General features: G+C 49.5%; 16 protein-coding genes and 1 long non-coding RNA gene across 42 annotated transcripts; 8 read left to right on the forward strand and 9 right to left on the reverse strand.

The window, feature by feature from the left end:
• The first annotated feature begins 1,695 nt into the window (after nucleotides 1-1,695).
• Nucleotides 1,696-24,496, forward strand: CUL9 (cullin 9). 6 transcript variants are annotated; one of them, XM_066177634.1, is made up of 43 exons: nucleotides 1,723-1,764; nucleotides 1,872-1,956; nucleotides 2,069-2,131; nucleotides 3,197-3,796; nucleotides 5,555-5,709; nucleotides 6,723-7,256; nucleotides 7,694-7,832; nucleotides 8,822-9,012; nucleotides 9,499-9,862; nucleotides 10,033-10,243; nucleotides 10,468-10,675; nucleotides 10,785-10,978; nucleotides 11,091-11,308; nucleotides 11,448-11,673; nucleotides 12,060-12,165; nucleotides 12,413-12,640; nucleotides 12,774-12,864; nucleotides 12,932-13,103; nucleotides 13,261-13,366; nucleotides 13,520-13,615; nucleotides 13,691-13,866; nucleotides 14,096-14,229; nucleotides 14,315-14,491; nucleotides 14,717-14,826; nucleotides 15,014-15,196; nucleotides 15,335-15,492; nucleotides 16,584-16,794; nucleotides 16,881-17,040; nucleotides 17,151-17,314; nucleotides 17,463-17,580; nucleotides 18,205-18,401; nucleotides 18,482-18,741; nucleotides 18,819-19,182; nucleotides 19,460-19,600; nucleotides 20,798-20,962; nucleotides 21,051-21,214; nucleotides 21,339-21,432; nucleotides 21,613-21,687; nucleotides 22,182-22,292; nucleotides 22,967-23,084; nucleotides 23,375-23,508; nucleotides 23,692-23,783; nucleotides 24,135-24,496. In XM_066177634.1, exons 4-43 carry the CDS (start codon nucleotides 3,211-3,213, stop codon nucleotides 24,325-24,327), a joined length of 7,524 nt encoding a protein of 2,507 aa, XP_066033731.1. In that variant the 5' UTR covers nucleotides 1,723-1,764; nucleotides 1,872-1,956; nucleotides 2,069-2,131; nucleotides 3,197-3,210; the 3' UTR covers nucleotides 24,328-24,496. The 6 variants fall into 6 exon arrangements, with proteins under 6 accessions (XP_066033737.1, XP_066033734.1, XP_066033732.1 ...); XM_066177640.1 differs by lacking the exon at nucleotides 1,872-1,956 and having other exon boundaries at nucleotides 1,696-1,764; XM_066177637.1 differs by having other exon boundaries at nucleotides 1,711-1,956; nucleotides 13,000-13,103; nucleotides 13,520-13,611.
• Nucleotides 24,497-27,464: 2,968 nt separating this feature from the next.
• LOC136287921 (serine/threonine-protein kinase pim-1-like) lies at nucleotides 27,465-29,115 on the reverse strand (the record flags this gene model as incomplete). The annotated part of the gene is made up of 5 exons (XM_066180607.1): nucleotides 27,465-27,607; nucleotides 27,868-28,044; nucleotides 28,248-28,617; nucleotides 28,705-28,755; nucleotides 28,840-29,115. Coding segments are annotated over 5 exons (1,017 nt in total), but the record flags the coding sequence as incomplete, so codon positions are not given.
• A 6,951-nt stretch (nucleotides 29,116-36,066) lies between these two features.
• On the forward strand, nucleotides 36,067-93,031 carry MAP4K3 (mitogen-activated protein kinase kinase kinase kinase 3). Of its 5 annotated transcripts, none has more exons than XM_066177641.1 (34): nucleotides 36,067-36,275; nucleotides 42,819-42,876; nucleotides 44,936-45,026; nucleotides 47,860-47,924; nucleotides 50,110-50,165; nucleotides 51,973-52,020; nucleotides 54,056-54,098; nucleotides 54,745-54,817; nucleotides 57,130-57,261; nucleotides 57,546-57,608; nucleotides 57,691-57,772; nucleotides 57,872-57,982; nucleotides 61,530-61,605; nucleotides 62,578-62,636; nucleotides 65,137-65,199; nucleotides 69,526-69,584; nucleotides 70,737-70,775; nucleotides 71,052-71,105; nucleotides 74,021-74,063; nucleotides 74,272-74,434; nucleotides 75,389-75,498; nucleotides 76,354-76,395; nucleotides 76,628-76,712; nucleotides 77,575-77,654; nucleotides 79,449-79,509; nucleotides 79,595-79,712; nucleotides 81,504-81,562; nucleotides 82,314-82,417; nucleotides 83,174-83,345; nucleotides 85,401-85,469; nucleotides 85,578-85,670; nucleotides 87,110-87,180; nucleotides 89,422-89,477; nucleotides 91,542-93,031. In XM_066177641.1, the coding sequence occupies exons 1-34, from the start codon at nucleotides 36,165-36,167 to the stop codon at nucleotides 91,627-91,629; spliced, it is 2,697 nt and encodes an 898-aa protein (XP_066033738.1). In that variant the 5' UTR covers nucleotides 36,067-36,164; the 3' UTR covers nucleotides 91,630-93,031. The 5 variants fall into 5 exon arrangements, with proteins under 5 accessions (XP_066033738.1, XP_066033739.1, XP_066033740.1 ...); XM_066177642.1 differs by having other exon boundaries at nucleotides 79,601-79,712; XM_066177643.1 differs by lacking the exon at nucleotides 70,737-70,775.
• Nucleotides 93,032-111,201: 18,170 nt separating this feature from the next.
• Nucleotides 111,202-152,404, forward strand: SOS1 (SOS Ras/Rac guanine nucleotide exchange factor 1). Its single transcript, XM_066177647.1, has 22 exons — nucleotides 111,202-111,313; nucleotides 119,182-119,307; nucleotides 121,335-121,466; nucleotides 122,033-122,197; nucleotides 123,572-123,781; nucleotides 124,241-124,384; nucleotides 125,212-125,322; nucleotides 125,432-125,530; nucleotides 136,338-136,465; nucleotides 137,247-137,902; nucleotides 142,130-142,211; nucleotides 142,421-142,543; nucleotides 142,678-142,781; nucleotides 143,950-144,172; nucleotides 144,531-144,650; nucleotides 145,009-145,171; nucleotides 145,510-145,627; nucleotides 146,867-147,039; nucleotides 147,896-148,012; nucleotides 148,685-148,949; nucleotides 149,151-149,269; nucleotides 150,803-152,404. The coding sequence occupies exons 1-22, from the start codon at nucleotides 111,227-111,229 to the stop codon at nucleotides 151,304-151,306; spliced, it is 3,969 nt and encodes a 1,322-aa protein (XP_066033744.1). The 5' UTR covers nucleotides 111,202-111,226; the 3' UTR covers nucleotides 151,307-152,404.
• Nucleotides 152,405-157,346: 4,942 nt separating this feature from the next.
• On the reverse strand, nucleotides 157,347-178,869 carry ARHGEF33 (Rho guanine nucleotide exchange factor 33). Its single transcript, XM_066180344.1, has 15 exons — nucleotides 178,848-178,869; nucleotides 175,520-175,569; nucleotides 170,186-170,350; nucleotides 168,636-168,757; nucleotides 167,633-167,775; nucleotides 166,579-166,638; nucleotides 165,762-165,977; nucleotides 165,020-165,149; nucleotides 164,169-164,301; nucleotides 163,367-163,450; nucleotides 162,550-162,633; nucleotides 161,696-161,844; nucleotides 160,656-160,841; nucleotides 159,089-159,842; nucleotides 157,347-157,484 (listed from the first exon to the last, which is right to left on the reverse strand). The coding sequence occupies exons 1-15, from the start codon at nucleotides 178,867-178,869 to the stop codon at nucleotides 157,347-157,349; spliced, it is 2,436 nt and encodes an 811-aa protein (XP_066036441.1).
• Nucleotides 178,870-186,529: 7,660 nt separating this feature from the next.
• On the forward strand, nucleotides 186,530-203,952 carry DHX57 (DExH-box helicase 57). 4 transcript variants are annotated; one of them, XR_010719823.1, is made up of 26 exons: nucleotides 186,530-186,587; nucleotides 187,632-187,679; nucleotides 187,806-188,008; nucleotides 188,729-188,881; nucleotides 189,161-189,325; nucleotides 189,563-190,365; nucleotides 191,736-191,935; nucleotides 192,064-192,185; nucleotides 192,445-192,640; nucleotides 193,370-193,494; nucleotides 193,992-194,125; nucleotides 194,871-194,925; nucleotides 195,289-195,485; nucleotides 195,927-196,043; nucleotides 196,354-196,450; nucleotides 196,901-197,074; nucleotides 197,479-197,679; nucleotides 198,137-198,413; nucleotides 198,963-199,058; nucleotides 199,158-199,241; nucleotides 199,348-199,485; nucleotides 199,916-199,990; nucleotides 200,413-200,547; nucleotides 200,909-201,109; nucleotides 201,193-202,888; nucleotides 203,896-203,952. XR_010719823.1 is itself a non-coding variant. In XM_066177648.1 (25 exons), exons 3-25 carry the CDS (start codon nucleotides 187,815-187,817, stop codon nucleotides 201,334-201,336), a joined length of 4,083 nt encoding a protein of 1,360 aa, XP_066033745.1. In that variant the 5' UTR covers nucleotides 186,530-186,587; nucleotides 187,632-187,679; nucleotides 187,806-187,814; the 3' UTR covers nucleotides 201,337-202,998. The 4 variants fall into 4 exon arrangements, 2 of the variants coding, with proteins under 2 accessions (XP_066033745.1, XP_066033746.1); XR_010719824.1 differs by lacking the exon at nucleotides 203,896-203,952 and having other exon boundaries at nucleotides 201,193-201,423; nucleotides 201,743-202,998; XM_066177648.1 differs by lacking the exon at nucleotides 203,896-203,952 and having other exon boundaries at nucleotides 201,193-202,998.
• Nucleotides 203,953-204,539: 587 nt separating this feature from the next.
• Nucleotides 204,540-210,743, reverse strand: LOC136286268 (serine/arginine-rich splicing factor 7-like). Of its 2 annotated transcripts, XM_066177655.1 has the most exons (9): nucleotides 210,670-210,743; nucleotides 210,171-210,351; nucleotides 209,857-210,033; nucleotides 208,784-208,858; nucleotides 208,601-208,702; nucleotides 207,966-208,019; nucleotides 206,686-206,730; nucleotides 206,094-206,129; nucleotides 204,540-205,466 (listed from the first exon to the last, which is right to left on the reverse strand). In XM_066177655.1, exons 1-9 carry the CDS (start codon nucleotides 210,689-210,691, stop codon nucleotides 205,442-205,444), a joined length of 717 nt encoding a protein of 238 aa, XP_066033752.1. In that variant the 5' UTR covers nucleotides 210,692-210,743; the 3' UTR covers nucleotides 204,540-205,441. The 2 variants fall into 2 exon arrangements, with proteins under 2 accessions (XP_066033752.1, XP_066033753.1); XM_066177656.1 differs by lacking the exon at nucleotides 206,686-206,730.
• A 1,073-nt stretch (nucleotides 210,744-211,816) lies between these two features.
• On the reverse strand, nucleotides 211,817-216,677 carry GEMIN6 (gem nuclear organelle associated protein 6). 2 transcript variants are annotated; one of them, XM_066177658.1, is made up of 3 exons: nucleotides 216,604-216,677; nucleotides 214,657-214,802; nucleotides 211,817-212,858 (listed from the first exon to the last, which is right to left on the reverse strand). In XM_066177658.1, the coding sequence occupies exons 2-3, from the start codon at nucleotides 214,782-214,784 to the stop codon at nucleotides 212,480-212,482; spliced, it is 507 nt and encodes a 168-aa protein (XP_066033755.1). In that variant the 5' UTR covers nucleotides 214,785-214,802; nucleotides 216,604-216,677; the 3' UTR covers nucleotides 211,817-212,479. The 2 variants fall into 2 exon arrangements, with proteins under 2 accessions (XP_066033755.1, XP_066033754.1); XM_066177657.1 differs by lacking the exon at nucleotides 216,604-216,677 and adding an exon at nucleotides 215,712-215,894.
• On the forward strand, nucleotides 215,953-223,630 carry SRSF7 (serine and arginine rich splicing factor 7). Its single transcript, XM_066177653.1, has 9 exons — nucleotides 215,953-216,030; nucleotides 216,368-216,548; nucleotides 216,681-216,857; nucleotides 217,750-217,824; nucleotides 217,914-218,015; nucleotides 218,365-218,418; nucleotides 220,364-220,408; nucleotides 220,971-221,006; nucleotides 221,939-223,630. The coding sequence occupies exons 1-9, from the start codon at nucleotides 216,003-216,005 to the stop codon at nucleotides 221,991-221,993; spliced, it is 753 nt and encodes a 250-aa protein (XP_066033750.1). The 5' UTR covers nucleotides 215,953-216,002; the 3' UTR covers nucleotides 221,994-223,630.
• On the reverse strand, nucleotides 217,826-233,237 carry GALM (galactose mutarotase). 3 transcript variants are annotated; one of them, XM_066177651.1, is made up of 8 exons: nucleotides 231,848-232,968; nucleotides 231,219-231,373; nucleotides 227,854-228,060; nucleotides 226,451-226,532; nucleotides 225,378-225,519; nucleotides 225,111-225,285; nucleotides 224,574-224,685; nucleotides 217,826-218,000 (listed from the first exon to the last, which is right to left on the reverse strand). In XM_066177651.1, exons 1-7 carry the CDS (start codon nucleotides 232,041-232,043, stop codon nucleotides 224,608-224,610), a joined length of 1,035 nt encoding a protein of 344 aa, XP_066033748.1. In that variant the 5' UTR covers nucleotides 232,044-232,968; the 3' UTR covers nucleotides 217,826-218,000; nucleotides 224,574-224,607. The 3 variants fall into 3 exon arrangements, with proteins under 3 accessions (XP_066033748.1, XP_066033749.1, XP_066033747.1); XM_066177652.1 differs by lacking the exons at nucleotides 217,826-218,000; nucleotides 231,848-232,968 and adding exons at nucleotides 221,547-221,976; nucleotides 233,037-233,237; XM_066177650.1 differs by lacking the exon at nucleotides 217,826-218,000 and adding an exon at nucleotides 221,547-221,976 and having other exon boundaries at nucleotides 231,848-232,967.
• Nucleotides 233,238-243,017: 9,780 nt separating this feature from the next.
• On the forward strand, nucleotides 243,018-264,209 carry HNRNPLL (heterogeneous nuclear ribonucleoprotein L like). Its single transcript, XM_066177663.1, has 13 exons — nucleotides 243,018-243,307; nucleotides 250,379-250,497; nucleotides 250,606-250,843; nucleotides 252,626-252,711; nucleotides 254,336-254,432; nucleotides 254,530-254,602; nucleotides 258,443-258,514; nucleotides 259,963-260,180; nucleotides 260,344-260,465; nucleotides 261,107-261,308; nucleotides 262,181-262,238; nucleotides 262,354-262,452; nucleotides 263,423-264,209. Exons 1-13 carry the CDS (start codon nucleotides 243,101-243,103, stop codon nucleotides 263,476-263,478), a joined length of 1,647 nt encoding a protein of 548 aa, XP_066033760.1. The 5' UTR covers nucleotides 243,018-243,100; the 3' UTR covers nucleotides 263,479-264,209.
• A 1,092-nt stretch (nucleotides 264,210-265,301) lies between these two features.
• On the reverse strand, nucleotides 265,302-283,857 carry LOC136286273 (uncharacterized). Its single transcript, XR_010719826.1, has 4 exons — nucleotides 283,334-283,857; nucleotides 281,977-282,094; nucleotides 268,815-269,003; nucleotides 265,302-265,588 (listed from the first exon to the last, which is right to left on the reverse strand). It is a non-coding gene; the product is annotated as an uncharacterized lncRNA (long non-coding RNA).
• On the forward strand, nucleotides 281,242-317,518 carry ATL2 (atlastin GTPase 2). Of its 5 annotated transcripts, none has more exons than XR_010719825.1 (15): nucleotides 281,242-281,422; nucleotides 299,382-299,659; nucleotides 303,591-303,725; nucleotides 305,322-305,426; nucleotides 306,151-306,201; nucleotides 307,724-307,780; nucleotides 308,362-308,454; nucleotides 308,736-308,874; nucleotides 309,676-309,803; nucleotides 311,877-311,933; nucleotides 312,701-312,772; nucleotides 314,937-315,368; nucleotides 316,615-316,629; nucleotides 316,754-316,987; nucleotides 317,277-317,361. XR_010719825.1 is itself a non-coding variant. In XM_066177660.1 (15 exons), the coding sequence occupies exons 1-14, from the start codon at nucleotides 281,299-281,301 to the stop codon at nucleotides 316,859-316,861; spliced, it is 1,794 nt and encodes a 597-aa protein (XP_066033757.1). In that variant the 5' UTR covers nucleotides 281,242-281,298; the 3' UTR covers nucleotides 316,862-316,864; nucleotides 317,277-317,367. The 5 variants fall into 5 exon arrangements, 4 of the variants coding, with proteins under 4 accessions (XP_066033757.1, XP_066033756.1, XP_066033759.1 ...); XM_066177660.1 differs by having other exon boundaries at nucleotides 316,754-316,864; nucleotides 317,277-317,367; XM_066177659.1 differs by having other exon boundaries at nucleotides 316,754-317,369.
• Nucleotides 317,519-320,311: 2,793 nt separating this feature from the next.
• Nucleotides 320,312-326,255, reverse strand: EIF4A3 (eukaryotic translation initiation factor 4A3). The gene is made up of 12 exons (XM_066177664.1): nucleotides 326,043-326,255; nucleotides 325,803-325,875; nucleotides 325,002-325,068; nucleotides 324,130-324,192; nucleotides 323,798-323,930; nucleotides 323,072-323,152; nucleotides 322,652-322,793; nucleotides 321,870-322,008; nucleotides 321,313-321,428; nucleotides 320,772-320,879; nucleotides 320,562-320,689; nucleotides 320,312-320,486 (listed from the first exon to the last, which is right to left on the reverse strand). The coding sequence occupies exons 1-12, from the start codon at nucleotides 326,206-326,208 to the stop codon at nucleotides 320,470-320,472; spliced, it is 1,233 nt and encodes a 410-aa protein (XP_066033761.1). The 5' UTR covers nucleotides 326,209-326,255; the 3' UTR covers nucleotides 320,312-320,469.
• A 205-nt stretch (nucleotides 326,256-326,460) lies between these two features.
• Nucleotides 326,461-338,164, forward strand: LOC136286275 (ninein-like protein). 3 transcript variants are annotated; one of them, XM_066177665.1, is made up of 13 exons: nucleotides 326,461-327,046; nucleotides 328,137-328,319; nucleotides 328,553-328,681; nucleotides 329,332-329,469; nucleotides 329,624-329,762; nucleotides 330,849-330,959; nucleotides 331,545-331,634; nucleotides 333,535-333,631; nucleotides 334,137-334,204; nucleotides 335,967-336,209; nucleotides 336,460-336,672; nucleotides 337,293-337,409; nucleotides 337,489-338,164. In XM_066177665.1, exons 3-13 carry the CDS (start codon nucleotides 328,614-328,616, stop codon nucleotides 337,675-337,677), a joined length of 1,473 nt encoding a protein of 490 aa, XP_066033762.1. In that variant the 5' UTR covers nucleotides 326,461-327,046; nucleotides 328,137-328,319; nucleotides 328,553-328,613; the 3' UTR covers nucleotides 337,678-338,164. The 3 variants fall into 3 exon arrangements, with proteins under 3 accessions (XP_066033762.1, XP_066033764.1, XP_066033765.1); XM_066177667.1 differs by having other exon boundaries at nucleotides 326,461-326,995; XM_066177668.1 differs by lacking the exon at nucleotides 329,332-329,469.
• A 671-nt stretch (nucleotides 338,165-338,835) lies between these two features.
• Nucleotides 338,836-340,984, reverse strand: GINS1 (GINS complex subunit 1). The gene is made up of 7 exons (XM_066177669.1): nucleotides 340,875-340,984; nucleotides 340,674-340,738; nucleotides 340,474-340,569; nucleotides 340,132-340,222; nucleotides 339,836-339,952; nucleotides 339,413-339,487; nucleotides 338,836-339,248 (listed from the first exon to the last, which is right to left on the reverse strand). Exons 1-7 carry the CDS (start codon nucleotides 340,947-340,949, stop codon nucleotides 339,180-339,182), a joined length of 588 nt encoding a protein of 195 aa, XP_066033766.1. The 5' UTR covers nucleotides 340,950-340,984; the 3' UTR covers nucleotides 338,836-339,179.
• A 9,181-nt stretch (nucleotides 340,985-350,165) lies between these two features.
• SLC8A1 (solute carrier family 8 member A1) lies at nucleotides 350,166-450,593 on the reverse strand. Of its 4 annotated transcripts, XM_066177673.1 has the most exons (11): nucleotides 448,226-448,243; nucleotides 437,002-438,837; nucleotides 363,654-363,760; nucleotides 361,412-361,432; nucleotides 360,641-360,658; nucleotides 360,515-360,529; nucleotides 359,827-359,895; nucleotides 358,940-359,070; nucleotides 358,228-358,327; nucleotides 354,526-354,801; nucleotides 350,166-352,778 (listed from the first exon to the last, which is right to left on the reverse strand). In XM_066177673.1, the coding sequence occupies exons 2-11, from the start codon at nucleotides 438,798-438,800 to the stop codon at nucleotides 352,402-352,404; spliced, it is 2,913 nt and encodes a 970-aa protein (XP_066033770.1). In that variant the 5' UTR covers nucleotides 438,801-438,837; nucleotides 448,226-448,243; the 3' UTR covers nucleotides 350,166-352,401. The 4 variants fall into 4 exon arrangements, with proteins under 4 accessions (XP_066033770.1, XP_066033767.1, XP_066033768.1 ...); XM_066177670.1 differs by lacking the exons at nucleotides 359,827-359,895; nucleotides 360,515-360,529; nucleotides 361,412-361,432; nucleotides 363,654-363,760; nucleotides 448,226-448,243 and adding exons at nucleotides 363,204-363,307; nucleotides 449,503-449,571; nucleotides 450,565-450,586; XM_066177671.1 differs by lacking the exons at nucleotides 359,827-359,895; nucleotides 360,515-360,529; nucleotides 360,641-360,658; ... (1 more) ...; nucleotides 363,654-363,760; nucleotides 448,226-448,243 and adding exons at nucleotides 363,204-363,307; nucleotides 449,503-449,571; nucleotides 450,565-450,593.
• Nucleotides 450,594-557,150: the final 106,557 nt, after the last annotated feature.

Below are 557,150 nucleotides of genomic sequence, written 5' to 3' on the forward strand. Positions count from 1 at the left end.
GTGTCACTCACGGAGCAAGGTATCACAGGTAAAATCTTTATTTTTAGGATAAATTACCTACTAAGTGAGGCGTGGAGACCATCAGAGCAAAGACATAAGCAGGCCGTGTGAATAGCACAGAAAACCTCTCCTTGTCACAAACAAAATGTCTTGGCAGTGAGTGGGGAAGGAAAATGACATATTAATTTTTAATTAATTAAGAACGGAGATTTCAAGAGCATCCACAGGACTCTGGAAAGAGAGAATCAATAGCCTCAACAGAGATCACGTGTACTAATGGAGAAGACAAGAGCGTGGTTTAGAAACGCAAACATTTACAAACCACCATCGGTGCCACGGCTTTAGGGGATGGTCCCCTCCAACTGATGCAGCACAGCAGAGTTTTATCCAGCCTATAATTAATTGCAATTATATTGTTTGGATTAATTGCTGATTGCTATTGTAAAACATGGGAATTGTCTAATCCACTGAATTAGTACTGAGGGTAGGAATTAGGTTTGATGCACACAAATTGCTCCAGGATCAAATAAGAAAGCAAAGTCTCATCCAGTTAGCTGGTGATTTCAATGTTCATCTATAATTTAAAACAAATCTTATCAGACTGACAGAAACCTGCACCCCAAGGAAGGGAAGTGTGGGCCGAGGATAAGACTTTAGATTTTATGGTGCGGGCAGTTCAGATCAGTGTGACCGCAAAGCTGGAAAGGAGCTGGAAGCAGGCCAGGCTGTGTGCAGCTGGCTTCAGTGTCCCTCCAGCAGCACTGAGAGCAGGGCAGTGCCAGAGCCCCAAACCTGCCGGGAGCAGCCAGCTGTCACTGAGGCCAGCACGGCGGGTGGAGGGCGGCTGCAGGGCTGGAACCACCCCAGCCTGACACTGCTGCACTGTAATTCTTGATTTACGGTGCATTTGCAGTAGTAATATTAGTGCTGACATGACAAGCTTTTAACCTTCCTGCCACCCATCCTGCTACAGCCCTTGACGAAGACAATTAATCACCAGAGAAATGGTACCAACCCACAGCACAGCTCATCACCTCGCTACCAGAGCAGCTCGCTCTAGCAGATGCCTCCTTCAGCCTGCAGCTTCTGTTCTTCCGGGGTGCTGTGTCCAGCCCTGGATCCTCAGGACGGGAGGGACAGGGAGCTCCTGGAGCGGGCCCAGCAGAGGGCACAGATGATGATGGAGGGACCGGAGCGGCTCAGTTCTGGGGAAAGGCTGAGGGAGCTGGGGCTGTCCATCCCGGAGGAGAGCCCCTGAGAGGGAACCTGCTCCGTGTCTGTCAGTGCCTGCAGGGAGGGCGCAGCAGGGGCCAGGCTGGGCCCGGGCAGTGGCACCAGAGGCAACCAGCTCGGGAAATTCCACAGGAACGTGAGGAAGAGGTTCCTCACTGTGCAGTGCCCCAGCACTGGGACTGACTGCCCAGAGCGGGTGTGGAGCCTCCCTCGCTGGGGATAGTCAAGAACCATCTGGACACCATCCTGTGCCCCGAGCTCTGCCATGACCCTGCCTGAGCAGGGAAGTTTGGCCAAGTGACCCCACTGTGATGCCATCCAGCCCGGCCCATCCCGGGATTCCGAGGGACGGCGGGGACACGGCGGGGACAGCGCAGCGCGCAGCTCCCGCCGCTCCCCTGTCCCTCGCCGCCTGCCGTAGCGGGCCCGGAAGCGGCGCGCTGCTTCCGGCGCTCCCGGTGGCACCGGAGCCGCTCTGGAGCGGCGGGCAGGACCGGACCGGCGGCGCCGCTTCCCTCCTCCTCCCTCGGGGTGAGTCGGCTCCCCGTGTGCCGTGCCGTGCCCGGCTCACCGTGCCTCCGGGGGCAGCGGGACAGCGGTGAGCGGAGGGCCCGGCTCAGCGGCGGGACGGCCCGCAGGAAGGCCGGTGTGTGCCGCGGCGCCGGGACCGAGGCACGTCGGTGCGAGCTGTCCTCTGCGTGCGTGTGCCCTGTACGAGCTCATGTAAGGGAGACGATTCTTTGGCTTGCGGTGTGGCATCTGAACAGTACAGGAGAATGCAAAAGATTACTGCTGGTACAAAGCTCGGCAGAATAGCGTGGTCTTTTAATTGCAGAGATTGCGAGAAGATTCCCGTCTGGCATTGCTGCGGTTTCCAAGGAAGGCAGCGCGATTGAAGGTGTGTGTGAATGTCCTGGGAGCTCAGGCTGCTTCTCTCTGCCCCATCTCGAAAATGCTTCTAATGTGCCATTAAAACTCGTAGTCTTGGATGTTAGCGTCTCCTGTGGTTAAACATGGGGTGATGAGTGTTCCTCTGGTGTCTTTGGGACAAAACAAACCGTCTTCGGGAGCTCAGCCCCTGGCTTTGCCCGCAGCTGCCTTTGCAGATTGCTGGCCCTCAGTCTTGGTCAGCGAATTCCCAGGCGTTTCCAGGCTGCTCTTAGCTGGATGGGAGCAGGGCAGCGCTGTGTCTTCCTTGCAGTGCGGGTCATGCTGTGGGCAGTGGCGGGGATGCAAACGGGACTAAAACCTCCCTTCATTATTTGCTGTCTCATTAAAGGGCCCGGTTTGCCTCCATGCTTTGGGTTAATTTCTTTTTTGAGGAGAACCTCACTGGGTGTGTGCCAGCAATGCTCAGAGCCGGTTTTGTTTATGAAAAACTGCCTTCATTTCTTGGAAGGGGAGCGTGAGCCTCTGCAAAGTGGGTTTTCCTTCAAAGCTTTCAGGATCCTGGGTGTAGGATCTCGGGATCAAAAGCTGTGCCTCGACCACTCCTCCTGTCAGTGCTGGCTGCTTGCTGTTGAGGGATGCAGTAAAAGTTCAGAAGGCTCAGAAAGCTCTTTATTATGGCCCCATGCTGTCTGCTATTCAGTTTTTACAAACCTCGAGGGCAACTTCCAGCTGGTTAATAATTTTCTTGTTAATTATTCTATTAGTTAGTAAAAGACCTTTTACTTGCCTGTTAAATCTATGCACTCTTGGGTTGTTTGCATGTTTTCTTTCCTGATTCTAGTGGGAGAAATTTTTTTGTTGTTACAGGCGCACTTATTTTTCACCCTCAGGGTAGATTGTTGTGCTGGAGGAACTTCTCGTTTTTAGGATAGTTTGGGATGGGAACTTACAGATTACTCGTTAGAAGAAATGCCAGGATGGCTTTTTAGTGTGTTCTTGCACTGACTCGTGCTTTGCTGAGCCCGTAGCTGAGAGACGAAAGCTTGACCCTGCCTCCCCCGTGTCCCCGCAGGCCGGCGCGGTGCCATGGTGAACGAGCAGCCCGCCGGCAGCCTGCTGGTGCAGCTGGGGCCCGGGCTGCAGGCCGGCCCCGAGGAGCTGCTGCGGCAGCGGCCGGGCCCCGACGGCCGCCCGGAGTACCTGGTGCGCTGGAGCGTGCTCGGCTCGGAGGGGAGAGCGGCGGGAGGCGGCGGGGCCGGCCCCGCGGAGCCCCGGGCGGAGCGCGTCTCCCTGTGGATGTCCGCGGAAGAGGTCCGCGCCGGCTGCCCGGCGCTGCTGGCCCGGAGGAGGCCGCCGGGGCCCGGGCGGGAGGAGAAGGCGCCCGGCCCGTCGGGCGTCCCGCTGGACGAGGCGTCGCTGCGGGAGATGGAGGCCGACGTCGGGAGCCTGGTGCGCCGGGCCCGGCGCCAGGTGGCCGAGGGCGGCGCGGCCGGGGGCTCCGTGCTGAGCACGCTGCAGGTGCTGGGCGCCTACGCCGCCATCGGCTCCCTGGCGGGCGCCTTCAGGGACACGGGAGCCCTGGAGCTGCTGCTGGCGCTGCTGGGCCACCGGGACACGCGGATCCGCCGCGGCGCCGGGCAGATGCTGCGCGCTCTGGGCACGCACGATGCAGGTGGGGGCTGCTCCTGCTGGGCACGGAGGGTCCTGCTGGGCACGGAGGGTTCTGCTGGGCACGGAGGGTCCTGCTGGGCACGGAGGGTCCTGCTGGGCACTGAGGGTCCTGCTGGGCACGGAGGGTTCTGCTGGGCACGGAGGGTTCTGCTGGGCACTGAGGGTTCTGTTCTGCTGGGCACGGAGGGTCCTGCTGGGCACGGAGGGTTCTGCTGGGCACGGAGGGTCCTGCTGGGCACTGAGGGTCCTGCTGGGCACGGAGGGTCCTGCTGGGCACGGAGGGTTCTGCTGGGCACAGAGGGTCCTGCTGGGCACTGAGGGTCCTGCTGGGCACGGAGGGTTCTGCTGGGCACTGAGGGTTCTGTTCTGCTGGGCACGGAGGGTTCTGCTGGGCACGGAGGGTCCTGCTGGGCACTGAGGGTCCTGCTGGGCACGGAGGGTTCTGCTGGGCACTGAGGGTTCTGCTGGGCACGGAGGGTCCTGCTGGGCACTGAGGGTTCTGTTCTGCTGGGCACTGAGGGTCCTGCTGGGCACGGAGGGTTCTGCTGGGCACGGAGGGTCCTGCTGGGCACTGAGGGTCCTGCTGGGCACGGAGGGTCCTGCTGGGCACGGAGGGTTCTGCTGGGCACAGAGGGTCCTGCTGGGCACTGAGGGTCCTGCTGGGCACGGAGGGTTCTGCTGGGCACTGAGGGTTCTGTTCTGCTGGGCACGGAGGGTTCTGCTGGGCACGGAGGGTCCTGCTGGGCACTGAGGGTCCTGCTGGGCACGGAGGGTTCTGCTGGGCACTGAGGGTTCTGCTGGGCACTGAGGGTTCTGCTGGGCACTGAGGGTTCTGTTCTGCTGGGCACGGAGGGTCCTGCTGGGCACGGAGGGTCCTGCTGGGCACTGAGGGTTCTGCTGGGCACTGAGGGTTCTGCTGGGCACTGAGGGTTCTGCTGGGCACTGAGGGTTCTGTTCTGCTGGGCACTGAGGGTGCTCCTGGGCACTGAGGGTCCTGCTGGGGCAGCTGAGGGTCCTGCTGGGCACTGAGGGGTGCCGGGCCTTGGGGAGCGGGGTGAGCCCGGGGAGCAGCGTGTCTCTTGGCAAAAGGGGAGGAATCAGTCCGGGCCTTCCAGACTCCCTTGGCTGCAGTTGTCTGGACTGCTCTTGGGAGTCAGAAACTCTTTCCCCTGCCAGGTTTCTGAGCTGGGATGCTGGTTAACTGTTAGGAGGACATAGGCCAAGGAGATTGGGAGAGTGTGGGGTGTCTCTGCTCCAAGCTGTCATTGGAAAGTCTCTGGCCTGTTCTTGGCAGGGAGCCTTTCCTCAGGCCCTGGATAGGGGCTAGTCCTCATTTAAGAGGTGCTGCCATGGCTTGGAAGTGCCCAGTGAGGCTTGGGTGCCGCTGGAAGGTTGCTGGTTGTGTACCCCACAGGAGATCTGGCTTTCCCTGTCCTGTCCCTGAGTTCATGCAGCTCTGAAGTGGGGCAGAGGCGGGCTGATTCAGGTTAAAACTTGACTTCTTTTCTTCCCTGGGACCCTGTTCTGGGGTCAGTTATTTGGGGCTGCTGCTTTGTGAGAGTCTCGCAGCTTTAGGTAGGGGTAGAAAAAGCACACCACGGAGCAGAATGTTGCCGCTCCAGGGGAAGGGACAGCACGTGGACCAGGTGACACTGAGCAGCAAAGTGTTCCTTCCCTGCAGCTCTGTGTCTGGCAGGGAGCGTGGGGTGAGGGTTTTCTTCCCGGGGCCTGAAGAGTTTTTGTGCTGCTGTTGCTGCAGGGAGCCGGGCCTATGTCCTGCTGTCCCTGAGCCAGCAGGATGGCATTGAGCAGCACATGGACTTTGACAGCCGCTGCACCTTGCTGGAGCTGTTTGCTGAGATCACATCCCCTGCAGAGCCCTGCATGTCCTTCGAGGGGATTCACCTCCCACAGGTGGGGACAGACCTGCCACAGGAGCCCTGTGGGCCAGCAGGGGCCAGGAGGGATGGCAGTGGGGGCCAGGAGGGATGGCAGTGGGGCCAGGAGGGATGGCAGTGGGGCCAGGAGGGATGGCAGTGGGGCCAGGAGGGATGGCAGTGGGGCCAGGAGGGATGGCAGTGGGGGCCAGGAGGGATGGCAGTGGGGCCAGGAGGGATGGCAGTGGGGCCAGGAGGGATGGCAGTGGGGCCAGGAGGGATGGCAGTGGGGCCAGGAGGGATGGCAGTGGGGCCAGGAGGGATGGCAGTGGGGGCCAGGGATGGCAGTGGGGCCAGGAGGGATGGCAGTGGGGGCCAGGAGGGATGGCAATGGGGCCAGGAGGGATGGCAATGGGGCCAGGAGGGATGGCAGTGGGGCCAGGAGGGATGGCAGTGGGGGCCAGGAGGGATGGCAGTGGGGGCCAGGGCTGGCAGTGGGACCAGGAGGGATGGCAGTGGGGCCAGGAGGGATGGCAGTGGGGGCCAGGAGGGATGGCAGTGGGGCCAGGAGGGATGGCAGTGGGGGCCAGGGCTGGCAGTGGGGCCAGGAGGGATGGCAGTGGGGCCAGGAGGGATGGCCGTGGGACCAGGAGGGATGGCAGTGGGGGCCAGGAGGGATGGCAGTGGGACCAGGGCTGGCAGTGGGACCAGGAGGGATGGCAGTGGGGCCAGGAGGGATGGCAATGGGGCCAGGAGGGATGGCAATGGGGCCAGGAGGGATGGCAGTGGGGCCAGGAGGGATGGCAGTGGGGCCAGGAGGGATGGCCGTGGGGCCAGGAGGGATGGCAGTGGGGCCAGGGCTGGCAGTGGGGCCAGGAGGGTTGGCAGTGGGGCCAGGGATGGCAGTGGGGCCAGGGCTGGCAGCCCTGTCTGGCACAGGAGGGGAGCTGAGGGTGGGCAGGTGAGCAGGGCTGGCTCTTGGCAGAGCCGGCTCAGGAGCTGGGGCTGCAGGTGCTGTGCAGGCTGAGTGTGAGGCTGCGCTTGCTGCAGATCCCTGGGAAGCAGCTGCTGGTCCTGGTGAAGCGCTACCTGTGCGTGACTTCTCTCCTGGAGCAGCTGAGCAGCGACGTGGAGCAGGGAGAGGAGCAGCAGGGCTGTGCCGTGGCCAGCCCTGTCCCTGAGGAGAGCAGCCGTGTGAAGCAGCAGTTTGAGCTCAGCATGGCCATGGCAAAGCTCCTCTCGGAGCTGGTGCACGTGATGGGCTGGAGCCAGCGGCACGGGGCAGAGGCGCTGCCCCAGCGGGAGCCGCGGCCTCGCCCCGCGCGCTCCATCTTCCAGCACAGGGCCCCGGCCGGCGCCGCTGCCCAAAAGCCCGTGCTGCCTTCAAACGCTGCTCCTCACAAAAAGCAGGGCTGTGCCTTCCTGACTGCGTCCGACTTTGCAGACAGCAGTGACTACGTGGAGTACTTGCAGGCAAACCTGGTGCGCGGCATGCGGGTGCGCCTGCTGGAGGACTGCGGTGACGTTAGAGCTGGGGAGGAGGGAGAGTTTCTCCAGAGCACAAACGGCATGCACACAGTCCAGGTAGGTCATGGGGAGACTGTTCTGGCTGCAGTGGCAGAGGGGAGTGACCAGGGTGACTGATGAGTTCCTAATGATGCCTTTATGTGCAGGAAGTTGGACAATAGGCGTGGCATAATGTGTATCACTGTCTGCATCTGTCCTGGCTAAATATTCCCCTTCCAGAGCTGGAGGGTGGGTTGCATGGAAGGCTACTCTGGTTTTGTATGCGTTGTGCTGCTAAGGTTTCTTAGCCTCTAAAACAGGCCTTGACAAAACGCCTGTCCCCATCTTTCTTACAAAAACCAGACAGTGTGCGCTGAAATCTGTACATAAATTGTGTGGTGTTCTACTTGAGCACTGCTTCCTGTCCCCAGGCATTTGGGAAATGGGAGGACAAGTGTAGCAGGAGGATTGAACAAGTGAGCAGATCTGATGATCTGGATTTGTTTGACCCACAGGTCTTATGGCAGTCAACGGGTCGGACCTGCTGGATGCGTTGGGACATCCTGGAGATTATTGGCTTTGGGGAGCAGAGGGAAGACCCTGCTGCTCAGGAAAAGGAATACAGTGTGAGAAAGAGCTTTACTCTAGACACAGGTGAGATTGTGATGCGTGTGTATAGCATCTCTTTCTTTCTGATTACCCTGTGGGAGAGGAGTGGTGAGCTTTATATGGCCAAACACACGGCAAGCAGCAGGCTGGGTTTAGAAAGCACTGTTAGTTTGTGTGACCATGGAAAGCTAGTTAAGGATCTGCGTGGCTTGGGAGTGAACGGAGTATTTTTGAACCCTAGATTTCTCTCAAGATGTATAATGAAAATAATGATATAAAAAGCATAGATTTGATTTAAACTGCAGCTGTCAAAACTTTACATTTGAACTAACTGACCAAACTGCCAAAACATGAAGGTAGAATTTCTCTGAGATGAAGCTGTTTAGGGACACTCAAGTCCCCTTAAGTAAGTGATAAGAGTTTTTAAAAGTATTAACATAGCAACAGCTCGTTTAACTTCATACTGTTAGGCTTTTAACAAGGTGTTAAAGCATTAAAGAACTGTTTTCATAAGACATCTGCAGCATTTCCTAGAATCATTTAACGTCGCCCGCGTACTGGAAGAAAATAAAAGGCAGAATCCAGTCTTCAGATACCCCTTTCTTGTTCAGCAGCTGACATGATTCTAACCAGGGAAACCTATTAAAGTAACTCTTTTATCACAGCTGTGATCTTCTGGGATACAATTTGTGTAGTGGTTTGGATTTACTGGCTGCAGGAGAGAATGTTGATGAGATCAGCAGCTAATTGCACACTTTGAAAATATTGCCAGTGTAAAAGATGGTTTCTTAAATGGCTTTTATCTCTTGTAGTTAAAGGTTTAACTTCATGTCAGTGTGCAGCGTCAAACTTAGCTAGATTTCTCCTTTTCATACTCTTTCTGATTGTGGGAGAAGCGGGAGCTCTGTTTCACTTTTGTGTAGAACTCTTTCCAGGCATCATACCCCACACAGAATATGAACTGAAACGTGGGGTGCGCAGCAGCGGCTGGGGGATTCGGCAGGGCTGACAGTGCCTTGCTCCGCTCCCTGCAGCTCCGCAGCCGTTCCTGTGCAGGCCCCCGGGGGGGCTGTACTCCCTGCCTTACCTGGGGCAGCGCCTGCCCGAGGCTGCCGAGGCGCTGAGCCGCGCCGAGTGGTGGGAGCTGCTCTTCTTCGTGAGGAAGCTGCAAGCGCAGGAGCAGGAAGAGATCACCTGTCTCATCCAGCAGCACCTGGGAGAGCAGGTAGGGGCCGGTGCCTGCAGCAGGGAGATGGGAGGGAGGAGCAGAGGGGACACCGGGGAAGGGACCAGAGCCAGAGGAGATGGGCAGCGCGAGCTGTGCAGGGACAGCCCGAGTGCGGCGGCAGCAGTGGGAGGAGGGTGGGTGGGGACGATGGAAGCGCGGGGAGCTTGGCCCAGCAGAGCAGGGAGGGCAGATGAGAGCAAAGGCAGCGTCCCCTGGCTGGCAGTGAGTGTGCAGCCAGGTTTGGGCAGGCGAGGCACGGCCCTGGGGTCGTGGTGCCAGCTGCGCTCGGGTGGTGAGCACGGCTGGGAGGTGTGGGAGGTGGGAGCCGGGCTGGGCGCAGCCAGGGGAGGCTGGCGGCGGGGAGTGGCCCCGGGCACCTCTGGCGGGGCGGCCTTTGTGTCCCGTGGGCCGGTGGCCGCCACCGGGGCCGCGGGGCGCGCGGCGAGCCCGCGCTAACCGGGCCCCGTCGCGGCGGTGTCGCAGGTGGACGAAGAGGCGCTGGTGCAGCTGTCGGTACCTGCGGAGCTGGCCCAGGAGGTGCTGCAGGTGCTGGAGAAGCGGTGCCAGGGCAGGGACCTGCGGGACCTGCGCGGCTCCCGTGTCTACGGCCGACACTTCCCCGGCCGGGCGCCGCGGCGGGACGGTGGAGGGGGCGCGGCGGTGTCCCCAGAGGGTGACAGCGGCCCCGAGGGCGCGATGGCCGGGGCGGCGGAGGGAGAGCTCGGTGCAGCCCCCGGGCCGCCGCGAGGCCGCAGGGTGGAAGCGGAGGCGGATTCGCAGCTGTTCAGCGAGCTCTTGGAGAGGGAAGGGCTGTTCCTGCCAGAGGCGTCGGAGGAGCAGAGCCAGGGTAATGCCGCGGCCCAGGCCGGGGCCCGGGGGAGGGCTCCGGGCAGGGCTGGGGCCGCGCAGCCGGGGCTGGCCGCGGTGGGATGCCTGTGGCCGCAGCTCCGTGCCCTGTGGCCCCGGGCGGTGCCGCAGGTGCCGGCGCCGCCCTGACGCCTCCGCCCCTCCGGCCAGCGCTGGGCGGCTCCGAGGGCCCGAGCGAGGGCGGCTCGCCGGCCGGGGCTGCGGCCGCGCTGGACGTGATCCAGAGCAGCAGCTCGGCGCTGGGGCCGCGCTTGGCGGGGCTCCGGCACATCCTGAAGATCCTGGAGGAGGAGGAGGACGAGCCCAAGTGGGAGCAGCGAGTGGGCGCAGCCCAGGGCGGGCTGGGCGCCGGCAGCGCCGGGTGAGTCGCGGGTGCCGCTCACCCCTCGGGCGGCCTGGGGAGGGCCCGGTGGGCAGCGTGGGGACGGCGCCGGGCTGGAGGGGCGGGAGGTGCCGGAGGAGAGGCGGGTTTGTGTCCCTTTGTCCCCGTTGGCGGGGAGGGCGGGGGGGAGGCGGCCGGCGGGGCCCGGGGCGCCGGGTGGCCGCGGCGGCGGAGGCTCCGGCGGAGGTGTCCGGTCCCCGCAGGGAGAGGCTGGCGCGGGTGGCCGTGGAGCTGCTGAGCGCGGAGGCGGCGGAGAAGGCGCTGGCGGCGGTGACGCTGCGGCTGGCGGCCGCGCTGCTGTCCCGCGGCCGGTGCCGCCTGCCCTTCGCCACGGAGGGCGGCGTGCGGGCCGTGCTGGGCTGCATGCGGCTGCACGGCCGCTCCGCGCTGGTGCAGCACGCCGGGCTGGCGGTGAGTGCCGGGGCTGCCGGGCCGGGCCGGGCCGGGCCGGGCCGGGCGGGGGCCGCGGGCTGCCCGGCCGTGCTGAGGGGCCGCTGGCCCGGCTGCTCTCGGCCCGCAGGCGCTGAAGGTGCTGGTGGGAGCTGCGGACGGAGAGGCGGGAGGAGCCGCGGGGAAGGGCTCGCCCTGGACCCACGGCGACGCGCAGATGATGCGGGAGATCTTTGCCAGCATCGGCTCAGCCTCCGGCGATGGCTCTGCCGGCCTGCTGGGCTGCATCCCCGCTGCCCTGAGCACCATGCAGAGGGTCCCGGGGTAGGGCAGAGCGTGGCGGGCGGCCGGGCCCGGGGGGAATCTGCAGGGGAAGGGCGGGCGGGCGGCCCGTGTGTGCCCGGGGCAGGAGAGTGGCACGGCCGCGTCCCTGCAGGGGCTCCGCGGGGGTGCGGAACGGGCTGCTGGTGGTGAACGTGCTGCTGGACGGGCACCGGGGCCTGGCGGAGCAGCTGGCGAGCTGCGGTCTCCCGGCGGTGCTGCAGAGCTGCTGGACGGAGCGGCAGAGCGGCGGGCGGCCGCGGGCGGCGCTGGCCCTCGGCGCCATCAATCGCCTGGCGGAGCAGCGGCTGCCCCCGGGCCCGGAGGCCGCAGGTACCGGCCGTGCCGCCCCCCTGGCCCGGGGGCGCCGCGGGAGCCTCGGGCAGGGCTGGCAGGGCCGAGCCCCGAGGGGCTGCAGCAGCTCCTGCGGCTGCCGGGCTGCGCTCACGTGTCCCTGTCCCGGCGGGCGCAGAGGTCCCGTTGGACCCGCAGGGCGTGCGGATGCTGCTGGGTGTCCTGGACGACGGTGCCTTGTCCAAGGAGGTGGTGGTGGCCCTGGAGAGGCAGCTCTGCGGCCGAGGCCCTGTTCCCTCTGGCCAGGTGGCCCAGCTGCTGCAGGACCACGGCTGCTTCCAGCTGTTGCTGCGCAGCTTGGAGCTGCTGGGGACGGAGAAGGCCGTGAGCCTGAGCGTCCTCAGGTGGGTGCGGGGGCCTGGGGGGTCTGGGCGCCCCTCAGCAGGTGTGGGAGAGCTGCTGGTCACGTCGGGGACGCCCAGTGCCTGTCTGCGGGCCCTGGTGGGGTGCTCTTCACTGGGGGCAGGCTCACCCCGGCACGCGGGCAGGTGCTGGTTGGAGCGTGCTGGGGCGCAGGGCCGAGTGGGGACACGGCAGCTGTGCCTGGCCGCTGTGGGGACGTGCGGGGGCAGCAGAGGACGTGCCTGGGTCTGGTGGGGCGTGCAAGGTGCCAGGGGAGCCTTGGCTGGCAGTCCCTGGCAGGTGCCTTCCAGGTGGGGCAGGGAAGCGGGGCCGCCTGTAGCGCTGCTGTCCCCGTGCCCCGGCCTGAGCGGGCCCCTCGGTCACCCAGGATCCTGAACAAGTTCCTGGACCGTTATCAGGAGGATGTGCTGCCCTGGCACGAGTGTGTGGAGCCCTGCGTGTCCTTGCTGAGCAGCCACAGCAGCAGCTGGGAGGTGAGGGGCGCAGGAGCGCAGCCGGCTGTGCCGGCTGTGCCGGCTGTGCCTCGGCCAGGCCTGGTCCGGGCAAGCGGGGCTGCGCTGGTGGCAGCCCGGCCTCGCGTGCTGGTGTGCCGGGCTGCCTGTGCCTGGCCGGGCTCCGGTGGTGCCGCTGGGGTTGGCATGAGGGCGGCGGAGCCCGGGGCTGCTGGGGCCCGCGGAGCCGGCGGCGGTGCCCCGCGTGCCCAGGGCCGCGTCCCGGCAGGTGCTGCAGGAGGTCGTCGGCTTCCTGCACCGCCTGGGCAGCGCCAGCAAGGACTGCGTGGTGGTGATGTGCCGCGTGGGCGCCCGGGAGGCCGTGTCCAAAGCCCTGGAGAGGCACAGCTCGGTGCCGCCGCTGGCGCCGGCCCTGCTCGACCTGGTGGCCGAGTGTGACAAGTACGCCCGGCTGTACAAGGAGCTGGCCGGCGGCATCTTGGCTGGCTGCATGCAGGTGGGCCGGGGCTTTGGGGCTGGGGCCTCGGGCTGTCCTGGCCCCGAGGGACGGCCCTGTGCTCTCCGCCGGGCACGGCCCTGCGGGGTGAGGGTTGGAGCCCTCGAGGTGAGAGCCTTGCCCCGTCCCGCAGCTGGTGCTGGGGCAGATTGAGGAGCACCGCCGGAGCCAGCAGCCCATCGGCATCCCCTTCTTTGATGTCTTCCTGCACAACCTGTGCCGAGGTGGGTGCAGGCAGGGGGAGCTGGCCCCGGGCTGGGCGGCTGGAAGCTGCACGTGCTCTGCTCGCAGGCTCCGGCATGGAGGTGAAGGAGGACAAGTGCTGGGAGAAGGTGCAGGTCTCTTCCAACTCCCACCAGGCCGGCAGGCTGACGGACAGGAACCCCAAGACCTACTGGGAGTCCAACGGCAGCACGGGCTCCCACTTCATCACCGTGCACATGCAGTGCGGGGTGGTGATCAGGTGGGGCTGGGCCCGCGGGGGGAGAGGCCGGGGGGTCAGCGCCGGCCCCGCCACGGTGGCCCCGTCCCGGGGACGGGGGGACACGGGCGGCAGGGCCCGCGGGGGCTCTGGGGGCGGCCGGGCAGCCGCCCGTGTGCTGTGCTGTGCTGCGCCGCAGGGAGCTGAGCATGCTGGTGGCCGGCGAGGACTCCAGCTACATGCCGTCGCGGGTGGTGGTGCTGGGCGGGGACAGCGCCGCCGCCATCAGGACGGAGCTGAACGCGGTGAGTCCCGCGGGGAGCGGCGGCGCCGCTGCTCGCCGTGCCCGCGGAGGGGCGGCCCCGGTGGGAGCCCCGGGAGGTGCCCGGGGGAGGTGGGAAGGGCGGGAGCCTTTTGCAGGCTGCCCGCGATGCCGAGGGCTCGGCGCCTCCCTGCAGGTGACCGTCCTGCCCTCGGACAGCCGAGTGATCCTGCTGGAGAACATGAGCCGCTTCTGGCCCGTCGTCCAGATCCGGGTGAAGCGGTGCCAGCAGGTGGGAGGGGAGCAGGGCCGGGGCGGGCGGGGGCGGCCGCGGCCCGGGAGCTGAGGGTGCTGCTGCTCTCCGCAGGGTGGCATTGACACTCGTGTGCGTGGCATCGAGGTGCTGGGTCCCAAGCCCACTCTGTGGCCCGTCTTCAAGGAGCAGCTGTGCCGGCGGACGTTCCTGTCCTGCAGCGCCCGGGCGCACGCCTGGAGCCAGGAGATCCGCCGGGACCGGGGGCAGCTGCTGCAGCTCTTTGGCAGGTGGGTCGTGGCCGCAGGCCCTGCGCGGCCCCCGCCTGGCAGGGGCAGGTCCCAGGGACGGCGAGGGGCCCTCCCTGGCCGCCGGGGGCCGCCGGGGGCCGCCGGGGGCCGCCGGGGCCAGCGAGCCCCGGTGCCTCGGCCGGGGGCAGAGCGGGGAGCCGGCCCCGCCGTGCTTTCCCCTGGGGCCGGGCAGCCCCTGGCACGGCGTGCTGCCCCGTGGCCGTTGCAGACTGAACCGGGCGCTGCGGCACGAGCAGGGCTTTGCCGACCGCTTCCTTCCCGACGACGAGGCGGCCCGGGCCCTGGGCAGGACGTTCTGGGAGGCCCTGGTGACCCCCCTGGTGCGGAGCATCACCAGCCCAGGTACCCCGCGCCCTCGGGGAGCCTCCCGCGCCGCGCCCCAGGCAGAGGCAGAGGCGCCCGGCTCTGAGCGTGGTTGGCCCCGCAGACGCCGCTGGAGTCAGCGCCCTGGGCTGGCTGCTGGGCGAGTACCTGGAGAGCGCGGAGCTGCCCCGCCGCGCCGGGGCCCGCGGGGCCGCCTTCGGCTCCTGCGTGCGGCGCCTGACGCGGCTCCTGGTGCACGTGGAGCCCGGCGGCGCCGAGCCCGAGCGGCCGCGGGCAGCTGGTGAGCCTGGGCCGTGCCCTGCGCGGGGCCGGGTGGGCGCTGCTGCGGGGCCGGGCGGGGGCCCCGGGGCTCCTCCGGGGAGCGTCCGGGCACGGAGGCGCCCGAGCGGGGAAGGCTCGTGTGCCCCAGCGTGGCCGCGCCTCCCCGGCGTGCCCTCAGCCCTGCTGCGGCGGGGGGGCGTGTGGGGCCCGCCCGTGGAGCCCCGCTGAGGCCGACCCTCGGCAGGTGGGAAGGAGGGCGAGAGCCAGGAGGCGCTGGCCAGGCCTGCAACGGGGGAGAAGTCGAGAGGCCTGTGGGGAATGTCGCGGTGCTGGCGTGGCGTGGTGCAGCAGCAGGTAGAGCTTGGAGGGCCAGCGGGGAGGGCTGTGGGACCTGCCCTGGGTGGTTGGAGCAGGGAGTGGGGTCTGGCAGTGCCCTGGGAGCCTGGGCAGGGCTGGGCAGTCCGGGCAGTCTGTGCAGTCTGGGCAGCGCTGCTCCCGGGGCACACCCCGCTCCCGCTCAGCCCCGGCGCTGCCCCCGCAGGTGCAGCGGTTCCTGCAGGCGGCGGGGCAGGCCCCGGACCTCGCTCAGCGCTACTGCCGGCTGTACCAGCGCCTGCGCGGGGCCACGGAGGAGCTCTTTGGGCAGCAGGCCGCCTTTGTGCTGGCCCTGGGCCAGGGCTTTGCGGGGGCTCTGCTGCGGCTCCCCTTCCTCACCGCCCTGCACGTGAGTCGGGGAGCGGCCCACGGCCCCGGGGCGGGCTCGGGGTGGGCTGCCCGTTCCCCCTGAGCCACAGGTGGCGGCCAGCTCAGGTGTGTGGGGCTCGTGCCGGCGTCCTGTGGTCAGCCAGCCCCGTCCCTGCAGGTGAGTGAGCAGTTTGCCCGCTACCTGGACGTGCAGATCCAGGAGCTCCGCAGGGCTGCGGGCAGCACGGAGCCTCTGGAGCGGCTGCAGCAGTTCCTGGAGCCCTTTGTCGTCTTCAGTGGCCTGGAGCTTGCCCACACCTTTGAACACTTCTACAGGTGAGGCTGCCGTGTCTCCCCAGGTGCAGGGCCGCGGTGCAGCCCGGCCCGGTGTGGCAGTGCTGCTCCTGCTTTGCTTTTCCTGGGCTGTGGGGGGCCCGTGGGTGCTGCCAGTGTGTGCAGTGCCATTCCCTGCTGGGGACACGGGACACACGTGTGTGCTGTCAGTGTGTGCAGCGCCATTCCCTGCTGGGGACACGGGACACACGTGTGTGCTGTCAGTGTGTGCAGTGGCATTCCCTGCTGGGGACACGGGACACACGTGTGTGCTGTCAGTGTGTGCAGCGCCATTCCCTGCTGGGGACACGGGACACACGTGTGTGCTGCCAGTGTGTGCAGCGCCATTCCCTGCTGGGGACACGGGACACACGTGTGTGCTGTCAGTGTGTGCAGCGCCATTCCCTGCTGGGGACACGGGACACACGTGTGTGCTGTCAGTGTGTGCAGGGCCATTCCCTGCTGGGGACACGGGACACACGTGTGTGCTGTCAGTGTGTGCAGCGCCATTCCCTGCTGGGGACACGGGACACACGTGTGTGCTGTCAGTGTGTGCAGGGCCATTCCCTGCTGGGGACACGGGACACACGTGTGTGCTGTCAGTGTGTGCAGCGCCATTCCCTGCTGGGGACACGGGACACACGTGTGTGCTGTCAGTGTGTGCAGTGCCATTCCCCGCTGGGGACACGGGACACACGTGTGTGCTGTCAGTGTGTGCAGGGCCATTCCCTGCTGGGGACACGGGACACACGTGTGTGCTGTCAGTGTGTGCAGCGCCATTCCCTGCTGGGGACACGGGACACACGTGTGTGCTGTCAGTGTGTGCAGCGCCATTCCCGGCTGGGGACACGGGACACACGTGTGTGCTGTCAGTGTGTGCAGGGCCATTCCCGGCTGGGGACACGGGACACACGTGTGTGCTGTCACTGTGTGCAGCCCCATTCCCCGCTGGCACAGAAGGACACACGTGTGTCCTGTGTCCTGCCAGGCCCGGGGGCCGTGGGGCGCGGCCGGGCGCGGGGCTGTGGCTCTCCTGGCCGTGGCTGGTGGCCACGGGGCCGGCCCAGCCCTGGCTGAAGCTGGTGGCTGCGCAGGCTCTACCTGGGGGACCGGCTGCTGACACAAGGGCCATCGTGGCTGGAAGGAGGCATCGTGGAGCAGATGGGGCTGTGCTTCCCCAGCCGCTTTCCCCAGGAGATGCTGAGCAACCTGGCCGAGTCGGAGGAGCTGCAGCGGCAGTTCCGCCTCTTCCAGCTGCAGGAGCAGGACAGGCGGCTGCTGGAGCCGGGCACGGGCCCGGCCCAGGTGAGAGGGATGGGGGCGCGGGGAGGGCAGAGCCGCGGCTTTCCCCGCGGGGATCCCGGGCCTGACTCGGGCTGCCCCGTGCCCAGGAGCTGGGAGCGGCCCCAGACACGGCAGAGGTGAAGGTGCTGGCCCTGTCCCCGCGCTGCTGGCCCGTGTCCCCGCTCTGTCACATGGACAACCCCGCCAGGTTTTTCCCGGCCGTGCTGAGCTCCACCCTGGAGGAGTTTGCCGACTTCTGCCGGCAGAGTGAGTGCTGGGGCTGAGCCCAGGCCCTTCGGGGCAGCTCGGCCCCCGGTGCCGGTGGGCTGGGAGCGCCTGGCGGGGCTGGTCCCCGTCCCTGCCGCTGTCCCTGGCAGCGCCGCTGTCCCTGGCAGGCCAGAGCCAGCTGGGCTGGGAGTGCACCAAGCCCCGGCGGCTGCAGTGGACGTGGCTGGGCCACGCTGAGCTGCAGTTTGGAGACTGCATCCTGCACGTGTCCACGCTGCAGATGTACATCCTGCTGCGCTTCAACAGCGCCCAGGTAGGGCCGGGGCCACGCTGGGGCCGGGGGGCGCTGGGGGCTGGGGCGGGGCTGCGTCCCCCCTGCCCTGCCGGCGGGGTCCCCGGCGGAGTTTGGGGCACGGAGCCCACTGCGAGCCTTGGCCGTGCCCTCCCGCCCCGTGCTGCAGGAGGTGGCTGTGGAGGCCCTGCTGCAGGCCACGGGGCTGCCTGCTGACCTGGTGCACCACGCCCTGAGCCCGCTGACCCACGGCCGGGGCGTCCTGCTGGGGAGCTGCGCTGCTGGGGGTGAGTGTGGGGCTGGGGTGATGTGTGGGCTGGGGAGGGGCCATGCAGGGGGAGCAGGTCAGTGTGGGTGGCTGGCCCTGGGGTCTGTCTCTGTGGCCCTGGGGTCTGTCTCTGTGGCCCTGGGGTCTGTCTGTGTCCCTGAGGTCTGTCTCTGTGTCCCTGGAGTCTGTGTCTCTGTCCCTGCGGTCTGTCTCTGTGTCCCTGGAGTCTGTGTCTCTGTCCCTGCGGTCTGTCTCTGTGTCCCTGGGGTCTGTCTGTGTCCCTGCGGTCTGTCTCTGTGTCCCTGGGGTCTGTCTGTGTCCCTGGGGTCTGTCTCTGTGTCCCTGGGGTCTGTCTCTGTGGCCCTGGGGTCTGTCTCTGTGGCCCTGGGGTCTGTCTCTGTGGCCCTGGGGTCTGTCTCTGTGGCCCTGGGGTCTGTCAGTGTCCCTGGGGTCTGTCTATGTCCCTGGGGCCCAGGGCCCATGCGTGGCCGGGCCTTGGGGCCACGCGTGGGGCCAGGCTGCGGTGGGCAGCCGCCCGCAGCCGCAGGAGGCCCAGCTGGGCTCCCCCGGCCCCACGTGTGTCCTGGGGCTCCTGCAGGCCCAGCTCCAGGCCTGGCTGAGCCCGGGGTGCCGCTGGCTCCAGGTGCACTGCGGCTGAACCAGGCGGGGCTGGCCCAGGGCTCGGGGCGCCGGCTGAGGCTGCTGCCCCAGCAGAGGTACCTGCGCACGGAGAGGGCCGAGGTGAGCGCCCTGGAGAGGAAGAGGAACGTGCTGTGCTGCCTCATCACGCGCATCCTCAAGGCGGAGAAGCAGCTGCACGTGGACAGCCTGGTGTTCAGGGTAGGGGCTGCTGCTGCAGGGGGGCTCGGGGGCCGCCCGGGGGCTGCAGCGGCTGCAGCGGGGCTCCCTTGCTGCCGCAGGTGATCGATGCCTGTCAGAAGGGCCAGCTGGGGCCAGGGGTGCAGTTCCTGAGCTTCTGCTGCCACAGCGTGGACGTGCTGTCCTGCGTCCTGCACCTGCTGAACCAGGGCTACCTCCGGCGCCAGGAGGGGAGGCCTCATGTCCTGGAGTACATCTCTGCCGAGTCCACAACCCCTCCCGGTGGCCAGGCACAGATGACTTTCCAGTGCAGGCCAGCCCAGGCATCTCTGGAGGAGGACGGCAGGAACAGCCTGCACTGGTAGGGGTGCACGTCACCAGGTGTGGAGGGGTGTGCCTCTCGACTCTGTGTGAACGTGACCCGTTTCTCCGTGTCAGGGGGAGTCCTGGCGCAGACAGGGCAGAAGAATATCTCATGGCAATGCTGCAGGTGCCCATGGGGCACACGCTCAGCCCGGAGGAGGCAAAGCTGCTCATGAACCAGACAGTTCAGCAGGTCCAGGATACTCTCAGCATTCCGGATGACGTTGCTCAGCACCTCCTCATGCACTGTAGGTGGAATGTGGATTTCCTGATCCAGTGCTACATGGAGAACCGTGAGGCCCTGCTCATCTCCTCAGGGCTGCAAGTGCAGGACGTCCAGCCTCCCCCAAGCCCTGGAGCCCACTGCCCAGTCTGTGTGAACCAGCTGTGTCCCACTGAGAAGCCACCAACCCTTTGCTGCATGCACTACTGTTGCAAGGTGAAGGTTCTGGGGCTTTTGGTTCCTGGTGCTTGACAGGGAATTGCTGCTGTCTACCTGGAGCAGCTGTTCTTTGTCTGAAGGCGTTATCAGGGCATTTTTTCGGAGCTTATGCATTCTCTTTTCTCAGCTCGCTTTTTTGTTGTGATCCTTCACTCCCTGGTTTATCTATTCCCGCTTTTGTGCTTTGGGGTGATCTGTGGGGCTTTGTGCACCCTCTGCTGGGTGGGGAGGGCTCCCAGCGTCAGGTCTGATGTCTCCTCTTGTGCCCTGGCAGCCCTGCTGGAGGGAATACCTGACAACTCGCATTGAGCAGAACATGATTGTCAACTGCACCTGTCCCATATCCGAGTGCCGTGCTCAGCCCACCACAGCCTTCATCTGCTCCATCCTGTCCTCCCAGGAGATCATAGCCAAGGTGAGGCGCCGGGGTGGCTGCTGGGTGTCCAAGGGTCAGCACTATCAGATGATTTTGTTGCTGCTTCTCCCCTTCCCGTTACCAAGACTGGCAGCGTGGTAATGGTGGGCAGATTTTGTCTGTTGTCTCTGGTTATGGTCACTCCCAGCTGTTCAGGAAAGCATAGCATCAACAGAAGAGCACAGTGGTATTTCCTCTAAATAGATCTCTGGCAAGCAACATTTCAGTGGTTGCTTGTTCTAAAGCAGACTTTTTCTTTCAGTTTTTAGGGCTGAATGCCCTCCCCACCTCATGGCAGAGCTGTAGCTGTCACATGACAGACTCTGTTAATTGCTGGGCAGAACAGTCTCTTTTACACTGCTCTGTTGTTTGACAGGTGTATCTTTTGTCTTGTGTTTTTTAGGATGTGTTTGGAGAGTCAGTGCATATATCTGGATAATTAGTCCTTAGTGCCTTTGCAAATCCCCCAGTCACACGTCTGAGAGCAGGATTTAGGAGCTTGTTGCTGTGACTGCTTTATAAAAAGAAATTATTATTGCAGGTGGACATAAACAGCAGCTAAATTTAACAACTTGCTCTGATGCTCTCACTGAAATGTTATGTTTTCCTTTTGATCAGTGAGTGGTGTGGCTGGACTGTTAATGTCTGGTGCAGAGTCACACAAACAGTCATAGAATATTTTGGGTTGCAATATTCTGTGGAAGTCTCTGGTCCAATCCTGAGCTCAAAATAACTAGATTATTCTTTGAAGATTTAATGCTGGAATAATATTTAAACATAAGAAAAGTGGTTGTTGGGGTTGGTTTGTTGTTGGGGTTTTTTTTTTTCAGTAGTAAGGGTAGTGAGGCATGGGAGCAGTTTGGGCAGAGAGGTTTGTAATCTCTGTGCTTGGGTATATTTGAAATCCAACTGGACACAGTCCTCAGCAATCCTGCTTTAAGCTGGAGAGGTTGGACCAGGTTTTATTTCCAGAAATGCCTTCCAACCTCAGCAATTCTGTGAGATGAAACAGCTTCCGGATATGACACGGGGGATAGAGAAATGAACACAAAGGGAGTGAGAGGGTAAACTGACTGAGTGCTGTTCTCTTGTGAGCAGTTTTGGTGAGATGCATAGCCCAGGGCACCAGATCCTGCTTTTAAGGCTCAACCATGCAGCTTCTCAGGCTTAAATCTCCTTCCTGGCTTCCCATTACAGTATGAAAAAGCCCTCCTCAGGCGCTATGTGGAGTGTTGCTCCAACCTGACATGGTGCACCAACCCTCAGGGCTGTGATCAGATCCTGCTTAAGGATGGACTTGGTTATGGAGCAGCCTGTTCCAAGTGCTCCTGGATATCCTGCTTTAACTGCAACTTCCCAGAGGTGAGGAGCAGACTGTGCTGTCCTAGGTTGGGCACACACCCTTCTGCTGTTGTGTGATTGTCCTTTTCTCTCTCTCTCTCTCTCTCAGGCCCATTACCCTGCCAGCTGTAGCCACATGTCTCGGTGGGTGGATGATGATGGGTACTATGAGGGAATGACAAGTGAAGCCCAAAGCAAACATCTGGCTAAGCTCATTTCAAAGCACTGCCCGAACTGCCAGGCTCAGATAGAGAAGAATGAGGGGTGCCTGCAGTGAGTAGCCAGTTTTGTTTGCTGCCGTGTCTGTGGCTGGGGGGCACAGCCCCTGGCTGTGCTGCTGCAGGGGAGCACTGGCAGGAGCTGTCAGCACTGAGTGCTTCCCACTGTCCTTGTGCAGTATGACCTGTGCCAAGTGTAACCACGGCTTCTGCTGGCGCTGCCTCAAGCCCTGGAGGCCCAATCACAAGGATTATTACAACTGCTCTGCTATGGTGAGTGCTTTGCTGTGTCTGCTTGGGTCAGCCTTGTGTTCAGAGGCCCCCGTCCCCTCTCAGAGATGGTAAGGATCTCCACTTGGGCCCTTTACCCTGCACTTTGTGAATTTGGCAGTAATACTGGCATTTCCTGGTATTGTAGGAAATTGCTGCAATTTCCTGCCCCTTTTCTTACAGGTGAGTAAAGCAGCTTGGCAGGAGAAGCGTTTCCAGGACTACAATGAGAGATGCACCTTTCATCACCAGGCCAGGGTAGGGCCTCCTCTTTCCCTTGCAGGTGCTGGCTGCTGCTCAGCCCTGGGGAGCAGGGCACCTGCTCTTGGGTCAGTGTCTTCTCTGCTTAGCAGCAGGCCTCACATCCAGCTGGGGATCACTGGATGGTCATTTTGCCCTGGCTCTGGCATTGAGGAGTGGTCCTTGGCTGCTTTCTCCTGTCCAGTCTGTTGTGGAAACTGAGCACCTGACCTGTGGTGTTCAGGGGCTTAGAGAGGGGCAGGAGTTGGAAGCAGTGGTGACTGAAGGCTGAGCTCTGCCCAGAGCTGAGGTGCTGTAAAAGGTTGAAGTGATGGCACAGTAGAAATGTCATAGTTGGATGCATTAAGTGCTCTGCTGCTGCCTGCATCTTCTGGGATGGCAATTCAGAATGCTAAGCAATTATTTGTGTGGAAGGTGCTGTTTTTACAGCAATCTTGTGGAGCTTGACAGTGACATTGACTTCTTTTCCCCCCCTCCTTTGGTTATTGCAGGAATTTGCCATAAGTCTAAGGAACAGCATTTCTTCCATCAGAGAGATGCCAAAAATTAGGAACCTGACCTTTGTTCTTGATGCCTGCAAAGTGCTGGAACAGGCACGGAAGGTAAGGCTGGATAATAAAGTCTTGCTGGGATTTAGACTTAATCCTGTTGGTGTGTTTCATGCCTTTCCTAAAGTGAGGAGACGCCAACCTTGTTCTTCTCCAAACAAGAGGAGACAGAGAAAGCTTGAAGGGAGGAGTAGCATCAGGACAGGGGAAGAGTTCATGTCTGCCCTTCCCTGCTTTGAGTCCGAGCTGAGCTCTGTTTGCAGTGTTCCCTACAGTCGGGTCATTCATTCATAACCGGAGTTCGCCGCTTGTTGAAATGCCTTTGCTGTGGGCTCTGGGTGCTGTACAGCACCCTGCCTGCTTCCCTTTGGCCTCCATTCTCTTAGTTCACTGCCACTTTCATTCAGCCTGGGCTGCCCAGCACGGCCTAGTCCTGTGTGCTGAGGGGTCTGACTCTTTGCCCACTGCTCAGACACACTTGTTATGCATTTACAGTCTGTGTTCTTGTGATGGTTTGCAGGTGGGAACAGTCAGCTATTTTAGACTTCAATATAAAATAATTGCACATTCGTTTCCAATTCTGCCAGTAGCTCTAGTTAGCCTGGACCATGGGCACAAGCCAGAGGCCACTGGTAATACTGAGGTCTGGAAGAGTTTGGTGCTGCTCCCTTCTTGCCCACTCTGAAGCTGAAGGAGGGTGCTTAACAACATGATCTGTACTTTTCCAGGTGCTGGCCTACTCCTGTGTGTACAGCTACTATAACCAGGACACCGAGAGCATGGATATTGTGGAACAGCAGACTGAGAGCCTGGAGCTGCTCACTAATGCTCTGCAGATCCTTCTGGGTAAGTCCTGCAGCCTCTTGGAAGTTGTGACTAGTATTTCCAGCTGTAGTCAAAGAGCAGCAGCTCTGCAGCGGGGCAATAGCATGTATACCAACACCCAGCTGGCCTCACTTCTCCCAGTCCATGTCTGCCTAGCTGATGTCATTTCTGAGGGAGCCCACTGGAGCAGTTTGGCTGCTAGTGAAGATGGATGCAGTGTTCTGCTCTGAAAGAACAAGTCAGAGCCAAGGACTTGGTCTCTGCTCAGGAGTGTGGGGGGCAGCATTGACTCTGTTGGCCTTGAATTGCAGAGGAAATGCTGCTGCAGTACCAGGACTTGGCCACTTCTCTCCGGCTCCTCAAGGCAGAGCACTTCCGAGCGGGTCTGGAGCTGCTGCGGCAGATCCGGGAGCGCCTCTTTGCCATCCTCTGGCACTCCACACAGGTGAGGGCTGTTCCTGGCTTGTCTGCCTCTGCTCTGGTTTGATTGTGGGCAAACTGAAGGGCTTGATCAGCTGAGGGGCTAGACTGGGGATTGTGTGTGTGCAGGGTAGGGGTTTGCAGCACAGAATACATCCCAACTTACATACTGCTTCTGTCTCTTTTGGCTGTTCTTTCCTGCTAACAGGATTTCCATGTTGGGCTCCAGACCTCAGGAGATGCTGTTCAGAGAAAGCTGAAACTTGCAAATGTGCCTGCTTCAGCCCTTGCATGTACAGGGTGAGTTCTCTTAGTGGGGTGACAGGGGAAGGTGAGTCAGTGCAGACAGAAAGGAGGTGAGCAGAGTTTTCTCCTGTGTTCACTGACACTGATTGCTTGCATCCTGTTTTGTGGCTGGAGGTAGCAGTTGAAGTGACATAGTGGTGTAGGGAAAGCAGCAAAACCTCTGTTTGTAGGCAGCTGTGATCAGGACAGCTCCATCCCCGGCAGACTCAGTGATGGAAGCTGCTCTCCCTGGACTCTGGAACTCCTTTGGATGGGGATGCTGAGGCAGTGGCAGGAGGGTGTTGTGGGGCTGGGTGGCAGCTGATGCTCACAGCACAGGCTCTGCTCTTCGGCTCTCCTCAACAGGCAGAAACGCATCATCCTCTGTGACTCCCCCAACACAGACGAAGGAGGCAAGGAGGCTGAAGATGAGGAATATGATCCACAGTGGCAGGAGGACTATGATGACGATGATGACCTCGATGAAGACAACTTTATGATTGATAACGAGTCAGATTGTGATTCTTACTTTGATGATGATGACAGCTATCATAGCTAACACCAGAAGTGTTCTGTCAGCCAGCCTGCCACTTTGGACCTCTGCCTCTACTTTGTCTCACCCAGGTTGTATTAATGTTTTTTCCTCAAAGGCAGGGAGGAGCTCTCAGATGGAACAAAACATTTCCTCTGGGAGGTCTCTTGCTCAGTGGCTCTTGAATATGCAGGAACATGCTCTGGGCAGCTGGTCTGTGTTACTGCGGCCACCTCTCTCAGACAGACATCTCCTTGCCTTTTCCCCTTCTCTCCAGTTCTGCCTGTAGGTATTGAATTGAGCTAGGAAGTCACAGCCCATCTGCAGAGTGAGCACCACCTGTGACAGGGCTGCTCCTTGTCCTTGGTGTGCTCTCCCAAGGGCTGGGCACGTGTCCCAGAATGGCACTGTCCAGCACTGGCCGGTGTCTGGAACTGCTGTAAAAAGATGCTTTTACACTCAAGTTAAAGCCTCCCAGCTGGAGGTGGTGGGATTCTCTCCACCCACAGGTGGATGTGGCTTGGTTCCTCTGATTGAGAGGGGCATTTTTGCCCTCTGTTGGAGTTTTCTTCTCTGTTACAAAGGAGGAAGGGCTACTGTGAGTGACACAAGTTTGCAGGATTGTTTAAGTTTATAAGTATATGCACACACATATATTTTATATATATATATATATGCAAAGGTTGTTCAGATAGTACTGTATCTTTGGGGGAAAAAAAAAGAAAACCCTTAGGAACAAGGGTTGAAAAAAGTTCTGTTTAAAAAAAATAAACAGTTTTTTAAAGCCTTCTGATGTTTTACTGAAGCACTCTGAGTGTAGTGGCCAACTCTGGGCCCACCCTCCTTGAGCAGGGAGGCTGGAGCAGGAGACCCACTGTGGTCCCTTCCAGCAACACCCATTCTGTGAGTCTCTACCATGTGGGGTGTGTGTAAAAAATTGTAATGATGGCTCCTAAAAGTGAGGTTGAGGACGAGATTGATTTTGCACGTTATGTGTTTTGCATGTTCACCTCACCACAGTGATTCTTTATGTTCAGGCACATATCCTGAAGGAATGAGACAGGTCTGAGATTGATATGCTGCTGCCTGCTCTGTTCTAGCTTGGATTCACCTTCCAGAGAGGCCCAGAACTGAACAGAGATTCCATTTGCTGCTGCCTGGAGTAATCCAAAGGGGTGTACAATGGTTGGGTGTTATTTGGCTTGGATGTAGGATTTTTCATTCTTCTAATATTAAGAAGGCTAAAACAATTAGAACTGGGATACCATGGGAATAGGGACACGGTAAGATGAAGATATTTAAAAGCAGAAGGTCAGGTCAAGAGTAGTTATGGCAGGAAAAGAGAGGAAGTAGGGAGATGATTTGGACCTCTGTATAATGGGATTGAACCTTCTGCATTTGCTGAGCTCTGCTATGGGAGCAGTCCTTTTCCAGGGCAGGGGATAGTACTCACTTGGTAGTTTGAGTTTATTACTCAGAGGCCTGCTTGTACTCACTTCTTTCATTCTTTTGTAAATGGAAAAATTCATTGTAGAGAGAAAATGACCTGGATTGCTCTGGTCTGAACTCAGCTCATTATAGGACTGTTAATCCTTGAATATGAAAATCCCTATGAGCAGCTGCCTCTTTAGGATGTTCTGATCCAACATCAAAGTTGTAAACTTCCATGTCAAAATGGGCTCTTAGAGGACATGGAGCTGTTTTCCCTGGGTGGTTTGGTCAGTTGCTGGGAAGGGGGAAGGATGAAGAATTTGGGCTGGGGTCGAGCCAAAATGGCAAATTGCTGCTTCTGATTTTCTCCCAGCTTTTGCAGCAGGGCCACAACTCCATCCCTGCAAACCACTCCCCTTCCCAAGTCACACGTGAGCCTGGCTGCAGGGGCTGCTGCAGCTGGCATCAGGAGCTGCTGTTGCATTTTTCACATTACTCAACCCACCCTGCCAAATGCCATCAAGTGGCTGAGGAAGGACACAAAAGGATTACCCTGGAGGAAGGGGACCAAAGCTTGGAAAAGGATGAAAGGAACGCCATAGTGATGATGATGACAACAGAGAGGAGAGCAGCATGGCAGGCCACGACCAACCTCTGCTCAAGCACGGCACAGAAACCTCCTCAGCAGCTGCAGGAGCTGGAAGCTCCTTGTGTGGTGCTGCTGCTGCCACCCGTGCTGGGGAGTCAGGTACCTACCTCTGGAGCCCGGCTGCCAGGAGAGGAGCTGATCTCACACGGGGTCCTCGTCCTCCTGGAAGGGGATGTCCCTGCAGACTGTGGCCTCCCAGGGTAGCACTGGCACTGGATGCACTCCACAGACGGTGCCGGCGCTTCCCCATCCAGTCTGCGCATCAGGAGCAATCTTTCTGGAAAAAAACAAAGAACAACTGCATGAAAGTAAGTTGAAAACAAGACCTGGAAACAAGAAAAAGCCTCAAAGGTTACAATCATTTCACGGGCCTGGGGAGGGTGTGACCACTCCATGGGGGAAAATCCCATCTTTCCCACCCATAAACCCACCCCTTCCTCACGGGCCTGCAGAGCAGCCCAGGGGGCATGGCTTCCGAACGTCCCCCTCTGCTGCTCCCAACCACATGGATGGATGCTTCTGTCAGGCTGCCTGGGAGAAGCTGTCGGCAAGGCCAGGAGCCGGCTCCCCTTCTACAACATCTGGCCCCCCAGAAAGCAGCTCGGCGGCCAGTGGAAAAACCGCTATTCCCCACGGCCGGGAACCTCTGTGGCGTGGCCAGGCCGTGCCGTGCCTGGCAGCAGGAGCATCCCCCGCCCGGCCCTCCGCCTGCTGGGGACTCATCTTGGTTTCACCGGGGCGCAGAGCGAGCCCTGCAGGACGGGGCTGTGACCAAAGCCAATCCAGCCGCAGGCCGGTGTTCTCTGTGCTCCAGAAGAACGCCCCAGCTGTGCCTCGGCTTGCGGGGACATCATGATGCCACTGAGCTGCAGGGAGATGTTTCCCCTTTTCCGGTCTGTGGCACCTTCACTGCAATGCCAAAACTTCTCCAAAGGGACAGGGAGCACTGAGCCCCCCTCTCCACAATGTGCCGGGGACCAGTGGAAGGATCTCCTCGGCTTTGATCTCTCCTCCGTGCTGCAGGGAAACGCTCTGGGTTTTTTTCTGAGCACCATGAAACTGGTCCTTGCTGGGCTTCTACATCCTACTGTGCAGAGGGATGGATCTCTGCTGCAGTCTCCTGGGCCAGGTGGGGGTCCTGTAGCCAAGCATGCTCAAGAAGGTCTTCCAAGGATGGCCTGTCTGCGGGGTCCATGGATAAACACCACCTGATGAGGTGCTGGCACTCTGCAGAGAGAAACCAGGAACCACTGGTCAGCTCCTGTCCGTGCTCTCCCAGATCCCACGGCGCCCAGGCCACACTAGGAGTGCTTGGAGCTGCACCCAGAGCTTCCCATCAATCCTCCCTTCTGGAGGAGAGACACGTGTGCCACCTCCTCCAGCTAAGCCCAGGAGATGGACCTCCTCCCTAGCTGCAAGAGCAGGACCCTGATGTGCCAGCTGCCCTCTCCCGTTCTTCCTCCCGTGCCCTGAAGGTGCATCCCAACCTTGAGACACGCGGGGTGGGAAGAAGAGCTGGCCCTGGACGATGTCCCCAGCGGAGTGGAAAGGAAGGTCCCCGCAGACCAGGTCATAGAGCAGGATGCCCAGGGACCAGATAGTGGCTGCCTGGCCATGGTAGCAGCCGAAGAGGATCCACTCTGGTGGGCAGTACTCTGGCGTTCCTACGGACACGGGCACAGCCCATCAGGCCGATGCTGCTCCCTCCCTCCCAGCCAGCGCCACAACAGCCAACCCCTGCCCCAGCGGAAAGCAACTCGGCTGCAGCCGGCTGAAGAAGGATTCCCACTTTCTCCCTCCCTCTTCCCCCTCTGCCGGCAGAGGGGAGAGACTCCGCTGCCCGCCTGGGCCCCGGCTTTAGGCTTACCTGACATTCGTGTGTAGAACGTGTCCTGGAGGATCGTGCCGCACCCGAAGTCGATGAGCTTCGCCTCGCCGGTGGCCAGGTCAACGAGGACGTTCTCGGTCTTGATGTCGCGGTGCAGGACACCGCGGCTGGTGCAGTGCCGCACGGCCTGCAGCACCTGGAGGAACACCCCCCGCGCCACGGGCTCCGGCAGGAACCCCCGCTCGTCCAGGACGTACCAGAGGTCCTGACAGCGCTCCGGGCGCTCCATGACCAGCGCGAAGCCGTCGGGCAGCTCGAACCAGTCCAGGAGCCGCACGACGCCGCGGAAGCCAGGGCACGACACCATGCAGAGCAGCGCCAGCTCCAGGGGCACAAGGGCGCCGTTGTGCTGCGGGGGGACGGCGATGCCCTCAGCGGGGCCTTCGGCACCCCCTGCCCGGCACCCACGGGCTGCTCCCGCTGCCCCGTCACTCACCAGCCGCGCCCACTCCGAGACGCGATCCCGGGACACTAGCTTGATGGCCACCTGCAAGCCAAGGTCAGCGGCGGGCTGAGCTCGCCGCTCGCCGCCGCTCGCCGCCGCCCCCTCCGACCCGGCGCCGCGTCTTACCGGGGCGCCGTCGGCGAGGCGGGTCCCGGAGAAAACGCTGCCGCAGCCGCCGCTCCCCAGCAGCGGGCCCGCCCGGTAGAGCTGCTCCAGGGGCGGCCTCTCCGCCCGTGCGGCCGGCACCGCTCTCTCGCCATTCTGCCCGGGGCACCCGGGCGCTGCTGCTTCCCGAGCCGCCCCGGGCTCCGGCGGCTCGGGACCGGCGCCCCAGCTGACGACCGGCGGAGCTCGGGCCGGGGAAACCGGCGGCGATGCTGCCCGGGACGGGGCGGGGGCCGGGCGGAACCGCGGGAGGGGCCTCGCTCGGGGCCGGGCCAGGGCCCCCGCCAGGCGGAGCCAAAGGCCGGCGCCGCTCCACCACCACCAGCGTGGGGAACTCTTCCAGAAACTCTTCCAGAGGCGCCACAGCCAGTGCGGAGAGTGCCCGGCGGGGGCGAGACCGCGGCGGGCCCGGCAGGGGCGGGCAGGGGCCCGAGTCGCCCACGGGCGCCTTGCGGGACGCGGCATGAGCCGGGCTGGGACAGGCGGAACACGGACGGGACCGGAGTAGAGTGAGTGTGAGAGGGAGAGGGGGACTAGGAAAACAGAAAACAGCGGAAAACAGATCGAGAGAGGCGCTGCTGCCGGTGCTGCCGGTGCTGCCGGTGCTGCCGGTGCTGAGCCGCCGGAGCGCGCGGCCGTCCGTCCGTCCGTCCGTCCGTTGCCACCGCGAGCCCAACGGAACGAAAGAAACAAAGAAAGAAAAAAACCCCCTGAAGCTGATTCCCATTAGAGAAGTAACCAGAGGTCCTGACAGCACTGTTCCAGCACCTCACCGCCCTCACGGTGAAGAGGTTTTTTGTGAATATCTGATTTAAACCTAATGTTTTGGTGCCATTTTAAAGGCAGCGCTGCTGCATGTGCAGGTTTCCTTTCTTCAGCTGAGGGCGAGAAAGGAACTGAAGGGTACATGAGCTCTCTGTACCACTGTCCTCTCATCATCCTTTGTGCAGAGAGCAGGCGGAGAAACGAGTGGTAGTAGTGAAAAAACAAACGTGCTCTTCCAACAGCAACTGTGAGCTGTTCCTTGTGCACACGCAGAACTAACAGCGTGCAGTGACAAGCCACTTGTAACCATCCTGCTCCACCAGGCGTCTGCAATCGGATCTGCAATACTGGGGAAGACACGAAGAGGTTCTGCTGTAATCCCTCTGCCTGTGGCTGCGAATGGGTCGTGTCTTTCCCCCTCCCCGTTCAGGTGCCAGGGGAACAAACTGCCTCAGGGTACCGAAGGAAAGTTACTTGAAACATTTGGCTACAGCGCTGGATGGTGTTTTGGGGAGAAAGATGGATTGCATATTGGCATAATGGGAATATGGTCCCTACACACACCTCTCAAAAAAACGCAACTGGAGCACCAATCCAGCTTCACCAAAAGGTTTATCAGGCATTGGAGCCGGCTGCTCAGGGAAGTGTTTGGGTCACCAACCCTGGGGTGTTTAAAAGATGTGTAGATGTGGCACTTAAGAACATGTTTTATTGGTGGACTTGGCAGTGTTAGGTTAACGTTGGGCTGGATGATCTTAATGTTTTTTTTTCCAACCTAAATGATTCTATGAAACTGCAAAACCAAATGTGGTAATATTAAATGTAAATGGATTTTCAACTTCAGGAATATTTTTAGAAGCACATCTTGCCTGAAGAAGTTTCCTGCTCTTTTTGAGAGCTGGATGTATGCTTTCCCGTGTGTTTTGCAGCATCACTTTAAAGCTTATTTCTGGTGAGTTTGAGATGTTGCTATTGAGAACTCCTGGAGTGGAAAATAAATTATTTTCTGTGTTATTTCTTTGCAGCACTTGCACATGTCTCCTGGGGATGCTTTAAGTTTTTCATGTGAAGAGACTTACTTCTAGCAAAAAAGAATGTTTTTCCTCACTTGGTAATGTTACTCGAAGGGCACAGTGTGGAAAATAGAAAAACTTGCCAAGTGGATTATCAACTAAGAATGATGACTACCTGCAAAGAAACACAGGGGAAAATTTTACCAAAAAGAGAGAGCTCTTAGCAGTTCTTTCAGTCTATACAAAAGGTATTTGTGGGGTAGGAGGGGGGTGGTCTAGTTCAAGGCTTTCCCATTGCTGTTGATCTGACAGTGAAGTATTTTTATAGAGAATCACTGCAAATTGCTTTCAGATGCCACATTGGACAAGCATTTGCAACTTGGCAAGCTGAGATGGACTCGTGCATTGTGTTCCTCTGCCCTGATTGGGATGGAGATACAATTAGAAGTGTGTCTGGGGTTTGGGCTGTTTGGGGTTTTTGTTCCTTTCTTTTGTTTGTTTTTTTCCCCTTGATTCTGGCAAGGTGCTTTGGGTGGGTAAGTGAAGAGACTTTAATCTGAAGGCTGATTGTATTTCAGGAGACTAAAGCTTCCTGTTGTTGAGAGCTACTTCTGGACCTCCCAAGCTGCATTTTACGGTTGTGATCCCTGCTGCACTGCCTGATGCTGCAGGAGTTCTGCTCTCGTGTCTGTCACTGCCTTTCCAGCAGTCACAGGCTCCTGGGGGATGTTCCCTCTGCTGCCTTCTCACCAGACCACCCAAGCCCAGCCCTCTCCCCTCAGAGGCACTGTGCTCCAGGTCCCTGACATTTTTGTAGTCTCAGCTGGCTCCTCTCCTGTTTTGCCACATCCCTCCTGAACTGGAGGATCTAATGCTGGAGATGAATCCTGGAGAGGCCTTGGCAGCTTTGGACAGAGTGGGTAGAAATCACTCTTCTGGCTGTGCTGGACATGTGTCTGTTTATCTTCTCTATGATGGGGACATACTTCTGGTTAATGGTCAGCCTGTTGTCTGCCGGAACCCCAAGTCCTTCTCGGAAGGGCTGTTGGGCAGATTGAATCTTCCAGCCTGGCTGAATGCACGGAGCTGTGTCACCCCTTGTGCAGAGCTCTGCTCCCCTCTGCCATGGACACCACAAGGTGCTTCTTCTCAGGTTGACTGAGGCCCCTGTGGGGTCCAGCAGACCTGCAGTAGCAGTGGTGCCAGACCCACTGAGTACCTGTAAGTAGAACCTGCTGCTGCAGCAATGCTCCTACAAACCAGCAGTTCTGTGGTTGTGCTGTAAACTTCCCACTATCATATGAACGCTATACTCATACAGCTTCAGCCATATCACCTTCAGGATGTGGGTGCAGCATGGTTTTATGCAGTGATACACTCCTTGTTCTCTATTTACTTCTAGAGTTCAAATTGAAAGTAGTTTGGATGGAAATAAATGCTCCAGTTTCTAAAATCTGTGGAGTTTCCACGCTGACAGGTCCTGCCATAATTATTGTTAGCATGTGGCTCCTGCTGTCAGTTTCTGACATGGCTCCTATTGGACCCTTCCCAGTGAAATCAGAATGTGGAGTTTCAGGCTGTTGTCCTGCCTCCACCAGCAGCAATGGCCAATGCACAGATGGCCAGCAGCACTCATAAAACATGATTCATTACATGGGACCCTGATTTCTTCCCTTGCCCCTTCCAAAAGGATACTGGTTCTCTCTGAAAGACACAAGTGAATATTTCCCAGAAATGTACAAACATGGGGAAATGCTTACTACTGGGCTTCTGGGCAGAAAGGATCAGTGTGTTTCCTCTCACACTATACTCGTGCCCCTCCTGGTAAAGGAGAACCTTCCCAGAAAGGGCTTGTGCTGCAGCAGGAGAAACAAGGCTCTGACTAATGCAAAATCTCGTGCAGGAACTCTGCCTGCTGGGAAGTGGCCATTGCTCACTTCCCTCCAGCAGCCCATGCTGGCCATTGCCCGTGCTGGCTGAAATATGGAACTTGCAGCAGCGAGAGAAGGAGGCAGGGATCAGGCTGGACCTCATGCAGGCTTTATTTTTGCAAGAGGGGAAGGCGGTGGGGATTCAAAAAAAAAAAGAAGGAAAAAGTGATGCAGGGGTGTGGCTGGATTCCAGCTGCCACACGCTGCACCACCAGCTGGTATCCTCGAAGGGCCACCATCTGGCAAATGCCACAGAGATATCAGCTACCTCTCCCCTGCAGCCATTGCTGCCCTGCAGCACCATTTACCTAAAAAAAAAGGCCTTTTTTGCCTTCCCTCTTCTTTGCAGAACAAATGCTACCACAGGCTGTCACTGTTGGCACCTTGCTCCTTAGTGTGACACCATAGAGGTGGCTTCTTTAAAAGGCTGTGCAGTCCTTCCTTCCTTCCTTCCTTCCTTCCTTCCTTCCTTCCTTCCTTCCTTCCTTCCTTCCTTCCTTCCTTCCTTCCTTCCTTCCTTCCTTCCTTCCTTCCTTCCTTCCTTCCTTCCTTCCTTCCTTCCTTCCTTCCTTCCTTCCTTCCTTCCTTCCTTCCTTCCTTCCTTCCTTCCTTCCTTCCTTCCTTCCTTCCTTCCTTCCTTCCTTCCTTCCTTCCTCTCTCTCTACATTAATACCTTCTTTCCTACACATCCTTTGGGGACACAACCAACGTGCCCTGGGACTGACAAAAACTCAGCTCTTCCCCTGACCAATTCAGCCTTCAGCATTCCAGAAATTAACTTTGCCAGCCTCCATGTCTGATCCCACCTGCCTCAAGCAGGACCCTCTAAGGACACCTTCCCTCTGACAGCAGCTCCAGTCCCATAAACAAAAGGGACAGGCAGGCCAGTGGCCACTTTCCCTCTGCAGCACCATCAGATGCAGGGCTGTGCCCTTTAGTCTGGCATGGAAAGATGCCAGAGACTTGGGAAGAGGTTTTCAACAGTGACAAATTGCATTGGTGTCACCTGGCTGGAGCCAGGTGGAGTCTGCCAGCGCAGGCTGGCCACAGAAGCAGAGCTCCCATTTGAAGTGGGGGCCAGGACCTGGGGCTGCAGAGCACGAGGCAGCATTTCAGATGAAAGAAGTGGCAGCAGGATGGATGGACTGTGAACACAGCTGGAAACAACAAGGCATCCAGTCTTGGCAGGGTATTTTCTCTGGCTGTGGGGTGCCACGCCACCGACTGCAGCTGAGGCTCGTGGTCCCTGCAGGCACCAAAACTCTCCAAGTCACTGGCATTCCCTGAATTCTCACGATAATGTCCAATAGCCAAATGCAGTTTAACTGAGTTCCTTTGACTTTCCTCCCTGGTGTTGAGGAGGACCCCAGCCGGCCCCTCTGCAGCGTATGGCCTGACTACCCTACCACAGCCACATCCAAGGAATAGGAGGAAAAAGAGAAAGGAGAGAAGTCTTCCCAAAGCATGGGAAAGCAAATGACGCCTGACACTAATTTGATCTGACCTGCTTCTGAAGGCAGTGGAGGACACACCTCTCAGCTCCATCTGTCTCTCTTGCTGAAGAGAAGGGACACAGACACTCCCAGAGAAACCTGTGGGTGTTTTTACAAGAGCAGAGGAAGAACAGAACATGGATAGAAAGCAGGATTTAAGAGGGAAAATAATCCTGCTTTCTTCATTCATTACCATTTCCAAGCAGAACTTGGCAAGAGAACCACAATTATAAGCCAGTTCCCCTCTAATGGGATGAAAATGAAGACTGAGAGGCAGGAGCAGAAGGGTGACAAGGTTATCGGCTTTCCCCAGCAGGAAGTCTGTCAGCCTTTCTGGATGGAGCTCAAATTCCCTGGCATTTCCTTCTGTAACTCGGTCAGAGCTGCTGCTTCTTCTGAACTTGTCACAGAGCCCAGTCCCCTTGGGCTGGCTCTCAGAGCATCTGTGGCAGCCCTGCGGAGCTAATCTGTGCCTGTCCCGGTGCTTCCGCTGCAGAGAGCAGCAAAGTGTGCCGCAAAAACCGCGGTCACGCGCCAGGAAAAATCACTGACACCCGAACGTGAATCTGGCAGCTTTGAGACCACTTTGCTTGTGAGAGCAAAGGTTATAAAGCAAAGCCAAGGACAGCAATGCTCGGCCCAGGGTGGTTGGAATGACAAACGCACAGACAATATGCAATTTCACAGGCATCACCTGCCAGAGCACAAGCTCCTCTCGAGCTCCACAGAGCTTCGTTTCTGCTCTGATAATCACACATGGAAACGAGGTCAATCCCAGCCCCGTGTCCCAATACACCTTTCTAGCAGAGAGGGAAGACCCCACACCAGTGTGTTTGGCAAGGCAGGCAGGGGCAGTGAGCAGGTGGCATATTCTGTTGTCGAGTGTTCCCCCTCATCCCGCTCTGTTTGTTTCACCCATCAGTCACTGGCGGCAGAAGCGCAGTGGGAAAAGCTGCGCCTGATTCCCCGGCACAGAGCCCAAGATGTGCCCTTGCACCCACTCCCCACACACCTTCAGGGGCTGCACATCCGGGGAGAAGGCTTCCCGCAGCTGGCTGGTGCTGGTTCCTCACACAGAGAGGCTCGGGAGCGCAGACAGGGATGGAGGCAAGCACCGCACATGCCTCCTCCGTGCTGGAAACCTGCGTGCAAGAGTGAAAACCTTACAGCAGCAGCACTAGTGTGAGAGAGGGGGCTTTATCCCATGGGGGCATGCACAATGCTCCAAAAAGTCACAAAATAAGGGGGAGCCGTCCCATGGTCGAGAGAAGATGTTGCCCAGACAGAGTGCACGGGCTGGACATGTAAGGAAACTGTGCCAGGGTGCAGGCATGAACACATGTGGGCATTCCCACACAGATGTGGGAATATCCGTAACGTGTGGCTCCCGTGTCCCGCTGGGAAAAGGCGGATACCTCCCAAAAGCCAGCAATGGCCTCAGGATCTCCCGCAGGATCCAGCCCTGGAGGATGTGGGACACTGGACAAGGCTGGGATTACAGTGGCTTCCCAGCTGTGTGCGCTAGGACAAGCAGGGCCGGGTTACCACATACCCCGCTGCGGGGAGATTCCCTGTGCCAAGCTGGAGACAGAGATGCACACCAGAGAACAGGGAAGTCGGTCCCTGGCGCACGGGGACGGCACCGCGGTGTCGCCAGGCTCCGCTGCTGCAGCGGCCCCGGCCGCGGGGCTTGGGGAACCTGCGAATCCTCAGCCGCCCCCGCGGCCTCCCCAGCCGTCAGCCCGGCTGCGGCGGGGACCAACCGCGCGCCCCGGTTCTCCCTCAGCGGGAGGGCACGCCGGGCTGGCGGGGCGGGGCGCGGGCCGTCCCCGGGCCCGCGGTGCCGCTCCCCGCGGCGGGCGGGGCCGTGAGGGGCCGTGAGGGGCCGGCCCCGCGCACGCGCAGCAGGCGCGGCCCCGGTGAGGGGGGCGGGCGCTGCCCCGCGGCTGCGCGGTGCGGCGGCGGGCGCCATGTTGGCGGGGCGGGCTGCGCGGCGGCGGTGAGCGCTCGGGGCCGCCGCGTTCGCTCCCCGTCTCCGCCCGGGGCCCGGGGGGTCGCGGCCGAGCGGGGCCTCCCGTGGCACCATGAGCGGCGGCGGAGGCGGGCGGGTGTGCGACCTGTCCCGGCGCAACCCCCAGGAGGACTTCGAGCTCATCCAGCGCATCGGTAGCGGCACCTACGGCGACGTTTACAAGGTGGGCGCTGCGCCGCGACCCGGCGGGAGTGTCGCCCGTGTCCCCCTGTCCGCTGCCGGGCACGCCGCTCCGCCAGACCCTGTGAGGGCTTCTGTCGCCCCTCGGCGTCCCCCGGCCCTCCTGAGGGCAGCGAGGCCGCCGCCCTCCGGCGGGGTCTGTGCCCGGCCCTGCCGCCGGCCCGGCCGCGTCCCCGGCGGGGCACAGCCGTGTGAGGGCCGCCCCCGGGGCCGGGGCGGTGCGGGGCCGGCCCCGTGCCGGCTTCCGGCGGCCGCGGAGCCGCCCCGGCCCTGGGCTCTGGCCGCTGCTGCCGGTGCCGGCTCGGGCGGCCGTGTCACGGGCCGAGCTCGGCGCTCGGGGCTCCGCCGGGGCGGGCCGGGGGCTGTGGGGAGATTACCCGCTCGGTTCCTGCCCCAGTGTCACCGTCTCAGCCCCGGTTCCTGCGCCCGTGGCCGTCCTGTGTGGGCACGCCGGGGTGCCGTGTTGGTGTCGGTGGGAGACGTGAGGCTGGCCGTGTGCAGGGCAGACTGGAGAGGCTTTCAGGATCCCCACCTAACTTCAGCAAACGTGGGAGAACCAAAACTAAAGCAAAAGCAGCTAAACGTAATTTGGGTTGGTTTTTCTTTGAGGGGCTTTGTAATGCACTCTGTCATTTTTCCCTGCTGTGCCGGTGTGTGTTGTTTGTGTATCCAGCTGCCCGTTGGGATGTGGCAGGCTCTCCCTGGGATGGGATGGCACCGGTGGTTACCTGCTCCTGTTTGGAGCACAGAGGAGAGCTGGAACTTGTCGTGTGCAGCCTGGTGGAGGCATTATTTGAACTGTGTGCTTTCCAAGCATCTTCTGGCCTGTTTTTGTCATCACAGGGTGTGTGTGTTTGAGGAAACTTGTATTGGTAGGCAGGGCTGTAGGGAAACGTGCAGAGCCATTCCTCTGTTTGAGGTGCACAGAACTGCTGCTAGTGCTGCCTTTCACTTCAGGTGAATATGCCCGGAATGAAGTCTGGGTTGGGCTGGGCTGATTTTGGTTTAATCTCGTCTCTCTTAAATGTCATGGAAGTTTCAGGACCTAAATCCCCTTGGTACTGCACTCTTGGTGTTCCAACTCCCTGCTTTATTAATTGTTTAATTGAAAGGGTGTTTTGTGTTGTTGCCCCACCTTGCTGGCTTTCTCTGAGTATTTGTGTGCTGTGCTTGGACGTTTTGCTTGCCCAAGTCTTGCTTGCCTTATGCTCTGGGTTTTTGTTTTTCTGCAAATTGTTTTGTGCTGTGTGTGTCTCTTTCTGCTGCAGTTTTTAACTGGCATGTTGACTCTGATACCTTATCAATCACTGACTTTCTGTCACTGTTCTGTATGTGACTTGATGGATGTGAATTAACCGAGTCACCTGTCTTGATGGTTGCCTTTTAAGGACGTTACCCTTCAAGCACAGAGTTTGGAATAATTATGTATGCAATACCACTGTTAAAGGTTTGTGGAGGTTTCCTTGATGTTTATCACCCTTAGATTGCAGCAGCCTTCAGTGTGGTGCTGTGCGAGTGGCCAGTGTTTGGCACTGTTTGTGGCTTTCTCTCGTGTGAGGCGCTGTTTGTGGGTTTGTTGGTGCTGACAGTGCACCTGTACCAGCTGAGATAGAGGTGATACAGCAGGGCCGGGATACACCAGGCTGGGGTTACAATGATTTCTTCTAGACGAGAGGTAAGTGTTTTCTCATCAGATTGTGGACCCTGTAGGGAGGATGAGAACTGCTTTTCTCTTGTGTGGGTTATTGCCTGTCTCATTCTGAGGCGAGGTCTTGCCCAAGGTGTCTTCACAGTGGAGCATAAAAGTAGCCCCAAAACAACAATGAAAGCCAGTTACTTTTAATGTGACAAAGAAATAGTAACATTGTCTGAAGTGTCATCCACGTGGGAGCTTACTAATGCCTTGTCTTGTGTTCATGGGTGGTTTCATAAAGCCCCTTTTGCCTTCACCTGTCGCCTGGAGGTGAATTTGGAGGTGGATGAAATAATTGTGTGGAGTTGAAATCAGCCGTGTGCTCATCACTGGTGGGATTTCAGCACTGCATGTACTTGGGCAGTTCCAAGCTGTAATTTGTGGTTCTGCCCCCTTAGCAGAGGGAGCCGGCTAGGAAAGTGTTTCTGCTGTTAGCAAGCAGGGATTATTGCCTTAATAAGCTGACAGTCTTGTTGTGTTGAGTCTTGCTAAATGCTGACTTTCTGCAACTGCTTTCCTGGCAGAGCATCGAGGAGCTGGATGCAGAGCAGAGTGACATCTACTTCTCTTCCTCTGTTCTAGTTGGACTGACCTAGAGCAGGGCATGGTTTAAAAAAATAAGTTATATACATTAAAGAAAAGAGAGGCAGGGTCGCTGCTCTGGAATTTATTGAATTTGAGTAAGAGCTGGTGGTGGGGACTGAAGTGCAGAGGTTGGAGGGGAGGGAGGATGTGCTCAGATGGATGCAGTCTGTGAGTCCTGCTCTCCAGGCTGGTATCTGGAAAGGGACATGTCAGTGCACTGCCAGCATGGATCTCTGCCTCAAGCCAATATTCTACAATTGTCTGCTTTCAAAATTCATCTTTCCCAAAGGCCTTGGAGCAAATCATAATGGATTCGTGGCAGGAAAGGTAATAGGTAACTCGTTCATGCCATTAGCTCTCTATCAAATATTCACAGTCAACTGTAGCGTGTGCATTCTAGCACCAGGGCAAACTTCTTGTAAGGGATGAAGTGTTACCTGAGTTGCTTAGTTCTTCATGTATTCCTTGTGTGGGTCATTTCTGGGTTTTGTGCTTCTGTATTTCACTGTTGCAAAGAATTTAATTGTATGAGGTGGTCAGCGAAGCGTAAGAGAAGAATTAGGGTTTATTGGTTGTGAAATAGAGATAATGTCCTGTCCTGCTCAGTTTCAGGAAATATTTCTAAAGTCAGATGAGGTAGTTGCTTCATTTTGTTTGCTGTGCATTTATCCTTCTCACATTTAGGAAGGCTTTTCTGTCTCCTGCTGTGGAATTGCCATTCTAACAATCCCTAGTCCCAGGTACTCTGTAAATTGTGCCGTTCTTTTAAGGGTCACAGATGCTTTCAGAGGGTTTTTTGACAGAAATTGTATTGTTAAGATTGCTGTTTGACCCCATTCCTGTGCCTTTGGTAGTAACTGCACAGTTTGGGAGTATTTTTGGAGGTAATTGTAGGTCCATTTTGTTCATGTGATTAATTTATATCACAGCGTATCTTTTATTAAAAGAACCGTTGCTTTGGTTTAATAAAGGTGGAACTTCATTTGTCATCTCCCAGGTCTAGTGCAGGTGGACCCTTCCAAAGATTTTCAGCCCCTTACTGAAAAGAAGGCCCTTATTTTGCTGAAATTCAAACAGTTGTGATAATTAGTGAGATCGCTGTTCCTGCAGAGGTTGTCTATTACACTGTGTTTGCCTTTTTTCAGTTCTTTTTGGCATTTATGGCTTCAGCCAGATAACAGATGAGGACAGCACAGCTCAGTGGGGTGCACTTTGTTTGAGGTCTCATTTTTCCAAAAGGAAAGCCTGGTTTTTGTTCACCCCTTTGGCAGAGAGGTTGGTTTTGGTGAGGGAAGTCGTGTATCCACCAGCTGAACTGCCTCACGCTGAAAACTTCGTGTTCTCTGGGTCTCTCTGGAGAACTCCTGGTGGCTGTTGCTGCCTTCTGCTGCCACCCATCTTTTGGGGTGTCTGGCTGCTGATTAGAGCTTCTGTGTTACTGAAAGAGAACGTGTCCAGGTCAGATGAACCTGAATTTTGGTGAACTTCCATTTTTTGGTGTCCTCTTCTTTACATGTGTGTGCCCTCTTTCCTGGGGTGATCCACTAGGGCATCAATTCTTCTTCAGTTTGCTGCTTCTGAAATGTTGAAACTCTGCTTTTTGACAGGCATTTTACTCTTCCCTTCTTCCCAATTGTCATTACAGCTTTTGAAGCTTCTTGACTTTGTTAGGAATAAATGTCTGTGTTTTGACATCTTTCTATTCAGCTTTAATTGGTTTTTGAAGCTTGTCAGGCAGGCAGAGAGGGGGCTGGATGTTTTGCCATCCTGTTTTAACTGCACTGAGTAAGTGCTGTAGGGTTTAGTTTCGGGGACTGTGGTTTCCTTAACCAGTAATCTGTGCCTTGCACAGAGGTTTTTGTGTAACTTCAGCTTTATCAAAGCATGGCTTTCTAAAATCGTCATTCTGATGGGTTGTGGTATTACACTTTCTACCAGAATGTGGGAGGTCATTATTTTTAGCTGGGGAGTGGTGAGGGTTTGAGAGAGGCTGCAGAGAAGGGCTCTGAGGGCTGGGGAGTCGCTGGGTGCGTTTTCCTGTGGAGCAGAGCTAATCAGGCTCAGGAAGCCTCTTTGTGCACTGGGACCAGTTTTCCCATGGAGCAGTAACCTGTTTAGAAATCATTTCGTTCAGTGGTTCACACAGGAAGTGCTCAGAACCAGAAGCCCATCTTAGACTTTTGCTTTTTGGCTTTGTTGCAGCATTGTACGCTTTATATTATCCGTTTCCATCCAAAGGATAAACAAAGCCTGACAGTTTTGAGCTTTCATTTCTAGTTGGTGACGGGTTTTTTATATAAAAATTTTTATCTGATATCCTGCTGTTGTTACAGAGTACACTAATAATTATTTCCTGTTTAATTAGGTAGTGCTCCTTCAGCTTGACTGAGCAGTTGGTGGAAGTTTTGAAACTCCTGCTCAGATGGCAATCTGGATCTCTGGAAGAGTGTCATTCTTTCAGCTGCTGATAGAATTAGCATCCTTCTATAGTTTTCAGGAGCAGACATTCTGTAAAAGCTGGATACATTTGGTAAAGTGTCTGCATTGTTGGTAACACCTTCAATGCTGATAACCCAGATGGAATGAGATGCAAAATTATAACTCATACAGATTCTCATCTTGGAGTCATGTTTTTTTAATCTATGCCCTTAAGCACAGGGTGGCCTGCTGTTGCTGAAGGTGTTGGTGGCCTGTATTAAATCAGATTTTCTTCTTCCTTTCTGGCTTTCATAAGCCCAGGAAAACCTTCTGTCTTTCTTTCCTTGCCTTGGCGCTCTGCTGAGCAGAGTGACCTGTGGAGCCAGTCAGTGACACAAACTCCTGACAGCTGAGCACAGTATTGTCAAAAATAAATAAACCAAAAACAAACAAAAAAATCACAAAACCCAAAAAAACCCAAAACAAACAAACAAACAAACCCAAAAAAATCATGAGCAGGGTTTCTGAGGCCTGTGAAATGTTTCCATCCTGGCTTGTGCAGGGTGTGCAATTTCAGGGTCTTCTGGCTTGTATCCACTACAAGTGTATCTCATTGATCATCTTACTCGTACAGGTTGCCCTAAAAGAAGTAAGTGTTAACAAAACTCCCTGATGGTCACAGGTCTTTGTTAAAGCTTCAGGAACTTTTCTTGTTTGTCTTGGAGTTTAAAAAATGCTGATGTTTGATTCGTGAACGTTTTGCTTCTGTTTGTTTCTTGCTCTGAAGAGAACATGTTGGGAAAAGAAATAAGGAGTAAAAATCCTGCAGGTCCTGAGCTTCCCCTGGGGAGAGGAGAGGCTGGAGCTGCAGCTCCTTGGGTGCTGGGAAGCAGCTCTGCTGCCTTCTCTCCTCCCTGGCTGGGTGCAGGGGCACAAAAATGCTCTGAAAGCCCTGGGCAAATGGCTCCTTGGCTTTTACTTGGAGGTCAGATGGTGCAGCTCTAGAAGAGAAATCATTTTTATAGTAATTTATGCTGCTTCTTAATGGCTTTTAAAAAATGTAGCTTCCTCAGTTGCTCAGTGGAACGGAGGCCTCAGCAGGACAGAGCTCTGCTGGTCAGAGCCTGGTGCTAATGGCATCAGGGGTGTGGGTTTGGTCCCTGTGTGGGCCATTCCCTTGGGAACTGCACTGATGATCCTTGTGGAACCCTTCCAGTTCAGAATATTCTGTGTGTGAAAGTGCAGTGAAGCTCCTGAGTCATTGCTGCTGCATTGGCTGCTGTGTGTCTGAGGGGAATGTTTCGAGGGGAGCGTTCCCTAACTCCTTTGTTGCTGCCTTGCTTTTTTGAACCCTTTGCAGCAAGGGAAGGCTGCGGTTGTTGGAGAATTAAGGTTCAAGGGGCCTTGCATGTAGTGAAATGGGGAAGAAGCCTTGCACTGCTCATCTGGGAGCCTTGCAAGTGGTCCCACACAGTGCAGAGCCTCTGTGGCCCCTGCATCCCATGTCTGCCAGGGCCCCACGTGTGGTACACCTGCTTTACAGCCTCTCAGAGCTTGGTTGGTTTATGGCCTTTAATATGGGAGCGCAGCCTGGTTCAGGACTTGCATAATTCAAGTGTTGTGTGCCATTGTAATTTCCTTAGCAGACTTAAAGCTTCAGCTCTCGCTACAAATCAGCTGTTCAGTGTTCCCCAACAAGTGGTTCCACTGTGTTAAACCCCTGTGTCCCTCAGCTGCTCTTTGGCTGCTGCTGTCAGAACATCAGGGCAGGAATGCAGAGGTGGCCGCTGCATTCTGCTCTCTAAATACTCCTTTTTTGTGTTTTTACAGGCTCGAAATGTCAACACTGGGGAGCTTGCAGCAATTAAAGTCATAAAATTAGAACCAGGTAAGTGGTTTCTTAAATGAAGTAGGCCACAGAAACAAAATATTTTTGTGCTTAAGATAACAATTGTACAAAATCAATCAAGTCGACTTATTGAAAGAAGGGATGGATAATTGTTGGCTTCTGGTATAGGAAAAAATACAATTTTCTAAAAAAAAAAATAATCAAGGCAAACAAGATGTAAGAGGAAAAAGGTAATTGTAGAACAGTTAAGGGAAAGCTGATTAAAATTTGACTGGGAATTGTGGAGTTTTTTGTCCTAAGTACTGTGTTCGACCCGTGTGTTATAAAAATTTCTAGAACAAAGGAAGACAGCAAGGCAGAAGGAACTGGCCTGGTAAAAGAGTAGAGAAAGAACTATAAAGAAAGGTGAAATAATAGCTGAATATTAGGAGTTGAGTACATTTTCTGAAAATCTTTTGGAGGCTCTGATTAGGAGTTCACTGTCTACTGGATTTATGCTTGCCCTGTGCTTCTGTGGTGATTTCAGAAAGCACACGTGCCCTAGAGATCAGTTCTCAGCCTGCAAAATCTCTTCTGTAAGAGTAGGCCTGTTGAATAGGACTGATCTGGGAAGTAAAACATCCAGACTTTTTGTTTAACTTCCAACTGTTGGCGTTCCATTTCCAGATTTAATTTTGGGGTGTGTGTAGTATTTGAACTACCTGGCTTGATCCTTAAGGTCTAAGGGAAAGAAGGTATTAGTTTTTTTCATTTTTCCCCCCTGCGATTGTGGAAGTGGTTAGAAATGTTGTGTTTTCACAGTGCATACACATTTAGAAGTTCAAGACAGGACAGTGTGTTACTGGGTAGTTCAAAAAGCGTATGTTAATCACACTTCCTCACACTGCAAGTGTGATCTCAGATGCTCCTGTCTGGTTCTGCTTCTTTGTTTTTGTGTCAGTTCCCGTTGCTGGAGCCCTCGTCTGTGGGTTATCGGTGTAGCTGAGCCCTGTGCTGGGGGATCCCCTGCAGCTGGTGCCGATGGGTCATTGCCACCTTGCCCTTCAGTAGTTTTTGGCAGCCTTTGGACACCTGAGTGGTGCCCACAGAATGGGCTTCACTGCCCTGCTTTGGGGGTTTTGCAGACTGCAGGGTTAACTGTGTTTAGGGACTTGCTTTAAGGCTTTACACTACTTTTATTTTGAATGCAGTGAAATTCATACTGGAGGAACTGTGTCCGTTCAGGGAGGTCCGTGTGTGAAAACAAATTCCTCTGTTCTTTAGTGTCTGTGTGTTTGCCAGTCTAGCCAGGAGACAGGAAGCCGTCAGCAACACACTACAGATCGATGTTAACTTGCAGCTTGTGATTTGAAGTTTGCTGCCAGTTAAATAAAACACGTGGGAAGATCATATTTCTGCTTGTAAATAACTCAATGGATAGGTCATCAGTGTGTTAATGTAGTGGGAAAAACTTAAAACATTCCTAATAGAAAAACCTCTCAGCTGTGTTTCCAGTTTCACACGGTTTTCTCGGTGTACACATCTGGTAAGAACATTTTATAAAAAAGCTGAGACAGCCATGGTACCAAATGGTGAGATTCAGGTAAATGCCACCCCTGTGTCAATGTTTTCTGCATGTGAGTTACCCACAGTCCATAAATTTACGTTTTTGTGGGGTCTGCTGAAGTGTTGCAGCAGCAGCCTACTGGTGACTGTTTTTTTTTTTTTTTGCCTAGGAAGATGAGCTAACAAGTGGGCATGTGGCCAAAAACAGCCAAGTTTTGTTGTGTTTTTAAGAACCCAGGCTATTGTCAGGGCTTATGCAGATGGACACAGTGGGGTCTCAGGGAAAATAAGGACTTGAGAAAAAGCTATGGCCAATAATGTAAGAGCTGTCAGCAGATGTGAGGTCCATCTGTCCCAGAATGAAACTTAAGAATATTGTTACTTATTGCTAAGCCCTTGCTAATAAATGCTGATTTACAGCTGATTTATGTCTGTGAAACTTGCAGATAATTAGTCTTAATTACCAGGAATGTTTATTTTATAAACATGTGCTGAAAGTTAAGATGTGACTGTAACCCAGGCCAAAGAAAATACTGGTTCTACTGCATTTCAGGAGAAGATTTTGCTGTTGTGCAGCAGGAAATCATTATGATGAAAGACTGTAAACATCCGAACATTGTTGCTTATTTTGGCAGCTATCTCAGGTACAGTTTGTTTCTTTTGTTCCCTTAAAAATGTGTCCCTATCCCCTGGTAAAGGACAAATCTATGAGGTGACATAGGCAAAATATAATTTACCAAGTATTATCCACTCGTGTATTGTTTTTATTCACCTTCAAATCTGTTCTATTTACTACAGTGTCTCTCTCTAAATAATCTTTCTTCCATCAGAATGGTTCAGTGTCCACCTAGTCATTTGCTTTCTTGCAAAGGAGTTGATGCTTAAAAGCTTTGAATTTAATATATAAATGGAAAATTAAGCAGAAGTATGACAAGTATGAAGGGTCTGTGTATACAGTATCTTTTAAATGTGTTCCAGTCGAATGTCTGTGTTTCCAAGGTGTGAGCTTCTGACCCGAATGTGAAGGTTTTGTGTTTGTTTCTGGAGGTGAGGTTATTTGCATTGTAGCAACATTGACAAATGTATTCAGTTGTCTTATACCAGCTGCTTCTTTTAACCAGTCATAGTGGGAACAAATTGCTTAGTAGAGCTAATAAAGAGCTGCTTCTGATGATTTTGTATTTTTTCGTGTGGAAACAGACTGTGCACAGCTGCTATTGCTGCACTCAAGCTTCTTTAGCATTTTTGTATTGAAACCCTGCCTCTTCTCCTGTATTCAGGCTGGAGGTGCTTTTTCTTTAAAAGAGGACTTTCCCTCTTGTCTCAGGCTATCAAAGTACACCTTTGGAGACCCAGAAATAAATTTTGGCAATTATGCTATATATTTTGTCAGTGTCTTACACTCCTCCTTGGTTTCCTCCTCTTTCTTTGGCTTCCTTTTTGTCTGGGCACTCAGGTCACTGTCTTTGAGACCTTTTGTTTTTTTTTTTCCCTTTTGCTTTCCAAGTATATTTCAATGCTAAGAAGAATAAGAAAAATACCATTGTCCTGTCCTTGCTAGTCACCAGCATGTTGTCTTCCAAGGATTTCTTGTGTTTGTGTATGGATTTTTCAGGCAGTGACATTTCCGCCTGGGTGTTAGGTTGCGGGCTCTCAGTGGTCCTGTTGATCCTGTCTCTGTTTTGTTTGCTGCTCAGGCCATATGCTCTGCAGAAACAGAGGCTCTGCTCTGTTGTTCTTGGGTGTGACAGGGATCTTCACCTGTCCCCGAGTGCTTAGGCACAGTGATAAAAGGCAAGATTGAAAGTAAGAAATGCAGTCACCTCTTCTGGTCCTCTTATGTTCTTTTATTTGTTTTCTGTAGGGCTTTTGCACACTGGGAAGTGACTGCCCAGTAAGCAAAAGTGAGAATTTACAGCACTTTTATGCTTCATGGCTCTTATTTGTGAGTGCTCTGCTGCTGTCCCCAGGCTTTTGGGAGGGGTCTGTCTTCTTCCCATTTCCACACTGCTGCTGCTTTTGGTGTCACACAGGATGCAGCCACGTGGGCACATGAGTCCAGCACCCCCAGAAGTGTCCCTGTGTGAGTCCTGCATCGTTGTGGGGAACAAAGAAAGGACTTGGAGATGTCTCTTCAGTGCCTCATTCTTTCTCAGTGTCCTTGCACAGGTTGTCACACTGCTGCTGTGTCTGCCTTTGGTCAGCTATTTCAGTGGAAAGCTTTAATATCATTTCAAGCAAGGCTTTAATTGGCCCCTTGAAATTTATGGAGGTAACAGTCAGAGAATTCTGCTCCTTAAAACTCCTGTAATGCTTGGACAATAGCTTTCCTACCCCTAGAGGAAGCAGCTGGGAATGTGGCTTTGAGGGCCACGTGCACTCTGGACATAAAAGGGGAGGACAGCCAAGAAAGACAGTTCTCCTTGGAGCAGCGGCTCTTCTCTGGTGCTGAGAACGCTTGCAGTTTGTAGCTCAGGAAATAAGTTCAGCACTTCACCATTGCCTTGCAAGAACACTGCCACAAACGTGTCTCAGCTGTTCTAAGAGAGCCTTGTGAGTTCAGGACACACAAAACCAGGTCATCAGGAAGCTGCAGAGCGACCATCAGTCTTTCCTTTGGTTCTCCTGTCTTACTCTCTGCTCTAAGGTGCTTGTATGGGTTTTTTTTTTTTTTGTCCACCTGAGTTTTTTGATGGCCAGGAATGACTCGGCAAGTCCCAGATCTTTCGCTCTGCACTGTGCCTTTTTGTGGCCACTTGTCTTACCAGTGGAAATCGCTGAGGGAAAATAGAGTTAATGGCCATAAAGGAAGATACCTTTGAATCCTTCAGCCCGTTGTCTATTCTTGGAAAGCGTCTTTTGTGGAGGTACAGTGAATCATACTGAATTGATTCCCTTAGTAAGGGAAGAAGAGCTGAATAACTCCCCTTCTGACCCTGCCACCAGAAATATCCAGACGTGTTTTTGAAAGAGAAGACTTAATCTGAGCAGGCACTTACCCACAGCGTGGGCTCTGCTCTGCTTAGCTTTGACTGAAGCACCAATTTCACTTAATTTGCTGTGAAAGAAATGTGGTTGAGAGATCCCTGGGGCTTTCTGTTTTGTGTTTGTTTCTTGTTTGTGTTAACTCCTATGCTCTGAAAAAAGTGGAGAAGTGAAAATGAGGAAGAAATAAGAACCCACATCTGTTTTGTCTCTACTCTCAGGAAAATGTATTGCAGCAAAAATCATTGTGAATGCTTCACTAATACTGTTTTTATTGCTTCATTAAAGAAGAATATTTTTGTCTGTTTCATTAGTTACTATTTAGACAGTGAAGTGTCACATAAAGGCTAAATTATACTCATTATTTGACTTATACTTTCCATAATACAGAACATGTTGTGTTGTGCTTTATAGTGTTTGAGTCCTCTGACTTCTCTTTTACAAGTCCTCTGCAAATCTGACAGCTAATGAATGGTTTTGTTCACTCTTTAGACGAGACAAGCTATGGATTTGCATGGAGTTCTGTGGAGGTGGCTCTCTACAGGATATTTATCATGGTACGTCAAGACTTTGTTCCTTAAACTCTAAGGACAGCTTATTTTCAAAAATTGAAATGATTGCAGTGTTTCGGAATTAGAGAGGAGGAATCCTAAATTTAGTAGCCATAATAATTCATTGAAGGTCAATTGTAGCTTATGTTTTTTACTTAATTGGTTTGGGTTTTGTAAACAAAGTTAGTGGGGGTTTTTTTTAGCAGCAGAAGTTACTTCCATCCTTCAGGGTCTCATTAAAAAAACCCATCACTGCTTTTCAAAGGCTGTAAAATTAGACAATGTTACACTGTAAAAAGAAAATTTGATGTCTTGATGTGCTGTCTTGCTTCATAGCCATTTTGTTCCTGAGCTTTTGAACTTTGTTTTAGTGTAATCTGTACCACTTCCTACAGAAACCTGGGCATGTGGATTGCTTAGCATGGATGCTCTTGTCCTTTGTAAACTGGTTTTTTTTTGGAATGTTTGTATACCAGTAGTTCCATGAGGGTCTTTTAAAATATTTTTGGTTTTTTTAGGCTGAATGTGTGACTTGTGAAAAGCAAAGGTGGTCTCTGTATTTGCTTTAGGCTTGGCCTCAGAGAGCAGTCAAAGAGAGAAGGGCTGTCTGTGAATCTGTTGGATAAAGACAGGATCAGTCAACTGCTTGCTGTTTTTCAAGAGACAAAATCAGTTCTGAAGGGCTTTATTGCCCTGGAATTAAGACCTTTTTAGGAAAGGAGTATGCTCTAAGTGAGTAATGGCTTTGGGGTTCTCAGGTGATGTTTTTTATGGAGGAAGTCCATCTATATTCTGAATTGTGCGTAAGCAGCTTGTTGCATTTACCTTGGGTGCAGTTAAAAGAAGCACCAATTCACGAGTTCGCACCATGTTCCTGTCACGGTCATTTGAGTGTGGCCTTGGTGATCCTTAAACTCTTTGCTAATTTTGAGAAAAGCACCGTGTTTAATAGGCTTTGTTTTGTGGAACACCTGTAGTGTAGGAAATGAGCTCATGCCACATAAATGCCTGAGCAGATGTCTACAGGAGTGGTTTCCCGTTGCAGCTGATTTTTGGCTTCTCTTATGGAAGGTTCTTTTCTGGTCTTTATTATGTTCTAAAGAGTCCTATTCTAATTTAACCGTAGGCCTCTGTAATCTCGAGTCATTTAAGTTAATCAGAATGAAATTTCTCCAAACAAAAATAGATTCCTAGCTACGCCTACTGTGGGTGCCAATATATATAGTTTTGTGTGGGTTTGGAGCTTTTCTTTCAGAAAAGAGAAGTTGGATGTAGGCTAACTTTGAAGATGTGTTGCATGATATTAATACTGTAGAAGATAAGCAGTTAGATTCTATAATCCAGATTCATTCTTAACTCTCCACTCCTTCAGTGTCCTTTGAGAAACTCCATCCAACTTGTCTTTGTTTTCTGTGCAAAACCTGGAAAGCTGACAGTCGGGACTGCATTTCCTGGTCTTAAACCCCTTTAATTTCAGGATCAAAGTCCAGTGGCTGGGACGAGTCACGGACCATTCCTTGCTTGCTGCTCACTGTTTGGTTTGTGTATTTGCTCAGAATTTAATTGTTTTCCTCTAAGAGACTCCAGTGAAGTCGGACCCTCGAGGGAGAGAAAGACTCCTCCTTCCCTTGGGAAATTGCTGAGCCTGATTCCAGGGGGATTTTGAGGAAGTGCTTGGTGTGGAGGCCCTGGAGCAGCAGTGCTGACTGCAGAGAAGGGCTGAGAAGCTGCATGGAACAGTTTCTCTGGCAGGGGGAAGGATGGAGGGAGACAGCAGGTCACAAATGGTACAAAGGACTGCCCAGGGCTCAGAGGGGACTGAACAGAGTTGGCTGCAGCTCTGAGTCACTGAGTTGAAAGTCCAGCCCTCTACAGAAGAACACAATGGGTTTGTTCAGGGGAAAGAGCTGAGCTTAAATCATTACTTGTGCTTCTTTTTCCTCTTAATTACTCTGAGATCTAAATACAGAAGGATTAGTAGTTTCCATTCCAACTGTACTGGGCATTTTTGACTTCAGAAAATGCTGTGGTCTTTGGGATGCTCAGTCTGGGGTAAAGACTAAGCACATTTACCTGGAGACTCGGAGTGCAAGGTCCTGTCAGTGTGAATGGAAATAATTGGTGTATGAGTTTGGAATGGGCAATATCTTACCTGATTTTGAGATTTGTTTTTTTCCTTTTTCCATTTCAGTGACTGGACCACTATCAGAGCAGCAGATTGCCTATGTTAGCAGAGAAACACTACAGGTAGTGTCTCCTCAGGTTCTTGTGGTTGTCTTCTATATTAGAAGTATAAAAAGCTAAGAATAAAAGCTACAAATAACATGTGATGCCATGGAAGTCTGGTAATTGGATGACACAGCATTTTTCTCAGTTTTTGAGGAGGTCCTGTATTACAGCCTAGAAGTTTGTATAATTGCATAACCTCAAATTACTCTGGATCATTTGAAGAAAGCTCTTGTCATCTTCGTGCTATTAATTTTGTACTTGTTTTTAAAAGGAGGGGGAAGCAGCATGCTTTCTTAATCCATATTTATGGTATAAATTAGTTACTGCACGTTTGAAGGAAAATTAAAACATTCAGTTTTGCATCTCTAATAACTGTTACGTACCAATAAAAAATTGCTCGTGTGCTTGAGATGTTGAAGGTAAGGTCATTAGCTTCTCCTTTTGGGTGTGCTAGATTTCATTCTTCTTGTCTAAATTCCAGGTTCGGTACAGCAGTAGAACTTAACCAGAGACTGCTTTTTTGGTGGTTGTCTTGCTTCTCTGTGAGAGAGCAGTTCTTGACTTTAGTGAAGGCAGACCTGTTGAGTGCCATCGGCTGAGACCTGCTGCCTCTCTCACTCTCTCAGGATAGCTCTGTTCATCTCCCTTGGTTGTCACCATCTCCCCCGGCCATGCCAGAGGCTCTGGCCTTCTGACTTACAGGATGGGGCTCTTTTTTACTTGCAGTTCAGCCTTATGTGACATCTGGGAGCGTTAAGGGTTTTGAGTCTTCAAACCCTTTTGTTCTTAGAGTTGTAGAATGGTTTGGGACTGTTCTTAGTCAGTTTAGAAGGGGCCTTTAAAGACCCCCCTGCAATGCGCAGGAGCATCATCAACTAGATGAGACTGCCCAGAGCCCTGTCCAACCTGACCTTAAGTGTCTCCAGAGATGGGTCATCCACCACCTCTCTCTGCAACCTCTTCCAGTAGTTCATCACCATCATTATAAAAGGATTCTTCCTTTGATCTGATCTGAATCTAATCCTCTGCTTGAAAACCATGACACCTTGCCCTGTCACAGTAGGCCCTGCTGAGATGTTTGTCCCCATCTTTCTCAGGAGACCTGTGCACATTTGCTGAGGATGCCCTTGATCCCACTGTCTGTATCAACAGTGGAGTTAATGAACAGTCCCATGTGGGACCCTGAGGGATGCCACTTGTCACTCTGGACACTGAGCCTGTTTTCCGCTGCTCTCTGGATACAATCATTTAGCAATTCCCTGCCCAGCAGATAGCCCATCAGTCAAATCCTTAATCTTCTTAGATATGGAGCAGTGAGTAGTCTAGAATGGAATTTATGAAGCCAGTTCCCATGAACGTGGAGCCTTGTGGAGGTGCATGGTCACAGAGCAAGGAAGATGTTTGTGTGTGATTTTACTCCTGGAAGAGAATTTGAGAGAGAAGCCTGGAGTGTCCACAGTGACGTGGTCTCTGATTTGTCATGCAGGGATCTGGTTCTGTAGAATTCTTCCAGAATTTAAACTTGCTTTCTAACTTCTGTTGAGTCTTAAAATGTTTTGGTACTGTCATCAAGAGCCAGATAAATGTCTAAATATCATTATATAAAGATATTTAGGTACGTTACTTTATATAGATATTAGATATGCTGCTACATCCATTGAATCTGAGCATTTACAGCAGATTACACTGGAATATAAAAATGTTCTTCAGTCGGTGAGTCATTTAGATGATTAAATTGGATCCTAAATATATGTGGTAATTAAATAAGAAATGTATGTCAAATGAGAAATGTTGGACTAAATTACTATTTAAATATTTTATGCAGGGACTATATTACCTTCACAGTAAAGGAAAAATGCACAGAGATATAAAGGTAAGTAAAAACTGAAGGGGTTTTGGGGGCTTTTAGAATAGGTTACATCACCTCCAGTGGTCTTTACTGTTACTTATCAATTTTCAGTACTTTTCTGAATATGTAGGGATTTTTAATCTATTAGAATGAAATAAAAGTTTCTGCCCAAGGGGGAAAAAAAAAAAAAGAATCTTTCTTTAAAACACATTGCAAGGAAATAGCTTGTTCTTTTCCTTGGAGCCACACATAGTGTTTGTGGCCCAGTGCTGTGGAATTTAGCCATCAGCTGGTATCCAGAGCAGTCTGTGTTCAGATGGCTGTCAGGCTGTGTGCTCTGTGCAGAAGAAAGGTTTGCTCTTCCCACGGCTTTTCCAGGGAGCTCCATGTACCCTTCTTTCTGAAGCAGGCAGTGAGCAGAGCTCCTGCTTTGGCTTCTAACATGGTGCTGAGCAGACTGCAGGGCAGAGGCTCTTGGAGACTGCTTCTGTCCCCTCCCTCGCAGGCTAAAAATAGAGAGGGTGCTGCAGATCAGGCTATTAGTGCTGCCTTGCCTAAATCTCCAGCTCAGCAAAGCTCTATCAAAAGTGGCTCCTCCAGACTCTTACACTCTGTTATAGTTTCCTCCTGGTGCTTCCTGTTGACTTTTTGTTCCTGGAGTTTTTACTAGCTAGTCTTTCCAAAGCCCTTCCAAACCTGGCAAGCTTCCTCCTGCAGATCTGACACTAAATCATCATATTCTTTGGTGTTTTTGCATGCTGTTGGTTTGGCTGGTTTTGGGTTCTTTTTTTTCCCCCAGCAGCCTCAGCCGTAGTTGCCTTCATGCAGCCTGATTCCAAGTTGTTCTCGGTGGCTTCAGAAGAATATTTGGGTTTTGAGCAGTCACAGAAGTAATTTCTGAACGAAAGATTACTTCAACCACCAAAATTAAATGTTCTCCACTGTACTTTATAGAATGCTTGTAAGGGTACAGTGCACAGATACTTTTCCAAAGCAGAGCTGTGCTAATAACAAGTGCTTACGGTGATTACATTGAGAGGATTTTTTGTTTTAAAATAAAACTGTTCTCGTGAGCGTGGAAAAGTACTGTCTTCATCTGCAGGCTGCCTGACTGCTGAATTGTGTTTGCTTCCCTCAGTAGCTGAGTTCCATGTTTAGAGTACCTGTCCTGTTAGCTGGGAAGGTGAACAAGGTCAAGAGCATGTATGCAGGGCTGTTACGGTGTTTGCCAAGCTCATTAACTCTGCTGTGCAGCGTGGGCCAGGTTAGCTGCCTTTCATTGCAGGCCTGACTTTTCCTGCCCCGGGAAAAGCCACAGTCTGTAAAAACACCCATATGGAGGCTCGTCTCTGCTGCCTTTCCATCTCCCTGGTGGGCAGTGCAGGGCTGGTGTTTGGAGCTGTGTTCTGCCAGCTCTCACCTTCACTCAGCTCAGCCTGGACCTGGTTTTGGGCTTCAAATCAGGTTTGTTCTCAGTCCTTTTATCTTGTGATTTTTGTAATGCAAACCTCTGCTTTGGGTTGATTTTGGTTGTTGAGCTGAAGTGAGTGGAGCACACAGCCACACAAAAATGAGCTCTCCAAATCCAGCATGAACAGAATCTCTGTTGCATAAGGACGGAAGTAGCTTTGCTAAATGCTTGATTATTGAGGCAGGTCCTTAAGGCTATAAAAGAAAATGAAATTGTTTCCACTTTGACCTTTTGAGTTCCTGTTTCCTTGGAGTCATTGTAAATAGAAAAAAAGGAAGAATTAATCAGCCCAGGCAAATGCTGTTTGCTGAGAGGTTTTGTGTGCAATGCAAACTCTGTAGTGCCATAGGCTAAACTAAAAATGAATGGAAAACACGGTCTATCCAAGGAGATTTTTTCATAACAGAGTGGCAGCTTGCTAATTTCACAGACATTTCCTTGATAAGGCTGCAGATTTATTGAACACAATCCTTCTTGCTTTGTGTTTGGCCCCTAATTTGCTGTAAGATCCCACATCTTTCTTTTTTTTAATGTGGTATTGGAGGAATCAGCATGTTTTAATTCAAGCAAATTTTTCTTTTTTTAAAGGGAGCAAATATTCTTTTAACGGATAATGGACATGTAAAATTAGGTGAGTTAATACTCCTTAGTGCTTAAAAATTAATATTTTTACGTGCTCTAAGAAGCAGCATGCTCTGTTTAATGAGGTGATGGTTCATGTAAGGAACTGGTGAATATAAAAATTCTTTTTATCTTGCTGGCAGTATCTAACTAAACCATCCAATTAGTATTTGAGGATTAGCTGGAGTAATTTTGGAACAGTGAGGTAAAAGACCTGATATTGTAAGGGAAAAGTAAAAGTCAAATCACAGGGTTTTGTAATTTTTTAATAAAATCTGCCACCCAGAGTCCTTAAACGTGAAATGTACCTTGAAAGCTTATCTGAAAGAATCTCTTTGGTGTCACAAAATGAGGTGTTCTGTCTTATTAAAACCCTTCATGTACCTGTTCGGTCTCCTGTGCCAGCCTCCCCTTCCCTGTGTGGATGAGGGACATTTGTGTGCATGTTTGGCAAGTGACTGAGGGGAGCTGACCGATGGTATCTGAGACAGACCAAGTTTCTATTATTTGCTTTTGATATTTATTTTTTGTTAAATATTTCCAGTCTATTTAAGAACCTCTTAACAGTGGGGAAACCAAACTTGTGTTCTTTAACAATTAATTACATCGAATCACTTGGTAACTGTCATTTTGTTTTTGCCTTTTTCTTTTCATAGCTGATTTTGGAGTATCTGCACAGATAACAGCTACAATTGCCAAAAGGAAATCATTCATTGGCACCCCATATTGGTAACTCTCTTTTACTTGACCATTAATATGATGGCAACACATATAAAACTGTTGAAAAATTGTGGTAAGGGCATGCTCTGTCACTTCCTGGGTAGCCTAACCACTAAAGCTGTGTCAGACTTTCTGGTGATCATGTCTGTTTTACTTGTTCCAAATCCTCAATGAGCTGAGTGTCAGAGAAAAGGCTTTAATGCTCTGGAAACTTGAAAGGCTGTGTAGTGGCATCACTGTTGACTAATTTGTCTTAATTTAGTCAAACCTAAAAACTAGCAGCAATTTTGCTCGTTTTAAACTTTGATGTGAAATATTTTTTTATTCCCTGATTTTCCATTTTGGTGTTTTATGAGGTTATTTCCCCTCCAGCCTAGATACAGCTTTTCTGCAACTTTTCAGTTGATGAGTTTCCTTTGTCTTCACAGAGCCACAGACTTTTGCCACTTGTGAACTGTTTCTCTAAGCCATTTCTTCCTTTATTTACCTAAACTGATGGAATCCTGTGATACAGTTCTATCTATACTGCATCTCCATTCTTCCCCATTTAACTAGTGTGTGTAATTTTTCTTACTTTCTGAAAGTTCTGCCTTTCATTTTATCCTTTTCCTACTGAAAGTGGCTGTCCCCTTTCACCCTGAAGTGAATGAGACCCACTCTCCACTGTAAAACAGCACTCATGTCATATGTTTCACAGACAGATTCTAAAATTCTGTAGTCTGACAGCATAGTAGGTGCAAGATAAAAATATACATATAATGGAGAAAATCCTACGCTCAAGTATTGGCTTGAAATAGCCAAGCACAGTATTCTTAGCATCCTGCTTCACACCAAGGCTTCACTTCCCTTTCAGAATGACACAGGCACCCATCAGTCATGGCTGTGTGATTGGTTTGTGTCTCTTTCCCAAGGTGTCTGTGTAACCTCAGTCCTTGCCTGTAACTTTCAAGTGGTGCCAGGCTTCCCAAATGACCTTAAATAAGAACTTTGAAAGTCTTACGTAGGTTAAATGCTGATGAAAAGCATCAGTTGTTTGCAAAGCTGCAGAGAGATTTGAGAGCAGAAGCAAGGAAGCAAAATGTTTGAGATTGCAGAGAAGAGAATGTAGTTGGAGCAGGCCATGTGAAGGTTTTAGTGGACATGAGATCTACCTGTGTCTCAGGGCAGGTGAGCTGCAGTGCTGGTAACCCTTCCATGGAAATGTTTAACCCTTATTCCCCCTCTCCTGTGGTAACTCCCTCGGTTTTGATTTAGGGTGATTGGGATTTTTAATGAACTCTGGAAGAAATATATCTAAATGTGGTTTAGTTATGGAAACGTGAAGTAAGTTCTGCCACCAAACCTGCTGATATTTTCAGACCTACAGATAAGGAGTGGAAGGGGCCCACAAGGGTCATTGAGTCCAGCTGTTGGCCCTGCACAGGACATCCCCAGCTGTCCCACCATGAGCCGGAGAGCATTGCCCAAACACTTCTTGAGCTCTGGCAGCCTTGGTGCTGTCACCACTGGATACCTGTATTTGAATAATGCATCTACTGGGATGCTGCTTGCTGCTCTGCTGCAGCACTCTGAGTGACTTCATCTGTGTTACATTATTGAGTTTTTAGTGCCACTTTTCAGGTGATCTGGACTGATAGAGCTCAAAGTTAAGAAGAAACAACACCACCTTGTAGGGCTACACAGGACAGTCAAATTCATAATTCACTTTGGCCATTCAAAACACGTGACAGTTCCAAGTGAATCATTTCCTTTAGGTATTCCTGTTTATGTGCCAGTTGTGTTTGTTCATTTTTGCCACCTGAGAACGTGAAACCACTTTGTTGACTTAAAGAGGTCACCTGCTGTGAGTGAGACAGGCTTTACAAACAAGGAGTGCTCTACACAGAGGTGACAATGACTCTCATGCTTTCAGGATACAAGAAAGCTGACGCATTTTACTGCTTTTTCTCTTGTAAGAATTCACTTCTTCAGAGTCAGTGGATCACTTTCTGGGCAACATGTAAATTTGGGTATTATTTTATTGTAGTTGAATAATTATACTTCAGGCGCTTTGGTTGTTGAGTAATTAGTCTGAGACAGATTGATTTCATGCACGTACTCCTAAATGACAATTTTAGGAACTGCCTGTTAGTTACTAGAAGATGACTGAGGGGAACTTCAGGTGTACATTGCATAATGTTTTACACACACACTTATGTGTGTGGATATCTGTATATACTGTGACCTTACAGATTGAGGGCTTTAAAGAAGAGGATACTGTGTGTTCAAAGAATGTTTGATTTGTGGTGAGAAGTTCACCAAATATGTCTTTTCCCGTTCAGGATGGCACCAGAAGTTGCTGCAGTAGAAAGGAAAGGTGGCTATAACCAGCTCTGTGACCTGTGGGCAGTTGGAATAACTGCAATAGAGCTTGCTGAACTGCAGCCTCCAATGTTTGACCTGCATCCAATGAGGTTAGTGAGGGGTTACAGCTTGCTGGGGAAATGCAGCTAATGAAATAATCCATTTGAGGAGATGCCTGTGGGGTTTGGGTGTACTGCATAGGCACTGGGCTGTGGGTGTCCTGAGTGAACAGGACAGAAATTGTAACAACTCCTTCTGGTGCATGAGTGTATAAAGTCCTGCTTGAGTCTCTTCAACTGACGGGGCTTCTTCCTGCCTATTAAATAAAGTGTTTAATAATTTACCTCAAGTGTATTGCAGCAGAACCACAGAAATGCGGTTGTTTTTTTTTCAGAGCACTTTTTCTAATGACAAAAAGCAACTTCCAGCCTCCTAAATTAAAGGACAAAATGAAATGGTAAGTACTTTTTTTGTTTCAGTAGATAATGAATGTGCCGTACTGGGAAATTGATTTTAAAGTTTAGCACTTGGTTTTACAGGTCCAATAGTTTCCATCATTTTGTGAAAATGGCACTTACGAAAAATCCTAAAAAAAGACCTACAGCTGAAAAGTTGCTTCAGGTATAAATTTATGTATGAGGGTTTTTATTAAAGTTACAAAATTAAAATATGCTTAATATGAGTGGCCAGAATTTTAATCTCTGTGTTTCCCTCTTTCAGCATCCCTTTGTTACCCAGCCATTAAATCGAAGTCTTGCCATTGAACTTTTGGATAAAATGAATAATCCTGATCATTCCACTTACCATGATTTTGATGATGATGATCCTGAGGTAGGAACATCTTTTAATCATAGAATCAGATGAAGTTTTTGTTTGCCGGTGAAACTAAATGATTGTGATTAATTGAGCCCCAGATTTTTTGTGATCTGGGAATAGTTTCAAGGGTTGCTTTTACTTTTACTTGTGCTGCTCTGTCACTCATACAGGCACTTGGCAAAACTCATTATATTTTTGGGAAGGGAAGCTTGAAGAGAAAGAGATTTAAATACTTCCAAAGTTTGTTTATTGCTGTTCTTCAACAATTTTGAAACAGTAACTGTGGTCTGCTTCTCCAGTCCTGAGTTGTGTCATGCATTCTGCTCTATGTTTCTTTGTGGAGTTATGGTTCCATCTGCAAAGAAAGCATTCATAAAAATGTTTGTATACCTGGGTAGGAGAGAATGATCCTGTAGTTGTTTTTGTTCAGTGGTTTGATGTGTGGTTTTTGCAGATTGTATTTTTCCATCTTAGAATACTCTGAAACTTGATTTCCCTTACAGTTCTGTCACAGAGTTTCTGATTTTCTGCTCAAACAGCTGGGGAAAAGTAGTGTGCTTATGTAAGATGATGAACAGCACAGGACTGAAGTGTTTAATAAATAAAGGAGATAGATACTCTGTTACTTCATCCTGTCTTCATACTTTCCTGCACATTAGGGAATACTTTTCAAATGTTTACAGTTCCCTTACTGACTGATGGCCTTCTTTTGAAGAAAAAAAAGTAATCATTTTACCACAAATACCATTGATTCTTTAATTACATATTTTACATTCTTTTTAATGGGTGAACTAGACTAAAAATGCCTTCAGAGGAAAAGAAGCTTAAAACAGGCAACTAGTTTTCAGATTTCACAAGTTAAATGAGCTTTTACCCCCTTGAACAGCGAAGTTGACTTGCACCAAGTCTTTCTTAAAGCTAAAATAAAAAGCATGGAAAGAAGCCAAAGTGAAGGAGATAATTTTTTGTGTTATGGAGTGCAATGCTTTCTAAATAAGGGGGAGAGAGATGAAGGCATAAGGATGGAATAATAGTCAATACTTTTCAAAGCAAATGTACACAGTGGGAGTGGGAGAAAAATTTAGTAGATTTTTCTGATAAAAAAATATCTAACAAGTCAAACACACAAAGAAATCCTAAATGTGGTTGGCCTTCAGGTCATTTAAGAGAAAGGTGTCTGACTGCACATGGAGTCAGCACTGAGTAACTTGGATCTTCTCACCAGAAGCTCTTCAGTGTCCTTTAGTTCTCTCTGTGCTCAGTGCTGGGTGAGAGCTCTGAGGCCCTTTAAGAGGTTTCTTAGCTCACAAAATAATGTTTGCTCTTATAAGTCCCTCGTGACTTGGCATTTAAGGCTCTTCTGTTGTCTGCTGTAGGACTTATCAATAATAATGAATAATGATCATAATGAAGTGTGGTATCAGGAGCGAAAACTGTGCCTTGTTTGTGGAGAAGCTTAGCAAGTTTTGTGTTTCAGATGGAGAATCTCACCACAGGCAGAGCAGTCGTTGGCATTGTGGTCTATCCCATAATAAAACGAGTGGGATAAGAAGTGGATGTGCTTCTTTAATGCACAATTTAACTTTCCTCAAAACTCACCTACTCACAGAGGCAGCTGGAGATGTTAATTTAGGGATTGGCCAGTCCTGTGCTTGTCACAATTGCCTATACTATGTCTTTAAATCATTCTAAACTGAAAGGTGAAGTGTTTCATGTGTGAAAACTAAAACCCATGCCGTTGTTTGGGTGAAATTTAAAAGGCTCTCCTGTTCATGCAGTTGTTCATTTGGCAGCTGTATCATTTCCAGTATTTTTCCCTACCCCAGCTCACTTAATTTCCCATTCAGTCGCTGGCAGGATCTCTGGTTGGGACTCTGGGCTTAGGAGATGTTGACAATTGCCTGTTCTCCCTATTTCTGGGATGGTGATTCTCAGGATAAACGTGATATTCGCTGAAAAGGTTGCAGAGAGGAAAGTGCTCACGTTTTCTGCCTAGCACACAGCAAGTTTTGGGGATAAGATTGCTTTTGAGACCTGTACCACGATGGAAATTGTGCCCAAATGGCAGTTGCCAGGAAGTCAAGCTCCATTCCTTTGTCCTCTTGCCCAGCTCAGATGTCAGGTGTTTGTATCAGCCTGGTGTCAGTGCAGGTATTTCAGGGTGACTCGAGGACTTTGTCCTCATGACTGAGAGATGAAGATTTGATCCTGAGTGTAATTCTGTGGCCATGGAGAAGGTGATAGGAGGACAGGCTCTGTCTGTAGTGCAACACAGGCACCTGTGTCAGGGTACAGGTGCTCCCAGGTGAAAAGACCTCCTGGCCCTGCAATTCCAGCTGCACACACAGCAGGCACAGCCAGGCTGGGCCTCTTCACGAAGGATTATAAATGAGCAACCTTGCAGCACATGGTATCAGATCAAACCTTGGCATGCTGTCACCAACCGTTTTCAAAGCCCAGAGAGTGCACAACAGACAGGATGGATCTGTGGAAGGGAAAGATGGACACAAGCTGTGAGAAACAACAAAACTGCTGCTGAGAGATGTGGGAGAAAATACACACCCAGGTCTGTAAGTCTCTCCAGTTTCAAGGAAGAGCAAAGTGAACAAAAACGGGAGGTGAATCACCATGCACAGGTGTTGGATCCTTACAGGAATCAAGGAAGTAGTGTGTGATGAGATGGGGAGAAGGGAAATGATGTTTGCACGTAGTATTTGAGGAGTAAACAGAGTTTCTGAGCTATTTCTGACTCTGTGAAAGTACGGCAACAGTAGTGTTAGTAACAAAAGGGTGATTCACATGCAGAGGTGCTCAGCATGGACCCTGAGGCAGTGAACGAGGGTGTAGAATGCCCCCACATTTCTAAGAGAACTTGCAGTGGTGAATGTGGAAAGAAGAGGGAAGATCCAACAGAGGCATAAAAAGAAAGCCAGGTCTTAAAGTGCAGAACACTTCATCTTGTAGAGAAGTAAATAGAAATTCAGGGAGTAAATAGAGGCAGAATATAAATGTGAAGGTGAATTTGTAGAAATTTTGCTATCTCTTGCCACACAGCACAGGAGTGCCAGGAATACTCCTTTCTGTTCAGCTTTGAAAACCTCAGGTAGATTTCTCATCTGCTTAAATAACGTAACTGCTGGCATTTTAGAGATCAGTTTAAGTTAAAAGCTGGGAAAATGATTTCGGTATCTGCTGGAGTGAAATCTGCCCGTAGGTCAGATTTAGCCTTGCTGCTCATTTTAAAAACTACCAAGACCCTTAAACTGAATGGTGAGAAAAGGAGATGCTCTGTGAGCAAAGACAAATGCTGGCCAGCATTAGCTTTATTTGCTCAAATGCAGTGTTCTGAAATCACTTGTACTGAAGGCACTCAACAGTTAAAATATCCCCAAATAATTCTAACTTTACTATTTTAAAAAATGCATGCAATCTTTACATTTAGCTTTCACCTGATTTCTTTTTTTTTAATATTATGCTAAAGAAGCCTGCTAAAAACTGTTACACAATACAGGGTTTCAAGCGAGTATATTTTGATATTAAATATTTCATTTTTCACTTCTAGCCTCTTCTTGTACCTCACAGAATTCATTCGACAAGTAGAAATGGGAGAGAAGAAAAGACACGCTCGGAGATCAACTGTAAGCACGTGTAATGTGACAATATTTAATCATTGATATGATTTCAGCTGGTATTTTGGTATCTGACATACATAGAAACGTTTTCAGTGACACATAGGAAAATAAAAGCTTAGGCTGTTTCAGTTCAAGATACAGGTTGTGTGAAATATTTGTATACACCCTTTGTCAGCACTTCAGCAGAGTTCATTATTGCTTCATCCTAATTGTACGAGAGCCAGCCTGAGCTCTTCTGAGAGCTGATTGACACAGCTTCATGTGTTACTCCAGCGAGGATATTCACACCAATGCCAGATTCAGCTGGGTAGCAAAACGGCAAAGGATTGTTTTTTCTTCCCTAATTTCGTATCTTGGATTTGCTTTTGAATTGAAACACTCATATAGAGGTCACGATGGGAGGAGGTTGATCACTGGCCATTAAAAGCAGACTCCACCCCCCAAGTTATAGTAATTATTTTGCTTGAGTTAAATCAGAGCAATACTTAGAGCTTTAGCTGTTTTTTCTTAAGGTAAAATCGAGAGTAGGACTGTTCAAGAACTCCTGCCAAAGAGTTGTCCTGGAAAATGCAGTTAATTCATGCCAAACTTCATTCAGCACTTTTTAGTGCTCGTGAGTCTTTCAGAAGAACAGATCCAGCAGTGAACTCATACCATGGATAGTTTTTTTCTCTAAAGTACACCTGTAGTGCACCTCTAAGGAGGACACTTCACTACCCTGTTTGCTCCGTGGTTTTCACGTTCCTTCTAATGAGAAGGTGAGGGGAATGGTGGCTGGGCTGCCTTTGGGATAAAAGAATACTTTCTGTGCCCATTAGCTTCTAGCAGGCGTGAGTTTGGTATGTCCGTGTGTCACAAGTGTCTGTCAGTGGGGACGTGATACACTCATTAAACTGATCTTTTTCTTTTTTTTAGCCTTTGGAGCTGAGTCTTGTCTAACTCCAGTCCAACTTCTTGTTTTCCTTTTCCCCTCTTTAGTTGGCCAAGTAAAGTTTGACCCACCCTTGAGAAAAGAGACAGAGCCACATCATGAATTTGTGAGTAACAGGCAGCATGGGCTATGCACTGCACATTAATCCCTGCAAATATCTGTGGGGGAGGAGAAATCCGAGATGTGTAGCCTGCTTCCTCGGTACTACTAACCTTGGTTGTGATTTTGCTGTCAAGTTGTATCATAGTGAGTTTTTTGTGCCACTACATTCACTCTATATGTAGCAAACCTCTTCATTTGTGCTTTCTGCCAGGTGTGCTGTCTGAGCTAAGCAAGAGCCCTTTGTGTTGCAGGTTTATCCCTCACTGCCCAGTATATCATTCTCTTTATTTACAGAGTTACTTTTTAAATTGTAAAATTCCTGTGTGTACTCAACTGTTTCTCCCTGTTGTTGTTGTATTGACAATGGAAATAATAAAACTGAGAGCTTGGGGGAGAGGTACAATGCATTTTAAAAGACTCTCCTCTGTGAATAATCCTTCTGTGGCCCTGCATCACGGCTGAGCCATGCTGAGTCTGGCAGCTATTTTCTGTCAAGGTGTATTGCCAGTGGTTTCTTCCTGTGGACCCACCAGTGCAAGGGCTGTGAGAACTGAAGCTGTGAGGGAAGAGGTGTCTGTGCTCTCTCACAATTGCAGAAGCTTCCTCTCTTCTCTGGAGACTGTTGCTTTCCACGTTTGTGCCCTTGGGCAGTTTCTTCACATTCCTGGATAAAAAGACACTCCTCGGCTTCCTCACTGCAGGCTTGTGTTCTCTCTGTTTTTCTAAGGCAGGTGTTAAGGAGAAAAAGTTGGCTTAGTAACTAGGAGGGAGGGACAGTGGCTGTGCTCTGAGTTGGTTTTTGGGAGGGTGTGTACTCAGGAATGTTCTGTAGTCTACAAACCACATGTGAGTCGGATTTCTCACACAGACTTCCTTGTGGTGCTCTGTAGCTGGACCGAAATAATCCTTCCAAGTGCTTTGCCCTTTGGTAGTGGGTCAGCAGACTCTGAGTGTGTGAGGCTGTATTTGGTCTTGTTCTCAGAACTGGCTGCACAGGGAGCCTCAGTTCGTGGTGCCTGTTTGAGATGGAGGGGAACAGCTTACCAAATCATATGTAGGATTTACACAAGTATTTCAGATGTGTTACTTACACCTTGACAGAACTGCATAACAGCATCATTTAGGAGCCCTGGTTGTGTAAGTTTTTATTAAATATGATAATGAAGGCAGTGCTTCCTCCACAAACCCATCATTTAACTCAAAATCAGCTTTGAACTGATTCCAAGTTATTTTGTCTTTGCTTTCCTGTTGCATGGTCTGGATTGTAAAGAAAATACAATTGTAAGCATTGTGTAGTTGAAATTATCGTGCTCTTGTTCATTAAGAGTTTTATTTATACACACACAGAATCTTAATTAAAAAAAGATGTTAGTGGAGAGGCTGAAGTTTTAAACATACTTTCCCCATTTCTTTCTTTTTATCGGTGTCTGACTGTACAAACCACAGTGGATAACTCCTTGGGGCAGTGGTGCTTTTATTGTACCACAGGAACTTGAGTTGCTAAGCTGGAGAGAGATTTTCTCAGGGGTGTAAAGCACAGGTTTTGAGAGCAGTGCTTTGACAGGTGCTGTTGGAAGGGAGGACTCGAGGTGTTTCCTACACTGTGTGTTAGCAGTCAGGACCTTTGCACTTTGGAATCTCCAAAGTTCTTGCTGCTTGACGAAGGGACTTGAATCATCCAGACTAATTCTGCTGATAAGAAAATATCTTAGTGTTGTCTGTTCTGGTCAGATGTTGCATATGTGGGACCTGTGTATGTGGAACACCTCTGCTTGTTTGGATCCTTCTGAAGAAGAAAATTAACTGCTTCCAGAAAGAAGCATGCAGACCTGATATGTTCTTCCCAGATAAACCAGATCTATGATTTCAGAACTAACGATGTTGGGTCCAGAGACCAAATTAAAAGCACACAGTTACAGATTAGCTGAAGAACCAATGGACAGTTTAAACACAAGTGACCTCCTCAAAGGATGGATGCTTTCACAAAGAGCCTCAGCACACACCAGTCTGTGGGAGAAGTTTGTGACAGCCTACCCACTCTGGCAGAGAAAGTCTTTGAAATGGAAGTGGGAGATGACTTTTCCTCCAGCAATAACAGTGTGCATCTGTTTTCATTGAAGCACTTCTGATGCTTTTGCCTCTGCCTCACCTCTGCCTAAACTTACACTCAGTTTAAGTGCGTGAGTGCACAAAGCCCTGGAGCCTGCAGCATGAGGAGTTGTCACTGCTGCACTGAGGTGTTGAGCTGGGCTCTTGCTGGGACAGTTTGTCACACATTGCCACAGCTCAGGTGATGAACAGTAAATAATTCATCATGTTGCTGTTTGGTGATGTGACTGTTCCCTAAGCTGTGTTTTACCCCCCTCCCCAGAACTGTCTTAACATGGTTTTGAGTTTCAACTAACAGGATTTTATTTTAAGCAGGAAAATTTACTGTTATGTGCACCTGGCTTTCAGTTACAATATAAATAATCTGCTTTTCTTGATCTCTATCTAATGAACAGCCTGACAGTAGCGATTTTTTGGACAATTCAGAAGACATATACTACACTGCAAGATCTAACCTGGTATTTTTTGTCTTATGCCTTTCTTTGTCAGTGTTAGTTTTGTCCTTGTTTTCCTTTTTCCCGTTTTGTCCTGTTGTTGTAGTAGTAGTGGTGTTTCCATCTGTGTAAAAACCATTCAGTGTAACTATTAGTCTGTGTGTTTCTGTAGTGTAGAAAGCAATTCTTGTGTGCAGCATTGACAGTATTTAACCTGTATTCATATTAACTTGAGTCACTCTTATAGAAGGAGCTTAGTGTTAAGCATTCATTCTCATTTCTTCACTGCCATATGGTGCATAATTAGTTAGTTTTTTGGAGGGTGATAGAAAATAGAAGAAACATTTTCTTTGTATTTCTGTCTGGTAGATTTTTTTTAAAATGATCCCATGCAAGACTATAAAATCATGTAAGTGTAAGTCTCTGAATTCTCCAGATGGTAATTATGTTACAGAATGAATATACACTTAATAGAAATAACAGAATGTGGGCTCGTAACTGTTTTCAATGGCATTTGGCATCATTTGAAGTCTGATACATTTTCCAAATTTTCTGTTGCTTCACTGCTAAAGAATTTGCTTTGTTAGCATTACAGTGTAGAAATTACTCTAGGAAGTGAGTTTTCTTATTTCTCTGCTCTTCGTGTAGTTAGATGAGTAATGCATTCAGGTCTTGGACAAACTGTTGAGAAGAAGGAAGACACATTGTGCACTAAATGAAGAGCATTAATTTACTGCCTTTTGTGGGTTTCTGAGATGTTTAATATAAGAGCACAAAGGGGAGGGTGGGAAACCGGGGTGTTTTAGAATGTCTTGGGTCTGGTGAGATGTTTTTTGTTCTTAGAGGTTTTTTGTTTGTTTGTTACATCATCTCTCCGCCTGGTGTGACTTGAATCTGCCAGAAACATAATTAGTGCAAGCTTAGACTGCCTTTGCCTTTCTTGGAAAGAAATTGCTGTATTGCTTCCTTATAAGAGTGTTCACGGATTGTTTTGAGATCAGCTTAGATTTCCCTACCTGGTGGCAACACTCCCGTCCTGTGCAGTTCCTCTGGTTTTGAGAGTGTGGTTTTGGCTTTTCAGTTTGCTTTGCTTTTGGTTTCCTCTTCGCAGTCTAACACTTTTGAGAATTTTCTTTTTTATTTTAATGCTACTTTCAGTGTTGTCACATGTGTTGCTAGCCTGGTATCTGTGGGTCTAAGAGCAGAATGAGAACATGTCTCATGACTGGACTGTCCTTTCCCATCCTCCTCCTACCCCCATCCTCCTCCTACCCCATGCTGTTCAATACACTCTTCAAAAATTGTGACTCTTATAAAACTTACCAAATGCTGTTGTCACAATCGTGAGATGTGCTTTTAAAGTCACTCAGCAGCCCTTTCTGTTTCACTGCTTTCCTCACATCCTCCTGTGCTCACTGTGAGCCAAAGTGGAGAATTCTGAGTTGGTGGTAATTATTTGTGAGATCCTTCAGTAGGATCTAACCCTCAGAGGAGATAATTACTGGTTGGCCCATTCTTCTGTAGGAGGTACTAATCAGAGATTCTCTCTCTCTGTGTCTCCTTCCCCCTCTCCTGCTCTGACATTATTGGTTTCAGATATGTTCTTTGAGAAGTGGTACATGAATTTTTCAAATGTTATCAAGAGGAAATGATTATACTTTCCCACAAGCATGATGTTATCACCTGCTACTGTTGGGCTCTTTCCCTGCTGTTGTACTGGTTTTATAAAATACCTCATAAGTAACAATTCCTTTGCAGACCTAAAATCATTTTTAAAAGTTTTCATAGATTGAGGCATATTTTGGGCCACATGCAGTAATTTAGTAATTAATGCTAATGTGTTCTTCCCAGTAGAAATCCATAAGTCATAAGATTTCATACCTTTATGTGTTGCTTTGAAAAGAATCTCTTTCTATTGGGTGTTCTGGTGCAGTGTAACAGCTGACTGAAGGCTTTGCTGGATACATGCAGTGTTTACCAATGTTTCTGTATCAAAGATGTAGCTAGAATAGGTTTAGTTAATACAAAATTATAAATTCTGTGTGTATTTGAAGTAAAAAGTAGAAGAAAAATGTATTTCGCTTTTAAAAACCCCTCTAGCTGTCAGTATTTTTCAGGAGGTCAAAAGGAGAAATTTCCCTGGTAATGGAGTACTTGACCCTACCTGTGGAGTGGGAACCAGCAATGTTTAAAGGGATTAGGAAGAGTATACATGTCCAATTTAAACCACAGTCAGATGGATGTTACACAACAGTAAACACAATCAAAACAAAGGTTTTGCCCTTTAAAACATTTAAACATAAGTAATTCTGGCAGCAGTCATCTTTGATAAGGAAAATTCCAGTAGCTCTTAAAAGGTCTGGTGGCAGAGGAGGGGGCTCCTTTTGTTTTAGGTGGGTTTATTTATTTTCTCTCAATAATTTCCTTGCCACTGCTGTACAGTGTATCTATAGCCATACCTTGCACAGTGGAAATTCAAATGGACAGACATTTTGGGTCTGCCCAGCATTTTGCAGCACTGAAGGCTTGTCTCTTCAAGGTGAAAATCTCAGATTTCAGTGCTCTGTTCTGGGGTTACTTTTCTCAACGGTTCCCCCCCAGTCTTTGTTCTGGCATCCTCTTACAGAGACTCACACAACCTGTTTCACCTACTTGCTTGTGAGTTTGGTGACATCTTATGTGTCCAGTCTTGTGATTTTTCTGCTCTGTGAACAGAGCCTGGATCCTCAAAATATCAGTGCTTGCAGGTGGAAGTTTTTGAGATTGCGCAGGAGTAATGGAAGTACGGGGAGCAAAGAAACTTGAATTTGTTTCTTGATTGTACAACATCCTGTGGTGGTGAGGAGTCAGATCCATAGAAGTGGATGGAGTTTGGTGCTTTGGGGAGATCATTTAATTCTAAAACAAAGATGTATAATGAAGGTGATGCAGAGATTGAAAAGTCAGTCTCTCCGTGGTTCAGGAAATGCAAGCACCAGGCTTGCATTTGCAGTTTTTATTCAGCCCTCTGACCTAGACATTCTTTTCTGTCAAGTAATTATCAGTTACATAGTGGTTTTTCCACAGTATTTCACTTGTTTTGGGAAAATATATAAAGTCACTGAAGCAACCAAATGCTACTGACAGCTGTGGTGGACACACCCATGTGCAAACTACTACTTAACTTTACAGGGCAGACTAAAGGGTGCGGGATACAACCTGAAACTCCTTGGCAAGCAAAAAACAACATTTACGGCTTTGTATTAACAGCTTTGTGATTGCCCTTCAGCCTGGAGCTGAGGGCTGCGGTGGTTTCTACTTCGTCAGCTTGGAACGCTGGCAGATCTGGTGTGAGACTTCCTCTGATGTTGAAAAATGCCCTTTTGAAAGATCAGCCCCATCTAATCCAGATTTATTCCTCTTAAAGCCTGGGTAGCTGGGCCTCATGCTGAAGGGTGACATGCTTTTTGATACGGTTCAACAGCAGATGTTGGGAGACCTTTAAAATGTTTCCTGAGAGGGAAGAGTGTAGCTCCATTTATCACTAATTTAGGAGATCAATAATTTCTTTCTCCTGGTGAATACACTCACTATTTTGGGAGCAAATTTCAGCTCAGATTTCTCCTGTTGTGATCCACCTGAAGAAAAAAAGGCTGTAATTATAGCAGTATTCTCCCAGCAGATGCAGATTTGATTGTGCTTCAGTGGGGTCCCTGTATTCCATTAATGCATTAAATATTTATACCATTATGCTGTTTATTTAAAAATAGTGTTGAAGGCCTATTGCCACATCTTCTGCATAGCCTGCACTCCGTGATTGCTGGAGTGTTTGGCTTTATTAATTCTGTTCTGAGGTTTTTTTTTTTTTTCAAAAGAAATTATCTTCCTAATGTATATTGGTATAACCAGAGTGATAAAAGCACTTACTGTCCTCTCTGCTTATTTTTGAATGTTTCCCTGTGCTAAAGGATTTCAGGCTCCCTGCCAGAACTACTCCCCTTCTGAAATGTCTGCTAAATGTGCCAGTCAGGGGTAGCTGGGTTCTCTGTGGAATCTGGTAGATTGCAAAGTCCTAAATTTAATTTTTTTTTCTCTTACTGTTGTATTATTTTTGTTGTTTTGTTTCCTGGCTTTATTTGAGCAAAGGCTCTCTTGTGTGCAGGGCAGGAGCTAAGGTCAGGGTTAAAAGGAGTTAGAGATGGAGCGGAGAGGAGATTTTTGGGTGCAGTGGGCCTGAGTGATGTTAGGAAGGGCAGAGGATTCAGCTGGTTTGGGGTCTCAGGTGTTGCAGAGGGGTCACAGCAGCGTGGCACAGGGTGTGTGTTGGTGCTCACCTGTTCATCCTAACAGATTCATTCTCTTATGTTTTAGGATCTACAGCTGGAATACGGTCATGGGCCTCAGTGTGGCTACTTCCTGGGTGGAAATAAGTGAGTAAGCAACTGCGTTTTCTGTCTTTAATTCATTAAACCTGTTTTAATAGAAGGACAGATTAGCTGAAACGCATGTGATGAAATAGGTCAAACGTGTTTCTATCAGTTAAAATTCCAAAACCACTTGTTAATTTCTAAGATAATAGTAACTCTAATGGTGTAGAATCGCAGCACTTGTCAGTATTTGAGGCTGTATTGACCACTTTGTGGTGATGCAAGCTTCCTTCTGAGAGCTGTTATCTTGGTCTACTTGTTTACAAAATATTTTGCATGATGGGTCCCAGAGAGCACAGTTTTACCCCACCTGGGGACTGCCAGTGCTGCTCTTTGCCATTAATTTGTGCCCTTCTTTATCTTGTAGTGCACAAGAAACATGCAGTTATAGATGCTTTAAAAAAAAATAAAACCTACCTTTCTTGGCAAGCCCTTTAACTTCATGCTCATACCTTTAATCATCTTGATACATTAATCTTACTAAATAATCTTCCATGTAATTTTCCCTTTACACACAATTGCTTGATTACATTTTTGCATGCCAGAATTAGGATGCCCGGCTTTGATTTGCTGAATTAAATCATACTAAAAATGCAGGAGACCTAAGCATAGAACATGATATTTTTGCACAGTCTTTAACTGGGGAAAAAAAAAATCAGTACTGATATCTTTTGAAAGCCTCTTGTTCCTTAGTCCTGTGGGTCTTCTCTGTGTTTTCAGACAAAAACATGAGTATGAAATTCAGAATGTTACAAAAACTAACCAGGGAAGAATTAATTTATCCCAACAGTAATTTCATACTTGTCAGTCTGTTTCTTTTGTTTAGTATTAAGATTTCCTTATGGATTTCTTTTAAATTGGATTGAAGTAACACAGTCTTCGTTTTACAGTAAGAGGAAAAAGAACCATTGCACTTAATTGCAATCCATTGATTAATAAACCCACATGAAAGGGTGTTGTGTGAACAATAAATTTAAGAGAATTGCAGCTATATTCATTTTTGTTGGATGCTGGATGAATGTTCTGAAAGCCAGCTGAAATAACATGCTTTGGATTATTTACTGATGGGATCATAGGTGCTTTTGTTCTGGCTTTGGGTGATTGTGCTTGTGTACCACAATTAAATTATGTTCTTCTTGTTCTTTAATGCTGAAGGAGTCTCTTAAAATCAGTTGAAGAAGAACTACATCAGCGGTAATTCGATTTCTTTTTTCCTCTTGTGTGTTTCAGAAGTGATTTGTGCATTGATTTTTTTTTTTGTCTGTCCCAACTGATTCTTGTTTGTCCTTGTGCTTGCTTAGAGAGGCTTAGTTGTCTAGATTGCAGCTGTACTTTAAACAGCAATAATGGTTTCAAAAAAGGCAGAAAAATCCTATAAAAGAGGTAGATGTTGAGCTCAGAATCTTTCACAGCAGTCGAGGGGTTTCTGATATAACTCACTCAACCACAGTACCCTGTTCATTTTCTTAGGGGACACGTGGCACATTTAGAAGATGATGATGATGCAGACGATGATTCTAAACAGTAAGTCCTTCTTGTAAAAATAAACAAAATCAGATTCTGGAATAGATGAGTATTTTTAAAAAAGGTTGAATCACATTCTATAGCAACTTGGTGTTCTTTTTGCTGTAGCTTTTTTAAAGATGGGTATTTTAATGTTGTTGCTGGATTACATCACCATAAATCTTATTCTGCTGATGGTTATAAACTGGGGGGAGGGGGAAATCTTGGTTGACAATTTTCATTTTCTATTATGGAACAAAATCTTGGCATCATTAGTTGTCTGACTACAGTCCAAGTGCCTTCTTTAGAACTGATAACTGTATATTAAAATAAAGCTCATGAAAAGTAGATAAAATGTATGCATTAGAGGCTTCTCTGGATGTTTGAGTTTGTTCTGTCTGTGTTCTCAACTAGGAGGATGCTTGTATGGGTGCTTGGTTTTTGGAATAGAGCTGACTTCCTTTACTCAGAGAGAGCAAGGTTTTGTGACTGCAAAGGCATGTGTCAAATTCATGATGTTCATGTTAAATCCCACTGGTATGAGTATTCTTGGGCTCTGTTTGATGAGAGCTGAAACAGTTGAGAAAGCAAAAGCAGTACGTGTAGACTTACATTCCTAAAGAAATCTGGTGTAAAGACCAAAAGGAACGATGCCTTTGAGATGTAATTTTTGTTTGCTTTCTGTTAATGGATAATTTGGAAAGCTGTTGCTTCATACAAAAAGCTTTTAAAGCATGTGTTATCTCTTGCTGGCATCTCTCTCTTGCAGAGAACCAAACTGTAACCTCTCTTTCTTTTCTTTTTTTGAGTAATTTTCCTGCTTTTGTGAGCCACCTCGGCTTGCTTCATCCATCCATACGAACCTGTGGATTTTTTTTGTGTACAGCTCTGTGTCTGTTCAAACCTTTTTGTTTAATGTTTCTTTTGCCTCCCACACTTCTTGCTGTTTGTTGCCCGTATCATCAGCTTCAGGAATGTTCCAGGGCTTGGAACCTCTTGATCCCTGCTGTCTTGGAGTGCTAGCACGGATTTCTTTGTCCAGTGCTGTGAGATCCTTGTTCCTTGTGCGAGCTCCATCAGAAATTTCAAACAGCATTGGCTTCAGCTGCTTATGTCACTGTTGTGTAGGTTTTGGTTTTTAGGTAGGCAAAAAAGAATCTTAAAACAGCTTCTGGAGAGGTTCTAATTCATCTCACCCTGGGACCAGTAGTCACTGATGGTCTTCCAGAATTGTCTTGGTATTTTTTGTTTCTTCCGGTGTTTCACCCTAAGTACTTCTGCCCTACAGAGAGGGCCTGATGTGTAAAAGCTTGAATCCCTCTGCCTTAGGTCAGACGGATTCTGCATCTGTGCCTTTCCCTTGGTATCTGCTGCAATTATTGCTTCATCTGCCTGGTCTGGAATATCTTTCTGTGGAGCCCACTGAAGATTGAAGGCTTTGGTTTGATTTCTGTTCTGTGAGGTGGAGCACACATGACCTCAGTCACTTCTCCCTTCAGATCCAGAACAGAACCAGTGAATCCAGTGTAGCCATTCCAGCCCAAGCTGCTCCCACTGCATGAAACCAGGTGATTGTAGCAGCCGAGAATCCATGTTTCAGAGAACAATATAAAGTTATCACTCTTCATTAATAATTTTGATTGTTGTGATGTTTCTTTTTCTCTCACGTGCAGCAAGGCTGCTGATGCTTGAATTGCCTGGTTATGGCAACTGGGAAAGCAGAAATGACTGGGGCACTGCCCTGCAGGAGTAGCAGTGACAAACTGCCCCCAAATCCTCTTGTTGAAATCAGGGCACACACTTTGTACACGCATCTGGCACATGCACGCCAGATCGTTGCCTTTTTGCTTTCTTTGGCTGCCCAGTCACATTGCTTGTCAGAAATGCAAGAAGAATACAAAAGAAAATGGAAATGGAGCTTGAACCCTCATGAGGGCTTCAGCTTGGCCCCATATTGCTAAGAGAAGATAATTTCTACCACCAAAGCAGCTGAAGTACATGACACAGGGGAACTTGTTCTCAGAATAACCTTCCAGCTTCTCTGAAATCCAAAAAACAGATAAGATGCCAGGACAGAAACTCCTGAAAAGAATGAAAAAAGTTGTTGGCCTGTAAACAAACAAGCAGATGTCTTACTACTTTGAACATAATTTAAAAATAAGGAAAATAACGTGGAAGGTTGTCAAGTTTTCACAGCTGTATTCCTAGTTTATTTAGTGAAAATAATTTTCTATTCCTAAAAGATTGGGAAACAGGACGGTGGAAGATGTTTTCAAAGCATGCAGAATTTCAGAGTTGAATGTTTTCTTTTTTAATGCACATGTTTTTCAAACCACAGAACCAGGAGAGGGAGAATGCTCCTGATGCTTCAGCTGTGTTGTTTTCTGGTAATATCTTGTGCTGTTGGACCAAGCTGTTCTAGCATGGAAAAAGTTGTCTTTCCCAAGACTTCTGTGGAAAGAAAACCTCATCAAGCAAAAATCCACCAACCAACCTAAACGTGAGGGTGGCTGTCCGTTGCAGATGGATTTTAGTTGTATGTGCGAGGTTGTTCTAAGCCATCAGCGTGAACTTTCCAAGGAATGGTCTTCATTAGTTCTCTTGTAGCTCACTGATACCCTGAAGTCTCTCCTCTCAACAGAGCAAATGTCAGGCCCCTTCTGTTTCTCCCTGCTTTGTTCTGCACAAGCTTGTGCATCTTCAGCAAACCAGTTCATGGCACTCTCTGCTCTCTGGGGGACCCTGTGATCCTTGTTTTCATACAGTATCTGAGGTATAACAGAAGGTTTGAAAGTATTTGTGATGCAGTGACTTGGATGTAATAGTGCTCTTGACAAGGTAATGGTATTTATTGGTATGGCTTTTACAAACCCTGTATCTTCTTGAAGACTGCAGTTTGAGTTTTCTCTCTCTGCTTTGTTTTCTTCTCTTTCTAGTGCTACTATGAAACCTAAAGTGCCACCTCCTTTACCACCAAAGGTAAGTGAGGGGGATTTGGTTGCTCAGGAGAAAAATGCACTTTAAATACACAAATAAATGGAGAGTATTTAAATTACTGTATTGGTGGCTCTTGTGAAAATTTGAGTATCTTAAATGGTGCATGTGAAGTTTTATCCTCATTGTTAAGTGGCATGGATGCTTTGGTTCTTTTTTCATTATGTTTTGATTATTACTGTGTCTCTTGCAGCCTAAATCCATATTTATCCCTCAAGAGAGCTACTCTTCTGAAAATGAAAATCAGGGGACAATCAAGAGGTGCCCAACATCAGAGAGTCCAGCAAAATCCACATCTCATGTTCCACCCAGGCCACCACCTCCTCGGTTACCTCCACAGAAATCTAATCCCTTAGGTAATAAAAGTGACCCCAAGGAGTGCACAAGTATTTCTTGACCAACCTAATGGGATTTGATTTCTGTATTCTTAGCTGTGCACACTTTGAAAGATACTGAGGTAATTTTTCTGTGGTGGACTAGTAAAAAGGTGCATGAAAGCCAAAGTTCATGAAGAAAGCATGCTTTAACTCTAAAGAGGGTGAATTGTACCTTCTGTCAAAGTCCCTGACACAATTCCTGCTGATCCATTGGTGACATAACTGCTTTCCTAAGCAACAGCCTTATGATGTAGAGCATCAGGACTGGTAAAGCGGTGTGTGTAGGTGTCAGGTTCAGTGTGTCAGCTGCTGTTGTCATTTGTCCTGTCAAGAACAGAGTTCAGCTTTCAGAGTTTGCTTTGGTAGGTAATGAGCTGGGGTGGGGAGGATAGGAGGTGATTGTGTTTGCTGTCTGCTCACTGTTCATTTTCTGCCTTTGTCAGGCTGATGCCTTCAGAGTTGTCTTGGGCTGGCTTCTCTTAAGCAAGCTCAGTCTCTGAACTGTTTCTCTGAGGCTTTTCCTTGCCTCATAGCTAGTACTGCAGTTGACTGGGTAAAGTTTTCACTCTAACAAGGCTGTGTTTCTGAGGAATCAGTAATTGAAGTCTTATTGGCAAGTATTTCTTTAGGTATGTCAGCTCATTTTCCCTCCTAACTGTGACTCCATCCCTTTCTGTGCTCCTGTTAGAGTTGTTAGAGTTATTATATTGGAGTTGTTACATTAATTACCAGAAGTCATGGACTGGGATTGGTTGTGTGCACACGTAGGAACATTCATGCTTCACAAATAAATTGGGGTATTTTAAACTATATTGTATATAGTGTATGTTCTGACTTAGTTGGAAATTCTGGCCCACCTGGAAGAGTTTTTAGACTGGATTACTCTTTGAGGTGAGGGTAAGGGAACACAGTTTTAAATATGAATCTTTCTAGGTAATGGAGTCACTTCTGTGCAATTAAATGGTGAAAGAGAGGAACTGCCATATCAACAGAGTGAAGCTAGAGACACCAGCTTTTCAATGAAAGAAAAGAAGGAAATGCTGGTAGGTATTTCAGCTTCTGGGTGTCCTTTTAGAGTTGCCTTGGCTGTCCTGCATGTGCAAGGAGCAGGCGTGCTCTTTAATATGGAAATGATGCTGGATGGCATCTTGTTTGCTTGGAATCAAAGCTCAACTTTCCTTGACTGTCTAGTTGTGATGCAGACTGAAGTTACTCAGTGTTTAATTTTCCTTTGAAACAAACATAATCACAAATATTACAATTTACTTGTTCTTTCCCACACCTAAGAGACTTCATGTCTTGTGTTGTTCTGAGCAATGGCTGTGGAAGCAAACTGGGAAATGAGGGAATGGAATGTGCTGTGGTCAGAATAGATGAAATGTAACATGGGGCTGCCCTTTTTGAGGGCTCCTTCCGAGTGTGAGGCTGGAAATGGATTTTTTTTGTGAGAGGTGAAGAGGAAATAGACTAGAAACGTGGTGATGAGTCTTTGTTTTATTTTAAGGAAGTAATTCTGGCAATACTTGGGGAAAGTAGGATTACCTGGACAGCTTTGAACTTGTTATTTGAAATCGTGTGTTCAGCTGTCAGATCTGTTCAGAAGCTCATTTGTGGTAGCACTGAGTGGTAACATTTAATGCTGGGGTGCTGCAGGGTTGAGCAATTGTTACAGTATTGCTTCAGCTCTCTAGTGCTGGAAATGACATTCTTACAGGCACCATTGTAGTGTGAAAATATTGCACAAGGCTCTGCAAACGTTCAGTGGGGAGCTATTAGGGCATCATATTTAATGAAAGAAAATCCTGCCAGGTGTTTGTGGTTCTGCTGTGTGTGGGGAGGGAGTGAATGTCTTCAAGTGTAGTGTGAGTGTAAACACACTTTTTAATTTTATTTTCTAGAAACCAATTAGCAATGGCCTTCCTCCCACCCCTAAAGTACATGTGAGTATTGCTGAGTCACACAAATGCATGGTGGGAGCAGGGTGAAAGAGCACGTTTTTGAAATGTTTGTAATATTTGTTTTTTTACTTAAAAAATCTAATGTGGCTTAGCAATGCTAAGCCAGTGGTAGGACTCTCAATCTTTTGTTACTACTTGAAGTAAAAATAATCCTTTCGGGAAGGTCACATTTTAATTTTTCAAATGAATATATTTAATGTTTTTACTCCTACAGATGGGTGCTTGCTTTTCAAAGGTTTTCAATGGCTGTCCATTAAAAATTCATTGTGCAACATCTTGGATAAATCCAGATACAAGAGGTACTATATGTTGAGTATTTTACCCATTTTGTCCTCTCCTTGAATTTCAAGAGTGCTTAGATGAGCAGGACTATTCCTTTTAAAACAGACGTATTCATATAAGCAGGAGTCACTCTTTAATTATGCCACTGCTGTCTAAAGTTGTGTTGTTTTTGAGATATACTGGATGAAGTTTTTTTGCTTTGATTAAAAGGAATAAATTACATATTGAAGTTAAAGACTCTTCCCAACATTTTAGTCCAAAAGAAGACAGTCCTAATTTTATTTGTAAAAAAAAATCTGACTTTTGGAGGTCTTAGGTGAGACTGATTTCTTTATCATTCACTTTATATCTTTTTTCCCTTGAGAATTAGGGAAGGGTAAATCCTTACCAGCTGACATCATGTCATAGGAGATGTCTGCCTTGTTTGCATGGCTGTGTACAAGCCAGAGATTTGATTATTTTTAAGAAGTGAGGCCCCCACAGGCTGCTGAGAAAATGTTCCAGTCAATGCTGCTGTGGAAGTACTCTCAGAGAAGGCAGTGGATACTTCCAGAATATATGGAAATGTCTAAGTAGGATATGCTGAAAGTATTCACGTGATTTCCTGCTTGTGCTTGAGTTGCTTTTATTTAAAATTTCAATTATTACTCAAAAAACCCCTTGAGCTTTCCTAATGACTTAAAACAGCCCCATTCATAAATTAAAACTTCCTTACCAGGATTAGTTTTCTGTACATTTAAACACTGTAACTGTTATGGTTTGGTTTGTTTCCATGTGTGTAAATGTTTGGGTTTTTGTTTTGTTTTGTTTTGTTTTTGTTAAGGTGTACATAGCCTTCCTAAAATCAGGATTTCTATCTCTTCTTGTTTGTGTTTGTAGATCAGTACTTGATATTTGGAGCAGAAGAAGGTATTTACACACTGAACCTCAATGAACTTCATGAAACATCAATGGAGCAGGTATTTTTGGTTTAAAAAGAACACATCACTTTTTTAACCACTCAGGCTAATGTTGTACAATCCTTGTAAAAATGGTTTTTGCTATATTTACATAGGCACTGGCTACACGGAGAATTACCTTAAATATTTGCTGTTGAGGATACATTTCAGTCATGTTTGTGTTTGTAGGCTGAACCATGTTTATATAGGAGATCTTCATCTCTCTCTTTTCAGCTTCATAGTGCATTGCTCTGCACTTTAATGATTGGGTAAATAGTGTGGAACTTCCCCAGTGCATTTTTGGATGAAAATTTCTGTTTTCCATAAAACTTCATTACAATACAGAATCTTTGCAACAAATGTGTTTCAGCTCCAGGGCTGCAAGGAACTCCTTTATTCACAGGAGTCTCTTCTTGTGGTCTTGAAAAGCAGATTGCTGATGAGACTCAGCTTCCTGAATTCCACCTAAAGTTCTGTCTTTGCAAAGTAACTTTTTAAAGGGTTTCTGGGGAGGGGGAAAGTGCCATTTGCTGGCCTTTGTGTTCTCCAGCTCTTTGGTTACTCTCCAAGAGACTCGTTTCCTTTCCTGCCTTCTCCCTGCCTTGGGGAGCTGTGCCTGCCGGCAGGATGGAGGCATTTGCGAGGCCAGCCTTCACACTGTGATCTGGAGGCACTGGTGGTTCTTCATCCTCCAGGGTCAGACACTGGAGAGGTGTCTGTTTTGTTGAGAGGGAGACCTAGCTGGCGTGAGCTGAGCTCAGTGTAACCCATAGTTCCTGTAGGCCAGGGAGACCAAGGAAAGGTTTGGGTTTTTTCTGTGCTCTTTGGGGTTTGGTTTTGGTTTGGTTTTGAACTGGCAAGGAAGGAGAAGAGCTGTAATGAAAATCCTGTAGCGTGTTGCCCGGTGAGCTTTAAGGAAAGGTTTTAATAAGCGCTTAGAGACCAGAAGAAATGCTGCCTAACACAGCCAGTCATGTGTGGAACAAGAGGAATGAGAGACAGGTCAGTTAACCTGCTGATTTGAAGAACTGCTGTGCTTTAATCCCCAGATCCAAACCTACTGAGTCACAGTATGCCCAGGTACCTACAGAAGGTCAATCAGCCTTGATGTTAAATTTTGATACAAGCAGTTTGGTAGATCATTACCAGAGGTGTTTCTTGGGCCAATAAATTCCAGAAGTTAGGTGAGAGGGGAAAAAAGTAGTTGCAGTTTGTTTTGGTTTTTTAAGGGATGTCTTGTTGCTTTCACCCCCATCTTTTTAGGACTTAGAGAATTTGACAAAAAACAGCTCTGCCTTGAACATTTGTTGTGCTTATTTATCACTTAAGTGAAATGTGTATTCATGCAGGTGAAGGTGAAGAATCCCTTCAAAGTGCCAGTTTTAATTGTTTCAAGAGATTTGGACTGTCACAGGCTTTAGAGTGCCTGTGGTTTGTTGACTGTGCTTGGTTTACTGAAAGTTTCTTTTCTTTGAAGGAGAAAATCTGAATATTTTTGAAAAGGGTTGATTGGTCTTTATAATGACATCCTGTGGAATATAATATACCTGAAGACATGAGTATAAAATGTGCTAATTATCTAAATGTTAATTCATATATTAAATACAATGTGTGTGCCTGAGATTTACTCTGAACTAACTCTGGCATCCAGGTAAATGTTACTTGGCTTACACTTACTTCTACTGCAATAAAGCAAGTCAATATTAGTTTTGTTCTGTCATCTAAGCAGATGGCAGAATATATAGATATAATTGATAATTGTCTTGCCTGTATCAAATTGAATGCCACTTGTTTGTTTTTCCTTCCATGTGCCAGCTATTTCCTCGAAGATGTACCTGGTTGTATGTCATGAACAATTGTTTGTTATCAATATCTGGTAAGTTACTGTGCCGTCTTTCAGTGGTAGTGCTGGTAAACACTTGGTTTCGTATTTGAAGTGTGGTTTGTTTTCTAATTGCCAGGTAAAGCTTCTCAGCTTTATTCCCATAACCTGCCAGGACTCTTTGATTATGCAAGGCAAATGCAAAAGTTACCTGTTGCTATTCCAGCACATAAACTCCCTGACCGAATACTTCCCAGGTAAATACTCATCGTTGGATGTATCAGCATCTGTTAACTCTGGGAGTTCGGAATATCTTAACTCTGGGAAGCTCTGGGAACACCAGGTGTGGGGGGCTCTGTTCACACATTGCAGTGAGTAACTCTGGGCATTCATCACAGGGCTGAGCCCTGCCTTTCCGTGGGCCAGGATGGGAATTTCTCTGCTTAGAGAAGTGGATTTTGGTGCACCTTATCTTCTGGTTATGAAACCTCTTGTTTCTGGGCATAACTCTTTTCAGGTATAGTCTGGTGTGGTAAATCCTGCTTGTTCTTGATGCCAAACAAAATCTATGGCTCTGCCCCTCCTGGCTGCAGCAAACATTAACCCAGCCCTGGCCAGAACCAGGGCACTGCCAAACAAACCTCAGCAGTAACTCATTCAAGTCCCAGCAGAAGAAGGGAGTAACACTCATCTAGTTTGCAGAAAAAAATCTTGAGGTGCATCGTGAGACACTGGTTCTTCTAATAGAATAGGATTTCTGGTAGGAAACTGTATGATAGAAAATTTAATTCTCTGCTGCCTTTGGTTCTATTAAAAGCTTATTAACATGTAATTCTTGGGTTCAGGAAAGGCTTCTTGTACAGTTACCTGCAAACAATGGTGCAGCACTTGTCTGAAAATTGTGTTCTTCCTAGAGGGTAAATTCTAAATAACTGGGAGATAATTTGTGCTTTGAATTGTTGTCTTCTGTGTACCTGCGCTATTGTTCTACTGCTCTCTTCCAAATTTGACTTTGGTGGGTGATTTTAGGGTGAGGACTGAATCAGCAGTGGACTAATAACCATAATTACCATCAGGATCATGCTAGGAAAACCCAGCTAGATTCTGCCTGGAATGGTACCTCACCTAAGTTGCAGAGGACTCAGAAAATTTCTTGTCCTGTCATGTCACTTCCCAAGAAAAATGCAGCACAACCTGAATGTGAGTGCCAAGCCAGTCATTCAAAGGCAGGAGAGATTAATTTAGATAATCTGTTTTCCTGCTTTACCTCTGGTTGTAGGGTGTCAGGGTAGTCACATTCAGCCAGGGAAAAGACAGACATTTGAAGTATGTAGGAGAATGTAATTTTTTTTCCCTACCAGACCATAAAGTGTATTCTTAAACAAATTCCTGGGTACTGTGATGATGAGTGCTACATGCAGAATGGTAAAAGCAGAGGTTTTGGTAGAGAGAAGGCAAAGCAAAACTGGATTTGAAGTCATTTGTGAGGTGTGTATATTCATTTGCAAAATGTTCTAACCTCAGTTTATGATACTTGGTAGGCAGACATTCAGTAGCAGAAAATGCCTGTGATAAGTCTCCTTTCCAGCTTCTTTCCCTGGGGTGTCCTTGAGCAGCTCCTTTCAAACCTTCCATGCCTTGTTCTGGTGAAAATTTGTGGCTAGTACTCAGTTTTCGTGCTCTCCAGTCACTTCTGGACAGTTCCATTTGAAATGTTACACAGCTGTTTTCCCAATTCATAGCTTTGAGTGCAGCATCTGTCTGTCAATTTATTTATTCCCATCTTTTCTTCAGCACCAAATGAGTTATTTTTATTAAGAGTACTGTGGCTAGTCTCAATAGTTCCTGTTGTCTTCTAATCCCTGTAGAAACTCCGAGTCCTGTTCCCAGCAAATAACATTTTGGCTTATCTGATAAATTCTCACATTATTGTTCCCATGATTTCACGAGAAATACATAAACTTGTACTTTCTATAAATGACTGTCTGAAAAGAGAATTCACTCCAGTTGTTTTCATGGATCAATAATTTTGTGTTTCTCTTTTGTAGGAAGTTTGCAGTATCCACGAAAATTCCTGACACTAAATGGTGTCAAAAGTGTTGTGTTGGTAAGTAAAGGTCTGGAGAATAAGTGTGAAGGGGCAGCACAAATGGTGGCAATATTAGGATTACTGAGTCAGGTTTAGGAGGTGAAGGGAGAGGAGACTCTTGTCATTATTATGAAGCTGTGCAGATGGTGAGCTCATCCAGGCAAGTCCTTGGGTTTACGCAGTGAAAACTTTCCTGTTTAGCTCTTTGTTTTTAAAGACAATTTACAAGAAATGCAGAGAAGCAGAATGATGTCAAACCTCAAAATTCAGTGCTTAAGGAGTGAAATTCTGTCAGTATTGTAGAATTGAAGTTGTGAAACTTCACAGGGCCTGATTTTGCAACTTGTTCTCTGCCAGTTTTTAATTGAGTTCTGACAATGGAAGAGCAGCACTTCCTGCTCTTCCATTGTTCTTCAGTTTCAACTGGATTTCCTGATGATCTGAAGTGTTCAGCAGAATTACAGAGCTCCTGGATTTCAGACTGTGGCAGTGCTGGAAGGGCAGCTGAGCTGGTTCATTGCCTGCTGGGTGACTGTGTTGTAGAAAAAGCCACTCTTTAACACCTTGCCTGTGGTGATTTTGAGACAGCTTAGGCAAACCAACACATTAGACCCAAGACACTCCAAATGTGTATGCAGTCAGCTGGTTTTTCAATATATAAAAGATTATAGTGGGGGTGGTGGGTGTTTTCCAGAAGTGAATGGACTCTTACGTTGTTTATAATTGGTGTGTGCTTAGTACACTGATATTCTCTACCCTTTCTTGGCAGTGAGAAATCCCTACACAGGCCACAAGTACCTTTGTGGAGCACTACAGTCTAGCATTGTTTTGTTAGAGTGGGTTGAACCAATGCAGAAGTTTATGTTAATCAAGGTAAAATCACAATTACTCTCATGTTGGCTTCTAGTTGTCTTGTGGTGGCTTGTTAGGAATAAGTATTAGCCATTTCCTGATTTATTAGACTTTTCTCTTGGTTTCTGTTACGTGATATTGAAAATGACTGTTTAAATGTATCGTGTATTAACTGATGCAAAATAAATGTTCGTGTTTTGGGGATGCACTTCAGTTAGAGAAGCAAGCCCTTTTCTCCCTCAACATTGCCCTTCAGTTGCACAAAGGAAAACTGAGGCTGGCAGGCTGAGACGTGGGTTAACAGCGCTCTTGCTCCCATAGAGAGAAGGTCACCATTTATTCCATGGTTTTTGACACTGAGGTGCCCAGAAATGCTGGTTATCTCCCCATCTGACATCACCTGAAGAGACAGAGCCAGGGTGGGCTCATGGTGATAAAAAGGCAGCTGCTCTAACTCCATCAGCCTGGAAGAGAAGGCTTAGAGGCTCAGGGAGAGCAGTGACGAGCACTCCTGTTGTCTGCGGGCAGCTGCAAAGAGCACACAGGATAAAACACATGCTGGTTTATTTTAACTGAACTGGCATGAGGTGCTCCAGGCTTCTTAACTCAGGCCTTTTGTATTTATCAATTCCTGTCATCTGGAGAAGTAAACCTGATGTTACAAAGTATGTCATAAAATTTACTGTGCACTTTGAATATCCAATAGATTGTAGATGTTCAGCTAACTCAGACTACATTTGTTTCCCTTCTAACGTCTATTTTTGCTTATTCATCCAGCACATAGATTTTCCTGTACCTTGTCCACTGAGATTGTTTGAAATGCTGGTAGTCCCCGAGCAGGAATTCCCTTTAGTTTGTGTTGGTGTCAGTAGAGGAAGAGACTTCAACCAGGTGGTGAAGTTTGAGACTGTCAACCCAAATTCTACCTCTTCGTGGTTTACAGAAACAGGTTTGTGTGCTGTTGTCATTGCATTCCAAACTGTTCTTTGCTCTTCTATTATCCTGAAAGGTAGGCTTCTCTGAGGAAGCAAAGGCTTGAACCATTAAGGCTAATTGTAAGTTCTCTGCTTGAAGGGGTGTCTGGTTGGACCTGCTTGCACGTGTCCTTTTTTTTTAATGCTTCTCCTTGTTGAACTGATTGGATTCCTTGAGACTTTTGGTATAGCAGAGGGTGCAGTTATGGTTTCTTGCATTTCCATAAATTAGGCAGCCCTTGATTACCCCCTGTCCTGTTTTGTGCTCTACCCTAGCACCATGACTTCTGTTTATTGAATAGGTTCTAGTAAAATTTCATTCTGAGCAATTCCTTTTGACATCTCTGGAAGATGTAGTTTGACTCTCCTGCAATGGTTAGAAATGGTGCTGTCAGCCTCCTGCTGAGACAGAGCATCCTTCTGGTGTTGAAGGAAAGCAGAGATTAGGACCACTGGGAGCAGGAAACCGGTGCCTGTCCATCCCCAGTGTGGGCAGCAGGAGTGAGGCAGCCACCACCTGAATTCTCTCAAGGAAGTGTGCTGGGAAGTACTCAGAGTTGGCAGTTTGCCCCCCGAACCTGGATGCAGTAGGGAACCATGTCCACTCGTAGCTTGCAGGTTGAGAAGCTGTAAATAGCTCTGGGTTTGCCTGTCACGGACCCCTTGTTGATTCATGATGAATTTATCCATATCTCTGTGCTGGCATACACCTGTGCACGAGTCCAGATGAGTGTGTACTGTGACTTCACTTAGAATAACAGTTTCCACCGGGAGGATGCCCACTGACCTTCCTGCTGCTGAAAAGTGCGTCAGGTTTTGGTACAGTTCGAAGCACAGTACCCAAAGTGGGCAGTGGATGGCCGATGATGAACACACTTTGGTACCTCAGACAGTGCATTTTATTTTCATTCCTTCCTGTAACTGTGTGACTTCACAGCACAGCCCATAAAAGCAGCACGCTGAAGAGAAATGTCCTGTTGTCATTTCTCTCAGTGTTGTCTGCTCTGGTGCATAAATATGAAAGTACTAATCCCTTCTCTGGGTTGGTTTTTTTTTTTCTTTTGCATTGTGCCTTCCACACTTTGTTAATTTCTTTGAATTGCTTCTGCGTTCTGGTGTTGTGTCTGTGTTGTTGTTTTCTCCTATTTGTGTAGCCCAAATTTAAGCCCTTTTGTTGTATCAGCTTATTCCTGTCCCCTGCTGGCAGGAGAGCAATGATGCAAACTGATTTTTATTTTTTATCATTTTAACCAGGAGGCTGCTTTTATGTTCTAAGTAATGTGCTCTAATTTCTCATGTCCAGTGGATTTACTGAGTTCCCTTTTGCTAAATGAAAAATGCCTATAGAACCTGGCAGTAATGTTGAATCAGTAAGAGCTGCTTTGTGTGTAACTTTATTGTTAACAAGCAAATGGACCACAACTACGCTTCTCTTTTGAACTGGCGTGTCCACTAATCCCTTGTGGGTCAAATTCCCATTTGCTGTGATGGAGACTGCTGCAGCTGTGGCTCAGAAGAGGAGAAAATAGCCCTCCTTTTGAGGGTTTGGAGAAGGAAATAAGCCCCTATTTTTGGAACATCTGGGGATGGGACGTCTGCAAATAGCAGCAAGAATTAAGTAATAGTATATAAGTCCCTGTCAGGATTTAGAAATAAAGACAGAAGAGAAGTGCAGTGGAACAGCACAGTGCGGACAGTCACATATATCTGCCTTTTTGCAGCAGTAAATTCAATTGCACCAACAGAGAATTAATGGAGAACAATGTACCTGTCGGTTTGCTTTTGTGACCCGGCTCAGAAAAGGCGGAGTTGAGTCCATACTTTAATATTATAGCTTCAGTTTTCCTGTCACAGCCAACATGCTGGATAAGTGGATGTGCCTCTCTAAGGGAAGAGTGATGGCACTGGTAAGATGATGATTTTAGGTAGATAAAACACACTAACCCATCAAAACGTCTCCATCTCTAGAAGCGCTATTTCAAATTTCCTGCTGATTTATGTTCTGAGCTAACACTGTCACTTTTTTATAGACACTACAGAGACGAGTGTTGTCCATGTGACGCAGCTGGAGAGAGACACCATCCTGGTGTGTCTGGATTGTAAGTTTAATATCAGCTCAATCTCTGTGTGTGCACGTACATGCATACTGTCTGGCTTCAGACTGGGGTCTATAATCCATGGTTAACATATCCTTATTGATTGTCTAGGCTGCATAAAAATAGTGAATCTGCAAGGCAGGTTAAAGTCCAGCCGCAAGCTGTCGTCGGAGCTCACCTTCGACTTCCAGATTGAATCCATAGGTAAGCTGGCCTTCTTCATTGCTCTGGAATGTCCCTGCAGGTCGCAGGGTTGGGCAGTCGCCATCTGGAGGGGATTGAACAGGAGCGGGTGGTGGATTCTGCAGCTGGGGTGAGGTAGTCCCAGCTCTGCAGAAAGAGAGCTGGGGTTGGGATTGATAGCAGGGCTGAGTCTGTGCTCTGGCAGCCAAACAGGAGGACCAGCGGTGATGGGAATTCTCTGAAGTTGCATGTGGAAAAATTCAGGTTGGGTGTTAGGAAAGTGCATTTCCCTCAGGGTGAGGGATCACTAGACTGAGCTCCCCGGAGAAGTGGTTGCAGGACCAAGCCTGGTAGAGCTCATGCAGCATCTGCACCATGCTCTGAGTGATCCTTATGGGTCCTTTCCAACTTGAGATCATCTGCGGTTGACTTGTGCAGTGTTCCAGTAGGGAATTAGGTATGCTGCCTGTCTAGTCTTACCTCACTCAGTTCCCTTTGTGTGAGAAGACTCAGTGAAAGGTTCAGTGGCTGGAATGGAGTAGTAATCCTGGAGTCTCCTTAGATAAAGCTAAATGTCTTGGGAGTGTGATGGAGACTTGTAGCCTCTGTGTTTGGCCAGTCCATTCTTACAAAGCAGCTCAAAGACTAAATTACGACATACGTCACAGGTTGCATACATTTTGTTTCCGTGTGTAGAATTTGAGTGAATTAGATTTGTGAAAGAATAGATTATTTTGGCAGTTCTCCAGTGGTTCCATACCTGGATTGCAGCACCTGCTATTGAAAGAGGGGTAAGGAGGCATGTGTGCACAGATGAAGGGTAGCACCAGAAGAGGAGGAACAGCGGCTTCTAAAATCCTCAGGAGTCGCAGGGAGTTTATTTCTGAGGAGAAGCTTTAAGGTTTCAGGTCCTCCAAAGATAACCTCCCACAGAGAAGAGGACAAGAAAACGTTGCCACTGAAAATATTGCATTTGTGGCTCTTGGTAGTTAGGAATGATTCAATGTACTTGAAGCTTCTCACTGTGGGACCTCTGCAGGTACTGTAGTCCTCACCCTGCTTGTCACAAACGAGCTCCCAGAGGCCTGTACTGTCCTGAGAGTGTCTCCAGAGACACTCCTGGAACTTTTCTGTTAAAATTCCATAGATAATGTCTGCGAGTATTAAAGGGGTTTCCTGTCCAAAGAAAATGACACATTTAGAACCAGACATTTCGAACCTGTTCTGGTTAGGTGGAAATGTTTCTAAACCCTGCTTGTGAAATAAATAAATGTATAAATGCAGCTACCTTTGGGGCGGGTTCAGTGAGTCCTGGGAGACATTCTGCACTCTGAGTGGGAGGATGGCATACAACGGAACGTACGGGGACAGATGTCAGAACCAGAGCCTTGTGCTTTTGGCCTTGAAAGCACGAGTTGGGTTTCTGCCCCAAAACTGATTGCGGTGTTCTTTCTTGGCAGTCTGTCTACAAGACAGTGTGTTAGCATTCTGGAAACACGGCATGCAAGGAAGGAGCTTCAGATCAAATGAGGTGAGTGCTGCCTTTTGCTTCAAACTCTGCCTTCTGATGTCAGCCACGGGGAGGAGAAACGCACAGTGCTGTTGTCTGGAAACGAGTGAAACGTTTCAGTGACTGCCTAGGTTAGACCCAGAGGCTGGAGTCTCGTTCTAAGCTTGATTCATGAGCTCTAAAGCACTGGTGGAGCTGTACAAGAATCCCTCACACCTAACAAGCCAAGCAGAAACAAGAGACCGGGCCAGGATGCCACAGAAAATACCCAAGCCTGATTCTTGGTGATATTAATCTTCACCTTAAACTCCTTTGAAGACCACTGTCAGTTCCTGAGCCTATCACATCTGGCTGTGAAAATTTGGGCTTTTCCAGTGGTTCCACTGCTGAACTTCAGCTTTTTGTCAGTGTCAGATGAGTGGCCTGATGTTTTTTAGTCTCTTCCATGTTCTCCTGGCTAACAAATACTTGGAGAATTGCCCACCTTTCACAAAAAATACTTTTTCATCTTCAGTAGGAAAATACCAGATTGACCTAAACATGGTTTGTTGGGGTTTTTTGCCTAAAATGTCCTTGTAGTCCCTTTTTCAGCGCATTTGATGCAATTTTTAGATGGAATTAAGCCATTATAACTACCTTCTCAAATAGGTTTATTTTCTCCCTCGCTGCAAACCTTGTGTACCTCTCAGTGGAAATGCTGAGCTCTGTAGGAATTCAATGGATCCTTTAATTTGGCTGGAGTCAGACTGCTGCCTATTTCCAAGGTGCGGACGTTCCTTGTGGCTTTTGTGCCTTGCCCTGCCCGTGGCTCCTCCGAGCCTCTGCTCAGCTGGGAGCACCACGGCAGCCAGGCAGTTTGTAGTTCATGACGCATCAGGAACTCTGGCTTGCTTGGTGGCTGCCAAGCCAAAGGCAGAACCTAAATGAAGAACTGAAAGCAGAACTGGGCTGTTGACAGAGAGCAAGCCACCTGAAACTTTTTCTCTGTGGAACACGTCTAGGGGAAGCTTTGGGGCCTTTTCAAATTCCTTCTCTCCCCTGGCTGCCCCACTAGCTGCAGCTGTTAAAAGAAAGAAACCAGTTTCCTGCTGTAATATGAAAAGCCTTCAGTGCCAGGCTCAGGACTTGACGGTGTTTGTTACTTTTGGGGAATTTTAGACTCTGTGGAAGTTCTTGCACGGGACAAAAAGCTGACTGACTTAACTTGCAGCGTTTTTTTCTTTGAAGACGTTATTAGTTCAGATTCCCTGTTCTAATACAGTTGGCCTAATTGAGGATGACTTGAGCTGCTTGCAGAGTTATTTCCTTGCACAACTGTGGCCTTCCACAGTGGTTTGATCGAGTGTGAAAAATGAAAGAGGGAACTGTGAATTCTGACACCAGAAGCTCAAAATTTGGGCAAAGATTGTACAGCCTTGGCCTCACAGAAAGCAGAAATTAATTTTCTTCTAACAGTGAAGTATTTCATTAGTGTGAATTAAAATTCTCTTGCAAGTTCTCTGCAGCAGAAGTGAGTTCACCAAGTCAGGCACCATTACTGGGATCTGGGAAGGAGGCGAGAACGTCTCCTTTGCCCGGGAGTGGGAAATTCAGCTGTGTAGAAGAGGAGCTGTGTGAACAGTGCTGCCTGTTCACAGAGTGGCTGTATGCCCTTTGGAGTGTGCACTGGGCTCTGGTTGACTTGGACATGGTGATTTTCTGGGTGCTTTGACACTCACATGATCATAGAGATGCATCGCACAGGTACAATCCACCAAACACGACACACAGATCTGAAATTCAAAGGGTGGCGTTTTCTTTTGGCAACGGACACAAGCACCACAGATTAGATCATGTTTCTCTGCCAAGGTTTTCAGAGTATGAATTTAGTGCACCCTTGCTATAATGCAGCATTTCAGCAAAATGTGTTTTATGTGTGATTTGCCTGAGCCGTTTTTGGATATCCGCCCTGGAGTTCCACTAATGGCGCCCTGTCCCTTTCAGGCAGGGCTGTAAAGAGAATTGCACTGCTCGCTCAAGTACCAAGCTGAGCCCTGCTGTTGTGGTGGCAGTTGCTCCCAGAGGAATTCCTGTGATGAGGGAGGAACTAGAGAAAACTTTAATATCTTAGTTAAAAGTGACTGTTGCGTTATAATCTCTGTTGGGTTTTAACTGGCAGTTGGTAACATCAGTCACAGTCAGTTCTTTTATCTTGACTGATGCTAAAAACAAAACGAAAACCCTTGTGCTCTTAACGTGTAAATATTTATTTTTATTATCTAGATCACGCAAGAAATTTCTGATAATACAAGGATATTCAGGCTTCTGGGATCTGACAGGTAAGGTGAGGAGTAAACAGGGCATACGGAAATAAAGGAATAATGTGTGTTCCTCTGCCTTGTAAAAGTTCTTTTTGCATGTCTCTTGAAAATTCCTTTTTAGGCATCTTAGACATTCCTTTGTGTTCATGTCTGTCTTCCCATCCTTCACTTTTACTTTTCACTTTCTTAAATTCAAAATAAAATAATCTTCTAAAAGTGTCTGTGGCCTTCCAGAAGTACTCAGCCACACAAGAAGCTCTTCCTTGGCTGCACTCACGGTCTCCAGGAGTGTTTCCCTTTTTGTATTGTAATTCTTTTGTTTAATTTGGTGAAATCTTTACTTTCAGCTGCTCTGCTGCAGTAGCCCATCAAGATCTGCTTCTGGAGATAGATGCAAAAAATACTTTAAAAATGTAAATATCTCACTTTCACCCCCAGAAAAGAAATCTGCCAGTTGTTCTCCCAGCATGATAGCTCAGGTCTTGTAGGAGCTCTGACAGCTGCCAGTGTAGCTGTTGTTTGGCATCTGCTTTTGGGACAGGAGCACGCTGTGTGTGAGCCAGCTGCCGTTTCAGGAGTGTCACCGACTTCCTCAACTCTCTCTGCCCTGGTCCTGAACTTTGTACTTCTGTAAGAGCCACAGGAGCAGCGGCTGTTCTGTCTTGAGGGGGGCGCGTGCTGATGTGACAGTTTCTCCAGTAAAGAGTTCACAAGAGCTGCAAAGACAGGCTTTAACTTTTCTTCTGAGAATTGCCTCTGTCTTCCGCTGCTGGCAGTAAACCCATGTGGCATCTTAGAATGACACTGCAAATAATTGCCTTGTAGGAGTGTCCTCTTCCCCAAACATGGCCCGTCTATTTCTGGCTTGCTTTGATAGGTTCTCAAGTCTAAGACAACGTTTAAAGAGTTTGCACGGCAATGAACATTCATTCCAATTTCTTTACATGCCCTTTTCCTTGCAGCTCTGTCCTGTTCTGTGCCTGAGCTGTGAAGCCTTTTCCCAGTACCAAGTCCTTTCGCAGGCAGTTCACAGGAGCTGCTGTTCTGGGAAGCAAAAAGCCCGGTGTCAGTCTAATGAGAGCTCGTGCTGCTTTCTCCTCCTGAGCAGGGAATTTCCTCATGGCACGAGCTGGCGTGGCTCCCTTTAGGGAGCACATTGAGTAGAGGTCAGGTCTTTCAAGCCATAACTTTCCTGTCTGAATGCACGAGAGATGGGTTTGAGTTTCCACCGTCTGCCTTCACTTCAGGATGCTTGTGGAGGAGAAGTCAAGCATGAGCAATCCTGGTCTGTTCAGCACTTTTAGCAGTTCTTGCCTGATGAAAAAAAATTAAATAGTTTGTGAAACAAAATTGTGATGGCTGATTTCTCTCCTTTGAAGAGAAAGGTCTGATCTAGGTCATCCCTTATGATCTTTGCAGTTGCAGGCCCGTGTCACCCAGTCTCTTGTGTCCAGTGCTGGCCAAAAGTGGCTGGCAGGAAAAAGGAAAAGACTCTTCACACAGCAGTCCTTTCCTTGAGGATTCTCTTGGCCTGCAGATTTTTGGCTGTGGGACTCTCAGAGCTGGAGGAAGTTTCCGTGGATTAAGTTCCATGGGCTCAGGGATTAAGTGGACGCGCTCCCAGAAGGATCAGCTTTGTTCACCTGTCATTCCTGTGGCAGGGGGCAGAGGAAGAGCTCTCGGAGCTGGAGCCTGATGAAGGGGTTTGCTTTGCAGAGCTCCAGGAAAGCTCAGGCCCAGTAGGGGAGCGATGGACACGTTTCAGAAGCCCTCACTGGAAGGATGAGAGGCAGCAGGGATACGTTGCAGCAAGGGAATTCCCAGTGGGATAAAGGCGTACACGTGATTGTGAGGATGGTTCAGCACTGTAGCAGGAGCCCAGGGAGGCTGGGGGAGAGTCTGGACAAGACTCTGAGCTTGCCCTGAGGTTGGCTTTGGTTTGAGGGGCTTCTGGACTAAAGGCAGCCAGGGCCAGAGACGTGACGAGTCAGACGGGTCCTAGAAAGGAATCTTTAACTGTCCCCAGGGCTGTTTTTAACGGAAGGATCCCTTGACAGTGTGGCTGTTTGATTTACCCTGCAGGGTGGTGGTGCTGGAGAGCAGGCCGACGGACAACCCGACAGCCAACAGCAACCTGTACATCCTGGCAGGGCACGAGAACAGCTACTGACAGCGGGGCAGCTCCCTGTGAGGACAACACTCCTGCTGCAATTGCACAAAAGCTGCAGTGACCCCACTCGAGTTACTTCATAATTTATTGTGGCGTGAGAGGAAGACGGGAGTTGTCTGTGGCATGGACGCAGAAGCATTGCAATACCACGGAAGTGCTTAAGTTACTGTTATGTAATCTTTGTACATACGCAGTGTTTTCTTCAGTGCAACTTGTTGCCGAAGCCCTACACTGACTTTCTGTAGATAGAGGTCCTCCTGTTGAGTACAAGTGTCTTACCTGTACAGATGTAAAAGTCACTGAGGATGCAAAAATTAAATCGGGGTACTATTATAAGGACGTCTCATGTGTTTATTATAAAGTGGGGTTCTAGCAACAAATACAGTACGTTTAGCAACACTATTGTATTTTATTATATGTAATTTACTAATACAAATAAATATTAACTTTTAGAAATTGTAACCAAGGCTGTAATCAGATTACAATCTTGTTTTAATTTCAACACAACACACTGGTGTTCATGTTTGCACAATGTATTGAGATGTGATGTATTTAGTCACACAGGTAAGCTGTGACTTTGTGGATATGACTTGGGCTTCAAAGTTCCTTTATTTCGTTTATTTGGGTAGATTCCTTTGTGAAACAAACCAGTTAAACACCTGTATTTTTATATTTAATTAAAACTTTCCTTACGATTACTTCTCTATGCTTGAAAACAATACCTTATGGATGGGTGTCAGTCCCAGACTAGTGGTACCTGGCTGTAATTCTGCAATAGGTGTTTGAACTATTAGTGTATGCAATGAGAAAAAAAGTAGTCAGTACTGTTTGTCTTACTCAATAGCTTCATATCACGATGAAAAGGAGCAACATTCCACACTGTGGAAATGGCTCAGAGATGTTGCCATTTTGACTTCTATTTTTTGGTTTTTTATTTTTGGCCTTATAACCATTTTCACACTTCTCTTGATTTTAGGATGTTAACACATGGCCAAAATTTAGTTACTACCTCATGGAAACAATACAGTGGTTACTACGCATCACGGGAACTTAGTTTGGATCAGAAGTGGTTTCGATTGCTACTTTCCAATGGAGTGTGTAAATGCCAAGTTTTAAGCAAAATGCACACATGTGACTCCTTTTTTTTTTTTTTTTGTATATGTTCTTTATATTTTATTGTGATACTGTACACTAAAACCAAACTAAATTAAAAGTGATTTATGGCCTGCGTTATTGTTGTGATGGGTAATGCTTTGAAACATGTTCCCTAATGTATATAATGTAAAATAAATTTTTTTAACATGTTGTTGTACAATTAGATTATCACCTGCACTGATTTTCCACATAAGATAAAATGGAACATACTGAGGTTTCGATTCTGCTATTAAATGGTTGTGCCAAACACGGAAGTCTCGGAGTGTGTGAACAGAGGTTGCTGGAGCTGCACTCAGTTTGGGTTGGCACCGAACCCCTCCTGGCCTTGGGGCACTGGATGCGGGGATTTGAGCTAAGTCTTGCCACGTTGCACCTGCCGGGCTTTCTCCCCTCCGTCTCCTGCTTCCCCACCTCTGCTGACGGAAAAAGGGTGGAAGGGCCAGAAATGAACATGAGAGGCGTGTGGAGAAGGGAGCCCTGTGCTAGGGCAGGCAAGGCTGCCGTCTGTGGTGGCAGCGGGACGGCTTTGCCTCTCCCTGCTGCCCCAGGTAACAAGGGAAGGGCTCCTGCTTTTCTCAGGGATTGTCCTGGGGCAGGAGTTGGGGTTTGTGCCACAAAACAACTTTTCCCTCCTCGCGACCTGCTTGCCTGCTCTGCTGACACCGCAGCCCGCGACACGGGGCGGGCGCCTGCTGAACCCAGAGGTCGCCTTGGGCCCACCCACGCCCTCGTGTCCCACACGGATCCGTCCCGGTGTGTCCCGCACGGATCCGTCCCTCGTGTCCCTCACGGATCCGTCCCTCGTGTCCCTCACGGATCCGTCCCTCGTGTCCCTCACGGATCCGTCCCTCGTGTCCCACACGGATCCGTCCCTCGTGTCCCTCACGGATCCGTCCCTCGTGCCCCACACGGATCCGTCCCTCGTGTCCCTCACGGATCCGTCCCTCGTGTCCCTCACGGATCCGTCCCTCGTGTCCCACACGGATCCGTCCCTCGTGTCCCACACGGATCCGTCCCGGTGTGTCCCACACGGATCCGTCCCTCGTGTCCCACACGGATCCGTCCCGGTGCGTCCCACACGGATCCGTCCCTCGTGTCCCACACGGATCCGTCCCTCGTGTCCCACACGGATCCGTCCCGGTGTGTCCCTCACGGATCCGTCCCTCGTGTCCCCCACGGATCCGTCCCGGTGTGTCCCTCACGGATCCGTCCCTCGTGTCCCTCACGGATCCGTCCCTCGTGTCCCTCACGGATCCGTCCCTCGTGTCCCACACGGATCCGTCCCTCGTGTCCCACACGGATCCGTCCCTCGTGCCCCACACGGATCCGTCTCTCGTGCCCCACACGGATCCGTCCCTCGCGTCCCTCACGGATCCGTCCCTCGTGTCCCACACGGATCCGTCCCTCGTGCCCCACACGGATCCGTCCCTCGTGCCCCACACGGATCCGTCCCTCGTGTCCCTCACGGATCCGTCCCGGTGTGTCCCACACGGATCCGTCCCTCGTGTCCCTCACGGATCCGTCCCTCGTGTCCCACACGGATCCGTCCCTCGTGTCCCTCACGGATCCGTCCCGGTGTGTCCCTCACGGGTCCGTCCCTCGTGTCCCACACGGATCCGTCCCGGTGCTTCCCTCACGGATCCGTCCCGGTGTGTCCCACACGGATCCGTCCCTCGTGTCCCTCACGGATCCGTCCCGGTGTGTCCCACACGGATCCGTCCCTCGTGTCCCACACGGATCCGTCCCTCGTGTCCCTCACGGATCCGTCCCTCGTGTCCCTCACGGATCCGTCCCGGTGTGTCCCACACGGATCCGTCCCGGTGTGTCCCACACGGATCCGTCCCTCGTGTCCCTCACGGATCCGTCCCTCGTGCCCCACACGGATCCGTCCCTCGTGTCCCTCACGGATCCGTCCCTCGTGTCCCTCACGGATCCGTCCCTCGTGTCCCACACGGATCCGTCCCGGTGTGTCCCACACGGATCCGTCCCTCGTGTCCCTCACGGATCCGTCCCGGTGTGTCCCTCACGGATCCGTCCCGGTGTGTCCCACACGGATCCGTCCCTCGTGTCCCACACGGATCCGTCCCTCGTGTCCCCCACGGATCCGTCCCTCGTGTCCCACACGGATCCGTCCCTCGTGTCCCTCACGGATCCGTCCCTCGTGTCCCACACGGATCCGTCCCGGTGTGTCCCACACGGATCCGTCCCTCGTGTCCCACACGGATCCGTCCCGGTGTGTCCCTCACGGATCCGTCCCGGTGTGTCCCTCACGGATCCGTCCCTCGTGTCCCTCACGGATCCGTCCCGGTGTGTCCCACACGGATCCGTCCCTCGTGTCCCTCACGGATCCGTCCCGGTGTGTCCCACACGGATCCGTCCCTCGTGTCCCTCACGGATCCGTCCCTCGTGTCCCTCACGGATCCGTCCCTCGTGTCCCACACGGATCCGTCCCTCGTGTCCCACACGGATCCGTCCCTCGTGTCCCACACGGATCCGTCCCGGTGTGTCCCACACGGATCCGTCCCGGTGTGTCCCTCACGGATCCGTCCCTCGTGTCCCACACGGATCCGTCCCTCGTGTCCCACACGGATCCGTCCCGGTGTGTCCCACACGGATCCGTCCCGGTGTGTCCCTCACGGATCCGTCCCTCGTGTCCCACACGGATCCGTCCCGGTGAGTCCCACACGGATCCGTCCCGGTGTGTCCCACACGGATCCGTCCCTCGTGCCCCACACGGATCCGTCCCTCGTGTCCCACACGGATCCGTCCCTCGTGTCCCTCACGGATCCGTCCCTCGTGTCCCACACGGATCCGTCCCTCGTGTCCCACACGGATCCGTCCCTCGTGTCCCTCACGGATCCGTCCCGGTGTGTCCCACACGGATCCGTCCCTCGTGCCCCACACGGATCCGTCCCTCGTGTCCCTCACGGATCCGTCCCTCGTGTCCCTCACGGATCCGTCCCGGTGTGTCCCTCACGGATCCGTCCCTCGTGTCCGTCACGGATCCGTCCCTCGTGTCCCTCACGGATCCGTCCCTCGTGTCCCTCACGGATCCGTCCCTCGTGTCCCTCACGGATCCGTCCCGGTGCGTCCCTCACGGATCCGTCCCGGTGCGTCCCACACGGATCCGTCCCTCGTGTCCCACACGGATCCGTCCCGGTGTGTCCCACACGGATCCGTCCCTCGTGTCCCACACGGATCCGTCCCGGTGTGTCCCTCACGGATCCGTCCCGGTGTGTCCCTCACGGATCCGTCCCGGTGTGTCCCTCACGGATCCGTCCCTCGTGTCCCTCACGGATCCGTCCCGGTGTGTCCCTCACGGATCCGTCCCGGTGTGTCCCACACGGATCCGTCCCTCGTGTCCCTCACGGATCCGTCCCTCGTGTCCCTCACGGATCCGTCCCTCGTGTCCCACACGGATCCGTCCCTCGTGTCCCACACGGATCCGTCCCGGTGTGTCCCACACGGATCCGTCCCTCGTGTCCCACACGGATCCGTCCCTCGTGTCCCACACGGATCCGTCCCTCGTGTCCCACACGGATCCGTCCCGGTGTGTCCCACACGGATCCGTCCCTCGTGTCCCACACGGATCCGTCCCTCGTGTCCCACACGGATCCGTCCCTCGTGTCCCACACGGATCCGTCCCGGTGTGTCCCACACGGATCCGTCCCTCGTGTCCCTCACGGATCCGTCCCTCGTGTCCCTCACGGATCCGTCCCTCGTGTCCCACACGGATCTGTCCCTCGTGTCCCTCACGGATCCGTCCCTCGCGTCCCACACGGGTCCGTCCCTCGTGTCCCTCACGGATCCGTCCCTCGTGTCCCACACGGATCCGTCCCTCGTGTCCCACACGGATCCGTCCCTCGTGCCCCACACGGATCCGTCTCTCGTGCCCCACACGGATCCGTCCCTCGTGTCCCTCACGGATCCGTCCCGGTGTGTCCCACACGGATCCGTCCCGGTGTGTCCCACACGGATCCGTCCCGGTGTGTCCCACACGGATCCGTCCCTCGTGCCCCACACGGATCCGTCCCTCGTGCCCCACACGGATCCGTCCCTCGTGCCCCACACGGATCCGTCCCGGTGCTTCCCGCACGGATCCGTCCCTCGTGTCCCACACGGATCCGTCCCTCGTGTCCCTCACGGATCCGTCCCTCGTGTCCCACACGGACCCGTCCCGGTGTGTCCCACACGGATCCGTCCCTCGTGTCCCTCACGGATCCGTCCCTCGTGTCCCTCACGGATCCGTCCCGGTGTGTCCCACACGGATCCGTCCCTCGTGTCCCACACGGATCCGTCCCTCGTGTCCCTCACGGATCCGTCCCTCGTGTCCCACACGGATCCGTCCCGGTGTGTCCCTCACGGATCCGTCCCTCGTGTCCCACACGGATCCGTCCCGGTGAGTCCCACACGGATCCGTTCCGGTGTGTCCCACACGGATCCGTCCCTCGTGTCCCACACGGATCCGTCCCTCGTGTCCCTCACGGATCCGTCCCTCGTGTCCCTCACGGATCCGTCCCTCGTGTCCCACACGGATCCGTCCCTCGTGTCCCTCACGGATCCGTCCCTCGTGTCCCTCACGGATCCGTCCCTCGTGTCCCTCACGGATCCGTCCCGGTGTGTCCCTCACGGATCCGTCCCTCGTGTCCCTCACGGGTCCGTCCCTCGTGTCCCTCACGGATCCGTCCCTCGTGTCCCACACGGATCCGTCCTTCGTGTCCCTCACGGATCCGTCCCTCGTGTCCCACACGGATCCGTCCCTCGTGTCCCTCACGGATCCGTCCCTCGTGTCCCTCACGGATCCGTCCCGGTGTGTCCCACACGGATCCGTCCCTCGTGTCCCACACGGATCCGTCCCGGTGTGTCCCTCACGGATCCGTCCCGGTGTGTCCCTCACGGATCCGTCCCTCGTGTCCCACACGGATCCGTCCCTCGTGTCCCACACGGATCCGTCCCTCGTGTCCCACACGGATCCGTCCCGGTGTGTCCCACACGGATCCGTCCCTCGTGTCCCTCACGGATCCGTCCCTCGTGTCCCTCACGGATCCGTCCCTCGTGTCCCACACGGATCCGTCCCGGTGTGTCCCTCACGGATCCGTCCCGGTGTGTCCCTCACGGGTCCGTCCCTCGTGTCCCACACGGATCCGTCCCGGTGTGTCCCTCACGGATCCGTCCCTCGTGTCCCTCACGGATCCGTCCCTCGTGTCCCACACGGATCCGTCCCTCGTGTCCCACACGGATCCGTCCCTCGTGCCCCACACGGATCCGTCTCTCGTGCCCCACACGGATCCGTCCCTCGTGTCCCTCACGGATCCGTCCCGGTGTGTCCCACACGGATCCGTCCCGGTGTGTCCCACACGGATCCGTCCCGGTGTGTCCCACACGGATCCGTCCCTCGTGTCCCACACGGATCCGTCCCGGTGTGTCCCACACGGATCCGTCCCTCGTGCCCCACACGGATCCGTCCCTCGTGCCCCACACGGATCCGTCCCGGTGCTTCCCTCACGGATCCGTCCCTCGTGTCCCACACGGATCCGTCCCTCGTGTCCCTCACGGATCCGTCCCTCGTGTCCCTCACGGATCCGTCCCGGTGTGTCCCTCACGGGTCCGTCCCTCGTGTCCCACACGGGTCCGTCCCTCGTGTCCCACACGGATCCGTCCCGGTGTGTCCCGCACGGATCCGTCCCTCGTGTCCCTCACGGATCCGTCCCTCGTGTCCCTCACGGATCCGTCCCTCGTGTCCCTCACGGATCCGTCCCTCGTGTCCCACACGGATCCGTCCCTCGTGTCCCTCACGGATCCGTCCCTCGTGCCCCACACGGATCCGTCCCTCGTGTCCCTCACGGATCCGTCCCTCGTGTCCCACACGGATCCGTCCCTCGTGTCCCTCACGGATCCGTCCCTCGTGTCCCTCACGGATCCGTCCCTCGTGCCCCACACGGATCCGTCCCTCGTGTCCCACACGGATCCGTCCCTCGTGTCCCTCACGGATCCGTCCCTCGTGTCCCTCACGGATCCGTCCCGGTGTGTCCCTCACGGGTCCGTCCCTCGTGTCCCACACGGGTCCGTCCCTCGTGTCCCTCACGGATCCGTCCCTCGTGTCCCACACGGATCCGTCCCGGTGTGTCCCTCACGGATCCGTCCCGGTGTGTCCCTCACGGGTCCGTCCCTCGTGTCCCACACGGATCCGTCCCGGTGTGTCCCTCACGGATCCGTCCCTCGTGTCCCTCACGGATCCGTCCCTCGTGTCCCACACGGATCCGTCCCTCGTGTCCCACACGGATCCGTCCCTCGTGCCCCACACGGATCCGTCTCTCGTGCCCCACACGGATCCGTCCCTCGTGTCCCTCACGGATCCGTCCCGGTGTGTCCCACACGGATCCGTCCCGGTGTGTCCCACACGGATCCGTCCCGGTGTGTCCCACACGGATCCGTCCCGGTGTGTCCCTCACGGATCCGTCCCTCGTGTCCCACACGGATCCGTCCCTCGTGTCCCACACGGATCCGTCCCTCGTGTCCCTCACGGATCCGTCCCGGTGTGTCCCTCACGGGTCCGTCCCTCGTGTCCCACACGGGTCCGTCCCTCGTGTCCCACACGGATCCGTCCCGGTGTGTCCCGCACGGATCCGTCCCTCGTGTCCCTCACGGATCCGTCCCTCGTGTCCCTCACGGATCCGTCCCTCGTGTCCCTCACGGATCCGTCCCTCGTGCCCCACACGGATCCGTCCCTCGTGTCCCTCACGGATCCGTCCCTCGTGTCCCTCACGGATCCGTCCCTCGTGCCCCACACGGATCCGTCCCTCGTGTCCCACACGGATCCGTCCCGGTGCGTCCCACACGGATCCGTCCCTCGTGTCCCACACGGATCCGTCCCTCGTGTCCCACACGGATCCGTCCCGGTGTGTCCCTCACGGATCCGTCCCTCGTGTCCCCCACGGATCCGTCCCGGTGTGTCCCTCACGGATCCGTCCCTCGTGTCCCTCACGGATCCGTCCCTCGTGTCCCTCACGGATCCGTCCCTCGTGTCCCACACGGATCCGTCCCTCGTGTCCCACACGGATCCGTCCCTCGTGCCCCACACGGATCCGTCTCTCGTGCCCCACACGGATCCGTCCCTCGCGTCCCTCACGGATCCGTCCCTCGTGTCCCACACGGATCCGTCCCTCGTGCCCCACACGGATCCGTCCCTCGTGCCCCACACGGATCCGTCCCTCGTGTCCCTCACGGATCCGTCCCGGTGTGTCCCACACGGATCCGTCCCTCGTGTCCCTCACGGATCCGTCCCTCGTGTCCCACACGGATCCGTCCCTCGTGTCCCTCACGGATCCGTCCCGGTGTGTCCCTCACGGGTCCGTCCCTCGTGTCCCACACGGATCCGTCCCGGTGCTTCCCTCACGGATCCGTCCCGGTGTGTCCCACACGGATCCGTCCCTCGTGTCCCTCACGGATCCGTCCCGGTGTGTCCCACACGGATCCGTCCCTCGTGTCCCACACGGATCCGTCCCTCGTGTCCCTCACGGATCCGTCCCTCGTGTCCCTCACGGATCCGTCCCGGTGTGTCCCACACGGATCCGTCCCGGTGTGTCCCACACGGATCCGTCCCTCGTGTCCCTCACGGATCCGTCCCTCGTGCCCCACACGGATCCGTCCCTCGTGTCCCTCACGGATCCGTCCCTCGTGCCCCACACGGATCCGTCCCTCGTGTCCCTCACGGATCCGTCCCGGTGTGTCCCTCACGGATCCGTCCCGGTGTGTCCCACACGGATCCGTCCCACGTGTCCCACACGGATCCGTCCCTCGTGTCCCCCACGGATCCGTCCCTCGTGTCCCACACGGATCCGTCCCTCGTGTCCCTCACGGATCCGTCCCTCGTGTCCCACACGGATCCGTCCCGGTGTGTCCCACACGGATCCGTCCCTCGTGTCCCACACGGATCCGTCCCGGTGTGTCCCTCACGGATCCGTCCCGGTGTGTCCCTCACGGATCCGTCCCTCGTGTCCCTCACGGATCCGTCCCGGTGTGTCCCACACGGATCCGTCCCTCGTGTCCCTCACGGATCCGTCCCGGTGTGTCCCACACGGATCCGTCCCTCGTGTCCCTCACGGATCCGTCCCTCGTGTCCCTCACGGATCCGTCCCTCGTGTCCCACACGGATCCGTCCCTCGTGTCCCACACGGATCCGTCCCTCGTGTCCCACACGGATCCGTCCCGGTGTGTCCCACACGGATCCGTCCCGGTGTGTCCCTCACGGATCCGTCCCTCGTGTCCCACACGGATCCGTCCCTCGTGTCCCACACGGATCCGTCCCGGTGTGTCCCACACGGATCCGTCCCGGTGTGTCCCTCACGGATCCGTCCCTCGTGTCCCACACGGATCCGTCCCGGTGAGTCCCACACGGATCCGTCCCGGTGTGTCCCACACGGATCCGTCCCTCGTGCCCCACACGGATCCGTCCCTCGTGTCCCACACGGATCCGTCCCTCGTGTCCCTCACGGATCCGTCCCTCGTGTCCCACACGGATCCGTCCCTCGTGTCCCACACGGATCCGTCCCTCGTGTCCCTCACGGATCCGTCCCGGTGTGTCCCACACGGATCCGTCCCTCGTGCCCCACACGGATCCGTCCCTCGTGTCCCTCACGGATCCGTCCCTCGTGTCCCTCACGGATCCGTCCCGGTGTGTCCCTCACGGATCCGTCCCTCGTGTCCGTCACGGATCCGTCCCTCGTGTCCCTCACGGATCCGTCCCTCGTGTCCCTCACGGATCCGTCCCTCGTGTCCCTCACGGATCCGTCCCGGTGCGTCCCTCACGGATCCGTCCCGGTGCGTCCCACACGGATCCGTCCCTCGTGTCCCACACGGATCCGTCCCGGTGTGTCCCACACGGATCCGTCCCTCGTGTCCCACACGGATCCGTCCCGGTGTGTCCCTCACGGATCCGTCCCGGTGTGTCCCTCACGGATCCGTCCCGGTGTGTCCCTCACGGATCCGTCCCTCGTGTCCCTCACGGATCCGTCCCGGTGTGTCCCTCACGGATCCGTCCCGGTGTGTCCCACACGGATCCGTCCCTCGTGTCCCACACGGATCCGTCCCTCGTGTCCCACACGGATCCGTCCCTCGTGTCCCACACGGATCCGTCCCGGTGTGTCCCACACGGATCCGTCCCTCGTGTCCCTCACGGATCCGTCCCTCGTGTCCCTCACGGATCCGTCCCTCGTGTCCCACACGGATCTGTCCCTCGTGTCCCTCACGGATCCGTCCCGGTGTGTCCCTCACGGGTCCGTCCCTCGTGTCCCACACGGGTCCGTCCCTCGTGTCCCTCACGGGTCCGTCCCTCGTGTCCCTCACGGATCCGTCCCTCGTGTCCCTCACGGATCCGTCCCTCGTGTCCCACACGGATCCGTCCCTCGTGTCCCACACGGATCCGTCCCTCGTGCCCCACACGGATCCGTCTCTCGTGCCCCACACGGATCCGTCCCTCGTGTCCCTCACGGATCCGTCCCGGTGTGTCCCACACGGATCCGTCCCGGTGTGTCCCACACGGATCCGTCCCGGTGTGTCCCACACGGATCCGTCCCTCGTGCCCCACACGGATCCGTCCCTCGTGCCCCACACGGATCCGTCCCTCGTGCCCCACACGGATCCGTCCCGGTGCTTCCCTCACGGATCCGTCCCTCGTGTCCCACACGGATCCGTCCCTCGTGTCCCTCACGGATCCGTCCCTCGTGTCCCACACGGACCCGTCCCGGTGTGTCCCACACGGATCCGTCCCTCGTGTCCCTCACGGATCCGTCCCTCGTGTCCCTCACGGATCCGTCCCGGTGTGTCCCACACGGATCCGTCCCTCGTGTCCCACACGGATCCGTCCCTCGTGTCCCTCACGGATCCGTCCCTCGTGTCCCTCACGGATCCGTCCCTCGTGTCCCTCACGGATCCGTCCCTCGTGTCCCTCACGGATCCGTCCCTCGTGTCCCTCACGGATCCGTCCCGGTGTGTCCCTCACGGATCCGTCCCTCGTGTCCCTCACGGGTCCGTCCCTCGTGTCCCTCACGGATCCGTCCCTCGTGTCCCACACGGATCCGTCCTTCGTGTCCCTCACGGATCCGTCCCTCGTGTCCCACACGGATCCGTCCCTCGTGTCCCTCACGGATCCGTCCCTCGTGTCCCTCACGGATCCGTCCCGGTGTGTCCCACACGGATCCGTCCCTCGTGTCCCACACGGATCCGTCCCGGTGTGTCCCTCACGGATCCGTCCCGGTGTGTCCCTCACGGATCCGTCCCTCGTGTCCCACACGGATCCGTCCCTCGTGTCCCACACGGATCCGTCCCTCGTGTCCCACACGGATCCGTCCCGGTGTGTCCCACACGGATCCGTCCCTCGTGTCCCTCACGGATCCGTCCCTCGTGTCCCTCACGGATCCGTCCCTCGTGTCCCACACGGATCCGTCCCTCGTGTCCCTCACGGATCCGTCCCGGTGTGTCCCTCACGGGTCCGTCCCTCGTGTCCCACACGGGTCCGTCCCTCGTGTCCCTCACGGATCCGTCCCTCGTGTCCCACACGGATCCGTCCCGGTGTGTCCCTCACGGATCCGTCCCGGTGTGTCCCTCACGGGTCCGTCCCTCGTGTCCCACACGGATCCGTCCCGGTGTGTCCCTCACGGATCCGTCCCTCGTGTCCCTCACGGATCCGTCCCTCGTGTCCCACACGGATCCGTCCCTCGTGTCCCACACGGATCCGTCCCTCGTGCCCCACACGGATCCGTCTCTCGTGCCCCACACGGATCCGTCCCTCGTGTCCCTCACGGATCCGTCCCGGTGTGTCCCACACGGATCCGTCCCGGTGTGTCCCACACGGATCCGTCCCTCGTGCCCCACACGGATCCGTCCCGGTGCTTCCCTCACGGATCCGTCCCTCGTGTCCCACACGGATCCGTCCCTCGTGTCCCTCACGGATCCGTCCCTCGTGTCCCTCACGGATCCGTCCCGGTGTGTCCCTCACGGGTCCGTCCCTCGTGTCCCACACGGGTCCGTCCCTCGTGTCCCTCACGGATCCGTCCCGGTGTGTCCCTCACGGATCCGTCCCTCGTGTCCCTCACGGATCCGTCCCTCGTGTCCCACACGGATCCGTCCCTCGTGCCCCACACGGATCCGTCCCTCGTGCCCCACACGGATCCGTCTCTCGTGCCCCACACGGATCCGTCCCTCGTGTCCCTCACGGATCCGTCCCGGTGTGTCCCACACGGATCCGTCCCGGTGTGTCCCACACGGATCCGTCCCGGTGTGTCCCACACGGATCCGTCCCGGTGTGTCCCACACGGATCCGTCCCTCGTGTCCCACACGGATCCGTCCCTCGTGTCCCTCACGGATCCGTCCCTCGTGCCCCACACGGATCCGTCCCGGTGCTTCCCTCACGGATCCGTCCCTCGTGTCCCACACGGATCCGTCCCTCGTGTCCCTCACGGATCCGTCCCTCGTGTCCCACACGGACCCGTCCCGGTGTGTCCCACACGGATCCGTCCCTCGTGTCCCTCACGGATCCGTCCCTCGTGTCCCTCACGGATCCGTCCCGGTGTGTCCCACACGGATCCGTCCCTCGTGTCCCACACGGATCCGTCCCTCGTGTCCCTCACGGATCCGTCCCTCGTGTCCCACACGGATCCGTCCCGGTGTGTCCCTCACGGATCCGTCCCTCGTGTCCCACACGGATCCGTCCCGGTGAGTCCCACACGGATCCGTTCCGGTGTGTCCCACACGGATCCGTCCCTCGTGTCCCACACGGATCCGTCCCTCGTGTCCCTCACGGATCCGTCCCTCGTGTCCCTCACGGATCCGTCCCTCGTGTCCCTCACGGATCCGTCCCGGTGTGTCCCTCACGGATCCGTCCCGGTGTGTCCCACACGGATCCGTCCCTCGTGTCCCTCACGGGTCCGTCCCTCGTGTCCCACACGGATCCGTCCCTCGTGTCCCTCACGGATCCGTCCCTCGTGTCCCACACGGATCCGTCCTTCGTGTCCCTCACGGATCCGTCCCTCGTGTCCCACACGGATCCGTCCCTCGTGTCCCTCACGGATCCGTCCCTCGTGTCCCTCACGGATCCGTCCCGGTGTGTCCCACACGGATCCGTCCCTCGTGTCCCACACGGATCCGTCCCTCGTGTCCCACACGGATCCGTCCCTCGTGTCCCTCACGGATCCGTCCCTCGTGTCCCACACGGATCCGTCCCTCGTGTCCCTCACGGATCCGTCCCTCGTGTCCCACACGGATCCGTCCCGGTGAGTCCCACACGGATCCGTCCCGGTGTGTCCCACACGGATCCGTCCCTCGTGTCCCACACGGATCCGTCCCTCGTGTCCCACACGGATCCGTCCCTCGTGTCCCACACGGATCCGTCCCTCGTGTCCCTCACGGATCCGTCCCTCGTGTCCCTCACGGATCCGTCCCTCGTGTCCCTCACGGATCCGTCCCTCGTGTCCCACACGGATCCGTCCCTCGTGTCCCACACGGATCCGTCCCTCGTGTCCCACACGGATCCGTCCCTCGTGTCCCTCACGGATCCGTCCCGGTGTGTCCCACACGGATCCGTCCCTCATGTCCCACACGGATCCGTCCCTCATGTCCCACACGGATCCGTCCCTCGTGTCCCTCACGGATCCGTCCCGGTGTGTCCCACACGGATCCGTCCCTCGTGTCCCACACGGATCCGTCCCTCGTGTCCCTCACAGATCCGTCCCTCGTGTCCCTCACGGATCCGTCCCGGTGTGTCCCTCACGGATCCGTCCCTCGTGTCCCTCACGGGTCCGTCCCTCGTGTCCCTCACGGATCCGTCCCTCGTGTCCCACACGGATCCGTCCTTCGTGTCCCTCACGGATCCGTCCCTCGTGTCCCACACGGATCCGTCCCTCGTGTCCCTCACGGATCCGTCCCTCGTGTCCCTCACGGATCCGTCCCGGTGTGTCCCACACGGATCCGTCCCTCGTGTCCCACACGGATCCGTCCCGGTGTGTCCCTCACGGATCCGTCCCGGTGTGTCCCTCACGGATCCGTCCCTCGTGTCCCACACGGATCCGTCCCTCGTGTCCCACACGGATCCGTCCCTCGTGTCCCACACGGATCCGTCCCGGTGTGTCCCACACGGATCCGTCCCTCGTGTCCCTCACGGATCCGTCCCTCGTGTCCCTCACGGATCCGTCCCTCGTGTCCCACACGGATCCGTCCCTCGTGTCCCTCACGGATCCGTCCCGGTGTGTCCCTCACGGGTCCGTCCCTCGTGTCCCACACGGGTCCGTCCCTCGTGTCCCTCACGGATCCGTCCCTCGTGTCCCACACGGATCCGTCCCGGTGTGTCCCTCACGGATCCGTCCCGGTGTGTCCCTCACGGGTCCGTCCCTCGTGTCCCACACGGATCCGTCCCGGTGTGTCCCTCACGGATCCGTCCCTCGTGTCCCTCACGGATCCGTCCCTCGTGTCCCACACGGATCCGTCCCTCGTGTCCCACACGGATCCGTCCCTCGTGCCCCACACGGATCCGTCTCTCGTGCCCCACACGGATCCGTCCCTCGTGTCCCTCACGGATCCGTCCCGGTGTGTCCCACACGGATCCGTCCCGGTGTGTCCCACACGGATCCGTCCCGGTGTGTCCCACACGGATCCGTCCCTCGTGCCCCACACGGATCCGTCCCTCGTGCCCCACACGGATCCGTCCCGGTGCTTCCCTCACGGATCCGTCCCTCGTGTCCCACACGGATCCGTCCCTCGTGTCCCTCACGGATCCGTCCCTCGTGTCCCTCACGGATCCGTCCCGGTGTGTCCCTCACGGGTCCGTCCCTCGTGTCCCACACGGGTCCGTCCCTCGTGTCCCTCACGGATCCGTCCCGGTGTGTCCCTCACGGGTCCGTCCCTCGTGTCCCACACGGGTCCGTCCCTCGTGTCCCTCACGGATCCGTCCCTCGTGTCCCTCACGGATCCGTCCCTCGTGTCCCACACGGATCCGTCCCTCGTGCCCCACACGGATCCGTCCCTCGTGCCCCACACGGATCCGTCTCTCGTGCCCCACACGGATCCGTCCCTCGTGTCCCTCACGGATCCGTCCCGGTGTGTCCCACACGGATCCGTCCCGGTGTGTCCCACACGGATCCGTCCCGGTGTGTCCCACACGGATCCGTCCCGGTGTGTCCCACACGGATCCGTCCCTCGTGTCCCACACGGATCCGTCCCTCGTGTCCCTCACGGATCCGTCCCTCGTGCCCCACACGGATCCGTCCCGGTGCTTCCCTCACGGATCCGTCCCTCGTGTCCCACACGGATCCGTCCCTCGTGTCCCTCACGGATCCGTCCCTCGTGTCCCACACGGACCCGTCCCGGTGTGTCCCACACGGATCCGTCCCTCGTGTCCCTCACGGATCCGTCCCTCGTGTCCCTCACGGATCCGTCCCGGTGTGTCCCACACGGATCCGTCCCTCGTGTCCCACACGGATCCGTCCCTCGTGTCCCTCACGGATCCGTCCCTCGTGTCCCACACGGATCCGTCCCGGTGTGTCCCTCACGGATCCGTCCCTCGTGTCCCACACGGATCCGTCCCGGTGAGTCCCACACGGATCCGTTCCGGTGTGTCCCACACGGATCCGTCCCTCGTGTCCCACACGGATCCGTCCCTCGTGTCCCTCACGGATCCGTCCCTCGTGTCCCTCACGGATCCGTCCCTCGTGTCCCTCACGGATCCGTCCCGGTGTGTCCCTCACGGATCCGTCCCGGTGTGTCCCACACGGATCCGTCCCTCGTGTCCCTCACGGGTCCGTCCCTCGTGTCCCACACGGATCCGTCCCTCGTGTCCCTCACGGATCCGTCCCTCGTGTCCCACACGGATCCGTCCTTCGTGTCCCTCACGGATCCGTCCCTCGTGTCCCACACGGATCCGTCCCTCGTGTCCCTCACGGATCCGTCCCTCGTGTCCCTCACGGATCCGTCCCGGTGTGTCCCACACGGATCCGTCCCTCGTGTCCCACACGGATCCGTCCCTCGTGTCCCACACGGATCCGTCCCTCGTGTCCCTCACGGATCCGTCCCTCGTGTCCCACACGGATCCGTCCCTCGTGTCCCTCACGGATCCGTCCCTCGTGTCCCACACGGATCCGTCCCGGTGAGTCCCACACGGATCCGTCCCGGTGTGTCCCACACGGATCCGTCCCTCGTGTCCCACACGGATCCGTCCCTCGTGTCCCACACGGATCCGTCCCTCGTGTCCCACACGGATCCGTCCCTCGTGTCCCTCACGGATCCGTCCCTCGTGTCCCTCACGGATCCGTCCCTCGTGTCCCACACGGATCCGTCCCTCGTGTCCCACACGGATCCGTCCCTCGTGTCCCTCACGGATCCGTCCCGGTGTGTCCCACACGGATCCGTCCCTCATGTCCCACACGGATCCGTCCCTCATGTCCCACACGGATCCGTCCCTCGTGTCCCTCACGGATCCGTCCCGGTGTGTCCCACACGGATCCGTCCCGGTGTGTCCCACACGGATCCGTCCCGGTGTGTCCCACACGGATCCGTCCCGGTGTGTCCCTCACGGATCCGTCCCTCGTGTCCCTCACGGATCCGTCCCGGTGTGTCCCACACGGATCCGTCCCGGTGTGTCCCACACGGATCCGTCCCTCGTGTCCCTCACAGATCCGTCCCTCGTGTCCCACACGGATCCGTCCCTCGTGTCCCACACGGATCCGTCCCGGTGTGTCCCACACGGATCCGTCCCTTGTGTCCCACACGGATCCGTCCCGGTGCGTCCCTCACGGATCCGTCCCGGTGCGTCCCACACGGATCCGTCCCTCGTGTCCCACACGGATCCGTCCCGGTGTGTCCCACACGGATCCGTCCCTCGTGTCCCTCACGGATCCGTCCCGGTGTGTCCCACACGGATCCGTCCCGGTGTGTCCCACACGGATCCGTCCCTCGTGTCCCTCACGGATCCGTCCCGGTGTGTCCCACACGGATCCGTCCCTCGTGTCCCACACGGATCCGTCCCGGTGTGTCCCACACGGATCCGTCCCTAGTGTCCCACACGGATCCGTCCCTCGTGTCCCTCACGGATCCGTCCCGGTGTGTCCCTCACGGATCCGTCCCGGTGTGTCCCACACGGATCCGTCCCTCGTGCCCCACACGGATCCGTCCCGGTGTGTCCCACACGGATCCGTCCCTCGTGTCCCACACGGATCCGTCCCGGTGTGTCCCTCACGGATCCGTCCCTCGTGCCCCACACGGATCCGTCCCTCGTGTCCCACACGGATCCGTCCCGGTGCTTCCCTCACGGATCCGTCCCTCGTGTCCCACACGGATCCGTCCCTCGTGTCCCTCACGGATCCGTCCCTCGTGTCCCACACGGATCCGTCCCTCGTGTCCCTCACGGATCCGTCCCTCGTGTCCCACACGGATCCGTCCCTCGTGTCCCTCACGGATCCGTCCCTCGTGTCCCACACGGATCCGTCCCTCGTGTCCCTCACGGATCCGTCCCTCGTGTCCCACACGGATCCGTCCCTCGTGTCCCTCACGGGTCCGTCCCTCGTGTCCCTCACGGATCCGTCCCTCGTGTCCCACACGGATCCGTCCCTTGTGTCCCTCACGGATCCGTCCCGGTGTGTCCCTCACGGACCCGTCCCGGTGTGTCCCACACGCATCCGTCCCGGTGTGTCCCACACGGATCCGTCCCGGTGTGTCCCACACGGATCCGTCCCTCGTGTCCCTCACAGATCCGTCCCTCGTGTCCCACACGGATCCGTCCCTCGTGTCCCACACGGATCCGTCCCGGTGTGTCCCACACGGATCCGTCCCTTGTGTCCCACACGGATCCGTCCCGGTGTGTCCCACACGGATCCGTCCCTCGTGTCCCTCACGGATCCGTCCCGGTGTGTCCCACACGGATCCGTCCCTCGTGTCCCTCACGGATCCGTCCCGGTGTGTCCCACACGGATCCGTCCCGGTGTGTCCCACACGGATCCGTCCCTCGTGTCCCTCACGGATCCGTCCCGGTGTGTCCCACACGGATCCGTCCCTCGTGTCCCACACGGATCCGTCCCGGTGTGTCCCACACGGATCCGTCCCTAGTGTCCCACACGGATCCGTCCCTCGTGTCCCTCACGGATCCGTCCCGGTGTGTCCCTCACGGATCCGTCCCGGTGTGTCCCACACGGATCCGTCCCTCGTGCCCCACACGGATCCGTCCCGGTGTGTCCCACACGGATCCGTCCCTCGTGTCCCACACGGATCCGTCCCGGTGTGTCCCTCACGGATCCGTCCCTCGTGTCCCACACGGATCCGTCCCGGTGAGTCCCACACGGATCCGTCCCGGTGTGTCCCACACGGATCCGTCCCTCGTGCCCCACACGGATCCGTCCCTCGTGTCCCACACGGATCCGTCCCGGTGCTTCCCTCACGGATCCGTCCCTCGTGTCCCACACGGATCCGTCCCTCGTGTCCCACACGGATCCGTCCCTCGTGTCCCTCACGGATCCGTCCCTCGTGTCCCACACGGATCCGTCCCTCGTGTCCCTCACGGATCCGTCCCTCGTGTCCCACACGGATCCGTCCCTCGTGTCCCTCACGGATCCGTCCCTCGTGTCCCACACGGATCCGTCCCTCGTGTCCCACACGGATCCGTCCCTCGTGTCCCACACGGATCCGTCCCTTGTGTCCCTCACGGATCCGTCCCGGTGTGTCCCTCACGGACCCGTCCCGGTGTGTCCCACACGCATCCGTCCCGGTGTGTCCCACACGGACCCGTCCCGGTGTGTCCCACACGGATCCGTCCCGGTGTATTGCACACAGACCCGTCCCGGTGTGTCCCTCACGGACCCGTCCCGGTTTATCGCACACGGACCCGTCCCGGTTTATCGCACACGGACCCGTCCCGGTGTGTCCCTCACGGACCCGTCCCGGTGTATTGCACACAGACCCGTCCCGGTTTATCGCACACGGACCCGTCCCGGTTTATCGCACACAGACCCGTCCCGGTGTGTCCCTCACGGACCCGTCCCGGTGTATCCCTCATCCCGGCTCCCCGGCGGTCTCACGGAGCAGTCGTTTCTCCTCCCGCCGGCGGGAGGCGCGCGCGCGCGGGCGGGCGCCGACGTCACGTCCGGCAGAAAGGCCGCGGCCGCGCGTGGCGGGGCGCATGCGCCGCGGCCGCCGTCGGAGCGGGCGAGGACGGGACCGGGGAGGCGGCGGCGCTCGCGCTCCGACCCCGCCCCTCGCGGCCCGCGCGCGACCCCCGGCCCGCCGCGCGCCCCCCGCGCCGCCCCCGGCAGCCGGGGCGGGGAATGCGGCAGCCGCCCGCCCCCCCCCGCCGCTGCGGGCCTGCCGCCCCCGCCGGCGGCGGGGGAGCGCCGCGGCTCCCGCTGAGCGCCGCCGGTCGGCCCGCCCGCGCCGCTCCCGGCCCGCCCGGCCCGGCCCGGCGGCACCATGCAGGCGCAGCCGCTGCTCTACGAGTTCTTCAGCGAGGAGAACGCGCCCAAGTGGCGGGGGCTGCTGGTGCCCGCCCTCAAGAAGGTGAGGGGCGGCCGGGGGCCGGGCGGGGCTCCCCGCGCTCCGGGAGCGGCCCCGGCGCTCGGCCGCCGTGGGTGCCCGGCCCGGCCGCCGCGCTGAGGCGGTGCTGTGACAGCCGGAGCCGTGTAGATAGAAACCGTGTGAGGGACGCTCGAGTCCTGTGCCCCCTCAGCCCTGGGGCACCCCGGCGGTGCTGCCGCGGGTTCCTGCCTGTCTTCCTTAGTGACGCGACCGGGAATTTGGGGGGGGATTGTTATAAATTCTCCTCAGAGAATTTTGGTTAATTAGTGTTCGTGTCTAATAGCTTTTAGTTAACCTTCTCTTAGTTTAAATACCTTTTTGCTGAGGAGGCTTAATCAGGACAAACGAGCAAGGCTTGCTCCCTCAGGATGGTGAGCCTTGTGCCTGTGGCGCGGAAAGAATTTCCTTGGGAGAGAGGAAAAAATGGTGAGGGCTCCTCTTCCACTTCTGCAGCCTGAGCCCAGAAAGTAGAAGGCTTAAGAGACAAGTTCTCTGCCTCTGTTACTTGGACCGGCCTCAGATTGCAGAACTTCGTGTGGTTTAGTCGTGCGCGGCAGCACTTTCCGAGTTACCGTCTAGTTACAGCGATTAACTGCGGCTCTCGCCCCAAAGGCTCTTTGGGGTGGCTGAGAGCTCTCCGCTGCTGCGGTTCACACGTGCGGTGTTTCTTCCCAGTTTCCTCTTGCCTCCCTTCCCTGGGCGTGCTCTTTGAGGTCTCCAGCGCTGCGTGCCTTTGCCCAGTTCTTGGAAACCCTTTTGCTTGTCTCATCCCTGGCACGTGCTGTTAATGGCTTATCCCGGGATAGCTGGTGCTTCCTTGGAACTGCAGCACTGACCGCACGAGTCACTGGTGGTGCTTGTGGGCACTTGGACGCCCGTCCAGCTGCAGCCTGCTTGGAAACTGGAGCTGCCCGAGGTCCCGGGCGCAGAGAGCTCGTTCCTTTGGAGCGTGGTTTATTCCACGGTGGAGCAAACGCTTGTCAGGTTTGGAAGGAGTCTCGGTGCTGACGACTGGAGTGTGTGGAACGAGGGTTCGAAGCAAACAAGCGCTGAAACTTTGGAATAACTTGACCGTCTGAAGCGCCAGATTTCTTCCCAGTGGACAAGGAATTCGTGAGGTCACCCTGCATTAAAGATGCTTCCTGAGGGAGCTGGATGAATTCTGCAGTGGGAAAAGGAATTCTGCAGTCTGAGGGCAGCAGCGAAAGCCAACGAGGACGAGCTACCAAGGATGGCAGCTGGCCCTGCAAGGTAAAGTTGTCTTGGTTTTGGTGTCCCCTGCTCCGCTTCTCTGTGCGGGTGGAGGGGTGGCAGGAGTCAGGTGGAGTGGGTGCTGAAGGCCTCACTCTGAAACTTGTGCCTGTCTGGCAGGTGTTGGCCCTTTTGACCTCAGCTTTCCATGAGGTCACCACCTGTTTCCTACCTTCTCTCGGTTCTCACTACTGCTGTTTTTGTTAGGATGGAAATACAGAACCTGTCCACGTTGTCACCAGGTTTACTGAAGAGCCAAATACTTGAGTTACAGGAAAGCTAAATGGCAGATGAAAATGTCAAATCGTTATTTTGTTGGCTTCTTCATTGATGGAGAAACTGTCTCGTGCGTTTCCCTAACGTAGCAGAGGTACAGATAGTTTTGAGTATCAGGTGTTTTGCCCTGATGAAGGCCTCTAAAACAATGAACCTGTCCCGGGGGACAGGTAAAGCCTTGGGCTTGCCTTGAGGGGTTCACTCGTGTCTCTGGCTCACAGGGCAGGTGCAGCCCTGCAGTCAGTGACCCCTGGCCGCTCACCAGAGCCCTGAGCTGCAGCTGCAGCCCAGCACGTGGGACTGCTGCCGTGGGGAGAGAGGGTGGCAGCATTTCCCGGGGGGGTCAAAGGGCAGGGCTGTCCTGGAGGGCAGCTGGTGCCTTGTGACTGCGCTGAGCTGCCAGAGCATTCCTGTCTCAGTAGGAGTCAGAGTTTAGGAAGCTCCCCTGTGTCCCACTGTTGCTGTGGGAGAACCTTTCCTTCACCTCTCCCTTAGCTGACCACGCTCCACCTGAAACCAGGTGGCCGTGGTGGCAGAGCTGTGATGGTTTCCTGCACAGCTGGAAGTTAGACTCACCAGTGTGTGGACTTTGTTGAATTGCTGGGTCCATTGAGGAGAGTGGCACTGAGGTTAACGTGGTCAGAGCACGCAGGGCAGGATGGAGTGTTTGCAGCTCCTGGGGAAAGCTGCCACACGGGGACTGAATCATTAAAATGCCATTGCCCTTCTCTAACTGTGAGATGGCTTCTAATGCAGGGCTCAAACTGCAGCCTCGGGATCTCTCTTAAAAAATGGGTGTTGTTGAACCATTGCAAAGAGCTTTCCTTGTCCCAGTGGGTTACTTTGATTCTATTTTTTTATCAAGCAGCAAACCCAAGAACACAGAGTAAGAATAAATCTCTTCCGACATCAGGCAGTTCTTGGGAGACCATGCCTTGACTTTGGTTGGACACGAACCTTAACAGCAGAGCTGCATTTGCAAAGGGCAGCTCTTGTACCACTGAGATCATAATGTAATCCCTTTTCTTCTGATTCTTCTTCAGATGCTGTCAAGGTAGACTCCAGTGCACTCCATTAGGAAGAAAATGATGTCAACTGAGATTCTTCTCTGCCTGGTCACAGTTATTTTGAGGCTGCAAGAGAGGAGTGTTGCAGGGATCTTTGTTGGCTCGCCAGAGGCAGTCATCATGGTGATGAGGTTCAAGAGAAGGAAGAAGGAATAACAGCAGGTGTCCGAAATTGTAGGTGCAAGGATGGACAGAAGGTGAGATGCTGAAGATGAAGGATTCAAGACATCTGAAACAGCAGAGGTGTTGGGTACCTGGAGACAAAGATACCCAGCTTTTGATGCACCTTGGAAAACTCTGCAGTGACACCTGCCATGGGATGCCTCCTCCAGCACTGGTGTTCCTCTGCTGGTGAATTTACACGCTTTATTCTGGCCATTACCTTTTGGGTAGTTTCTCTTGGACATCATTCCTTCATCTCCTTGGAATACTTTGTTCGTGGAGTCAGGATTTCTCTGCGCGCGCGTGATGATCCGTTGGTTTTGGCAGTGGGAAGCATGTCACCCTTACCGATGGACACCTTCAGCCATTGATGGTGGAGAAAAACAGGAGAATGTTCTGCTGTTTGCATTCCTCAGGTTGTTTTGGATCGGTTGAGCAGTTAACCAGGGGTACTGCTGGCGTTTGTTGTGGCCAGAGTGAGTGGACTGGTGTGGCCTGGCAGCTGAAGGGATTTGCTTCCTCCCGTAAGGAAAACAATTCCAGACATTGTGCTTCCAGGGACTCCCTGTGTCATCTGGACCTTTCCTGGAGCAAAGGATGTGGGAAAAGCTGCTTCGGTCACTGCAGAGTTCTCAGGAAGCTGACAAGGATATTTCTACTTGATTTTTAATCACCTGGCTCTTCAAATTGGTGACAAACCAGTTGCCGCTTGCTACTCGGAGTGGCACTTGTCACTCTTAGCATTGCTTCTCACAAGATGTGGAGCTTTCTGAATTTCTGATGGCTGTGGAGGGTAAAACTGAGAACCTCCTACAGCTCAAGTCTTCACTGCAGGATTTTTTCCACCTGCTCAGTGGAGCAGTGTGACACTGCTGCCCTTCTGAGACATCAGCAGAAAACGTTACAAAAATCTGAATCCTGCATCCAAGACGTCTGTGTTTGATTTAATTTACTGTCTTTTTAATTGATCAAGGTAACAAAATGTGGTCAAGGTTACCAAGTATCAGCAGAGATGTACAGGAATAGAAGAGAAAGCTTTTTAAGGAGTGCTGACTCCGTAAGAATGCTCATCCATGCAAGGTGTACAGAAAGTACTTTGTCCTGGAGTGTTTAGTGATAAGCTGGTCAGTGGTTTTTTTAGTCATTGAATGAAAATAGAGGACGTGTTCAGTAAAAATGAGAGTTGCAGCATTAGTGAAGACTTTTGAGGGTGCTGAATTGAAGAAAGTTCTTGCCAGAATCGTCTCCTCTTTTAGCCAAATTTATTTCTGTGCTGGATTATTTCTACTCATAATCCATTTCCAAAGGTTTAGAAAATTCTCAGTGTGGAAAACTAAGAGTCAGTAAAGCTTTATTTCCTCTGATAATGCTTTGGAGGGTGGCTTGGCACGTTGTCTCATTACCAAACTCCTTCCATGACCAGTAAGATGTGGTAAATTCTCCCTTTAGACCCTTTTGCACCAGCCCTTCAGCTGCCCCCAGGGCAGGCTGGCAGCACAGCCCGTGCTCTGCAGTGGAGCACCTTTGTCCTTTAGCAGGAGTTGGTTTTTGGTTCATAATGTGACTTTTTGTCAGAATCCCAGTCCAGGGGTGGTCTTGCCCAGTTATGAAAAAACTATCTGTAACCTGCAGCTGATGCCTGAGGCTTGTGGGCATGTTTATTTTCTAATTTACTATGGAGGGTTTGGAAAAATAAAATGGTTTGAGAAGACTTTATATAAAAGAAGTTGCTGTGGGTTATAAAGTAAAGATCAGCTGTATTTGTGTTGTACATTGATCACTTCATTCTTTGTTGTTGGTTTCATTGACTTTTTCTGCCAGTTTAGATTTATGGCTGCCTTAATTTTAAGCTCTTGCTGTTCCTGACAGGAATTCTTTGCTTTTGTGGATTTTAAGGGAAGAGGACATAAAAGGCAGGGGGAAAAAAGGCCAAGTGTTCATAATGTAGGATTTTCTTTAAGTGTTAGAATTTTATTTTTTTTTGACAGGCACTGTTTGTCTCTGCTCATGTTCTTAAGCAGATCCTGAACAGCTGTTCAATAAATGCTGGATCTGCTTATCTTTAAATAAAGAAAACTCTGGTCATTTCTCTTTCGAGAATTAGGAAAGATTGAGAAGGTTAGATATTCAAAAAAGTGAATACATGAGTGAGTGAAAACAGCCATGGTGGCAGCTGATGTAGCTGATGTAGGTTGTATTTGCCCTTTGGGATTTGTTGGGGTATTTTGAAGATTTGAAGCTCCTTTTAAAAGTTTTTAAACTGCTTTTTAAGTGATTTCCCTTATCATAAGATAGACATTTTATTGTGTGTGTAGGAGGGAAGGGAATGGTTCTGTCATTATTTAAGGGAGAGGTTAAATGTTGAGATAAGCATCTGATCTAAACATCACAACACTTCAGAAGTTGTTAGTCTGTTTTTATCATGTGTTTTCCTGAGTAGGACTGAAGGATCTGGTGGGATTGGAGCCATCCTCCCCCTCTTCAAGGGTGATAAGGCAGGGTGGCCCAGGTTCTTTAATTTCAAATTGGAGATGGCTTTATGAGAAAGATGGAAAGCCCCTGGTAATTCGATCTTCTCTTTTTTTTTTTTTTTTTGAAACTAATCATGTGATGGTTTATGCTTACAGATGTTCCCATTTCTTGTCTTCTCTTACTAAATCTTGCATTTTAGCCAGCCTTGCATCATGTCTTAGGCTTGGGGCTTGCACTGAGTACCCTCAAATAGCACTCTGTCATTCCCAGTCTGAGCCTTGGGGTGCTCCAGCAGTGCGGGGACTGGAATCCCACATTTCTGGGATAACTGTGCAGCTGACTGTGCTGTACTTTTCCTCGTTAGCCTGGTTGTTTTCTTTTGTTCCCTGGCATGACTTTGAACCCTAACTGATAGTCAGTCTCACGTAGCAGTGAAGGTTATTTACCATCTACCTGATAGAGATAAGCTGTGCTGGCAAGCCAGTGGCAACTCATGATGTTTTCCCCTGCCAAGGTGGATGTTGTGTTAAAGTGGCCTTTGAGAAGGATGGTGTCACTGCCCCCAGACAGAAATGCTCAGGGAAAATGTCTGAAACTCTTATCTCCTGAGCTCAGCAGGTTATCACTGCTGACTCTGTTTTGGCTGACTGTGGATAATGTTTCAGGTTATGGCCTGATGTGGTGTTTTGGTTTGTTCGTTCTTATTCTCACAGGCTCTGTGTCACAGACCAAGGGAGTTGTAATGAGGTTATTAAGGTCTGGTCTGTTTTCTGAGTAAAGGAGAAAATAGAGCTGCTCCTCATCACTCCAGTTCCTCATGCTCTGTACTTTTGCTGTTGAATTGACTTGGTAATTTAACACTTCCTGAAATACAAAGTGCTGGAGTGTAATATAGGGAGACTGTAATACAAATCTGTTCAGTTCTGCTTTGAAAAAAAACCCCCACATTAAAGGCAGCATCTTCCAGACAGCTCAGATCAGCTCTGCTCTTCAGGAGAACACTTTGGCAAGTCTGTAATTTCTGGTGTTCAGGTGTTCCAAGCTGGTACAGCATTTCAGATGTCAGTGTTTGAATTGTAAATAGTGTTTGGGACTGCCTGGCCACACTGTTAGTGGTGTAGCTCCACAAACACGCTCTGGCTGCGCAGAGCCAAGTTCTTAGGAAAAGTGAAACTGTTGGCATAATCAAAACAGTTGTGTTAGCTAGTCAAATGGAGAGAAGTTCTCCTGTTCTATTTTTGCCAGACTGCTTTTTAAGTTGAAAAAAGCAGTGACTTCTGGAGGTGTTTTTTGAGCCCTGCTGAATAAGGGTGTGCAGTCTGCAAGGAGCCAAACGCGTGATCCGGCGTATTTGAATCTCAACAGCAGTTAAGTGAGCACCAGGACTGTGCCCAGACATGAAGCTCTCAGACTAATGAGTGCCTCAGCAGGCAGGTGCATTTCTGTTTGAGGCTCTTGTGTGTTTGAACTTCATAACATTTGGTTCTTGCTCTAACTGCAAACAGGAATGAAGACTCAGGTGTGAAATGAAATAATTACGGCAGCATTAGTTGAATGTAGACGTGGGGTTAACATCTGGACGAGGCAGATTTGTTGGGTTTTGTCTCAGAGTGGCTGGGCTCTCGTGTTAGCGATTGAGAGAACTGAAGGCATTTTGGGCTGTGTGCAGGGGAACAGTGAAATGGTGAAACTGGGCCTTGACAGATGCGTTGCGAAAGTCGGCAGGCAGCTTGCTCTGGCACCGTGTTTGCCATCGGTGTGGGACTGGGGTGAAACTGGCTGCTTAAGCTCTGAGCTTTGTGTACCTGAAATTTAGGATGGTTCAGACTCTAATAATTTGTGAACAAAGGAAAAGCATACCTCAGGTTTCAGAAGTTACATGACTGGAAAAACACAGAAGGAGCAAGGGGGATTGTTCCTTGTGGAATTTGCACCAGTAAGAAATTAGACACACTAAGGACATACAAGTAAACACCAAATTTTCAGAATCTCTCAGCTGCCACTTAATGCCAAGACAACACTGTGGCCTTTTTGGAAGTGGTTTTTTTTTTTGTTTTTTTACTGTAGAGGCTGACATATTTAAACCAAAAAAAAAAATTGGAAACAAATTTCTAATCCAGTCTTAAGGGTGCTGAGAATGGATTAAATAATTTGAAATAATAAATGCTGCTGAAGTGGTAGTTCCTGTAGTGTGCTCTGTGAAAAATGTTCTGTATTTCGTTATTGGAGATTGTGTCAGAGGGGGAAAACCCCCACTGCTGAAACCTCTTGTGAAAACAGTGGTTAAAGAGCTAGTGGAGAGAGAGAAGTATATGCAAGGGCTTTAAAAGTTTTCCTAATTGCACTGCTAAGCACAGGTATTAATTAACCATTTTCTTGACATTAAATATAATTTATAGTGATTTGAATACATAAAGCATTTGAGATTTATATTTCTGTCAGGTGTGAGTGTTTCACTCAGGTTTGTCTGATGCACCTTAGCAGAGCTACATTATTGTACTTTCCTGGGCTCTTTGACTTGGCTTTTGTCTTTTTTTTTTTTTTTCTTTTTTTTTCTGCAGCTAAAGTGTGTGGTTTGGGGAAGAACAAGACTCAAAGCTTGAATTCTTCTCTTTCCCACAGGTTCAGGTGCAAGTCCATCCCAAACTTTCCTCTACTGAAGATGCATTGCAGTATGTGGAGGAGTTAATTCTCCAGTTGTTGAATATGTTGTGTCAAGCTCAACCAAGAAGTTTTCTGGATGTAGAGGTATAGAGAACACTTACTACAAACCTTACTGCAAATAGTTTCAACTATTACATGAAAGCTACTGTGTTAATCGTTTCATGATGCAGAAAGGAAAGCAGTAATTAGGTATTTTTATGTAGCATAAAGCCTCCTGAGTTCCCTAATAGCTCATTTTCCTATCAATCGAATCTGCTGTTCAATGCACACCAAAAGCATCTGTGAACTAAGAGATGGTGAGTGTAACTTTTGTATAGAAAGCTGACTGGTTCCTTTGAAAAGACCTTTTTTCCCCCCACTGATGCTGTATGCAAACCACACCTGCTTAGTCTGAGGCTCTGTGCTGCTTTCTCAGCATGGGAATTTAGGCTGCTATATCCCTTGCTGTCCCAGAAATTAAAACAAAACTAGCTGAGTGACTTTTTCAGAAAGAGTTTAGGAGCACTTCTTTCCTCTGTGCAGAGACCTTGTCTCTTACCATTGCCTTTTCAAACACCTGCAGCCTCTGCTGCTCAGCAGAGCAGCTTCAGGTTTAAGAAGAGAGGTTGAGCTGAAGAGTTTTTCCATCTGAGGAACAAATCAGTGAGGCTGTGTCGCTTCAACTGGTAGGAGCATGAATACCTTGGTAGCACTTGGTGCTTACCCATGATTTAAAGATTTGGTGCCTGTTGGTTTCCAGTGATCAGGCCAGGGCCTGTGCCAAGTGATTTCCTCACCTTCTGAAGAAAATGGACTAATGGCAAATAAAACCTCTCTAAAAAAAAAACCCCCTAAAAATGTGGCTCTCAGAGCTCAAGATTGATGGATTTCATCCTTCCCTTTCCCTTCTGAGCACTGCCACCTCCAGTGGTGTTCCAGTGTCCCCTTTAAGGGCTGACCTGTTTTGCAGCATCACTCTGGTCTGGCAGCTCGAGAGACAAGAGCTTTGGGGAAGGTGGTTTAATGCTGTTTTAAACATCACTGACAAAAAACTCAACGCCAAGTGTTGTATTCTGAGTCTTACGGCTGTGAGCACAGGAGAAATGCAGAAAGTGGTGATGCTGCTTTAATTATATGGTCAAACACCTTTGTTTTTCCCCTGGGACACCTGCATTGTTCACTCAACAGACCAGGAGTGTGAATTGGTATTGGATAGTGAATCAGACTCCTTTTGGTAGAGCTTTCCTTTTGCCAGAGTGTTATGAGGGGAAAAAAAACCCAACAAAACAACCTGCACTTTGAAGAGTTGGGTATTACCTTTATAGAATAGCATTCTGTCACTTTGTTGTTGTTGTTAGAAAGTTCCTGTTTATGTGCTTTTTCCTGTGCCAGCTGACTGTAAGTGGTCATTAGCTTCATCTTCCTCATTTCATGGTTACTCAAATGGGAGCCATGTTTACGTAAGTGAGCCCTTGCAACTGAAACAGGCAGTGGGCTGAGAAATAAAGTGTGAACTTGCGTGAGAAAATACATTTCTGGCATCTGGGAATACAAGGGCTACAGAAAAAAAAATGGTGAAGCTTTTGACCTTCCAGAGACCTGTCCAGCAGGGGAGTTGTTCAGTGCATGGCGGTGTGCAGGGGTCCTCAGGCACTGCTGGAAGGAGTAAATAAACTGGGCCCTGTCTGCCCCACCTGTAGCCTGACACTGGTTTAAAATATGTGGGTGCTCTTGGACATTTTCTTCTGCTGTTATGTTCTTTGCCATCGTCAGAGCAGTTTGCCTGTGTCCAGGCTGGACCATGAGCTGCTCAGTAAAGGTAAAACAGAAAACTTGTTATCATTCCATTCAGTCACCGTCCTGTACAGGGAATAAAGTGGCAGGGGAAAATGTAGCCAGGTATTTAAATGCTGAATTACCAGGTGTGTGCACAAGGGGAGCAAACTGTGCTTCAGTTGCAGCTTAACTCTTAAATTTTGGGCACAAGGTAATTCTCTGATAATGATACTCTGAAGCAGCCTTATGAGTGTACAGCAGCATGTACCAAAATGATAACATTTACAGTGACCGTTACATTGCTGAGATCATTCAGATGGTGCACTTACCCCTTGGTCGTGTTTCCTTGTCGCAAGGACCGTGTTCAGAAGAGTTTCCCCCACCCCATTGATAAGTGGGCAATAGCTGATGCCCAGTCTGCTATTGAGAAGAGGAAACGAAGGAACCCGTTGTCTCTTCCAGTAGAAAAGATCCATCCCTTGTTAAAGGTAAGCAGAGGTGGAATCTTGCTTTCAGGACACAGTTGGAGGTCGACCCCTTTGTTTCTCCAATGTCTGTGTGCTGCCTGAACTGTGAACTAAAAGAATCGGGGATATCTGTGTTTGTTGCTTAGTTCTAAGTGTTCCAGTTAATGGAATGTACTTATTTCTGAGTTAAATATCACTCAGTTCTCTCTTGGACAAACAAGGCCAAGAACCCGTTGTATAAGTTTGTTTGTGTTTCATTTTGCATGACTAAGAAAACACTCAACAAACCTCGTGGAAATAGCCCTAAATGTTTAAGTGAGGTTCTTGGGACAGTTTTTGGACAAGTTTGGCTCTTGGCACACTTGCACATCTAATAGAGCAGCATCTCCCATGGCACTGTTTCTTCTCTAGGCCTACACACTCCTGTGTTTCTCTTCCTAAAACAGGCTGTGGGTGTGTGGTGAATCTTTATTGAGCTGCGTTTTAAGCTTCCCTACCGGTTTGAGTTGTAATCTACAGTGTTTCATCAACTGAGTAACAGTGGAATGCTTTTTTGTTTTCTTTTTTTTTTTTTTCCCCTTTTTCAGGAAGTTCTAGGCTACAAAATTGACCACCAAGTGTCTGTTTACATAGTAGCAGTATTAGAATACATTTCTGCAGACATCTTGAAACTGGTTGGGAATTATGTGCGGAATATAAGACATTATGAGATTACAAAACAAGATATCAAAGTAGCAATGTGTGCTGATAAGGTAAGCCCAACTCTGCTTTGTCAAGGTAACAAACAACTAAAGCTGTAGGTAATTTTGAGAGGACAGTGTCTTTTTCTTAGTGAGAATGTGGAAGGTTGTACCTTCTAAGAAATAATTGGTGCCGTAAAATACAATTCCAGTAATGGAACAAAACTACCAGAAAGCTCATTGAGCTTATAAAGCTCCTCCTTGTGCTCATTAATTCTTAAAACTCTCTTTCTCTTGATTGCACCTGCCTAATGTCAGCAACATGTGAGTACTTTAAACATGACTGTGAAGCAGCACTGACTTCAGGCTGTATTGCACATAAAAAGTCGTGTTTCCAGGGGTCAAACATGGCCCCATCCCCTGGGATCTCAGCCCTAGTGAGACTTGGGCCTGGTGAATACAGTGTGGAATCTTCTAGAACTGTATCTGTGAAGGACAGGTAGCAGTGATGGGTCTCCTTGAATGCTTGGATTGTTCTGTGTAATTTCCTGCAGCAGTGATGCCGCAGTGTCCCATTCCCCAGAATTAGTTAGGATTCTCATTTTAACCCCATTTCCCTGTACAGTCACTGAAACATGAATCACCTTCTCTTCTTAGAACTTCAGAAGTCAGGCTTCATGCAAAATGTCCTGCATCTTTCTGCTTTTAGAGAGTCACTGTAATGACTCCTGGCCCACACATCACATTTGGGAAAATGGGATCCACTTTTGTTGAGAACTTTAAATTATTGATTGCTTGCATTTGGTAAATCTTGCTGGGTGTGAATTGGGACCTCTGGTAGTCAGAGTGTTTAGAGTTCCTGTTGTCTGTGTAGTTCTGCAGCAGGACTGGTTTCTGAAGCTGGTGCCCTTCCTCAGGGGTTCGTTTTAACAACAGCTCAGCAGTTCAGGGCAGAAACTGGGCCATGTACAGGCTGTGGACAGGCCAGTGTTCACTGCAGGTAGATCACAGGGCTCTCTGCATGATCATTTGTTACTTCTTGGTAAAGCTAAAGCTGAAAAGCCAAAATGTGCACATCTTTTGACTTCACACAGTGTGGTGTGTTCAGAAATTTAAATTGTACACTGCCGATTCAGAGCAGTAGAACTCAGCTAAATGCTGATTGCTTTTGTGTACTTCAGCCTTTAAAATTGTAATTCATTTTAGGACCACGGTCTTGGAAAGATGCCTGCATTGGTCTAAGGGACTGGCAGTCTTCAGAAATTGCCACTGCAAACAACGACCTGCAAATTCATATCAATGGATATTGGTTTTGTAATGCTCAGCTGGTTGCAGGATGATAATACATAAATCAGTGTGATTTCATGGGAATAATAGGTTATAACTCACTGGTCAGTCTTGGAAAGGGGCTCTCATTTTGTGGATTTCCCACTCTTTGCTGCCTAGGTATTAATGGATATGTTCCATCAAGATGTAGAAGATTTAAGTGCACTAACTTTATCTGATGAAGAACCCTCCACCTCAGGGGAGCAAACCTATTATGACCTAGTGAAGTCATTCATGGCAGAAGTTCGGCAGTATATACGGGAACTGAATCTCATTATCCGTGTTTTTAGAGAGCCATATGCCTCCAACTCCAAACTGTTTTCATCTCATGTAAGTATTGGACAAACCACAGACACAAAAAGTACCTACCATAGTATCTATAAATATAGGTGGATAATCCCTGAACTTAACTGTTGCTGAGTTTAATGTATCAGTAGTAGAAAAAGCACTTTTCTTGGATTCTGAAGTGGAAATAGTAAAAGGGCACTTGCAGATTGTGTAGAACGGTGGAAGAAACCTTCCCATTTACTTATGTTCACCTACAGGCCTCTAATTTTAAGATGTGTCACTGTTCTTTGCCATGTTTCAATGATGTGTATTTTATTTATTTATATAAGTTCATTATTTAAAAAAGACATTTTGTGATCTTACATAAATCACAGAAAAAGTATATTACGAAATGATTGTAAAATCTTGTTCTATTTAAGGAATTCTTGGCTTTCAGAGCAGAGTAGCTTTCCACTTCTTGTTCTTTGTTTGACTTCTGTCTTGTTCTGTTGCTCTTTGCAGGATGTGGAAAATATCTTCAGTCGAATATCAGACATCCATGAACTTAGTGTGAAGTTACTGGGTCATATAGAGGACACTGTTGAAATGACAGATGAAGGTAGTCCTCACCCACTAGTAGGCAGCTGTTTTGAAGATATGGCAGAGGTAAGAGAATGGTGTTGGGGGTTTATTTTATTTTTGCTATTCGTATTTTAATACTTGCAATTAGATCTCTGTTGCAGCTGGCTTCCTTTCAGTTTGAGATCTCTTCTCCCAGCCCCACTATAGTGAAGGGACTGTCAGTTTTTTACAGTGCTCTTATCTTTCTAGTCTCTAAATCTCACATTTTAGAGTGGCTGTTTAAAGTTCACAGAGCAGAGGTGAAAAAACCTCAGCAGCACTGATGAGGAGGTTCCTGTAAAACTAGAAGCTGCTCAGCCTCTCCTCAGTCCCTGAGAGGATCAGCAAATCCTCCTGGACTTCACATCCAGCCACGTGCAGGACTAGAAGGTGTTTGGCCAAAGCCAGCCCAGATTTCCAAAGGACAAACTGTGGCTGTCCAGCTGGGCTGCTTTCAGAGCTGGCTGCAGAGCAGTTATTTATTGTCTCCTGTCTGAGCTAAGCAAGGCCTTCAGCACAGTCTGATGGCCTGGCTGAGATGACCCCGGGGTGGGCGCTGCTTTCAACAAAGAATTGGGCCTGTTCACTTCCAGAGATCTCTTTTAGACTGATTTAATCCATGAGTCTGTGCACGTAAAAGTATGGATTCTTCTCCACAGGTGTTTTGGGCAAAGTGTGCAGAAAAGTCTCTCCTATGTGAGATGTGTGTTTTCTGCAAGAAATACAGAAGTTTAGCTGTTAAATCAGTTTTGTAAGCTGATGGCATGCCTGCCCATGGCAGGGGGTCGGAACTAGAAGATCTTTAAGGTCCCTTCCAACCCAGGCCATTCTGGGATTCTGTGATTGTAGAATTATTCTTTCTCTCTTTGTAGGAGCTAGCATTTGATCCGTACGAATCATATGCACAAGATATTTTGCGACCTGGGTTTCATGATCATTTTCTAAGTCAGTTATCAAAGCCAGGAGCAGCATTTTATTTACAGGTAACTTGCCTTTAAATAAGACCTGTTGTTGATGTTACTGTTTTAATTGCATTGTCTTGTTGCTTCAGGACATGGATCGTTTTAAGACTGAAACTTATTTTGTTTCTAGTCAATAGGTGAAGGCTTTAAAGAAGCTGTTCAGTATGTTCTACCCCGGCTCCTCCTCGCCCCTGTTTACCACTGTCTTCATTATTTTGAACTGCTAAAAGTAAGAATATTGTGTGAATCTGATGCATTTGGGGTTTTTTTTTTTATGGTTCTCGGTGTTAAGTGAGCGCTTTGTGTGCTCAGTTAGGTGTAAAATCTGTTACTCGAATGTGAATATTAAAACTGCTGTGTTGAGAGAAAAGCAGGCTGCGTGCTCTGCAGGTGGATGCCATAATTAACTGAATATCAGCTGATAATTATTTCTGTTGAATAATCTATCAACCTTAGAAAGCAGTGGAGATCTACACACTCATATTCTTGGAATGATTATTTCAGCAGTGCTAGGAAATGATGGCACATGGCTGCATTACAGAAAATGCCCGAGCCTTTCTCAAGCTGTTACTTCGTAAATTTGAAATCACAGCAAGATTCCCCTTCAGACTTCATTTTATGTTAATAAAAGCTGCAGTGTTCTTGCAGTGCACATCCCATGGGATTGTAAAAGTGGTGTCTCTCCTTCAAAGGGGAGGCTTGGTTAATATTTGCACTTGGGCTGTTTGTAATTAGACCTTGCATTGATAGGAAAGCAATAACACACAATATAATAGCTGCAGAATGTTTTTCTGGGTCACTTATCAGTATTGCGTAATGGTCTTGGAGGAGTGTAAAGCATTTTGAGGAAAACTTTCCAGTAAGATCTTCTTTGGAGTTCAATGGAAATTTATAAGGCATACAGTGTTCCAAACAAGTATTTATGGAAATTTGGATCAGAAGTTAAAAAAAAAAAAGGAATGAAAAACTAAGACATTTTTTAAGAAATCCCTTGTGTTTTCTTCAATGTTTGGTTGGTTGTCTTTGGATAAGCCAGTAGTTCATCTTTGAGCCTAAGCGTCTGCAGTTGTACCTCCATTTTTACTGATGAAATCTACATGTCCACCTTAGGCATGTAGCACATTTGTATGACATGGTTTTTGAGAAATTCTGGGATGTGTCCTTGGTGTGTTTGTCTCATTCATGGGCTTGGTCTGACTTGAGACATCTTTAAAATATGAAGCCTTTCCTTTGATGGAGTCCACTGGAAGGGGGGTTTGACACGGGCAGTTTGCGTTTTGTATGGTAAAGACCCTCACAGTTAAAGGTTTCTCTGCTCACACTGTTATTACCCAGTCTCGAAATGCAGTTCTGAAGGCTTTGCATGCTTCCATGTGAACATGGCACTGTGTTACCTCATGGACAAAGCATGAGGGATTCATGTTGTCTGACACCCAGCCATGCTGCCCCTGGCAGTTTTAGGGGGAAAGGAGAGTCTGTGTGCCTGGGGCGCAGGGAGCAGCCCACGTTCACCTTTTGTAGGGCAGACTGGAGTCTAAGCTGAACCCCCCCCAAGTTTATCCGTGTTTTTGCAACTCATGACCTCTGCTTTGTGAAAAATTCTTCTCTTCACAGTCATGCTCCACACGCAGAGAACCCCTCTCTGCCCTGTGTCAGTCTGATTGTGTTGGGCTGGAGTTTATTCTGTAGCTGGTAATAACCTCCCAGGTTTTCTTCCCGCTGTGTTACTCATGTCACCTGTTAGTCGGACACCTGTCCCTGTGGTCTGTCAGCAGTTTTGTATTGTGTACACAAAACAGTGATGGATAACAGGGGCACATGAAGAGAGAGAGCCTCTCTGGTGGTGGCATCTCCAGCTGTCAGCGAGCGCATCAGTGTGCACTCAGCAGATGAATCCCTGCCTCAAGTAGTCTTTGCTAGCAGTAACGTTTGCTTCCTTGTATCTGGAATCTCTGAACAGATTCCAGCTTGATTTTTATCTGCCACAGAAGGGTATTGGTGCAGTTATTGAGCCACATCCTGGCAGTCCTGACAGTTCCTCTGGTACAAGGTTGTATTGAATTCCCTTCTATGCTAAGGGGCCTTGTTTAGTGATTGCAGGCATGTCTGTGAATAATCAAGTTAAAAATGCCATGAACATGGACCTCTGGTTATGAGGAGACAAAATATTGGTGAAGTAGCACGTGGGAAAAACATTTGATTTCTCTAGAATATAGATATACTTAAGGATAGAGAGGTTAGCATTTACCTTTGAGCTGTGTTGTATCATGGTGTATATTTTGAAGTAATCTATTTAAAATGTTTTTTGGTTACCTTCTAACTATGCAGACTACAAAAAAAAGTAAATTTCTATTCACTAAAGGTTATCCTGTTTAGAGTCTAAATCCCTCCTGCAGTTGGCCTGGGCACCAGGAATGCACAAATGCATATTCTATTTTTAGCTGAATCTTCTTGCTCTTACACTGTGGGGTAATGAATGTAGGACTAAGAGCTGTGTTTTCCTTCAACCAACCTGAAAGTCCTCAAACTTTTATGCAGGAACTATATAAAGCAGCAGCTTTGTGTGAAACTGCTTTTCTGCAGGTGTTCAGATAGTAAATGAGCTTTTCTATATCACAGAATCATAACAGTATATTCTGGGAAACAGGAGAACTTGATCGGGAGTTTGTGTGGTTGGGATTTCTTTCAGCTGAGTGTAGACTTGAGTCCCATGACCTATGAATGGTAATCTGTTGCCTCTTTGCTAATCTATTTTAGTTGGAATTCTATCTATAATGTGCTAAAAATCTCAGGATGCTTTCATTTCACAGCAGCATCTATTATGTTCCTTTTTTTTTTTTTTTTTTTTTTTCCCCAAACTTTGTTCTTAGATGATTTCAGGTTTTACTGACTGGGAATTCAGCTCGAGTAGAAATACTCCTCAGTTGAACCTTTTTGTCCTCCACTTTCACCACGCTGGTGGTAAAAATAATAATTCTGGTTTGGCAAGGTCTTTCAAGATGATAACCTCTCCTTTTCCCAAGCTGTTGCTATGAAATTTGTTACATGTTGCTGAAGAAGGTGGTAAAATGTTTGTTTAGGACTACAGTGTCTTGAGCCTGATCCCCTGAGTTTCTTGCTGTGTGTTTTATTGGGCAGCACATCCCAAAGTATTTTGGGCTTTGACTTCACTGTGATCCTCAGCCTTGTTTCACCCAGTGTGGTTGTTCCAGAGTGTCACAAATTGAGGGAATTTGGTTTGCAATCCCATCTGCAAGTGGTGTCTCCCAGCCCGGGGTGGAGAATCAAAGTCTTAATGAGTTGAACTTTGTCAGTCTGCAAAGGTTTTACAGTCTCTGCAATTAGAGATCATTGTCTCACAACTGTCTGGACTGCTTGTCTTCTGTAGCAGCACTGTGATTAACAGCTTCTGGTGCTTCAGTCAATTTGTGAAGTATCCTTTAATTACTGTTAAAACCAGTAAATCATGGATTTGAACTAGCTGTGAATTTTTCAAAGTGTTCTCTTAATACCAGCACAAGATTTTACTTTCTGAAATGACTTTTTCTTCAGTGCTTCTTTCCAAAGACAGTAACTCGTATGCACAATACTGTTTGAGATAAAATAAAAAGCAGAAGTGTGACTATTTTACCCGTCTTAGTGTATGGAACTGCAGATGTGGGTGGCTTCTTCTATCCACTGGAGATAATGTGCACTTTTGGGTCTCTGACAGAGGGTGGGCTGTGTGTCAAAGAAAGTGCAGCTTGGCTGAACTGTGGCTAGTGTGTGATGAGGACTACACAGTGTCTTTGGGGGTTTCTTAGGAGAAAAAGCTGGGGTGATGTCAAATTCGGTCTGAAATCTAAGGCGACGTTTCCTAGAATATGACAGCGGGTAAAAAACTTAAGAAACTTCATGTTGTTAAGTGAAGACTTGTATTACAACTGGAATGTTGTGAAGGTACAGGGGTTGTGTCATGTGGTAGAAGCTGGAGCTGATACAGCCAGGTGAAATGAGGGAGGAATGAGATTCTGCATTTATTTCTTGCTTGTGGGGATTCATTGACCATATTTCTATTTCTTTTGTCCTTTAACTGCTGACTGGGTTTATGCCTTAAGTCAGCTGTGTGTTCATCAGCCAAAACAGAGAAGTTGATAGGGGAAAATAAACTTTTGTCACACATTTGTACGTGTGTGTGTGTGTGTGCACTTTCCCCAGAAACTTGGTTATTTTTAATCAAGCTAATTGGTCCTTAATTTTCTTTCTAGCTGTGGCACTTGTCGATGTGTTTCCTGTGTTTGTATCAGATGAATCTGTGCACACGGGTGTCACTTCATTTGTCAGTGATTTAAGTCACCTGTTCTGGAGTTGTAATGGGGCTGCATGTTTTGCTTTATAGGGTTTTTTCCTTCTACCCAGGATGTATCTGGGATTTTGAGAAGCAGATGTCTCTTTCCAGGAAAAATTCTAACAATTTCTAATAATCTCCTTTCCTTTCTAAATAGATACCTCTGAGAATATTTTTTTTCCTGTTATCCCTCCAAAATTGCTTTTCTGCAAAAACTGGATAAAATATAACAGAAGTGAGCGTAAAATATTCCCTGTGACCGTTTGCCTTACAGTCCTCAGAGGCACTTGAGCTGTGTCAATCAATCCTGCTGGACCTGTAATAACGAAAGGTGTACTTTGCTCCTTTGAGGCAGGAGCAGGATGTCACAGGGCCAGACTTCTTTGGGGAGTCAAGTGAAGCAGGTCCTGAACTCCAGACTGACGTGTTTAACCATGGGGTTCCAAAGTCCTGCTTTCCAGTCAGTTTGCCCGAAACACCTGCTTGGCAAACGCTCTCTAGTCCTGTGGGAGTTGGAAGATCTGTTCCTCTTGGAGCCCTGGGCACTGGGAATTCCAGGCTTTCTGTGCCCACAGGCACTGACCCCCAGCAAACTCTGCATTGGGCCTGAGCCCGTGGAAAAGGCTCCCAAAACTGAGTGACAGCACTGGGATTGTGGGTGTGGGGTTTGGATAGAAGGGTGTGATAGCACAGGGTGCAAAACTCAGAGTTTAAGGGTTTAGAATATAGTAATAGATATAAAGCAAGATGGAGGATTCAGGGCAGAGGCTGAGTCCTCCTTTTTCACCTTCTTCTCCATGGCTCTGGGTGGTGTTTTTTAATTGGATAGAAAAATCCACATTGCAGACCACAGGTGGTTGGTTCTTGGGTTAAAAGTAAAAATAATTGAGGTGTCGCTTCTTAATTGGACATTTTATCCTTAAAAGGCTTTGTAGAGGGAGGGGGGCTCCATTTTTACTTTGTTAGCTGGAAGTGCTGTAGAACTCACAGCTCGTGAGACTGTAATATAGAGAAGAATTAATAAACATCTTGAGTCTGAAACACCAGCTCGAGCATTTAATCCTGACTCTGGCAGAAAGAAGATAAAGATAAAAAGCAACATGTTCCCACTTTTCCGTGGCTGCTGTTAGTGATGGCAGAGAGCTCTTCAGCTTCCATGGCAGGAGCTTGTGCTGAGCACCCAAGGCCAAGCTCCCGTGGAACTGGATGGGTGTTACAGGAGCTTGCACAAATTTTGATCCTTTTTTTTTCCCCCCCCCCGCTAAATAAAAGTTTTGACAAAATCCCTTGAGGACTGAATGTTAAGAAGCTTATTTTAGCTGGGATTTTCAACTCCTAGTTTTTGTGACTATGGCAGTCGTGATATGATCTCTGGTACACTTGTATTGCTGCATAATCTTGTAAAAATAGTAAAAAAATAGTTTTCCCCTGTCCTTCTCTCCTGCCACCTTCTGTACAAGAGGCAGATCCTTGGAGAGAGGTTGAGACTTCCATATGCTTGGATCTCTTCACTGGAAATACTTGTAGATGTGGAGCTGTGCATTTAGTCCTGAAACAGGAAAACCTTTAAAATAGATGGGAAACTGGACTAGAGCAAACGCAGATCGACAGCCACTGTGGTTCTCGTACATTCTCCGTTTATTCTCTCTAAAATGCCAGCTCATCTACACTTAGAAACAGTTTACAGTTAAAGGATTTTCTCATCGGTACACAGCATAAAGAAAACTGCAAACAGGCATTGTTTATCTTATTCTTAAGGTGGCTAAAACGTTCACTCTACAAACTGCACCTATTAATACCTAAAAACCCGTTGTCCCGTGTGAACACCTTAACATAACTTTTTAACCGCGGCACAGGCTTCAGAGGCCAGAATCTGGGGCCCAGTCTGGAGTAGCTCAAATCTCACTCTAAATATCAATCATGTCCCCTTTCTCTGAGGAATTCTGCTACAACAGCCGTGCAAAATTTTCTGGCAGAGATCGGACTTGAATTGTGTCAAAGCAGAAAAAGTGGATTTTAATCCACTTTGGAATTGCAAAAGAGAAAGGGAAGATGTTTCCAAATTGCATTGTCTTGACTTTGATGGAAAATTTGGGGGAAGAAAGTGGAAGACCTCAGTTACAAGTGTGGAAGCACATAGGTAAATATTCTGTGATATTTCAAATACTGATCTAACTGAATGTTATGAACTAAATTATGAGTTTTAAATTTCTAATGTATTCTGCAGGTCTGCTAATAGTGATGAGACAAATCAAAGTGACAGTAAGAAAGAAGAGAGTTTCAGAGCATGAAGGCTCTGGAAGGATCTGTGTGAACTTGTACATTTGTTGCAGAAAGGTAATGATGCTGCTGTGGAGGAGACATCAGCATATGCACAAAACCCAAACCCCATATTTCTGAAAAATGCAGAGCAAATGGGTTCTCTGTACTTGGAGAAGTCAAGGCTCCTGTGGGCAAAGCAGCCGTTCCCTGTAATGCAATGTAAAATGCATAAATGGCTGCTAGGAGCCTACAAGGAGTCTGAATGTTGAGGAAATAGTTTTGTGAGAACCTCAGAGAAGGCATTTGGAAAAAAATGCTTTGCTTTTCTATCCCTTCCTTGGTGAAGGAGATGCTGAGTGTGTAACCCAACATCGATTCCAAATGTCAATCCCTTCCCAGTGCACAAACTGAGGGCAAAACTGCAGAAACTGAGAGCAAATCACAGCTCTTCCTGCTGAGCAGGCTCCAGGTGAAACACTGAGCAGGCTGCTGTAGCTCTGGAGCAAATGTGGAATATGGGCTTGTGACAGGCTGAACCCCTTTATGGGAATGCTAATGGTAAATTGGCCCCAGAAGAATCCTGTTAGAAACCTTACAGAAACCTTTGAACTGTTGAGTTGTGACACATCAGCTGACAGACTGGTGTAGGATATATTTCTGTATGGGTCTTCCTGACTTTTCCTCAGTGTCCATCCTGATTTTCAAAATGGCACTTCAGAGTAGTGTCATTGAATTCTGAGACATAGTTATTTTAATTTCCCACATACACACACACCTTCCCACATAAGAACATTCACATTGAGTAATCAAAGTAGCAATTCCTTAAATTCACATGTCTCTTTAGCCCAGATGTTTTTACGTTTTTGGGCTCGGATGACATTTAATGTACTTGCATTTTCAGCGTATATTTGGGATCTCTTCTAAGTCACGTAGTAAAGAGGTGAAGGAACAAGGAATCTGGTCCTTAAAGTTGAAGTGCTTTTTGTTTTCCTCTGTTTTGATGCTTTACTTGTCCAGTATGCTTCCTGATGGGTTGATGATATTTTATATCGTGAGTTAAACTTAACATGAAATAAAAGATGAGGGCCTTTTAGCTTGTGTCTTTTAAAATGTACTTCCAAGAGAACGCTGAAGGCTTTTTGTAACTCATTGTCTGATATCTGGGGCTTGATATTTAACATGTGCTATTGGATGTAACTTTAAAATTAAACTGAGAAGGCATAATTAAACTTTGAGTGGAGAAAAGGTTTTTATCATTGCTTCAGTAAGGTACTACATTCTGCTCCACTGTAACGTAGATCTAAATAAACAGATAACTGTATGAATATTTTCACTGCACTGTGCTCAAGATAGTCTGAGTTTATACGAAAACAAAATGACTTTTCAAATTTCAGTGCACTGAAGCTGTGTATGTATGTCCAGGAATATGGCATGTGGAGATTCCTTAAAGGTTCAAGTGTCAGGTGCTTTTTAGTCTGCTAACGTTTTCCAGAAGTGCATAGTGTTCCCTGAAGTTGTCCCCATTTACTGTCTCAGATGATTTCCCGGTGCTTTCTAAAAATGAGAGTTTCTAGATGTGAGAACACTTTCTTTTGTCCCCGGTACACTGCTGCTTTGGGCTGAGTTTTTTGGTTTTTGTAGGAGTTACAAGGAGAGAGTGCTCTCGGATCTCTCTGTGCTATTGAGCCACCTTCCAGGATTGGTTTATGGCAAAGTGCCAGCAGACCTGCCTGCCTTGGCCAGTGAAGAAACCCTTTTGGCTTTGATTCTTGATTACAAAATAGCTCTGTCTTCCGTGTGTTGAAGCTGTGGTCTTGATTCCCAGAGGAACTGGGGAACTCACAGTTCACAAATTTCAGTGGTTAGGCTTAATCTCCTGGGAAGACAGAAGTCTAGGTTGTGATGCAAACCCTAAAGTTTCTCAACGCTAAAGGCTCCATATCCCTTACGACACCTGCTGCTGTGGTTGTATCTGCATGTTCTCATGGGTGTTTTCTGTCACTGTATTTCCAGAGAGGTGCTTCTCTGACAGACTAAGAGGTCGACTACCACAGTCTCATTGTGCACTGCATGAGAAGGATTCCTTTCCTATCTCTTTGGAATTTATAAATGTGTAATCCTTGTGGTATGCAACAGGTAGAACAAAATACCTTGTCTTCCACTTCTTGGTGTCTCTCCAGAACTTGTGGCCTAGAATGTACTTTCTTTTTATGAGAGACTTCCCCAGCAGTCTGTTTTCCAAGTTTGTTTTCCTTGAATGAACAGGGTCTTGTGCCTGTGCAATTGTGAATCACTTGAACAGTAAGCCAGTGTTTTCTCCTAAGATTGTTAAAACCCACAATCTCTGTAGTACTACTGATAAACAAAAGTCTGCACTTCCTTCACATCATGCTATAATATTTTTTGTAGTATATAGTGCACTTTCTGTTAAAAAAGAAACAAACAACCCCCCCACCAGCAGTTCCTTAGAATCTCCCTGGTTTGTTCATTAGGGGGCACTGCACAGCTAAAGAAGGACGAGTGGGATTTGCAGAGAAACTTTCTGGGTGCTTTCCATTTGTCTTTCCACCTTTTCCAAACTGTCCGGGGGCAGTGTAAGATGAAATCCTTGCTGTAATTTACACTGAGTTCTGACTAAGCCTGGTTTTGGTAATTGTACTGTGCTGGAATATAAACTTCCAAATTCCTGTGTCCAGAGAAGTGTCTGCATAGCAGTTCAGAGTACTGCCTGATTTGCCATTTGTGTCGGTGTCACACACGTTTCTGCACAGCAGTTTCTAAATGTTAAATCTGGAGCATAATTACACTCATTGGATTTTGATTGAGTTTCTGTTTACCATTGGAAATAGGGTTACTCCCAATGGATCCTTTTGGGAGAGTATTAGCTGCTTTCTCTCTATGCAAATATGTATTTTGCTTTGGGACGTGGATGAATACCAATATTTTTGCAGCTGTGAGAGAGGTTGCTGTAAAAATCACCATATGAGCAGAATGCTTTGCAGTAATGAATGTTAATCTCTAATCTCTACTGGTTTGTTTCTGAAGAGAATGTACAGAATATTGTAGGACCTAGTAAGGCTTATTTTCAAGGGGACCGGGCTTAAACAGTCTCTTCCACTGCTGAAGAGTAGGAGCCCAAAAACTGTAGGAAATCCAGCTGGACTGTTTTGATGGAAGTTTGTAAAAAGGCAGCACACAAGGCAAAGAGCCTTCTCTGAATGCTTGTGCAGGAAAGGTGTAAAGTCTCTGAGGTAGTGGCAGCTTTTTCAAAGCTTGCTTTCAAGACTTCTGCCAGTGGTGTTGTAGCTGCCTCATTGGTCTGAAATTCTCCCTGAACTCAGATCTGCAAAACTGAAGCAAAGGGGAGATGATAGCTGCACTAAATCTGGAGAGTAGAGGGATATGAAGGAGGGTAGTCTGTTCCTTCTTGGATGGCGTCACCTCCCCAGGATCTTTTGGGGACTGATGCTTGTTGTGGTGCATTTTGCAGTGGTTGTTACACAAGTAGGCTGTCACACCTAATGCTGCTTAGAGTCAGAGTGTGACCGATGATACCACAGGAACCAAAGCTGCCTAGAATAAACTTTGTGGTCACCCTTACGGCTGAAAACACAAATAAAGTAGTCTTTGGCATTGACAGCTGTTGCACTGAATGATTAACTCCAGTTTGGGAGACAATTAATGCTGTTCTCTGACCCATTCAAATATCAAACATGGTTGGACTCTGTTGGATTTTGGAGGACAATACTTGTATTTTACACTGGAATCAAACAGCACAGTTGTACTTTCTCCAAGAGTGTCTCATTCTGGTTCGTGCTGGCCTTCATTTCACTTCTGCCACCAGAACAAATCCTTCAACTGTCTGGAACTAATTCTTGGTGTGTGATAGTCTAAAATGCTTGTCTGTTAATAATTCTGCAAATGTTATTTCAGTTTGACATCTCAACTACAGCTGTAGTCATCTATTTTTTTCGCTTGTGAAACATTTTAATGCTTAAACGAACATTTGAGAGGAAAATCTTCAATTTAGGCAATCTTAAACATGGCAGATCTTGTTTTAAAAAATTTACCTGTCGTAACAATAGTTAGACACAAAATATTAGTGTTTACCCTTCTCGTCCAGTTTTAGTTTAGTTTTTAGATTCAGAACTCATTGTGGCTCTGGGCAGCTTGATCTGTGCTGGCTCTGCAGTTGTGCTGGAGCTTGGCTGAGATAATCTCCAAGGTTCCTTTCAACTGATGTGTATTTTAGTGAGAGGAAGCTCTTAGCAGAGTTGTCTCACCTGTGTCAGTAACACACCTGGTTATTTCCATTAACTTTTACACCAAGCAGGAGCATGGAAAGTCAGCAGACGCTTAGATTTCTTCTTCCCGGGTCAAACTTCTGGCTTTGCACAGCCCAAAAGCGCTTGTAACGCCTCCTGTCTTTGACTTTCAATGTCCACAGCAATTGGAAGAAAAAAGCGAGGATGAAGAGGACAAGGAGTGCTTGAAGCAAGCAATAACTGCCCTGCTCAACCTTCAAAGCAGTATGGAACGGATATGCTCCAAGAGCCTGGCGAAGCGAAGGCTGAGGTAAACGTTTCCGCCTTCTCCGCTCCCTGCTCTCAGTGCTCTGCTGTAAATCCAGGGCTCCCGGTTTCCTCTTTTAGTAAACAATGAACAAAATCGTTTGTGACAAGCCTGCTTTTTCAGAGGAAGTGACATCAAAGCCGAGATAATTTGTTATTGTTTTAAACCAGTTCGAATTTCTATGTGTCCTTGCGAGCTGGTAGTTGGGACGTTCTGAGAATTCACTGGTAAGTAGAGAGTTATGGCATTGGTGGGTTAATTGTGCTCAGGTGATAAAAATCCACCTGAAAAGCTTCTGAAAGTCCCTTTCTGTGTGCTTGGAAGAGAATGTTCTTGAATTTGAAACTACTCCTTAAATTGATTCAGTATTTTCTTTGCCAGGCGAGTTTTGTGCTGCCAAGGGTAATCTTCAGGCTTGAAAATGAATGCGTTTAAGAGCTTGGTTTTTTTCTGAATGCACTTGTTTCAAATTAATGCCATCTAAAGGTGTTCTGTTGGTTATGGAAGCGAGTGGCTTGTTGGGTTAAGAAGCACTCATAGCTTGCCTGCCTCTGGTTGCTTGTGTTTAGGTGAAACATCTATTGCTGAAGATAAGTAGAAAACTTCTCAGATGAGATACTTTAGTCAAGCCTTTGCAGTGGTGCTGATGTTGAATGATGAAATTGCCTTCTCAGTGGAATCCTCACTTCTCAGCAGGATGATGTGGTGTTTGTGTGTTAGTGCTGGTTGTGTTGTTTAAAATACATGTGTACTAACAGGCTGCCTTTCTCCCATCCCCCTGAAGTGAATCCGCATGCCGCTTCTATACTCAGCAGATGAAGGGGAAGCAGCTAGCAATTAAGAAAATGAATGAAATCCAGAAAAATATTGATGGTTGGGAGGGTAAAGACATTGGACAGTGCTGCAACGAGTTCATCATGGAAGGAACACTCACACGTGTAGGAGCAAAGCACGAGAGACACATTTTCCTGTTTGATGGCTTGATGATTTGCTGCAAGTCAAATCACGGCCAACCAAGACTTCCTGGTGCTAGCAATGCAGAATATCGACTCAAGGAGAAGTTCTTCATGAGAAAGGTACAAATCAACGATAAGGATGACACTAATGAGTATAGACATGCCTTTGAAATCATCTTAAAAGATGAGAACAGTGTTATTTTTGCTGCTAAATCAGCCGAAGAGAAAAACAACTGGATGGCAGCATTGATATCTTTGCAATATAGAAGCACGCTGGAAAGGATGTTGGATGTAACAATGTTACAGGAAGAAAAAGAGGAGCAGATGAGATTTCCAAATCCTGAGCTTTATAGATTTGCAGAGCCCGACTCTGAAGAGAACATTGTGTTTGAAGAAAACATGCAGCCCAAATCTGGAATCCCCATCATCAAGGCAGGAACTGTTGTGAAGCTCATCGAGAGGCTGACTTACCACATGTATGCAGGTGAGGCACTTGCTTTGTGCAGCCAGAACTCAAGGTAGTAACTCCCTCATGCCTCTCTTCCTGTGTTAAATGCATGCCCAAAATACAGAAAGTGAGTGAAAAGTGAACATGCTTGGCAGCTCACGTGGGATTTTACATGTGCGTGAGCTTGTTCTCATGCAAGGGCTGGGAGTGGGGGCTGCAGCAGTTGAGCTCCACACAATAGTTCTTCCTCTGTGCCCCAAGCTACAAGAGCAGCCTTCCTTCCAGACTTCCAAAGCTGGGGGACACAGGAAGGGCCAGCACTGTGGGAGGGAATGATGGGCTCAGTGGTTCCAGTTCAGGGTTGTACTCCATCAGCTCTTAGCTGTGTCCATGCTGGCCTGCCGTGGAAACACCAAGATCAGCTTGGTAGATGCGGTCACTTGCACACTTTGGCCTCAGAACTTTGCCTTCATCAGGACTTCAGTGAGGATTTGATCTAAGGACTTTGGTCCTGGGGTTTGTGTTTGTGTTGAAGACACATTAAAGACATTTTTGTGGTTATCCAGGCTGACCTCCTTGATGGCAGGATTTTCATAAGCTGTGCTATAAACCATGGGCTTGTGTTTGGGGTTTGGATCTTTTTTTTTCTGATTCTGTCTGTATGTCAGTTACTCTGAAACTTCATGCATCTTGGTGTTAGCGCTTTTCATATTCAACCATTTATTTTTTTTTCTTCCTTTTTACACTCTTAATTGCTGTAGATTGTTCTTCTGCTGCTCAGTCCTAGATACCCCGAAGAGATCAGGAATATTTGTTTGAAAGAAGTGGGGAGTAAGCAGAATGTAATTTCTGTAGTTTAATACTCCAGTTACTTTTTAAAATACTTGTATTTATATCTCTTGCTCTTCTTTTAATTTCCTGGAGTTTTCCTAACGTTTACTAGAAAGCCAAATGCAATATTGTGCTGGCAGTTTTTACCTGAGCAGTTTTGTACCTATCTTCATTTTCTTGTAACTTTATAAACTCCTAGCTCTTGGCTTTGATTTTTATAGGCATAATTTATGACATAATTTTATGGTCTTGAAAGTTAAAATCCAACAACTCAGCCTTAGAGAAAGGAAGACGCTTTTCTATTATTGTTTTTAAATTTGGCTTTGTCCTTGCCAAAGAATTAGCAAAAACTGTTGTATGAGAAAACTGAGAACGTGGGTACTGAGGGATGGCCTGAAAGATTTTGACCAAAGGGGTAAAAATAGTTGTTTTATAATGTATTTAGCCTGTCTTTGTAGCCTTAGACATCTTAGTGGACATCTCACTGATGCTGCATTGTGCACAATTTCTCCACACTCTTGTCTTCTATACCTTCTGTTTTATAATTGGTTATCTGTAAGGAAAACCATCATTGTTCTCACCAGCCTGTGCAGTCTTTTCCAGGGCAGCCCAGAAATAAGAGGTAGGGTGACTCAACCAAAGAAGCTCTACTGTACAGGAAACACGATCCATTTGTGATGTAAATCACTCAGGGGTTTGTTGAATCTTGTGAGATGCAGTGAGCAGGGGAGCAGCTCTCCAGAGTACCAGGTTAGCTCTTTCACAGGTCTGTCAGCTGAGTTCAAGGCTTCTCCTCTGCTTGGACACCTGGGAGAGTGAGTGCTGTGGGGAAATGTAACCAAACAGCTACAGACCCTGCTGTTCTTGCCCCTCACAGGACTGTGTACGTGCGATGGAAATCTTAAAAGCCTTTATTGCCTTTGCAGTCAGATGCCAGAACAGCGTTTACCTTTCTGAGGCGATGTTTCTGAAATTCAGTGTGCCTGGTTGTGGCAGCCCTTGATCTGACAGTCTAAATACAGTATTTACTATAGCTGGGACTTTCCTCTAGGTTTTTGTCTTTGCAGGTCAAGCGGTGTAAGAAATAATTACAGATCCACTTGCAAAGGTCATGTGATTTTGCTGCAGTTTAGTTGGTTGCTGTAGTCAAATCAGGTCTCAATTTTTTGTTGCATATGAAGATCCCCACGTCCACCCCATTTGTAGATACGAGTGTTGGACCTTTTATTTGTCATCCCTCACCCCCCTGACAAATGACAGACCTTTTTATCAGCCAGAATTTCTTTGGGATGCAGCAGGGATATCTGTTGGAAACAATTCTGCCAGGGGTGGGAGCATCCAGCCACCGCAACAGCTCAGCCAGGGAGACAGCCCTGATGGCACCTGCTCACCAGGTGTCACCAAACTATCCTGAGGTGGAGCAGCAAAACAGGGAGAAACCTCCTCTGCCAAAGCAGCTTTCCATGTGTTTTCACATGAGAGAAATTGCCCTGCAGTTAGGAGTTGAGGTTCTGACCCCATTTGCATATTCTGGCGGCTCTTCCTTGTTCTGGTGTGTTTCTGCATTCATTATCTCCTCTTGCCTGATTCTTCTTTAAGAGCAGCTGGGTTAGGTGGGACCAACATTGTAAAGTCATGGCTTTTTTTTTATCTATAGGGCAGCACTCTTCTATTTTTAAAGCTTTGATATGTTAAGAGTGCTTGTGCGTCATCGTAGTGTCCGTTTCCTTTCTTGAGGAATTCAAGGGTGATTATTTATAAATCCTCGTAGAACAGTTATTGTTCTTTTTTAACTTTCAAATGGGCTGCATTGAAGAGAGAATTATCACATGAGCAGACATCCTGGCTAACTGGTGCTGTCTGTATTTTTTTTAACGCTTACTCATATATTGTACACTATTTTGAGTCACAATCGCTGCTGGTAAGATAACAAAGTTAGATTTGGTTTTCTGATCTACTCCGTTTGAAATTCAATATGTATTGTGGATTTATGTGCTGCCCCTACCTGTAAATAACAATAGCTGTGACTCAGAGCTTGCAGTGATCTGAAAATGTTAATTGCTGTGGAAGCTCTTTTTTTCATGTAGACAAAAATCTCTTATTTGGAGTAGATGTACAGGCTGCAAGCTGTGAAAGCTTGTGTTACTGCGCTGCTTTAGCACAGCAGAACTTGTGTATTTCCGTGATAAAGATGATGTGAACAGGGACGACCTTCTTTGTGCAGAAAGTACTGGAGTTCTGCCTTTGAAAATAATTTGGGACTGCACAGTTTCAAGGGCTGGGAGAGGGATTATGAGTGAGAAGCAGAATAGCCAATTGTTTAAGAAATGAGAATTACCGTGCAACAGAATGGCAAGGAAAGGCTGTGTTACATGGCACGGGTAAGGTGTGCAGCACACCACAGTAAACTGTTGCCCAAATGAGCAGCTCAGTGGGATCTAAGAAAGGTGGAATGTTCGTTCAGATGGACAAGATGCTGGTAAAGAGTTAAGGAGGATTTCAGGGCAGCTCTTAAAAATCCACATTCCAGGGAACAAATCCAGTAGAGCATTAGGTCAAATAGCGCAGCCTTTTTATCCTACATGTTGCAGCCTACAGGGGTTGTTGGTTCAGGTCCTGTGAGCTCCTCTTCAGCCACTCTGTGTTAGGACAATTTCCAACTGGAGTTTGGTTTTCAAATCTGGGTGTGGATTTAATATGCAAAGCTGTTGCAATCTGCTGATGAATTCTGTTCAGTGCTAACAGCGTTAACCTTGTTTCTAGCCAGCTCTGTGCGGTGCCAGTGAGCTGTCGCTGCATTTCCTCATATTTGAAAACAAATGGGTTTGCTTTTGTCATTATGAGAGACACTTTGGTTTTCTGTTTGCAGTACTTGATTGTTTTTAAGACACATTTTTGTATTTTAAATGAACTGATGTGTAATTCGTCGATTGAAATGAAATGAGTTGATTTTCTTCAAGTGAAATAAATATAACCTCTAACATAGCTGTCGGATGAAAAATCTCTAGGCTGCCTTAACCATGACTGGTTATCAGTTGTGCCAGTTTAGGGGAAATATTCTCCCCTGGAAGAGGCCATTTCTACCCCATGCAAACTTACTTGGTGTGTTTTTTGATCACTGTCAAAACCAAAGGTGTTTACTCATAAATGAAATCATCAGTTCATTAATTTCAAAGTCATTGGTAAAGAATCCTGTCTTTTAATAATTGAAAGGGGAGGAAAGTGTCATTGTTGTGAGCCTTCAACAGAATGAAAAATGTTTAAGTTCTGCTTTGTATTGCTATTTTAGGTGGTTTTGAATTGTTGCCAGAGCCATTTCTCTGTAAATTGAAGGGTGGCATCCTTAATTTTAATGGATAATTGAAGCTATTGTAAAGGAAGAAAAAACTCAGGTGATTGCTGACATAAGTGTAAAATTATTCTTTGTCTTAGATCCCAACTTTGTTCGGACTTTTCTCACAACATATAGATCCTTCTGTAGACCTCAAGAGTTGCTGAGTTTGCTAATAGAAAGGTATGCCACTGTTACAAATACTGTTCTTATCAAGTGCCTTTTTTTTTTTTCCTTTTTACTTGGAGTGTGTAAGATTCTGGCTTTCCAGTTGGTTTTGAGTCGCTCCAAACACCTTTTAAAAAGTTGTCCAAGCATTGCCAGTAAAATGTACAAGTTTCTATCCAGAGGCTTGTGCCCAAGGCTGGTGTAACACCCATCTTGTGTGCTAGATTTGAAATTCCAGAGCCCGAGCCGACGGAAGCCGACCGCATCGCCATGGAGAACGGGGACCAGCCGCTGAGTGCAGAGCTGAAGAGGTTCAGGAAAGAGTACATCCAGCCTGTGCAGCTGCGGTGAGTGCTGCATCCCTGGGAGCCCCTGGGCCCCTCCTGGGGGGCCACTGGCCGTGGGGCTGCTGCCCTGCAGCTGCTCTGGCAGCGAAGGCAGGCTGGGCTGTGCAGCGTTCATTTCTTCCTGCCTTTTGCAGAGTGTTGAACGTGTGTCGACACTGGGTAGAGCACCATTTCTATGACTTTGAAAGGGATGCTGACCTTCTGAAACGTTTGGAGGAGTTCATTGGAACAGTAAGAGGTATTTACAGCTTCCTGAGTGCTGACATTTCTCCTAAAGCATCCCCTTTCGATGTGTTACCTATGTTTCAATATAAAAAATATGGGATATTAATATGTATTTCATATAAAAGATATGGAATGTGATCAGTTTTGCTTTCAGGAAGAACAGGACAGACTGCTTATTAAATGCTTCACAAAGAGCATGAAATAAACTTTAATTAAGCACATACACAGTATCATTTAAGATCTGGCTCCTGTTCAGAATAATGATTGTTATTTACATGAATTGTGTGTTTTGTTGTAGAGGGACTGAAATAATGAAAAACAATAAGAACAGAGTAATGGTCAGGACAGAATAATTGCTTTCATTGTCATTCTACACTTCACACAGAGGTACTTTTAGTAAAAGTTGGATGGTGGAAACCATTTTTTCTTTGAAACAAGAGTTTGCAGCCACTTCACAGTGCCTATTAGAACTGTAGGACACCTTGCCATTGTGATTGTACAGACTTTTCCTGTTTCCTTTTAAAAAGAACCAAGGCAGACACAGGAGCAATTTGTAGGAAAAGACTATGTCAGAGAAGTACTTAGTGGTTATTTAGCCGTTAAAAAGAGGGGAGAATGAGGCACTTAATTCAGTGGGTGTTACTGGAAAATTTTCAGTGGACTGCTGCATGAAATTCTTATGCTGCAGAGCTAAAAATGCATTTGGCCTTTCAGTTTTATTCTCAGCTTTGATGGTAAATGCAGTACAGGTAGAAGCTTCTCCCTGTTTGTTATTCTGACTTTCTAGGTTATCTGAGGTAATTATGTGCTCTTGCCCAAACTATAAAGTCCAAGGTGTTTGCAGAGGTGCGTTTTCTGCAAAACAAGGTTTGTTCCCAAAAACTGTCTGTAAACTCAGAAAAGAAAGAAAAGCACCTAAATCAGAGCAGGAGTCTAATTTGGGTGTTCTCATTTGTGCTTGGCCAAAGTCCTGCCCAGCATTGGCTGTTGAGGAATTCTCTCTGTCTTTGAATACTTCTACACTTGTGTAAGGACCCAATCCTAAAGAATATTGCTTTAATCCCTAAAGGAGCTTGCTTTAATTTAGTAGGTTTTGGTGTTAAATCCAAAGATTCCTGAATTATGCTGATGTCTTAGGAAAAAAGAGTATTAACTAAACAGTGATTTTCTCTGCGTGCCAGGCAAAGCCATGAAGAAGTGGGTTGAATCCATCACAAAGATAATCAACAGGAAAAAGCAGGCACAGGCCATTGGGCCCAGCCACAACATCACTTTTGAGAGCCCCCCTCCAGCGATTGAGTGGCACATCAGCAAACCAGGCCACACAGAGACTTTTGACTTGCTCACTCTGCACCCCATAGAAATCGCCCGGCAGCTCACTTTGCTGGAGTCAGATTTTTACAGGTAACGCGGGGCACAAACCAAAGTATTCTCCATGCCTGAAATTCTTCCTGGGGGCCTCTGATGTGAAGCCCCTCAGAAATCCAGGCTCTTCACCAGTGGTGTGGATTTCATTCTTCATTTAGATGGACAGAGGTGGTTAAGAGTCACGTAGATTAAGAGATACCTACAGTCTAAAAAGGAAGCATAGAAATCTCAGTCATTTAGTCATGAGGGCAGCCTAACACTGGAGAAGGGATTCCTTAAGAATTTATTTCTAAAAATGTATTCCAAATTCAGTGAAAATCAAGAGGGTTTGGAAAAATAATAACCTTCTTTCCTGCTTTTAGTTACATTTTTAATAGAACATCTACTTTTCCAGAGCTGTGCAGCCATCAGAACTAGTTGGAAGTGTGTGGACAAAGGAAGATAAAGAAATTAATTCTCCCAACCTTCTCAAAATGATAAGGCATACAACCAACCTAACTCTGTGGTTTGAAAAGTAAGTGACTTTCCTGAATCTGCACCTACTCCGTGTCTGGACATTGACATACTGTGGAAAAACTCTGTTCTGGGAGAATTTCTGTGTTGGGAGTTTAGATGCTAAAAATGCTCCCTGGGAGAATTTTAACATAAATGTCTCAAGCTTTTTATTCTTTCAAATTTCAAAATTCAACAAAAGAATGTTTTCAAATCTCTTAAGACATTTTCAGGACAACCTCATGTAATCTGATAAAATGGTACTTGTTTGTGTTACGACTGAATATTTGACTTCGGGACTTTGATTTGCCAAGTGAATATTTGACTTTGGAAACCTCCTCAGCGCTTTAATACAAACCCCCATGTTCTTGTGTATTCAGATGCATTGTAGAAACAGAGAACCTAGAGGAGAGAGTAATTGTAGTCAGCCGGATAATTGAGATCCTGCAAGTTTTTCAAGAGCTAAACAACTTTAATGGTGTCCTTGAGATTGTCAGTGCTATGAACTCCGCAGCAGTGTATAGGTTGGATCACACATTTGAGGTACAGTGAAATGTTTTTCACTTTTGCTATGGCAGTGTCGTGCAGGGTGCCTTGGCTTCACTGAAAGCCTGTCTTTTGTCAGTCAGCATGTGCTTCCAAGGAGCAAGGAAAGTAAACCCCCCAAGAAATGAATCAATCAGGGTGTGAGAGAGAGCGTTTGTTCCTTGCTGTCACAAGCAGGAAATCCATCCCCATTTAAGAAAGGCGTCTCAGGATGGTGGGGCACTGTCCTCGTGGTCCCTGATCCAAGTACCAGTGGGAGATCATTACTCTGTGTTGTTGCGGGGCCATGCCTTTATCTTCTCTTTCCAGACAACCTGTCTGATCTCTCTTTGCAGCAAATCCCAAGTCGCCAGAAGAAGATCTTAGAAGAAGCTTATGAGCTGAGTGAGGACCATTATAAGAAATACTTGGCAAAACTCAGGTCCATTAATCCTCCTTGTGTGCCTTTTTTTGGTGAGTACCTTTGGTTTGGATGAGCCGTGTCCCACATTAACATTTGGAAAGTTTTCAGCTAAGGTGCTAAACAGAGTATGAACAATAGAGAGAAAAGTCAGTTTTAGCAGTTCAGGTAGGTTGGAATTTCAGGTGCCCAGATGTGAATATGTGGGGGGGAAAAAACCCTAAAGTGACTATTCATGGAAGATGTTAATTGCAGTAAAAATAAGTATATCTGCAATATCCTATTTCCATATATGCTGGTTTTTACTTCTGAATGGTTACGACCAGAAATACTCTCCACGGAAGGCAGACACATTAGCAATATTATTGCCGTTGACTGGGAGAGAAAGAAAGATCCTCTTCCTCATCAAATGTTCCAAGAAATACAGCTAGAGCCTCATTTCTATTAAAAAGTCTTACTTCTGTAGAAACAGAGTTTGGAAAGCAAGCATCCTGTTTATCATCAGATTGAACAGTTCTTCTTTGAACTAGATTGCTGACATTTAGCAAATTGTGATGTTAAGCACATGTCACTCCTGTCCTTAAGCAAGCCACTTCAATGTTTGCTGCAGATCAGTTCCAAGGCTGGGCAGTGCACTTGTCCAACATAGGCTTCAGGCCAAAACTGAAAGAAAATAGTGTTGATGGCTTTTTTGGCCTTTTACAGATTGGGGAAAGATATACTCCAGAGCTCTGCTAAGAAAGATAAGATCAACTAAGAAACCTTCTGTCCTGCTTCAGAGATGAGTAGAGGTTAGCAGGATCACATGTGAATAGCTTCAGTTATTTCTGTCAAGTCATAATGACAATTCCAGACACATGATCTGTGGAGTGGAGAGCACTTTTTGCTTCCTAATCTTCAAAGGATTTGATGCAATTATGAAGGCAGGATAAAGCCTGAAAATAAGTTTTGGAGTTTAGCTGGGGTGTCTAAAGGAGGAGTTAAGAGAAAACAATCCCGTTCAGTGTCCTGTTTTAGTGTTCAGTTGTGTGAGCTTCCTAAACCATAGAAAGATGCACAGGCTTTGGGACTTTGATGCAGAAAGGCAGCCTTCTGGAAAAGGCATGTTAAAATATTCAAATTGTTGCCCTTTTTGGAAGGTGAGGTGCAATTCTCTTATTGACTCTAACAGAGGAGTGTTCTAAATAATTGCAGTGCCCTTATCAAATTCTTTAAGATTTCCTTATATTCCAGTTGTGACTTCCTCCTTGTTTTGTACTCTGTGTTGAAAACCTCTTCTGTGTGCTGTTTAGGGATTTACCTAACCAACATTTTGAAAACAGAAGAAGGCAATCCTGAATTTCTCAAGCGACATGGGAAAGACCTTATAAACTTCAGCAAGAGAAGGAAGGTAGCTGAGATAACAGGGGAGATCCAGCAGTACCAGAACCAGCCCTACTGTTTAAGAGTGGAATTTGACATCAGGGTAAGTGACATCATTTCCTTCTGGGCTGATTCTCTCAGCTGACAGGCCAGGACGACAGATTGAACTGACATAAGAAAGGGCAGAAAGCTCAATGCTTGCAGTTTCTTGGGTTTGTTTCATTTTTTGTTTCTCAGCTCTTGGGACTTTGGTAGATCTCATTGATCAGAGTTAGACAGGAGCTGAAACTGGCAGATTCTCATTGTCCTTTACTCAGTTGCAGTTATTTGTCTGGTGAGCCCAGTTGTGTTTTCCTCTGTTACACTGTCTTTATGGTCCGTGTTCACCTGATGGCACTGTGTTTGCCCCATGTCTTGATGCTGATCATACATCTTTCTTTCTCCTGGTGCTTGTTTTCCTTGGTCTGAGGTGTTGTCTAAGCAGTGTCCTCTCTGGTTGCTTTCCTTCCTTCCTTTTTTCTTTTTTCTTACCATCTTTTGGGCTATGTACTTTCAGAGAGTCACAGGACAGATTATCTTAAGAGATTCTGCAAGGTTTTTTTTCATTTGTTCTCCTCATGCTTTGACAGAATGCGTTGTGGGAGCAGTCTTCCCTGCATCAGTGTAAAAATGGATTGTTTGCAGCTTCTTCTGGAAGTGTTTGGGCAAACGTGGCCTGGTTTTGCTCTGCAGAAAGCATTTAGGGTCCTTGCACTGCTGGTTTTCAGGCCAAGGATAGCAGTAGCAATGTCCAGAAAAGGCCTGGAGACAAAACCAGATTTAATAGCTGAAGTCTGTCATTACCTCTGACTCCAGCATTTTCTCTATTCTTTTGAACAGCTGGGATCATTTGTGCTGTAGAAAGAAGCAACATTAGGAAGCATCTTTGCTGACAAGTTGTCTGCCTTCTTGTATTGCAGAGATTTTTTGAAAACCTGAATCCAATGGGAAACAGCGTGGAGACAGAATTCACAGATTACCTGTTCAACAAGTCACTGGAGATAGAGCCACGAAACGTCAAGCCTCCTCCAAGATTTGTTAGTATCCAGTTTTTGTATTTATTTTTCAAGAAGTGTTTACATTTGTCTTTCATAGATGGCAGAAGTCATTTCTGCCTGCCTTGTCAGTCAGCATGTGCTTCCAAGGAGCAAGGAAAGTAAACCCCCAAGAAGTGAATCAATCAGGGTGTGAGAGAGAGGGTTTGTTCCTTGCTTTCAGAAGCAAGAAATCCATCCCCACTTAAGAAAGGCATCTCAGGATGGTGGGGTTACAATTCAGGTGGGCTCATGTAACGACACGTAGAACGCCGATTTCTTCAGAGGGCTTAGAGCAAAGTTTATTGAAAGACAGATTCTTTTTATACATACAGTGTTTGGGTACAATGAGTAGGGTTGGTCATTTAGTGCACCACCTTCTTGTAAACGTATCTGCCAGTGAACAAGTTGGAAAAGCACCGGGTGTCAGGAGGACGGGACCTACAAGGATTGTTTTGGGTTCCTCCTTATGGTTTCCCAGGCCAGACTGAGGGAGTTCTGTCCTTGGCTTTCCCACAGGCTTCAAGCTACTGCCTGGAGCCTGAGAACCCATGCTGTGACCACTGTCAGTTCCCACCGTGGGGCCCTGTCCTCGTGCTCCTCTGCCTCCATAACCACAAAGCTCCCCGGAAGCCGTCCGGCAGCCCTTTGATCCGCTGCTTTGTGTCGTTGCAGCCCAAGAAGTACAGCTACCCGCTGAAGTCGCCGGGCGTGCGCCCGTCCAACCCGCGGCCGGGCACCATGCGGCACCCCACGCCGCTGCAGCAGGAGCCGCGCAAGATCAGCTACAGCCGCATCCCCGAGAGCGAGGCCGAGGCCTCGGCGTCCGCGCCCAACTCCCCGCGCACGCCGCTGACGCCGCCGCCCGCCTCGGCCTCCTCCAGCACCGCCGACGCCTGCAGCGTCTTCGACTCCGACCCCTCCAGCCCCTTCCACACACGTAGGTGCTCACGCTGCTGTGCCGGCCGCGTCCCGCACTGCTGGATGGGGCGAATCGGCTTGAGCCTTGTGAAGTGTGAAAAATCACTGCTTTCGTCTCCTTGCAGCATCCCGTCTTGGTTTGGAAAGCCTTGGAACGGAGAATGCAAACCCTCCCTCTCTGTCATCATTTTGTAATTTTTAATCTTTTGATGTCCCCTAGGATCTGCTTCCGTGTCATCCATAAACTTCACCAAAACTTCAGATGATGCTCCTGTCCCTCCTCCTGTTCCTCCGCGAAGAAGACCGGAGTCTGCCCCAGCTGAATCTTCCCCATCAAAAGTAAGTGAGCAGGAAAAAGGTCATTTGTTCTCCTGTGGAGAGGGGCAGGGTATGATAGAAAAGTAACTCTTAAAGACAGAGTACCTTTATTTCTTGAAGAACTGTATGTGAAAGAGTAAGCAGACACACTGTATTTCAAGCCTTCACAGCTCTGCCTCACTGTATCTTGATCTCAGATGAAAACAGATGGGACCTAAATTTAGGATTAGAAATGTCTCATCTGCTGATGTGCTCTGCTCAGGGCCTTGCATTGCCTGTGAGAGCTTGAGGCTTCAGGCAGATGTTTCCACCTGGGTTTAATTGTTTCAGAGTGTCATTTTAGGATACACGAATAAGAGTAAGAACTGATAACCAGTAGTGATGGAAAGTGCTGTACTCAGCTCAGTCCTCTGGGGAGTTTCACCAGAATATTTGACCCTGATGCTGTGGTGCTCAAGTGCTTGCTTTCCCCTCCTGCTTGCCCATCCTGTCTGCATGCCTGCTTAGCCATTGCTACATTCTCCTTTTGCATTTGTCTGGCAGCTGGGGTCTGATCCAGCCTTTGTTGCAGAGTGTCAAATTTCACCTGATTTCAGTGGAAGCTCGTTTGTGACTTCAGATTTGAAAATCCCACTCAGTATTACTTCAGAGCAGATATGTCTTTGAAGAGAGTTTGTAAGTGGCTCTTCAGCAGTCATGTAGTTGTTTTCAGACTACAGGCAACAGTTTTGTCAGTCAGCAGAATTTAACACGTCACCGAAACATATCTGAAATCCTACCAAAAAGTATTTGAAAACATTGTGTATGTGCTAGGGTGTTGGAGATCAGTTACGCTGTCACTATGGTCTGCAGCTTGGGAACTGTTCACTTCCATAATCCTGACTACTTAACTCCATCTCCTGAGCATGGTTTATTTTTTTACCCTGTTCAGCATCATTTGCCTCTCCCTTTTTCCCATTTTCTTGAAGAAATACCTGGCGTGTTAACCCACTCCAAGTTACTGGGGAGGTGGTGGAAGATATCCAAACCTCCCCAGCACGCAGACCTGGAACTAGCATGGAAACTGTTGCTTTGACCATTCTTTGCCTTCCCTTGTGCTTCTCTGTGCATCCTCATTCCTCCCACCCTTGCCTGTTCACTGCTGTGTTACTGCAGCCGTGAGTGCATCCTCATTCCTCCCACCCTTGCCTGTTCACTCCTGTGTTACTGCAGCCATGAGTGCATCCTCATTCCTCCCATCCTTGCCTGTTCACTGCTGTGTTGCTGCAGCCGTGAGTGCATCCTCATTCCTCCCATCCTTGCCTGTTCACTGCTGTGTTGCTGCAGCCGTGAGTGCATCCTCATTCCTCCCACCCTTGCCTGTTCACTGCTGTGTTGCTGCAGCCGTGAGTGCATCCTCATTCCTCCCACCCTTGCCTGTTCACTGCTGTGTTGCTGCCACAGCCCCGCTGAGAGCAATCTGAAGTGCCAGGAGGGGGCTTCTGTGTCACAGCAGGCTCCTGTGCTTCGCTGCCGCTCTGGAGTTTTACTGACTGACATGTTTGTGTACCTCAGATCACTTCTGCACACCTGGACAACCCACCAGCCATCCCTCCTAGGCAGCCAACCTCTAAAGTGTACTCCCCGAGGTACTCGGTGCCTGATCGGACCTGCATCTCTGACTCGTGTGTTAGCACTGCAAACCCTCCCGAGCTACCGCCACGGGAGCCTGTGCGAACTCCAGATGTTTTCTCTAGCTCACCACTACACCTGCAGCCTCCACCCCTGGGGAGGAAAAGCGAACTTGGTAACACCTTCTTCCCCAACAGCCCCTCTCCCTTCACGCCCCCTCCTCCCCAGACACCCTCTCCACATGTAGCACGGAGGCACCTGCCGTCACCGCCCTTGATACCGCAGGACGTGGACCTCCCTTCTGTCGCCGGGCCGCCCGTTCCTCCACGACAAAGCACTTCTCAACATATCCCAAAGCTTCCTCCAAAAACTTACAAAAGGGAGCACACGCACCCCTCGATGCATCGGGACGGGCCGCCCTTGCTGGAGAACGCCCCCTCCTCCTGAACTGTCCCTGCGCTGGGAGTCGCCTTTTCCTGGTGCTATGTCTGTTGCTGGCAATGGATGCACTGAACCTGGTGGTGTCAAGGAGCTGGGATGTGGATGCCAAACACTAAGGACTCTCCAATGCCGTGTTGGAAATGTAGTGTACAGAAACGGAATTGCAAAAAAGCAGACTTTCTAAAGTGGGAAACCCGGTTTAACTCGCTGTTCTTGTTTTAGTATGCAGGACATTGTTCTAAAGTAATTGGACAGCTGATTGTACCAGAAAACAGTCTGGAGAGACTTCTTTGGCCGATGAGCAGAGACTGTGATTGTGTAACGATCGATAATGTCCAGTACAGGAAGGAAAAAAACAGTCTTGTATCCATCAGTTCCATACAGTGGCACAGTTTTTTGGAATGAAAACATTATGCACTTTTTTTAAATCTCAAACAGGGAACTTTATATCCTCCTTAATTTTCCTTTGCTTTACTTACTCCCTGCTTTAAAATACCTTCCTAAAATGATGAGAAGGACTGTGAGGAAGATCTGTGGTACCTAACCGAGCTAGAATTAAGGCAAAGCACTGTATTGCGGTCCTGTTTACAAGTCGTTACAATGAGCAGTAGGGGGTACCTAGGCTTCACCAAAGAGGTACTTTATTATTATTTTCTGAAATACTGTGGTGCCAGTTCAAAAATAAATTTTTGCCAGGAAGCATAATGTCTAATTATTGCTTTCTTTAGGTAGAGCTGATGAAAGTCTTACATCATTAAGGTGACAGCGAATTTTTTTTTTTTTTTAAAAGCAGCACTATCATCTGAAGCAAATATACTACATTTAGAAGACTGTTAATCTCTGCTAGGTTATGTCATGTTCTTTTTAAGGTTTACTGATAATCCATTTCATGGCTAGTAGCTATTCTTTTTCAGTCATGCCATGAAAACCGTCACTTGTCAACTTCCATAGCTGTTGTCATGTTTTACTAACAATAGATTAATCAGCATACATAGGATTGCCTTGCAGTTGCATAAATCGTGTGTATATAGTGAATGTTGCATAAATATACTTGCAGATTGTTTTTAATTTAATTGAAATAAAGATAAAGATATGTTTGGCTGACATATGTTAAATTATTACATGGACAAATGTTCAACGTAGTTTTTCAGTTGAGCACCGAGGGGGGTAAAAGCCCATATTTTTCCTAGTTCGGTGTATTTTGGTAATAAGAGACTAAAGAGGTGGTTTTGGCATGTTAGAAAATAATAATTCAGTAATATTTGAGAGGCTGGGTTACTCCCAAAGTGAATTATGAAATGTTTCCCATGTCCTGTACGACACGTTAGAAAAAATCAAACTTACATTAATCTTTGCAGTGGCTTTCTCTGTCCAGAATACACATGACAAAACAGGTGTGTTGTGAGTATTCTGACATGGTTTATCCCGAAACCTGGGTGCTGCTCTTCGACTCCAGACCAGCCTGGGACAGGAATGGATGGCAGCTGTTGAAGAGAAGGAGCTCTGTAATGTCCTCTACAGTAGGTACGTGAAACAGAAAGTGTCTCATCTTCGGTTCACGTGGCTCATGGGGCAAGTAACATTCCCTCACATTTCCTCTTTGGAAGAAGAGCACCTCTTGGAAAGCTGTGTCTCTTAAGGATGGTGTCGGTTGAATGATGGCAGAAATCACCTTTTTTAACGCTTTCAGCAAATGCCATTGGTCAGGGCCCTTTGATCCTGTACTGTGGTTGTTATGTTTGGAAAGCATTTCATCAGCAGGAATGGCAGTTCTCACCACAGTCAGATCTTTAAACTGTCAGTTGTATTCCTTCTTAGGTGTCTTTAACAATGGTGTTTTGGAACATTTTTTTCTGGCAAAAGAAGAACCAAGTGAAGATCTCAAAACCTTGGCTTTAGAGGACGACGTTACATGGGAGCTTTATAAAAACTCTCAAGCCACAGGAGGTGTAGTTTAGCTGTGGGTTCTTGGGATAAAAACACCACGATGAGCATACTGCTGGAAATGTTACCTAAGTTATTACCTCCTCAGTGGGTTACCAGGAAAGCTCCATAAATGGAGACTTTCTGCTCTGTATTTCTTCCTCAGCACACTTTTGTCTGTGCTGTGGTGCAGCCGAGGCAGAGCAGTGCTCAGTCAGGAGAGACCTCTCAGGGCTCCTGCTCATCAGCGTGTCAGGAGGTTTCTGCTTCCCTCGGTGAAGTGGGGAATGCTGTCCCCTGTTTGTGGTGCAGGGTTAAAGTGCTTTTCTGGTGAGATATTGGACAACAGGTGACAATGGTCACCATGCAAGAGCTTAAACGTTCTTTGGAGCTCAGGGCTCAGTCGCAGTGCACGAATCATGGTGTTGACTCAGCTGCAAACAGGAAGGACAGGGTCAGACTCAGACCTGTGGCATTCAGGAGTTTAATGGAACTGCTAATCCACTGGTTTGTGTCTGTGTTAAATAATTTCTGGTCTGGAATGGCTCTTTATTTGGGTCGTGTTTGCATTAGTGACAATACTTTTCACATAGAAAATTCAATCATTTTAATGATGCTCTGTAAATGACCCTGATCTGGTCTGGTGTGGCCTGGGGTGATGATGTGACCTGGACAATGAAATGTGCTTGAGTTTTAGAGTGACATTGTGGGATATTTAATTCTTTTTCTTTTGTGTGTGTTTTAAATTAGATTTTCCCAGTGATTTCTTCAGGAGAGAAACCTGTGGCCTAATACAGGGTGTAAAAACAAAAATGCTGTTAAACTTATTTTGTGAATTCCATTCCTTATTTTCCATTAAAAAAAACCCAATCCACCCTTAAATGCATTTTTCTGTCCACCAAGAGCAAATGTACCTTTTGTGTTCAGTGGAAAATAGTGCATTATGAGGGAGATGAAGTAAGGAGTAAGTTGGGTTTTTTTCTTACTTTCTATCCAGCAAGTGTGAAATCCTGTACTGGCTGGCTGAGATGTTGAAAGGGAAAAATAAAAATAAAACCCCTGTGGCCAGATGCATGACAGTTTAGGTGCCAAATGTGCAGAACATCTGTAATATTTTTAAAAAGAAGGTAAACAAAGGTAGGTGATCAAGGGCACACGTTACTGGAATCGCTTTGGACAAGTTTGTTGCCTCTGTTTTGGAGAAAGCCTTTTGTTGTTCTGAGTCTAGGGTGGCTGACTTCCAACAGGGAGTGCAGCTCTGGAGAGGTGTGGTCTGGAAGAGTCTAAGGAGCTGAAGATCTGTCACAGTGAGCCACACCAACAACAGGATCTTGACCAGGAGCCTGGAGAGAGACTCAGCTGAGTTCTGACTAAGAGTCTTAGAACCTCGAGTAGGGAGCAGCCTGCTTGCATGGCTGCAGGATTTGTGTAAGTCGTGCTGCCTCAGGAAAACACGTTTGTTCTTGGAATGGATGCAGCCTTCTGGCTGATTCAGTGCAAGAGGCAACGGCGTTATTTAAAGGCAACGTTTATTTGGCATAGGAAGAAAAATAATCCAGAGCACACACGTACACTGAAGATGGGTTTGAAATGGATCCTGCAACAGGTTGTGCCTTAGTGGTGCTGAGCATCATTCATTCAGATTATTTACATTTGCAGATTCTGAGCAGGTACAGGGACATCTCAAGTGGTAAGTACAGGCCTGGAAGTAAGAACTCAGAGAGAATCAGAAAGAAAGAAAGAACCATCAGTTCCAACTGTGCCTTAAATCACTAGAATAGAAGCTGGAATCCACATGCATTTTACAAGCAAGGGTCTGCCACTTTGGGAGGATTTCCTCACCCAGGAGATGTTAGCAGGTAGGTTTTTTTCCCTTTGTCCTGTTTCTGTCCTGGTATCTGCCTGGCAAATACGAAAGGCAGGTTTGTTTTGTGAAGGGTAAAAGTGTCAGTACATACATGAGACCAAAACCACAAGAATCAAAGCCCTTGACAACATCAGTGCATTACAATGGACACTTGTCCTTAATGATACAGCTCTGGTTCCATGGACAAACAGTTCTGTCTGTGGCTGAGTCCTGTGCAGAGCAAACAGCCTTTGCTGATGCTTCAGTTACAAGTGTCTGGCTCTTCCTACTTAACTTCTATCCTGGCACTGCACAGTCTGACTAAAAAAGCTGCCGAGTCCTAGGAACTGTCTTTGTGATTCAGTGGCTGGTCAGCATGGAGCAGTCCCGACTGGAAAGGGACAGGGAATTTGTAATTCTGTGAGGATGTGAGGGAAAGGGAAGGAGATGGAAGGGGAGTTCTTTGCCATTAAAAGCTTTACATTGAAAAAGAAAGAAATCTTCCCAGAGTAGTTTCCAAAAGCTAGGGGAGGAAAGAATGGTACCTCTTTCCTTCGGGTAAGGAGGAGAAGTGGATATTTGTTTCATGAAAATCTGTGGGAGAGGGATCAGCTAAAACATTTTAATCTTTGGAGTTTTGCTTGGTCGCACTCTTGAAATGTCGGGGAAACCTTGATTGGGATAAAGGATGGGTTTTGTGTGTCTGGATAGCCCTTTTCACACACAGCCCTTTGCCTCCAGCACAGGAGGAAAAGCGACTGGTAGGTGCAGGTCAGTGAGCACTGGAGAGCTCTGGGCCCTGCCTCTGCAGCAGGTTTGGCCACTGCATGCACAGACACCTGCTCTGGGCTCCCATCCTGCTGCCACAGCCAGGAGAGCCATGCAGCGTGGTGGGTGCCCTTCTCTTAGCCCCAAAACCAGCCCCCCTCACACTGACTGGGGAGTCCCAAGCCCCCAGCCTCACAGAATTGCCCCCAAGGCATTGCCGTTGGCCCCATGGAGACAGTTCCCAGCTTTTTAGGGTGAAGCCGTCCTTTAGACAGACCAGTGCCCCAGGCTTGTCAAGACAAGGTGATAAAACCGCAGTTTCTCTTGAAAACTGCCCTCAGACTGTAAAAACCGTCCCAGGTGCCGCCAGAGCTCAGCAGTGCTGCACTGGGAACAGCACTGTGCCAGTGGTGCTCCCACTGCTGGTGGTGACACGGGTGTCACAGCAGAGCTTCTCTCGGTCTTCTGCAGAGATCACAGTTACTGAGGGTTTCTCACGTCATGTCGTGGCCTGTGTGCGGCCTCTTGATCAGTCCTTGCACCAGGAGGAGGACTGTGGCTCTGAACATGGTGCACCATCAGCTTTCCTGCCCTAGTGCCTCAGTTTTTGGCTGGAAGAACCTTTCCAAAGCTGCACGTGATGGGGCTCGTGAGGGTGTCAGGCCAAAGAGTTGCCAAAGTGTATTCCAGGTGTGCCACAGACCAGGAGCCAGGACACTGCTTGGCACTACCATGGATCCACACTGGGGAGAAGGTGGAGAAGAGTCTCTTGTGGCAGGCCCGGGGCCCAGCCTGCAGACAGGGGCCTTTCTGAGAGCAGAAGCAGTGATTCCTACAGCAGGACACCATTCAGGAGAAGAGCATTCACGGAAAAGGTGAAATAGGATTTTGAGGAGTGATGGAAGTCCAAAAGAAAGGATGTTGCTGATTAGGGAGTGCAATGCTCAGGTGCTTCAGCTGATGCTTCTTAGACCTTCTCAAACCAGCTGGGTAATGCGAGCTGGCCTGCTGGAATGCATCTTTGATGGTGGCTTTTTTTGGAAAGTAGAGGAAAGAAGGGAATTTGAGACTTCTGGCCAGGATGCCAGGGCTGCAAAGGTAACCTTTCTGTTGCGGGTGAGCCCAAACAAGACCTGCCTTGAGTTTGGAAGAGCAAAGATGTACGGCAAATCAAGCAGTTTTGGGGGATGAGGGGGAGGAGAGGATCTAAGGGTTTGGCCAGAGCTTTCCAAAACTGAGGGAAGTTCAGTCAGGTAGGGATGAAAGCTAGCAAGTTCCTGTGCTTATTGGACCTGCTGGTTGAGCTCCACTGCAACCCAAAGCCTGGCCCTGCCCTGTGCTAGAGAAGAGCAGGATGCGTTTGTAAGGCAGTTGTGAGAGTGTCCTCTCCCCCACCCTGCGCCCTGTGTGTCAGTCAGGGGGATCCTGGGGCCTTGCTGTCTGTCTCCACCCCGGGGGCCTGGGGAAGCACTGCAGTGCTTTGCTGTGGCCTGCCTTTCCTGGGGCTGCTCATTTCTTTTTGAAGAGCTTGCGGAAGGAGCTGCGGAACCCCCCCTTGGGCTCGTGCCGCGGGTTGTGGTCGCTGAAGGATGTTTGCTCATTGTCATCCTTCTGGCAGAACCTGGTGTTGTCTTCTGCATGGAGCTCCTAAAAGGGAAAAGACAATTTAACCAGCGTTTGCAACCTCACATTCTTGTTCCCTTCTCTCTCTTTCTATTTCTCTCTCTGTGCTAGGAGGGGCCTGGTGGGTGAGGAGGTGCTGACAAGGCTGGGAAACAACACTGGTGCCTCTGCAGAGAGCTTGCTGCTGGCTCTAAGGCTGAGGCAGTGACAGAGGAATAGAAGGATAAGCATTGGTAGAGGGAACTGGAGCCTTTCTTGCTAAGCTTTTTGTTCAGGAGAAGCTCACTAGCTCATTTTGCCAGCGAGGGAGCAAGCCAGCTTGGGCAGTTGGAAGAACTTCCCACCCTCTCCTGTCTTCCCTAGGGCAGAGAGGCATCAGGCTTCGGAGGTGTGATAAGGTGGGAAAGACTCTCCTGCTGGCTGGCTCTGCTGCTGCATGGCTTTAGATCTGTAGGGCAAAAGGCTTCAGTAGCACGCACACCTTGCGCTAAATGTGCCACTAAAAGCTCTGTCCCTCTTTCAGGAGAGTGCCAAGTCTCAACAAGACTCTGGACAAGCCCCTTTTCTCCAATTCTGCCCACCACTGCCACGGTGATTTCCTTTGCACTGTGGGAGAGAACGTGTCCTGCAGTTCTGGACAAGCTCCACATCTGCACCCTGCTGTGGGCCGTAGTTCTGTGCAGGTGAGGGCCAAAGAGCTCCTATGCCCCTTTCTCTGGGGTGGCTGTGTCCCCATGGCTCTTCTCCCTCTGCCTCATCTCCCCTGTTAACCATCTACCTTCACTCACTAGGCTTTTTTTCTTTTCTTTTGAAGTTTCCTTGCTGCCTTTTCAGTCAGGCTGTTGGGACCTACCTCCCACCATCATCTGCACCTACAGCCTCCTGTCTAAGCACCTCACAGCACCCTTGGCCTCTGCTTCCTTGGCTGTGAGGGCCCAAAGCTGACTCTGAACAGTCACTGCAGGCCACAGAACCACTGCTCCTGCAGGACCTGGTGTCCCTGAAGGGTTAGAGTGCTCTCTGCCGTGTCCCACCTGAGGGACACGCTTGCTGGGCTCTCACTGTTCTCACACAGACTTTAGCATGGGTCTGTACAATCCGGGCAAGAAATACAGGTGCAGCTAAACCTACGGAGCAGATCCCTGCTGGTGTAAATGGGCTGGGCTTGGCCAAGTCGTGCTGGTTCACGCTGGCACGAGTTACCCAGCACTTACCCAGCCCTCCTCACAGCAGGTGGGAAGGCACCTGTTTAACTGGGTGCCACCCACAGCACTCATCCTGAACAGCTCTGTGTGAACTTTGTGACCTGCTCAGAACATTCACCTGGGGGGAAGCTCAGTGACAGGTGGAGACACACAAGAGGCTACCTTGTCTCAGGGGTGTTCTAGCTCAGCCAGCTGTGCACCTCAACGCCACGCTTGTCCCCGGGGAAGATGTGTGTGAAAACGAGCTGTCTTGTCCCTCCCTTGGGCATGTACATGCAGTTGAGGACTTGGAATGTGTGGGCTTGAAAGCTGTTTTGGCGTGTTCTACTCTAACCGTATCTCAGATCCTTCTCCTGCTGCTGCTGCACCACCAGGTGCCTTTTTTTTTTTTTTTTTTTCCTCCTCCTATTTAAGCCTCCTTACTTCCAAAAAGCTCGGTTTTTCACCCGCTCCTCTCTGTGGGGGGAAGTAGCTCCTTTGGGAGCTTCGAGATGAGGCTGAGATCATGTGGGGCTGAACATTCCTGTCCTGCTTCTGCTGCAGACGGCTCCCGCTGCTGCTCCGGGTGCTGTAGAGTCGGGTGCTCACGCCCTCGGCGCTCCGCGGCAGCTCCTTCAGGGACCTGCTCAGCTGCTTCCCTTTGCTGTGGAACATCTCACGCTTGTAGGTGCTGCTGCTCACGGGAGTGCAGCTCTTAGGCAGCGGCTGCAAGGCATGGTCTGTCCTCTCCGGTTCGGAGGTGAAGTTCACTGGCCTGAGGAAGCAAATATCCAGGCTGGACTCGGAAGAGGCCGGGGAGCAGTTCTCAAAGAGAGCGAGGTTCTGGAAGGTGTCGTCCTCGTAGGGGCCTGGCATGGTGAAAACCTCCCCAGGGTAGTCAAACTCTTCGTAGCTGGGGGCAAAGTTCCTGGCGTCCTGCAGCAGCTCCACGGAGGTCCTGATGGCTCTCTCGGCGTTCCCCACCGCGTCGGCCGGCGGCGCCTCATACTCCATCTCGGGGATGGACTGCAAGGGGGCTGTCAGGGCCTTGAGCTCCTGCTCCGTCAGCTGAGAGGAGGCAAGGATGTTCTCCGGCCTCTCGTGTTTCCTGCTCTCCATCTCCCAGTCCGGGGGCTTCACAGCCTGGATGTTCTCCATCACGGTTGGCTGCGGTTTCTTCATCTGCGGCATCAAATGCCTGAAAAGTAAAGACCAAAACAAAACCAGACAGAAGTGGAATACTAAAGGATGACAGAGACAGCCTGACAAATCCCCCCCACCCTTCACTCCCCCAGCCCTGTTGTGTTGATTTTATGGCTGAAAGGTACTCTCCCGTCTGAGAGAACAGTAACAGAGGTGTCTCTTACAGAAACTGCCTGGCTGGTTAGGAGGACCAAACTCAGAGAGACAGAACTGCTTATACAGTAGCTTTGGCTGACTTTTGTACTCTACAGCATGAAATGCATAGAAACTGAGGTGAGAGGCCAACTGCTCCATCTCTCTCCTGTTCCTCTGCATTTCAGATTTTAACTTTCCTTCTCTCTCTGTAGTGTAGGAGCTGTGCCTCGCTTTCCTGTGGTCTGGATGTCTTTTCAGGTGGACTGGATTTCTCTTTTGAGTAAGGTGACTCTGTCCCCAAAATGTGTCAGGAGTACTTGGAGGGCTCCTACCCTCCCTGTGTTCCAGCTGAGTCTTCAGCTCAGGATCATCTCCCTGCTCTGAGACCTTGGTCCTGTTCCCCAGCTCTTGTAATGTTGACAGTGAATAATGCAGAGTGTTACTGTGCACACCCCTGTCAGGCCTAAACAAATTCATGTCCTCCCTAGAACATTCCCTGCTCGTGAACCACACAGCAGGGGATAGCAGGATGGAGCCAGCCCCCCATCTCTCGTCCCGTATACCGGGAGTGGTTTTGGGAATGACAGCCTGCAGCTGCCTGGTGTCACTGGTGTGGGTGAGCAGAGGGTTCTCAGCCTACTTTGAAAGCTGCCCACGAGGACAACAGGCTTACGGGGTGGTTGTGCCAGAGGAAGGAGCTGCTGGGAATGACTGGATGGCCTCTTCGGTGTGGATGCCACTGTCCCGCATTGATGCCGCGCTGGGTGTTGGAGAAACCTCCTGGCTTGTGCACTGGGACGTGAGACCTTTGTACAGCTTCACCAGGGATGACCTGAGGGAGGAGAAATCCATCGTCGGGCTAAGAAATAAGGCAGGGAATGAGCACGAGCGTGGAGAATCACAGACAACAGGGCTGGGAGGGACCTCAATATTCCCATTCACCTGTGCCCACCCCAAGGAGGAGCCTGTTCCACCTCGCCTGCTCCAGCCAGCAGGGCATCCTGCTTTCTCTGGTGCTCTGAACACCTCTCCTGATAGCAGTCCCTCCCCAGCAATCTGCTCCACCCTCCATACTTGGAAGCATCCCTTGAAATCTGATCTTGTCCTGCTCCTCGGGTAAACCATCACAAGGAGCAAAGGCGACCAGATTCTGATTTTAGTAAAAAAGTCTTGGTTTCAAGGAATTGTTCTGAACTGCAACTTGAGATTCTACATTCAGGGTCATTTCTGTCATAGTTCATCTCCAAAGGTGATGGGAGGCTTTTGTTTCTCCCACCTCCTCCCCCAGTGAAACAAGAACCATTCTTTTGGAGTCTCAGCCCTTAAGGAAAACAGTCCTCGCCCTCCCCAGCGCCTGGAGCTGCCAGAGCTAAAGCCCCATGTGTTTTCCCACTGGGGAGTGACTTTGCCACCAGCTTAAGGAATCAAACGATCCCATGAAACGTGTGGCTGCTATGTCTAGAAGGATTTAGAAGCCATTTTTCTTTCACTCTCAGAGTTAGGCAGAAGGGCCCACCCCAAAACTAACCCCAGTTTGGAGGGCAAATAGCAGCAGTGATTCTTCTCCAGCATTCAGGTGCAAACGGGTTTGTTTTATTTCAACAGAGCAATGTGCCTGTTGATCTTGCCTGGACCTAAACCCCCTGTTTGCCAGGCTTCCCCCAGCCCTCCCTGCCCTGGTGACAAGAGAGAATGTGCTGATGTTGTGCTTACTTCTTCAGCTTTTTCCTCTTCTGTATCAGCAGGTCTTCGTTGCACTGGAAGAGGAGGCTGTAGTGTGAGATGAAAACGCGGAGGCGCTGCACACACACCAGCAGCAGGTAATAGTCAGGGTGCTCCTGCTCCGTGAACTTGAGGACATTCTGAGGCACAGAGGAGAGCAGGCTGTTTGCAGGCTGTGCTGCCCCTTTCTGGGGAGAAGGCACTGTTGGAGCCATGGCTTAGGGCTCCTGGCACTGCCCTGGGGGAGCTTTGCTGGGCACCATCAGTGTCTGAGGGACTTGGCTGCGGCCTGCCTCCCGCTGCTCCAGTGCTAAAGCACATGGAGCCACTGTACATGTACTCATGGGATGTGTGGGTGAGGCACTGCTTGGCTTTAGCTTTGGGTGAACAAACCAGTGTTTTGACTTTCTGGGGCTTGCTTTCTGTGTGTTTGCCTTGTCTGAAATGCTTCAGTGCAATTCAGGTAAGCCTTCTGTGAAGCAGAACCCTTTTTATCAGCCATCTCTCTGTAGGACGGGTTGTTGGGCCCTAGGAGCCCTCTCAGATGTGTCCCATCTCTGGCCTCCTCTTTTCCCAGAGCAGAAGGCAGCAGAGCCTTTGGCTTCCCAGGGGACAAAAGCTGTTTCTGTCAGGTCAATTGGAGAAACTGGCAAATATAAGCAAGCCTGATGTGAAAAAGGTGAAACTTAACCTGTTGTTAGCTGGCTTTCCCTTTCAAAGTTGAGGTTTTTTTCTTCAAAGAACCCACTGGGCTTGTCAGTACCTGTACAGGCCCAAATACCTGCTCCAAGTGTCACCTGATGTAATAAGAGTTCAACAACACAGATCCCACCCTGGGGCCATACCTGGAGATGAATAAGGTATTCAGGGATTCGCTGGACTATATGAAAGAACAGAATGTAGAGGTCGGACTTGATTTCTTCTTCTACCTGAAAGAGATAAAATGACTTAAGAGACTTTTCCACCCATGAAACACGTCTCCTTCCAGATGGTTCTGTGGTTTAATGAGTGGTTTTGCCGTAAGGAGTTACAGCAATTCACAGGGGCACACCAGGCATGTAGCTTGGGGATTATCTACTAGGGACACTCAGCCTAATTAAGTAGGGGAGTGCACTAGTTAAGATTCAGTGAAACCCCAAGAAGACACTGTTGTTCAGAAGGAAGTTCTTAGTTTAGGCTCAAATTAATTGAACAAAAAGAGATTGACTTCTAAATTTAAATATCTTGGAAGCAAGCCAATGCGGTGCAGTTATTGCACTTTAAACTATCTTTATATTTAGCTTTCCAAGTTTTAAACCAAGAACCCAGGACCAAATAGCTGGAGCTGAAAGTGAAGACTCTGTTCTCCATGAAGAACTTTTTGGATGAGTCTTCCATTTTCCAGGAGACAGTTCCTGGAAAAGGTCTGGATAGCATGTGCATAGGCAAGCTTTTGGGAGGTGTAATCTGAGAGATTGCTTCATGGCACAGCAGAAAAGCAGCTTTGGTTTCAGACAGTGAGGAAGGTGTTAAATCTGCCTTTGGTAGGTGCCAGGTAGAGCAGCAACCTCCAGGAAACAGAAGAGGATTGGCAGGAGAGTCCTGTCATGGGTAGGAGTAACAGGAAGAGTTCCAGGCCTGCGTGTTGCCATTACTGCCTGGGGAGCAGGCAGGAAGTTTTACCTCCTTCAGGATCACCACGTGGATCAGAGAGATGCATTCTGGCAGGTCCCTCAGGTAAGCAACGTAGTAGTCCAGGAAATTATTCTTACAAAAGAGAAAGAGGAAAAGAACAAACAAACTTAACAGAGATTTTCGGTCACAGAGCCAGCCCAAGCGTTGATTCCCCACCATCACTGCTGGAAGGTCAGCAGTGCAGCAGAGCTGCTCTTTCACTCCTTCAGGGCTTGGAACTTCTCAGGAAAGAGAGGTTCTTCCTTCTGTTTTATAAAATGTGTTCAGCTGTTGAGCACAGTGTGTAAAGCTTCACTGCAGGTGGGGAGGGGTAGAGAGGCTGGGCAGTAAGAGGCTGTTCTTATCCGAGACTCTTAAAATTTATAAAGTATCAGATGAGTTTTTACACATCCTTGCTGCTCGCCAGGGTAACAAACCACGTGGGCCTCTGCCTGCCCAGCTGCTTGTCAGCACTCTGAGCAGGGTGTGTTGGGGAGGGCAGCATCGGAACCACTCTCTTTTCACACCCTCACTGGAAATGCAGCCATTCAGGTTTCAAGGCTCACCTGTGGCTCCTGCGAGCAGGTCTGGGTCTCATGCAGGTTATGGAGCTGTGCTGTGAGGCTGTTTGCCCACAGGTGGGATCCCTGAACAACAAAGGGGCTGCCATGCCCCAGGACTTGCTGAAAGGCCTGGCCCTTCAGGCACAGCTGCACAGCCCAGCCCCTCTGCTGCAAGGTGTCTCAGTCCATCCGTGCCTCAGCAAAACGTCACGAATCTCCAGAAGGTTCTGGAGAGGTCTTTAACATACCTCATCATTTGTCAGCTTCAGGAAGATGTCTCCCAGGATCCCTTGTCTTGGCCAGCTCAGGACCCTCTCCTGGAGGGCGTGCAGTAAATCCACGTGCTGCTGCACCAGGAACCTCAGAGAGTTGGGGAAAAAGCTGCCAGGAGACCAAAGCAGCCTGGTCACACAGGGCAAACCTCATCCCTGACAAGTGAGCTCTGCTGAAGGGGGCATTCCTGGGTGCTCAGCACAGCCTTGCACACCTATCACTGACTGTTACACCTGTGACTGCTGCTATAGTGCAGGTGTTACTAACTCCTGTGCTTGGAATCCTGCCTGCATCAGGGGATCCTGTTTTAGCTGCTGTGCACATGCAAGTACCCTCTCCGGCTGGCTATTCAGAAAGTGTTTTGAAAGCTCCTTAGGCCTTCCTTGCAATGCAGTGAGCAGCTGACCAGAACCAGCAGCACTAAAAAGCCCCAGGCAATGCTGCTGTGGCTGATGTTGCAGGACCATGGCCCTGAGCCATCCCTCTGAGAGCCTGCCCAGCTTTCTGTGTTGTCCCATCTCTCAGGCCCTTTGATGAGACAACCCAGTGATGCAGAGCTGGTCAAAATGTGCTACTGCCTTTCTGCCACTTCACACTGATTTCACCCGCAGTCAGAATGAAGACGGTGGGCAAGATGCAGGGGACAGGCAGGAACGTCTTTAATGACTGCAAAAACCTCCCAGTGCCTCTAGTTTTCAACTGGAAATAAACGAAGTGTTCAAAGATCTCTGTGTGGATGTAAGAAAAGTGTGTGAGGGGATGATGCAGAAGTAATACTGACTGAAGAACACTCCCCCAAAGACACAGAGCACATGGCATCAAATACCTTCTCTCTTTGGTGCTTCTTTTCACGTCTGGCCCTTGCAGCGTGGCCTTGATCTTCAGGATCAGGGAAAGGTTGATCACATACTTCCTTTCTGACTCCAGCAGCTCCAAGGCGATGTTCTGCCTTTTGGCTTCCGGAAGATAATGGTTAAGTTTAAAAACAAGAAAATACTGACCTCAAGGACAGCTGCGTGTTAGACTGAAAGTGACCATGAAAGGAGAAACTTGTTTAAAAGTGACACCAATGTCTCTTCTTTTTGTGTGTTCTTTACCCAAAATGTTAAACCCCAGCCTGATGCTACAGCACGCCCCAGACACGACCAGAGCCTCAGTTTGCTAAGAAAGCTCCAAAGCAGAGGTGTTTCCCCCATGAATACCACATTTTTCTAAGAACAACAAAACAAGAATGCAAAGGCAAAACAACTCCTATCAGAGTTTCCCATCCTGAAGAATCCCTGCAGAATGAGAAGTTGTGTTTTTCACCCACTTAAGCAACTATGCTGCTGCAATCCCATCAGTACTCTGAAGCTGACAGGTCGTGGAAAGGAGAAGGGCTGTCCTGGCTACAGGGTGGTTCTGGCAGTCACACAGCCCAACAAATACCAAGGCCAGAGGTCTTTGTAGCCCTGAGAGATTCCCCCTGGCAGCAGAAACTGGCCTGAGTGTCTCCCTCCATGGATGCTGATCCCCAGCCAGCTCACACCAGCCTTGAGCCTCTCTAGCCAGAGTTTTCTGTTCCTTACCAGCCAGAGAGGGTTCACATATTATGTTGTCTGCTGAGCTGTATCTGCTTTGGCCCATGTCCTTCCCTCTCTCTGGTTGCTCTTTGGAAATGTACTCATCTCCCCAGTCCTTGGTGTCCTTGGGCTGTTTCCATACTGTTGATGGCAGGTGCATTTTTGACTGCCCCTCTGGTGCCAGGGAAGGCTTGAGGCTGTCATCTGTCTCTAGGGCTGCTCCTGCAATGACAAACAGGTCTATGGACTGACATCTCAGCCTCTCTCTGACAGGGCATGCAGCTAAGCTGTGTTTCCGTCCATCTGAAGCACGGGAAGGTGAATTTGGGGCGTCACTTGTTCTTCACAAGGGCTGTAGCCTTGTCGAGTTAATTTACAAGGGAAGTACAGTTGGTGAGCTCTTCAGCAGAGCAAGGTTTGCACTCTTCCCGCGTTTATTTTCAAGCCAGTTAAGATCCAAGATTAGACATATGTTAGAGAAGAAGCATCACCATCTCTTCCCAAGTGGGAAAAGTGGTGTTCTCACTATTCCTTGTCACATCAGGAAGCTTCAGTTCTTCCTTTCTGCAAAAGCACTTAGAATCTAAGAAAGCAACAGCAGAAAGGCTTTCTCTGCCGAATCCTTGGCACTGACCGTCAGAGACACTTCAGGGACACAGGTTTGCCCTCATCTCTCAACTGCAGGTAGAAAATGGAGGCACATGGCAGAGTGAAAGGCATCCCAGTGAAATGCCTTCCCTGAAAGCATTTCCTCAGTGCAGTAAAGCAAGCACTCTAATTGAATCGTTGTCCTGCTGTCTTTGGATGTTTGATATTTTCTTACCTGGGCCTGCTATGACTTTCACACCTCCTTCTGCCATGGGCATGATCCTGGTGTCAGACACTGTTGAAGAACAAAGGGAACTTTAGCAACAGAAGGCAACTGTAGAGCTTGTTTCCTCCTGCCAAGCCCTGTCAGGAGGGTTAAATCCTCTGGCACAGTTTTCCTATGAAAGCCCCTCTTTTGGACTCTGCAGTAAGGAGGATCTTTACTGCTGCGCTCTTGTCCCAGTCTGTGTTTCAGTGGCACCTGCAGGCAGACACTGTGGGGTCCCTGCCGTGCTCAGTGCTGTGAGACTGCAGAGGAACCTGGGCAGTCTTGGCTTCCCTTGGCATGTTGGGTGGAAAATACTCCACACAGAACGGAGAGAGTGGAGACCTGGCACAGATACAGGGCTGCCATTCCGAGTGGGAAGGAGCTCACTGAAGAGCAGAGGGGTGAGACTGGAAAGAAAGGAGCAGTGGGTGAGGAAGGTGGCTGTGCAAGGGGGGTGTGAAGGAGAGGGCTGACACGCCACCTCAAAGTGTAGGGCAGAGGAGGGCCACAGCTGGCAGGTTCTGAGCACAGCAGAGTAGAAAACAGCACGTGGTTTTTCATCTAATCTCTGCCTTTGTTGACATTTTAAACGAATATGTTTTTATTATCTTCCTATCTGAACAGCAAGAGAGTGATAGACCAGCTTAGAGCCCCAAACTTAATTACAGAATGAAAGGCTCTGGTCCATCACCTTTTCTTTGATTCCAACTTCCAAGTGCTTGGCAGTTGACAGTGTTTTCCTCACCAAGGTGTGATCCTCCTTCCCGTGCCCTGCTCCCTCACACAGAAACAAAACCAGGGTTTTTATCAAGAGCCCCCATTTGGTTCTGTATCTGTGCCACTGGCACGCAGGAGTGAAGATCCAGCCTGCATCCCTCTCCTTGGAGGAGGCAAGAAATGGCTGTTGGGACCATTGTGTTCACAAAGTAAATACTTCCTGAACCCAGGTTACCCCAGGGATGTCTTTCTGATTTTTTTCTTTCCTGAGGAAGGCCCTGCATTTGCCTGTTGTGTTCCTTACCTTTTTCATAAGTCACGTTGTGTAAAAGACTGGTGAAATCTTCATTAATCAGCACAGGCTCTGGGAGGTTGATGGATCGAAATGGGCTGCCCTGGAGAGGTGTGGGCACTGTCTGTGAGCTGTGGTCATCCTTCTGTGCTCTTCTGCACAAACACAAACAACGAGGTGGTTGGAAAGTCTGAATGCTACAGGTGAAGCTCCTACACTACATTTGTGGCCAACACTGGCAGAAATAGGACAACTCTAGCAGAGACCAGGAAAGGAGCTGGCTTTGATGGAATTGGCAGTTCATGAATGGAACTGGAGTGTTCTGGAAATAACTTCCAGTGGCTATAGGAGAAGGTTATTTCAGATCTATTCTTTTGCAGAGCATATTTCATCTAATTAAATAGCTTAATTAGCTGAGGGGCTAGCCTAGATTTGCAAAGTGTTTGCATCAAGGCAGCTGTATAGACTCACGATCAAAACCCTGTTTTCAGAAGGAGGCTAATTAGGACCAAGCTGGACAACCATGTGCTCCATCACAGCATCCGTGTGGCCCAGCAGTGTGCAAACACTCTGTGACTCTGCTCAGAGGAGAAGAGGCTGGTGACAGGAAAGCAGAGCATGGCTGCACCATCAGGGCTCAGTGGGCTTCCCCTTCAAGCTTGGAAGGGGAGATTGCAATGTGTGCAAGGTCTGAATGGTGGAGCCTTCTGCCTTTCAACAGCCCCAGCATGTCTTTAGTGGGTGTCTGTTCCACCAGGGCCTGGTTCTCCAGGGAGCTGCTGGGGCTTGTTTTGCTGTTGGAATCACAGTGAGGTGTTAGGATTTTTCTTCTGCCTTTGCTCTGTGGGGCGTGTGTCTAAAATCCTGGGGTGAACTGAAGCATTTCTCATCGTACACAGGGTTGATACACATGTCCAGCCAGGGAAAAAATGAAGAAATTATGCTCTACGGAAAGGAACAAAATAGCCAGCACTGCTAATTAGCGTTTTCAGCAGCCTGGAGTTTGGGCCCTTACTTAGCTTTCATTTTCCGTGATTCCCGCCGCTTCTCTTGCTGCAGCTGCTCAATTTTCTGTTGCATTTCCTCCTGCTTGGCACTGATTTCTTCAATCATTGACTTTGCATCGCTGAGCTCCTCCTGAGGAACAGGCAAAAAAAAAAGCACAGCATTGCCAGGCTGCCCATCAGCCCCAGGTGGCACAGCTCTGAATGCTGGCTGGTGTGCCCCAAAGGCGCTTCAGGGTGCTGTGGGCATTGGGCTTCAGGGCTTCAGCCAGCACCAGCTGAAAGCACTGGGAGGACTCCTGCCCTGAATGGCATTTGGAGGTGGACCTCAGGGAGCATTTCCCTCTGCAGTTTCCCAGCATGGGTATTCACATGTTGCACTTGGTTCAGATCCCAGTGTGAGCACTCACGTGTGTAAGCTTTTGCCAGTCAGGCCGTGGATCTGGCCTTTTGGCCTGGTTTCCTAAGGAAATGAGACCCTCCATATCCTCTCTCAAGCTGTTCCAGCCAAGCCTCATTCAGACGTAGAGCTCTGCTGCATGAAGTTCCTGCAGATTTCATGAGGGTGAGCAGCAGGGTTGAGGAGAAATACTCAGGAGTTTCATGTAAACCAAAGGATTTTCCCTAAGCAAGGAGGTGGCTGCCCTGGGAGCTCAGTGTTTGAATAGCCAACATGGGCATGAGGCAGAGGGAGAGCAGCCTCTGCCCCTTCTGCTGCTCGCATAATTCTGCGTATCTGCATTTTCAATCCCCTTTTCTCCTCTGACAATGCCCTGGGTGACCCTGTGTCTGGTTGCTCTGAGACCTAACCCATATGCCTTTGCCCTTTTTGTTGTCTCCCTTGCTTCTCTGGCACCAAGGGCTCCTTTTGCCTGGTGCCATCTGTCTCCCTGTCACAGGGGTAGTAATGGCCTTTTGCAGCAAGCAGCCCTCCTTAACTTCACAAGGAATTATTGACTCAGCAAAACCCCATGGGGAAAATCTGCAATAAAAACAATAAAAGAGTTCCTCTGCCTGCCTCGTCATCCACTCTCTGCATGGAGACGCTGGCTGGTCTAAAGTGTACACCAAGCCTTCTTGCTAGGCTGTCTCTGCAGCCCTTTGTCTTTATCCTCTTGGGCCAGATCAAACCAGGCAGCCCTTCCTCCCAGCCATGTGGAAATGCCACTTCAAAAGGCTTTAGGGTTGTGTGTTAATCTGGTGCTCCCCAGTGGCTTTGGTTCCTGCAGGAAATGCAGGAGACCTGCCCCAGGGAGAGGTGTGGGCCGGTGGCCCAGCAGTGAACAGCCACAAACCCTCGGCATGTGCAGCCCAGAGCAAGGGTGCTGGTGCCCAGGTAACTCGGCACTCACGGCCAGTCAAGAAAGGTAAACAGGCCAGAGCATGGCTTACTTTTGAGTTGGAGCAGTCAGGGGAGAGCCAAAGGCAAGGGAATTACCCCAGTGTATCCCAAACAATTGCCTGCTCCTTTTCCCTGCAAACAGGAAATGCTGATGGAGGCAAAGGCTTCCCTCTGCAACACAAGGAACGCGTGCAGCCTCCCCACAGGTCACACTCCTACCTTGAACGTGTTGAGGGAATTCTTCATCTCAGCCACCTTCTCTTCCATGGCACAGCGGCAGCTCTTGACCTTCTCTTCCAGGGCATACTCTCCATGCTGGATCCGTGACAGCTCCTGCATTGCTTCTGTGAAACCTGCCTTCAGCTCAGAGGCCAGTGCCTGCAACTACAGCAACCACACACACGGTGGCTTCAGTCCCTCCTCCAAGGCTCAGGTGTTTGTGTTCCCGAGGGTCACAAAGGCTGGGTGGAACCCATCCTGTAAGGCGCTGTCCTCTTTCTGCTCCTCCTTTCCTTGCGGGGAAACATGGGGAGAGGTTTGGCCCCTGCTGCAGCCTCAGTACAGAGGAGGAGGTGTTTGCCTTGGGCAACCAGTGTGCCCCTCTTTTAGACTTTTTTAAAAAACTTTTTTGAGGTTTTTCCAGGCTCCCTGGCCGTTTGCAGCCTGTCAGCCTGTAGTAGGAGAGGACAGCCTGAAACATGCCAAGAAGGTTCTGCTGCAGTAACAGCAGCCGGATTATTAATCTCCAAAGCAGCCGAGCAATCAAGAACGTGTCTGGTTTTGAGCGAGTCCTCCTCCCACACGTGCTCGTGGGGCCGGTGCTCTCCCCACACACATCCAGCCCCTCGCTCTCCAAGGGCTCTGGAGAAGCTGTGTCCTTTGCCACGGCTCTTTCCGTGGAAGGAAGCAGCTCTAACTTGTGCTGGGGAGGGAAGAGGAGGTTTTCCCCTGGCATCCAGTGACGCTGTGCCCCCTGTCTCTGTGTTCTGTCCCTAGAGGCCCTGGTGCTGCTGGAAGAGCTCACCACCTAAGCTGGAGGCAAGCAGTGATAGCCGGGTGAAGCAGGAGATGGACTGGGCCAAGCCAGGCTGGCAGAGCAAGCAGACAAGGCAGGTGGAGGTGGGCAGCGAGGGGGTCGGCGGCTGGCAGGGGGCTGAGCAGGGAACCCCTCTGGGGAGCAGCCGGGGCTGGCGCCCCTGGGCTGCACACAGCCCACAGCGAGGTCGCGGCCCAAGGCGCTTCGGCACCGAGGAGTTTTACCTTTACCACAGAAATTCGGCCTAACATCTGGTTATAAACTGAGTCCACAACGGGAGCACTGGTGGTAAGCGGAGAGCCACCCCGGGAGCTCAGGCGCTTGGGTCCTGCAAATGGAGCAGAGATGGCTTCCGATACCTGGGGGCAATGGCACCAGCTCCTCTGCTCAGCACGGGCCGTGGCTGCGCAGAGGGAGTCTGCCATCGTCCCCCTCCTGCCCCAGCGTCACCCGCAGCCCCGCTCTGACCTGCCTGCGAGCACACTGCCAGGCTGCCGGGCCGCCAGCGGGGCGCTGACAGCAGCCGCAGGCACTGCGACAGTGCAGAGGGGAGCAGGAGGCTGAGGACGTCTTCCCTCATCAGCATGGCACCCCTGGAGCTCCAGACTCCTTTCCCCCAAGCCTCCTGGCCACAGTGTCACCCTGTGAGCTGTGAATGTGGCCTGAAGGGTTACAGGGGCTGCTTGGGGCAGACAGTGACCACACTGCTGCTGCTGTCTCAGCATCATCAGACATCCTAACATACCTGGAGAAGGGGGAGGGGCGGTTAAAAAGGACTGTGACTGTGCAAAATGTTCATTTTCCCATCCCTGCTCACAGGTGCTTGACACACTTCCCCCCGGAGCTGATGTGGCCAGGGCACAGTGTGTGTGCCAGCCTGCATCACACACTGCCCTCCGAGTGAAAAGGTGTGTCCCTTCCATCTGGAATATGCTATTCCCTTCTAACCTATGCTATCCATCCTAGAGATCTCCTTCAGGATGGAGATATCACAGCCCCAGGTCTTGCTAGCAGTGGAGCAGCCCTGGAGCTGGCCCTGGAGATAACATGGTTTGGGGAGGAAAAGCTGAAAATGAAATGTTTCTGCCCACAGGCCTGGCCATCTCCTCCTCAGATGCTTCCAGAAAGGGGGTAAACTGCACAGATCCTTTGAATGCTAGAGGGATTGGGAATCATTGCTGATCTTGAGCTTTCACAGTAAGAAACTGCAAAGCATCAGCAAAAATGGACTGCTGCGGAGACCTTGGTGTCCATGTGCACTGAAACGCTCTGTGAAAGCAGAGGTCAGCCAACAGAAAGAAAGATTAGGATTAGAGGCTGGACAAAATATCCTCTGCTGCATCTAAGAGCAGACAGTGACCTGTTATTTTGGGATTCACTGTTGGCCAGTCTCTGCTTTTGTGGTGACAGTGCTAGCTTAGTTTCTTTGTGTGTCCATCTCAGTGCTCCAGAGCCCAGCCTGAGTCTGTCCTGCCCCATATATCCTTCCTCAGCCCCATGCAGCTTGCAGCGGCTGTTTCAGACTCTGAAATACATCCTTGTGTTGCTGCTTGAGGGATGAATGCAGCCAGAAACACCAACCAGCCACAGAGCTTGTGTGATGGAACAAGAAGTGCTGAAACCCTGAGCAGGTCAGGGTTAGCACAGAGAGGAAATACGTTCTTGTTGCATTGGATGCAGGGTTGATCCAAAATCAAGTGAAGTGGCACAGGAACAGCACGTTATCTTTAAACTCTTGCCAAGCACGGTGTAGCTATGGATTTTAGTTTGAGCTCGTTTCTAAAAGCAAGCTGTAGAAAACCATCCTTTAAATCCCAAAAGCTGTTAAAACAGATGGAAGCCACTGAAGTATCAGGCCCTGCCCATGTGTTCCCCAAGTGACAGGGATGGCCTGTGCCTCCAGGACCAGAGAGGTACTTCACAGGTTTGTGACCCTCTTCTGCAAAGTCAAGTCAACTCTGTGTTTCTCAAGTTTCTAAGTGTACCACATACCAAACCAGACAGGTTTTGTAATACAGCAACAGTTAAACTGTAAAGTGTTGCCCTGGCTCGTTTATTCACAGGAGTAAAGATGGAATTTAACACTTAAGTTGTGGAATTTAAGAAACAGTAACTTAAACTGTACTAATGCCTAGAGGATTAATGAATCTGCACAGTCATAGGGAGTCCTTCAAACCTGTCCAAGAGCTGTTCAAAAAAAAGCATTTAGGCATCTAAATAATTTAGTACTAGGTACAGATTTCAGCACCCATCTGCCTTTGGAGTGTGGCCCTCAAACCTGACAAGGCAAAGCAGTGAGGCACCAGTGCCATGTGTCTGTAGTAGGTTTTGTCTTTCTTGGCCCCCCTGACTCCTGTTTCACCTGCTGCCCTGATCTTTTTCAGCTCTGTGTGGAAAAACCATGCTGTTCACAAAGGGTGCACAGGACTGATGCTGCTTCCTGGACCCGAGGCAGCAAAACTGCAGAGTGTCCCCCTGAGTCTTGGTGAGTGCCAGCAATTTGAGACTTTTGGAAAAGATAACGACTGTCCTTGCAGCCTAAAGCTTTGTTGAGGCTTTGAGGCAGCCCGGGGATGATGGCTTGGACAGCAGATGGGGATGGTTTATGGAAGGAGGGAGCGGGATGGAAAGAGGGCAGCAGAGCCTTGGTGAGCTGGGTCACTGTCCTGGCTGCCACTAAAAGGATGAGAGGGAGCCCTTGGCTCTCTGAGTCACTGTGTCCCCACAGGTTTGCCCCTAAGTCCTGCCTAAGTCTGTACACTAGAACAGGACCTGCTGTCTGCGACCTTGAGCCTGTCCAAACCAATAGAAAACAGGCTCATGATAAAGAAATACTGCACGGAACAATTCTGCTATTATAAATCTATCCTTGAAAAGAGCAAAACCTTCTGTGGCCAGGGAGGGATACTGCCTGTGGTGCTTCCCCCAACTCATCTACTGCCCACCACGTTGCACATCTTTTGGGGCTGGTCTGAAGAAGTAGAGATCGTGTCTCTCAAAAGAGGGCTGCCTGAGGACACTGCTTGGAGCCAATCTGGCACAAGGTGCAGCGTTTGACACAAGCCCTGGATCTGATTTTTCTGAGTTGCATGATGCATGCTTTTACCAGGAAGCAGCTAATTTTTAGAGCAGCTAGCAGCTCCTGTGCTGAAGGGCAGCACTCCTACAGCCAAGCATTAGGAAGGCTTGCAGTGCCTCACAGCAGGAAAGCAGCAGAGCTGCAGTGATTTACTGTGGTAAAGGAGCTGGTCCTAGGAGTATATCCAGCATGGATATTCCTAGGCAAGGATGGACGGGATGCAGTCAGAGCAGCAGAGTAAGGACAGAGGAGACCAGTGAAGGTACTTCAAGTGGGCTGCAAGTACTCGTCAGCCCTTGTTCCAATCTGTGCAGCCCCTTTGGGTCTGCTGAAGCAGAAGGGCAAGAGCCAGCTGGTGACTGACATCGAAGGATTCATGAAGGTACCCACGAGTCAGCTGCAAAGCCACGTGTGTGCATGGTGTTCCCAGCACATGGTCCCTCGTGCGTGTTGGAGCCAGTGTGCTGGGCCCCTGGAGCTGTGTGGATGGGAAAGGAGGATGAGATGACAGGAGTGCTGGGCAGCTCGTGGAAAGCCATGCCTTCTCCACTTGCCATGGTGCACTTGCAAGTAATTAGGGACCTTAGTGTTGCAACGGTGACGAGGGAGGTCTCAAATAGTCTGGATTCCCTCTTCAGGGCTATGTTTCCTTTCCCAGATTATGGTTCCAAATTGAACCAGACCAGGGATTAAAGTGCTTAAAACCCTGTCACATTTCCTGCAGACTGGAAATGCGTAGGAAACATCACTGTGGAAAGGCTGAAACTGCAGCTTACAGCACAGATACTCCTTGGGCTGTGGTAACAGCATCTGGGGTGTCCAATTGCAGCAAAAATGTTAGCCCAAAGACAGGGCCCAGGGCTCAGGAGGAGCTGATCACCAGGGTTTCCCAGCTTCTGGCTGGGAGGCCAGAACAAGACATGCAGAAAGATTTGACACTGGCTGCTCTGGATTATCAGGCAAGAGCACTCCGAGGTCTGAGGAGCTGGGAGGGTGCCAGGATAACCCAAAGCCCCACAGAAGACTTGGCCCCTGCTGCTTAAGACACCCCACGTCAGTCAGCCAGATCCTTGCTCCTGGGACAGTTCCTCAGGTTTGCTGAAAGCTCATCAAAGCTCAGTCATGAAATCTCCCCCCAGCCCAGTGAATTGACATTCTCTAAGTGGTGCTAATGATGTCAGTTGCTTAATTAGCTGAGCTCACAAATCACCTGTCTAAATACAAGTGGTTGTGAGCAGAGAAATTTAACTCAAAGGTCTTTTAAGAGGAGGCCCAAGACGTGTGATATTTATTCATGCAGTGTGCACATTTTGGTTGCCATGTTCCTCGTAAATGCCTGCATTTTTCCTTCAGCTTAATTTAGCTTTTTAACTACTGTTTATATATTAGTAACTCTTTCAACTCTTGGAGTTATTTAGGGCGTTTTGCTCATCTTTACCTGGGAAATCTGTGTTGCAGGGGTACTCACAGGCACACTTTCAGTCCCTCCTGTGGGAATAAAGAACTTCAGTCAATTAAAATGACTTATAATGGCTGCTATAAATAACTGGAACAGAGGGTTTGAAGTCCCTCTTGAGGAACAAATCAGTTTTAAAGGACTCGAGTCTCACTTTAGGAGGTCTGAACACCATATAGTTTGTAAAATAAACTGCAGTTATAAAATAGGAATGACTCACCTAAATTCAGATGTTAAATTCCCTGTTAAATTTGCTGTCCTGTGTCTGGCCAGAGTTGATCCATGCAAGGAAGTGAGAAAGCTTCTATGTTCAAATAGGACAGAAATGCTCCCTGTGAAGTTTAGCTCTGTGTATCAGCCTTAGGTAACAGGGTTTTTTGTCTTGAAGCATTACTGATCTGTTTCTCTACTGAAACAGTCAATTTTATCCTCTGCTGGAGCTGCACATACTTCTATTATCTCCACAAAAGGCAAAATACCTTCTCTGTATGTTTTAAGTTATATTTTGTCACAATGCAGTCCAAGCAGTAATCATGTCTTTTCTAACCTCCCAAAATTACACCTTTTCATTGGTTTCCTCCTTCCTGGGCCTTTGTGGTACGGTGATCCCACTTGATCTTGTTCAACTTCACATTGCTGAAACAGACTTAGCTGATGGAGGAGACTCTGTCTATTTTGTAGAAGTATTTTGGACACTGCAGAGACATTAACTCTAGGCATTAATCCCAGAATCTGGGAATCACTTGAGTTGGAAGGGACCTTTTAAAGGTCCTGTAGTCCAACTGTCTCGTGCAGAAACCTTCAGTTGTCCGACAGAAATCACTGCTGGCTGTGCTGCCGTTGCACTTTGAGGCAATTGCAGTGCCATGGCCGTCGTGTTATTCCCTCCATCAGGCTCCCTGGCTGGATGTCACTCCCAGAAAACACCCTGCTGCTCTGCTCCTCGTCTGGATTGCTCCCCTTGGGAATGCCACTTCACAAGCTGGCTTTTCTCTTGCCTCCAAGGACTTGCCTCACGCATCTCTGCTGCTAAGTCACAGACCGTGCCCAGCTCCAGGGGAGGCCAAGCTCCTTCTTTCCATGCTGCAGATGCCTGGTGCTTTTCCCACCTGGGCCATTCAGAGCACAGAAATTCAGCCCTGCAGAGGCTGGAAAAGCACGCAGGGCAGACTCTGCACAGTCAGCCAGAGGAAAGTTGAAGCCTGGAAGTCAGAGCTATACAAGGCATAGCTCCATTCTGATTTCTTTACCCCTGAGGGGGAATGTGGGTTACCAGCAAGGACACCTATGAAGTGGCCCTGTTCTGGTCTCTAGGATTTGTCCTGATTCAGAGGAGCTTGAGCAAATTCCCCAATGCCTTGCAGAAGGGAGAGGCAGAGAGCTGTGTGCTCCTCTCTGCCCATGTGCCACTTCGTGCCTGTGCTAGTGGCTCTCAGCTGTGGGGGTGAGCGGCTGGGTCAGACACTGACCCTCTGGGGAATATCCTCCTATGCTTCCTCCTTGGGAAAACAAGAAGCAGCAGGCTGACTGGGAGAAGTAACTATGACTCCAAACTGCCTGATGTTTGGGGTCAGAGCTCATCAGCCAGCCTGCACCAAGTCCCACATTGCAACTTTTAAATTACAGGTTGTTTTCAGCTTTGGACTTTCTGTTTTGTTTTGTTTTGTTTTGTTTTTTCCCAGATTTTCTCTGCAACCACGTGAATTAGGCACCGGCCTTTGGCCTGAAGCTTTGTCATGATGCCTGGAGCTGAGGCTGTGTGTACAGTGACTCTCCAGGATCACAGGAACGGAGGCCCATGTGTGTCCTGTTGGGCTCTTGCTGTGGGATAGGAAGGGCTGCCTCAAAGAGAGCAAGAGGATGTGTTTCTGAATTAATACTACAACACAAACCAGGTGCTGGGAGGACAAGGACATGCTGTTTTTACAACATGGGTGAGTGTATTGAATGCTGAGCTCTGTGAAGGACTGCAGGTGTCAGGTAGAAGCATAGCACAGCAAGGCAGAGCCCCCTCAAACTTTCTTTGGGTGACTTTCAATCTGATATATAACACAGAGGGCCTGACCCATGTCCTGCAGAAATCTGTAGGGATCTTTCACGTGGATTTGATTGTGGATCAGTCTGTAATGTCCCTGGATATACCAAAAGTGAGGAACTGCTCCTGAGCAAGACTGGAACTGGGGAGAGGATCACTGCTACTGTGACTTTACCTCCCACCTTTGCCATGAGCACTTTCTGAATGTACCCAGTCAAAATCCTGATCATTTCTATAAAGTCACTGCAAAGATCTGAAGCAGAGGAGGTTCCTCACAGTCTCACAGTGGGAAACAAGGGACTTTGTGGTTATCTCCCAATTTCTGCAGTGTTTCTGCAGCCCACGAGGGCATACCAATTAATTGGAAAAAAAATCCCCGAGTTAATTTCCTTTCAGCCTGCTGTAGTGTAAGGGCCTAGGTGCACAGACCTAATTTCATCAAATTAGAATAATCATAATAATAATGATAGAGGAATTAACTTTCCTGTTAACTATGCCATGAATACTGGCACCACCAAGCATCCTTTTAGAGGGAAAGAGGTGGTCCAGTCTCCCTCCTGAGCTGACAGCTGTGGACACTCCTAGAGCTGCTCCCCCTGCTCACAGTTCCAAGAGTTCCTCACCATGTGGACACAGTGTACCTCTGAGGTGCCAAGGCAAAGCACAATGAAGGGGTTTAGGGTGGAAAGCAAGTACTGCATTCCTCTGAAAGAAATCAATAACCCCTAAAACTTGGATTTGAGCTTTGCAGACTTTCTAGAATGCAGCCAACCTCAGCAAGGACTGATTGCATGCAAGCAATGTGGCGTGGATACATCTTGGTGCTTGCAAGATGGGGATTGGTGCAGGTATCTGGGTTGTGGCACTGATACAAACAAGAACCCCTCTCTACAAAGCACATGGGGGAGAGAAGCAGATCCTCATCACAGCGCCCCCATGTAAAACACAGCTTTGGACAGCCAGAAGTCTCTCTACACCCTAAGGCAGAAGTGGGGCACGAGGCAAGAAAAGGAATGACTTCCCACACTGGACATTACATATGGCACAGGAGTATTTTCCAGAGAGGAGAGGGAAGTGGTTCTAAAACAAAGATAAGGATGTCAAACCCCGGATATTTCTGAGAAACTGAAAGTACTCAACATTTGCCCACAGCTGCCATGGCTGAGAGGTGCTCTCGGGGGCCTGGCTGGTGGCCAGCAGACAGGTCCTGTCAGAGCACAATCCTCTCTTGCTGCCTTTCATACTAGCAAGAAGTGAAACAAGACGATGCTTTACCTTCGTGTTTGTTTGTGTCCATGGCTGCTGTGGGGCGTGGTCCTCGCAGGGACTCCTGTCCTCACTCGGGAGGCTTCTGGCTGGTCACTGGGAACATCCCATGGCTTAGAGCTGCCCACATGTGAGCCCTGGGGAGGGTCAGCTGATCTGAACCCTGAGTGCAGAAAGATGCAGAAAGGGTTTATGGAGCAGAGCTGCTCGAAGTTCAGACAGCAGAGAAAGGAGGAGGGATTGGAGAGAGAACCAAGCGTCCTGAAGATCTGTTTGCGTTCACGGTGCCTCCAGAGAGTGGGTGCTGGTACAAACACTTCCCTCCCAGCCCAAGGCCATTTGTGCTTCCACGGACAGGTGACCAGAAGGTTCCGTGTAATCCCACAGGGACTGTTTTCTCAGCAGGATATTCCTGTATGAACTGAATCAAAGCGTGCTGTAGTTGGAATAGCACATGAACACCTTGCACGGGTGTCCTGCATCAAAGAGACACCTTTTTGCCATGGAACCAGTCACCCAAAACATGCTTCAGCCCTGTGTTTGGGACACAGAAACACTGCCTTCAGGATGCTGCTGCCCAATTCTGCCAGCACTTTAGGAGGCACTTGTACTGCTGTACCTGCTTTCTGTGTCCATTGCCTCCCTGCCTGGGAGACACAGGAGTGCTGCAAGGCAGCTCCATGTGCAGAGGTGTGGCCTCTGTGGGAGCCAAGGACAACAGGGAATGATGCTGTGCCCATGCCAATCCTGTGCTAAAGCACCTCATCACTCACCTGGAATCAGGACCCCGGTGTCTGATTAATGACATGGGCAGAGACACAGGAAAATGGATTGTACCAGCCCACACTTCTCTTATCAACATGAGCCCTGCCCCACATCCCCACTTCCCCTTCCCAGGCTTTGATTCAAGTCTGCTTTTTGTCCAGCCTTACCAGGAACCCAGATGTGATTTAGGACTCTAGAATAACCTCCTAATTATGGCACAGAGCTCTGCTGGCACAGGTGCTTCAGAGAAGTCTGGGGTGCTGTGTCCAGGGAAGCAGGCACAGAGAAAGGCATTAAATAGATGGGAGAACTGCAAAATGTGCAAGAGTCCTGTGTGGCTACTGGAATCAGAGCACAAGCAGGTGCTTCTGGTGCAGTCAGCAGTGTAGCTTTGGGGCCCACACATTAAACCTGAGAGCTTTTGAGTGTGGAATTCCCTGGAGAGGAGGGTGGTGGCACTATCAGTGCCACAGAATCCCTAGCTGGCCTCTTGCTGGAGGGGATGGTGTGGGCTGAAAGGCTTCCAGCACAGCGCTGGGGGGACTGGGGGTTAAGCAGCATCTTAAGATTGAGGGTTAATGAAAAGATGAAGTTATTTGTAAGAGAGCTGTTTACAAGATCACTTGCTAAGAAGACCCACTGGCTTCTCAGGACAGAGGATCCCTTGGTGAGGTGTGTGGAAAACCTGAGCAAAGGTGGAGGGACCTTGGAAGTGGGCTGGGAAAGCTTCCACAGTGAGAGAAATCTTAGACTTTGTTGCATCTGGTTTTGATCAGCTGGTAGTACAACAGTTATTTTTTATGTTCTGAAGACTCTTAGAATCATTACAGAGTTTAGATGGGCAGGGACCTCTGGAGTTATCTGACTCAAAGCAGGGCTAACCCCAAAGCTACACCAGATTGCTCAGGGCCACACCTTGTCAAGGTCTAAGTATGTCCCAGGTTAGAGAATTCTCAACCTTTCTGCGCCTGCATTCCGGGGCTACCCTGCTCCTATGAGGAAGAGTTTTTCCTTATGGCAAATCAAGGTTTCTTATGTTGGAGTTTGTGCCCATGGCCATTTGTCCTTTCATTGTGTCTGTGAGAAAAGCCTGGCTGTCTGGACTACAACCCCTATGAAGTAGTTGCAGGTGGCTGGAGAACTCTCCCAGCCTCCCTTTCCCCAAGCTGGACAACTCCCTGAGCCTCTCACTCTATGCTCTGTGCTCCAGACCTCTCCAGGAAAAAAAAAAATCTTTTATTAGGTATTCCAGACAATTACAAGAATGTGAGTTGTTTTTAAAGTAGCTCAATCTCCAGAAGTTTTGAGGACAAGGTATTTAAGGGTGTGTCTCTGAGCAAAACAGGCTTATAAATTCAACTTCAGTAGCAAAGTTGTTAAAGCCTGGCTCCCAATTTAAATTAGTCAGCACCATAGAAAATTCCTGAGACTTCTGTTATTGGGCTGTTCACCTAGGACTGGCGTGCTTAACAGTGAACTGGTTTTAAAATTCAGAACTGCTTTTGCAATGCTGGGGGAAGAGGAACGAGTAGGAAAGACAAAACAGACATGAAAGAAACATGAACCTCCTCTGTTTTCACTGAAAACAAAGAGAACAGCATTTTGCTGGAAATTAATTAATTTCTTTTTAGCATATTTTTGCCTATTCTATTAAGGACACGTTTAAGCACAGTCTGTGTCCTCTGCAGAGCTCAGGAGTGAGTCTTTGAAACTGGGACACCGGGGATGCCACCATCCCCTCCTGCTCCAGGCAAACCAGGAGTTTTGCTATCTGGCTGCGCTGCAAAGTAGGTTGACCTTGGTTAAGTGGGTCCAGAAAATCTTACCTGTTTTACCAGAGTAACTGTCTTTGTGTGTCCTCTATCTGCAGTTTCCTGAGTTACCCCTTGGTTCTTTGCTACATTAATAATTGCATTAACTCTGGCTACTTTCCAGCATTTAGGGCTCACTGCTGTACTCGCCTCTCCCTGGCTCTTCTGAATTGCTGCTGAACATAAGAAGCAAAAGGCATCAGTCCTTCCTCATCACTGGAACAGAACATGAATCTTGCCCTGGTTTGGAGTGAAGGTTTGCCCTCTGTTCCCCCCAGCTGTGGGTGGGAAGCTGTTAACACTGTCCTCACCAGGGACCAGGATTTCAGGGAGCCTGAGCTGGCTGAACAGTGTCTGGCTTGTGCCTAAAGGGTGCAAAAATGGGTTGGGAAATAGGATTGGTGTTTGGCCCTGAGACCCTGGATGGGGGGCTGCCTGGTCAAATCATGCCTCTGCTGGCAGTGGACAAGTCCTAAACTCACAGCAGAGTCCAGGTGAGCAGAAGCCCTAGTATGGCTCTAGTTCAGCTTCCTGCTCAAATCAAGAGTAATGTCAAACTTCCTCAGGACTCTGTCCAGCTCAGGTGTGGATATTGCCCACACTGGAGTCTTCACAGCCACTCTGGGCCCTCCAGTACCCTGAAGAATATTTTTCCTTCCACCCAGCTGGGGTTTCCCTTAGCTGCAGCTGTACCCACTGCCTATCACTGTGCACCTCTGGGAAGATTCTGGACTCCATCTTCTTTACAGCCCCCTGGAGGGCAGTTAAAAGCTGCAGAGGATTCTCCCCTTCATGTTTTTTTGTCTCAGGCCTGAGCAGGTCCCTCCCCGTATGCACACGCAGGAATCCATGTGCACATCAGCAGCAAATGCAAGCTCACCATGAAGCTCCTTTCCTAAACCACTGCCAGGCAAATCCCAGGTTAGCCCGACATGCCAGCCCACCACAGGGTAGTTCCCTCATCAGTGAGGAGATGTTATTGTTCCTCTGCAAGCTCCCCACTGGCCAGGCTCAGTACCCAGACCCGTGGAGCCATTCCAACCCAGACCCCCTGCTTTAGGCACAACAAACAGCACAGATGTGCTTGTTTCCTCAGAGCTGAGCACTAAAACTCATTTCTACTCCTGCAGCTCTCATCTTTTCAGAACAACATCTCCAGAGCAAAGCCCAGAGAGTAATTTGAAGGTGTCAAAGCCACCAGATTCCTCCATAAAGTTATTTGTGATTCCTCCATGATGGAAAGAGCATGTATTTTCCCCTTTTGTTTCCATCTCCCCTCCGGCAGCCAAATCTGCTGGAACCAAAGCACCTCTGCTGTCAGTGACTGCCATGCAGCTGGCTGCTGGTGACCAGCAGAGAATCCTGCCCTGGTGCCTTGCACGAGCAGCTGGCGCTGCAGCCCCTCCTGCCAGCACAGCAGCCAGCCTGTTGGCAGAGCCTGGGCCAGCACCCGAGATCCCCGAGGGAGAAGGGAGGCATGGATGGATGGATGGATGGATGGATGGATGGATGGATGGATGGATGGATGGGTGAGGTCCCAGTGAGTTGTGCCCTTGAGGCAGCACAGGAATGGGGTTCCTGCATGAAGCCATGCACGGTGCAGGGAGGGGAGGCAGGTCCTGCAGCCTGAACTGCATCTGTGTGACCATGGTCTCCCTCCCAGCGCTCTCCCACATGGCATGGCACAACCCGGGGAGAGAATCAGCGGTGCAGAGGATCACAGATCAGGAAGACTGAGGGACCACGCCAAGCTTCAGCATGCAAACAGGTCAGTGAAGCATTCACAGCCTAGCCTTGGAGCACAGCAGTTACTATCTGTCTGGCTTGCTGTCCCATTCTGCTTCTGAAATCAGGACATGGGTAACAGTGCAGGGGAATCCACGTGCACTTTTGCTGCTTCAGTTGTTAAGCATCCACAGTTTTCCTAAGTAAATTCTTGGGATCTTCCTTGTGACTGTCTCAGTGCTGCTGGCTGAGATTGCTGGCTGTTTTAAATATCCCACTTGGAGAACAACCCCCAGTCCTCTAAAGAGAACAAAAAATCAGTTATTTACTCTCATCACTCTCGCACCTTGTCTCCAACTAATGCAGTTGTCATCCAAATGAGTCAATTCAGCATGATACTTCAATTTAGCTAATGGTGAGAGCAAAAACAAAAGCCTTTTAAATCTATTTTAGAGACCTCACTATAAGTGCAGCCTAACAAGATTGTCCAGCACACTAAGAAGCTACATCTCCATTCAGAATCTTAGAAGAAATCAGCTGAAAATAACTGTGGGCACTGAAGATGCAAAACACTTTAAATACAATTTTTTAAGCTGCACACACAACATAATTGGTTATGGCTCTAGCTTTTCCCAGTAATATAAAAAATGGCATCATTAACCCCACTCTTCATCCCGAGCTGAGTACATTTTAAACTTACCCAGGCTAGTTGAAGATCCTTCAGCGCTGGCAGTAGCTGGAGTTGGGAATTAGGACTGTGCAGGAAAGGAGAGAGAGAGAGAGAGGAGAGCAATGGTGGATTGACGTTTCCAGGGATGGGACTGTCATATGCTAATCACTGACTTGAAAGGCAAGCATAACAAAAGCCTCCTAATTATATAATCTTGGGGTCACATCCTGGCGTGCCCATGCAGAAACCAGGACTGTGCACTTGGAAGGAGGCGATGCAGACTTTGTGACTTTTTTAATTAGCGTTGCACAGGGCTGGGGAGGGAGGGCCAGGAGCCCTGGGAAGCGACGGCAGCGGGGCCGTGTGGGGCCACGCGCTGCTGCGCCAGGCTCGGAGGATCTAAATACCTCCTGTGGCACCCAGAAAAGACAACCTCCACTTGGGGACAGGGAAATGGGACCAGCTCCTCCCTACCTGCTGACACCCTGGCTTTCCTAGGGATGCGCCAAGAGGGCACAGGGGCCAAGGGCAGGATTGCCAAAGCAGCCGTGGCAGGGGAGCAGCAGGAACCGGCACTTGAGTATTTTCTGTTCCTTGCTAGAGGATGAGAAGTTTTCTTTTGAGTAAAAATACATAGGGGCTTGGAGGGTGGGGAGCAGCAGCCCTCCACACCTGCTCCATTTCTTCCCCGAGGAGGATCAGCCCTTCACTAGAGGGCTCTTGGCTCCAAGGGGCCTCAAGGAAGCATGTGGAGAATGTGAGTAACCCAAGGGCAGGGCTGTCAGGGCAGTGCTTGGGCCAGTCCACCAGTTACTCTGAAGCAGAAGAACGGGGAGACATAAAGGAGGAGGCACAGTAACAAAAGGCAGACTAATATCTCCCTGAAAGACAAAGATCTGCTTCAAAGATCCCCTCCAGGCAGAAAACGTGAAATGTGAAACTGCACAGCCTGAATCGGTATAATTGCTGTGCAGCGTAGATAAATGAGGAGCCCTAGCAAAGGAGCTGAAAGGACAGGCTTCTAAATTAACAGAAGCTCACTGGAAGATGCTGTTACCTCTGAAGTCAAGGACTAGGGACAGAGTATTTTCTTTGGTTTGGTGGTGGGGTTTTTTTGTGCTTTTTTTTTTTTTTTTTTGGGGGGGGGGTATTCTTTGGTTTTTTTATGGTTTGTTTGTTTGTTTTATATTGGGCTATTTCAGGAGCAAAACACAAGAAAGTTGAACAAAATCGAGTGTTCCCCTCAAGCACAAACTCAGGTGACCTTTTGCGGGCCTCCTCTGGAAAATGAGGATAGTGTATATATGTATGAGAATAGAAGTATTCCCACTTCAAGACAAGAAAGCATCTGCGAGGCAAAACCCCATGAGATCCCGCAATGCATTTCTCCTGCTGTAGAGAGCCACTTCTCCCCGAGCTGACTCTCCATCTCCTGCGGACAGGCTCTTCCCAGAGGTGAGTCCATGGAGCACGTAAGCCCTGCTGGAGCAGGCACCTTTGGGTGGCACCGAGTGCGAGTCAGCAGCGTTCCTATGAACCGTTCTTCGGTTCTTCCCCCTGTGGGGTGGTGGGGAGCCTGTACGGGGCACGGCAGACACAAATGGGCCTTCAGAGTGGTGGCTGCGGCCACCATCTGTAGAGAAACCCTGAGCAAGCCCCCTCATGGCAAGTGTTGTCTCTGGGCTGGGGGCTCTGGTGGTTCTTAAACAGCCAAACCAGTGTGTATTTTTTTTTTTAATTTTCTTTTATGGCAGTTTTTTGCTTTAAACTCCAACCTGGTACAGGTTGCCTGGAGGGCTTGTGGAGTCTTCACTCCCAGAGTCAAGACTTGACAGGATGCAGCTTTGGGGTCTCTCGTCACTTATGTCACCCTCACTCGGAAACCGCTACAGCTTTCCTCCCTTTTAATCCCACACACTGAGTTGGGTAGTGAAGGCTGGAGAAGCTCTCCAAGATCACAATTAACCCAACAGTGCCCGTCCCAGGGCTAACACTTGCCAGGACGGCGATTCCCTGGGCTGCCTGTCCCACTGCCTGGCCGCCCTCTCCGTGAACACGGCTCCTAATACCCCATCGAAACCTTCCCTGGCACGACCTGGGGCGTTTCATCTCGTCGTGTCACTTGTGGCTACTCCTGTCGAGGAATTGTAGTGACAAAAGTCCCCCCGAGCGCCCCCAGCTCCCTCGGGAACTTGCGTGTTGGTAAAGCGAGCACGCACTGTCAGCCATCGTTCTTGTCTTTGTTTGGGAATACGGGAGACACTTTAAAAACCAGCACGCCTGCTGAGAAACGAGCAGCCCCACACAGAGACCCCAGGGCACAGCGGCTCAGAGCCGCCTGAGGGCGGCGCCGGGGCGATCCGGGGCGGTTCGGTTCGGGGCGGTTCGGGGCGGTTCGGGGCGGTTCGGGGCGGTCCGGGGCGGTCCGGGGCGGTTCGGGGCGGTTCGGGGCGGATCGGGGCGGTCCGGGGCGGTTCGGGGCGGCGCCGGGGCGGTTCGGGGCGGTCCGGGGCGGATCAGGGCGGTTCGGGGCGGTTCGGGGCGGTTCGGGGCGGGCCGGGGCGGATCAGGGCGGTTCGGGGCGGTTCGGGGCGGTTCGGGGCGGATCGGGGCGGTCCGGGGCGGTTCGGGGCGGTTCGGGGCGGGCCGGGGCGGATCGGGGCGGTTCGGGGCGGTGCCGGGGCGGTCCGGGGCGGTTCGGGGCCGTGGCCCGGAAGGGAAACGCCGCGGATCCGGGTCGGCGAGTCCGCAGCGGTGCCGGCGGTGCCGAGCAGAGAGGTGGGGCCGCCGGGGAGAGGAGTGGTGGAGCTCCCGGCGGCGCCGCGGGGAGCGGGGCCGGCTGAGGGGAGGCGGGCAGGGCGCGGCGGACGCGGGGCTGGGAGAGGAGTGCGGGTCCGCGCACACCCGTGGGCGCCGTGGGGAAGTGCGGGACGGGCCGGCGGAGCTGCTCCGGGCTCTGGGCTCTGTGCTCTGGGCTGAGGAAGGAGGCAGCACCCTGTGCGACAGCGGCCTCGGGCTCCTGCCCTGCTCTCCCTCCTCCCTCCCTCGCTTCTGCCCAGCCGCCCCGAGCGGGCTCCGCTTGCCTGTGAGCTCCTGTCCGGCCCCGGGGGAGCTCCAGTGGGGACAGCGGCCACAAAAAGGGCCATTTGCTTCTTTCCAAGCCCTCGTTTGGGCTGTCAGTTGTGCGCGGCCACCTCAGTTCCTGTCCTGGCTGCGGAGGGGGCAGCGCAGAGATCCAGGGAAGGAGCTCCTGCCGGCCTGCCCACAGCTGTGCCTGCGCCCTGCAGTAGCTCCCAGCAGCAGCAGCATGTGTCAGTGTTGGGCTGTCCCCTGACAGCTGCTCAGTCCCAAGGGGCCGCAGTGGGAAGGGAAGGGAAGGGAAGGGAAGGGAAGGGAAGGGAAGGGAAGGGAAGGGAAGGGAAGGGAAGGGAAGGGAAGGGAAGGGAAGGGAAGGAGGCCGCCTGGTTGCCCGAGGCAGGCGCGGTCACTCCCCTCACCAGGCTCAGCCCCCGGGCAGAGCTCCCTGCGGAAGGGAGCCCAGGGTGAGATTCCCTGAAAAAACCCATTGTATCTTTGGCTTTAACTCCCTTTCCTCCTTTTAGTCTCAGCCCTGTAAGCTGCCGAGTTAAAAAGTGGCGGGGCGGAGGATGCTTGCTTCTGGGAAATTTCCCTTGAGGGTTTGTCCTGTGAGCTTTTGTAGGTTCCATCAGAGTGGCAGAACTGGGGTTCCCACGTTAGGCAGCTGTGCTGGTGGGCTCCCGACAAAGAGTTTTGTCAAACTTGCAGCTTTTGACTGACTAATACTACTTTTATCTTCTAAAGCCACAGAACTTACTAAACAACGTTCCAGAAGAATATTTTTTGCTCCAGGTGCGTACAGACACACCGACATGCAGATAATCAACAGTGGTTTGAGAGGGTGTCTTGTCACCCTCAGACGTACACCGTGTGCTTCATCACCTTCACAACTAAGGGCCACTTTTTCCTCTTCTTCAGCAAGGAAACATGAGTTGGGCAGCGAGGAAAAGAGGAAAGCCCAACAGAGGAGGAGGACGAGGGAGAGGAGGCGGTGGGAAACGAGGAGGCAGCAGTGGCCATTCAAACAAGCCTCAGCTTGGTGGAAATAGGAAATGTTCAACCAAAATTTGGGACGATGGAGAGGATTTTTGTCTCTTTGAGGAACCAAGGCTAGAATCCAGGTATTTCTGTTAATTTGAGGGGGATTGGCCTGGAGACATCTGGGATACTTGGGGGTTTTTTGGGATGCTTTGGGCCATTTGGGATGCTTTTTTGGGTGTTGGCATACATAGACATTTGGGGCTGTGTTCTGGATGTGTTTGGATATAGAGAAGAGTGAAAGGGTGATGCAAGTGTTTCAGTATGAAGGAGTTTTTACATGTCTTTTTTGATTAATGTTTTATAAATTGGATACCTAGGAAAGTGTTTTATTTTTTAAAGATTAGAACCTCTGATTTTCTTCTTTGGTCATAAAGTAATTTCAGGCCGCTTTTGGTCAGAACACACTAATAAACACAGGTTATTAGTATTTGTGTATTACTAAACAGAAGCTGGGCCGTGGAAAACCAGCAGCTGAGAATTAGTTTAGTATCCTGTGTGTGTTCTGACCCAGCTACCTTAGAAATATGTGGTTGTATTGTAGTCTGAGAACAGCTTTACCTAGCGAAGTGTTCAGCAGATCATTTTGGAATTGACATAGGGTACAATGCATAGGTGCACGTGTGTGTGCAGATAAAGACACACAAATCCTGGTCACATAAGAGTGAATCCACTTAGGGGATAGATTTTCTCTTCTTTTGATTTTCCTGTTTTGAATTACAAGTTTGGGCCCTAACATCCCAATTCAAGATCATTTGAGCCAGGCAAATAACTCATGGGTTATGTCCTATTTTAATTTTCAGATCAAGTGCCCCTGCCAGAAGAGGAGGGCAAGTGAAGCAGAGACCTGAAGCAAGAATGCCTCTGCAGACCATACACATGACATCAGAGAACCAGAGAAGAGTCAAAGAACTTCTTCAGGAGCTGCAAGGGCAGGAGCTGGCTCCTGAATCAGAGTTAGTTTAAATGGAGGCACTACTTCCACCTTTTCTACCTGAGCATGCTTTAGCAGGCATACTGTTAGAAATGGGAACAGTATTTTTTCCTTTAACTTTCAATTGTGTGTCAAATCCTATGGTTTTGTCTCTGCTGTGTTCTTCCATAACATTAACTCTGGGAAAGGGATAGCCAAATCTTCCGTTTAAAGGAAGGATTTGAAACTGCAGAGGCAGAGTTTTATGTCTGCTCAACAGTTTGATTTTGTTTCATTTTAACTTGATAACTCTTTTTATCAGTGTAGCTGGAGAAGATGATGACGAGCCCGATTACCTCGATGATGAGCAGTGCTGGTCAACAGAACAGGAACCTTCTGATGTAATGCCAAGGCTGTCTGCTGAGCCAGCTGAGCACAGAATCGTGGACAGTGAAGTGTCTTCGTTTGCTGTGCACAAACTCTCCAGGTGATGCTTTTTAGTGAATAACTCGAATTACTTCAGATGATCTCAATACTCTGTGAGCCCTCCTTGTAAGTGTCCTTCATCTGCTTTGCTCAGACGTGGATATTTATTCAATACTTCTGCTTTGTTTGGGAGCATGTGACAGCTTTTTCTCAAGAGTTTAATTTCTGTAGAGTGGCTGTTTTGCTCCATACAAGCCTCTCACTCACTTGTTGCCCGGTTGTCTCTGTTTTGGTGCAGGTATGGTTTTGACTGTGAGCGTTGTAGGGCGGTGCTGAGATCCTGCAATGGTAATATTGGCGCATCACTGGAGTATTTGCTATTGCAGTGCTTCTCTGAAAGGTACGGAGAGAAGATGCAGGTTTCTGCAGCAGCTGCTGACGCCAGGCAAGAGGAATGTTTAGAGCAGAGACAAGAAGAAGCTTTTGCCCTCCGGTCTATTTATGGAGAAAAATTTGTAGAAAGGATTAAAAATCGCGTTTGGACTTTCAGTTTGGAGTTGGACTACCTAGCACACAGGCTCAGCAAATCTAAAGAAAAAAGTACAAAGGACACAGCGAAACAGACTTCAAAGGAAATATGTAAATTTTACCTCCAAGGGGGCTGCAGGTTTGGTTCAAAATGCAGATTTAGACATGAATTCCCTCCAAACCATCCACTAAACACATCCAAGAACTCTGCAGATGATGCTCATCTCAGGCACAGTGATGGCCCCATTTATGAACTGGAAGTGAGATTTCCTGAGGAGAACAAGTATCCTCTTCAGGCACCTCTGGTGGCATTTTACTCCACTGACGAGAGCCTGCCTCTCGCCTGTCGTCTGCACATTGCCGAGTTCCTCTTTGGAAAGGCCTTGGCAGCTGCAGAGTCTCATGAGCCAGTGGTGTACACCTTGGTGACCTGCCTGGAAGATGAGCACGAGATCAGTGAGTTACTGAGCAATACTCAGCACAAGTTCAGTGTTCCTCCCGTGGCCCTGCTGGCAGCACCTGCTGTAAAGCCACAGACAGAGAGTGCAGCTGCTTCAAATCAACAGGCTGAAGGTACGCCAAATCTCCTTCGTGGTTCCCGGGCTAAGAGCAGTCAGAAAGATTTAAAAGAAAAGCAGAGAGACAAGGCAGAGCCCCCAGTTCAGCCATCTGTTCCAAATCTATTTCTGGAGATTGAAGTCATGTGGTGAGAGCCAGATCTGTGATGTGTCTGTGCCTCAGGAAGTTCCTTCTGTAATCGAGCCGCAGCAGAGAGGTTTTGTGCTGAGTTCAAGGGGCACAGAGTTTGCTTTGGCAGAGTGAGTGATGCCCAGTGCCACACAATCCATGGAAAGCATGGGGAGATGTGAGCTCACCAGCATGGAAGTGTGCTTGGAAGGGAACAGGGAAGGTTGTTTGCAAGCTCTGCTGCATCTGTGACTCATCAACTCAGAAACCTCTTTTTTTTAGATGACTTAAAATTACCAGCAGCTCCTCAAAATTAACTTTGAAAGGTGGATTTACGGCTGAGCAAATGTGGCAATTTGCTGTAGAATGTTGTTCAAGGTATCATCCCTTTCTATTTATGCTGGTGCAAACAGGTTGATTTCACAGGGGGAGAGTTGAGGCTGTGTCTCTTGTGGCAGGGTGACTTTTGAGCTCTCAATTCCAAAACTGCTTTTATCTAAGGCAAGCTCTTTTTCAAGACAGTTTCCGAGAACAGCTGCATCGAGTTTTAGAGCGCTTAAATAGTGACAGACTGTGGTTTTGCTGCAGCAAGACAAAGTATTCAATTTTTTAAACTCCTCTGCAGAAAGACAGCTCTGTTCCAGAAACTGAGATTCCAAATAATTTTCTTTAGTTATAAAATATTCCTTATGCTATAAAATACCTTTTTTTTTTTTTTTTGGTAAAAGTAGCCTTAAAACTTTCAAGAGCTGGCTGACAGTGTGAGCAAATCCTGCTTCAGTAGATAGGCAAAGGCACTGAAGTACCTGGTCCAGGTTCAGCTTTGGTTTAAAAGGACTTGGCAGTGACTTAACACTTAGTTAGTTGAAATCACACTAAGATATAAGCTGGTGCTACCATCAGAGCATTTTGTGGTGGAGAGAAGTGGTTGTGTGTTGGAGAGGTGAGCTGAGGAAAACGTTCAGGGAGGCAAACCACTTCACCATGCTGGCTCCCTGTGTGGCCACCCAGACCCTGGTGCAGGGGCGGGGACAAGTGGGATGGGGCTGGAGAAGCTCTGGGTGATTTGGGGAGGGGAGGTTTGCTGCTGCTGTTGAACTAAATGCGTGTCAGAAACAGTCCTGCAGACCCTCAGGCCCAGTCTGAGGAGGTTCTCTGTTGGGAATGCTGCTGGGACATCTCTCTCTTTCCTGCATTGCCCTTCCTATTGTTATTTGAGTAATAACAGCACTGAACTGAACATTCTCTGTCTCGAGCCTCAGCAGTGCCAGAGCCTCAGGAAGAAGAGGTGGTGGCAGAAGAGGAGGAGGAGGAGGAAGAAGAGCCTGAACAAGTTGTTGTGGAGAAGGAGAGTTATGTGAACTTGAAGAAGAAGCTTTCCAAAAAGTATGATGTGCAGGCCAAGTCTCTGTATAACGAAAACGTTAAAATCTGTGCCCAGTTTCGGCAGAAAAAGGTACAACGTGCGGAACATCGTTTCCTTGCTTACTTCGGAGAAATAAATATTTAAGAGACAAGCTGTTGTTTCAGATGGTTCTGTTCCATCCCAGAGGTGTTCTTACTGCTGTGCTCTTTGTCCCTCAGTCTTCCAGGCACTTCCAGTCCATGCTGTATGAAAGACAGAAGCTCCCTGCATGGCAGGAGAGAGAAAACATCCTGGGTTTGCTTGAGAGTCACCAGGTTCTTGTTGTGAGTGGCATGACAGGGTAAGAATGACTGCACATACAGACTTGATGTATCAAAGTGTACACAGAATAACATGAAAAAAGATCCATGGTCTGGAAAGGTTGGGGTGGTGGCACTCTGTGACCAGTGTGACCAAGTGACAGCAGTCCTAGGAGAACTTCATGTAAAAGATCATGCTAAGGAAACAAAGCAAATTTCCAGTGGGGTGCAGTCAATTCATGGGGGTGGAAGGTGTTGGATTTGTGGGGGTTTTAATTAATTCCTGATTTGGTTGTGCAGATGTGGGAAAACCACTCAGATCCCTCAGTTTATCTTGGATGCTTCCCTGCAAGGCTCTCCAAGCAGAGTTGCAAACATCATCTGCACTCAGCCTCGCAGGATCTCTGCCATTTCTGTGGCTGAACGTGTGGCCAAGGAAAGAACAGAAAGGATTGGACTCACTGTTGGATATCAGATCCGTCTGGAAAGTGTAAAGGTACTTGTGCTTTGCTTGCTGGTTTTCATTTACTCCTATTAAATGTGCTTAGTGCTCCTCTAGTGTACAGAGCCTCTGCCCTCCCCCTGCCAGGCAGTGAGATAAGCAAATATATCATCTGTATTTTATAAAATATTACGAAACGTGTTCTATATTTTATTTCATCTCAAGCTGCACAGTTCACTTTTCAGAATGAGAGTGCTGTGCTTTGTCGTGTGGGTTTGCTTTCTGCTTAGGGAGGTGAAGGGGTTTGAGAGTGCGAGTAATCCTGCTGTCCTTTGCAAGGCTGCTGGCTGCTTTTCTGCCTGTTGCCATTCCCATGTGTCTCCCAGGTGGAGACTGAAGGCTACAGCCACAGCCAGACAGAAACTGCTGTGTTGGAAGGGAAGTTCTGTCTGTGTTGCAGCTGATTGCTTTTTCCAAGAAGTGTGCTAAAAAAGAGACTTCCCAAATCTTTCTGGGAAGAGAGGTCTGAGTTGTTTATCAGAAAACAATATCCACAGGAAAAGCAGATCATATTTTTTGATAGGTAGCACTGCCCCCTGGTAAGAAGCAGGTGTTGTCAGTGTCAGTCAAGAAATTAAAATCCCTCTCCAGCAGGGCTTGCTTGTTCCCTCTCAGTCCAAGCTGGCTCTGAGCCGAAACCAAAGGCTTTACAGCAGCACGTATTCTCTTTGCACTGTGTTAATTTGCCCAGAGTCAACTGAATGCTTTGTCTTACCCTTCAAGTCCTCAGCTACCAGGCTTTTGTACTGCACTACTGGTGTGCTGTTGAGAAGGCTGGAAGGAGATCTGACTTTGCAGGGAGTCACTCATGTTATTGTTGATGAAGTTCACGAAAGAACAGAAGAAAGGTAAATAATCTCTTGTCCTGTAAGCAAAGTGAAGAAACGTAGTCAGAAGGATAAAGGTGGCTAAGGTGCAAGTAGCTGGTCCTGTGGCAGTAATAAATAAATAAGTTATCAATATATAGGGAAAAATACAGAGAGCAGGGAAGAGTGGGCAAGTTTAAATAACTCTTCCAGTGAAGAACAGGAGCAAAAAGGAATCATCTGTTACTTTGAGTTAATTCCTTATCTGCTCTTCTTGTGTTGTCGTTAGTGCAAGCACTTTATAAAACTTTTTGTCGTTTAAACGGTTTTGCTGTGTAATCCTGACACTCCAGTAAGGGACAGCCAGACAAGAGTCAGATTTGCAGATTGCTTTTCACCAGGCCATCCCCACAAGCTCATGCTTCTGTGATGGTGTTGCTGTGCTGTTAAACGCCAGGAAGGTGGACAGAAGGGAGAGAAAAATAGTCTGAAAGTTAACGCTGAAGGCATTCCAATGTTCTTTTGCCTGTTTTCCTCAGTGACTTCCTGCTGCTGGTTTTGAAGGATATAATGGTTCAGAGGCCAGACCTGCGCATTATACTGATGAGTGCCACCCTCAACGCTGAGCTCTTCTCTCAGTACTTCCACTCCTGTCCAGTCATCAACATACCAGGTGAAAACCTTTCCTTTTTAATATCGTCCATTGTTTTGGAGATTTGTTTTCACTCCTTCTTCTTGCAGAATTTTTCTCAATTCAAGATGATGTATACAAGAAATACGATGCTGAAGACTTAGAGGGAGAGACTGATGAGATTTAGGAGAGCAAGGACTTGGAAGTGTTGATATTTTTGTGCTGTCTATATAGCCAGCAGAGTTTTCCTCCTCAGAAGGCAATGATCATATGCTGTGTGGTTCCCTGGGTTAGTTTCACCACAGCTGAGGACTCTCCTGTATCCTTGTGAGAAAAGGATCAGTGAGAGGACCCAGCTGGATGTGTACACCTTTAGGCAAACGTGCCTTTTACATTGCTGAGCGATGATGTGGAGCAGGAGAGGAGCATGGATGTGTTCCCTGTATCAGCCCTCCTCTGCCTTGTGCATGTTACCATGGAATCCTGGGCGGGTTTGGGATGGAAGGGATCCCACAGGTCCTCTAGTTTCACCCCTGCCGTGGGCAGGGATGCCTTTCACTAGACCAAAGCCCCATCCAACCTGGCCTTGAGCACTCCATGCTTGGAAGACACCCGCTGTTTGTCCTTGTCAGAAATTGTGTTGAAGAGTGCAGTGTGGATGAGAGCTGTGAAGCCAGTGTGTGTCATAATAACCTGTATAAAGTTACAGTAACCTTTGGTCTTTTTCCTCTTTACTCCATGCTGTTGGGGCGCGCGGAGATAGATTTATTCTCACGGTTCCTTTCAGGTAGAACGTTTCCTGTGGATCAGTTTTTTCTGGAAGATGTGATTGCACTGACAAGGTGGGAAATTCACACATTCTCAGATGTATTCGGGTGGGGAGGTTGAGGCTGCACTTTTGACCTTGAGACTGCAGTAGTTCTGGGCATTTATTTGAAAAGTAAATCCTCTCAGCTCTCCCCCATCACCTGCGCTCTTGGAGCTCTCCTAAAGCACCTTGACCTTCATATTATCATTATGGTTTATACAAAGTTCCTCTCAGGCTTACAAAAATATTTTTCTAAGTCTATAAAATATATTCTAAGTAATACAATGTATTTCTAAGTATTTCCTAAGTTTTCTCTACCCTATCTCTGTAGTTAATTATTAGAAGGAGACTGTTAGGCTTCTTTCCACACCACCAAATGTTCTCCTGCTGTGTCCAGGTATGTTTTAGAGGACAGCAGTCCCTACAGGAGGAAGGTAAAGCAAGAACAGAATGGGAGACACAAAAGAACTGCGTTTGAAGAGGTAGAGGAAGACCTGAGGCGTGCTGGCCTTCTGGAAACCACTGACACCATGGTCAGAGATTCAGACCCAGACCAGAAATTAACTCTGAAGCAGCTCCTTACAAGATATAAAGGTGAGCTCCTTCTTAAATTTAATTAATTGTCACACAGACAGCGTGGGATATTAGCACCGGAAGCTGGATGCTTATCTATAATTCAGATTTTTTCACTTGGAAGATGAGAAATTTCCTCCCAGTTAAAAAAAAAAAAAATAAAAGAGAACCCATTGTTCTCTTAACCTGCAGTGAACATCTTGGCTGAAGCTAGTCCTGAGCATCTGAAAATGGACAGTTTTCAGCTTCTGTCTCTTTCCATCCCTTTTCAGATGCCTTGTTAGTTCCCCTTTGCTCTGTGTGTTCTTGCTGAGGCAGCTTTGCCTGAGGCACGGCAGGGATCTGCCCTCCTCAGCTCTGAGCCAGCTGCTCTTTCAGCTAAGCTGTAACTGGTGCCATGCATCCACGGATGTTTTTTACAAGACGTGGATTTACCGCATGTTGTATTTCTTTTTTTCCCAGGGGTTAGCAAGGCAGTGTTGAAAACAATGTCTGTCATGGACTTGGACAAAGTTAATCTGGAATTAATTGAAGCCTTGCTGGAATGGATAGTTGCTGGCAAACATTCATACCCCCCAGGTAATTTCATTGTCCTTGGGAGATAAACCAAAGAAGCTTCTTGGACAACCCGAAGCTAATGATTTGCATGCAGAGTTTCTGTAGCTACTGATTATTTTTGAAAAAAAAAAAAAAATTCTAGTTGAGTTACAAAGCTTTTGATGCATGGGAGGGGGAAGATGAGAAAATTGTCTGCTTTGAAAATTGTCTGCTTTGTGAAGGACTGTTAGAGCCTGTGTGCCTTTTTTGGTACAAGAAGTGCACATGAATAAAATACTGTGCTGTCCTTTTCGTTGAGTGATTGTTAATTTTTTTTTATCTACATATATAGGTGCTGTGTTGATATTTTTGCCTGGCCTAGCAGAAATCAAGATGCTTTATGAGCAACTTCAGACTAATGCTCTTTTTAATAACAGGCACAGCAAGAGGTAAGGCAGAACAGCTCCAAAACTGTCAGTCTTCACCCATAAATAAAGAATCCTTTCCTGCACAAAGCCTGCCTTTATCCAGGCATAAATAAGCTTTATTAAAGGTGTGAGCTGACTCCAGTCAGGGTGATTCCTTTTCTACTCGTTGGCTCGTCCCTTTCGTTTTTCTCCTCAGCTCAGGAAGGTCAGCTGTTGAAGTTCTCAGAGACCCTAGTGAGGAGTGGTTTCCATTTTGTGCCCTGCATGATCCAGGCTGCTGAAATCTCAGCCCTTGATTTGTATCGGGGTGTTTGCTGAGTTACAGTTTAGTTGTGCTTGGCCTTGGATGGCTACAAGGAGAAGTGACACTCTGGACAGTGTCTGGGGAGGCAGAAGTGTGTGCAGGCAGATTGTTGCCAAGAAGGAAGAGGCTGGAGATACCCTGAGCACGTTGTCCTGTTGTCCCTGCAGGTGTGTGGTGTATCCACTTCATTCCTCCCTGTCCAGTGAAGAGCAGCAGTCTGTGTTCCTCAGGCCTCCTGCAGGAGTGACCAAAATCATCATCTCTACCAACATTGCCGAGACATCTGTCACCATCGATGACGTGGTCTATGTGATTGACTCTGGGAAAATGAAGGAGAAAAGGTACTGCCATTCATTCCTCTGGGCTGTCTCAACTGTTCTAAGTAAGCCTTCAGTTTCCCAGAGAGCCGGGAAGAGCTGGAAGGAAACGCTCCCTACAAGGGCAGGTGAAAGGGCAGGGGGTGAAATGGCTTCACACTGAAAGAGGGCACGTTTAGATTGGGTATTAGGAAGAAATTCTTTACTGTGCTGAGGCACTGGCACAGGTTTTCCAGAGGAGCTGTGGCTGCCCCATCCCTGGAAGGGTTCAAGGCCAGGCTGGACAGGGCTCTGAGCAACCTGGTCTGGTGGAAACTGTCCCTGCATGTGGCAGGGGGAAGTTGGAGCTGGATGATCTTTAGGGTCCCTTGCAAGCCAAAGCATTCTGTGGCCCTGTGAACACAAGCCTGTTTGTTGCTGTCCTGTAGATACGACCCAGGCAAAGGGATGGAGAGTCTGGAGGACACCTTTGTGTCCAAGGCCAACGCCCTGCAGAGGAAAGGGCGGGCAGGACGGGTGGCCTCGGGCGTCTGCTTCCACCTCTTCAGCAGCCACCACTACAACCATCAGCTTGTCAAACAGCAGCTGCCAGAAATACAGAGAGTGCCCTTGGAGCAGCTCTGCCTGAGGTGAGCTCCTGTGTTTCTGGAAGAAGCCAGAACGTCCTTCCTTTGCTGCAGGGAGCCCCTGCCACAACCCTCACCAAGACCACCGAGGAGGTGGTCTTCCTATCCCTGCTTTGTACTTCCTATGTACTTCCTTTGGTCTTCCTATCCCCCTTTGTACTGCAAGCAGCACAAATGACAGTTTTGCAGTAAAAGCTTTATTTCACACCTTAGTGTACTAAATAGAAATCTGTTCTTACAGATCACCACTCCACGCTGCTCCCTGCCTCTTCAGCTCTGTGGTACACACCCTGTCCTAGGGAGTGTGCTCTTCCGAGCATGTTTTCTGCTGGCTTTTTTCATTCTGTTTGTACAAAAGCTTGTGCTTTTTTTTTTATCCCGTGTGTGTGAAACTAAGCTGCTTTTTTTTTTTCTTCTTCCTTCGTTTTGTGTTTTTCACTTTCCCTGCCCTCCTGTGAAGAATTAAGATCCTGGAGATGTTTTCTGAGCAGAGCCTTCACTCAGTCCTGTCGCGGCTGATGGAGCCCCCCAGGACAGAGTCCCTGCAGGCGTCCAAGGCGCGGCTGCGGGACCTGGGGGCGCTGACCCCGGACGAGAAGCTCACCCCCCTGGGATACCACCTGGCTTCCCTGCCTGTGGATGTCAGGATTGGCAAACTCATGCTCTTTGGCACCATCTTCCGCTGCCTGGATCCTGCGCTGACCATAGCAGCCAGCCTGGCCTTCAAGTCGCCTTTTGTAAGTGCTTTTGACCCAAGGGCTGCGGTTTTGCGTGGCAGCAAAATGCTGCTGTGGCTTGCAGCACACTGCACTGGACTGTTTGAATCCTTTTTTTTTAAGCCTGCATTGTTCATGTGTTAATGCAGTGCCTGTTAAAACAGTCCAGTTGTAAGCAGAAGTTGAAAACCAGCAAAAATGGTATTTATGTACAGTAGAAACAATAATTTGTTCGGTTTTTAGCTAAGAAGTGCACACATTTTGTCTGATTTTGGTGTGAAAATTACTGGTAATACAAATTGTGTAACAGTGATAATGATGGAGCTGTCACACCTGAGCTGCGAATGCACAGGTCAGTTTGGAGCTCAGTTTGTGTCTTCACTGTCACTTTGGCTTTTTGACTCAGGTGCTCTTTTGAATGCCTTGTGTTTTCTGTTATCCACAGGGAAAATTTGCATGGTGGCCTGTGAGCTGCTGTGAAAATACCAAAGAGAATGTGCCGTGTAGCTCTGGAATGGCTCATCCAAGTGGTGAGGGGAAGAACACACTAACCTGTTCCCGCCTGTCTAGGTGTCACCGTGGGATAAAAGGGAAGAAGCAAACAAAAAGAAGCTGGAGTTTGCAGTAGGGAACAGTGACTACCTGGCTCTTCTCCAGGCCTACAAGGTGAGTTAAAACTCAGTAGCCTCTCTTGGGCTTCTGTGATGTGTTTGAAATTCAAGCAGAAATATTTCACTAAACGCTTCCTCCCATCCTCTCAATCAGGGGTGGCGTTTAAGCATCAAAGAGGGCTCTCAAGCAAGCTACAACTACTGCAGGGAGAACTTTCTGTCAGGAAGAGTTCTTCAGGTGGGTCAGTGTCTGTGGCCTGGCACGGGGACTGGCAGAATCCCAGTGCCGGAAATCAGCCGCGGGGCAGACTGTTGCTGCTGTGACAGTGCTGTGTCTGTTGTAGGAAATTGCCAGCCTGAAGAGGCAGTTTGCAGAGCTGCTCTCTGACATTGGCTTTGTGAAGGAGGGGCTGAGAGCCAGGGACATTGAGAAGAAGTGGTCCCAAGGAGGTGATGGTGTGCTGGATGCCACAGGAGAGGAGGTAATTCCCAGCATTTCATCGGTGCCCCGAAGTGCTGCTGCCGTTTTTCATGTGGGCGGAAGGACTGAGGCCAGAGATCTCCTGGGGGGACAGGATGGTCAGGGTGATCAGGGTTTGGTAGCTGGAGGATTTTCCTGTGCTCTGGGACAACTTGTGCTTGCTTTGTCTAGGGTGCAAAGCACTTGGTAGCCAGATGTCAGAGAACACTTCACCAGGAGAGTGGTGGCCACTTCGTTCCATTGATAGTGGGGGGAAACACAGCCCAGGTCCAGCCAGAGGCCACAGCAGCAGTGGCCTGTCCTCCTCTATACAGCACAGGAGAGCAGCTATAAAAGTACCCAGTTTCAGGAATTCTGTCATTCCTAGAGCAGAGCTTTACCTTTACACACTGAACTGTAGCATCGCTGATGATCCCCTTCTCATTTCACAGGCAAATTCGAATGCAGAGAACATCAAGCTGATCTCAGCCATGCTGTGTGCTGCACTGTATCCCAACGTTGTCCAGGTGAAAGAACGCTTTTGCCTTTCTCCTTTTTCTGTCCAGCATTTCCACACAGCCTGCTTCTAATTTGGGCTCAGTGTGGCAGCCTTGAGCCTGGCTTAGGGTGCCAAAGTTTGGTGCTTGTGGTGTCAGAGAGTGGAGCACAGCTCCAGTTTGTATTGCCTGAGAGTGCTGCTGCTCCTGCGGGCTGGTGGCAGTGTCACACAGAGGCCAGCAGCAAACGTTAGGAAGCCACTGAAAATGACACCTCTTTAGAAGGCTGAGGTGACAGAGGAAGCCGGGGTTAGACAGCACCTGCAGTGTGATGTCTCCAGTCACTTGGCGTGCTGCTACTACAGAATTTCTGGGTTTGGAAAATTTAAAACACAGCTAAAAGGTTTTCTGGTGCAGCAGATTTTTATAACCTTTTTTTTCTTGCCGTACAGGTGAAAAAGCCAGAGGGTAAATACCAGAAGACCAGTACGGGAGCAGTGAAAATGCAACCGAAAGCAGAGGAGCTGAAGTTTGTCACCAAAAATGATGGTTATGTTCATATTCATCCTTCATCTGTGAATTATCAGGTCAGGATGCTTTTTCTTTCCGCAAAGCATGCTCTTGTTTTAGAAAAGAAACCACCTTTGCTTGCGTTTTTAAGGTTACAGTGAGGATCCTTCTTGATGTTTAAACCAAAAAATCTGAATGATTGAACAGTCCTGTGCTAGGATTGTAAATAATGGTGCCTGGAGTTAGGAGTATCCTCTCGGGCGTGGAGTTAAACTCCAGCCAACAGTTGTTGGCAGCTCTTACGGGTCAGGGGGGGTCTGTTAGTGCTGCAGGTGCACTTTGGGCACACCTGCTGCTCTCTGCCCTGCAGAGGAGGCAGAGCAGCCCCTGTGGCAGAGGCAGGGAGGGCAGGGTCCCCTGAGGCGTGTCCTGTCCCAGACCAGGCACTTTGAGAGCCCGTACCTGGTGTACCACGAGAAGATCAAGACGAGCCGCGTGTTCATCCGGGACTGCAGCATGGTGTCGGTGTACCCGCTGGTGCTGCTGGGCGGCGGCCAGGTGCACATGCAGCTGCTCCGGGGGGACTTTGTCATCTCCCTGGACGACGGCTGGATCCGCTTCGTGGCTGCCTCCCCCCAGGTGAGCGCAGGGAGGGGCTCCCGGGGCAGCGCGGGGCCGGGCTGCAGCCCCGCCTCACCCTGCTCTGTGCTTTACCCGCGCAGGTGGCCGAGCTGGTGAAGGAGCTGCGCTCGGAGCTGGACCAGCTGCTGCAGGACAAGATCCGGAATCCCAGCATGGATCTGTGCGTGTGCCCCCGCGGCTCCCGCATCATCGGGATGATTGTCAAGCTTGTGACCACGCAGTGACATCACCCGCGGCCTCGCGGCCAACTGACGGCATTGTCCTGATGGATTCAGTGGCCCCAGACGTGGCACCGGCCTCTGGAAGAAAAGGTTGGCACCTGTACTGTTGAGTTTTGGGTTTTTTTTTTTTCCTTTCGTTTGCTCACTTAAGGAGGCTTGCAGTAGACTCTGGGAAATGGGAAAAAGGCAACTCTTCCAGAAGGAACAAAAGCTCTGAGTGTTTTTATGGGCTGTCCCCTGGCAGTCTGTGCTGTGCTCACACAGACACCTGCTAAGCCAGCTGTTCGTCACGCCTGCAGGCAGCACGGGACACGGGGAGCTGCTCCCAAATTGCTTCAAACTCACTTCTGCATTTTGGCCAAGACTTGACTGAGGCAGTTTTGGCTGAGCGGAGCTCCTCTGTTCACAGCTCAGCCCAAAGCCCTTGGACAAGTGAGCACCTTTCGATTTGTGTCAAGAGGTTCTGAAATGCAGGAATTCCTGTGCTGAGGACATGCACTGGCTCTCAGTGTGCTGTGGGATCAGTGCAGGCTGCTCTGGTGACTTCTTGTAGTAACTCAGCCACGACTCCGTTTCCTCCACGTGGGAAAAGCCAATTCTTTATTCTCAGCACTTCTTTGATACTTCTTGTTAAAGAAAATCAGACTATGTTGAGATCTTGGACAGGTACTCGGGCGCTGCATTTACTGCTTTCTATCTCTCCAGCAACCGTAAAGCTGTAACAAACTGTAATTCAGTCCGAAAACAAAATTAACTTCAAAAACACGTTTCCAAGGCATTCAAACACACCGTTACGTAAAGCTTTATTAAACAGGGGCGGAAAACAAAGACAGAAAAGGTTAAAGCCACACATGGAGCCCTTGTGGCTCCCACCCCGGCCCGGAGCGGCCGGCGCTGTGGGGAGCGCCAGTGGAGCCCTGGGCTCCGGGGAGGGCGGTGAGCAGGGAACGCGCCGCGGCTCCTGCCGCCCGCGGGGCTCCCTGCGGCCCGAGCGGGGCCCGGGGCTTTTCTGAAATCCGGGATAAAACTGACCCGGGCCGGGCCGGGCCGGCGCGGCTTCCCGCGGAGCCGGAACCCCGCGCCCTGGGCACACTGTTTCCCGCCGGAAGCATTTTGCGGATGGGCACGCACGCATGGCGGTTCCGGGCTTTAGACTGAGAACAGCTTCGAAGAGGATTTTACGTTTTTAATCGTCTTTTCAACACGGAAAACGGAATCGAAAGGTAAGTTATCCTCCGTGCGTGGCCAGAGGGAGCAGAAACGGCCACAGACACAGGAGATACTGACCGAGAGGACTCTGCAGCCCGCGGGGGGGCGGTGCCCGCAGCAGCTGCGGTCCCTTCGCAGCTGATTGTAATTATCTTAATTGTTTTAATTACAATCGCCCAGCTGCCCCAACGGCCCCGGCTTTCGATAGAAAGGGCAGTGTGCACATCTCCGGTTGTTTTCTACATCACAGAAGTGAAGCCCGCGGTTTTCTCCGAGCCTGTTTTGTCCCGTTGGTGCAGTTTTAGTGCCCAGACACGTATTCGCGCTTTTTGGTCAGCGGAAACGCGTGAGTGGCGGTTTCCTGAGTTTTACCCCCTTTTTAAACCCTGAGTCTGGACGTTATTCCGCGGTCTATGTGCGTAGTTACTCGGTTGTTACGCTCCGCGGCGCGTAACTCCCGCGGCGTGATTTTCCCGACTTCGTGGCCGCGGTTCTCGCTGGCGTTTCCCGGGAGCTCTGTGTGTTTCTGCGCTTGTTTCTGTGTTTATTTGTATGTCTGTTTGTTTGTGTCTGCGTTTTATTCTGTTTATTTGTGTCTCTGTTTGTTTCCGCGCTTGTTTCTGTTTCTCTCCGCGCTCGGCTCCCGCTCCTTGTCTTTGTGTATTTTGTGTTTCGGGCCGGCTGTAGGCGGAGCCTTTGTGGATTCGCCGCTTTAATTTCCTTTCGCTGCGGGCGGTTCGTTCCCCGCTGGGCGTGTTCCGGGTCCCGTCTCTGTCCCGCCCCCTTTTCCCGGCACTGTGGATCCCGTCTCTCTGTCCCGCCCCTTTTCCCGGCACTGTGGATCCCGTCTCTGTCCCGCCCCCTTTTCCCGACACTCCGTGTGTTCCCGGGCCTCCCTCCTTTTCCCGGCACTCTGGATCCCGTCTCTCTGTCCCGCCCCTTTCCCGGCACTCTGGATCCCGTCTCTCTGTCCCGCCCTTTTCCCGGCACTCGGGATCCCGTCTCTGTCCCGCCCCTTTCCCGGCACTCTGGATCCCGTCTCTGTCCCGCCCTTTTCCCGGCACTCGGGATCCCGTCTCTGTCCCGCCCCTTTCCCGGCGGGCTCGGCCGGCGCCTGCCGCGATGGCCCCGGCTCCCCGGGCGCTGCGGTCGGGCAGCCGAGGCTGCTGTGTCTCCGTGCGGGAAGAGGCGAGTCTCTATCCTCATCCCCGCTCTGACGCGGTTTTCACAGCCCTCGTGTGCCGGGAGTTCATTTATCGGTCAGACGGTGATTTGTGCGCTCGTCCTTAGTTCCACGCTCTTGACGTTTTTCCTCTCCGGGTTCTCACTGAACACATCTTACTGTTCCCACAGCTACACTCGCGTTTCTGCCCATCAATAATGTGGAAATGAACCTTCACACCAGGACGGTTGTCGCCTGGGCTCTCATAAAGGGCTTAAGCGCACTTAGAAGAGGTAACGGCAGCGATTCCGTTGACGGAGCAGGCCTGGTTTTCTTGGCTAGCTCTTGCAGCTGTCCCAACAGTGACAGGGTAGAACTGCGGGGCATGGTGGACGTTATCCCCGAGGCTGTCCCAGCCCTTGCTGCGCTGGGAAGAAGTGAAGCAGCTGAGCCCTCGCCAATGGCTGGCGAGTTCTGGGATGGGACAGTGCTGCTGCACAGCTGGAACCAAGTCCCACTTTTGGGAACACTCAGCCCGGCTGCTGCTCTGGGCCTGGGCTGCTCCGTGTGTGATCAAGTGCTGCAGCACGAAGGGATGGTTTTATTCCCCTCCCCGTGGCCTCGCTCCGTGGCAGTGCCCCGGAGCGATGGTGAGTGCCGGGGGGACACTGGACAACAGCTGCATTCTTTGAGGAACACCCAGGAACTGTGAGGAGGAGTTCACACCAACACACTGTCCCCCTGTGAGGAGAGGGGCCAGGGCAGCCCTGCTGGGATGGGGCACTCCCTGGGACCGGGAGGAGCGAGAGGATGGGATGTGACAAAATTCACACTCTGAGATACAAACAGTTTAATGAAACAAAAGCAAAGACCATACACAGGCACAGCGGAGTGAGGAGTTCATTCCCCACTTCCCTGGGGCAGGCAGGTGCTGGGCCAGTCAGGGAAGGCAGGGTGCTGTCCTTCCCAAAAGCACCTGGCACTCCCCTGTCCTTGCTGCTCTAACAGCCGTCAGCAGCTGCAAAGATCAGTCTCGGTGGCCAAGATACATCCTGCACTGTTTTATTAGTTCAGTAACCTGTCCCCGGTGGGATGGGGATGGTCTGGTTTCCCCAAGCAACCAGGGATCAGCACAGGCCCTTCCTGGGGACACATCAGTGCCAGGATGGATCCAGCCACGAGGACCTTGTGCTCTCAATTCCCCCCAGCTCCTCTGCTTGAGCCCGTGCAGGTTGTGCTCAGGACCTGTGCTCTCCCGAGAACCCCTCCAACCCCCTAAAAAAGGTAACACAATGCAGCATGGACACAGCAGCCCCCTGGCACCTTCTCCCTGCGGCTGCAGCTCTGCTGGGACGCACACACGTGCCTGGCCCAGCCTGCCGGCTGTTCTTCACCCTGGGGACACACTGCCTGCTTCCCCCTCCCAAATGTAACAGCAGCAGGGTTGTCACCACTGGGTTCTTAGTTAGAAATGCAGTTTATTGCAATGCACCAATTAAAAAAAAAAAAACAACCCAACATTTTCAGATCACAGAACACAAACACAACAGAAGAGTTTTGTATTAGTCTGCTAACAAGACTTTTAGGAGACAAGAGATTCATGCCAATTGCTAGTCAATAGAAACAGCCTTCTAGGACTAAGCCCTTACATCACAAAATCCCTTATAATGTAAACAAAATATTTTTTTGTACTAAACTTCTTAATCTTGAACCCATTCTTTTAGGACTTTCATTCCTTCAAGGGCTTCCTGATGGTGAGTGACTGAAAGGGAAAAAAAAAAAAAAAACCAACCAAAAACCATTAAGAACAACTCCTGTGGCAAAACCAACAGAAACTGTGCATGCTACCCCAGGCTTCCTCTGGAGTTCTGCCCCTATTTCCATTTACAGGTCTAAAATAAGGAAAGGAGTGTTGCATTTTACTTAATGAATTCATTATTAACTTAGAAACTACTTTAAGCTTGAAAGCTGAAGGCTAATTAACAGAGCTGAGACATGAAGCCTGCTCAGAAATCTCAATTCCAGCACATACTTCTCTGGTAATACAGGGAAGCTTCCTCCATGGAGCAGAGCACAGCTTGGCAGCTCCTGAGCCTGCAGGAGTCACCAGCAGGAATTTAATCCTACACCGCTTCCATGGCTTGCTCCACACCCTACATTACTCACTTGTTCCCTAGATTCTGAATTCCTCAGCAACATTTCACTAAAGCAGCTTTCCTCAGGAGTTTCTCTCATGACATTGACTCCCAGCAGCAGGAAATGCCCATAAACAATTCATCCTCACAGATTCAGGCAAGTAAAAAACCTGAGCGTTTATCTTTAACCAAGCTAACTTCTCTAGGAACTGTTCAAGTGCTATTGACAGACATCAGTTGTAAGACATTCCTACCTTCTCTTTGGAGATGGTGATCTGGACTTTGAGCGGCTGTTTAAAAACAAACAAACAAACCAATCAGTGTGGTTGGAACATACGGGGGCTCTCGGTATTTCAAACCAGAACAGTTTGAGGTCGTTAATGAAATGCACTGACACTGCTGGCAGCAAGTGCTCCCAGGTACTGAAAGCAAGAAGCTGCAGGTGAGAGGGGAAATGCTGGAAGCCCTTGGGAGAAGAGCGACACACAGCAGAGGGAGGGAGAGGGAGAACTACAGACATCCGAGAACAAAGGGAGGAGGAAATATGCCCCCAATCCTGTCAAAAAATATTTTTTTGTGATAATGTGTGAAAAACATCTGTGTGCCAAATCCTGGAAGAATTTGTTGTCCCACAAAAAAGAAAAAAAAAAAAACCCATAATGTATGAAAAATGTTTTTGAAATGAGCTGTGAGAAGTAAAAATAAAACAACCCTTCAGCTGCACTACTGTGAAATATTGGTCCAAACAGACATTTTGAATGATGAGGAAAAACCCAAAGAACCCAAATAAAAACCCCAGCAAGCAGAACAAAACCCAACTGAGTGGTACTTGTGTTGAACGCTCACCTTTTAGCAGGTAAGCCAGATTTAGATCTACCATGAGACTCAGACCTACAACAGGAGAAAAATAAAGCTCAGCAAAGCAGGCAGTGGGCATGCACACACACAGAGTTAGCTACAGCAGACACAGCAAACTCCCCAGGCAGCAGCAGCAGGCGCAGGGGGAAGCTCCGGAGCTGCAGCCCTTCCCAGGGGATCCCGGAGCTCTGACTGCAGCCCCCACTGAACAGGAGGGACAAGGGCAAGCACAGGAAACTCCCCAGCAAAGCTCCACACGACCCCACACCAGACTCCCACACTTCTCTCCTACCTGCAAGTACCCCTTCTAGAAAGGGAAGAATAGTATCAAGTGTCATCTCAGAAAGTGTTTGAACAGCACAGTAACAGCCTGGGATCAGCCACAAGTAAGCGTGTGTGCTGAAGAGCTGCTGCGTTCTTTAGCTCAAGTTCCCAAGGCCAGTTTTATTCAAACAAAGATAGATTCTGCACCAATATCTATAAATACACCGCCACTATTCCCAGTTTATCTCAGCAGTTAAAATCTACTTGAATCTACAGTGAGACTTTCTTCCCACATTTAACATCTTACTTTATCAACTCAAATATTTGCTGTTACTTAAAAAATCTATTTTCCTAGAGGGTCAGAACTTAGGCTATCACTCGACACTAGAATGCTCCGTTCAACAAGCTTGGCCAAAACAACCAAAATACTTTTACTCTATTTCTGCACACGACTGCTTTTGGAGGGTAACAGAGATTCACTTTTACCTGGCCTATTACCTCAGACATTCTACAAGGACACTGCTGGCACGTGTTAAACAGAATGTTACTTGGCACTGCTTTGAAACCTTCCTGGTCACTGTCCTGAGCCACTCTCATTTCCCCCCAGAACAAATAACTTCTTACTGGATCACAGTTACTGGCCATGGGAATGCTCACAACCACCCAGAACTGATCCTGAGCATCTCTTCCACTGCTGGGTGGAAGTACAGCACACAAACCCATCCTCCATTTCCTACACACCTAAGAATTAATTTGTTTTTAAAGAATTCTCTCCACAGACCTTGAATTGTACACCACTGCTTTTGTCTGTGAAAAGGCATCAATCATTAAGTGCAAATACTGTTCTGCTGGACAGCCTTCTTAAGTGCTTCCAGAAAAATGCCCCCAGGGAAAACAAAAACAACCCAAAACCGAACAAACTACACACACACACACCACCACAATCACACACCACACCAAAACCATTACTGGCCTGAATTAAAACCAGTGAACAAGTGTCTCACCTGCTTCGAGGCCATACAACAGACCGGGACCTGGAGCGTGACCTGGACCTGGATCTGGGGGAAAAAAAAATCAAAGCTCTACTATCCCATGCTTCATATACCGGTGACACACACACCAGTTACTGCAAACGTCCCACAAGACTGAGAACTTTGCTGGACTGTGGGGTTTGCAAAAGTAATGCTTATTATTAGATTAGATTATTCCCAGAAGACTGAGAACTTTGTTGGACTCTGGCTTTTGCAGAAGTAAGTTTTGTTATTAGATGGATGTAGCACCTTTGGTCAGTACTGCCAAGCACGTAAAATGAATCCCACTGTCTTACTGGTGGTAAGCAATTGCACCCTGTACACTTGAAGCTGAATTTGGAAACCTTAACCATAGAGAAATACTGTAACTTTGGTATAATGACAGAAAGAAAAATAAAATCTCAGAAAGAGCAGTTCCAAAACTACAGGCTGAAATTTTTAACAAAGTATGCTGAGCTGCTCTTACGCAGGTACCACCACAAAGATTCCTAGCAACATATGGACTGCAAAAACCCCCTGACTACATCCTATGTGGTATATCCAGTTTATACTTCAGCTCCAAGTTCTGTGCCCTTCAGCAGTGCTGTGGGCTGAACATCACCACGTACCTTGATCTCCTTATGGAGCCCGAGCGGGACCTGCGGGGCGAGAAGGATCTGTATCTGCGAGGAGAGATGGAGCGGGAGCGGCGGTAGGAGGCTGACCTGGACCTACAAACGCAGGGAAAACCATCACTGCAAGGGGCTTCTCAGGACAGACAAGGAAGGGAAGCACAGAAGGCAGAGCCCTACCTCCGACCACGGCTGCGACTGCGCGAGCGCGAGTACCGCCTTCCTCGGGACCTGGAGCGGGACCTCGACCGGGACCTGGGTTGAGGTTAGAAAGAACAGGTATCAGCAGACAGCTGCAGCAGCCAGCACCACTGAGGCCCTGCTGAAGTCAAAACTTTTTTTTTTTTTTCAGACAACTAAAAAGAGAATTTAAAAACAAAGCAAAAAAAAAAAAACAAAAAAAAAAAAACCAAAAAAAGAAAAACCAAAAAACCAAACGAAACAAAACAACAAAAAACACACCACTATCATCTGTCAGTTGGAAAAATGTCTGGGCCTACTTTTGTCTTGAGCATTTTTACTACCTAGAAAAATGTTAAAGCTGAATTACATTGCAGAATTACATTAGAATAGAAAACACTGTAATGCGTATTTAAAATAAACCTTGCAAGTTTGCAGGTCGACCCTCTTTGGCCCAAGGTCTAGCAGATCTAGACGATCTAGAAGTATCTATAGGCGAGCGCTGCATCTAGGCAGGAGTTCTCTTCAATCTAACGACGATCAAACTGACAGCCCAATGAGCCAGGGTGAGGCTTGATTGACGCAAGAAGATTTTTCTAGCTGGGCATGTGGTCAATCTGCTGTTCCTCTTTCTAAACCGGAGGGGGGCCCCAATTGAAAGCCAAATTTACTGTTACGGCGGTCACCGTCTCAAATTTTCTGCCCTTAAAGAATAAGGTGAAGCTACGTGTAGATGGCTCGAGGGGATCTGGCCTCTTATGCTGATCACCTCAAGGTCTAGGAGGATCTTAAGTGTCGGATTTGCAAGGCGCCTCAGCATGAAATCTTAAGGCTCGTGACATTCTGAATCAAGGCGACTGACTCAAACGAAGAAACCTGAAAGGTTTTGACCAGGTTGATTATTAAGATATTAACATTTTATATGTATTAGCAAAAAAAATTTTTTTTGTGATATACACCTGTTGACTTACGACAATTAGAGTTAAAACCGGTGTAACATCGTGTTCTTTGCTAACAAGAACTACACAACAGCGAGCTGGCGAAGCAAGGCACCGCCCCGGCGCCGCACGTACCTGCTCCTCCTCCGCCGGCTATAGCGGTGGCAGTCATAGGCATAGTGGCCTTTCTCACCGCACTCGTAACATCTGTCGTTGGGGTCGAAGGGGCGCCGGGCGGGGGGCCGGTCGTAGCGGGAGCGGCGCGGCATCCCGGTGGATACTTCCACTCGGACCCTGGAGCCGCATATTATCCTGTAACACAGCAGCTGTTAGCCCAAGGAATGTTTGCTCTGCTGCGCTCAAGCAGCGAACGCGAGAAACCCATGACGGGTGTGGGGTAGGGAGGCCCAGGGCTGCGGCCCTCCAAGAAGTTCCAGGCGCGCACGTACTTCCCATCGAGGCCGAGCACAGCGTCCTCGGCATCCCGGGGGTCTTCGAACTCCACGAAGGCGAACCCCGGCGGGTTCCTGGCGATCCACACGGTTCTCAGCGGCCCGTAGTAGCTGAAGGCTCTCTCCAGCTCGCCCTTGCCGGCGCCCGTGCCCAGGTTGCCCACGTACACCTTGGTCTCTGCGGGGACCCGCGGCCGCCATGTCAGTGCCGCGCGCGGCCGCCGCTCCCCGCCGCCATCTTTGACACCGCGTCCATCTTAGAGCGCTCCCGCCGGGCCGCGCCCGCCCCCACAGAGCCCGCGGCCGCCCCGGCCTCCCCTCACTCCTCGCCGCCGCCGCCCTCAGCCCTCAGCGGCCGCCCGGGGGAACGATCGCCTTCTCCCGCCGCCGCAGCGGCGCCAGCGCCGCCGCTCCCGCCGCCTTCCCCTCGCGCTCCCGCCCACGGCAGAAGCCCCCACGCGACTCCGAGGCTCCCCAGGCTGCCCGCCGTGCCTACCGTATCGCCCGTATCGCGACATCCTCCCGACGACAGCGCGAGCGCGGCCGGGCGCGACCCTTATATAGCGAACAGGCGGAGCGCCTGCGCGGCGCGCGGGGGCGGGGCGGGGCCGGGCGGGCCCGCGCTGGGGCGCGCGCGGCTCTCGCGAGAGGCGGGCCCCGTGCGGCGGCCCCGCGGGCGTGGGGGACGCCTGGCGACACCTGAGGGACACCTGGGGGACACCTGGGGGACACCTGGGGGACACCTGGGGGACACGTGAGACACGGGCCGCGCTCCGGCTCCTCCCGGCCACACGCCCGCCCCGCCAGCCCGCAGCGACAGCTCCTGTCCGGCTCTCGGGGCCAGACAAATAGGGAGCCGCTTGGTGCGCTTTGTACCGCCACCACGGCCTCTCCCTGCGCTGAGGGAGAAGGAGCTGACGCCACGCTCCGTGTTCCGCGGCCAGGAGCGGTGCCGTCCCTGGAACGAGGCATTCCCAAACTGCTCCAAGGCTCCCGTGATGGCTCACACCTCGGATCCACCCCAGCCAGCCTTGGGAGTTCAGGCCCCGGTTCATCCCCTCACGGCTGACACGCAGCTGGAGATGTTGTGTGTCGGCACCTCCCGACATTTCCAGTTGGAATGGATGTACAGGAGACATTTTTTAAGAAAAAAAATCAACACAGACTTGACAGATCCAAAGTAATTCTTGGTAAATCCCAGCAGGAATGAGGAGAGCCTTCCTTAGGCAGACCTTCCATCTGCACTTGAGCACACCAATGTGCTTATCTTCTAATAAGGCAGAACAAATAACACTGAGATAAATGAGGGCTCTAAATGTTCTTCACGGCATTAATAATCTCAGGAATAATCACATAATCATTCCATAATGATTCTGTGTTGGCATGAACTAGAAACACGGCATTAATAAACAAACATCATGAATTGCAACAAATTTTCCTTTTGCAGAACACTGGTTTTCCAACCACCGCTGCTCTAAAATAACAAACATAGATAGGTAATGGTTTTAAAACCCGCTATTTGCCCCCTAACCTGCCCTAAAAATTTTACAAACTCAGACATACAATGTAATTTACTTCCTAAACCAGGAGAACAGTAGTGGGAAAAACAAACAAACAACCAGCCACGAAAACAACAAAACAAAACTGCTTTGTGAACATGTTTTTAAATTTGGTTTGGGAAGTCCAGGTGTCATAACTCTTTTAAAAAAAGAAAAAAGGAAAAAAAAAAAAAAGAAGACTCTGGTAAGCAGTCCAAATAAACACACGTTCAGCACAACATAAGTAAACTAGTTTTAAAGGGAAAACAGTTTAAAAGTATTATATATATCATCTTTTACAATAGTGGTAAAAACATTCTAAACTGACAAGTTAAACTGATAAATCAGTTTGATCCACCAGCACTATCCAAACAGCTTGCTTCTAATAAAAATAGTGCACCAAAAACCACTTGTGCTTTGAGTTTATACTTCTTGTGTTACCCCTTCTTTTACATACAAAAAAATCAAGACAGAAGCGCCTAAAACATTTCTGCAACTGCAGAAATAGCAGCACTTCTGTAAATAATGAATATTGACGCACAGGAGAGTTCCTGAACAGGAGAGCTCCTGGAGAAAGGAGGGTCCCTCAGCAGCGCCTCAGCGGTGCTGATGTCGGAGGGATCCCTGCAGCAGGGACAGGATGATCTCACCGGCGCTGCTGCAGTAAAAAATCACGACAGAAGCGCCTAAAACATTTCGGCAACTGCGGAAACGGCAGCCCTTCTGCCAGGAGAGCTCCTGGAGGCGGGAGGTTGCCCCGGCAGGCCCTCAGCGGCGCTGCTGCTGCAGGAAGCCCTGCAGCAGGCCCTGCACTCTGGCCAGGATGATCTCGTTGGCGCTGCTGCACTGCTCGGGGCCGTACGGGGGCTCGATGGTCAGCACCCCCGCCACGCTCAGCGTCCTGCCCTGCTCCCCCTGCTCGCCCACGGGGATGTGGTTTGTCTCCAGCCACGTCTTCAGCGCGTTCTTCCTCTCCTGCAGCTCCTCGGGGCTGTAAGCGGGGCTCTCCCGGGGCGCGAGGATGGCGGCGAGGCGCCGCTCCGTGTCCGCGTCCCCTTCCCGCAGGATCTCCACCGCCTGCACGGCGTGGCCCATGACGAACGACAGCGACCCCTTCTCGTTCTCTGGGAATGTCGCGAGGACAATGCTGTCAAGGAGAGGGAGATTGTCTAAGTTCCTGTTCTTAACTGAAGGCTGAGAAGCAGCCTCCAAGGTTTTGGGGACAGGAGCTCATCAGCATCAGCCTAATCCAGGTATTTAGGCAATATCCAGCACCCAGCAGTTTCCTTTGGAAAGCATGCCGCCATACCCTTAAAACACTAAAAATGTGGGGCTCTGCAGGGAGCTGCTGGTCGTGAATTTGAAACCACTCTAGACACTGTGAAGAACATTAATGTACACTTTGCTTTTAAAAAATAAAGTCGCGTCTGGAAATCTAAATATTTTTGTGCAGCTTTCCCTTGTGTGCTGAAGAACCTAAAACATTTCAACATTTAGAAACAGCATTTTGAATTGGATTTGATACCTTGCAGCACGTTGAATGCTGAAGGCAGCTAACAACACCAGAACCCTCGAATGAAAAAAATGGTAATATTTATTAAACATTGCCAAAAGAATTGTTTTAAACGATAGTTGGCAGTTTGTGAAATGAAAATCCAAGAGGAACACACTACAGAAGGTTCAGGCTCACAATGCAGAAACCTGGTCTTTTCCCAAGGGCACTTGCATCCCAGAAGTCCTAAAACGCAAGTGGGAAGGCAGCTGGTTGTATTTGTAGGATCTCTCCCTCATATATCAACAAAGAGCATCAGAAACCGTTTTCTTCCTCTTGTGGGAAGCAGAATTCCAGAACCTGATGCCAGCACTTCCCTAGCCCATTACTGCCGCCAGGAGTGGAAGTAATGGCTTTTTGGGATGTGTCCAGTGAGATATGCCTTGACTTCAGCCTGGACCATCACCAGAATCATTCACAGCTGCTTACACCTTCCTTATCAAAATGATAAGACACTTGAGGAGATTATTGGAGCTACTCCAGAGCTGAAGCAACAACCAGTTCTCTGAAGCTGAATGTTTTAGTTTTCAGCCTCCATCCGGTGTTCACGTGGGACAAGTAAGGTACGAAAGAGCTCTGGCAGCAAGGAGACAAATTTCTACCCATTCCCTGCTGCCTTCTGCCTTTCAAACCCCGTTTGCAAGTTATTTCCTTGGGCTACCAGAGATGTGGGGAACCACTTCCCATCCAGGGCCCCTGATTTCCCCTGCCTGCTCTCCAAAGAAGCCTCTGCACCTTCTTAGGGTGTCTGGCTGGAGTGGAAAGCCAGAAGTCTGGACAAAAGCTAAGGATTTCAACCCCTAAAACACTCCTGCACTCTTCATGAAACAGAGTTTGGTGTATTATTAAAAGCAATCCTTAACACATGGATTGCTGAGAGGTAATAGTATAGTTTAATATGTAAGATGTAAATAAACCACTTGGAATTATAATACTGTGTGATTTAATATGCTGTTCACTTAGTTTTACTCACTTAGCATGAGTAGCAGGGTTTGCTGCAGCCTTGGCTGCAAGCTGTGAACTTTCACCTTGAACACATGCTGGTAGAGAGTCGATTTTAGCAATTTTCCTAGAAGCTGGCACAGTGCTGAGTGAGAATAACTGAATTTACAGTGAGAGTAACGTTTCTAGCACACTGGTATTTTGGTTGTTGCTAAGCAGTGCTTATTCTAAATCAAGGACTTGTTCGTTTCCCATGCTCAGCCAGAGATGAGGTGCAGAGGAAGTAGAAACCAGAAGATAAGGAAGCTGCAGCCATCAGCAGAAGCTGCAGCTTAACAAGATAACTTTTGCTATTTTTGCTCCAAATAAGCTTGCTTCAGCCTTGGAATCTTTTCACCTCCTAAATCTTGCTTTTTATTAATTTTACAGAAATAAAAGCTTTGGTACTTACGTGGCAGAAACTGGGTCAACTGTTAAAACCCATCCTTCGTATTCATGTTTCTCAACTGCAACAACTTTCACCAATTTGTTCACATACGTTTCCCAATCCAGAGGGCTTTTTCTCTGCCAGTCATTCATACTTCCTACATCCAGGACCTGGAAAACAACCAGATCAATCAGCAGATGGAGTCAATCTTCTTGCTCTGCTCTTCACATCAGAACTGGGTTTGCCTCCATGTAAAGATTTGTCTTAAGCAAAATTTGCCTTTTTTTTTAAGCAGACATTCACACGAGTGGTTTGCATAAAGCTGCACTTCTGTAATTCCCTACGCTTGTTTTTAAGGGCACGCAGCCAAGCCTCAAACCCCACCGTTCTGGTCACCTCACGCTTTCCCGTTGCATTCAACTCTCCACCTATTGCGCTGCCTTCTTAGAAAACCCTGGAGGTAAAAGTTCATGTTTTGTGCTCTCCCCTCAGCCCCAGGCTGCAGCAGCAGCGAGTGCCGTTCACACGCCAAGCCCTGCCTCGTCCGTGTGCGTTATACCCGGGGTAGCTGCAGGCTCTGTACATCTGCTATGGAAAAATAAGGTCTTTTTGCTTCCCTGGTTGTTGAGTTGCTTTCAGCGAGCTTTCCCGTGCCGCCGTGAAGGTGAGAAAGTGGATTCCGACACCCACCCCACAGCTGCTCCATTTCGGCAGCACTGCCTCAGAGCTTCCCAGGGACGAACCAAACTAGCAATTAACTCGGTCATTTGTGAAAGCCGGCATGCAACGGTTTTGTCAGTGCCAACACAAAAAAAAAAAAAAAATTAAAAAGGGTATAGAATGAGATAGTCAGATTTTACAGGTTTAAAGGGGCAATTTCCTTTTTTTTCTTTCTTTCTGGGAGTCTCAGTTCAGCCTCTCCAGTACTACAGGGCTTGTGTATGACTGGCTTGTGCCGCTGCACTCAGCTACCGCTTTCTTTCAGTCACAGCTCGTTTACCAGAAAGCAGGGAGAGCAAATCTAATGGTTTTCACGCTAAGAACACACACTGGCCTGCACTCCGGAGGCGGCTACGCACCAGCTGATGGGGATATCACCTCCAACCCTGGATGCGTCCAAGGATTGCTCCCACTCAGAGGTGCCCGCCCAGACAGATCACACGGGGCAGGCGATCAGCAGGAGTCCTGTCTCTCGGGGAAAGCGTTCCCCACCCGCACTCGCTCCGCTCCTCCCGCGTCCACGCGGGCCGCGCTTCCCGGGAGGCCCGCCCCGCGCATGCGTGCTCCGCGCGGCGCGGGGGAGGCGGGGGAGCGGCCCGGGGGGCAGGCGCGTGCGGCGGCGCCTGCGCGCGGGCGGCGGAGCCGTCGGGATGTCGCGTTACGGCCGCTATGGAGGCGGTGAGAGCTCCCGGGGGGCCGCGGGAGGCGGGCGGCCGCGCGGGCGGGAAGGCGAGACGGCTCCGAGGGAGAGGAGATTACCGCGGGGAGGCGGGCGGCGGGCGGGAGCCGGCGGGGAGGGGAGGAAGGGCGACGCGGCCGCCGCCGCCGTTGTCGCCGCCGCCATTTTGCGTCAGCGGCCGTGGGGGAGGACGCGCGGCCGGGCGCGCGGCGCGGGCGGGAAGGCGGGAAGGGGCCGCGCGGACAAGATGGCGGCGGGAGGGCGGGGAGGGGCTGAGCCCCGCGCTGAGCCCCGCGCTGAGCCCCGCGCTGAGCCCCGCTCCGCTCCCCTCCGCAGAGACCAAGGTGTACGTGGGCAACCTGGGCACGGGCGCCGGCAAGGGCGAGCTGGAGAGAGCCTTCAGCTACTACGGGCCGCTGAGAACCGTGTGGATCGCCAGGAACCCGCCGGGGTTCGCCTTCGTGGAGTTCGAAGACCCCCGGGATGCCGAGGACGCTGTCCGCGGACTTGACGGGAAGTACGTGTCCGTCTCGCGTGTTCGCCGAGGCTGCGGAGAGGGAACCGGGGGTTACCTCTCCGGTCCACGTGCTTTTGTAGTTGTGTCACAGAGTGCGGGGTCTAACCCAGAGGCCTCATGGACTCGTTGCAGGGTGATCTGCGGCTCCAGGGTCCGAGTGGAAGTATCCACCGGGATGCCGCGCCGCTCCCGCTACGACCGGCCCCCCGCCCGGCGCCCCTTCGACCCCAACGACAGATGTTACGAGTGCGGTGAGAAAGGCCACTATGCCTATGACTGCCACCGCTATAGCCGGCGGAGGAGGAGCAGGTACGTGCGGCGCCGGGGCGGTGCCTTGCTTCGCCAGCTCGCTGTTGTGTAGTTCTTGTTAGCAAAGAACACGATGTTACACCGGTTTTCTTTAAACTGTAACGCTAGATTAATTGTATAGGTGTATATTACGATTTGTTGCTATTTCTATCAAATGTTAATATCTTAATAATCAACCTGGTCAAAACCTTTCAGGTTTCTTCGTTTGAGTCAGTCGCCTTGATTCAGAATGTCACGAGCCTTAAGATTTCATGCTGAGGCGCCTTGCAAATCCGACACTTAAGATCCTCCTAGACCTTGAGGTGATCAGCATAAGAGGCCAGATCCCCTCGAGCCATCTACACGTAGCTTCACCTTATTCTTTAAGGGCAGAAAATTTGAGACGGTGACCGCCGTAACAGTAAATTTGGCTTTCAATTGGGGCCCCCCTCCGGTTTAGAAAGAGGAACAGCAGATTGACCACATGCCCAGCTAGAAAAATCTTCTTGCGTCAATCAAGCCTCACCCTGGCTCATTGGGCTGTCAGTTTGATCGTCGTTAGATTGAAGAGAACTCCTGCCTAGATGCAGCGCTCGCCTATAGATACTTCTAGATCGTCTAGATCTGCTAGACCTTGGGCCAAAGAGGGTCGACCTGCAAACTTGCAAGGTTTATTTTAAATACGCATTACAGTGTTTTCTATTCTAATGTAATTCTGCAATGTAATTCAGCTTTAACATTTTTCTAGGTAGTAAAAATGCTCAAGACAAAAGTAGGCCCAGACATTTTTCCAACTGACAGATGCTAGTTCTTTAGTTGTGTGAAAAAGAAAAGTTTTGACTTCAGCAGGGCCTCAGTGGTGCTGGCTGCTGCAGCTGTCTGCTGATACCTGTTCTTTCTAACCTCAACCCAGGTCCCGGTCGAGGTCCCGCTCCAGGTCCCGAGGAAGGCGGTACTCGCGCTCGCGCAGTCGCAGCCGTGGTCGGAGGTGTGTTTGAGTTTGGCTTTTATTCCTGTTCCTGCCTTTTCCCAGAAAAAGCTGCCCTTGTACAACTGTTGGGATTGCTCTCTTTGCAGGTCCAGGTCAGCCTCCTACCGCAGGTCCAGGTCCATGTCTCCTCGTAGGTCTAGGTCCGTGTCTCCCCGCCGCTCCCGCTCGGGCTCCTTGAAGAGATCGAGGTAATTAGTGCTGATTTTTAAAAGGCTGCGGCATCTACTGTTGTTGGTGTTTTCTTGTTTCAATTAGGTTTCAAAAGATGCTGACCTCTAGAAGTCAGCGTGGTTTAAAAAGTTTCTGATACTCCTAGTTAAATTCACAGGCATGCTAATGAGTTTCGACACTTTTTCTTGAGACACTGGCATCTCCTGTGACTGAATTTCTGTGTCTAAAATGTCTAATGATCATGTAGGTCTATGATCATGCAGGTCATATATGTTTTTATGCAGACCTTAATTTATAATGCTGTAATTGTCCTCTCTTCTGCTTGAGTTTACTTCTTTTTAATTTACCTCAATTTTTTAATTTCAGGTCTAGATCAAGATCCAGATCTAGATCCAGATCTGTTACATGGCCCCGAAGCAGGTATGTGACCATAGATAGTTGGTTAAAGGTGCTGAAAAGTCTCATTAGGCTCTCTGACAACTGTTAAGTTTTTTTTTCCAGGAAAAGATGTTTTCTCTCCACTAACTTAGGGGTCTGTAGTTTCAAAAAGCCGTGCAAAAGATTGTTCTTCCTCTTTTTATCCTTTTGCACACCCCTAAACATCTCAGCCCCATAGTCATCACAAATACTGGTTGCTTTAACAGCTAACAAATGTAGAATGAATCTCAAAAGTTTCTTTTTTCTTTCTGTAGCACACACAAGATTGTGGATTCTTCCCATTATTTTGCAGAGAAAGCAAGAGCCCGTTCAGTAGTGTTTTAATTCTTTACTGTCTGCAGCCAGGCAAGTCTTGAAGGGCTTGCTGGTGTTCTGAGTGTTACAGCTGCAGTTCAGCTCTGTTGAATATCAGTGTCAGTCTGCAGGAGCTGATTTTAATTGGAGATGAACACCTGTCAGGATTATTTTGTACCAATAAACGTGTCACAAGAGTAGTAGATTTTAAAGGAGCACAGGATGCTATTTGTTCCTTTAAACTTTACTTGATAGTAAGTGCATGCAGCCTGTGCTTCATGGAGCCTTGTCCTCGCAGCTGGGCTAACTGGGTCTCTTTGACAAGAACAAGAGGAAATGGAAATCCTGCTCTGGAAAAGGAATTGCTTATGGGCCATCCTATGCCTGTGCTAAGCTGGTTTTAATGGCTGCTCTTTGAAACGAGGAGCAGTCAACCAGAAGAAACACAGGAAGACACAGGATAGCTTCAGCCAAAGGGAGCAGGTAGAAAAGCCCACAGCTGAAGGTGGCATTTTCTGAGGATGGACAGCAAACAACGATGGGAGTTTTAAGGCAAAGGATGGTTTAATTTAGAGCAGAAACTCACACAAATGGTCCAGAAGCTGGTAAAAGAGAGAAGAAGGTTGCCCAAGGCAGTAGAGCAGTGCCTTTCTGTGACTGGGTACACCTGTGGCTAAACCATGTTGAATCTTAGTACTGGTTGTTCCAACATGACTTAATCATGGCTTATCACTGTTCACTGTCAGTGACAAGCAGGAAACAGCTACAGTCAGCAGACTCCCAAAGAGGAAAACATCTTGATTTTGCCACCATTGTTTTCCCTTTTTGGTACCAGGCTGGTTTTCTGCAGGGTGAAGGATACTTGTAGTGACGTTTCTAGTCCGTTTTAAGTATGGATTAAGTGACTGAGGTATAGGAGGTTACAGATGTACAGCTAGACTGAAGTGGCTAAATAATTGTGCTTATGCAATTGAAAGATTATTTCTTTACAGAAGAGTCCCAGGAATGCATCGCACCCAGAGACAGGCTCTGGGTTCACATGGGAGACTGACTAAATGAGTCCATGACATTTGCTGGTTTGACAGTGTCAAACACACATCTGGAAATTGTTGTGGAAAGCCTTGGATGTGGAATGTAGAACACTTCCGTAGGGGACCTCAGCAGTCTCAAAGGTGGACGTTTTCCACATTTTCTTTCATAAGGGTTAAGTTCAAACGTTAAAATACCTGAAGCAAGTGGATATATAAGATGAACTTCACAGAGAAGATACTTGTAGGAATGAGCTGTCTGCAACTGCAGGGGCAGATGTTGCTCAAGTCCAATAAAACCTGCAGGTTCAGAGCATGGCTTTTGATTAGCTCTGTGATAATACTGGTCAGGATTTGAGTTGTTCCTGTGTTACTGCCACCTGCACCAGCAAACACTGGACATCAGCTAGGGACCACAGTACAGAGCGACATGTGCAGCATGCACGTAAAAAGATTTCTTTGGAAACCTAACTTCCCTGGAAAACGTGCAGGATTCTGTGTATTCAGCATGAGAGTGCTCATCCACTGAGAGTGAGTCCTGCTGTCCCAAAGGTGGGGACCTGCCTGCCCTCAGTTTCCCTGCTGAGCTGTGTTTTTCCTTGCAGGTCGAGGTCTCATGGCAGATCAAAGTCTGGCTCCCCAGCTAAGAGGTGAGCATGCACACACAGAGCCTGCAGCAGCATCTCACATTTAGGTTTGCATGATGAACAGAGCCTTTAGAAAAATATCTCCCAAACATGGGTCCCCAGCTAATCTCTTTCTGATATGACAGAAATGATAACATTTCCTCTGCAGCTCTTTGGAATGTGTTCCTTGCCTCTCTCTGAGTTTTCATTAACTCTGTAGTTTCCAACATAGTACTAATTTCTTGTGCCTTTGTGCTCAGTACAGGTAATTTATTCTATCCATCAGAGAAAGAGCTTGAGCTTTGTTAATGCTTTTCATAAAACAGCAGTCTGGTGATGCTTTTCTCAAAGCCTCACCTTAGTACCCCCCCTTTTTTCTGTTTGTGTGCTGAAGAAAGTTGTTTAAAATGCAACTCAGCGCTAAATGAATGGAGAATCCCTGTCAGAGTAAAAGCTGATGTGAAAACTACCATTGGAAAGACCTTCTTGGCTAGATTCCTATAATTTACATTCTGATAGGCTGGGGTTTTTTAACCATAAAAGTCACATTTGACATTGAAGCCGCATTGATGTTGTGTTTTGACAGCCGGTCCAAGTCCCGGTCACCATCTCCAAAGAGAAGGTATGTTGGTCTCCCTGCTGATAGCACAGACTCCTAGAGCTGGCATTTTAGTGTCTGCACTGATCTCAGCTCAGCAGCTTGACTGCTGCTTGTAGGAAAGTACTGGAAAGGTATTTTGCTGACATGCCTTTCACAGCAATAATGGTGTGGTTGTGGCTTTCTGTATGGTAATACGGATATGTGGTGATAAAACCTCAGGGTTGTGTAGCAGTGTCTTGTCCTTGTCTGCTCCCCTGTTGCTTTTGGTTCACTGACGGTTTTATTGCACAGAGACTGATGAGCTTAAAGCATAAATAAATAATAGGAAATAAATAAATGTAGGAAATCAGCTTTCAGTCTCGTTAAAGGCTACGTTGCTGTTGGGGAAGGTAGAGTGGAGTAACCTGGCACAGCAGTCAGGAATGGAAAATCAAGCCTGTTATGTTCACTGCTGTTAGATTGTTTTTTTTTCTTTCCCAGGAAGTCAGTAAATAGTTTTCTCTCTCTCTGTGTATGCACAGAGTAATGTGTAGAAGATGTGTAGTGACAGAATCAGCAGCATTTTTCCCCTAATTAGAATTCTTTAATGGTTCATTTTTACAACTTTAGTGTCAATCCCAAAGGCAGGAATAAGTGCTCATAAATGCTGAGTGCTCACCATGATGGGTTTTGACAAGCTGCTGTAATCAGAACAGTGAAGGAGTATCTTGCCCCTTTGGAGGTCACTATAAGTAGTGCCCTTACGGTGATCTCCTTTTAAAAATAACAGTTAAAAAAAAAGTGTTCTCTCCAGATCATCAACCCGTTAACTTCTGTCAATACTGATTGGTTATTTTATTTAAAAAGAGTGCTTAAAGGGAGCCAGAGTCTGGGTATACTCATGTTGCTTTTTCCTGTGTTGGTGATTCCTAAGCAACTACTGAAATGTTAATTTTGGATTCTTTTTCTTTCAGCCGTTCACCATCAGGAAGCCCTCAACGAAGTGCAAGTCCTGAAAGAATGGATTAAAGTTATGAAGTTAATCTTTTAGGAAGAAAGTTATTTTGCTTACATTATTATAAGGGATTTTGTGGTGTCTTTGTAAATGTAAGAATGTAGATAGAAGAGTATATCAACTAAAATTTGGCATGATCTGGGTCTTCTGAGTTAGTCACACCAATAGACTAGCACAGGTCTCTTTTTATTGTATGAATTAACTTCCTGTGATATGAAAATGTGGGACTTTTTTATTGGCACATTGAAATAAAATGTGTATTTTTAACTAAAACTTCTCCGTAGTAACCCTGCTGCTTCTGTCAACGTTTGGGTAATTTTAGCTGTGTGCCATGTGACGTGGATGAAAAATGTCTAAAATGGGACTCACTGATCCCAGCTGGTGTCTTCTCAAGGTAGTCACTTTTCACATCTACTGTTCAATGGTCTGCTGAAAGCATCAGTTCCTGCTCTCCTTGAAATGGAATTTAAAATCCATCTCTGTCTGCAGATGGAGAAAAATTTGCATATGCCCTTTTCATTCCTTGATGTTTAGTGGGCATTCATTTTTCTGGCTGATCTGCTTATTCTGCAAAGCTCATTCTCTGGTGTTTGACTGTTGATTCCAAGATGCCCCAAAAATCTAAGGATAAACTTTCCTCCAAAACACATCTTTGAACATCTGCAGAAACCTCTAAAGGTATTAGAAATCATTAATAACTTGACAATTGCTACTTTCAGTTGCTGCATTTTTTAGTTCCTTAGGCTATTGATATAAAGAAAACTTCTTAAAATATCTCAAGATGTGTTTTTCTTTTTTGAGGGAAGATCCTTAAAGATTCTCCGCTGCCCTCAGTTCTGACCTGTGTCACAGAAACTGGTCTGGTTGTAAAGCAGCCCATATATATCCTGGAGATGATTTTGTTGAATGATGCCAGCTTCTTACAGCAGATACACATTATGTTAGAGGTGTGTCAAACTGTCCTCATTCTGTATGAAGGAATTGCATGATAAACCACTTCAACACAGATCACAGCCAAGGGACTGGCAGCAGTGTTGGACTGTGAACAAAAAACTGGCAGAGGGGAGAAAAACATCTTTTCTCTTTGATGGGATGGGCTGTCTAGCAGAAATAAAGGCCAGTGTCAGCAGCAAGTAAGCACTGGAATGGAAAGCCAGGCCTGTTTGGCCTTCCAATGAAATCTGTCATGGCAGTTTGCTCCCACTGTGTAAACCACAGCAGAACAGCTTAAATAAAGTGACAAGATGAACTTTGTTACACCTGGGGTAATGCATGGTTTTCAAGCAACAGATTTCCTGTTAATAATGCCTGCATGGAGCTTTTCCAGCGGATGAGTGAACAGTCCAGGTCCTGAAGGTCTGCAGCAGCATCCTCTGGCCTTTCTGCCTGGTCCTCGCTGGGGCTCACCATGGCCGCTGGTGCTCCAGGTGGATTCTGGCCACGGTGGGAGAGCAGGGCTGTCACAAATGTTACCCTGCAGTGATTCAGCCCAAATGCCTGAAGCCTGTGATAACGTGTTTGCAGTATTTTACTGGTTGTGCATTGTGTACCTGGTGAGAGGCACACGTTATGCCACTGCTCTGGATTTTCATCACCTTTTCTTTTCTGTATTCTCAAGGAGAACCTGCTCCACAATAAACCTGCAGACTGACACGACAGCTCTACTATTTCCTGTTTTTCAGTACCCAGAGACACTGGAAGGCTGAGCAGAAGAGTCCAGGGTTTCTCTAGGGGGCTGGGCTTCCTCTAAACCCATTTGTGAGAGCCTGAGCAGGGAGCAGGGCTGTGCTGGCGTGGACAGCCACTCCCAAGGACAGCCAGCACTCGTAAGGTGCAGAGGGGGAGCAGTGACAAAGGTGGCATCAGGCTGAAGCGCCAGGCACCCTGTGCCAGGCACGATGACTGTCCACCTGTTTCCCTTGGGAGTAGCTATCAGCTCCCTAATAGCATGGTATTGTCACCCCCTGGCTCGTGCCAGTGTTCCTGAAGCCTCAGAAACATGGAACTTTTCATCAGGGCGTTCCCTGATACAGGGCTTTGGAGATTTCATGTGGAAACAGTGTTAGGATGATGGGTTTTCTCCTGCAGTTGTATATTCAAGACTCAATGGGTGTGCCCACTTCAGCAACCAAGGCAGAGCAGAGGAGTTTCACCAGAGGATCCAGGGCAGGCAGCAGGGATTATCCCAACACGCTCCTTAAGGCTACCCTTCATGCACACCACTTAGAGAGAGCACTTCGATGGAAATAGCAGATGTAACAAACAATCACAGCTGCATCAGACTTCCCACAAGTTCCGCGTGTATGTTACCAGATATTCCCCTGCTGCAGTTGGAGCTGTGACATGCCATGCCCCTGGCATTTTTACTCCAAAACAAAACCCAGTGCCCAGGGGGAGAGGCTGGACAGAGTGTGAGAGCTTTGCCCAGAGCAGACAGCAACAGAGGCGGTGACAGGAGTTAAAGCCAGCAGAAACCACAGGTGAAAACCACAGAGGAGGGAAAGGGCTCCCAGAAGGATGCATCACCCAGGGCAGTTGGAAGGCTCTGTTTGGCACCTGGCAGGATTTCTGGCTCAGCTGCTGGAGGCACTTACCCCTCTCAGCGGTGGGAGTGGGCAGCCCTTCTCCTCAGGCAGTGCTGAACACGAGCCACGTGGTGTGGTTGTATTCCTCCCCCGGGTGGAGCAGGACGTTGGGGAAGTGAGGCTGGGGAGAGGCAGCAGCACGTCAGTGACTGTGAGCGCATTCCCTGGCACCAGAAATCACGGCTGCATGCCTTTGTTCTTCCCAAGGCACATTCCCACAGCTCCCCCAGCCATTTCCAGCAGCAGTGTGTAACCACCCACCACTCTCCAGCGGGCTGAGTGGCTGAGTCCTGCCGCTGGATGAATCAGGCCATGAGGAATGACTCAGATTTCAGAGGATGTGGCAAGCCCCCAGTGGAGTCATCTGCTCAAGACCCCACACCCCTGGGAAGCTGGGCTGCACAGGGCCAGTCCCTGCTGTGCTGACTGACCCCTGTCTAAAGGCACTGTGACCTGTGCCTGCCTCACTCCTGGTGCCTGCAGTGTCCCCTTGACAAGCACACATTTAGTGCCCCAGAGACACGGAGGGTGGCAGGGACAGCTCACCTTGTTAACAGCATCGGGCCAGTTCTGGGTTTCCAGGCACAAAGCCGAGTGCTTGGGGTACGTGGCAGCCCCTTTGCCCTTCAGGGAGCCATCCAGGTTGTTGCCGGTGTAGAACTGGATGCCGGGCTGGGTGGTGTGAACCTCCATGGTCCTGCCGGTGGGCGCGTGGAAAACCCTGCGGAGATGCCGTTGGAGGGTGCCGTGGGACCGGCGGAATGGGCACGCCCTGCCTCCAGGGCTGGGAGTCCCGCCAAGGCCCCAGCCTACCTGGCCACAAGGCGCCGATCCTGCCCCTGACGCAGGCAGAAGTTGTGGTCGAAGCCATCCAGGTGAAACTTCTGCAAATGCTTGCCCAGCTCCACAGGCTGCCGGAGATCGAACCCGGTGCCCTGCACAGCAGCCACCTCCCCTAAGCACGGAGAACAGCAGGCTCAGCCACTCAGCCCCGTGCCAGCAAACCCGTGGGGTTTGGGCTGGGACACACAGCACAGCAGGCGGCCCCTGGGGACACTGCTGCCCTTAGCAGGGGCAAAGCACAGACAAGGAGCAAGAAAAGGCATGGAAGTTTGTACCCGTACAAGCCAGCATTTTCTCTCCTGCCCTTGTTAAAACTGCTGTGGGCATGCAGTGTCCTGTGATAAAGCAGCACAAACAAGCCCAGGACATACTAAACACAGTGCAAAACAGTCACCCCAACCGAAAGGTGAGGGGTTTTGCACGGAGGGCAGAATGAACACCTTGGAAAAAAATGAAACCGTTCCAATGACATAAAACTTACATAAAACACAGCAGGCATTGCACACAAGGGGTCTGTCTTTAACAATTGCACAAACCTTCACCCCAGGACTACGGCTACCCACACAAGAAGGAAGTGCAGGGGTAGCAAGGTGGCCACAGCTAAGATGTGAAACAGCTCCCTGGTGAAAGCAGCAGGGAGAAGCAGAGCACTGGGTTGGGTAGGGCCTTAAGCTCTTCCCCTATTTGTGCACAAGCATGGCACACCAAGCTGAGCAGAAGCCACCTGGAGCAGAGAATCCACTCCTCCAGGTGCCACAGGGAGCTTTTCTCCTGGACGGACCCACAGAACAGCCTCACATCCCATGTGCCTCTGGCCCCATTTCCTGCTGCTCCTGCCTGCTCCCTGGGGCTGGTGATGGAGCCGGTTACCAGCCCGTGGCTCTGCCCACCCTGCTCAGGTGCAGTGGGACTGAAGCCAAAGGTGAGGGCCCCGCTGTGCTTGGGCCCCCCTGGCTGCTGCTGTGCCCCCTGGCAGGCAGTGCTGCTGCCCACACCCACCACCACTGCTCAGAAAGATCCCTTCCACCTGCTGCCACACCCACCAGTAGGGATCTTGGTGTCGTCCACAGGCAGGTAGGAGTCTGCTTCGATGGAGATCTCGTGGTCATAGACATCACGGGAGCCCTGCAGGAGGAGGGGAAACGCTGGGATTCTGTTGCAGCCACTGTTCAAGCAGCCCTAAGCACAGCTGTGATGTGTCAGTCCACAGTGGTGCCCCACAGGTAGTGCCCGGAGCACCTCCCGGCCCTCATTCCACCTTGACCTTGGGCACAGCACAAACTGGCACAGGCAAAAACCTTCAGGGGCCCTCGGAGCTGTAAATCCCACAGGAATGAGCCCATCAGTCTGTACTTGTACCCCACAGAGCACTACCACCCTGCAGGCTGACTAGCCAAAACGCGCTGGGTACTGAGCACACAGCAGCAGGGAGAAGGGGAAGGAAGCAAGCAACGGGAAGTGCAACCCATCCTCCTGTCTCATCTGCATTGCTGCGGGGCTGTGCTCCTCCTCCTCCTCTCCCACAGCCTCAAGAATGCTGGCAGGGAACCTGCTGGGCTGGAAGAGGAGCAGGCTCAAAGCTGAGCCTTCAGGTCACTATCTAATCTGAGCAGCAATTTTGTGCCCAAAGGTCTCCTGTTGCTCTGGAACACGCCGGGGTTGCACACTGCACGTGTTGGTATTTCTGCACCTCTGGGAGCAGCAGCAGAGGGAACACCAACAACTGCACAGCCATCCTCAGGGCAGCAGCCTGGGCACAGCTCTGCTCAGAGGGGCTGCCTTGTCTCTCACAAACACTTTTAAGGGCCTTTGTCTCACATCCAAATGTGACTGCTCTGCCCAGCAACACTTTATTTCTCAGATCCTTTTCCTCCGAGCCCAGTTACAAACTGTGAGATTACAATACAGCTGCAATTCACTGTCCATGTGGTTGACAAAACCCTGTACGGCTGTGTGGGAGCCCTCTGCATCCTGCTGCTGCAACCTTGCTAGTCTGCAATCCTGCTATCTCACATCCCCTTTCCATGATGTTTCTTCTGCCCATTTTGACCTGGGTATTTTGGTGCTGCCACTCCAGGCCCTGATCTCAACTGCACCACCCTCTCAGAAATGCCAGGCCACCACTAGGGCATGCCAGCCCTGCACCTTCTCCATAATCTTCCCAAGGCATAGGAGAGACCAAACCGCCCAGTTACACACAAAAGGAGTCAACATTCTCAGCCGGATGTCTCCGTCCAAGAAGCAGTGAGATGTGTCCTCAGCTGAGGTCCACGTGATTCAGTCCTGTTCCTGCATGCAGCCCATGATGCACAGAGACAACCCTCACTGCTGTGTCCCCAGAAGGACGCTGTGTCCCCAGAGCAGCACGTTGGTCCCAATGTCCATCCCATGGGTTCCCAGGCCTTGTTCCCCTGCACGGTGCCGAGTCCACCTCCCCACACTTTACCTGCCCTGCCAGGTTGAAGTAGGCGTGGTTTGTCAGGCTGATGGGGGTTGTCTTGCTGGTCTGGGCCTGGTAGTTGATGGCCAGCTCCCTGCCACTGAGGGTGTAGGTGACCCAGACCTTCAGGTCCCCGGGGTAGCCTTCCTCGCCATCGGGGCTGAGCCGGAAGAAGCGAACGCCGTTCGGGAGCACCTGGGGGCTCCAGAGAACCTGCAGGGAGCGGGGGGTGAGTGGGACAGGAATGGGAACACGGTGCCTCTTGGAGCCCTGGGCACTGGGAATTCCAGGCTTTCTGTGCTCACAGGCACTGACCCCCCAGCAAACACTGCATTGGGCCTGAGCCTGTGGAAAAGGCTCCCAAAACTGAGTGACAGCACTGGGATTGTTGGTGTGGGGTTTGGATAGAAGGGTGTGATAGCACAGGGTGCAAAACTTAAGAGTTTAAGGGTTTAGAATATAGTAATACATATAAAGCAAGATGGAGGACAGAAAAATCCACATTGCGGGTCACAGGTGGTTGGTTCTTGGGTTAAAAGTACAAATAATTTAGGTGACATTTCTTATTGGACAGTTTGTGCTTAAAAGGCCTTGCAGAGAGGTAGAGACAGAGCCATTTTCCACTTTGTTAGCTAGAACTCACAGCTTGTGAGACTGTACTATGGATAAGAAATAATAAACGTCTGAGCCTGAACACAAAACGTCTCTCAAGCATTTAATCCCGACTGACAGAGAAGAAGATAAACCCACAGGTGCCCTTCCCTCCTGCCCCAGGCTGGGCTGAAAACAGGGACAGAAGGGATGCTGCACTGAAACAATGGCTTTTCCAATCACCTCTCTGAAGGAAACACAAGCAGCAGCCTGCTCTTGGCCAGCCAGGACCACCAGCAGAGAACAAGCTTTCCACTGAGCAGCCAAACAAACGAGGTAATTTGGCAACGAGGCAACTTTGACCTTCCAGCCTATGTTATGCTGTGCCTCAGAGTCCACATCTTTGATTTTTGCCCTCAAGCTGGACTTAACCCCCTTTCCATGGACCAACACCACTTCAACAAGCTGCCAGGCAGGCACTGGCTCCTAGGACAGTGTAAGAACACACCAGGAGGTCCTGCCCAGGGGCTGGGGTTGGGTTAAATGGTACCAGATGTGCTGTCAGACACATCCAGAGAGCTGGAGCTGGGACCTCTCGGGTTCTTCTCCCTTCCAGAGACCAGCAGCAGTGCTCTGCTTGGAGCCAAACATGCTGGCAAGGGAAGCAAGCCTGCAGGCTGTACACAGCTGCCCAGGCAGCCTGCTTGGCCCTGCCATGGGCCTCATGCTGAGAGGATGGATGTGCAACAAGAGGCTCTCTGGAGCTTCCCATTTCCCTAAGGAACAGTTACTGTCTAATCAGAGTGGACAGATAGAGGAACAGAGGTCAGATAACACTGTTGAGTTACTCTGCACAGGGATCACCACCATGGGGCATGGTCAAAAGCCTTTTCACCAAACCCAGAAGCTGAGGGCACCAAACACACCTGGCTGCAGAGCAGCCCTCCTGCACCGCCTGCACAGCCTGCAGCTCCCACGGCTGCAAGGATGCTGCGGTTAAAATACGAGTTTCTTTTTGAGGTCTTTGCAGAAAAAGCAGCTAAAGTCCAGGAAACATACAGATATCACAATTTTTTTTCTAAGATAAGAGAGTTATTTTCTGAAGTCCCCCAGCAGTGGGGTCACATAGTGCTGCCCTGTAAGTGCAGCACATCAGACCACACGCTGACCACAGCACTGATGTCTGCAGGACCACGAAAAGCTCAGAAGATGACCAAGATAATCGCAGCCAAATGCCAGTGTGTTTTTTGTTAGGGCTGACCAGTTAGGGCTCACTGTCTCTGACCAGTGAGGGTTTCCTGGCTGGAGGGGGCCTTGGGCAGATGTCCAAGTGTGCCCTGTGGGCCACAGGACACGAAGCTGTGGCTGGGAGATGTCACAGCCTTGTCCCCAGCAAGCTGGTGAGCCTTCAGCAAGCAAAGTGAAGAAGAAGAAGAAGAAGAGACCACATCCCCTGCCTGCAGAAGACAGCCTGAAAGTGCTGTCACAAAGAAATGCATGTTTTCAGCTCCAGATCACAGGTGTCAAGGTGTATAAAAAAGCTTTGAACAACCAGTCCTCTTTGGGGGCCCAACAGCCAAGCCAACCCCAGTACTCCTTTTTTTCTAAGGCTGATGAGGAGCATTCCATCCCAACCTGATGCCAGTTCACAATGTGATTTTTTTTTTCAGGCACCCTGGCATTTTTCCCATCAGCCTGGATTCCTTCCACAAGAAAACCCCAGTAACCCCAGGAAAGCAGCTGCACCAGCACATTCACGTGTTCTTTGGGGGAAATGGGGGATCAGCTACTTGCTGGTTACAAATGCACTTGATCCAACAAGGCCCAAGGTTTCAGGAAAGCAGAGACCTCTGAGGCTGCCCTGCAATCCAGACAGGCTTTCAAGAGAAGAGGTCCTCCACTGCCCTTACCATCTGTACCACAAGTACCTGACCTGAGCAGCAGCTCTTGGGAGGAGAGAGGAAAAGTGGAGTGCCCTGGGGCCAGGGAAAGGTTGCTTCATCTCAGGAGGTCCTGGGGGAGGGCTGGGAAGGAGACAGTGATCCTGGCCCTGGGGCATTTTGCAGGCCTGATCTAATCCCCCAGTGCAGTGAGTCGGGGTGAGGGCCTGGGGGAGGCTGTCACAGGATGAAAGCAGCACCGAAGGGGGCAATGCAGTGACTGGACCTGCAGCACCACCCTGCCCTCCCCTGACTTGGGAGTGATGTCACATGGAAGCAACAAAGATAAGTTTCTGCAAACTCATGTCCTTCTGACCCTGGGAGGAGCTGTGGGCAGGTAACAGCAGTGAAGCTGCAGGTGGAAATGAGTCTGCATGGAAAGACCGCTGTTCCCCTGAAAACCTCCTTTGGGCTGGCACAACTCCATGACACACTGCAGGGTGGTGCAGCTGGTGCCTGGGGAGCCTCCACTGCTCCTGAGGCTGGCTCCTCACTGCTGTGTCCCAAGCCAGGCTCTGTACAAGCAGCTCCTTGCCCAGGACAACCTGTCAGAACGGGGCTCCTGAGGCTCAGGGCTGCACTCACACGGAGCCACACAGCAAACCCTCTGCTCAGCATCCCAGGATGACATAAGTGAGCCCTGCAAACTCAGGCAAAGAAAAGCCACCCCAGCAGCTCTCAGGAACTGTCTCACTTCCCCGTTTCTGCACTCACAGCACTTTCTGAGCTGATTCAACTCAGTAACCACCAGAAAATGCTACAGGGTTCAGGGCAGTAGACATCACACCCTCTTGCCACAACCCCACAGACCATGTGCTGGCAGGACACTGGGATTTTCACCTTGTCAAATCCCTTGGCTCCTCCGTGCAGGCTGTTGGGGCCGTTGTTGATGAACAGCTGATACTCCTTCCCATCCAGGCTGAACCTCCCGCGGGCAATCCTGTTGGCAACACGGCCCACCACAGCACCAAAGAACGGGTGCTTCCCCCTGTAACCTGGCCCGGGAAACAGCACACGGTTAAACACGACCATTGCAACACGACGGGCGGCCTCCAGGAGTGCTCATGGCCTCAGCGGTGCCTCTCTCTGCTTCCCGCCAGGACGAAAGAGGTGACTGCAGCCGCAGCTCATTAGTGGTGCACATCTTCAATTAACACAGCCTGATGGGATCTTGTATTCTTTGCAGATTTGAAGAAAAGGCCTCTGTCACTGCCAGTCAAGGGATGACTCAGAGCTGCCCCAACAGAGTGGCACACTGCCACCAGTGTCCCTGTCCCACATCCACCACAGAGCCCAGGGGATGCAGCAGGAACTGTATCTCCTCCCCCATGATTTGGGGCCTTACAAGCAAGTCACACACTGTGGCAATAAACCACTAAGTGCTGCTTAAATTGCCCGACTGTGTTTGGGTTTGTTTTTTTTTTTTTTAATTTGATTTTTTTTTTCCAAAGAAACGTATTAAGACCCACCTTCTAAAGTGTCAAATCCTAGGACGACATCTGCAAACTGCCCATCCCTGTCTTTTGTCTCCAGAGTGGCGATGATGCACCCAAAAGACAGGATCTCCACTCTCACGCTGTCCGACTGCAGGACGAACTTCTCCACCTCTCCGCCTCCCTCCTCCGGGGGCATCCGCCCGAACGCCTCCCTGCTCACCGTTGTCATCGCTCCCTAAATCCCGGCCCCTCCGGCGGCAGCCGCAGCCCTGCCCGGCGCTCAGGAGGAAGAAGCAATGGCGACGGGAGCGGAGCACTCCCGGCTCCAAAGGGCAGCCAGGACAACCCTCGGCCGCCTCCCGTGCGGGGCGGAGCCGCGCCGTGCCCGCCGGAGCGGAGCGCCGGGCATCCCGGGGCTGGCTCCGACGGGCAGCGCCCGCCGGGAGGTGCCGGGGGCAGAGGGAAGGATTCCCGGGCAGAGGGAAGGATGCCGAGGGGAGGGAGCGGCGCTGCCGGGCCCGAAGCATCGCCGCCAGCAGCTCCTCTCCCCCACTGCCATCACACCGACACGAATTTCACGGCCCGTGCAAAGCATCACACGACAGAACGGTGTTTTCCCCCCGCCGTGTCCTCCCTTAGCCCCTCCGCAAGAGGCGCAAGGCAGCGCCTGCTGATGGTGCTGTAAATCAGGCTCAAGGCATTTGCTGCCCGGGCTGTTGTTATCATCAAAGCTGTGGCTCTGAGCCAGCCTCCATTAAGAAGCATCATCTTTGGAAATACCGACTTCCGGCTGTCTTTGCAGGAGTTTTCAGTCTGTGGGGAAAACCCCAGCAACATTTAAGTAATGTACGTTCACATTTTTGACCTCTCTTGGCAAGGCTCAAGTGCAAGGCACAAGAGCACCTCACTGCAATGTGATATGGTTCTATTTCTATGGGGGTAAATTTTCAAAATTTGTTGAAAGAACCAGTAACTCCCACCAAAAAACCTCAAATGATCAACTAGAGGCTGCTAAATATTAATTCCCAACATAGCCATCATCTTCTGACAGGACCAACTACAAATTCCAAGCCAACACAGAAACAAAAGCTCCCACACAGGGCTGGGCAGAGATGGTTTGGGAATCTGCATTTCTTTGGTAGTGATGGCAGCTCCTGGGTTTCCTTCTGCACCTTCACAACTTTTGCTCTCTATCAAAAAACAACACATGAAACAAGCATACCTTTTTTCTGCTCACCAGTATCACCTCCCATATGAGACAGGATAGGGAGCAGCCCAGATCTTGGAGTGAGGAAGGCTCCTGATGGATGGGTGAGAGATCAGTCTCATTTGTAACTGATTCGTGGAGTGTTTTCATGTGCAGAGCAATCCCAAAGTTCGCTCCTTGGCACCTCAGCTCCATCACCTCTCTCTTAACATACTTCTCCAGACACAGGAAGCATTTCTGCTCTGCAAAGACAAGATTGCATTAGGCCGTGGGGTTTTTAACACAAGAGGAGTTGCCATTTTGATTTATTTCATTGCTTCACACCAGAGAAGGTCCAGATCCAACTCTTTGTCTGATGTAACAGTCATGAACACTGATTTTCTCACTTCCCTTCACAGATGCAAGACTCGAGCCCCAGTGGCCATCTAAGGCTGTGTGGTTGCAAAAGCAACACCAGAGACAAGCCTGTTTGTGAACCAGCCACACGATTTTCAAGCTGGCAGAAAAACTAGAAACCAGCTTGCACAAGCCTGAATCCTGCAGGGAACAGTACGGAACAATGTCAGCTTCAGGATCTGAGCTGGGTATTCCAAGAGTCCTGCTTCATGACTTGGAGGATTTCTCATGGCTCACCTTTGTGATCCTGGAGAATGGGGGAGGTGGACAAGGGGATACAAGCAAGTCCTGTCCAACATCTCACCACACTGGATTTTCTTTTTTAGTCAGTCCTATTTTTAAGAAAGTGGGGTTTTGAGGCCTTGTTCACTGTGGCACTGAGTTTTGCTTAGACTGATGGTCAGATGCAACCTCCTTTCATTTTCTCCTCTTTCTTTCCAGAAGAAAACTGGGCCTGAACACACCTGCCATCAGCAGCAGGGCACTTCCACAGGCAGGAGTGTTCAGAAGAGTTCCCTATTCATCTCTGGGAGTTGGGTTTCACTTCTCTGCCTTGCAGCTCTGCACGAGCGGCTGGGCACTGCTCCAGTGCTGCTTACCTGCCCTCTCTCTCACTGAAAATGCAGCAGCCTTTCCCAAGCCAAAATGCCAAATGCTTGTGAGGAACAAGGATTTATCTGCTCTATCACAGCAGGTACAGAAAAAGTGTGACGTGAGGGCAGGTTGTGTGCCTGGTCTTTAATCCAAAACAAAGTAACTTTGCTTAAAAGGCTACAGTCAACCAAAGCTCTGTCTCTCTAAGAAGATCTTTTTTATTTGGTCATAAGGCACTTCTGTAATAAACTACATCATTACATTTCCTTCCTTAATTTTGTCTTTATGTTAAATCCAGCTGTGATTTTCAGTTTATTCTGGACACAGTGGAAGACTTGAGGACTCAACCGATTAAGAAAATAATTTTAAAGGGCAATTCAAGTTTCTGAAGGGATGTGTTGTGCTCACTTACAGGATCCAACTCTGTTCTGGAGTTACCCAGATCCATAACCTCCATTTCCAGCACAGCTGTCTTCTGCAATGGAGCAGGAGAGTGATGTTAGTGCTGCTCACCATCCTTGAGACAGATGACACGTGTGTGTCCTGTGGGGAAGCTTTGGACAACGCTCCTGCACCAGGTTGCTTGGCCCAGATCTCTCGTGTTGGGGAACCCAGGGTATTTGTCTGGGCACCACAAAGTGGTGCAGCTTTGCAGGCAGAGGCCAGGAGCTCCTAAGCTGTTACCAGCCCAGTGGCATTTTGATTTGAACGTGACGGAGACACTCCAAAGGCTGTAATACTTAAGCAGTGGCCAATGGTTACAGTTTGCTGTTGCTCAAGAAACTTCCTTGCTCAGTAAGAGCAGCAGTGATGTGCCCAGCACTGGAGGTTTGGTCTGTGGGGGCTGCTTGCTGCACAGACAGAAAAGAACGCAGACATCGCTTCTTACACCCTCTAGCATGACAAGGCTGTAATTAAATCCCTTTTCCCAACACTCTGTGTCTAAGCACGAGGGGATGAGCTGGCACGTGGAGCCTGCAGGGAGTTGGGATCAGCCGCAGAACAAAAGCGGAGACGTTCCCCCACCATTTTATTGTCTGTTTGTTGAACGTATCTCCAGCTCTGCTGGGAACTCCCCAGCACACAGGCTTAAAATGGAGCCTCTGCTTTGGTGGGTTTTTTTTTTGGTTTTTTTTTTTTTTTTTGCTTCATCTCTTCAGGGGCAAATCTACTGAGCCATTGATTAGGTTATTTTGGGATCATGGCTCGGCACAATTGCCTGCTGTTATGCTGGCAGTCGTTTCTCAGAAGCCTGTCAGGCACATTTTACAGAGCTCCTGAAAACACAGAGCTCCCCGAGAACATTTTACACAGCACGTTTCTGATGCGCTTTTGTGTGCAAGTTGTTTGTGTCTCGGCAGCAGCCAAAGAGCCGTTTGGATGCGTTGGTTGCTATAGTAATTACTTTTCTTGGGAACTAAAATAATAGCTTCCAGCTCCTGCAGCTCGCTGCCGTGCAGGCTGCCTTCAACCAGAGACTCTTCATTTTGCGTTGGAGGGGGCTGGGGACTCTCAAGTGTGCTGAGAGACAGACTTTCCTCCCTATGCTTGTGCAGCTGATTTTGAATTTAACCTTTGCAGAGGATGTGCCACAGGTCTGAAGGCTCAAAAATAAAAGTAGCTTGTGAAACAATAGGACAGTGCTGCAGCTGCGGTTTCTGATGAGGCGAAGATTTGGATTTGCTTTTCATTTACTGTTACTGAAAGCTGGTGGGAGAGGGGCTGAGGCTCGTGCTGAGGCTGGGTTTTAGTCTCAGCATGACTGGTTTTTTTAAGGAGCCTATAAAACACAGGGTGGGGGGCTCAGAGGAGTTTCAAAAACGCCTAAGCAAGCCCAGCAGGAACGTGACAAGGAGGGCAGCTCTGCATCGTTCCACATTTTTCTCTCTGGTGGGGTAACTGCTGTGTGGACCTGCATCTCTGGAGAGGGCAAGGGAGTCTCACAGGGGACAAAACAGCCTTTCAGAGCAACCCAACAGCTGGCAGAGGCCACCTCCCCCCTTCCATCTGCAGTCACAGAACATTTCTGAGTGACATTTTACACTGCAGCCCTGGATGGCTGCTTGAAAGGACAGAGTGCAGAGGCATCTCCCAGCAGCAGGACAAGCCCCACGCTCAGAGCTCTGGGAAGGTCTTCCAGGTGCTTTGGGCTCCTGGGCTGCCACAGCAGGGATTTCTGTGCAGCCTGCAGCCAGAGGGGCTGGCACAGCATGGCACTTCTGGATCTGCCACAGGAGCAGAAGAGAGGCAAGGGGCACAAGGAGGGATAAGCCCAATCACCCTCCTGCATCGTGAAGCAGCTGCAGGCTGACTGCAGCTCAGACTCTTGACTCACAGGGCTTGACCTATATAAGGGTCCCAGCAACAAGTGCCAGCTTGGTTTTGCAGTCAGAGGCCAGCAAAAGGTGGGGAGGATATAAAAAAAGGGCTCAGGGAAGGGAGCAGGAGGAGCTAGGATGAAAAGCAGAGAGAAAACAGATAGGGAAAGCATTTTACCTCCCAGTGCTGTCCTAGAAAATTTGCTCTCAGATGTGCACATGGCTGCATTGGCAACCGGCAGGGAGATGCCAAAGGGAGATTAGGGCATCATCTGCTGAGGGCTGTAAAGGCACAACAGTTCCTGTTTGAGCAACAGCTACACAGAGATGCAGGGAGGGGGGTGTCTGGGGAAACCACAGGGCAAAAGTGAGCCTTCATGTGTGAGGGGGATGTGCTTGGCTTGCAGGCAGCAGGTGATGAGAACCTACTTCCCACGTGCAGATGTGCACATCTGTCCCCACCCCCTCCCCAATTTAGGCACGGCACAGCCCCAGGGTTTGTGCCTGCACAGCTCTGCAGTTGAAGCAGTGCTGGATCCATGAGCATCCTCACTGCCCCCAGGCAATGCTGCAGAAAGGACCCTTTGCCATGCCCACCTGTTTCTTCTGTCCGAGACTTGAATTCCACAGTACTGCTGCAACGAAAGCTGGGCTTCCTATGGCTCTTTGTAAACCTCTCAGGCTGTTTTTCTGCTCTTCTATCAGATATTTTAGCTTCTTCTTTAGTCCTGGTGGATCGCGGCGTACCAAGAACTTAAAATTGTCCCTGAAGCAGCAGAAACAATACTCAAGATGCAAAATCTGAAATGCAAAAGGGGAAAAACAAAAAGAGTGTTTATCTGGCAAGATGCTTTAGGAGAACAAAAAAGCAACTCAAATGCGTGATTTTTAGATTTTGTGTGAAATCACAAAAGAGTGATTTCACATCACTCCAGTGTATTACTTGATTCTGTAGATTATTTTCTGTCTTTGAAACATACCACCTGTATTCACAGTGGCCAACACCTGCACTTTTCGCAAAGTAACAAAATTCATTTCTTTACCCACAATGGGGCAGGTGTGGGAGAATCTTGGCTTTCCTTAAACAGGAAATCTGCAGCTGTTGTGGGGACTTTAAATCATAATTGAAAACATCATACAACTATGAGATACAGACTCCAGTTACCACAAAGCAAGCAAAATAATTCAGACTGATTTAACCACAAAAATACGACACCTGAGTTTTAAGCCATGGCTTAGGGGAGGAACAGGACAGGGCTAATTCATGACTTTTGATTTGTACTCGTCTGTAGAATGATTAATGAGAATATTTCTGGACCACTACATTTTCCTTTAATTTGGGAGTCAATTTTGTTAATAATTATTTGATATTTTGCATTTGCTGTGAGCTGCTAGTGACTTAGAACATGTACTTTAGGAAGCCTTGTTATATTAAGAGCAAAAGCTGCAGCTACGTTAAAAATTCAGGGAGGCTGCAAAAACTTTTCTCTAGTTTAGCTTTAGCCAGCAGAACCTTCTTTGGAATAGGCAAAAATAGGCAGAGAGAACATTTTAGTGCTAATCAATAGAAGCAGTGCTTGTGCACCACATCAAACACAAGGACCTGTGTAAGCAGAGCTGCTTTGGCCTCACAAAGTGCTCATGCTGAGTAATGTGCATTAAACCACTCTGGGAACCCAAAGACAAGTCTGTGCTCTGGGGTGTTGCATCCCCAGCCAGCACAAAAGTGGGGTACTCTGCACCCAGCCTCACCCTGCAGACATCCTGGAGCACCAGTCAGATAAAACCCATCACCAGTCTCTGTTCCTACCACAGCAAGCAAAGTAGTCCAGTGCTGCTGCTCCATCCTGAATGGAAAGAGAAAAAGGAGATCAAGATTAGAAATAGGAAAAACTCATAGGAAAGCACCTGGCTCCCAGAAATTCTCTTGCTTTGACACTGAACTTTATGCTTCAGTTATATTTTCATCATCAAAGAACAAAATACAAACCACCAGACAGCAATTAAATTACTATTTTAGTCAGCCATATTCCTTCTGGTAGCTCTTCTTCACAGGTGCTTACCCAGTGGTGATTCTGAGAAGCAACTTTTGCTTCACTAATTAAACACTGATAATTTTTAGCAACTGTTACCTAATGTAAGTACAGGATTGTTACCCCTTCCTCCTCTGGGGATGCAACACTCAGGAACAAAAAAAAAAATGCTTCCAAAATCTCTGCACAGGGCACAGGCAACGTGTGCAGCATACCCACAGGTCACCGGTGGAATCCATCTCTGCCCAACATGCCAACAGTTCAGCAAGCTGCCAGCACAAGGAAAACATTTCAGAACTGCAGTAATTTAATTCCACAGCTCCAAGGAAGCAAAGCCATCCCTGGATGGGGATGTGAAAGTGCTCTTGCAGTGTTTGAGCAACAAATGGTGTGCAGTGTTCATGCAGATAAAAGCGGTACGAACCGGAGAGAGGAAGTACTGACTGCACCGGTTACAGTGTCCATCCCAGCAGGAATGCCGGTAACCACAGAAACCACCAAGGTGAAAAAACAACCAGCACCCCCCGAGGGGCCCAAACCTGGGGAAAAGCCGTGACACTGGGGCTTTTATCTTTGCCGGGGCTGCACCAGTGCAAACAAGTGTCGTGGCTCTTGTCTGCTGCATTTACATCTGAAAAATCCCACAGGGTAACCCCTCAGGTCGCTTTTTTATCCTTTTAACAGAGGGTAATCACGCACCCTTTATACGACAAAGGAAAGGAGCAAAGCGAAGTCAAAACCACACATAATGGGAAAGGCCAAGATGAATGTTGGGAAAGCAGATTTTGTCCCCTCGTGCCTCACTCGCCGTGATAAGGATTTTTATTTTACAGGCACGGATTCATTTTCTCGTGGGGCCTCAGGCTCCCTGGGCGTACCGAGGCTGTGCCCAGGCAGCAAAGAGGGGCTGGCGCTTTGCTTTCCTCCCTCCCAACCAGGGAGCCCGGAGCAGCTCCTCAGCTCTTCCTCCCGCCGCTACAGCCGCCTCCTTTCCTTCTGAGCACTTTCCATCGCCGGAGGCCAAGCGCAGCGTGAGCGAGCAGCTGCCGTGCTGCGCTGCAGGGCCGCAGCAGCGATGTGTGCGCGGCTTTCGGCCAGGCATGTCCCACACGTGGGCTTCTTCAGGGACCATTTAGAGTGCTTACGACCTCATTTCACAGATAATGCAATTTTATTTGGCACTCAGCTCTGGTTTTGGGGATTTATGGACCGTGGACTTGGACTGACTGCAGCTGGGTTTCCCCGGGCATGGGAGCATTCAAAATTCATCTTTTTCACTTGCAGTCAAAGGAATTTTTTTTCCCCCAGAAGTACTCACTAGACCAAGTTTATTTAGAGAATTAAACTCAAGAGTTATTTGGAATCTGATGCAGAGTAGCAAGTGGCAAGGAGCAGTAAGTGCTGTCCAGCCTAGAGGAGAGCGTGGACAAATTGAAAACAAAATAATAAAAACTGAGAAAAAATTCTACTTCAGTTTGTCCCGGTGTGCTGGTGTTTTCACCATCCCTCTGCAACCTTCCAACAAGAGGGTGATCAGTGCACTACTTTCTTAAACTGCTGAGACTAAATTCCAAGGAAGGAACAAAACCCCTTCAAGTGTAATGCTTGAGCATTGTAAGACACATTCCCTGCCACAGTGAACTAATAATGAAATTTAAATTACAGTAATGGATGTAAGAAAGACAAGGCACAAAAGGAAGAGGAGACAAAAATGTCCTAGTAACAACATGTTCTTACAAACTACGAGCATAATCATGTGATTTAAATTTTTACCAGATTTGGGGAACTTTTTTCATGTCATTGTTCTCCTCTTTCTGCAATTATGTGGTTGTACTTGACTGCGTGGTGGTAAGCAAATGACACTAATTGTTACTCTTACTGCAGGGTAGTGGACTGGAACCATGAATTCTGTTTATCAGCTCCAGGTAATAAAAATTGTATGGAAAGATCTATTTCAGGCAGTTCTAGCACCTTTCTTGTCTCTCTCTTTTTATACAAATGAAGCAGGTCTGACAAGCAACATGACAGTGAAATCCCTCTGCTGAGTCAGATGCTCAGTTTCAAACTTACATAATTGGGGTGTATTTCCATATTCCTTCCCTCCTTTCCTGTGCACAGACAGGGGGAATGTCTGCTCCAAGGCTGCTCACAGGCAGCTGAGGGTGGAAGCCTCAATGTTGCAACTTAAATATTTAAAATACCTTATTAACATCTCCACAGCTGGATAATTAAACACTGTACCAGGTCAGCAAAGCAGGAGCTGCTGCCCAGTGACACTGGAGCCCATGTGCTGCACAGAAGCTGGGTGAAATTTTCTGTTTCAGGGACCACTGAGTAAACAAGGCTTCGGTCAAACAGTGTGCCATTTCCTCATTTTCAGAGAAGCAGTTCTAAGAACATGCAGGAAAGAGAATTTAATTATTAAAGCAAATCTGATTATTGCGGTGTTCCGATGCCGTTTTCTGACTCTGGTACATTCTGCGATTTCTCAGGCTGTTATTTTTTGCAGTGTTATGGTGGAACTGCCTGCTAAAATCCCAGAGCCCAATCACACCCAACTGATTTACTAGAAATGTCATCTGGCACGTAAGTGTTTCTGTCCACAGCAGAAATTTCCGTGGTGGATTTGGAAAGAAGTGCCAAGAAAAGAAAAGCTTCGTGCTCACAGATGGCGTGTTCCTCCTCGACTCGTTCAACCACAAGAGATGTGTGCACAGCTCCAGCCCTGTGGGCTGTGTGCTCTCAGAGCTGCAAGGGTTTCACTGTCAAAAATAGGTGCACCTATAAGAAATACTGAAAGGAAAACACAAACTAAAGAGCAAAGACCAAAGGGAAAACAAGAAGGTGAGAAACACGGCAAGTTGAGTTAAATTGGATGTATGTGCTCGCTGAGGAGAGGATGAGATGAGCTATCTGAGAGATGCAAATTCAGACCGTGCCAGGCAGAATGGGAAACTGAACCTCCTCCAACTTCTTGGAGGAGTGCCTTTATCACTGTGTTTCAGGGTAACTGAAAATGAGTAAACTGCACACCATTTGCTTTCCTTTCTGGCTTACAAACCTTACCAGCACCATTTCAGACTGAACAACGTTTAATCTGATACGAGTGTGGGGGGTTGAGTTTTTTCCCCCCAGACACAGCAAAGGAAGAAGAAAATAATATTTATATTGGCTGTCTTCTGAATTATTTCCCTCCCTCTTACTTGGTTGCTCAACTGAAAAAGCAATCCTATACCCCTTCTCCACTGATCTGCTTCCAGCAGGGTTCCACTGCACACCCCTCTGGCTTTGGCAGCCACAAGAATGAATTCAGCTGGAAAGTCCTGTAAGCCACTCACAGCCTTCTCTTGGACTGAGGGGCAAGACACAGTCTGCTTAGGTGGTTTTGGCAAGATGGGTAGGAAATTGGCCAACAGGCTGCTCTCAGAGGGTTGTGGTCAATGTTTTTAACTCAGGGTGGCAAGTGGGGTCTCCCTGAGATGCCACTGGGCTCCATGCTGCTCAACTGCACAAGGATTTGGGTGATGGATTTGAAAGCATCTTCACCCAGGTTGCTGATACCATCGAAAGGGGTGGTGAGGACAACCAGCCCCGTGAGGAACAACCGAAGGAGTTACATCTTATCTCCCTGGAGGAGAGAAGGCTTGGAGGCAGGGGGCTAATCTCAATATGCCAGAGCGCTACAAAGAGGCTGGAGGCTCTCCTCACAAAGGACCACGTGGAGACGACAAGGCACAACATAAATTTCCTCACGGTGAGAACCACCAAAGGCTGAAACACGGGGATGTGGTGGTAGAGTCCCTGTCAGGGGAGGTTTCCAAGCTGTCACCGGACAGGGCGCTCGATAACCTCCTCCAGGCTCCCTCCCACAAAAGCTGGACCAATGATCTTTCCGGCTCCCTTCCAGCCCGGGCTGTTCCATGGTTCTGTGATTCTGTGCAGACAGGCACGGGCTCCCGTAGCCACCTGCACCAACACCGCCCTGAAGAAGGAACGAGCCCAGCCCCGCCATCTGCCAGCAGGGAGACCCGAATAAACGACAGTGCCAGCTGCCCACACAGGTGTCCGCCTCACCGAGCTCGCTGAGGGCGCTGCTGTTTCTCACCCGCTGGACACCGGAGCCCACCCGCCCCCTGAACCAGCACCAACCAACTCCTTGCTGGGGGCCGAGGGCCGGGTGCGGGTGCTGAGGAGCGGTCCCAGCGCACACCGAGGCCTCTGTGACCTTGGTACCTCACGGCTGCCGTGGCCCCCGCAGCCGGGACACACCGGCCGGGCTCCGCGTCCCCCGCTGCCCCATCAGCCGGTGGCTCCAGGAAGGAGACCAAGGCTGGGCCGGCCGGAGCGGTGGCCGGCACGGGAAAGGCCGGGGGGCGCAGGGCGGGCGCGGAGGGACCCTCAGCGCGTCCCCCGCCGCCTTCCCCGGCCCGACCCCTTCAGGCAGGGCGCGGGGGACGGGCCCGAGGCGGTCACAGCGCGGTGACGGGCGCGCCCGCCGCCCAATGGGACCGCGCTGTTGTCTGATGGACACGCGAACTGACCGATGGGCGCGGCGCGCCCGCTCCCTCCCGGGCGCGGAGCCAATGGCGGCGGGCGGCGGGGCGGGGCCGTGTGTCGGCGGGGCGGGCCGTGTGCGGGGGCCGGGGCGCAGAGCATCGCTCGGGCTCGGTGCCGCCGCCGGCTCCGTCCCCGCTCCCGCCTCGCCTCCCCCGCCGGCCGCCCCTTCCCTCCCGCCGACATGTCGTCGCCGTCGTCCGGAGAGCGGTACGAGGAGGAAGAGGAGGAGGAGGAGGAAGACGGCGCCTACGAGAGCCAGGCCAAGCGGCTGAAGCCCAGCGCGGCCGCCGAGGAAGGCGAGATCGAGTACAGCGGCGCGGAGGAGAGCGAGGGCCGGCGGGACAAGCCCCCGGCGTCGCGCGGCGGCGGCGGCGGCTTCTCGGGCGGGGTGAGGGCCGCGGGGCCGGCGGGCGGGCGGGCGGGCGGGCGGGGGGCGGCTCCCCTCAGGCTGCCGGCGGGGGAGGGGGCTCGGCCCGCCCCGCCCCGCCCCTCCGGCGGGCGAGGCCGCGGCCGCCCCCGGCGCCGCTCCCCGGGCGGGGGGCCGTGCTCGGGGCCGGGCCGGGGGCTCCCCTCGGCCGCCGGGCCTCGCCGGGGTCCGGGCCCTCCGTCCGCTTCCCGGGCATGGAGGCGCTTCCGGCGGGGTGGGAAAGGCGGGGGCTCCGGGATCGCCGGGTCCTGGCTCCGCTCCGCGCTCCCCGCCCGCTCCTCGCCGCCCCGGGGCAGGGGCTGAGCCCGCAGCCCGAGGGATGGATGGGGGTGAGGATGTGGGTCTGCGAGCACCGGGATCGCCGCTGTTCGGCGGGCAGCCGGTGCCGTTCGGGTATCGCCATGGCAAGTTTAGTGGCGGCCCTGTTGCTGAGCGTAACTATAGAAACAGCGAGCGGGGGGCGGCGGCGCGGGCTGGACCGCGGCCGAGGGTTCCTTTCATCCTCCGCTGCACCTTTGTGTCTGCCACCGTACGGCCACAGGGCTGACCCCAAACCATCGCCTCCTCTGAAAATTCATTTCTAATCCTGCTTTCTCCCTCCCTCCCTCACACTGCTATCAGCACGATGGTTCACTTTTTTTTTTTTTCTTTTTTTTTTTTTTTTCTGCGTACCTTTTCCTCGTGAATTTCCATCCAAGTACCAAGGTAGTCCTTGACCCATAAATTTGAGCTAACAAGACTTTTCTGTCTGCCGTTTGATTCCTTATCTGTTTGCCCATCTGATTACAACCATTTTTCTCCTTGATGGCTCTCGCTGTTTCTTACTTGAATAAGCCAAATCAAGAAAACATTGATTTAATGTCAGAGCTTGAAATTTGGAATGCCCGTTTTGTGATTTGTTAAAATGAACTTGCTTATCATGGGGATGAGTTAATGAGGGAGCATTTGCTGCCACCATTTCTCCATCAGTTAGATCTATTGATAGAGAAGGTGCCTGCTAAATTTATTGTCCTGGTTTAACCCCCTCCTGCAGCCAAGCACTGCACAGCAGACTCCTGCCTGGGCTGATGGGAGAGGGAATCAAAGGGGTACAAGTGAGGGAAATCCTGCTCTCCCTGCTTCTTGCCCCACTTTATATGCTGAGCAGGATTTCATAAGGTCTGGGATATCCCTCAGATCACTCAGGGTCACTGTCTCGGCTGTGCTCACATGTGGAGCTGCAGGAGAAGCAGAAAAAGCCTTGCTTCTTGCTCAACAGGAAGGAAAACCTCTGTATCATCACCACTGTATCGAGCACGTATCCAAAATATAGCCCAATTAACTTTACCCCAGCCCAAACCAGCACGTTATTACAAAAGTTTTCTGAGAAACTGTAACAAAGTAGATTTCCAGAGAGAACTGTTTTAACTCTCAAGCTTCTTGTGACAGAGCATCATCAAGACTTAGTAATGTGCTCTGTCTTAAAGGCCAGTGCTGAAAGGAATCCTTGTACTTGCTGAAGTTATCTGGGAGGTTTGTCATGCAGGAGAGCTGAACACCTTGCAGTGAGTGTTTCAAGTGGAAAGGAGATTTTGCCTTTCCTCTTTCCTGCAGTACTTTTAGGAAATCAACTAGTTCTAATATTTGTCTTTTTCTTTCTTTCTGGGTTCTGGCTCAGAGAGTCTTTGTGATGTCTCAGTGTCTCAGTTTATGCAAGTTTACCCTTCATGTGAAGTTTGGAACTTCACCTTTGGGATCTCAGGTATGGCATGTGCTGAGGCTCGTGAGTAAGGAAACTGAAACAAAGGTGTAGCAAGTCGAGAACATGAGGGGTTCTCGGCAGCTGCTTGTGTCGGTGGCAGTGTCACTGACAATTTACTGGCAAAACTGTACTCACAGATTCACTGTTGGAGAGGCAGAAGTTGTCTTGATGCTGGAGATCAAACTGGTTTCTTAAGCACAAGCTGTAACATCAAATGGAGATATAAAAAGTGAATGACCGAGTGCTTTTGTTACTCATTTTGTGTGAAGCTTTTGATAGCAAAATGCCAATTTCTATCAAGCAGAGTTAGTTAATGTGAATTTTCATGGTTTCTTTCTCTAACAGATACAAAAATGTGCAGGGAACTTACTCACTCGTTCCTCTGCAGGGAAATGTTCTCGGCTTATAAAAGTTGTATGTGGTTCAGACACACAAGGTGAAGGTAGGCTGAGAGGAGGGAAGAAGTGTAAGTGCCCTGGATTGCTCAGAGGAGAGCAGAAAAAGAAGAAGGAGGAACTATAGCAAATGGGGAATTAAGAGGAGAAATAGGAAATGATGGTGAAATGATGATGAGGTGTGGATGATCAGGCTAAAGAGTGACAGGCAGGCTTATGATGGGTGTTTTAATTTATTTTTCCCTCATATGCCCTGGAATACCAGTGAACTGTACCTTCATGTGGATTCCATGCCTTGTATAAAAGCTCTTTTGTGCTAGGACTCCTCGAGCAGGTTGGTGGGGTTACCCTCCTGGGCTGTATTTATTGCTGGGGCAGTTTTCTGTTGCATTTGGCTGAAGAAGCCCTTCATGCCTCTTTTTTTTTTTTTTTTTTTCTCTTTGGTTTTGTTTTGGTTGGTGTCTTTCATTGTTGCTGGGTTTGTTTTGGTTTGATTTTTTGAAAAGGGTGCCTAGAAATCTCTGTGTGAGATCTAGAGGGAATGCAACGCTTATTTTGCTCTTTGTTTTCCTCTGTTCCCCACTTGTGTGGACGCTTCTCATAATCCAGAGGTGTACCCTCTCCTCCATGGCTCAGGAGAGCCAGAACTGAGCAGGAATTGCCCAGCGAAGGAGCAGGATGTGTTCCTGCAGAACAGAGTGTGGTTTGGAAGAATGACCTGTACAGAAGCAGTGCTGAGTGGTGGTGAAGCCCTGTCAGAGGAATCAGAATTGCAGTGCAGTGGAGGGTCAGGAACTGGGATAATGTGGGCTCAGAGCTGTGTTTAAGGGAATTTTAAGGGCCTTTCAGCTCCATCCCCTCTCCCTCCCTTAAATGTCAGTTTTATGCATTAATGCCATATTTATACAACCTGTAGCACCCACTTCCCTGGCTGTCTCTGACATCCCTATTCCTGAGCACTCTTGTGAAGTCAGGAAGATCTCTTATCCCTGTTCTTACCGTTGGGGAAGTGAGATGTGGTATCTGAACACACAGACGCAGCTCCCAGCTGCTGCAAGGTAAAACAGGGATGTGATCCTGCAGCTTCTCTGCTGAAACTTCCTGGCTGCTAAATGAAAAGCACCTCTCGTTGCAACTCAGGATAAAGGACACATTTTTGTGCAAATGGTGAGAAAATTCTCATCTGGAGTTGATGAGCAAGACAGGCATGGTCCTACAGCCCATGATGACTTCCTTCCTTTTTGGAATGGCAAAATGTAATTTTGTTGGCAAGAAACCATTGATATGTTTCAAATGCTGTCTGGAGGTATGTAGGTCACCAAAAAATGGATGTTAAAATGCCACAGCCATTCTTTGAAGCTGCTTCTGTTGTAGTCTTAGGTGTGTGAAGTCACTTGTTTGTACTTCATCTGCTTGGATATGTCAGTGCTTCCCTTTGTGCCTCAGCTTTGTTGCAGGGTGAGCATTTTTATGCTCCTGTTTTCTTTCTTGAGGGAAACCTTTTCTGTCCTTGTTACTTGAGCAAGAAGTCTGTTCCATTAGCTATTTAAATTACCTGCATTTTCTGTCCAGCCTAACGATTCTTCAAAAAATCATTACTGAGCTTTCAAACCCCCTTAAGGGATATATATATAAATGGTGCAGCAGTAACATTGGCTGCTGTGTTCTCCTGGCTTTGGTGGAGTGCAAGTGTGGTGCTGGAGTTTTGCATGGGGCTTTTGTGCTCTCGTGGGAGCTGAGTTACTGAAAGGCTCCTTTGTAGGCAGAGAAATAGTGGTGGTTGTTAGTCAGTGTGTGAGCAGATGCTCAGATGTAACCTTTGTCCCTGTGCCAACTGCAGCACATGGAGCTTTCAAGATACACAGGCTGAGAGATCTTGGTCAAAATCCTGCATTGTTCATCCCTGGGGAGGAATTCCAGCAGCAGCTGGATGAGCTGTGGATGTTGTGGCCTTAGCTGTGCACTTCACACTCTGCAGACACGTTTGATTTTCCGTGTGGTCTGCTGGTTTTATTTCTCCTTCCAGAGGAAATCCAGGGTCATTCTAGATCTGCTCCATGCTGCAGCTTTGTGGCTGCAAAACTTATTTGACAATATGTGTGCCTGCCCTTTGTGAGGACTTTTTTGCACCCAAATGTCTACCTGGGGCGCGTGTCCCCGCCTTTCACCACCCCGTGGGCTCTGTGAGTGTTAATTTGAGGCTTCCTGGCTCAGGGCTGATCTGTGCTTGGTTCTCGTGCTGCTGTTTGCTGCTGCTGGCTAGAAACTCTTTGGAGTAGAGCAGAGACCCTCTGCTTTGGCTGCCTCAGAGGTTTTATATCTATAAAAGTGGTGCTGAAATTCTCTGTAGGTAAGTCCTTAAGTTCATGGCAGGTGGCTGAGATATCTCATTTATGTTTGGTTGGGGGTTTTTTTTGGGGGGTGGGTGGGTTGTTTTTCTGTTGTTTGTTTTTGGGGGAGTTTTTTGGGTTTTTTTATTCCGTGCTGCTCGAGCTTCTGTGCAGGTGATTATAATGGCAGTTTTTGGTTCTTTCTAAACCTCCTGCTAAACCTTGCGAAGAGAATGCCTATATGATGTTTTGGGAGAAGGGAACTGGGATTGGAGAGCCAAACGTTGCTTTAACCACAACAGAAAGCAAAATTTGTATTTGTTGATGTTCTGCAGAAGTGCAGACGCCTGTACATGTTCATGTAACTCATGGATAATGAATTTGAAGATGCAACTGTAAAAGCCTTAACTTTGGAGAGAATTTGCACTCTTAGAAAGATTTGTATCTACCAATTCCTGCTAGGAGATAAAACTACAAAGGGATGTGCATAACAAAGAAACATGAACTGAAACTAAATCAGAAGTTTGAGCTGGGAAGGGGAGGGAGAGCGAAATACTCTTCTGAGTGCCCATTCTCTGAAAAGCTTGATGTGATTTATGGAGATATTAGCAAGTACTAAGTTGCTAATAACCATTCCTTGTGGTGAGTCTGCTCCAATGAGCAAATCATTGCTTGTATTCACCGTGTGATTAGACAGAAATATTATTAGATGGGATTTCCTGAGTGTAGTAAAGAGACCTAAAAGGAAATGCATCCCCCTGGTACTAACTGGGACCTTAATACAGTAGCAAGTATGCAGGAAAATGAATAATTGACGTCATTGTTTTTGGTTGTTCACTAGACTGTAAATAAAGGAAAGGTGCCTTTTATCTCAACATCTCAGAGTGATAGGCTGTGCAGGAAAAAGTGGTATTGTTAGTTTTCTCCTGAAGCCTTCCTCAGGTGCTTTTCTCAGCTTTGAAAAGCGTGTATGTGGGTTAAGAAGATAGCAGCTGAAAATAAAATCTCTCTGTAGCTGTGTTCCTTGTGCAATTACCTAAGCATTTGCAGTTCAGAGTGTTAACCTGTGGTGGCTGCTTTGATCACGGCTCCTGCCATACAGCCGAGCTGATTGATTCAGGATACAAGGTAATTTATGCAAATGTCACCGCTGGTGTTTTCCAAGCATTGCCACCGTTCTCAGGCAAAGAAGTGTCTTTCTACTTAAAATGCTTTCATACTGCAAACAAATAAAATGTAAGGTAAGATTAAAATATCACACAGCAGATTATTCTGACATCTGAGGAAAGCCTCAAGTGCTGGCTTTTGATTCAAACACAATGGTCAAATCCTTGGTTTAAAGAAAAAAATATCTGTAATTGTTTAGTGAGAGCTGTACGTGGAACACAGGAGTTAAACACACAGGACTCCATTTGTAGTTATCTGCAATCTGTTTTTTCCTGGCATCTGTGGTTCAAATGGACAGAGAAGAAAGGAATGTCTAACAGGAGTAGCAATCATTGTGGTTACTTAATTACTGGAGCTCAATGCTCCTTTGTGCTACCAGTGAGAATCTCTCTCAAGTTCCAGAAGATGTTGTGCTGCTGTTTAAGAAGAAGTGGAAAAACAAGACTTGATCTCTTAGATGGAACACATGGATGCAGTCACTAAATTTGAATACATCAACATCACACTGCTGTTACAAATATGCAGTTTGGGTGCTGCGTATTTGCAGTGTATTTTGGTGTGCCCTTTGTTATATCTAATCTTTTTTTGATCATCTCTCATTATTGGCTTATTGGAATATTTATTGGAATATTTAAGGCAAATTTCAGCCTTACTTCTGGGTTTTCATGGAAAGATGAGCTGACTGCAACCCAAATTCTTCAGCTGCACGGAACTGAGCCTGCCTGAAAGTAGCTCTAAAAAATACTTATGGTGGGAATTCTGTGTGCTAATGTAGGATGTCTGGATCCATTAATAGTAGTCAGCCTTGGGGTGAAAAGAGCCGCATATGTACAGAAATTGGGAGTTTTTAAAAACACGTGTGTTCAGAATTAGAAGGGAGGCTGGGTTCATTTTAACCATAATCCAGAGCTGGCATTTTCTTGCATTGTGGAGCATTGGAAGAATACTCAGTTTGCATTCAGTTTACAGATGGCCTTCATTTGTTTTTGCTTTTTTATTCTCCCAGCCTTTCTCAAAAACATCAGCAAGCAGAGTGTCAGAAATATTTTAGCTGTTGGACATGTCCTAATTTTTTTTTTTATGCTCCTAATGAATAGGGTGTGTGTAAGACCTCCTGCAATTCAATCAGTGTTAAATGGCTGCTTTTTTTTTTTAATACAACAAAAATCCTGTGTGTGCAAACAGATTAATTAAATCTGAAAAGCTTTTTATTTTAAGTAGACTTCAGCAACTGAACTTGGCGATCCCTTTGGAAAGAAAAGTTAAATTATTTAACACGTTGTGCATTTAGATGGCTGCTTCTGGATCCAGGGTAGTGTCTACCAAGTATTTAATTTGAGTTAATGATAGGAATGTTCCTTGCTCAGTGTTGAATTTTAAGATGTCATTTTGTCGCTAGGATGCCGGGGGAAGCCACCACAAAGTCTCTGTTTCTCCTGTGGTGCATGTCCGAGGGCTGTGTGAATCTGTGGTGGAAGCAGATCTCGTGGAAGCCCTGGAGAAGTTCGGAACCATATGGTACGTCTGTATGTCTTTGTGAGGAACGGTTTGGAACAAAGACCTGTCAGCAGTGACCCTGCTGGGAGCTGGGCGAGCAGGACCCTCAGTGTGCTGTTCCCTCCCCAGCTACGTGATGATGATGCCGTTCAAGCGCCAGGCCCTGGTGGAGTTTGAGAACGTGGAGAGCGCAAAGAAGTGCGTGACCTTTGCAGCAGATGAGCCTGTGTACATCGCTGGCCAGCAGGCCTTCTTCAACTACTCCACCAGCAAGAGGATCACCCGCCCAGGGAACACCGACGACCCATCCGGGGGGAACAAAGTTCTCCTCTTGTCCATTCAGAATCCTCTCTACCCAATCACAGTGGTATGCTTTTATTTATGCTCTGCTTTCGTTCCTTTTTCTCTATCTTCCCACAGGTAACATGCATGCTCTCAAAGTAAGGGTTTTCAGGATGATTCAGGCTTGTGCAGATGTTTTGCAATACATTTGAAGCCCTGGGAAGTGAGGATTTTGAAATGTTTAAGTTGCTGCATGCTTCCGGAATGTTTCCAAATGTGTTGCCACAAGATCAGGACTGTTACTGAGCCTTTAGGCTCTGACTGGTGTATGTTTAAAGAGCAAGTCATTTTTTCCAGTGAGGAAGGGTTATTTTATTGCAGTCCTTCTTAAGTATTTCCTTTGTGGAAAGGTGACACCTTTATCTTCTGATGATCAACTCCAGTTTGATGGAATCTTCCTCACTTTTACTTGGGCCTACATATTTTCCTTTTTAGTATTTCAAGTCATACCATTTATACATTTGCATCCTAATTTATTGCCATTTATTAATGGCATGTGTGCATGGTTTTTTAAGATACAGTGGGGTTTTTTTGTTGTTTTTTAAGAATTTATGTTTCATCATGCTTTAAATGCTTATATTTTTAATAGGAGATTTATAGTAGATGTTAAATTGCACAGAAATATTTCAGGAAAAAAGTTTAAATTGTGTACTGTGATACAAGTGTGAATCACTTGTTCTGAGGGATGTAGGATGGCATGGATAAATCAAAGTGTTTGGGGTGTGTGGAACCAAGTAACTTAATGCTTGCAGTATATTATGAGAGCAAATTGGCTGCAACTTGGTATTCCTGAAATTCCCTCAGCTAGTCAGTTCCATACCATGCTTTGTGCTTCCCTGTCTTGTGAGTATCCACAGCTTTTTGGCTGTTGCTTCATCAGCGAGTGATGAATTTTCTTTCCCCTGTCAATTTTCTCTACAGAAAAGCATGCCATGGTATGAGTTGCTTTTTAGTGTTTAAAGCCAAACCTGCTCTGAGCTGTGTGAACAAATCCAGTGACTGAGTTTAAGTATTCTTGGCACGTGACTAATACAAATTTTGGGAGCTGCTTCATTCATGCGTTTTGTATTTGCCTTGTGTGAGCTGCTGAGTTGAAGGTGGATGCTTGAAGGAGCTGGGAGCAGAAGCCTGGATCTGGGCTAGGAGACTTCCATGGGAATTCTGAGGATGAAGCCTCTGGCACAGCAGCTTCCTTTTAAAAACAAACAACCCCCACCAAACCTCTTCCTTCCCACTGCCCCCAGCTGTTGCTTTAGCGTATACAAATGAGTGCTAGAAGCAGGCAGATTCCCAGAATTACTGGCAAGCAGCAGAGCTCACTGAAGGCAGCACAATCACAGCAACTGGGGACAGCAGCTGTGCCCATAACAGCTAAAAACGTGGTGAGAAAAAGATAAATTTGCACTTGTCCAGTGGGTTTAAAACTAGTTAATTTAAGAATGCCTCAGGCAAAGTCTGCATTATTAAAAAAAAAACCACCCCCAGCAAAAGAAAACAAAAATCAACCAAACATCCTTCCCCCTCAAAAACAAACAAACAAACAAAAAAGACAAGAAGCCCAATAGTACTTCTTCCTCTTCAACACTCTTTTTAAATTTGAACTACAGATAGAAAAAATTAATGAAAAATTGCAACCAGTTTTAAGTGGCAGGTCTGAATAACTGGAGTAAACTGTTGTAAAGCTTTACTTTAGGTTAATGACACTGAGAGGGTTTTAAATGCCACTGCAAGAAAATGTTCTGTGGACCAAAAGTGATGGAAATTTCACATCTGACTAAAATTTTTTTTTTTTCTCCTTCTTCCTTAGGATGTTTTGTACACTGTGTGCAACCCTGTTGGGAAAGTTCAGCGCATTGTGATATTCAAGAGAAATGGAATACAAGCCATGGTTGAATATCCTTTTAGAGTGTGATTTTTTTTTTTCTTTTTTTTTTTGCTGTAGGTTCTTGACTCCAAATGGGTTTAACTTGCAAATGTCAGAAAAATGCCATGTGATTTTGAGACCAAATTATTTCTTACTTTCTGTCTAAGACAGGTAACTTCTAATTTTGGTATATCTGTAGGACAAAGTAGTACTCAAACATTTGATCTTGGTAGGAAAATGGCATTGTCAGCAGTGGCTGATGACCATGTTTATAGTCCCTCAGGCCTAGTAACTGCAGACATGAATTCTGTCATAGATTTGACAGCCCCTTATACACAAAAGTTCCATGGCTTCTGCCTGTGTTGATACTCAGGAAACGGGTAAGGGATTGCAGAGGTGCAGTTTGTCTTCTTCAGAATCTTCTAGAGTAGTCCCAGTATATACTGCTCGTCTTACTATTCTGACCTTATAAAGCAAAGGCCAACTTAGGCATCCTTGGCCTTGATTCTTGGGCATCATGTGTTGAAGAAACTCCCTGCTCTATTATCCTACTGTTTACTCCGTTTGCAGCCCTCAGTTGTTGTTGGATTGAATGTCCAGAATTGTTGTGTGTTGCTGTGATTTTCCAGGCAAAGGGAACTACCTAACTTCTCTTAAATCAAACTAATTGCTATTTACCAGTGTAGAAAACTTCAACCGCGTGTCCTAACAGACAATAATTTGACTTACTGTATGTGTTAAGTTTGTCATAAATGGAATTGTCAGGATCTTGCACAGCTGGGGGTTATTCTTCATCTTGTGAGAGATTAGGGAAGTTGTGGGGAGGGTCCTGCACACACTCAAACTACCATCCTTATGTCCTTTGAATACAATTCTGTAACTTGCCTTTTATTGAATATGAGACCAACCAGCAGTTGAAAGAAAACTCACAAATGTGAGTGAAGTAATGCAGCAGCAAGTAAAGTGAGCTTCAAGACAAGCCTTATCTGAAAAGTTTAAACATTTACTCAGATTTAAACAGTACTTGAAGAACCCCTTACTTCTGCAGTTCTGGCCAGTGTTAGTTTCTTACAGGTCTGGGAAACTTAACTTTCCTGATTTTAGAGCTCCACAATGAACCTGCTTTGGAAGAAGCTGAGCTGCAGGAATGTGGTAGAACCAAGGCACGTCCTGTTGTTTTGGACTTTTTCTAAAATGTCGCTGCATGATGCCAAGACCTGTGCAAAGGGTCTGTTGTGCAAAGCTGAGCCTTTCTGACACCTGAGTACATTACTGAGTACGGTGAGATCGTGGGTTGTGGCGTGCCAAGGCTCAGGCACATCGTTCTGCTAATCACAGAACTAACCCTGGAGTATGGGGAGCACGTGAAATAACTGAGATGTTGGAGCCTGGTACATGCATGTTGTATTTTTTTGATACCAAGATGAGCATTTGTTCACTCAAAGTCTCTCTTGTAGTTATGTGGGGTTTTTTTGGCTGATGAGCTAAAAAGGGTGTACACTTAGTTCTTTTTGCTGTAAAGTCAAGTCTGTGTGGAGTTCTTGTAGTGTACTCAATAGTGAAACACCTGCAGGCTACAAAAGTAAAGCCCCATAAGACAGAAGGGACATGAATGAGACACCTGGGGAAAAAGATCCTTAACAAGATGTGTATGTTTGAATCAGTGTTTTGTGCCCAGAAGGCGAAGGCTGCACTCAATGGAGCAGATATCTATGCAGGATGCTGCACACTAAAAATTGAATATGCAAGGGTAATGCTTGGACCTTCTCTTCTAATTTTGCTCAAAAAAAAAAAAAATTACGTGTAACCAAGGCTTAACCTCTCTCACTTTTACTTTATTTGAACAGCCAACTCGACTTAATGTCATTAGGAATGACAACGATAGTTGGGACTACACTAAGCCATATCTGGGCCGCCGAGGTAGGTTGTGATCCATTCTCACTGTCGCTGTTTGAGTGTGCTAATGCCGTGCCAGCCCTTCCCCGGTGTCAGGCCAGCGCTGCTGGAGGCTGTGCCCCGGCAGGGAGTTAACCCCGAGCCCTAGTGCCCCCTACTGCCGTGTGCCTGAGCACTTAGTGCTGCAAGGAGCCCACACCTCCAAGCACCCGCGCAGTTCTCAAGGACTTGCATTTCTCCAAGCAGCTCTCTCTCTTTGGAGGAGAGGAAACCTGGCACAGACTATTCCTTATAAACTACAAACTTGCACACTGCTTCTCCTTCGAAAGGACTCTTTTCCCCTATGTTGGACAAGGCATTAAGAAGGATAGAGGACTTCAGCAGGCTGACTCTACACTTCATCATGCACCACATCGGCATCAGCAAAAAACAAAACCCCAAACAAACAAAAAAAAACCCTCTGAAAAACCTCAGACTTGCAGTTCACCTTGTCTGCATACTGCATGCATCACCACCACAAGTTTTTAAAGGAGGACATTCTCAGTACTTCAGATTTGTGTGGGATGAATAACATGATAGACTGTACCCATTCTGTTCAAGTTTGTATGTATGCTGCTCTTACTTCCCTTAAAATTACCACTGAAAAGTCAAGGACCTCCAAAATTAAGAACCTCTTGTTGATATCACTGATGTTGTAATCTTCTTATTACTTGCTGTATGTGAGAGTTGCATTCAGACTTAACAGTGTAAATATTGTTTAGTAGTAGGGAGATTCAGTCCTGATATGCAGATAGCTGGAACTGGGTAATGCAATACCAATAAGTCCCCTCAGCTATTACTTCAGTAATAAAACAGGGAGATTCCCAATTGGTACAGGCATACTGTCTCTTAAGTACTCAGCTGTAAGAATTCTCAGAGCTGAACTCATGTCAGTGGAAACTATGATTATATATGTACAGTCCAACTGCTGTCTAGCCTAACTCCTGTAAAGTGTTTATTTCAAGATAACCAAAAATCTGTAACTATTAAGTGCAGTGTTCAGTGACCTATGTACAATAATGTGTTCAATGTAAAGTTAGAAAAGTGAAGACAATGTGACCAAAATAGAGTATCTACTTATCAAAGGCTACATGAGAACCAGGGCTTTGGCTCTCTCAAGAGATTTGCACTTTCAGAGTAATTCTGCAGAGACACTGGGCTTGTGAAACTGTTGTACAACTAAAAACCTAGGGCTTGGCTTTTCAAAATGAAGTTCTTGTAAAAAGTTAACAAGGGAGCTACAGTATTGGTTGCAGCTTGTAGATTATGATTACTTGTATTGGGATTCAAATCTTTTTCTCAAATTCTTGAGTCAAAGAAAAGGGATTCTGAAGAAACTCAGGGACAAGGAAAAAAATCTAAAGGTTTGAATTTGAAAAATTGAAAGGATTAATTTCACCCTTGTATCTTTTGATCATTGCCGTGTTTGAAGGCTGACTTGTAACACTGTGCATCTAATTGGATTATCTAATTGGCCTGCAGATAGGTATGACTGTATGAACTAAAACTTCCCCAGACTTGAGCAAACAGTGGAAAATGAAAAACTTGGGATAGGTGTGGCTTGCTCTTTTCAGGAACTCTACTCTTCTGTTTTTCTTGTGTTACTGTCTCGATTCTCTATACATAAGCACCCTACTACACACAAGAGGAAAGAAAATCCACTTGTATTTTATATTTATATATAAATTCATATTGTATGTAGCCTGGTTTTTCATTTACTATGATCCACGTCAATTTCTGTGGACAATGGGAATATAAGTTGTGAAATGAACAGTGAAATGCACTTGGGAGAATAGGCATCTAGAGAGTTTTGCCCATAAAGTAATCCAGGAGTTGGGGTTTTTTTGAAAGAGTTTATGTTTTTGTCCTTCAACTCACTCTTGCAGCAGCATTATTTGGGTTTTGAACATAGTGTGACCTGACCTGTAGGGCCCTCAGTGCAGCAAAGATCTTATCCCAAAGGAATTTCATTCCAAGGACAGATATGCCAATAAATCCTTCCAGAATTTCACACCTGCCCTTCAAATGTTAGGAAGGAAATGCATTTTAGTAATGATTTTTTTAAAGAACTGGTTTTGGTTCTTTATGGTAATAAATTGCCCACAGTCTTTCTCCACTATAGCAAACTTGCTAACAAATTGCTGCCATGAGCTCATATTGCATTAGATGGAATGGAATAAACCCACCTGACTTAGTATTCTACTTGCCTTTAGCCACAAGTTTCAAACTATAGTTTGGAGCATTTCTTTGGGTGGTTATACCAGTTTGCTCAGTGACTCGAGGACCTGATGTAAAAACTAAAAATCAAGGAACCCAAGCTTAAACAAGATTATAAGAAAGTTTCCTTTCAGAATTATTTTTAACGCAGGTCAGTTCTCGTGCTTCAGTGCTTGTTTACACAAGTATTTGTACTGGCACAATCCAGGGGCTTTGTTCAAGGAAGGAACAAGCATGGGGCAAGGACAGACTTGCACCACCACGAGGAGGAAATATTTTTTAAAGTTTCCTCACAGAATTCTTCATTTGAAGAATGTGATTCTTGACTGTATTTTACTGTGGGCAGTTTCAAAGCATTTAGTTGCACGGACTGGAATTACAAAACCGATTTTGCTGAAAGATGATTACTGCATACAGTTTAAATGCTCAAAATACTTGACCTGACTGCTCATTTGCTTACTGGAGCCAAAAACGGGAATGGAAAAGTAAACTTGACAACAGTAATCTTTCTATACATTGGAAAGTGTTCAGGACTGCTCTCTCTTCAGATTTTACTGCCAAAGTAAATATCTGACTTGGAACCTGGCCTCAAAATCCTGAGCAGAAAGAGCCACGTGTGTTTTCATCTACCACTGTTGTGTAATCAAATAGTTCCTGTTTTTTGGGGAAAATACTTCCAACTGCATTGGGCTGGAGTTACTATTTTCAGCAGTCATACTTAAATATCCTGAGAACTGTTGTAAACTGATAAATGCCTTGCCCCATCTTTTCAATTGTAAGAAAAGAATTGTTGCTTACCACAAAGAAATCTGGAAGTTCAGATTATTTTTTGTCGTGCAGCATGGATCTGACTGGAAAATACAGCTTTGGCTGTGAGGCATTGCTTCCCTCCATTAATGTAGACCCCTTGCTTAACTTTATATCCTAGAGAACTGGGTTTTCTTAAAGGATTGACTGGTGTTTCAGTGCATTACTCAGTGCTGCTTTCCCTCAGCCGAACCATTGTGTGCTGCTGATAATGCCACAATGTACAATCCTTTCAGCACGCCCAGAAATCAGTAGGTGTTCTGTAAATATATATGTACACATATGTAATGCTCTCTGTTTACTGATTATGAAACCATGTAATACAGGTTGTTGTTGGCTTATGCTGAAACTTCTTGAAAGAAGCCCACTTTGAAAATGTGTTGCTGTTGAAGCTAATATTATGATTCAGGTACTGTCTTTCAAAAGTACTGCATTTCAAATTTGTTTTAAGAGACACATGGGTAAATCCTGCTGTATGGTGTTTTCTATACTAATGTGTGGTGTCTGTTTAGGAGAACTCTTGGGTATCTCCATAAACTTTAAATGTCTGCATCTCCTCATTGGCCACTGCCCCCAATCAACTTAAGTGCAATTTGTTATACAGATGGCAGTCTTTTAATTTCGGTGTCCCAGGGCTACAGCTTGCGTTTTTAGACATAGAGCGAATGAGAAATCGTTTTTAAAATTAACAAGGACTCAAATTACTTTTTCACTTCTTAACTAGAAGCTTTGTGTCTTAACTGGAGAAGCCAGGTGCCTGCTTGTGGATACTAAACTGCTTTCTTTGCCTTCCCACGTTAGACAGAGGGAAGGGCCGGCAGAGACAAGCTATTCTGGGAGAGCACCCCTCATCCTTTAGGCACGATGGCTATGGTGAGTAACGTGGCATGACAGCTGCTTAGGATTCCTTTCATGCTCTGTGCAATTGTAAATATTTAATCAGTGCTTGGCTGTGGTTCCCTTCAGCATGAGCAGTTCACCTGCAGTTCTGAAACACTGCTGGTTCAGTGAAGTCCCTGTGCACTCATTGCCTCGCCTCTTCCTGTCACCCAAAGCATTCAGCTCTACAGGTTCATTCCTTGGGAGAAAGTTTCCTTTCTTGCCATCACCCTGGCAATGGTAGAAAATTATATCTGCGTTGGGAAAGCAGTTTCCTTGTAGCAAATGGCAACATAGCATGATCAGGGATTTGGTACAGCAGAGAGCTCTGAAGTTTTTGCATGCAAAGCTATGAATTGTTGGCACTGGCATTTCTAATGTAGCTGATTCAGAAAAGGCCCAGCTGTGTGACTGTAGAGGAATGATGTTTTGGGGTCACTGCTATAAAGAGCTGTTATAAATGTTCTCTGCTGTCACTTTCATGTGCTGAGCAAAGACCTCAGGGTGGAGGAACAAAAGTCTCCACTCACACGTGACTTTCCTAGTTAGTTACTCTCCCAGCTGTCAGGTGCAATGTGATTCGCCTTGCCTCTTTCTTTGCAAAGGTATTTATGATATTTTACAATGTAGCTTGACATCCTACCTACTCCTTCCAAAGGTTCTTCAAATCTCCAGAATTTCCAAGTCCCACCTTGATTCAGTGATGTTCTTTTTCCATTCTTCTGATACATCCTTCTACCATAAGTAATGTGTCCATCTCCTCCTATACCACTGCTTCCCTGTCATTCCTGCTTTTTGCTGGGAAAAAAAAAAAAGACTAAAGGGTCCTTTTATACTTGGCTTATGTGAATTTCACATTATTTTTGTCTCAGAAAAACAGGGATCCTCCCCTTGGTCCGTAATACTGACATTTCCTATGTACAGAGGTATTGCTTACTAGTAGTGTCTCATCACTGAAAGGAAAAAAAAAGAGAAATTGTTTATTTCAGTGAAACTTGTCACTTGATCTACAGTGGAAAATAGGACCACTTCATTTTGGATTAGTGTGGGGGTTTAAGTATTCCTGTTCCTTCCAAATGAGCATTTTGTAGAAAGGCAGGCTTCTGACTTAATCTCACGTCTCTGGGAGCTGTGTCATCTCCTGACCTCTGTCTCACTCCTTTCGGTTTGTTTTCCTCACTCTGTAATATTCTCTCTTGGTGTCACGTAGCTCTGTGACTACATGGGAACATTTCTGAATGTTGATTTTAACTATTTCCTCTGATACATTTACGTACAAATATTTTGCACGCTGCAGGGAAGAGGATGATTTTCATAATTCTTTTCAGCAATTGCTGTAACCTTCTAGCCCTCCTCTGCATTATGTCTGTGGGCTTTGGTGCATGCTGAAGCGGTGAGAATGATTGCAAACAACACAAACCCCTGGTCTGTCATCTCCTCAGGCTCCCACGGTCCTTTGTTGCCCTTGCCAAGCCGGTACCGAATGGGATCTCGGGACACTCCAGAGCTTGTTGCTTATCCACTGCCCCAGGCCTCCTCCTCCTACATGCATGGTGGAAACCCTTCTGGGTCAGTGGTCATGGTCAGTGGGTTACATCAGCTCAAGATGAACTGTTCAAGGGTATTCAACCTCTTCTGCTTGTACGGGAACATTGAGAAGGTAAGGCATCATTTGTTAGAAACTTGGAAACTACTGTAATTCTTTAAAATGCTTTGGAAAAAGCCTGTCTGAGATTGTCTAAAATATAGCCTAATGTTTTCTAAGACTGTTGGTTGAGCTCTTTGTTGCAATGTAATTTTTTTTTTTACCTTATCTATCTTAGGTGAAATTTATGAAGACTATTCCAGGCACAGCTCTGGTTGAAATGGGTGATGAATACGCCGTAGAAAGAGCAGTCACACATCTCAATAATGTCAAGTTATTTGGAAAGAGACTCAATGTCTGGTAAATGTGTTTTATCAGATTAATAGTCCACCAGTGGGCAGATGGAATGAGGTTTCAAAGGGACAACATCACACGACTCTGTTATCGTTGTTGCAGTTATGATTTCCAATTTGTGACTGTTTATTTTGGCTCTCAGCTGAAGGAGGGTGAGTTTAGGTTAGATATTAGGAAGAAATTCTTTTCTGTGAGGGTGCTGAGGCACTGGCACAGGGTGCCCAGAGAAGCTGAGGATGCCCCGTCCCTGGAAGTGTTCAAGGCCAGGTTGGATGGGGATTTGAGCCACCTGCTCCAGTAGAAGCTGTTCCTGCCTGTGGAGGGGTGTTGAAAGGTCTCTTTAAGGTCCCTTTCAACCCCAACCACTCTAAGATTTATTATAATTTTATTTATTTACATTCATAAAGCATATTGTCATTACATGGATTGGCCACTAATGAACTGTATTCCCCAATGTGTCTTATCCATCCTTCCTGCATTTTTTTAAGGATGGTGTCAAATCCAATCCATCCTGTTCTTACTGTATTTATTTCAAATTCTTATAAAGAAACATCAGCTCTTTTCTAGTTAGATGATAATCTGCAAAATAATAATCTGCAAAGGGTGATAACTTTAATTATTTAAGAAACCTTATCCTTAAATTGCAGTGTTTCCAAGCAGCACTCAGTAGTGCCAAGCCAGATATTTGAGCTGGAGGATGGCACGAGTAGTTACAAGGATTTTGCCATGAGTAAGAACAATCGCTTCACCAGTGCTGGCCAAGCATCCAAGAACATCATCCAGCCTCCCTCGTGTGTGCTGCATTATTACAATGTTCCCCTGTGCGTGACTGAGGAAACATTTGTAAAGGTAAGCACTTGGAGGGACTGGCATCCAGCTCTGGGCTCTGCCCTGGCTTTTCATGGTGCTGCTTTTAGAAACAAGGAACTGGGAGGGTTACAGCAGAGCCCCACTGGAAGAGACCTGTTCCTTAAAATACATTTTTATGGATATGTTCAATCCTGGAGCTACTGTCTCAATTTTATTTATTTATATGTTTTTTAACGTGAGAGACAAAATCGTGAAAATAAAGTTGAGGAGTTTAATGTGGGGGGGGTTTGGAGGGAAGGGAAAAGACACAAAGCCAAATACATGAAGATTAAGACTACAACTCCCAAAGGATTTACTGACTCCCTGTAATGACAGCTAGGATATTTTGGAATGGAGACAAGTGTGCACCTGGGATTCTTGGCACAGTTGTATCCTAAATGAACTCTGGGTGCTTAAAACATGCAGTACTGGGCCTCTTTAAGTGGAGGCAGTGGTCAGCTTGCTGACAGTTCAGTGAGTTCTTTTTCAGTTAAATAAAATATATTTCTCTAACTCTGTCTGAAAGTGAACTCTGGTTCCCAAGTGGAGTCCTTGTATGTACAACTTCAGAGCTACTGTACTGGAGCAGGAATGTCAAAAAGTAGAACTTGTAATTATTTAAATGGGTTTTTGGAGATTGCAGTGACATCACAGATACAGGAGCCTTGTTTTACCTACTACAGAATGGTATTCCAAAGGGTTACCAATCTAATCACATTTTTAAAATGATTTGCCGTAAATTCTTGCAAACTCCCTTAAAAAAAGTCAGGGTCTTCCTTTTTGTGTGTCTCTTCCAGGAACTTGGAATTTTTGCTAATTTGTTTATATGCACTTTTGCTGGAGTTTTACCTCTTGTTTTATTTTTGTGACAGTTATGTGAGGATCATGAAGTTCTCAGCTTTATTAAATACAAAGTGTTTGATCCAAAACGTAAGTAAAATCTGACCTGTTTGGGAAGTGACTTGGATCCAGTTTTGATCTGAGTAGGCACTGTCAGGAAACATTACTGACGCCCTCCTTCCCATTTTTATTTCTCATTTGACAGCTTCTGCCAAAACACTGTCTGGTCTGTTGGAATGGGAATGTAAGACAGATGCAGTGGAAGCTCTCACTGTACTTAATCACTACCAGATAAGAGTCCCAAGTAAGTGAATTTTCCTGACCTTACTGCTGGAATTTCTTTTCTGTGGAGAAGGAGTTGAGGGTTGAAAGAGGGAGAGTGACTTTTGACATGGGCAAATAGGGACAGGACAGGGGGTAAGGGTTTTAAACTAAGAGAGATTTAGGTTTTAGATGTAGGAAGATGTTCTTGGCTGTGAGGGTGGTGAGCCATGGCACAGGGTGCCCAGAGCAGCTGTGGATGCCCCTGGATCCCTGGAAGTGCTCAAGGCCAGGCTGGATGGGGCTGGGAGCAGCCTGGTGTAGTGTGGGGCATCCCTGCCCATGGCAGGGCGTTGGAACTGGATGGCCCAGCAAGATAATCCCTTCCAACCAAACACTTCTATGACTCTTTCACAATAAATCTAAAGAACTCTGCAATGTTTTGGACAGAGGAGTCTCTAAGTTACTCAGCACATAGCTCCCAATTCACTGCTCCTGTAGCACGTTCCCTTTGAAACCAGAAATTGTGAAGCCAAGCTGAATTAGCTCCAAAGTAGCAAGAATAGAGTGGAGTGAGTTCACCTGCTAAACAGGTAGGCAATAGGCCAGATCTGCACTGAACAATTAAGACAGTTTACTGGGTTAGATGGAATTTTTCCAGGTGTTCCCAGACATCATTTTGAATGCAGGCCAGTGTCTAATATTATTTTAAACTACCTCCTCCTAACTGTTAGGAGTTTGTGTCTCCCTGTGAAGTGTTAACAGTTTGAATCTTTTCTATTCCCCCACACCTTTGCTCCACCTTCTTAACAATGGACCTTAGGGGCAGGATATTTTTGCAGATACTATGGATAGTACACAGTTGACAATTTCAGTTTTAGCTCAGTTTGGAGCGTGGGTGACAGCAGAAAAGCTTTCGATGTGCAGAAGGCCAAGGCCAGTGGGGGTGGGTTGTGGAAGGTGGGGCAGCAGGAGAGCTGTGCCCACGTGTGCTCTGTGTTGTCTCCTCACAGATGGCTCCAACCCTTACACCCTGAAGCTTTGCTTCTCCACCTCATCCCATTTATAGACAAGAGGACAGCATGTTCAGAGCTACCTTCACCCGGATTTGCAAGTTCAAAACTACACTTCGTTCACAAAGCTCTAAAGTGGTTGTTCTAATGTTGCCTTGTTTCAACTTAATTCTAATATCTTTTATCTTGTTTTATAATAAATGGATGTTCCTTCATAAATACAAACCAGATTTTTTTTTTTTATTTTTGCCTCTGAGAAGTACATGTTGTAAGCTTACTACAGAGTTTGTATTTTGTTAGTGTAGTATCTTCAGATGTCTAAAGAAGCACCAGTAGGATAAACAAGATTGTTTCTTTTCAAAAAAAAATAAATATATTTGCATTTTCAAAATGTTAAAGATTAGCAAGTATTTTTCCATTTGTAGTCTTAATTGGCAGATAGAACTATTAGAGCAGAATTTAAAATGTAGAACTTGTTTTTCAGTATGTTAAGTAGTGAAGTATGTTGCAATACTAAAAAGAAGCTTGTATTTATAAAATGCTTTGATGGGGTTCATGTTGCACATACTGAACTTTCAGTAGTATAGACAGGATTTATAGTTCAAACAGAGCTAACGTAGAAATTTATTAAGTATGTACATGTGTATGGTGTGAATTCATACTTATTTAAAGTGGTTTTGTTTTTTGTTTTTTTTTTTAAACCTATTTTCCATTTGCATTAGCATGATGCCATCTACAGCTAGTCCCACCGTAGGGGCCTTTTAAAAATTAAAATTGCAAGCCTGTATCAATGTGTTCATCCTCATTTTCCATGATTTAAACTGAAATCTTTGGTGTTTAACATATCCTTTTGACTCTTTTTTTTAAAGCAGTGGTTATGACATACTCAATGGTAAAAGTTGTGGGCGGGGTGACAACGTGGATCGCAATGGAAGCCAAGGTGGTTGAAACAAAGCCCCCACCATATCCTTCCATTCCTGGACAGTTAATTCGATGTTTTCTTCTTCTGATTTATCTTAAACATCTATTATGACCATGAAAGGATTCACTGGGTGAATAATCTTGGCTTGTCTGTAGCTTAAGCTGAGGTGATCTCAGTGGGATTCAGGTAAAGTAACTGATTATGTGATGTGAAATTACTGAGGTGAGAAATCTCTCACTTTGGAGAAGACCGCTTGTTCTGTCCCAGTACTTTGAAACCTGCCTTCTGGAACTGGAGTTGTGTCTTATTTGGGCTGAGCCCCCAGAAATGGGAATCCAAGCACTGGAGACTGGGAGCTGCTGTCCTAGGCTCTGTATGTGTTCCCCTTTCTGAATTTGCAGTGGATTGCTGAGGGCTTCTTTCAGTTCTGTTCTTGGTCATCACAGAGAAGTGACTTTATCAGCTAGTTTATGCTTTATCCTACAAGTTCTTTGTTCTGCCTGTATGGATTTTATCTCTATCCATCCTTTATGCAGGATGATTGGTGCAGAGTGCTTGTCCTGGAAAGGTTGTGTTGTAGGATGTTTACAGGCTGTGGGCATGGCACATCTTTCAATACAGACTGGATTTCCCCCATTCTTAGTTTCAAGGCAAATATTCCTTATCATACAAGGGAAAATGTGTCAGGTCTCCTTCAGGCTTTCTCATCAACAATGATTCATTTTTGCCCTGTCTACCTCCATGTTGTTCATGTGTCAGGTAATGAGTGTTTTAGGTATTCACATCAGGCTTTTGATACGTCTGAACTGGGAGATGAAAACCAGCTGCTCTTTGGCAGCTCTTTCAGCACAGGGTTTGGAATAACCCCAGCCTCCTGTCTGGGGTTATTCTCCTCTGGAAAAGAGACTTGCATTTTAGGGGCACTGCTGAGACTCTTCCAGCCTCAGTGCTCTTTCCCCAGAAATGCTTCCAGACAGCTCCAGCACAGAAGTCCCCGTGCCATATCATATCTTGCTGCTAGTGAAATGCTCTGTGCTGCTGAGTGTTTTAACTGTAAAAGATCTCTCCCAGTCTCTCATTTCTCTTTTATCAACGTTCAGTGGAAGCCTGTTTCTTCTCTCATAATTTCCATTGCTGGTTGTATTGATGTCGTTCCAGAAGTTGTTTTGTAGTTGAGCATTGGAAATAGTCTGTTTTCAAACTGCAGTGTGGCATGAGTGACCCTTAAAACATTCAGGTTTCATCTAAAAAGAAAAAGAAATGCACTTTAATGTTTTGGTGTCCTCAGTGGATCACATCATTCAGTGCCTAAGATGTTCAGGTGAAAGGCATCTTTCCTGTGTCTTCCCAGATCAAATGGAGCATGGTTCTGGGTACATCACAGAGGACTTGAGAGCACCTGCAAGGCCCATACACAAAATGTGTATGTGTGGCCTGTGCCATGTGGGGCACAAAAGAGAGGAGACTGAAGAACTGTGCAAGCTTCTTTCTCCACGAAACAATCATCTTATGCATGTATTCATGACAACAGGAAAGATTCCTTGGTGGTGTTTTGCTGTTGAAAGAAAAGGATGTTTTCTCTTGGGCCTACAAGAGTGGATGCTTGTCCTCAGGAAGGAGTGAGGTTGGTCTTCTTCCACACGCGAGGTCTGTGTTCACCTCTTGATCTTGCTCTTTAGAACAGAGCCCAAACAGTGGGGCAGGTGGGAATTAGTTGCTCCAGAGGGCGTGAGTGAAGTTTGTCTCTCATTTGGCAGTGCTATTACCATACTTGTTAGATTAAAATTAAACCTTCAAGGTCTCTTAATGCAGGGTTTTTTTTCCTGTCTCTTTTGCATAAGTCATACAAGCCAAACGTTGAACATTGCTGTGCACATTCCCTGCTTGTAAACGGCTCTCATTCACAATGTATTATCTTCTTGTCTGTCCCACTGTTTGTTTTGTTTGTGGGTGAGGTTTTGTTTGTTTTTCCAACTGATCACCTTTCATGGGGGGTAAAGATGTATTGAGGTGGAGATCTGTTCCTCTTCTCATGATACTCTAATTCTTGTTTATATTTATTTTCCCTTATGTGCAAGAAGTGTGAAGAGTTGTTTTTTGACTTTCTATACCACCACAGCAAGACAGAGTGTGTTGCTAGGGTGATGAAAGAGAAGATTTAAAAGAAACCCTGGAGGACGTGTTTGGGTGTCCTGCTTTGTGAAAGGGATGATACAACTGGATGTGGTGTCACTGAGTCTGTCCTTTAGAAAGGGATAATGTTTGGGGCAAGCTGGCTTGTTACTGGCTGAAACCCTTTTGTTGTAATTAAATGCAACTTGCTCCTTTTCCTGCTGTGTGTTTTCTTGTGAACAGCTCTTGAACTTGTTTGAATGTGCTGGTGGCTTAGCAGGAGACATTCAGTCTCTTCTGTTAAATAATGCATCGAGGCCTGGGAACATGAACACTTTTTGCTCAATTATTTTTTCATCTCAGGGAGGTGTTTCAACATATTTGGGATTCTTTTGCGTGTTCCTTTTTTTGAAAATACCTCGCATTCCCACACCTGTAGCTACCAGTGGGTTATTTAGCCATTCCAGGGTTTCATGTCTCCTTTATGTCTATTTTTATGTCTAACCAGTCAGAGAGAAGTGTGCTGCATGACTGATTCGTTGTGAAATTCAAGTATCTTCCCAGTTGCACGTTAATACTGACACTTGTGGGGAGGGGTGGTCAGATGTGCTCACTCCTGTGATAATGTGATGTTTCAAGGGTGCCATTTGGGCTCCTTACAAGCAGAGTCAGTTAAAAATAACCTGAACCAAATAAGTGTTCAGGGTTTTTGGGATGATGAGGCCCCCACGTTCTACTGCTAAGGCATCTGCTTTGATAAAGAGTCAATCCATTCCTAGACAGCTGCATTATCAAGTTAAAAGAGCAAAATATTTGTATTCTGTTTAGTCTCCTAATGCATAATAGCCTTGCCCTCGTTAAAAACAGAGGATTTCTTCCTCCAAGGACTGTAATTCTCACAGCATGTGGAGGAACCTAATGCAGCCAGATTACTTCTGCTGTGCTTTGACCATGGCTCTCTGAAGGGAGTAACCTCAGTCCCTTTTCTTGTCTTCAGAAAGCTTTATCTGCCCTGTGCCAAGCCTTCCTGTCCTGCCCTTTCCCAGCCAGACATGAATTCAGATGGCTTCCCTGCTCTTCCTCCTCACTGTTGCAGCTGCTGAAGCATGGTCTTAATTTCTGGCACAATTTATTTAACTTTTCCTTCTCTGGTGTTCCTGGAGCAGCTGCAGCCTGAGTGGGTCTTCATGAAGGCAGTGAGTCCTGCAGGAATGTGCCAGGAAGCCAGCAGCTATGGCAAGATAATTAACCCTCTTTTCCAAAGCATCTGGGATCCAGGAAAACAAATTAATCCTGGCAGGGGCAGTACGGCAGTATTCAGAATTAAAGGCTAGAGTGGGATTGTAGGATGGGGGATGGCTGAGGTTGGCCCTTGGAGCACAATGCAGGATGTAATTACTCAATTTCATATAAGCCATTATCTGTTTATTTTCTCTTGCCATCTTTTCTTTCCATTTGTGGTTTCATCTTTCTTCGAGCTACCAAAAAAATTAAATTGTTTGCGCTCCATTCAAAATTCAAGTGGGTAGTAGTCAAATAAGCCGCCAGAAGTTATTAGAGTGCTTTTTGCTGAAAATCCTACATTTTCTGTCTCTTAGGCTGTAAATACAGTAGCCTTTGGATATGTCAGGAAGCACAGTTTGTATTTAGGTGATGCTTGCTCTGTCAGCAAAGTGCAAACTTCTGGCCATTTTAAATTGAATGGCATGGATGCAGGGATTGGCATGTAATATAGATTATGCTTCTATTTTCTGTTAACCACAGCACTGTAACTGCTAAATCAGATTAAATCAGTGAGCTTTAGATAAGCATCCTGTCAAAAGGCTTCAGAAGTGTCTAAGAAATAGCCTGGTCAGACAGTGACCTGGTAATCTTTATTTAAAGTTGCTGCATGGCTTCTGATTGAACCACAGTTACCTGAAACTTCAGTAGCTGAAGGTGGGAATCCCACTTACAGAACTTTCAGTTCTCCCATCTTCTTGGGGTGCACTTTAAATCCAAAACACACTCCTGAGTTGTGAGGATAGAGCTCAAACTGGAGTATTTTAGTTACACTTAAATATGTTCCCCCTACCCAAGATTTCTGTGCTGCTTTTCTGTGTCTTTTTATTGCTGTATGGGCAAAGACCTATCTGTGTCTTCATAAAGGTCCTTTATATGCCCCTAACTCCTCCTTTTTGTGCCCTTCTAACATGAAGCAATGAGAGCTAACCAGAGGATTCCAGATTAGGACTGAGCTATTGATTTGTTTCAAAATAACATGTTCTCTAGTCTTGCTTTTTCCAGCTATAACTTTCACGTAATAATAATAATAATAATAATAATAATAATAATAATAATAGTAACAACCAACCCTACCTGAAGTAGTCTGTAGGACAGGTTTCTCTCAGGAGAAATAAGGTGATACCACTTCACCAGGTCTTCAAGCTGAGTGCCACCCTGCTCCTCTTGCCTTCTTCGCCGCAGGCAAAGAACAAACATGAATGTTGTGAGTGCTGCTTCAGTCTGCCCCTGCCATTACCTCCAGTGCTCCCACCTTTGACCACCCTGCCATTGACAAAAAAAAAAAAAAAAAAAAAAAAAAAAAAAGAAATTGAGGTTTTCCTTTTTATCTCCCAAAGCTTCCAAACGAAGCTTGTTCTTCTGTCTTCTGCACAATTTGAAAATTCCCAAGAAACAGGGCAGGGATATTCAAGGATTCAAGGACAACACAAGCCAATCTTACTCTTTGAAACTGGCAGGAAGGAAAGAGAAAGAGTTGGAGCTCCTGGCCTGAGAATGCCAGCACAGCCTCCTTGCTGAAAGCAGACTGAGCTTTCCAGGAGCTCTGCTTTGCAGAGCTTTCTGGAGAACATCTGGCCGAGGACAAGGCTCCATCGGGGCAGTGTGAAATGTGTGTGGGGACACGCTCTGCCCCAAGGGGACACTTGTTTCTCTCCCGTGGCCTGCTGCCATCACAGCAGCCTTGGCAGGAGCCCTTCCTGCACTAAGCTGCTCATAGCTGACCAATGTTTGAGAGGGGCTTGTCTTTAAACTGCTTAAGCAGCAGTCACTTTCCATGTGAAGCTGCTCTTAAGCCATTTTGCAAGCACTTAAGCTGCTTCTATCTTTTAGTCCTCTTGAGATGCTGATAGTCCCCATTTCCCCACTGCCTGTGCCTTGCATTAGCCTGGTTCCTGCTGGAGACTGTCTACAGAGTATTCCAGGGTCACTCCTTGAGTGCCTGCCTTGAGTTGTGTGTGTGGTTTGAGCTCAGCCCTGCCAGCTGGGAGGCTGGCTCCTGAGACAAGGAGGGGGGAGTCTGCCCTGAGGTTTTAGTGCAAAAGAGCCCTAAAACCAAATTGCCCGCTGCTCCAGGTTTCACTGGGAGCTCACACACTTGTCCACACTTGTCCTGCAGCTTGCTGAGGCATCTGTTTACCCTTAGCCAAACACCCTGTCAATAACCCTGAATCAGCCTTGTACCCAGGGCTGTGCAGCACAGAGGCCAAGCTGATAACAGCTGCCTTTTGCTTTGTGTCCTTTCCAGGCCCAGAACAAGTTCCCCTGCTGGGATCTGGGAGAAGGGTGGGTGGAGAGGCTGAGCTGTGTTCACCTGGGAGATACCACTCTTATCTGAGCAAAGGAGCAGGGGGAACATGAGCACACCTTTGGCTCCTGGTTGTGGCAGCAGCACAGAGCGGCCAGCAAAGTCTGTGCTGCTGGCCTGTCAAGCAGAGAAGCTTTCAGAGCCAGGCTGGTTGAGTTTACACACAGGTGTCTGGTAGGTTGATTGTGGCACAATGGATTTTATTTATGCAGTTTAGATAGCTTTGGGCTTGGTACAAGGTAGCTGTGTGGCACGTGGCTTGCATGTGATGAATACATGAGGCCCAGGATCTTCGAGTTCCCTGTTTTCTTGCCAATTCCACCTGATTTCCTAATGAAATGGAGCAGCATGCCCCTGCAGCTTGCTTGACCTTGGAGCCTGCATTGGTCCTCACAGGTACACAGCCAGGTGCCTGTCCTTGTCCTCCCACAGGCCCAGACTTTGCTGGGGAATGTCACTGGGCTGGTTGTGCACTGTGTGGAGGTGGCACTGAAAAACCCACCTGGGCCTGGGTTTTGCCTGCAGGGTTTGTAAGGCCAGGGGGTGCCAGTTTCTGCCAGGAATCTGGTGAGAGTGAGGAGATGAGCACAGTGAAGTATAAGGCAGCTGTTGCCACAAAGACATTTATTAACTACTTCTCTGCAGACCTTTCACAAGAGACTTCTGCCTCTCCTCCCTCTCCTGGTTCCTTTCAGGGCCTATAGTTCTGCCTAGAAATAAATTATACAGTATTTTTAAAAAGAATGAAAAAATGGCCTTAGATGATGTGCAGTCCCAAGTTCCCTTTATGCCAGGCACAGCCCAGGTGATAAAATCCTGGGTTGCCCCATTTATCTGACACACAGAAAGCTGCCATGGAGGAAAGGGCAGGGTCCTTCAGGACCAAGCACCTGCAGCTCTGCTGTTGTCAGGTTTCTGCAGCATTCTACCTGATTTGCATCTCTGGACCAGACACCTGATCATATGATCGGGCATCCACTCAACTTACTTTTCTGTCAACTGAAGCAGGAAACTTACTATCTCAAAGCAGCAGGCATAGAAACTGTTGTTATTATTATTATAATTTCTTCCATGTCTGCAGCTGTCTCCTTCCCTCCCAGTGATGGGCTGAGTGAACAGGGAGGAAGCTCCCCTGTGGGCCTGGCTAACAGCAAAGGTGGGCCCCTATTCCCCAGGGCTGTGTCCTCCAGGGAGAAAATCAGGCACAACTGTAGTTTTGGAGCTTGTAGCCACGAGAATCAGGACACAGAGGCCACTGCTTTTGTGTTTGTGTTCATCTGCAGGCTTTGGGTCTGTCTGGGGCTTCACAGGGAACAGGGTCAGTGGGTCCTGCAGTTTCCTCCCCGGGATCCCGGCTGGGGTTTGGGGCAGGGCCTGCCCTGCTGACAGGGGACAGCAGGTGGCAGCAGGAAATCCAGGTCCCTCGGCTCCGGGTTCAGCGCCGGGCACTGCGTGTGTTGGCTTCTGCTGAGCTGGGGACGGTGAAACCTTAGACAGACTCTCTGAAGTAGACCTGACACGCCTTTGGTTCGTGCTCCAGGGCTGTTTGGGGACATGGGATGCTGTCCCGCAGCTCTGCGCTGGATCACCCTCAAGGACCTGCCAAGACGTGCAGAAGGGCTCCCAGGTGCTTGAGTTTGGACTCTCATTCACCAGAATGGCCACCCCAGAATTTGCTGAGCTATCTGTGCGTGAGGAGAGAGACTGTGTAGGGCACAGCCACACGTGGCTGAACACAGCTGTGCTTTGGAGAGGGCAGTGTGTAAGATTGCTTCTGCAGAAACCCATCCTTGACTCTGCAATCTCCTCTGGGTGACCAAGAGGCATCCAAGCTGGAAAACTCCATGTCTGAATCTCTCCTGCAGTCTTACCAGCCCCGGGGTGTGAGCTAAGACATCTCCGCAGCCCTTTTCCCAAGAGCAGCATTGCAAAAGAGCCCCAGTGGATAATCCAGAAACCTGGGGTTGATTCCACTTGTGTAAGCAATTTATCAGGCAAGAGGTGATATTTCATCCCTCCTCCTTGAGGGAGCTGGTGTGCTTCTGAACATGTGCAAATGCCTTTGATACCTCAATAATAAAGGATAAATGGCAGCCTGGCTTAGGAAGAACAGATCTTGCAAGACAAGTGTGATTGCTTCCACTGGGGACAGAATGGAAAGGGATCCAACAGCCAAAGATGTGAGCAATGCTACTCCTGAGGAGTAGTAATTAAATACGTTAAATGAGGCAGTGAAAGGCATGAAAAAGTGACTGCCACAGCAACATGGGTGGAGCTCAGAGGGTCCCCCGTGGGGTGAGACAACTGCCTCAAACGTTTACCTGGGAGAGGATGGGACTGGGTCCCACTCCCTTTCCTCCTGACTTTCCTCTGGGCTCTGCTTGTCCCACTTCCCACGGTGGAGGCATCAGGGGAATAATGGCAGAGGTGGGGCTGTGTCTGCCTGCCCGGCTCCTGCCTGGCTGCTGGATGGTGCCACTGCAGAGCCATGCCCTGTGGGCTCTGTCTGGAGCTCTCCCCCACGCAGGGAGCAGCAAGCCCTGCCTACCTGATGAGCTCTGGTGGCTTTTTTCAAGGAGGAGCCTGTTTTCAGAGGGTCACGAGGTGCAGCCACCCCCTCTCAGCACGCACAGAGCAGGAGATCAGAGCTGGGTTGGAAGGATGCTCAGACCATAGGGGGTGTGTGGGGCGGCCTTCAGCGACTTTACTGCCACTGACACATTGGCAAAACCAGTGGGAAAACCTAAAGGGAGGCTGGGGTGGGAGGGAGAGGCTGTGGGCACATACTCTCATAATGATGGGCTGCAGAAGGAAGACACAGATGAAGGAGAAGCCCTAACACTGATGGAGGCTGCCTTGGGCCAAAGCAGGAGCCAGGCAAAGCCTTCATCCTGCCAGCCATGGGCTGTCAAAGCTCTAGCTGTTCTCTGGACTCCCTCGTGTTATCTTCACTCCTGGGAGAGGGTGGGGGCAGCTTCAGACTTGGAGACAGTCCCCTTCTACCCAGAGCAAAACAGTTGTTTGACACCACATTAACCGTGCAGGTTATTTTGGGAATTTTCCACCTTCTTTCTGTTTTCTGTCCCCATTTCACGTAAGAAAAGTTGGCTTTAGCTGGGGTTTCAGAACAGGAATGTTGCAACAGTCGTGGAGCAGCTGTGTAGTAGTGCCTGTTGGAAAGCTGTTCCTTTGCCCTCCCCTCTTGGCGTCAGCTGGGCTTGTTCCTGCCATGCTTTCCTTCTGGATTTGCTCCTTTTGGGTTTTCCGTTTGTTTATGCTCCTTTCTCTCAGGCTGGGGCACATGTTTCCAAGGGTCAGCCTAGAGCCAGAGGTCACAGCCTCTTCGGTGTTTACTCAGCCATGGATTTTGTAACGCTTGTGGGGAGAAGAAGAGCCAGCCTTGGTTTGGCATTTTTGGCAGCCCTGTGTCTCCAGACTCTGGGCTGCTCTCTGTGCTGTCCCTGCTGCCTTGCTGGGGACAGCAGCAGACTGAAAATGCAGGGCAGCTGCTGGCATTCCCTCTGCCACAGCTGTGTCAGGCAGTGAACTCCAGGGTACCTGTCCTGCTGTCCTGGGGCCCGGGGTCTCAGCCTGCTCCATGCCAGGACACCCCTGGTCCATGTGATGTGGGGAACACACAGCTCTCCCTGGGCATGAAAGGCTGCTGCATCCCTGTGATCAGATGGCAAACGCCCCAGTGAGCCCCTGCCCTTTGAGCAGGGTAGAAACTCCAGCTGACAGGCAGCTGGAGGAGCAGCCTGGTGAACACAGCCCGTGAGTGTGTGATAAGGGAGCCCTTGCCCCTGACACACTCCTTGGGCAAAGCCTTTGCCCAGAGCAGTTCCCCGCCCTGCCCTGTGCTGAGTGAGCCTGGTCCTTCACCCCCGGCCTCCCGCGCGGGTTCCTGCCAGCTCTGCTGTCCCACTGAGGCAAAGTGCAAAGGCACCTCTTGCATCACCCAGGGGGTGAGGGCCAGGCAGGGCTGTCCCTGCCAGCAGCACCACTGCAGGCACCAGGCACACACAGGAGGCTCTAGGGATCCACAGACCTGCTCCCATCCAGTTCCCCATTGCCTGTAAATGAACTAGACCAGCTTTGAAAAATCAAAATACTCCTAGCAAATGCTGCTTCCAGCTGAGATTTGTCTCCTTCAAGGGAAGGACAATTTTCCTTTGAGACAGGCAAAATGTTTTCTGCATGAAAGGCCTGGCTCACCTCTCAGTGGAAGCACTGGCATCTTGTGTCACCTGTTTGTAAGGCAGCTTTGAACTTAACTCTTTATGTAACCTATTAAAAATGCATTAATGTGCCTTCTTATTCTTTCCTTCCCTGCCAAGGAGTTGGTCAAACACAGTTTCAGGTGAGCTCTGAGAGCTGGCTGCTGCTGAGGGGTGCAGAGGGGTCAGACATGGTAGCAGTTTCCAGACTCAGTGTGGGAATCCTGCAGGAGCATCTCCCAGAGCTGGCCCATGCAGAGCTCAGGCACAGCACCCTGTTCTTCAGGGAGCATCACATCTCTCTACCCCCTGGTTAATGGTTAGACCCACATTGCAGCAGCTGCCTCCCCGGCACAGCTGTGGAACAAGTCATGGATTTTAAATATTGGACTTGCCCTTTGGACTTATTTTTGCCGTGGCAGTTGGTAAGCTGTGTGCTTCTGAGCTCAGGCTGCTGTGAAATCCTCTCTGGACTGCTGCACCCCTGAGCAGGAACATTTTGGTAAGTTGTACAGGAGCAGTGTCTGATGGAAGTTGGCACAAATGGCTCAAGGCAGGAGGCTGATTTTGGCTCAGTTGGGTGCAGAAATGCCTCTCAGAGAAGGTGCTGGTGAGTCTCAGATTCTGCCAGCCTTTGGAGCAGGACTGTTGCCAAAGCTGGGTCAGAGCAGCTAAGGCTGGAATGTTTGAAAGGATGAGAACCCCTCCACTCTGGGTCCATGTCCCAGGGCTGCACCACCCTTCTGGGGAAGGAGTTTTTCCTAATGCCCTGAACCAGCCAGGCTGACTTACCTCCTGGAGAAACTTGTTTCATCCTCCCTTTTAGCTGCCAAGTCACTGTCGGCTTCTGCTAAATCACCCCAACCTCCTCTCCTTCCCAATTAACCAAGCCAGCAGTCTCCACCTCTCCCTGTAGGCAATGTTCCCTGACCTCAACCAGCCTGGTGGCCCTGCTAGTCCTCCCCAACATCCAGCAGATCCATGCTCATCCTGGAGGGGCTGCTCACACCCGCCAAGTCCTGCTGAAAGGGAATGCTTAGAGCCAGGACATGCTGAAGTCAAGTTCAGAAACAACCTCCTTGTGGTGTCTGCTCCAGTGAGGCTTCAGGAGAAGCTCACTTGGATGGGTTTGATGGATTTCTGAATGAGATGGGTCTGAGCCACCTGGCACGTGCCCAGCACTGATAAGCAAGGCCTGCCTGTGCCCATTTCCTTAAAACACCACAGCATCCTCCTGACCACTGAGGGCTCAGGCCACTGCCTTTAACTGTCTCCTCAGCCCCATGGAAGAGCAACACAGTTGTGGGGCATCAGCAGCACAAGGCTGGTATGTCCTGAGTTCTGGACTATTCAGAGCAGCAGGCACCTCTCCACTGGCTCCTGGGCACTGTCCACCCCTTCTGGAGTACGTCCAAGGGTTCAGCTGCTCCCAGATTCCAGAGGCAGTGTGACTGGAACCCAGGGGAGCTGTTGGAGCTGGCTTGCCCTGCTCAAGGCCAGCTCATCCATCTTCACCTTGCTGAAAGAGCTCACTATGAATGGAGAGGCTAAGTGCTTCATTTAGATGGATAGTGGGGAGCAGAGGGACTTTGCAGGGTCATCTGGGGCACTTCAGCAGGATCTGGGCTCCAAACCTGAGCCTTTGTGGAGCATTAGGCTCCCTCCTCTTATTCCTTCTGTGGGACTGAGATGTGCTGAGCAGCCCATTCCTGCTCAGAACTACCTGGTCCCCGCTGGTCACCCCTCTCTGAAGGATGGTGTCACATGCCTAAGGCTGCTCCTCTGAGGTCTGAAAGATTAGACTGGGAGTTTTATGGGTGGGAGATGTCCCAGGGCTGAGGTCAGAGACAGAAATGTAGTGTCTGCTCTGTTATACAATCCGCTGTTAAATAATCACTCGGGGTCACTGCGCCTGCCAGGCCACTGCAGCTGGCAGTGGGGCTGCTGGAAAAACAGGATCACTGTCCACTGCACAAGGAGGAGAAGGAAAAGCAGTAACACACTTCTGGGCAGTCCCATGCTCAGGCCTTTCCCAGCCCTGGGGTTCCTCACTGCAAGATGTTTTCCAGTGACAGAGGCACTCACAAGGACACAGCCTGTTTGTTTGTAGGATGGTGGCAGAGGGGAGGTGGCTTTGGCCACAGTGATGGAAGGCTGCTGTTTGTCTGTGTGAGCAGGGAACTGTGCCTGTCCCAGGGACACTGGTTCTCCACTGAACCTGGGCAGGGTGGACACCCAGCATCCACCCACCCAGCCCATGCCTGCTCTCTGCATTTCCAAAAGCTGCAGTGGAGCCAAGGCTGGGGCAGAGCTGTGGCCTGCCACGAACTGCTGAGCAGCACACAGGGCTTGGGCCAGTGCCTCAGTGCCGGGCTGTGCTGCCCACCTGGGCCTGACACCCATGGCACAGCCCTGTGCCAATGGTTTCAAAGGGGCTGCGGAGGAAACTGGACACTTGGAGGACATCAGGGAACCTGTGGGGATGGCTACTGATGACCTGTGCTGGCTGCAAGTAAGCACTCACTCAAGGGAGCTGGATGATTTTCCCTGGGAGACACAGGCCAAGCCCAGGAAAAGAAACCACACCGGTGGGGGAAGCTCACAAAACCAAGCTGGGAAGCAGCCACACTGCACTCAGAGCCGGAGCATCACTGTCCTGGGATTCCTGTCCTCGAGCACACATTTACAGCTAGCTAGCCTACTTCTGCTGGATAATTTCTTCCTAATAAGGGGTTTTGGCAGGTGGCCGTGCTCCCCTGAGGGTGAGGGAGAGCAGCTCAATCCAAGCAACAAACCGGTGTGGGGCAGGGCGAGTTCCTTTTGATTTAACTCAGAGGGTGGCTGTGAAATAGAAATGCTGGGAGGTGACTGGATGGCACTGAGGAAGCTTGAGGCATCCCTTACTTGGATCTGCTGCCTGTGATCAGGGAGGCATTCTGGCTTAATGCAGCTGTTTTGTTATTTAATCCCACTTGATTTTCCTTTACACTTTCCCAAATGTTTTAAGCTATCCTTTGTTGTGCTCATCCACTTTTTAATCTGAGGTCAAATGATTGGATCTTAATCCCTGGATCTCAAATGAATTTGCCTTTTGGTTTCCAGCCCTCTGCTACAGCCAGGCTTGCTGTCCCCTTTTCCTTCTCTCACTATTTCTCTATTTCTTGCAAGTTAACATTACTTGAAAAGAACAAAACTGGTGATATCCCCCTGATTAATATTTCCAAACAGTTTTATGTTTTTCCTTGTGATGGGCCCCTGGAGCCTTTTTTGTCAAACTACCCAAATGTGATCATAGCCACTGCAACACTGTGCTTTTTGTGGCTGACTGGGTGCAGGGACAGCTGCCATGGAGTGATCAGACAGGACAGCACCTAAATTCATTGTACAGTCTTCCTGGAGGAGAGGGGGCAGGACAGCCTCTGAATCAGATTCACAAATCCAAAGATGACAGGATGCTGATCTCAGCCCCACCCTCTGGGTTTTGCTAAAACTTGGTTTCTCGTTTCATTACAATTGCCCTGTGCTGCAAGTTCCTTGCTCAAATGTATGCAAAGAGTCTCGGAGGAAGATTAAATGTGATTTTTCAACAGCATGTTCTAGATTTTATTGAGAAGAGATGAGATCTAATTAAATTCACACGTTAATCCAGCCAGATTAAATGGCACTTTCTACTCTGTGTCCTTAGCTCGGCCCAGGGGCCAGCCTGAAGCTACAAACACAGACCACAGAACTGGTCTTGCTCTTCCTGTCTAGACTCAGACCCAGACTTTGCTTCAACACCTGAGACTAGATGCAGCAGTTTCATTGGTGTGTTAAGGATCACAGCCTATGTCCAGGCCTGACTGGGAGCACAGGAGCGATCCCAGCCCTGAAGGGTGCTGCTGCCCCAGGTACCCTCTCCAAGCCCCTGGTACTGGTGGGGAAGCTCAGGAGGTCCCCACCTCACCTGGCTTTCCTGGTGCTGCCATCACTGGCAGCTCCTCTGTCTCTGAGGTACCCAAATCCTTGGCAAGGCAGCCTGTGCTAGTCCAAAGCTTCTCCTGAGCTGGGTACAGTGAGCTGTGACCACGAGGCTTAATTACATCCCAACCTATCCTATCCTGATGGAGCCTCATCCAAGGGTGTGTGCAGGACCCTGTGCTGGAGGGGTCTGCCTTCCAGAAAAGGACAGCGAGAGCTGCAGGTCACATTCTGCTCTGGGAATTCAGAACAGCTCATCTCTACGCTGCCAGTCTGGACTTGTACGGAAAACAAGCATGTGAAACCCTGGGAATAAACCACCCACGTCCTTGTGAGGACCTGTAAGTCTCACCCAGCAAGCCAGTCATGTAGCTGCAAAGGATGCAAATAAACTGTGCTGTGTGATTAGCACCCTTTGCATGCCAGGGCAACCACTGCTAACCCCCCATGCAGCCACATCTGCCTGCACGGGGCTCAACTCCAAACACCCTCCCCAGGTGTGAAGCTGTGCTGCTCACCTCACATCAGGATCACATGGTGGTGCCTTGCCCCGTATGGGAGGAGCTGGCTTGTGAGATGAGAGATCATTTATGATAAAAGGACAAATATCCTCCTCTGAAACCCACGGCCAGTGCTGACAGGAGCGTTTGCTGGTAAATACCTACAGCACGCTAAGCTAAATCAGTGTGATTTTACCACATTAAAGAATGGAATGTCTCTGCAGCGTTTTTTCCTGGTGAGACTCTGAACTGCCACTAAGGCCTCTGTGATGGTGGAGTACTTTCCATCCGAAATTGTCCCTGATTTTTGCATTCTGCACCATGCAGATAAAGCACTGGGAGTATGTGGGGACTCTTCCTCCCCTGAGCCTTGCTGTTTGCACCAGAAAAACAGACACAGCTCTTGGAAAGAGGCTGTGTGACTTCAGGGGCTGGCGTGATTGTCTCTGCAAGACATTTGATGGGTGTCACAGTGACAGCTGGAGCTGTCAATTGTTCCTTTTCTAGGACAAGAGGTTTAGAAGATAGAGTCTGGGGGTGTGGGAAAGCTCTTTCTTTAGGGTGGCCTTGATGGCCTGGAAGGTCATTGGGAAATGACAGCAAGGGGATCCAGACCCCAGAGGTGCTTCTCATTTTTAGGGATGCAGAGCAGGCAGCAGGTGAGGCTGGCTGCAGACAGGGGCATCTCTGCAGTGGGGCAGCCCTGGGGTCTGCAGGCACACTGACACTCCAAGCAGCACTGCAGCCTTCCCAGGAGTCACTGTCTGAGCCAGACTTTAAAAACAGCCTCGTCTTGTGCTCTTGCATAAGAGTGAGATGGAAATCTCACCGTGTTTATGCAGACTGAAATGACAGGACTTCACTTGAGCAAACGCTTGCAATGAAAGCTTCAGCTGGCTATGGAGCTTGGCTTCCAGGAGCAGAAGAAAACCACGTAGGCATTGCATGCTTTGAAGACTTCAGTCACCCTGATAAGACAGGCCAGGACAAGGGAGATGGCTTTCGTGTGCCCCTGCAAGACTGTCACCTCCCTGGGCAGCCTGTGTCCCACCAGCCCAGAGAGCCACCCAGCCCAGTGTGACTCCTGAGCCTGCCCACTGCCCTTTCCCCGGCTGTGACACACTCCCTAGATTTAAACCCTTAATCCCGGGAAGATTGTGCAATAGCTCCTTCAGGCTGAGAACGGATTATGCCCCTTCCAAAGGTATTTGCCACTCTGGCTGCACCGGAGAGCTCAAACAACCGGCCCAACTTCTCCTGCAAGAGCACCTGCAGGCAATTCTTGCAGCTGGTGCCTAGCAACTTGCTCCGAGCTGCTCTCACAGCTAAAATTCAATGCCATTTCCGCCTTCCTCCACAGAGCAGCAGCTCCTGGGTCACCACCAGGGGAGGAGGAGGAGACGTTTCCCACTCACCTTGCTATAAATTAGCGGTATGGGCGGGGCTGCTTTCTCTCGAGCACGTGTCCTGCAGCCAGCTAAAAAGGCATCTCTGCCCAGCATGGGGGACAGCTTCAGGTTCAGAAGATTAAGTAAAATGTTTTTTCCCCTCCTTCCCAATTTGTTTTCTGCTCCCAAATGCCTCTGCTTTCTTGGAGTTCTTTGCAGGAGAACCAGGCTGGGATTCATGCCGTGTCTCACCTTGGCTTTGTTTGGGTGAGCCGCAGGTTATGCGGACACACACAGGTAGCTACAAGCTCGGGGCTGTGCTGAGTACTCTCTAATGACGCACAGCAACTTTTAGATCACCCGTGTGACAAGTGAGGGCAGCCCCGAATCTGAGACAGATGCCCTTGGGAAACGGCGAGCACCAGGAAAAAAAAATGTCCAGGAAACCAAGATTGCCTGTTTACGGGGCTGAGATCTTTGCCGGGGTGGTGAGACAAACATCAGCCAGCCCGGGCAGGAGCGAGCAGCGTGTTCCTGCGTGTGGGCAGGGCACAGGAATGGGCGCTGGGAAGAGGGAGCCAAAGGGAGGATCCAGCTGCGGAGTGGGCAGGGGCTCGGGGAGCAGCACATCCTCCAGCAGCTGCTGGCACTGAGCATAGGGAGGAGCGCTCCAGCTGGAAGAGGTGGGAAGCTGTGAGTACATGAAGTCCACGAGTAGTTGGGCTGCGGTACGGCAGCCTGGGTGTTTTTCAGAGAAAAGCAAGACGAGGTGCCTTGTAGGGCATTTCCAACCTCCGGGAGGGCACGTGTTTGCCTGTGGGAACAAGCCCGAGATGCGGACGGATTTCCCAGCGGGAGTCTGTCAGGACATCTCGGCCTTGCCTCAGTGACACAGCCCCTCGGTGGTGTGTGGTGGGAGGGCGGGGACCGCTGCCTGCCCTGGCTGTGCCCAGCGCGGGCTCACTCCCGCAGAGCTGACCTCTCCTTGCCTGCCCAGTTTTACTCCTTGGGAAGCCCTGGGTGCTCCTAGCAAGTGCAGTCAGAGGGTTGGAGGTGCCTTGTTGCTGTGGACAGGGTGGTTTTCAGAAGAGCCACCTTTACCTCCCTGCTCTGTCCTCAGCTCCTGAGTGCCTGCAGGAGGAGAGGGAATCCCCCGGTCACTAGCTGGGACTCGACAGCCTGAGGCAGATGAGGAGAGCGGCTGGCAAGCGCAGAAGCACCAATGGAGACGTCTCCAGCTCATCCCAGGACCCTCAGCCCTCCAAGGTGGGCTCTGTTCCCCAGCCCAGGAGTGGTGCTCAGCACACCTCAGGTAGGTGTTTGGCTTCAGGATTTGCCATCGTGCAGATGTCTTTAAACAAATCCAACTGCATTGCTCAGGCTAGCTGATAAGGATTGAGAAATACTTCATAGGGAAAGGCATAAAGGCCCCAGGTCTGGTTCAGCCTTTGCTCTGCCTGCACGGGTCAGGAGCTGGCCAGTGCCCTGCCATGCTGGATGCCCAGGAGATGTTGTGGTGGCTCTGATTCCCTTCCAGCCACAGGGAGGGACAGCTCTCCAGCAGCCTGGCTGAGCAGCCTTGCTTTCACTACATGGGGACACTGGTGGTGCTGGCTGGCCCACAGTGGGTTTGGGGCAGGCCTGAGACAGACCAGAGACAACAGTTTTCAGAGCAGCGTGGCCAAATCCAGGAGAAGATCCAGGACAAAACTGTGACTTTGGTGGCTGAGGGGACTGCTGGGTCAGGCATCCTGCTGCAGCAATCCCTTCCCACCACAGCCTGCCTGTGCTTGGCACAGCTGTCCCCAAGCTCCTTGCAGGCCAAATCCGCAGCCAGCTTAGGCAGTTTCCCTCCTAACTCCTTACCTAGCCTGGCTCAGAGGAATGTAGCTGGGAGTGCGGTGGAGATGGGCACCTTTGCAGCCAGGAGAAGAGATGTTGATAGCAAAATCCTCAGCTCAGAAAACGCCTCCTTCCTTCCTTCCTGCAAACATAAGGGGACAGAATAAAGGCTGAGCTTTCTGACCTCCAAGTTCTTGACTCCTGCTCTCACATTACAGCAGCAGCAAATCCTGTTGGGTGAAGCAGAAATCTATCTGTCTGAACATGCACTATTTCAAACTCTTCTCTGCATAAACTGTTCCAGACTTGACCAGGAACAAGGCTGTTTACTGACAGCAGGGTTAGGAAACTTCTTTCGTATTGTGACATTTTTCCCTGATTTTTTTTTTTTTGGTTTGGATATTGAGCTGCTGAAGCTTAAATTTGCCAGCTAAGAGGGTTTCCAGCTTTCAGTGTTTTACTTCAAGCTATCTCTCTTTGCCCAACTGCTTGAGTATCTCTGAAATACCTCTGTATACAGAGTGTGCTCTGCCTTCCTTCCCGTGGAAAGATAGGTTTTCCTTCACCTGGTGTGAGGTTAGAAGGACAAGCTCATTTTCACCAAATAAATAGAGGATATTAAACTGCAAAAGGCCAATGGCAACATTTTGGGTTTTTTTCCTAGCATTCATTTGAGTGCTTTTGTACAAAGGGGTTGAATCCTGCTTCTATTTATGCTGATGTAAATGTACAATAATAATGTTCTTTTACAGAACTGCACATTTTATTAATCCAAGTGTCATAACTAGAATTGAATATATAATAGTTTAATCATTGTATCCTTCTGCAGTTCTCACTTGCTGTGATTGCAGCATGTTTTAGACATTTCAATTTCTTTTTCAGTTGTAGCTGTTAAACTTTCTGACACAAGGGCTGCCAGTGTAAGCACAGCAGGAGGTGTGATGAACCCCTGTGTTAGGAAACCCCTCGTGTGCTACTTTGGCAGTAAAGGAAAGCAAGGTTTGGAAAGCAGTTTTAGGTCCCTCTGTGATAGTTAGTTGGTTTTTACTTTGAAAATCTCTTCTGAGCTTTCCCTCCACCTCCGTTTTGGCAGAACCAAACTCTGTTTGATTTTACGACTGCTGTCACTCCCAAGCTGCCTCGCCAGGCCTAAGTTAGCAGAGCTAAAAACTGAGAAAAATGGTTTCTACAGAGAGCATTGCCACGCTGAAGTGGGGCTTTGCAAGCCTGTTGCTCACTCCACATGATGATTTATTGGGCACTGTGTTCTTCTAACAAGTGACAAGGTCATACTGACCGATCTGCCTGTGAAGGTTTACACAACCTTTAGCAATAGGAAACCTCACAGACTTAAAAACTTTGTGCAGTGAGGGCAGCTCACCTTCACAGCTGGCCTTTTAAAATGCTGAAGCAAGGTCAGTTCGGCTTGAGAGGAACAAGGCTCTTACAAACCGCCAGAGAGAGCAGGAATGTTTGGTTCCTCGGAAAGTTGTGTGGCTCGTTCTGATTGAGAGCTGTCCCGCTGGGTGTTTCCAGCAGCAGCAGTGCTGGAGCGAGGAGTTACGGCTGGAGATGCGGAGCGGTCCGGCCGCTCCCCTGGCTGTCCCCAGGGCCCGGCAGAGCTGGGAATGGGCCGTGAGGGTGCAGGTGTGGACACCAGCACACGGGTGACGGTCTGGCTGCGTGCTTTACACCAGCGAGCCGTGGCCGAGGGCGTGAGGGAGCCCTGAGGGGGACGCGCGGCCTGAGGGGGTGTTTTGCGCGGCCTGGAGGCCTCCTCACCCTGTGCCCTGCTGCTCGCTGCTCCACGGCAGCCGTGAGGGAGGCACTCAGCCCGGGCGGCCGGGCCCGTGTGCGTGTCCGGATCTCTGTGTGAACGTGTCCCTGTGTCTGTGTGTCTGTGTGTCTCCCTCACGGCTCCCGCCCCTCACGCCGCCCGGTCCCGCCGCAGCCCCGGGGTCTCCGGCCCCGCCCCTGCCCGCGCAGGCCCCGCCCCCCGCGCCGCCGGCGGGCGATAAAGGTCTGGCGGCGGAGCTCTGACGTCACGGGGAGTTAATTTTAAACCCGGACAAGATGGCGGCGAGGGACGCGGCGCGGCGCGCGGGCCCGGCCCGCCACCGGCCCGCCCCGGCAGGTAACGCGGCCCGCGGGCGGCGGCGGCGGCAGCGCCGGGGGGCGGCGGGGCCGTGCCCGCGGGGTCCGCCCCGAGCGCGGGGCCGGGCGGCCCGGCGGAGCCGCGCGGCGCCGGGGGAAAGGCCCCCCCCGTGTCTCCCCCCTCCTCAAAATGGCGTGGGCGGCCGCCCGCCCCCGAGGGGCGCCGGGGACACCGCGGCAACGGCCCCCGCGCCCGGGCCGCTGCTCCTCGGCGGGGTCACCCCGCGTCCCCCGCTCCGCGGCCTCCCGCGCTGCGGCCGGGGCGGGGGCGGCCCGGGGGCCGCTGTGGGTGACCTTATTCCCGGGGCGCCGCGGCCGGGCCGCGCCGGCTGTGCCCCAGCCCCGTGAGGAGCCGCGGCCCGAGCGGCGCTCACAGCGCCGGGAGCGGAGGCAGGCGGCCCGGGGAGCAGCCGGCGGAGGGGGCAGCCCGGGCAAGGAGCCGACGGATCCCGCCGGGCCGGCCCCCTCCTGGGGCTGTGCGCTCCGCTGTCAGCGCTGCTGTGCCGGTAGCGTGTCCCCGGTGGGGACGGGACGCGGCTTTGGCTGGTGCTCAGCCTGGCTGTGCCGGAGCCTGCGCAGTGTCTTCCCCAAAGTGTGGGTATTTCTCGGGAGCGGTCTCCCGGCCAGGGACACCCGGCGCTTGGGAGGGTCGGGCTGCCTCGAACGCTCGCCTGGATCATGTGAGGTTTTCAGCGCTGCGCTGGAACGCCGAACTATTTTAACGTCTTTGTTGTGTAACTCTTCACTTAATTCGGGAGCGGAACGATTGGACTGGGCACAATTTAACGAAACCTAGCAGATGCCGTGTGGCACGATTGGTTTCCATTGCTCGATTTGCAAGGCAGCTAAGAGATAGGGAAATGTAACCGCACTATAAACTGGGAGATACGGGGTGACAACTCACCTGCCATGATTTACAGGGAGGAAAAGCAGTGCTTCTGAGCGTCAGGAAAAGTTTGATTGTGTTTGGCAGCATTGCAATTTGAATAATTTAGAAGAGCCCAGAGATTGAAGCTGAGGATATGACACTGCTTTACCGCTCAAGGGCTGGTCTCTCTCCCTCCCAGCACTGCTCGGTTTTCTTTGAGTTCAGCTTTCTGTGTTTTCACCACCGTGTCCTTTAATAATCTCAAAGCATTGGGCTCTTGCATAGTTTTCTCAAGGTCGTAAAAGTGCCAGCACACCTGTAATGAGCGGCCTTTAATTAGCTGTGTCATCATTAGCAGTGGAAACACGCACATGTCACTCTTGGTGGCTTCTGAACTTTAGTCATGGAACAGCTTGGGTGACAGGGTCTGTGTGTACGGCTGTGGATGGTCTGTGCCTGCCTGCAGAGGGGCTTTCTGTGCAGGGAAATAAAGCACGGGGTAGGTTGGAATAGTTACTGGAGAGGCCATTAACTCCTCCTGTACCATCACTGAGTGTTGCTCAACAGCTGTTAGGTCCTAGCTCCCCCTAAAATCAATAATCGTGTCACAGCACCACCTCGAATAATGGCACTGGGGTTTTGTTGTTTTTCAGCTGGAATTATTTTGAAAGCAGGGAGTGGAGCTGAGGAAGGCTGTACTCTTTGCTTTTCACATTCACTTGCCTGCAACTTCAGAGCTAGCAGAGAAATAGTTCCAGCGCAGAACAGTTTCACAGAACCACGGTGGTGCTGGTCTCCAGCACCAGCCTGACCACAGGCTTCACTTCAGCTCTGTGATGAAAGTGGATTTAACTCTGTGCCTCTTGTTAGCAGACTGTTGTACGTCTTGTCACAGTCCATGGAAGTTTCAAGGACGTTCGTAAGGAAAACTGCCACATTTCAGCCAAATGTCACCTTACATAAGTTAGGTTTGAGTTTGTTTCTGTTCTTGCTTCCTGATTTTGGACAGACCCCATCCCTGGGGTGATTTTTGATATTCACAGCAGTCTCTGAATGGGAAGTTTTAAACTTTAAAATCAGGCTGAGCTGTTGCCTTGTTTTTTAATTGACTTGATTTCATTTTCTACTGTTGCTGCATGCTGTGCCTACAGTGTGATCTGTGAGCTGCCTGAGTGCGTTTTTTCAACTTTCTGCTAAAGGCTGCATTTACTTCTTAAACTTACTGTGCTAGTTGTTAGTATTTTAGGTTTTGTCTCTAACCTCAACTGTCTAAGGTGAACAAGGCATAAAAGATGTTTTCTAAGTTTCTGCATAGGCAGATGTGCTGTGTTTGCCATTGGTCAACAACTGAAAATTTTCAGGAATACTTTTATGTGGTGGATCTTTTGACTTTACTCTTGCTGAAGTATGACTGGGTTTCTTTTTTGTTTTTAGAACATTTTCAGCAACCTGAACTTCCTGAGATATCCCGAAGGAAAGCTTTCCTTGGTTTTTTAGAAGGTTGTTCTTGCTATGATACAAAGGGTTATTATCTCACCCTGTAGCTGGTTTTAAGGTCATGGTGCTGTGTAGGGAGTTGGTTTACTTGAATACATTTCTGGGCTTGGATCTGTGTCTGAAAGACCAGAACAAACACATGAGCAAGGTTTAGATATTTGTGAAAACATGGCTCACACTGATGTCTGCTGTTTGAGTTAGCTGCAGAGGAATGACTGATAAGAAATAAGTGATGTCTTTTAGGATAAGGATTATAATCAAGGCATTTCTAGGAGCAAATTAAGACATAATAGGAACTTGTGTTCTGAGAGCGTTGGTAACTAACTTGCCTGACCTTTAGCTTCTGTTTGTTTCTGAAATAATACATTCTGTGTAGTGTTCATTTCCACAAAAACAAGGTTTCATGTGCTTGCCAAGCTCTTTGAAACACTTTGAACATAAAAGTTGGAAGAGTTTTTGAAGTTCCTTCCTTCAACTCCCCCAGTTGGTGTTTAACTTGGAGTTCTTGCTCTCCAGCCAAGCCAGGAGCTCAGTGTCCCCCTTTGTCTTTGGGAGGGAGCCCACATCCCTGTCCTGGGATAATTCTCTCTCTGGGATGTGTGAACATCCTCCTGAAGTTATCTATCCAGTTTGTCTGGAGTCTGTCTCTGAGAATTCTGCCTGCTCCACGGGGATGTTACTCCTTGGAGTAACAGGACTGGTTTATATCTCATTTTAGTATGAGAATAGTAGATCTGTGTGTCAAGTGTGTTCTTTGAAGCTACAGAAGTATCTCCTTCAATTAAATAAACAGGGGAAAAAAAAGGAAAAGCTATGCTAATTTTATTATGGCTGGTAGCTGGCTTCTCTTTAAGGTTGGAAAAACCAAAGATGGCACTACTGGGCGTCCAAGGCAGTCCAGAAGAAGTTACATGAGAAAATGCAGGTAAGCTGGCTGTTGGAATTCCTCTTTGATGCCCACTTGATGAACTTACAAGCAGGACTAATAGAAAACCAAGTATGAGGTGAAGGAGAAGTCCATTTGGGCCTTTGCAGAAGTGATTTATGAGAAAACAGCTTGTTTTAACAGTGGCCCTGCTCTGTCATGGAGGAGTAGGTGAGAGGACTGGCAGAAGTCTAAGACTGCACTAAGTGTCTTTTGGGGAAGGATTTTTTGTTCACAGCTTGGTTACTTGGCCTCTATTTACACTCTGTATGAGGGAATTCTGATGTGCTTTACTAGCAGGGGAGTTGTCTCATGTTGTTTGGGGTTTTTTTTTTGTCTAAATGTATTTTCAGCTTTGTTTTCAGTGCAGGTGATGAACAAATGGTGATGACATTTTCAGCCCTATATATTGGTGGTTTTTGTGTGGCTAGGTGGGATTTGCTGCTACAAAAAGAAAAAAAAAAGCCAAAATGCTGAAGACTTGAACTGCTGAGATGTTGTACAGATTGTGGACGTGGAAGGTAGGATGCAATTTCCAGTGAATTGATATTTGAGAGTAGAACTGAATTTGCTCTCACGCAGTTGTTGTTCCAGTGACATCAGAATCAGGTTCCAGTCCGTAGTTAGTGTCAAATTATGATGCATTTATTTTCCCATCGTCACCTCAGAGATCATCATGGTGAATTTCCAAGTTCTTACTGGTCTCAGTAAAATATTTGGAGTGTTTTTTTGAGCAACGTATTGGATAATGCCTCCAGGATAACAAGGTGGCTTTAAAAAAAAAAAGAAAAAACAACTTGGATTGAAAATTACGGGAACTTGTCAGGGAACATGTGTCAACTGCTTGTCCTGACGTGTTGGGACTGCTCTCCCCTATGCTGTGCATACTTGGAAAAGTTGTTCTCACCTCTTATCTCCCCCAGCAGGGTGGTACTGCTGAGTGGAGGAGTAAGTGCAGTTATTTTAGCTGTCTCTTTAAACCCCATCCTGTGGTACTGCTGCCTGCAGACTTGCAGTCTTTTCCATGAGAGAAAAGGTCTTGTGGCTTTTATTTGCAGGTGTTCATTTGCCTCGGTCCCTGTGGTGTGATCTGCTTGGGGAGCTGTAAACTTTTGGGAAATTAAAGGCTCAATCTGTCAGTCCTCTGCCTAATATGGGAATCATCACGGCCCTGATTTCACTGGAGGAACAGTCGCTTGGAGTGTGTGAACTCCTGGGCATGGAGACAGGGGCTTGGCCTCCTTTAACGTATTGCTTAGACATAAAATAATAGTGAAAACGAGGTTAAGGCTCTTGACATAATCAAATCACTTTTTTAAAGCAAGAAGTCATCTTGCTTTTAAGAGAATTAAGTTTCTTAAATACTTTGTAATCCTGCACTAAGAAACTGTGTTTAAGATGTTAAACGTTGCCTTGAAGCTGCCCTCAGAGCAGTTAACGCTTTCCTTTCAGGGAGCAAAGTCTTCAGCTTCTCATTAGGACAGGAAGGGAATGCAGTTCAAAATTCTTAAAAGGAAATCCTTCTAACTGCTGGTGTGTCAGGCTTGTTGCTAATAAATAGTTTGGAAAAGTGCAGTAAGTAATGATTTTAGGACATAGAACTGGAGTATTTTCTAAAGCTAATAATACTATAGAAACAGCTGCTGAAGACCTATGTGTTATGTGCTGAGATTTAAAAGGCAGAAACCTTTCAAAATAAAATACTGCTGGGTACAAACATTAAGAAGTGCAGCTTCTGCTTTTAAGCTTAAATCTTTTTCAATAGAAAAATGAACGTGCTGTCTACTGTGACCATTTAGATAGCAAATGTGATTAAATGCTTGTAGAAGCTTCAGATGCTGTGGGAAATCCTGCTTCTTTGAGAAGACCCTTGCAATGCAGTTTGGTGCTTCTGAAGAGGTTGGGAGTTTTATTCCTAGAGTCTTGTTCTAAGTACTTTGAGTCACAGACGTATCACTGTGCCATTAATCAAATATCAAACTGAGCTGTTCTTTAGTCTAATCTCTTGTTGATTTATTTCAGTGGTGCATTAGGACTAGATTAAGCTTTTGTGAGCTTTGAAGAGGAGCACACTTTCTGTTTCAGTTCATCTTCTAATCCTAGCCTTTCCTCCCCAGAGTTTACTCTCTGTCCTGTAAGGAGAGATTTCGTGGACCCACCAAATGAGGACATTAAATGTGTTCTGCAGAGGCCACACTGTTGGTTGGACAGGAGTGCTGAAACAAACAGACTTTGTACAGTTGTGTTTGCCTCTTTCTTTTTCACCCAGGTGAAAGATGTTTATTAAACCACTGTGGTCTCAGCATGAGGTAGTCCTGCAGAAAAGCTGTTTGATTGTCCAGATGTGTTCAGACAAGGTTGAGAACGTGATGTAAAGAGAAGCAATAAGCATCCCCTGCTGTGTTTGTTCCTGTTAGGATGGTAAGTGTGGCTTGCCTTACACCTGAGGTTGCTGACTTCTTTCAGTTCCATACCTCTGGGCTTGACTGGCCAGCAGCCATCAATGTACACATGGCAATGGCATTTCCTGGCCCAGGAAAATGTGATTAAAAATCAAAAAGGCTCCAATTGTTGAGACTTGTTTTATGGTGGTAACAAGAGTCATGAGTGATGTTAAAAATCCTTCGGTAAGGACTGAGCCCTTAGAACATAGGAAGGTGCTTGTATGGAACTGAGCTGCTGAAGGGTGTGTTCTAACGTCCCTGGGACAATTTAACTAGTGCTTTTGGAATCAGCATTTTTCTGATCTGTTTTGTAGCAGGCACAGCTCTTAGTGGGTGCAGTGCGTTCAGTGTGTTCAAGGGAATATTCTTCTAGTGCAGGAAAGACTGTGCCAAGCTCCAGGTGTCCCCACCAGTCACACACTGACAAGCTGAAACCTCCATTTGTGAGGGAAGGAAACCTTGTTCTTAAGTGAAGGTTAACAAATGTGTTGTCTACCCCAGCCTAAATCTGGACTTTCAGATAGAGACAAGTCTTTGGCAGCACACGGTCAGATCCCGTTACAGCCCAGTTGTCTCCCCATCTTTGCAGTGTTATCACATATCACCAAGTCAGTTCCTACATGAGTGTGCTTCTTAGCTGTACTTGTGAGTTTTGGGAGTCTGGGGAGATTCTCCAGCTGCACTGGGTTGCAGTTGCAGAGCTGAACTTTTCTTTTGGCAGCAGTTTGTGCCTCCCCCTCAGCGGTGCTGTGTGGCTGAGGAGTGCAGGGCACGTCCCTTGGTGTCCAGGATCAGCTGGAGCTGGAGTGGCAGTGCCCTGGGCTGTCCCAGAGCACAGCTGAACTGTGCCCTGCACAGGGACTACTGCTCTTTGTTTGTCTTCAGCTCTAGTGCTCCTTGTTTGAGGTGTAGGAAACTGCTTGTATTGGATTGCTTTTTCTCCTGCTCTGTCTCCTGTAGCCGACTTGACTGTGAGCAGCGCTGGGTATATGGCAGAACGAGCAGGAAAGGCAGCGTGGTGCTGGAGATGGGAAGGAGTGGGAGAGCCCCTGTGAGTGGGTGGGGAAGACTCAGCCGTGCTCTTGAAACGGGCTTGAAGAGGCAGCGGGGAGAGCGGGGAGGCAGCTACTGGCGCTGTCCTGTTGGCACAATTCATGTGCTTTGAGCTGGTGCCTTAACAAGGGATTTGTGTGGAGCAGCAGCAGCAGCAGCGATGCCTGGCAGAGGCTCAGCAGCTGTGGCAGTAGGGGTGGTGGTTTTATGTGTATGGACTCAGGTCCTGTATCAGTTATTGTGGGTTAATTGCAGGAAAGGGATATGGCAGCCCGGGCCTGTTTCTCTGCGTGCTCAGCAGCAGGGACCCTGGTACAAAACTGGTTTTGTTGTAGTTTTGTGAGAAAAATCTCTTCCTCCGGTGGAGATAAAAGGAAGACATGCAAAAATGGGATGTTTTCTATTTTGTTTGCCTTTTTTTTGTTATTTCAATTCTCTTGAACTGTGCCTTGTGTGGAACTTTTTCCTGTTTTGATTCACACTGTTGATCTGGGTGTTAATTGTCTTGGCTCCTGTTGTGTTTCCCCTTTTCAGCTTCCCTTTCACCTGGTGGGTGTCAGTGACCCTACCAGGCTGAGAAGGGAGAAGGAGAAACTGAAATACTCCCTGGAGTTGTCTGCAGGTAGTTACTATATCAGCTTTGCCAACTGTGTGGTCTAGAGAAGACAGTTCTTAGAGAAACCTGCACCCTCTCTGTACTGCCCTTTATTCTTTGAAAAGAAATGTGGGATTCTGGAGTTCAGTGCTGGAAAAACTGGCTGGAAGGCTCTCCTAGCTGCAGGAACTGAAAGAGAAATGGGGAGCTGAGTGTGAACTGAGCTTGGGCTGAAAGATCACTTTTGGTTGGAGGCTCCATTGAATTGTTAAGGTTGGAAAATACCTGTAAGATGAGAGTGCAGCTGTTATCCTGGTGCTGCCGTGTTCACCACTAACTGCCTGTCCCCAAGTGCCACAACCACTTGTTTTTTGAACACTTCCTGGGCCAGCCTGTTCCCATGCCTTCCCAGGAAGAAATGTTCCCTAATATCCAACCTAAACCTTCCCTGGCACCATTTGAGGCCATTGCTTCTCATCTTGACACTTGTTACCTGGGAGAAGAGACGGCCCCTGACCTCAGTGCAGCCTCCTTTCAGGGAGCTGTAGAGAGTGCTGAGGTCACCCTGAGCCTTTTTCCCCAGGCTAAACTCCCCCTGGCCAGAGCTGTGCTGCAAACCCTTCACCAGCACCTCAGGGTCTTCCTTGCAGTGAGGGACAAAGCTGAACCCAGCACCTGAGGTGTGGCCTCACCAGTGCTCAGGACGGGAGGGTGATCACCACCCTCATCCTGCTGCCATTCAGCTTGCCAAAAGCCAAAAGGAAAAGTTCCAGCCTCTTTGGCTTGCTGTGCTTCCTTCCATTGTGCCTGACAAGTTGTTTCTGCTGGAAATGAGGAAAGCTGACCTTTGGCATCATCCCTTCCTGCACAGCCGAAGGAAGCTCTCGCTTTGCTCTCTGCATCTCAGCGACTAAACCACCTCTGACTGGCAATCTAAACACCAAACATGGGCTAATTGCAGTGGCCATCTCTCACTTTATTCTTTTCTCCCAATTCTCGCTCAAAATAGCAGTTTAGGTCAGCTGCTCGTTGTTTAAATTACTGGCTGTTGACATGAGGATACATACGAGGTACATAAAATGCAGTTATGGCCTAAACCAATTAGAAAATACTGACTTCTGGAGTGAGCAACAGCCTTAAATAAAATCCCTCTGAGATACAAGCAGGAGTGTGCCTGGTTCAAATGTGTGTGGCCTGCAAGGATCCAGTTAGCTCTGTGTTCACGAGGAGCTGTCACTTGCCATTTGCAGAGCTCCTGGTGAGCCAGGGCATTGTCACATCTGGAGTTCTCCCGTTCCCATCCCCAGGAGCCTGCCCGATGGGAGCAAAGGTGAGCGAGGGGCCTTTTCATGCTTTAACCTGCCCTTAGTGTTTTAATACAGCTTTCTTTGAGGGGGCTGGAAAAGTCCCGGTGGATCTTACTGCGGGTAGAGATCCTGTTAGGCTCTTCAGGGAGTGTGCTATTAATAGCTGGGATTTTTGGGCAGAGGGGAGGAAGGATGAGACGCTTGTTTTGCCACTATCATTACCCTGCACGGTTTTTCTTGTGGCTATGGAGAAACGTTTTTCTTACTAAGTTCATAATGTGCTTTCTAAATAAATGGTCCATATATATATAAAATTTTACTTATATTGGTTGACAAGAGCTGAATTTGACTTTTTGCTGCACGTTTCCATTATATGAAGTTTCCCTCTTAGTCCCCGTGAACGGAGAGCACCAAATGCCAGCTTTTTACATAAAATCAGTATTTTGATCAGAACTTTCTGTAGGGGAGAGCTGTGTGCTCCCGCATGCGTGCCCACCATTCAGCAGAGAAGCAATTTAAGGCACTCAGGAGTAGACAAGGCTATTGTTTGATTTAGTTGTGGTGCTTCAGAGGTATCTAGGTCATCAGAATATCTTCTTTTCCCCCTTCCCTGGCAGAATTGTAGCTTCAGGTGCTTTTGGCTTCAGCTCACAGTTTATGTAACAGTTCTAGACGTGTCCCTTTAACATCCCATTGCCCTGAAGGAGCACAGAGAGTTAAATGTGCTTTCCCCCTGTACCCTGCCCCTGCTCCTCTATCAGTCTTACTGGATGTCCAAACAAGTCTTTGGAACTTAGCTCATCGGTCCTATTTATAGCTGAAATATTTGAAACATTTAATTATTTCTGGCCTTAAAATGAGCTACTTGGCACTCTTTAGCAGTCAGCAGTAAGAAAGCAGCCATGCATTAAGGTCTGTGATAGCCCCAGAGTGCTGTGTGAGTTTATTCCGTGCAGCAGGACTGCTGGAAAAGGGGGAGGGCAGTTTTGTGGCTTAAATCTAGTGATTTTTTTTTTTGTTGTTTTGTTTCCAAGAGATGTGTCCAAATAAAGTTTGAAGGTTAACACACTTTCTTTCTGTGCTCTGGAGCTCACTTCACACATGCCCACACTTCCCTTCGTTCACTACACCAAAACAAGAAATGCCGGGGCAGTTTGTCTCCTTTCTCTCCCAGGAAAATTTCCTACGTGAAGGAAATTACATTGAAATGCAGTGCAGCAGTTTCCTCATGATAAATTATTTTAAGCTCTTGATTCAAGCCATGAACTCCCCGAGGGTGTGGAGGTTGAACACAATTTCAGGCAAGATGGCTGGAGCTCAGTGTGACTCACTTGAGTTTGCTTTTCCCCCTTCAGGTGATGCTGGGGGAGCCTGGCGAGCGTCTGTCCCGAAATGTGAACAGGGGGCTTGGACTGCTGCTGCTTGGAGCTGCAGAGCACCAGGAGAAAGAGTTCAGGGCTGCCGAAAGCTAAAGTGTCATGGGCTGCTGGAAGCCTCAGTTTGAAGTTGATTTCTAGCAAAGTGCAGGTTTCTGTGCAAACCAGATATAAAGACTACCCGCTAGAGGATTTACAGCTTTATACTCCTTTAACCCCTTGTGGCAGGGCAAGTGGAAGTATTGATGAGGGACAGCTACACTAAGGAAAGTGGCTTAACACTAAAAAGCAAACGGCATTTAAATTTGTTTTAATGTTCTGCTGCGTTTGTGGGCAATTGTGTTCAACTCACTGTCCACAGAAGCAGTTGCTGATTGTGATTCAGTGCTTTTTGATCAAAAACCTGTACTGTACCTAAAACCAACTGAGTTTAGCAATTAGTATGTGCTTTTTTTTTTTTTACTTTTTAATGAAAGGATGTGGATAATGTGTTCAAAGAGTTCAAGCTGTATTTAGGCTGAAACTTAAAGGTAACTGTGTTAGTACTTTCTGTCAATTAATGTGCTTAAAGGGAAGAGCTTGCTTTTAAAGCAGGCTGGTTTTTATTTTCATAGCATGCAGGTGTCTGAGTGCTTTCACTCCCATGTTCTTCCACTGCAGGACAAGTAGGTCATCAGCTGCTGGCTGTGTACTTAGGGGAAGCAGGAATTAGCTTTTCATTTCACCTCATGCTTTAAGAAATGGGCTGTTTAGTGGGGTTTATTCAGTTGGAATACTGTCTGCATCCACAAGGAGCTACTGTTCTCCAAATCTGGCTTAGTATTTCAACAAATGGTGCTTGTTCTGGGTACTTAGCTGGTGAGAATAAATAGCAGTCCTGCTGTAGTTGTTACTGAGTGGAGTGAGGAGTTTATAGGGAAACTGAGTGGTAGTATCTTCCCTTGGCTATTTTTGCTCCCATTCAAATCTGTCTGCTTCTGTGTCTTGCTGCACAGTGTTTCTTCTCCTGTGTCTCCCAGCCTGTTTGACCTGGGTTAGGGAGTGATTGTGTCAGTCTGCAATTCCATTTCCCACATTCCTGATGGAATAATTGAGGTTGGAAGGAGCCAAAATGATGTAGGGACTGAGTGATGAACAAGCACAGCAATAGGTGTGAATGGATGGCAGACCTCAGGGGCAAGTCCAGCCGATGCTCTTTTTGTATCAGCTCCAGACAAAGCAGCAGACATGACCTTAGTCTGGAGTCTCTTAGTTCAGTACTGCAGGAGCTTCAAAGGGCGGGTGAACATCTTGAAAAAAGAAAAATATAGCTGTGGCTTCCTGGGCCTGCAGCACTGTGCTGTGTGCTCTGGTGCCATGTGGTTTGACAGATGAGAACTCTTGTGTCTGTACTGAGAGCCTGAGCTCAGACCTGCCGTGCACATGGGAGTTTCCAGCAGCACGGTGATCAAAGCCCCTGAGTGAGCTGGGTGAATCCAGCAGTCTTTGATGTGTGCAGGAGGCAGCCTGGCCTCTCTGTTGCATGTGCAGGGCATGGAACGTTCCTCTGAAACAACCACTCCTCGTGTCCGTGTTCTGGGTTGGTGACTCCATCACTGGGATGTAGCTGGGCTTAGCACAGTGTTAAAATGTACTGTAACAGACAAACAAAACCCCCAAAGCGACAAAGGTCTGCTCTTTTGGTTCCTCTGTAGCAGGACTGGGATGGATTGTCATGGAGACTTACAAAGGCGTGCTGCCATGGGCTTCGCAAGTCCAGAGGAGTGTCCAGCTGGTTAGGGAGACATCAGTGTAGGAATGGCCATCCTGTGAATGCCACCTCTTCTGAAGTTGGCACTCAGCTCCTTTATACCTGATTTGCTGCAACTGGACTGTTGCAAGAACCCAGAGCAGTCTGTGGGCTTTAGAACAAATCAGCTTAAATTGAGTTTTAAGTAGAACACTGTGACTGTGCTGGGGCAGGTGAGGAGTGGGGGACGGCCGGGGGACAGGGCTTTGAGCTCTGAGTTGTGTAAACTTCTGGCCCGAGCTGACCTCTCAGTGCTGTCAGCATGTTTATTTCGTGAACTGCTTCGAGAACTTCTGCAGTGCTTTTGCAGAAAACTGGACTGTGAAGGGGAAGGGGGGTGCATCTTGTCCTGACCTTTGTTTCCAGTGACTGCACTGAAATAATTCTTGGAAGTGTAACGTGAGCTTTCTGCCCGTGATACTGAAGCCTTCTAGAAAGGCTTCCTAAGTGCTGCCTGGGATGGTGAGCAGGCAGAGGGCAGGGGAGAGGAGCACAAAAGGGTGTGACATCTGCCTTGGACACCTGACAGCGTGGCATATGCTGATTGTGGTTCCTGTTCTACGGTTAACATGCTTCACCTGGTCGTTGCCAACTGGTCCAAAATCTTGAAAGGAGGGGTGTTCTCTGGCACTCAAGCGTGAAGTTATCAAACCAGCTCTTCTGGATGGATCAAACTGCTCTCACAGCTGTCAGCACTGTAGTTCTCCACCCTCTGAAGTGCTTGACTGATGGCCACGATGGTCTTTTCTGTAGGTAGGTTGGGAACTTTCAGATACATTAGGCTGGTTAATCAAAGGGGAAAAAAAAAAAGCCAGCAAACCAACTTGACCCAAACCAACCAAACAAACCCAGCTTGGTGCTCTGGACTTGGCTTCCAAATTCTGCTGGTAAGTGAAATCTAATAAGAGCTGAGGAGGGTCTAGGAGGAACCTTCTGTCCTGTTCCCTCTGAGCTAGTGAGCTTCAGTGGTGCACAATGCTGTTAGCAAGATGTGAGCTTGTAATGGCCAGACTGCGTGTAAGCTCTGGGTAGTGCTGGGGACAATCTGCTTGTTTATTAATGACTAATGGTAAAGGACCGTTCCACTTGTTTGTTCAGAAATCTTAGCCTGAAGAGGTTTTGTGTGTCTGTGCTCTGCACTGGCACAAGGATGCTGCTGCAGCCTGAGGTCTTTGAGGTCTGACAAGTTTGATGACTTCCAGATAGGACAGGATGGTTAATGCCAGGCTCCAAGTGAATGAAGAGAAGCTGCAGGTGTGGCTTCAAACCGTTTTTCAGCCTGCCCTGGTTTACAGACCCAGTCCCTTACTGCAGCTGGAGTGTGTATTTAAAGGAAAGAATAGAAGGCTGTTTCAAGTCACCGAGTTACACTTGTTACCAGTGGCACACCTTGAAGCGGAGGCTTTGGAACATTGTGTGAATGTGTTTGCTAAAACACAGGCACCTCTTCTTGGAGCCATCTGACTTCAATACTTTTGTCAACAGACTATTCCCTTCATGTTTCTGGACTGTGATGCTGGAAGCTTGCTTCCTGACTGTCAAAACCTTCCATGCCTGGGCTGTCCTCCCAAGTCTTCTGGCCTCCAAAGGATCCTATATGGGGCAAAGCTTGTTTAGAAACTCTTTCAAAAAAGAGCAGAGGGCTTGTTTAATATCTGGGAATACAAAAGCTTTAGGCCAAAGGTGAGAGGCTTTCCTCTGGGGTGGCCAGGCAGTGGTAGTGTAGTTTGCATAGTTTGGTGTCCTGTTGACAGATTTTCTTTTAGAAGTTACTCCTCCAGTTGTCAGGCCTGCTGTGATAATCACTTTGACCTAGGGTGACGCTGGGGGCTGTTTTGCACACCCACTTGGATAATGTTGGTGTTTAGTTCTAGCTGCTCAGGATTTAAGCACCCAAGTGTACTTCCTGTTCAAAGCAGGTACCATGCAAGCTTAATCTATTCAAACCAATTTTTTTTCAAGCCTTAATGCCACTGGGCTTTGGGAGAGCAAAAGATTTGATGCTTGGAAGTGGAAACATCCTCTGTCATTTTGCAATTAAATGAATGTTGTCAGAGCTGGGTAAGGAGACAATTGCTGGAGAACATCAGGGTCAGCACGTTAGCAGTTTTTAAAGTTCATGGTAGTAACTGCAGTGTCTCGTTACTTCCAGAGAACTGGAGCCCTGTTCATCAGGCTTTTGCTGAGAATGGTATCTCCCATGCAGAGTGTGACAGGACTCACTTGGCAGGTCCTCTGCCATGAATGAGGCTGTGTGTTCCATGGTGCCTCACGGATGCATCCTGCAGGAGAGCACTCCCTGTGTGGGCTGCTTCCCCAGGAAATGCCTGTGAGCAGCACATCAAGGGGCTGGGGGTGGCTGCTGCCTTGTCTTGGAGATGGAAACATGACTAGGACAGTGGACTGAAAATCATGCGTGATAATCCCAGATAAGTAACTGGTAGGAAGGTGCCTTTATCAGGTTTGTGCATGTGGCTTCCAGTAGGACACGGCAAAATGGAAATTGGGAGTGGGAGGCAATTCTGCAAGCACAAAGAGGCTTTCCAGATGCTTGTCAGGAATGGCGGAGTTGGTTTCTGCTGTGGGACAAACTTCAGTGTTGTGGTGCCTGAACAAGAGAGGAGACTACACCTTGGATAGGTTGCTTTGGTTTTCTTTGAGGCCTCTAATCAAATTATTTCCAGAAATCAGATAAATAGGATATTGGTCCTTGGTATAGTGTGTGTCTGAAGGGCTGTGTTACTGTGCCATTCATTAGTAACTTTAGTCTGGGTTAGTTTTTTCAGCAACTGTTTTATTCTGAAAGGCTATTAATCCTTAAATTGTGTACAAAATAGTTTATCGTCTTGCAAACAGGGAATAGTGTTCCAAAGCCTGTGCTGTACTGGGACTTGAAACAGTGTTGGAATTATTCATCTGGTGTTTGTTATCCTGGGCTTCCTTGCTGGATCCATGGTCTTGCTTGTACCTGTTGGCAAACAAACCTGCTGACAGAAAAGTTTAATTTCCCCCAACACCTGTACAACAGTACAAGAAGATGGTGACAGAAAAATGCCCTTTTTTGGTCCTCTTTGGAACAATTCATTTTTCTCCAGATAAAAGGCCCTTGACTTAAGATGCCTTTAAAAGGGGTTTTGAAACTGAAAATCAGGGTTGGGTTTCTTTTTTTTTTTTTGTGATTCCTTAAGACGTAGAGAATGTCTAAAAGACAGAAGATCTGAAATATAGGTGTCTATCTAAACCAAGACAATAGGCTAAACACAAAGCTTACGAAAATGGACTGTTGAGCTCTTTGCATTCCCAAGACCATCACCCTTGCTGCTGGAAATATAAGCCCAGCTCAAGGCTTCAGAATTATAAAGCAAGTGTTTCTTGCCCTGAGGTGTGAGTTACTGACGTGTTGTCACCTGTGGCTTTGCAGGGAAGCTGTATGAAGAGGAGGAGGACGACGCCCTGCCAGACTCGGACGCCCTGCCAGACTCAGATGACGAGGTGGAGCTGGACAAGCCACGCCCCATACAGATTGTCCTTGCCCATGAAGACGACCACAACTTCGAGTTAGATGAATCAGCGTTGGAAAAGATCTTGCTTCAGGAGCATATTAAAGATCTGAACATAGTAGTTGTGTCTGTAGCAGGAGCTTTCCGCAAAGGGAAATCGTTCCTGCTGGACTTCATGCTTAGATACATGTATAACAGGGTGAGTAATTTGGGGTTTTTCCTGCAGGAGAAGAGTACTTTGGTGTTTTAATGATTGCTCTTGGTGTTTGTGAACTTGAGCATAAATACAGCAGGTCACAGTTGTCTGATGTGTTGGGGCAGGGGAAGTCAGCCACTCCGCTTCTGCACAGTGAAGAAGGGTGTTTAAGTGACAGTTTTTCAATGTACCCTGTCCTGCAGTTGTCAAGGGAATTTATTGGTGTCCCAGTGTAAGTGGACACAAGAACTTGAATGATGAAGTGTGATGGCCTTCTGGCTGAGCTTTGGGGAAGGGCTTTTCCAGGGGGTGACTTGAAGGAAGCCTTGCTTTGACTTTATCTCCTGCCATCATATTGTAGCATTCACGTGCCCATTGTTGGGGAAATAAAAGTCTCACCAGATAGCTGCTGGAGAGCTAAATCTGCTTAAATATGACGCATGGCAAAAAGGAGGAAGTTTCCTGTTTGCTGCTCGGATTGCATTTCTGAATGCAGTCCAGGAGCTCTTTAAAAAAAATCCTTTTAAATTATTGAATGATTAATGCCTGATCCAAAATTTAATTTCTTCTTTTAGTGTGTAGCTTTAGGCTAGCGTTGTCGTGTGACTGCTGTGCTTTGAACCCTTGGCTTGTGTGGAGTAGGGTCTCCTGTGAACCATACACATCTGCCTGTCACAGGTTGTGGGGTGTTCCTTTTAGTCTGCGTTGTGAATATTGACAGGTCAGTGTTTTGTTGCTTTCTGAAGCTCTTAGAAACCCAGAACTGATTCCTTTTTTTTTGGTCCCTGTTCTTTGGAGCTAATTTGTGCTGGCAGGCTTGAGGGAAAACCAAGATGAGCTGTGCAGTTACAGGAAATACGGCAAATGAAGACTTCCTTCTCTCAGTCCCAGTAGTGCCTGATAATTGAGTTCCTCTCCCTCAGTCACCAAGAGCTCTGGAAGAAAGACCCTGGGGACAGGGTAGGAAGAATACAAAGTAGCCGGCTGGTACTCCTAACTTCTTGAGACTCTTTAAACCTAGGGAGGAAAAAGGTTTCATTTGATAGGAATGGTGTTCAAAATCAACCAACCAACAAAACCCCCAGCAATCCTTGCAAACAAAGGAAAACACAAACTCCTGTGTACAACAACAATCTGAGCAAGAAGCTGGGCTGGGCTGAGGTAGTGCAAGTTCCTTTTGAAAACAGAAGGGCTGGGCTTTAAATAGATACTCTTAATTTTCAGATTGTGTAATAAAACAAACGTGCATATAGCAAAACAGATCGAAATGCTGTTTCAGCCTTGTGTATCAGGCCTGTTTCCTTTATTGTGCAGTCACTTTTCTCAGTTTTCTATAAATGTCCTTCAGAAGAGCATTTGTTTCTCTTAAACTGAAGGTGAAGGCAAGCTTGGCCTGTACTCTGACAAGTGTTCCTTACCAAAAGCAGAGAGGTTTTGCTCTCCATGTGCTGCTTGTGGCCAGGCATTTCCATTCTGGAGCTGTAATGCTTGCAGGCCCTTAGCTGAGCTGATCCAACTCAGTGATGCATCAGAAGACACTGCACTCGGCTGAATTGTTTTTGTGCCAGCTCAGTGACGTAAATTGGCTCGGGGAAGGAGTTTGACAAGCCTCAGGACTGCTGCAAACTGATTGATGGGAGCTGGGGGTGATGGAGGATAAATGCAACGCCTCCTCTTTGGAGCACTCTTGAGTTGTACGAAGTCAAATGATATCCTCTGCTTCTCCAAATTTAGTACAGGAGGAGAGATCCTGGTAGAGTTTTATAGTGCTTAGTCTGAGCTCTCCATCTTTAGTCAGGCTCAATTGCAGGTCTGTATTTTCTGTGAACTAAACACTGCACAGGATACTGAAGGGACTACATTCAGCTCATGTCCCAGTCAAGCAATTTTGGGATGTCCTTTTGTGTGGATATTAACGTGCATAATGAAAAACTCGACAAAAAACCCTTCAGAATCTCATTTTCTGGTCTTAAACTGAGGGCCTGAGGTCACGTGGAGAGTTGCCATTGTAAACATCTCCCTGGTGCCAGCCGAAGTCACAGGTAGGATTTTGGCGTGGCAGAGGTTGATCACTGCCTTTGGGGAGGTGGGCAGCTCATTCCAAACCCTTAGTGTGTTAGGATTGCTCCTGTGAGATGGAACAGCAGCAGTTGTGTGCTCAGCAAGCTCCTGCACGGATCCTGTGGCCTTTAGCTTTAGTGAGAGATGGGTGCAGCAGCACCTGTAAGTTTAGATGTAGAAGTTTATTTTTTTTTACAAGAGTGTAACCTTCTCATTTTGAATTAATCTTCAAGGTGTACTGTGTATTGATGCACTTGGGAAACAAAGCTGCATTGGGCTTTTCCTTAGTGTGGAGTAAACTTAGAGAAATTACCCTTTAGGTGACTGAGATAAAATTGAAGAGCAGCTTCTGGCTTGATTTCAGGTAGGAGCCTTTTTTCCTCCTCCCATCTCCTGTATGTCTTTCGAGCCAACTTGATGGATGGAGACTTAAAATACTGGGCTTTAGCTAAGGAAAGATGTAGGTAACAAGCTAGGAGTGTTTCACAGTGGTGCAGAGGTCCGTCTGAGGGCAGCTTAAATACATCATCCATAAGATGAAGCAACTTCAGGTGAAGTTGTGTGTTAAAACAACAAGGTCTCCTGTGGTACAAATCAAAGGAGATCATATCTAGTGCTCATTGAGGGGCTTGTCAACCTGTTTGTGTGGTTTTGATCTGATTTGTTACTAATGGGAGTAATGTCTGCCCCAAAATGGGATAAAGTATCCGTGTGTAAAAGAAAAATGGAACGTACTGAATGGCAGATTCTTTTCAAAAAGTTAAAAGCTGCAGTCCATTGACATGTAATGTGAAATATGACACAGCGTTGCCAAACTGTGTCCTGGACAAAGCAGGCTTGGGGCTTTCATTTCTAGAGTGGTCTTTGGAAACATAAACATCTGGGATAAAAAACTACCGGGAAAAGCTGTTCAGGTTTTGCTTAGTGTCTCTGGTAGAGGTGTATGCGCCTATCAGAGTAGACAGACCAAAGGGAAAAAGACAGGTGTACATACACGGAAATCCTACATGAAAGGAGTGGCAGGCAGACAGCAGTTTAACTGATGAGGGGCTACAGAAAAACCTATCAAAGTGGAACTTCCTAGGGGTGCCTGCTCAACCTCCCTACTTACCAGTGCATGAAGTACGTGTCTGGGTTAGATGTGCTCATATAATGGCTGGGCTCTTGTGGGTGAGCTGCTGCTCTGCATTCCCTGTCCTTGAGGACCTCATTACAATTCCATCAGCCAGGAATGTTAGCTGCCAGCTGTACTCACCTCTCAGCCAGCTTCTCAGCTTTACTATGGGTGGGTTGATTGACATTTATCAAACTCTTAACCTGACCTTTCCTCCGTAACTGGCGAGTACAGACGGTAAGTCTTCTGGTCGTTGTCTTTTCTCTCTGGCTTCTGCAAGGTGGCATTGGGAGTCTTGGGCTGGCTTCTGTCAGTGCAGGGACTCAAATGCTCGGGCAGCTGTTAGTGAGGGGGAAGGGAGAGGATTAAGTTAAGATCAGGTGTTGTGTCCCTTGCAGAGGTTTAGCTGTTCCTGAGTTGAAATATCTGCTATTGTGTTTGAGCAGAGTTTTCTCAACTGGGAGAGTGGAACTGTTCTGTTCTCAATACCTCTGAGTGCTTGAGACTCAAAACCTGTGCACATTTACTCTTGACTGACTGAAAAGTTTCGCAGCCACTGAAATGCCATGGTGTTGCTTTGTGGGTGATCTTGAAACACAGCAGAGTAGCATTGTGTTTTAATATTTTGTGTAGTGCTGTCAGCTGGCTCTGAGGAAAATGTAATAGCAGTGTGGAAGTCTGCTAAAACATAGCATGTTTAAAAAAAAAATTAGAAATCTGCTCCTTGGTCTTCCATGAGTTTTTCCTTTTGTTTTGCAGACTTCTCCTTGCTGGATAGGTGGCAACACGGAGCCACTGACCGGGTTCACATGGAGAGGTGGATGTGAACGGGAGACCACCGGCATTCAGATTTGGAGTGAGGTGTTTGTAATTGATAAACCTAATGGAACGAAGGTGGGTGCTTGGCTCACTTCCCTTCATTTCCTCAGGGTCTCCCTTGGGAGAGTTGTAGGCTTTTGGTTAACTGGTGGGGGTTTTATGTTGTTTTTGTTTTTTAGTAAAGCAGGGAGGCTGTGGATACCCCATCCTGGGAGGTGTTCCTGGTCAGGTTCAGTGGGGCTCCAACCAACGTGGTCTAGTGGAAGGTGTCCCTGCCTTTGGCAGGGGGGTTGGAACAAGATGATCTTTAGAGGGGACTGTTTTTGTCATTCTAAAACTTAAATAGGATTTTTGCCTCTGTGTACACTATTAATGTCATCATGGATTTCACAGTGGCTGTTTGAGCACTGCTTGCTTTCCTTTGCACTGGGAAGCTGTAGTGCACCTGGAAACTGTTGATCAGTGTGAGAATGGAGATTGATTCTTGCCAACCAGCAGAAAAATTCAACAGTGGTCTCATTCTGAGGGTGTTTGTTTTGGCAAAGTCTGCCCTGTCCAGGCTGCTGGGTGGGTTATCCTGGGAAAGTTGTAAAACTTTTATGGCTGTAAATACCAGCTACAGACAAAAACTGTGGTGAAAGTTCTGTAACACTGTTCTTTGAAGGGTGAGAATGTGTTCTAGTGAAATGTAGTGCATGGCTGTAAGTGCTTCAGTGTCTGGAAGCTGGTCCTACCATATAATTTTAACAGGCAGTCTGTGAAAAAGGATTAATTCTAACAGTGGGGGGATAAAAAGCACTAACTTGATTCTTTTTTAACTCTTAAGTCAGTTTAACTGCAAAGTTTACTTCGAGGTGCTTATGCTGAAACAAAGTGTTACTGTCATTAATAAATATTTACTCCACAGTAGTGGTGGTGATCTTGAGCTGTTTGTGTTCTGAACCATCAGCTTTAGGTTATTTAAATTTCATACCCTGTGCATTTGCAAAGGGAACATCTGATGCCCAATCTGTGGGACGTGGATTTTAAAAATAGTGGCTTAGCGGTGTTTAACAAGTTTCACAGCTAACCAAACATTTCTCTGGTTAAAAACCAGCTATGTTGTGTGAATCTGCTTATGCTTTGGGAACAAATCACTCACTTGTTCCTGCTCATCAGTGGAAAAGAGAAGGGAAATGTCGTAGATCCCAAAGATGGGAGTTGGACTGATAAACTTCTTTCATTAATATCGCTTCCTTCCTTGTTATTCCAGCAGGTCGTCAGTATCTGTGTTTATCTTGTTTTCTGCTGAAAGGAATTATTTTAAGATACATATATACACATATTTATATATATTAATAAGTACCCATCTTCCTCTTAGCTCTAACGAGCTATGCTAGGTCTGCAGCTGAGGCTGATGTCCTTCCAGTGGAGCTGTCAGTTACTCTGCAGGGCACCCCACTGCGCCAGGGAGGGCTGTTTATGTGGGAGAAGGTGGCCAGGCACTTGCAGCTGATGCCAGAGCCGTCTTGGTGCTGCTTCCTCAGCTGTGCGTGTGTGTGCAGGGCTGAGGTTTCACAGGCAGGCACGGGGGCAGAGGCTTGCCCTGCTTGGAACAGGCCTTACCCAGTGGCCTGGCGTGGGAGAGCGTCCCTGACCTGGCTAACTGCTGCTGTTTTTCAAACCCTGCAGGTTGCTGTACTACTCATGGATACCCAAGGTGCCTTTGATAGCCAATCCACTATCAAAGACTGTGCAACGGTTTTTGCCCTGAGCACCATGACCAGCTCTGTCCAGGTGAGAGCGTCTCTGATGGCAGAACCCTCTGTCCTGAACGTGCACAGAGTATCTCTTGAGCCACACTTGAGAAGTTCACCCGTGTATCTCCCTCCAGCTCTGATTGAAAACTCCATGCTTTGTCTGTTTTCAGTGTGGTACATAAAGTACCCCAGTTGCTCTGTGGAATCAAGGTTGTGCAAGGCCAGGCTGAGTTAAATTGCTGACAGAACTGGGAAATCCCCTTCCCCCCAGGATGTCAAAGTAGGAACTGCTTCTTTACAGATGTTGTTACAGAATCTTTTTTTAAGGCCGTAGATATGGTTTGTGGTGACATAAAGCTGTGATCAACCAAACTTAATATTGCTGCTTCTGTTCAAGTGTCAGTTAAACTCCTGACAATTGTGCTGTACCCAAAACTACCTCTGAGCTTGTGCCTTAGAAGTGCCAAAAGTGAGCAGGTTTTTGAGGGCTGACAAGTGACTTTGTTCGTGCCACAACCTAAAAGGAACAGGAGTATGCAGCACACTGCTTCTGTCCTGTGGAGTTGGCTCTGGTGGATCGTTTTTGAATAGGGTGGTGACTTTTGTTTGAGATGTGTTCTGTGACACCTTTCTACTTGCTGACTTCTGTGTAGTTACACTTTTTCTGGAGGGAGCAGAAATACTCCATGTGTGAAAGAGACTATATGAATGCAAGACAGTGGTTTCACGTGACACTGTAATTCTCTGGCTGTCTCTTGCAGGTATACAACTTGTCTCAGAATATTCAGGAAGATGACCTTCAGCATTTGCAGGTAGGAATGTGGTGAATCTGTTAAACTGCGTCTGAACTGATAGCCTTGACAATGTTCTGGAAGTTACTGTTCATGTACCTGACGTGGGAGCTGTTTCCTGCTTCATGTAAAACACTGGGTTTGACCTGACACTGAAACTGGTACGGTCTGTAAAAACTGTGTTTGCATTAGCTCCATGATGCTTCTCCTGTGCCAGTGTAGAGGTAAAATAGTACAGGCTTCTAATCTGGCTGATTCTTTTAAACTCTGTTCTCTGTGTTGCAAGTTCTGAAATTCCCGAAAAAATGAGAAAGGAAAATGATTTATGGAAATAATTAATGGTGAAATTCCAGTGTTTCACTTTTTTTCCTAAAATAGGAAAATCGATGTTTTTTTCCTAAGTTAGTAAGGAAGTGTTGGAGTTTGGGTCAGGCCAGAAGGAGTCTTCTGCCCAGAAGCCATCTCTGGTTTTTCAGCTGAGAAACTCCTGCAGAGTTTTATTTCTGCTTAGCAATCAAAGCAGGAGAATGTTGTCTTCCCTTCACCATGGGGTTTTTATCCTCTGATGGAACATCATGGCCACAGGACACTGAATTCTGAATTCATGTGAATGGTGCAAGAACCTTATCTCCTTAACTGAAAACCTGTAGCTTTAGGGAATATTTTGTGTATTACCAAATGCCAAGGCTCAGGGTGACAAGGGTTGGGAAAGCTGTGTTAAATTAATCTTGTGAGTTCCCAGGTGCTCTTGTGATCAACCCTGGATCTGTCCCTTGAGCCATAATTCACCTGAGACATTCCAGGAGTTAGTTCAGTGCAGAATAATGATTAGTACTGGAGAATTCTGGCGTGCTTCCATCATCTGAACCACCAATATCTGTGAGGAGGGGCGTGGATGGACCCTGGCAGTACTGCTCTGCTGTGCAGCCAGCACAGTCATCCCTAATTCCTGTTCTTGGGGCTGGCCTGGCTGCTCAGGCCACGGAGGAATGCTGCTGCTGCCATTGAAGATGGTGAAAGCAGCAAAGGAAGACAGCTGAGCCTTGCCTTTCTCCTGGAGGGAAGGAACAATTGTCAGTTAAGGTCACGGGCTGGAGCAGAGATCTGAGAAGCTGCTGAACTTGGCTTGTATTTAAATGCCTGATACATTGGCTAGAGCCAAGCTCCCTGGGATTTCCAGGAATAAACCTTTTGTGGGAAGTAAGGGGCAAATGTTAAGCTTAGCCTAGGAAGCAAGAGCTGGAAACTGGCTTGGTGAGAAAGGCAGCCAGCTTTTCTCTGAGAATAGCCCACAAGCCACCCACTTGAACCTGCAGTGTGTTGACAGTTCAGGAATGGCACTGTGAGGCCTGTGGGAATCATGTCTCCTACCTGAATCTTTCCGAGGGTTGGTTCGCTCATTATTGAACTTTGTTTGCCGTTCTCGACCTGTAGTAAGATCTAAGATTGAATGCTTTTATTTTTTTAGTGACATAATAGAATGTTTGAGAGCAGAAGAATGTGTTTTCTGTGTGGCACACCCTTACACTGCTCTTTCTCTCAGTTGTTTACAGAATATGGAAGACTAGCTATGGAAGAAATTTACCAAAAGCCGTTTCAGGTAACTGTGTGTTAAATGGATTTAAGCAGTTGAATGTGTAGAAAATGAGCTCAGGATAATTTCTGAAGAGAAGCTAGTTGGGCTGAAGGTAACCAGTTCTTTGCAAGACTAATTTTCCTTCGGCGTTGCCATATGGCTTTGCAAAAACCCAGTGGAAAAACGCTGAAGAGGATCACATTTTGGGCAAGTATAGCTTTGTGCTTGAGTTATAAGGCATAAAAGGAATCAAAATGTCAAGTGATGTGCAGGTGTTAAGGAGAAAAATTTTGTGCTACCTTCTTATTTGTTACTCTGAGATATGGTTGGCCTTTGCTGGTGATAGATGGTTCTGAGAAAAGGTCCTGTTTGGTGATGGATTTTTTGTTGAGTTGGCTTTTTAAACAAGCAAACTCTTGCACCACAGAACTACAAGTCTGCTTCATTTAGAGCAGCCAGATACACCAAAAAACTTCCACAGCATCCTTGCTTGTTATCTATAATATATTTAGAGCAGCCAAATACTTTAAATAATCACAAGTGATAGAATTTTCGACCTTAGGAACGATGCAAACCATTCAGTGCTGTTGTTCTTCCTGTTGCAGACATTAATGTTCTTAATTAGAGATTGGAGTTATCCTTATGAACATGCATATGGCTTGGAAGGAGGAAGAAAGTTCCTGGAGAAAAGATTGCAGGTGTGTTATCCTCAGTAATCCTGTTCTGATCTTCGAAGTGACACCTTGCTGTCAAGGCAATGATGCATCATGAGCTGGCTCCTTGTGCTAATAAAACACATCTGTGGAGTTTCCACTTATAGGAAAAGTTGACATTATCAGGTTCAGGAATAAAAGCTTAAACTTTTGCTTTTACAAAAGCTTAAACGCACTTTTGTGCTCTTACTGCTTTTAGGTTAATCTTGATTGCAGTGCTGTAAAACTGCTAGCAGTTCTTACTGCCTTTTTTTTTTTCCCTTCAGGTAAAGCAAAACCAACATGAAGAGCTACAGAATGTAAGGAAGCATATTCACTCCTGTTTCAGTAATCTTGGGTGTTTCCTGTTGCCCCACCCTGGTCTTAAAGTTGCAACAAATCCAAATTTTGATGGGAGATTGAATGGTAGGAAGCTTTTCGTTTTGTGTTTCTTGATTCAGATCACTGAGTTTGTTTTCTTACATGATGGAAGTTAAGCACTGTAGTGGTTTGCTATTGAAATGCCTGACTGGAAAATATAAGGCTAAAAGGTGAAGCTGCAGAATTTAGCAATGTGCATTGTGTGCTCCTTTTGGTGGTTTGAAAGCAGAGGAATTAAGCAGGCAGAGGGAATGGAAATCTTCGTGTCTAGCTGTTCATTGTAATCTGATAACTTGAGACATGCTTAAAGGTCATTAAATAGAGATTCCAAAGATAACTGAGGGCTCCAGAAGGCAGAATTCCCAAGATTAAAGACTTTGCTTTCTGGAAAGGCTTTTCTCTAGGAACTGAGCCACAGGTCAGCTCTGAAATGGCTGAAATGAAAGCCCCGGGGTTCTGCTACTGCAGAATGAGAGGCAGAGGGAATGCACCAGGATGGCCAAGGCTGTAAAAGTGAGTTGCAGTGGTGGGGTGCCAGCCCCTGCTGTGCTGAGGGCGCACACCTCTGGGCTCCTTGGGCATTGGTGTGGTTGGGGAAGTGCATTTCAAACGTTGGAAGGACTGTGGAACCTCGTTCTCCCAGTGTGAAGTTAAGATTGGTAGATTAAGAGCAGGTAGAACTCACTAAAGCTATATTATGTGTGAAAGCCTTTAAATACCTTAAAAATGCAGTTCAGAGTTGTGATGCTGTGGATTTAGAAGGATTGTGGGCTATCAGTGCTCCTTTAGGAGATACGAGATTGAAAACTAACCCCTTTTCTCCTGGAATTGATTGAATTTTACTAGATATAGATGAGGAATTTAAGAATGAACTGCGGAATCTGGTACCGTTACTGCTTGCCCCTGAAAACTTGGTAGAAAAAGAGATTAGTGGATCCAAGGTGACCTGTAGAGATCTTGTAGAATACTTCAAGGTAAGCAAACTCATACTAATTATTTCTGTTAATAGCTTAAAAGACAGCATTCTAATTTTAGGCCACGTTGTTCCCAGAGAAGATAAGATATCTAGGCTGACACTCGCTGATCATCAGCTCACTTTTATTTTCATTTCATTACTCTGACTTTCCAGAACTGGCACACTGCTTCCTAACAGTACAGCTCTTTGCAAGCTACTCTTGGCAAAATTTGTGGGTTGGTGGCTTTTATTTTCCTCTCTGTGAATGGGTTGAAATAGCTCAAGCTTTATTAGATATTTTTTTTCCTACTTTGAAATCCCAGTTGTGGCGGGTTTTTTGTTTGGTTTGTTTTGGTTATTTTTAATTAAAGCAGGCCTAACGCAGTTTTTACAGGTTGAAAAACACCTCTCAAACTGCTAGGCATGCAATGAAAATTTCAAATCCTCCCCTCTGGATTTTTAACGTGCAAGAAAGGTTCTTTCTAAGCACTTGCATGTGTGTAGCACCACTATGCTCTGAAATATTTATGTATGATCCTCACAGCTGTTAGTCTTGAGCTTTTTTGGTATCGTGGTGACACCAGCAGAAATGTGATAACATAATCTCTGCATCACCAGGGATTGGTCTGGTGTGTGTAGCCTTTTTTTTTTTTTCTTTTTAATTGGAATGACTTAGACAGTTGGCTTGGTAAGAATGATGCCACTGACTCCTAAAGACAGGAATTCTGCATTGCTGCTTTGGGGATAGAAAAGTTGGGCTGATGTTAAGGAACAAACTCTGCAATGAAGGAGTCGGAGCCCAGAGCTGGTTCAACTTCAGTTCTAAAACAAAGTAACTTCTTAAAAGGCAAGACCTGGTGTGGGATGCAGAAGTGTTGGCTGTTCTGGCAGGTGTAAAATCAACACGGGAGCCCAGGGTTCAGTCTCTCTGTTTACACGGTTGCACGCTGCTTTTTGCTCCAGCTTTTCTCTAGTAGAGCCCACTCAGGTACAGTGCAGGGAGTGCATGCTCAGCAGCAGTTACGAATGATTAAATCCTAAAAACCCAGGTGTCAAACCTGTGCTGGGAAGGTGACTGACATCCTGTGTGCAGTCGGGGAGCAGCGCTGCGGGGTGCTGCAGAGATGCCCTGCTTATGTAACTAAAGAGGGCTGCTCCCTTGGGACTGTGCATCTGCAGCGGAGATTGTGAGGCCTGAGTTGGCAGCTGGAGGGCTTTTACTGGGAGGAAATAGCTGCAGAAGCAAGGAGGGTGTCAAGGGAACAGAGTCCTGTATAACTCTATATGTTTTTGTAGGTTGTTCTGCAGCTTAGAGCATTGAGTACATGGGGACCCTGATAACCTTGTTCTCTGCCCCCTGGGAGCAAAAATCCCTCAGGAAGGCAGCAGTGGAGTGAAGGGAGTGAAGAGAAGACCCCCTGAAGGGCCTTGCCGGTGTCACCTGCACAGCTTGGCCAGAGCACTGCAGTGGCTGCTGCTGCCTGCTGTGCCCCAGGAGCTGTGCCGTGGGCTGGGCAGGAGTGAAATGTGTCTTCTCCTCCTCCAGCCCCCTGAACCCTGGGGAAAGAAAGGACACCTGAGGATACCTGGGGTGGGGCACAGTGGGACAGGCTGCCTGCTTAGCTGCTGGAAGGGTTTTGTCTGCATTAAGTGGGTTTCTTCCCTCCCACACTTGAGTAGATGAAGGCATGTGGGGAGATGTAAGTGTTGGTTCTCCCAGCACTGGGTAAGCTTGGGCAGACCTCTTGCCAGAAAGGCTGGGATGGAAATCTCCACTCTTGTTAGGGGTGAAGATTCCTTTTTTAGCAAAGACCTTATGTGTTTGAGGGAGCAGAAACCTGCTGTCAAACCTGTCACTTCTTGGGACAGTGCTGGTGTCTCCTCAGGGTGCCCTGCTGGCCCCAGCCTCAGGCATAGGAAAGAGAAGGCAAAAAAAAGCCAGACTTTTATAAAGAAAACTGCATGATTTAGTATTTAACACTATTACAAAGAAATAATCTGAGCTCTATCTTTGTATCGTCCCTCATTTCTTACTCTTCTTAAACATAAATGTTTAGAAAAATAAACCTTTTTTTTTCTTCTTCCCATTTAGGCTTACATTAAAATCTATCAAGGAGAGGAGCTACCTCATCCGAAATCTATGCTGCAGGTATTTTATTTTCTTTCAAATCTGATGAGATGATGGGATGAACTTTATCAGTTCTTTGCAACTGAAGGATCACGACTGCTGTGGGCCTGGAGCTCCCCCACACAGCTGCAGTTCTTGAAGGATCTGTGTGCTTTGAAAGCCACCTGAACTGTGATGGTTGGGTACTTTTCCCTCAGTTTCATCAACCAAATGAAATTAAATCAACCAAACCGGGCGTCTGTCGGGTTGGTTGGGGTTTTCAGCTGCTTTACTCTCTAAGCATGAGTTTTCTGTAACTTGCTGTTTGACTGGGAGATGTAAAAAATGACGTCTTGCACCTTTAACTACAGTAATGGTCCCTGATGTGACACAGAGAGAAAATAAGTCTTAAACACTTAACAAACTTGACAATTACAACTGACACCAAAACTGTACATCTATAACGCAGAAATAATACCAGCTTCCTTCTTTCCCCTCAGGTAGTGGAAGTAATCCAGTACCAGGATTTAAAATATAACAGTTTAGTGACCCCTATGTGCTCATTAACAGTAGAGCATTGAGAAGAGATTGCTCACGATGAAAAGCCTGTACAAGCAAGCTGAGGTTTGTTTGCAGCTCTGTTAGAAGGCTGAGGAATGACAGCAATGTGCTTTAATGAATATTGTTAAACTCCACTTCTTTTTGTGTGGCCTTTTCCTGGCCCCCAGGAGCTCTGAAGGTTTTGGGGAGTAATGCTGTGTAAAACCTGGGAATGCTGTCAATGACACAGGATGCTCCGTGTTTTCCAGGCAACAGCTGAGGCGAACAATCTTGCTGCTGTGGCAGGAGCTAAAGACTTGTACAGCAAAGGCATGGAGCAGGTATGGTGGCACAAGCTTTCCTCAACACCTGCATGCACATGCAGCCCTTCAGCTCCTCTGGTGTCCTCTGTGTGTGAGCACTTCAGAGGGGAAGGTGCCTCGGGGCCAGCACTTGGGTGCTTTCTGCCCCTGCTCTGGTGCCGGGGAGCTGTGAAATGGGTGTGTGGGCAGGATTCCCACCTGGCAGTTCCCTGTACAGCTCAGAATCCTGTGACATGGAATGCACAAGCAGGGGAGCAGACGCTTGTTGGGTCAGGGTTGCACTGTGGTGGAATTCTGAATTGTTGGCCATTCATCAGCTGTGAAATGCAAGGGTTGACGTGATTCAAAAACTCAAAGAAACCCCTTGGAACACAAGAATAACTTCGAAAAACCTGTGTCTGTAATTTCCCACTCGCTTCTTCTCTTGATTCTAAGCTGAATGCTGGATGGATTTCATACTTTAATGTGGTGGGATGGCAGGTTTTATCATAGGAAATTCTGAAAACCATTACATGTCCCATACAGCTCAACAGGACTGTGCTTACTGTGAAACTGTACAACCAGAAGGACCGGTAGGTGTGAGAACACGCTGCAAACCTAGCTCCCCATTAATTAGGCTAATTGTGGTCTTCATTGCGGAAGTAGCTTTCTGTTTTGAAGTTCAAGAGCTAGTGCTGGTGGCAGACAAGCCAGTTCCATTTGTTAGCAGGCTGTTTGGAGAGTGTTCTGCTGGTTTAAGGGAACTCCTCCATTCCTATTTTGGAAAATGTCTTGAAATAGTAAATGTGTTGTTTATAATAATTGCCAAGTCTGCCTTCCAAACTTAAATCTTCAATGGTTGTTGAGATACTGGAGCTGTGAGGTTTCTAACTTGGAGCAGGGAATAAACAGAAACAGATGTTCTTTTAAACAGACTTTGTTTCCATAGTAATGTTCCCCCAGTACTGTGTATTTTTATATCCCTGTCGAGATATGCACAAATTATGGAATAGTTTTTTATCCAGCTGTCTCATATGATGGTCTTGATCTGACACAGCTCTGAAACTTCTATTTTTAAGAACAAAGGTGGGAACTCTTTGGATTTAAAACTGGATTATGTAAAGGTAGTTGTTGCTGCAGCTTCTGAGTTGTCCTCATGAAGCAAAGCCCTGCTTTGCTGAGTGTGCATAACCAGAATACTGTCCCTGAAATGTAAGGAACAACAGGTGCAGTGTCACAGAGTGTAAGAAAACAGTGGCAGTTATTTGTGTGGTGGCCTCCTGATCCCTCAGTACCTCCTGGTGTTTAACATGCTCTGAGTGATGAGAAAAAACTCTTCTGAAGGATGAGACTGGGGAGGCATTTTCCAGGGAGTTTTGGTGGATGTGGAGGGCTTCATTCTGGGGAAGAAAGCAGGGATGTGGCTGTTGTCCTGTCCTGGGCTTGCCTGGAGTTCGGTCCTGTGCTCTGGGTCTGTGTGTGGTTGGACAGGGGAGGCTCCTGCCCTGCCATGGTCCAAAATTCCTTTGGCTTGTGGCTTTTTAATCTTCTTTTCTGACAGAGTCGGGATTAAATGCTCGAGAGATGCAGTTTGTGTTTGGACTCAGATGTTTGTTAATTCTATGTTACAGTCTCACAAACTGTGAGTCGTAGCTAACAAAGTGGAAAATGGCTCTGTCTCTACCTCTCTACAAGGCCTTTTAAGGCTGAATTGTCCAATTATTAAATGGCACCTCAATTATTTGTACTTTTAACCCAAGAACCAACCACCCGTGGCCCGCAATGTGGATTTTTCTACCCAATTACAAAACCCCACCAGAGCCATGGAGAAGAAGGTGAAAAGGACTCAGCCTCTGCCCTGAATCCTCCATCTTGCTTTATATCTGTTACTATATTCTAAACCCTTCAACTCTGAGTTTCCCACCCTGTGCTGTCCCACCCTTCTATCCAAACCCCACAGCCACAATCCCAGTGCTGTCACTCAGTTTTGGGAGCCTTTTCCACGGGCTCAGGTCCAATGCAGAGTTTGCTGGGGGGTCAGTGCCTGTGGGCACAGAAAGCCTGGAATCCTCAGTGCCCAGGGCTCCAGCGTTGGCTGATTGACTGTTGTGGCCAGGGGGGCTGCAGGGGAGGAGGGCAGCGAGGGGCTCTGTGAGCAGCAGCAGCTCAGGGTGTGACTGTGTGACTGTGGTTGCTCCCACAGGTGTGTGGGGGAGACAAGCCTTACATTGCCCCGTCGGACCTGGAGCAGAAGCACCAGGATTTCCGCGAGAGCGCCATCCGGCAGTTCCGCTCCGTCAAGAAGATGGGAGGGGAAGAGTTCTGCCGGCGCTACCAGGAGCAACTGGAGGTGGAAATCGACGAGATCTATGCAAACTTTGTGAAGCACAACGATGGCAAAAACATCTTTTATGCTGCTCGTACCCCTGCCACTCTGTTTGCGGTCATGTTTGCCATGTACATAATCTCAGGAGTGACTGGGTTCCTTGGCATGAACTCCATAGCTGCCCTGTGTAATCTCGTGCTGGGGATGGCTCTAATATCGTTTTGTACTTGGGCATACGTTAAGTACTCTGGGGAATTCAGAGAAGTTGGAACAGCCATTGATCAGATCGCTGAAGCTATATGGGAGCAGGTTGGTATCTGTTTTTATTGCGAAATCTTGCTGTCTTGAGCAGACATTTCAAACAGTTTCTGCTCCGTGCTGAGAGGGAAAAGCTGGTCTAGACCTAATGGAGAATGCTAGTGCTGCCAAAGGGAAAATCTGCTCAGTGGTGTGACTGCTCTCTTCAGGAACAGATGCTGCACACAAGGAATGTTGAATAAGCTTAGGATATTATCCAAGAAGTGCTACTGAAGGTGCGGAAGGTTACTTAGGATGGTAAAGAGTGGAGGGACGCTTCAAAACTCTTTCCTTATTCAGAGCAAGGAATTGATTAGTCCTGGCAGAGAACTGGCTGGGTGATGGCTTCCAGCAGCTGCCACCGCAGGGTGCACAGCAGGTTTCTTCCATCAGGGAGACTTGTGCTGTCTGTGACAGCTTCAGTGGGTGCAACTGCTGTTTGCAAGGGATGCCCAACAAATTCCTGAAAGAAAAGATGTGAGTGTAAGGACAACAGAGCTGGAGGAGAAAACTTTCTGCATAGGGATTTTGCTGCCTGAACTCTGTTGACACAGCTGTGCCAGTAAGGCCAGTGTGAAGAATTCTTGACCAGTAGGTTTTGGAGCATTCTGAGTAGCTCTGTCCAGTGCCAGCAGAAGGGAAAGACTTTCTTGCTGTTATTACTGGAAATAAAGGGTGCACTGAGTTTATCTGGGGGGACATTAAAGTGTGTCCTGCGAGGCATGAGCAGATAACTACCTGGAGCCTTCTGCACAGATGCTTGCTTCCACAGCTGGAAAATTCCTGTGTCCTAGGCACCGGCACACTAGGGCCTCTCTGAGCAACCTGCTGAGGGTCCCAGTCAGGTCTTGAGTTACATTGGAGCAGAAAAAGTGGATTTTTAAAACTAGGGAAATGAGCATCAGTAAATAAATGGGTAACTAAATCTCGAGTTAGCACCACTCACTGGTGATTAAAATTGAGGCTCTCCAGTACTACTGGAGCTGCTGCTGCTGCAGGACACCCCAAGCTCACAAGGCTTGGCTGGGCTGCTGCCTTTCCTGGAAGGGGGAGAACTTGGCTTGTGCTGGTGGGAGCTTGCCATCGTGGGCTGGAGGAAGGTGGTCTCCAAAAGACCTCAGCAGTGTTGCTGCTAGAGCTGCGCATCACCAGTAATATGCAAAGCACTGCAGGTCCTGTCTGAGTCACTCTGATTAAATCCTCGTTCTTGCTGTTGATTTTTCTGAATCTCTGCCTTTCTTTTCCCTCCTTGCTTCAGAGGAATCCCAGGAAGGTGAGAAGTTACTGGCAATCAGGGTTTTGGTTTTATTTTTGTTTTTTTTTTTTGTTCTGATCTTGATTGAGTTTCTGCTGTGTTGTGAGAGCCGTTTTCCCTAACAGCTGAATTCGTGTTTTAGGTGTTTTCCAAACTCTTTGAAGTCCTTAGACGCCGAGCGGTTCGTCGTGCTCTCACATCAGTGCCGCGACAGCGACTCTCATCCAACAATAACAAGAAGAAAAACTAGCCAGTATTTTTAACTTTCTTTCTGTATCTGAAGTGTTCACACTTACACATATAGGACAATAAGCTGGACCGTCTGGGCCGGTCTGCATAAATGCTGTAACCATACCAGACTGATGCTGCATATGGGGTATGGAATTGCACATCCATCTTCTAGGAACTGTAAAGTGGTTTGAATTCAGTGAAATTACTGCTGTGTAGGAGGGGTATCACTTGTGTCCATAGCATGTGACTGCTTTAACCTCATTACTCTAGCAGCAAAATTCATTTCTCTTTCAGTTCATGCCACTTTGTGTCAGACTTCATCACTCTAATTTTTTTTCATGATTTCAAGTCTCATCTCTTTGTATGATTTTATACCTTTATTTTCCTTGGTTACCTCATTTTCTTGTTTCTTTTGCACATTTCTCATTCCACAGGTGTTGAAGCCCATGAGTGATAATTTGATGGAGGATCATATGAGGCAGTCTGTAAAAAACTCTATCAAAGCAGGCCTGACCGAGCAGGTGGCTCACCATGCCAGACTAAAGACAGACTGACAGTTCGTCTCCTCTTCAGCTCTGCCCTCTCATCCTAGACATGCTTGCTGTACCATGAGAACTCAATAATAATAAACAAACAAAAAAAATATAAATAAAAATAAACCAAAGTTTACAATCAACTGTAGAAGTAGTTTAGTGTGATTGGCTTCACAGATTGCTGCCATCACCGGGGAAGAGTTAAGGTTGTCAGTGCTCAGCTCCTCAGACAAAGCGGTGCGTGGAGCCCGCGGGGGTGGGAGGGAGGGGCTCGGTTTTCCCCAGTCCTGGTGCCCCGTGCCCGGGGAGGGAGGGAGCTTCCCCAGCGCTGGGAGCGTGTCCCTGCAGGAGCTGACTTCAGGGAAGCGTCTGAGCAGCCCCGTGTCCCCGGCTCGGCGCCGAGCCTTGGTGGGAGCAGCCCCAACATCACAACGCGTCTCTTGCTTCTCTTGCCTTTCCCCAGCGTTCCACAGATGCATGTGCTGGTTCCTCTCACAGAACTGGGCTGTCGGGCAGGCACAGAGGGTGCCTGGCCCCGAGGGAGGTGCATATCGGAACTGAGCTGTCTTTTTCTGCAGTTTTAGCCTTCATGTATATAATATTGCCATTAATTCTTACTGGGGGAGAAATTCCATCCAAAAAAATGTTGCCTACAGCTACCAAGCGATGAGTTAGGATTGTCTGTACAGTGTGTTTAGTTTTTATTTTTTAAGAAATTCACAGATAGGGCATGTATATGAAATATAAATATATAAATACGATTTTGTATCAAAGTTTTGTAGTTTATGGCAAAACCTGGTTCCGTGGTAGCTAAGTGCAGTTCCTGTAAAGGAATGTTTGTGGCTCATGTAAATGTGTGAATGCATCAACAATTTGAAGTTTTTTGATATATTTGTGATATTTACCTGCCTTGAGCACTGCAATCTCTCACCCCCTTGGGAAAATCAGTGGGAATGTTTGTTGTGAAACTCTTGTCTTCTGTTGCATTTTAAAGTTATTTCCTGTAATTTATTTTCAGTACATGATTAAAATCAGTTGTGTATATATGAAATGAAATCCGTGCTTATTTTTAAAAGATGTTCAAGTATTGTATTCTACTACATAAACTATGTCAAATACTTATCCTGACGATTATATGAACAGATCTGTTCTATTGTACTTCATAGCTTTCTATTGAAGCCGATGTTCCTCTCATGCTTGTCTCTGGAAGGTGACCTCTGTCCAGCTCATACCCCCCTCCCTGGATAGGAAAACCTCCTGCTGTTCTTGAGCACGCTTTTGCCTTGTGGAGTTGCTTGTCAGATTCTGCCCTCCGACAATTGTATCACTCTGAAATCTTGTTACTGGCTTTACTCTCATTCTTGGCTAAATCGGTATCAGCTGTGTGGAAGTGTAAAGGCAGCTGAGTTATTAACTGCTGTAGTTTCAGCTGGAAATGGCTGTGTGCAATAACTGGGGTTTCTGCATTCCTAAACGGTAACAGCTTCCATCAACATTCGAGCTTTAACATCTCCCCTCTCTCGAGTGAGGGAAATCATCTGTCTAGGACTAAAAGCAATTGCACTGTGACTTTTGCACGGCAAAGAACTGCTGGGGAGTGGTGGTTTCCTGCCCTCTGCAGGCGAGGGCTCAGCTCCAGGGGAATGATGCTAAAGATGAGGTAGGAATGTCGCATTTTATGATATCTCAAACCTGTACAGATTAAATACTGTTATTCAAACAAGCCAATGCTTTGGTGATTAATCTCTTACTAATCAAGTGTCACACAGGGGCTGGCAGGGCCACGCCTGCCCTTCCTGCTGGTGGTCTCCAGGAAGGTGCAGGTCAGGTGTGAGGCCGTGCCCTGCGGAGATGGCAAAAGCGGAACTCTTCCAGCACGTGGACAAGGAGTTGCAAGGCTTTATCTGGGCTTTTCTTCAGGGTTTGTGGGGGGAGATTTCCTGGGCACCGTGCCACGAGGTTGCAGCGTGAATACAAAATCCCTCGAGCTCGTGGGAGGGAGCACAGGTAGGGAAAGGGAGGGGTCAGGTTGATTTTTAACCCAGTGTGGGAAGTGGATGTTTTAGGGGATAAAAGGGGCTGGTCACGGGGCAGCAGGCTGCTGCTTTGTCCTTGTTTGGCCCTGTTGACTGTTAACCCCGTGTCACCTTTCCTGGGAGGGGGGACTCCATCCTGTGGGCACAGAGGTGACAGTTGCAGGGGCTGGGATGGGACCTGGGGTCACAGGGCTGCACGTTTGGAGGGGCAGCAGCCTGGAGTGAGGTTGTGTCACTTGAACAGCGAGCTGGATTTGGTCAGTGAGTGGGTCAGGGGCCTGGGAGCCAGCTCCTGGGGCAGTGCTGGGTCTGGGCTGGACATGGCTGTTTCTGCACGAGGTGAATGCAGGGAGCAGAAGATGGAACTGACCTCTGGCCAGCTCCTGCCCCACAAAGGGACACAGCAGAGCGAGGTAGGAAAGCTACAGGGAAGAGCCTGGAGCTGGAAAAGTACAGGAGCAGATGTAACGAGGTACAGAAGCACCAAGAGGTGGAGAAGGTGACAGGACGGGATACCTGCTGTTCAGGAAGTGTGTGCCCAAGTTCCTTGGCATGGGAAATCCTCATCTAGAGCAGCAAGTGTGGTGATTCCTGGCTCTAGAAGGATGTAACCAGCAGGAAATTCCTGGCTATCTCCTAAATCAATTTTCCTACAGCAGGCTAGGGCTAAGCCACAGATTTTTCCTGTAGGTGTCTGATCCTTAAAGGTTAAGGAAACTAAAAGTACATCAGGTGGTGTGGCACAACACTAACGAAAGGGTAGAGAACAGGAAGCCCTGGATTTTATGAACCCAGATATGGGGAGTGTCCAATGTTCTGTTTCATTATTCCAGTCAAGTATGGCAGTATCTCAAAACTCCCAGCCTGATACTCTGCTGGGTTAAAGTAATCCAGCACAGGTTATGGTCAAACCTCCTTTTTTTATTGAAAAAGATGGGCGGGAGTACAGACAATATTTACACAAGTTCCCAAGTGCAGCTCAACTCAAGAACATATGACCAAAAATACGATAAAAGGATGTGGGTCCAAAAGAGAATTGTGGAGGGCACAGGACGACTTCAGATGAGATCAGCCACTGGAAGGAGAGAAAAGGGAAGAATTACAGGTGTGAAGTGGGTGTGTGGGGTCTCGCCAGGAGGGCAGCACTCACCGTTCATGGGCATCTCGTCGATCTGGGTGGAGTAGTACTGCTCGATGTCCCGCAGGATGCGGATGTCGTCGTTCTTCACGAAGTTGATGGCCACGCCTTTCCGGCCGTACCTGCCCGAGCGGCCGATCCTGCCGCGGGAACAGGGAACAGGGCATGGAGCTGCTGTGGGAAGGGGGAGCTCCCGCAGCCCCAGGGGAAGGCCCAGCCTACCTGTGGATGTAGAGCTCTCTGTTGTTGGGCAGGTCGTAGTTGATGATCAGCGACACCTGAGGCACGTCCAGGCCCCGGGCCCAGACGTCTGTGGAAATGAGAACTCGGCTGCAAAGAGAGGGGCAGGGTCAGGGTCGGGGCTTTTCTGGGAATGCTCAGCACAGAGCAGCCCTGCTGCTCCTGCTCCCCCTGCCCACAGCACCACCCACACTTCTGCATGCAAAGTGTCTCCTGCATTGTCACCAAACCTCAGTCACGACAGGACCAAACCAGCCTGGATCTTTCAGAAGGAATAATGCTCCCAAGTGTTCAAAATACCAAAGATGGAGCACAGACATTTTTTTCCCTGATGTATTTTAAATGCCGCAACTCCCAACGTCTTCAGCAAAATAGAACAGACTAATTCTACACCCAGAGGTAAGAGCATCCTTCCTTGGGAAGTGGCAATGTCTCAACCCTTCCACACCACAGGAGATAGATGGAAAGTTCTCCTTAATCTGGGCTGAACAAAGCCTCGAGAGGGAGGTATTCTGGCACTCACCTGGCACCAGATCTGAACTCTTTCATGATGGACTCCCTCTCCTTCTGGGGCATGTCCCCGTGCATGGATGACACTGTGAAGTTGGCTTCCCTCATCTTCTCTGTGAGCCAGTCCACCTGTGAACACAGCCTGGGTTAGCCCTTGGCTCAGACAGCCAGACACAGCAGCCGTGCTCCAGAGAGTGTGCTGAGATGAGCTGCTATGGACTGAGAGACATTTCCACAAGCACTCGGAGACAAAGGGAAGTAAACAATCCTCACAGAGCATCAGCTGTATGATACAGGGCTCCACAAGCCCTGAAAGGAAATGCATTACGAGCATTTATTCAGGAAGTGTGGTTTTGCTCCAGGAATTATAAGGATCAGATTGAGCCCATTCTTACCCACTTCTCTAAAAAGGCAATTCCTGTCAGCTGTGCAGCTGGGCACATCCCAAAGGTCTAATCCATGGTCCTACTGAGCTGTTTCCAGATGGGGGAGCAGCCAGACCTCTTAACCAACCCAGCACAGTTTGAGACCCCCTCAGGAAGCAGCATGGCCCTCTGCTGGCCCCTGTACCTTTCTCTTGGTGTTACAGAAGATGACAGCCTGGGTGATGGTCAGCGTGTCGTAGAGATCACACAAGGTGTCAAACTTCCACTCCTCCCTCTCCACAGCCACGAAAAACTGCTTGATGCCTTCCAGGGTCAACTCATCACTGCAGGAAGAACACCACAAGCAGGTGAGCAGCAGTGAGAAGGGCTGGGTGTGCCTCACCAGAGCCCACCCCTCTGCCCCTGTTCTACAAAGTCCTGGGAAAAGTCATCTTTAAGAAGGGCCCTGAATATGACACATTCAGCAGAGACTGGAACTGCTCTGCTCCAGCCACACAGCTCCAAAGGGGAATATTTCTGTTCTCATCATTTTTCCATTCCAGCTCCTCGACAAGAGAGAGACTCCTCCCCAGTCCCAGTGCACAAGGACCTGTGACACCACCAGGTGTAAACTCCAACAACACTGAGGATCAGTCAGTTAAAGGGTTTTTTTGCCTGCTATGTGATAGGAAATTATAGCAGGAAGCCTAAAAAATCCTCTGGGGGAGCCCAGGAATTGGATAAGTGAGACGGACAGATTTCCTTGAGGAGAATGAGGGGACAGCCAGGCTGAGCAGCAGCACACACAACTGGACAAGGATAGAGTCAGGGGGATAAGTCAGCCCCTCCTGGAAAACAGGACAGGAGCACATCTGGGATGTGAGAAGGAACATGAGACACTCTCTGTACATTTAAATCAGTTAACTGTGAGCTGCCCAGGGCTGCAGCATCTCAGAGTCCCTGATCTCTCCAGGGAAAGCCACTCACCGTTTCACCAGGATGCGGATGGGGTCTGTCATGAATTTGTTGGTCATTTCCAAGATTTCATGTGGCAAAGTGGCACTGATCAGAACCACCTGTGTGGCTGGAGGCAGGTACCTGTACACATCATAAATCTGCTCCTTGAAGCCTGCAGTGCAAATCAAGCCACACACCATGGTTAGCACACCCTTCTCCCAAACACGCTCCCCTTTCACACTGTGAGCTACAATTCAGCTCTGGCTCTGTACTGTGGGATGAACACTGTTGTGTAAATCAGTAACATCAGACAAGGCATGCTCTGTAGTTTAACCCATTACAGCCCATCTTCCTAAAAACCAACTTTTAGAAGTGGGCCTGCTAGCTGGGACACCCTAGAACCCCAAAGAAGCAAGGAGAAAGCAAGCAAAAGGGAGACAAATGCTTTACCTTTATTGAGCATTTCATCTGCTTCATCCAAGACCAGCATTTTGATGGCACGAGTTCTCAGACTCCTGCGACGGATCATATCTGCAAGATTTCACTCTGTGAGATGGGAATGCCCTGAAAACAGCTGAGCCCAGACTGCTCCCACCCCTGGCAGGGCATTCTGCTGGAGGAGGGACAGATGGGAGAAATATAAAATGCCAGATGAACTTTTTGTCAGCAGAATCCATAGATCCTGTTTGAGAATCAGCTCAATTTGGCAACTGCTACGTTTTAGGTTTTTGTTTGTGTTTTTTCACTTGTTGGGAGCAGCTGATGCTCTCCCAGTGACAGGAGCTTGTCAGACCCAGAAGATGTGAGCCTGAAGGCCAACAATGCCCCTGTGGTAACGGCCACAGTAAATGTTAAACCAGAAGGTACCAGCTGCAAGGGCACCCGATTTAACCAACATGCAGCAACAACCAGGACACAGAAAACGGGGGCCTAATTTTGGCATTCATGTAGGCCTGGCTTCTACCCCCTTGAAGATTCAGGGCTTGTAATATTTTCTCCTTTCTCCAAAGCCACCACGTAAAGAGTCACCTCAACAATGAACAGCAAAGCACAAAGAAAATGAAAATACCACCACCACCGATTTCCCTGCAGCCTTTCCAGGCACTAGAGCAGCAAGTTACCTTGTTGCAGTTCAGCCTGCTGTTACACTAACAGTGTTAGGATAAATTTCCTTACCAAACACCCTGCCCGGGGTGCCGGCCACCACGTGCTGCCCGTAATCCAGCTTGCGGATATCCTCCCCCACGTTGGTGCCGCCGATGCAGGCATGGCACTGCACGTTCATGTAGTCCCCCAGGGCCAGCAGCCCCTGTGTGCACACAAGGAAATGGATTCATTACCCCAGGAGCTCTCTCCTCAGGAGATGAAGGTTTGTGTGTTTTTCAGAGATGTCAGCACAAGGAGAAGTGGGATAAGCTGTGCTTTCAGCTCTGAGAAGCAGAGAAACACCAGAGCGCTGGCCCCAGGCCTTGGCAGTGCTCTGCAGACAGGGATGGAACTGCTCCTACCTTCTGGATCTGCACAGCCAGCTCCCGAGTCGGCGCCAGGATCAGGGCTTGGGTCTCGCGGACCTGGTAAAACAGGGAACCCCACGGGAGTTAACCACAGCCAGAGAGATGAATCCACTGAACGGTGTCTGTGAAAGGTCACAGCTGAAAGCTCTATCACTGAATTCTGTGCTAAAGAAAAAAGAAGTGTGGACATTTCTGGCAGAATAGACCACACTTCCAGCCTGTTTCAGTTCTCTGTGTTTGGTTCAGACAAACACCTGGCACTGCTCAAGGGCTCCAAGACAAAGTTTTGAAGTGTCGCCTCTAAAAGTATAATGAGCAAAAGCTGCCCTTTGCACTTAGAACATGCAACCTTTGTTTTCATGTCCCCAGGCAGTGACACATGAGGAACAACCCCAGCCCACTGAAAACCACCCTTTTCTTCAACTGTACCTACTCCAGAACTATTGGATGGACACGATGCCCCTGAGCGGAACAAAAGCAAACAGCTGTCTGTCAAACACCTGGGTTTGATTCTGTGCAATGCGTGGCAGCTGTTCAGACAGGCTGGTGATGCTGTTAGGACTGCCTGAAGGCAATTCTGCTTGCTGAGAGATTACCTTTGCCCTAACAGGTGAAAGAGGTCAGCTGTTAAAGAGAACTATGACTACAAGACACCATCTGAACTTATTTTGCCAGACTGGCTTTAACAGTTAAATTGTTACAGAGTCTGGTGAAGTTCTCAGTCAGTTTCTGTCTGAGGTTCCCTGGCCATAATGAAAAGATTTTAACGTAAACCTTCATTTATTCACTCTTAAAGAACACACTTTTATGATGAAGGCCAGTGATCTAGTAAAAATGACTTTTAGCACATGCTGCTGTGAGATTACCTGTATGTCCAGGCATTGTAGAACAGATATGGAGAACGTTGCTGTCTTCCCTGTTCCCGACTGTGACCTGGGAGACAGAGGTGTGGTGAACACTCTGCATGTCTGGACAAACAGTACAGGCAATTTAACACATCCCACCCCTCTGCACAGAACTCAGCAGTGCCAACCAAGGCTTGCTATGATCACAGCCTGATGTGCAGCTTTGAGAAGCTGGGACACAACACCCCAGGGTACCCAGATCTGGCACGTTCACTCCTTATCAGACCAGCATTTTAACTTTCTGCCATCTGCCACACATACACTTTTCTCCAAGGAAACGACAGATAAGCCAATGCAATTTGCAAGGCTAGTAATTTGCACTAGCGACCAAGAAAGGATTTTTTTCAGTGGGATGCATATCCTTTTTTTGTCTCTAAGACATATTTCTTACAGTGACTAAACCTAGAAAACTTTGGCATAACCCACTGTTAGGATCACAAGCTAGGCAATGTCACTGTTTTGCTTGTCACATCGAAAAACCACACAATAGTTTGGATTGGAAGGGAATTAAATAACATCCCCCCTGCCATGAGAAGGGACACCTTTCACTAGACCAGGTTACCCAGAGCATCATCCAGCCTGGCCTGGAGCACTTCCAGGGATGGGACATCCACAGCTGCTCTGGCCAACGTGGCCCCAATTCCAGGTCTCTCCCCACGCCCTGCCAGGCACCATCCCAGCCCCACGGGTGGCCGATCCCGCTTCCAGCCCCACGGCAGGGAGTGGGACCGACACCACCCGCCCCGGCCCGGCCGCACTCACTGGGCGATCACGTCTCTTCCCTTGATGATCTGCTTGATGGCTCGCTGCTGGATGGCCGACGGCTTCTCGAACCCTGCGGGACACGGCACAGGGTCAGGCCAGGCCCCGGCGGCGGCCGCGGGGCGCAGGGCCCTCATCCGGGCCCTGCCCCGGCCCACGGGCCGCTGCTCGCCCTCAGCGCGTCCCCGGCCCCGCGTGCCCCGGCCCCGCGTCCCTTCCCCCGCCGGCCCCGCCGCCCACCGTAGGCGTAGATGCCGCGCAGCAGGTCCTCCCGCAGGCCCATGGTGTCGAAGGTGGGCGTCACGTCCACCTCCTCGCTCGTCTCGAACTCCACCTTGGTCATGTCCTCCTCCTTCATGAGGCGCTTCCGCGCCGAGCCGCCCGCGGACCCCGCGGACCCCGCCATGGCCGCGCCGCCGACACTCAACGTCCGTCGCGCGCGCCCTGCGCCGCCACTGCGCCTGCGCGGGGAGCGGGGCGGGAGCGGCTCGCGCCTGAGCGGGGAGCGGCGCGCGTGCGTGAGGGGCACGGGGGCGCGCGCGCAGCACCACGGGATGGCGGCGCACTCGGCCGGGCTCTCAGGACATCGCCCGGCCCCACGGGGTCTGGAGCGTCTCCAGAGGGAGAGCCCGTGACCTCCCTGCCCTGGGCCGCCCGTTCGGTGCAAAGAAATTTGTCCCCGTGCTGAGGTGGAACTTTGCGGGTTAGTTTACGGCCACTGCTCCTCGTGCCGTCATCGGGAAAAGCCTGGCACCATCCTCTTGGCACGTGCCTTTGAGACATCTGTATTTTTGTACGCATGGCTGATGAGATCCCCAATCAGTCTTCCCTCCAGACTAACCAGGCCCAGCCCCCTCAACCTTTCCTCACGAGAGGTGAGCCAGCCATCAGCATCATCTCTGTCGCCCTCCGCTGGCGCCTCTCCAGGAGGAGCCTGTCGTGGCCCGAGGAGCCCAGAAGTGCACAGAGGAAAGCGGCAGGATCGATTCCCTCCGCCTCCCAACGCCGCTCTTCCCCATTCACCTCAGGAAACGCAGCCAGGGGCTGGACGGGGCGGCGGGCGCGCCCTGCGCATGTGCGGGGCCTCAGCGCGAACGGAGCCGAGCCCAGCCGAGCCGAGCCGAACACAGCCGGGCCCGGGCCGATGGTGCCGTGTCCGCGTTCCCCGCGGATGCATCGCCCCGTTTTCCACGGTATGTCCGTGTCTTTAAAGCAGCCAAGGCTCAGCAGCTCCGTGGGATGAGGTTTGTAAAAAGCGTCCTGGGTGATGGTCTCGATCTCTGCAGCTTGGGTAAGGAAGCATTAAGTCATTGCCAGTCCCCTGCACAGGACAGTTCGCTTGTGTTCCAGACATCACACGCTTGGAAAGGTTTTTCCATCCATTTCCCCGTGCCCCCCGCCAAAAAAAAAAAAAAAAACATAAAAGGTAAAGATCAGGGTTTCCTGAGAACAGCTCAGGCCAAGATGTTTCTTCCCACGGTGGGTGATTCCGCAGACAGCAGTCAGGCATCTGAGGACGGTGATTTGGCGAGAGTTCTTCACCAGTTTTTAGATCTGGTCTGGAAGGCTTCCTTGGGAACTGCCTGAGTAGGAGCAATCCCTGCCCAGGTGCTGTGGGATTGTCCTACAGAACAACAGGGGGCTGCTTGAGCCTTATGGGAGGGAGAGGGATGCACATCCCAGCAGAGGAAAAACATCCCCCCAGTTCTAGTACTGACCTCAGAAGTGCTGATGTCTCTGCACCTCACATGTGACACAGATTGTCCTCCTGTTAGTGCATGAACAAGCTTCGTCCACGTTTCCTTTGTTTGATGTAAAATAATATTCTCCTTAGTGCTCTCAGTTCCAAGGATTGGCAAGGCATTTGCTTTTGAAGTAGCAGCACGTTAATGTGCTTAGGTGGAAGTGAATCTCTGCTTACCCTGACAGCCAGGACAGCTCAGTCCAGGATCTTGAGAGAAAAAAAGATAAGAAAGGATAGTTTCAGATTCTGTTGGCTTAAGACTTTGAGGTAACAGCTCTCTGAAGACAGGCTTCTTCCACACCTGGTACAAAATCGGTGCTTTTGGAAATGTTGTGAGTTCTGTATCAGCTTTCTGGGTTCTGCTCTTTGGTCAGGCAGAATGTTGGCTGGCAGTCCCCATGTGACAGCTTTCACAAGACCCTATAGGTGATATAACTTTCAGTGCTGCTCTTTCTGCAGCCTGGGGTTGTTTCTAAAATGTTCTTCAGTATTGATTTGGTCTCTGAAGTTTCCCTTTGGTATTGAAAGCCATCAGTTTTCTTCTGCCAATTTGGCCCCACTGACTTATTCCTGCGGGTTTTTTTCCTCAGCATCAGAGGGGAACGCTCAGGGAAGCAGCCTCTCCTTCTGGCCAAGCTACCTGGGCCCACATCACTTCTCCAGCATCAGCGAAGGCACTGGATTTGCCAAGCCTCAACTTGTCCTTGCCACCTGAGCCCTGGAAGAACTTAGAGGAGACCTCAGGGTCCCTGGTGCTGCCTGGATCTGCTGTGGTGGGTGAAGTGAGCGACTCCTGGGGTGGGAGAAGCGCTTGCAGCCAGGTTCAGGGCGGGTTTGGTCACCCCTGGGCTGGGGGAATGTGGGGGTGGATGTCATCTGGGCTTACCTGTGAGTTGGGGGGACATCCCTGAAGGACTGGAGGGTGGCCAGGTGATGTAACAACAGGAATTCTGTTGGAACTGTTGGAGGAGGGAGGAAGTGATCTCTGTCTGTGCTGTTCCTGCAGAGGAGGAGCAGCAGCACGGAGGAGCCTGGCAGGGCTGCCTGCAGCTCTGGACAGCACACTCATGGTCCCCAGGAGTGGCCTCCAGCAGGCAGCGGGCACCTCCTACAGATACAAACTGCAGTGCCTCTGGTAAGGACACTGCTCCCTCTTGTTGGAACCCTGGGGGATTCCAGACCACCTGTGTCCACAGGCACTGACCCCCCAGCAAACACTGCATTGGGCCTGAGCCCGTGGAAAAGGCTCCCAAAACTGAGTGACAGCACTGGGATTGTGGGTGTGGGGTTTGGATAGAAGGGTGTGATAGCACAGGGTGGGAAACTCAGAGTTTAAGGGTTTAGAATATAATAATATATATATAAAGCTAGATGGAGGTTTTAGGGCAGAGGCTGAGTCCTTCTTTTTCACCTTCTTCTCCATGGCTCTGGGTGGAATTTTGTAATTGGGTAGAAAAATCCACATTGCGGGCCGCAGGTGGTTGGTTCTTGGGTTAAAAGTAAAAATAATTGAGGTGTCATTTAATAATTGGATAGTTTGTTCTTAAAACACTTTGTAGAGTGATAGAGACAGAGCCATTTTTTAGTTTGTTAGCTAGAACTCACAGCTTGTGAGACTGCAACATAGATAAGAGCTAATAAACATCTGAGTCAGAACAAGGAACACCGTCTCACGCATTTAATCCCGACTCTGTCAAAAAGAAGATTAAAAGCAACACCAGTGAGGAGGCCCCTTCTGTGGGCTGCCTGAGGGGTCTCCTCATGCCCTGCTCGCTGTGTCTGCAGGAGCCAGGTGAGGCAGATCGCCAGGGAGAGGGACAAGGCCAGGCTCAGTCTGGAGAAGGCAGAGAGACACTGCCTGCAGCTGGGCAGGGAGCTGGATGAGCAGTACACGGCTCTGGAGCACACCCAGAGCAAGCTCAGGTAGGAGGGCTTCTGTTGGTGGGGTGGAGAAAATGTCCTTACGCATCCCAGTGTCCCTTTTGAAACTCCCACTTGTTTTGCCAACGTGCCAGTAGCAGGAACGTCCCAGGAACATGCTCTGCCTGTCCCAACCGTGTTGCTTTTTTCCTCCCAGGGATTTTCAGGCAGAAATAGAGGCAAAAGAGCTGCTCTTGCGGCAAGCAGTGAGTCACCAGGCAAAGCTGGAGGCTGATACACGGCTCCTCCAGGGCAAAGAGGCCAAGCTGCAGGGGAGACTGAACCGTGTGATGAACGTAAGTAAAACTGCCTTGGATGAAACATCCTTGCTCTTTCAGAGGTGGCAAAGCAGAGGTGGTGACAAATATAGATGCTTCACTTCGCTCCTGTTGGGAAGAGCAGGAATTTCCTGCAGGGGAATCATCAGCCACATCCATACAGTTGTATTGAGTACAGGCCTTGTTACCTTGCCATGGCATTACCAAACTGCTGTGGTGTCTGTTGGCAGTGGTTTGGCCCTTGGGAACACCTGAAAACACAATGACCAAAGCTAAAACTGTGCCAGGGACCATGTCAAAGGCAGAGAGCATGGTGTCTGCATGCCTGGGATTACCCCACTTCTGTTCAGTTAGAAGTCCAGGTGGAGATAGCTCAGGACTTGCTGCCTTTGTTATCTGTGGGGGAAACCACAGTTTTGGGGAGCAGAGGGAGATGATCCTGTGGGGCTGTCTAGCTCTTACTGTGCAAAACCCGCTGCTGTCTTTTGGAGAGATGAGCCCGTGTGGTGTCAGCAATGTGCTGTCCTGTTGTGGTTTAGGGATGGTGCTCCCCAATTTAGTTCTGCTACCAAGGCTCTCCAAACCACTCCGCTGCTGGCTCACTCCTTCTCTCTGCTTTTCAGTGGCTGGAGAGGGGAACTGGAGGCACAAAAGGCAAAGACCTTGGGTTGAGATAAGAACGGTTTGCTGGAAACAGCAATGAGATGAGAAACAACCAGTGACAGCAACAATATTAACAACAGAAGTGTACACAAGAGAGGGTGATTTCCGTGCCAAATGCTCATTGCAGGGCAGCCACATTTTCTCTGGAAGGCATGTCCTTCTCCCTGGAATCGAGACAGAGTTCCTTCCCTCTATCCCCAGCAATGGCTGAGTACAGAATTACATCTGGGCCTGAGCCACATCCCCCCCTGGTTACTGCAAAGACCAACCCTGTCCAAAGATCAAACCAGGCCATGGCCAGGCTCTCCTGGGAGCTCTGCTGTGTCTGGTGTGCTGATGTGCCAGTTGTTTCACAGCTCCCTGCTGAGGACCTGTGGCTGATAAACCCATCCTGCCACGTCAGGACCCACGGCATCAGGGAGATCTCCATTTTATCTGCAGGAGAACACGCAGCTACAAAACAAGGTCACAGAGATGGCTGAGAAACTGTCAGCCTCTGAGGAAATGGTGTTGGAGCTGCAAAAAGAACTCAACCACATTGTGAAGGATAAGGTAAGCTCTCTCTGTTGCAGTCGAATAAGGACTTTTCAGGAATTCATGAAAAAATTGATCTTGTATTTTTTGTGTCAGTGGCTACTGTCTCCCCCTGTGTGAGCTCTCCTGCACATTAATGACAGGAGGAAACTGGAGGGAAAAAGAAAAGGGCGTGAGGAAAGTTTCCAGCTGTAGAGAATTCTACAAATGTGCTGAATGTACAAAATTCTACAATATACAAAAAATTTTACAAATGTTTCTTCAAGGGAAAACTTTATAGAGTTCGGTTTCCAGGAAAGTTTTATTTTTCACTAGTATTGAAGTAAAGGGTTTGTTTTAGTATCTTCCACTCCCAAAGTGAATCTGGGGAAGGAAGTCAGTCTGTGATCTTGCTAGCCAGGAAAGGCTGCCCGTGTTTTGATGTCTCACATGTGGAGAAGAATGTTTTTCCTCCTCTTCCTGATCCATCCCACAGGCAATGGGCCCCTTGGGGAGCCTTCTGTTAAATGTATGGGGGTAGCACCATGACCCCAGCGATTTAGCAGAGCTTTTGACTCTCCATTTGGGGATGATTGTCTTGCTGAGCAGTGTTTCCTTGTGCAGCTGGAGCAGGGGGAGCCCCAGAGCCCAGAGTTCCTGGAGCAGAGCCAGCGCTTTGCCGAGATTGTGCAGGAGTACGAGCGGCAGTGCCAGGTATGTGTGTGCTGCTGGGGACACTGCTGCTCTCTGCAGCACATCTCTGGGCCTGAGGGAGTGGAAGGAGGCACCCCTGATCACAGGGCACAGGGATCCTCTCCTGAAGCCCTCCATGGGTTGTTTGCCTTGCTGGGATTTTGGCAGGAGACAGTAGGGAGTGGATCCTAAATTCCTTCCTGCCTGTAGCCACGGACTGTTTTGTTAGGGAGCCATGTAGCTCTGTTGTTAAGGACAGACCACCCTGGCCTCTGCTGGATTTCTTCTTGAGCACGAGGAGAAAGCTGCTCTCCTAATCTGGAAACCCTATTAACAGCTAAAAGTCTTTTATCTTTTTGTTTTCCCTTCCTTCTCCTTGCCGCTACTTTAAAAAATCCCCCAAATAACCTTGTTGCTGCTGAACTTTGCTAGAGAGTCAAGGTAAGCCAGTCCAGAAATCTGCTGTGTGTGTGTGCTCCAAGAAGTGGTGCTGTGTGTTTTGTATCTCCTGCAGTGTCTCCTGTGTTTTGTATCTCTGTGCTCCTTCCCAGAACCTGGGGCTCTCTGGGGCCCGAGCACAACCTCTGTTTCCCTTCTCCCACTTGTAAATTCTGTGTCTTGCATTTTCAACTTGTGTATCTTTAACGTGTGCTGGGTCCTCTGTTCTTCGAGTCCTGTGCTTGTCACGTTGCCCATTTGTCCCCAGATGCTGTGTGTGGCTCCCCTGAGCAGGGACAGGGACAGTCACTCCCCCCAGCTGGGGCTGAAGTGCAGACTTTCAGCATTCTGAAAGGGGTGCATCAGGCAGCCCTTGTCCAAGCTGTAATTAAAGGCAAACATTCTGAAGCGCTATCCAGGGCAGCCTTGCTCCAGGTGGCACCAGAGGGTTGAACATGCTCGTGCTGCAATTTTTCCTCTCATTGAGCAGCTCCAGAGCTGTCCATGGGAATGCTGATGGATGGAAAGGTTTGACCTTCAGGCTTCAGCTGCCCCTGTGAGGGCACCCACTCTGGTTTATCCTTTACCCTCATTGAATGCTCTCAGCCCCCCTTTCCTCTTTAGAGTGGAGAGGAAACCAACTGGGTTGGCATTTGTCTGCATCTGCTCAGTAATATTCGTTAGTTGGAAGTGTCCTAGTTCCTAATCTCTTGCAGCACATCACTTTCCTGGGTGGCAGGACAGGGGATCTAATTGGATGTCTGCTCAAAGTGGACAGCCCAGAAGAAGGCAGGATGCCTTGTTGTATGCTGGAGCTTCCAGTACAGGACAGAGGATGTGAAGTGAAGGAAGCAGCTGCCCATCTGCAGACACCTCCATGGAAGGGGCTCCTTGCTTGGTGTTCAGCTCTGCTGAGGGAGCTGGGGTAACCTCCTGTGCTGGCCTTGGGCTGTCCCTGGCACCAGGACCTGCCTCGTGCTGTGCTTCCCATGGGATCAGCACCTTCTTACCTGGTTTTATTCCTTCTGCAACCTGGAAGTGTTCCCTGCCAGAGGCCCGTGGGCTTTGTTTCACTGGGAATCCTGCTTGTTGGCCAGCCTGTATGCCCACAAGGGGGTCTGAAGGGTGTAAGCACAAACCAACCTCTGGGCTCATGCTGAGACCATGATATTTCTTCTGTGTTGGGTTCTACCAGTGGTTATTGAGGTCAGGAGGGTCTCAGGAGGCCCAGCCCCCTGAGGTGTCTGCAGACCCCCTGGTTTTGTGTGCTTTTGCTTTCAGGGGCAGCTGCTTTGTGCTTTACAGCGTGTAGTGATACACACAGTGTATCTTGGTCATGGAAATCTGGGGTTACATTTCTCCTTTGGCTCCTCCAAATCCTCTCACGCGTGCCTTTGCTTGGGAAGGCTGTGCTGGGGCTGGGGGAGCTCTTGGTGCTGCAGGAGCTCTGTGTGTCCCGTGCCCTGAGCAGTGTTTGTTGCAGGTGCTGCACGGGCAGAACGGAGCGCTGCGGAGGGAGCTGCACCGGCTGCGCCTGCAGCTGCAGGAGAGCAGGGCCGAGCCAGGGCTGCCAGCAGCAGGTAACCTGCAGGAGGGCTCAGTGCCCTCCTCTCAGCCAGAACAAAGCTCCCTCTGCATCCCGGTGTGCCTGGGAGCGTGGGGAGGCTGCTTGTGCCTGAACTGCTGCTGCCAGTTCTGGGACTGGGAGGGAGGAAGGAGAAGATGGGTGGTGGGGAGGAGGGAGATGGAGGAGAGGAGGGTTTTCCCCTCCCTCCACAGGTGATGGAACCTGTGAACTAGGCAGCTGTGACAGATTTTCAGTGTTGAAACAATGCAATAAAGAGGAAGTAGCCCAAATCTGTGGGTTGGAAAATTCAAACTGAGCGTTAGATAAAAGCTTCTGGCTGAGAGGGGTGATGCAGCCCTGGGACTAGTTGCCACATAGATGGGGAATGTCCATCTTTTGGGGTTGTATGGACTGGATGAAGCTGCAGCCATCAGTCCTGGCTTGTAGGGTTCTCACAGGGTCCTCTCTGCCGTCACACCCCTCTCCAGGCCTTCTTGTCCCTACTTCTGTGTTTACAGAAATGTCAGTCCCAGTGGAGCAGCTCCAAGAGCAGCTGCAGGAGCTGAAGGTGCAGCTGGAAACCGAGGTGAGTGGGCTGGGGGGAGATCTCCTGACTGCTTGGTAAGCACAACTGCTACAGTGTGACTGATGAGACATCTGCTCCAGAGAGTCCAGGCTGGGACCTCGTCACTCCTGTGGGTGATTTTTTCCTGATTTCATGTGCTTCTCCAGCCTGTCTTAGCTGCTGGGAGGGTTTGGAGCCTTTGCCTCACTGGCTGCCAAAGGCTCTATGGAAATCACTTGTCACCTGGTGAAATGTTTGTGTGGGTCTTGTGAGAAACCAGAGATCACTCCGTGAACTTTGAGAGGGAGAGGAAGGACAGCGAGGAAAGCTTCAAGGCTGAGATGTGCAAGATGGAAAGACCAGAAAAGACATCTTGAAGAAACAGTTGCAAAGTACGGGGCTATAATTAATAGCCTGAGAGAGCAAAATCCCTGTTTGAGGGCTGAGATATGGGGTAGGTGAGGGAGAAAGGAAATGACTTGGATGAGGTCTGAGGTAGACCAGGAAAACAAACTCAAATAACAAGAACACGAGGCATTTAAACTATTTTATCTCTGGTGAATGGCAGATGGACTGACTGCTGTGGGGAGCTTTCAGAGCTGCTAGAAAAGGAGTGATGGGTGTGAGTCTTTGAGAAGTGCAAAAGGTGTGGGAACGTTCTGTGAAGTTTAACAAACTGCCTTGACTTTGCCACATAAAAACCCCTTTGTGTTGCATCTCCAGCAGTAGTACATTCAGAGGCTGGCTGAGCTTTTCAAGCTGTGATACCAAACCCAGAGCAGCAAAATGGTTTTTATCTTTAGGAAAGATGCAGAGGTTGAGCACGGAGTGTCCTGGAGTGAATGGCAGCATGAGGACAGCTGTAAGGCTTTATTGCAGCAACATTGGTGTGAGAGGAGGTGATTTCCCAACAAGAAAGGCTCCAAGGTGAGGCCTTCAAGAGCAGGGCACCCATGAGAGGCAGCAGTGGAAGCAGATAAAAAAAGGCCAAGTCTTCTGGGAGACCAGGAGTACCAACGGAAGTGGAAGGATGATGAGGCCACCTTGGATTTGGGGTCACAGCTGTTGTGTCCAGCACTGTAAAATCACAAAAGCTGATTTCTTTGTCCTTATTCCCCTTTCCTTCCCTTCCCTTGAAGACCTGCTCCTTCTCTACTATTATTTCTTAATTGTCCCCACATGTTTTGCCTGAGTTATGGGAATTTTTTTTTTTTTTCAGTTTTTTTGAGTCGTTGCTGTCATTGGAAACCAAATTGGAAAAGATCAGGGAGCCAGCACAAGAATGCCAGAGTAAAGGGGGCTTGTGCATGGTTTTCTCACTCTGCTGTTTCTCCCTGCACAGGAGACCTGTGGGAGTGAGTTGGGTAGAGGGAAGGTGAAGGAGCTGGCTGAAATAGCAGAGTTTACCAGCATTGGTAAGAAGGCATTAACACCAACTGCTAGGCTCTTGGCTGAGGGATTTAGAAGGACAAAAATCTGCCCGTGTTCTTAGAGGAGAGCAAAAGTGTTTGTCTCAAGCATTCAAACCCAGTCTTGCTTTGAAGAACCAGCTTCATCTTATAACTTGTAAAGCAGTGAAAACTTGTGTGACAGAAGTCTTACAGAAGGGGAAAGTCTTTAATGACTTCCACTCTTTCTCCCTGAGATTCCTCTCACTCCCAGTCTCAAACCCACACGGCTCAGTCAGTCTTTGTTGCCTGTGTTCCCACCCCAAGCCTCTTGTGCATGATTTGTTGGGGTTTTTTTTGTTGTTTTTTTTTTTTTTTTTCTCAACCTTTTCCAGAGTGAGAAGGGCAAGGAAGAGCTTGATGTGCAGAGGCATCAGCTGTGCACTGAACCCCCTGAGCTCAAAGCTGGGCACAGTGCTGGCCCTGGCAGTGCCCAGCTGCAGGGCCAGAGGCTTCTGGAGGCCGAGTGGCCACGAGGAGCAGAGATTGCTGCAAGGCTGGAGCAGCACCAGAGGCATGCGGCGTGTTGGCTGGAGATGGAGCTGCTCCAACAGCAGCTGCAGGCCTCTCAGGAGAAGGTAAGTGTCCTCCATTTGGTAGCAGGCTGCTCAGCAACTCCTGCTCCTCACTGCTCAGCAAGGGGAGCAGAGGGTCTGTGTGTCTCCTGTAGCTCTCAATCCCGCACTCTGCAGGCTGCCCAGTGAGCAGCACTGCCATGGCCCTGCAGCTCTGGGGCTGAGGGCTCTCCTCTCCCCCAGAACACAGCCTGGGCTGTCCCCTTGTCAGCTCGGAGCTGTGACCAGCTGTCTCCACCTTTCTGTGTTGCAGCTTTTGGAGGCCAAAGCAAGCCTGAGGCTGGCCCAGGCCCAGCACGCCCTGCAGCTGCAGCAGGCCAAGGCCCAGATGAACAGCATGGTGCCAAAGCAGCAGTTTGAGCAGCTGAAAGACTCCTTGAGAGAGGAGCAGTGCAAGACCCAGCAGCTCCAGGAAAGGCTCCAGCAGCAGGCTGAGCAAACCTGCAGGCAGCTGCTCAGGACCCAGGTGAGCAGGGAATTGCAGGGGCTCACTCAAGGGTACTGTGAAGGGAACTCTGCTGGCCTGGAAGGCAGCTGTGACTGAAGCCACCAGAGGTTTGGGTGGAAGATGCTAGGTATAAAGAACCCCCATGGAAAATGCCTTCAAATTCTCCTGATTACCTTCAAATTCAGCTACATCTTTAATGATTCATGAATCCTCCAGTGACTGCCCTGCACTCAGACAGGTGGGGTTATCTCTAGGGCACTGAGCAACCAGGCGCTGGGTTTTTGTGAGTTTGTCTTCTGGGCAAAGACAGGGCAAATTAAAACCTAAGGAATTATCATGAGCAGGCACAAGGACTGCATCCAAGGAGACTTTGAGTTTTCCCCAGGACATGGCTGGGAGAGGGGAGGCCAATGGCTTATTTTTATAGGAAACATTGCTGGAAATTCTGTGCCGTGTCTTAAAGCTGGTTGGGTGCAGACCTGGGGAAGGTTTTAGTGCTCTGGACATCTGTCCCACTGCTCTGCCTCAAGGGGTGTGAGGGTCCATGAACAGCCCCTGGGGAAAGGGACAGCACAGGGTTGCCAGAGGCCAGGACAGTGCTGGGACAACCCCAAGAGTGGCTTTCTTGCCCACTGCAGGAGGAACACGAGCAGCTGCTGCAGGCAGCTGTGGAGCAGGCAGAGGGGCTGGAGCAGAGCCTGAGGAATGCTGAAGCTGTGCTGGCAGAGAGGGCAGCTCAGCTCAGAGATGCCCAGGTGAGTGCAGGAGGGGCTGGTGCTGTGTGTCCCTGCCCATCTGGGATGCTGGACCTGAAGCCTCCTGTCCCTGCTCTAGGCTCAGCTCTCCAGGAACAAACTGTTGATGGAAGAGCTCCGTGGGGAGAACAGGAGGTTTGCCATGGCCCTGCAGGCTGCTGAGCTGAAGCAGAAGAGCATGGAGGACAAGAACCAGCTGCTGGAGGAACAAGCCTCAGCTCTGAAGCAGCTTATTGGCAAAATCACACCAGCATCTCTGAGTGGGTGATGGGACACGTGCAGTGGCTGGGTTGGGAAATCAGCCTTGTCCTCTCTGGTCTTGCCAGGATTTTCCTGCGCAGACAACAGCAAATGGGGAGCCTAGAGTCCTTTGAGGAAACTGGTCCTGTAGGCAGCTGGATTTCCCACTGAGAGCAGCAGCCTTGGTGCCTTTCCCAGGGGCAGTGTGCTGTTCTGTCATGTCCCAGGGCAGCCATCTCACAGGGTTGTGTCTGGTGGTGCTGCAGGTGCTCCCTCTCTGCAGAAGGGTGATGTTGGAGCCACACTTCCATCTCAAAAGCCAGGGCAGAAGGGCCTGCAGGTCCCTGTGCCTGGCTCGCTCCCAGCAGGAAAGCTGAGTTGTGGCATTGAAACTGTAATTTTGTAATGTAATTTCTACATTTTGTTTGTAATGTTACAGCACCTCCTCCTATCCCCAGTCTGCTCTGTATTTCAGTAACCCTCCCCAACTGCTGCTGAACATTTATTCCCAACAACTCCTGCTAAAGCCTGAGCCTAGGATCCAAAACCAACCAGATCGTTGCCTGTGCAGTGAGCAGGGCAGAGCAATGCTGTCATGCCCCAGGCATTTATCCTGTTTTCCTACATTCTTCCCCAGCTATTTGCTTTTTCAGCTCCAGTCTGAGACAGGGGCTAAGCAAACCTGCAGTCTTACCTAGGGCTAATGTTTCTGCAAGTGTTTTCCCAGACACAGCAGCTCCATTAGGAAAACCAGACAGGGAGAGCAGCTCTTCAGCCTTGTGGTGGTTTTGTGCTAACCAGATCCCTTAAAACCCTCTGCTCCCTTTCCCAGCCCTACTCCAAACAGCCTGTGGGCCCTGCCAGAGCAGTGCCCTGGGATAAGAGATTCTGTAGAGGAACAGAGGCACAGACCAAGCACACTGAGAAAAACCCAGGCCCATGACCCAGACTGCAATGATCATTCACATAGCACCTCAAGAAACAACATTTCTGGGTCTCTGATGGGGACAAGGCCTCATGCCTGATCCTGGGAAGAACCTTGTGCAGCCTTACCTGGCACTTGGAGGAGCAGTTCCACTGAGATACTTCAATAACCATCACACTGCAGGGACAGCATGGGTTTGGCTGCAGAGCCAGATCACAGTGCTGAGTGAACACCACATTTAATCTTAAACACCCAAGAGACTGAGGCTGAAGGAGTTCTTTATTTTGCAACCACGGAGTTTTCCTGGCTTCTAGAGCCCAGGCAGTTGGTGTCTCACTCCCACACGCACAGTGTGAACAAAGAACTGCTCCAAACAAAACTGCATTCACAAACCCTGGTTGTAGCTGTGCCCTCCTGCTATCCTGTATCCCCAGGATTGCTGTGTCACCAGCATGCTCATGAAGGGCTGTGCTTTTAAGGCATCGAAGGCTGTTAGGAGGAGTGGCAGGATGTCACTGCAGAAATACTGAGGTGTCTGGAGTCCTGCACAGCCCAGAGCTCAGGCCACCAAGCAAGAGCTGTCCCTCCTGTCCCTCCCTGCACTCTTAGGACAGAACGTGCTCCAGGACTCCTTGTCTGATCAGCTGCTCGCATTTCCAGCGTGGTAAAAAGTGCTGCACAGAAACACATAGAAATCCTCCTTGGGTTTGTTGGGTTTGTGGCTGCACACAGCCACGTGTGCAGGGATTGGGACATGCTGCAAGGCCAGCATGAGCAGGGGCACGTCATGGCAGGGAAAGGGAAGGGAAAGAACAGACCACACTCCTGCCACAGGTACCTGGCTGTTCTTCTTTAGCAGGATCGTAGTGCCATCATCCACCTCGAATTCCCCGTGGTCCCTTAAACACCGCACCTGCAAAGTGGGAACACAGCTCTGTAAGAGCGCAGAGAAAAACAGTCCTTAGCACGGCAACATGGCTTCTAGGTGGTCTAGTTAGTTAAGTTTCTGCAAAAAGCTGCAAAATTCCTCTTAAAGAATAACTCACCCCACCACAAACCCCCTGCAGACTAGAAATGCCATCTCTCAACAAACTCTGTTGAGCTTAAAATGCTGGCAGGCAGAGTAGAACACAAAAACCTGTGGAAGCTTTGGAACTCTGAAAGGTTTTGCTTGTTGAACTGACTTGAGGATGAAATGCTCGAAAAGAGACGGTCAGGAAAATGTTTATTCACGGGTAGAGACCAGAAATCTCGCCCTTACCTCAATGTACAGGCTTTTAGGAGGTTTGATGTCCTGTGTGAGGTCCAGCCCCTCCTCTCCTCCCACTGACCTCATGTAGGTAGCCAGGGACTTCTTGTACCGATTGAACCACTCCACCTGTGGGCATTAACAGGGTCGTGCCCACAGACAGTGAACACACGCAAGTATTTACAGAATGACACGTTAAATGCCATGGTTACAGTGGGGGGAAGACCACCCCATTCTGACTGTGCTAAATAACCCATCAGAAGGAATCCGCGGAAAGAGGGGAAGAGTTTGGAAGGAGGCCGACTCACTTCCTCGGCTGACATGTGGAACTGGATGGTGTTGGGCAGAACGCTGCCGTACTCCCACCTCAGCGCTCGGATCCGCAGCAACCGGTCATACCTGGGGGAAGAAACGGGGCAAACCCACCGCCTCTGCTGAGGTGAGTGCTGCCAGCATCCCCAGGCAACCGCGATCTCCAGTGATCTAAACTTCTAAAGAGCAGGAGGAAGGAAGCAGAGCCTTCTCTTTGTGCTGGTATCAGCAATGAACACAAGGAGAAGCAGCTCCACAGCCGCCTTGCTGCCCGGGCCGAGAGTCCCACCGCCCCGCCCCGGGGACCCCGTGCTGTTCCGAGGGGAGGCGGCACTCACAGGTACGCCAGGAGGCAGCGCTGGTTCCGCAGCAGGCAGCAGTGCCGGAACCGGATGAGGAAAATCAGGTCCGTCCGTCCCGCCTTCGCTTCGGACCTGCGGCATGAGGGGAAGGAGGAGGAGGAGGAGGAGGAGTAGGAGGAGAGCCGGGGGCCGGGGAGCACCGCCCGCGCTGTGCCGGGAGCTCGAACCCAACTCACACATCCGCCTGGTTCCGCTCGTAGAGCGCCCGCATCTCCTCCAGCGCCTGCCGCATCTCCTCCGTCTGCAACAGCGGACACGGTCAGCGAGAGCGGGCCCATGCCGGTGTCCCCGGGCCCATGCCGGTGTCCCCGGGCCCATCCCGGTGTTCCCGGTGTTCCCGGGCCCATCCCGGTGTTCCCGGGGCCCGCGGGGCTCACCCGGAAGGGCGGCAGGTGCCCGCCGGCGGCGCGGTGCAGTTCCCGCACCAGCTCCAAGCCCCGCTCCGCCGCCATCGCGCCCGGCCGCGCGCGGGAAACCCGCTCGCGCCCCAGCCAATGGCCGCAGGGGCGGGGCCGGCCGCAGCCAATGGGGAACGAAGGGCGTGGTTAGGAGCGGGGCCACACCCACGCGGGTCACGCCCCCTCCGCCGTTACCTGCGCTGAGTTGCGCCGGTCTCGACGGGCCGTGGGTGACATCACCGGGGGTGACACCGCCGTGGGCGACACCGCCGCCGCTTTGGTGACGCTCTTGGGGTCACGCTGAGAGCCCCCGAGGGGCTGAAGCGAAAATTATTATTTCTACTGCACCTAGCAAGGCTGTTTCCCTGGGTGCTTCGCGGGCTGCCGCACCGCGCTGCCTCCTCCCCATGCCGCCCCAGCCCCTCCCAGGGCATTTTTCCCTTCTGACAACCTGCAAACCCCAAGCGTGCCAAAAGCGAAGGAAGAAAAAGACAAAAATAAAGATGGGCCCGTTTGTGGATGGGAATTTTTTTAGCACTCGAAGCCCTGGGCAGAGATTCAATAACCCAGGACCACGGCTTGTTCTGCTCCAGGATTTTTATGGGGCACCCGCAGAGCCGAGCAGGGACCGTGCCTGACTCTGCCCAGGGTGTTTTAATGACCCCACTGTTTTAATTGGGGTTTTTGGAAACGCCCAGAAGCTCTCCAGTGGTCTGCCAGCTGCAGATGGGCTTCTGGGGGTCTGTTCCCCAAAATGAGCCGCGGTGCCGCTGCCAGATGCGTGTGTGGAGACCCCCGGCCCTCCCTCCCTGTGCAGTGGCCGGTCCCCGGAGCTCTGTCACTGCGGGGGATTTGTCACGTCCGGCTCGTCATTAATGCCCGCGGTGACAATGGACATCCGAGCCAGCCCAGATAATGGCGATAAACAGCCGTCCCCAATGCCAATCCCCGCTGAAAATTGCTTGTTTGCCTCTTGCCGAGGGACGGGAATGTGGCTGAGCCTTGATTGAAAATTTCCGGGGGAAACTGCCTTGTCTTAGGGCTCTGCCAGATTAAAAAAGGCCTCGTGTGTAAAAATAGACCAAGTGAATGAAGAATTTACAAACATCTATATTTTGTGTTAGGAATTGTGTTAAAATTAGGAAAACAGCTGAAGACACTGATTTATACAACTGTGACTATTTCAGGCAATGAAGGTTTACATATCACAGTTTAACAAGATAAAAGATCTCCCACAAAATACATAGATGACAGACAGCTCATCTGAATTCGACATAACACAGCATCAAGTACACATGTAATGTGATGAACAGTGCCAGGTCATTCCCCAGTTAGGTAACATACAACCTCTTGAATAAGGCAATTCAAATATAACTCTTTAATTCAAATCACAACATACCCAGGCAGCATGCAGGGAAAAGTCATTTATTTTGTATATTGAAATGACACAACTTGCAACATGTTTCCATTTTATGTAGTTAGAGCAACAGGATATAAACCATTCAAATAATATATATATTTATATTTATATATATCTCAAGTCAACAGTTGTCTTTACTGGAATAAAGATTATCTGTTTCTTTTTTTTTTTTCTCTTTTTTTTTGGTAAAAATAAAACTATTTGAATTCACTAATTAACAAAATGCACAGTGATCAGAAACCCAATTCTTCTCACCATTGTCTTCCCTGGCTCGCCTGCGTTTCCCTGCGATGCAGCGGCTGCTCAGCCCCGGATTCGGAGAGCCCAGGGGAATAAAGATTCCCTGGCAGTGGCTCCCGGGGCTGCAGTGTGCCACCCACGGACAGCACTTCTCCCATCACACCCACCACACCCTATGGCTTGGAAACCGCTTTTCCCACCCCCTGTTCCCACCAGAACACTTCACACACGTGCCTGACCTTGGGGGACTCAAAACTTGTGGAAACACATTCACTGGAACAGGGCTTTTATTTCTTTTATTATTGTTTTTTTTTTTTTTTCACCAATTAATTCCTCCAAACCTTTATGACCAAGACATCTCAGAAACTGTGAATCTGCTCACAAGGGGGAAAAAAAAAAAAGCCAAAAATCTCTTTGAAGTGGTGGAGCCTAACAGGCGTGGCTGAGGGTTTACTTCCACCGCAGCAGACCTGGGGATCACAGAAGATAATGAAGGCTTTTCCCTAGCATCGAAAAGTTCTTTCAAAAGGGACAAATGAAGAACGGAAAGATTTTTCTCTGCGATAAAAATAATAATAATAAAAAAATTAGTGATTTCTAAAAGACTAATCTAGGCAGCTTCTCCATGGTGAAAGGCTGTGCTTCCCCCTGGTTTAACTGGATCCCTGCGGGGATGGATCCTCTTGCTCCGTTATTGTCTTGTCCCCTGGCGGCTGGGTGTCCCCAGGGAGGAAAGGGACAGGTCTGGATGCCAGCAGGATTCCCTGTGCCTTCAGGGCTGCTGGCAGGGAACTGGACAAAGCTCTGGGCGAGGGTTCCCCATGTGCCACAGGGCCTGTTAATAATAAATAAACCATGCCCATAAAGAATGAAGAGGCTAAGATCGGATACAAGGGAATCCAAACGCCCCAGGCCTGGGGATGGGATTCTCAGGAGATTTCTCTCCTTTGGGTAAAGCTACACAGCAGCAGCAGCAGCCAAACCTTCCTGCTGGACGGCTGTCCCATCTGTCAGCCAGAGGAGCTACGGGAGAAACAGGATTTTCAGAGTGATTGTTGCTGGATCCTGCTTATCACCTTGGCAAAGTTGTCTCGTGACTCCCTACTACTCTAGTTAAAAAAAATCATTGGAGTATTTCTTTGCCCTTAAAGATATGAAAAAAAAAAGTCTTCAAAAGCTACAGGGAGAAATGTCCTTTCACAATGACATTCAGAGCAAGAAGAGAGAAACGACATCTCACAGATCATTAGAGAGCTATCTTTGGCAGAATATTTCAAATAAATTATTATTATCTTTTTTACAAATATTTTCTGCAGTCATATATTTATTTCCAATAGTTCACTTCTCAGCTATAGGGTTCACTACTCTCTATGGATAGGAAAAACACCACAAATATAAAAATATATGAGCTCAGCACAACTTTTAGGCTACCACGACCGTGTCCAGTAATTTCAAAAAGTTGTAGATCGATAACCACGGCAAATATGAAAACAGGTTGTTTTTTTTTTGTTGTTGTTTTGTTTTGTTTTGTTTTTTTCTAACAGCGTGTGTCGGGCTAGAAGGTCACAGCTCGTGGCTGCTGTCACACACACCAGGGAGGAGGAGGAGGAGGAGGAGGAGGAGGAAAAGGGATGGGCGCGGGAAGGAGCTGGAGGAGCGGGATGCTCGGAGCCAGTCCCGGCCGCCTTCCCGCGGGGAATCGTCTCTCCCGGACCCCTAAGGCTTGGAGATGTGGCGCTGGGGAGCAGGAGGGGACACCGGGCGCGCTGTGCCGTGCCCCCGGGGGGAGAGCGAGCTCAGGCGCGGCCGCTCTGGCTCCCAAAGCCGCCCCCTTTTCACCTCCGTGCGGGGAAAAGCACCGGGGGAGCCGCACCGTGCCCAGTCCTGCCCCAGCACGGTGACACTGCCGGCACCCCCCGAGCCCCCCAAGGAGGGTCCCGACCTCCCCCTGCAGCACCGAGCCCACCGAACGTTCACATTTACATATTTTTCCGCTTTGTTTATACAGCATGTACAGAATATACAGCGTGGGGCAGTCATTTCCCAGCGGGCTGGGAGCGTCTCCCAGGATGACCTCTTTTATCAACAAATATATATATATAAATCGACAGTAATAAAAGAGTCGTACCAACAAATAGTATGGCTTTTCAAATAGTGTAGCTGCATTGTGCCATTGGATCTGTGAGGAGCTGTGACAGGGACAGAGAGGCTTGGGGGGGGGCTCCAGCTGCTGAGCCCGGGGGGGACCCTCAGCCTGGGGCACAAGCTGGGGCAGTGCCAGCTCGTGGTGCCAGAGGGAAGCTGGAGCTGAATTTGTGAGCCACGCTCCGGTTCCAGGTCTCCTGCCAACTCCGAGCCCAGCTTTGGGGTCTGTCCAGCTGGGCTCTGCCTGCCCTGTCCCCGGCGGGGCTCTCGGGGGTCTCTCTCTCTCTCTCTGTCTGCCCCAGGGGTGGCTGTGAGGGGGGACACACACAGGGTGAAGGGTGACAGGATGACGGTGACAGGTGCCTTTGGGTGCGTCAGGAAGGGTGGTGGCAGCCTCCCCCCCTCCTGCGGCCACGGGGAGCTCCCCTGGGGCTGCCGAGCGCGGGCACCTTGGCTGGCAGAGATCGCCAGAGGAGAGCCGCTCCTCCTGGAGCACATCCACAATTCCAGAGGCAGCCACCAGCTGTCCCCATCCCTTCTCAGGCCCAGAGAGCCCCTTGGAGCTCTGTCCCCGCTGCATCCTGCTGTCCCTTGCCCTGGGGAGGGCCCGGCAGCCCCGGGACAGGCTGTGCGGGTGCTCCCTGCCCCAGCGTCCCTCTGCTCCTGTCGGGGACAGCGGGAGGAGCTGCTGGCGGGAATTACATCCCTGCCAAGGAAGACGCCTTTCGCTCTGAGAGGCTCGCTCTGGAAGGAGGAGCGCTTGTTCAAGTGCCTGCAAATGACTTTTGAGAACTGGAGTGGTCACTCAGGCGTCGAGATAATTGGGCCACTTCATTACGGAGGAAAAGAAGTGACGGATCTAAATCACCCCTGCCGTGGGCTTTATTTTTTTATTTTTTTATTTTTTTTTTTGCTAATTCCCATCTCGTTTCTCTCTCCTTTGAAAGATCACGGCCGCTCCTTGCAGGCGTCTCTGGCTGATGGTCCCATGCTTGGTGAGCAGTGACGTTCCCACGGGGCGAGCACCAGGTGTGCCACAGACCTCTCTGGACAGCCTGGAGACAGCAGCAGGGGAAAGGACGCCCCACAGCTGCTGAGAGGTCTTCAGCAAGTTCGTGATTTGGATCGTACAGCCTCGTGCCGGGTCTCCTTGGCACACAGATGGCAAGGGCTGCATTTGACAAACCCCTGGGTTTTGTGGGTTTTGCCGTCAGGAGCTAGGAATTGTAGGAGAATTCACCACCTTCTGCCCTTCGTCCACAAATGAAGCCGCTGGGTTGCTGAGCAATGTCCTCGACAGGCGGCCTTGAGAGCAGAGCTGGGCCTCCTAACGCTTAATGCATTACGGAGAAAAAGGAGCGGGACAAGAATTGTCAGGGGAAAAAAAAAAATAAAGGGACGTTTTCTTCCTTGCGAGCACAGTGCCTGCAATGTAAGAGGTGGTATTGCCATCTTTTGCTCTCTCGAGCTGCGGAGAGAAGTTGCGTGTTTCCTGATTAAGAGCAAGACAAGCAGGGCTCCTGCAAGGCTCCCTGCACGGGCACACTTCGCTCAAGAGCTGGCAGGACGAAGGAGGCAACATGGGGCAAGAGAATGGAGACACAAGCAGGCAATGAGCTCGTTTTCACTAGAGCGCAGCCAAGGGGCAGCTCATCACAGCCCCCACTGCAAGGAAAGGCCGGGGCAGGGCACAGGAGCTGAAGGCAGGGGAGGCATCTCAGCTTTACACAAAAAAATCCGCACGTGCACCTCCCTACGAAGCTGCTGGTTTGCAAAAACCCTCCATGAACGTTCCCAAAGCACAGGATGCAACCTCGCCAGGGCTCCAGCCATGGGCTCCATGCAGGTCTCATCCTCCTGTCTGCAAAGAGACTCCTCTGAGCTGAAAGCAGTGGAGGAGGAATAAATCCCACCACAACAAAGAGCTGGGGAGGTGCAGGGACAGAGCCCTGTGGCAATCTCCCACGTGCTGCAAGCGTTTAGGGGCTCTAGGTGAGGATAAGCATCCCAAGCCGTTGCAACTTGCTCTGCTTAAAGTGCCCACCTCAAGCAGGGGCAGGAAAGCCTTGAACGCCCAGCTGAAGGAAACTAATTCGTTTTGGAAGCAGGGAGGCACGTTTGGATTGGGGAGTGGAGCTGGAGCATCTGTGGGACTTGATAATGGTGGAAATTCAGCAAAAAAAAAATCTTCCACAGGCTGATGAGCGAGGGGCGGTGGCACAGTAAAACCTGTGCCTGTGCAATAAAGCCCGGGTGATGAGCAGGAGGGCTTCGTGTGGAAGTTTGCCTGCTCCTTGGCTCGTAGGGGCTCAGGCCCACGATGTGGGGCGTTCCCCTTTGCCTGGAGCCACAGCCAGCAAGGCTGAGCTAACGAGGGTCGTTGTCCAGTGCAGTGAGAGAGGAAACCTGCCCCACACGGGAATCTCCCCCAGCTGTGGGGCAGGAGGGAAGGACAGGGAATGCTCCTGTGCGGGGAGCCTGGGAGAACGTGGAGAGGCTTCACAGGGGAGCCAAGCACAGGCTGGATTGTCACTGAGCACAGACAGTGACTTTGGGGCCTTGAGATGGCTCGAGGCACAATGTGGGGGACCCTGGCATCAGGAGGGGTCACTAATGGTGGCTCACTAATGATCCTTCCCGTTGCCACCTGAGCTGGGGCTGCGGACTGGGAGGGGCAGGAAGCTTTCCTGGTGCAGCACAAGAGGCCAAGGGCTGTTTGGAGCCCGAGAGATAAAAGCTCCGGTGCCCACGGGCAGCCAGAGGGGCTGGAGGCTGTGCTGTGTCTGTGCATGCCTGTGCCCACGGCAGCCAGGGCAGGGGACATGCTGTGGCAGTGCTTGAACAAAGTCTCCAGGCCTGGCTGGGACCCCTTGGCGCTCATCCCTTGTCCATCCCCTCCCCTGCTGGGCATCCCACTGGAGCACCCAGCCCCAGCAGTGCCCCACAGCACCTGCTCTGGGGACAGGGGGTGCCCCAGTGCCCTCTGCCCCCCCAGAGGCGAAAGGGGAGGGAGCCCAGGGAGGGTGCGGAGCCTGCAGGAGAGGGCAGTGAACCACCCCGGGGTCCCAGGCTGCTCTGGAGATGCTCCAGAGAGAGAGCAACACCCTGTGGAGACTCCTTGGATGCTCTCAGGGGCATCCCACAGGCAGAAATTCCTGCTGGCAGCAGCAAGCTCCTGCTTATCTTTGCTGATAACAGCTCCTGCTTGGCCAGGCAGGCCCCTTTCCCCTGGCAGTGTCCCTTCCCTCGGTGTGAGGGGTGCTGCTGCCTGGCAGGAGGCTCTTGGCACCTCCAGTTCCAACAGCAGAAAAGCCCAAGTCCTTAAAAGGTGAGGAATCTCACTGCATTTACTGTCCCTCGGTGCTTTTTTGCAATAATGCAGGACGCCTCTGGACGCTTTCCTGTGCACGCCCGGTTTTTTACAAGACAAACAGGCTTCTCCACAGCTGTGCTGAGCAGTGTACAGGTGTCAGCAGTCGGTCACTGCACGCCCAGAGAGGCCAGAGAGGTTCCTGGTGCTCTGCAGGTTTCTCCAGGTGGGCTTGGGTGCCAAAGCCTAGAGAGAACAATGCAAGGCTTTGTCCTGGGACGACTCCGTCCACCCAGCGTGAAGTTTTCCATCACTTTCTGGCTATGCTCAGCTCAGTCCCTCCAGGAATGCAGCTGAACTTCCTCCTGAGTTATGTACACGGCCACCAATGCCGACGAGGATTTAAAAATAGCTGTAACAATAACACAGGAGCTCTGCCTCCGCAGCCCCTGCCCACCGCAGGAACAGTGCACCGAGCTCACAGCCAGGCTCAGGGCCTCCCTTCTGCCCTCCGTCCTTCCAGGGAGCGGGGATGAGGATGCACAGAGGAGCCTTGCGCCACAGCCTGCCTGGCACGGGGTGACACAGGCGCAGGAGCCTCCTTTGGTTGGAGCTGAGGCGTTCCCACCTCGGGGTTGAGCAGTCCCTGTGCTGCCCTGGCTCGGTTTGGGTGGGCTCGGCCTTGAGGCACTGCAGGTCTGCAGCTCCTTCCCTGTTTTTGGTGCCTTTTCCGGGTGTTCAGGTTGGGACTGGAGTTTGCCTCCACGGTGGGTTTGTCAGAGACGTGTGCCTGCCGCTGGTCCCCACGTGCTTGGCAGTGGCCCTGTGGAGTTATTTGCGTGTCTGTCCCTGGATGTCCTTTGTCCTTTTCCGTGGAAAGGTTTGCCTTTGGCTGGTGGGGTGAGGAGAGGGGCTGAGAGCAAATGGGGCTGGCAGAGGGATGCTGCTGCTTCTGGCAACATCCAGAAACCTTTATCAGAGACGCTCCAGGTTTTCCCGGCGCAGGGTCAGGACGAGCAAGAGACGGGAGAGTTCTGGGTGAGACACGGGATCCACTCTCACCACACTGTGCCTTGGAAAAGACGCCCCAAAGCTCACAGCTGGCAGGGAGCTGCTGCACCAAGGGCTGCTGCTGTGATTTCGGTGATTTCGGTGATTTCGGTGATTTCGGTGATTTCGGTGATTTCGGCCTCGTCCTAAGCAAGCACTGCTCCGTCATTCCCTGTGGCAAGCTCTGTGGCCAGGAGTTATTTACTGCCCGCCAACCTAACACGAGTCCCCCTTGACTCGTTAATTACTCCGGCCAGGGCAATTAATTCCCAAGGAGCAGATGATGAGGGGGGGAGAACACCAACATCACCACTCAGCAGACGCAGTTAGCGGGTCAGAGGAGCCGCCTTGCTTCCCCGATCCACCGCCTGGGGAAAGCACCGGGACATCCCAGCGCTGCTGAAGGCAGTGCTTGCCCGGGGCCCATCTCCAGGGCTGGTGTTGGAGCTCGGCTGTCACGGCAGGACAGCGGGGAGGGTTTATCCTGGGGCAGCTCGCACGGGGAGGAGCAGCATCCCTGGGCAGCGGGAGATGTTTTTTTTTTCTTCCCCCTGCTCGGTGCTGGCTGAGCTGTGTGGAGGCACAGGGGTCTGAAACGGCCCCGGGCAGCCCTTGAGAGCAGCCCAGCCTCGTGGGGTGTCCCAGGTGTGCTCTGGCACCCGCGCAGCCTGCCCTGGTGATGCGCCCCTTGCATTCTCCCTCACGGTTAGCTCGTGGCTTCACCCAGCGCAGGTCACTGCGAGGCTGCAGCAGGAGCAGCTCTACAGAGCACACAGGAAAAAAGAGCTGCTTGGAACCTTGGGAGGGGGCACAGCCACGGCTCTCCCCACGCTCAAGGCAAGCCAGCACTGGCCAGGGATGCAGCTCCTGGCCGCAGGAGGGTGGGCTGCCCTGCAGCTTTGTCCCTGGGTGGTTTCCTGCATCCCCCTGCCAGTGGAGAGGGCTGTGCTGCAGCACACACCCGGCCTGAGGCACCACGGAGATGGAGAGGGAGGAAGGGCGTGAGATGGGGCAAGGCCAGATGAGTCAAGGGGAGATGGGGACAAGAGGGGAAACAGCTGGAGGAGAGGGTTTTCCATAGACAATATGCAGGAGCAGTACTGGATCCGTCAGGAATCGTTACAAACTTTATTTCTCTGTGCATTGTGTACCATTGATAAGGATCATCACAATTAGTGGACTCACTGCCTATAGTGGTGGGGCAATACACACAAAGGAAAAAAAAAACCACAAACAAACAAAACGAAGCCGAACAGATGAGAATGAAATCGTTGTACATAAAGGTAATCATAAACCTGAACAACCTGCACCTGTGTTTGATTTTTCCCCCCCAAAAACAATGAGAAACAAAAAAACCCCCAAAACCCCAAAACCAAATCAAAAGTGAAAAAAGGCTCAAGAAAAAAAAAAAAAAAAACAAAACAACAAAAAAACCTGAACCAAAACAACCCACAACTTCATATTCCTAGAGAAAACCTTACAGCAGGTTAATGAAAAGTTCCACAGATACTTCACGATGAGTACAAACACCCCCAGCCAGCTGGTCACGGCACAAGCACCAGACGTGGTTTTCAGCGGGGTGGGAGCAGCTCGCTCCCCACGGACGCGCGGGCTGGGAGTTCTCCTGGCTGGAATGTCAGGGAAGCCTGGCACAGGGCACGGTGCTCGGAACACCACCAGCGCCCGGCGTCTCTCTCCCCTGGGGAGCTGCACAGCCGCATTATTCCCTGGCTCCGCTCTCCCCCAGCCTGCGCTCCTGGCCTCAGCGGGGCCATCAGGGTCACACCTCCCTGTCCCACCCCGCCCCGCCGATTTCGGGACAGGAGAGTGCCGAGCACCACCTTCCCCTGGGGGGATGCTTCACTGGCCCTCCAGCCCTCAGGCTGGACGATTCTGCCTCCAAATGGCTGTGGGAAAGGACCAGCTCTGGGGGCTGGTCCTGATGGCTTCACACTCACACACAGGGGCTGTCAGCACACCTCTGGGGACGCGGGGAATTGCGGGGGGGGACCAAGGGCTTTGGGGTCGCCACCGGCTCAAAAGGCAGAAAGAAGCGTGCGGGGTGCTGCGAGCCAGCCAGGCTCGTTCCCCTGGGACTGCTCACCCCACTCCCCGGCACCCTGCGGGCAGAGGAGGCCCCCTCACTGCCTTCAGCACATCAGAGTGCCTGGGCAGCGGGTTTTCCTGCCCTAAAAACCTACGGCTGCGTGGCTGTTATTGCTTCTCAAGGAGCCACGCCACCAGCACTAAAGTGGGGACAGCTTTCCATCCTAAGAGGAAACAAACAGACAGACAAACCAACGAGCAAAAAGAAAAACAACCAACCAACCAACCAACCAAAAACCCCATGGCAAAAAAAGAAAAAAGCACCCCGGACTAACTAAAAATAAATAAAACCCGGTGAAAAGAAAACGCTTGCAATCCGCGATGCTCAACCCACACGGTTGGGAGGACTACCTCTATAGGATGCTATATACAGATAGATTTCATTTCATTCATGCAAAATGTTACAAGTACCACGACGGCATGCCCGAGGAGGAGGAGGAGGAGCGGGAGGAAGGCTCCTGCTGCTCCACCCAGCCTCGGCTTGGGACACGGGACACGAGGCTGCGCACCCCCAAAAGCACGGACGGGGAGAGGTGAGGGGGCATGTGGGGCGGGAAATGCTAGTTGTACACACGCCAGAAGGAAACGAAAATAAACCAAAAAAAACCACAACAACCCCAAAAAACCAACCCCAAATCAACGACGAGAACGGTTTGTGTTCTATCCTTAGACAGCTCCCGGCTCCCCCTTGCCTTCAGCCCGGCCTCCCGCTCCTCTCCCGCGGGGCCAGAGGGGCTTGTTCCCGATGGCGAAGGCAGCCGGATGGCGCTGGGCTGTCAGAACCCTCCCTTTCCTCTCCTTCCCTCGCCCACTGCTCCGTCTCTCAGCAGCTACTCTGGCTCTCCTCGCCGGGCCGAGGCGCCCCGGCCGCCTCCACGTCCGTCTGTCCAGCTGTCCGTCCGTCCTCCCGGGGCCGGCAGGCAGCGGTGGGGAGGGGCTCGGCGCCCACCGGCCGCTCCTGTTGGTCGAGTCGCAGAAAGGGCCCTGCCCCTGGCTCCTGGGGAGGGGGTCCCGCTGGCTTTGGGGTCCTGCCTAGTTCAAAAGGATGCTCCAAAGCCGCTTTCCGTCAGCAGGTGTGTGAACATGGCAAAAAAATTTCTCCTTTTTTTTTTTTTTTTCTTTTTAATTCTTCCTCTGTTCGTTACGCACGGCTTTATATCTATATCTATACCTATATACCGCTCTATATAGATATATATAGATATACACATATTTACTACCTCCCGTTGTCCCTTTTAGAAGCCCTTTATGTGGCAGTAGGCTTCCAGAGATGAGAAGAATATGTACAAGAGCCAGAGGAGGATGAAGAGGGAGGACGTGAGCAGCTTGGAAGTCCGCGGCCCGCCCAGCTCACCTCCGATCTCGGGTCTCCGCCGGTACAGCAGCACTCCCACGCTGATGAAAGCGAAGATGGTGAAGAGGGTGACGGAGAAGGCCAGCGTGCCGGGGGACACCTGGAAGGCCTGCCCGTGGGCCGCGTGGTAGATGGCTGCGATGGACCAGGCCACCCCGATGCCCAGGAAAACGTTCACGGCGTTGCTGCCGGTGACGTTCCCGATGGACGCGTCGGCGTACTGGTCCTGCGTGGCCGCCACCTTGCTGGCAAAGGTGTCTGCAAGAGGGAACAGGGGGACAAACACCCTCAGGAAACGCCCGGGGGGAGATGGAAACCCTCGGGAAACACCCAGGGTTAAAAAGGGCGGCTTGGGGACGCCCGGGGAAAGAAAGTGATGGGTAAGGGGGTAGGGTGCAGCCCCTTCAAACGGGAATTCTGTCAGAAATTCCGTCAGAAATTCCGTCAGAAATTCCGTCAGAAATTCCGTCAGAAATCCCATTCCCCCAGGAATCAGGGGATCTGGTTCTTGTGGACAATCAAGGTGTGGAAATGCTCGGGGGGAAATCTCAGTGGTCAGAAACACAGGGCCTCTGCCTTCCCTGAAGTCCAGTGCCTCGTGGAGGCCCTGGCACTCTGATAAACCAGGTTGTCCTCCATCCCTTGGGAAGAAAAAAAACCACGTGGGTGGGTGGGTGCTTGCTCAGGTGCTCTGCCAGCTTTAGTACCAGCGATAAAACGTGGCTGGCCATTTGAATGGAAAACCCTGTGCCAGGCAGAGCAGCAGGACACTGCTCCGCACCGCAGGGAAGTGCTGATTTTACATCCAAACCCACTCCGGATCTGCGGGGGGGGAGGAGGAGGAGCAGGAGGGGTTTTAGCCCCTGGGTTTGTTCAGGTGAGCAGGCTCAGCTGACAGTGAGAAGATGAGTCCTGAACATATCTGCACTCCCAGATCACCTCGGGTACAGGCAGCCCAGTGTGGCTCAGGAAAAGAAAACAACGAGGTCATATTTCACGTTTTTTAACTCTGCAGAATTTCCTTTCCAGCGGGCTCCAGGGTGAAATTGCGAAGTGCAGCCTGGCACCAAGATCCAGCTCCGTGGAACGGGAGGGGATGGGCACAGCCAGAGGGCCCATTTGCAGCAGAGAAATCAAAACTCTGCTTCCTTTTTAAAAAGAAGCTGCCGTGGAAATGCACCTGATTGCTACGGGGAGGAAAAGAACGGAGCTGTGGGACAGTGCTGATGCCTCCATGGCTCTGCAGCTGCCACTGGGGGTGGGTCAGAGATTTTCCTTGTCCAGAAATCAGGCTCTGCCTGCCCAGCACAGCCCATGGGAGAAGGTGAGTGAAAGGCACAGGCTGACATGGGAATCCCCCGAGCTTCACAAGTTGCACTTTCAAGCAGCTCCTCCAGCTCAGCAACCTCACCTTGATCCACCTGAACCTGGTCTCACACAAAGGTGTCCGTGCTGGAAAGTGTGCCCTGAGTACGGCCTCACACTTGATTCCCCCAGGAGCAAGGTGAAAGCAGCAGATGCTCGAAATGCAGGACTGCCAGCACAGCATTCCAACCAAAGACCAATTCCCACTCTGAAAGTGGATACCAGGGAGGCTGCCCACACAAACGGATACTTCACAGCCTTTGCCCTGGGATGGTCCTTGAAACAACTCCCTTGGGGCTGAATCCACATCCTGCTTCTATCCTTCCAGCCCATCTGAGACTGGAAACCGGTTTCCACAAACATCTCAAACCTGTGCTTCGGGAGACTGCAGAGCACAGCTGTCCCCAAAGAGAAAGACAAAGGCAAAGGCAAAGCCAAAATCAAAACCAAAGCTAAAGCCAAAATCAAAACCAAAGCTGAAGCCAAATCCAAAATCAAAGCCAAAGCTAAAGCCAAAATCAAAGCTAGAGCCAGAGCCAAAGCCACAATCAAAACCAAAGCCAAAGCCAGAGGCAAAGTGAACCCCAAGCCCAGCCTGGGTTGAGCTGGACCTTCCCCGTGACCCCGCGGCTGTCCTTACCCGGCACCGACGTCCCCAGGGCCACGAACACGACGGCAGTGACCGAGTCCTTGAGGCCAATGGTGCAGCCAAAGTGGGATGCCAGGTCGCCAATGAAGGCTGTCAGCAGGCCGATCATGAGGATGGAGACAACGAAGCAGGCCCAGCCGTTCCAGTAGTCTGTGGGGGGCACGAAGGCAAAAAGGACCTTCCAGAAGACGGTCAGAAAGTGCATCACGTAGTCAAAGCAGGAGGGCAGCTTCTCCTCCCCACATTCGTCGTCGTCGTCGTCCTCCCCTGCAGGAAAACCAGCAGCGCCCGATCAGATTTGCTCGCCCTTTTTGCAAAGCTCCAGCGCAAACTGCGGCCCCCAAAAGGTCGCGTCTGGCGCTTTGGGCCCCGGAAAGCCTTGACTTCCAAGGATTTTATTTTCTGAGCAATCAGGGCGGCTCGATGGCCTTTCCTTGCCCCTTTCCACAGCACAGAGAGGCACCCCAGAGGCAGTGCTTTAAAACAACAACCTGCACTGCAGAACGTGCAGGGCCTCGTGCCAGCACCTCTGCCTGAGCTTAACCACCTTTCTGGGACCTGCCCCAGAGCCCTGACCCCAGAAGATGTGGGAAACCACCAACCTCGTGCTGACCAGAGCTGACTGGGGCAGAGAACCCACCCGGAGCAGCCCCTGCCTCGTGGAGACCCCCACAGGGAAGCCCCTGGAGAGCGCCGAGCTGCTCTCCACAAGTGCCTGCAGTTGCTCCCAGCTCTCTGGGAAGGCAGCTCTGATGGTGCTGAGATCACTTTACCCTTGTTGCAAACCGGGATCAAGGGAAGGATTTTTTACCTGCCCTAAAGCCTCCCAGCTCCATCACTGCTGGCTGTCCTTCCCTGCTGCACTTCCCTGCCCCTTCACATGCTTCCCGACAAGCTCTGCTTGCCTGTTCCTTGATGCCTGGTCTCTCCCAGCTCAGTGGGAACTCCCTTTCCTGCTCCAAGCACTGACACCTCACCTGTTTCTGCGAAACCTCCAGGCATCCAGCCTACAGGGAGTCCCCCTGGGGTGGGGCTGACCCCACCAGGGAGCCCAGTGGGGCAGGTGACCCCTCGCCTGACCCCTGCAGCTCTGAGGAGCTGTCTGGAGAGCCTGCCGGCCAGCCTGTGCCCCGGGCAGGCTGCGTGGCAAATGTGGGCCTCCCCCAGCCTGGCACAGTGCGCAACATCGCTGTCGTGGCACAGTCAAAAACTCCTCCTGCTCGCACTGGAACCACTCCCAGCCTTGGAGGGGAGGTGACACTCATCCAACTCAGTCACTGGGAGCTTTCCCTGCGGCCCTTAGGACACCAGGATGAGTTTCTAAGTCAGGAACGTTCGGGATTCCAAGGCCACTGCAAGTTAAAGCCATCCTTTGCCTTTTGTCTGGTGATTTTCCACATCTTTGATGGTTTTTTTTCCCCCCCAGCAAGGATGTGGACCACCGGGTCTCCCTGCATGGCTGTTGGAAGAAGCTCCTCAGCAACGGGAAGAAGCAAGCTTTGGAGCTTCAAGAAACAGCAGCTGTTATTTTGGCAGATATAAATAATCCCGTGCATTGTTGTGACGATAAGGAGCAGTGTTCCCGCCTGTGCTGGCCTGTGTTTTTCCTCAGTGTGCGGAGGCTGCTAACGGCAGGAGACACCGCGCTGTGCTCGTGCTGTAACCCTGCAGCAGGTTTTTCAGCCCCCTGCCAAGCTCGGGGTGGCATCAGGACTGCTGTGCACCTGAACCTTTACGGAGCTGATAAAACAGACTGAAAAATGAACACCAGCGCCACTGTCCTAACTCTCACCCAGATCTGTCCATCCTTTTGCTGAGCAGCCACGGTGTCTGTCTTTTGAAGAGCTGGCCACATCTTGTGGAAGTGTCTGCAAACACAGAGTGGTGTTGGGTGGTGACCCAGGGGCGTGTTCAGAAACAGGCCTGCAAGCCCCAGAATGTTCTCGCAAAATATCTTTTGGGTGCAGACCAAGACAGCCCAGAATGGCACAGCACAACGTGGCACAGCCTGGTCTGCACCTGCGCTGCCCTTCCACAGACCTCGGCCTCTGCCGCTCCATCCCCCCGCAAACACTGCCCTGCGCTGGTCCTTGGGTGGGAAAGGGGGGGTTAAGGTTTCTTCTCTCAGCTGGGATGTTATATTTTTGAAGTGGTGAGGGGTAACTTTCACCTGGTATCCAGCGTGAGCTGTGGAGGAAAAACTCAAACCCAACCCCCAGTGTTTGAACTTATTTAACTCATTGAACATTTTAACTTGTCTGGCTTGAGGAGCTAAAGCCTGGGTACCTCCAGAGCTCAGGGGCAAACTGCTGATCCACAACCGCAAGGGACAGCTCCTGTCCACCAAAATAAACCTCATTTATTAAATGTTTGTTAATCATCTCTTAGCTCTGATCATGGCTGCATATCCAAGACATGGGGACAACAGGGTTTCCACATAACTGCAGCCTTTACGTGTGTCACAGGGACAGGACCCAACCATCAGTGGCTGTCTTTGCTTTAACATGGGACGCGATCACATAATTGGCTCTGGCACAGATTAGTTTAGCCGTATTAGCTACAAAACCTGCAGCAAGGATTGTCTCGCATGATAAGTTCATGCTGAATCCAAAATAATGGGAGGCTCCTGCCTGGAGGCTCTGGGGAGAGCTGTGCTGCAAGAGGAGGGATCACAAGCTGAGGAGAAAGCTGCTGCCCTTGCTTTCCAGAGGCAGAGGGCAAATGGCCCTGCCGTCATTTTTAATGACCCGGTGCTGGGCGGAGGTTACCTTGCGTAACAGAGCTAGAGGTAGGAAGCTGAGCGCTCCCCCACGCACTTCAGTGCACAGTTAGCCAAATGAGAGGTAATGCCTTCCCCAGGGATTTAATTTAAGCTGGTTGATTTTGCCCCGATGTGTGCGCACACGCAGCCCGGGCTGGGCTGTGGGGTTGTAACATCCAGCCAGCAAGTAATAGTGTTTCCAGCTGTTCAAACAACATCTGCAGGAGACCTTTCTTTCTTTCTTCTTCCACATATATGGGAACAACAATCCTGCACTGGGCATGCTGGTAAACATGGCACCTCTGAGAACAGTTCAACAGGGCGCTTGTGGGAAAGGCAATTCTCCAAGGGAGGGAAGGTAAGATCACACAGGACCTGCTTCAACCACAGATACCTGTGCTGCTGCAGCTACTGGGCTGCTGAGCCATAATCCTCCAGCCACAGCCGGCTGGGGCAGCAGGAGTTTCCAGCAAGCAGGGCAGATTTTGGCTCGCAGAGGGTGGCTGCCTTCAGGGTTTGTACCCTCACTGTTGCCTTGTCCTCGCCGCAGAGGCACAGGGAGAACCAGGGAAGGGGAGCACTGTTGCTTCCCACCAGCACCACTTATGCCACTCTGAATTTCCTCGCTGTGCTCCCCTCCCAGCTCTCTCTCCTACTGAGCTGACTTTTCGCCTTCCACCGTCTGCTGCCAGCCAAGGCGTTGCTCCGCCTGGTGCTGCACACACACTTCCCGCACAAGGTTTCCTACACACGAGACAAGGTGCCTTCACAAAAGGCTCCCATCAGCTGCCTTATTTACGCAGAGGCTGTAAATAACTCTGCCACCTGCTCTGCCTCCTGCTGCTCCACTCCAGCCCGTGTTAGTGATGCAGCCAAGGCGGGCTGGGAGCGAGGGTGGTCGTAATTCACCCGGAGCCGTGGCCCCAACTCACCCGCGCTGACAGTAATGGCCTCAATGAACTGCTCCCTCCAGCTGTTTGTGCCGACCACCAGGGCCAGGTTCGTCTTCTTAATGAGCTTGTCCACCGTGTTCTGTGGAGGGAGATGCAGAGAATTAGGGGCTGGAGACACTGGGCTCAGACCCAGCAGTGCCAGTGCTTACGGCCGTGTAAACACGAGCTCAGCAGATTTTCAGCTCCAGAGCGCCAGCAGCAAACCCGAATGTAAGCTCCTGCAATCCCCTTCGCTGCTGCTAAAAAAGACCTTCGGAAACCTGCTCATGGAGGGGAGTTTGAACCGCCTCAGAGCCACTGCAAGGGTGGCCTGTTATGTTTTTATCCCACAGGGAAATGGAAAAGATAAAGCAGTGGCCAGTTCTCAGCTCTTGGCCCGGCACGTGCATTCACGGCAGCTGAGCTGCACGAGCATCACTTGCATTTGGGGTTATTTGCACTGGGAGTGCTTGGGGCTCACTCAGGGCTGCCTTGAGCAGGACCGGCGTGCAGAACTCGCTGTGAGAACAGGGTCATGTTTAAAAGCAGCTGCAGCATTTGGGATCCCAGTCCCTGTCCTGTGTGTGACTCCATGCACAGCCTCACTTTGCTCCAGTGCCATCAGCATGTGCCTCCCAGCGCTGTGCACACCCAAAAGGAGGGTCCCCAGCCAGGGGGGAGGAAGAGGAGGCACGCAGGATGTGAACAGTACCTTGAACTCATAGGATTCCTCGATGATGATCTCGAGTTTGGTGTGCTCCCCCAGCACCGGGCGCCCCATCTCCGCGATCCGACGCTCCTCCTCCTCCTTGCTGGTCAGGGGCTGCTTTTCTTCATTCTCCTCTGCAAAGCAAAGAGCCCCTGGGTGAAGCAGGCCCGGCTGGTCGCTCTACATCTGGCTTCCTGGCAGAGGGGGAGGGCAGGAGGCCTCCAGGTGGGAGCACGAGTGACAGAACAGCGGAGAAGGAGCGACAGACAGGATAGCTTTATGGAATGCTACCAAGAGGTCTGCAGCTCATCCAGCCTCGAGAGGAGTCCTGCTCATCCTGGGGCTGGGGAATGGCTTATTGTTTGGGAATTGCTGCCTCTCCCACAGGGATGCTGGGGAGGGAAAAGGTCAGCACTGAGGCTGCTCCCGTCCCCGGCACTCCGGGTCTGCCCTGGGGAATGGGCAGGGCAATTCCACCAGCCTGCTCCAACAGGAGAGCACCATCGGCAGCCCCAGGGCTGAGACACGCAGGAGATCTCGGCTCTGCCCCCTTCTGAGCAGGGCTCTGCCTGGGAGCGGGCGCTGGCAGCCAGCGCCTGCTGCGGTGGCCAGGCTGGAGGAAAGGGCACAGATGTAAGGAGCCATCCACAGGCCAATGCCTGCCTCCAAACCCTCAGAGAGGAGGCAGCAGGGGGACTACCAGATCAGTGAAGCAGGTCTGCGCCTCCACTGTCGTCTTTTGTCACTGTCCCTTGTGCAGACCCCCTTCCAGCCCACCTGGGGGATGGGCAGGAGAACATCAGGGCTAAAAGGGACTGGGGTAAATCTGTCAGGAGGCAAAGGCGCCAGGCAGTCCCCGTGAGACTGACACGGTGCCGCAGCACAGGTACCTTGGATGGAGACCACGGTGCAAGGAAGAGGATGATCTCTAGCCTGGACCTTCCTGAAGACAGGTTTGCCTATCGAAGTGATCACCAGGAGATGAGCAGGGAGCACTGCACACACCGGATGAGCCACCCCCGTGCAGTTAGTGAGCTCCACTCTCATGTCACACGGGGTTAGTGCTGCTCCCTGGCTGCTGCCTGCCCCTGGCCTGCTCAGGTGGCACTGAGCTGACAAAAGCCCTTCTTCTCCTGCTGCAGGCCAGAGACACCCACCTTGGAGCCAGAGCCTCCTAAACCTGAATTACGTCTCCAGGGCTCCTGAGGGCTGGCTCTGCAGCGTGTGGCACCCAGGACCTTTTGCCCTGTGCTGTTCCCTGAAGGAGTGAGGCTTGGCTGGCCCATGGCAGGTGAACCAGCCCCGCTGCTGGAAGGGCAGGGGCTGCACATCTTTAGCAGCCACGGGCTCCTGCACCTCCTGCAGCGCTCGGGCACCCAGCTCGGGGCTGGGAAGGGAGGGAAGAGCCCTCTGTGCACAGGGAGGGGACAGCTGGATCAGATGGAGAAGCCCACCCTGCTCCAAGACACGGAGGGGGGGGCAGGTCACCCTCCCTGGGGTGGGGTTAAAGGTGTGTGGCAGGCAGAGCACTCTGTGAGGGGACACGGTGTTAACGGGACCGGCTCAGCGCCTGCTTACCATTCCAGAGTTTCCCTCCAGGACAGAACAAAAAGCAAAGAGGAAACCGAGAGGAAAGAGAGGGGTGAGCATATGGCCATTAAGAGGAAAGGAGCAGGGGGACAGGGGAAGAGTAGAAATCCATACCTGTGATGGTGAAGCCGCCTAGATGAAACCAAAAATGACAAAAAGAGAGAGAGAGAGAGAGAATAAAAGAGGATTAGTGTTTGCACATCAACGCAGTCATGGTGGTCCTTCCCTGCCCCAGTGTGGACACGGGCCCCAGGGATAGTGTGGGGAGACCTGAACACTGGTTTTTCAACCCACACCTGCAAGCTGCCACCCCTTGGTGTCCAATATATGCTGTGGAAGGGGTAAAGTCTGCCCCGGGGCTGTGGGAGCTTTGGGGAACGAGGGTGGCTTTGCTTCCCTCCCCACCTCCCCTGGAGGTGGCCAGCAAGGAAATTCAAAGGCTGCTTTGGCTCTAAGTCTCCCCAGGACAGGAGGCAAAGTTTGTACAGTGTCTTCCAAAAGGACTGGCCAAGTTTCCTGCCCAGCCACAAGCATCCCCAAAGGGGATCCCTAAACCAGGAAATCCTGTTGCTGCCCCACCAGTTTCGAGGGGATGGGTTAATTTGTGCGGCACGGGTTTGTGCCTCAGGGCACTGGCAGGTTCACTCTGGCTGTAAGAGCACCACCCTCCCAAAAATGCTCCTTGCACCACCTCTTAATATCGGTGGGTTTGGGGCTCTGCTCTAAGCAAAGATGGGGCAGCAGGTACCTGAGCTTACTTAAACAGTGCTGACCGCCCTAAAAGAGAATGCCGGGAGCAAAGGAAAACATCAAGCAGAACCGACCGTCTATCCAAAAAATAACACAAACCGGGAAAATGGAAAGGAGAAATGAATGCGCGCTTACCAAGCTCATTCAACAACAGGGCTGTGAAGGAGACAGAGACAAACACAGAAGAAGAAAAGTAAATGAATAATGAAATCAAAAGCGATATCCACAGAAAGACACCAGATCCCAGGGCAGAGGTCTCAGATCTGTAAGGCTGCAGGATACCATCAGTGTTAAGAGCAAGACGCTGGACAGAAATGTTTCATGGGATCGTGGACTTTAAAATAAAAACCATTGCAGACATGGGGGTGGATATGGGATTAAAAGACACACTCCAAAAAAATTCATTTTTTTTCCCCCTCTTTGGATTGTACGTGCAAGATCTTCCATTGGCCTGGGAGGCAGCTCTGCCCTGGGGGGGACACGGGATGTCCCATGTGCAGCAGCTCCTGGCTTCCACCTCCTCCAGCCGCCTGACGGGGAGCGATGGCTCCGGTGGCAGCTGCACTTTTGGCACAGACAACGAGAGCAGGAAAGTCCGTGGCAAGGCTTGGCTCGGGTCGTTCATCATTTTCGATCTCCAAAACGCAAGAAAAAAGCCTCTCCCCTCAGTGCCCTGGTGGATGTTGGGCCCCACCACTGCCCGGGGGTGACGTTTCAGAGCTGCCCTCGTCTCTCTGAGTGCACTGCTCCTCCTGCCTCGCTGCTCCTTGTACCAAACCAAGTACAAAGAAACCAGTTTAAAAGAAAAAAAAAAACCAACAAAAATTGCATGGCCAAAGCAGCAAACAGCAGCTTTAAACAGCCCTTCAAAGTTTTGTCTTGTCTTCCAGCCAGCGAGCTGGCATGCCTGAGCTTCTCTCAGGTTTCCCCAGTTATCTGTGTGACCAGGAAGATGAGAACTTTTTTTTCCTTTTCCTTTTATTTTTAGATAAAAAAAACAAATTTCAGCCGGGATCTCCAGAGCTGGGATCACAATTTTTAAACCTTGGATCCGGAAAGCTTGTTTGCTCCTGCTGGGCTTGCGAGGCTGAGCCCACACTGGCCCCTGTGGGCAAGGATGACCAAATCTCCTGCAGAGGCTTTAATCATGCTCCATCTCTTAAGGAACTCTAAAACTGCTTCTCGCTCAGCCACCAGCAGTGTGCAGAACCAGCTGCTGCCATTAATCCTCGCTTAATTTCCTAGCAGGGAAAAAAAAAAAAAAAAGCATGGGGAAAATAGGTGAACTCTGTCTTTTTTGGGAAGTTTGGCGTTCGGTTTGGAAACGCGATGAAAGAGGAAATTGTTTTTATTATTCCTGCGAGAAGCTATCAGCCAATGCAGAGCCACGAAACTTCATTTGAGCGTAACCTGATTTACCTAAACTGATTGCATCTCATGGCATTACCTACTCGGGCTGCGATTCTTGTCTATTTTGGGATCCTAGGGCCAGGACAAAAAAAAAAAAAAGGCTAAAACGACTGCTCTGGCCACGCGTTTTATTTCGAGCGAAAGCCGCTTTATCTTCTGATAAAAACGATGCAGTGCTGCCCTTTTTCACTTGTCGAGGCTGGATGTTCTCTTTGATTAAACGAAGGTGGAGCTGCAGCTCAGCAGGGCAGCGTTCCCAAAATGTCTCTGAGGGCTGGGGATGCTCCTGCCCAGGTGCTCTGGGGCACTCCCGGCTCCCTGAGCGGGGCGGAGCCCTCTCCAAAGGAAAGAGGAAAGGGAACAGAGCAAAAAAAAGGTGCAGCGGCCAAGCTTCAGAGGAGGGAGAGGGCAGACGGGCCAGGAGGCAAAGAGCGAGGAGAAAGGAGTGTGAGAGTCGGGAGACACAGAGAAAAAGCGGCAGCGTCTCGAGAGCTTGGCCCGGTTTTTACTCTCACACCTTTCACTCCTCGTCGTAGCCACACCGGGTCCCCAAGCACAAGGAAGAAACTGCACTCTTTCTCATACTCCTCACGGTCAAGTACTCTAAGGGGAATGAATTTCCTGTGGGAACACAAGACAAAGGCAAACACATGATTTGGCGTCGCACGCGCGCACGCATGCAGGTCACGTCGGCCCGTGGTGCTGACAGAGATGGTTGGGTGGGGGAGAAAGGGGCTGCGCATCCCCCCCGGGGCCTGTGGGGAAGGGCAGGAGCATCCTCACCCCCTGTCCTCGCCTCGGCTGGCCTGGGGGACAGGCTGTGCCCAGCGGGGACGGGGGGTGGCCCTTGCTCCTGCCCTTTTCCATAGGCACGGCGGGATGCGAGCTCGGCGTTTGCAGGTGCCAGGCATGAGTGAGCCAGACAGGGACACACGGGCTGGGCTGGGCCCCAGAGCACTTCCCCCACCTTTCTTCTCACTCATCTCCACCAGCCGGGGCTCCCCGATCTCTAGGTAGAAGGTCTTGTTTTTCTCATACTCCTCATCATCTATCACCTTGATTGATATCGTTTTGCTGGAACAGAGAAGAAGAAATAGAGGTTCAAGAGTAAGGGGGGAAAAGGGAGGAGGAGCAGGGAGCAGAACAGGAGCAGGAGAGGAAGGTCGAGGAGGAGGGTGGGAAGAGCAGGAAGAGGGGGCTGTGGACAGAAAACAGCGGCTTTGGTGGCACAGGCTGGAGGGACAGCACAGTCAAAAAGCAAAGGGCAGGACGGGCCAAGCTTGCCTCCCTCAGGATGGGCGCAGAGCACCAGCGCTGATGGTGGGATTTTACCTCTTAAATTTCACTTTACGAGGCAGCACATCCCTTCCCAAGCCTTCACGGTTCTTCCCATTAGAGAGCTGAGCAGCAATTCCCTCTCACACCACCCTGGGGTTGCTGAACTTGCCCCAGAACGTCACCAGGACAGCTCCAAAGGCAGAGTCACTGCTCAGAGCACAGCCACAAACACACACCACAGCAGCTGACAGCCTCACAGGAGGCTGTGGCCACCAGGAGAGAGATTGGCTTCTTGAACCACCCAATCGAGTGAAAATCGCTCTTCCAGGGGGGAAAAAAAATTAAAAAATTAGCACAGAGGTTTTTCAGCTCTTTTCAGGGACTGACAGGAACGCCCAGCTGAAAGCTGCTCCCCAGAAGGTGACCAAACCTGGGGTGATGGACCTGTGCTGGTCCTTCCCACAGTGCAAAGTCACTGCAAAGGTGTTATAAACCCGTCTTATATTGTTGGCTTTTCGCAAGTATTGAAATAAATATTATATGTGTAAAGGTAAAATAGCTTTGCTGCGTGAATATTGGTTTTTATTTCTGCAATCAACAAAATTAAGCATAACATACTGTCTGCTTAGTAAATAACATCCAGTAAACATATAATAAAGACCCTACTACTAACAGGCCAACTATCAAACACCTACCATCTATAAAAAGCACAGACCAAAGCCCAAATTAAAAGTAATAAAAACCCCCAAATTAAAACCACAGCCAAAAACCACGCATGCTCTAAAAAAAGAACAACAAACCCAAAGAGGAGCCGTGCAAAACAGTTCCTAAAATATAAAAAATTACTCGGTAGAAAGGTATAAATATGCATAATAGTCTATAAATATGCAACGGACTAACATGACAGAAAAAAACATTTTAAAAATATTTCCAAAAATAGTAAGTGAGCTTTTGGCTAAACGCCAAGCACCCAGCTGTTTTAACCCTTTCCTTTATTTCTGTCTCCTATTATCTATTTTTTTTTTTTGATTGAACTTTTTAAATTTTACCAAAAAAAAAAAAAAAAAAAAGGCTGACAAGCATTTGGCAGCAGAGGCAACATTTTCTGCTGGAGGGTAAACACCTCAAGCACTCTCAGGGTGATTTCTTGTGCTGTGTGCCGCGAGTCAGAAGTGTATTAAAGTTTGCCCTTCATGCTTTTAACGAAACCATCTCCTCAAGAGCAAGTGATGGCTGTGAGAAGCGTAACAATGCGGCACAGCTCGCAGCCTAATTGTATTTCATAAGGAATATCCGTAATAATTTGTTCGGTTTGTAATTATTGCTGCGAAGGGTTTGTACACAGGACAAATGGTTACCAGGCAGGCGGCTGAGCTCGCTTGGCGTCGATGAGTTCGGGGAAATTATCGCGTATTAAAAAACTAATGAAGGATATAAAAATGCTCTCAGTTAAGCCTTCAAAGAGAACCTGATGGAATTACCAGAATGGCGCCATTTCAGAAACATGACTAACAAAATCAATAATTTTCCTGACGGCTCCCATTAAAATGCACACTGCGTCCCGGCCTCGTGCAGGAAAAGTCCCCCCAGGAAAGTTAATTAAGAGAGGTGCCTCCTCAGATTCCGAGGGCAGCAGAGACATCAAGACACAAGCTTCCCGTGGGTGTACTCCGGCTTGCCACGTGTGGCAAGCCTCAAAGCCCCACAGGATAATTCTCCCTCACAGAAAGAAATCTGTGTGCCAGTTAAAAAATAAAAAAAATGAAAAAATTCTGATGCTCGGGTACAGCACCAACGGAATGAAGCAGAAGATTTGGGCTTTAAGTGCCACTGCCAGGAGGTGGTGGCGTCCTGCAGTTTTCCAAGGGCTCATTCCAGGGTGTGAACCAGTGCCCTGTAGACTCTGCTGCTGTTTTCTGCTGCTGGGAGCACAAACGGCGGCTCTGCTCTCTGGGTGGATTTCCAATCAGCAAGAATTGCTGAGGCGAATTCGTCCCCGGGATGAGACTGCAATCCCGGAGGAAAGGATCACCTCCTTAATGGTGTTTGAGGAACAGCAAGGGTGAAAATAACTCTGAGCTCCATCACAGCCTCCTGCCTGCTCCAAAAAAACCCTTCCCGGGGTCCTGCACACGCCTGGCAGGGCTTGGGTGCTGCGAAGGAGGAGGGCAACTGCAAAATTTACCCTGCATTGGAGTAAGCTGGCACTGATGTCCCCCTGCTCCTGCTGGACCCTTCCGTGTGTCACCTGCTTGTCACTCCCCTCCCAGGCTGCGCTGTGGCTGTGAGGATGTGTGCAGCGGGTGTGTACAGGGCTTTCCCTGCATTCCAGCGCGGAGGTGGGGATGAGGAAGAGCATGGGCAGAGCCAGGATGGCTGCCTGAGGCTCACAGAGATGCTGCCTTGAGTTTTAACTTTCGTGTATTTTCAGTCTCTGTGCTGCCCAGGGGTGCAGCTCTGAGCTCACAGTCAGTGTCACTCAGCTCTGCACACAGCAGGGACACAAAACAAATCCTTCTCCTGCTGCACACCAAGGACAACTCTCAGCCCCAACAGCACAAACAAGGGTGGGCTGGAGGGAGGGACAAGGAGGATGGGACCTCACAGCCTGGAGCTGGAACTGGACAATTAAACCCCAACGTGCAAACGGACCAAAACTCATTAAAATGTCAGACTTTGTGACTGGCTGTCCATTTTTGTGACCATTTTGTGCCCACCTTGGGTGTAGCCCTGGCCAGGCCCTGTCCTGCCCCAGGTGGATCCTGGAGGCCTTTCAATCAATCCCTCCTTTATTCTCCAGCTCTGTCTAGTCTCTGTTCCAGGCCAGCCTTCCCACGGCCTCAGCTGTACCACGTGCCCATCTCTCATGGCAAAGCTCTAATTTCACTAATTAAGTGACTGGCTGACAGGCAGACGTGTGAGAAATCAGCGTGGCAGGGCTCTGGGGGAGTCTGGGAGCTCGTGCTGGCACAGGCAGTGGCTTTGCAATGTCACCTCCAGAGCATGTGTCCCTCCTGGCTGCTCCCTCACTGTCACTGATGTCCCCCTGGGTGGGAAGTGCTGCTCTGTTGGGACATCAGCACCAGGCTCGGGCAGCACAACCCGCTGCTGACTGCCCAGCCTGGGTGCTGCAGCTGTGAATGTGCAGCTGGACACCCTCCAGGCTGCTCCCGTGGCTCTGCTGGGTGATCAGTGCATCAGCTGGATGGCTGACAAGCTGCAGAAGTGCATCATTCCCTCTGTTGATTCAGGAGCAAGTGTCAGTGCAGCCAGCAGCCTGCTCTCGTGGGCAAGCTTGTCACTGACTGCTCTGGCAGCTGGTTTGGAGGTTATTGTTTTCCTGGCCCACTGCAGACAGAATTGCCCCTCAGGGTGAGGAGGCGGCAGCCTCACGTCCAGAGAGACACCCAGGTCTGTGGTGGAGGTGTTTGTCCCAGCCACAGGGCGTGTGTGTGTGTTTGTGCGGTGACAGCTGCTCATCCAGCACGGGGACAAACCTTCCCGAGGGACAGAGGAAGGGCAGAAGCGGGTCAGACTACGTGCAAGACCTTGGGCCACACGTGCTTTTAGCTGCTCAGCAGTGGTCTTTGACAGAGGAGAGGGCTCATCAGGGTTTCTGTCCTCTGTCCCATCGGTGTAAGATGTCCCATGAGTCACCCACGCAGGATCCTTTGCTGAACCAAGCCTTGCTGACATGAAATGTCTGTGCTTAATGAAAATTTTGCCTGCAGCGCGCTGCAAACATGACAGGGAGGGAGAAGGAAAACCTGCCCGAAACGAAGCATGACGCACGCTTTGGGAGGGATGGATGTGAGCTGATCTGATGTGGCAGCTCGGTTTGCTGGTCCAGCAGCACAGGTCTGCTCAGCCCAATGCTTCCCAAAAACCCACGGAGCACACCAGCTTGGACACTGCCAACAAGGGGAGGGGGAAGGGGAAATGCTCCCTCCGTACCTTCCCCTCACCTCTGGAGCCAAAATCCATCTGGCTGCTCTCATTTTCCTGTGCGCCCTCCACCTCTTCCCCTGCTGAACCAACCAGACCACGGGGCTGTGTTGTCATTCCCATGTCTGCACAAACCAACTGCTCCCCTGGCCCGGGGATGTGCCGAGTTTAAATGACAACATACGGCTCAAACACACAACACCAGAGCATCCTGAGCACCACCACCAGGAAAAGCCTGGAAAAAAGATCCAGCCTGCTCCTCCTTGGCCCTGCAGAAGCACAAGGCAGGAGAGGTGGTCTGCAGAGACAGGGAGGCTGAGGGCTGCTGCTTCTCGAGGAGCTGGGAGATGACAGGCACAGCTGATGCTCAGCCTCTCAGAAAATACATTTTTAGGAGCAGCGATTGCCAGGTAAGATGATTTCACATGCCACACTGAATGCTGCTTGACTCTCCTCCTAGGAAGAGCATATTGAGAAGGATTTGTCAGATCAGGAATGTTTTTCCGGCGAATCCTCAGTGTTTGCTCTGATGCGACTGTGAATTCTGTGCTCTGACTAACGCACTTCTTCGTCCATCTGCCAGCGTCACATCCTGCAAGGGACCAGCTGGGCAAAGATGAACGGCACTCTCTTGATCTGCCCCAAACCAGTGCCTGAGCCTTTGGTCGGGCTTAAATGTCTCCACAGCCCCGGCTTCCACGGCTCTGGCTGTGGTGACACCAGGGCTAAACTGCTTTTCCCGCTTTTTCCCAACCTCATTGCCTGTCCGGTGATTATGATCCACAGTTCCTAAAGCTCTCAGGACGCCTGCTGGAGGCAGGATCCCCGAGGGATCAGACAGGAGAGACCCATCTCCATCAGTGTCTGCGGCTCCCAGGACAGCTTGCACTGAGTGCAACACCGCTGGTGACTGGGAGGGAAAACACACTGGATGTGGATTTGATCAAAACCACCCCCGGCAGCAATTACTTAAGGTACCTAGGAAAGCTGACAGAAGGAAAATAACTTCTCCCCTGGCTGTGCACAGCCCTGCCCATGCCAGCCGAAAACTGCATTAGTCCTGAAAAATCCAGCCTGTGCTGCGAGCCAAGGATTCACTGCCCAGGGCTCAGCCCAGCCCAAAACCATCCTCGCTCAGTACAAACCCCTGCAAATCCCACTTCTTGGCCTTCCGAGCCAAAGTCTGGATTTCCCCCCAGCCCTGCCCTTCTGGGATATTCTCTGCATTGACCCGGCTGGGCAGGCAGGTAAATAAGGGGACAGAAACTCGGCACACAGTTGTTTCTTGCACCCCAAATACACATCCAGCTTTTCCTTGCAGCCAGGTTCCCCCCCGCCCACCATGACAATAATTGCTGTCACCTTTGAAATAAATACGAGTTGCTTTTCCCCCATCCTGTGCACCTGGATGGTTGCCATGGCGATGCTCCTCAAACAGAAGGCATCACTCTTACTTAAATGGCTTTTGGCCTCCACAAAATGAATTTCAACGAGCAACTGCCAGCAAAAAAAAAAAAAAAAAAAAAGAAAAAAAAAGAAAAAAAAAAGAAGGGCGTTTCTTCCTGCAGTTCTGTAAATCATTCAGCAAACTTTGCTGAGTTGAACCTGGCTGAACAAAACGATGTTTAATTAATAGGTCAGTGTCTAACAGCATGGCTTCAGCGCCAGGATTCAGGATTCAAGGAAGCCCAGAACACACGTGCTGTGCATGAGCTGCTCCAGCACTGCCACCACAGCAAGGCTTTGGATCGATCCTGGCAGCGCTTCCCTCTCAGGGAAGGCACATTTCAGTTCCTGCTGGCCTGGCTTTCAAGGAGAGGGAGATTTTCCCTTCTTGTTTGGGGAGACACTTGACGAGGAGCCTTGACTGTGCCCTGCCACTCTGCCAGGGCTGCTGACAGCCAGCCCTGCTGCTGGAAAAGCAGCTGTACTTGGGAAAAGGAGGAGAAGGCGAGGGATGCTCAGTGACAGCAGAGGGCACGCCACAAAAATTCAAAGGGCAAAACATCAATGGAGAACGAGCAGGTCAGCTTTCAAGAGCAGCATCCACCGTCATTTTAGCTCCATGCTCAGGCAGACATGTGTCTGACTCCTCTCATTTGATGGCTGGCCCCGAAGATCAGCCTCCGCTTTTCCTGACACTCCTCAGAAATTCCTGGCGGGGTGACCCAGCAGCAGGATCAAAGCCTCCTGATGGTGTGGCAGGAATAAACACTTGGCCATCACCACCACAGTGATCATCCCTTGCCCAGTGAAGGGACTGATTTCAAGCCTTCGGCAGCAGACTCACACTGAACTTTTATTAAAAAGGACTTGTAAGTTCTCCTCAGTCAGGGTTCTAGGGAGGCCCAAGTGGGATGCTCACACTTCAGGGATTTAAGTGACAGGATGCAGACTTCACTCCTGACTCCCTTTGGCAAGTCCCCCGTGCTGGGACAGTATCAGAGGTCACCAGACGTGTCTGGGTGCCTGCACGTGAAGCGCTGTCATTACACGGGCTTGAAACATCAGGGATGCTCATTTCTGGAGACTACCGCCTGAGCTGAGAGCTGCAGCCCAGTGCCTTGCCAGGCCGTCACCACGCCACAGGGCAAGCCCTGCCAGGGAGGTGATGCAGATCCTGCATTCTTCTCCTTTCTAGGCAGGGGTAAGGCCAGCAAGCCCAAACAATGCCCCATAAAGGGTTCAGGCACCCCCAGAGAGGGGCTGCTGCCGGGGCAGTGCTGCCTTAACCAGGGACGCAATTTAGCACACAGATGACCCGAAAATCTCAAGTCTGCACGTAAACCCACCACTTTATGGCTTCACAACGGCAATTTTCATCCTTTGGGGATGGCTCTGGCCAAGGAAAAACACGTGCTAGGGTTGAGTGCCAGCAGTGGGGTTCTTTGTGTCCAGCCCAGCAAACCTTCAGACACCTTGGTACTTGTTGGGTTTGCTGGTTTTTTTCCCTCTTCTTCCTTTTCGATGACTTCCATCTCCAGATGAAAAAAGTGTGTCAGTTGAGATGGGATTTTCCCCCTTCTCTTCAAACACCTCCAGGTCTTTAGGAATTGCCAGGGATTAATGCCTTTACCCCCACAGAAACTGCTCCAAAAAGACCAGAGGACCCCAAGGAGCCATTCCTGGCCCCGGCTGAAGGGTTTTGCCACTCTGCTGGCTCCAGCATCCTGACAAGGGCCATCCCAATGGAGTTTCCCTGCTGCTGGACACTCTGGAGGGCAGGAGCATGCAGGCAGCTTCGAGAGTCATCATTCACACTGTGGCTGACGCAGCACAACAATTCATTCGGTGTAAACCCAACGATTTTAATTTACAAATAAATGAGGTTGCGAAACACGTCCCTCTCAGCTGGAACTCTGTGCACGAACACCCTTTAAAAGAGACACCAGGCATCCTGAAGCCCCCGGGGGGGATATCCACCGGGTTAAAGCCTGCGGCGGGAGCAGGAAAAGCAAACCCGGGTTTGCCAAGGATCCCACCCAGTGCTGAGATAGGCAGGAAACCAATCCGGTGAGGAGCATGAAAGAATCCTGCTCCTGTCTCCAGTTACCAAGGAGATTGTTCAAACAAAGCTAAAATAAGAGGAACCAAGTGGCCGAGAGTGACATGGGAGTGGAGGAGCACTTGAACGCTTTGTGGTGGCTTTTGCTGGGCTCAGCCTTGGCCAGCAGCCCTTCCCCTCTTCCCAAGGGAGAACATCCATATTTGGGTTTGCACGTACCTGCGTGAAAAGGGCCAAGAGCTTTTAAAAACGGCGATTTTTAGAAGTCCCTGCCCACAGGGGTTTCGGCCACGGGCCAGCCCCTTTGATGGCAATTGTGGCAGCAGGACAGAGCTCTCCATGGCCTCAGCCTGGACCAGGTTCTCACAGGAGATCTCCCTGTGGGACCAAACTAAATCCAGCTCTGTCTGTGGGGGCAAAAATCCCACCCTTTGTGGCCAGCTCAGCAGCTCCAGTGCCTGCCTGTGAGATCAGAGGGCTGGCAGATCCGTGGAAAAACCCTGCTGCAGAGCCCCGTGGACACACGCATGCTGGGTTTGCTCCTGTGACAGTCACAGGATCACAGGATCATCCAGGTTGGAAAAGACAGCTGGGATCACCCAAGATCCACCACTAAAGGTCAGAAGAGAAGCACCAGCAGGTTGTTCATGAAGACAGGGCTTTCTCCAGCCCCGCCTCAGGTCCAGCTGCACATCTCCCCTGGGCTGGGAACTGCAGATGTTCCGTGGAAGTGGCAATTCCCACTCAAACCCCGGAGCCTGTGAGCTGCTTTCCATCCCCTCTGCAGTGCTCAGCTGAGACGAGGACAGGGAAAACTTCCCAGCTGCTGTTCCTCCAGCAGATCCTCAGCTCTTACACATGCTCATCCGGATGCCTGATGCAGTCAGGGCTGCGAGTTAAAGGCAGTGCCTGTTGTTGAGCTCTGCCCACGACTTTCCACTATTTTAGAGTCTGTCTCAGCTGCCTGGGGCTTTGCCAGACTTTAGCCATTCAGAAGGAAACTTTCCATGTAGAGTGGCCACTGCTGAGAGAGTAATGAAAAGCTCCAACGTCTCAGCTTTGGAAAAAAAAATAAAAAAAATAAAATGCTGCTCTGCCCATGCAAACTTTTTTCTTTCCCCCCCAAACACTATATTGAGTAATTCTCTCTTCCTTATGCTTTGCTGCAGAGGACGAAACTTAGCAGAAGGATCTCTCTCTAGTGCTCAGGATGTGCCAATTTGCTTAAATTAGACCGAGTCCTAAGACTCTAAAAACTTGCAAAACGCGTAGGCTTCTTCAAACTGGCAGCTCAAAGTCTTGGAAGATCTAATCTGCTCTGGAAATGCTCCATCCTTGCCCAGTGCCAAACCTGCTTTTGCACAGGCTGTGCCCTCAGCAGGGCTTTTCCTGTGCCTGGGAGATGCTGCGGAGCTGTGGCAGCCACAGGAAAGGATGGCTTGGCCTGGGTACCCATGGCAGGGGCTGAGAAATTCCCCAGCCACCCCTCTCCTCCTCCTCCTCCTCCTCCTCTTCCTCCTTTCCCGCTGGCCTCTGAGCTGAATGTCTCCAGGCACATGGAGACCACAGACCTCACACCTTGCTGCAGGCATGACAGGCTCCCTGCAGTATTTTTGGTACCCTCCTGACCAGCTTGTAAACGATCAAACTTTCTGGGACACAGACACCAGACCCCTCACACTCAGCCTGGGATCTGCAGGGGAGGATTCTCCTTCTTCTGCCCATCCAGACCCTGAGCTTGACTTAGTGAGCCAGGGCTGCTGGGGAAAGCTGGAGTTTAACTCTGTGCTGGGCTGGGTGGGTAGAGCCTGCTCCTTGTGCTGTGTTCTCTGGCTGCAGGTGGAGTGATGCTACCAAAACAAAAACAAAAACAAAAACAAAAACAAAAACAAAAACAAAACCAAAACCAAAACCCTGCTGCTCCCGGGAATGGGCAATTTAAACACCAGAAGGAACAGAAGCATTGAAAGCACGAAGGAATGGGAATGCACCTCAGTGCTGCGCTCGGGGGTTTCTCCCTGGTGTGGGCTTGGTGGGAACCACTGGGGTGGTTTAGGAAAAAGGGTTTTCCAAAGTGTCCCCCCAAGACAGGAAAAGAGAGAGATGAAAGCAAAGCCAGCATGAGATGCCTTCGGCTCCAGAGAGATTATAAAAGCAGCTTTTAAGAAGGGTTCTAAAGACACTGCCAGGATTCAAGGAAACTGAAGCGTGGTAAGAAGAAACCAAACTGACCAAAACAACCAGCCAGGAAATACAAGCCGCCTTTTTGTGTCTCGCCCCTCTTCCTCTCTGACACTCATTTGCTCTCCCTTCAAGCACGGACAAGCGCTGCTGTGGGGCCATTAACGCTTCTCAAGGCAGAGAATGAAATCTCAGCTGGAGGCTCCACTCCGAGGCAGGCCGAGGTGTCCTTCCAAAGGCTCCGCAGCCAGCGCAGCCTCCCCGCTGCCGCTCATCACATCATTTCACATCGTCTCCTCGTGGTATCTCCTTTCCCACCGAAGATCAGAGCTGGCCGCCAGCTGATTTATTTACTGCGCTCAGGTAGGGATCCTCCAGCAGCCACACACGGTTAAGTTTTATCTTCCCGCCGGTGTTTCACATTTTAAAGCCCTTTAGGTTCAATTAAACCCCGACCTCAGCAGGGCTCCAGCACGGTGAGTGAGGTTTGCTGCCCGTGTGCTGGGCCAAAAGATGCAAGAGCACCCAAAAAGGCTCAGCCTGCTGGAACCCGCTCAGGTCTCCCCCTGCTTCAATCTGCTGCGTTTCCAAAGGAAAGGGGAAAAAAATCTCACTGCTCAGGGAAGATGTCAGGGCATGGGAAAAAAAATAAAAAATAAGCAAAGCCCCAAACCTTAAGGATTTGGAATGGTGCTGCGTGCATTTTCTGGGAGAGATTTTCAATTTACTGCCTTCGTTTCTGAGAGATGGACAATGTATCAAAGAACATATTTGGGGTTTTTTGTTTGTTTGGGTGGGTTTTTTTTTGTTTTGTTTTGGGTTTTAAATTTTTTTTTTTCTTTTAAAAGAACCCTCTAGCAATGGTCTTTATTGTTTTCCAATTCACAGCTGCCAGGGAGCCTGGAGGATTACTCTGCACAGAGCTATAAAGGATGCCCCATATTAATGATTGCTTTCACTGATCTTCGGAGGAAAATTCCAGAGCGACTCGTGAGGATGAGATTTCCATTTCCCACGTCTCAAATGAGCAGCTGCACGTCAAAAATCCTCGAAACAGGCAGGAAAAAAACCTGCCTCCCAGCTCCCAGAACCCCAGAGAAAAACACCCGAGGTACATTCCAAGTGGACAACGATTTGGGTGCGAGAAGAAAAGCAGCGAACAAAAACCGATTTCCAGCTGAAGAGCAGAGAACCCTGCACCGCATATCTGGGCAAAAGGGGACACCACAGCTTTTCCGGGGGGGGGGCAGAAAATGCCATTGTTTCCCACCTGAGACAGCTGTGCCACCAAAAACATCGGTGGGAGGCTGGTTTGGCAGCTGAAGGCAGCGAGATTTCCGCCTGATCCGTGGAAAATCTGGGTGCAGGCGGTGATCCCTCTGTGTTTGCCACGAGGCAGAGGCAGTCACAGTCAGCTCAGTCACTTCCCTGGCACACACACACACACACCCTATTTGTGTCCCACGAATAGCAGGGCCATGTATATTTAATAGGCACAGGCACAGCCCGCAGGCACTCACAGCCTCCTCGCTGCCTTGGGTTGCTTTTGCCTTTTTAAAGTCCAAAGTTCCCTTTTCTGCAATCCCTGACCACCAGGAGAGGGTTTGCTTCCCAGCACGCTCAAAACCTGCTGGGAAAAAACCCACGGTTCTCTTTGGTTAAAATTTTAAAAGTTTAATAATAATAATAATAAAAAACCCCAAGACAATGGGAGACGTATAGAGCAAAGGGGTTACGGACGTCTGGGCGCCTGGTTATTGCATATTCATAAATTCTGGACGTGATTTGAACTTTTTTTTTTTTTTTTTTAGACTTCAGGTGTTTCTGTTTAATTGGAACTTTTCTCCCCCACCGTTCTTTCTTGCAAACAAACCTTTCCAGGAGCTCTACAAAGTCCCAAGTCTCTTGATAACAGAGGCAGTAAATTCTTCTTTCTGGAGATTTTTGGTGTCTTTGCTGTTTTCTCTATCTCTATCTAACGTGAAGAATTTCATAATTGCCTCTTTTACTCCTTTTCGAACTAGTTACCAAAAGCATATGCTATAGCTTAAAAACTATTTTTATCACACTGCTGAAGAAGACTGCATTAATACAGCGTAACTTGCTAACATAACAGGTATAACATTCATTTTAATATCTGCAAAAGCCAACCCTATAATACGTATTTAGAACGCTGTGAACACGGTGTGTGGAGAAGGCCAGGGCCACCAGCAGCACAAACCTCTTTGCTGACCTGATGGGGCTCACACACACCACGGGTTTCATCCTTTATCAGGCCTCCTCTATCCACTCTGTTATTCACAATCCCAGCCTCGTTCTCTCAAACTGCAGCGAAAGCCAAGAGCTAATTGGGATGAGTAATTTCTGGGGCTGGCACCCTTCACCCCGCAGCACACCGCGGAGATACACACTGGGCGCCAGGGGAGCCAGGATTTCCATTCCAGGCTTGTTACAAGCTGCAGAAAAAGTGAGCAATATCCAGACAAATCAGGACCAGCTGTGAAAGCTGCAGCCTTTGGGGGAAAAAAAAAAAAAAAGTTGACAAGCCTGTCGGGCTTCCCCTTTTCCAGCATGTTGATAGCTACAGGAAACAGGCACTTTTTAAAGTTTTCGCAACCGGGTTTCAGGAGGGCCCGTCAGCCTCACTGAATAGAATATTTCACTCGGTGAGCCGTTATTTATTTATTTCTCTTGGCCCTGCCGTCCCCCACTAAAGCTGCCTGGAAGTGAGGAAACTTGGCCTCAGACTGAAGCAAAGCTCTGGAGTTGCACGCCAAAAGGAAAAGCGAAGTCAGGTTAAAAATATGCACGTATTTTTATGCATATATATATATATATATATATATATATTTGTGATTGCTCTTTGTGGCAAGGGTTTGGGAATTATTATTTTTTTTTCTTTCCACAGAACTTCCACAGGAAGGCCCTGGCAAACAAGAGAAAGGAGGCTGGGAGGTGAGGGATGTGCGAGGCCTGGTTGAGCTGTTTGTAGCTGTTTATTAAATAAAGATCTTTGCACAAAATCCACGTATTGATGCTCCCAACCTGGGTGCCACCCAAATTTGGTGGGTGCATTCAGGTGCCAGCTGATTTCCCACTCTCTCCATGCCGCAGGCTTCAGCTACACGCTTGGATCACGAGTGGGTTTGTCCAGCTCCTCCACGTGAACATTAAAATTGCCCAAATGCCTCAGAGGGAAGGAAAAGAAATGACTGGCTTTGGAGCTGGCTGTGCACACCAGCCATTTGCACCCATTTGCATGAAATTTGCATTTCATCACTAATCCCTACTCAAACGTGTGGAAAACACGGTTTTAATCAGCTGACTGTGGGGCAAACAAAGCAATCTCTCCCCCAGTGTTGAGGCAGTGACCTTCAGTGACCCAGCATCAGAAATGACGTGAATTGCCACTTGCATGGCCTGGGCTTTTCCTGAAGACGCCAGGACACTCTGCTCTGCGCAGCCACTCTCCTCTGGTTCCCTCTCCCTTGCAGTGACAATTTCTTCTAGGAAAAGAGGCACGGGGCTCATCCCAGCGCTTCTGATGTTTGTTAATTCTTATCTACGGCACAGCCTCACGAGCTGTGTGAGCTCTAACTAGTGAGGTAGGAAATGGAGGTGCCTCTAACTCTTTCCAAGGTTATTTAAGTGCTAATTATCCAACAACGAGGCGACACCTCTATTATTTATACTTTTGACCCAATAATTGACCACCCAAGGTCTGCAATGAGGACCTTTTTCACCCAAATGGAGAAAACCACCCGAAACCAAGAAGAAGAAGGTGAAGTTGAAGGACTTAGACAACGCCTCAAATCCTAGAACCCGTGGATTTGCTCCCCTCCACCACGGGACAGTTCAGGACGTCCAGGGAACAACATCCAGGCTGTGAGGAAGCCAAACCCAGTGGATCACCAACGCACACTGGTTTTCCTGCCTTGCCTCCCTCCCTTCCCTCTGCTTGGGACGTCCTGGACTTCTTAGCCACGTTCAAAAAATGCACTTTGGCACGGCGCTCTTGTTAGACGTTGGAAAGCTGCGGCCTGCCAGCAGAGTTCTGGGGACAGAAGCGGGATGTCCGTGAGCCTGGGGCCGACACATCCAGCAGAGAGAAATCCCAGCTCTGGCTGGGAGGTCTCAGGAGAACGAGGCAGGCCAACGTTTCGTCACAGCCCTTGGAGGAGTCACCCAGTCAGGCTGGCCCAGTGCCCAGTGGCCAGTGTCACCCCAGTGGGCAAGGGGCCAGCCCGGCAGCGCTGCAAACGCGGCCCTTTTAACGAAAGTATTGAACTGGATCAGGAGGTCTGGCCTTAACAAGCCCGGATTAACCAAGGACTGACTCCGCTCCGCTGCTATTTTTAGCCTCCAAAAAAAAACCCAGCCCGGCCATGTGAAGGCTCTCAGCCTGATTTGACTCAGAAAGGGGTTTGACACGAGCGTCCCTGTCCCTGCTGCTCATCCCCGACGTCCCCATGGTGCCAGTCTGCCACCTCTCCCCACATCGTGCCCACTTGTGTTTCCATCCACGCTGGGTGGGTGTCTCCAAATGCTGGCGGAGTGGTTCCCCAGGATCTCCCTTGGAGCAGCCAGGCTCTGTGGGATGCTTCTCAGAAAAAACACCCCAAAACTCCGCTGAGCCTCAGTGTGGGAAATAGTACAAAGTTAAGAATGTTGGAGCCCTGGGCACGGAGGATTCCAGACTTGCTGTGCTCACAGGCACTGACCCCCAAGCAAACACTGCATTGGACCTGAGCCCGTGGAAAAGGCTCCCAAAACTGAGTGACAGCACTGGGATTGTGGGTGTGGGGTTTGGATAGAAGGGTGTGATAGCACAGGGTGCAAAACTCAGAGTTTAAGGGTTTAGTATATAGCAATATATACGGGGCAAGATGGAGGATTTGAGGCATTGTCTAAGTCCTTCTCCTTCACATTCTTCTTTTTGGTTTCGGGTGGTTTTTTCTAATTGGGCGAAAAAATGCACATTGTGGACCTTGGCTTGTCAATTAGTGGGTCAAAAGTATAAATAATAAAGGTGTCATCTCGTCATCGGATAGTTTACCCTTAAATAACCTTGGAAAGAGTTAGAGGCACCTCCATTTCCTGCCTTGTTAGCTACAACTCACAGCCCGTGAAACTGTGCCGTAGGTAAGGATTAATAAACATCTGAGTCCAAACACAAAACTGCGACTCCCGTGTTTAATCCCAGCTCTCCCAGAAGAAAAGAAGAAGATAAACCAACGTAAGAAGACTTTCAGAAGCTGTGAAAGCAGGCCTCAGAAACAGGAAGAGCGGAGAACTCAGAGCTAGCTGCAGCTGCAAAGCCTGAAAGCAGAGAAGATGCGATGGTACAGCAAGCAGGGACACGAAACAACAGTTGGAGTTTTTAGGCTTGGCTAAGCTTAAGACCTTAAGCCTGCAGAGAAATATACCTAGCAAGACAGTAGAAGGGTTTAAGCTTAATAATGGAGTAGAGTGGAGTATTGTCAATAGAAAGCACACGAGCAGGCGTTGTTTGAAGCAGGAGTAGGTGTGCTTTCAGTGGCTGGTGGAACAATTGTCTGTGAGCTTCAGCAATGTGCTATTGGCTAGAAAATTTTCAAAAAGCCCTGCTGCAAAGAGGTTTTCGGCTGGTGCCGGCAAGGCATGAGCCTTTGCCATCTCTCAGTTGTCTCACCCTGTTATGAGGCTCGGTAATGTCCCAATAAAGCTCAAGGAATATCCCAGCTGTCCCATCCCAAGCTCCAGCACGCCTCGGGTGCTTTGCTGACCTAACAAACTGCTGCACCCACTGCCTCTCGGGTTCCTTTTGCTGGAAAGGTCACAAAACACACCTCTGCAAGCAGCAGCAGTTTGGGCCCACGCACCAAAACACCTCAGCAGACAGGAGACCCCATGGGGCTAAAGTGAGGCAGGAATGGCCTGGCCACGTTGGATTTGACTGAGCAGACACTGCAGGTGCCAAGTGAGATGTCCCAGCCAGCTGGTGGCATGGGAAGGGCTGCTGGCACATCAAGATGTCCGTATCTGCCTGGAACACGCTGGAAAAGTGATGTCCTGCTGGGCCCAAGCCAAACAGCTCCAGCTCCAGCTGCCTTCCTCTCAACACCTCCAGGGCTGAGTGCTGGCACAGCAGGCAGGGATGCCATGGATCTCTTCCCAAATAGGTAAGGCACTGCACAGGCGGGAACTCTCTGATAGCCAGGTGTGAAAGCCGGCACTGAGCCCATGTTTCAAAAGCACAGGTCCTGCAGGGCTCCTTATCCCTCCCGCTCCATGAGAGGAAGATGTGAAAAAGAGGCCGTGTGGTTTTTTTCCTCTCCGCTTGTGATTCTCAGAGGAAGGCAGGGTTTTTAAAAGCATAGGCAGTTACTAGTGGTCTGCCTCTATTTTTTTTTTCCCAAATCTCAGTCCATGAGAAGAGGACAATTAAGTTTGGCTCTAGATGTCAAAATCCACTTGAAAAAAAACCATGCTCAACCCAACCCTGAAACTCTTCAGTGGGAACCTAAATTCCTGCTGGACTGGGAGCTTCTCTAGTTGCTGGATTTTATAAGCGGGAGGAGAAAGTTTCTTCCACTTGAATTCAGCAGGGCTGTGTTGTGTGTTCGGTGGGATTTTTTTGTTTGTCTGGTCTGTTTTTTTTTTTTTTTTTTAATCAGAAAGTATAAGATGTTAATTTTATTCATTTATTACAAGTATGTATTTCCTGCAGAACAGAGGCAAAAGCTGCTGAAGGATCACCGGAGCCTCATCTTCTCAAATACAGTATTCATGACCCCAAATACCTAGATGCCTCTTTTATTAAAAAATGACGCATTTCCCCGAGTCTTAGGATCCATTTAATGTACCTTATGCTATTGGCATTGCATAAGCTGAATGCAATATTTATATTGCATTTGCATTAATATCGAGCTTATGCAATATTGGAATTGCATAAGCTTAAATGCTTATGCATTGACTTGATTCATTTGCAGTCTTGCTCTCCATGTTTATAATCACGCAGGGGCCACAATGAACACGCTCACAAGATCCTCAAAATGACTGAAACTCTCACTGCTACGAAAGCAACCTCCCAGCTGTCCTTACATCCTTGCATTTATAACATTAAACCACGCAAAGTCCAACAGACCGGCAGATCGCAAAAGCTGCTTGGCCCTCCGGCCCAAGTAACAGAACTACGATGCTTTTCCTCACATCCAAGGCGAACTCTGGGAGTCCCATTTGTGCTGCACCACTCATCCAGCTCCACGCCTCTCACATCCCTTGCTAATCACAGGTGGACTCGGCAATCCCAGGCAAAGAGACGAGCTGAGCTCCACAGTAAGACCAATCCTCTGAAAACACTGCATTTTCACAAGGGGCAGGGTGGGAGGGTGCCAGCAGTCCTGCCCTGGCACTCTTGGTTTCGGCCGTGTGGAATCCCACAGCTAAAGAGGATAAAACATCCCACAAGGAAACAACTCCTTCCTGCCGTGGGGGCAACGCGTGTGTGAGACGGATGCCCTCCACGCTTGCCACCTCCGGGGCACCTGCGAAAAACCACTCAGCAAATTCGCTTTTTCTCCCCCGCTCCTGTCTGCTGACAACCTGCCTTGCAGGTGGGAACTGTGCGTGGGAGGTTTGGGGGGCACCAGGCAGGAATTTCGTGCCCCTGTGGAACAGGAGGGGAGTGAAATGTGCTGCCAGTGCCAGCCCGTCCCTGCCAAACACACCCATGCCATTTGTCACCCCACGTCAAAAGCAGGCAGGCAAAGGCACCCACGGGCGCCTCAGACCTTGACAGAACCACCATCTCCCCTGGGCGGAGCGGGATCACTCAGCTCACGGAGTGCTCATCCCCTGGGGCAAAGCGTTGGGTTGTCATCCCCGAAATCCACGCACAGAGCAGCGCCGCTCGCCAGGCGTCATTCCATGAGGAGCAGGGATGGCAGGGGAGGGGCAGCCCCTCTTTGTACTCCCTTCCCCAGGGTGTTCACCCCGAGCTGAGGTCACCCCTGTCCCCTGGCACTTCTCCTGCCCTCCCTGGTCACTCCCTGTGTCACAGGGCAGCCCTGACTCCTCTCCCGGGAGGGGACGCTGACTTACGCCAGAGCCAGCAGTGAGTGCTCCCTCCTTGGCTCATCCCTGAGCCTTCACCTGCCAAGACAAACCCAGGCTGGTCGCAGAGGGCTCCTGGAAATGTGCCCAGGTGCTCCTCTGGCTGAAGTTTTGTTTCCTCTGGGCGCACACACCTGACGGAAGCGGAACTGCGGAAGCCGTAGCCTCTCTCCAGGTATGACATCCCACGTGCTGGGCCCCTCCACAGGAAGAATAATGAAATGTAATTAACACCTGGCCCTTCTTCCAGGGCTGGCTTTTCCTCCCTGGGAGAAAAGGGATGGGGAGGTGTGTGCTAACACCAGCCCTGCCAGCTACTCTGCCTTCCCTCCCTGTTTTCCCCACATTGCTCCGACGTGTTTTTTTCTTTCTTTTTTTTTTTTTTTTGGCGGTGAGGAAAACCTTTCCTCCACCTGCGAGCTGCCCCAGGAGCAGAAGGAGGCCAGGGTGGGGTGTGTGTTGCTGGAGGTTTTGGCACGGCAAACACAGGAGGGAACAAGCAGGGCGGCCCCAAGGAGGGGATTACGGAGCTCCTGTTGCACGTGGGACTTGACGTCCGACATAGTTAATGCCTCCTTAATCACTCATAAGCCATTCTGCTCTGAAAGAACAATAATAATGATAAAAAAACCAAAACCCTCTTTAGTCTCTTTGCTTTTTTATTTTCCTCTTCGTAAATCCCGAGGCCTTGGAAACTCTGTCCCTGCTGAGTGAACTTAACCATTAACCTACAAAGAGCCGGTGATGATTACGCCTCTGAAAATAGATTTTTATCCATTCCCTCCACTCGCCTCTACTGATCTAGGCACAAATACTTGGTGATTGTTACTTGGCAACCACGGTAAAAATGTACTGAGCCACACGTGGCTACAAAGGGATGAAATCACTGTCATGAAATTTCCAAAATAAGTACTGTAACAGCAGAACACTTATTCCTAAGAGGAACAAACAAACTCTGCCTTATATATTGTTGTTGCTAGTGGTTGGGTTTTTTTTTTTTCTTTCTTTCTTTCTTTAAATAATTCAGTTTTTTTTATTAGCAAGGCACAGCTTTTATTCTTGCTTCTTTGTGACTTCATTCAGCTCGTTCTGCCGTAGCGAGCATCACATTTACGGACGCAGAGGATTCAGGGAAGCACAGACACCCTCTGCTGAAGCCTGGACAGAAATACAGAGTTGTGGGAGGGCTCACAGGTGAGCAGGGACCTCAGGAGGTCTTTGGTCAAAGCAAGGCCCACCCCAAGCAAGGGCAGGGTGCTCACACATGGGTTTCTGCACAGATGCATGCATGTGCACACCTTCCAGGCTCTCAGAGCACACAGTCAGAGGTGAATCCATCTGAGACCTGCTTTAAACTAGAAATCACCGGTGCAGTGAAAAGCTGGGGTGGACACCAGTTATTGATCCATCAAAGCTGGGGTGGACACCAGTTATTGATCCATCAACTTGGACCTACAGTTGTCAAATGTCCAACTCAAGTGCCAATAAATCCGTTCTCCTATGGTTGAGCTCCTGTATCCACTGCAAGACAGTCCCACAGGCTGCCAAAACCAGGATGCCGCTTGCAGGACGTTCTTCTCCACATAACAAACGTCTGAGCCTTAATCTCTGATAAAATTCTCCCCAGTGGGAAAACGTTTGTGCCACAGCTCTCACAGCGAAGAACTCTGTGCCTTCAGATGTGACTGAAAGCCGTCCTGGGCAGCCTTTGATTAATCCATTTCTCAATAAAGCAAGGGAGAAATGGATGTTTTTGCTTTGCTCTGAGACCCAGGGGCTGGGCTGGCTTCTGGACAGACTGAGCTCCACACAAGCAGAGGGATCTGAAACCAACGCACACCAAGGCGAATGTTTCGAACACGAGCCTCTTGAAGTCGTCTGACTTCTCACCAGGGAAATTTTTAATTTCAGAGATTAAACAGCGTGTTTGGAGATTCAGAGGCAAGATGCAATGCTGATTAGCATTTGTCTCAAAGCCTGATTATTCACACTGTTCCTCTTTTAGGGAACATACTCCTTTCAAGCTCGCACATAAATCTGTGCCCACAGATCTGCTTTCTCCTCTGATCGATACCCATTAGTGGCAACTTTTCCTAGATTTGAGCAGCAAGGGCATCCATTCCTCCCCAGACCAGGGCTAGATTGGATCAGCAATCTGAAATCAGACTGAGGCCAGTTTTCAACACAGCTCGTGCCCTGAGCCCTGCGTGCCACCCTGGTGCTCCCGCTGAGGACAAAGAGAAGTTGTCCCTCTCTGCCACGCTCCCCCCACCAGTGGGAAAAGCTGCAAGGGGCTTTCAGCTCCTGCTGGGAATGGGAATATCTGCTCAGCTCCCTTCTGCCTCGCTGAGTGGAATTTTATTGGCAGTGGGGAGACCTGCACCATCTCTGCCTGCAGGAAAGGGCTTAGCGAGCAGGGTCTGTCACCTGCCTGGGGTATTTCCACGGAGGATCCAAGGGGCCCAAAGATCCATGCAAACAGCTGTAACCTCCCTGCCCAGGCCAGTGACACCAAACCCAGCCTTAGACAGCAACACACCACAAAACCACACGCAGCATTTTGCATCTGTTTCCTGAAGCTGGGCTCAGGGTTAAGCTAGGCTCTAAACCCTGGCAGGAATCATTTCTGCTTCCTGCTGGCACTTTAGAGACGGGTTTTAACACTGGCTTTTTAATCAGTGAGGGCTGCCAAGCCCTATCGAGTTTTCCATCCTTAAAAGCCGACTTTTCACAAGTGCACTTTTAAGTGATTCTTCATAAAGAAAATGTAAAAAAAAAAAAAAAAAATCCCCTGACCTTCTAAATTGCATCTGCTTTCTAAACTCACAATGCAGCCACGCAGAGCTGTGGGTGACTAATAGGTATTTAAGCTAGTTGTTATTTTCCTCTGCAAACAGTGGCAAACCACAAGAGCTAATAATCTGGGATTTTATTATCTGCTGTGCTGAGGTCTTGGTGCTGCAGGCAGCTGAAGGCAAAAGGGAGAAATTAAAAAACTCTGCATCTCAAAAACGCAAACCGCACAAGAGCTGGTTGGAAGAATGACGGCCTCGGCCCATTCCAGCAGGGTTAACCTGTTGGCATCCACTTGCTGAGAGGCTCCTGAGGCCAGTGGTTTGTGGGGATTGAATTCTTTGGTTGCCCAGCAGACACAGCGTTGCCCCCGTGGCCTTCTCAAGTGCTGTCTCGCCTCAAGCCAGTGCCCTGGTAATCCCACACCATGTTCTCAGTGGCTTGGCAGTCACTGCCACTGCATGGAGCGTGCTGAGAGCTGCCTGTGCACAGAAATGCCCACGGGCAAGGAAGCAGAGCTTGTCCCTGCAACCTCAATTCTGTAAGAATTCCCCGGAAATCCGACGCTCGGGGTTCCCACGCTGCACCTCCAGCAGTCAAGTGTGATGGTGCTGCCTGCCCAAATCTCTCTGAGCACACAGCAGGGCCAGCACCAGTGCTCCGGGAGAGCAGGAGGGAAACAGTCCTTTTCAACCATTTCCACAACGAGCTGCCACCGCTGGGAGCCTTCCCGGCTCAGCATCGCTTTCAAGACTCAGCCGTAACTGAAACACATTTTCTGGCTGACAATGTTGGCACAGAAGCTGAGCCCTGCCTGCCCCTGCTCTGCATGGACAAAGAGCAGGGAGAAGGAAATATTCCTCCTGCCTTACAGGCAGCAAGAGGAGCCCTTTCTGTAAGGTTTTAGATGTTTAGGTTGTGGTTTTCCCCAATATCTGGAACAACAAAAAGAAGTTTCCTATTTTAATTCCCCCAAAAGCTGATGACCTCCCTGTCTCTGGGTCAGCCCATTCCCCCACCTGCCAGCAAGTGACAGATTAAAACATCCACTTCCACTGCAGCTCCTCAGTCTGGGAGCTTTTGAAATCAAAATGAGACAGGCTATTTTGCCAGCTCGCTTCTGCAGAAAATGTGGCTTTCAGCAGGGCAGGGAGACAGCAGCTCCCGGGGAAATGGGGAAGCGGCAGCTCCCCTGGATCCTGAGCTGTGCTGGCAGCCTGGGCAGATCACAGGGGCACAGCAGGGATGTGGCAGAGAGGCGGCTGAGGTGTGAGTTTGGGGAGGGTCCCGTGTCCCCCTTCTTCAGCACGTCCATCCTGCTCCTCTTTGGTTCCTCTCTGTCCTCCTCTCTGCCTGCCTCAGCTCCCAGCTCTGCCAGGGACCCCAGATCCCAGCAAGCAGCCAGGGCAAGCAGTGCAGGGCAGGAGGGGACGCCTGCTCAGCTTGGACAAACCTCCTCTGCAGCAGGACACGGGCACAGCAACCTGACCAAACACTTCTGTGCAGTGGCTCACTCCTCCCTCCACCTTTTCCCCTCTTCCCATCCACTGGAGTCAGCGTCAGCCCATGCAGGGAACCTGACAACCCATCCCCTGCGTGCGTGTCCCCTGCACAGGAGCCCTTTTATATCCATTAGCTGGGCCAAAAGAAGGCTGCCAGAAGACACTGGTTATATTTTATATCGGTTTATGATTGCCTCATGAACCTGGGAGCCCAGAGGCTCCGCTCAAGGCTGGTTTAGCAATTTATCTTGGTGCATGGGACAACATCCTCCAACTGATGATGAGCTGCCCTTGTCTCCACGGGCATCCTGGGACACACAGGGACAACAGACTGAAGAAATATGCAGCCTCAATGGCTCTAAAACTGCTCAGAGATAAAGAAAGATGTGAAGGCAGGAGGTGTTGGGAAGGCAGCAGCTCTCGGAGGAGCCAAGGGATGGATTAGTTTGCATAATTCATTCCTGCACTTCAAGGGGAGGCTCAGGAGCCAAGGTCTCCTCTTGCTGGAGTCGCTCTCACCCGTCAGCATGCAGCAGAGACATGATCAATCACGGCCACTGCAGCTCCCCAGTGACATTTCCAAGTGCTCACTGAGCAGGGATGAATTAGAGACGGCCACGGGCAGCCCTGGGGTGCCCAGGTGTCCCTCCCAGCCTCCTGCAGCCACCGAGCTCCACCCCGGCTCTCCCCTCAACCGCATTTCCTGAGACAGATGGGATCAAGGAGATAATGCCCGTACACGGCCGCACCAGCCCTGATAACGAGCTATTAACAGGAATCATTCTGGCACTGGGCCGCTCTCAACAGGAGAGTGACAACTGCGGAGTGAATCCCAGGCAGCAGAGAAGCCCCAAGTGCTCCTGTGTCTGTAGGAGGTGCTGCTCACGGCCCGGGGCAGGGCTCAGCCTGCCAGCACATGCTGGGGAACCCTGTGCTCTGCCCCAGCACACACCACCTCCGGGCCAGCCTCTCCGCGCCAGCACGGGCTTTGTGGAGCACCTGGGGACCTCCAGCCTGGACGGGCTGCATGACACTCCGCCTGTTGCTGCAGGCTGCCGAGCTGCCGCAGATTGGCGGGGATGGCATCCCATGGGATGCGGCCAATTGGGATTTGGCCTCCTGAGCCTAAACAAGCTCTGGATGTCTTGAGTGACCACTGCAGCCCTGCTGGTATCAGAGGTTCCTCAGTAAGCACGAGGGAAATCCTCGGCCAGGCACGGCGCGCTCCCCAGGGCTGCGGCTGCTCTTCACCCTCTGCGCGTCCAGGCATCTCGATCTCAGGAAGGACGCCCTGAGCTGTGACACTTTCCCTCCCAGCTCTCCTTGGAGCCTCGGCTCCCACGGGGAAAGAGCAGGAGAGCTGTGAGTGCCCTTTGCTGCAACAAGGGCGAGGACTGCTCCCTCCTGCCAGCGTCTGCTCGTGACATTCCAGCCTCTGCCCGCAGGGATGTGTCCCCTGTTGGGGCCATGCTCCTCAGTGCCAGCCACAGCTCCCAGCTGCGGCTATTTTTTCCTTCCTGGGTTGGCTGTTTTTTACTGGGTGATGCCTCTGCAGGTCACACAACCTTCCACTGTCCCTGCCCAGGGAGCCATCAATCCCCTGGGCACTTGTTTCCACATGTGGGAAAGGAAGGAAGGAAGGAAGGAAGGAAAGGAAAGGAAGGAAAGGAAGGAAAGGAAGGAAAGGAAGGAAAGGAAAGAAAGGAAGGAAAGGAAGGAAGGAGCATTCCCCAACCACTGAGGTGCCAGTGAAGCCCTGACCGTGCTAGGCTGGATCGGAGCATGTCAGGGGTGAGTGGGAAGGCAGGCAGGATCTCCATCTGCAGGGTGAGAGCAAGGGGCTCTCCAAAGCTGGCAGAGGGAACAGGAACCTGCAAGATGTGAGCGAAGGAAGCTGCTGAGTGAGGAGGTGATGCTGGTGCTGGTGCCTGCAAGGGGAGGGCAGCAGTTGCAGTGGGAACAGGCAGTTCTCAGGGATCCGTGGACTCCTCTGCCACACCTGGCCCCGGCACCAAGAGCTAAAATTACCCCACTCCCAGCAGAGGCCTGGGAAAGAGCAGGGTTCCAGGTTTCCCACCGCCACTCCTGGGAGGGAGCTGGGAAATGGACAAAGCAGGAGGAAAACGTGCAAACGACCAGTGACTCCCATCCAGTGGACAATCCAGATGCCGCCAAGACAGGTCCAGCCCTGACACCACAGCCTGAGGCGATGGAGCTTTTTGTCTCCCGCTGGAAGACCCTGTGTGTTGCCAAGCTTCTCCTGCCGTGGCTGGGATGTGTCCAGGCTCAGTGTCAGCCCTGCTGGTCACTGGGCAGGAGCAGGGCACCAAACCCTCCCCAAAAACCAGACCCGTGGCACCACCGTGGGGTGACAGACCACCCCCTCCTGTAGCTCTGCTCTCAGCTCTGTTAGAGGGGGCTGAGCCCTTGGCAATCCACACAGCCACCTGCCAGGTGAGGGATTTAAATAGATCATTAGACAGGAAGGGAAGGGGGTGCTGCTCTACCAGTGCAGCATGTGAGATGTGGTTTGTCACTTGGGGAAGGGCAGGTTCAAGTCACAGGCAGTGGCACTTTTGGGCTGGCACGGAGGCACGCATGCCATCTACACTCACTCTGTTCAGAGGCAACGTTCTTGCCAATCTCAGCAATGCAGGGTGATGTAAGTGTATCATCCATTATTACTATTTTCACTCTTGACACATGGGAAAATTAATTTTCTTTTTAGAAGTGATGTATGAAGAGCCCAGATTTGCCTGAATAATATACGAACCTATAATCTGGCTGTTACCCTTTGTCTGAGGCATTAATATTAGCAGAAGGCAATTTAGGATGATTGCTTTTAAGATGTAAAGCCAATGTTCAATTAGAGCATGAAATGAAAGACTTATCACTAGCACTGGCATAGAGATTTATTCGCAGAGTATTTATTTTCAGCCACAAAGATGCTGGTTTTGTCAAAAGTGACATGTTTAGAACAAGCTGCTTTTGTCTAATATTACTATGAAAAAAAAAAGGTTTGGAATCAAACATTTTTTATATTTAGGATAATGACAGCATTTTGCTGAAAAAAAAGAAAATTCAGTGCCACGCTTTGAATTTCAGTTTGGTTTGAGGAGGTTTCCATTCCTCTGCAGGCTGTGGAGGATCCTGTTCACCTTTTGCTAGGGTGGGGGTAGTGGAAGTGATACCAGGGATATTTTAATAACCAAGCAGAGCTCCCAGCAGTCTCCCACAAATCTGAAGCTTTGTTGGACCCCAAACTGAACTGTGCATTGAGCCTTTGCGAAATGCTGAGGACCAGAACGATAGGCAGCCTTCCTTCCAGCAAGCAAAGAGGTAAATGTAAGTCCATGGCTTGTAAAAAAAAAATCCCAAACACGGTTTGGCACCTGCCGGCACTGCCAGTGGTGCACGGCAGCACAGGATCTGGGGAGCAAACTTGTCTGTGTGCAGTCCCTGGGGCTTTCAGGCTGCTTCAAAACGGAATTTCCCTTTTTGTCTGCACCTCTGGATGGCCTCGACTCCAGACTCTCTAGTGAGATCCCAAGGGAGGCCTGGGGAGGGATGGGTTAAGATCCAGCAGCTCCGCCAGGAAAAACCGTGCACACAGCACATGAGGTTTCACTGGGGAGATAAAAGGGAAGGCGGTGGCAAACAGCCTGCTGGTCTGCAACATCATCACACGGCAGCTGCTCTGGGAGCTGCAAGGGACTGCCTTGTCCCAGGCAATGCTGATTTTCTGCCCACAGTGCTCCCCAGGCCCCAGAGCCCATTTGTCCCTGTGCTTTCCAAAGGGAAGCGGTTTGTGGCTGAGCCACTGCAAGAATAATCAACAAAAAGGGACTTTGCTGCTTGCTGTGCCATGAGATATCCGGAGGGGATGAGGCACGTGCAGGGGGCAGCCACGGTGGGGAGGGCCTGTGCCACCCAGCGCTGGTGGTGGGGGAATGGAGAAGGTGCACATCCCTGTGACCTGCCTCTCCCTAACTCCCAACACGACCAATAAGGGATGCTGGGGCTCCTGGAGCTGCGGGAGAGCAAGGCCAGCAGGGCTGAACTCTGCCTGGGAGAGAGAGGGGAGCCTTTCCCTTCCCTGGCTTCCCTGGGGGGGACAGCCAGGACCCACCTGGTCCCGGGGAAACTGGCCAGTACATCTTGTTCCCGCTTGGCACTCTTCATTTGGCTAAGCAGAGCCAGAGCTGGCAACACATTTGCACAGAGTTCCTGCCCTGAATAAAAAGCCCCGACACTGAGACACGATTCAGGGCCAGGGTGGAGCAGTGAGCTGCTCCTCTCAGCCTGGGACTGCCCTCCACGCCTGTGGGTCTGTCACTGGCACACCTCTTGCCTCTCCAAAATGCACCGCTGCTGCCTCCCAGCCTCTTCCCCATTTAGAGGCCGTGATGCAGCCTGGAAGCACAGACTGGAGTTTAACCTCTGGAGAAGGCAGCTCCCATGCAACATTTATGTCAACGAGATGCATCCAGGCAGCAGCGCACACAGCAGCTCCCTGCCAGCACAAGATGGCCAGGCGTGCTCGATGGAGAGGCACTGATTTTTTCCAAGGCAAAGGTCTGAAGCTGAATTGCCACCAGGGCTTTTTCTTTTTTTTTTTTTTAGGGGATGAAGAATGGCAATTAGAAATGTTACTCATGCATGCTTTCAGACGAGCTGGCAGTCGCTTGGTTTAATGGTAGGGGATGGCTAGTTAGAGCAGGACAGCTGGGTATCTGCAATTAATCTGTGCTTAAAACACTCTGAAAACGAGCAGGGCAGTCTGGCTGGGTCTCAGGTTGCTGATATGGACGTCCCAGCGGAAAGATCAAAGGAGCAAAAGGACATATCTCCAAGAGAGGTTTATTCCCACAAAAGAACCCTCTGGCTTAATTTACACAAAGCTCTTTCTCAAGGCTCTAGCCACCACCTCCCTCCTGAGATATTTTCCAGCTGTACCTCACAGAGGTCTGGATGGATGTGAATTACACCTTGGTTCTGAGCAGCCTCTGGCATACGTTTACAGTGTCAAGAAATGGAAAGAAAAAAAGAAAAAAGAAAAAAAAGAAAAAAAGAAGAAGTACTAGAAAGTTTCTTGCAGTGGGAACATTTGTCACTGAGATGTTTCACGGAATAAACCCTGGGCACGAGACCAAGAGAAGTAATTGGACTGGCCGTGCTCCATGTTTAAGATACTTGTCTTGGGCTTTTCAAATGTGCAAAGAGTATCACTCCTTTCTTCCAGAGAGCGAGGACGAGAGGGGTTGATGGCATTTGTTTCTTCAGCTTGCATATCCTCTAGGCCTTCACCCCAAAGTCACGCTGCTTTGTCCCTTGAAAGGCTGCCAGCATGAAAACCTGCTTTTCCTTGCTGTCCTGAAAGCCCTGCAATGCACTGAGCACTGCCAGAGCGGGCAGGAGCAGGCAGGGACAGGGCAAGAGTGGGCAGGAGCAGGCAGGAGCAGGCAGGAATGGGCAGGGGCGGGCAGGAACAGGCAGGAGCAGGAAGGAACAGGCAGGAACAGGCAGGAGCAGGAAGGAGCAGGAAGGATCAAGAAGAAACAGGTAGGAACAGGCAGGAACAGGCAGGAGCAGTAAGGGGCAGGCAGGGGTGCACAGGATCAGGCAGGAGCAGACAGGAGGAGGAAGGATCAGACAGGATCAGGCAGAATCAGGCAGGAACAGGCAGGAACTGGCAGGATCAGGCAGAATCAGGCAGAATCAGGCAGGAACTGGCAGAATCAGGCAGGAGCAGGCAGGAACAGGCAGGATCCCGCAGGAACGGGCAGGATCCCGCAGAAACAGGCAGAAGCAGGCAGGAGCAGGCAGGAATGTGCCCACGCAGGAGTCACACTGCAGCACATGGTGAACTCAGCCCCGGAGTCGTGCAAGGACAGCGTCCCCAGAGAGGCTCCTCACCACATGCCTCGGGCTCAGGAGAGCCAGCGGAGATGTTTCCAACGTGCTTCCTGCTGGCACCTTCCCCAGGCCATCCATCTGCAGCCTGGGTCCCAAGGGTGCCTCCAGAGTGCCAGAGGAGCCGGCAAATCTTTGTGCTCAGCCCTCATCCCTCCCCACATTCCTGGCTGCTGGGAAAGGGAGGGAAGGGCATGGTGAGAAACGCAGCGGGAACGCCGGCAGGGCAGAGGAGGCTGTGGCTGGACATGTCCCCCTGCTCTCTCACACTGCCAGCAATGGGAGAAGCCAGCCTGGAAAGGTGTCTCCATGCTGTGGATGAAGAATTTGGGCTGCGTCTCCTCTCAGAAATGACTCTTGTCACCCACACGGATGGGCCCAGCAAGGGGCCGTGAGAGAGGAGAAAAGCAGATCCCCAGTGTCAGGATTCAGCCCTGAATTTACCCCAGTGCAGGCAGCCCCTCTTGGTCTGCTTGACTTGTGGCTGGTTTTGGGAACCCAGCTCCTGTTAAAGAAGGCCTGGGGGTGGCAGGGACAGGATCCAACCCGGGAAATTCAGGGTCCTACAGGTCTTTGGAAGGACTGTGTCCAGCCTGGGCAGTAATGCAGCTCCACCTGGACTCGGGAAGCTGCTCCTCACTGCGCTAGTCCCTCAACGCAGTGGCTCCCAAAGCTCCTCTGGCATCACGCAGCCTTTCTCAGCAGAGATCTGCTTCTTAAAAATTCATTTTTTTTTTTTTAACTAATCCTCCATACAAATGCGTGCCTGGCAGGTTTTGAAGTCAAAGCAGAGCAGCTGAAGGCAGCAGCTCCGTGGAGGGAAGGGCAGCCCTGCGACTGGAGCCGCGCTGCAGTCCCTGCTGAGGTGGCCTGAGCTTTGGAGGGATGTTCTGAGGATCAGCTTATCAAACACCGCAGCTCAGTGGTATTGCCATGCAGGTGAGTGCTCAGGCACAGATTAATTAGCACCTTCAGGAGGTAATTAAAGGCACTCTGAGCCCCCCTCTCCATCCCGGGCAGCACAGACCACACGTCTCAGCCCCGGCTGCAGCTCTGCCTCCAGCCCGGGGATGGATGGATTCACACAACCCTTGTTTGCCAACAGGCGAGCTGCCATCAATATTTAAAGCTGAATGAGTCTCAAGAGTGGGATGAAGAGCGCTTGATAAGGCAGCATCCATCATTTTGGAGTTTTAATTTTGCGCCTGCTCACTCGGTGCCCGGCGTTACAGGCGGATTGAGTAAATGAAAAATGGATAAATAATTCACCAAACGGCTCGCCCTCTCGGTTCTCCCAGCCACCATGGAGCTTGGGTGCCTGGCACAGGGATCCTGGTGGTTTTGGGGGGGTGGTACCACGGTGATACATTGCCCAGCACTTCTGGACTCGCTCTGCCAACAGCTGGGACTCCACAGCTGGTTTTATAAAGGTACCTCAAAGCCTTCTGCCTCCCAAAACTTCTCACTGGGGTCTCAGCAGCCCCACAGCCACGTCTCCGTTGGCTCTGCCCATGCAGTGGGTGCTGGACACCCATCCCTGCTATTCCCAGAGTGCTGCAAGGGTGCCAGGAGCGCCGTGGGCAAAGTGCCCGGGGCCTCCTGCTGTCCCATCCTTATGCTCCGAGGGCAGCCAGGGAAATCCTGGTCCTCCTGAAGCTTGTGCTGAAACCCTGCTGGTCAGGCAGCGACATAAAATTTAGCAGCCAGATTCCTAAAACATGGATCCCGAGACGTGGGAAAGGGTTTTGGTTTTCCTGCAGCACAGTTGCAGTGAGCAGCCATTTCCCAGTGCTCAACCGGAAACCGAATTACCTGGGGCAGATCAAAGCTTAACCCGAATCCCCCACACAGAGGGAATAAATCTGAGACCTGTGAAGGTGGGATGCTAATTAAGTCACCTAAAATAAGCCCCATTTGTTCAGGAGCTTCGACTTTCAAGCTCCTGCCCTGTAACCACGACTGGACACCTGTCCAGGTAAAACCCCATAAAATGCCAGGCTGACCACATCCCTGATGGTAAAACCCTATAAATGCCAAGTCGACCACAGTGGCCTTTGGATGCTGCCCATGGCCAATGGATTAAATCCCCTCTCTGACGGATCCATCACACCCATCTCATTTATTAGCCACGTGCAACCCGCACAACCCAGGATTGGGGTCGTGGGAATCTCCCCACCTCGTGACACTCAACCACCTCAGCCCATCCCCACAAACGCTCGGCTGGGGCTGCCTGAAGCACTTTCAGGCCACAGACACAAAAAGCCTGCACACAGCCACGGATCATGAGTACCCTGTGACGTGAGGCAGCGAAGGCACCCACAGGAATGCTTTTGGCCTCCTCAGGGAGCTTTCTGCTCCTCTCCTCAGCCCTCCTCATTTCTCCCGAGCGCAGCTGTCACACAGGAAAGTGCAAGAGAGCTCACCGAGGCAGTGAAGGCGTTGCTCAGCCTCAGCAGGAAGCGCATGCAGGAAATCCCTGGCAAGCCATGGGCATCCAGGCAGGGGCAGGGGATGGGAGCAAGCCTCTCCAAACCACCCCGCCCCAGCAGGAAAAGGCTCCACCTCGCTCCAGCTCCTGCTGTGCCCCTGCAGTTCCAGCCCCAGGGGACGCAGAGGTGAAATACCCAAGGGGTCAGCATTGGGATCTCTCAAGCTCTGGCAAAGCCTGGCAATAAAATTTGACATTTTGGAGGGGGGAGGCAGTTTTTCTTACTTTTTTTTTTTCTTTTAATAGCAACAATAAAAACCACTCTTTTTTGGCAGGTGCCTGGAGCTGTGGTTTCCCATATGAGAAATGGCTCAGAGCGTGACAGCAGAGTCCAGGGGGTTTGAAGAGCTCGGAAGAGCAGTGGGGTGGTGTCTTTTTTAAGGGGAAAATTCACAGAGGGTCAAATGAGCAGAAAAGAGGTAAAAGAAGTGGTGTGAGAGACCCTTTCCAAGCCCCCCTGGACAGGGCTCCCAGCCAGCTCTGCGCCCAGAATGAGGACACTGCACAAGGGGACCGTGCTTCCATTCCTGCCCCCAGCCCCAGTCCAAGGAAGAGAAATAAGAGCCCAGTATCAAAGCAAAAAAGCAAGCAGATCCTTCCCCTTCCTCGGTTCATTTTGAGCTGACCTTTAATAATTGCAGGAGGGAAAACGGGCTGGTCAGTTTGCATTAGGAATGCGCTGGAGTGGCTGGTGCGTTCTCCTGCTCATCAAATCCAAGCTGCTTGGGTGAGCCCTGTGAGCAGACAGCTCTACAACCTACAGCCAAAGAATTTTAGAGGTCCGCATGAATATAGTCAGGAAAATGTTGATTAATTTGTTCTGATACACTCCAGAAAAAAAACCCCCAAAACCCCGCTCAAATAGCATCAGGGAGCTCAGGCGGATTATAAATTGCCTCGCTCAAGATTGTAAATATTGCATCCATGTCTCCCTGCGTGTTTTTAAAGACATTTTCATGGGCTGTGCCTGTGTGGAAGGGATTTGTTTTAATATTTTACCAAGGAAAGCATATTTCATCTGCGTGCTGCTTGCAAGTGAGGGATTTTTTATTTGGAAAAGCTTCTTCAGCTGTGAAGAGAGCAAGTGTGGACGATACCCAGACGTGCCACTGCAATAAGGCAGGATGCTGCAGCTGCCCCGAGATGTGATTTAAAATGCACGGGGCAGATGTGAGAAAAAAAGAGAGGGAAAAAAGATATGGAGATCAGGGAAAGTAGAGCAGGCACTGAGCCTTGAGCCTCTCATCCCCCCGATTCCACGTGTGAGGCTGGGCAGAGAGGGATCTTTAAACTCTGACTGCTGCTAATTCAGAGCAATCACCTCTTGCCATCAGCAGCCAGGCGTTCACTGATGGGGGCTGGCACGGCGTTACCATCAAGGGATCTTATTTGCACCAGGGGATGCCCAGCACCAACAAAGCTACTTTATTTTTTCTCAAAAATAACCAAATTTCACCCTAAAAGCTGGCAGTGTGGGCTGGGTACAACGTGGCAGCACTCGTCACCTGTACAAATACCCTCCTAAACCAAATGCCTCCTTCAGGGCTGCTCTGGCCCTGGGGTTTCTTGCAGCACCGAGGCTGCCTGGACTGAAATTCCTGCACTGAGCCATGCAAGCTGCTCGCTGGAAAGTTCCTGTCTCCTGCCATGAGGGGCTGCAGCTCCCACAGGCTCAGCAGCGTGCGCACACAGCTCCCAGCGAGGGGAAGCAACGAGGCTGAAGCCTGATGCATTTGAAGAGCAGAAAGGATTCCCCTTCTCCCCCTCCCCAGCCCTGCCCTCACCAAAGCCAAGGATCCACCTGATCAGAGGTGATTCTTCTTCTCAGGCTGACTGGGGAAACTGCCAGGGAGACCAGCACGCTGGAGCTGCAGAGAGAGCCCACCACGGACACAGCTCCAAATTCCAGCGCAGCTGCACACAGCTGCAGGGCCGAGGAGAGAACAGGGCCCATTCAACAAGCAGCATTTCAGGGAGAGAGTTAGGAAGGTAGACTGAAAAGAGCTGCTGTTCAAAGAGCTGCTAACATTTCCAGCACGCCTTGAAGGATTCTGTCTATTTTTGTGCCGCGAGCTGAGCTCTGCTGATCTAAATCCAGATCAGCTCCGCTCCACGAGCGCAGCAGCTCTGGATCCAGCCTGGTTCAGCTCTGGTCTTTCATCCCTGGGAAACGCGTCTCGCTCTGAAGACAGGAGGAAGCACAATGCTCTGAAAAGCACCGGGAGCTCAGCCCTTGGAGCCAAAGGAGCAGGCACATGCTGCAGGGGGTGAAGCCCACGTGCAGCCAGCCGCAGTCGTCCTGAGACGCCGCCAGCAAGCAGCTCACCCAAGGCATGGAAAGACCTCGCAGAAATAAGGGCAACTCTCTCCTGCTGAACTTCTTGAAGAGCCAAGAGATGGATTCAGCTTTGGGAGGGTCCAGTACCTCTGAAGGTGTCCAGCACCTCACAGAAAATGGCTTAAAATAACTTGGCGAGATGTCATGGTTGAGTGTGTCTTGAAAAAGCAAGAAAGTTTTAAGAAAAGAAGAAAATAATACAAGGTCAAAAGAACAAAGCTGAGCACAGTGTAGGGACAGGTGGTCCCATCCACCTGCTACAACACCCCGAGAATGCACTGAGAAGCCCTGTGCTCCCCCATAGAGTACTGAACGATTTGGGGGGGTTTTCGGCAAACAGCCCAATAGAGAATTAGCTAAATTTCTGAGAAACAGCTAAAAGGGACCTCTCAGTGTTTTTGCCTTGGCACTGAAGCAATTATTGCCAGGAGGGCAAAGAAGTTTCTGGGTGAGTCTTAAACCTTTCCCTGTATGGAAACACCTGCTGGGGTGTGGGGTGCATCCTTACACTCTCCCAATGCTACCAGGGGTGGATTTGCCTTGGATGGTGCCAAAGGTTTGCCAGTGACAAGCTGCCACTAACAGCAAGATGCGGGACATGCTGAAGAGCTGGACAAAAAAAAAAAAGGTCTGCTTTGTGCCTCTGAGACATCTCCAGCTTCCAGATCCTGTCTGGGCTTCTGCAGGGCTGCACTGGGCAAGGTTTCAGAGCAGCACAAGCAGATACAACTTCTTCTTTGCAGCTGCAAAGAGCCTGGCACGTTGTCCCTTGGTGCACACTCAGGCCCTCCTCTAAAAACTCTCCGTGCTTTTTACTGCTCACTGCTGTGCGTGGGGGAGACGCTGTTAAACAGAGAGGCAGAGTGTTGCCCCATGGTGAAGGTCTCAAGGATGCTCTGGAAAACAGAGCTCAGAAACTGGAAACAAGCGTGCGGAATGCTCAAAAACGGACCTAAAGCCAACGGCTTGTGCGGGAGCAGCAGGAAAAGGAAATGTCTTCCACTGCTGCACAGCAGCTGTCCCTCAATGACTCTTCCAGGTTCTGACAGCTTATCTAGCACACATAATCTGCCTGAAATTGTCTGCATTTATCACTCCTGCCATGGCGTTTGAGCACCTTGCAGGCTTTCCCAGCCCTCTGCAGTACAGGGAGCTGCTGCTGCCCGCTGGGAGCGGGTGGGGAGCTGGTGGGGATGGCATGGGTGAGTCCTGGGGATGGGAGATGTCCCCCCTCAGCCCCTCTCCCAGAGGCCAGGCTGCCCAAAGCTTGCTCCCCTTGCCTGTAGAGAATCACTCTAGAGCACGAGCACCTGCCTTACCCTGCCAAGACCAGGAGCTCTTGGTTTCTGCTCCTCATGATTTCTGCTCCTCTTTTAACCCAGATGAAACAAACGCCTTTAAAACCTCCCGCTTCGGCCTCCTCTTGTTGTCTGCAAGCAAGAAGCCTGCAGGGCACAGGAGGGCACCCCAGGGCACCCACTGGCAGCCCTGGGGGGACACCAGCAGTGCCCCCATGTCACCAATGGGTGACGGTGACCAAGCCTGCCACTGCCTGCGCCGAGCTGTGCCGCCCCGAGCTGCGCTCTCCGCTTCTGTGAGAAATCCTGCGCGGCATCTGGCCACGGATCTTTGGGCGGGCACACGCACCCCCTGCCTGGCCTGCAGCAGCCAGCCCCCCGAGGGGAGAGCAGAATCGCTCCCCCAAACACATAAACCTCGTGCCTGGATGCACAGGGAGGTCTCCAGCAAAGGCCAGGCGCCACGGGCAGGGCGCTGCAGTGACCCAGGATTTAGTTGTTGCATCTGCCTCTGGTTTCGGCCCTGTCAAGTGGCATAAACAATCAAATCAGCATTAATAAGGGCATTTGGTGGAGGCTTTTAGGTTCTTAGCTCGCTTTTAATGATTCATTCAGCTTCCCTCTCCATTCTTCCTGATCAAAGCCTGCCGGGAGCCGACCCAGCACTGTCTGGATAAATTAAAGGAACTTGGACTGCGAGGACTGAAGGACTCATAAGGGGAGGACGAGCTCTCTATGGAGGCGCACAGAAACAAGCCACGTTTGCTCGAGCTGATTATCCCTAATTAGCAGCTCCATGGACACATAACTACGATCCTGCTGCAGCCACCACTCAGCCAGGCTGCATTTCCCGAGGGAATCACCCTTGGCAGCCCCCAGCCCTGTCCTGCCACACTCCTGTGGCCCCATGACCACCCCAACGCTCTGCTGAGGTGACGCCTTCAGTTTGAGCTTTTATATATCTCAGGTTCTGCGCTGCCCAGGGGTGCAGCTCTGAGCTCACAGTCAGTGTCACTCCGCTCTGCACACAGCAGGGACACAAAACAAATCCTTCTCCTGCTGCACACCAAGGACAACTCTCAGCCCCAACAGCACAAACAAGGGTGGGCTGGAGGGAGGAACAAGGAGGATGGGACCCCACAGCCTGGAGCTGGAACTGGACAATTAAACCCCAAGATGCAAATGGATCAAAACTTATAAAAATGTAGAGGCTTTGTGACCAGTTGGGCATTCTGTGACCATTTTGTGTCCACCTTGGGTGTAGCCCTGGCCAGGCCCTGTCCTGCCCAAGGTGGATCCTGGAGGCCTTTCAATAAACCCCTACTTTATTCTCCAGCTCTGTCCAGTCTCTGTTCCAGCTCAGCCTTCCCACGGCATCAGAGGATGTGGCCACCACGGAGGGGACAGGAGAGCAGAGAGGGGATATTTTTTTCCCCACACTGCACCATTTTCATGTCTCCATTCTCACGCCCCAGCACCTCAAGCAGCCTGAGCAGCTCTCAAGCAGGGCAGAGAAAGCCTCCAGCACATCTCACATCCCTCGGGCAGCTCTCCCTGCTCCTTGATGCTGATGTATGGTCTCCTTGTCCAGCTGCCAGAGGAACCCCTCATATCAGATAGCTTTTTATCTCAAAATAAGCCCTGGAAAAATAACACGGGCTTTATTTGTCATTCACTCTGGGAAAGTTTTGAGCTAATAAATAAAGAGAAGTTATTTTAAAGAGCAATAGCTTTCCTAAAAAACTTCAGCTCAGGCCTCTGACAGAAATAACAATACCTCCATTGCCTAAATACCCATCAGCTCAGCTGCTCCAAAGTTTGGTTTCTTTGGCTGCAAAGAACAAAACTTTTGCAAATGAATCTGCTTCACGCTCATCTAATTAGCAATTAGCTCCCTGGTGGAAAACGATTCCCCCACACAATATTTGGGTGAATCATACCCAGGTGGGTTTGTTTTTTTTTTTAAACTTGTTTTGTGCATGTGCACATTCACAAACACAGAGGCACGTCAGAATCTTGGCCAAGCTCTCCCCTTTGATCTGTTTCAGTGCAACTGAGACCAGAGGGCTCAGCTCTTAAACCGCAGGAAGCCTCAGGTGTTAATGTTGGTGTTAGCAACCCCACTGCCACTAGAAGTCACGTTATGTGCAGAGCTGTCCCCTGCTCCAGCCCAGCTCCTGGGCTGTTTCCACACACACTGCTCAGCCACAACTGCCAACTTCTAACCTCTGCTGGCAAAGTTCACGGGGCAGCAAATGCTTCTCTGCTGCGGCTGCTGTCCCCATCTGAAGGGAAATGTGGCTTCACTGAAAAGCGGGAATTCCGAATTCTGCCCTCCCCTAGGCACATTGCAGCGCTGCTCAGAGATAAAAAAAAAAAAAAAAGCTCATGGTCTGTTTTTGTGCTCCCTTTCTCCTCTCTGCTATTTAACATCGTTTCCCGGAGACTCAATAACGGCGTGCAGGACACGCTCCGTTTCTCCCAGCACGGTGAACCCAAATTTTCTGTATCAGAGAGCTGCTCCCTGTGCTGAACGAGGCACCAGACCTCACTGGAGTGGAACACTCCCCCCTTGAATTGTCCCTGGGAAACTTCCCCCAGTGAACATGAGGTTAAATTTAAAATTAAAAAAACCCCAAACAACTCTCCTTCATAAAATGAAGGCATCTGGCTCCTCTTAGGGTGGGTCTGGAGCTGGAAGGCTGCAGCAGGAGCAAGCAGGGCAGTAGCTCTCCTCGTTTTCACCCGAGAGGATGCACCTCTCATCTTATTTCAGGATGTAGAGGGGCCGGCCAGCCTCACTGCCTTACGTACAGCTGGCTGGTGCCGTTCCTGGCCTCCTTCGAGGATTCCCAAAGAAGCTGTCCTTCCTCCTCTGCTGGGGGGTCTGCCTGTGCAGCAGTGCCATCACTTCCTGGCCCACCTGGAAACCACCGAGCCTGGCCCAGGTCCTGCCTGGACTGTTCCAGTGGCTGTGGTGATCTACACTCTGTGTTTCCGGGTGGGAATTACGTTTGACGACATTGTTTGCTCGTTTGGGTTTCAGTGCCCCGAGTGGGGCAGGTGCCGTGTGGGGTGAGTGGCCAGGGGCAGTGGATCTGCTCAGCCTCACTGGTCTGTTCGCTGGCAGAGCACAGGAAAGGCCTCGGACGTTCTGTCCTCCTCTCCTGCCCCCGGCTCACGTGCGGCACGGAAAAGTTTCCGACCTCTTTTCTTTTTCAGGGTACAAAGCGGCTCTTTGTGCAGTGACTGAATTAAATCTGGAGAGAAAGCCAGCCATCAGCCAGAAGGTGTCTGGTGTCAGGGCAGGAAATTTGAGGATGAGCATCTGAGAGCACTCAGATGGCTCCAGCCTGGCCCGGCTCCCGTGAAAGGACAGCAGTGAAAGGCGGCGACAATAGTGAAGGGATCGGAGAGGGGCTGAGCCTTTCAAAGCACCTCAGAAGTGGAAAACAAGGAGGAAGGACAAGTGGTCGGCTTTCAAAGGAAGGAGCTCACCTGCGGGGTGCGTGGGAGGATGTGCAGGGCTGCAGGAGCCCTTGAGAAAAAGGGGTGGATGCGTCCATGGATGTACACACACGCACAAATGGGCCAATAAACCCGTACATCCATATTCAACTCCAGCTTGGAGAGAGCTGGGAGAGCCTTCAGAGGCACCCAAGGAGGACAAGGGAGTGGGAAGATGAAGCCTGAAGGAACCGATGCAAAGCAGCACGCATACCAATGGCAAAAGACCCAAAGTACTCCTACAGTGCCCTACATTGTAAATCAGCTGAGGCTGCTCCTGGAAACGACTTCCCAGCAGCCAGCCCGGCGAAGGACTCTGACATCACGAAAACAAAATACAACCTTTTGCTGTGCAAACAGCAGATTGGAAAAAAAATAGTATCAAACGAGCACAATAACATTCAGTACAGCAGCTGCAAGGGCACGTATGAGGTTTCTGCTATTCCACTTCAGAAAAGGGAGAACATCAAGTAACAGGGTGACAACTGATAAAGGAGTGCAGAGATTTCCATACTAAGCCAGGCAGCACACAGAGGATTTGTTTAGCTTAAAGATAAAGCAATATATAAAAGGTCTGCCTGACACTTCTCATTTATTCTTCCTTGACACAAGAATAAATGATCTCGGCGAAATGAAAAAAGCAACGGATTTCAAAGAAACAAAAGGGGTTTTATATTCTTGCCTACAGTGCACCAAATTGTGGCATTGACACATTGTTGAGATCGGGAGATAAGCGTGATTAAAGACAGAATCAGATGTTTAGGAGGAAAATACAGTCGCTTGAAATTAAAGTTTAGGGGAAAAAACCCCATGCAAGCCCCCGTGCTTTTATGAGGAAATATTAACAAATCTGCTTTCTCACTCAGTCCAGGTCAAACAACCGGGAACAAAGAATTGGTCCAAAGATGCTGGAAGGTTGCCCCAAATTAGTGATTCTGGAAATGGTGCAGCTCTCTCACCACCTTTCTCTGCATCCTGAGCTGGGTTCATGAAAAAGGGAGACGATGATGGGCAGGGAGTCAGGGGCATGACAGCACCAGTGAGACCAGCAAAAAAAGGTCTTTCAGCTCCCACGGCCACCTCTCAGCAGGGCCTGGTAAAGGCTGAGGAGCAGCTGAGGTCTGGAAAGCTCACCTGGGCAAGTGTGGAGCCAGAACCTTCTGCTCCTTTGGGGGAGTCTGACCTAACCTGCATGGCCAACAGCACAATAATAAAGGGCATCCCAAGGAATCCAGCTGATTATTTTGGAATGTGTAACTGTATGCAGTAAGATGAACCAAAAAAAAAAAATTTTGCTATGTCTGTAGAAAGCAAAAAGGGTTGAATTTAGTGGATAAGGGGAGTAATTTAACTCCCTTTTCTCTGAGCCATGTAAGACTCAGCATAACCCACGGAGGAGGGTTTCCCCCCAGCTCTCAGTGGATAGGATTTCAACCATCAGCTGTTTTTTTTTTATCCTACAGCAACCTTATTTCCCCATGCTCCCTCCCTGGCTTGACTCCTTCCAACCTTGTGCTGCACTGCTGAGTGCCTGGGTTGGAAGAGAAGGGGTTTGGAAACGAAATCACTGCAAGATGCAGAGGGCAAACAGGCAGCCCAGGGTGCAGCTCCAGAGGTCACATCCTCCTGTCCTTTCCTATGGGAAAGTGCTCTCCAGATCTGCTCACACCCTTCTCCAGCAGCTCTGGAGCCCAAAGCTGACCCAGCCAGCCCCAAGGCTGTGATGCCTTTCTCCAGCTGGGGTACCCCGGGCAGGGCTGCTCTGCTGCAGGAACAAAAGGCTTTTTCCTCTCCCCGTCTTTGCTGGGACGTTGATGGTGCCACCCAGAGTCGGAAAGCGACCCTCCCTGAGAAGGATTGAGCAGAGGGGCTGCTCCTTATCAGTGGTGGGGGCACGAAAAGGGACGAGATCTTCCCACAGCGTGCTCAGCTTTGTGGTGGGAAGATCCACAAACCAAGCCCAGTCGAACCACTCACCGTGGCAGGGGGATGTTGGCAGAGCGAAACAGCTAAACTGCTGCTCCTCTGTGTGCCCTTGGACACGCTGGCATTTTCTCCTCGTGCCACAGAGGCACTGACATGCCTCATGTGGAGCAGCTGCGGGGTGATGGACAGGGAGGAGAAGCAAACACAGGGACAAGGTGGTTGTGCCAAGGTCCTGCTCAGCACCTTGGGCTGAGTCTGCTGGAGGGCCCTGCCCATGTGCCTCCTCCCCACCCCATAAAACCCCATCAGAAAAGCAGGAGAAGGGGGTTGGAGGGCAGCAGCTGGCAGGAGGAAAGTGCCAACAGTGAGAGCCTCGGACTCATCTGGGATGTAGAGAAATGCAGCTGGGCCTGTCTCCGACACATCCCAAGCAATTTCCCCAAAGCTGGGGATCAGACAGCTTTAATATAAGGAATCCTGATCCTTATAGAAGCTCCGTCCCTACACCAGAGTCCTTTGGGAAATAAACCCAACGATGACAAGTCCCTTCCCTTTGGAGCGGGAGCAGGAGCTGCGGCTTTGCATCACTAAGCACGTCAACACACATTGGACATGCTCTCCTGCAGTCCCAGCTACTATTTCTGTCCCTGGGTTTCCACAGCTTCTTCCAGAGATGCCCGTGTGGTATCCAATTAACTCATCAGTCACAGCTCCACGAGCTTTGCTGGGTGCAGACTCTCAGCTCCATAAATAAAAAAAAAAAAAAAAAAGGGAAAACCAACATCTTGCTTCTGTTCCTCTGCTCCTTTCAATTGCAAATGCATCTGGTGCAGCCACCTTGGTGCCTGCTCACACAAACACACACACACACACACACACCCCCCAAGTGCCTGCACTCCGCTTTGATTAATTGTGCATTTGGTGACGAGTTCAGCTTGTGGCAAGGCTGTACGCACGGCTAGAAAACAAGGCTGGCTTTAATAGACCTAATTTTCATTAATCTTGTTGCCTCTCTCTGCCTCGCTGCTCAAAGGAACGGAGGTTAATCAGGAAAAAAAAAAAAAAGGAGTCCCTCTTGTAGAGCTGGTGGGAGGTTGCAACAGGGCTGCATCGGTTATTTTCCACACTCCCCTGAGGCTCATGTAGGAACAGACATTTAGTCCAAACTATATTACTTGGCTAACAGGATTTACAAGCAGTTTGAGATAATGCAATCATTCCCAAAAATTAAGGAAGGGCATTCTCTAAAAACGTAAAGCTTGGGAGGAGGGGGCTGAGGGCTCGCTTTCTCCAAATTCATTATCTGCAGCCTGGGTTTTGCACGTGTGTGTGTGTGTCGCTTTCAGACTGTGACAAGTGAATTAAAGGCCAGCTCTGTGGGCTCAGAGACAGCAGCGTCACGTGCAGCATCATTTTTCATCTCCACCCAGACTTTTCTCCCCTCCCTCTGCTTCCTATGAATCTTACACAAACAAACAAACAAACAAACAAACAACAGCACCTAATTAGGGTGGCCAGCCTTGTCTCACCACCCTCTGTGTGTTACCCCATGCAGCCTTTGCTTGCGGGGAGCAATGCAGGAGCAGAGCATGCATCAATACCAACAGGAACGCTGAGCTAATGCAACAAATGCTCTCCCAGATGGATGCCTGCCTTGCAGTGTGTCAGATCCCCAGGGAGTCTGCCTGCTTCCTCGTTCACCTGGAGCTCCGCGGTGGCGTGGTTAGCTTTCCAAACTGGTCAACTGAGTCACAGGAGTCAGAGATGGAAAAACCAACTGCATCAGGAGCCGTCCGCCACCTCACCCGTGGACGCATCCATGCCTGCACACGCAAGCTTCCTGCTGCCCGTGCAGGGTCCCTCCCTGTGGCTGAGTGCATTTGGATTTTGAATTACCCCAGAGGAGGGGTTCCCAGCGTGTCCCCGGCAGTCTGTGAGCTAACCATGCCGCCTGACACTCCTTCCTTCCCAAGCGACTCGTTTCCCCTCGCTCCATCACCCTTGCTGAGCTCCAGCATCCTGCTGGGTTCCCTGCCAGTGAAGAGCCTTGCCTCGGTCCCACCCAGCTCTGCACACACTTTTCCTGCTGCCTCACTGTGAGCAAACCGCTCAGGCTTTCCCTGTCTGTGGTCCTCCTGGGCTGTGCACTGAGCCGTGCCCCTGCAGGCAGCTGAGGTTTCGGAGCAGAAGGATGAGAGGATGAGGGTAGTCATGGCAGGATGGCCAAGGCAGGGGAACTCTGAGGATTGCGCCCAGCACACTGGAAGACGCACTGAGGTGTCACTGGAGCAGCAGAGGGAAGAGTGAAGGATCCAACCCTGCTCCCCCCCCGCCCCAAAAATAAAAAAGAACGGGGCACTTTAGAAATATCGCCTGGCTGTGAAGACAAATCGCCTTCGTGCACTTCATCTGCCAAGCTTCACGTGCTCACCGGGGTCTGGTGAGGGCACAGGACGTTTTAATATTAAATGTATGATTCATTATTTACACCGCAAAAAAAAAAAAAAAAAAAAAAAGTGCACACTAAGGAAGCTCTTCTGAGGCCGGCAATGTGCCGAGCCTGGCCCCAAAAAATGGCCCTGGCTCCTCCCAGCAAGGCCAAGGGGAACAAACTCTTTAAAAGTCTGGGAACGCATCCACCAGCAGCAGGGGTGTATGTAGGTCATGGTGATGCAGTGGAGCCTGGGGCTGGCGCCAGAGCTGTGCCTGGGGCTCTTTCCCCATCCTCCTCCTCCTCCTCCTCCTCCTGCCAGCTGTGCCCACGGCATGGTGCCCCTCTGTGCCCTCCCTTCTCACCCAAACCGCGGGCAAAACGTCCTGCCCTTGGTCTTTGCTGATTCCTGGCAAGGGGGGAAATAAACAATTTCGAAAGAGGACAATGACATCAGCACAGAAAAGGGACGAGAGAGGCTGGACGGGGAGCTCAGCCACCCAGGGTGTGAGGGCAGGGCAGGGGGACTCCGGACACAAGGGCTGTGAGGCTGCAGGGAGGGATTCTTGCTAGAGGGGCTGGGGAAAACTCCAGAGCTCTTTGGAAATCCCTCTCGTTTCACAGGGTTACAAAACAGAGCTGGGTTGCCAAACAAACACGAGAGAGCTAAAACTAAACGTACCTACCAAAGCCTCAGATCCAACCCCAGGCAGTGCTTCTTTGAAAGGAGAAGGTGTTTTTCTCTTAGCTGGTCATTAGTTCAGACTCTGGCCAAATTTGTAGGAGCCTACAGAGAACCCGAGGATCAGCTCACATCCTGAATGTCTGCCCATTGTCCTTGTGCTGCTGCTGGGAGCATGGATGGACCCTGTCTCCTGTGGCCCTTTTGGGGTTGTGCCAAAAAAGGCACAAATCCAGCCCTGCCGTGCCCAAAACCACCCCATGGCTCAGGGCCAGGCAGGCAGGCTGCCCCCCTCCCCATTCCATGTCTCCGAAAGTCCTGGCAGTTTTATTTTGGAAATGTTGATAGCAGGGATCACGTTCTGGAGCAGAGAGGGAGCTCCTGAATGATGCCACTAGCAGGGCTTGTCTCCCAGCACGCCACCAGGGTGGCTGTGACATCAGCCATGTTCTCCAGGGGCTTTGGTGTGGATGCACTCAGAGCACCTCATTGCCTGCCTCCCAGACAGGAGAGCTCTTTAGGAGACATGACTTCTCGGAGAAAGCAGCTGTGGTATTTTCCCCTTGCACAGAGCAAGGGAAAAAAAGAAAAAAAAAAAAAGAAAAAGGGAAGAAGTTTCCAGCTAGAGCCAGCAGCTCACAGTGTAAGAGACTCTCAGCTGATCGCTTTATTTCCACCACACTGTGGTGAGCCAGAGCTGGACACTTTCATATCAGTGCCTCTTCCACAGAGCTTCCACCAGAATCTTCTCCAGCACTTCAGTGCTTTCCATTCCTGCAGGGACTTGTATTGGCTGATGAGCAAATGAAGCTCAAAACTCCAGAAAATGTGTGTGAAATCCTGTTGCACCCAAACTCCGTGCAGATCAGACAGAAAAGTTGCCTCCTCGAGGCCAATGCCTGTGTGCTTAGCAGCAAGACACAGGGAGCTGGGGAAAGTTCCTTACCCAAATGTCACCATGCTGAGCATTTCCAAGTGTTCCTGTTTGACACCTCAATTATTTTTACTTTTAACCCAAGAACCAACCACCCGTGGCCCGCAATGTGGATTTTTCTACCCAATTACAAAATCCCACCCCGAGCCATGGAGAAGAAGGTGAAAAGGAAGGACTCAGCCTCTGCCCTGAAACCTCCATCTTGCTTTATATATATTACTATATTCTAAAACCTTTAAACTCTGAGTTTCCCACCCTGTGCGATCACACCCTTCTACCCAAACCCCACACCCACAATCCCAGTGCTGTCAGTCAATTTTGGGAGCCTTTTCCACGGGCTCAGGCCCAGTGCAGTGTTTGCTGGGGGCTCAGTGCCTGTGAGCACAGAAAGTCTGGAATTCTCAGTGCCCAGGGCTCCAACAGAAGCCCCCCCACCCTTCAGCTTCCAGGTGCCCAGTGGATTGCAGAGAAGACTGAGACTTCCAAACCCCTCACTGCTCAGGGCTGCCGTTGCTCTGAGTCAGCAGAAGCCGCCCGAGACACTAAAGCTGCTCAGAGTTCAACGTGATGGAAGAAGCAGCAGGTCACAAAATCCTGCAACTCACCAGGCAACGTAAGATATCATAAGGAATAAGCAGCAGTGGCAGTCTACAAAGTGGTTTATAAAGCACTTGATGAGTAACTCAGCTGAGCCCCTGGATTACACACAAGACGAATCATTTCACTTCTGTCATGCAGCAGGCCCATCTGCAGCGTGCAAGGAGCCATCCCTTCTTCTCACATCTCAAGGGCTTCGGATAAAAGGCTGAGAGTCGCTGCCAAAGCCAGGGAACACAAGGCAAAAATTTTTCACTTGCTCCTGAAAGAGACGAGTGGTTCCGTGCGCCAGGCTCCTGTAATTGGGCAGCACTTGATGGGCACAGATGTGCAAAGCCTGAATTGGACACACAGCTGAGGAAAGTTCAACAAGGGGGGGCCAGGCTGGCTGATTGCTGCTCCCGAATTCAAAACCAGATTTGGCCGGAGCCACTGCCTCGCATCCTATAAAACTGCCCTGATTTCTGCCCTGTGCAGCACTGCGGAAATTCGGGGGACACGATGCCTGCAAGGGGGACCCAGAGGGAACCTGCACACTGTCAGGTGAGGCAGCTACAGTCACCCACTTCTCTGGTGCAGACACCACCTGCAGCATTAGCAGTCCTGCTTCCTCAGCAGAGCCTCCCTGGCTATCTGCCCGGGGCATGCTACTGCTCCGGCTTCCCTAATCTCCCAGCGTTTTTCACCAGGCTGTCTCCATTCTGCCTTCCCACAGAGGGTCCCTGAGTAACCTGCTCTCTCTGCTTTGAATTGCTTGAATAATTCAGAGACGTGGAGAAGCCGACAAAGAGCTTGCCTGACCCTCCTGGGAGATCTGAGTCAGCATCCTTGCATCTACCTGCTGCACGTGCAGCATGTGGCCCCTTTTCATGTACGTTCCTGGCCGTGCCACTGTGGAATCATCAGTAAATGGACAACTTTAGCCCTGGTTCTCCACAGCCAGGAGGCTGATTTCGCTCAGTGAAAGCTCCGCTGCGCTTCCCTTAGTTTGCACGGAGCAGCCAAAGTGATTCCTCCAGCTCCTTCCAGAGCAGGCCCCTCCAGTGCTGGAAGATCATTGAAAAGCTGGAAAACCCAGCCACTCTCGTGGCTGCAGGAGGATCTGGGCAGGCTGAGGGGCCAAGGCCAGTGGCAGAAGGTTCAAAACCCCCTGCAGCACCACGGGCTGGGGGAAGAGTGGCTGCAAAACTGCCCGGCAGACAAAAGACCTGCGGGTGCTGAACATGAGCCAGCAGCGTGGCCAGGAAAGCCAGTGGCAGCCTGGCCTGGATCAGGAATTCTTCCCCTGCCCTTGGCGCTGGGGAGGCCACACCTTGAGTGTCCAATTGTCAGCCCTCGGTTCAGGGAGGACATGGAGGGGCTGGAGTGAGTCCAGAGAAGGGCTGCTGGAAGGGCTGCAGCACAGTTCCCATGAGGAGCACCTGAGGGAGCTGGAGGGGGTTTAACCTGGAGACAAGGAGGCTCAGGGGAGACCTCACCACTCTCTACAAACCCCTGACAGGAGATTGGACCCAAGGTGGGGCTTGGCCTCTTCTCCCAGGCAGCTGGTGACAGGACAAGAGGAAACGGCCTCAAGCTGTTCACATTGGACATCAGGGAGGATTCCTTCACCGAGAGGGTGCTCAGGCCTTGGAACAGGGGAGTGGTGGAGCCACTGTCACTGGAAGTGTTCAGGAAATGACTGGACGTGGCACTCAGGGCCGTGGTTTTGCTGACATGGTGGTGCTGGACTGGATCATACCGGAGGTCTTTTCCAATCTCAACGGTTCTGTGATTCTGAGCACACTCCTGGGCTCTTGCCAGGAGGGTTGGGCTCCTGCCAAATGGAGAGACATCAGGAGGAAACATCTTCAAAACGTTTGGGATCACTGCCTTTGCACTTCAGCCCACGGTGCTGAGGGAGAGGCACCCCAGCCACCCTCCCTTCTGCATCCCTGTGTGCAGTGGTCTCCATGGTTGGGGAAAACCCCTGGCTGGGCCTTGGCATGGCCTCAGGCACGGGGACGGTGGGTCCCAGCTTACCCCAAGGACAGCCGTTTCCTGAAGCTCATCCATCAGCTCTCTGCTGCTTGATGCAGCACAGACAACATCCTCCAGCCCCCACAAGCTCAGCTGCCCTCCCGCTTGGCAGCGGCAGGCAGGATTCTGGCTGCACATTTCCCCAGCAGCCCCAAAGTGCAGCTCTCCATTCTGTGACATCTGCAGGCAGCCCTGCTGTCCCAGCACCTCTTGCTCTGCGTGGTTTGGCACTGCCCAGAGCTGATTTTAAACCCTCGAGGGCTGGTTCTCACCGTGCCACAGCTGTGCAGGCCAGGCTGGCTGGATGTGAGACCAGGAGCACACCAAGCTGGGCCTGGAGGAGCAGCCCGGCTTCCCAAAGCGGGGTGAGACACGCACAGTCCAGCCCTTCTCTCCAAACCCACGACCATGAAACGTCTGCGCTTTGCTGCCTTCGTCCACCTGCTCCAAAACAAAGACTTTTTCACACCTCTGATGGCAAAAAGCGAGGCAGGAACGGCTGCCCTTCACCCAGGAACACGAAAACCACCCAGGGAAGTGTGCAAACCCTGGTTCCTCCTGCCCTGCAGCCGGGGGATTGACAGTGAGGAGATGGGAACAATCCCCTTCTGCCTTCCACGAGGGCTGTGGTGAGGCAGAGCCTTTCTGTTCTGAGCCCCAGCTCATGAGTCCTCCAGCACAGGGCTGCTCTCCCACACCTTGCTTTAACTTTCTCTGCAGTGATGGCAGGGGATGGAGCCCTCCCTTCTAGGGAGATGTTTTCGTCCCTGTGACAGCGGGCGCTCAGTTTCAAGGGGGCACACAGATCTGCTGGAGTGCTGTGGGCTGCGCCGCTAATCACTTCAGCACACCTAATTCTGCAACATCAAACGTGTCAGGCTCTCCAGTTCTCATTCCCTAATTTATTCTCCCAGGCTGAGATGGGTTGATTTGTGCCTGTGCAGCTCCTCTCCAAGGCAGATTCAGAGAGCATCCCAGCTGGGTAGTAAACCAGGATAACAGTGCACTGCAGCAGAGGAATTAGCAAATGGGAAGGAGGGGACGAGCGTGGATGAGAGCCGGCGTGAGCCATCACGTCTGCGGTGATTTTGTTTCCAATTCCGCTCGTGAAAACCTCCCTGGGCACAGATTGCCTTTCCCCACGTCGCCTCCATCATCGCTCCACCTTGAGGCTGGGTGATGTGGGTGTTCGATGGACTACCTGGAAGCCTGGGTTATTTCCCTGGAGTTTCCCTGTGCTGTGCCGATGAAACCTCTGCTCCAGAGAGCTGTGCCAGCCGCGCCAGCAAAGCCCCTGCTGTCCCCCAGGCAGGCCGGCGTTGCAGTGCCCTAAAGCACAGCTCTGTCCCCACCTCTGAGGCACACCTCAGCTCCTCACAAGTGGAGAGTTCTGCACACAAAACCTCTTCATGTGGGAAGCAGAATTGAGCCGGGAGTCTCCTCCCCTTGCGCCGCTGGAGACCACAAACATCTCCCTTGCAGGTGGCAAGCTGCCAGCGACTCCCAAACCATGCTCAAGGAAGGATCTTATCACATTAACAGCATTATCAGCTAGCAATCAGCTTTGGTTTTGTTTTTATTTTTTTTTCTCTCCTGCCTTTTTGGGCATCAAGGTGTTGCCCCAAGGAATTGGGGGCCTTCTGCAAGAGTTCTGCATCCGTCTCTTCTTCCCAACTCGCCCGTGTCTCCCACATCCCCACGGGTTGGTGAGGCCTTGATCAGCCAGACCCAGGAGCACCTGCCATCCTGCATTTTGCACCCTGGACAGGACAGAATGCAGCAAAGCTAAACGAAGGGCACCGATTTCCCAGGCCAGTGGGAAAATCACCCAGCCGCCCAGCCGAACCAGGATTTGTCCATCTGCCCTCAGCAGTCTCACACAAGGAATTATGGCTGCCTCACGGGCAGGATTTAGAGCTGCAGGCAGCTCAGAGAGATCACGAGGCCGTGTTTACTTTCGGACAGATGCACGGGTTTATCGCATCCTCTCCTCTGAAAGCACATCCCCTCACACAGACACAAGGTGCAGAACTCTGACAATACCAGTGAGGGAAGATCCTGGGTGAAGCTCCCCTGTCCAAGCACAGCAGGGCTGGAGGACGTGTGTTCCTCACTTGTGCATGTACCATTTTGGGGTCTTAATTCATCCTGGCTGACAGCTACTAATTTGACAAGTACTTTAACCAGGCATGTTTTTTTAGAGTGCTTCCCTTGCTCATGCGTGCTGGGCTACACGGTTGCCCGCTGTGGTTGTGCATCTAAAATTATGGTGGCTGATAAACTGAAGGCAGAGAAGGCAGTTTGGAGCTCAAGCAGAAGAAGCCTGCCAAGTTTCTAATAAAATTCAAAACACAGCAATATTTAAGAGCGTGCACGAAGCCAGAGTTTGTCTGTGTTTCAGTCTGCCTTGAAATCCCCTGAGCAATCAACCCACATGGAGGCAGCTTAAGGAATGGAAAAATCAGTCACTTCTATTTCTCATGTCTTTTTTAGTCTGCAGAGCACGATATGCAGTGGGAAAACAGGATCCAAACCACTTACTCTGCAACAGAAAGCGATTTGGGTTGTTTTCAACCTGAGGAAACCACTTCCTAAGGCCTGTCCCGACAGAAGTCCATGGGTGCCTGACCAATCACCTCTCCTCAAATATGATGTTTCCTAAAAGAAACCCCAAGTCCCCAAAGGATCCTTTAGTCCCACAGGCACTAAAGAAACTTGCTTACAAGTCTAAGTAACAAAAAAAAAAACCCAAACCCCTTGTGCAATGAGGTCTTTTTTTTTTTTTCTAAATATCACAGGTGACGTTTTAGCTGCTTGTTTCGCCAACTGGAATTCCAGCTCACGTGGGATGAGAAGCAGCGCCCTGCAGTGAGAAATACCTTTGCTTTGGGAAAGTTTTGGCTCTACGTTTCACATCTGAAGCACTAATTGCCCTTACGGTTGGAGCCTTTCCCAGTTTTCCTTTTGAATATCAGGGATCTCAGATCCTTAAACAAGGCAGCATGAATCACTGCATTGGAGTGGAGGCCACTTGCAGCTCTGGCTTAAGGAAAATCTCTTTATTTCCTCTAAAGGTCCACAATTCTCCTTAGAAGAATAATATTTACTATCAGACCTGCCCAAAAACGTGTTGCTAGAAGTTTTTTTCCCCCCCCACCCAAAACTTATCTTGGAACTATTTCCTGAAAATGCCAAGCCCTCTCTATTCTTCAAACAAAATGTTTGAGTAGCACATTTCCCCTGACCAATTTTTACAGTGTTATTTTCAGTGTTCTTTTAAATTCCTGTCATTATTATTATTATTATTATTATTATTATTATTATGCCCATTTCTCTGCCATTATTTTCCATCCTCACTGTTGCTGATTCCTGCCAGTTTCTTTGACTTTCAGCACGTCGTTGATGTTTCAAAAATTGTCAAAAAATGGAGGGGAAGAACGACTGTTGCCTTAATTTTCTTTACTAAACACTTTTCTACGTCCTGAAATGCTACGAGCCGCCACAGCCGTGGTTTTACCCTTCATTTGCCATATCAGAGATTTTTTTTCCCATAAACTCAGGGAGTTCTGGGGAAGATGGAGAGTGGAAAAATAGACGTTTAAAGAAGAAAGTAAGTAAAAGAATTTCTTCCCCACCCCTCCCAGGGCCTTGACAGTCACATATGGTCCTGTTTGAAAAGATTGAATAAGAGCCAGACAGCAAAGAAAAGGCGACGGTTCTAGGTTTGGGGTTGGTTTAGGGATTTTTCCTGGATTAACCCAGCGTTTTCTTATTCCAATACTCTGAGGTCTTGCAGTCTTTTCAGTTAAATTTCTTTTCTCCCTCTTCAGCGAGGGACTCTGCAATCCAGGCTGTGTAATTACTTCTCCTACTTAATATTCCACCAGCTCACCTGGCGTTTGCCTCCAGAAATAGGGCTCAGCACTGATCTATGGTTATGGGAATAATTCACTCCCCACAGGCAAACCCGCGGTCCCAGGTCACAGCCCCTGCCCTGGGGTCTGCTCGGGGTGCACCCCAAAGGCTCTGTCCGGGGAAAACGCTGTCTCCAAGGTGAATCCAGCCCTGGGAAGGCACAGGAAGTTTCCTGTTGATTTTTATCTTCTTTTCTGCCAGGGTTGGGAATAAATGCTCGAGACGGTGTTTCGTGTTCAGACTAGACTTATCTGTATTACAGCCTCACAAACCATGAGTCCTACAGCACTTCTAGCTGACAAATCAAAAATGGAGCCCTATCTATCTCTCTACAAGGCCTTTTAAGGATGAACTGTCCAATTAAGAAATGACACCTCAATTATTTTGACTTTTAACCCAAGGACCAACCACCCGTGGCCCACAATGTGGATTTTTCCACCCAATTCCGAAACCCCACCAGAGCCATGGAGAAGAAGGTGAAAAAGGAGGACTCAGCCTCTGCCCTAAATCCTCCATCTTGCTTTATATCTATTACTGTATTTAAAACCCTTGAACTCTGAGTTTCGCACCCTGTGCTATCCCACCCTTCTGTCCAAACCCCACACCCACAATCCCAGTGCTGTCACTCAGTTTTGGGAGCCTTTTCCACGGGCTCAGGTCCAATGCAGAGTTTGCCTGGGGGTCAGTGCCTGTGAGCACAGAAAGTCTGGAATTCCCAGTGCCCGGGGCTCCAGCAGTTCCCTGGTTACCAGGTGTTTGTCTTCTGCTTCCCCCTGGTGAGATACGGGGCACGGGGACTCTGGGCCATTATCAGCCTAAGTCAACACACACTATTAATAATCACTGCTCCTGCGCTGCCCATTGCCTGGCACCCTGGGCCAGATTTAGCTCTGCCTTCTGCATCACAGCTCCACACATGCTCATTACCACACAGTTTACAAACAATGCAATTACATGGGTGATTATTAAAGCTACAGATATGGCAGAAAGACTTTTTTTTTTTTTTTTTTTTTTTTTTTTTTTTTTTTTAAATCTCTTCAACCATCACAAAACCTCCAGGCTAAAAAAAAAAAAACCAACCCAACTATAAACCCCAAACCAAACCCAACAATGAAGTGATTGTTACTGGGATTAAATGATTTTTTTTCCCCCCCCTCATACTTGCTTGAGTGTTTGCTCTTTTCCTGGTTACTGGTTCTTGTGGATTTTACTGCCCTAATCATGCTGGCAGCAGCACTGCCAGGGCCTGTTTTCTGTGCTGAGAAGGGGAGCAGAGGAGTGTGAGCAGGTGGCTGCTGCTGACCTGGGGAAAAGGAATTCAGGGCGAGACAGCTGAGATGGGCCAAAGTGAGCAGCTCAGACGGGGACAGAGGAAATCCCTGCCCCATAATTGCCAAGTTTCAGCTATTATCAGAGCACGGCTAAGACTGTCTGCTTTTAATTCTGAAGCATAACTCTTAAGAGTCCTTCAAATTGTCAGAATTAAGGGAGGTAAAAAAAAAAAAGAAAAAAAAAAGAAAAAAAGAAAAAAAAAAGAAAACCTGGAATAAGGACAAAGCAAACAGAAATTAACATTCAGAGAACACTCCCGATACCTCTCAGTTTCCCATGCTGGAGAGGAAGATAAATGCTAAACTCTTAAGCTTTCCTACTTCCAGTATCTGTCACAGACAGAAACTCCTGGCTTTGCAGGGGAACACCACGGCCCCGCACAGTTTTGAACACTGATACCATGTTCCTGCTGTCCCGTATCCTGCCCATCCAGCCTGACACAGATGTGCCCTTGTTTGGCCCATCAAACTGATGCCCTGACATTTCTGCAAAGCTCTGTGTCCCCCAGGTACACGGATCAGGACCTCCAAGCCACGAGCAGCTGCCCTGCTTTTCCCCTCTAATTCCCATTAAGGCACACAGACTGCCTAGGAGGCGGGTGCCAAGGAATATGAAAGACCACAAGGAATTATTGAAAACAAACCAAAAAAACCCCCTGAACAGCTCTATCCCGAACCCACGAGGTTCTGTTCCAGGCCTGAAATGCAGTGTGCAGAGCTGCAGCCAGCCCGTTTCAGCCCAGCGAATGCTGAAGCACATCAGAAACCCTGGGAACGTCTGCTGGTTTCCCTCAGGAGACACTTGACTGAAGCCAGCAAGAGGAGGCTGTGAGTAGGACACAGCTGCTGTTTTTCTCCTCCCTGCAGACCCAAGTCCCACCTGCGGGCTGCTGAATTTCTGAGAGTTTGCCCCAAAGCCCCTGGGCCGGCCGAGGAGTTGCTGCAATGCTGCTCCCAGAGCCCTGTGCCCCCGCTTCCCATCTGCAAGGACAAGGTTTATGGGGGGGTGTTTAGGTTTGTAGAAAGTCTACAAGCTTCTCTTCAAACATCCCCTGTGGGTGGGCTGGTGCTGGCATGGCACTGGATGTGGAAAGGCTGCTCCATCACCTGAGGAGAGGCCATAGAAGATTTCCCCCACCGGCCCCAGACACCTCTTTTTAAACTGCTGCATATGTGTTCCCTTCATTACCAGTCGCAGTCATTTGCTTGGAAAGGAGGTTACAAATAAGGACAAAGTCCCCTCATTAACTGGCCGGGTGATTAATGGCATCCTCCCTCTCGCAGCAGCCACGCAGGTTTAAAAGCTGCACGAGGAGCGAGGTGCTCAGCTTTTGTTTGGAAATGAGCTGGGCGAAGGCTCACGTGGAGGAGATGGGAATAACCCCAGCCACTGGCTGCCTGTTGTTTTGAACTGCAGACAGCTCTTGGGGCGGGGAGGGGGTCCCCAAAAAGGAGCTCCCGCCTGCACTGTGCTGGTCACGGATCAAAACCTGTCCACAACGTCTCCGGGGTTCGCTCAGGAGCATCAAAACTTGCTCTCCCTTGGCACTTCTGAAAGATGTAAATACAGACAGGGTAAGTGGACAGAGATTTTTCTAAAATCTCATTTGCAGGAGCTTTTTCCATGCACTGAAGTACCCTCAGTCTCTGCTAACCCAGAGGGCAGCTTGTGATGTCCTTAAAACCAGTCCCAGCAAATGATTTAGCAAACGGGTTTTAGGATGCTTCAGAAAGGCCAGGAAGTACCATGGAGAATTGGCCGTCCCTGGCAATGAGAGAGAAGGAGGAGGAAAAAGGTAAAAAGAAGTCTAAAGGAAAAGGAAAAAAAGAGTAACATAATGGAATGGAGAAGGGAATAAAGAGGAGAAAGCGGAAACAAAGTTCAAAACACGCTTAAAAACCCACGGAGGGAACAGAAAATAAAACGAACCCCTGATCTCCAACAAGGTGCGCAAATGCCGTGGGTCTGGGTATGACCAGAAGAGCTCGGACAGGCAGGCCAGAGGGATGTTATTTGGAGCAGCTCGCTGGCTTTCCCTGCAGTTTAATAATAGCAACTGTATTTATACCACTAAAATGTTTTTGTTAAAAGGCTAAGTACTGGTATGTCATGCTAGTCACTTTAATTTAAAATAAATTCTAAAAGTTCTCACTGGAAAGGCTTGCAGCTAACTATAAATACATGCAATATGCTGATGGATTTTTTTTTATTTTTTTTAAAGCAAATTTATTCTTCCACAGAGGCACTAAATTGCACAACTGTGCAGCATTTCTGTGGCACAAATTTCCAGGGGCCCGGGAAGTCAGGATTTCTAACTGCTCTGGCTGCTTTTTTTTTATTTTTTATTTTTTTCAGCCCTACTGCATGTAGTGGCAGCTCTGGCTGGTTTGATGTGGGTTTTTGATACATGAAGAGATTCAAAGAGATAGGTGAGAGAGAGATAAAGGGGGGAAATGAAAAAGGGAAGAGTCCTGGGCAGGGTGACAGCACTTTTCATCCCTATTACTCTGAGCATTTGGATGACAAAAGTTCCACTGGGAACTCAGTGCTGCTGGCCAACAATGAGCAAAAGTGAATCCTTTGGCCGCCACAAAGTGAAGGATGCCAATCCCACCTCCTGTGCACCGACCGCTTCCATCTCCTCCTCTCCTCTTCCTCTCCACTAAATAATAAAAAAAAATAAACTAAAATTCATTCACCCGGCGTTTTCACTGCAGCTCTGTACAGGATAACGATGGGAGAATTCCTTAGAAGGGGCTGAAGTCGGGCTGCTTGCTACCAGATAGCAGGAAATATTCCTAACAACCACTTCCAACTGCAGCCTTTCATCCGAAATCTAAACAGAAAGCCGAAATCCCAGGCCTGGAAGTTGATACCTTGGCTATATATGGTCAAAGAACTCCGTTGGGGGGAGAAAAAGATGCTGAAATCGCCGGCGCACTCCTCATGCTCAGGGCTCCGAGGAGATCCATTAAACCCCGGCGAAATTAGCAGAGCCCGCGTCGTCAACCAGCCCCGAAGTGTGCTTGTCCCGCTCTGTCTCGGCGTGTCACACTGACAGCCCCGTGTGCGGCAGGGCACAGCGTCCTGCAAATGCTCAGAGTCCCCCGGCCTCCTGCGACAGCGGCTGGGGGTTACAAAGCCCTCTTAGCTCCTGCAAAGTTGGGGGGTGACCCCCTGCACTCCTGCGGGAAGGCACTGCCGGGCGTTCCGCAAGGCACGGGGACAGAGGAATGGCGGTTTCTGACACTAAGGCTGGCCAAAAAAAAAAAGAGAGCAAAACCGACTCCTGCGTGAAAAGGGACCTTGAAAATCAGAAGGCATCGAAAGGCGTTGCTTCAGACTCTGCTAGTGACTATCACTCGTCCTTTTTGAAGGAGTTCCGGCGGCAAAAGTCCACATTTCACACCGGTTTTTCTAAGAACTCCCACCACGCGTCCCTCTGCAGCAGCAGGGGATGAACTGCAGAGCTTCACTCACAGGGATGCTTCCACATGGCGTGCCCCCACCTTCTTCACACCTTGGGGAGTGGAGGCATCTCCTCGCTGCCCTCCTCTGCTTTCACCTGAGCGTTTGCCAACAGGAACAGGTCTTTCCAGAGAAGCTGTGGCTGCCCCATCCCTGCAAATGCTCAAGGCCAGGCTGGATGGGGCTCTGAGCTGCCTGGGCTAGTGCAAGGTGTCCCTGCCCACGGCGGGAGGGGAGGGCTGAGGTGATCTTTGAGGTCCCTTCTAAAGTAAATCATTCTGTGATTCTGTATTCAAAACCAGACAGACCCGAGGAGCAGCACTGCAGGCTGTTCTTACAGGGGGAAGAACAGGTCTGTGGCCCCTGAAGAATCAACAGCTTTGTGATATTAAAAGCTTTTTCTCATTGCTGCTCTGATGCCTTGGGAAGGCTGACCTGGAACAGAGACTGGACAGAGCTGGAGAATAAGGGAGGGATTGATTGAAAGGCCTTTAGGACACACCTTGAGCAGGACAAGAGCCCGGCCAGGGCTACGCCCAAGGTGGACACAAAATGATCACAAAATGCCCAACCAGTCATGAGGTCTTATATTTTTATAAGTTCTGGTCCGTTTGCACATTGGGGTTTAATTGTCCAGTCCCAGCTCCAGGCTGTGAGGTCCCATCCTTCCTGTCCCTCCCTCCAGCCCAGCCTTGTTTGTGCTGTTGGGGCTGAGAGTTGTCCTTGGTGTGCAGCAGGAGAAGGATTTGTTTTGTGTCCCTGCTGTGTGCAGAGCTGAGTGACACTGACTGTGAGCTCAGAGCTGCACCCCTGGGCAGCGCAGAGACTGAAAATATGAAAGCTCAAACTGAAGGCATCAGTTCCCCACAGAGACAGCGCCGTGCTCAAAAGCGGAGAGCTGGCACTCCTGCCCCCAGCCTGCTCCATGTGGGCTCCTAGCAGCTCACCCATGACGGCAGTCTCAGACCAGTCAAGTGAGCCTGGCAACGCGCACAAGCCTTGAGCCGGAGCTCACAAAATGCTTGGTCCTCATCAAGACAGCAGCCTCTGCACAGGACATCTCACGGAGCGTTCTGACAGGCATGTGCCTCTGGGGCAGCCTTTCCTTCTCATTGCACTTGAATGCCTTCCCACTACTCGCAGCCGAATCTCAAGGAAACGGCAGCGAACATCTCAATTAAAAAAACCCCAGAGATTATAACCGAAAAGCCGCGTTTTCCTTCCGTGAGATCTAACTCGACCTGCTCGTTGTTATCAAGCAAACAGCAGCAAATTCATTTCTGCATATGTCCCTGCCATATGGGGGGACCAAAACCGTGAGAAACCGCTTCTATTTCGACAGCAGCCCTTCTTTGTTTCTCTTTCTGTATCTCACAGGGTGGGATCATGAAACCACTGACCAACCTGCACCCTTAAAAGCCTTTCAATAAATCCCTACTTTATTCTCTGGCACTGTCTGGTCTCTGTTTCAGGTCAGCCTTCCCAAGGATTCAAACCGAATTTTGGTCTCTCTCGGTGCCAAAGCAGCAGGGCTCTTGGAGTCCTGGGAGTCAACAAGAAATTTCATTTTCCCCGAAAATACACTGAGCGAAGGATGCCCTGAGGTTTTAGCTCTTGGCCCAGCAGAGGAAAGCAGAGAAGAGCGGTACCACCAGCAAATGGTGAGTTCCAAGGGCGGAAACAACCACTGGACACGGCAGACTTCACTGCAGTGATGGCAACTAAGGATACACAGGCTCGAGAACTGTAGTTTGGAACAGAACACCCCCAAAAGGGGGGATTTATTCGTTTTATTCGCATTTATTTAGGTTTTTTTTTTGTGCTAGCTGTTATTGTGTGGGGGCACTACTGGGCTTATCTAACCAGTGCTGGTGCATTCCCAGCAGGAGCTGATCCTGCAGGCAGCACCAGGCTGGACGCACATGCACCACTGCACATCCCACTGCATCCCACAGGGCGCCAGGGATGCTTTAAATCCTGATTTATATCCCAGGAAAGCGCAGCTCATTTATTCATTTGTGGCATCTGGGGACGAGATGCCCGAGAGACACCCGTGCTCTCCGCAGGGAGCCTGCAAGAGCGGCATTTCACCTGTGCAGGTGAACTCACGGCACATTTTAAGGCAGGGTGACCCGTGCTCTGAGGGCAGGGCACAAGTCTAACCCCGAGATCATCACACAGAAGACGAGCAGAGGAAGCTGGAATGTCAGGACAGAGAGAAGGCTGAGCTAGAAACGGGGGTGACGATGAAAGACAAGAGGTCTGTGTGGGAGGAAGGGGAACACAACCTCAGGGCAGGATTAGGGGGAGGGAGGAGACCCCTGCTGCCTTGTGTGAGAGCCCCAGTGCCGCCAGCCCTGGGCAGCCTGGCTACCCCTGTCCCCCAGCTCCCACTGCTGCCTGCCTCGCGAGCCACGGCCGAGCACGTGCTGCTCCAAACGCAGCGCAGGGAACGGGCGAGGACAAACCTGAGAAGAAAGGCACATCTGCCAGACATGCCCGAGCACAAGGCTGGGAAGGAGAAGGAGCTGTCTCCAAAGGAGCACAGTGGTATCTGCATGCAGGCTCACCCTCCCCAGCTGCAGGAGCAGCCGTCCCCGCTCTTTCATGTGCATGCGCCGCATCCTCGGTAGGAATCTGGTGCAAATATTTGTTGGATCTCCTCTCCACAATCTCAACAGAAGTAACCCAGGGGTTTAGCTGCCGGGGAAAACTCTTCGGGTTTATCTGCAGCCTTTTGTACTCCTCTAGACTTCAAAGATGCGCTGCCTTTGCAGCTGGGATTTTTGAGATTTGAAAAGAGCTCCTTCGCTGAAAAGAGCAGCCGTGGAGCCTCCCGACAGGAGCAGTGGCCAGGGGATTAGCCACCAGACAGGTGGAAAATGGCTTTTTGGGGTTGTACTGGACAGACTTATGGTGTCTGAACCTGGTGCATTAGCTGAAGCCACCCCGACATTTGTTTTAGGTTCCCTAAGTGGTAAATTTGCATCCCTGAAAGCAAGCAAAGCAAAAAAGCATCAGCATAACATTCGCCTGAGCCCTATATTTTTCTTCAACTATCCTCTAACAAGAAATTCTACAATACCGCTGATCTCCAAGCCCGAAGCCCACCATCTTCTGCAGGCAAAGCTCAAGACCCCCCGCTCCAAGGCATTTTCAGCCCCAGCTGTGGCTCAGCTGGCTCTCCCCTGCCTGGCTGCAGCCACCCTTACAGCTCTTCTGGCATCAGAAGGAGGAGCTGTCCTCCCTTCACCTGGCAGGAGCGGCTCCCCAGGCCTCCGTGCCCACATCTCCAAGGCAAAGGCACACTCCTGTACCCTGCCAGCACATCCCCCTTCCTCCACTTGGCAGAGCCAGGCCTTTTAACAGGATAATGAGCAGAAAGAAGTACAAGCCCTGAAAAAGGCATCTCTGATGGGAGCATTTCAAAAGGCAGCCAGTTTCCAGAAGGCAAGAACCATTCTCCGCATCAATTATCTACAGAGATGCGAGAGACTGGATGACAATGAGAAATTAGATAATAAAGGCTCCGATTTAACTCATTAAGTTATGGCTCCAGGTACGTGTAGTCCCAGTGCATGCCAAATTTTATTTATGTCTGCGTTGCAACCACCTCTGGAGAGCATCGCTACGAGGCACACGGCGACCGAGGAAGAAACTGAAGGTAATTTTGTTCTGCAGCTCCAGAAATGTGAGCCGTTTCCACGGGCACAGCACGCGAACAGAACCTCTGGATGGAGCCTGGGGCAGTGTGACTGAAGCCCCACAGCAGGACCATGCCCAGGGCCCTCCCAGCGCTGTAAATCTCTGCAGGGTCGCTCGGCCTCAGTGTGGCAATGCAGGTTGCTGCCATCGGGGCCTGAAGGAGGCAAAAGTGATGTTTTCTTTCGTACCAGGTGTTTACTCGAAGATACAAGCCAACAAAACCTCTCCATCTGTATGTTTTTTCCTCCGCCTCCAGCTTTTTTAATGAAAAGCAGGTATGCTTCTGGGGAGCTTCCAGCTTTCCTCACTTTCACTGAGAGGAGAAAATGCAGATTTCCTCGCGGGGGAAATCCTCAACCTGACATTTCCTCGGTTTCTGCTGCTGCAGGAATGACAACCAACAAGCACACACAACCTCTGTCCCACAGGGAGCTAAACCAAATGATCTTTATAGGCCATCCCCAGCAGCTTTGGCTAATATTACATTTGCAGTTTAGACCAATTTGGGACGAAGCCTTTCTCTACAGCCTTTTCTGTTATAAACCATGGCCTCCATCTCAACCAAACCCAGCAGAGAAGAAGAAGAAATGAATGAAGAAAACCTGCCTCCAATATCACGGTCACCCAGGCTGCTTGGACACGCCAGCGGGTCCCCAGGAGACACATTTCAGTGGCTCTGGGAGCGTGTCCCTGAGGGAAGAGCTTCCCCTTACGGTGCCCTCCAGCCTCCTAAGGGTTTAAACTCAGCCAGTTAGTCCCAGCTTTGTTACAGGTGTGACACCAACTGCTCCGTCCCAGATCCCTCTGTGCCTGCGGCAGATTCCCACCACCGTGCTGCATTAATGACACGCTGCTCTTTTTCTGTGCTGGAAGTCATTAGTGCACCGGTGCTGGGGAGAAAACTGCTGCCAAACCCAGGCCCCTGCTCGTAATAATAGCTGGTGCAAAGAGAGCATCATTTCACTTCGCTTTTAATGACCCAAATGCGAGGCCTAAAGCTACCCGTGTTCAAATGCGTTAGCTGAGCTCACCAGCTCTCCTCTAATTAGTCCACGAGTCTCAGCTCAGGAAGAAATAAATGAATAAAGCTTATGGCGCCAATCAAAGGGTGCTGCACCCAGCCAGGGCTGGAGGGCAGGCACTGGAGGTCACCGTCACCTTGAGCTCCAGGTCCAAAACTGGCAACGTGGCTTTGCCACCTCCACCTGCTCCTCTGCAGGGTTTCCCACCACGTAACTGGGGTGCTAGAAGCAAATCCCTGCTTGCAAAGAGCTGTTGCACAAGCTGCCTGACAACATATTCCTTCCCAATGCTTGGGCTTTCGTATGGGAGGAGCTGAGGCGCTGAAGCGTTGTTGCTTCACCTTCTGTCGTAGTTGCTGTTAGCAAACAAAGTGTTTCTCCAAACACTTTGGCCTGAAATGCTCCCCCCCCCCCCCCCCCGCTTAACTTTTCAGAGTCAGTGGGGGGAAAGTTTGGTTCAAAATGCAAAATGAATCTTCTGCGAAGCAAGAGAACCTTAAAAAAAATAACCAAACCACAAACCTGTATCTAGATCTAGATCTAGATCTAGATCTACATATCTATCTATATCTGACAGCCCCAAACTTCAATGACTTTCTTTAGACTCCCAAATTGGTTTATTCAGGTTGCGGGTTTCCTGAAAGGTAAATCTCTCTTCCCTAAATAATAACGCTCAGGCAGATCAGTGCATTTTCCCTCGTGTACAGGAAAGGAATTTTAAACCTCTGCTCTAGCTGGGAGGGAAGACATTAACACAATATTAAATATGGAGCTCTCCACGTTATCCTTTTTCTTTCCTGTCTCACATGCACTGCCCTGGCACCAAAACGCTGATGAATAGCAGGAAAAATTCTGATCAATTTAGCTCTTCCTTTCCCAGACAAGTGATTTTTCTTGGCAAGGCTAGAAGTATTCTCTGTTCCTCATTGCTTTTACCTCTGATGCCTGGTGCCAAGCCAGGGTTCTCCCTGCAAACACACTGAACGTGAAACTTGACGGCTTTTTCAAAGGACCTGCTGCCAGCCTGAGCAGCACAGCCTTGCTCCAAGGTCTGCAGGCACAGGGGGGCTCTGAGGAGGACCCGAGCACTTTGCAGCCCTCAAGTGCTCAGCAGCAGCTCAGAGGAGGCATGCACACAAACCATAGTGATTCTGGCCCCTCTTTCACTTCTTCCTTCCACTCCTTTTCCAATGGTTCGTATTTTACCTTAGGGTGCGTTTCCCTGGATATCCTGACACCTGCTCTAACTGCTGGGGCACAGGCAGGTGCAGCCCTCAGGCACACGTGCCCCTGGAGGCATTTCCATCCCTTTTGGATGATGCAGCTGCTGCCTGAGTTGTTGGAACCCCAGAAACTTAGATTTTAAGGTTTTAATATATAATAATACACAAATAAAGCAAAAGGGAGGATTTAGGGCAGAGGCTGAGTCCTTCCTTTTCACCTTCTTCTCCATGGCTCTGGGTGGGATTTTGTAACTGGGTAGGAAAATCCACATTGCGGGCCACGGGTGGTTGGTTATTGGGTTAAAAGTACAAATAATTGAGGTGTCACCTCGTAATTGGACAATTAGTGCTTAAAAGACCTTGGAAGGAGTTGGAGACAGAGCCATTTTTCACTTTGTTAGCCAGAACTCACAACTTGTGAGACTGTAACAGAGATAAGAATTAAGAAACATCTGAGTCCAGACAGGAAGACACAAAGGCAATGGAGGGCTCCTCTCCCAGCCCTGCCAAGGCTCTGCCTCACAGCTGGCAGCTAAGAGCTTCTCAGCATCTCCCCTCAAAATGCACTCACTCCTTCAGCGGCGTAATGAGCTCCCCAGGTCCAGCCTTTTACCGGCTCCCCACAAATCACTGACAGGACGGGCTGCTGCTTTGGTTCATTAGCGAGGGTTTGGTGGAAACGTGTTTGTGTGTTTGCAAGACACCGACGTGCTCGTCCGCACTGATGTAGGAATGCTGGAACTGAGAAGCAACTTCAGCCTTCCCCCTTTCCTTCCAGCTCTAGAGGACATTTGGCAACTGGGAGCAATCCTTCTCCCAGACCACGGCAACTTCTTCCCTGGCACGCCAAGACGGGGCACACGAGGTGTTAGTCAGCATTCTCCTCAACACCACAGCTCTCGGAGCCCTGGGAGTCAACAAGAAATTTAATTTCCACCCAAAACACACTGAGTGGAGGATGCCCTGAGGTTTTTAGCTCTTGGCACAGCAGAGGAGCACGTCACCAGAAAGGCTCAGACAAATAAAAATGAGTGCATGAGCATCACTTTGGGGGGTCTTGTAACATTTTCAAGTGGCTGCATCACCGGGGAAGGAAGCTGTTTGTGACAGCATCACAGATGTGGCTCACGGGCTTTGCACACTGGAAGGAGAGAGATTCTTCACGAGCAGAACGTGGGGGCAAAGGCCAGGCACAGGATTGTTAAGGAATCCCTGCTGTCTGAGCATCCAGGAGTCACAGCTGCACCACCCAAGGCTTTCCAGGCATTTCCCCCACCCCGGGCACATCCTGCAGCTCCCACTGCAGCTGCACGAGGAGACACCTGCTCTAGGTGTGTTCCTCCACAAGACCAGGCTGCAGGAAAAGGAGCCCCAGGCTTTCACCTGTGCTTTTCAGAAGGCAGAAGCTCTCTGGCGCTTTCCATTTACAAATTCAAACAGGAACCACTTCCTCTGGCAGCCGGGGCTGAGCCAAAAGCCTTCCTTAAGGGTCTGAAGGTGCCGCAGAAGAGGAATTTTGGATAACTCGAGGCTGGTTCTGCAGCTCTGACCTGTCGGATGACATGAATCCATCCAAGCTTTCCCTCGTGGTGATCCTGCGCTAGCACAGTCCAGGGAGCTGCCTCAGCTGGCACAGCTGGACAAGGGGTGTCTGAGCACAAGGCAGGCACGCCACAGGGAAACCACACTGCCCTCCTGGCCTGAAGAGGGACGGGTGAAAGGATCAGCGGCTGCTAAAGCGGCTGCTTTAGCGTAGGAAAAATATTCGTAGGAAAATAACCCGAGATGACTTTGCAGGATTTGGGGAGCGAAGGGGAACACTGGCATGGTGCTCCCTGGAGGTTCTGGGATACCCCTGGCTGGCAGGCACAGGGCCAGGAGGTTTTTCTGTGAGAAAAGGGCACCAAGGTTGTTTCTCAGACCAACCCTCTCTGACTTCCCCTGCGTTCTCAGGTTCGCCTCTTGCCTAGGCGCCTGCAATGCTCCTGCCCAGCTGCACGTAAGAGCAGAGCAATCTCCCTTTCTGTTCCCAAGAACTGGGTTCCCATTACCTGCTCTAGGAGAGGGAGGACAATAAGGAGGTGCTGGTCCAAGGGAATGTTCCTAGCTCTTCGCTTCAGGTGCGTTTCCCAGGTCAAGTCTGACAAGCAGAGCCCCCAGCCTCCTGCTGCCTTCAGAGGTGTTCATTAGCACCTTTGTGAGAGGGCTTTCCAGGACTGCCAGCTCCCCGGGGGCTGAGACACGGTGTTTTAATTGTATATAATTAAACACCGCTCCCTTATCTGGATTGCAAAGTTTACTGTTGGGGCTCCAGTACCGATGCTCGCTTCCCCTCTAATTAGCTTCCTTAATCTGTGCAGCCTTGCTTCTTCCCCCAGGGGGACAGGGCTCTCCTGCAGGGACGCTTGGATTGCATCTAATTATTAGCAGAGGAGACAGGCACTGCCCCTGCCCCAGAGATCCCTGGAGAGCCAGGAGCCCAGAGTGGGTGGCCACAGGGAACTCGCGCAGGTTCCACGTGCGCATTAGGCCCTTCTGCTCCGTCTGTGGGTCGCTTTGCACGTTACCCCATGGCAGGTTTGTGGCACAAGAGCCTGCAGGACAAGGGGCGCACAGGATGAACACTTTGGCCCGGCCAGCACACAGCGAGAGGACAGAAAGAGCTCCCATCTGACCCAGGGATGTGTTAAAGGACACATTACACCTGATACCTTCAGTAAGTTTTTGGGCACTGCCTCCTGAGCTGTCTCCTGCTGTTGTCAGGATGGTTTCTATCCTCTTGGACACCCTCAGGATGGCATCTGTCTCATTCATTGCAAGAGCAGCGTGTGGTGAGCTCAGATGTGGCTCCGGTTGACACCCCCAGATTTGGTTGTTCTCCTCCCTCACTTGAATTTGTGTTTGTGGCTATTCCTACACGAGCACTTTACAGTGTCTTCTGTTCAGGCTGATCCCCATCTCTGTAAATCCCCACCCTACCTCTGGTAACACTTTCAGACTCTTATTCTCCTTCCCTCTGCAAGCTAAAGCACCATTTTTCTCTTTCCCATGCCCAGCAAGCTCCGTTTCAGGCCAAGCACCTAGTGAACACCTTTTCACCCCCATGCAGTGACACATTTCTCTTCCCAGGCAGATCAGACCCCATCACCCCAGTGGCCCATTTAGCCACGGCTTGCTGATGACAGCTCCGAAACAAGACAACATTAAAAGCCCTTCTGAAGCTCACTGATATGACAACGCTGCTTCTCCCTTCCCCAAAAGGCTGGCATAAAAGGAAATTAGGTTGGCTTGATAAGATTTGTTCTTGACAAATATATGCTGGCTGTTATTCATCTCCTTGTTATCTCCGAGGTACTTACAAATAACGTGTTGATTTATTCTAGGCTCTTTCAGGTACAAAAGCAGACCTAAGCTGGCTGAGCTGCCTTTGAAGGCAGCTCCTTGAGCTTGCCTGCACATGCACGGCAGCATGGTCCAGGGAACCTTCCAGAGGGACTGCTCAGAGCCCCATGCAGTGCCCTCACAGGAGGAGGTTGGGTTTCCTTGTGGGCTGAGGACAGGCACACTGTCACCTCTGTCCTACAGAGAGGCCCCACGATCACAGACACCACAGAGGGACCTGCTTCTTGGCAGAACCTGTTGTTCAGCTCCCTTCCCCTTTCCCCCTCTGCATTGCTAAGGCATGAATGTCCAGAATATCTCCTTCCCATCTAATTCTTGCCCAGCTTGTGCTCAGCCGGATTCTGACCCAAGCCTCCCACACTTCTCTGTTACAACCCTCCCTACTGAACTGACCCATTTGCAGATTTCTGTGTGAGTCTCGCTGAGTTCCAGGTCACCAGAGAGCTCACGAGTCAGGTAAATCTCCTGCTGCACTTCCCTCCTTATTCCCAGGACGATGTGTGCCTGGGGCATTGACACTGACTATATTCACGTTATTTTTGCCCTGTGCAGGGGTGATACCTCATTCCCCTAGGTTCTGTTACACACCGGAGGAAGAAAAATTTCAACAACCAAACCCAAAGTGTGAATGGAAATCTACTGAACCAAGCAAACACTTGGCTGCAGTGCCAGGTAAAACCTGCTCCCTACCTGCCTGAGCCAAAGGAACAGCTTTTGTTTCAGACCAAGCCTCCTCTTCTCAATGGAACCAGGGCGTCTCTGCAGCTCCATTCATCCCAGACTGCCTGCAGAGCTGGCTTTTTCTCCCCTCTGCCTTGTAGGCTGTGACAGGGCTGTGGATTTCTGTGAGAAGCCTGGGCTGCACCGTGGCGTTGCTGGGGGCCAGGGGAGGGCTGTGGCTGAGCACACACAGCTCCTTTGGAGCACAGTGGCCACAGTCTCCAGACAGGAGTGAGAGCTGCCTGCCCTCAGCCAAGGACACGCCAGGAGAACTCATCTGTCACAACACTGGTGCTCAGGATGCAGGAGAGGAGGTTTTTGGGGCCAGAGGATGGCCACACGAGCACTACAGAGATGGGAGGGCAAGTGCCAGGGAGAAGGCCAGGCAGGGGGGATGCTGAGAGCCTGCTTGGCAGTTTTTGGGGGCTGCTGAGTGCTCATGGATCCGTAGATTTCTACTCCAAATTGTTTGCAAAAACCACACATATAGCTATTTTGTTCTTTGGGATCACACGTACTGACAAATTAAACCAGGAGCGTGCAAGCACGTCTCAAAATAAGTTTCTTACTAGGAAGCAAGCAGCCAAGTTTGGAAAAGAACTCTGAGCAGATCAATCCTTTTTTTTTTTTTTTTTTTTGTCTTCATGCCCTTCTTCTGTCCCAGCCAGCGAGACAACAGCTTTGCCACCTGGTGACAGTGCATCTGGCCCTTGGGACAAGGGTCTCCTGCAGGCTGTGCTGGCCCTGCGCTTGAATCAGAGCCATATTGCACGACCCCAAAATAGCACAGAGTGTGACTCTACCGCACACCACTGCTTTACGGGGAGCAAATCACCAGAGGAATCACTCAAGCCCACCAAAGAAGCTTCCTGATAACAATGCCACTAAAATTTTAAAGAAAAGCTCTTGAAAAACTCCGAAGATAATACCTCTGCACCGGACTCCACTCAGCTGGACCCCGTCCCTGTCCCCATCTGAGCCATCTGCACTCAGGGGACCTTTCCCTGGAAAGGACTCTGCTCTCAGGGGGCAGGCAGATGCCATCAGCTCCATCGCTCCCCTTGCAGCACCCAGGTCACAGGGATCCAGCCACGCTCCTTGTCATTGCCTTGGTCCCCGCTGCCAGACACATCTGATTGTTGCTTTGATTGTGTAGGAAGCAGTCCAGACATTATGGAAATGGGACCATATAGGGACTGGGCAGAGGAGGCTCATGCTGGTCACCCTCTTACTTACACAGCAGTGGGAATATTTTCTCTCTTACACCAAGATATTTTTAAAACAGAGAATGCTGTTGCTGTTTGTTGTCACCCAGGATCCAGCATTGCCATTCTTGGAAGCCAGCACAGTGCCTCCAATGTCATTGTCAGAAACTCAATTAGCAGAGTTTTCTGATAGCTCCCAAGATGTCCCCAGGCTCTGTGGCATTTGGGACGTGCAGAGGACTGACCCTAACTCCAGGAGGAGCACAGACCAGGGACAGGAGCGCTGATTTTCCCCTTGCACACAGTGATGTGTTCACGTCCTTGCCAGCGGACACACGATTTTGTCCCTGATGTGGGCAGAGCCAGTGGAAAAGCCACATCCAGCCATGGAAGACCGTGCATCTGACAAGGGCAGGGCAACATCACGTCCCCCTGGGGGCAAAGAGCTGGCTGATCACCCTCATCCCCCCGCAGCGTGCAGGATGGTGCCTCCAGGCTCAGCCTCTCCCTCCGAGGAGGGGCTGCCTCCGGCTCAGTCTGCCAGGTCCAGCTTCTCCTCTCCGCCTGGCCTTGGATGGCAGCAGATGTCTCTGCGCCCATCTGCAGAGATGCTTGGATCCTGGCTGTGGTCAGCTGTCTGCTTTCTGTCCTGCCACTCTCCTTCTCACCCCACGGATCCAGCCCTGCCGCTGGAAGGATACCCAGTGCCATCCACTGAGTTCAAACTCCAAGGGCAAAGTGTCAGAGGAAAGAAATCTTACTCCCAAACGGCCAAACTTGAACTCCAGCTGCACTGGGATCCCGTGCACCAATGAATTCCCTCTCCCGGCTCGAGGATTTGGCACAGCCATGGATCCCGTGTGCGCACAGCTGGGAGAGGGATGGATGCCTGCTCTGCTGTAAAAAACCTGCTGGTGCCAATGCTGTGCTCAAGCACATGCCAGGGGAAGAAGGGTCTGCAAAAAGGGCTAGGATTTCTCCTACCCCCTCTCCTTGTCTGCCCATCAGGGAGCTGTGGAGCAGCGCCTCACTCCGAGATAAAACTTTCCTGCTCCAACGAGCTTTGCTCGTTGTTTTAATTTCTTAAAACAAGCCTAGATCCTGCATTTTGTGAATCACTACAATGCATTTAATAGGTAGCCTGTTCACAAAGGAGAGCAGCGGATGTGTACACAGGCCCTGATGAGGCTAATAACTACCTCTCAATGGCTTTCAGGGAGTTATTACACATTTAAGCTCCAAGCTCTCTTAATCAACCACAGAGATGCAGCTGGCAGCAGTAAATTGCCAACAACAGTTCATTACAAATAAGGAAACATTGGTTTTTCAAGGACAAAAAAAAAACCCAAAACAACCATGTCAGCTCCTCAGCAAACTCTTGTCCTCACCCTTCTCCCCCCCCGCCACTCACCCCTGGTGATGTGCTGGCACAACTTCCCTCGTCCAACGTCCAACGACACGACTTCACTGCCTAATCCTCCCCGCAGGGGACATCAGGCAATCGAGTTCCTGGATTTCCAGACTTATTTGGGCAAAAGGCACAGCCTGCATCCCGTGCTCACCCTCCCACTTGTCCCGCACACCGCGGTGAGGTGCCACAGGGGCACCCGCAGTGGCCTCACCCTGCAGAGCGGATCAAACCATGGGACACTTGGGGGCACAGCTGTGAGTTTGCCCTTCAGGGGCTTGAGACCTGCTGTGGTCCCAAAAACTCACTTGGGAATGAGTTTTTCAGTACCTGCCATGTGCTGGGCATGGGACAAAGGGGAAGGTCTGTGCTGCTTTTTATCTTCTTTTCTGCCAGAGTCGGGATTAAATGCTTGAGATGGAGTTTCGTGTTCCGACTCAGAGGTTTATTAATTCTTAATAATCTACGTTACAGTCTTACAAACCATGAGTCCTACAGCACTTTCAGCTAACAAATCAAAAATGGAGCCCTATCTCTCTCTCTACAAGGCCTTCTAAGGACAAACTGTCCAATTAAGAAATGACACCTCAATTATTTTGACTTTTAACCCAAGAACCAACCACCCGTGGCCCGCAATGTGGATTTTTCTATTCAGTTCCAAAACACCACCCAGAGCCATGGAGAAGAAGGTGAAAAAGAAGGACTCAGCCTCTGCCCTGAATCCTCCATCTTCCTTTATATATCTATTACTATCTTCTAAACCCTTGAACTCTGAGTTTCCTACCCTGTGCTGTCCCACCCTTCTATCCAAACCCCACAGCCACAATCCCAGAGCGGTCACTCAATTTTGGGAGCCTTTTCCACGGGCTCAGGTCCAATGCAGTGTTTGCTTGGGGGTCAGTGCCTGTGAGCACAGAAAGTCTGGAATTCCCAGTGTCCAGGGCTCCAACAGGTCTGTGACCATCACCTGGCCTTATCCTCCTAACAGAGCTGTGGTTGCCCAGGCAGCTGAGGCCAGAGCACAGCAGTTTAAGAGAGATGCCCGTGCCTGGGAGATATTAAGGCCAATATTTTAACAGCCTTCAGGAAAGACTAAACGTTGTTTGAACAAAGGGGAGAAAAAGAAAGGACAGCTGGCCCTGTTAGAGCTGTATCTTCCTCTCTGAAGAGGCCACAACCAGCTTTTGGCCTTCAGGAAGCAAAGAGATCGCACATTTCAAGCCCAGAGAACTTCTCCTGCTCTTCAGCTGCATCCTACTGCTCGTGCTGAAGGCTTTACTTTTTTTCCTCTGAAGCTGCAGGCCACAGAAGAAAAATGGATATTAGAGGGGTACCAGGGCTGAGTCAGGATATTATTTTTGCTGTTCCTTTAGAAATATCTGACCCAACTTCTTTTTGGAAAAGAAAAGGGGCACTTAAAAAAGCAGCACCGCTTGGTTCCCCTCCTGCCAGCGTCTCTATTTATTAACATTGACATTTTTAGAGGGCTCTTGGGAGGGAGCCTATATGGTTTCTGGGGACATTTTCCCAAAAAAAAAAAAAAAAAGGCAGAGGATGTAGCTGATGTTTGTGCCTCTGTTAGTATTCAGCTCCTAAATTTATTCTTCCAGAGAAATGCAAGAACTGACTCGGACGAGTCGAATTCAGTGGGCAAAGAGTGTCATTTCCTAAATCTGCAGCAGGCATGTTTTATAAAAACACCTAAAACCGTACACTATGAACAGCAAGATCAGTTGACATGAGCTTTTCCAAGCACTTACAGGTGTGACTGCCTAGGTGAAATATGAGTTCAATTGGTTGCCCACATGCACCATCTTCCCCACTGACACGAATGCAGTGAAATCTTTTCTTTTGGGGGGTGTGTGTGTGTGTGTGTGTGTGTGCAGACATCTGGAGCACAGATTGTGACAGACCTCTAGTCGCAGTGTTCCCCCGAGAAAAACTGTGGGTTTTGAACATGAAAGAACACTGTTTTCGAGGAGCTTTGCAGCCACATCTGGAAGAGGTGCTCCTGCTGATGCCTTGGGACAGAAAGGAGAAGAGCTGATGGGATATCAGACAGGGGAAGGATTGCTTCCTCCTCTAATATAGGAAGCTGGACTTCTTTTGAATTATTTAGCATTCAGTCAGGAGATAAAAATACACTGGCTGGATGAACCAGTGACCCCTTCTGTGATCACAATAGCTGTAGTAGATGGGAAGGGAGGGAGGGCAGGGAGGGCCTACAGCTGCACGTCCTCTCCACGTTCTCCTGCAGAGAGCTTTGACCATTAATCTGGAGATGCAAGGCAAGGCTGGGGCCACCTTGTTGAGGGTGGGCTCAGAGGGGAGGCTCTCTTACACTTGAAATCACAGCACCTACACTGGTGTCCCCTGTGCAGCTTCACTGAGACTGACCCCAGACCTCTTCCCGTGAAGCTTGCAGCAATGTGTCCTGCAAACCCCCTTTAAAAGCTGTTTCTTTCACTGGCTAGCACGCAGCCATTGAACACACCAGCTGTGCTCCAGGAAAAAGGAGCAGGAAAGCAGCACTCCAAGAGGCAGTGCTGGGTTAAATGTCCCACAGGACTACCAGCATCTTCTCCATTACACATTTTATTTTTTTTTTTTCCTGGTAGCATCAGAGGGAGATGTTTCTTGAAATGCACAGGAGCAGCGTGGCTGCAGCAGTTAAAACTGCTGTTTCGTGTACTCTGGGAATGGGGGGTCATCAACAGATTGCAACACGGGGAAGTCTCTCTGGACACTGCAAACAAACAACACGTTACGTAATTAGGCCTTTTGGGAACCGGAGGAAGGTCTCCAGAAGATCAGGGCCCTCCCAGCGCTTTCTAATTTTACTGGCACTTACCAGCAAGCCAGCCCTCTAATAACGGAGGCTTGTGCACGCTTTTCTCTCATCTTCACGTCTCCCTGTACTGCCCTACCTTTGTTCTTACTGCCCCAGAAAAACACATCCTACTCACTTTTATCACTGATTCATTCAAGGCGGAACTGAAGGGGTGCTGAAAACCTTTAGGAAGGGCAGCAAGGACAACCCTGGGCCATCAGAGCACGGGAAAGCCTGGGATTTTAGAACTTGATTGGATCCAAAGTGCTAGGGAGTTGCATTATTCTACATAACCATGGCTTAGCTGAAGCACCATCGAGCAATGACAGAGCAAAAAGTCTTTAGCTCCACCATCCACATGTTGTGCTGGTGTACCTTCTTTGTTGGAGCAAACTCTTCCAAGGGAAGAGTTTGGAACTCTCCCAACTCTTCTGCCTGGAAGCAGAGGCTCAGCATCAGGAGCACCCTGCAGGGTTTTCCTAAAACTTGAGTCCAGGGAAAACAGGGACCCGCAGGAAAACATCTGCCAGTCAGATTGTACCACCCAGCACCTGAGCGTGGACTGTAGCAGCTGAGTTTTAGATTTAAGACCTAGTTTAAGACCTCCTGTCTTTCAGGCACAGGGATAGATTGGAGTATGACTGGACAGATTGGAGTATTTCATTCTGTCAGTGTCCTGTCCCACCTGAATGGAGAAAACCCCTTGGCCAACATCTGCCCCTGCAGCCACCCAGGCTGTCCCCAGGCTGTGGACAGCTCTGAGGTTCCACCACCACTCACTGTGACCCCTGGGAGAGATTAAAGGCAACAGAGATACCAAAGGCAGATCTGCACAGAAAAAAAAGCACTCTGGGGCTTCCAAGAAAGCTGCTCTCCCCCGTTTCTTGCTTGCTGTGCACATTGTGGCAGCTGGCAAGAGGAGGAAGGAGGAGGCTCGTGGCCCTGGTGAGGGCACAGCAGCACAGATCCCGCAGGATGTGGGCAGCTGGCTCCCGCCACACCCCTTGGTTACTGGGCTGCTGGCAAAAGCCAGCAGTGAACAGCTCAGAGGAGGGAAGCAGAGGCAGGCAGGCACAGCAGTGCCGGGGGAACACCTCCCCTCATCACAGCCCCAGCACAACACAGGTGCTGGCTGAAGGACAGCACACAGATCCTGCCCACAGTGACGCATCCAAGGTCCCAGCCCCTCTGAGTGCTGGGTCTGGCCTGCCATGTAAACATGTCACATCCCATGCGAGCCGGGAACAAAGTCTAGCTGCCACTAGCCCAGTTTTGCCCGTGCTGAGCGACCTGGATAAAAAGCAAAGAGCCTTTGGGAGATATCCTTATAGCCTAGTTCATTGCATCTCAGCAGGCAACTCCCTGCTTCACCCAAAATGATTTACAAAAAAAAAAAGAAATTCAAATAACTGCGTTCCTCTCTACTCCATTTGTCATTCAGGAGTCAGGAGCCACGTGCTCTTGACCCGTGTTTGAGCAACATGCCTGTTGTGGCCTCCAGATGGTAGAGCTGTGAAGTTTTTGCCCAGTTTTTCCTGGGAAGTCAAAATCCCAACTGCTATAAATCCTGCCTGAGAACTACAAATCACCTTTTTTCCCCACTTCCAGCAGTTTTATGGAGAAGTTTCATTCTCCCTGTGCAGATACAGGTGACAGAACACAAGGGCCACCCCGGGCACTGGCCATGGTTTGTCTCAGCTCCTAGGAGACCAGTAGCACAATAAATAACGCCCAAGCCATAATTTAGCTCTCCCCTGACACACACGGCAGTGCCCTTTATCAGTTCCTTCCTCCAGTCCTGTGCAGGGTTTCTGCGCTACAGAGCTCAGTCCCTGTTGGCTGCAAACACAGAATTCACTGCAGGGAGAGCCCCAGGCTGGAGCAACACAGCTCCCAACCCCTACTCCTCCCAGAGCACCAGCTGGGCAAGGAAATGTCTGAGTGGCCTACCCAGGGATAGATGTTTTCCACCATGATTTACCCAGCAAATTTATGTTCTCCACATAATGTAGTAAGGCTGCAGCACTAATAACTTCCCCGCCACCCAAACAGCAACACTCGGGAGTAGCCTCCAACAGCGTTCAGACTCCTATTTTTTTATTTGCAAGCAAGCTGAATGGGGCTGCAGTTCCATCCTAACCATGAGGCTTCTTCCCTGCACGACAACACTTTTTCAAGATGTGTATCGGAACAGTGACCCAGAGCAGGAGGAGGTGAAGCAACCTTCACCAAAGCCCTGAGCAGAGCATCAGTGGTTCAGGCTGTGACCCAGCACCAGGTGATCTGAGCTCCAGCAGGAAAGGGGAAGCAGGTACCACAATCCACACCTTCAGTCTAAGCCCTTTGCAGGACACGTCCCCGTGCCTGTGTGGTCACAGCCACCTGGGTTTTGTTCCCTGCTCCACTGCGGAGATGCCGGATCAGCCCCACCTCCCTGCTGCTGGGAGGCTGGAGCCCCCCTGGGCAGGCATCACTCTCCAGTCTGCTGCCAAGGCAGGGGTGAATTGTTTCAGGCTCCCCAAAGCACCTAAGACCATTCCCGGCTTATTGCAGTGCCCTGGCACCCAAACACCTCCAGAGCAGCTCTGGGAGCTGAGTACACCTCATTCCAGGAGAAGCAGAGACTGTAAAGAACAAACAAAACCTTGACTTACACTATCTCATCGTTCTGGAACTCCAGCTCCCCGCAGGTGTCCTCAAAGTCCTCTCCCCCGCCTTTGGCCGTGCCTTCGATGGTTTTGTAGGGCACAATAACATTTCCTCGCGCTCCAGAGGTTCTCAGCACCTTCACTTCCATGGTGCCCACGCTCTCGCTGATGTGCATCACCGGCTCCTCGAAGGTGAAGATGCCGGCGTGGTCGTCATCAAAGATGGTGACGGTGGCAGTGGAAGGTGACCCCAGGCAGGCCAGCGTCGAGGCCCGGCTGGCCTCGAGGACACCCTCATCCGAGGCCTCGGCGCTCACGCGGACGTTGCTGAGGTGCACCAGGAAGTTCTCATCCTCCTCAAAGATGTCGTCGTCGATGATGCCCACGCGGATCTCCTTCTGGGTCTCCCCGGGCTTGAAGACCACGGTGCCCTCGGTGAACTCGTAGTCGGAGCCGGCGTTGGCCGTGCCGTCCTCGGTGCGGAAGTCGACGCACACCGTGCGGGTCAGGTCCCCGCCGCGGCGCACCACGGTCAGCGCCACGGTGCCGCAGTTCTCCAGGCACTGGTAGGTGCCCTGCTCGAAGTAGAGCTTGCTGACGGGGTCGTTCTCGGCCGCCTCGCTGTTCACCTCGTGCATGCTGACGGCTTTGCGGGCCTGGTCGGCCGCGTGCCGCTTCAGGATGTTGCCGGCGCCGGTCATGAGGCGCGTGGCCTGGATGCGGTAGAAGGCCCTGCTCTTCTGCTGCTGGCTCAGCACCTGGTAGTTGGCCAGCTCGATGAGCTGCTCGATCTCCTTGTCCGGGTGCTTTTGTTTCAGCTCCTTCAGGATCCGGGCCATCTCCCTCCTGGCTTCCTCGTCGTCCTGGTCTTTCTCGTCCACCTCCAGCACCAGCGTGCCGTCCAGGAAGTTCTCCACGTGGGAGTTGGCCACCTTTCCGTCCATCTCGATGTCGGCCTTGGAGGAGGGCCGGTCGCCCTCGTGCTCGATGATCATCCCCCTCTGCTTGCCCGCCCGGTATTTCTTGTAGACGTACTTGTAAAACAAAAGCCTCCTGTCGGCTATCCAGGCAAACACCACGCAGATGGGGAAGAAGAAGAAGGTGAGCAAGCCCTCCCAGACCTCCACGATGCCGGGGGAAGACACGGACAAAATGATGTAAAGCCAAGTGTAGGCAAAGATGCTCCAGGCCGCCGTGACGAAGAACACCCTCAGGTGCTTGATCTTCCTGATCTCTCCGTCCGGCACCACGTAGACGCAGATGGCGATGATGACAAACATGTTGAAGGCAGCGCTGCCCACGATGGTGCTGGGCCCCAGGTCCCCGGCCGTGAAGCCGTGGCCGCACACCTCGATCACGGACAGGAGGATCTCGGGGGCCGACGAGCCCAGGGCCATCAGCGTCAGGTTGGAGACGGTCTCGTTCCAGATCCTCACCGTGGTCTTGCTGGTCTCGCCGTTGGGCTTCTTGATGGTTATCTCCCTCTCCTGGGAGGTGATGACTTCGATGGAGGACATGAAGCGGTCGGCTATGATGGACACGCCCAGGAACATGTACACCATGGCCACGAAATACACCGTGGCCCGAGCGATTTTGTCCCCGAACGAGGGGTTCTGGGGCTCCCAAATGGGCAGAATCACCCCCTTTTTGCAGATGTAGGAGCCAGCGCACTCCTCAGTGTCATTGGCGGGCAGCTCGCTGGGGCTCTCCCCGTGGGTGCCCTCCGCATGGCACAGCAGCACCAGCACCAGGCTCAGGAGGGGGAGGCTCACTGGGAACGGGTGTGAGCGGGTTATTCCCGACATGGCCGCTCCCACCAGACGGCTCCCAAACGTCCTCGACCTGCAGAGGCAAAAAGGAAAAGTTGCATTAAGTGAGGCCAACCAGAGGTAAGAGATTTTCCTCCCCAAAGGTATGGTCAGGTTATCCCGTTACTCAAGAAAATGCCCATTTTGTCATGATCAGCGATGTTTTCCACGCAGAAATCCTCTTGTTCAGTCGTCTGAACCAGGCTGGATTCAGATGGTACCAGTGAGCCAGCACCTACCCCCTTTAGCCACCGTGATGTCTCTTTCCCTTTGCTCAAAACCTATTTGTTCAATTGCATTTCCTTGCTCCTCTAATCTAATTAAAGCCCATCGTTCTGCTTCACAGCTGGCAGAAGTGTTTCCCATCTCAAAATTACGGCGCACTCACTGGAATTCAGGGTAAGAGCAGGAGAGGACAGGGAAATCTACTATCCCCTTCATCGTGCTTAAAAAGAAATATTTTTGTGCTTTTTAAATCACTCTAAGCTATGCATTTCACAGTCTTTTCTTGCTCACGGTCCTCCCAAGCATCTACTCCACAAGGTGAGCTTGAGCCCTGGCAAAACCTTACTCTTCACAGTCGCTTGGTCATAAGGTGCACCAGAAGGGCAGCCTGTAATTAATGATTTTGGAGCCATTCCTTCCACAGTGCATCGCTTTGCACCTTCCCAAGACTGGAAGGAGCCCCATGTGCATGGAAGCCTGGCTCTCTTGGCATGCTCCTGGAGGAAACGTGTCCCTGTGCTCTTTTCCCACTAGGTCAGCGTTGACGGCTTCCCCTTCAAGGGCCTTTCTCACTCCATTTACAGCATCAGTCATCAGGCATGACAGCCGTGCTTGCCCTTGTCCTGCCTCGGGATTTTCCAGCAATGGAGAGGAGCTGTTAAAGAGGTTTGCAGTTAGTTAACAGTGCATAAACCTACTGAACAGATGCCTTTAGTACAAAGAGATGCTTAGTGGGAAAAAAACAAAAAAAAGAAAACAGAACCTGAGCATGCTCAGTGCTACGTTCTCAAATTTACTAGCCAATAAAAGCCAGATCCCTAGTTATTAAAACTGTATATTTTCTCCTCAAGGAGAGCCTTTGCTGTACCACGCTCCTCCAACCCAAGTTAATTTAATGAAATGGTGCTTAAAAAATGTTTCTGTGAAGAGAGGAAAATGAGCACGAAGGCTGAGCTGATTTTCCTCAAAAAAACCAAACCCACTCCCCTGAAAGAACAAAGCAACCGAGCTCAGCCATGAAAGGTTTAAACTCCTCACTGGGGTAGGGGCTGCAGGAAGCAGTGGGTGCCGTCCCACACCCATGTTGTGGGACCTGCTCCACAAAGAGACACCGTCCTGGTGGATCAAAGCCTTCTCCTCCATTTGCTGTTATTTATGGATGCTGTAGTAACACAAGCATTGGTCTGGAAGAGCAATACTGAGAATTTATCAAGACGGTTTCACATAAATGGCATTTTCTCACCAGGAGCTGTTGGTCTGCCTCCAACCCCTCCACTCCCTGGTATTGTGATTGAGGAAAGAAAAACATACACAGCGGAGGAAGTGAGCAAATCACAGAGCTGGCTGATAAGGACAGATAAACTGAACAAGAAAAAGCCGAGTCTCTTGTAGGAAGACAGATTTGAAAGGAAGCTGTTTGCACTGGGAATCCTGCTAATGCTGCAAAAAAGCTCTCACTGCCCCCTGATCACAGTGCCTGGGTTCCTTCTCCTTCCCCAGGTGTGAGCTGTAGCCACCAAAGTGAAAAAAAAAAAATAAAATGCAGAGAGAAGCACCTTGTTGCAGGCCGCTCAGTGGATGGCTGATCTGAAACAGATGTGCATTCACGGTCACTGAAATTCAGCTGAAGCGTGAATTAGTCACCCAACATCTGCACTCCTGCGCCTCACACTGCTCCCAACCAAGCCGTGGAGACGTTTGATAAAGGGGCTGTCAAAACACAGGCTGACTTGGTACCTACTCTGTTTATCCCAGACAGCTCCTAAGTGTAGTTTTGTTTCCTTTTTAAATATGTAGGCTTGAAAAAAGAATCCACTGTGGGCATGAAATATTCCTCGGTTGCATGGTTCTTCACCCTCTCCTTGTAAAGGGTGGTGGTTTCTTCAGAAAACTCAAGAGCATCCACCTGTCCTTGTCCAGTTAATTTTTATCCCTGTGGCAAGTCCTATCCCTGCACATGTGCAATTATTCGGAGCAATCAGGCATTGTGAAATCCCCTTGGCAAGAAGGGAAAACAGATGGTTCTAGAAAAAAATGTTATGCTTTGGGTCACTGATTTAGGTCATGAAGAATAGGAGAATCCCATCACACTTTGGACCAAGTCTCCAGCCTTGAAAGGATTTGGGTACTGGAAGTCTCATTCAGAAAAAAGGGACGCCCACAAAATCAGATTAATAAGTAACTTGAACTTTATTTACCCTGTGCTTCCTCTTTCAAACATTCTAACATGTCGGGTTTTGCTTTGTTTGTTTGTTTGTTTGTTTGTTTGTTTGTTTGAAATCGAGTCCCTTACTACTTTAAACAGGAAGAAAAAAGGCCTAGAGGCTTGCATCTGAGCAATCCATATTTCTGGCATCCCCAACCGGCACTCCATGTACAAACAATATTTTTTTCCCCTCAGATGTCAGGAGGTAAGAGACGTGGGGCTTTTCTGGAGAGGGACAAGGAATGGCTGGAGCTTTGGAAGAGACATCCACCAGCCATGCCAATGTGCCTCCTTTGAGCAGCAGCGTCATCCCCCAGCTCTGCTGTGTTGTCATTTCGTGCTGTAGTCATCAAGCAAGGTTCACTCACCACGGCCAGCTTTCCTACTTGCACCTAAATTCACTACTTAAAGCTAAATTCCCAGTGAAGCTCAGGAATTACGAAGGGCTAGAAGATGCCTGGCCACACATCACGCTGGTTACACACGTGCAGCCTGACACCCCAAACATCTCTGAGAAGCACCTGTTATTAATCCATCAGCATTTCTCTGTTTGTACAATCCAAAACAAACAGCTTGGGCCCCAGAGATCCTCTTGCTCTGCACTTCCCCACGGCTCATGGTCGGCACGCTGTGGCACAGTGCAGGAACATCCCCACAAAAATCACTTCCAACACGCTGCAGGGAGAAGCAAGGCTACCTGGAGAGCAGCCCTCCCTGCAAACCCAATTTTGGTAGCTTTTCATTAAGGTGTCTCAATTGCATTTCCCCTCAGCAATAAAAGCCTGTGGAGCAGCTGGCGCAGAGCGTCAGGCTGGCAAACCCTGCCTGCCACCGTGCTGGTGGCCTTGGTGGCACTGCCCCGGTGGCCCTGGGGCCAGGGGGGTCAGGGCAGCGTGGGGCACAGGCTGAAACGTGTGCTGAAAAAACCCAAAATGCTGTCCTGGGCCATAAGCACCACCTGATACGCCTGGGGACAGCACCCTTTTCACCACTGCAGCGGGGAACTGTCCTGGTGCTGCCGGAGAGCTCTCAGGGAGAGCTCAAACTCACCAGCAGAGACAGAGCCCCACCTGGGCTCTCCTGAAGTGGCCCTGAGCCCCTGTCCCTTTCCAGACCGGCCCCACAGCAGTGCCAGCAGGGGTTTCTGCACCGGCAGGGAGGAAAGCCTGTGAGAGGCTCCGTCACAAGCACAGTTTAGACGGAGCTCCTGGCCAAGGGTGGTCAGTCCCGGCCTTCCTTCCACCCCTGGGTGCTGTCGAACACCAGGAGGTTGCAGAGATGTTTGCCTCCCTGCCGGACACGGCAGCTCTGGGTTCTACAGACTGCCAGGAGAGAGCTCCTGCTGCCAGCTCCTGCTCCTGCCCCCCCAGCTGAGGAGCTGCCAGATGGGGAGGAAACAACCTTTTAGACTCTGCTCTGATCCTTCCCTGGCAGCATCGATCCTCCAGGCTGCCTGGTTGCTGCATGCAAAGCGAGCCTGAAAGCTGCTCTGCATTTCAACAAAGCGCAGCTTTTCCTTTGCAGCAGCATCCCCTAAGTCCCACTTCAGCCTTGAAATATCCACTGTGAGACCCTCCCCGGTTTTTTTTCCCTAAAGCTTTGCATCACACACAAAATGCACCGCTCTAGAAGCACCATGATTTTTAAGAGCACTAAAAAAAAAAAAAACCAAACCCAAAACCCCTGCTGCTCCAGAGACTTTAATTACAGAAGGAACTGGGCGAGGAAGGGAAACGGTCTGGGCTCCACACAAAGAAAGACTGGGAGAGGCTTTCCACGTGGAAATCTTTCCCCAGCATCCCACAGAAAACCTGTGCAGAGCAGCTGGCACCCAGCAGTGTCCACACCATCACAGCCACCCCACTGCTCCATCATGGACATCACTACTGCCACCTCGGAGGGGACAAGGTGTCCCCACAGCTGTGTCCCCACCGTGCAGGAGGCTGGAGCAGCTTTTTATTTTTGTCCCCACAGGGTGCCTGCAGAAAGTCTGCTCTTCACACGACAGTGGCTGCTTTTCAACTCAGTGTAGGAACACAACCATGAGAGTTGTTGCAACACCACGAGGATTCCCAAAGGGGCTTTTCCCGTCCCACAACCGGAGCTAGACAAGAGGGGATCTTTTCCTAGCACTAAGGAGAGGCAGCTCAGGCAGCTCTTTTCTGGTGTCACAGGCTGGAGGTAGAGCCAGAGGGGCCAAAAAGTGACACAGAAGCAGCTGGTGCTCTACAAGGAGCAGCCAGCCTGCAGGATGGAGAAACAGAGGGTCCAAGCAGCTCAGCTGCTCCCCAGCCCGTCCCTGGGGAAAAGACAGCAAGCCCCCAAAAGGCAGATTCTCCCCTACCCCGGGGTCAAAGCTGAACTCCCCAAGTTACAGTGGTGCTTCTGTGCAGCAGGACGCTCCTGTGGGCCCTGCAGGAACTGAAAGCTTCAAGGGAGAGGAGATAAATCCCCTTCCCCAGCTCCCTGTGACCATCCAGGGGTGAAGAGGTGGAGATGTCCCCTTCCCCAGAATAATCTCCTGCAATCTCCCTGGGGAAAAGCACAGCCAGCCTCGCCTCCATGCCTGGGACTAACAGCCATGGCCTCATCTCTGCAGGAATAGTGAACTTGTCCTCTGCTGCTGCCATGCTCAAGCCTGTGCCTCGCTGAAATCAGCAGCGTCTCTACAGCAGACAGCTTGTACTGGGAAAAGATACGGCTGTAGGGATAAAAAAAAACCCCAAACTAAACAAACCATCTGGTCTCTGACCATCACAGGCCCAGCTCCTCGCAGCCAAGGGACGCCAAAGGGATGCCAACAGCCCTGCAAGGAGGCACAGGGTGCTTGGAGATGTGTCTGAGCAGCCACAGGCTCTGCTCTGCTCACTTCTGATTGTGGTGCTGAGCCCGTGGCGCAGCTTGGGCAGAACTGAGCTCCTGCCAGCTGTGAGATTCACCTGTGCGGGCAGGAAAAGAGCTTCCTGCTGCACTGCCTGGACATCCACAAAGCTGCTGCGTTGCCTCTCAGGGCTGCACAGAGTGAGGGCACTTTAAACACTGCTTGGAAAACCCTTGGCTCGCCTCCCTGCTCCGGCTCTGCCTGGCTCCTGCTCCCTTTCACCCAGCTCTGCCACTCCGGAACAGGCGCAGCCTGTTGGCATCCCCTACCCACGACCCTGTGGATCTCCACATCAGGAAAATGATTTTCCAGGCCATCAGCATCCTGATTGCATCAGTACAAAAAAAAAGAAACAACACCAAAAAAAACCAAACCCATCAAAACCTTTCCAAATATAGTCAGAGGCACAAGCCCTCCGTGAGGCCGGTCAAGTAAAACACACATCAGGCCACCCTGGTTTCTGTAGAGGACATTAAGAAGTAAGAATAATTATCAGCCTGCAACTGATTTTTTCCAAGTATCCTAGCTCTTCAATGAAACGTCCAGTCCCCTCCCACAATTTCCCCAGCAACTTTCCAAAATAAACAAACAGAGAAAATGAAACGTCCCCGATACAAAATTTCAACCCCACTGGATGAATTCGGGGGCAGCTTGCAGAAAACCAGCCTGGCACCGCTTCTGTCAGGGAGATTACAGCCTTGCTTTTCACGCATGGAGACCAAGTGTCAAGTTATCCCCTTCTCCCACGGCTCAAGATCTCAGCAAGGAATATGCCAGGAAATAAGAAGCAAGGGGGGAAATGCTACATTTCTCTGGAACTGGCGTTTTGGTTTTTTTTTTTCTGTTTGTTTGTTTGCTTTTAGAACAACTGTCTTCCTTCTTGCTGCTGTCTTTAGCATTCATTTCTCTACCCTTACCACCTGCCTTGGGTCTCTTCTTTATCAAGCAGCATCAGGCTCTTTTCCTGTGATTCCTCTTGGGTTGCTGATGCCTTGCTCTCTGCCCTGTGCATCTCCCTGGCTGATTTAAGCCCAGTGTGCCCATTCTCCGGCAGGCTCCCTGTGCTCCCTCAGGGCAGCCCTGCATCTCCCCGAGCTCCGTGTAAAATGGGAAGAGCATCTCCCGTGAGTGCTGGGAGAATAAAACACTGCTAATAATTCTGAGGCAGCCTGGGGAGGAAGTATCTGCCCAGAGGTGCCCCAAAGGGGCCAGAAGGGAGGAATTACCAGGCATGTTGCTTTCCCCCTCTGCCTGTGTCTGCTCTTCCCACTGGGGCTGTTTTTGAGCTGGGTTTGTGGGTCTTGTGTGCAGCAGGAAGGGAGAGGAGACAAATCCCCTTCCCCAGCTCCCTGCGACCATCCAGGGGTGAGGAGGTGGAGATGTCCGAGGGGATGGACACAAAGGCAGGCTGCTGACCTGAGGAATCCAGGCACGGTGCCAGACAGGGGCTGGGCAGGGGGTCACCCCGACCTGCTCCATCCCTGGCTGTGGGAGGGGGCTGGTGCCTCCCAGCAGAGCCACATCCAGAGGCACAGCTCTGGCACGGCTGACTCTAGAGGGAGCTGGATGCCAGTGCTGAGCAGATGGGCAGCTCTCAGACCCCCAGACCTCAGGCAAGGGATTCCGAGCCCAGGCGTGTGCCAGGCCTTCTTTACCCGCCTCGAACACAAGGTTAGCCACCCCTTCCTTCTCTGCAGGCTCCCCCGCCTTCTCTGTCTCCTCAGGAGCTCTTTGCAGCACCAAATCTCACTTCTATTTGTAGCCAGGTTTCCTTAGGAAGCCAGGCACATGAAATCACAGTTTCCACGTCTGTCTGTCTGTTCTCCCCCCTCTTTCCAAGTTCAGCTGAAATCACCAGAGGGACAGAGATAACAGCAAAAGCCAAGTTCCCTCCGAGGTTCCTGCAAACAGCTGGAGAGATCCCACTCACACCCTTGGCGAGGGACAGCCCAGGCAGGGAGCTCAACCCACAGTGGACGAAGAGCACAGCAGCCTGCAGCAGCCCCAGGGGCAGCCAGGACTTGCAGAGATGTCCAGGAGCACGTGCACATCCCAGCGCCCTGAGCTCGGACGGAGCTCCAGGTAATCCCTGTGCCAGTCACAAGCAGAGCCTCTGGCCCTTGTGTTTGTTGTCTGTGTCCAACCTGTTGGTTGGTCGTCCAGTGGTGCTTGGATCTTGCAGGGCACTGGGCTTTATTACAGGATCTCAGCTCCATTAGGGCGCTGGAGAACAGGGGATTATTTCCCAGTGAGCAGTCAGGGCTGTATCGCCTCAAAGCCACAGCAGAAACCCAAATTCTGCCCCAGATGCAACGCCAGAAAACCACAGCCCTGAACTCCCTGAGCCTATCAGGACACTACAAAAGGCAGACAAGTGGCTGTGCCCATACAGCATCATTTAAGGCGCTCTGGAGACTCCCAAGAGCAAGGGCATAAACCAAAGTTTGTGCCATGTCATGTGCAGCAGTGCCTGGAGAGAAGACGAGGTGCAGCTACAGCACAGTGAACATTTCAGCTTCAGGAGCCATTCCCGGCCAAGAGATTACAAAAACCTTGGTGACAGCGAGGGGAGGAGAAGCAAGGGAAGTTTCATCAGGTCGGGGCTGTGCCAGCCGTGTTGGCACTCAGGGATGCCGGACACAGAGAGCACACCCAACCTCCTCAGGTGCCTTGAGTGCAAAGCCTGGTGGAGAGGAGGCTTTGACCAGCGTGGCTCCTCAGCACTGATTTGGGAGTTGTTCCTGTCAGCAGAGCTGCCAGGGGCGTGAGAGGAGTCAGACAGCTTTCCTGGGCGCTGCTGCTGAGGGCTCATGGCTGGGCTGGCAGGTGATGCTCCTAGAAATGTACCGTTATTTCCCTATTTGGGCTAAATGTCTGTGCTGGACCAGGGGCAAAGCTGCTGCTGAAGAACCAGTCAGAAGGAAGAGGGGAGAAAGGAGCGGCAGAAAGATGCTCCCAAAGGATCACAAATGCCTTTCTTTGATGACAGCCGTGTCCCTGGCCGAAGCCACACAGCACAGCTCTTTTTTTTCCCCCTGGATGCCACCATCGCATCACCACGCAAGTGTCCCAGCTCCCCTTTTCTCACAAGCTCACCCCTTCTCTTTGGGATGGTGACAAACAGCTTGGGAATCCCTGGGCAGGTGCCAGGGGAGCGCAGAGAGAACCCCAGCCTCTCCCAGACTCCATCCCCATCGCCTGACCTGCCAAACCCCAACACCTGGGGCTGGAGGAATGAACAGGTTCCTGCACAGCTCAGGCGAGGAGCAGCCCTGAGAGCAACACGCCGCTCGCACCCACACGCCGGTGACCTTGTGATTTTTACTACAAGCTTTCATTTTCGGTCCTCCCTTAGTGCCTGCTGCATTTCTGCAACATTTTTGGCAGTTTGCTCTCGCCTTGGAGACAGAGCAGAGCGTGGAGTTGTTCTGCACGGCTCGGCGGAGTGTGTGTGCGTGTGTGTGTGTGTGTGTGCGCGGGGGGGATGAAGCAACAAGGCTGTGAATAAAGAATTAAACTCAAGATGACGGAAGAGCCCCAGCCATGCTTCCACCTAGACAAAGCCTACGTGATGAGCGCTGCTTAATGCCAGCCCTTGATAAACGCACGCTGCTCGAGGCGAAAACGGGAATTTCGGCGTGGTGGCTGCAGGTGCCTCTCTCAGCGCACCCCTGGGGAAGCGTTTCAAGGCAGGGGAGGCAGCCCTGCCCGGAGGCACGCACAGCCCCGCCGGGCGGAGGCACCGCGCCCCAAAACCCCCCGGGGAGGGAGATTTCCTTCATCCCCCCCGCCCGACCCCGCAACGCCCGGCTCCGGGGCTAGGGGCCGAGAGACCCCCGCCGCAGCCGCGCCTCCCATCGCGACATATCGCGACTGGCCGCCGGAGGAGGGCGGCCAGCCCTTTTTCGGCCGCCTGGAGGTGCCGCGGCTGGGGCTGTAGGAAGCATTCCCGGCTCTGTGAGTGCGAGCATCCATCCCACCCTCGCCTCCCCATCGGCTCCGGGTCCCCCGCGCCGCCTCCCCGCAGCCTCCCTCCCCCGGCGCTGGGATGGCGGTGTGGGGGGCACAGCGAGGCCGGGGAGGGGGGCACGGCGGGGGTGTCGGTCCTACCTGGCGGGGTGCAGGAGCGGGGCTGGCCGGGGCCGGCTCAGCAGCGGCGGGGCATCGCGGAGGGACGGGCGGCGGAGCCCCGGAGAGCGGCTGCGGCGGCGGCGGGAGGGAGAGAGAGAGAGGGAGGGAGGGAGGGAGGGAGGGAGGGAGAAGGGAGGGAGGAAGGAAGGGAGGGATGGAGGGATGGATGGAGGGAGCGCGCACACGCACACACACACACACACAGACACACGGGCGCGCCCCGGGGATGCGCTCAGCCGGCCCGCCCCGCAGGCAGCCTCCCCTCCCTCCGCATCCCTCCGCCGCGATGCGCGGGCAAGCGAGGGAGCCCGCCGCCCTCCTCGTCCTCCTCCTCGTCCTCCTCCTCGCCCTCGCGCTGCTGGAGATATTTCCCGAATTCCTCCTCGGATCGGGGGACTTTGAAAGGCAGGGCTGGTGGCGGACCCACCCCCCGGCAGCCCTGCCCTCGCTTGCGTGGGGCAGTCCCCAGCCCAGCCCTGCCCAGCCCAGCCCTGCCCAGCCCTGCCCTGCCCTGCCCTGCCTGCCCCCAGTCCTGCCCGTCCTGCCCAGGACAATGCCTATCCACGCCCTGCCTGCCTCCAGCCCATCCCAGCCCATCCCAGCCCACCCCACCCTGGCCGCTCAGCTCCTGCCCGCATCCCCCCGGCCGCCCTGCAGCCTGCCAGGGCCATCCTGAACCCCTTTGCGCCCTTCAGGAGGGAGAGGGCCCCGGGAAAGGTGGAGAGAAGGGAAACGTGTGTGTGTCTGTGTCTGTGTGTGTCCGTCTGTCCGTGTGTCTGTGCGGGTGTACCCTAGCCGTGCCCGTCCCCGTGCCCCACGGTGCCGCTGTGGGGAGGCAGGAGGAGCTCAGGAGCATCCCAAGGCGCCCTGGGTTGACGTTCACCCCCCCTCTGACACCCTCAGAGCGGTGGCAGGGGTTAGCAGGGGACATGGGGTGACAGGCAAGGGGCACGTGGCTCAGCCAGGACCCTCCTGGGGGCTGGCCTCGCATCTGGCAGCTTTTTTGTGACCCCACAGGAGGGTCATGGCACCCAGGGAGGTCCTGCAGGGAGGCAGCAGCCTGGCACGGAGGGACTTGCTGCCCCTCGGGCTGACCAAAGTGTCCTTCCTGTGGGCAATTCCCCTTCCACCATGCCTGAGTGACTCCTCCACCCTTCGCTGGCTGCGGCAAGGAGCAGATGAACCCGTTGTCCCACCCTGCAGGCAAAACTCGGTGACTTTAGGAACTTAAAATAGGAGCAGAGCTAATAACTCACAGGCTGGTGTGCAAGTACCCAGCGACCTTGACGAACCCTCTGTGCCCAGATCCTCAGGTGCAACCAGAGCTGTGGGGAAGCAGAGATGTTTTTTTGGCTCCTGCACCCTCTTACACCCTCTCATCTTGTCAGCTCTGCCTGGAATTTCGGTCACCACTGACCAGACAGCAACCTGGAATTTCACTTTTGAATTTCATTTGTGCTTCTCTCACTTGCTTTCGACAGCAAAAATATTTTTTTTTCAGTTTTTGCACCACCACATCCTTCAGCAGAGGTGGAAAACTAAATTTCTCTGTTCAGCATGAGGGGTAAGTGTCACAAAGCTCCTTTGTAAAGCACTTTGCGATGAGCTGACCAACCAACAAACCAGCTACTGATAATAAGTGTTGCAGCAGTTGTGGGTATTATTTAGTTCTGGTCTCACTTTAAGAGCTTATTGCCTATATGTGGAATGAAAGGCATTTCCATAGAAGAATTTGGTTCAGAAAAAAACCCCGTGATTTCGTGCCCAGCAGCTCACTCCGATTTTCTGCCTCACCTCTTTTGATTTAAAACCCTTCAGAGGAGGGCTGAGTTGGCGTGTGGCGTGTGTGGCACTTTGATGGCACTCAACTCTCCCAGCAGGGCCATTGATATGGAATGAGCCCGGCTCAATGTGCTTGTGCAGGAGCTGAGCAGAGCGCTGCATGTGCATCTGTAGCATCTGGTTTGGCAGGGGCTGCAGGATGCAGGCCACTGCACGAACTGGCGTGGCTAAAGGACGGTGTGAGCAGGGAAAAATCGGCCTGGCTGCAGCAAACACAGTCCCTGCTGCTGCTTTTCACCCTGGAATCCAATCACTGAGCAGTGAACTCAAATTTTAGTCGTGGACTTCTCCCCTAAAACTCCCTAATTCCCTCAGTAATGTTGCTGACCTACTTCCCAGCTCTTTCAGCGAGCGCAGCGCCCGACTCCTGTGGGTCGCCAAGGCTGTGCTAACGGGCATCCACTGGTGAGGAGCCCTCTGAGGAGCCAGGCGGGCTCACAGCTCCTCCAAACTCCTCCAAACTCCTCCAAACTCACCTCTCTCCTCAGTGTTCCTGTCTCCCAGTGGTGTCCTCCTGCTGAGACCCTCCTAAAGGCTGCTTCAGCTGCGGGATTTCTGTGACATTCCAGGAGAGCTGAAGAAAACAGAAGAGTTTGTCAGTGTTTGTGGTGATGCCCGCTAGCCCCTGAACCCTCCGTGTCCACCCAGCCCTGATGGCACCCGGGAGGAGAAGGTGAAGCAGCTGAACTATCCCATCTGAACGCCAGAGCAGCTTTTATCTGCTTCAAAAGCCGCTGGTTGGGAAGCACGCGAGGCTGGGAGGCTTGGAGAAGATGTGGTCCCTCACACAACCCCTTTGCAGGCACATCTAGACCTTCCTTTCTTACAACAGAAAGGTGGAGCTGGGCTCTGAAGGGAAGGTGGAAACCAGGGGCTGGGAGAGACAGCGAGTCCAGCTGCTGAGAGATGCTCTAGGGCCGCTCCCCACTGCAGTTCATGGTGTCCACGCTGCTTTTTCCTCAGCCAGGAGAGCTGGAGTGGTGCCTGTGACAGCGTGGAGCTCTGAAACCTGCGGGGCGAGCTGAGCAAACGCTCTCTGCCCGGTGCTCTGCGCACAAAACGCGACAAGAGCTAAAAACGCGACAGGACTGCCGGTGTCCTGACACAGCGAGTTTTGTCACCGTGTGGGCACAGCCGTGCCTCAGCACTCCCCATTGCAGCCTGCACCGTGCCGGGGGAGGCAGAGCTTTGCTCCTGCCGCTCTTTGCAGCCCTGCAAAGGAGCGCCCGGCGCTGCAGCCGCGCTCGCAGCCGCTCATCACTAATCCCTCGTCTCCAAACCGCGGGGATCGCCGCGCCGATAGCGAGCGAACGGCTCATTCATTCCCCCGTTCATTCATGCCCACCCACAGCTCCCTCCGGCAGCAGCCTGCGTCTCCCTGCAGTCGCTGGAGGAGGTTTCGGGGCATTGTCTGCGATATTCCCTGCCACTGAGGCGGTTCCCGCTGGCAGAGAATGGGGTTAGTGGGCTGCGGAGCCTCGAGCACAGGGCAGAGTTCTCTGTGCAGTGCCTTGTGGAAAGACACATCTGAGGCGGGGGGGGGGAGGCCGCAAAACCTCGGGGAATTTTTTTTTGGCTGGCAAAAAAAAATCCTGCCTCGTATTCCCTGTAAGAGACAAGAGGTCAGGGCAACGCTCAGCGCGTTCAGTTCCCCGAGGAGCTGCCCTGCCGCCCTTTGTTGTCCCTCTTTGGAGCATCTTCTCGATGGAACGCTTTGGTCTCAGGTGGTGCTGGAGGATAACCATGACTCTGCTGCTCTGGCTGGTGATCTCTGCTCATGGTTTTAACTCGAGTCCCTCGGGAGGTGGCAGAGAGGTCCCGCAGGAGCGGGTGGGTTGTCACCACCTCTGCTCGCCGTCCCTCTCTGCCTGTGCTCCTCTCCGGAGCTCCCTGAGCACTCCCTGGCTCTCCTGTGCATGTTCTTGGCAGCGACCTGGAGATCCCTGGAGAGTGGTGTTGCTAAAAAAGGATGCTTGGAAACATCGTTTCCAGAGATTTGAGCGCTTCCTTTCCCTGACACCTCCAAACCAGCCTCGGCTGTGAGGAGGAGAAATCAGGCACTCAGAAGTGCGGCAGATGGAGTGGGACGCAGAGTGGGAAGGGCAATTTTGAGTGCTGGACATCAATATATTCCTTTTCGAGCTCTCCAGGCAGTACCTCCTTCACTGTCTCCAAGTTCCTGGTGCCATGCGAGTCCCCATGATCCTGTGGATGTCTGGTTGCATCCCAGCTGTCCGCCAGCCAGCCAGGGGGCTTGGAGGTGAAAATACACACAATTCTTCTCCCCTGGGAAGCTGAGAGCACAGGCTGCACCCCGGGGAGGAGGCAGAGTTTGACGGAGAGTTTTGGCACACCTGTGAAAAATGGGCAATGTGTGATTTACCCCTGCTTTAAAAGCCCGCAGAGGTAAATGGAGAAACCCAACTCGTGCCGCTTTAGACCTCCCACCCCCCAGATATTTGCTCTGTGCTGTGTTTTGTGCGTGTTCAAACAATAAATCCGGAGCACTAATTCACGAGCACAGCATTTAACAGCTTAGGGGAGAGCTTTCCTGGAGGAAGGAAGCATCGACTGGCCAAATTTTGCAGAGCGCTGCTGATGTGCAACAGACACAAAAGTTTCTTTGCACTGGAAACCACCTGCTGCATGGGGACTGGAAGAAGGAGTAGTTCGAGGGGCCGGACTCGGATTTAGGAAGCTTGGAAATGGGGAGAGCCGCACATATTTTGCAAACATCTGGGCTGAAAAACAAGCCACACATTCTTCCCTTCAAATTCTGCTTCCCAGTCTTTTTTGGAAAAAAAAACCTCCCAGTCTTTTTGGAAAAAAAACCTCCTGCTTTCTGGTCACCAGGCATGCACAGGGAAAATCCAATATGTGCACGGAATGGCTTCAGCAGCTGGGCTTATTGTGAGAGATGAACAAGGTGCAAACTGTCTCCTCACTCTCCTCCAAGGGCTGGAAACCGAAAAAAAAACCTCCTGGCAGCTGTCAGTTGTCTCGCCAGCAGTGCATGCCGACACCAGCACCTCACTTCCACTTCTCAGGCACAAACCAGCTCCTGGCTGGAGCCACTGAATCTCTGGGAAATGAAGGTCCAGATGTCCCCTGCTGACCTGGCTGTCCCTGGGGATCTTTTCCTAGCAAAACCACGGCACCAGCGAAGCTTTGCGTCGTCCTCAGGAGGCAGGGGCTCAAAAATGCCGATGCAGGGCTGGCTGAAATGTGTTTCCCAGTGAAAACCAGTGAGCCCCGTGGCTCTGGTGCTCCCCTGCAAAGGGCCATGGAGGTGCAGAGTGCCAGCCCTGGGGCAGCACTGCCAGCACACGGGCACTGGCATTCTCCAGCTGCCACTCCAGCCCTCTTCACCACCATTTTCCCAAGGCCTGGAAAAAATTTTGGTTGGGGAAAAAAATAAAAAGCAGAATCCCCCTCCCCAAGTGCAAAATTTAAAAAGTAACAAAGAACTTCTCCTCTGGATTTGTCTTCTGCTTTTGAGCCCTGGGGTTCGGTGCTTTCCCATTTACTTGGCGACCAGAAGCAAGTTAAAAAAAAAAAAAAACAAACCCATGAGGGTGCTGCAATAGTAAATCACATGACTCCAGGAGCTGGGACTTCCAGAAAAACAGAAGTGCAAGCACCATGTGGCACTTGTCCTGCAAGCTGGGGGCTGTGAGGCTTCCTCAGCAGCCCTGGCCCCGTTTCTCCTTTGATCCATGAGCAAGGTTCCCATAGTTACCAGTGGGAAGCACAAGGCAAATCCGATGTAGAGCGTGGCTCTGGCTGTGGCCCCTGGTTGTGAGAGTAGTTTGGCCTCCTCTGTATCATCTGTTTGCCAGCCTTCAGCAAGGCTGGGTATTCCAGGGAAAACAGCCCCTTTTTTTTTTAATTAAAAGTGAGGTGTGACTGGCCTCAGCTGCACAAAGCGCGGTATTTTTATTTCATTTAAGTACTCTGGATCAGGAAAGCTGGTGGAACGCCCTGCAGAAGCCAGGCCCACGAGGTGAGAGGCTGTGCAACGACAGTCCTTGAGTCCTGGGGACACAGGAACATGTCGTCTGCTGTTTTCAGTCGGTTTTCTGGAATTTCTGCGCTCCTTGGTCATCCCAAGGCACCTTGGAGAAACCCTGTGTCCTTGCTCCTGCTTGACTCCCCCCCCCGGGACAGCTGAGAGAGCAGCAGGGTTATTTTCTCACTTTTCTTCCCCACAGCTCAGTGTGCTGGCCAGAGGCTCACACAGATCTCGTTCTTTGGGCACAGTTTGCTCTGTTTCTCCTGTTTTTCATCTGGAGACGTATGAACCGTGAAAACGAGCATGAAAAAGGCTTATTTCCCTCTGTGCTGCCTGCTCGAGCAGCGCTTGGGCAGAAAGCAATGCTGCATGCCCTAAACACAGGAATTGAAGCCCTGCATGTGAAGAGAGTTTGCCCCCTCCAAAAAACAAAACAAAACAAAACAAGCCAAAAAAAAAAAAAAGGAAAAAAGAAAAAAGAAAAAAGAAAAAAGAAACAAGAAAACCAGATGTAACTTTCTGATTTCTTGGTGGTTCTGGGTTTGGGGGTTTTGCTGGACGCTTTGGAGATGTGAAACTTGTAACACCGTTTGTAAGACTGGATTCTCCTTTCAAATTTCCGCGCTGTCACGTGCTGGGCTCTTTCCCCCCTTGGAATTTCCAACGTTGAAAAGCTGTTTAAATGTTAAAAATGGCCTGTTTAAAAGCCGCTCTGAGCTGAACGTTTTTTATCACTTCTTTCTGGATTGTGACGGTGCTTTACAATGGTTGAGGATGCCTCTTTGCCTCATGGCTAGAAATCCCCGGGTCCCTTGGGGAAACCTCCTGCTCTTTTGGGAAGCTGTACCCAGCTCCTCTGAAATCTGGCTTTTGAGGCTGCAGAGCCAGTTTGCTGCTGCGCGTGTTTGGTGGAGCAGCGTCTTACAGGGCTGATAAAGGGAATCCAGGGATTAAAGGCTTTCCTTTTCCCTTCAGCTCCCTTCCACGTGCGCCTCAGTCACTCAGAAACTCTCTGCCCCCTGCACCTCAGGACAGCGGTGTGGTATTTTGGTATTTGTGCCACAGTACCTGGCGTTTATTTGCCAGTGGCAGATCCCAGGGTTAACAGCTGTATTTACCTGAGCGGTGGCATTGGGAAAGCTGCAGGAGAAATGGGAGAAGTGAGAGGTCTCCGAGTGATGATTCAAGAGGAAACATTGCAGGAATGCAAACTGGCGGGTCAGGAGGAGATGCACATCCCTGCACACGTGAAAGAGGGGACGCTTTCCATTCCTCCTGCTGACTCCATCAGGAGCCAGGGGGTTAAACCACGGCCGGGGACACTGAGGTTTGGCACAAGGAAAAACTTCCTGTGGCCATGAGGGGAATGGTGTGGGCCAGCTGGGCTGTCTGTGAAGAGGGAGAAGAGTGTATTTTATCACTGGAAGGTTTGAGGGTCAGGATGAGCAAACCTCAGATCAGGTGTAGGCGACCTGGTTCTCAGCATCGTTTCACCCGAACAAAAAATGCGTCTGGGGAGATGAGCAATCAGGAGACATCCGGCACGTCACAAAGAGAAAACTGAGGTTGTGATAAGGCTGAAGGGAAAGAAGAGCTTTCCTTTAGGCTTTGGACAAAAATTTGGTGCTGCAGAAGAGCCAGAAGGTTGGAAATGAGGCTGTGCTGGGAGAGCACCGCCAAGTCTAGGTGGGAATACTCTCCAATTTCACACAACCTGGGAGCAGACCCACCTTCCTTCCAGGCTGGCAGCCAATTCCCTGGGTGGGTGAGCCATTCGGGGCACCAGGGAAGGGAGCTGAATGCTGCTCTGGAGCCCGTGGCGTATCCCACTTGTGTTTTGTCCCGTCAGGGTTTGTCCCAGGCCCTTGTGGTTCGGTAAAGATATCCCCCAATTTAATACTCCCGCTAAAACCACTCCCAGCTCCAACTGGAGGCACGAAAGGCAAAGATCATGGGCTGAGAGGAGCACAATTTACTGGAAACAGCAGAGAGATAAGAAAATGAATGGTGACATCGACAACATTAATTTGAAAAGCGTTCGAAAGGGAGAGAGTGATTCACATGCCAATATGCTCACTTTTTTTTTTTTTCTTTTGCACAGGCAGAGAGTGACAGAACAATGCTAATTGTTCCAAACTAAAAGAGAAGAGATTTAGATTAGAGGTTAGTAAGAAATTCTTTAGTGTGAGCGTGCTGAGGCACTGGAACAGAGAAGATGTGGATGCCCCATCCTCGGAAGTGTAGATCAGATGTAAGGAAGAAATTTTAGGGGAGAGTTGTGGGTGCCCCATCCCTGGAAGTGTTCCTGGCCAGGTTGGAGGGAGCTTTGAGCCAACTGGTCTTGTGGAAGGTGTCCCTGCCCACGGCAGGGAGCTGGGTGATCTTTAAGCTCCCTTCTAACCCAAATCATGCTGTGATTCTATGATTCTATGGAAGTAATTATGAGAAAAATATGAAAAATAAAAAAAAAAGAAAAAAATGGGGAAAAAAATAAAATCTTTGGTTATCCCTGACTTAAGTCTGCCTAACCACATGAAATAAAGGTATGGGGAGCCAGCAGAACTTGCAGGCTGTAAGAAGAGGGGTGATGTCCATGTCTGATCACCAGCTACACTGACTAGACAGCAGCAGGAAAAATTGGCAGCAAAGAGAAACATCGCTGATAGCAAAGGCAGGGCATCAGCTCAATCACCGGCTTGTCTGGGGGAGAGGCACTGCAGAGAGCCTTCAACATTAACTCTTTTGTCAAGATCGTTTTGGGCACATGTCACACTTCAGGGGAAGGGTGAGGTTATCAGCAAGGCTCTGAAGGACTCTAAGTGTCGTTTACTCTTGCTCTCAAAACTTCACTTCCCATCAAATCAGCTCAAGCCAAAAGGCAAATCTCTCGGTTAGCAAGAAAGATTCTTTGTGGAGCATCTCTTTTCCACAACCAGTGGTTAAGAAAGTAGGATCACAGAATGTTTTAGGTTGAAAAAGGCCTCTAGGATCTTGAGTCCCGCTGTTAACCCGGACACCAAAGTCCACCAGCAAACCACTAGGTCTTTCCAACACCTTCAGGAACTTGTCCTGGTGTGAGACCTGGGGAACACCCCTGGTGGTGAGAGGAACTTTTTAATGTGTTTGTTTTCCAGGCAGTGCTATGGACTAAGCCCAGGACAGAGCGTGGCAGGAACGCAAGGATACGCCGTGGTGCTGTGTTGGAGCCCTGGGCACTGAGGATTCCAGACCTTCTGTGCCCACAGGCACTGACCCCCAAGCAAACACTGCATTGGACCTGAGCCCGTGGAAAAGGCTCCCAAAATTGAGTGACAGCACTGGGATTGTGGGTGTGGGGTTTGGATAGAAGGGTGTGATAGCACAGGGTGCAAAACTCAGAGTTGAAGGGTTTAGAATATAGTAATACATATAAAGCAAGATGGAGGATTTAGGGCAGAGGCTGAGTCCTTCTTTTTCACTTTCTTCTCCATGGCTCTGGGTGGTGTTTTGTAATTGAATAGAAAAATCCACATTGTGGGCCACGGGTGGTTGGTTCTTGGGTTAAAAGAAAAATAATTGAAGTGTCATTTCTTAATTGGACAATTCAGCCTTAAAAGGCTTTGTAGGGAGAGAGAGGTGTCTGCATTGTTTTAGTTTGTTAGCTAGAAGTGCTGTAGAACTCAAAGTTTGTGAGACTGTAATACAGAGAAGAATTAATAAACATCTGAGTCCGAACAAGAAACACCATCTCGAGCTTCTGGCAAAAAGAAGATTAAAAGCAACAGTGCTGGACCTTGCTGTGTGAAACCTTTGGGTAACGCAGCCAGAGAGCAAAGCGAGGACGCCTCTCACAGCTGCATGTCTCTCCTTTGCAGTGTTTTCCTCGTGAATTAAGGCTACCAAGGAGATTTGGAAAGCATGCTAGGATTCCACCGAGAATTGGTTCATCAATGACCTGGGGAAACATGCATGAGAGGTTAAATGCTGGAAGTTAAACTCATCTCCCTGGTCAGGACACGGGTTCGGCCCTGCGCTTGTGGCTCAGCTCTGAAAGGTGTCACAGCAGGCGGCAGAGCAGCAGTGAACATCACTTATTGTGGATAACTCCATCGAAATGGGGACCTGCTTACCCGGATAAACTCCACAACATCTGTCTTGCTCCCGAACTTGGGAGTTTTTTCCTGGACAAGGAAATGCTTTCAGAGCCTTGCTTCCTTCAAGTAGCTGTGCTCTAGGTCTTTGAGTTCATCTTGAAATAATAGCTGGCAGCCCGGAGCGACGTAACGTTCAGCAGCCTTTAGAGGACCATATGGAATAAGTTACACTGGAGTAAAACAAACCCCAGCCTCTCACATCCAGTGTTATTGTTAACAACTTGCTGGGCTCTGTGTGTTTTTCAGCAGCAAGGGTGACTCACTGAATAACAGGATAATACCATGGATCACTGGCATGTTGTGGTCTGTGGCCACAGGAAGGGTTTACTTTTATTGTGTGCATGCTTGGCAGTCTCAGCACACCAGCGGCAAATCCAGAAGTTTATTGCTGCTTCTAGGGCAGAAGCATGAGGTCTCCACTTGGAGCCTCTCCTTAAGCCAAAAAAATAACATGGGATAATTCTGCTATCAGGCTCGCCAGGCTGCTGCAAAAGCGTCCAGCTGGGAATTGGAGGCTGGGAGAGCAGCTGGATTTGCTCCCTGGCTCCAGCGTGTGGATATGGGAAGCGCTGGTGCTGGGAGGGGGCTCTTTCAGAGAGATCAGAAGCAGGATCAGAATCAGGATCATTAGGTTGGAGGAGACCTCCAGGATCATCAAGTCCAACCCAGCCCCAACCTCAACTAAACCCTGGTGCTGAGTGCCACATCCAGTCTTTGTTTGAACACCTCCAGGGATGGTGACTCCACCACCTCCCCGGGCAGACCATTCCAGTACCTTATCACCCTTTCTGTAAAAAAAGCTTTTTCCTGATATTTCCAGCCTGTATTTCCCTTGGCACAGCTTGGGATCCCTGTCCCCACACCTGGGTGCATGGCAGCCTCTCTTAGGAGCAGGTGCCAAATCAAGCAGCTTTGGAAGGGTGAAGAGGTTGTAGGGCAAGAGATTTGTCCATCAAATCCCTCAGAAATCCTGAGGGTTGTGAGGGGTGCCTTGGGTGGACCCATCAGCTGCTTCATGGCTCCTCAGGCTTCTCTGCCTGAGGCTGAAACCACCCCCAAGTCGTTGTCTCTCTCCCTCTCCCCTCCTCGTGTCTCAGCCAGGGACATCACAAACTGAAACCTGCATTTTATGATAGCAACTGGCAGAGCTCAGCGCTCCGAGGGTTTGGGAGAGATCCTAAAAACAAACATCCCAAACTCAGGAGGAAGTTCAGCATTAAGTGTAAGAGAAATCCAAATATGCTGGAGAATGGAAATCAAAATAACTCCAGCTTTGCCCTGCAGTGACCCCGTGCAATAAGAATACATTTATGATTAGATAACAGGGACGGCTGGAGCCCTAAATAGGAATAAACCGAGTTTTGAAGACCTCCAGGTTTACTGCATTGTTGCTGTGTTTTTCGCCCTATGTGTTGCCAGAATAATAGTGACTTTCCCAAGGGATCAACTCCAGAATGAATATCCACTCATAAATTCCCTGCTTTTCTTGTGGATTGTCACAAAACACCACCACTGCTTAAAGGTGTCATGTTTTTGCCTCTTCCTGTGAGAATAGGAAGATGATGTTTTTGCAAAAAACCGAAGAGGAGAGCTGGACATTTTCAGATTTTTTTTTTTTTTTTTTTTTTTTTTTTTTTTTTTGAAGAGGCCTCAATTCCTGGGGAAAATCAGCTTTCTGTTGGCAAATGGGTCTGCAGGTCCCTGGGCTGGCAGCAGGCAGAGCCATTGCACAAAGCCCATTTTGCCAGGACGTGGACAATAATGTGTATGTGGCCAGAGGAGCGGGTCAGTCTGCCAGCCTGTCCTTAGAATCAGCTCCAGTCTTCTGACTCCCCAGGGAAAAGGCAGAAATGGTGTCCAAACACCATCCTTCAGGGGTAACCATAAAAACCCTGAGGTGTCTGGAGGAGGAGAACACGCTCTGGGCTTGCTTCAAGTCAGAGCCAGTTGGCAAACCCCTTCCTGAGAGAATTCAGGGTGTAGCTCTCCTCGCCGATTTCCTTTCGGGGATGCTCTCTTCTTGGGCACGCCGCAAACCACACAGGGTGGCTTTGCCTTCTCACACAGAGGTCTGAATTCAGGGATGTCTGGCGCAAAGACTTCCTTCAGATGTGCTCTCTGAAACCCAAGTGTGTTTAGCTTTGCTTTCTTACAGCCGCCAAGGTTTAGGAGCACAAACCAGTGCATGTAGAAGCCCTGTGTCCCTTTCACAAGACACAGGACACATTCCTGCTCCCTCCAAGTGCCACCACAGTGTCACCGATGTCAAAGGCCAGCAGGGACGGGCAGGGAGCTCAGCTCTGAGCTCGATCCTTCCCTCCTGGTGGATGTGGTGGCTGTGAGGAAGAGCAGAGCTCCCCCTTCCCCCTCTGCTGCTGCTCCCTGGCAGGGAGAGGAGCGTGGGAGGACCTGGCTCCCGGCGGATGCTCGGAGACTGCAGCGCTCAGAATGACGAGTCACTCATGAAAGATGTTAGTGATACTATCACTGATGCTTTCTGTGCCTCCTTCTGGGGTCCCCGGGTGAGATCCCACCCCATCCCATCCCAAAGGGGCTGGACAAATCCCAGCGGTGCCCGGGAGTAATCAATAATAGGAAATGTTAATAACGGCCAACACGTAATAATAGCAATAAATATCAGTGATGATAGTCTGCCTGAAAATGCTCCTCGCTGATAACAGCAATAAATATCAGTGATAATAAGCTGCCTGAAAATGCTCCTGATAGAGGGAGGGGGGGCACAAAGAGCAGCCTGCCTTGGGGCTGGCAACCAAGAGGTGACTCATGCCACCAGGGCTTTGTCTACCAGGCCTGACTGCCCCAGGCCCTGGACCGAATGGAAATAGCAAATTAAATAAGACCCAGCTTCTTCCAGCTCCATCCTGCCCTCCTCTTCCTGGCACAGCTGTTCTGTAACGCCTCGTGCTCGGGGACCACGCTGGCCTTTGTGTCTCTTGGGGACAGGAAAGCTTTTCCCAAGAGTGGGGGTTAGAAAGAGGAAAAAATTGAGGAATAATTTTTACGGCAACCTACGAACCAGGAGCACAGCCAGCAGAAAATGGGAGCAATCTGAGTAAAGAGCAAAATGCAGAAACGTTATTTGGTGGCATTAGCAGCCAAGAGGTTTATTTGTTAGAGACTCAATACCAATTTAAAAGCTGCCTGTTGACCCCAGTTATTTAAAGATTGATTTCTGTGGGCAGGTGGCATGTGTTTAAAAGGCACCTCTCAAAGGAATCCAAGTTTGCCCGGCATAGACAAAAGAAACCAGACAAAGAGAAGAGGAAAGTGGGAATATCTCTGGAGATGCTATCTGGGAATATCTGTGGAGATGATAAACAAGGGAAGATGAGGGCATTGCTCCTTTCCACTGCAGACTCTGCAATGGGGTTACAAGCAAACACTTCCATTGTGTTCTTCTTGTGTAAAGGAAGAAGGAAAATGAATGGGGAGGGAATGAAAATTTTCATTCATGAATGGGAATGTTTGTGACATTTGTGGTCGAGTGATTTCCCTTCACGACCGTCCTTCGTAGCTCTGGAAATCTCCTACAATTTCAATCATACTCCTGATAATATTTTCTGCTCTTTCTGTGTAATTTCGCTTCACCTGCTCTGATGTTTTCTGGTTGTTTTGTTGTTTTTTTTTTCCAGTCTATTAACCACCTGAAAAACGACAAAGCTCTACCTAGAACTTTGCAGTGGGACTATGAATACGATATTAAAACACCTGAAAACACATGAACTGTTAACCCAAAGCCATTCACTAGCATTTAAGGAAAAAAAATCTTGTGTTCAACTGTACCACCATATACCAAGCAGATTTTAAGCCTAGGCTATAAAAAGCGCTTTTTTTTTTTTTTTTTTTTGGTGTTCTTTTTAACAAAACACTTGGTGAAGAAAGCCTCTCTGCCAAGGCTATACTCTGTTTTTTGTGACAGTGCCCAATTCCCAGAGCTGACACATTTCTGTGCTGGTTTGGAGGAGACCTATTACTTCAGTACTTTGGAAACACTCACAACAGCACACAGCTGTTTTTCGATGGAGCTGACTTTCACAACACTGTAATGGCAGTTAAAACTGTACCAAAAAAAAAAAAAGAAATCCTTGCACAGGATGTAATCAACCTCAAATCTGCAGAGGAACGTTGGGAAACCGCCTCCAAGTGCCAAGAAAAACAGGAGTCGTTTACAACCAGCTCTTCCTAATGTCCAGTCAGCTCAACCCAAGTGAAACATGTTTCTCAAAACGAAAGTAGCGCAGGGCAGGGAAGAAAAAAAACCCCTTGAGTTTTTAATTTTTTTTTTTTTAATGGAAACACACAGAGACTCTGCCACTGGCAACCACCACTGATCCTTCCTGCCCGCTGAAGCTCCATCATCACCCAGCCTGTAAATCCACTCCCAGAGCGATAAAACTCTTGTTTCCCAACATTTTTTCTCCAGCCGCTTGGAAAGCTCCTGTCCCTCCAGTGGCAAAGCTGTTACATGTCATGTTTCCTTACTCGGAGAGCTCAACCATTATCCAGCCATTGGAGCCATCCCACGGCCCCAGATTTATGGCTTTTCCCAGGATGTCAGCCCAACAAGGATCCCCAGGTGTTTCCCAAGAAACGCCTGAGTCGTTTTTCACTTACCCCGGCCGAGGCTCAGCTGCTGTGGGCAGTGCAGGGTGGAAAAAAAGCCCTGGTGTGATAGTGTCCCTATATTTACCGGGAAAAAAAGGGAGCCGGGGCGCTTGTCCTTTAAGTGTCTCTAAAGATGGTTTGCATAGCTGGATCTCAGCTTATCTGTGCTTTTCTGCTTTTGCTTCCATACATGGATCTGTTCCCAACAGTAACTCGGAGCTGTCGAAAAGGAGCTATCTGGCAGCTTTCAGCTTCAGCTGACACGTAAATGAGCGCGAATAAATAATTACATTTTCTGCCATCTCCTTTTTTTTTTTTTTTTTTTTTTGATTTGCACCTCAGGACACCTTTTGGGTTTTTTTTTTTTTTATTCCCTTCTCCCCACATTAACATTTTGCAGTTTTTTCCCAAAGAAATTCCTAGGAGGAAAGCAAACAGAAAATGACCCAGCCAGATTTTTCTTTTCCCCTTCCCGCAGGCTCACATAATTTTAGTCTCATAAATATCCTTTTTTTTCTTCTTTTTTTTTTTTTTCTTTTTTTTCTTTTTCCATTCGCCTTGCTTATAGGTCAGAGTTTTGCATGCTTGCTACTTGGAACCGTGTCAAAGCAACATACATCATGTCTGTAGCAAAGGAAGGTTAAAAGTCAAATTTTTGGAGAGAGAGAATACAGCTGAGCCACGTGACTGCTCCCAGATTAGCAGCAGTAGCAGGAGTAAGAATTCCTCTGATATTACAGTAGCCACCGTGGGACATGCCTGAAACACTGAGGAGAGAAGCTGCAGTTCGGAAGCCTCCTGCAGATCTGTTTAGGAATAAATCACTCCTTGCTCTCTTCCCCCGTCTTTCTAGGTACTTCCCTACTTCCTAGACCTCAGTTTCAGAAAGGGCTGACAAAGAACAAAAAACGTGGCGCAGGGCAGCAAAGAAGTGGTGCAATTACCCTCAGCTCTGCCCTTTGCAATCTTTGCTGTGCGAATGGAAACGCTGAGGGCTCCCAGTGAAAGGGGAACACTCTAATAGATGTCTTTATTATTGTTTCTTGGAGTGGCAGAAGTGAAATATTGGTGAGCTAATTGCTTCACATCGGGCTCTCTGGGTGAAGGAGAACTGGTGACAGGCATATTTAAGAGAGATTTAAGGTACCTAAGGCTGAATGTAGGTGTCCCTGCTCAGGCACTTGCGTGGAAAATGGCACCCTCCGACGTGGTGGCTTTGATTCGTTGCAGGAGATGGAAATTCCTTGGATATTCCCACACACCAATGACCTTGAGATTTTTTCCTAAACATCTGTTGAACACCAGGCGGAAGAAAAGTTTTTCAAGGAGCTCACCAGCTCCACCTTTTACCATCAGTGATAAGCTACGTTTTCTGCATTAACAAATCGCCCAATTAGCAACGCCGCTTCCATATTTGACTCCTGCTGTTTGCACTGTCTCAGGGACTGGAGGGAATACGTGTGGGCGTATAAATGGGGATCTGGGGAGATTTCCATCCTCTCCCCAGCATCCAGAGCAGCCAGCCTCCCTGGGAGCACATCCCAAAGGGATGGAAGCCTGCAACAGGCAGCAAAAGGAGGAAAAGATGGAAAAGATGAGCGTTACAAAGGGGACCCTCCAGTTTCCAGGGCACTGTACTGTGTACAAGCCCCTGTTGCTTGGGGCTGTGGAGAGGGATGGGATGAGAAAAATTCCTCCTGGAAATTTAGCCCTGGGGTCTCTTTCAAGAGCAGGAGCCAAGCTCATCCTAGGAAGGTGCTTGGACAGGAATATCACCGCAGCCCGTTGAACACGCCTGGTGGCTCAGGAGGTCTGTGCTCCCGTGCCAATGAGAACATGATTCAGCGAAGGGCCTGAATTCCTGCTTAATTTTAAACGTTGAATAATGCTTTTGACCCCCCTCCCGGGGTTGCTCATGTGGTTTTCATTCTGTGCTTTGCTTGGGTTGCCCAGATATGGACATGGAGCTGCCATGAAGCAGCGTGGAAAATAAACAAGGGTTGGCACTCGCACGTGAGCGTATTTGTGTCTCATAAACGCCCTGACTCTAGGTATTGCTCCTGGCAGGGCTAAGGGCCAACAAAAACGGGCCAAGACGAGAAAAACCTCAGTTCTTTGCACGTGTCCTCCTTTTCTTGAGGAAAACGTTGAAAACCACGGGTGTCTGCGGCTTTCAGTGCCAGAGAAAATCCTGGGTGGCTTTGAGAGCAACACGGCGAAGCTGCACTCAGAATTTCGGTGGCTGCAAGGACGAGGGAGCGGGCTGTTCTCTGGCTTTGATCTGCCTTTGTCACCCCCTGGATGGGTGACACCGCCCTCTTTAAACCCTGTTCCCCACTGAGAGCGGCCAAAGAGCTCCTCAGATTTTCCATCCGAGAGGTTTTTCCATTCCTCCCCGCAGGGAGAGGTGAGGTTTCTATCAGGGTGGTGATAAGGTGAAAGGCATTCTCCTGAAGCAAAAGAAAGAGCAGGCAGCGGTGTTGCCAAGCACCGAGAGGGGCCACGGGGAGATGGAAATAAAGCACCTCTGACCTTTGTGCCCGCTGGCTCCTCTCCCCCTCCCCAAAACAAGCAGAGCAGGAGGATAAAGTCCAGCTCGGGTGGTGAGACATGCAGGGGACACCAGCAGCTCTGCCAGGAGTGCCTGGCTGGGATCGGGACCCCTGTCCGTGCCAGGTGAGGGTGGTGGGGCTTCATCTGCTGAACCTGGTCCCCCCTGGGGATGTCCCCAACACCTGAGTCCCATCCCAGAGCCATACACCTTCCTGGGGAAAATCCCCCCCGGACTCTCCCAGAGCATTTAGACGCTGATCCTCCAGGATTGTGCTCCATGTGGGGGGTTTTTTTTGTGCTGTTTGTCCTCTCTTCCTGCCTCTATCAATCCTGTAGCCACAGAATGAAGCCAGGCCTTGGTCTCCAGGAGCACGTGTGCTCTTCCCCGCGCTGCGTGCGTGCCGCAGTTTGGAGCCACCAAAGAGGTGCTGAAGTGTCTTTTATGAATATCAATGTGGATTTCGTAAGAGGGATTTAAATATAGCTGCCTGCTTTCCTGGGAGACCCTGTAGCTGTATTCTCACTGCAGCAAGAGCTGCACCATCTGCCCAGCATTCGCAGCCGCTTCCCAAAGACCGCCTGGGACTTGTCATCCTGCATTTGCCTTGCACAGGGATCCAAAATCAAGGCTTTCTGGGGGGAAAAGAAAAGGATGGATGGGCAGGCTTCAGCACGTTCAGATGTGTAGATCAGGTGCATTTATGCGGCATTAAACAGTGTGGAAGCTGGACACGGCTCTGAGCAATCTGATCCAACGTGGAAACCAGCCCAGCTCCGAGCAGGGGCTGGACCTCCAGAGGTCCCTCACAGCCTTAATTTTCCTGAGGTTCAGTGAGAGATTCAGTTTAGGGTGTAACCATATGGTGGAGGAGCAGCGAGGAAATCTGAACTCCTGGGGCACCTGTGACATTCTCTGTCTTCCTCTTGTTTCTTCTTCTCCTCCAAGCTCTTTGAGTGTGCTTCAGCTCCAGTTCCACACCCATGGCTTGTCTCCAGTGTTGCTTGAACCTTACTGCTCTGCAAGTGAAAATCCACTATTTCCCCCCCCCCCCTTTTTTTTTTAAAGCAAAGTGTTTAAAATGCAGTTGGGCCCGTGCCCAGGTAAAGCACAAGAAAGTCAGGCAGTCATTCTTTCCTCGTGCTAGGCATGTAAAGCTTTGCAAGCAAATAAGACTTTTTTTTCTCTTTAGGGTAAGCAAATATGCCTTGAACCTGGGGAGTGTCCAATTCTTAGCGATTGTTTATTTGACCAAGGCATAAATTACCGTGCCTTCAGGACAAGGCTAATAGAAAAAATGCTAATTAGCGCTGGTCAAAAAATTTTCCAGTGGAACATTTTTTTTCTGTCAGAAACTCCCCTGATTAGTTAAAGTCGAAATGTTCCAGAAGAACGTGTTGATTTTGCTGAGCCTCAAATGCCACGGGGTGGGAGTAAGGAAAGGGGGAATCCATCAAAACCCTCTTGGTGGTTCTCTGATGATTTATCTGCTTGGCTGCCGGCCTCGTGGCACCGCTGAGGATGGGAGTTTGGGGCAGCCTGCCGTGCAGGAAACGTGCCGATGGACAAGTGGTGGAAATTCCTTATTCCTGGATGGGAGCTGTAAATACAGAAGTCAGGGAGCCTGTCTCATCTCCCCAGCTCCCTTCCACTGGACACCAGCCTGGGAACGTGCAGGCAGGATGGCGTATCAGCATTCCCAGGTGAGATAATTCAGGCAGCTGAGTCACATTTCTCCTCGGCCTGTGGAAGGGAAGACTTGAATTTCGTGCTGGGATTTCTGCAGGGAGTGATGCCTTGGGAAGGCTGGCCTGGAACAGAGACTGCACAGAGCTGGAGAATAAAGGAGGGATTGATTGAAAGGCCTCCAGGATCCACCTGGGGCAGGACAGGGCCTGGCCAGGGCTACACCCAAGGTGGACACAAAATGGTCACAAAAATGGACAGCCAGTCACAAAGTCTGACATTTTTATAAGTTTTGGTCCATTTGCACATTGGGGTTTAATTGTCCAGTCCCAGCTCCAGGCTGTGAGGTCCCATCCTTCTTGTCCCTCCCTCCAGCCCACCCTTGTTTGTGCTGTTGGGGCTGAGAGTTGTCCTTGGTGTGCAGCAGGAGAAGGATTTGTTTTGTGTCCCTGCTGTGTGCAGAGCTGAGTGACGCTGACTGTGAGCTCAGAGCTGCACCCCTGAGCAGCACAGAACCTGAAAATACACGAAAGCTCAAACTGAAGGCATCAGGAGAAAAGGATGAGCCGCTCTGGTATGATATCTGTTTGGATTTGGGCTTCTACAGGTGCCACTTTCCCACCAAACCTGCGTGCAGCACCTTTTTTTTTTTTTTGCATCTCACCCCTCCTTGTCTCCTGACAGAGCTGCCTTTGCAGGCGAAGAGATGAGGACCACGGCCCTGTGATATTCATGAATGCAGAAACAGCTGCATGGGTTCAATTTGCATGGAACTTCGAGGGCTCCGTGACCAAACTGGCACTGAAAAGGCCACGGGCATGGATCTGGTGGTAGCAGCTCACTCCTGTTATAAATGTTAAACAAACTTTTATAAAAATAAAATTAAAAATATAAATATATATATAACCATAACTATAACTATAACTATAACTATAACTATAACTATAACTATAACTATAACTATAAATATAAATATAAATATAAATATAGTTTATTATAAAGATATATTATAGAGATATATTGTTAAATATATTTATTTATAAATAAATATTTATAATAAATATTATAAAGGTGGCTTTTTGCAAATGTTAAAAGGAATGCTGTATGTATAACATTGTAAAACTTCGCGGTATGAATAGAGTTTTAACAAAACTTAGAAATGGCAGTGTGATAAATATACATCTTAGGCCATAGCATAATAATAAAATGGAGACTATGTGATGTTAAAAATGCTTTAGGGAATGGTGAAGGCAATTAGAGAATTCCTCACATTTGCAGATTATCCTCTCTGGATGAAGATAACAGTGGCAGAAACCAGAACCCCCAGAGGAAGAATTTATTGACTCTCCACTCTCATGGAGGGTAAGAACAACAGCATGGAACCACGAGGAGAAATAAAATATATTGATTTAATCTACAGGATGGCATGAAGACAAGCCAAAGGTTAAAAACAAGCAAAAGAACATCTAAACTCCAAGGAGTAGTTTAATAACGCATAATGGTCTATGAATATGCAACAGGTTGATAGAAAAAATAAATATTTAAAGGGTGTTTCCAAGACAGTGAGGGTGCACTTGGCTGAATACCAAGCACCCAGTCATACATAGATTTTCTTTTTAATCCCTTTGCTTCATTTCTGGCTCCTATTGCCCCTTTTTATTAAACTTTTAAAATTCCGCCAAGGAAGCGAACCTCGTTTTCCGCGCTGCGGGTCTGCGCTGCTGGCCTTGGGGAGCTCGCATGCCACCAGCGGCGTGTTTGGGTGGTGCCTGCACCAGTCCACGTTTGCTCCTGGCTCTGCTTGTGCCTGCTTCACTCCTTGGCTCCGCTCCCGCTGAAACCAGCCCAGCTCTTTGGCCTTCGACATTTTCCTCTTCCAAGGAACACCTCTGGGGCTGGGCATCACCCTTCCCCGAGCCAGGACCACCCCAGCAGAGCCCAGGGCTTGGCAGAACGTGGCTCTAAAGCTGACCAGAACACGGCAGGAACCAGGACTGAGGAGACTCTGAATTGCCAAGCATTAATATTTGATGCCTTTCAATATTTAAAGAGCCTATGATAATTTAAGAAACGCTGTCGCTTTTAACAAAAAAAAAAAAAAATTATTTGTAGGCATCTCATAATGGAGCGAATCCACTTGGAATGAACAATATTTTGGCTAGGGTAGACGTATGGCTCAGACAGCTGCCTACATTTATTTTAAACATCAGAGAAATGGCAATTTCGAAATTCTCTGCTAGAAACCTCAGGTCTCAACAGGCCAGACTCCCAGCCAGCAAGCAGAGGATCCAGACAATGTTTTAACATGGGATGTGCTCAACAATTTGGTTGGAAGTTTTGCCTTTGGAAAAACAAACAAACAAACCAAACCAAACCAAAACAAAAAAGTAAAAGGGACAGAGGGTTTCCCTGCGAGTTTTGCTTTCAGTGAAAATATTTGGGTACATCTGAAAGTCGAAAACCACAGCTGGGGAAAAAAAAAAAAAGAAAATAAAAAAAAGGAAAGAAAAAAAAAAAAAAAAAGAACTGCTGGTTGCCAAGAAAGGAGAAAAAAATCCTCCCCCCCCTTTTTTTTCTTTCTTCTTTTTCTTTCTTTCTTTCTTTCTTTCTTTCTTTCTTTCTTTCTTTCTTTCTTTCTTTCTTTCTTTCTCTCTCTCTCTCTCTCTCTGTTTCTCTCTCTGTTTCTCTCTCTCTCTTTCTCTCTTTTTCTTTTTCTTTTCCTTTTTCTTTTTCTTTTTCTTTTTCTTTTTCTTTTTCTTTTTCTTTTTCTTTTTCTTTTTCTTTTTCTTTTTCTTTTTCTTTTTCTTTTTCTTTTTCTTTTTCTTTTTCTTTTTCTTTTTCTTTTTCTTTTTTTCTTTTTCTTTTTCTTTTTCTTTTTCTTTTTCTTTTTCTTTTTCTTTTTCTTTTTCTTTTTCTTTTTCTTTTTCTTTTTCTTTTTCTTTTTCTTTTTCTTTTTCTTTTTCTTTTTCTTTTTCTTTTTCTTTTTCTTTTTCTTTCTCTTTCTCTTTTTCTTTCTCTTTTTCTTTTTCTTTTCCTCTTATATATATACATTCGTTTGCCTAGAGCATCCTGCAGCCGTTTACCCCGATCAGGCGCTGACAGCACCGTCCTTTGCCTGATGAAAGCCCTGTGAGGCTGCAGGGGGCCGGCTGCGGCCGGAGCATCATCTCGCTCACCCATCACATCGCCGGGAGCCGGTGGCACAATCCACGTGCCGCTGAGAGGAGCTGCTTTATGTAACACGATCTGCTCCCAAAGAACCCAACGCACCACGGAAACTATGCGGGGCCGGCCAAGGAGCGGCGGCACGGCAGCGCAAACAGAGACAAACAGTCTGTGGAGGGGACAGCACGCTCGGCTTGCCAGCGAGGGAACGTTCTGCATCCAACAGCCCCTTTTGTTTCTCCTTTCCTCACCGCGAGGGACACCTGCAAGCAGAACATCGGAAAAAATTGGGATTTCTCTCAAATGGGAGCAGAAATCCCTACCTGCAGCGGGTCTTGGCAAGCTGTACACAGTGCACAGGGATTTTGTCTGGCTGCCCCCGGGGGCACCTGGGGAGAGTCACCGCGCTTTTGTTTTCTTCCCCAGCCGCCGCTGAGGTCTAAGCCACTTCTTCACCTTCCTCCTCTCTGGTGCTCCTGTGTGTTGCCCAAACACCGCCCCGTTCTCTTGAATTCAGAGAACCACAGAATCATAGAGTATTCTGCCTTGGAAGGGATCCATCAGGGTCACTGAGTCCAGCTCCTGGCCCTGCACAGGACACCCCATGTGCCCGAGAGCATTCTCCAAATAATCCTGGAGCTCTGTCGGGCTTGGTGCTGTGACCTCTGCCCTGGGGAGCCTGTTCCAGTGCCCAACCACCCTCTGGGTGAAGAAACTTTTCCTGATATCCATCCTAAATCTTTCCTGACTCAGCTGAGTGCCTTTTCCTCAAGTCCAGGACCCCCAGGTGCCTTTCCATGGCACTGCTCCCCAGCCTGTCATTCCCCAGTCTGCACATCCAGGTGCGGAATCCATCACTTGCCCTTGCTAAACTTCGTATGGTTGGTGATTGCCCATCTCTCCAATACGTCTAATTTGTATGAGCCGGGATAAATTAAAAAAAAAAAACATTCTCAACCTGCAAAAAGTGGGAAGATGAAGGTTGTGCTCTGCGTGGCTTTTCTGCTGAACACAGGGAGAGTGCAGGGAAAGGGTTTCCTGTGGAAATCGACCTGTGTCTTCACAGCTGTCTGGTGCATTAACATCTGGAACCTCAGCCTGCAATCAGAAACCGGGTCTGATCTTTTCCTGTTCCTGTTCATTCCTGCACAAAGCAGAAAGGGTGTGAGTTTGTTTTCTGCCGCCGTGTCCCTTTGGGATGATGGGACAACTTCTGTCTGTCGCTGGAGGTGTGGAGGTGACAGCAGTGTCTGGTCCTGCTGGGTTCTGGGTGCAGTGAGGGAAAGCAGTTCTTTTTTTTCTCACTGGTGATGCACATGGCAAAACAGCTACGGCAAAAAAAAACCCAAAAAACCCACCCCAGCACCTGTCCCAGAAAACAGAAGCAAACACGACAGAAGGGTAGTAACACAACAGTTGAAGGTTTCAAAATGTTCACAGCTCTTGTGATGGGCGAAGGCAAGAGGAAAGAACGGAGTTTCACACTTCCAATCCTAGTAAACTCCCCAGAGGAAGGTCTGGTTCAGCCACCGCTGAATGTCGCTGGCAGAGCTCTGCCAATCATCCTGCAGCCAGAGAGGGGTGGATTTTGGAGCCCTGAATGCCTGAATGTTGCAAATTTCAGAACATTCCTCATCTCTACAGTTTGCTCATGGCCTGATACTTCTTTGTCCTGAACAGAAAGGAGATCCCATCTTTTTGATTTCTTCCCCTGCCGTGAAACCGTGACCGGATTCACCCAGGCCTGTGGAGCTGCCAGGATAAAAGTGCTGCTTTATCTGAACAAAGCTCGGTCACAGAATTTTGCCTGAAGGTACCTGTCATCTGGGGAATCACAGAGATGGTTTTTAGCCCTCTGGGATTAGGAAGGAGTCCCCATCCCGTAGCTCAGGGCCTCCCTTGCGTCTGCAGTCACGTTGAGGTGACGGGATTTTGACAACTTTTTCTCCAGAGTGTTTTCGTTTCCGAAACCTTGTTGGTGTGATAACATTAATCAGCACTTCTGTGGAAATGGTGCTTTAGGAGATGAACATTGTAATCAGGATGAAGAGCCTCTGATGAGCGTCGCTGAAATTAAAGAGCCTAAATTCAGCAAAATTGCTCTTGCTGGGAAAATGCGTTTTTTGATCCAGGGCTGCTGTTTTCCACGAGCTCCACGCTGGCCTGACAGAGCCAGGGATGTCCACAGTCAGAGGGGCCGGCACCTCTGTGGGTGGCACCAGCAGAGAAGCTCCTCATCCCTCAAATTTCCCAGTCTCACTGTCCCCAGCGTGCCAGGGGTGTCCCTCTGTCACCTGGCCAGACTCTGCTGCATCTCTGGCTCCTGCAAGGCAGTGCAGAAGCAGAAAACCTGGCTGGAGGAACTGCCAGCTGCCCATTGCTTGCTGCAGGGCCCCTCGTTCCAGAGCCTGCTGCCCTGCTGAAGAGATTCACATTTTCTCCCCGATTTCCAGATTTTCCCCCTGGTGCTGTCAGCCTCGTGTGGTCCATGGATGTTCCAGGGCTCCCAGTGACCTGCAGGGTGAGGAGAGGAGTCCAGGGGTGACAGTGTTGGTGTTCTTTCATGCCGTGGGAAGGCTGAACTGAAACAGAGACTGGACAGAGCTGGAGAATAAAGGAGGGATTGATTGAAAGGCCTCCAGGATCCACCTTGGGAAGGACAAGAGTCTGGCCAGGGCTACACCCAAGGTGGACACAAAATGGTCACAAAATGGACAGCCAGTTGCAAAGTCTGACATTTTTATAAGTTTTGGTCCATTTGCATCTTGAGGTTTAATTGTCCAGTCCCAGCTCCAGGCTGTGAGGTCCCATCCTCCTTGTCCCTCCCTCCAGCCCACCCTTGTTTGTGCTGTTGGGGCTGAGAGTTGTCCTTGGTGTGCAGCAGGAGAAGGATTTGTTTTGTGTCCCTGCTGTGTGCAGAGCGGAGTGACACTGACTGTGAGCTCAGAGCTGCACCCCTGGGCAGCACAGAGACTGAAAATATGAAAGCTCAAACTGAAGGCATCCCCTTCCTTAGTCTCCCAGTGGAAGGGTTTGTCTCCAGGCTCTCCTGGGTGTGTGTGAGCCTTGCTGGAGGCAGCAGCTCCTGCCATGGGGGCTGGAGAAAGGCAGCTCTTTGCCCTTCCCTGGAGTAGATAAAGATCCAAACCCAGAGGGCAAAGCAGTGTCAGTGTTGGTGCAACTGGAATTAGGTATTGTGTGCATGGACGTGACTAAATATGAAAGAAAGATACCAGCTTGTCCATGAATCTGCCAAGGGTGAAGCATTTCAGAAAGTCTGGCCTGAGAAACAGGAATACAAAGACTGAAAGTATCACTTCCCTCCGAAAAGCACGAAATGACTCACACTGCCAGTGCTGGGGTCACAGAGCTGCAAGTGCACAGCTCTGGGGCAACCCAAGGTTTTCTTTTCCTGCTTTCAGCCTCCTTCTTTGCCACCTCCCTGGAAAGAGTGAGGAAAGCAGAGGAGAAAGCAGAATTTCTCACTGCTGGCTATTGCTGCCTATGCTTCACACGCTGCTCCTTAATGCTGTTAATGCAGCTCGTACAACGCAGGACAGATTTAATATGCAATTAAAATAATTACTAGGTAATCATTAATAATTTCCTGCGTGTTCTCAGGGGTCTGGAAGCAAGCTCTGTGCTGGCAGAGCAGCAGTCCTGAACTGCGTGTCCCATCAACGATTCAGTGTCCACATTTTTATTTTTTTCCCCCCTCTTTCTCAAGATTATCTGCCCAAAATAAGAGAATCACAGAAGGGTTTGGGCTAGAAGGGACCTCAAAGATGATCCACTTCCAAACCCTCTGCTGTGGGCATGGCACTGGACCAGGCTGCTCAAAGCTCCATCCAGCCTGGCCTTGAGCACTTCCAGGGATGGGCCATCCACAACTTCCCCTAAAATCTCTTCCTTATGTCTGATCTAAATCTACCCCCTGTTTGGGGGCAGCTGGAGGGCAGAAAGAAGGAGAAAGAAGAAAGAAGAAAGAAGAAGAGGAAGAAGAGGAAGAAGAGGAAGAAGAGGAAGAAGAGGAAGGGAGCTGATTTTGCCTGCTGCTTCCTCCTGTACTGTCAGGAACATCCCCGCTCTTCTTGAGGCATAGAAAGGGGGTCAATGTCAGCAGCCAGAAGAAGATGGGGAGATTTGCTAGGAAATCTTCTTTCTCTGTGGTGTCCAAACAGGGGTATGGAAGCCCAGGGAGGCTGTAGGATTTCCCCATCAGGAGCCCTCAAACTCCAGCCAGACGTGGTCCTGAGCAACCCCATCTGAGCCTGACCACAGCCCCTTCCCCCCTCGATGATGCTGCAATCCTCTTTCTTTCCAAGACCCAAAGGTTGGATGGAGGAGCCTTCCCGGCGCTGCTGATCGTTGTTTACCCTGCAGGAGGCCCAGAGCAGGGAGCAAAGAGCTTCTTTCAAGGGTCGCCTCCCCGTCAGACACCCCAACCTCTGCCCTGCGCTTCATCTTCTGCTAATTAAACATTCAGGACTGGAAGGCAGTGCAGACAGAGATTGATCACTTGGTATTTCAGCTGTGATGACTGCGAATTCATTCCTTTAAACCAATTTGGAATTTCTTTTTCTCCCTTTCGAAGGCTGCCTTACGAGGGTTTAACAACCTCGCTTCTATTGACTGCGAAAATAAATATCTGACAGCTCCGGTTTAGCAACGTCTCGTTCTTATGGATGCTTTCTGATGTATAATGATAATAAAGACACCCTGGTTAGGAACACATGATCTATAAATCAAAACCTCCAGGGTCTCTGATTAATCCGTGTGAGGGGTGTGAGGAAGATTGCTTTCAGCCTGTCACAAGCAATCCCTGCTCTGGGCTCCAGCAGCAACCACTGGCACCGAGGTCACGAGTCAGATTCTGTTCAATCCCGTTTGTTTTCCTCTCCCCATAACCTTCAGAGACATTCACCTCTGGGGCTGGAATTTTTCCGTGCTGTGCCTCTGCCCGAGGAGAGCTTTAGACAGCTGTGTTTTGGGAGGAAGGGCAGCAAGAGGCATTATTTTCCCCTCCCTCCCATGGCAAGGACAGTGGGAGAACATTTGCAAAGGAGCACCAAAGTCCTTCTTCCCTCCCAAGAGATGGATGCAGCCCACGGCTGGAAGTGGCTGGCTGAGGAAAATTTACAAGCACGTGAAAAATATTTTTTTAAGCTTAAACTCCAAGGAGTCACGTGGGAAATGGTCTGGTGTAGCCCATCCAGACCATCCCAGTCCTGCACAGTTCTCATTTTTGGGGTGCTCCACTGCCCAGGCATCACCCCCTGGGTGACTGGGAGAGGGCAGGGAACTGGGACATCTCCAAGAGAGTGTAAAATTTTCAGAAAAAAAAAAAAAAACAAACCCAAAAATGCCTGGGCCTCCCTGATAGCTGTAGGTTTTCTGTTTTAGTGTATCCATGCCCTGTACACCTGCAAACCCTTTTCCCTGAGGCTTTTCCATCCGTGACTTCTTCGAGCGTCCTGGCCTCCCTTTCTTTCCCTGGGTACGTTGTTTCCACCGATGAAGGTGATGTTGATTCACAAAACTCCCTTTGCAAAAGCCAGCCCCAGGTTTAGGAATGGCCCGCCTTGCCTGCCTGCCCACCATCAGCCCTGGTCAGCAGTCCTGCAGGTTTATGGCTGTGGGAGAGTTCTCCTGGAAACCTGAGTGACCACATCACACCTTTTCCTCTACAGCAGCAGCTCTGCCAGCTCACAGTAGGAGATGTGGCGTCTTGTGACGTGGATTTAGTAAGACAATTAAAAAAACTCGCATTAAATCCTATTTATTTTATTGTTTTTTTGCAACAAGATTATTTTTTCTTTAACTCTAGCCTTAACTTAAACTCCAGCTAGGTCCTGTAGATTAAACTCGTTTTTTCTCATAGTTAATTGGTCTAAGCTCTGCCAGAAGTGCAAGGATTCTGCCTTTAAAATATCCAGGCATTCTATAGCCAGGGGAAGCAGTGAGAGGCTGTTAATAATCCCAGGCCCACTGCAGAGCTGAACTGCAGCGCGGTGCTGCTGAGGTTCCCTCTCCGCCTGGAACTGAGTCAACGGGAGCTAAGATAAGCCTGGGAGCAGCCGGAGCTCTGTTGGCGTCAGCTGGGGTGTCTCTGCAGAAGGAACATATGTTCTCCAGAGCAGCCCCTTCCTTTGCTCTTCCCTCATCAACTTTTATGGTATGATCTTCCCCCCTGACTAAATTAAGAAATTCAGCCTTTTTCTTTCTTTCTTTCTTTCTTTTTTTTTTGATTTTTTTTTTAAATTTTATTTTTAAGTTTTCCCATCCCGAAGGGTAGAATGCTGGGTGACAGGAGCTTTCATTGATTAAACTGATGAGATCTCTCATGTCCTGCCTCAGAGGAAAACCTGAATAACTCGGTAACCTGAGCAGTGTTCTGAAAGATCGTAATGATTGCCAGGTTGTTAAGCTGGCATCGGCGCTGCATGGCAAAGGAAGAGGGAGAAAAATTAGATGGAGTTACATTGGGCTGGTGAATAAATCCCTAAAGGCTGCAGGGTCCTCAGAAATGTTCTGCAGACTCGATGGTGGCGCCGGGGGTTAGATCTGCCAAGCACATTCATGAGAAATCCACGAGAAAGAAAAGAATTCTTACGGAAATAAGGGATGGAGCTGTGTAGGAAAGCATATTAACAAATGCTTTAAAAGGTAAAGGAGGGATAAATGCTCGTTTCCTCCACGGACAGAACCTGCCTGTGGAATCCCCTCATCCAGGAGAATATGGCCAAGCTTGCTGCTGGTACAGACCTGTCCCGGATGGTCTAAACTAAATTAGGAGCTACAGAAAAAAAAATGAGCTTGCCGATAAAATTCGTTTTGTTAAACTGCAGAATTGTGTCTGCGCTTGCGGGGGAGCCTCCAATATTGCATCTATGCTGCTTGTCTCCAAATTCTCGTGTGCCAATTGCAAAGAGGATCTGGTGATTTGTGACACTCTGTAAATCACTGTGAAAACGTCGCTTTGCAGAAGTGGTCGAAATTGGAAATGGGATGTGAGCGACTATTGGGGAAGACGATAGAAATCCAGGGAAAAGTGGATGCCATGGTTGTCCTGCTGCATAAACCCCCCAGGCCTGCACGTGGCACGAAGCTTTGTGCACTCTGCCCTCAGAGAATTCCATGGAAGCACTGGAGGCACAGGAAGGAGGGATCTGGGAACCAAGGTGTGGGTGAATGCTCTTTAAGAAGAGTTTAAAGATCAGTGGAAAGACAACGGCAGAAAGGGCTGTGATTACCTTCATGGCTAAGGGCTGAGAGCAGAGAAACAGCAGCTGCTGCTTCTCATCACTGAAAAACCTTCAAAGATTTTTATTTTTAAAGGGATATTAAAAGAGGCTGAAGGGAAGATCCTCTGCCATGGATCCTCTGCTGCAGGGTGCTGCTCCCTGCCCACAGAAAGTGCTGCACGGACAAAAAAATCTAAACGAGAGGAAGAAAATAATCGGAGAGCTCTTCCGGAGATGATCTGCCAAAGGTTGTCTAACAGGATAATAACTCCTGTGGCCTGCGCCCTGAGCAATTAGCTGGGCAAATGTGGCAAGGAGGAGGTGTTGGTGTCTCCCCTAGGATTTGTCCCCAGTATATGATGACACAAAGTGCAGACAGAGACGTAATGACTCTGCCTGCTCTGTGTACCTGCTGGAAGAATAACTTTTTTTGCCCCGTGTGTTTTCCTCCCTGCCTCGCTGAGTTTTCAGGCTGTGCCACTGTATGAATTTGCAGAAACAAGCGTGGGGAGCTCCGTTTGGGTCGGATCCCTCCAAAGGGTAACAGCAGGGTAGCACACAAGGACAGGTGACGGATTCTGCAGTATATTCCAGACAATAAATCTATTCTGTTCCGCCTAATCTCCAGAGCCCAAGTACAAGGTGCCTTGCAGTCAGCGTTTTCCATGTGCCCCCGAATGACTTGGGACAAGAATGTGAAACGTGTCTTAACAGTTTCAGTGCTTGCTCTCAGAAGTGGCAGCGTTTTGGTGGCACGGGATCCCATCCCATGTATTTTTTTTTTTTCCCCTCAGCCTGGGTATCTTTTATAGTGAAAGCACTTTGCACATTTTGAGTTACTCTAGCAGTGACTGCTTTCACTGCTAGAGTGAAAAGTGTGAAAATTTCTTTTTATTTCCACCGCTTGCTAATCCTGTTTTGGCTGGTGCAGCCCCTGCAAAGAGCTCTCTCCATGGGATGTGTTACTCAGAAATGATCCGTACTATTGCTGGGATTCGGGGAGTGCTTTGATCTGTTTCATTATTTGCTTCACTTGCAAAGCAAACTTGTTTGCTGTTTGCCCATTTGGTGGGAAGGGGGGAAAAAAAAACTTGCATTGTTTATTTTATCCCTTCGCTTGGCAGGGTCAGTTTTGGCTCTCCATATTTAGCAGATTTTTAAAAGGCAATGTTTTAAAAAGCCAGGTAAGGGGGGCAGGTAACACATCCTTTCACTGGGTCTGGGAGGCAGGGATTACAAATTCACTGCAGACCCCCAGGGAAAGGGAGACTGTTCTGCACAAGGTGGAGGCACAAATGGGGGGATATGTTGGAGCCCTGGGCACTGAGAATTCCAGACTTTCTGTGCCCACAGGCACTGACCCCCCAGCAAACACTGCATTGGGCCTGAGCCCGTGGAAAAGGCTCCCAAAATTGAGTGACCGCTCTGGGATTGTGGATAGAAGTGTGTGATATCACAGGGTGCAAAACTCAGAGTTTAAGGGTTTAAAATCCAGTAATATATATAAAGAAAGATGGAGGTTTTAGGGCAGAGGTCAGTCCTTCTTTTTCACCTTCTTCTCCATGGCTCTGGGTGGTGTTTTGTAATTGGATAGAAAAATCCACATTGTGGACATGGGTAAAAAATAAAATAATTCAGGTGTCATCTCGTTATTGGATAATTAGTGCTTAAAAGACCTTGGAAAGTGATAGAGACAGAGCCTTTTTCTGCTTTGTTAACTAGAACTCACAGCTTGAGAGGCTGTAATGCAGATAAGAATTAATAAACATCTGAGTCTGAACACAAAAGCGGTGTCCCTGGGGCATTTAATCCCAGCTCTAACAGAAAAAAAGGAAATAGCAAACACACCGGGACAGGCTGGGAAAGGATGGGAAGAGGTTTTTGGTGGGAAGCAAAGGAAGGGTCTGGCTTGGAGGTGGAGGTGAGGGGAGAGAGCTGGGACAAGGGCAGATGGGCAGAGGAGGAGAGTGGCTTAGCCCAGCTGGCTGGGAGGGAGGTGAGGACGGCTCGAGGAAAGAGAACGAATCAAAGTACCACAGACAGAGATCAAACAAGAGGAGACGAGGCATGTGAGAACGTGCCACTTCAAATGTGGTTTTTGTCTGTTAGCCCGAGAGGAAATCCCTAATCCCCGTTCCGTTCCCCGGAGCCAAACGCTTCTTAACAGCTTTCATTTGGTAATTTGGGAACGGTGTCACCCCGGTGGTGTGGCGAAAACAGTTGTATTCGTGTGACAAAATAAATGTTTCATTGAGAAAAAAGAAGTCATACAAACAGGAGGTGGTGACTTGGTGGTGGACAGACTTGGAGATTCATTTCTGGGGCCTTTTTTATTCGTACTTCGAATAAAAAGTATTTCATTTAAAAAGAGAACACTTTCATTTTATAAAAGAATACAAAAGTATTTCTATTTTATATAAATAATTAAATTTACTTATTTATAGTTAAAATTAAAAGTTTTAATTTGTAAGTAAAAATTAAGTTATTTTAATAACGTGATTGTTTTATAATAACTATTATATGATATAATATACAATGTCATATATAGTATATACTATATATATACTATGATACATTATATTATATCATAATATAATATAATATAGTATATTATATATTATATACTATATACTATATATTATATATTATATATTATATATTATATATTATATATTATATATTATATATTATATATTATATATTATATATTATATATTATATATTATATATTATATATTATATATTGCATATTGTATATTGTATATTGTATATTGTATATTATATATGTGTAGGAGTATTTTTTATATATATATTTATAGGGAGATGCCAAGGACCATAGCACCTGTTTCCATAATATATGTTAGAAATTTAGCTTAAAGGATGCTCTAGATATAAGAAAGGTTAAACACTTATAGAATGCCTGAACATCTCTCATCTTCATGGCACAGTAATTTGCTATCAAGCCCTGTGCCTGAGGACAGAGGAACAAATTGTGTCCTTTGTGCTTTTGTTTAATGGACTGATTTCTGCCTGGCAACTCTTCCATATGGCTCCTCACTTTTGTTACTTTTTCCATATCAATAACATCCTTGCCTTTTGGACACGTATTCCTTACGAGACGTATCCATTCCTCTCACCCTCATCAGTGGAGAAGCCTGGCAAAGGTATTTCTGCGCTGGATCCGGTGCCAGCTCTGCAGAGCAAAAATGGAACTGAAGTTACCACAGCTGGTGTCCAAATCTGCTGACGCCGCCTCCCCCTGGGAGCAAACTGATTTACTCACTCCCCAGCTGAGGAAGTGAAGCAGAGAGGTGAGCCCAGGTCAGGAAATGGGCAGCACAGGACCAAGGCTGTGTGGTGGGCAGGAAAAAAAATTGATTTAAATGAGAGCGAAGTCTCACTGGCAGGAGGGAAAGGATTCCTCCCTTCTCCTTGGGAGGCAGCAGGTGAAACGTGCCCAAGGGCAAAGACAACCACCCCGAGACACATTTGGATTTTACACTCTCACACTTCGTTAATTTCTGCTCTTTTTTTTTTTCTACTTTTATTACATTGTCTGCTCTTACACTTTGTTAATAGCCCAGGCTCTTCCTAGCACTGAATTGTGAAACCTTTGCAGGCACAATTCCCTTTACAGTACAGCAATTACGGTGATTGATATGGACAAATGTGGTCTTGAAACAGCAATAACGGGACTATATAGCTCAATACCGAGGCCAGTGCATTTCCAAGATCGATTGTTTTGAGATGAAGATTGCGAGAAAAATCATGCAAGTGTGCTCTCGACTCCCTCAGTCTTGTCTGGCTTTTGTCCTGCAGGACTTTTAGCAGTGACCTCGACCACGTTGATGTGGACTGTGACTCCCTCAGAAGGCTGTGCCGCGACAAATGAGCTCACCTGCTTGCACCAAAAGGATGGAAGTGAAGGCATATTTTTGCTGCATAGTGTCTTTTTAGAGGAAGAGAAAATGTTCTGGAACACGCTCTAGCAGTATCGAAGAGGAAAATGGGAATCCATTACAGCTCGCTCATAAAAACTCACTAAAAAATTGTCCAAGTGAAAGAGAGAGGAACAGATGCTTTACAGGAATAAAGTAAAACGGGCGGAGTCAGCTTGAGCTGCGGGCCTGACCTAGCAAACAAGTTGACAAATGCACTCCAGCGTTCACTTGGAGCTGCACAAAACCAAATGTGGTTTGCAAATCCTCGTGGGCAGGGAACCGAGCCGCGCCGATATTCCCATTTATTATTCTTCATTTCTTATCATATTCTTATCTCAGCTTCCTTCCAAACCTGACTACCTCTGAAAGCTGCCCCACCTCAGCCTGCTCCTCCCGCAGCTCTGAGCTCCGAGAGGAGGAACACGGTGCCTTTTTTTTTTTTTTTGTTACTGCTATTTGCACAAGATGAAATCATCCTCACGGGTGGAAATGCCAGGCTCTTCTTCCCCTTTTCCCGGAGCTCCCGGCAGCTCCTGCTGCACAGGCTGCACTCCCCTCTGCTGGAGGGAAGCTCGGTGGGTGAGGGTGGTGAGGTGGAAGGCAAGAGCCGTGCTCTTCCTTCCCCCAGGGAGGTTTTCTCCTCCGCTGACGGCTGGAAGGTGCAGTGGGAGGTGAAGGATGCTGTGCCCCGGCCCTGGCAGTGCAGGGGGGCGATGCTTTAAAGGGCTGTCATTTCCTCAGCCTTGTCACTGTGAGGTTTTTCTCCCTCAAATGCCACGTTTAACCCGATGCTTTGTCATGCTGCTGTCTCCGAGCACGGGCATACATCTTTATGATGAGCTGGCTGGAGGGTTTCCCAGATCTATGCATGCCTTTTGCTAGATTTCTCTTGCTAGCACGGGTGAGCAGAACAACTTCATCCAAATGATGGAACAAAGATTTTGTAGCATTTCCACCTCCCCATGCGTTTGGAGCTGCAGGATTTGAACCAGCACGGATCAGTGACCGAGGGAAAAAAAAGTGCACGCAGGAAATAGGGGGACTTTTAAAATTCTAAATCCTCAGAAAACCCATGAGTGCATCAGAAAAAAAAAACAATGCAAGGCAGGCCACCAAAATTTACCCTTTTACCAAATACTGGGCAGGCAACAGCTCTGTCTGACTCCAGCAAGGCACAGCGGGTAGTTTTGAAGGTGCCAGACACTGTAGATTTATCTGTTACTCTGACATTACCTGCTGCTGTGGTGGGGGGAATAAAAAACCCCACGGCAGAGGTGTTGGAACATGATGGTCTTCAAGGCCCTTTCCAACTCAAACCATTTCATGGTTCTGTGGTTTTATAAAGCTGCACTCTCTTTTTGATTCAGACCACAAAGGCCTCTTCCCTCTGGGATAAAAAGGGAAAGTCACTGTAGGGCCGGTGCATTTGGGATTTGTCACTGGGAACTGACTTAGGTGGAATGTGGCCTTAACGGTCGGTCGGATTCCTTGCTGTGGTGTGAGCAGCTCTAATCACTGATTTCATTTGAATGCTGATGTTTCTCATTAATCCTGTGCCAAACTCAGCAAGGCAAACTGTGCTGGAATCTGTTGTCCTTGGATCACCCCTCCGAGGCCAGGTGCTGGAAAGGACAGGCGCAGCAAACAGGGAAAACGGTGCCTTTTCACCCAAGTGTTGAGCTGTGGCCTGGCACGGAGAATTCCTGCAACTTTCCTTAGTGCACAGTAAAAAAAAAAATAAAACTGCGTGGCACTGCAATAATTATTACGGAATTTCTTTAACCCGTGGTTTTTGTTCTAGTGTTGGAAACTCACCTGACACAGATAGGATTATCTTGGAGTATTGCCATTACTCTACTGGAAACTGAGCTGGGCGCTTTTTTTTTCCTTAATATCCGTTTTGGTAATCGTAAATAATCCTGGAAACTGAGAAATGGGAGCACGATCTGAGTAATTACAAATGAATCAGCACATTTTACAAGGTCAGTGATTTACAGGCTGGGGTTTAGCTGCCTGTTCTGCTTAGTTGCTCTGCGGTAGTGAGGAATGGCCTGAGAAATTCCTGGATTCATAAAACAAGGGGGAAAAGCGAGGAGAGAACAACAATCATGGGATGGTCTCAAAATGTGGCTGGACAAGGCCATGATCAATCAATCAATCTGGTTTGAAGTATCCCTGCTTTGAGCAGAGAGCTGAACTTGGGATTCCTGGGGCTGAGTTACTCAGTGATTCTGCAAATTTTCATGGATGGCTTCCCAAGCTGGGGTGGAAGTTGTGCAGGATCCGAGGTTGGTGTGAAGGCAGCAGTGCTCCTTCTTCCAAAGGACCCACAGACCCTGCAAAAAAGGAACACCCCACCCTGAACAGCAAACCTGGGTCAGCTGATTTCACCAGAACCTCACTGGAGGTGTCAAAGCTAAGTTGAAATAGGTCCTAAGGAAAAAAGTAATTCTTCGGGATTTCTGACACTGGAAAAGAAATGTACCCATAAATATCCACAGAAAGTTTGACTTGGACATCAAATGCTTCAGTCTAGTCAAAATGTGGTGTCTGGGTGACTACAAGAGGTCTGGCCTGGTGCTGGTTTGTTATCTTCATTTCTTCTGTTAGAGCTGGGATTAAATGCTCGGGAGATGCAGTTTTTGTGTTTGGACTCAGATGTTTATTAATTCTTATCTATATTACAGCCTCTCAAGCTGTGAGTTCTAGCTAACAAACTAAAAAATGGCTCTGTCTCTACCACTTTACAAGGACTTCTAAGCACTAATTGTCCAATTATGAAATGACACCTCAATTATTTTTACTTTTAACCCAAGAACCAACCACCTGAGGTCCTCAATGTGGACTTTTCTACCCAATTCCAAAACACCACCCAGAGCCATGGAGAAGAAGGTGAAAAAGAAGGACTCAGCCTCTGCCCTGAATCCTCCATCTTGCTTTATATATCTTTTATCAAATTCTAAACCCTTCACCTTTAAGTTTCCCACCCTGTGCTATCACGCCCTTCTATCCAAACCCCACAGCCACAATCCCAGAGCTGTCACTCAGTTTTGGGAGCCTTTTCCACGGGCTCAGGTCCAATGCAGAGTTTGCTGGGGGTTCAGTGCCTGTGAGCACAGAAAGCCTGGAATTCTCAGTGCCCAGGGCTCCAGCAGCCTGGGCAGCTGTGCCAGGCTGGAAATGCTCTTCTTGGGATGTGGAAGTGGAAGAAGAACCCTGCCAAGGCCACCACGGTGTGCAGGGAGTGGGAAAGCAGCAGCCTCCAAACATCAGGGAACAATTCCTCCTGCCACGTCCTCAAATCCTCCACACTTTGTTTCCTCCACTGAACACCAGCCTCCCCTCTTTTCCTGTGGGGCTCCTCTGCTCATTTCAGGGAGCTGAAGAGGAGTCCCACTAAATGAACAAAAGCGCAACTTTTTCAAAACGGTTCATCCCAAGTAAAGTCAGATTTCAAGCCTTGCTGTATAAAAAATGAGCACTCGACCAATTTGCTTGAAAATTGGAGCTTATTCCCCCGAAAGAAAAAGAGACTTTCAAATAACTGAATAATCTGGATTGGTTTATTAAGTTCCTCCTGTCATTTCAAAAGGCTCAGAGTAGGCTTGGGTTGTGGAGTTGGTTTTATTTTTTTTTTGGCACACTTGAGAAGCGTTCTGGAAATCCTTTACCTGCTAAGTATCAGTCTTGCCTTTTTCATGGCATTTTGCAGAGCGTTTGCACATACCTTTTCCAGCTCTGATGCGCACATCACACCCCTTCCCAGAGCAGGAATATGGGATGCTTTCCTGCCCCTCCTCTCCTGTCTTCTCCAAGGGGTTGGTTCTGCTGGAGCTTGCAAACTTGACACAAAATTCCTGTTTTCCTGCAGCCCATATAACTCCCTTGAATTTTTTTTTTTTTTTTTTTTGCCTAGGATCACTCAAGCGGTTCCTAAAATAAAAACCCTGAAAGATAGATTTTTTTTTTTTTTTTTTTTGGAAAGCAGGAAGCTGCCTTCATCGAGTCATCGGGTCTAGAAGAGAGCCTCAGATGCTGCGCCAAGGCACGGAAATGTGTCACCATCTGCAATACCTGCGCTTCAAACTCGGTGTCTGTGGCTCAGGAAGAGCTGGTTGCTGGCGTGGCAGTGAATTTTCTGGTGCTGCCTGCGAGGTCCCCTGCTCCCGATACTGCCTCGCAGGGGGTTACTTTGGGGAAGGCTGTAAATTGATTTAATCCCGTGAGGAAACCACATTTTGAGTGCTCATTCACTTATTAAAGCAGAGCCAGTGTTTAACGTTTCTTCGACACAGTATTAGAGGGAAGTGAATGAATTATTGAATGAACTATCTTCAAAAGTTCCCTGAGGCTTATATCATCTTGCACTTACCAAAAGCATGATGCCTGCTGCGCTCAGATAATCCATTTACAAAGCTTTTAAATATATTTAAGGGTGAGCTTTGTAGGTTCCCTCTTTCCAATTAAACAAAGCGTCGGCTCCTTTCAGAGAAGCCTTTAAGAAGCACAAAATCTCATTGTTTAAAATAAGTCTGCAAACTTGCTCCCAATTCCCAACAGGCCTCTCTAGTCTTTGAACTAATTATTTTTTTTTCCCTGTAGTGTCATTTTGAATTAAGTAGGTTTATCTTGAGTTTGCCATCTCTGATTTCCTCGTGGCATTCAGGGTGTAGAAGCCTCCTCTGCCTCTTCCCTGACTGCTAAAATTCAGCTTGCAATGTTTTCTCTGTTCTCCTTGGCCACCACCATGGACGGGGTTGTGAGTGTTGCCTTCTCCTCCAGGGGGTTTTCTTCTTTCTTGCGCAACTGTTTAATCTCAGGCTTGTTTTGAGAAAAGCTCAGCCCCAAAAGCTGACCGTAAGGTTCAGCTCAAAGTCCCCTGTTAAGCAACCAAAACCTGCAGTTCTAGGGTCCAATACTGGAGATTAGATGCTGCTCCTCGGTGAAATTTGGAGTCAGTTCTGTGACAGCGAATGAAAAATGTCAGTGGTTTCATTAACACCGGAGTAAAACATACAGCACAGTGATCAGCACTGATATTGGAGCACGTGAAATCACACTTACAAAAGGGAACTGTGAGTTTTTAAGCGGCTCAAAATTATCTCAGCTCCCAAGGGCTGTGACTAAATGGCTGCATAACTAACAAATAATTTTTCAACCTGAATTAAATAATAAATCCCGCCACGCGAAAGCTTATTTCTTTTGTTCCAGAGATATTTTGCAGTCACTCCAGTTCTTGCTATGGTCCATCAAGTTGCAAAGACATCCCAATACAAAGAGCTAAGAGTCATTTGCCTTGATTTAGGGTTTTCATCTGCTGCACAGGCTGGGAAATTAATTGGAATGGGTGTTCACACTTCAGGGAAAGCAGATCTGAGCTGGCTGAGGCACAAAATGACAACTTTTAATTTGTACGGGGCAGCCTTCAGATGACTATGGCTTTTGGTTCCTTGAGTGAGGAGCCCAATCTCATTTTCATAGCCTCCCTTTAATATTTTGCTTCTGGGATCAGTGGAGAAGTAGGGGGGGAAAAACAAATTTAAAAAGGGGCTCTTTATACACGTGCTTTTTTCAGTGCTTTTGGGTACTGTTGTAATTCAATTCCTAAAGGAGTGGAATTAATGGGTCGTGAAGGTGAACGGGGAGCAGAAACATCTGTGGGAAAGGCTCCAACCACCAGGATGTTCGTTCTGGAAGCATCCACGATGGATCCTCAGCTCTCCTCAGCCTCTGGTTCTGCGCCTGTGGAACACAAAAGTTTTGCCCGTGATGTCAGTGAGCACTCCCTGAAACTTTGGGAGCGTTGGCGTCTCAGTCACCAGAGACCCTGGGGTGAAAGTGCCGGGGTCTCCACAACAGAGCTGATTCTCTCATGAGGAGAAGACGAGTCTTCACGATGACACGGTGTCTGCACACCTTCAGAGGAAGGAGGTGGGAAGCAGTGCAGGGTAGGTGACGTGGCTGCCTTTGAACATGTGAAAAAACCCCAGCCGTGTTTTCTCACCCCGGGCTCCTGAGTGGGTACAGCTGGAACTGGAAGCCCTGTTCGAGCAGGAAAAAGCTGCTGAGGGAGGTACAAAGCATCCCAATTTGTTATTCTCTGAGTGCACAAGCCACTCAAATTGCCTTCCTCTCGGGATTCAGGAGGTCTTGGTTTAAAATGAAGTCATAGTACAATCTGTCCAAAACAAGTCTCGATGTTTTATTACCAACTTTTGGCTCCCACTTAGCTTTCAGATATTAGACTTTGGCTTTGGTTGAAGGCTCGATGTGTTTAGCTGAAAAACAGATTTTTTTTTTGGTTTTTTTTTGGCAAAACACCGCTTAACTGAAACCCCAATTTTTTCAGTGCAAATCACTTAATGCTTGATTGTGCCAAGCACTTTTGATGTCCCGCTATGCCCGTTTCATTTGTGACCCACAGGGCTCCTCAGAGGGCTGGGTATCTTCTGACTCATCCACATCCCCTCCTTGGGCTTTGCAAACCCAACCAGAAGCATCCACAGTTTCACTGAAATATTGTTTATGTTATATTTATGATATTGTTTATGCTATATTATTTATTATCTTTATGCTACATTGTTTATTGTATTATGCATATATTTATTTTATAAGCATCCACATTGCTTTACTTTGCAAATAAAACACACGGACTCCTTACTCCAAAGACCAAAGGCTATCAGCAGACTCCCTGCCAGCTTTGAGGTGGGGAGGGATGTTATTTCGAAGTTGAACCACCACTGTTGCTCAAGTCTGTGTTTGTACCATCTATTGTGGAAGGTTTTTTGAGCTGTAATTTGAAAGTGTAAGGGAGGCGGTGCCAACGATGAAGCAGGGATGGCAAAGCTCTGGCGGCAAATCCCAAAAGTGCCAATTTATCTGAGCAGCGGGGTGAGGTTGGTGCCTTGGGAAGGATGACCTGGAAAAGAGACTGGACAGAGCTGGAGAATAAAGGAGGGATTGATTGAAAGGCCTCCAGGATCCACCTTGGGCAGGACAGGGCCTGGCCAGGGCTACACCCAAGGTGGACACAAAACGGTCACAAAAATGGACAGCCAGTCACAAAGTCTGACATTTTTATAAGTTTTGGTCCATTTGCACATTGGGGTTTAACTGTCCAGTTCCAGCTCCAGGCTGTGAGGTCCCATCCTGCTTGTCCCTCCCTCCAGCCCACCCTTGTTTGTGCTGTTGGGGCTGAGAGTTGTCCTTGGTGTGCAGCAGGAGAAGGATTTGTTTTGTGTCCCTGCTGTGTGCAGAGCTGAGTGACGCTGACTGTGAGCTCAGAGCTGCACCCCTGGGCAGCACAGAGACTGAAAATATGAACGTTAAAACTTAAGGCATCACTCCCCTCCTTTAGAGGCTTGGCGAGGCTTGCCAAGGTCTTTTCCTTGTCAAAAGAAATCCTGAGTGTTCACAAATCTTCTGGTAACTCACCAGCCTGATGTCACTGGGGAGGGGAGCATCCACACATCCCAGTGGGATGGACGAGGTTCATTGATCCACAGGCATTTCTCAGGATGATCATCACCTGCTGTTGCCTGGAAAGGGAGGGTGATCTGTGTGTGCAGGTCCTCTGCCAAAGCTGGTGGCCCCCAGGGGCTGTCAGAGGGTGAGGCACAGCAGGTGAAGCTGGAGCCAGGCATCAGGCTCCGTGGTTTTTTCCAGCCCAGCACCACATTTTTCCCCTCCATCATGTCTTGGACCTGCTCTTGTCCACCTACATGTGCATCCCCGTGGTGTCTCTTGTTGCTGCTCTGACCAAGGTCCTGTCTGGCTGGTTTGATCTGTCCTACGCCCCATGACCTGCGAAATCCTGCCTTTCCTGAAGGCAAATTTGCTCTCCTGGATGTTGTCAGAGTTTAACCTGGGGGGGCTGTGCTTATCTCTGAGGGGAATTTCCCATCCAGTGATGGAATTTAGGAGAGAATTGCTGGTCTCAGGGGGGAGCTGGGCTCATCAGTCTGTCCCCGCCTCAGGCTGAGACTTTGCTGCTGTGATAGCAAAGCCCAGCACAGGAGGAGCACAAACTCTCTCTCTTTTCAGGCAGAACCACTCAGATGATCTGCCCCTAACAGCCACCAGAGCAGGTCTGGAGCTGTTCATCACCCACAGGATCCTGTGATGGCTCTGTTCGCTCTGATGGAGAACTCTGCCAGACCTGTCAGTGCCGAAGGAAGCAGGGAAATGAACATTTCTGTGATGACTGAGGCTGTTTTGAATTAACTTTTCTGTTCCTTTTCCTCTCCCCCAGGCAAGGTCACGCCAAGGTGTTGGAAAATTTCAAGGGGAAGGAACTCTACACCTTAAACTTCGTATTAAATAAGAGTTTCAGATATGTGAAACCCCGGGATATTTGGCAGTCTACGGTTTTAAGTGTTTTCTCAGAAAATCTAAAGGCTTTAATTCTGGCAAAATCATGTCAACACGCTGTCAGTTGCCTCTTGGTAAGTAATTACAGAGAGCAATAAATGGTTTTGAACTCCGAAACGTGGGCTACATCAAGGGAAGAAGGACGAAGTTGTTAAAGGCAATCCGTCTCCTGGCTTGGAAAGACGTGAACCTGGAAGAAATTTCAGCTGCCAGGTCACATTTTAGCCCAGAGCCTTGGAGCAGCTCTGAGCTCTGTGCTAACAGCTTGTACCCAATATTGTGAAGCTCAGCTGGTGTTGATTCCCTCGCCCCACATATTCCCCCTTCTCAATACGGTTGAGAACCTCTTGGTCGTGGAGGTGGGTGCTCCCCAAAATTATTCCCAAGAGTTGCAATCAAATATGTAAAATGCTTGGGAAGCACCGCGTGGTTTTTTGTTGCTGTTGTTTGGGAAGGCAGGTGAGGAAGAAACAGCGTCAATGGTGAAATAAGAACTAGAGGATAATTTCTTCCAAGAATTTCCAAGACCTATTCATGGCGGCAGCGTGGTATTCCCAGCTGGTGCCTGGCAAGCTGAAAGCTGCTGAGGCAGGGATTGCCTTGGAAGGGACACAACATTCGTGACACTGAGATCTGTCCCCTTGAAGCTCCCCGGCACCTCCCCTGGCAGGGTGAGAGGATTGCAGACTTTCGGATGAGAGAGTTGTTGAGACAAGAAGACAGAGGGGACCTTTTGACTAAAACGTCTGTGTGCACGTGGTAAAAATACAGTGCTGTGGCCGTCAGTATCAGTTTGGGATCAGCTGGAAGTCGCTGCATTCCGTGAGGTGTGATGGAGAAGACAGCACTGCGCAGAGAATGGATTTGGGGAGGTACTCTGGTTCACATTTAAGTAACAGTTTTCACTTTCGTATGTCATTAAACCGTTTTTTCGTGACCGACAGAAAGTTCAAGAAACTTGGACAGGGATGATTGCTCTTTCTTAAACACTATTTTACATTTTTAGTGCAGTTCTTAGTGGGGGGAAGCAAGAGGACATAATGACTTTTTTTTTTTTTTTCCCTTCCCGTTCACCTGCAAGTTCACAGCTCTCGAATCCATTTGCCAGATTCAATGAGATCCGACCAAAGGGAAGAGAAATCAAAGCTGTCAGCTTGAATTATATCCCAGTTACCTCATAGCTGCTACGCTACTTTCTGTTTGCTTAATGAAAATTGGCATTTACATGGAGGTAATAGCTCCTTTTGGGCTCATACTCAGTCAAAAAAAGGCTCAGAGCAGTGCTTACCCCTCCCACTTCATCTGAGTTGTCTGTCCTAAGGAAGCTATTCAGAACATTTCTTTTTTCTTTTTTTAAATGGATATAAAGTCTTTTCAGCGCTGAAAATTTCTAAATTAGCTTTTGTAATTGACTGCCGTTAATCATAGATGGGACTGTTCCACCCTGGTGGTGTGAGAAGGAAGAAAGGCCTTTTTTTTTTTTTGGCTGAGTGCTGATTCCCTTCCCAGAGCCGCATTTATTGTGTGCACTGTCAGAAATGTAAGCTGGAGAAACAGGCACACAAGAAAACAGTGAGCACAGGAGGAACAGAAAACAATGTTGCCAAGGCAACTTTCTCCTGGTTTCCAGAAATCCTTTTTAAAAAAGAAAAAGAAAAAATCCCAAAAACCATTAGTCATCCTTTTTTTTTTCTTTTTTTTTTTTTTTTTTTTAACGCCTTATTTTTATCTATTAATCTGGAGTTTGCTTTGCAAGGAAGGCGGGGAGGTAGAAGGCAACCTCTCCAGGAGAAGAGTTGGTTTCTCGGGGAGGTCTGAGCTTGCAGCCAGCCAGGACTGCAGCATCCTGGTGTCCCCACAAGGAATGTGCAGGTTGCCACGCATCAGGAGGTGCTGCCTCGTCGTGACCCCATCGGAGAAACACTTAATGCTGGGAGGTGCAATTGAGGTATAATTTGAATTTTTACCTGCAAAGGAGAGGGCGGTGGAGGTGATGAGCCCCCAGCCGTGCGGCACCAGGCTGGTGTCCTGCAGACCCCACCCGCGGAGATCTTCCATCAGCTCAGAAATTTGAGTTTTTACACAAGTGCCTTGCAGGAGGACGACCCCATTCATTGTAGCAATGCACCCCCACCTCAGTGGGTGTTCCCACATAAGGAGGGGTTTAACACTCACCCCTTGCTCTTCTAACAAGGTAAAGCACCCAGAAATTCCCATGTCCTTTTCCCAGTAATTGCTCTGGTGCCAAGCAGTGGGACACCTGGACCTCAAATTTTCAATTCTATTGGGCAAGGTGCCGAAAAGCCCACCTGGACCGCTCGGAACTTAAAGCACTGCACCGAACTGCTCAGTTGCTTTTTTTTCTTTCGGGCTGCCTTAGCAGCGTAAGAGTGTTCTCTGCACTGTGCTCCACTTGCATCGCTTTGGTTTGATACTGTTTGTTATTTCTGTCATTATTAAACCCTTTTCTTTCACCAAGCACGTCCAGAGAAGTCTTCTGGCTATTTTTAAGCCACTCTGGGAGGTTGCAGGTGAACTTTCAGACTTGATACATCTTCAGGGGGCTTATTACACTCTGGCCACATACAAGACTGTGTCAATTCATTATCTGCTATCAAACAGAACCCGTGTTGCTATGAAATCTTCTTTTGGGTGAGGGCAGGTTCACCCAGCTTGTGCTGGGGCAGAGAGGCAGGCACAGCACATCCAGGGCTCTGGGAACGCCATCTGGAAAGGGCTCTTCCATCACCGAGTCTCCAGGGAGACTCTGCAAGCCAGAAATGTTGGTTTGGTTGGTTTTTTTTTTTTCCCCTGCTGAAAGCAGCCCAGGATGTGCCACTCGCAGACATCTCTGCGCTCTGGCACTGTGATGCTTCCTGCAGCAGCACGGTGGCTGCAACAAAGCTCTGCCAGTTATTTATTTATTGTCCTCCCAGATCCTTAATCCAAACCAGAGTGACTGCAGCCTGCCTCGCAGGCAGTGCAGGTTTTGTGATGAAAATTTTCATCTAACCCCTAGCGTGGTTAAGTGCAGCTAGGAAATCACCAGTGTTCCTCTCTAGTGCTGTGTGAATTTTTTTTTTTCCCCCCAAATGGAAGACTTTAAAGCCATAAAATGAGGAAAACTGGCAAATAGCAAATTGAAATTATACTTTCCTCAATAAAATAAGATTTTTTTTTTTTTGCTTTGATAGCAAGTGATTTCCCAACTTGAAACAATTAGCTTGAAGGAAAAATACAGAAAAAAAAAAAGTTGTGACAGAACAGACAGGTTTAATCCTGAAAATGCAGGGAAGGGAGCTTGGCATTTATCTGAATTATGTAACCAACCCCTCAGTGGAACTGACAAGATTTTCAGGAGCACGCCAATCCCCAAATTCCTTGCAAATCCTGGCACCATGCACAGGGCCACAGAAATTTTCCAAGCCACTGGAGGAGACGTGCAAATCTCAGTGTCTCTCTGCCCTGAGCTGTGGATGTTTCGAGGAGTTTGCAGTGACAGAAACCCAGGCTGAGACTGATGGAATCCCCCACTGCAGCTGGGATGTTGCAACAGGGGCTGTGCTCCCTCATCCTGCTGCCTCCCTCCATCAGGAATGCAAAGCTGGTTATTCCCCAAGGGTCCTGAGTTCCATCCTCACGTGGGGCACCATTAAATGTTGGTTTTTTATCTTCTTTTTCGATCAGAGTCAGGATTAAATGCTCAAGAGATGATTGTTTCTTGTTTGGACTCAGATGTTTATTAATTCTTATCTACGCTGCAGTCTCACGAACTGTGAGTTCTAGCTAACAAAGTAGAAAATGGCTCTGTGTCTATCACTTTCCAAGGCCTTTTAAGAACAAACTGTCCAATTAAGAAATGACACCTCAATTATTTTGACTTTTAACCCAAGAACCAACCACCCGTGGCCCGCAATGTGGATTTTTCTATTCAGTTACCAAACCCCACCAGAGCCATGGAGAAGAAGGTGAAAAAGAAGCCTCTGCCCTAAATCCTCCATCTTGCTTTATATCTATTACTATATTCTAAACCCTTAAACTCTGAGTTTCCCACCCTGTGCTATCACACCCTTCTATCCAAACCCCACACCCACAATCCCAGTGCTGTCACTCAGTTTTGGGAGCCTTTTCCACGGGCTCAGGTCCAATGCAGAGTTTGATGGGGGGTCAGTGCCTGTGGGCACAGAAAGCCTGGAATTCCCAGTGCCCAGGGCTCCAAGAGTGAAGGTCCAGGTTCAGTTAAAGCGGCAAGGTGTAGCCAAGCCTCAGCTCTGGGCTGGTTTATGCAGGGTTTAGTTCAGCACATCTAAAAGTCTGAAAGGGATCCTGCGTTATCTCATTTCTCTCTGGGAGATTGATGCCGAGTTTAAATTTAACTTGAGATGAAAACATCTGTTACTGTTCAGAGTAAATATGTTCTGATATTCTCCAATTGATTGAGAGGCAGACAGTTCAGGAGACAGAAACTGAAGGCATTTTGAGCCGTCACTGTTTATACTTGGAGCAGGAGTAATTTGTTTCCCACTCTTATGAGTCATGGCTAGAGGTAATAAAAAAATCCTTCGGAAAGTGATGATGATTGAAAGTGATTTGTAGATATTCGTACCTTTCCGGCAGAAAAAAAAAAAAAAAAAAGAAAGTGAGGAAAGGATATTATAGACTGGTGGGATTGCTATGTTCTTATGAAAAATTCACTTTTGCTATATTAGCTGACTGGAGCCCAAAGCCCTGCCTGCAATCTGCATTGTTATGCTACTTCATTATTTACATTGCGGTCGTGCTTGGAGATCTCAAGCACGAACTTGGGTCTTGCTGCTCTAGGTGCAGGCACGTGGAAACAACAAAAGTGAAATGTCACCTCACAGCTGGCTTCACTCTTGGAGCCCTGGGCACTGGGAATTCCAGGATTTCTGTGCTCACAGGCACTGACCCCTCAGCAAACACTGCATTGGACCTGAGCCCGTGGAAAAGGCTCCCAAAACTGAGTGACAGCACTGGGATTGTGGGTGTGGGGTTTGGACAGAAGGGTGTGATAGCACAGGGTGGGAAACTCAGAGTTTAAGGGTTTAGAATACAGTAATATATATAAAGCGAGATGGAGGTTTCAGGGCAGAGGCTGAGTCTTTTTCACCTTCTTCTCCATGGCTCTGGGTGGTGTTTTGTAATTGGGTGGAAAAATCCACATTGCGGGCCACGGGTGGTTGGTTCTTGGGTTAAAAGTAACAATAATTGAGGTGCCATTTCATAATTGGACAGTTGATCCTTAAAAGGCCTTGTAGAGAAAGAGATAGGAGCCATTTTTTAGTCTGTTAGCTAGAACTGACAGTCTGTGAGACTGCAACATAGACAAGAATTAATAAACATCTGAGTCTGGACACGAAATCCATCTCTTGAGCATTTAATCCCAATTCTGACAGAAAAGAAGATAAAAAGCAACATTTAATGGTTCCCTGAATGAGGATAGAAATCACAATCTCTCTCTGCTCCCCAGGTGAGAAGAGAGGGCCAAGGTAGGACAGTCAGGCTGGGTGATCCCAGGCTTGGCTTTTTTTGGGAAGAAATTGTGGGTTCCAGTGACTCCACTGAGGGACTGGGTGCCACGGGCATCTTTTCTGCATCTTTTCTGCCTGAGGCAGCTTTGTTTGAGCCTTCAGTGAAGGCTGGTCCCCTGAACCCAGGGCTGGCATGAATCACAGTTAGGCTACTGCCTGCTTAAGCCAGCCCAAAGCCTGGCCTTCCATGCAAAGAGAAGTGCTCTTTAACACGAAATTCACGGCGTCTGTCCTGTTGCCTCGATTTATTGCCTTCATTATGTCCTGTTGCCTTATCTATATTATTATTTGCACACACCGTATTTCCATCTCCCTCTGTTTGTTTTCGGTCACGACCAGGTAGGTTTTGACCTTTGGAAAAATCTGTGAGAGCAGAGAGGAAAGCTGAGCACAGCACTGTTCAGTGTGGCAGGACTGACCTTTGCCATTGCTTTAGTTCGCCCTCCTAAAAGCTTCCTCTCTTCCTCCTGCCAGTTCTCCCATTTAGTGACACCTTGGACCGGAAGAATTTGTTGGCACTTATGCCACACTGGCAAATTTTATTATAAATATATACTCTCTCTCTCTCTCTCTATATATATATATACACACACACACATATATTATATGCTGGTGTCCCAACTTTGGTGGTTCCAGTCCAACCAAAATGCTCCCAAATATAACTTGGTTTGGTTTCAGTTCCAGTTTCCCCTCACAGTTTGCAAGCTCAAATATTTCCAGCTCAGCCCCGGTGCTTAGCAGGCCTGGGAAGATTTTCAAGTGCAGAGATGTAAATCCATAATTAAATGTGCGCAACGCCGTCCCTGACTTCAAATGTGCATCAGAACTCACAACCCCCCCCTGCCAGCTCCTCCAAAATATGCAGCAGAGCAAGTTTCAGGGCACTGGGGGTTTAGCTGGGCGTCCTCTCCTGGGCAAGGTGATCGGGCTCGCTCCAAAGATCACCGTCATATTTGTAGGGTCCAATTGCCAAGCCAAGGGGACTTGAATGTGGTTTTGGTGCAGAAAACATCTGGGCTGGTTGGTAAAACATCTGTCCAGGCAGAGTTAAGGGCCTGGCCAGGGCTCAGGTTCTAAACTGGAGTCATGCCCCTCAATAGATTTTTAAAACAAGGCTCTTAACAGTAGCAGTTATGGAATGCTTAAGCAGCTGGAAAATAAAAAGGAAAGGTCTTGAAGCGACACATGTCTTCTGGATAATTAGAAAAAGGTGTTAAAGCACATAAGAAGTCAAAATTAAACATTGAAAATTAACGATTTTCAATATATCAGCACTAATCATCTTAGAAAGTTGAGATAACACTTTTCTAAACTATCATGCACTCATACCCTTGAGATAAAATACAGGAGAAGGCTGAAACGCCTTACCACTGATAACAGCCACGATGTGGAATAATTACTGACTCATTAATCTTCCCTGTGTGTTTTGAGACCACCATCTATTCTGATCCTAGTGCAGAATTAGGCTGTTGACGAGTTTTGGGTTGTTTGGTTTTTTTTTTTTAAGTTTAGAAATCCTGATTTAATGAACCCCCCCCTCTGCCCTGCCTCACTGAAGGAGCTGCTGACAGATGGCTGGCGGTTGCATTTCCATTTCCAAACGCTCCGAGCAGTGGTGCACCCGCGGGTGGGTGAGGTGCCCAGGTGACTGTGCCGTGGAGAGGTTTCACTGCTTTGGGCATCCTTGCTGTGCCCTGCCTGGCAGAGAACGCTCTGGCTTCCATCAGGGTCTGATTTTTGCATGGCCCCCAGCCAGGATTGCATGGGATCATGCTTCTAACTGGAGCCTTCCCCCAGCCCCTCAGGGATTCAATTCTGATCTGTTGGCCTTGCAATGATCCTGGGCAGTATGGTTTGTTCCTCAGCAAGGAGGACTGTGGGGCACTGTGGATTATTAAACCATTGTTTGTTTGCTGCACCTGCATGGGCAAAGGTCAAAAGCTTCTTTGTGTGACTAGTGGATGCACCTCTCCTCCCAAGAGGGACCAGTGTGGGCAGATGAATGCTCTTACCACGGGCAAAGTGGATGTTCTGGCACATACAGGGGAAAAAAACCCCAAACCACAGAGCAACAGGCAAACGAAGCAAGGCAGGTTATTTTCAATTACTTGAAGATATAATTCTTTCAGTGTTAAAGTAAGATCTTGAAGTAAGATATAATTTAATAAGAAACGGATAATGTGTGCGTCCCTCCCACGCTGAGCACACGCATCTTGGATTCCCACGGAGGAGAAAAAGAAAAGCCAAACAATCAACTGTTTGTTTGTTTGTTTGTTTGTTTGATGCTGTGTAGGGTAAGTGGTGGTTTTGAACTTTTTGATAAAGAGATCCTCACCGGATTCCTGTCCTGTGCTGTGATACAGTGGCACATGCTCCCTGCTACCCCAAAAGTCAGCCTGTCAAGGGGGAAGTTATTTCATCATCTAAAAGGAAGACTTTGAACCAGGCTCCAGGCACATCTGATTCGCAGGCTGAGGAGTAACTTTGTCCCTTTTCTTCCTGAGCCTGGGATCACATGGGAGGAAAACCCTGACTGAGGATGTTTTAAAGGGAGAAGGGACACGAGGCACACAGAATCCTAAATCATAAGGTGGATGTGGACCTCAACTAAACACAGCTGGTTTTTTCTGATCACTCACACCGAAACTTTTGCTAGAAAGCGTTTCACTGAGTCAAAAATATTTTAAATGCGGTCTCTGCTTGCACAGGAAAAAAAAAAAATCACTGGTGGGTATTTCACGTGTTCTTGAATCCTTCCCGTGAATTTGCTCTATCCCCCGTTTTGACCCATGGCTGGCACATTTACAGGTCGATTCCTTATCGCTGTACTTTTTCCCCCAGTTTTGCCACTGAGACCATGGACAAATGAACTGCGAAATTCCTGCCCTGTAAGGGCAATTATGCTGCTGCGAGACTCTTCCGATCTGTTCCGTTCCAGGCAAGCGTCAAAATTCCTGCCCGTGAAAATGTCTGGTCACCAGGGCTCTCATTAGAATAAATAAGCTATTAAAAAGTCACATCCTAAACATGTCACTCAAAAAAAACAAACAAAGCAACAAAACAAAAACAAGCAAATAAAACTCGTCCTCTGTACAGCCCTCGTTTGAGTGATGCGCTTTCATTCTTCCAAGGGAAACCAGCGCTTGGAAAAACAAACAGGTGCTAGCTCTTTCCTTATTTCCTCATCAAAGGGCCACCACCCACCCTTCAGGAGCTGGGCAGCGGAGCTGGGGACCACAACTTCACACTTACACTCCCTGTCCCTTTTCTTCCTGACTGCTCAGGAGACAGGACACCCCACAAAGCAAGTCAACGCCCTGTAAAACAAGGTGTTCAGTGAGCAGAACTAATTAAACCCCGTTTCCTCCATAAATCTGGTTCCCGTCCTGTTTCCTTTCCGGGCAGTTTCTGCCCTGTCGTTGATGATGCCTGTAGGTAGTGACAAATGCCATCCGTGACAGGTCGCCAGCTGCTGCCAAAGCACAAGTTGTGGCAGGAAGCACAAGGACAGTTTTTCTGGACTGTATTCCTCCAGCCAGATGCCACTTTTCACCAAGGCTGCAGGGAGATAAAATCCCGGAGACGTCGGCCGCTCGCCGGGATTGATTAGTGAGTTAATGATTATTAGTGGAGGATTGAAAGGTGCATGAACAATGTAATCTCTTGAACGTGGTGGATGTAAGGAAGCAAGGCAAGAGGGAGGAGAAGCGTGTGCAATCCGAAGCGATTACTCGTGTGTCTTTATCCCCTTCCTCTCTCTCTCTCAACAGGAGATTTGATGCAACAGTTTAAATTCCATAATCCTTTGATCAGGAATCAGAGCCTAAACTAACGTTTTCACTTACTGCCTCCGCTGCAGAAAAAAAAGATCTTAAAATTTTTTGCAAGAATGTTGTCACTTTTTTACCTTCCCCTCAGCTTCTCTAAAATGCAAGTTTTGCTTGTGAGTGACCCCCCAGCAGGTGTTAGAAAAGTTGTCATTCTTTATCAGATCAACAAAATACATGACCCCTCTGGAGGATCAGAGGATATTCCTCTTCTTAGTTAACCAAAATTTAGGTGGGGACTTACACCTGTACTGCTGTGATTTAGCGTGTCATGGTTGCATTGATATTTAAAACTAACTGCATAAAACTTTCCTGCTTCTTTTAGAGGGTTGGGTGGCAAATCCCTTGCCCTACACTGTGATTTTTTTTTTTTGTCTAAAGACTTTTCCTCTGTGCGAGGCACTCATAACCTCATCCGATATCTGTTCATACCCTAACTCATCCACGGGGTGTTCAGGTGCTTCATGTGGCTCACACCCAAACCCCAGAGCCTTTACTGAATGTGATTTTAAATTGATTTTGCAAATTGTTGCAAAACATGCATGAAATTCACTGGCGGTCACGCCCAAGATCTGCAGAGAGCTTCATGTTGATCAATACCATGTCTTGGAGTCAGGCAAAACATTAAATCCTGAGTTAGGATAAGTGATGGAGCAAGAAAAAAAACCCAGCAAAGCTAAACCATGAGCAGTTTCACCTCTGGGGCCCATCACCATGGGCTTCAGAGTACACACTGTGCCTTGTTTTCCACTGCAGAGTGTAATTTAATAGCCAGGGGTGTATGGAAATTCCTGCCTAAGGATAAACAAAGTCCTTTTTCAAATCACGGCTTTTCCCGCCTCTCTTCACAAAATCAGCTGCAAACCAGGCAGGTTCGTGCCAAGATGGGGCAAAAAAATTTCTAGTTAGATTCCATTTTAATGAATAATGTCAGAACCCTCTCTCTTTCCTGAAACCATTGCAAATATCTGCTGAACTTTGATAATCTCAACTTTTCCTTGACGTTCCTAAAGTGCCTTCAGCTTCTTAGCTTTCGTTTGTGGGGTCCAGCATGCTCAAAATCATTTGTCTTGTTTCATTGCAAAGACAAAAAAAACCCCCCATCCTCATTTCCCAGAGCAGGATCATGTTTGAAATACGAACTTTCTCAGTTTTGTTTTGTAAATAAAGTGAGTGCCCTTGGTTGTCTTGCAGAGTGCCTTTAGGGATGAAAGGGAAGAGTCCGGCTCTAACGATAATAATGTAATATAATATATAATCGAGGTTAAATGAGCCTAACTAACCGTGTGGGTCCCTGAAGTGTTGTTAATGTCTAATTGTAACACATTAGGTCAAAACCACATAATTCTGGCGAATGTGAGAGGATGGTGTGAGAGCCCTCCCTGTGCATGCAACGAGGAGTGCGTTATCTCTCCTCAGCGCCGCTGGAGAACAACCGAGGCCTCAGCTGAGCTCTTCCGAGTGGCAAAGCCAAATCTCGTTTGCGCCCTGAGCAGCTGGAATTGTCAACCAGTGCCAGCCGCTGCCGCAATCCCACAGTCTTCATTCTTGATAAGAGTCAAGGAGCTCGTGAGCTTCGCATGATCCAGAGCACTGAGAGGGGTGAAAAAAAATCCCTTGCCAGCCTGAATCCCTGTTCCGGGACCTTTCGCAGAAGCTGTCAGTCCATCTCACCTCAACAGAGGAAAGAAAGGCATGTTTCACTGTTGTCACCCAGATTTGCTTATGAACAAAGTATTAACTGAAGGATCTCTAGCAGTTTGTCTCATAAATACAACAACAAATAATTTTAAAATACGGCAGCTTGACTTAGGCAAGACAAACGCCTCACTGCTCACTGAAAGCATTTCAAGTCTGAATTTTGAAGAGAGGGGAAAAAAAAAAACCAACCTGAAAACATTCCTTTGAACAAATTTTGAGATATGCAGGTTTCTACATTTGTTTTGTTAAGGCAATAGATTGTTCTTTACAGGGGGCGGAAAAAAATGATCCCTGAAAGACAGTGTGACTGCTCTGCCTGTTTAAGAGAGACTTGACATGCCCTCTAAGGATTAGACAACTATATGTATTATACATAATTATATAAGCAATCATAGACAGAATAAATAGGAGGATTAAAAACCTCTGAGAGTGGGTGTCTTGTCGCAGCATCCTTGCACTTAAAGTGGCAGAGGAAAGGATACAGCCAAACCTTTTTCTTTTTTTTTTTTTCTTTCTTCATTTTGATGATCCAGCAAGGTCTGAGATGGTTCCATCGGCTTCGAGGGGAGGGTGGGATCAGCCCTTTCCTTCCTGGCAATGGCAAGGTCGTGTATTTTCAGTGCAGCACTTAAAATATGTCCCTTATCTGCAGCCTGTGCCCTGTGGCTGCTCTCAGCTGTCCCTGCTGCTGCTCTGCCTCTCATCCAGGAAAAGCTGTGGCACAGCTCCTTGTACGGCCAGACTTGACTGGGCACTCCACTCTGGGAAGCCCTTGCAGGCTGATGGCTGTTGGGACCCTGGGCACTGAGGATTCCAGGCTTTCTGTGCCCACAGGCACTGACCCCCAAGCAAACACTGCATTGGACCTGAGCCCGTGGAAAAGGCTCCCAAAATTGAGTGACAGCACTGGGATTGTGGGTGTGGGGTTTGGATAGAAGGGTGTGATAGCACAGGGTGAAAAACTCAGAGTTCAAGGGTTTAGAACACAGTAATATATATATAAAGCAGGATGAAGGATTTAGGGCAGAGGCTGAGTCCTTCTTTTTCACCTTCTTCTCCATGGCTCTGGTGGGGTTTTGTAATTGAATAGAAAAATCCACATTGCGGGCCACGGGTGGTTGGTTCTTGGGTTAAAAGTCAAAATAATTTAGGTGCCATTTGATGATTGGGCAGCTTGGGCTTAAAAAATCATGGAAAGGGTTAGAGACAGAGCCATTTTCCACTTTGTTAGCTAGAGCTCACAGCCTGTGAGACTGTGCTATGGATAAGAATTAATAAACATCTGAGTCTGAACATGGAAACTGCATCTCCCGAGCATTTAATCCCAGCTCTAACAGAAGAAAAGAAGACAAAATCTCCACAGTTGTAGTCTAACTTGTCTGAGATTTTTGAGTCTACCAGGGCGCACGTTCCAGCTGAGCCGCCATCCCATGGCCAACCATCCCAACCATCCCATCCCTCATGGCCAAGAGCAGCCTCGTGCAAGGTCAGCGCTGCTGAGGGAATGGGGGAGCACTTGGAATGAGCTCTGATCACGTTTGGCAGGAAATCTGACCAAGTTTGAAGGCCTCCAGTGTTTGTCTTTGGTTGGAAGATAAGGCACTCCCAGGAAATCCATCCTTCTCCTGGCGCTGCCATGAAGGGCAGGGCAGAGGGAAGAGAAACCGCTCCACCTCCCCTCTCCGGCAGCCCACTGCCAAGCACAACAAACCTCGTTTCAGCACAGACTGAAATATCGCAGGCGAAATTTGATTTCATTATTACATTTCATTTGTTTTCTTGGCCTTGCCTTATTCCTGTCAGGCTCCCTGATAATCCATTTTCCTTTTCATTTTGCTGGTTTGTTTTTTTTTTTTCTTTTTTTCCCCCATCCACTTACGTTTACTTAGTGCCCGAACCAATCTCCTGTTAGCAGCCGTTCATCTCAAATCTTCCCACTTTATAGAGACTGCAAATGACTTGGAAAAGTCACTTGTGTTTTATTTTTAAAGGTCATTGGCCAATAACAATGCAAAGTCAAGCCTGCTTTCAGACTTGAAGGAAATCTGCAAAATAGGCCATTTTTTTTTTCCCTGCAATAGATAAACTCTACACTTGCTTACTTGGACTTCAGCTTCCTCCTCGGGCTCCAGCTATTCCCAAGGGTGCTTGAAGCAGCAAACGGAATGGGGAGCCTGACTCTGAGCTGTGCTTCTCCACTTGCTTTGCCATGGTTGTGACAGTGGATGCATTCTGACAGGATTGCTTTAAACCAGAGTAATCCCACCAGGAGTAACCAAGGGTTTAATTGATGCCTTGGCTCTCCTCTTGGTTGTTTTTGGCAGCAGCACACTCTCTACTGCACGATGTTTTAGCCAGCACTCTAAATATCCCGAGTTTGGGAGCACATACCTGCTGTCTGTTTGAGTTTTAAAAAATGTGTACAGAAGACATTTTTTAAATCATCGGGATTTCTTCCTGCTGTGGCCACTGGTTATTTGTCCAGTCAAACACGTGCTCTCACAAGTGTCTTGGTTGAAAGACTGGCAGTAAATCACTGGAAAGAAGGGGGCAGTTGTCACAACACCACTCGTCATTTTAATGATAGTTTTTGAAAGGCTGATAGTTTCAGCCCTCCCAAAGGCTCTTTAGGGAAACCTTGCAAGTTTTTTTCCCAGGTAGGAAAAGCCCAAAACTTTGATACTTGACCCAGCTCAGTGAAATTTGATTCTGGAGCAGCAGGTGAAGAAAAAACCAGGGCCCTACACACCTGAGAGAAATGGATGGAAAGGTGAAATCCTACCAGTGCTCCTTCTGGAGACTGGAGAACAGATTCCTCCTTTATTGGACATCAGGGAATGCATGGAAAGACTCCTCTCATTTCTCTGCTCCCAGAGCCACTCATTTTCTCAGGCAGACTCCTTCCTTGGAAAGGCAGGAAATTAACTGCGCTGAAATACGAAATGAAGACATTTTCAGCATGATGTCTTGATTTGTGCATATTTTAGTTGGGCTTTCAAACACTGAGATTTTAAAATAGTCCTTCTGTAAGTCTTTCTTGGAGATCTGTTGGGTTTTGTTTCTTGGCCTTTGGAAGGAGTTGGGTATTGTCTGTACCAATTTCTTCCTGGTTCTTTCCCCCTTGTCTCTCACATTTAATTTGCAGAAGATACCTCTGAGATTTTGTAAATGGTGTAAAAAGAGATTTTACAGTGGCTGCTGCTTCCTCATTGTCCTGCCTGATTGCATTTCACGTGTGAGGCAAAAGAACCCAAAATCTGGAGTGGGTGTCTCTCTCATGAGCAGTCTCAGCAAGGGATGCAGGATTAGGGTTGTTTTTTTTTTTTCCTTGGAAATCAGAAAATCAGATACTCCTGGAAGAAGCCAGAGGGCTGCTGACATTCTGCAGTGAGGTCTCAAGAGAGCTTCTCACACAGTGAGAGAAAGAGAAGAGAAGAGAAGAGAAGAGAAGAGAAGAGAAGAGAAGAGAAGAGAAGAGAAGAGAAGAGAAGAGAAGAGAAGAGAAGAGAAGAGAAGAGAAGAGAAGAGAAGAGAAGAGAAGAGAAGAGAAGAGAAGAGAAGAGAAGAGAAGAGAAGAAAGAAAGAAAGAAAGAAAGAAAGAAGAAAGAAAAAGAAAGAAAGAAAGAAAGAAAGAAAGAAAGAAAGAAAGAAAGAAAGAAAGAAAGAAAGAAAGAAAGAAAGAAAGAAAGAAAGAAAGAAAGAAAGAAAGAAAAAAAATGAAATGATGTTAGTGTCAGTGATGCTGGCAGTTGTTCTTGCCAGCATTTTCCTGGCCTGGCTGAGGGGTGGTGAAATAAAGACCTGCCTTTGAATTCACCTGTCTCAGCCCTCATTTCCACTGCATTATTTGCTGATTTTGTTCTGCTTGAGGATTGTCTCTCGTAACAGGCAAATTTTGTTGTGAGCAATCTCATAACAGATTTACCTTCCTGCCTGGCTGCACTTTTGCATGGATTTCTGTTTTACAACGTGAAGATAAGATAATTGTTTATATTTTAATGTCCTTTCCTTCCAGTGTTCTGGAGAGAAAAAAACTCACCTGTACTATTAAAAACAAAATATGTTTTGACAGAAATCAGTAATGTCTTGTTTAGGAAATGTAAAAGAAGGACCAAGAGACTTCCAGGCTGCCATCACCATCCCTCTCTCTGCGGAAATGTCCAGCTGTGTTTGCTTCTCATTCCTCCTGCTGGCAATATTGGCAAAACAAAATTCTTGGAAAAGATCAAGCTGTCCCCCAAAGCCAGCTCGAACCCCACTGGTCTTTCTAGCTCTGGGGTTTTTTGGGATTTTTTTTTAGGTTTTGTTTTGTTTAGCTTTGCTTTTTTTATTTTTTAGGTTTTTTGGGTTGTTTTTGTTGTTGTTGTTGGTTTGGTTTTTTGTCTTTTTGGGGTTTTTTTGGGCAGGTCCAGCCCAGATTGCCACTTTCCCTCCCTCCGGAGGGAGAATTTGCAGAGACAGGTTCGAACTTCAGCTCATCCCTTCTTCCTGCTGCCCGTGGGACACTTCGGGATTATCTGAGCAGAGGAGAAACTTCGGATCAGTGGCAAACCGGTCAGAAGGAAAGGCACTTTCAGGGAGCCAGAAGATATCTGCGAGCTGAATTCAGCACGCGGTCTTGTCTGAGAAAACAGTTTCCACAAGCGCAGAAACACTTCCCTTCAGACAGAACCTCCAGCAGGTTTCCTGTACCGTGCCATGAAAAATCAGAGTGTGCAGTGATTAGCTGGAGACAGGCCGTGGGAGGGGTGATGAGTTTCACTACAACACCATCAAACACCTCTTTTTGCGCCTCGGGGTGAAGTTTCGAACGGCTCCGAGCACTTAGCAGGTTAGGATATTCTTAAAGTCAGGTGTGCCTTTGCACAATTGGTCCCCAGCGAGCGAGTTCCTCCTTGAGAGGCATCCCGCTCTGCACCATCTGCCGAGGCTGAGCAGCACCAGACTGAGAATTAACAAATTGAGAGGATGAAGTTGCTTTCCCTGCTCCGTATTTTCAGTTTCACAATTTTTATATATATACATATATATTTAAATCCCACGACAGCGAACACAGAGTAGCTCAGAGCTCAGAATGTGAAGGCTTGGCTGGTTTGGGCAGTTTTGGCCATCAGATCTGTAAGTGCCATGTGGTACCCTCTCGTTCAGTCAGTCCCTGAGCTTTGTTACTTTGCTTAGGCAGCTTCCTCAGCTTAGTCAGAGTCGATTTTCTTTACTATGCAGACTGTATTTAAAAAGCTAAAACAATTTTTTCAACTCCCTGTTAAGAATTTACTTTTGAGCTGTTCATTTGTAGCTGGTGCAAAGACACATCCATCACAAGGCGTGAGGGTGTCATCAGCGAGAGCAAAACCATAATTCCTAATTTACAAGCTGGCCATGCTGTAGTGTGGCTGTGTGCCACAAACAGGTCCGTAATGTGGGTATCCTAGAAAGCATCACTGAAATCTGCCATCTCACGTGGCAATGATGCCTTCAGTTTTAGTTTTGATGTTTTTCAGGTTCTGTGGTGCCCAGGGGTGCAGCTCTGAGCTCACAGTCAGTGTCACTCCGCTCTGCACACAGCAGGGACACAAAACAAATCCTTCTCCTGCTGCACACCAAGGACAGCTCTCAGCCCCAACAGCACAAACAAGGGTGGGCTGGAGGGAGGGACAAGAAGGATGGGACCTCACAGCCTGGAGCTGGGATTGGACAATTAAACCCCAATGTGCAAATGGACCAAAACTTATAAAAGTGTGAGACCTTGTGACCATTCAGCTGTTTTGTGACCGTTTTGTGTCCATTTTGTGACCATTCTTCGTCCACCTTGTGTGTAGCCCTGGTCAGGCTCTGTCCTGTCCAAGGTGTACCTCAAAGGCTTTTCAATCAATCCCTCCTTTATTCTCCAGCTCTGTCCAGTCTCTGTTTCAGTTCAGCCTTCCCACGGCATCACCGACAGCTGAAATATTTCACTGGGGGGCCACTGGAAGAAAAAGTGCATTCACTTCTTGGGAGCTGCTGCTCCTCTCGTGTTTGCAGAGCTGAAATGTCTCTGGGAACGACGAGGGGAGGAGGAGGAGGAGGAGGCAGGGACCCCTCTGTGCTGCTCCTGTGCCAGCCCAGGACAGTGCCCTGTGCAGGAACAAGGGGACACTGGGCTGGCTGGAGAGGAAAGAGGTTGCCCCTCCTCAGGGGCTACAGCTTCATGTCTCAGGGAGCTTCCCCTGAGCTCCGCACAGCACTTCACGTATCTCCAGTTTAAAGTTTTGTGGCAGCTCCTGCTCCCCAGGGCTTTGTGGAAGAGGCTGCTGGAATTCCTCAGGTGAAAAACGTTCTGCTGGAGTGGGAAGAGAAGATGTGTGCCACCAGGAAAACCAGCCCCGGCAGAGGGTTGCGGGCAGATGCAGCAGTGCCATTTGCAGGTCTCGGGCAGCAGGAGCACCACTGCTCCAATGCTGCTGCTCCAAATTTAGCCCTGTCAGTGCCTCTGGGTTAGCTCTGGTCTGCGTCTGCAGCTGGGAGAGAGCCAAGGGCTGGGGGAGAGCACGGGCTGCTGTGGGCTCACAACCCTGCTCAGTGCCTCTCTGCCAGGGCCGGGCACCGCTTCTCTCCTTGGCTGGGAGAGAGAAGGAGCCGTGCCCAGGGTTGGAAATAAGTGTGGCTTGGTGTTTGTGGCAGGGTGAAGGAATCCCCCCATTCCTCACACCACAAAACCGGGCCTTCGCTGGAGGGAATCGAGTGTTTCACTCTCAACACTTTTACTGTCTTCCAGCACGTTCCAAGTAACAAAAAGGGCTATAAATAAAACTACCCTGCCAGCAAGTAGCTTTGGCTGGGGTTAGGAAGGAAGAGGAGATTGATGCATTTGCTGTTCACAGCTGGGAACAATCCCCAGCTCCCCTGGATGGCTGAGCTTCCTTGCAGACAGCATCCCCATATCACTTTGCGTCCCTCCGAGTGTTAATTAGGAAGCAGCTTTGTGGATGTGAGCATGTGAGTCTGGAAAATCCGCCGCTCTCCGCTGGAAGGACAAGAGGACAGCGATAAGGAAAAGAAGGGATTTCCTTCTTTTTGGGGTTTTTTTTTTTAAATTTTTTATGTATTTTATAGGCATGTGAGACACACCAGCAGCTCTCCAAATTGCCCCTGTGTTCTCACTGTAGTGAACAAACGACATTTATCAGCGTGGCTGGGTGTTAGGGGAGTCTATTAATGGCAACAGCGTGCAACTGTACAGAGATGGCATTTAGTACCAAAGCACATAAAGCTTTTCTTCCATTAAAATGCTGCTCCGGGCAAGGATGTGCTGCTTGATTAGTTTTTTTGCAGAGCAGTTTTTCATTCATAATGAGAACACATATTTCAGCCGCTGCTGTTAGCGAGAACATGCTCCAAAATGAAAACGGAGAGGAGGCAAAGCCAGGGAGCTGTCAGGGCAACGTTGAGCGGCGTCACATCTCGACAAGGTGGGCTGTCAGGAGGGTTTAGGTACCACGGCAAGCACATGCTGTGCAGGAGTCACTGAGAGCAGCAGAGCAGGCGCCCACGCAGTGTCACAGTTCTGGTTTCTCTTGCTCCGCCTGGGTCGGGATTAAGGCAAGGGAAATGTAGATGTCGAGCTTGGACTTGGGTGATTATTGTTTCTTATCTATGCCCCAAGGTGTGAGCTCTGACTAGCAAGTTAGAAAACGAGGTGAAATGGAGAGCTTCTAACTCATCCCAAGGTTATTTAAGTGATAATCCCCCGATAACGAGGTGGCGCTTATATTATTTATACTTTTGACCCAATAATGACCACACAAGGCTTGTAATGCGCATCTTCACCCAGTTACAGAAAACCACCCAAACCCATGAAGAAGAAGGAAGAAGAAGGTGAAGAAGAAGGACTCAGACAACACCCAAAGCCCTCCATCTTGACTCACATGGATTACCACATACTAAAATCCCCAAATCCAGGTTTCCGCACTTCCAACAGCACAGCAGTCAGGTTGGATCCCTCGGTGCTGTTGGTGCCTGCTCCTCCCCAGCATTTCTCTACTCCCCTTGGCTTCCAGGATGCTGTGGATTCCAGGATCTGCGAGTTGCAGATCTCTAGGGGCCGGGTGCCTGGTTCTCACCAAGAGCTGAGTGCTTTTTCCAAGAGCTTGTACAACAAGGAGGCTCCTCACCGCAGTGCCTTGCACGGGGTCAACTTCTTTTGACAGAAGTCAAGCGGCTTTGGTGGCTGAGTGAAAGGTGAAATACAAAAGTGAGGCAGAGAGTCCTTCAAGCAGCCACATGAGCTGGAAAAGGACGAATTTAGTTTAGTTTCCACTCTTTTGATCATCCCTGCTGCAGCATGTGAGCCACGGTGGTGGCTGTGGCTGTTCAGCACTGCCGCTCCTCTGCTCGGTGCAATGCGTGGCCATCTGCAGCCAGGCAAAGGCAGCAGGCAGAGAGGGGAGGTTTGTGCTGCTCTGTCTGCCCTGGTCGTCTGAATGCATCGTCCGTGAGAGATAAATAACACAGCAGAAGCTGGCAGTGAAGGGAAAACGGCAGCGTCATCCTCTTTGCTGTGGAGGGGGAGTTAAGGGACAGCGCAGGTCAAGCACAGACGGAGAGGAGGGAAGGGGGTTTTCAGCAGTGAAGGATGAAAACCCTCTGCCTCACGAGCACTGCAGAAGGCTGAAGTGGCTTCTTGGGCAGCTTGAGCTGATTGTGAGGCTCACAATCTTCTCTTTGGTTGCTTTTCTCCCCCTTCAGAAGAGTTTCAGCCCTGAAGAGCCAAACAAGAGCTTTGCAGCCCCACGCTGGAAGCAAATCCTTGGAGTGCAGGAGTTTTGAGGTACAGGGGCTTGGCTGACAAGTGGGCACCCAAATAAGAACAGCCAGCAGGTCTGTGTGAACCAGCAGAGCCCCTGGGCCCTCTGCCCTGCAGGGAAATAAATATGTGCTTGCTAATTAGAGGAACCAGCAATTAAATTGCTCTGCTGTTCTGCGATCTGTCATTGGGGGTTCTCCCTTGAGATCCCAGCCCAGAGCTCGGAGTGTTTGCATGGGGGGGCACCCTGACTGCTCCAAAAGTTTTCCTTCTGATCCCCTCTCCACCCGACTGGGGAAGAAAAAAGCCACACACACCTCACAATTGCATTGTTACTCCCCAGGTAACAATGGAACTGTGGCCAGGCTGACAGGACACAGTAGTTGAACTGTTCTTCCTTTAAACCCATTTCTGGCTTTTTTTCCCCCCTCTGAGACTGTAGTATTTCAAATGAGTTTTGAGATCAGATAAACTGGAAAACTGGAAAGAGTTAAAATTGTTAGCAAAAAAACAAAAAACAAAAACAAAAAACCAAAAAAGCAAAACCAAAAACAACAACAAAACCCCCAAACAAACAAAAACAAACAAACAAAACCAACCAAACAACAATAAAAAAAACCCCCCAAAACCCCAAATCAGGTAAGAATGAACTTCTGAACCCAAAAACAAACCGGTGAATTACTGTTCTTTCCCCGTGTTTGCATACTTCACTACTTTTTGGTTTTCCTCCTGACATGGAAACTTCTATTATGATTGCAGCCTTGCCAGAAAAGCTAAAAGCGGGAAATACTGCTGGGCAACATCCACAGGAGCTTTGCAGGCAAAGAGGTAAACCTAAATAAATATTTTAAGGCTCAGACACTTCTTGAATTAAGCTGCAGCGGCTCGGTTCCGCTTTTCCCATTCAGTCCTTCCCCGTGTTCAGTGTGGTTGACCAAGCTGAACAGATTCCAGGGAAGCTGCAGGATAATTGAAGTTTCTGCTGCTTGACGTTCGCCACTTCTCCCAAAGCGCTGGAGGTAGCTGCTCCTGTTCCTGATGTTTTCTCCCCGCTGTAACATGGGTTTCTTGACAGATTAATGCGTGCATTTTCTTATCTGTCAGTTTTTACAGTGTGCAGTGAGCTCTGGGAGTAGTTTTATTGCCTATCATTTTCTCCAGCAAAGGAGTGATTATTTGTACTTTTGGGTTTGTTTTTTTTTACTACTATAAGAGTTGAGGCTGGAATTGACATTTCCTGGGACCATCTCTTCTTAAGTGTAAGCAACCTTCACAGCAATATTGACTTGCTCTGCTGCAATTCTGGGACTTTTTCATGTGCTGGACACTTTGATTCGTAGGCAGCGAATGAGCCTGATGCTTCCAGGCTGAGGAAAGAAAAGCAGTGCAGTGCTTCATCCATTTACCAGGCTTGGATTTTCATCCAGCTCTACAAATGGATGCCTTGAGTCTGTCTTGCCCTCTGATGTAATGTGATGTGCCTGTGCATCACCCCAAATCCTATTTATGTGTCAGCAGGAGAAAATGAACTAATTAGGAGGGAGGTCTGGGAGTGTGTAAACACACGAGGTGTCATCTCGAAAGGCAGGAGTCACAGGGAGAGTCCCCTGAGCTCTGCCCAGCACTTCACAGATCGCCAGTTTCAAGTTTTGTGGCAGCTGCTCTTCCCCAGGGGAAGAGGCAATTCATCAGGTGAAAAGACGTTGTGCCTGAGGGGGAGGAGGAGATGTGCGCCGCAAGGAAAACCAGCTCTGGAAGAGGATCCAATGCCCTAGAGCAGCATTAGCTGTCTGCTCAATTTCCTTAGAGGATGTCTGACTCCTCAAGGATTGTCAGGTTGGTGTGCTCCCAACCATCTGGAGTGATTTGCATCCCATTTTTCCCACTCCCAGCTCCACCAGGCCAGGAGCTGCCTTGCACCACGTTCTAGACACTAAAAGTGGTGGTTGAAGAGGAGATTCTTGAGCCAAGGTCTTGAGTGTCCAGGCCCTGTGAGATGGATGGCAACCCTGAAATGGGGACAACAGGGCATGGAATAAAGACAAGGGGAAAGACTTCCTTCCAGAGGCTTCTCGCGTTTAGCACAGACCTGAAAACTGGCGAGGAACGTTCAGTGAAATTATGAATATCAAGGTGCCGTGGTCATTTAGTGTCTCAGAGGACTTAGAGGCCTGTGCAGGAATTGAACAGGGATGCTAGAGTCTCAAAAAGAGAAGAAAAAAAAACAACCTGGAGAGGGTTGTGGTAAGAGCCTTCCAGTCATAAAACAGCTTCTCTTTTTCCATGGAAGAGCCATTAATTGTTCCCTGCTAAGGAGACTTTCCCCCCCTGCTCCTGTCTCAGTCTTTATCAGCTATTTGTAGTGCTAAGACATCTCTTGTACGAGGAGCTGACTCAGAGCTCAGACCTGCAGTGTTCCTGAGGTCTCGATCTTCGAGGCAGAAACACACACATCAAATTCAATGCTGCTCGTAAAACTGACACTGTCCAGATCACCAGGCCTAAAATATGGCCTTGTGGGGTTTTATGACGGGAACAGGAAAGCCAAACGTCTTCGTTCTCATTCCTCCTCGCTCCAAAAAAAAGGGAGAAAAAAATTAATATATTTACACATCTGCACCTACAGACGTCCCTCTATTTATAGACACTATCATACGTTTCACCACACACTCAAATAACAAGCAGTTATTTAAGCTTAATCCATCCACAGGAACACACCAGATAAGGGGAATGCCACAATCAAGAGATTCGTGCTGTCTTCACAATTCTAGACATATTTCTGGGCTTAAAGCAATGCCACAATGTTGGCCTTTTAAAAAAGTTGTATCCAGTGGTTTCCACTCCTGGAAGCCCTCTGTTAGAGTCTGAGGAAAGTTTTCGTTTCGACTGAAAAAAGAATGGGCTATTGCTGGCACAAAACCTGGGAAATCCATCCTCTGCATTGCTTGTGCTGCTTCCAACCTGCCACTCAGAGCTCTAAAAACAGGTTGGGCTCTGCTCCTCCATTTATTTATTATTTTTTTTACTGAGGGATGTGAGAGGGACAGCAGCACAGGACACAGAAAAATGAGTCAAAGAATTAGCACAGCAAGAACTTCAGGCATTTGGGAAACATTCAGACCATTTAGGGGAAAAAAAAATCACATAAACGTGAGCTGGATAACAACGCTGGAAAATAAATTGCAGAGAAAAGAGAAGCTGATATAATTGTTGTAAACAAAGCCAAGTGTACAATTAGAGCTACTCAAGGCTTTTATTGTGATAAAGCCAGTTAATCCAACAAAATCCTTGCTCAGTTCTTTTTAAAAACAAACACAAAATCATTTCTGTGCCAGAGAATCGAACTCCACGGAGGAGCTGTGTTTTATCCGCAGTGAAATTTAGTAAGAGGGTAAAGAGCAAGAGCAGGATTTTCTGGAGAGCTTTTGTTGAGAAAAAAAAAAAAAAAAAAAAAAAAAAAAAAGAACTGGACATCAAATCTTAACATCAAAACTAAGAATAAGGCGTGGCAGGGATGGGAGAGCCATGCTTTGAAAACAGAGCCTGGACATTTTTGGTTTCTAGGCCACCTAATCAGCTTTTCTCTGCCCTCGTGGCTGCACCACTGCTCTTCAGCATTGTGTCCCAAAGGGGCACTGAAGCCCTCAGTACCTGAAAAGCACCTTTATCATCCTACAGCCAGAGAAATACCATCATAATTGGCCAGCTTGTGCTTAAAAGGCCTTGGAAAGAGATAGAGATGGAGCCAGTTCCCGCTTTGTTAGCTAGAACTCACAGCTTGTGAGACTGTAACACAGACAAGAATTAATAAACATCCCAGTCCGAACACAAAACCCAGCATGCTGTTTTCACGGACAGTGCCAAGATTTGACCTTGGTTTGGGAACCTCTAAAAACGACGTTTTTAGACATTTTGCCCCGTTGAACTTGCTCCAGCTGTTCCTTGAAGTCAGCCCTATTTCTTGAGCTGACAGGTTAACCGAGTCGAGCTTTTTGGATGTTTCCTCTCAGCCTATATACTCAACGCAGAAGATAAATCAGGAGGGTGTTGGCTGACTTCAATTTGAGAACTAAAAAAAAAAGGAAAATTAAGCATCAACGCATCCTGTGGCACACCGAGGTACAGCACAATTCCTTACCCTTCTCGTCATTCGGATAATGAGGACATTTATAGTCGCAGCAGGAGCGCTGTCACAGGGTGAGTTTCCTTAGTGCTCTGCCTGAAAAGCACCAGGTGACTAAAGAAAAGAAAGCTTATCGCAATTAGTGCTGCTTGAGGACTCCGGGATGCTGCGCCGGCTGCCTGCAAACCCGCCCGTTCATCAGAGCTGAAATTTGGTGTGGACGTGTTTTAGTGGCTCTTTCTCAAGGATGAATACGCCCTGCACATCCCAGCCCAGCCCAGACTGCTGAAGCTTCCAGCTCCCTGCCAGGCTTTGCTGGCATCTGCACTGCCAGGTCATGATTCTGCCACTGGCAACGCAGAGCTGCTGCTTTTCCCGAAGGCCTCAGAGAAAATGTAACAAATGCTTCGCCTTCTCCAACATCACCTCACTGTCTTGATGACCAGATATGGCCCTAATGCCAGATTTTCTTAAGCTTTTCCACTTCTGGAAAAAAAAAAAAAAAAAAAAAAAAAAGAAGCAGCAAAAGCTCCAAGTAGGATAATAGAAAAAAGCAGTAATAAAAAACAACAACAACAACAACAAAAAAACCAAACCCAAAACATCCCCCAAAACCACAAAAAAACCCCCCAAAAAACCCCAAAAAAAAACAACAACAAAAAAACCAAAAACCAACCGAACAGATTCCCTGGTGTCTTCTGATAGACAGCAGACATCTAGATAAACAGAGGGGATAATCCTTGACCACTGAGGGCTTCACTCGTAGGTTGTCTCTGACACAGTGGCTCACCTGCCACCTGGTTTTTCATAAGGGTTTTCATAAAGTTTCACTCGCAATGACTTCCAGTAACCAGGCAAAGCTGTCTTCTCTGTACAGCCCATGGACCCGCCAGGAGAGTCTCCCACCCTTTACCGGCCTGAAGCCCTTGGAAAATCTGGTTTATCCTCAACTTTTTCCTTGAATACTGAGCATTTTCTTCCAAACCTCCTCCCAGACCTCCCTTGCTTGAAGCCATCTGTGAAGGACTCCTGAATAATTCAACAGTACAAAGCTGCTGTCAGTACCCTCGGCTCAGCACCGTCCAAAGGCTCCACCACATCCTCACCTGCCCCTCCTGGGACACAGAAAACTCCCAGACCATTTCTTCCTCCACAAAAAGGCATCCAGCTTCTGCTCATTTCAGCTGTGCTCTGTATCAAGCAAGAAAATAACTCCCAATAACTGTGAAGGTGATGCTGGCACCTGCAGTCAGCAGTTGACATTAGGTACACATCCCTCTCTGTCTTAAAAAATGTTTACGGGTGCACATGCATGCTGCTGATGAGCAGGTTTCTCTCTAAAACTCACTTTTCTTATTTTAAAAAAGGCTCAGAGGGTATTGTCCTTCTTGTGAAGCCTTTCTGCAGCCTTTTCCTGGTCCTTGCTCCATCCTCCTGGAGGACAGCAGTTCATAACAGCACACACAAATCTAGATCTACTAAATCTCATCCTTTTCCTCTACGAGTGACAAAAAGATGCCCTGCAGGACAGGAAGGCAAATTCACACGTTTATCTCTCCTGAATTTATGAGCTGAGTTTTGATCTTTGATTCGTTGGTCAGCCCTAAAAATGTGGACTTTTCTGCGCTGCAACTCTGACTTCTGGCTTCTCTTTCCGCCCTGAAATTCATAATGCCTGGCTAGTGAGCTTGGGCACGGACGTCAGGAGAGGAGCTGTAGTGCAAAAGAGAGAAAAAGCTTCAGCTTGCTCCTGGAACAGACTTTTGTGCCTATGGTAAGAGAAAAAGATGCTTTGATTCATAGCAAATGAGCCTTTCCAAACAAACTTGGCTGGGCATGCAATGGCATCTTCCTGTCACTGCAAAATAAATTCCTCCTGCAAAAAAAAAAAAAAAAAGAAAAAAAAAATCCCTTTTGATAAACAACTCTCAAAGCAGTTTTGTCAGGTCAGAATTTAAACAAGAAGTTTCCTGCCTGCAGCGGGCCAGAAGTCAGGGAAAAATAGGGATGGATCCTCCCAGCTATAGACAGCTGGGATTTTTCCATCCTTGGTGCCCTTTCTTCAGCGTGCTGTGCTCTCAAAGCCACCCTGAGCACGCTTCATGCTCTGCTGCTGCCCTGGTTAACTGAGCAGGAGGAATTACTGTCTTGGTTTGGAAAGACAGGTGTCTGCCAGGGAAAGCTGGAGCTCCCCTTGGAACGGAGAATGTAAACCCCCTGCCTCCGAATTATTGTAATTTTGCAGTGAAAGGGGGATTTCAGGCAAAGATATGGGAATGGGAATAACAGGTCTTTACTAGGAATATTTAAAATATAAATATAGTAGTACAAAAAAACAAACAAAGAAAAAAGCCTAGAAACCCTGCCAGAGTCAGAACACACCCCTGTTGGTCAGGGTGTTGGTGTCAGTCCAAATAAATCCTCCTGCAGTGCCAGCTGTGGTTCTGTGGGAGCAGAGATGATCCTGGAGAAGGGCCCAGTGGTGCTGAGCTGGGTCTGCTCTCCCTCTGGGAATCCAGTGCACACAGGACGTGCTGCTGTTCTGGATCCCAGCTTTGATCCAGGTGGGAATGCTGGGCTCCTCCCCCTGGGTGGAGCCTCTCCCCGTGGGATGATGGAATTGTCTCAGCCCTGCAGTGAGCCTGGATGGCCCATGGACAGCAGACATCCCCTGGAGGGAGGATGGGTCCTGGAAGGGATAAAGAAACACTGCCCCGCCTGGTTTTCACACCTTCCCATTAACAGAAAGACACCCACCCCTTCCTCCCTGGAGTCAGGAGGAATGAGAGATATAAAAGAGATATACAAGAGATATAGAAAAATCTATATAATAAGATAATAAATATATCTATATAATAAGATAATAAATAAGTAAGAGATACTGTTTTATTTATACAAGAGATAAAGAAAACACCTCCCCAACCAGTTTCAGCAGATGGCAAATCGCATATACATTTTTGTTACGTATTGCTGCCCGAGACAGCTCCGAGGAAAACCGAGGAAAAGCTGTGCTGGGAGTGAATCCTTGGAGCTGGGGCTCTGCACCAGCCCAGCGTGGCCCCTGGAGGAGCCACCTCCTGGGAGTCAGAGCCGATGTCCTTTGCACAGACACACTCAGTTTCACCTGGCTGGGCCACGGCCCGTCTGCATTAAGCAGGCTGGGTGAAACGCCATGCTCTGCTCCATGACAGGGCTTGGCAACCTTTGGGCTGTCAGCTGAGAAGTCCCAGAGCTGGAAATAGGAGCAGGCCCCTCCCTGGGGACCAGGAGCTGCTCAGAGTGGTGCAGAGAGCCATGAATTTTTCCTGTGCCCGTGGGGGATGCAAGCTGGCCGAGCAGGGATGACGTTTGCCTACCTGTGGTGTGTAGTGTTGCATGGATATGAGCCGTGTCAGTGGAGCTCAAGCTGGCAGGCAAGCTTAAAACCCCCTGCCACAGCATCAGGGGGTTTTATTTTGGCATCTTGATTTCTCTCTTAATCTGGTATCCCACAGGCCTTGGGTGTGCAAGGGACGCTCTGGAGCGGCTGGTGCAGGATGTGAGCCAAGCCCAGGTTTCCCACTGGACGCTGCTGCCATTCCTTGTCTCACAGCCTTGCTAAGCTCTGACCTCCCTGCTTACAGCCAGGTATGTTGATTGCCGTGGCAAGTTAATTCTCAGCCCAGAGCTTACACCTTTCCAAAATTCCTCCCCTTGGAATAAGCAGATCGTTTCCCTTTTGGACGTACCTGTGCAAGTTCAGCGGGGTCAGGAGACAGTGAGGACAGCCCGTTTGTCACTGCTGAAGGGTTTTCCAGGGCAGGTGATACCACTGCCATCTTTTGCCAGGCCCTTTGCAAACTGCAGCTCTGCAAGTCTGATTTGGCCCAGACCTCTTTGTTTGCAGTATTTCTCCTTTCAATCCCGTTCATCCGTTAAAAAGCTTCGTTCGGCTGTGCAAGTCTTCCTCTGCTTGGCCAATTAAGGCTGCTTTGTCAAAGATTATTTATGGGCCTTGTAGTCCTCTGTCTTTCCCTCTCAATCCCCTTTGTTCCGTCCCAATCGATATTTTAACCATCCTGCTCCATTTTTTAATGTGTTCTGCTCAAGTTCCTGCGCTGCTGCTCTCTCTCTCTGCCTAAATGTGCAGGAGTGTGAGGAAGTGCCTCCAAAGAAGTGTCAGGAATCAAGATCAATTGTCATCTTTTTGATTAACAGTCAGTGATACCCTCTGACTGTTTATGGAAGGCGACAGAGCCAGAGGAGTAAAATTCAAGGAGAGGAGAAGGAAAGAAAAAAAGGAGGGAAGAAATACATGAATGAAGAGGCTGGGGAGAGAGAAGAAAAGAGCCTGCAATCCCTCAGCGAGACAGAGAATAAGAGTCTATGAAAAACTGGATGAATTATTGATGAAATAAAACTTTTCAGGGATTTATACGCTAATTAATAACTGAGTTAATTCTTATTAAATGGCAAACCCTCTGATAATGCCACCCAGCACAGTGATGATGGAAACAGCTCCTCTTCCTGCAGCTCCCAGCCGTTCCAAAGGCTGCCGGGGGTTTGACCCCAGCGGCCACTCAGAAAAAGGAGCTTTCAGATCCCCTTCACACCTCTTTTGTTCCCTGCGTGTTAATCTCAGCAGACAGGAGAGGTGTTGCCCTGATGTGGGAAGCCCCAGCCGCGTGGCTACCTGAGGTTCACAAAAACGACACTTTGACAGGCTTCGGTTTGCCTAAGGGAAAGTTGGGGTTTCCTTCACTTTTAAAAGCGGGTCTGTAGGAATTTGCAGATGTGGGGAGCGTCTGGCAATCGGCTCAACTGACAGGGGAGAGTGCAAGAAACGAGCATTTTTTGATTTTGGGGTGGATAACTAGGTATTGCATTGACCTTCTTAGGCAAAGGGGAAAGATCTGCATCACTTGAAATCCTGGATCAGACCTCTCCTGAAGTGACATGCTTCAATTCAGTATGAAGTTGTCAGATTCAATCATACAGCCTTTAGATGGAAGGGGGGAAAAAAAAAACCAACCTAATTCTGCCTGTTCCTTGATCAGCCTGGAAGGTCATTGCAACCCCATGCTACTTTTTTTTTTCTTTCTGGTCTCTGAGCACTGCACCTGTGAGGTTAACATGTTGAAAATACCCCAGGGTGAATAAGAGTCTTAGGAAGTGGTGGTTGAAGAGCAGCAGCAGCAGGTTGACCAGCAGCCCACCATGCTGCTCCATCCCTGATTTTAGAGAAAAAAACAAAACCCTGATTTTGCAGGTTCAGTAAACCAGCAGAAAATTTCCAAGGTCTACGGCGGGTGTGGAGCAGTCCTCCCACCCACACGTGAGCCGGGGGACTCACTGTGCTGTGGGAAGCATCATTCCCTGCTCTGAGCTCAGATGGAAAACCTGGGCAGAGCAGAGCTGGACGCTGTGCAAGCGGCGGCAGGCTCCACGATAAAGGCATCTGGGATTTAAACTTTGCTCCTCCAGGATGAAATTACGTTGCTGGCTGATATCCCTTGTCAAACCCCCGACTGGTGCTGGTGGGCATCGTGATCCCACAGTAATCCAGAAACGAGGGCAGCGTTTTTGCTGAAGCAGTGGATCTGCCATGCCTCTGATTTCCTCTTTATCCGCCCTGCAGTAAAGTCAGCAGCAGCAGACGAAGCTGCTTGCCCGCCTCTCCTCCCCAACTTTTTTGGAAAAGGATAACCTGTGTTAGACAGTTTTGAGCTAGCAACAAAGCTTTTGTTTCCTGGGACGAGAAATGTGTAGAAAACTGCCCTTGAAACCCATGGCCTCCTAATCCTTTTAACGCCTCGTGATCAGAGTGCACAGGAGGTAGCAGGAGAATCTGGTAAAAAAAAAAAAATAAAAAAAAATTAGCAAGAAACAATAATGAAGATTTTAAAAATGGAGCTCTGGTAAGCAGCTTAGAGGAGGACATTTAAATCTTCTTTTTGAAGTTGCACATTCGCAGATTTATACGCTATTACAAAACTAATCAGGGTTCTGCAATGTTTAATATCACCTTTTGTCATTACCCATGGCTGCAGAGCCTTCCACGTGTTATATTCTGCTACTTTTTTTTCTATCAAGAGCTTCACGTCTTTTTTATTTATTTTATGCAGTGCCTTTCTTTCCCTCGTGAGCATTTTAAATTTATTCCATGTTTTATTCACTGAGTAGTGAACTTATTTTCTTTGAGCATCCACCGCATAAAAAAAAAAAAAACAAACAAGAAAACAAAAAAACCCAAAACAAACCAAAAAAAGCGCCTTTATTCATTTAACAGTGAGAGTCCAGATGTCTCCAGCTAAACTGATGCTGTGTTTGGCACGAACCTATAAAATCAGGGTATTAAAAGACTCTAATCCTCACCCCCCCCCCCCCCCCCAAAGGAATTATAATAGTGTCACAACAACGTAACCAGATTTGGATTCTATCTCGTTGTCTTCACTCAGGTTTTAAGTTCTCAGTCAGATCAGTGGGCCTGGGAAAATATTAGTGGTTCAGGCACTTGAACAGGGATTTAAGAACAGCTGAAAGGGGTTAGGTACACAGCTCTCATCACACTCAGATTCTGCGCTGCAGGGGAGAGACGTAGGATAGAATTCTCTAGAAATGAGAAATATCTGGAGTATTTTTCGCTATCCTCCACCACCTCTCTCCTTCGTGTTCTGGGTTAAAATACATTGGGTTTGTTTTTTTTTTTACGTTGGCAGAACTCCCTGTTAATGCTGCCATATTCTAGAACAAACAACTTGTCTCCGTCTTTCTGCCTTAAAACTTCTCAGGCCTTAATGCATTTGGAAGTCAGAGCTTGGAGTTTGCTGTACCACGCTGGCAATAAGCCTAACGTGTACATTAAGATACATTTATACACCAGATTTTCCATCTGCAGCCCGAAAATTGACTTCCTGCTGCCTCACAATGATTTCACCCCAGTTCCCCCTGCTTGCTTTCCAAACCTTTGCATCTAGGAAGATGCCAGCAAGCAAGATGCAGTCTATCTGTGTAAAGATAGAGATTTTTGTGTATATATATATATCCATGGGCCTCAGCTGAGAGCAGTGGCTCAATTTGTACATGTAGCTGCTGCATTTGTGTGATTATGCAATCGGCAGTGGGTTAAATTACCCCTGTTTGTGTCCATGCCTGACAGCTTCAACAGCTCAAATCCCCAGAAGCCTTACAGGGGGATCCTAAAATCAGCGTCCGCTCACGTATTCCCACATGCACATCCCCTTGGCTTGGAGCAAATCCCGGTTTTTTTCCTCCTGTTTTACATCCTGAAGAACAGCGAGGGCGTTGCTCCAGGAATACCTGGATTGTTCCTGATGCCACCAATCCATTCTGGAGCCTCACCACGCTTGGGTTTGGCAGGTGGGACCTGCCAGGCACTGGGGTCTCTTGGCCAGCCTCACCCAAATTCCAGAGTGGCCTCACAGATCCCGTGCGCCTCGGAATTTTTACGGAATTTTTGTGGAATTTTTGGACAGGGAGTGAGCAGCCCCTTGCCACCGTTGCAGTGCACCCCCAGGCCCCAGCAGGTGTTTCCATATTGGGAAAAGAGTTTAAATTTCACCCCTGGAACTTTTAAGGAAGAAGAACCAGAAACTTCCATGCTCTTCTCACCGTAACTTGCCCAGTGCCAGGACAAAAGCACCAGCTGGACCCTTGAGCTGTTCCTCAGGGAATGTGGTTATTTTCTATTGGATAGCGAGCAAAAAAACCCCCCCTCCTAAATCGTTAAATACTTAAGAGAGAACACAGAGTTTCACGGGGCTTTTTTGAGGTGTCTTAGCAGGTGTAAGGGACCTCCCTGCCCCAAAATGGTCACAGAAATGGCTGAGCGGTCACAAAGTCTCTACATTTTTATAAGTTTTGGTCCATTTGCACATTGGGGTTTAATTGTCCAATTCCAGCTCCAGGCTGTGAGGTCCCATCCTCCTTGTCCCTCCCTCCAGCCCACCCTTGTTTGTGCTTTTGGGGCTGAGAGTTGTCCTTGGTGTGCAGCAGGAGAAGGATTTGTTTTGTGTCCCTGCTCTGCCTGTGAGCTCAGAGCCGCACTCCTGGGCAGCACAGAACCTGAAATACATGAAAGCTCAAATTGAAGGCATCACAGCCACCAGCCCTGCAGCTGGGCAAAATCAAAATGCTGCCACTCTGGGCTGCGCAGATCCGCCACATCAACCAAACAGGCCAAACAGGCAATGGAGTTCCTCTGGAATTTCTATCAGATTGGGACAAAACCAAAGGCTTCCTTGTGAAGAAGCTTTTGGGCCTTCCCTAATTGGCTGTGGGTCACCCCTGTCCCGCCGCCTCCCCCTCAGGCAGTGACTCCCCCCCAGGGATCCTGGTGTTTTCCTTCCCCTGGCAGATTTGCAGATGTTGAGAAGTTCTCCTGTGCAGCCACTTCCCAGTGAATTATGGACCAGCCCCGACTGCTCGTTCTGCTGCAGCTCAGATGAAAGGATGGAGAAAAGCAAAGACCATTTCTCTTCCTTCTGTCTCCTGGGGGCTGAGCCATAAACACACACTCAGCGCACACCTATAATTTATCTCTCTTTATAGGCTAAATGTTCCTTGTAGAAACTCATTTAAAAAAAAACCCAACTCTGCTTCCCAGTTTTTTCCTCTATTTTTTTTTCCCTTTTCTTTTTTTTTTCTCTTTTTCCTTTTTTACTGTTTCTTATTACAGTATAGATGATCTAACTGCTGTTCTCACTCCTCTGGCTGATTATGTGACTAAAATGCAGTCATGCTCATCTCCTGTAGTTTCATCTGATGCCAGTTAACGCTGAAATAATGATGTAGGGTATGTTTTACTTCTCGCAGCCACTACATTCTGTAAAATGTACTCTCGAGATGAGTCTCTAAACCGCTTTTCTCTCTCAGCTTTGCCAGTGGGGGCAACACAGAAATCCCGTCTTGCACGAGTCTGGAGGGCATTTCTTTGGACACTCAATTCATGCAGGCTGAAACACCTCATCACCTGGACTTTGCAGGGCTGAAGAGGAGGGAAAAAAATGCGCTTTTCCAAGATACCTCCTGGGGTGGGGTTTTTGCAAAACCCAGCTGCTTTGAAAATGGAAATATTTGAAAGCACGACCTCGGTGTTCCAGTCTGGACACCTCCACAGGTTCGCTCTGCAGACAAAGCTCCAGGATGAAGGGATGTGTCCTCCTGTCTGATGGGTGCCTCAGAGAGCTGGTTTGCCCCAAGAAAGGGGACTAGGCACGGGAAATAGCTGTGGCTGAAGTTCCCGCAGAAGTTTCCACGAGCCGTTCTATACAGACAGGCTTAGGCTGGGGATGTTTCACTGAAAAAAAAAAATAATTTTTTTTTTCCTGTAGAGGAAAGCGTTGGAAAGAAGCGAGTGGAACCAAAATGTCAGGAGGAACGCAGGAGTTAGGAGAAGAGGGAGTAGAGCAGAACTAATATTGCAATCCCCTCCAGCTTACCACACCAAAAATGTCACAGCTTTGACTGACACGTAAAATTAGTGCTGTACTTCACAGCAATTTTGAGGCACTGCTCCGAGTGAAGTGCAAAAATACTGCTGACAAGCAGGCTGGAGGGACAGTAAGGAAAAACAGAAGCTGAGGAAAACTTTCATTTTTCAGAACTTTGCAGTGATATGGGGATGGGACCACATGAAACTCTGCCTAAGGCCATGCCGAGGGAATTTGTTAAGGGTACGGGACCAGAACACCTGCTTAGCTTGATTTCACTGAGTAAATTGAAAATTTCCCTCAGGAAAATCCTGAGTCAGCTGGAACAAGAAAAAAAAAATAAAAGAGAGCTCACTCTTGATGCTGGTTTTGTTCATGATGACAAACTGGCATGGGGGTCCATCTGCGCTTTGCTTTAATTCCAGCAGGACCTTTTCATGCTATTCCTAGATAATTCCTGCGCTCACAAAGCTGTAGACTCCTTCCTGCTCACAACGAGTTGCACAACCAAGATCCTAGAGGCAAAAACAGATAGATAGCAGAAGATGTTGATTAATTGCTGGAGAAGCAGCCAGGATGAGGAAAGACGAAAAGGGGTAACTGCATGCTCAAGTGCAAGCTGGAGATGCAGACAAACGTGCTCCATCAGCAGTCACTCCTCTTTACAGACCCTTGTCTCTGTGACAGCTTCCAAGCTGAAAACCTTATCCGTGTGATCACAGGGAAAATGCACCCAACAGAGTTAACAGGAGCTGAAACTGCCTGCACTCTCCAACACGCTGCATTCCAGTGGCACGGCATTTCCCTGGTGCTTGTGCCCACCTGACACCCATGTCCTCTCTTCCCAGATATAAGCAACACACCTGGTGGGTGGGTGTGTTTCTCTGAAAAACGACACACAAATGAAGTTACTTTAGAAAAATTTAAAAAAAAAAAAGTTTTAAAAGGTCTGAATTAAAATATAGCCGATGCACAGCGTGAACATCCCGCATGGACGGATGAGCCTGGCTAGGAGTCAGTTATGAGACTTTGTAGCTGCTGATGTGAACAAAACCTTGTCCAGCTCTCTCCAGCAGCTTCCTGCTCCTCTTTCTCCCTGCTTGCTACATTCAGGTCACACCATTTTCAGAGCCACAGACGCCCGCTACCAATCCTGTGCTGCAGTGAGGCCCTGGCGTGATCAGACGCTTGCTGAAAGGAAATAAACCCTTAGAAGTGTGACGCCTTGGAGATGCACACCGGCCGGAGCGTTTCCCGTTTGGGCCACTGTGGCAGCTCACCTTCTCTCATTCCCTCATCTGCAGGCTGGGCTGAGTGACCTTCATCCAGCCCTGCGGGCGTTTGGAAGGCCCTGGGAGCGCAGAGTGGGTCTGTGAGGAGCAGATCAGACGAGTCTCTGCTGACACGTCCCAGATGGTCCCTCGGAAATCCAGAGTCTGGGAGTCCTGCTGGATGACCCCGTGCCAGGGCCGAGGGTTTGTGCCAGGCAAGCAGAGCAGAGCCAGAGCTCTGCAGGGCAGCCTTCAGAAGAGAAGCATGTGAGGACGGGGGAGAAACTGCCAGCAGGAGGATCTCTGGGGTTTTGCAGACTTCTGAGCTGATCCGAGGGGGAATTTCAGTGTTTCCCTTACCTCATTTCCCAAGACACCTCTAAAAAAGAGAGAGAAAATGAGAGAGACAGAGACAGAAGAAACCAATGGCTTTGAGTGGCACCTCCTCCCTCTGCTCGGGACCCCGTAAAACAACTGAAGGCCCTGACACATCTGGGCTCTTCTACTTTCCATCAAGACGAGCGCATTTCATTTATGTCACACTTTCGAACACGCTTGCATGCACAACGAGCTGTGCTGTCTGCCAGTGGAGGAAATGGAATAAAGCAGAGCTGGCCAGGACACCGTGAGGGCTGTTCCAAGAGCTAGCAAAGCCTGGCTGCATTTGCAGCTTATTTAATCTCCTCGCTGTTTTATGTTGAAGGGATAATGGCCGCGGACAAGAACCGCTGGCACTCGTCAGGTAGTGATCAACTGCATCGTCCCGCAGGTATGGCTGTAAGTCAAGATATGACTCCCTGGAGAAAAAAGGAAACAAAAAAACCAAATCTGTGGCGCTCCAGAGCGCTCCAGCCATGCCTTTGATAGAGCTTCTGTCAGTCAGAGGAGAGTTCAGGGCGTTGCTGGCTGCTCCTGAAAAATGCTCATCACTGGGCACAGCATAAAAAAAAAAAAATCTCCCTTTGTGTCCCTGCTGCGGCTGCGTGGGGAGTGCACAGCTCCTTTGGGTGGCCGGGGCGAGGTGACAGACACTTGATCCCAGGCTGGGCTGACTAAGGGACAAGAGGTCTCATGGCCTGCAGTGAACCTGTGACCTGGAGAGCTCCTGCCTTGCTTGGGAGGGCAGCCAAGGTGCCGAATGAAGAGACATCTCTCTTGTCCGTGCTGCTGATCAGCAAGGCAATCACTTCACCCTGTAAATATTCCCACCGGGACGGGCCCCATCGGAGCTCTGCCCCGGAGCAGGTACACCCCACAAACTCCCCTGCAGGATGGGGACACGGCTGGCAGGACCTGCACGCCCAGCAGCCTCCCGAAACGGGCAATATTCACCTCCGGGCTGCCACTGTTCCTGTTTCCTGGCACATCGCGCTCTTGGGCTGGGTCCCCAGACTGAAAGGTACAGGCAGATTTACTGGGGTGGCTGGGGAAAAAAAAAAAAAAAAAAAAGAAATCCATTCTTTGTAGTTAATTTCCCTGCTGGCATCCCGTGTGCTGATTGAATCCTGCTCCATGGCTTCCCCTCACAGTATGTGATTGTGCTCCTCTCACCGAGACAGGCACATTATTCATCAAAATGCAACGTTCAACTAAATAAATTACTCAGAACTTTCTCAAGTAAGTGGAGTTTCACCCTCTCTTTTTTTTTTTTCTTTGTTTTTTCCTCTGCATTTACTGCAGTGCTAAGCAAAGGCACCCAGCAGCCTAAAGGGATATTCCAGATATTAATTTCCTGCCTTTTTCACTTGCACAGTCTCGATTTTGCAGTGGCTCTGAGCTGCTTCCCCAGCAGAATGCAGGAGGGAGCTCGGGCTGGGTTTTGTGCCGGGTGATGGAGTGCAGGATTGAAAGGCTGTGGTGTTGTTCAGGCCAGCAGAGAGCCTGAGCTGTGGATATTGGCCCTCCGTGGGTTGATTTAGAGGCTGGCACGGGCCACCCTGCCTCTGCTGCTCCACACTGAAATCCTGGGCTCCACCACTTCAAACCGACCCTTCAAAGCTTTTTAGACCAAAGACCCACAACCAAGATCGCTCCAAAGAGTGACAGTGAAACGTCAGAGCAACGGAGCAACCTGAAGGGCTTCAAGAGCTCGAGCGTGCTCCAGGTGCTGGGATGATGAAGGAGTACAAGGGGAAAAGAGAGGAATTTTCTGATCTCGTTGTTTCCTTCGGTCCAGATAAACCACACTGCTTCTCAAGTTTGGCGGTGCTCTGCCTTTTCACAGGAGGGAATTCTGTGTGGTGTTTGGCTGTGGAGCCAAAACGGAGGATCTCAAAACCCTGCCTGGTGATGAGGTCCAGAGTGATCTGCTCCATCCCCTTTCCAAGGATTGAGGTGAGGCTGACTGGCCAGTGATTTCCCGTGTCCTTCTTCTTGCCCCGTTTGGAGACGGAAGTAACATTGGCTTTTCTCCACTCATTGAGCACCTTTTCCTGTTCCCCACGATTTTTCGGAGCTGACAGGGAGAAGAAGAAATAAAACTCGCAATAAAATAAAAATAAAGTGGCCTTGCAATAGAACTCTGCAACCTTCTGCACAACGGCAAGGGAAAACTAAAGCTCGTCTTTGTCAGCGGGACAATGGTCTGCGTGATGCCTCATCAGCCCTGCAAGACAAAATCCTGCTGTCTTTTTGGTCAGGAGAATTCTCCATAAAATCCCCTTCGGGCGGCAGAATCACAATCCAGCCACCTTCTCAGTATCTCAGCACAGCTCTGGGGGTTTCTGGAGCAAAGACAGCTGATGCAGCTGCTTCAGTGAGTCTTGGATGAGGAAGGTTTGGTGAGGAAGGTCTGAGAGATAAGATCCTACCGATCCCACCATCCAAAACTGCACAGAGTCAGAAAGAGGCAGTTTTTCGTTCATCTCTCTCTTTAAAAAGATGATACGGCGTGAGGCAAAGTCGTCGTTGTTGTTGTTCAAATCAGAGGAGCTGCCCGCAACCAGCCAGGGAGGTTTCAAAAGTGTGATCAGAGGTGTCTGTCTGTGCCTCTGTGGGCAGCACACCACGCGAGGAAATTTTCTTTTTCTCCTCCCTGAGGTGGTTTCTTTGGGAAGAAAGCAGTCAGCAACCGTGGCATTAAAGAGATCGGCTTTAGATCTCTGAGCAGAGATGAAAGGGGAGCATTTATTGTCTGCAAGCCACTGCTTCTGGTTTTCCTCAGCATCAGCCAAGTAGCTCTGCACCAGTTACACTTATTTCCATGTCTGCAAGACGCTCTTCTTATGCAATAGGGCTGCGCAGTTCCTATTTTCAAAGAAGAGGCAAAGTTTCAGGAGGAGCAGCAGAAAGCATCAAACATATTAGCAGAGGATCTGATGCCTTCTTTTCATGCCTTTTCTCCTTTCAGAAGGGGAAAAAGGTGCTGCAAGTTTGAAAAATTTCCTAAGGAGAAAGTTTCCCCCCACATAAAAATCCCCCAAAATTAAACGCCCCAAATAAAGCAGTAGCTGCCTCTGCTCAGACGATGCCTCCTAAGCTGTGAGATCAGCCTCCGGTGCTTCAGGGGGGCTTTGCAAGCTGGAAGGCTGCAAAGCATCAGGAAAATGTGGTTGTGGCTGCTCCATGCACTTTAGTTCTGCCTACAAAGCCAAAGGATGAAACTTTGGAACTTGGATTATTCGCTTTATAGGAGAAAATTGGAGCCCAGTTCTCCAGCTGCAGGAATTTCACAGGACGAATGAAGCCATGAAAATGGAACGCAGGGGGATGGCACTGTGCTCTCGCACACGAATCAACTCAAAAGAACAAAAACCACGGAAGAAAGGCGTTTTTTGTGTTTTGGGCCCTCATCACAGGCGACTTCCCAGTGGGGCACCCTACTTAGATCAATTAATGTCTGGGCTGGCTGTACAGGGGAGCCAAGGCAGCGCTGCCTCACCACGGGTGGGGACTAAAAACACCCACAGGTTTCAGAGGGAGCAGGGGGGGCAGCTATCAACCCCTTCACCGGCAAGGAGAGAGGGAATTTGTGTGGTTGTACGTGGCACAAACAGACACAACTCAACCTGCTGTGCTGAAAGGTAGTGTCTCTGGCTATTCCTCCCCACGGGATGAGTTCTCTGTGCCCAAAGGAGAAATACAAGGTTCAGGGCTTTATTTTTTTTATTTGTGGGGAGAGGGGGGAGAATTTCTTTATTTTTTGGTGTGGTTTCCCCCACAACCCACCAATTAACATCTACATTGTACTCCAGGCTGCGCAAAACCCAGATGCCGAGTTTGTATTCGGCTCTATTTTGAAGGCAGCTCCAATTTAACTTCCAGAACGTGTCAAGAGCTGTGGTGAGGTCCTGGTGCAGGACACCAAGAGGGATGGCTCAGTCCCTGGCAGTCTTAAGACTCGAGGTGAAAAAAGAGCAAGAGCTCCAGGCTGCTGCTGCAGGTAGTAATTAGGGGAAGCAGTTGGCAAGGCACGGAAACTTTCCCAGCTCACACCTTTCAGCTGTCGTCAGGACAAAGCCCTAGATCAATATTATTGGTCCCCGAAGAGATCCAGTGGAGATAAATTAACGCAGCCTCCTAAGTGGCAGGCTTTCCCATTCCTGTCAGCCCCTAGGTAGAAACCACCCATTGCTGCTTCCCTGCGGCAGCTCCCCAGGAGCTTCAGGTGCTCCCACGGGCCACGCTACACAAACCAGCCTTTGCTCAAAATCAAAGCCATTTCCATATCTCTGTGTTTACAGAATGGAACAGAACGTGCGTGAATGCAACCCTCTCTGCCGGCGCCTTGCCGGTGTCACCACCTTCAAGGGCAATGCCTCTTCAGCCACGGAGATCCCTGCTGGCAGAACTGCAGGTGAGGATGGACAGGAGTGGATTGCCATGAAATTCCCTGCGTGCAGGTCTTCCCAGGCTCATGCAATATGATTTATATCACCTCTGCTGCCGCGTGTTGCCTGTCTTGTCAGATACGTGGCGATCAGCAGAGGATTTAAACCAACTGCAGAGATGGAGCGGGCCGGGGAAAGTATTTCTCTCCTTTAGAGCAGGAAAAGGAGGTCTTTGTTTTCTCAGGAAGTTTATTTAGGGAAAGATCTGGAGAAGAAAGGGAGGAGAACAGAAGCACCTCAAGTTTGGGAAGAGAAAGAGTCTAGATGCGACTTAGTTTTTTGATGCTCGGAAATGCTCTTCGCTACTTATCTGTTGCTCTCACTTTTTAGCATGCCTGACGGACACTTTGTTAATTTTGAACAAAGCCCCTCTTGAAAAAGAAGTGATTCCTGCGTGCCCAGAGCTTTTCAGACCCGAAGGCCTCAGGTGCTTTCATTGCCTTTTAAAATACCTCAAGGTCGTGGGGATGTGATGAATAAGCAGGACTGAGCTGCATTGTATTGTTCGTGGGAGCTCGCTGTATGTGCAGCAATTTTCTCTGTTGGGGCTGGGCTGTTGTGTTGTGTAACAGGGAATTAAAGATGGGCCACAGAAGGAAAGCAGGATGCCTCTTCCTTGTATTGTCAGGATTTTATAATCACAAGCAGCCTGCTTGTCTTGGTTTGGAAGCACAGGTGTCCGCTAGGGAAAAGCTGGAGCTTGGCTTGGAATGGAGAGTGTAAACCCCCTCCCTCTGAATTATTGTAATTTTGCAGTTAAGGGGCTTTCAGGCAAAGATATGGGAATAGGAATAACAGGTCTTTACCAGGAATAATAAAAATGCAGTAGTGCAAAAAAGGCAAAGGAACAAAAAAAGAAAAACCCTGCCAGAGTCAGAATGTGACCTGACACCCTGTTGGTCAGGGTGTTGGTGTCAGTCCAAATAAATCCTTCGGGAGTGACAGATGTGGTTCTGGTGGAGCAGAGATGATCCTGGAGAAGGCTCCAGTGGTGCTGAGCTGGGTCCACTCTCCCCCTGGGAATCCAGTGCACACAGGCTGTGCTGGTGTGTTAAATCCCAGGTTCGATCCAGGTGGGAATGCTGGGCTCAGACATGCTGCCAGTGGCCTCCCAAGCATCGCTGTCCCTCTGATCTGTGCCCCAGGGCTCTCCTGGCACTGCCACACCACCAGCCACAGTGCTGTGTGTTCTTTCAACACCATTCCACCACTGCTCCTTGGGTTTGTTTTTTTTTTCCACAGGTTTCCTCATTTGCCCTGAGAACCCAGAGACCAGGCACAGAACAGAGAAGAGTTTGGAGGGGGGAAAGAAAGGGATCAGCCAACAAAAAAACCCACCCTACCCTGATCTCAGTAAGCTCTGAATTGCAGAAGAGACAGATAGCTGGAGAATGTCATGGTCCGCTGTTGGACCAAACCAGCCACAGTCGATTTTTCCATGTCTTTGTTCTGAAAACTGATTTAATTCGTGCAGTACAAAAAATACTTTATAAGGCTCTTTAAAAGTGCCAAGAAGGAACACAGAGCTCAGCTGGAAGGAAAATGAGACTCTGGTACGAGGCAAGGAACCCAGATAATAAATGGGTCCAAAGGAATCAGCCTGGAATGACTGCACAGCGCTCCTTTGGTGGAAAAATGGTGACTGGTTTATTGTTAAACAGTCCATATTTCTTGTGGGAAGTAATCATGCAGAGTAGTAACACTAATGTAAATAGAAATTCTCTCCAGAAATTGTTCCTGAGAATGCCAGCAGCCTTAAAATAGTTGCTTGCTCCCTCCAAATAGACACCGCTGAACTTACAAATTGATGTAATTCCAGCAAAGGGCCTGTAGCTTCCCTCTGCAGTCACGCTGCTGAATTAACAAGCGAGAGGAAAACAGGATGCAGAGAAGGCAGAGTTACTGGACACCTTCTTTGCATCAGTCCTCCCTGGCAGGACCAGCCCTCAGGGAGCTCTGCTCCAGGAGACTGGGGGCAAAGGATTGGTGGAGAGAAGGTCAAGGAGGATTATTGGGTCAGAGATCACCCAGGCAAACGTGGCATCCACAAATCCACGGGATCCTTGAGAGGCTGCGGTGGTCAGGAGAGGTGCCTGAGGCCTGGCAGGAAGCAAACGTCCCCCCAGTCCTCAAAATGGCAAGAAGGAGAATGCAGGGAATCTCCAGGCAGCCAGCCTCACCTCAGTCCCTGGGGAGATGATGGAGCACCTCATTCCGAGGCCATCTCCATCCACACAGAGGGGGACAAGAGGGTCATCAGCACCGTCAGCTTGGATTCAGGTATTATAATTGAGGCTTGACCAACCTGGCTGCCTTCGACAGCGAAAGGCCAGTCTGGATGGATGAGGGGAGAGCAGGGGGGTGTTGTTTATCTGTCCTTCAGGTGGGCTTTGGACACTCCGACACAGGCAAGCTCAGGGAGACCTGTCTGCATGACTGCATGGCAAGGTGGATTGAGAACTGGCTGAACTGATCCTGGGACGAGTTTCTCCGTGCCCAAAGGAGAAATACAAGGCTCAGGGCTTTTTTATTTCTGTGTGGTTTCCCCCACAACCCACCAATGAACATCCACATTGTACATTGAGGGATAGCAAAAGTGAGCACCAGTGGTCATCACTCAGTTCTGCTGAGACCTTCCAGCCCAGAAGGTTTCCCAAGGGTTTCACGAAAGCTGGCAATTAATACAACGAAATTGTTCTCTTCAGGGGGTGTGGTGGGGCTCAGAACAAGCTGACCTATAAATAAGAAATCATACCTGCACATTCCCCAGTTTCATCTGACTTTTTGAGCCTCAGCTGGGCAGAGCATGGTGCAAACAACACCAAGGTCACAGGTTTGATCCCTGTGCAGGCATTCTCTCCAGAGCTGCACTCGATGATCCTCGCGGGTCCCTTCCGACTTGGAATAATCTGTTACTCTCCCCTTTACACCAACAGCCCCGTGATGAAGCGCCGCATTCCGAATTGTCTCATTTCACACCTGGCTTCCTCCTTGTATTAACGTTATTTTATGCATTTGAATTTCCGAGGAGGCTCAGCAGAAGGCGGCGTGGCAAAGCCAAGCCCGTTCATCAGCGTCACCTCAGGTGATGCTGCCTTTGCTGAGTCAGAAAGCTGCCCCTTGATTTATGACTGCCTGCTTTTTTTGGGGGGGGAAGAAGCTTTCCTCAATCACAGGGTCTAAGGCCTCAAGAAGCTTTGCAGCCACCTGCCCTGACCACTCACACGCTGCAGGCTGTCACGTTTTGGTGCTGTGCCGTCGGTGGGTGTCTGCAGCAAAGCCTAAACCGTGGCATTTGAGGGGCTCAGCTTTTGTGCAGCGTGCGTGTAGGCAGCTTTAATTGCTTCTGCTCAAAGCTGGGCAAAGCAGAACTATTCCCTTTCAAGGTCATCTCTAGGATGCTGCTGAGTTTCCAGGCCTGATGCTAGCTAAGATTTGTTCGAAGAAAAAAAAAATCTGTTTTACTTAGTCCAGCCCTTTTTTTTTCCTTTTTGGCTGCCAATAGGCTTTGGTAGAAAAGAAGGAACCAGAAAATAGCGTTGTTGAAAGACACCTCTGCTCTCAGTTATGCTGGGAACAGGAGAGTGGCTTTTCTGGGAAGGCAGCAGCCCGGGCTAGTAAAAATCAGGAACGCTTTCCTGAGATTTAAGTCTCTTCCCACCAAAGGTCATTTCCACTCAGTTATTCACTCGGAGGTATCAATTAGCCAAAACCGAGGTGGATTTCAGCCAGATGCTGAGAACTAACCCCTGCTCCTGCGGTTTATTGACTGCAGCAGAGAGCCTGTTGATTTACAGGAGGGCAGTTAAAGGGAGATCCAGCACTTAATGAGGTGCTTTAAAGCGAGGAGTTATATACCAGAGCCTGATGAGTTGAAGGTGAGGGTACAGCCTGCAGGCAACAGAAAATAACAGGTGAATAGTTGAAACAAACTCTGGGATCAGGCACTTGCTCATGCTGGGCTGGGCTGGCTCTGCTGGGTCTGGGACCAGTTTTCCCAGATGGAATGTTTTACTGGAGACCAGGCCCTTGGGACAGGCAAGGAAGTCACAGCATCTGACCTCTTCTCGTTTTGATGCAGTTTTGACAATCCAGGTAAATACCAGCAGACAGCTATTCCCACCCTGACCCTCAGGGGAATGGAAGGATGCTGCCAGCATAAAAATTCTGGTTTTAGACGGAAAAAATTCCGGGTTTAGGCAGTTGTTGCTCACTTGTGCTGGTAAGCTCTTAAATGCTCAACTTGGACCGTTTATTTTAAAATGGAAATCAGCAAGGAAAACTACACGCATGAATCCCAACCAGACCTTGTCAGCCCGGCAACATTATTCGTGTTTGCTTCCGTCCTTGCTTTACAGTCAATGAAATGGGGTGCTGTACATCCTCACCGTCAGCTACAGTCATCGCTCCTAATAATTTGCCCTTCAGACGGGTGATTTTTCAAATAATCCGAATTACTGGAGCGCTAAGTGTCTCTCAGAAGGGGGCCCAGAGCAGTCAGGAATGTTGGGAACCCTGTACAGACTTCGTAGGTGCTTTGTTGGTCACCACTTTGGGATCCCTCGGAAGTCCCTGGGTCCTCGGGGTTGGATGGAAAACCGCTGCCCCAGATAGAGGAGCTGAGGGAAGCTGCTTGTGTAACCCAGCCGGGGAGAGGCGAAGCTGTTGGAATAATATCGTCCATTAAGGAATCTGAACCTCATGCAATTTGTCAAGCGGTCACCTTCTGTTATGGTGATTTCCAAACAAGCCTGCCTCACAGGTCAGGGATTTTTGTGCTGAACTTTCAGACGTGGTTATTTTTGCTCATTTACGTGAGGTTACATTTATTTATTTTTTTTCCTTAGCTCCCTCTCTGTCGTGTTATGGATGGGCACTGTAAACGGCACTAATGAGGCTGTATCTGTTATCTTGTAGCGCACACAACTAATCACCAAGTAAAATTAAGATGGGCTGAACTTCAACGTTTGAAACAGCGGACGGGATTGAATCAAAAGTGACAAGGGAGTAGCTGCAACAACTTCACTTCTGTTCAGAAATTCAGATTTGGAAACAGGCTTTCAGGTGAACACTTTTTTGGTGGAGCCGCTGAATTTTCTTAAGAAAGGATGTCCTTTGATGTCTGATCTTTGCATGCTTTCAAGCCTAATCAACAAGGAGATTTAATCAGTGGAACAGATAGCAGCTAACAAGCTCCGAGAGATGTTCAAGCGTTAGAAAAACAAATTACTCTTACTCGTGGGGTAGAATTGCCTCGTTAAGGTTTAGGGCTTCAGTGATCTCAGACCCAGGGGGAGGTTAACTAGGCTGGGGAAGAAGGATGTACCACTGATGGTGGACACGCAGGATTAACCCTGAGAAACCCAGCTCACAAGGAGAGAAAGCCTGAGCATGGGGGCTAATTAGCACGAGACACCAGAGAGTCATTAGGATAGAAGACTAATTAACAAGAGAACCGTGTAACTTGTCGCCTAACCCCTTTGTTTGTTGAAATGTATAAAGAGTGAAAAGTTTTGATGGCTGGCGTGCTTGATTTGTGGGATACCACAGAGCACCCAGGCCTGCACAACTCCGAAATAAATAGTCTGTGTCTCCCTCAAGTGTGTAATTATTGGCTTATTGCACAGCAGGTAATGAATCTGAGTTTTGTGGACAGCACGGGAGGACAGACTGGGCGGGTATTTTATTTTCCATATTTTATTTCGTTGTGACTGATTGACCCGACTCGGGTTTGTCGGAGAAACTGCTTCTTTTCTTCTTGGTTTGGATCCTAAATTTACTCCTGCAGTGCTTTAGAAATGGATTGCATAGAGGAAAACCAATGGAAACACCTTGGCAACACATTTATTACAAAGAAATAGGTCACTGTTGTATTTCTTTTTAACCAATCTTCCTGTGGAATGGATGTCATATTTCCTGAAAACTAAATATAGCCATGTGCATTGAATGCTAATGTGCGGGTTTCTCTAAGTAAAAGTGTTACAGACAGATCTTCCGAAAGTCCCCAGGGGTCCTGTAAGGATCTTAAAGACAAGTTGTTGTTTACATGTGAAATATTGCAGGCCAGTTAAGGAAAGTGGTCAGAATCGGTCAGTTTCTGTAAATATTTCTGCGTTTCTGTAAATATTTTAAAGGATAAGGAGACAGAAATGCTTAAATTGGAAGTGTCCTGCTCGGGCTAGCGTGGAATATGCCACTCAAGGTAGAATTAATCACTTAATTATCCCCGTTTTTCCAAAAATACTCTCATCAAGGACTTGCTTTGATGCTTCCTGCTTCGTGGAATGACCAGGAATATTATTAGTTCAGACCCAGAACGAGGATGCTGAGGAAAGGCAGCTCTGCCACAGCTTGAAATATGGTGGCACGAAGCCGAACACTGAAATACTGTGGGCTTTGCCTGATTTTGCACCCTGTGATGTGTGGTAGGATTTGTAGGAAGGCAGAACCTAGGCATCTGCTAAATCTTCATCATTCAGCTGACTACAATTTTATTTTTTTTTTCCCCACTGAAGTCTATTGATTGAATTCTTCCCTCTCAACACTTTTTTTTTTTTTTTTTTTTCCATTTAGGGGAAGAGGGAAGGTGGGCAAACAACAGGTCCTGTTATTTTGGCAGCACAGAGGAGGATGGAGAGGGAAAAAGTCCTGTGCCAGAGAGGGACGGAAATTGGGACAACCTTTCCCCCCGACCTCTAGGAAGCTGAGCAATGCAGTGCTGTGGGAAGGACAGGGTTCTGATTTGGGATTTCGGGGATCTCTTTGAAATTTCTAATTTGAAATATTAGGATTTCTAATTCGAAACTGCAAATTACCCAGAACTGATCCACCCAAGCCAATACCTGACATAGCCCACACTCCTTGTTTCGTTGTTGCTGCTGCTTTATTTTATTTTTTGTCGGCTTGGTTTTGCGGGGGTTTTTTTTTTTCCTCACATCCCTGAAATTCACCTGGTGCCCAGATGTTTGCTGGCAGAGGTCTTCAGAACCACTCAGTGAACAGGTTCAGGAATGGCCAAGGTGCAACACAAAATACGTGGATCAAGGCAGAAAAAATAGGTGGTGAAACACAAAATATGAGTAAAAAAGGCAAAAAAATAAGTGGTGCAACACAAAATATGTGTAAAAAGGCTGTGCAGAGCAGCCCCTGCCCCTCTGGAATGGGCACAGGAATGAGCAGCCAGGGCAGGCTGCAGGCAAGGCAGGAGCTCTCTGCCTCCTCAGCTGGATTAATGAGCTGGCCCTGTCATCTCCCTCCTCGGAAAGCTCACCCTGGCAGAATGAGCTGTGCAGGAGAAAGGGGGACAGCGGTTTTAAAGCCGTCCCGAGAGACTTTTGAAAGCACGAGTCGTGTCTGAGCAAGAGGGGAAAGCTGCAAATGTTTTGATGTTAAATTGAAGGATGTTTCAGCCTGATTTAATTTGTTCGTTGCCCCGCTGACAAATTACGTCGCTCTGTGATACGGTGGGTGCCTTTATGCACTTTATCCTAATTATTGGTAAGTAAGTGTGAGCAGCAGCAGTGCCTCGCTCTTAACGAGGGGAAGGAGGAAAGCAAGCAAGTTTTAATCATCGGGATTTTTTTTGCACTGTGCCTGCTGGTGAGATGATCATGTCATTTTTAGGCATCCTAGAGGATTCATCCTTTAGTCCTGAGACTAAAACCCCCTCCTGCCTGTGACCTTCGTTGCCAGCTCGTCAGTTCTGTGAAAAACAACCAGAGAGCCCTCAGGAGGTCAGATCACTTTGGGGAATTGTGGCTGTGGATCTTTGTGTGATCTTTGTACGACTCCTGCCTGCTTGCGGTGGTTTTTTAAGGTTTTTTAATGTGCCCACCGAAGCCACTCCATCCCTCCCTTCCTCAGCTCAACAGGGGACAGAAAACACAATGAAAGGCTCAAGGGTTGAGATAAGGGCAGGGAGAGATAATTCACCAGTTGCTGTCACGGGCAAAAGAGTCTCAACTTGGGGAAAATTAGTTTAATGTACTACCGATCGAAACCAGAGTCAGGTAATGAGGAGTAAAACAAATCCTAAAAATACCGTCCCCGCCCGCCCCAACCCTCCCTCCTTCCCCGGCTTAACTCAATTTCTGGTTCTGTGCCTCCTCCCTGCCAGCAGCACAGGAAGGGTTTGGTGCTGTGGTGTGGTAGTTCTGATCAGGTTGTGGTACATAATCTGTGCTGTAATTTGGGTAATTTGGTTCCCAGTCCTGGCTGCTCCTTTCTCGGGCCAGTTTTTTGGCAGGTGGAGCAGTCGCACGTTCTGTTTCCCGTGTGGTTTAGGATGAGCAGAGATTAAAAAGACCCTTCTGAAGGTGGTGAGTTCGATCCTCACACGGAGCATCATTAAGTATTGCTTTTTTGTCTTCTTTTCTGTCAGAGTCGGGATCAAAAGCTTGAGAGACATTGTTTTGTGCTCGGACTCAGATGTTTATTAATTCTTACCTATGTTGCAGTCTCACAAACTGTGAGTTCTAGCTAACAAACTAAAAAATGGCTCTGTCTCTATCTCTCTACAAAGTGTTTTAAGAACAAACTGTCCAATTAGAAATGACACCAAAATTATTTTTACTTTTAACCCAATAATCAACCACCCATGGCCCGCAATGTGGATTTTTCTGTCCAGATACAAAACACCACCAGAGCCATGGAGAAGAAGGTGAAAAAGAAGGACTCAGCCTCTGCCCTGAAACCTCCATCTTGCTTTATATATCTTTTATTATATTCTAAACCCTTAAACTCTGAGTTTCCCACCCTGTGCTGTCCCACCCTTCTATCCAAACCCCACACCCACAATCCCAGAGCTGTCACTCAATTTTGGGAGCCTTTTCCACGGGCTCAGGCCCAATGCAGTGTTTGCTTGGGGATCAGTGCCTGTGGGCACAGAAGGTCTGGAATTCCCAGTGCCCAGGATCCCAACATCCATCTTTGGGGGGTTTTTTGGGATTTTTTTTCCCCATGTTTTAGATCTGGGAGCCGAGTATGATACAGCAGTTCCCATTTTGGTGTCGTGCCCGCACAGCTGTCACTTCCAGCCTGCTTGGCAGGGTGATGAGGCTGATGCTGAGGAGAGGTGTGAGTGAGTCCTCTGCTCTCCCAGCCCGAATAAATGCACTGAGCATGCAGGAGCTGGCCCTGTGCAGCAGCAGTGCTGAATCAGGCACCCAGAGTACCCCTGGCAGCACATTGCTAGAAGCAAACCTTGTATTCTCCTCTGCACTGGTGCTGAGGGACTTGGAGGTTTAATGGGAGAACATTAATTAGCAGAGCTGCAGTTCCTTATTGGAGTGAGGCTTGCATGACCCGTTGCCTCTGTCTGATTTTTCTTCCGCTTCCAGTAATTCCTGACCCTGCCTGACAAACTTGAACGATCTAACGAATGAGCAGCGTTCCCAGAGTCACTGAATTTCCTACAAATACTGGGAAAGTTGTTGGGCAAAGGAACAGCCCCGATTGACTCAGCGGTTTGGTGCCTCAGCTTGCAGCTGGCCCAAATAGGCGTCCAAAGGCAAGGTGAGAGGAGAGATTAGCAGGAAATGTCTTGTGGAACGTGGAAATTGTGAAAGAGAAAGGAAAGAGTTCAAGGATGCAAATAAGCTGGGAGAAATTCTGCGAATTGGCAAAGTGCCTTGCTAAGGAACCAGAAGAGGGAGGAGAAATCCCTATTCAAATTTTGCACGGAGAGGAGAGGAGAGGAGAGGATTTTTTTTTTTTAAATAAACCTGTTTCAGCACTATCTTTGAAGGAAGGTTAGCTGAGAGATACCCTAAGCTATCGTGTGACTGTTAATATTGATGGTGAGAACCTGTCAATCCTCCAGGTTAGGAGATCAGGGAGAGAAAGGACATACCTCTCCTGGTTTAACGGGACCTGTGTCTAAAATCTCCTGGACAGCTTCTAGGAAATTCAGCCTCAGCCCCACATCTCAGAGTGCATCAACATTTGGGTTCTGATTTGGTGATGTCATGGGCGTTTTATGAAGAAACATCAAGAGCTGAGTAAATGAGCTCTTTTTCTGTCCAAGCACTGCTGAAATTTGGTTATTTTATTGGGTATGCATTATAGGGAGAAAATGAAGAGAAATTACAAAGCTTCAAATTAATAGACCAAAGACTAACATCAAAGCCATGCAAATTCAGGCTGGGTGCTGAACACAAATCTTCTGTGCTGGGTAACTGTGGTGGGAAAGCATCCTCCATGCTCCTTCAGCTCTTGGAGCCTTTAAATTATTACAAATGTGTGACTTCCTTCTGGCAAATAAAGATATTTATTTCTGGGTGATGACCCGTGGCTGGTTATATAAAAGGCCAAACCCGATCATCTCCTGGTGTGTGCTGAAATGAAACCCTATGCATAAATGAGAGGTTTCCTTCAAGCTTTGTTTGCAAGTAAAAAAAGCTTTAGTATTAATTAGCATTAGTCTCTTCCCTTTAAGTAACTTCCCTTCTAATATTTTCATGAAAGATTCATCCCCGCTTTTATGAGCAATATTAAAATAGGCCTGTTAGCATCTGCCATGAATAACCACCTTTTAAAATTGAATCTAGAGAGGATTAAAACCTTCCATCCATCCACCTCCTTGGGAAACAGAAGGGGCAGAGAAGGAGCCGCAGCCACAGTGACCACTGGAAATACTCAGCTGCAAGGCTCGCCCTCCAGCCGTCGCTCTGCTTTGCGCCCTGGGGATTTTTACGGTGTGAGTGCGCACACAGCAGCGAATCCTGAGCGCACAAAACTTCGCAGCAGGTGGCGAGGAAAGCAAACCAGCGGAGTGCAGCTTCCTGCAGCGAGAAGCGCAGGTAGCGAGGCCCATTAGAATTGCGATTGTAAGCAATACACATTACAGGAGACATCCTGGAACTTACTGGAGAGCCGCCAAAAAAATGTTTGGGTTCTCTCTGGTGATATGGAGCAGTGCTGAGAGCGTGCAGGGATGAGTGTGACCGCGTGTTCGGGGTCTGTAACTCACAGAATTGCAAACCCCAAAGCGCTGCTGCTCGTCCACGCTCCCGGCACGGGGTGCTTTTGCTTTGGGGGGTTTAAATGAAATGCCGTTTGGAGGAATTGAGGGGAGGGGAGGGTTAAATGCCTCTCTGAGACATCACTCACTCGGGCCCGGTGAATGTGGGTGTGGTACGCGGCGGTTGACTGGGGTTTCTAAAAGCGTTTGTCCCCAGGTAATCACCACTCTGCGCTTGCTCTTGAGGCTGGTTTTGCATGAGGCTTAGGCTGATTTTTAAACAAAGCAGCTCTGAATTAACCGCGGTTTTCTGGCAGGGCGCTGGAACCGCATTGGGAGGTTGTAATTGTTGCCTCCCCTCTCTTTCTTTCACGGGAAAGGAGGCCCTGCTGTGCTAGGCAGGACACTTTTGTGTGTGAACTTCTCGCTCTGCGTGATTCCCTGGTGACCCTTCTTCATCTCAAAGCTGTTTCCTGGGATGACTAAATTTCCATTGGTGCATCCCAGCAGTGAACTCGGGCTGACTCCTCCAGCCGGCCCGCACCTTGGACGGGGAGAATCACACGCGGTGCTTAGGAGCCAGGTGTTGCTCCCAAAGTAGGGCTGAGGTTGTGCTGTCAGGGCTGCAGGACACTTTGGGATTTCACACAGCGGCAGTGCAGCAATAAGGTTGGGGGTTTTTTTCCATATTATGCAGTAATTATCTATTGCTTTCTAATTCTCTTGGGTTTTCCAGCTCCCTTAGCTCATCTGTTGGAGGTGGAATGCTTGGAAAGGAAGCTGATATCTCTCCTAAAAGGTCATATAGCCATGAGTGGCCTGGATGACACCTCTTATCAAGCAGAAAAAAAAAAATAAAAGAGTGATGTTTTGTAAAGCATCTCTTGTGAAGGAGAGAGAAATCCCAAAGCTTCCTGCAATCTGCTGCTGCAGGGAGGTGAAGATCCATCCACACCTGTCCTGGACAGTCTCTCTCTCTCCCCCTATCCTCTGTATCTCATCTGAAAAAGATTGGCTCTGTTTGTTCTGGGGCTCATTTGCCTGCCCCTGTGGAAGAAGAAACCCCAGTTTGCAGGAGTCCGAGTGTTTTGCTCCACGCCAGGTGCTAATGGAGCGTTCAGTGAGTGCTGAGAGACTTGAGACGAGGTTCGGCAATTTCTCTGAGGCTGCTCAGGCTCTTTGAACCGCGCACCAAGTATGGATCCAAACGCTGTCTGCAGGCTGGCTTAACCCTAAAAATGACAAATATCTACACGTGAGCCCAAAGGGGAGAGGAGCAGGGTGTAGTTACAAGCCAAAAACACACCGTGAAACCAGGCAATAAATCCATTTCAGAGAACTGGGCTCTGTGGCTCAGGGAGCTGACAGCCCATCAGCTGGTGCTGGCTGATGCCCCAAATCTATATCCTATCTATATCTATATCTATATCTATATCTATATCTATATCTATATCTATCTATATCATCTATGTCTATATCATCTATATTTTTGTCATCTATATCTGTATCTATATCATCTATATCTATGTCATCTATATTTTTGTCATCTATATCTATATCTATATCTATATCTATATCTATATCTATATCTATATCTACCTAACCCTACAGGATAGAGATCAGCTTTAGGACAGCTTAATCTGCAATGCGGTGCTGCATTTTATGTTCCCCAGATAGCGAGAAACATTCAGGACGCCCCTACAATCTCCTGGGCCCAGGCTTTGAATTTTCTGGGTTGGGAGCTGCTGCTCTGGACCCATCAGTGCTCAGCACGAAGGAGCTCTGTGCTCCCTCTTGCCTGGTTAAATTTGGCTCCCGAGCCTTTGCCACTCAAGTTCTTGGTCGAGATGAGAATCTTTCACACTTCCTCAGCTGGATGGAACTCTTCTCTCCTCCTCACGGACGTTTTAGCATTGCAAATAACCCGTCTCATCACGGGCTGCAGAACTGCAAAGGCTTTTGGAGAAGGCTCAGCAAACAAATCAGTGGCAATTGTAAATGAGGCTAATTACGCAGTTCGTGGCTGGAGAGGCCAGCCGAATTCTTGGCACGGTCTGTGTGAAAATATTAAGCTACCTAAAATCCCGGGCAGCCGCAGGATGATGCGCAAACACACTTTTATCGCCGTGTTGATGTGTCAGTCCTGGTATTAACTAGGACAGTGAGATGCAGTATTTTGCCACCTCCTGCTGCTGTTATTCATCCTTACCATGAAAGCTCAGAATTCTCTTTTGAAAAATGCTGCAACTCACCACCTTGATAATCTTTATTCTGCTGTCTGGTTCTACAGCCCTCTCAAGAGAAATTACATTTAAGAGGAGAGTTGAAGCTGGTGCCTCTTCTACAGGAGACCATTTTACTGGAGTTTTATTTTAGCTATTGATTTTTTCACAGCTTCTTTTAACCCAGAAATGAATATGTCAAAAAAAAAAAAAACAAACACCAAACCAAAAAAACCCCAACAAAACAACAACAGAATACCGACAAACCAAACCAAACCAAACCACAAACAAAAATGGGAGAGTTTTGCAGGGAGAACTTCAAGCTCTGCTCGTTTGCTCAGAGGAAAGAAGAAATATTTTTCTTTCAGACCCATGTTGTGTTTGTCTTTGGTACCAAAAGAAAGAATAGCTTTAAGAAGGGTGGACAAACTGCTCTTGGGGATGAGGTCGGTCTTTTTTTTTTGTTGTTTGGTTGTTTCCTTTTTAATTGCTGTTGTTCCTTCATCGAAAGGACAAGGTGCACAGTGAAATAGGCATTTGCTGATGTATATTTGTCCTTCTAAAATAAGGTCACCTGTCCAGTGGGTGACAAGAATCAAAAGTAAAACTTGTGGCTTGGGGTAAGGGCACTTTAATAATTTAAGACCAGCTGAAATATCATAATAGATGATGATGATGATGACGACGACGACGACGACTTAGGCTAAACGTGAATTATCAAAACCAAAACGTGAGTATGTTATCAGCTTCATTCTCACACTGAATCCTAAACCAGCTGCTGAGATGAAATGAATTCTATCCCAGCCAAAACCAGGACATCACTGTAGGTCCCTTCTACCGAAATATTCTGTTCTGTTCCGTGCTGTTCTGTTCTAGCATTTTCTTGAGCATTTAATCCTGACTCTGGCAGGAAAGAAGACAACCTATTCACCTGTATCTGCCTGAGAAACTGGAGGCTCAGACACCTCAGGTTTGTGGAGATGCTTTCAGCGTAGGTACAGCGAAGCTTTTAAATTGGTTTTTTAGTTTAACAGTCTCTTCCTTTGCATGTGGGAGCTGCCAAAGGCAATCTAGGGGAAAAAAAAAAAAAAAAAAAAGGAGCAGTTTTTAATTAAGCCACATGTCTCTGCAGACCTTCTTGTTCCACATCCAAGCTCTGCCTTCAATATGTTCTGTCTCCACTGTCTGCTGTGTGTCTGGGCAGCAGCTACTGCTGCTCTGCTGCCCATGGGGCGGCAGGCAGGATCGGGTGCTGATGGCTGTGTTTTGGAAAGCTTCTCCAAACAGTTCGGTGCCTCCATCCCCGTGGGTGAGCTTTTTTTTGTTTATTTAACAATTAAAAAAAAAAATGACCCAAGTTCTGGTGCTGGGCCAGTGCTTGGCTAGCCTGACATGCTCAGGAGTGAATTTACCGGGCTACAGCCACCCAGGAAAATGTCCAGGCGCTTTAGGGGTGTGCCTGATAAAGGGAACTCAATCAGAATATTGTGGAGCAGACAGGCGCTCATCTCTCATTCAGGGTTTCAACATCTGGGCACGTCAGCTGTGCCTTTTGTTCACCAACATACTCTTTGGAGTAGAAAATTCTGTTTAATGTGTTCCACAATGTATTTATTTGAGGTCCAGCGCAGAAGCGTTTTCCTGGTGCTTTCCTTGGTTCCTCAGGAGAAATTCCTCCAAGCAAGGAGAGCACTCTGCGGTCTCCTTTCATATCCTGATGAAAACATTGCTCTGATTTGTCTTCCAGCAGGCACTCCATTGTGCTTTGTTTATATTTTTTAATGCAAAGCCATTTTTTGTGCATCGAGACTGGCAGTTAAATTAATATACAGTATATAAATGCGTTATAGAAAAGGAAGAACTCTGGCAGCTGCCTTACAGAAGTGATTAAAATTTAAAAGGCAGTTTTCCAGTAGAAGAAAACAAAATAAACCAATTATTTACCATGGCTACACCACTAATGGAGTGTGGAAATTATTTTATTAATGTTTTTGGTATTTGAGAGAGTGGGTTTGGTTGGGTTTTTTTTTTCCCGTGACAGCTACAAAAAATTTGCTTCTTTACAGAAAAGACGATTACTCTGGAAGTTAACAGCACTTTCTGTGGTAGACCTAGTTGCTCTGGCAACTGCTTTGCATCCAGAAGATAATATTCAAGAAATAACTCTCTCCCTCCACTTTTGGGCCTCCATCCTTCTAAGTCAACTCTGTTTTCTCCTCCAGATGCTCCTGGTGTTTCTTCTTGAAAGAAACTGTGCAGAGGTGTTGGTCCATCAGAGAAGCTTTCCAAGAGGAGCACAGCTAAAGCTTTACCTAACTCCTAAAAAAACCATACCTGGATTATTCAGAGTCTGGGAGGCACCAACACCATAAGCATATTTTCCAAAGTCCTGGTGAAGAAGGAGAAGGGTTGGGGCACAAAAGTGCTCCCAAGGCATCTGGATCTCTGACCTGGCCCTCCTCAGATTTTAATATCCTCACTCATTTTCTTATCAGGACTTCCCTGTGCAGCACCTGTGCGGCCACTGGCTGCAAATCCCACTCTCCAAACCCAGGAATTTTCCTGAAACCATTGACGGCTCTGTTTCAGAGATGTATTGAAACTTCTTGATCTTTATTTATAACACGTATTATAATTATATCGTTTATATATTAATAATGTATATTATCATGCATATTACATTATAGACGATAAAATAATATAGAATATATTGTAGATGATAATATAATCTAGAATGTATAATAATATCTATAGAATGTAATATAATATAATATAATATAAATTAATATATATTGATAAAATATTATAAATAATTATGTACATATTAGAGATACTATTGATACGACTTATAATGATATAAATTTGTGAATAATGATGTATATTGTATTATAAGAATATATTATATATTATAAAACTATATTATAAAATATTATAATATATAGCTTCTCCAGTACAAGCTTAGTTCACCTAAACTTACCCTCTTAAATGCACTGGGCTGCCCTGCTGATAAAGATCACCTGGCTCTTCCAGCAGCTGGGAGAAACCGCACCCCAGGACTTGGACCCACTGTGGTTCCACCTTCTTGAGTAGCTCTGAAGGGCCTTAGCACGTGTGGCACCTTCTAGGAGCAAAGCAGGGCTTGTTTGCAGCTTTTTAAATTGGCTTTTTCTAAATTATTTTTTGTGTGGGTCGTGCCCTGCTGTACCAGGCGGGAGAATTCAATGGGCCCGCCGAGCAATTTCACCTGCTCTCACTGCTAGGAATCTGTGATGAGAGCATCATTGTTCACCTCTGAGCAATCCCTGTTCCTTACCAACGTGCCTCGAACCCATTTTCAACAGGTAATAAAACACAGATGTATTAAAATGCTGTTTCGCAGCCGGGGAAGTCGGACTGAGGGACCTTTTGTGTCCTCAGGTGCCCTTGGCCACCCCAGTTTCCAGCTCCTGCATCTTGGCCAGGGTTGGGGCACAGGTTCTCCAGCCCCTCCAAGGCCAGCTTTCACCTGCAGAATTAGGAGGTGGCAGAGTTGTTTTGGGCTGGGACTGAATTCTGAGCTCCTGAATTCTGAATTTTGAGACTGCCGAATGCCAGCAGCTGAGGAACAAGGGCCGCCTGTGAGGAAACACCATTTTCCCTCACCCCTGACCCTGGCCATTCCAGGAGAGCCACTTGAAACTCAGAGAAATTAAAATATGCTAAATATACTCCTTTGGCAGATAGAAATCTCTCTCCCGAGCAGAGATTACCTAGAGAGGGAGCTGCTCCAGGCAAATTAACATTGTAGAAATAATAAACCAAGCTTAAACCTGTTCCTATTCATCTGGCAAAGTGCTTTCACACTAATAATGGAAAGGGCAGCAGTATTATGTAGTAATGGCCTCCTTTCCATTGTTCTGTGCAACTGCACTTCATTAAAAGGCAACCTTTCTCCTGTCCCTAAATAGTAAACTGTGGCAGTAACTATATAAAAGCCCTTCAATATTTTATAACAGCTAAGGCTGCCTGCTATCTATAATTACGGTCAATACTTGGAGCGAAGAGAAATGACTTCATTTTCTTAATGTTTCATACATGGAAAAACAATCAGCCTTTTCCTGTATTTCTAATTGCATTGACTGGCTCCAGATGGGTGCTCTTTTCCAAATTATTACCAGGCCCTGGAAAAAAAAGTAGCACTGAGGTAAGAGCTTCTCACACAGCTAAAGGCTGGTCCTGGTTACAGCGAGTCCCGTTTAGTCTGGGGACCCCTAGTTCCAAATTCGTAAACGTTAAACCTTGACTGAACTCTGCCTGGAAATCGATGAACCTGGGAGCTCCCTGTGGCCCGACGCCAGCTGTGTGTTGTGCTGCTGGAATTTTGGTACTGAGAAGAAAAGTGAGGGACAGAGAGAATTTTCTGGTGGGTGCCGCTTGGATGAGGGAGTCGGAACAAAGGCGCTGTGAGCTCTAGCTGTCACACCTCCTTTGGTTGTGTCCCCAAAAGCCCTACCAGAAATCCAGAAAAAAAAGTAGCATCCTCAGGCCCTTGCCAAGCAAGCCTAGTGCTTTGCTTTCCTGGAGATTCACAACCCACTAAAAGCGGCACTTGTTTGGTCACAAACTGGATGCTTTTGGCTGTGTGCTGCGGAGAAACGGCGTCTGCAGATGAGTGTCTGCTGCTGGGGTCCCTCTCCTGAAGGCAGGCAGGTACATGTCTCCGTGCTGAAGGTTCCCTCCTTCCAGCTGATGCAGCCGCATTTTGGGCTGTGGAATCCAAGGGAGTGAGGTCTGGATATGTGTGGGTTTGTAATCTTCTTTTTTGTTATTAGCGCCGGGATTAAATGCTTGAGAGACATTTCACGTTCAGACTCCGGTGTTTGTTAATTCTTATCTCTGTTGCAGTCTCACAAGCTGTGAGTTCTAGCTAACAAACTAAAAAATGGCTCTGTCTCTATCTCTTTTAAGCACAAATTGTCCAATTATGAAATGACACCTCAATTATTTTGACTTTTAACCCAAGAACCAACCACCCGTGGCCCGCAATGGGGATTTTTCTATTTAATTACAAAATCCCACCCAGACCCATGGAGAAGAAGGTGAAAAAGGAGGACTCAGCCTCTGCCCTAAATCCTCCATCTTGCTTTACATCTATTACTATATTCTAAACCCTTAAACTCTGAGTTTCCCACCCTGTGCTATCCCACCCTTCTATCCAAACCCCACACCCACAATCCCAGTGCTGTCAGTCAATTTTGGGAGCCTTTTCCACGGGCTCAGGTCCAATGCAGTGTTTGCTGGGGGGTCAGTGCCTGTGGGCACAGAAGGTCTGGAATCCTCAGTGCCCAGGGTTCTGGAACAAGAACCCACAGCTTGTGAGACTGTAACACAGGCAAGAATTAATAAACATCTGAGACCAAACACGAACTGCGCCTCCCAAGCACTTAATCCCGGCTCTAACAGAGAAAAAGAAGATAATAAAGCCACAGTTGATGCCCTGACAGTGGTGACTGTGGGCTCCTGATCTGCGTGGGCTGCCAGGACTGCTGTGCCAACCACAGCAGCTGGGGCAGGAAGCGATAGCAGTGCAGAAGCTGCCTCAAAGTCACTTTGATTTGCAGAATTTCAGGTTTCATCCTGAAAATCTTCCCACTTCCCACCTCCTCATTACACTTACTGAGTCAAAGAACCAGTTCTCTGAAAAAAAAACTCCGCGTTTCCTTTGTGGTTTGGCTTGTTGTTGCATCCAGGTTCCCTTTTTCATTCCTTACTTCTCGTAAAATGTCAAGCAAAAGGAAATTTTATGCCCATGCAAGTAAGTTTCTAGGAGCCCCTTGCAGAGGAAAGGCCACGTCTGTGAGTAAAATCAGCCCTTCTTCAAAACCATTACGAAATTTTGAGAAGGGGATCCAAGCAGTATTTTGAAACAGAAAAAACCTAGAATTTTCTTTCGGTTTCTTGAGGAAAAATAAAAATAATAAAACCAACACTTTGAGCAAGTGTTCCTTTAGTAATTTCCCCCCCCCCCCCCTTGTTCTTGGAAGTGTTTTTACACAAATGCGAAAATTAATTAGGATGCAGAATGTAGGATCTTGTTTATGTGAACATATTTGTTGAAAGGTTACGAGGGCTGAATATTGCAGTAATTGATGCGTGCTTGTGTTTCAGCTTCTAGTGGATGCCATCTGCTCCCGTTGAGTTGCTCTGTTGTTCCATATCTCGTGTTGTGCTGCCTTTATTTTTCTTCCTGATGGTTTTGTGATCACTGTTGTTTGGGAGGGGGAGGGAGTGGGAGAGAAGGAAGCACGGACGAGCTGGAGGAAGGATGAAATATCTGTGGAAGCACAAGCACAGGATCACTTTTTGATGAATTCAGCTCGTGGACGTGCTTCACATTCGGGAGCACGTGGCTAGAAGGATGGATTCACCTCTCCCGGACTTTTGAACGTGGTTGGCTAATGTTGAGAGTGACAGGGAACATCTGCTGAGCTGTTGGTGAAAAACAGGCATCTTTTTAATCCCCTGCAAAAAGGGCTGGCGTTTTCGTGGCTGCTAACAGCCCAGTGTGGTGTGTTAATTTAATTTTTCCCGAGAAGGCCGTGTCTGGACAACGGCAGTGCTGCCTGCTCGTGCTCCCCATCCCTCAGCAAGCTCTGTGTTCATGGCTTTTCCTTTTCTCTAGGAAAAAGAAAGTTCTCTCTTTTTTTTGGTTTTTTTTTTTTTTCTTTCCCAAGGAGCTCCAGATCTCCCCTGCCTTGGGTGTTACCTTCCCTTTCTGCTCTCAAGGGATTTTTTCTTCCCGAGGCTGATCTCGTGTAGCCCAGCAATGAGCCAGGCTGCCCGTGGGCAAAACTGACTCCCTTCAATGATGATGTGCGTCCCGTTTCCGTGCTCCTCCTTCGCTGACTGATTTTAAATCCCTCCTTCCCCACCTCCCAGCCCAGGACTCTGCTGCCTGAGTGGGTTTTTCGTCTCTTGGGTCTCACAGATCCTCCAGCCCTCAGGTCTTCCCCAGTGGGTTTGAACCCTGATTTTGGGCCATTTGCTCTCCTCTCATTCTGCCTGGGCAGCAGCAGATCTGTGGCAAAGAGTGGATTTTTAAATAAAATTTTTATAATTTTTTTTTATTCTGGTTGTATGTTGGTTTTTTAATATTTTTTATAGGTTTTTTTAATTGTGGTTGTATGTTGGGTTTTTATAAATTTTTTTTATTAGAATGGTTGTATGTTGGTTTTTTTACAATTTTTTAATAATTTTTTTTATTATGGTTGTAGGTTGTTTTTTCAATACATTTCTTATACTTTTTTATTATGGTTGTAGGTTGTTTTTTCAATACATTTCTTATAATTTTTTATTACGGTTGTATGGGGTTCTTCTAATAAATTTTGAAGGCGATTTTTAATTGGTTAATGGGGGTTTTTTGGGGTTGATTTTTTTATTGGCTGGTAAAAGATCTTTTATTTGTTTATCAATTTTTTTGATTGTTTATATATTTCTATTGATTTATGTATTTTTATTGATTTTTATGGGATAACTTTTAGCTATTGTGTTTTTGTTTTTTGGTTGTTTTTTTCAGAACAAATTTTTTTTATTTTCAAAACAGTTTTCTGTGGGAACTTACAGATTCCTTGCTAGCTGCACTCAGAAGAAATGGCAGGTTAGCTTTTTTACCCCATTCCTACAAGAGGAGATATTTTCTTTTCAGATGAGAGGAAAAAAAGGTTTTCAATCGAGATTAAAATGCCACGGGAGGCTTGTGTACATAACAGAGCAAAACCCTACGTTTTAGAGGGCTGTATATTGCTTTGGAGAGGCGGAAATTATTTGGTAGAATTTCAAATCTCTCTCCTTTTTATGACACTCTCTGGATATTAGAGCCCTTTTACTGCCCACACATTTGTATATTAAGAAGGTTTTTGACTAGGAACGGGCAGAGCTTCGAGAGAAAACTAAGGTGGGAGAAAAAAAAAATGTCAATTCTACTCTCAGCAGAGCTGGTTGGGAATGTTTCAGCCTTCCTTGAGGGGTGGAAACTGCGATCAGTTTTAAAAGCCAGGATTTCCAACATGGTATTTCTGCTTTTCTAAAGAAACCTAAACCAAACCAAAACAAAACAAAATTTAAAAAAAAGAAAAAAAAGGTAGAAAATGAGAATAAATCAATAATAACATTATTTTCTTTGGGCTCACTCACCAAAAAGGATGTGCCCTGATGCCTTTACTCTGGTTAGAAGGATGTGACCTACCCTGGACAACTTCTTGGACTTAAAACTGATTTTTAACGAATTTGTAGCGATCTCAAGAGTAGAGGTTCTTTTTTTGGTTTGGTCAAGTTTGTTTTGTTTTTGTTTTTGTTTTTTTCCCCAAGACAGAGGAGCTGGAGGAAATGACTGGAGAGAGAAACAACACTTTCCTCCCATAATTGATGCTGAGTCATTTCTCCGTTGGATGATGAGGCAGAAACTCAATTATGGCAGAAGACAGACTGTGCTGAGGTTCATCTGGCAGCAGAACCCCTCAGACTTGGAAAGCCAAGGTCCAGGCACAGATTGGGCTGGGAAATGGATTTGGAAGCAGCCCTTCCCATCCCAGGTGTTCCCTGTGCCTCGTTTAGGAGATTCATGAGGTAATTTACCCGTGAAACCAAACAAATCTTCCTTGTCTGCTCCAGCCCTTGGCTCCAAAGCGTCCTGCCAAATGCGGCGTGTGCTCGGCTGCCCAGACAGCACCAGGCTGGGGGAGGGAATATTGAAATATCGAGAGATCTGGGAAAGCAGGTTTCCTCAGACGCAGGAGGAGCAGAAGGATTTAGGATTAGCTGCAACGGTAAAGCCTGGAGGGAGGGAAAGTTACAATGGTACAGCAAGCGAGGACGTAAAACAAGCATCTGAGTCTTAGGTTTGGCTGGGATAGATCTTATGGCTGCAGGAGAATATGCCGAGCAAGATGCTAGAAAGTTTTAAGCTCAGTGGGACATAATTTATTTTTATTATTGATTTTGTTTTTAAATTTTTACTATATTTTAAATATTTTAATTTATTTTATTTTTATCATGTTTATTGTTTTTAATTTATTTTATTTATTATTTTAAATCTTTAAAAATTATTTATTTTATTTTTTTATTTATTTTTTTATGATTTTATTTGTTGTTAATAGAAAGCCTACAAGGATTTTTGAAGCAGGTGCACGTGTGCTTTTAATGATTGGCTAGAACAGTTGTCAGCGACTTTGAACAGTGCTGTCTTTGGTGTTAACCTGTCCCTGTGTCACCTGCAAAGGCTTTGGAACAGCCCCTGCTCTGTCCTACGACAGCGAAGGGAAAGGCTCTTGTAATTTCTTCTTGGGTTTGTTAAATAGAATGTGTTCCCAGGAGTGTTCTGGGCAGAATATATCTTATAAATATATATATATCTCTCTTATCCTGCACTTAGCCCTGCCTGCTAAATGAGAGACTGGTCTCCATATTTCGGCTTTCTGAAATGTTTCTTCTAGTCCTTTGGGGGAAAAAAAAAAAAAAGATCAAAAAATCAAATATTTTGATCAATGTGCAGGGTTTTGGGATTTACTTTGAATGAGGGTTTCGTTGGGTTTCAACGATGATTTCTCTGCTCGGCTTTTGCCAGATGCTCAAGCTCTTGGTTTAGTGGCTTTGACATAAAAATTAAAGTGCGTATGTAATTGCTTCACTGGATCAATACTCTGATGGCTCCGATCTTCCTTGCAGTGATAATTTTCTGTATTCCTGCCCCTCGGGGCACCTGAAGCACACGGGTGATGACTGCTCTACCTCATCCAAAGCGCTTTTCGGGTGGAGGCGTCCCCATGACAGGGTGGCAGTAAATTCACAGGTGAGCCGGGCCACAGAGGAATGATGGACCAGAGCTCTTGGACACTGACAGAACAGCAAGGTCAATTTATTTGGAATACAAATGCAGACCCCAAAAAAAAAAGAAAAAAAAAGCTGCATGGGAGTTCTGTCAGCTTTAGGGCGCTCGTTTCTTTCTTAGATATTTATCACTCAGCAAGGAGGTAGAGATTGCACTGGATAAAAGGACTGCGCCGGTTTTAAAACAAAATAACTGGAGAGTGAAGCGCACTGATTTTTTTTACTTTATCTGGGCGAGTCAGGAAAGGAAGCAGGGAAAATGCACATTTCTGGGTGTGAGTGGCTGGGAGCTGTGGTGTCAGCCCAATCCTCGGCGTGTGACGTCTGGAAAACTCCCCATCCCCATGCCCTGCTGCTAACAGCTCACTCCACACAGGCGGCCTCAGGAGTGGGAGGAAATGGCAAATCTTCTAGTGGAAAGCACCTCCTCGCTCCCAGAACAGACTGAGCTCGTTTTGGCAACACCTGCCACAGCCAAAGAAAACCCGCTGGAGTAACGCGGCCACCACCAGACCACGTGCCGCGTCCCAGCTCTTGGGAAGCAGAGAAAAGATCTGCGTCCCGCAGAATTTGCCCCCTGAAGGGGCTGGCACAGCCAAAGGTGCTCCCAGGATTTAAATGTGCCCGGATGGAGGAGTTCATTCTGCTCAGCACTTGTGAACCATCCCCCCTGGAATCTTCCCCCTCTGCAAAGCATCATCTGCTGCCTCCCCACCCTGCCTGGGGTTAGCAGGGCTCACACCTTTGCTCTGAGGGGTTTCGTAGCTCTTAAAGCCTCTGCTGTCCACACAAAATAAACGGTGGGGTTTGTTTTCTTAAGAAGAAGAAGAAAAAAAAAAAGAAACTATTCGTCTAGAGATCTCCAGCGCTTCACTTTTTTTTTTTTTTCTCGTCTCGTAACTATTGGAAACACTGACATGGTCCTACTGCAATCAGCTGATGATTTCCATTGCTTTTGAGAGAAACTACGAGCCAATTAAGCAGCCTGCCTTTCGGTCATGACATTACTGTTCTACAGCACGAGGTGCTCAGGGTATGCTATTTCTAGTGAAATACGTTAAACTCAGAGCTTTTTTTTTTTTTATCAGGCAGATCTTCTAATTAGTGAAATAATTGGACAGGTGCGCTCAGTTTTCGACAGCAAAACATCCTGGTCTGAGTCACCACGAAGCAGAGATGCTATGAAAAGACATTTAAGACTCCGTGCGTTCTTTTCTTGTAACAATGATTTGTGACATTGTTTTTGGAGCTTCAAAATTCTCCTCTTCTTTTCTCGCTTGTTTCTCCCTCAATATATCTTTTCAGAAGTCCAGTTACCACTAAAGAATTTCTTTTTTTTTTCTTTTTTTTTTTTTTTTAATATATCCTTCAAAGAAGACCAAGGAAGGTTTCCAGAGATGTATTGAATTGCATTCATGTATTAATTCTCAGAGAGAACACTTCTCTGCAAAAAATCTCTGGTGTCCGTTATTAAAATCCCAATGTTTTGCTTTCCCGCCTCTTGGACTGTTTATCCTTCTGGCCATTCGGTGAAAAATTGAGCAGGAATTCCCTTGGACACAATGATGTGCATCCCAAGCTCCAGCAGATTTATTTCTTTGGGGTTCTCTCCCTTCCAGCCTGTTTAGGACATAATCACTTTTTAGCATCCTTGACTTGTTTGAAAATTAGGTTGGGTTTTTAGAGAAGCTGCAGCGCACTTGGTGAGGTGCTGGGTTCTCAGGTCCAGGAAGGTTTCAAGATCTGGGTTCTCAGGTCCAGGAAGGTTTCAAGATCTGGGTTGTCAGGTCCAGGAAGGTTTCAAGATCTGCGTTATCAGGTCCTGGAAGGTTTCAAGACCTGGGTTCTCAGGTCCTGGAAGGTTTCAAGATCAGGTTATCAGGTCCAGGAAGGTTTCAAGATCTGGGTTCTCAGGTCCAGGAAGGTTTCAAGACCTGGGTTCTCAGGTCCAGGAAGGTTTCAAGACCTGGGTTCTCAGGTCCAGGAAGGTTTCAAGACCTGGGTTCTCAGGTCCAGGAAGGTTTCAAGACCTTGTTAGACAGCTCCATGGCAGAGCTGATCCAGCCTTGGCAATGGTCCTGCTCCAAGGGCAAGGCAGGTCTGGAGCACCAGGCCTCCTGACGTCCCTGCTAACCCAGAGAGAGGGAAAAAGGCTCTGTGGGAAGCTAGAGGTGGATGTCAGCGTCAGCCTGGGTGCTTGTTCCCTGCCCTTATCAGGAAAACAGGCTGGAAAGGGTCGGTCTTTGTCACCCCCAACATCTACAGCCCAAAAAGGAGTTTGACAACACCTGTAGGCCCAAGTGCTAACTCCACCATAGACAGCTTATCAAACATGTTTTGTTTTGGAAACAACCGTTCAGCAGTGCATCAAAATGATAAAAATGCTGATTTTTAGCGGGGGGGTTGAGGGCAGTGAAGGGTTTCTGGGCGAGACAGTTTTCCTTTTGGGTTAGGCTGAGCTCTTTCATCCCCAGGCTGCCCAAGCTGCACCTTCTGCGCCGTGGCTCACACAGCAGCACAGGCTCTGCAGCAGCCAGGAGAGACAAGGGCTGAGTGAAATCCGTGGCAGTTCTGGCCAGAGAAGCTTTACACATCACACATTGCTGCAATTAGGAAACAAACACAACAACTGAACCCTGCTAGAAGGAAAAGGTGCCAGAACACACACACACTGGTATTTTTGCCTTGCAGCTTCTCAGACTTTGTCACTAGGAGAATCACTTCTCCTTTTTTTTTTTTTTTTTTTCCTTCCCTGATGGGTTTTTTCCTCTTTTTTTTCTTCTTTTTTTTTTTTTTTTCTTTTTTTTGGTTGTTTGCTTGAATGGATGGAAATCTCAGCGGAGGCTTATTTTAGATATACGTTTAGTCTCCCTGGGATACTCTTTCCATAACTCACAGATCAGCAGTAGGGCACAGGTGTGTGTGTGGGAGAATTGACAGCAGGGAAGCTCAAATCTGTAACCTCTTTTCTGACATCATTTTTTTTTCGCCCCTTACAGTTTAGGGTTGGGAATCAAGAATATTTTAAAATGTCTTAAAATAATAATATAGCCTGAGCGAGAACTGAGTAGGTGGGGATTCAATTTTTCCAATGCCAGTTACTAAAATAAAACAGATTAAGGATTTGTCAGAAAAACGTCAGCTTTTCTATGTTTTCCTCTTAGTGCATTTAAAAAAAAAAAAAAAGTCAATGTGGATAGCAAGATTCTCTATTCAGGAACTTTATGGATTTTAACTAAAGCAAATGTCAAATCCTGCAGCTCGAACCCAACCACCAGCAGGACAAGGTGGGGCGAAGAGAGTAGAAATGAAGGAGGCAGTTGGATGTTCTTCTGAAATGCATAATTCAGGTTTTTGTGCAGTCACACATCCAACACGTCTTGCAGCTGCCTCCTGAGGAGCATCAGCAGTGTTCCCTCCTCTCACAGGAGCGGAGGAGTGGTTTTGCCCGTCCAATACCCACGTGACCAAAGGATGTTTCTGCTCGTTGTCCTTTGGTCTGTCCCTGAGGTCAGCTGGGTTCGGGATTGAAGCTGCCCAGCTAAATTGTGTGGGATATTAGCCCTGAGGGACCTGGTGTTATTAAACCCCCTCCGTGCACCTGACTTCCGGCACTAGAAAAAAAAAATTGAACGAGCTCTATTTCAATCAGTGTGAATTAGAGAAAAAACCTTATTTCTGACTTCCGAACTGTGCACAGTAGAAGAGGAGTGAGAATAGCAATTAATACTTCAATATCTGATGTTTGCAGAGCAGTTACATCCCTGCCACGTTTTTGGGCTTCATGAATTTTGTAAAGGTAGAGGGATGCCAGTACTCAGCTCCAGCCTCCGGGCAAACAGAGGAAAAGTTGAAAAGCAAACCCTGGCGGCTCAGGCCAATTTGACAAAATTACAGAGAAAAGCTTTCTGTAAAATTAATAACTGCTGCTGCGTGCCAGGAACTCGGAGGAGTTGGATGCTGGCTTGGACCAGGACGGGAAGGTCGATTTTAAGGGTTATCTTTGTGTGGGGAGACACCAATGGCTGGAGATGAGAGCTGAGCATCAAGTCAGCTCACTTTCCCTGCAGGTGTAGAGGACGGGACAGCTTTCCTGCGAATCAGCTGATGGCTGGAAACTCACGTTTGCTGCCAGGACCCGCCAGTGTGAGCTCAGGGAAAACCCATCTGTGGGTACCAGGAGAGGTGGGGCTCTGGCAGCACCTGCTGTGCCCCACAGCTCCTGCCCCTGCCCTCTCCCCACACTTCATACTGCCTTCAAGCAGTGGTAATAAAAAAAAAAGAAAATATTACCAAATTAGAAAATAAAACTCCTGTTTTGCCACTTTAAGGCAGAAGGAAATAATATTAGTGCATCAAAGGTTGGATATATACTGAATTATTCGGGCCTGTTCATATGTGTGTGTGTTGGCTGTGACACTGGATATTCAACAACAACAACGCCAGATTCTTTTTTTTTTGTGGAGAATTGATCCTCTAGGACCATTTCTGAGGAGCAGGTCAGGAGCTCTGCGGCTGGATGCATGATAACTGGCATGGCACAGAACCGCACGACTTCCCTGCAGGAGTTTTGTTCGGTCTGTTGCTTTTAGGACATGCAAGAAGATCAGAAAGTGCACTTTGTCAGGGAGTTTCTGTGAGTACCTTGATACCTCCATGAGTCAAGGATTTCTTTAATCTCTTCACCCTTTTGAGTATTAGCATTACTCTTATTATTATCATCATCAAATTAACATTTCTTTTGCCTTCCTTCTTTCCTTCCTGCACAGTTT

This window comes from Chamaea fasciata, unplaced genomic scaffold (assembly GCF_029207755.1).
Source record: "Chamaea fasciata isolate MVZ Bird 193981 ecotype frontalis unplaced genomic scaffold, bChaFas1.0.hap1 SCAF_3, whole genome shotgun sequence".
Taxonomy (NCBI): domain Eukaryota; kingdom Metazoa; phylum Chordata; class Aves; order Passeriformes; family Sylviidae; genus Chamaea; species Chamaea fasciata.

What these genes read in the sequence shown, in the direction of transcription:
- SOS1 (XM_066177647.1), top strand. Translation starts at nt 111,227, where the DNA reads ATGCAGGCGCAGCCGCTGCTCTACGAGTTCTTCAGCGAGGAGAACGCG. An exon ending in ATCCAGCCTGTGCAGCTGCG is followed by an intron (nt 142,544 to 142,677) that starts GTGAGTGCTGCA and finishes TGCCTTTTGCAG; the next exon opens with AGTGTTGAACGTGTGTCGAC. An exon ending in CTGGAGTCAGATTTTTACAG is followed by an intron (nt 144,173 to 144,530) that starts GTAACGCGGGGC and finishes CTACTTTTCCAG; the next exon opens with AGCTGTGCAGCCATCAGAAC.
- GEMIN6 (XM_066177658.1), bottom strand. Translation starts at nt 214,784, where the DNA reads ATGAATGACTGGCAGAGAAAAAGCCCTCTGGATTGGGAAACGTATGTG. An exon ending in GTTGACCCAGTTTCTGCCAC is followed by an intron (nt 212,859 to 214,656) that starts GTAAGTACCAAA and finishes TCTCCTTGACAG; the next exon opens with CATTGTCCTCGCGACATTCC.
- SLC8A1 (XM_066177673.1), bottom strand. Translation starts at nt 438,800, where the DNA reads ATGTCGGGAATAACCCGCTCACACCCGTTCCCAGTGAGCCTCCCCCTC. An exon ending in TTCCAGAACGATGAGATAGT is followed by an intron (nt 363,761 to 437,001) that starts GTAAGTCAAGGT and finishes TCTCTGTTCCAG; the next exon opens with CAAAACGATATCAATCAAGG. An exon ending in AGGAATCCTATGAGTTCAAG is followed by an intron (nt 358,328 to 358,939) that starts GTACTGTTCACA and finishes CTCCCTCCACAG; the next exon opens with AACACGGTGGACAAGCTCAT.
- SRSF7 (XM_066177653.1), top strand. Translation starts at nt 216,003, where the DNA reads ATGTCGCGTTACGGCCGCTATGGAGGCG. An exon ending in GTCCGCGGACTTGACGGGAA is followed by an intron (nt 216,549 to 216,680) that starts GTACGTGTCCGT and finishes GACTCGTTGCAG; the next exon opens with GGTGATCTGCGGCTCCAGGG. An exon ending in AGCCGGCGGAGGAGGAGCAG is followed by an intron (nt 216,858 to 217,749) that starts GTACGTGCGGCG and finishes ACCTCAACCCAG; the next exon opens with GTCCCGGTCGAGGTCCCGCT.
- LOC136286268 (XM_066177655.1), bottom strand. Translation starts at nt 210,691, where the DNA reads ATGTCGCGATACGGGCGATACG. An exon ending in AGCCGGCGGAGGAGGAGCAG is followed by an intron (nt 208,859 to 209,856) that starts GTACGTGCGGCG and finishes ACCTCAACCCAG; the next exon opens with GTCCCGGTCGAGGTCCCGCT. An exon ending in GTTGTATGGCCTCGAAGCAG is followed by an intron (nt 206,731 to 207,965) that starts GTGAGACACTTG and finishes CTCCTGTTGTAG; the next exon opens with GTCTGAGTCTCATGGTAGAT.
- DHX57 (XM_066177648.1), top strand. Translation starts at nt 187,815, where the DNA reads ATGAGTTGGGCAGCGAGGAAAAGAGGAAAGCCCAACAGAGGAGGAGGA. An exon ending in GCTGTGCACAAACTCTCCAG is followed by an intron (nt 189,326 to 189,562) that starts GTGATGCTTTTT and finishes GTTTTGGTGCAG; the next exon opens with GTATGGTTTTGACTGTGAGC. An exon ending in CACGAAAGAACAGAAGAAAG is followed by an intron (nt 193,495 to 193,991) that starts GTAAATAATCTC and finishes TGTTTTCCTCAG; the next exon opens with TGACTTCCTGCTGCTGGTTT.
- ATL2 (XM_066177659.1), top strand. Translation starts at nt 281,299, where the DNA reads ATGAGGAGAGCGGCTGGCAAGCGCAGAAGCACCAATGGAGACGTCTCC. An exon ending in ATAAACCTAATGGAACGAAG is followed by an intron (nt 303,726 to 305,321) that starts GTGGGTGCTTGG and finishes CAAACCCTGCAG; the next exon opens with GTTGCTGTACTACTCATGGA. An exon ending in ACAGCAAAGGCATGGAGCAG is followed by an intron (nt 312,773 to 314,936) that starts GTATGGTGGCAC and finishes TTGCTCCCACAG; the next exon opens with GTGTGTGGGGGAGACAAGCC.
- CUL9 (XM_066177640.1), top strand. Translation starts at nt 3,211, where the DNA reads ATGGTGAACGAGCAGCCCGCCGGCAGCCTGCTGGTGCAGCTGGGGCCC. An exon ending in GCCACAGCAGCAGCTGGGAG is followed by an intron (nt 12,166 to 12,412) that starts GTGAGGGGCGCA and finishes GCGTCCCGGCAG; the next exon opens with GTGCTGCAGGAGGTCGTCGG. An exon ending in CGGGCACGGGCCCGGCCCAG is followed by an intron (nt 16,795 to 16,880) that starts GTGAGAGGGATG and finishes CCCCGTGCCCAG; the next exon opens with GAGCTGGGAGCGGCCCCAGA.
- LOC136286275 (XM_066177665.1), top strand. Translation starts at nt 328,614, where the DNA reads ATGGTCCCCAGGAGTGGCCTCCAGCAGGCAGCGGGCACCTCCTACAGA. An exon ending in ACCACATTGTGAAGGATAAG is followed by an intron (nt 330,960 to 331,544) that starts GTAAGCTCTCTC and finishes TTCCTTGTGCAG; the next exon opens with CTGGAGCAGGGGGAGCCCCA. An exon ending in AGGTGCAGCTGGAAACCGAG is followed by an intron (nt 334,205 to 335,966) that starts GTGAGTGGGCTG and finishes AACCTTTTCCAG; the next exon opens with AGTGAGAAGGGCAAGGAAGA.
- MAP4K3 (XM_066177641.1), top strand. Translation starts at nt 36,165, where the DNA reads ATGAGCGGCGGCGGAGGCGGGCGGGTGTGCGACCTGTCCCGGCGCAAC. An exon ending in AGTCATAAAATTAGAACCAG is followed by an intron (nt 42,877 to 44,935) that starts GTAAGTGGTTTC and finishes ACTGCATTTCAG; the next exon opens with GAGAAGATTTTGCTGTTGTG. An exon ending in GACACGCTCGGAGATCAACT is followed by an intron (nt 61,606 to 62,577) that starts GTAAGCACGTGT and finishes TCCCCTCTTTAG; the next exon opens with TTGGCCAAGTAAAGTTTGAC.
- GINS1 (XM_066177669.1), bottom strand. Translation starts at nt 340,949, where the DNA reads ATGGCGGCGGAGCGGGGCTTGGAGCTGGTGCGGGAACTGCACCGCGCC. An exon ending in GGCACCTGCCGCCCTTCCGG is followed by an intron (nt 340,739 to 340,874) that starts GTGAGCCCCGCG and finishes CCGCTGTTGCAG; the next exon opens with ACGGAGGAGATGCGGCAGGC. An exon ending in CGCTGCCTCCTGGCGTACCT is followed by an intron (nt 340,223 to 340,473) that starts GTGAGTGCCGCC and finishes TTCTTCCCCCAG; the next exon opens with GTATGACCGGTTGCTGCGGA.
- HNRNPLL (XM_066177663.1), top strand. Translation starts at nt 243,101, where the DNA reads ATGTCGTCGCCGTCGTCCGGAGAGCGGTACGAGGAGGAAGAGGAGGAG. An exon ending in CAAAGTGTTTGATCCAAAAC is followed by an intron (nt 262,239 to 262,353) that starts GTAAGTAAAATC and finishes CTCATTTGACAG; the next exon opens with CTTCTGCCAAAACACTGTCT. An exon ending in CTACCAGATAAGAGTCCCAA is followed by an intron (nt 262,453 to 263,422) that starts GTAAGTGAATTT and finishes GTCTCCTCACAG; the next exon opens with ATGGCTCCAACCCTTACACC.
- GALM (XM_066177651.1), bottom strand. Translation starts at nt 232,043, where the DNA reads ATGACAACGGTGAGCAGGGAGGCGTTCGGGCGGATGCCCCCGGAGGAG. An exon ending in ACTTCAACCTGGCAGGGCAG is followed by an intron (nt 226,533 to 227,853) that starts GTAAAGTGTGGG and finishes CTCCTCCTGCAG; the next exon opens with GGCTCCCGTGATGTCTATGA. An exon ending in GGCCCGATGCTGTTAACAAG is followed by an intron (nt 224,686 to 225,110) that starts GTGAGCTGTCCC and finishes GCCTCTCCCCAG; the next exon opens with CCTCACTTCCCCAACGTCCT.
- ARHGEF33 (XM_066180344.1), bottom strand. Translation starts at nt 178,869, where the DNA reads ATGGACACAAACAAACACGAAG. An exon ending in ATTCCCTCAACACGTTCAAG is followed by an intron (nt 168,758 to 170,185) that starts GTAGGAGTGTGA and finishes CCTGTTCCTCAG; the next exon opens with GAGGAGCTCAGCGATGCAAA. An exon ending in TCACGGAAAATGAAAGCTAA is followed by an intron (nt 167,776 to 168,635) that starts GTAAGGGCCCAA and finishes GTGTTTGTGCAG; the next exon opens with AAGAGCACAGAAGGATGACC.
- EIF4A3 (XM_066177664.1), bottom strand. Translation starts at nt 326,208, where the DNA reads ATGGCGGGGTCCGCGGGGTCCGCGGGCGGCTCGGCGCGGAAGCGCCTC. An exon ending in TACAATGCCTGGACATACAG is followed by an intron (nt 324,193 to 325,001) that starts GTAATCTCACAG and finishes CTGTTTTACCAG; the next exon opens with GTCCGCGAGACCCAAGCCCT. An exon ending in ATCCGCATCCTGGTGAAACG is followed by an intron (nt 322,009 to 322,651) that starts GTGAGTGGCTTT and finishes TTCTTCCTGCAG; the next exon opens with TGATGAGTTGACCCTGGAAG.